Below are 442,669 nucleotides of genomic sequence, written 5' to 3'. Positions count from 1 at the left end.
CAAAGGTTTTAGCCAGCTTTCCTTTTCCTTTCCTTTTATAGGAGGGATCACTTTCAAGTATTTTGGACCCATGGGCTCCTTACTGGGTTTTGAGATACTTGTGCTTCGTGATTCCAGGTTCTGCTTGTGACGGTACACAATGGCTTCAAGTTTGGCCAGATGCATCCACTCTAAGTTTTCCTTTGCAGTGAGGTCTTTGAGAAGCTGGCACAATCTGTGGAAACTATCCCTGGAAAGCTGTTCTCCTGCCTCCATCTGTTCTAGGACATGGTGGATCCACTCTACATCTGAGAGGCTGACGTCTGCATATATTTCCTCAGCCAGGATTTTGGACACAGGTAATTGTACCTCAGTCTGTCCCTTCAGAGATGGATGACGCTGCAGAAGCCACTGCCACTTGGCCCCTAGTTGTTTGCCTTGGAGTTTATGAGTTTCCATGGTCTTCTTCAATATGTGGGATAAATATGGGGTCTTTAAGTCAGGCTCTTGGGACTCCAAAACTGTATCCAAAACTTGTAGAGGTTTGGGCTTATATTTCTTCAACAGTTCTTCTTGTTTATCCATAAACCCTGTCCCTGGGAATACCCTGGACGTCTCAAGTACTGTGGCCTTATCTTCCCAGGATATTTGTTTCGTTGACCCTGGCACTGGTATCTTCTCTTCCCTCCCCAGAACTTCTGAGATCAGTTGCTTGGAAGGGCTTTTCAGAACTTCAAGTTTTATAGCACTGCCTTTGACCTCGGGGATTCTTTTCTCAATAGAAGGGACTGCTTCTCTTCCTTTTAAGTCCTTTTTTCTTTCTCCTGGTAACTTAAATAGTTTTTCTTTTTTAAAGATCTCTTTCTTCTTGTCTACCTCTTCTTCCAATGAGCTTCTCTCCTCTTCCTCCCCCTCTCTCTCACTCAAACGTTCCATCTCTTCCTCACTCATGCTTTCCTCCTTCTCAAACACTTCCTCCTCCTCCTCTTCCTCCTCCTGCACCTTCTTCTCCTTTTTCTTTTTTTTCTTCTCCTTCCCTTCCTCTTCCTCCTCCTCTTCCATTTCCTCCTCTTCCTCCTCCTCCTCCTCTTCTTCCTCCTCCTCAGACAAACTCTCTCGCTCTATTTCATCTAACAAGCTTTCCATTTCTTCAGAAAAGCTCTCTTCACTTTTCACCTCATCCTCTTGACTGAGAAACTCTTCCTGTTGCAAATCAACTCTCTTTAGCGTTTTTCTCTTTCTTGACCTTTGTTTAAGGAATGGCTTTGCCTCTTCTTCCTCCGTTATTTCATCCTCCTCTTCTTCCTGTATGACTTCTCTCTGTTGCCTGGCCAATCTGCTTTCTTCCTCAGTCATCTTTTTCTCTTTCTTTATCAATCTTCTCATTTCCTTGGCCAGTTTTCTCTGCCTCTTAGCCAGTTTCTTCTCATCTGTGGCAATTTCTGGTTGTTCCTCAGAAAGATCCCACTCCTTGGCATCAAGTTCGTTCTGTACCTTGTTCAATTCCTTTTCCTTAGTAAAGAATGACCTCTTTAACTTTGTCATCTCTATTTCTTGCTGGGTTAGTTTCCTTTCTTTTTTGATAAGGCCTTGAAGTCTCTTTAAGATTTTGCTGCTTACTTTTAATGGTTCCTTGGAAATGCCCTTGCTTTCTTTAGCCAACTTCCTTATTAATTTGGCTAGCTTCCTTTCTTCCTGGGCACATACTCTCCCTCCTCTAGTAAACTCCAGTTTTCCTTTGGTAATGTCTGTTTGCTCTGTGGCCAGTATCCTATCTTCATAGACCAGTATCTTTTCCTCTAGTGACAATTTCCTCTTAATTAGTTCTAGTTCATCCTTAGTTGGTCTTCCCTGTCTTGAAGTTTCTTGAGTCTCTTTTTTAAAGACAGTTTCCTTTCCCTCAGCCAGTCTCACCTTCTCCCAGGCCAGTTTCTTTATTTCCATGCCCAATGCCTTTTCTTCCTTAGTAATAGACCAGTCACCTCTGAGCTGTTTCAGTCCTTGGAATATCATCCTCTTTTCCATAGCTAATTTCATTTTGTCCTGGGCTATTTGGTGCTGTTTCTCAGCCAGGCTTTCCTCTAATTGGGTCAGTTTTTCCTCTATAGCAGCCAATTTCTCCTTCCTCTGGAAAAGTTTCTCCTTTTCCTCCATCAGCTTCTTCTCTATCTGAACCAGTCTCTTCTTGTACATGTCCAGGTTCTCCTTTCCTTGGTCTGATTTCTTTCTCTTCTGGGTGAGGCTTTCTTTGAGCTGGATTAAGTTTTCTTTCCTCTGAGCCAGTTTCACCTTCTCCTGAGCCAGAGTCTTCTGCCTCCAGGCTAGTATCTCCTTGGTTTTGGGGAGTTCTTCCTTATTCTGGACCAATTTATTCCTTTCCTGGGCCAGCTTTTGCTTATTCTTTATCAGTTGCTCCCTTTTCTGGACAAGTCTTGCCTCCTCCCCAGGCAGTGTTTCCATGTCCTGGGTCAGTTTCTTCTCATCCTGGATCAGTAGCTCTTCTTCTTGGGCCAATTTCTGCTTATTCTCCATCAGTTGCTCCCTTTTCTGGCCAAATCTTTCGTCTTCTTCAGGAAATTTTACATTGTCCTGGGCCAGTTTCTTCTCTTCCTGGATCAGCAGCTCTTCTTCCTGGGCCAACTTTTGCTTATTCTCCATCAATTGCTCCCTTTTCTGGACAAGTCTTTCCTTTTCCTCAGCCAGTTTTCCCTTGTCCTGGACCAGTTTCTCCTCTTCCTGGATCAGCAGTTCTTCTTCCTGGACCACTTCTTTCTCTTCCACATTCAGTTTCTCCTCTTGAGAGGCCAGTGTCATCTCCTCCTGATCCAGTCTCTCCTCTTCATTGACCAGTTCCTCCTCTTCCTGATTCAGTTCCTCCTCTTCCCATGCCAGCTCCTCCAATTCCTGGGTTAGTTCCTTTTCTTGCCATGCTAGGTCTTGCTCCTTCTGGGCCAGTTTTTCCAATTTCTGGACCAATATCTTTTTTACCTCAGCTAGCTTCCCTCCTTTCTTTGCTACTTTCTCTTCTTCTTGAGCCAGTTTCTCCAATTTCATGGCCAGTTTCTTCCTTCGCTGGGCCAATTTCTCTGCTTCCTGGGTTAGCATCTCCTCTCTTTGGGCTAGTTTTTCCTCATTCTGGATAAACTTCCTCTCTGCCTGGACCATTTTCCTGTCCTTCTGGGCCAGTTTCTCATAGTCTCTGGCCATTTTTCTCTCTTCCTGAGCCAGTTTTCTCTCTTCCAGTGCTAGCTTCTCTACTTCTTGTGCCAGCTTCCTCTTTTCTTGGGCTCGTTTTATTTCAACTTGGGCCCGTTTCCTCTCAACCTGTGCCTGTTTATATTCTTGGTGGATCTGTCTCTGCTCTTCTGTCATCAGCTCTTCTCCTTCTTCTTCTTCTCCTTCCCACTCCTGAGACAATTCTTCCTCCAGGGTCACTTCCTCCTCATCCTCCAACAATTGCTCCCTGGCCCTGGCTGACATCTTTTCCCAGATCTGTGACCATTCATCCCATGTCTGCTTCCTCTTGTCCCTCTCCAGCTCTTCCTCATCTGGGAACAGCTTTTCTTCCTCTTCACGGAGCTTCTCCTCTTCCTGAAGATGCCTGCTTTCCCAGGCTTTCTTCCATTCATCCCAGGATATCCTCGTCTCACTGTAGTCCTGTTTCCACTGATCCCAGGACTTCTTCCACTCCTGCCAAGACAGCTTTGTCTCTCCCTTAACTGGTCTTCCTTCTTGCTCAACCACTTTCTCCTCTAATTTGGTCTTTTCCCCCACTTCCTGACTCACGTCCCTCTCCTCTTCTTTGGTTTTTTTCCTCTCTTTTTTATCCACTTTTATTTCCTGCTGGACTGCTTTCCCCTCCTGCTTAGAAGGCTTTTTAGAGGGTTTCTTCTCTTCTTTCTTTGATATTCGTTTTCCCTTGGTTACATCTGGTTCTAAAAAAGCAACTTTCTCTTTCTTGCCTTTTTTGGGAATCACCTGGGTTTCCCACAAGTCCTGCACATCCCTTTCTTTCTTTCCCTCTTGCTCCTCTTTTTTCTCCTCTTCCTTGTCTCTGATCACCATGTCCTCTCTAATTGCTCCTCCCTGAGGAAAAACTGGTTTCTCCTCTGGCCAGGCTACATCCCAGTCAAGGTCCTCAAGCAGTTCCTTACTTTCTTTCTTCAACAGGGGACAGATCTCCTGAAAGAGCTCCCAGCTGGGCCGTCGATCTGCCAGCACCTCCTGAGCCATGGTCACTAGCTCAGTGTTTAGAGCTTCTGACATTTTTGTCTGGGAACCAGATATCCTCAGGGTCATAAGACGACATAGATCGTCCCGCCATGATGAGCCATCTCCAGGGGTAGTACTGTGGCCAGGAGCTCCAGAGGCACCCCGCCCTCTGACTTTCACCAGCTTCACAACTGATTCTCTCCTTATAGGATATGGAGGGTCCTCAACTGTAACTTCAGCGTCTATTGTCTTCCTCTTGCGCCTCTTTATGGGTTTCTGAAGTGTTGCTTTCCTGCCTCTTTTGTCACGTATCTTCCTCAGCATCTTCAGGGTCAATGCAACATGATCCTTTGAGGCATCTACACCTGGAGGCTCTTGTTCATCATCTTTTGAAATCTTTAGTATACTGGAGGTTGAAGACCTACACTCCTCCCCCTCAGTTGGTGCAGCTTCACTCTGATCACCTTCACCCTGTAAGGGACCTGGCTCTGTGCCAGTCTCTTTCATCTTCTTGAGGCTCCGCAAAAATTTTCGGGCTATAGGGAGAATCAGGAGATGTAGATAAGGGAAGCATGGGAGGCTTAAATGAAGCCCTTCCCAAAATCTGGTATGAGCTAAGAGGAACTGCCATAACAGATGTAGCAACAGAGGGGGCTGAGGCCTTTTTTTAAAAAAAAAAGGCATTCTCCTTGCTTTATTCCCAGTGCCTTCCCTCCTCCCTCCCCCCCACCCCCCACCTCTGTCAAGTCTTACAGAGATAGGTTTTGGAGTCTCTCTGAATTTGGGTGGATTCTTCCTAGGAAGGTTCTTTTCTGTGAAAGGATCTTTCCACTTATCTCTGTTCCTATCTGATACCTCTTGACCCACGTTAGCCTTAACTACTCTGCCTCTTGGGGACCCTGAGGCATTAACCAGATCACCCCATACATACTATGCTTTCTGCCTCCTACTCGGCCCCGTCTTTGGCCTTTGCTGGGCTTGTAGGCAACTTCAGGTTCTTCAGGAGCTGTATCAAGTTGGTTGGAAAGGGCGGTAAGTTCAGAAGCCCCTGAGACATCTAAAGAAAAAGTAGGCTTTTCATCACCCAGTGATAAGATCAGGTTTTCATTCAATCGCTGCTCCACTTGGGAATGAAGGATTTGGAGATCTGTGGCCCGCATTCCCAGCAGCTGGTCCAGGGTTTCTTCCCCAATCATTTCCTGCCTATGAAAGTCAAAGGAGAGGAAGGACCATGCTGAATCAGGGACAAGAGGGAGAATGAGAAGGAAAGAACTGCTATGTAACAGGCAGGGGACTTGACAACATGACCAACAGAGACAGCGTATGTAGAGGTAAAGAGTGGCGAAGAAGAAAGAAAAAGTCTAGGAAGCCAAGATGGTAATGCATGGCGTGACCTGTATGGGGCCTTCAAGGGTAGGAGAAGAGGGTGAAAAGGGGCACTTGAAGAGGTAGGGGACAAACAGGAATAGGAGAAGAAATGGAGAAAGGAGTGAGCAGTTAGGGGATCATCAGGATAGTCTAGGAATGGAAAAAGACTATGAACAAGGATAAAGGACAGGAAGAGCTAATGAACAGAGATGAAGAGACAGTGAAGACAGAGAAGGGAAAAATGGGAAAGGGGAAGAAGAAAATCAAAAGCTAGTAAAGAACTGAGGAAGGCACAAAGAACTTACTGCATCTCCCGGAAAGTATCTTGGTTCTGGATCAAGTTTAAGAGTGAGGTCTTAGAGTGGATTCCAGTCTCAGCCATGAGGCTCAGGGCCTTATTCCTCACTCTTTCATCTTTGTCCATTAGTCTTTGGGCCAGAGGCACGGCAAAGAGATGCGTAATCATTCCTAGACGCTTCAGCCCTTCACAGGCTAGCTCTCGGATCAGTGGATTGTAATTGGTTGTATCATCCAACAGACGATGGGCTGTTTCAGTGCGCAGGAGTGGAGACACCTGGTAAGAGGCAAAGATTTGCCCTAGTGCACCAATACAGCACTGGTACTTCAGTGGAGAAGCATGGATCATAATACTGAGAATTGTCTCTATCAGGCTATTGATAGCTACTTCACTCATCTTTCTTCCCAGCCAACTGCAGTTTGCTGAGTCTGTAAGCACACTGTAAGTTATATCCTTTGACGTTCTTATTTCAAGGAAGTGTTCATCCTCCTTTTCACGTGCATATTCTCCTACATCACTTATAGCTCTTGCCCTACCGTGCCAGAAGAAGAATTGTTGAGACTTGTCCCATTCCAGTTCCCGCATGGGTGAGTGCAGGTTGCACTGTAGGTATATCGGGCTGCCCTGTGGCCAAAGACGGGCACGAATCACTGAGTTAGGGATGTAGCAATCAGGAGCCAAGAGCCATTTCTGCCCGTGACCAAAGTAGTATCGCAGTATCTGGTAAGGGTTGAGTCCATCCCAGGTAGTCAGCTGTAGCTGGGGAGGAAGCACATAATGGGAATGAGGAGGTTTTTTCACCTGCGTCCAATCAGCTTCCTTATACAAGGAATCGTGTCTGAAGGAAGACAGTAACACAGGGCTCCCTTGCTCATCTTCTTCTATGACGTGTGGCACATTATGATCAAAGGCGATGGCCCGATTATTGACAAGTTTCTCCAGACCCACTAATTGCTGTTGCCCTTGTCCAAAGTAGATATACTTGGGCACAAACATGGTCTCAAAGGAGAAGAAGAAGCTTGGTATGAAAGGCTTAGGAACTTCTAGCACTTCATCTGTCATACCCATAAGGGAAAGGTGAGCCAGCAGGGCTGAGGGAAGCAGTTTTAAACAGGACACCAGATAAAGACTCTGGTTGAAAGTGACAAGCAGGTCACCCCGGTCATTTGCAAAGCAGAGTGGGCCAAAGTGCAATGATGAGTCCAGCATGGCTATGAGTCTACCATGGAAGTTCCAGATCCGGACAGAGCCATCACTGCCACCCGTGACAAAAAGACTCAAGGACAGACAGACATCAAAAGATGTGATGGTACACTGGTGCAGAGGCAATGTCTCTATGAACGTTGAGCCTTCCTGTGACCCAGAGGACAGAAAGTCATGGAACTTCCAGAGACGCAGGCAGTTAGTCTCCGTGATGGCACCCACAGACTTGGGCAAGAATATCAAGTGTGTTAGCTGACACCTGCTGAGAATGCTGGCGAGGGGCTGCAGCTGCACTCTCACCCCTTCAAGCACAGCTTCTGATAGGTGTACATAGTCATCCATTCCATAGGAACAGAGCAAAGAGTTTTCTCGGCAACCAGGAAGCCCTCCAGGCAGTGTAGAGAGTGCTAATACAGCCCCAAAGTGCATGAATTTCTCTATTTGGGCACAGCTATGCTGGGAAAGCACTCTGATCACACCACTCTGGTGTCCAGAGAACATTAGTCCTTCTAGACCCCGACCCAGGTGGAAATGCCCATAAGCCAGGCATTGTACCAAGTCCTGAGAATCTGGTGAGGTGCATATAAGATACTTGGCTGGGCAAGGGCAGCGGGTTGTGTCAAATACCAGCACATCTGAGCTGCCTGTTGCTACAAAGAGCTCCTCTTTATCTGGGTCATAGGCCCAATCCACAGCCTTGTCCAGGATTGAGAAGGGCCAGGTGACAACCAGAAGATTCCCTGTTAGTGGGGACACAAAGCGCAACAAGCCATCCTCAGTAGTGCACAGGATCCGGAACCAGTTATTGCCACAGCGGACCCGACGTATCTGCTGGGGAGCAGAGCCACAGACATTGAAGAGGTTATAGAAGCAGGGCAGACTGCGCAAGGAGAATGAATGGGTAGTCTGGCAGAAGAAAGTAGTGCTATCAATAAACTGGAGTTGATACAGTTCCTCGCCAAGTTCTAGCTGCCGCAGCAGACTCCCTGAAGTCAGGTTCCACTCCTTGATTAAGCCTTCTTGGCCGGCTGTTAGCAGGGTGTGGGCTTCTGGCCGGCTGCGGATACATATCACCGATGAGAAATGGGCCTTGAAACTGTGGAGTGCATGGCCCTGATTGAGGCTCCACACTTGGATTTCCCCAGTCTTGTTTCCAGCATAGAGAAAGCCCTGCTCAAAACAGGTGAAGCAGCAGGTGACTGAGGAGCCACTGGTGGTGGAAGGGAACCCCTTCACCTCTGCCAGCCGGCCGTGGCCCTGGCGCTCAAGGACCCTCACCACAGTCTCACACAGGGCTACAAGGGAGCCATTGGGGCCATTCAACATGATGTTGTGGACAAGCTCATCACCAGGCATGGAAACCACGTGGGCTATTTGGAGACCCTTGCCACTCCGCTCCATGATCCAGGTGACCACTGCCCCCAGGATTCCCGACAGAAGCATCTTCATTTCTGGGTCATAGCAGAGGCAGTTGATGTTAAAGCGGCAGGGCACTATACTCAGGGGTTTGAATGACTGAAAGTGGTCCCCAAAGAGCCGCAGGAGCAGGTCACCACAGTAGACCACGAGGATATGAAAGGAACATGTGTGAACCATGGACTGGATGGGCGGCAGTCGTTCGGTCATGGAGAATGTTCTCTTCTCCACCATGTCCTCAGTTTTCTTCTTCATCCATACCACAGCCTAGAAGAGAAAAAGATGGGAACTGCCTAGAAAAGATAGTAGAAGAAGAAAGGGCAGAATATTCAGCTATTTTTCTCTTGCTAAGGAGAGAAACTGGAAGACTCTAGAGTGATTTTACCCCCTGGTTTTGGGAGTTGGAAATATTGTAGAAGCAGGAAACCTAGGACTCTTTCCCTAACCTTGGCCTACTTTAGGAGAACCATAAAATCTGTCCAACACAGAGACTGTAATTGGAGAAAGGATGAACGGGGAATCCTGGATCCAGGTCACTTTCATTCAAGGGGTATATCTTCCTGGGTTAATCTAGGGTCAGAACTTACATGGGCATGGCCCCTGTAGAATGGGCTAAGAAGAAAGGCTGGGTAGTTTTACCTGTGTTTCTTTTGTGCTTGTTGTCACCCACGAGAGGGAAGCAAAGAAGTGGGCATCACTGAAGTAATAGCATATAAGTGGCATATTTTGAGGATGGCGAGACTCTTTGAACAGGATCTGGGACCGGTCACTCAACACAACCACATCAGTCTTTGGGTCATCTAAAGTTTGCTGGGGAGAGGCATGGCATAAACTAAGAGACCAGGAACACGTGCACTAAATATATTATCATACAAGTCACAATTGAAGCAGTTCTCAAAGTTACGCCTCAGCCCCAAGGATCACTCCTGTGACTCCCACACATGGACAATTTATCACCTGTGGGACACTACACTTCACAAGCGTGTAACAAAACCCCCAACACAAAAGCAAACCAAACCGCTATAGGGCCTATATGGGCAAATTTTATGGTGTGAGCACAGGGGAAAACTGATGTTCTTCCCAACATGTCCTCTAACGTTCTCCCTCCTATCTAAAAGGTACATATGCCATAAAAGACACATTTAACAGATTACAAAGGCAAGTGGACTGCCATATGCCCACATGTAAAGTAACACAGTATCCCAAAAGTCAGTGCAGCTTTATTAAAGCCTAAAACTGCACTAAGTAAGACTTTTAGGACACCCTATCTGGCCTTTAAGTTTGACAGAGGAAGATTTTTTATGTGTGTATATATATATATATATATATATATATATATATATATATACACACACACACATACATATATACACATTTTTTATATATACATTATATATATATACACACACACACACACATATATATACACACATTATATATATATATATAGACACACACATACTATATATATATGTGTGTGTGTGTGTGTGTGTGTGTGTGTGTATTATCCCACTGTGATAGAGCATGTGCTATGAAACATGCACCTGGGATCCTTTTACACAGAGCCAGCCATAGCAAAACTGAGGTTGGCAGATGTTCTCTCTGCTGCCTTCTCCATTCTCTTTTAGAAAAATCTCTCTTCCCAGAGGGTTGGTTCTTCTGAAATGCTTCAAAGTGTTAACCTCTCACCATCAAAATGTCCTTGCAACAGGTCTCTAGACTCATTTGGAAGTTGATGGCCCACTTTCTACTAAGGGGACAGTTGTCTTTATCATCTACCCTGCCTGCTTCCTGCATAGAGGATCTATGCTCCTCTGAAGTGCTCATAACTCTTAAGATAGATAGAGGCCAATAACATGTTTATGTTCTACATATACATTACCTTGCTTTTATGTATCATGTCATTTATAAGGTATTTAAAATCCTTCCACAGGGGAATGAGTCTGGGGGAAGTCATCACCTTGATTATCCCCTGGTCCTCCTCAGGATCGCTGTTTAAAAACCTGTAGGAATACAAAAGAGGCCAGCTTAGCCACTGATACTTTTTGAGGAGCTAGAAATTAGAAGGCAAGATCCATGAACTCATGTTTATTGGACACTTTTTGAATGTCAGGAACTATGCATAAGATACCTTCTCATTTAATCCTCACTGCAGCCCAGTGAGGTAGGTATTACCTCATTTGAGAAAACTGAGGCTTGGAGAGGGTAAATAAAGGAGTTGGAGGTTGAATCTTAGCATTGGCTATCATCCAATAGGATATTATGGGGGAGGGAAGCAGAGAAACCTAAGAGGGGCTGGAAAGGAATACTGTCACAGGCAAATAATTGTTCTTTGCTGGTGATGGGCTGTCGAGATCTTTTTGCAAGAACTAGTAGTTCCCAAAGTGTGGACCCTGGACCTCCTGCACCGGGATTCCTGGGGGAGAGGTACATCTTAAAATGCAGATCCTTAGGTACTGAAGCAGAACCATGGTGGTGGGCCCCTGAGTCCTTCACTTGTAACAAGCTCCCTAGGTGATTCTGTGGACATTGAAGTCTGACTGCTGAAACAGGAAATCGAGATAAAGGGTGCCCAGGACAAAGAGTCAGCTCCATGTAGCCCAGCTGGAGAAAGGATCCAGCTGTTCGGCCTTGCAGGCTTTCCCAGGCTTGTGGAATCAAGTAGCTCTCTTGCATGTGACACATCTGCTATTCATCCTCCTCCTCCCCATTCCCTTCTCTTTGGCCTTCATGAGGACAAACCTCTACTTTTCTTAGTTGGATGGTGAATAAATCCTACTTTTAACAAGTTCCCTCTGTCAGGGGGTCTGTCATTACTGATCTGACGATGGGCTTGTTTTCCTCATGTGTAAAATGAAAATGCCAGATCCTTGCAACTTCACAGGATTGTTGCAAGGATCAACTAAGATAATTCCTGTGAATACTTTTTAAAGTATACTCTGAAGCAACAAACAGTTATGATTGCTGTTTTTAGGCTGGTTTGGTTCTCAGAGAAGTACTAGTTATTTCCTTCCAACCTATACTTTGTACTTTTCAGTTGCTCTGGAAACATTACAGCTAAATTTAATAGTCTGGCCAGCAGAGGGCAGTGGAAGCCATCCTTGTGCCTGCCAGATGAAGGAAAACTGATGGACTTTCAGTTTAAAGAAGTGGTCCCCAAAGCGCGATCTTCAGGACACTAGCATCAGCACCACCCGGGAACTTGTTAGAAATGCAAATTATCAGGCCCCACCCTAGACCTACTAAATCGGAAACTCCGAGCGTAGGGCCCAAAAATCCGAGTTTTAACAAGCTCTCCAGCTGGTCTTAAAGTCTGAGAAACACTGGTTTGGAGAGCTGTTGGAGTTCCAGATCATTTGGCCTGGGCCTCCTGAGGCAAGGTCAGCAGAAGCCACCCTCTGGCATGGCTAAGCGTAGGCCCTGTGTTGCCACAGAGACCTGATGGCTGGATCTGCGGGGGGAAGCAACAGGCAAAACTTATCATCATCTCATGTGTAGGGTGGTTTAGTGCCCACAAAAAAAAAGCTTTCACAGGGACTTCCCTGGCGGTCCAGTGGTTAAGACTCTGCGCTTCTACTGTAGGGGGAGCGGGTTGGATCTGTGGTCAGGGAACTAAGATCCCACATGCCTCACAGTGCGGCCAAAAAAAAAAAGCTTTCACATCAATCACTTCATTAGTTCTTGAAAGAATTCTGAGAGGCAGACACCATCGTCTCCATTGTACATATAAGGAATGTGAATTCAGAGAGGAAAAGGGATGTGTTCAAAGCTACACAGGGCAGATTCAAGACTAAGATCCAACTCACAGTTCAAGATTCTTCTATCGTTTGAGAGAAGTAAAAGGTTCTCCCAGCTAACGCTAAGTGAGCTCTCTTCCCCACAAACCCACTAATGGGAACTGGGGACTGGCTTTCAGACATTAGCATCCCCTATGTCTTTCCACTCTCCCCAAGGCTGCATGCTGCCCTCCTGCCATATCTTTTTCCATTCTATTCCCCTGTAACCCAGCACTTGCTGTTCTTTTGGACCACCTTTCAGGAGCCACTGTGATCTGCTGAAATGGATCGGTGGATGGCCCTATGGGCCAGGGCCCCACAGCTCAGATTTACCCAACCAGCTCCTTCTTGGGGCCCCAGAGCTGCTGAGAGAGTAGTCATTTGTAGTCAACAAATTTGCAGTCATTGCCATCAGTTTCCATTTTTCCTAATTATCTCCTCTGGGTCCAACTTCTCTCGACCAGCCTATAAAAAGCAAGCGGTTGGAACCCTTTGGGGGCATATTCTTTGGAGGTTAAGTGAGAAGGAAGGCCTTCAACACCCATACCTATGTTTGTTGTTGTTGCCACTCTCTCCCATCCCATATACCAGTTTCCTTAGAGGAAACCTCTCCTAAAATGCCCCACATTTGATTCCCTAATCCCATTACCTGTCCTTACAAGCAAGTCCAGAGAGAGCACCAAATGCCTTAATCCCAATGGTCTTGACTTTTTAATATCTTGATAACCCAAAGATGATCTAAAGGGCGAATTCAAGTCCTGCAGCCAACTTAGAGGAGTCAGAATTTGGGGGCTGAGATATGGTATCTGACTGTAGCTGACTATAGAGACAAACCAGGTCTATGATTGGGCATTGATGCTGGCACCACATCCTTTTTCTTAGCTGCTGTCCATTCCAAGGTACTGTGTCGGTGGTGGTGGGATGGAAAGCCAGCATCCCATGAGCCCTGCCTTTGTAATACAGAGAATTGGCTCTAGGGGGTACTGCACTCCATGACACTATCGGGCCCCTGTTAAAGAAGGAAAAGAACAAAGTATTGTGAGTACATATAACAAGGAGACCTGACCACCCAAAAGAAGAGTGATGTGTGCTCCACACTTTGAGGTAAAGCCCTGCATGGATCCTACAGCCTTGCAGGTGGCTCTCACGTTTGGGGACAACGATGCAGAAAGCCCAGCTGGCATCAGTTGACTGTAAAGTCAGAGGGACTGTAAAGCCCCGAGGGCAATCTTGGCTTACTCTTTTTGAATTACTGATAAGGAGCCCAAGTCTGTCCCCAGGCCTGGGACTGCTACTCTGGCCTTATAAGTGACTTCACAGCTAGGGCTGGGACTGGAATGCACTTATCTTTACAGAAAGAAACAATTTTCCAGGCTGACAAACATATATTACTAGGGTGGGCTAGTTTCTATTGCGTGAAGAATTATCCAGCATGGGAGTAGTGATAGCATCCAGAACTGATTAAGGTTGTAAAGTGGTAGCCAGGCGTTTTACATACATTGTTTCATTTAATTGTTATACAATGATTCTATGACTTAGCTATCATCCTCCATTAATTAAACAACTTTTAAAAATGGACATGGTAAAAATATTCAAAACATACCAAGGAACATATACTGAAGAGAAAGTCACCTGTTCTGTTTCCCCTTCAGAAAGGTAACCCTGGTTGTGTCTTTCTACAGGTGTTCTGTACACACACAAGCATGCATGTAAAAAATATTATTTTTCTTATACAAATGGTAGTATGCTATATACACTTTTCTCACTTGATAATCTTAAAGATTAACTCATATTAAAACATACAGCTCTGTCTCATTTTTCAACAGTTGTCAGCTGCAGTGTATTCCACTGCGTGGCTGAACTACCATTTATTTATTTAAACTTCTATTAATGGAAGTTGGGCAGTTTCCAACCTTTTGCTATAACCCATGCCACAAATGAATATCTTTGTTAATGCCTCAGAGTTTTAATTAACTTAAATTTTAAAATTGAAGCAATGTAAATCTTTTATTCATTAAGCATAACTTATTTTAGATATACTGGCTTAAATAAATTATTAAAATTAATTTCACCTGTTTCTTTTTAATGTAAATTTTAAAATTGCATATTTGGCTTGCATTATATTTCTATTAGATAGTACTGCTTTAAATTATCACCGTCTGGTGGTGGTGTGGACTTCGCTCCTTGAGAGTAGGAACCCAATCTATCTTGATTTCTCCCGTGTCCTCATAATCACCCAACCTGGCATGAAGTAGGTGCTTAATACATTTTTGTTGAATGAATGAGCAAATGAATGACCCTCTGCCCTCTCTCAGGAAGAAGAAATATATGCTTCCCAGCTCAAGTCTTACTGAGCATCTTCTTGGAAGGAAGATGAAGTGCGAAGGGTATTGACTGGGTTTTCTTGACCAGTGAACCTTGCAATTCTAGCCAGTTCCCTCGGTAACCCCTAGTGGAGTAGGAGTGGCAACATCCATTTTTTGAAAAAAAGGGGTCGGATCCTTGATTATGCCAGCAGGTGGACTAAATTTGAACAAAATTTTCCAGGCCGTAAGTACTCAACAAACACTGGTTACCCTAAGAATGTGCGATAAACGAATGAATGGTAGGTAACCGGGCCTCCAGGGCAACCCCCTGGGTGATGGTCATGAGGCTCCCGTCGAAGGCAGAGCTCCGGAGCCGCCTAGTACGGAGAGAGGCGACCAGACCCGAAACCCAACACATTCGGTCGTCCCGGCTCTCCGGCCGGAGGGAAGAAGGGCGTGTCCGCCTCTTCAAGACCGGGGCCGCGCCTGTTACCTGCGACGACTGCACTCCCGACTAGGGACGGGCACGGCGTGTGTGGCGGCACTCAGAAGCTATGTGAAGAATCAGACCTAGAATAGGAGGGCCTGAGGAGAGACCTTGGGGATGCTGCGAGAGGACTCTACCAACAGGACGGTTAGCTCCCCAGCCCCGTGCCCGGCAGACTGACCGAGGCGAGGGGAGTGAGCGCGCGTGCGCACTAGCGCGCGCCCGGCAGGAAAAAGCCCAGCGCGAGACCCCGCGCGCGCGCGCGCGCGCGTTCGAAAGGGAAAAAAAAAGTCCTCCCCGCGGGAGCCCGCGGCAATTTAGGCCGGAGTTGGCCGGCGAGCGCGCGTGCGCGAGCGCGCATAGACTCCCTTCTCCAAGGCTCCCCTCGGTTGGGGGTCTAGCGCGCTGCTCCGCTATTCCCGCCTCTCCCGAGGCTCGCGCCCTCGGGGTAAGTATCTCGCGCTTTGCGGAGAGGGAGGAAGAGCGTCCACTGAAGGAAGGGAGGAGGCGGACAGGGCTTGGAAAAAGGGAAAAACCGCCCTCGCCGAGCGAGGAGCGCGGTCAACGGGCTGGAGTCTGCAGAAGGCACGCCTCCATCCCTCACGCCCCTCGGGGCTGCGGAAGTACTCTGGAGACTCCAGAGGCACGGAGGCGACAGGTGGACTACCATTCCCAGAAGGCGGCGCGGCCCCGCGCCTACAGCTCCCGGCAGCACCTGCGCACCAGGCCTTTTTCAGCTTGCTGCCGCCTAGGGCGAAACTACAGTTCCCAGGAGGCGTCGCGCGAAGCGGCTTGGAAGTGGGCAGCCTGGAAGTCACTCGGGCCACAAGAGCTGGCGGCGTCTCCAGCAAGCGGCGCGGATCTGGATACCGTGGTCGTGGGGCCCGCTGGGCGGGCAGCCGGGACGCCCAGGTATGTGGCTTCGGGTGCAGGGTCGGCCTCGCGCAAGGGTTGTGGGGAATCGGTGTCCCCTCGGACCCCGAGGGTCAGCGCGGGCGGGCGACTGGGCGGACGGCCGGGTGTGGGCACCGGTTGTTGGGGGCGGCGGCGGCGGCGGCGGGACTCTAGCCCTCCGGACCTGGCCGGTCTCTTGCCCGCATGCTTCAACTTTCCAGACGAGCTACCTGGCGCTGTTGCCGAAGAGCGTGGCATGGGAGTCGGGTAGCAGTGAGTTCGGGTCCTGGCTCTGCCACTCGGGAGGTGCGATATAGGGAAACCGCGCCGAACCTCAGTTTCCCCTTTCAGTCTAACCGGGGAAGAATAGTGTCTGTCTTTTGTTGGGAATTCTGTTGAAATGTTGAGATCTGGTGAATAAAGTATTTGGCACATAGAAGGCACTTATTACGTGTTTGCGTTATTGTTAGCTCCCGAGAAATTGGGTGAAGGTATTATCGACCGAATGTGGTAAGTTGAGGGTGAGCCGAGTCCATAGTTGGCCCTCAATGCAGGGTGGCTGCTGTTAACTGAAATTATTTTGTTTAAGAGCTTTGGTTTGGGAGGCAGAGCCAAGTTCAACCATTAGGTTCTACCATTTACTAGCTGTGTGACCTTGAGCGACAGACTTCACTGCTCTATGCCTTCGTTTCTCTGTCTATAAAATGGGATTTTAATAGTAGCCACCTCGTAGAGTCGTTTTGAGGATGCAATGAGAATACCATTTGTGAAGTGCTTAGAGCAGCAGCTGGCACATAGTCAGCATTTAATAAATGGTACCATTTATTCAGCGTTTTTCCAGTTTCTCAGAGACCCCCTGAGGGTGGGGCTCTGGCTGTAGTGTTGGTCTTCCAGTGGGCCAGACTCAAAACTGGTCTGGTTGACTTCCTCTCCTGCAGCGTCAGCTTCCATCTATGTAAAATGGGGTAACAATATCAGCCTCAGAGGGTTGTAAGGATTTGCTGAGATTGTATTCCTACTCCAAAGCCATCTCTCACTAAGTAGCAGCTCTTATATATTATAATTGTTCTTCTTCAGTGTTCTCCATCTGGCCCAGAGACTGCCTAACTGTGGTGGTATGTGACATGACAGCCCTGAGCTACCCCACATGTTCACTCCCAGCCTCAGTGTCCCATCTGTGAAATGGTAGTCATAGGACATTTGTGCTAGGGTTGCTTTGATGATCCCAGGAGATAATTCATATTTAGTGTTCAGCACAGGGCCAGGTGCATAGTAAGCACTTAATAAACATGTCTTGTTTTTCTTGATAGGCCTTTGCTGCTTATGTTTGTATTTACAGGGCAGAGCAGGGACAAGGTTAATGTCTCCCCCCCCCCCACCGCCCCAATTTTTATTCACCAGATGTTAAATTGTGGAACATACTGCAGTATAAGGGCCTGAGAAGAAATGGTAGTGACTTGCTATCAGCAGCCCCCCGCTCAGCTCTCACACACTCCTCCCTGCAAGCCAACACATTCACTCTAGTGCTTTATGTACTGTACCACTGCTGCCAGCACTTGATTCTGTCTCAAAGCCCTATTAGCACCCTGAGCTCCAGCTCCAGATGTGGAGCCCGTGTTCCGTGATGTCCTCTGGTGACTGTCCCCTTGGGTACCATGAACTCAAAATGTTCAACCTAAACTCCTTTTCCTCTCAGACCCAGTAGTCACCATCTTGGCAAATGGACCAAGCCAGAAACTTGGGAGTTGCTCTTCTCCCCCAGGCTTCCCAGGTCTAATTGATTGGCAAGAAGGATGGAGCTGTCTTATTTCATAGCAACCATTTCATTGGCCCTTCTTGATCTCCCATCTTGTGGGCACTGAAATTCTCCCTTGGCCACTGAACATGGCCTTTTCCAACAAGGTTGAGTTGTTTCTTTCAAGTCACTGAGGATTGATGTATGTGAAACATTGTATTCGTAGGGTGCCGAGAAGGCACTACGGACTTGGCCAGATTGCAATGGCCACAAGTCGGGAGTAAAGCCCTGGCTTTCAGGGGGCCCATTTCTACAGTTTTAGCCTGGCAGAGCTCGGCTGAGTCGCTAAATTTCTTTCTGAAAAGTTACACCGTGTCAGCGGCTTAGAATATCCTCTGTGGGAAGGGCCATCCTGAGCATTTTGGGAGGTAGCATACATACCAGGGAAGAGGCTGGGCAGGGAATTCATTAGCTCTCCGTTTAGGGTGAATCTGTTGTCAGATCTTTCATTGTAATTGCACTTGGAGATGGGAACTGGTGGTCTCAAATTTGTGCTGACCACTAAATTTGCCTAAGTGCTTTTTTATTATTTATTTATTTATTAAGTTAATTAATTAATCATTTATGGCTGCGTCGCAGGGCTTGCCAGGATCTTAGTTCCCCGACCAGGGATCGAACCAGGGCCTGGGCAGTGAAAGTGCTGAGTCCTAACCACTGGACTGCCAGGGAATTCCCCCTAAGTGCTTTTTTAAATCTGAGGAAATAAAGCAAAGACTTAAAAAAATCTTGGTCTTAATTGTTAGTGACAACGGCATGTGGGTTTTTTAGCAGTCTGTGTGGAATGGTCAGAGTTAAACATGAGCCTGTTTTTCAGACATTGCAGTTGTTAGGCGGTAAATCAAAAATGGAATTTAGAATGTGCAGTGATTGGCGCCTTTTTTTCCCTGTAAAAGGTATCTTGCGGTTATATTTCAAACTTCGGTGTAAAAAAATGACACAGGTTATGATAACAGATTAACCTTGTTATGTGTTTAATTCCCCAAATCTAAATTAAATGTCTGTATGTTTTAATAAAAGAATTGAACAGTCATTTCCTCTAAAGTAAAGGGTTTGTTTTTAGCCGTTAGGATGAGATGCTATTGGACCAGTTTGTGCATTTGTGCTTTCTTTAAGACTGACACTGCTGTTTCTTAGAACTGCTCTGGTCATGGCTTTAACTTGTGTGTGTGTGTGTGAATTGGTTGAATTTGGCTTTTAAAAAGTTATGCGGAGATACACATGCTCATAGTAACATGTCAATACAGAGACACATAAGGAAAACAATAGGTGCCACCCTCCACTCCAAAATCCCATCCCCCGAAGACAACCATTTATTCAGACAATGAGTATTTACTGAGTATCCAGTGTCAGGTTTTGGAGATGTCTGAGAGAACAAAGTAGATTCTCTGCCCTTGGAAATTCGGGTAGATGCTCTCACTTACCTCTTTCTATACTTATATGGATGTATGTATGCAAATATTGACTGTTTTCTTCCTTCTCCCTCACCACTCCCCAAAAAAGGAGGGATCAAGACACACATATTTGTAACTTGATTTTTTAAATATTTGATAGGGTATATCTTTTCAAGTCATTACATACAGATCTGAATCATTCTTTTTTTTAAAAAAAATATTTATTTATTTATTTATTTGGCTGTGCCGGGTCTTAGTTGCAGCATGCGGGATCTTTAGTTGCAGCATGCGGAATCTTTTAGTTGCGGCATGAGAACTCTTAGTTGCAGCATGTGGGATCTAGTTCCCCAACCAGGGATCGAACCCGGGCCCCCCGCATTGGGAGTGCGGCATCTAAGCACTGGACCGCCAGGGAAGTCCCTGACTCATTCTTTTTAACGGCTAGACACGCATTCTTCAGTGTGGACAGACCATGCTCCACACCACCATCTCCCTATTGCTGGACATTTAAGTTGTTTCTGGGATTTCTTTTACATTCACAAACGCACATCCAGTAAGCATTCTGGTACATAGTCAATATAGCATAGTGGCTAACAGCATAAACTCTGGACAGTGAACAAGACAGACAAGATCCTTGCTCTCCTAGGGTTTACATTCTAGCTGAGGGGACACACAATAAACAAGGTAACTTCAGGTGGTTTTAATTTCAGATGGAGGAAATAACAGGGTGGGGGTGATGGAGAGAGGCGTTGGGGCAGACTGGCGGTGGGGAAGGGATTTTTTTTTTTTTAATAAAGTATGCTTTCCTCTTCAAATTTTTTTTAATGTTTATATTTTATTTTATTTACTTATTTTTATGGCTGCATCCGGTCTTTGTTGCAGCACGCGGGCTCTTCATTGTGGCACACGGGCTTCTCTCTAGTTGCGGCACATGGACTCCCTAGTTGAGGCACGTGAGCTCAGTAGTTGCAGTGCGCGGGCTTAGTTGCCCCGCGGCATGTGGGATCTTAGTTCCCCGACCAGGGATCGAACCCCAGTCCCCTGCATTGGAAGGCAGATTCTTTACCACTGGACCACCAGGGAAGTCCCAGGGATGGTTACTTTAGCTTGTGTGGCCCGGGAAGGCCTTCCAGGCCTCTCTGAAGGGGAGTCACGTGAGCTGAGACCTGCATGAGCAAGAGGCATCAGCTGTGCCAGGAGCTGGGTGGGAAGACTATTTCCAGGCAGAGGGAACAGCAAGTGCAAAGGCTCAGATGTGAGAATGAGTTTGCTACAAAAACAGTATCGTTGTGGCTGGAGAAGAGTGAATTCCCATTGTTCAAGTTCACACTACTTTAATTTTTGTAAAATAATAATAATGATGATAATAGCAGCTAACGTTTCCTAGTACTTTACTCTGTACTTGGTGCTCTTCTAAGCATTTCACACTTTTCCTCAGTGAATCCTCACAAGGGTCCGGGGAAGATAACTCACTTTACAGACGAGGAAGCCGACTCCAGGGTCCAGGCTCTTCACCCATATGCCAAACTCCTCTTCCCAGGCCCTCTTTAGTAGGCTGAGGCGAGTTTAACAAGTGGATGCAGCATTTCCTTTCCATGTCGTCTGACATGCAAAGCACTGCGGACTATATTTAGTACCTCATTCATGTGGCAGCAGGAGTGGTCTGGGGATGTGGCATCATTTCCACTGACAGTGAGACACGATGGGGTCAGTTTCTGTTGGGATGTTTAATTGGTTGTTTCAAAACTGAAGGCCCTTCAGCAGAACCTGTCCTCAAATAAAACAAGGTTGACTGCGTGGCTGCCACACCAGACGCAAGTTAGCAAGAAATGAGGTGTGGTGTCGAAGGAGCGTGAACAAGGTGGTGTCCCATTTGGGTGAGCTTTGCAAGAGGACTTGGGCCAGCCAGGGAAAGAGTGTTTCTAAGCACCAGACCAGCTTTATGGACTGTTAAAGTATTAAAATACAGTCCAGTAATTAAGGTGGTGATGCCTGGCCCTGCAGGGGCTCTGGGACCTGTTCCAGCCACCGTGACTGTGTCCATTTTGATCTGGTGTAGCTTTGACCTTAAGGGTTGTGCACTATTTTGAATGAAGGGCAGGCCTGGTTAGATGTGAGGATGGTAGTGGTTGCTTTTAAGACCAGGAAAAGTATGGAGAGCATCTTTCATCCAGCCATCTATGGAACATTTTTTTCTACCCAGCCTATGTGCCAGGCACCATGCTAGACACTGACAGTATGAAGTCAAATAAGAAGACTCTGGTTCTCAAGGGTCTGCACCAGTACTGTCCATTAGAAATATAATGCGAGCCACCAATGTGAGCCATATACATAATTTAAGATTTTATGGGGAATCACATTTAAAAGAGTAAAAAGAAACAGGAAATTGATTTTAATAATGTATTTTATTTAGTCCAAAATAGTATCATTTCGGACTTCCCTGGTGGTCCAGTGGTTAAGACTGTGCTTCCAGTGCAGAGGTCACGGGTTCGATACCTGGTCAGGGAACTAAGATCCGTGTGGCATGGCCAAAAAAAAAAAAAAAAAAAAAGCATTATTTCAACATGTAGTCAGTATAAAAATTATTGAGATATTTTACATTCTTTTTTTTTTCACATTAAGTCTTCAAAATACAATGTGTATTTTACACCTTCAGCATCTCCATTTGCACCGGCCACATTTCAAGTGCTCAGTAGCCACATGTATTGGACAGTGTGGACCTAGGGTATGAGACTCATATCCTAGGTGATAGGTCAAAGATGCCATCCCTGTTTTATCTTGGTGAATAAGGGCAGATGAGTGGTGAAAAGCATATTTATCATAGGCAGGGGTAGCTAAACTCACAGCTATCATCCATCAAAGGCACCTTCTGGGCCTGGCAGTGTGCTTGGCGTGTGTGACCTGTGTTCTGAGGTGGCAGGGAGTCGGATCATCCCCGCTCTGCAGATGGAGAAGCTGAGGTCTGGCAACGAGAGGCCACTTGCTCACGGTTAGGAAGTGATGGAGGCAGAATTTGAACTCAGGTGCATACTCTTAAATCTCTTCAATCTCTGTTGTATATGTTGTGTTTGTTTGAGGGTTTGAGGGATGGGGTCTGAGCTTTGAGCCACAGAAACCATAGGAAGGACTCATCACACAAAATGCATTCCCGGAGTCTGTCAGCATCGATCCTCGAGTTGTATATTGGTGCTGGAGTGCTGGTTTAGACCTGCGTGACTGGCTGATCCCCTCCTCACGATGAGCTCGAGGTTTCCTGGGAACAGGTCTTTACTTCCCAGGAAGGAGAAGGGTCTTTGGGCCCTGAGGACGGTGGGCAGGGTGAGTGAAGGAAACGAGAAAAGGACGCAGCCTGCTGAAAGCCCATTCTAAGCAAGCAGCTTATTTGGGTGTGAAGCCTCTCTTCTCTTTTGTCTGCCTCCTGTGGGAGCTGTGTGGCCTTTTCCTGTGAGCTCAGTGACGGCAGAGTTTACCCAGTGTGTGAATCTTGCCCTTGCTCTGATCCAGAGGCATTGCTGGGCTGGGGGATAGCGGGAAGGGGACTCTTTCATCTATGGGAGTCATTGTTCTAGACCCTTAATTACTCTCTTGGTTCAGGGTTCCCCATCTCAGGAGCAAGGAGTGCTTGTTTCTCCTACCCAGACAAGGCAGGTGCTGGAGATTCTGAGTCTGTTCATGACCTCAGGTGGTTGACCTCGTGCCAGCCCCTGTTTCCAGGTGGTAATTCATGAGAGCTTTAACCTCGTAACCACTCTTACCTCCTACTGCTGGACAGTGCCTGGCGTGTAAAAGATGCTCACTAAGTGTCTGTTGGCTGAATTATTGATACGACCCAGCATTCATTGAGCTCTTACTGTGTGCAAGGCACTGCTCCGAGCGCTTTTCATGTAATAGCTCACTTAATCCTCATAAGTACTCCATGGTGTAGGTACTCTTATTATTCACATTGCCTATGTAAAGAAACTCAGATCTTGAGAAGTGCAGATGACAAAGTTGGTGAGTGTCAAAGTCAGGATTCAAATCCAAGCCAAGTCCAGGCTCTTAAACGCTCATTCTGTGGTCTCTCCGTGGACGACAGACAGCCGAATGGGGTGGTCAAGCAAGACCACACTGACTAGTTGTAGCCTCTCTATTCCACGTGTGGTCTCTGATCTCCTGGTCCAGGGTAGCCCTGCAGCAAGTCTCAGGCCCCTTTGGGCCTGGAGGCTTGACCATCACTCTGGGTGTGGGGTTTTTCTGTGATTTTGGAACCTGCACTTCCCCTTTCTTTATTTTTTTATTTTTAATTATTTTGGCCGCGTTGCGTGACGTGTGGGGTCTTAGCTCCCTGACCAGGGATTGAACCTGCACCCCCTGCCTTGGAAGCGCAGAGTCTTAACCCCTGGACTACCAGGGAAGTCACCCTTTTAAATAACAAAAACGCACTGGATATTTGACATTATTAAGAAATTCTTGTTAATTTTTTAGGTGTGATAATGATACTGTGGTTCTGCTTAAGAAAAAGTCTTATCTTTAAGACTTATATTCTTTTTTTAATAAATTTATTTTATTTATTTTATTTTTGACTGCGTTGGGCCTTCGTTGCTGCGTGCGGGCTTTCTCTAGTTGTGGCGAGCGGGGGCTACTCTTCGTTGCAGTGCACGGGCTTCTCACTGCGGTGGCTTCTCTTGTTGCGGAGCATGGGCTCTAGGTGCGCGGGCTTCAGTAGTTGTGGCTTGCGGGCTCTAGAGTGCAGGCTCAGTAGTTGTGGTGCACGGGCTTAGTTGCTCTGCAGCATGTGGGATCTTTCCAGACCAGGGCTTGAACCCGTGTCCCCTGCATTGGCAGGCAGATTCTTAACCACTGCGCCACCAGGAAAGCCAAGACTTATATTCTGAAATACCTATGAACTGTTAAGACATCTGAGATTTGCTTCAAGATAATGTGGATGGGCAGGGAGTGGAGGGGGCGAAGTGTATGGACGAGTAAAGAGATAAAGGAAGATTGGCCATGAGGTGATTCTGTTGAAGCTGGCTAGAGGAGGTTTATTACTCTTCTTTTTTTTTTAATTAATTAATTTATTTATTTATATTTTTTGGCTGTGTTGGGGCTTCGTTTCTGTGCGAGGGCTTTCTCTAGTTGCGGTGAGCGGGGGCCACTCTTCAACGCGGTGCACGGGCCTCTCACTATCGCGGCCTCTCTTGTTGCGGAGCACAGGCTCCAGACGCGCAGGCTCAGTAGTTGTGGCTCACAGGCCCAGCTGCTCCGCGGTATGTGGGATCCTCCCAGACCAGGGCTCGAACCCGTGTCCCCTGCATTGGCAGGCAGATTCTCAACCACTGCGCCACCAGGGAAGCCCTATACTCTTCTTTTCACCTTTGTGTGCTTGAAACAGCTCACCATGAAAAGTTAGAAGCAAGTATAACAAATTTCACTCAGCGTTTGTGTGTTTCAAGCTCGAGTGTAGTATGGAGGAATTCCCTGCCTCTGCCCAGTTCACTTACATAGTAAAAAGGTTTTTTTTTTTTTTTTCATCAGACGAGTCAATACTTGGCTCAAAGCTCTGGAAACCCCTTTGGTAAAGTAGCATCCGGCCACAGCGAGGGCATCAGCGAGCTTGCAGAGGCCACACGCTTCCCCAGCTGCTCTGAGCACTGACCACGAGGGTGCTGGTTCTCTGAGTCAGTTTGCAGAAGTCCCTCTTCCCTGAGATCTGGTTCCCTCCAGCACCTGACCGTGGGGCGCCTCCCACATTTTTTCCAGAGACGTGTTCCAGCAGGAGGCCTCAGATCCTCCCCCCATCCTCCCCTCAGGACAGCCGTGTGCAGATCCTTCCTCTGATGTGTCTTTGTCAGGGCCCCACATGGAACCAGAATCCAGCATTTGGTTTGCCTCCAGCCCTGCAGCGGGAGGCAGGGAAAGTGCCCCCTTTCAGTTCTGACTTTTGACAACGCTGCAAGATGCAGCATGTGCCGGTGCCGCGGACCTGATGATATTTCTCATCAAGCCAGCAGATAAAACTCCTTGACAACATACGTTCACTCTGCCCCCCTTCACATCAAGCAGAGATTCCTGTTGCATTTGTTCTTTTGGGGTCTCTAACTGAACAGCAAGTCAGTGTGGGGCAGAAATCCTTGTGTGAAAGTGGCAGGAAAAGAGGGCACTCTCATTTGGGGGTTTCTGCTTGGGGTTTGCTTGCTAGATGGGTAGCAGTGGTTGATGTGAACAGGAGCTCGGCACTGATCCTGCCCAAGGCTGGCGGCATTTGTTCTGATGCTTAGCTCTTTATACCACGCTCTTGGTTTGCGGGAGGAAGGCAGGCAAAGTCCTGCAGCCCCTCCGGCTCCATCAAGTATCTGCCTCCAGCACCCTCATCAGTTCTGCCTTTCCTTTTCCTTCACAGGCTCTGAGGTGGCGTCCAGCATGGAGAGAACATTAGGATCACTGTCACCAGTTTAGGCGGCTTGCTTTTTCCGGGTTTCCCAGTATAGACCTGGCACATGTTGGATCTGAGGGTGGCAAACCCCAAACACTGACACTGATTCTGCGTTTTTATTTATTTATTTATTTATTTATATTTTATTTTGGCTGCGCTGGGTATTTGTCGCTGTGTGCAGGCTCTTTGTTGCGGTGCGTGGGTTCTAGAGCGCCGGGCTCAGTAGTTGCGGCGTGTGGGCTTAGTTGCCCCGCGGCATGTGGGATCTTAGTTCCCCGACCAAGGATCGAACCCGTGTCCCCTGCATTGGAAAATGGATTCTTAACCACTGGACCACCAGGGAAGTCCCTGACTTTTAAACTTACTCATTCAACAGGTGTTCACCCAGCTGAATGCTCTTCTAGGTACCAGGTTTACAGCAGTGAGCAAGGCAGACAAGGCTTCTCCCCTTCCGGGGCTCTCATTCAAGTGGGGAATTCAGACAGTAAACAGATAAATAAGATGTATACTGTGTTAGATGGTAATAAATGCTAAGCAGAAGAAATTAAGAAAGGGGATGTGAGGTATCAGGGTGGAGGGTGTTGAAGTTTTAGACAGGGTGGCCAGGGATGGCCTCCCTGGGAGGTGGCTTGAGTTCACACCTAAAGGAGGTGAGGCAGTGTGAGCAGTGGAGGATTCTGGGCAGAGGCAGCAGCCAGTGCAAAGGCCCTGAGGCCGTGGCTAAGAGCAGAGTGGAGGAGGATAGAGTGGGAAGGCATGAGGGCAGAGAGGTGTCGGGTTTGCAACTAGTGCAGCCTTGTCTTTTCTCTGAGATGGGCCATATTGCAGGGTTGATTGAGTTATTAAATTTCATTAAGCTTTTTTTAAAACTTTTTATTTTATCTTGGAGTATAGTTGATTAACAATGTCGTGTTAGTTTCAGGTATACAGTACAGTGATTCAGTTATACATATACGTGTATCTATTCTTTTTCTAATTATTTTCGCATTTAGGTTGTAAAAGGATAAATTTCACTAAGCTTTGAATAGTGGACACACACACGGAACCAAAGGGACAAAAATAAAGCACCGAATTCCCTTCCCCAGAGGCCACCACCATCCCAAATTCTTGTTGACCAGTTCCTTGACACTGCACTGAGTCAGTTTCCTGGCTTATATTAGGTTGAATCGAATGAAATTGCTTTTTTGTGGGTCAAGAATGGTTGAATATTGGCAGTTTTATGACATTCAGCCTAATAGCTTCCTTTCCAGCGTCCAGGAACTTGACCCATCCTTTCTTGCCCCAGGGGTTGGCGGTCAGAGGTTGGGACCCCCTTTCTGCACCCACACATCTCTTTCATCGACTGGCCCAACAGTGTCAGCGACACCAGTGTGTGAAAAACCCCTGCCCCACCCATAGCCCCTGGCTGCTGTTAAGCCTGACAAGAGGCTGCCTCTTCCTACTGGAGCCTTATCTAGGGGTGGTATTAGTCATTCTTTGACTTTCTGCATCTTGGTGCCACCAGTTTTGAAATCACAGAAAGCTCCCAGAGGGAAGGGCACCCCTGGACTCTTGCCAGATGTTTGGCATGACTTACATGGCAGGGGTGCTCTCTGGGGCTGGGCAGAACTTGTGGCCATTCTGGATCAGTAACTGGGCAGAGTAGCTGGCAGAGTACCCAGCCTGGAGTGTCCGGGAGAAGCTGCTGGGACCGTGGAGGCTCAGGCTGTGGGAGGAGGTCTGAAGAGCGATGGTTTGGACTCGGGAGAAAGGCCTTCCACCCCTCCTGTGTGTCACAACCCTGTGCTGACCAGAGAGTCACACAAACGGAGCCCCAGGGCGCTGGGCTGGGTCCTGGAGGTGAAAAGACTTATGGATCCAGCTTTGGGGGAGTTCAGTCAGAAAGCTGTGTCAGTTGGTATGCCTTTGGCTGCAACCAATAGTTAATAGCAGCAGCAGCAGCAGCAAATAGGTCATTTATACAGTGTCTCCTGTATGCTAAGCACTGTGCTGGGCGCTTCCCACAAAGTGACTCATTGAAGCCTCCCAACAACGCTGTAAGTATGCTTATTATTCCCCTTTTGCAGACGAGGCAACTAAATTTAAATAACTTGCCCAACAGCTAGACAGTGGTGGTGACAGGATTTGGATCCCGGGAACCTGACTCCAGAGGCCACACTCTGAACATTTTATCACTTTGTGCTACTGCAGTGGTGCTCAAACCTGAGCAGGCTCCGGAGTCCCCTGGAGGGCTTGTTAAAACACACATTGCCGCGCCCCACCCAGCGCCTCTGATTCAGTAGGTCTGGCTTGAGAATTTGCATTTCTGACAAGTCCATAGATAGGCAGCACCAGGGTAGAATAATTAAGCAGTTCCACAATGCCTGTAAGAAGCCCAGCCCTCTCCACCATCCTTGGTGTGTCTTCTGTGTCCTCAGGATGTCCTTGTGGCCACAGGATGACTGTCACAGCTCTGGTCATCACACCCTGACAAGGCTATATCCAGCAGCAGAAAGAGGGCATCTCTCACTGTGTCTCTCTTAGGAGCGTGGAAACCTTTCAAAGACACCCCGCCTCCCAGATTCCCCTCATACCTCATTGGCCAGCATTGTGACACATGACCATGCTTGGGCAAATCACAGGCAAGGGCCAATCAGGATTTACTGTCGGCGCTGGGGCTAAAAGCATCCTCACCTGAAGGACAGGACTGGCGGGAGGAGTGCCACTACAGGAATAAAATTGGAGTACTATTTAGGAAAAGACTGGGAGAGGGGGATGGATATTGGGTAGGCAAACAATTGGATCTGCTACAGAAGTTAGGGAAACAAAGTGGAAGCATAGTACCTATATGTTTCTGTGTCATTGTCCTTGCCAACTTCATTTTGTAATTACCTGATTCAGGACATAGCTTTTTGTTCTCTAATCATTTCCACCTTCAAGAATGTGTATATAGAGTCCCTGTATCATAGGAGTTCTCGGTCTTGACAAGAAACAAAATATTTTATCTGAACGTTCAGAGAAACCCAAGCTGGGTGACGAGGCAGCAGTCTGAGGGGCAGTGTGCAGGGTCCATGAGTGCACTCAGTCTGCTCAGAAACACTTGGATCTCCTCTCTCTGCTTCTGACCAGTTCCTAGTCAAGGTACTCCTCAAAGAGGCTCCGTTTCCCCCTTTGAGGACTGCCTTGTACGGTGGTTGTGAGGATGAAAGAATAGGATGCAGGGAGTTTCCTGGCAGTCCAGTGGTTAGGACTCAGCACTTTCACTGCTGGGGCCCAGGTTTAGTCCCTGGTTGGGATACTAAGATTCCACAAGCTGGCATAGTGCCAAAAACAAAAAAAAAAAAGGATGCGGGTCAGGTGCTTACCCCCAGTAACTGGCTCACGGTGGTAAGTGCTCAAGAATGTGGCCCCTCTGGGCATATACCCAGAGAAAACCATAATTCAAAAAGACACATCTACCCCAATGTTCACTGCAGCACTATTTACAATAACCAGGTCATGGAAGCAACCTAAATGCCCATCAACAGATAAATGGATAAAGAAGATGTGGTACATATATACAATGGAATATTAGTCAGCCATAAAAAGGAACGAAATTGGGTCATTTGTAGAGACATGGATGGGCCTAGAGACTGTCATACAGAGTGAAGTAAGTCAGAAAGAGAAAAACAAATATCATATATTAACGCATATATGTGGAATCTAGAAAAATGGTACAGATGAAACAGTTTGCAAGGCAGAAACAGAGACACAGATGTAGAGAACAAACGTATGGACACTAAGGGGGGAAAGTGGCAGGGGTGGTGGTGATGGTGGGATGAATTGGGAGATTGGGATTGACATATATACACTAATATGTATAAAATAGATAACTAATAAGAACCTGCTGTATAAAAAAATAATAAAATAAAATTTTAAAAAATGGCAACAAAAATTTTTTCTCTTGGAATTAAAAAAGAATGTGGCCCCTGCTATTAACATATTAAATGTGACATTAATTGAACAGTTATAATTTAATTATCCCACCCTCTCCTCCCAACGACACATGAAAGTGACCATTCATCTTGCAGATTGACATTTCCTATGGGTGCCTGTTGCTACTGCGTATGGACCCGGTATAAAGCCGCTGCCCTGCAGGACTGCCGAGGGGCTGAGGAGTGAAGCGCAGGCTGTGGAACCAGACTACTTGGGCGTAAGTCCTGGTTCCACCTCAGGCTCCCGTGTGACCTTGGGCAAGCCACTAGCCTTGCAGTGCCTCAGTTTCCATATCTTCAAGGTGGTAATGGTACTGTCCTCCTAGGTTGTTGAGAGAGTTCAGTGCATTCAGGCACGTAAAGCATTTAGAGCACTGCAGCGCCTGGCCCACAGTGACCGCTCAGTACACATGCTGTATCTTGTTCTTTCAATATGTTGTGCCAGTTTATTCACAGGAAACTGTAAGCTCCCTGAGGGCAGGGTTTATGTGGTTTTTGTTTATCACTGAGTCCTAATGCAGGACTCAGAGTAGATGTTTTGTATATTTTTTCTGTGGATGAAAAGAAGGACAGTAAGAGTCGTTCTTTTTTTTTTTTTTTTCTTCCCTTCAGCTGCCCAGAATTTAAACTCTGTGACTATAATTACCCCCTGTTTTGAAGATAAAAGCTGAACCTGATTGAATCTGAGGGCAGCATTGATAACTGCAGCTGGTGTTTATGGAGCATTTTTGTGCGTTAGGGCTAAGCGCTCACTCTAAGCTGTCACTGACACCCCACACTCACCCCATTTTACGGATGAGGAAACTGAGGCCCAGTTGGGAGGACCTGTCTTTCCTCTTGAGAGGAGATGTAGTGCAGCGGTTAACAACTGGAAACCCAGAGTTGCTCTGCTTGGCTTAACCCTCTGCCCCACCACTTTCTTGCTGGGTGACCTTTAGCCTGTGACTTCTCTGTTCTTGAACTTTCTCTTAATGTAAAATAGGAATGCTACTAGTGCTGACTTAGAGGGTGGCTGTGAGGGTTGGGGGAGGTAATTCACGTGAGGCGCTCAAAACAGTGTTTGTGCAGAGTGAGCGTGGTGGCAGGGTGCGGGGAGGGGGTTAGGGTTCTGGGGGCTGTTATTGTTAGGCAGAACCATTCCGTTGTGCTTCCCAAGCTGGCCGGAGGAGTCCAGCAGCAGTGCTTAATCATTAAGCGACGCTGCCCCTGCGAGCTAGCTCCCCCATCTGCATGGGGAAAGGAGCCCACCTTTGGTGTGTGCGGCTGTGAATGAAGCGGGCAAGCCCAGGGCAGGGGATGCTGTGGGCGCTGATCCCACCCCCGCTCTGTCAGCGAACAGGTGGCCTGTTCCTGGATCCAAGGTAACCGACCAGCCGCCTTTGTTACCTTGAGCTTTCACTTAAGCCCATTCAGGCTCCTCAGACCACGTGTCTCATGAGTAAGGAGTCCTTTTATTTCCCTCCCCCACAGGGACCCTTGGCAAAACAGCCCTCTTTGGGAACTCGCCTGTTCGCAGAGACCAGCCATCTCTCGGGGAACTCCGGTGGCTGGCGTGTGTTGTTCTTGCGGCTGTTGAGTAAGTCGCTGTTAGAAGCTGGCACGGCAGGTTCCCGCTTCCGCATTCCAGACACCCACAGCGGGCTGCGGGGAGGCACCACCCACCCGACGGGGAGGGCGAGGGCGGGGCGGCCTGCTGAGCGCAGGCAGGTGGCCTTGACCTGGACGGGACTGGAGCCGAGAGCCTGGAGCTCCCCTCATAGTCACCTGCCTACTTTGTGATCCAGGCTGTGCTCGGGACATCTTTCAGGTGAGTGGTGATTGTTAAGTTTGGTAGTGACTTGTAGAGGAGAGGAAGTTAATAGCGTGTTTTTTCTTTTCGGGAATTAGACCCGTGTTTTTTTTGTTTTCTTTTTCCCTCCTCTCCCATGAAACGTTTACCTGTCTGCTGCTAACTGTGAAGAAAGGGTGGGCGGAGCGTTGAGGGAGTGAGAAGGAAATGGAGGATATTTCTCCCCGGAGAAGGCATCGTGAATGTTGAGCTCCCAGGGGATGCAAACTTCTGTACCAGTGGGGCATCCCAGCCAGGTACAGATGAGCTGTGTGGTCTCAGGCGAGTTCCTTTCCCTCTCTGGGCCTCAGTTCCCTCATCCGATGAAGTGAGAAATAGCAGTACCCACTCACCTTTCCAATGAATCACCTTTGTAAAGTGCTCGCAGCCTGGGCACAGAGTGGTGCTCAGTGTCAGCTGTTCCCGCCCCCACCCCAACCCCCAGCCCCCCAGATTCCCTGTCTGACCTTGTCTCTGACTTCTCAGCTGCTGCTGGCTGTACTCCGGCTACACTGGCCTCCTGCTGTTCCTCCCTCAGGGCCTTTGCCCTGGCTGTTCCCTCTGCCTGGAACACTTCCCCGGTGTCCCCAAAGCTCCCACCCGCTTCGGGTCTCTGCTCAAATGTCACCTTCTCAGTGCGGCCTCTCTCCTCATTAAACAGCACCTTCTCCATCACACTCTGGCCCTTTACTCTGCTTTAGTTTTCTTCATGGCATGACCACTTGACATGTTTCTTATCCCCTCCTCCCCCACTGTAGGCTCCAGGAAAGCACAGGTACTTCTGTCTCTCCTTGTAGAACAGTTCCTGGCATGTGGTAGGTGTGGGATAAACTGTTTTATGAGTGAATTTATGATGGTGTCCGAGGAAGGGTGGCTGTTCCTATCTGGGTTTTGAGGAGAATGTCAGCATATCCTCAGATCTGCAGCTGAGGGTGGGGCGGTGGCGTGCACACACCCCACCTTGGTCACCCAGTGGTCCTCGGGCCTCCCTGCAGTGTCCGGCCCTCTGACTTCCCGTCCCTCAGCCCCTCCTGTCTGTGCAGCCTGGGCCCTGGCAGTGGCATGGGTGCATGTGGCATGGAACAGATGGCCTTGGCCCTAGTGAGTGCAGAGGATGTGTGCAGGTTAGTTCAGGTGAGGAAGGCTTTGTCAAAGACACCACACACACACACACACACACACACACACACACACACACACGTGTATGGAAAGCCGACTTTATTATCAGGCCCTCTTGAGTGTTCCTGCAGTAGTGGGGGTCAGGGAATGCCTTGGAAATAAGAATTAACTGTCCAGGCAGAGTTTTTCGGTCTCCCCTGCTTTAACAGGCAATAATTCTTGTTCTGGGGCTGAACAGGTTTTAATTAAATGGTGAACCTCCAAGAGTCTCTGTAATAGCTGACACCTCCTCATCTGTTTCCTCCCGGTGTCAGCAATCGATTCTATAAAAATATCTTGGGCAGGGCTTCCCAAAGCTCCACAGAGCGAGCTCAGCAGCCCTCTCGGGTTTCTCCCAACAGCATGAGGCACTGAGGGACTGAGGTGTGTACTGCCTTCAAACACATCATCACACCTCAGTGCCTGCTGCTACTAGAAGAATGTGCAAAGTGTCAGGAGCAGCTTCTACGACATCTGACTGTGTCCTTTGAGCTCCAAGTGCAGTGGTTTTGGAGTTGTGTCGGGGACCCTGTTGCACATAATGTTCAAGTCCCAGCACTGCCCGAGCTCTAGGCATAGCACTTATCTTCACTAAACCTCGGTTTCCTTATCTGGAAAATGGGAATAATTAATAGTACCTGCCTTAAATGAGAAGTTAAAAGTGAGATGGGGTGACCTAGTTAGCAGTGTGTCTAGTGCATTGAGCACTCACTAAATGGGGATAATAATTATTTTTATGAATTGGTTTCAAGCCCTTTAAAATTTTTTCCAGTCCCTTTTTTGTGGGCTCCTCTCTACCCCACCCCCATGTCAAGCATCCTCCCACAATCCTTCACCCATGGGAACAATCAAGTACTGTATGTATCTTTCCACATAATTTTCCATGGTTATATAATCCTATGGGGGAAATATTATCCTATAAGGGATAATATTGCTGTCAGATTCCCACATTTTGCTTTTCTTACATGGCAATACTGTGTGGAAATGCCTCCAGTTTCTCAGGGTAATGCTCGAATTTGCTCTTTTTAAGGGCTGTGTAACACATGGAGGTGTGGGTGTACCATAATTTATTTGACCTGGCTGTTACTGATATGCATTCCCTTTGTTTCTAGTTGATTTTTCCCTCCAAATTATTATTTTTACTGATAGCTTTTAAAAATTAGATTGCAGACATCCAGCCTGCTTAGCCACTTTGTTAAGCTCTAAGCCTTTGAGAATGAATAGGAAGTAGCATTAGTATAATGAGGCCTCTTGCCCAGATAGGAGCTGTATTTTCTGAGGGTTCTCACCAGGTCCAGCACAATGTTGAACCACGTACTTTATTTTTTTATTTTATTTTATTTTTTTATTATTTATTTATTTGGTTGCATGGAGTCTTATTTGTGGCAGGCGGGCTCCTTAGTTGTGGCTCGCCAGCTCCTTAGTTGTAGCACGTGGTCTACTTAGTTGCAACTCCAGGGCTCCTTAGTTGTGGCTCGCCAGCTCCTTATTTGCAGCACGTGGGCTCCTTAGTTGTGGCAGGAGGGTTCCTTAGTTGCAGCTCCAGGGCTCCTTAGTTGTGGCTCTCCAGCTCCTTATTTGCAGCACGTGGGCTCCTTAGTTGTGGCAGGAGGGTTCCTTAGTTGCAACTCCAGGGCTCCTTAGTTGTGGCTCGCCAGCTCCTTATTTGCAGCACGTGGGCTCCTTAGTTGTGGCAGGAGGGTTCCTTAGTTGCAGCTCCAGGGCTCCTTAGTTGTGGCTCTCCAGCTCCTTTGTTGCAGCACATGGGCTCCTTTGTTGCAGCACATGGGCTCCTTAGTTGCAGCATGCGGTCTCCTTAGTTGTGGCATGTGAACTCTTAGTCACAGCATGCATGTGGGATCTAGTTCCCTGACCAGGGATCGAACCCGGACCCCCTGCGTTGGGAGTGCGGAGTCTTATCCACCGCGCCACCAGCGAAGTCCCTGAACCATCTACTTTAAATGCTTTTTAATTACAAAAGTGATTAATAGATTCCTCACGCTTAATACCAATTAGTTGTGCTTAATGAGTGCTTATTGCCAAATAAGAGAGAGAAAACTTCAAGTTTTTTCCTATTAACAATCTTTGTTGGAAATAAGAACACACGAGAGGAGTTTGTGATCTATTGGCAAGTTTCTTTTTTCGGTGGTGCTTCAGTTAAGGAATATATTTGGCTTCCTGGAACTTGTGCAGTGGCGTACGCACTTAGAGGTCTGTTTCAGTTCTCTGCTGCTATATAACAAGCGACCCCAAACTTAATGCCTTAAAATGACAGCAGTTTATTATTTCTCATGAATCTCTGATTGACTGAGGCTCGTTGGCTCTTCTGCTGGGTTTTTTTTTTTTTTTCAGTATTTATTTCTTTATTTGGCTGCCCCGGGTCTTAGTTGCGGCATGTGGGATCTTTAGTTGAGGCGTGCAGGCTTTTCACTTGCGGCATGCGGACTCTCTTAGTTGCGGCATGCATGTGGGATCTAGTTCCCCGACCAGGGATCGAACCTGGGCCCCCTGCATTGGGAGCACGGAGTCTTAGCCACTGGACCACTGGGGAAGTCCCTCTTCTGCTAGTTTGGATTGGGGTCTCTCGTGTGGCTGGAGTCAGAAGATGGATGGGCTGGAATATGCTCAAGATGGTTTTACTCACATGGCACCTTGGAGATGGCTGGACCCCTCTCTCTAGCCTCAGAACCTCTCCTTCCACATGGTCTCGCCAGCCAGTAGCTGGATTTAGAACATGGCAGCCCAGGGCTTCCTATACCTTCTTATGGTGTAGGTCCAGAACTGACCCAGCATCAGCCCAGATTCAGTGTGGGAAGGAAGACGGAAGACTTGAATTCTGGAAGGTGGAGCCTGTTGGGGCCCATCTTTGGAAACCACCACAGCCTTTGTTTTCTCACATAAGAAGTGCAGAGGTCATCAGGACCAGGTGGTGCTGCAGCTTAGCATCTCTAGTGCCCCAGGCTCCTGTTTATCTGCATTGCTGCCCTTAGCCTAGTAGCGATAAGAAGGCCGGCCGCAGCGTCTCCAGCCCCACATCCTATTACAGGCAGAAAGAAGTAAAGTTCTGAGGAAAAGAGATAGCACCTCTGTCAGGAAACCAAAGCCCTCCTTGAAATCCCTAGCAGACTTTTGCTTCCGTCTCTTCGGCTAGAACTTTGTGGCAAAACCACCCCTTGCCAAACGGAAGTCTCGGAAATGCAGTTTTTAAGCTGTGCTTATTACCACCCCTGACAGAGGGTCAGTTAAGGAAGCAGCGGGGAGAAAGGACATGCTGGGTAGGCATCTAGGAGTGGTGTGTTCAGACAGCCAAAGACATGATGGGTAAACTGAGGCAGCGTGCATTCGTTTATCGACCGTTTAGTAAGTACCTGGAATGGGCGAGGCACTGCGCTTCTTACAGAGGCTACAAGGATCAGAGAAGTGGACACATTTGGGCCTAAAACTGACCAGGATCATTTGCTGGTCTGGACCAGATAATTGCTCAGCTCTCGTCTCCCATGTAGATGTTTGGAGTTAGACTAAAGATCATAATAATAGCCAATCTCATGAAGGGTTTAATTTGTGAAGAGGAACTATGAACCAACTCATTTAATCTAATGGCCCAGTGAAGTAGGCACTGTTATCATCACCCCCGTTTCAGAAGCAGAAACAGAGGTACAGAGAAATTGAGTAACCTGCCATACGGCTAAGGAGTAGTAGAGTCGACATGCAGTCTCTGGTGGTCAGGCTCCAGAGTCTGTGTACTGAACCACTGCGCTCTACTGCTTTAGTTTGTTTATTACAAAAAACGATTCTTCTTGAAATGAATATGTAAGTGACAGCAGAACAAAACATGAGATAGAAACCATTTACTACTCCATCCCTCACTCCTGCTTCCTGCCTCAATGGTCTTATCTGTCAGTAAGCTAGTGTATGTTCTTTCTCACCTCTTTGTAAATGCATTCCGTTTTTTAAAGACGGCCTTTGGACACACAGAATCAGATTAATCATAATCCTTGGTGCATGATACAATGGTGTTTTTAGTCTGTACAAAAATGTCTATTACAATGAATAGCCTTTAACCTACTACCTGCCCAAGAACTAGAACATTACCTACCAATAACTTATATGAAACTGTGGTATTTCCCATTCAGTCCCCAGTCTGCTCTCCCAGGGGTGACCACCATCTTGAATTTTTTGTTTATCATTCTTTGTCTTAAAATAATTATTTTTGAACTTTTACAAATGATATCATAGTCTTCTGGGACTTGCATTTTTTAGTTAATACTATGATTGATCCAGACCACTTGGTATAGTGGTATTTCATTTTTTACTGCTATGTAATATTCCACTGGCTGAATATACCACATTTTTGTTTGTCACTTCCATGACAATGCATATTTTAATAGTTTCCAGATTTTTTTGCTATTCATGGGCTACTGTGAATGTTGTTACACACATTTCCTGATGTGCACAGACAAGAATTTCTTTGAGGTATGTACTAGGCACAAGATTGGTGGGTGTAGGATATGAGCATCTTTAACTTTGCCAAATATCATCAAACTGTTCTCTAAACATTCCCACCAAGGATGTATAAGAGTTCCTGTTGTTCTGTATCCTGTTACACTCGGTTTTGTAAAAGCTTTTTTATTTTTGTCAGTCTGATGGATAAGAAATGAAATCTCATTGTGGTTTTAATTTGTATTCTTCTGAAGACTAGTAAGGCAGTCGTTTCATTTTTGTTTCTTCTTTTGGATATAGCCTGTTCATGCTTTTTGCTTCTTTTTCTTTTTCTTATTGGTTTGTGGGTGTTCTTTATATAGCCTGGTTACTCATCCTGGGGCTACAGCCTATTTAACCTAATGAAAGTTTTATGATTCTCATGTCCCTGTTTCCTTGGTTGTCTCTGCTTGTTCTCTCTCTCCCCAACTCCATGATACCTCTTTGTGTACCCCAGCTCACAGTGATTCTCTCTGGAACAGTTCTCAAATTATGAGCATTTTTATACATTTGTATGGATATATGACTATACTTGTTCCACCCACTGTAACATAGCTTTGTAATCCCAGGTGTATCAGGATTAGGTTCAACTGTATATAATAGAATTATTTATTTATTTCTCTCTCACATAAAGGAGCCCAGTGATAAGGAGGCCAGGGCTGCACTCTAATCAGGGACTCAGGTTCCTTCTCCCTTTTTGCTCTACCATCCTTGTGCTGTCACCTCATGGTTCAAGATGGCTGCTCAAGCTCCAGCTATTATATCTCAGCAAGCAAGAAAGAAGGGATGAAGATGGGCACCCCTACTTAATGGAAGTTGCACACAATAATTCTGCTTACAGACTCTTGCCCAGAACTTAGTCACAGTACCATATATAGTTATAAGGGAATCTGGGAAATGTATTTCACATGGCCTTGTTCTTAGTTAAAAATCAGACAATATTACTAAGTTAAAAAGGGGAGACTAAATACTGGATTAGGCAACCAACAACTTTACTAGTTCTGAAATGTTCCCTAAAAATGGCTCTTAAAGGAGTTGCCAGACACCAGGGTGGTACCTCTAGATGATGCACCCCCCCTTTTTTTAAAATTTATTATTTTTGGCTGCGTTGGGTCTTCGTTGCTGCGTGCAGGCTTTTTCTAGTTGCAGTGTGCAGGCTTTTTCTAGTTGCAGTGAGCAGGGCTGCTGTTTGTTGTGGTGTGTGGGATTCTCATCGTGGTGGCTTCTCTTGTTGCGGAGCACGGGCTCTAGGTGCATGGGCTTCAGTAGTTGCAGCACGCGGCTTCAGTAGTTGTGGTGCGTGAGCTCAGTAGTTGTGGTGTGCGGGCTCAGTAGTTGTGGCTCGCAGGCTCTGGAGCTCAGGCTCAGTAGTTGTGGCACATGGGCTTAGTTGCTCCGCGGCATGTGGGATCTTCCCAGGCCAGGGATAGAAGCCGTGTCCCCTGCATTGGCAGGTAGATTCTTAACCACTGCACCGCCAGGGAAGTCCCATATATATCTTTTTAGAATTGATTTGTTCCAATCAAGACCCAGCAAGTTTCACTGTTGGATTTGGTTCACATGCCTATTATGTGTTGTTTAATCTACAGGTTCCCCCTCCCTCCCTTTTCTTTTTTCTTTTATAGTTTATTTGTTGAGAGAAGCCATGTCATTTGTCTTGCAGATTTTGTACAGTCTGTGTCTGGCTGATTGTATACCTGTGGTGATATTTAACGAGTTCTTCTGTCCCTGTGTTTCCTATGAATGGGTAGTTGGATTCCAAGACTGGATCAGATTCATATTTGAGATGTACACACACATACGTGTGTGTGTTGCTGGTGTGTGTATATCCATTAGGGTATGTAAAGCCTGTTGTCTCTTTCTGTGATGTTCTGTAGAGTTAACGACTGTAAATGACCGTTGCCTAGACCCATGCTTTCACTTGGGGTTTGCAAAAATTGCAAACTTCCTCTTCATTTATTAGCTGGAATATTCCTCTAGAGAGAAACCTCCCTCATCTATTATTCAGTTATCCTGAGGGTACTGACTCTTTTGAACTTTTGTTTACATTAGAAATGAGTAGTGAACAATTGGGCTGGTGGTTTCTAATCGGCTGATTTTTCCTTCAGTGATTCCAATCTTCTGTCTTTGTTTTTGTGTTCATTCATTTGTGATATTTACTGGTTTCTGCTACTGCCCACGTCCGTCATGGATTTGGGAACAAACAGATGAGCCACGGTCACAGTCATCTCATTGTGTAGGCATGGCTGCCTCAGGCCTTACCTTTGACCAGGTGGAGCCCTATGTGCTTGTCAGTGTAACCAGGGAGAGTCGATTCTAGACTGTTGACATTTTCATTTTTTTCCCCTCTCTTTCCTGGCCATGTATTTTCAAACCTACAGCCTCTGGAGAGTTCCTGCTCTGTGCCAGGGGATTCAACCTTTATGCTTGGGGCAAGAGGTTTTCGAGCATTTGAATTTATTCTGATCTGAAACTCCACTCCTAGACAAAAGAACAATAAAGGGCTGTGCTCCATTGGAAAGGCCAGTCCTTCTAGTAGCCTGGCCAGGGCGAGCTCTGACCCCAGCCACTGTTGTCTGGGTCATAAATTCTTAAGAGCGCAACACGCTTGAAATCATTTGGATGCCTTGGGATCAGTTACACACTATATACCTGAGGATTTTCTTTCCTTCTGGAGATTACAACACATTTATTCCCTCTGGGTGGGGATTGAAGATTTGATGTGGAATGATGCAGAATTCCTTCATTCATTCAGTCAGTGACTTGTTCATTTGGCAAATATTTATTGAGCTTCACGTGTTCCAGGTGCTGGGGTCAGAGCCTGCGAAGGCCCATACTCTTGGAGTTTATGTTCACGTTGAAGGACACAGATGATAAAGTAAACAAATTGATCAGATATTGTACTTTCAGGTGGGGACGAATAATGCTCTGAAGTCACTGAAGCAGAATGTGAGAGGACACACCTGGTGGAAGGTGGAGGGGGGCTGTGAGAGACTGGATAGCTGGGGTGCTTGGGGGAGAGCTTTGCCGGGGTAGTGGTACGTCAGCTGAGCCTGGGATGGTACAAAGGTGGCAGCCTTGTGAACAACCTGGGGGAAGAGCCTTCCTGACAGAAGGAGCAGCAAGTGAAGAGGTGGGAGTGAGTTTGGTGCGGCAGGGAACAGCAGAGGACACAGCATGGCTGGGGCGCAGGAGGATGGGGTTGGAGGATGGACAGGGATGAGAGCCTGGTGGAGAATTTGGGTTTGATTCTGAGCGTCATGTCTCTCATTCCCTCTGGCTGCTGTGGGGAGCATAGATGGCAGAGGTGGGGGTGGAAGTGAGGTGATGAGGGTGGTGGAGTGAGCAGAGGGGTGTGGTGCCAGACCTGAATGGTCTTATTGGTGCTGGAGAGAAGTGCACAGCTGGACAGCACTTGCCAGGGGATTGGTCAGAGTGGGTGGTGAGTGGGGTGAAAGCTTTTCCAGGGGCTTTGGGCTTTGGTCTGCAGGTTCGGGTGGCAGTCATAACGGTCCCAGGCCCCCTTTAACGTGGGCTGAGGGTCCTACCCACACATGTCTCGTTTAACCATCATTGCAGTAGACTCTTATTCCCCATTTCACAGATGAGGACACTGAGGCCCAGGGAAGGGAAGCCCGTGATCCTTGTCACCCAGCTACTTGGGGCTGGGGTTGGGACCTGGCTAGCCCGACCCGCAGTCTGACCTTGCTCCCCTTTTCTCTCACTGCATCCACAGCTGTTAATTCATTATGTTGACACAGTCTGTGCCCAGAAGGAGCTGAATGTCAGTGTCCTACATTTATGAAATCGGGGTGGAAGGGATCAAGTCCACATCGGTGGCCCTTCCACCATCCTGCTAACCTGGATCCTGACACACCTTTTATTACAGTATTTATTACAGGGCAGAAAACAGGGACTTTCTGGTTGCTGACACAGATGTAACTTGACGTTTGTAACTTGACACTTGGGCCAGATAAGGTGTATATAGGCCCCGGACTTTGAGCTCCCGAGCCTGCTTCACTGATGGGGCAGAAAGTCTCCCCAACCATCAGATCGTTTTTATCTTCTCCTCCAGCGCTCCACGTGTCAAGGGAGCTCACTCCCCACGAGGTGTGTCCTGTGTGATGCCTCAGCCAGACACATGCCTTTACTTGGTGTCCTCTAGGAGAGAGGTGTGACCCCCACCTCCCTCTGTGTCGTGGCTCCTGGGAAAGGTGGTGTGGAGTCTGGTCCTGCTCACCACCTACCCTTTAACGGCGCTGATAGATGCTGATCAGCTGCTCCCACCTGCATTTAGGGCAGGTGGCAAAATTTTATGTTGATCGGTTTTTAAAAATTCTATTTAAAAAAATCTTTGTTGATTTAAAACTTACAGAAGCCACACACTGGTTGTAAAACAGTTCACAGAGTAGAGCAGCATGTAAAGCGTGGAAGTTCCGCATTCCCATTGTGGCCCCGGCACCTGGCCTTCTCCTCGCCTCCCTCACCTGCCCAGAGGGACATGAAGTGCACCCTTCCTTGCTGTGTGTACTGTGGATTGTGTGTGGTAAGAGCCCGGGCTCTGGAGCCCCAGTGCTTGGGTTCAAATCCCAGTTTTGCTGTGTGCTGACTTGGGCCTCGACTTAATTGCTCTGTGCCTCAGTTTCCCCATCTGTAAAATGGTGGTGATGGTTCTTGGCTAGTAAGGATTCATTGCATTGAGCATGTAACAGAGTGGCACCTTGCAAGTGACATGCACTTACACGTTAGCTATTTTTATTACACACATATATGCATATATTGTTTTACACACATCTTTTTTCTGGGTATATTGTTCTGCAGGTTGCACTTTCCTTTAATAGTCTATCTTGGAGAGCCTCCCATGGCACTGGGTCAAGGTCAGCCACATTCTTTTTTTCCCCCCCTTTTAAAAATGTATTTATTTATTTTAAAGAATTTATTTATTTATTATTTATTTTTGGCTGCGTTGGGTCTTTGTTGCTACGCATGGGTTTTCTCTAGTTGTGGCGAGCAGGGGCTACTCTTCGTTGCGGTGCATGGGCTTCTCATTGTGGTGGCTTCTCTTGTTGCGGAGCACAGGCTCTAGGCGCGCAGGCTTCAGTAGTTATGGCCCGCGGGCTCAGTAGTTGTGGCTTGCGGGCCCTAGAGCTCAGGCTCAGTAGTTGTGGCTCATGGTCTTAGTTGCTCCGCGGTGTGTGGGGTCTTCACGGACCAGAGCTCAAACCTGTGTCCCCTGCATTGGCAGGTGGATTCTTAAGCACTACACCACCAGGGAAGCCCTGCCACATTCTTTTTAAAGACTTCACAGTGTTCCATCCTGTCAATGCCCTGTTATCAAACACACTGTTTGTTTCCAACCTTTATTGTTATAACTCTGAACACCTCACACACAAAAACCTTTGTTTGCTTCTTAGATTTTTCTTAGAACAAAGTCCTGGGGTTGCAATTACTGCAACAAAGTGAATAAATATATTTAAAGACTTGTGATACTTAACTGCGAACTTGTTTTCTGGGATCTGTTTATTAACCATATGTATTCCTTGTTCCTATTTTTCTAGGGTTTTTTTTTTCTTACAGATTTGTAGGGGATCTTTACATTGTTGAAGGTAGAATCTTTTGTTATATGTTGCAAATTTAATTTTTTTTAATCAAAAGAAAATTTTTTTTTTAATTTTTTGGCCATGCCACGTGGCTTACGGGGTCTGAGCTCCCCAACCAGGGATTGAACCCAGGCCCGGCAGTGAAAGTGCTGAATCCTAACCACTGGACCACCAGAGGATTCCCTATGCTGCAAGTTTATATTCCTACTTAGTTTACTTTTTAATTTTTTTATGTTATTAAGCATACTGAGACTTTTTTTTGAAAGCTTTGGCCTTTAATTTAAGATAAGTATATTCCTAGTTATTTTATGGCTTCATTTTTTACATCTAATATCTGTAAATTTTTTTTTGGTGTTAGGTGTGGGATAAAGATCTTAAACCCACCCTTCACCCACCCCCGACCAATAGTTAAGCAGTTATCCCCATCATATGGTCTGAATAATCCATCCTTTCCCACTAACTTGAAAATCTTATTAGCTAGGCCCCAGTCTAAGTGTTTGAACATTTACCTTTCGGTCCCCTGTCGTAACTCAGTGAAGTAGGTTGGTAATATCTCCATTCTCAGGGAGGAAACTGAAGCACAAAGAGGTGACCTTGCTTGCTTCATGTCTCACAACATGGATGAGGCAGAGTCTGGCTTGCAATATTGTGGATTTATTCAGTAATGAGCTTCCTTGTTTCTAATATATTTTCAGCAGCTTTTCCTGCAGTTTCTTGGCAAACCTTCCTTTCGTCCACTAGTAATAGGCATTTCGATTGCTCCTGTGCTCTCCTCTGCCTCGTTGCCCTGGCCAGGACTTCCGTGACAGTGTTAAACACCAGTGGGGGTTGCAGACAGGCATGGGTACCTCAAGATGTTTTATCCTGCAGGTTCCCCCTCCATGGGGGCCTAGTTAGGCAGGGGCCAGAAAAGTGGCAATGTCAGTGCAATGAAGGACTCCTCTGTCCCCATGGCTGGGCCAAACCAGGGAAGAAGCGGGCATCAAGGGTCATAACTTGAGTGCAAGCAGCAGTGGACAGCATTCTGGGGCCTTGATTAATAGGAAGGGGGGAAAAAAAAAAGGTCCAGCAGCGAGGATGTGTGGAGCCCAGCGAGGAGCTAGCACAGTGAACCCAAACATGGAGAGGGCGGCCTCAGAGTTGGTTGCTGGCTCTGTGGAACTGGTTGCCCACCTGGATCTCATGAGGCCTGACATCAGACTGCCAGCTTCACACTGCACCCTTGCCTCTTCCAAGCGGGTGGCCTTGGACAAGCATCTTACCGTCTCTGTGCCTCAGCTTCACCTTCTGTAAAATGGAATAATTGGAGCTTTTACCTTAGGTTTCTGTGAGGATTAAATGATCCATGTAAAGTGCTTAGAATTGTGGTTGGCACATAGTAAACACTCAAATAAATGTTAGTCATGATTTCTTCTCTGCTGAGAAGAAAATAGATCAGGGCAAAGGCTAGAGAGTGTCTGAGGCTACTATTTCAGCAGAGGTGATCAAGGCAGGCCTCTGAATGTTTGGTCAAGACCTCAAAGATAAGGAACCAGCTATGGAGACATTTGGGAAAGAGCATTCCAGACAGCGCAGCAAATGCAAAGGCCCTGAGGCAGGAGCTTGCAGAGCATGTTCTTAGAAGTACAGAGAGGCCACTGTTGCCAGAGGGCAGTGAGGGAAGAGAAGATAAAGGAGATGAGGTCAGAGAGGGTGCCAGCTGGGAAGTTCTTAGCCTAGGTTCTTTTTGTTGAAAATAACAGAAACCCAGGTCAGATCCACTGAAGCCTAAAAGAATTCTGAAATGCCTCTTGAAACCTGAACTGGTATCATCGGCTGGTGTCATGATCAGTTAATAGGCCCAGGGCCCAGACAGTTTTCTCTCTTCTCTTCCCACCTTGCCTCTTCTTTCTCTTTGCTTCCTTTCCTCTCTGGGTTTCTCCAGGCATTTGGCTGTTCCATAGCTCCTTCCTTCTGTGGTCTCCATTTCCCAGCCACCAGCGAAGACTCGACTGGCTATCTCCATCCCAGGAAGGGGGCCTGATTGGCCCAGCTTTGGTCAGATGGCTCCCTCTCATCCAGCGAGCTATGATGAGGCAATAAGCACGGCACACACACTTCTCATAAAACGAGGGCTTTCGGAAGCCCAGCAGACCCACCCCTTTGCTCTCTTGGCCTAGGGCATCATCGCTCTTCTTACATATGAAACATCATCATGCTGTTGAATATGGACCATATGGCCTGGATTCAAAGCTCAAGCAGTTGCTAGTTCTGTGACCTTGTGTTTATCACTTCACCTCTCAGGGCCTCAGACTCCTTACCTGTAGAATATGGATGATAAAGACTTGTACCTCAAGGGGCGACTAAGAGTATTAAATAAACTTATGGAAAGTGTTTATCAGTAGTTTGAGCCTGATGCACTGTGAGCCCTCAGGAAGTGCTCAGGAAGTATTAGTTGTCACCACCATCATTATCCTTATGTTTTCTTCCCAAGACTGGATAGCGTTCTCTTGTTCAGGCTGGGACTTGGCAATAAAGAATCAGGAATTGATCTCAGCTCCACCACCAACTAGCTCTGTGACCTTGGCCAAGTGAGTAACTTCTGAAGGCGCTTTGGGTTCTTCATCTGCAAAGTAGGGAGAATAACAAGCGGACAGGGCTCATTCCCTGGATGTACGTGTGTTGTCTGAGGTTTGGGGTGACTGTGGAAATGCAGGAGATCCCAGGTGTTTGGGCTCGGTGCAGCCCGGGCCCCTGATCATACACCCCACGAATGTGAGCTGATGGCGAGGGTGGTGTTAGGACCCGCCTCGCCTCCTTCACAGAGGTTTGCGCAGGGCTCTTCTGCACATGGCGTGGCACCGTGCCTGTTCCCTGGAAGCCCATCTGCTGCGCCCGGACTGTGAGAGGAGCACCCAGCTCTGACCCATCCGTTCCCAGTTCCCTGGCATCAGTGCTGAGCGGGAATGCAGGACGCTCACCCTCTTCAGGCTTCTTCTCTGGTGAAAGACAGACCTGGAAAACAGAGTCTCAGGAAATGTTGTGTTTGTGTCTGTTCATACCCATTCCCCAGACGGTGGTGCTTCTGAAACCTGGCTGGGAATTCGCCTCACCTGGGGAATCTTATTAACAGTTGGGCTTATCTGGCTTCACTCCTGGAGCTCCTGTTTGGGCAGGCGTAGAAGATGACCGTCTGCTGGTTTGGCCGCCTGGCAACCATTCACCATTCTTTTGAGGTTTTCCTCTGGGGAACTGCTCCTTCCATCATCCAGTCCATTCATTTACTGAGCCCTGCTGTATGTACGACGCCACGTTACTCTAGCACCAGGGCTGGGGCGGTGAATCAGACACTGAAAGCCCTGCCCTTGAAAATGGAATGAGATGACAGTATCTTGTAAGTTATAAATTATCTTGTAAGTTAAATATTAGGTAATTATACGTTAGATAACACTTTCTGATTTCAGTAATTGTACCATGATTGGGCGTTTTCTTTGGAAACAGCCACTGACTTCTGTAGGGGTTAAAGAGAACAAATTCTTAGAAAAAGGAAGGCAAACCAGTATTGGCTGAACAATCATAAAATTGACTAAAAATATTTATCTTTTTTCAGTTTGGGGGTATTGTCATGAACACTCAGCCATAACAAAATGCTTTGTTGTACAGAATACGTTTCTATTGAAGAAATCAGTGCTCATATGCACAGTTTTGAGTTGAAAGGTTCTAAAAACATTAGTTGGTAGGAAGTTTATAGATTCTTTTCTTTCTTTATACGTCTATGTATTTTTCACATTTTCTAGAAGGAACTTCCAGAAATAGGAGTAAAAAACAGCTTTAAAAACAAAAACCCCTCCTGCCTCGTGGACCGTTCTGGTCCTTGTGGTTTGGCTGTGGAACCACCTCAGGAGCAGGCATGGGCCCTTCCCATCGGTCCGCCCCTCCCTGCCACAGTGATTGGCTCAGGAAAGGGCTCCCATTAGACCACTCAGAATTAACACGTGTCTTTTGCTGGAAAGCACCAGGAAAGAGGTGCTTTCTTTCTGCTCGGGTCCTAAGTTGTGGGGCAGAAAACTAATGCCGTTGGGGACCATTTTTCCCAAAGGGTCAGATAGAAGGGACACGGAAATGATTGGTTTCTGATAAGCTCTCTGGGTAACTGGGGACTTCCATGATGGCGCAGTGGTTAAGAATCCTGCCTGCCAATGCAGGGGACGTGGGTGCGAGCCCTGGTCCAGGAAGATCCCACATACCACAGAGCAACTAAGCCCATGCGCCACAACTACTGAGCCTGCGCTCTAGAGCCCACGAGCCCCTACTGCTGAGCCCACGTGCTGCAACTACTGAAGCCCACGTGCTCTAGAGCCCGTGCTCCACAACAAAGGAAGCCACCACAATGAGAAGCCTGCGCACCGCAACAAAGAGTAGCCCCTGCTCACGGCAACTAGAGAAAGCCCACATGCAGCAACAAAGACCCAAAGCAGCCAAAAAATAAAAATAAATAAATTTAAAAAAACCCAAAAAACTCTTTGGGTAACTGGAAGTTGGAATAACCTCTGCACTTGTCAGTATGGTGAGCCAAAAAGTTGCTTTTTTTTTTTTTTTTCCTCAAGCCAGTTTGAGTTGGGTCTTGGCCACTTGCAACCAAAAGAGCCCTGTAAGTAACACAATAATCTTAGTGGGCCCTAGAATCTGTAGCTTAAAAATTTTCCACAAATGATTTGTATGAAGTTTGAGAACCACTTTGCTAGAGTTTTCTGAGTGGTAGTTCTCAGACTTAAGTGAGCAGCAGACTTGCCTGGGGGGTGGTCTCATTAAAAATACGGAGTCTCTGCTCCAAACTGCTGGAGATTCTGATCTGGAGGCTGGGGCCAAGGGATCTGAGTTTTGAGCAACATCCTGGGTGATGGGATGCACATCAGAGTTTGAGAACCACTCTGATAAAGGGCAGGGATCATGCCCAGTCTAAGGCTTCACCCGTAGAGGGGGCCCAGGGTCTTTCTCAAATGAATGAAAGTAGAATTTGAGTTTAGATCTTCTTTGGAAAATCATTCCTTTCCTGCCTGTTACCCAGCCTTGCATGCTACGTCATGTTTTAAAAAATCTAACCAAAGGAACTATGGTTAGATATGTGAGCTTTATTAATATAATCGTTTAACCAGCGTGGAACCCTTCAAGTAACTTGGAAACAGGTGGATATTGTGCCTGCTGAAATTGTTGCTGCAGATTCAGAACAAAGTCTGCTCTTGAAGAAAGATTTTGATAGTAGCGGAAAATGTTCAAGAGGGTAATTACTTACTGACTTAGTCTGAGGTAATTTACGGTGAATGCTTCCCTCACGTGTGTGTGTGTGTGTGTGCGCGCGCGTGTGTGTACATGTGTACCCATACTTACTTGGAGGTGAAGGAAGGGCCACAGCCCTTTCACTTGGGTCAAAGGGAATCTTTTGAGTTGACCCATTAGGCCAGAAAATCCCTTTTCAAATACTGTCTTGTAGCAGCTTTGCTTTTGAGACCCCAGAGAGCTGGGGGAAAGGGAGTGTGGAGCCTGAATGACATGCCCTGTTGGCCCTAACTCCAAGCACGTGTGACTTTGCCATTGTCTGAAGTCTTTTTTCCCCCAGGCCTTGTACCCCATGCTGAGTTCCTGTAGCTCAGCCATCAGGAATTAGGGTGTGGGTTGGCCAGGATTATGCAAATTTAAACTGATCATCTTCAAATATTTTTGTGTGTCCCCTCAAGAGAATTTTATAGTGTACCCCTCCGTGTACATTATAAAGCTAACATCTAAAATAATTTTATGGTAACTTAAGATTTTTCTTATTTGTGGGAGAAAGAAAAGACCGCATATTTTGTAAGGTGAGGTAAGATGAAGATTGACTGTAATTGAAATAAATATTCTAGGATATGATTAGGTAAAGTAGGTTTTCACTACCTTATTAAATAAAGCACACAGAATCTGAAAGAAATCAATTTTTTCCCTGGGAAGTTTTTCTGGTGGATTTCAAAAAGTTTGGTGGTCCTGCAGAACATTCCATTTAAATGAATTCCAAGGCCACTAACCTATACTGCTTTGACTGTTCTGAATTTAGGAGATCCCAGCATGGGCCAAAAAATTATGTTTTTAAAGCCAAGTTTCATATTTAACAGAAATATGTATAAGTCGGGGAAAGACAGGCAAGTCTAGGAGCTTAAGGAGCTTTATTATTCATTAAAGACTACTTCCCTGAAACCAGTATTTTGATGCTTTCTGTTGTTTGGAGTCCTAGAGATTTTATACACCCCTGTAGGCAGTGCTTTTTGGGAAGAGGTGGGCTGTTGTGCAGTGGGGGATGGACAGCTGAGAAGGCTGGTTGGTTCACAGATCAGTTTCAGGAAAGGAAACTTGTGACAATGGAGGATCTCTTCCCTGAGAGACATTTGTCCTCTCGGATCCATTGAAAGTCTCTGTAAACCCCTGGGGATAAGCACTTCCAAGCCTGAAGACTCAGCTGAAAGAATCTCACTGTTTCTTATCTCATAGAACAGGAAGTCCAGAGGTAGCTAGGTTACAGAGATGGTTGACTGGTTCACCACCACCACTACCATCATCATTGCAGATCCAGTTGATCTCATCTCCTGGCCCTACAGACTTCCTCCTCCTGTGTGCCGCCCCAGCGTGGTCCAGGGAGTACTTGCGCAACCTTGGACATCCTGGCCAGATAGGATAGTGTGTAAAGGAGAAGGAAGCCGGCATCTGTCCCCAGAAACCCCAGCCGGTCTCTTCTTGCTTCTTGTTGGCCCAACTGGCTTAGCCCAGCCCATCTCCTACAGATAAGTAACAGACTATCATGTTAGTATTTAAAAGTTCAGAACATCACTTCCTGATCACTCATCAATATGGTGGCTAAAAAACAGCTGTCACATGCCTTCACACCATTATTCCCCTCCAGTCAACAACGTCTAAATTTGCATCACCTATGTTTGTCTTGATCACCTCTTTCGTGTCCACATACGGTTCTGACCTTCTGATTGTATTTAAAATGTAACCCCTTGCGACTTTTCCTGCTCATCATTTTGTTAAAAATGTTGTAATGAGGGACTTCCCTGGTGGCGCAGTGGTTAAGAATCCGCCTGCCAATGCAGGGGACATGGGTTCCATCCCTGGTCTGGGAAGATCCCACACACCATGGAGCAGCTAAGCCTGTGAGCCACAACTACTGAGCCTGCACTCTAGAACCCGCGAGCCCCAACTACTGAGCCTGCGTGCCACAACTACTGAAGCCCCTGCGCACCTAGAGCCTGTGCTCCTCAACAAGAGAAGCCACCGCAATGAGAAGCCCGCGCACCGCAACGAAGAGTAGCCCCCGCTCACCACAACTAGAGAAAGCCCGTGCGTAGCAATGAAGACCCAATGCAGCCAAAAATAAATAATTAATTTAATTTTTTTAAAAAGTTGTAATGAGTTTTGAGAGCATAAATTTTTCCCACATAAAAATTAGGTGAGAACACATCAAGAACCATTTACACTCCATGAAGTTCAAGTATTAAAAACCAAAGAGGCATTTTACTGGGAAAAAAACGTTAACCTGGAAGACATTGTTTGCAGTTGTACCTGGCTCATAATAAGCCCTCAATAAATGTTAGTTGTTAATTTTACTGGTAGCATATTTGTTAAAATCTATAATACCCTTCTTCCCCTAAACTAACAGTGTCTAATAAAGTAGCCATTCAGAAAATGTTTGTTGAGTGAATTAGGAGGAAGCACAGGGTAGTGATTGAATTGACAGCACTGGAATTAGACCTAAATTCGAATCCCACCTCTGCCATCTTTTAACTGTGTTTTTGAACAAATCATTTAACTTATCTGAGTCTTGGTTAATTTTCTAGTAAAAACAGGATTAACTCAAAGGGTACTGAATCAATAAGGATAGGCTAGTTTATGCTGCTAACAAATAACCCTAGTATCTCAGTGACTTAAAAGACAGGGATCGAGTTCTCATTACTACCACATGTTCCTCATGGATTGGTAATGTTTCCCCGTTCTACGTCATCCTCATTCAGGCCCCCAGGTTTCACCATCTGGAACAGGTTCACTCATGGAAGGAGGGGAGGATAGGGGATTGTACATCAGCTCTCAGAGGATCCCACGCGGAACCGACCCACATTGTTCTACTCATATTTCACTGGCCAGTGCAAGTCTTCAGGGTGGTGGGGAATTGTAGTCCTACTCTGTGCCTGAAAGGTGAATCAGAACTAATACAATTGCTAATGGTGTTTAAATAAGGTAAAATTGGGAAGCATCATATTTTAAGTAGGAAATGTAAGTGCAATTTTGTTACGGTTGACAATGATGATAGGAGAATAAGTGGTTTTTACATTAATCCTGCAAATTGCAGTGAGGTCTGGTTGGTGAGCTTGGTGACTGCGGTGTTGGCTTGGGTTCCAAAGTCAATTCCCCTACTTGCTAATAACCCTGTCATTGAAGAGAGGTTATAGTAGTGAACTCCTGGGGACGTGGGGATTTGATGTTCATGCATGGAAGGGATCAGTCCAGAGCCTGTGTTAGACACAACCAAAAGTAGATTGTTACTGTTGTTGTCACCTCTTAGCTGGCCCTGAATTATCCTACATAGAGTAAATTTAAAATTACTTACCTTTTCTCTTCTGCTTCTTTCCCCCTATACCCCATTCGCTCCACCCATATCCTACAGGTTTTGATATGTCATTTCTCATGAATCATTCATTTCTAAATGATTAGCAATTTTTAATTACCTTTATTGAGGTACAACTTTTTATACCTGGCTTCTGTCACTGAGCAATATGTTTTTTAGGCTCTCCATGTTATAACATGTATCAGTTCACTCCTTTTGTTGCTGAATAGTATCCTATTGTACAGGTGTACCACAGTTTGTTTATCCATTCACCAGTTGATAGATATTTGGATTGTTTCCAGTGTCGGGCTAGTATGAGTAATGCTGTTATGAACATTCATGTAGGAGTATCTGTGTGGACATATGTTTTCACTTCCACCTAGGAGTGGAATTGCTGGGTCATTTGGTAACTCTGTGTTTAACTTCTTAAGAAACTGCCAAATTGTTTTCCAAAGTGACCACACCATTTTATAGTCCCACCAGCAATGTATTGAGGATTCCAGTTTTTCCATCTTCTCACCAATACTTGTTATTATAGCCATCCTAGTGGATGTGCAGTGGTATCTCATTGTGGTTTTGATTCACATTTCGCTAATGTCTGAGGATGTTGATCATCTTTTTATGTGCTTGTTGGCCATGTTTATATCTTCTTCAGTGAAATGTCTCTTTGAATCTTTTACTCATTCTTAATCTTGTCTTCTTATTGGGTTGTAAGACTTCTTTTACCTTGTGGATATCAGTCACTCATCAGATATATAATTTGCGAATAATTTCCCCCAGACTGGGATTTGTCTTTTCATTTTCTTAATGATGTCTTCTGAAGTGCAGAAGTTTTAAATTTTGGTAAATCAAGTTTATCAACTTGTTCTTTTATGGAACCTGCCTTTGTGTCATGTCTAAGAACTCTGCCTGATCCAGTGTCACAAAGATTTTTTTCTTATGTTTTCTCCTTGAAGTTTCAGACTTTTAGTGTAATCTCACCTAAAGCTCTGTAATCCATTTTGACATCGTTTTTGTGCATTATTTGAGGTAAGAGTCTAAATTTATCTTTTTGCATGTGACTATCCAATTGTCCCAGCACCATTTGTTGAAAAAAGACCATATTACTCCCACTGAATTGTGTTGTTGGCACTTTTGTTGAAAATAAGTTGACTATTCATATAAAGGTATGTTTCTGGACTCTCAGTTTTTTTGTTGTTGTTGCTTTTTTTTTTTTTGGTTGTGCCTCGTGGCTTGTGGGTTCTTAATTCCCTGACCAGGGATTGAACCTGGGCCACCACCACAGTGAAAGTGCCGAGTCCTAACCACTGGACTGCCAGGGAGTTCCCTGGACTCTCAGTTCTGATCCATTGATCTAAATTTGTGTTTACAGATGTTAAATCAACTTTGCATTCCTGGGATAAATCCCTCTTGGTCATGTTGCTGGATTCGGTTGCTAATATTTGTTGAGGATTTTGGTGTATATATTCATGAATCATATTGGTATGTAGTTGGTTTGTTTGGTTTTTTATGATTTTATCTGACTTTGGTAGCAGGGTAACACTGGTTCCACGGCACGAATTGGAAGTATCCCCTCCTCCTATATATTTTTTAGAAATTTGTGAAGGATTGGTATTATATCTTCTGTACTCCTTTCATAGAGTTAACCAGTGAAGGCATCTGGGCTGAGTTTTCTTTGTGGGAAGATTTTAAGTTACTAACTCATTTTCTTGTTAGGTCTACTCAGATTCTTTTCTTTCTTTTTCTTTTTTTTTTTTAATGTAAGTTTTGGTAATTTGCATCCTTCTAGGAATTTGTCCACTTCATCTAAGTTGACTAATTTCTTGGCATAAAAGTTGTTCGTAGTACTCCCTTATATTCCTTTTAATTTCTGTAAGGTTGGGATATTTTTTCATTCCTCATATTTTCTATCTTTTCTCTCTCTCTTTTTTTCTTTTTGGTTAGTCTAGCTAAAGATTTGTTCATTTTGTTGATCTTTTCAGCAAGAACCAACTTTTAGTTTAATTGACTTTTCTGTTTTGTCAGTTTTTAATTTTATTGATTTATTTTTTTTATTGAAGTATATTGACATATAACATTATATTAGTTTCAGGTTTCAAATCATTACAATATAATGTTTTGATATTTGTATGTATTGTGAAGTGATGACCACAGTAAGTCTAGTTACATCCATTATCATACATAGTTACAAAAATTTTTTCTTTTCATAAGAACTTTTAAGATTTACTCTTAGCAACTTTCAAATATGCAATATAGTATTATTAACTATGTTCACCATACTGTATGTTACATCCCCATGACTTATTTATTTTATAAGTGGAAGTTTGTACCTTTTGACCAACTTCATCCATTCTGCCATCCCCACTCCCCACCTCTGGCAACCCCCAGTTTGTTTTCTGTATCTGTGAAGTTGTTTCCTGTTTGTTTAGGTTCCACGTGTAAGTGAGATCATATGGTATTTGTCTTCTTCTGACTTATTTCACTTAGCATAATGCCTTCAGGGACCATCTGTGTTGTCACCAATGGCAAGATTTTATTCTTTTTACGGTTGAAAAGTATTCCATTGTATATATACCACATTTTCTTTATGCATTCATCCATTGAAGGAAACTTATGTTTCCATATCTTGGCTATTGTAAATAATGTCTGCAGTGAACACGGGGGTGCATATATCTTTTTGAATTAGTATTTTTGTTTTCTTTGCATAAACACTCAGAAGTGGAATTGCTGGATCATATGGTAGTTCCATTTTTAATTTTTTGAGGAACTGCCATACTGTCAATTTCATTGATCTCTATCCTTTAATATTTTCTTCTTTCTGCTTGCTTTGAGTGTAGCTTGCTTATCTATTTCTAGTTGCTTCAGGTGAAAGCTTAAATTATTATTTTTTAAAAATTTATTTATTTATTTATTTTTGCCTGCGTTGAGTCTTCGTTGCTGTGCGCAGGCTTTCTCTAGTTGTGGCAAACGGGGGCTACTCTTTGTTGTGGTGCTCAGGCTTCTCATTGTGGTGGCTTCTCTTGTTGCGGAGCATGGGCTCTAGGCACGCAGGCTTCAATAGTTGGGGCACATGGGCTCAGTAGTTGTGGCTCTCAGGCTCTAGAGCGCAGGCTCAGTAGTTGTGGCACACAGGCTTAGTTGCTCCGTGGCATGTGGGATCTTCCCGGAGCACGGATCAAACCCGTGTCCCCTGCATTGGTGGGAGGATTCTTAACCACTGCGCCACCAGGGAAGTCCAAAAGCTTAAATTATTGATTTGAACTCTTTCTTCTTTTCTAATGTAGGTATTTAAAGCTATAAATTTCCTTCTAAATACTGCTTTAACTTATATTCCATAAATGTTGATGTGTTGTGTTTTTATTTTATTCAGTTTAAAATATTTTCTAATTTCCCTTGTGATTTCTTCTTTGACTCCTGAGTTATTAAAAAGCATCTTGTTTAATCCAAATATTTGGAGGTTTATCAAATTTCTTTCTGTTGTTCATTTTCAATTTAATTACATTGTGATGGAATACCATTCTTTGTATCATTTCAATCCTTTTAAAAAATTATTTTACTTAAAAAAAATTTTAAGTCTCACAAGAAAATGTAAAAATACCACAGGTGGAACAAATGGTTATCTACATGCCAAAGAATGAAGTTAGATCCTTACCTCACTCCATATACAAAATTACCTCAAAATAGATCATAGACCTAAATGTAAAAACTAAAACTATAAAACTCCTAGAAGAGAACATAGGAGTATGCCTTCATGACCTTGGGATAGGTAGTGGTTTCTTGTTTTTTTATTTATTTATTTATTTTTTAAAAAATATTTATTTATGTATGTATTTATTTTGGCTGCTCCAGGTCTTAGTTGCGGCACGTGAGGTCTTCGTTGTGACATGCGAACTCTTTAGTTGTGGCATATGAACTCTTAGTTGTGGCATGCATGCAGGATCTAGTTCCCTGGCCAGGGATCAAACCTGGGCCCCCTGCATTGGGAGCTCAGAGTCTTACCCACTAGCCCACCAGGGAAGTCCCAGGTATTGGTTTCTTAGATATGACACTAAAAGTACAAGCAACAAAAGAAAAAATATAGATATGTTGGACTTCATCAAAATAAAAATTTTTTATGTGATTCAAACGACACATCAAGAATGTAAAAACACAAACCATAGAATGGGAGAAGATATTTGCAAATCATATGTCTCATAAGGGATTTGTGTCCAGAATTTACAAAGAACTCTTGCAACTTGACAATATAAAAACAAATAACCCAATTTAAAAATGGACAAAGGATTTGAATGGATATTTCTCCCCTAGAGACATATAAATGGCCTATAAGCACATGAAAAGATGCTCAATACCATTAGTCATTAGGGTAATTCTAATCAAAACCACAATGAGATTCCACTTAACTAGAATGGCTGTAACAAAAAAGATGGACGATAATAAGTGTTGCCAAGGAGGTGGGGAAACTGGAATCCTTATATATGGCCGGTGGGATTGTAAAATGGTGTAGTCACTTTGGAAAATAGTTTGACAGTTCCTTAAAAAGTTACACCAAATTACCATAGGACCCAACAATTCCACTCCTAGGTATATACCCAAGAGAAATACAAACATATGTCCACACAAAAACCTATACACAAATGTTCATAGCAGCATTATTCATAATAGCCCAGAAGTAGAAACAACCCAAATGTTCATTGACTGGTGATAGGATAAACAAACTGTGGCATATACACACAACAGTATATTATTCTACCATAGAAAGGAATGAAGTACTGATATATACCACAACGTGGATGAGCCTTGAAAACATTATGGCAGATGAAGGAAACCAGACACAAAAGACCACATATTATATGATTCCATTTATATGAAATGTTCAGAGTAAGCAAATCCATAGACAGAAAGTAGATTAGTGTTTGACTAAGCTGGGAATGAATGGTGTGAGGGGGGAATGAGAAGTGATTGCTTTTATCAGTTTATTTTTGAGGTGATGAAAATGTTCTAAGCTTAGGTTATGGTGATGGTTGCACAACTTTGAATATACTAAAAACCAGTGAATGAGTGAATTTCATTCATTCACATTTGATGTAATTATGGATATGTTTGGATTAACATGTCTTTTTGCTATTTGTTTTCTGTATGTCTCATGTCTTTTTCCCTCTGTTCCTCCGTTACTGCCTTCTTTCCAATAAGTGCATATTTCCTAGTGTTTTAGTTTAATTCCTTTGGGTTTTTAAAAACTCTTTTTCTTGTTATTTCCTTAGTGGGTCTCTAGGGATTACAATATGCATCTTAATTTATCACAGTGTACTTCAGATTAATATTAAAACTTAGAGTTAGGGCTTCCCTGGTGGCACAGTGGTTGAGAATCCACCTGCCAACGCAGGGGACACAGGTTCAAGCCCTGGTCCGGGAAGATCCCACAGGCTGCGGAGCAGCTAAGCCCGTGTGCCACAACCACTGAGCCTGCGCTCTAGAGCCCACAAGCCACAACTACTGAAGCCCGTGTGCCTAGAGCCCGTGCTTCTCAACAAGAGAAGCCACCACAATGAGAAGCCCGTGCACCGCAACAAAGAGTAGCCTCCGCTCGCCACAACTAGAGATAGCCTGCATGCAGCAACGAAGACCCAAAGCAGCCAAAAATAAATAAATAAATTTATAAGGAAAAAAACCAACTTAGAGTTAAATATAGAAACTTTGCTCTGATATAGCACCATTTCCTCTTCCCTCTTTTGTGTTATTATTGTCATGTATATTTTTATATGTTATAAGCTTCACAGTAGAGTTTTATAATTGTTTTATGAAATATTACATCTTTTAAATCAGTCAAGAAAAGAAAAGAAAAAATACACATGCAGTCCTTTCTATTTACTACCTATTTACCCTTTCTGGTATTCTTTATTTCTTCTTGTCAGTTTGGAGTTACCATATGGTGTCTTTTTCTTTCACCCTAAAGGACTTCCAGTAGTATTTCTTGCAAATCAAATCTGGTAGCAGTGAATTCTCTGTCTTTGTTTGTTTGGGAGTGCCTTTATTGTGCCTTGATTTTTGAAGGATAGTTTTGCTGGATATAGAATTTTTGTTTGATAGGATTTTCTTTTTTTCAGCATTTTGAATATGTTATCCTGATGCCTTTTGGCCTTTATTATTTTTGGTGGGAAACGAGCTATTGATTGCACTGATGCTCCCTGTGCATGATAACCTGTTTCTCTCTTCCTACTTTAAAGATTTTCTCCTTCTTTGTCTTTCAACAACTTATGTGTGTCTAGATGTGGCTGTCTTTTTAGTTATCCTATGTGGAGTTTGTTGGACTTCTTGGACATGTAGACTAATGTTTTTCATTAAATCTGAGATGTTTTGGCCATTACTTATTCAGATTTTTTTCCTGCCCTTTTCTCTTTCCTCCTCTTCTGGGGCTTCCATTATTCCTATGTTAATGTCCTTGATAGTATCCCACATGTCTCTGAGATTCTGTTTATTTTGATTCATTTTTCCCCCTTTTGTGTTGCTGTTTCAGATTGGATAAGTTTTGTTGATCCATCTTTAAGCTCACTGGTTATTTCTTCTGCCATTTGAAATCTGCTGTTGAGCCCCTCAAGTGAATTTTTCATTGCAGTTATTATAATATTCAACTTTAGAAGTTCCTTTTTTAAAAAATTTCTATTTCTTCATTTCTCTACTTTTAATTCCTTTTTTTTTTTAATATTTAGTTAGTTAGTTATTGGCTGTGTTGGGTCTTCGTTGCTGTGCACGGGCTTTCTCTAGTTACGGCGAGCAGGGGCTACTCTTAATAGCAGTGCATGGGCTTCTCATTGCTGTGGCTTCTCTTGTTGTGGAGCACGGACTCTAGGTGCACGGACTTCAGTAGTTGTGGCACGCGGGCCCTAGAGTGCATGGGCTTCAGTAGTTGTGGTGCATGGGCACAGTAGTTGTGGCACGCAGGCTCTAGGGCACGTGGGCTTCAGTAGTTGTGGTGTGCAGGCTCAGTAGTTGTGGCTCATGGGCTCTAGAGCACAGGCTCAGTAGTTGTGGTGCATGGGCTTAGTCGCTCTGCGGCATGTGGGATCTTCCCGGACCAGGGATTGAACCCATGTCCCCTGCATGGGCAGTTGGATTCTTAACCACTGTGCCACCAGGGAAGTCCTCTACTTTTAATTCTTTAAACATGATTTCCTTTAGTTTGTTAACATATTTGTAGTAGATATTTGAACTCTCTGTTTGCTAAGTCTAACTTCTGAACCTTCTCAAAGAGAGTTTCTATTACCTGCTGCTTTTCCTGAGTATGGGTCACACCTTACTATTTCTGTGTGTCTGTCACAATTTTTTTTTTGTTGAGAACTGCACATTTCAGATCATATATTGTAGCAATTCTGGATTCTGATCCCTCCTTCCACAGGCCATTGTTGTTATTTTTTTAAGTTGTTTTGTTCTTTTTGTTCATTTAATGACTTTCATGGGCTAATTCTTGGTGTCTCTTTCTCTCTTCCGTGGTACCGAGACTGATGCCTATGCTCTTAAAAAAAAAAAAAAGTCTTACCTTAATTTTAATCTGTAGTTACTAGGGGTTGCCCTTGGTTCAGTATGATTTAGTGGTCAGCTAATGCTTGATCATAGGTTGTGCTGAAAAACCTTGAGCCAGTGGATCTCTGTGTGGGTTGGGGAATATTTTCAAAGTTCAAGCAGTCTATGAATTTGCCCCAGTTACTGCTTTATGCCTGACCATCTGGTGTCTTCTTTTTTTTTTTTTTTTTTTTGTTAAAACAACCTTTTTTTTTTTTTTTTTAAGAGATTGGAGTTTATTTATTTATTTATTTATGGCAATGTTGGGTCTTCGTTTCTGTGCGAGGGCTTTCTCCAGTTGCGGCGAGCGGGGGCCACTCTTCATCGCGGTGCGCGGGCTTCTCACTATCGTGGCCTCTCTTGTTGCGGAGCACAGGCTCCAGATGCGCAGGCTCAGTAGTTGTGGCTCACGGGCCTAGTTGCCCCGCAGCATGTGGGATCTTCCCAGACCAGGGCTCGAACCCGTGTCCCCTGCATTGGCAGGCAGATTCTCAACTACCGCGCCATCTGGTGTCTTCTTTGCATACTCTGAAGGGCTCATGTTCAGCCACGCATATATGGATAGCTAAGGCCCTCTCTAGTCTCTTTGGAGGTTGCATACAGCCTTGTATATATGTACATTCTTCCAGACCAGTAGGGATACACAGGAGCTTACCAAGGCCCAGTATGGCTGTCTCATTCTCTGGATCTTCCTGTGAAATTTCTGGTTAGTCTGCAGGTCTGTTGCTTGCTCCAACCAGATTGTAACCACAGCCCAGCTGTGATGGTAGTGTTTCCCATCTGTTTGCCACTGAGACTGCTGCTGTTTCAACAATGCCCAGGGGTGTGGGGTTTTGCCTTGCCCCGCTCCAATTCAGTCAGCCTCTCCAGCAGTGAAGTTTTCATAGCTTGCTCCGCTTTGGTTAAACCATAGCACAGATGGAGCATGTGATGGAAGTAACCTAAGTTAAATATCACATACTCCCACTGTTCTTACTCAGAGTTCAGCAGTTTTTCTTGAATAAATGCTGCTCAGGTTGTTGTATGCCTATGGGTGATTTCTAGTTTCCTCAAATATTGTATTTAATAGTTTTATCCATTTTATTCACTGGTTTTTGGAAAAAAAGAATTTTCTGAGCTCCTCATTTCACCACTCCAGAAGTTTGGTTGGCTCTTTTGACTTTTGATTTCCTCTTTAACTTAAGACATACCCACAAGTATTTACAAATTTACAGATTTCAATTACATAACCCTGGCTATACATTTTGATCCATTGGAGAACTTTTAAAATTGTTTTTGGTTTTTTACATTTTACTTTCTATTATGAACAATTGCAAACATGTAGAAGTACAGCACATGTAATCTAATCATGACAGATCTTATTAATATTCTGATTTTGCCTGCTCCCCCACCCATTATTTTGAAACAAGTGTTATACATCATATCCAAACCACAAATATTTCAGTATGTAGTTCTACAAAGAGAAGGGTCACTTTTTAAAAACATAACCACAGGGCTTCCCCAGTGGCGCAGTGGTTAAGACTCCTCCTGCCAATGCAGGGGACACGGGTTCGAGCCCTGGTCCGGGAAGATCCCACATGCCACGGAGCAACTAAGCCCGTGCACCACAACTACTGAGCCTGCGCTCTAGAGCCTGTGAGCCACAACTACTGAGCCCATGTGCCACAGCTACTGAAGCCCACGCGCCTAGAGCCCGTGCTCCGCAACAAGAGAAGCCACCGCAGTGAGAAGCCCGCGCACCGCAAGGAAGAGTGGCCCCCGCTCACCACAACTAGAGAAAGCCCGCGCACAGCAACGAAGACCCAATGCAGACAAAAATAAATAAATAAATTAAAAAAAAAACAAAAAACATAACCACAATACCATTATTACAACTAAAACAATTAATAGCAATTGCTTAATATCATCAAATAGATTTGGGGAACTTTGAAAAATAAGGTGCCCAGTCCAATGAAATCAGACTGTCTGCGGATGAGCATCAGGATATAGTATTAACCTCCCCAGATAATTGTGACATGCCACTGAGGTTGAGAACCATTAAGTTAGATTTCTCTTTATCCTTTTCCAAAATTGTGTTCATTTCTAGTTTAAATGCATTAGGGTCAGTGTATTGTGATAGGAAAAATTCTCTTTGGGGGGAATTTGAGAATTTTCTTAACATAGGATCAGTTTTTATGAATATTCAGTGGATATTTTATAAGGAATGAATCTCATCTGCTTTCTGGTAAAGAGTTTTTTTTTTTTTTTTTTTTTTTTTATTTATTTATGGCTGTGTTGGGTCTTCGTTTCTGTGCGAGGGCTTTCTCTAGTTGTGGCAAGCGGGGGCCACTCTTCATCGCGGTGCGCGGGCCTCTCACTATAGTGGCCTCTCTTGTTGCGGAGCACAGGCTCCAGACGCGCAGGCTCAGTAATTATGGCTCACGGGCCCAGTTGCTCCACGGCATGTGGGATCTTCCCAGACCTAGGGCTCAAACCCATGTCCCCTGCATTGGCAGGCAGATTCTCAACCACTGCGCCACCAGGGAAGCCCTGGTAAAGAGTTTTATATCAGCCTTTGAAACCAAGTTGCTACCAACAAGGACCTACTGTGTAGCACAGGGAACTCTGCTCAATATTCTGCAGTAACCTAAATGGGAAAAGAATTTGAAAAAGAATAGATACATGTGTATGTATAACTGAATCACTTTGCCATACACCTGAAACTAACACAGCATTGTTAATCAACTATAATCCAATAGAAAAAAAAAAAAACATGTTGCTGATTTGTGTTATTCAAATTCTCTCCAGCCTTATTTTTGGTCGATTTATCTATTGTCACTCTCCTGAAGCATGTGTGTATTTCCCACAGTGGTCATGATTCTGTCAGTTCTTATATTTCTAATGGCTTCTGTTTTGAACAGTTAGATTCACATTTCCCTCATAACTTTTTGCCACGAAAAGTTGAGGCAAACAACAGCAGACTGTCTCCTACCCAGCCCCCAGTTCCTTCATTTCCAAATCCTTAATTGTAGTTGGAATGTTCTCTGATGTCGGTGTCATCAAATGTGTTGGGTGACATCAAATGCCATTTCAGTCCTTTTGTAATAGGCCCTGTCAATCCAAGGTTCGTCTTAGGGTCCTGGCCTTTGATTGTGCCTCAGTATGTCTGGACGTTGCCACCTCCTGCCCACCTCAAAAGCACCTGCCGCATTTCTGATCTTTGTGCGTGGTGGGCTCTTTGGGGAAATGTGCACATTAGAAGCAGCAAGCTGTGATTTAACACCTGATTTTGCGTGGCTCGGGTGTGTGCTGGGCTAGCTCCCCACCCCCTCTGTTGTTACCATTTGGTCCAGACACAGAGTCGTCGTCCCCCCACCCCACTCCCCTGCTGTGTGATCCACGCTCACTGTTTTTCCCGAAATAAGTGCTAATTGGTTTTCAATTCTACTTGGAGTTTAAAAACTGCCCACTTCAGCCTTGTCCAGAAACACTGATCTGTTTGAGGAAATGCTCTTCAGGAGGAGGAATCAGCATTGCGGGGAGCTGGCAGCCGCTGCCCTTCCCAGCTTGCCGTGGTGGCCATGGGCCTCTGCCAGCCACATGTGCCACCTGCTTAGGCTCAGCAAGGGATGTTTTGCAGAGACTTGCTCACAATGGCGAGGACAGGTTTGGACAGAGCTCCTTTTCCTCCATGTGTGGAGAGTGACCGGGCCTTGGTTGGTAGGCGCTGGAGGAATGTCATTCGACCAGCTTGGGGTGGTGGGTCGTGGACTCCTGATCTGGGATCCAGGAGCGTTCCTGTGTCTTCTGGAAAGCTCCTGCAAGAGGCTCACCTCCCTCCACGTCCCCCATCTGGGGCCGGCTCTGTTCTCCGGTCTGCCGCGGAAGAGCCTGGATCATGCCGTGCCAGCCATCTGCGGTGGGGAGGTGATTTTGATCCGCCTCCACCCTCCTCTCTAGTGTTTACTTCTGTGCAGAATACTGTCCAGGATTGCCCCGTTTCTGTGCTGTCTCCAGAGGCCTGCACCTCTGCAGCTGTTCTTTTATTCTTCTCATTCATCCAGGCTTTGGGGGGGCGGGGAGGCAGATGTCAGTCATGCAGATGGAGAACAGGGGCACGTGGAGGGCCCGGGGCTTTTCTAGACGCCAGGGTGGGGGATGGAGCAGTTCCCACAGGCGGGAGGAGCAGTGCAGTGGTTGGAAACATGACTTCCCAAGGTAGAAGACCCAGCACCTCCACCGCTGGCTGGGGAGTTTGGTGCAGGTGACCATACCCCTCTGGGCCTCAGGTTCCTCTTCACAGTATTAGTTTGCTTGAGCTGCCATGACCAAGTACCATGAACTGGGTGACTTAAACAACTAAAATGTATCATCTCACAGTTCTAGAGGCTAGAAGTCCAGGATTGAGGTGTTGGCAGGGTTAATTCTTTCTGAGGACCGTGGGGAAGAGTGTTCCATGCCTCACTCCTAGCTCCTGGGGCTTTGCTGGCAGTATTTGGTGCTCCCTGGCTTCTGGTGCATCGCTTTGATCTGTCTTCATCTTCACGTGGTGTTCTCCCTGAATGTATGTGTGTGTCCAAATTTCTCCTTCTTCTAAGGACACCAGTCATACTGGATTAGGGGCCCACCCTATTCCAGTATAACTTTATTCTAACTTAACCAGTTACATCTACAACAACTCTATCTCCAAATAAGGTCACATTCTGAGGTACTGAAGATTAGGACTTCAGCACATGAATTTTGGAGGGACACAGTTCAACCCATACCAGAAAAAACCAGCATTAATAATACTACTCATGAACTAGGGTTGTTAGGTTGTAAATTAAAGCACTGACTTCCTGTTACATAATAAGTGCTCAGTAAATGTTAGTCTTATTAATGGGCTCTGGTGACCTCATCTCTCAGACTATTAAAGTAGCCTCCTAATTGGCTCACTGCTTCTATTCTTGCTTTCTTGATTCATTCTCCAAATATAGAAATAAAGTCACGTTATACCCAATATGTAAACCCTTCAGTGGTTTCCCATTTCTAGTAGTCAGGAAATCAGGGTCGCAAGTAACAGAAAACACAATCCAAACTGGCTTAGGGAAATTTAGAAGTCATTGGCATGACATAATTGAAGTCCAAGGGTAATCTGCTTTAGGTGCAACTTGATGCAGAGCTCAAATAATGCTATTACCAATACTGAGTTTTTCTCCTTGATCTCTCAGTTGGTTCCTCTGAGCTGTTTTTACTCATAACAGTTCTGACACCAAACGTGTGGGTGTTTCCCTCAAACCAACCAATTCTCCAGCTCTCTGGACACTAACTGGGTGTCCAACAATTCAATCGAGTTCTGAAAATAGCTTCCCCGGGGTTGGTGCAGACCCCACAGGTGAAGGGCTCAGTTCCACATGGCTGCCCTCACTTCAGATGCCAGGTGCAAGTCCCAGGTTGCCACCCGTCCTACTGACCAACCGGCTATAAATTGGGGCTTCCAGTGACCCTTTCCTCAGGTTTGATAATTTGCTAGAACGGCTCACAGAAGTCAGGAAAACACTGTGCTTATATTTTACCCATTTATTATAAAGAATGCAACACAGGAAGAGCCAAGCGGAAGGGATGCACGGGCCAGCACGTGGGAGGAGGGGCACAGAGCTTCCATGACTTCTTGGCACCACACTCCCAGCGCCTCCACCTGTTCACCAGCCTGGAAGCTCTCCAGACCCGTTGTTTAGGGTTTTATGGAGCGCTTAGCATGTAGGTGCGGTTGATTAAATCATTGGCCTTTGGTGATGATCTCAACCTCCAGCCCCTCTCCCTTCCTGTAGGTCAAGGGGTGAGGCTGACAGTTCCAACCCTTTGATCGTGCCTTGGTCTTTCTAATGACTGACCCCCCTCCTGAAGCTCTCCAGGGGCCTCTCTCTCATTCAAGAGTCACTTTATTAGCGTCAACTCACGTATAGTTACACATAGCACAAGATGTGTTCCTATCACCCCTGTTATTCAGGAAATTCCAAGGGTTTTAGAAGCTCTGTGTCAGCAACTGGGGACAAAGACCAAATATATATTTATCACAGTTCCAGTCTTAAATTGGTTGTTCTTTGATAGTTATGATTGCAAGAACTCTAGCCTCAAATTATGAGGCTCAAGTCCAGCAGTAAAAGAGCTTTCTTGAGCCTTTTTTTTTTTTTTTTTGGTGTGTGGGAATTTCTACAAAAGTTCTGAAGTTCACTATGAGCCAGCGTAGGTCATGTGAGCAAGTATTACCATTGCTATAACCAGGGGAATTTGGGGCACCTTGATGGGCTTAGTCCTGGGTCAGGGCTAGAGCCCCACTGACATCTCCTGGCCTGAAAGTGGGGGCCATCTGGGCTCCAAGTGCAAATAAGGTGCTTTGTGGGAAAAGCGACAGTGGCTTCCAGTGGGGAACAAAGAACAGTTACCTACTAATTTACTCCTGTACTTAAAATAACTTTCAGAAATCCTTATCATGGCCGGGACTTCCCCGGCGGTCCAGTGGTTAAGACTCCGCGCTTCCACTGCAGGGGCACGGGTTCAGTCCCTGGTCGGGGAACTAAGATCCTGCATGCCACGTGGTGTGGCAAAAAAAAAAAAAATTCCTTATCGTGGCCTACAAGGTGCCCCACGATGTAGCCCCTGCTGGCCTCACTGCATACCAGCCAGTTTTTCATTTAGTTTCTCAAACAAGCCAAGCTTTTCTGACCTCAGAGCTTTTGTATGTGCTCTTCCTTGTCCTTGAAATGCTTTTCCTGATGGCTTTTCTCCTACCCTTCTTTTTCATCCCTTAGATTGCAGCCTAAATGGCAAGGCTTCTAAGAGGCCCTCCCTAGACCATCCTGAATCTAAACCAGGTCCCCTGTTATCCTCGCCTGGCAAACCTTCAGAGCAGTTATCATAATATTTAATTATACGTTATGTTTGCCTTCACATGTTTAATGTCTGTCTTCTTCACTGGGCTGTAAGTCCCAGCAGGTCAAGCCCAGGCCCGTTTTTATTTCCGCCCACTGCATCCCCAGTACATACTAGGTGCTTCAAAAAAACTCTTTATTAAATGAATATGGTTGAAGTGGAAAGGTTTACTCATTTAAAATTATGATTAACCTGTTATTGAACTGAGTTCAATAACAATGAACTGACAGGAACAGGAAACAGTGACTGACCGGAAGTTTTTAAAAGCCTGGCAGTGAAATTTCAAAGTGAAAGTTTTACTAGTAGATTAAATGAAATGCCTGCTTCAGCCATATTTTTTATAGGCCTCTTGGTATTAATGATGCCCAAAGTGACCTTCCTTTTTGGGGTCTTGGGGCCAGTTGAGGTGATATCTCTCCTAACAATAAAAGCTTCACCACATTAACTAGAGAAGGATGATTAACACACATTTTTAATTAGCCTGTTAGTCATCTTGTATCTAAGGAGGCCAGGGAGTGGGAAGCTAAGGTCAGGCGTCTTAACACTTGGTTATTCAAATACCTTCAAGGAACTATCCCATGCTGCTGACACTGACACCATCCTGAATCTCTGCAGGCCATCAGGGCTCCTGCAGTCAGAAGCCTTTTTCCAGGTGGCTCTGTTCTCTCCTAAAGCCACACTCAGCCTCTCAGTGCAGAGTGGAGAGGTCACCAAACTGGCATGACAGCCAAGGTGGCTGAACCCTCCTTTCCTGCAGGAGGCAGGGGTGGGGACACTTGAGGTTGGAGGCGGGGTGCATCTCATGGAAGAGTTAGCTTTGGCCAAGAGAGTTAGTCATCGGGTAAAAGCAAAAGTGCTGTAGAGTCAGATCACCTTGGACTTTCTCTTAAGATATTGGGTATTACTGGACAAAACTATAATTCAAAAAGATACATGCACTCCTATGTTCATAGCAGCACTGTTCACAATAGCCTAAACATGGAAACAATCTAAATGTCCCTCACAGATGAATGGATAAAGAAGATGTGGTACATACATACAATGGAATTCTACTCAGCCATAAAAAAGAACAAAATAATGCCATTTGCAGCAACATGGATGCAACTAGAGATTATCATACTAAGTGAAATAAGTCAGAAAGAGAACGACAAATACCATATGATATCACTTATGTATGGGATCTAAAATATGGCGCAAATGAACCTGTCTACAAAACAGAAACAGACTCACAGACATAGAGAACAGACTTGTGGTTGCCAAGGGGGGAGGGGGGAGAGGGATGCACTGGGAGTTTGGGGTTGGTAGATGCAAACTATTACATTTAGAATGGATAAACAACAAGGTCCTACTGTATAACACAGGGAACTATATTCAATATCCTGTGATAAACCATAATGGAAAAGAAAATTTAAAAAAGAATGTATGTATGTGTATCACTGAGTCACTTTGCTGTACAGCAGAGATTGGTACAACATGGTAAATCAACTCTACTTCAATTAAAAAAAAAAAAAAGGTGTCGGGTATTAGTTGAATATAGGTTTGGCTGCTGTAACAGACCCAGAATAGCAGTGGCATCAATGAGAGAGCAATTGATTTCTCTCTCCTGAAACGTTTGACAGTGAGCAGCCCAGGGCCAACACGGCAGCTCCATAGTCTTGGGGATCCAGGCTCCTGCCATCTTCCTGCTCCCCATTCCTGGGATTTTGCCCTCATCTTCATGGTCCAGAATGACTCTCCACCATCACCATGTGTGCCTTCCAGCCCATGAGAAGGGAGGATGTAAGAGAAGAGGGTGCCTCCCCTTCTTCTTAAAGCAGGAGTTACTTCTGTTTTGAGAGAGAATTCACGTACCATAAAATTTACCCTTTTAAAATGTACAGTTCAGTAGTTTTTAGTGTATATTCACAAGGTTGTGCAGTTATCTAATCTGGTTGCACAACATTTTCATCACCCCAAAGAAGAAACTCTGAACCCGTTTGCTTCCCATTTCCCCCTCCTCTCAGCCCCTGGCAACCACTAATCTACTTTGTGTGTCTGTGGATTTACCTTTTCTGAACATTTCATGTAAACTTAATAATGCAATATATGGCCTTCTGTGTCTGGCTTCTCACTTAGCATAATGTTTTCAAGTTTCATCCATGCTGTAGCATGTATCAATACTTCATTCCTTTCTATGCCTGAATAGTATTCCATTGTACAGCTACACCATGTTCTGTTTATCCATTCATCAGTTGATGGATATTTGGGTTGTTTTCACTTTTTGGTTTTTATGAATAAGTAATGCTGCTGTGAATGTTTGTGTGCAAGTTTTTGCATGAGCATATTTTTCAGTTTTCTTGGATATATACCTAAGAGTGGAATTGCTGGGTCATGTAGTAACTATGTTTAACTTTTTGAAGAACAGGGCAGAGATTCTTAACATTTGTGTGCCATGGACTCTGGGACATCTACTTCTCACAGTCATGTTTTTAAATTCATAAAATATGTGGGATTACAAAGTAAACCAGTTGTGTTGAAATATAATTTTCGAAATAGGAAGATAACAAATTTGTATTACAGTATGGCAAAACCCAGTGACAGGCCTAATAACTACATGATTTCAAAGTACTAAAGGGCATCGATACTATTTTGAGATGTTTGTAAGTACTGTAGTGTGATTTAAAAGAAAACCCTGTGATTTCTGTTGTTGGTGACAAATTCACAGGTGTGAAAACTACTGTGGTTTGCCTATGTTAATAATGGAAGGAAATGCTGAATTTCAGTTAGAAGCTAGTGAAAATAAAGAGGTAATTTCACCCCTCTAAATTAATGGAGCTCCTGAATTCTATCACACTTCCAAGGGTTGATCCAGAAGTCGAATACACCTCTTCCACTCTGTCCTGTGGGGCTGAACTTAGTCACATGACCACACCTAGCTGCAAGGGAGGCAGGGAAATGCAGTCTTCATTCACATCAGCCACGTGTCTGGCTAAAATGTAGGAGTTCAGTTATTAAAGAAAAAAAGGAGAACGTGTATTGAGGGACAACAAAAATTATTACACTACACTCCCTACAGCCGATTTCTTGCCCCGGTTCAGAACATGCATTCTTCTTTTTGACGAGCACCTGCCAAAGGAGTTGGTTTGCCTTTAGAGGCCATGTTGTATGAAAAGTGTGCATCTTGAAACCCTGGAATGCTGCTCAGAGTGGTGAGCTGCTCCATAAGGAAGAGCTGAGCCTGCCTGAGGGAATAGCATATGCTTGACTCCCATCTCACATTCACACCAGAGCAAATGCTCATGAAGTGGAAGGCTGGACATCTGTTCCACCTTAATGATTTGTCCTTTGAAGGGGAGGAGGGGTCACTTGCAGCATTAAGTATGTGTGAGGTAAACATTTGATGCAACCTCTTGGTACCTCTTGACTGTGCCATAAGATGTGCAGTTGGCTTCTCAAATGGCTGGAAGTTGATGTTATATTGGAACGCTTGATTTTAGGTGTCAGAACTCGTCTTAGATCACCCAGGGCAGAAGAGGGACTAATTTGTTGGCTCTGAATCCAAGAAGGTCAGCAACAGAGAGTGTGGACAGCTTAGGCATCAAAGGTAGGAAATCACAGGACACGTACGGCCCATTGGCAAGGTGGCCTCCCCATTATCTCGGTCGTAGGGGTGAAGAGCAGTGATGCTGATCATGATAATGGTAACAGGTAGTCTTTACTGAGCGCTTACTGTGTGCCTAGCAGTGTTCATGGGTGAACTAACTTTACAACAACCTTATGAGCTGGATCCTGCTGTATCCCCATTTTCCTGATGCACAGGGGTTAATTGGCCCACGCAAGATCATATAGTTATTCATGGCAGAGATGGGATTTGAACATAGAAGGTGTGGTTCTGGCCTGTGCTCTTAATTAACCCTATTGTCATGAGGACAGAAGGCGAAATGCAGGAGTAGAAAGCTTGAAATTCTGGACAGAGGAGCGTGTTGACTTTCATGCCTTTGTTTCCCCAGTATTTACTTTTATGCTGACTTTTGAGTTTCCATGATGGTGCCGTCACAGACTCCCTTCCCTCTGTTCCAGCACCCAGTGGTGCATCCCCACTTCCTCAGCTCCACCACTGAAATACTCAAGTGACTCTGTTGAGTTGATCTCTTTGTCTCCCTCAATTCTAGGCCAGCCCTTCACCCTGGTTTCAGTTTTAAGAGCCAGTGTTTTGCTGTCCTAGTTTTAAATGTGAATTTTTAAAAAGTGGTTGATTTGTTACTCAGCTAGTATTTCCAGGGGCCAGATCTGGGCCACCAGACACAGGTACATCATTAAGCAAGTCCCTGCCTTCATGGAATTGACAGTCTAGAGGGGAGGCGAAAGACTCAGGCACTCAACAGATAACTTCACCAGCACTGATTGCCGCTGTGACAAATGCCATTAAGGAAAAATACAGGGAGCTTGGAGGGCATGTGAACGTGTGGAACGCAGGTCCTGGGTCGGGGGAGGGCGGTAGGAGGGCTTCCTGAGGAGGCGCACGTCTGTCCGTGCCGAGGCCTAAAGCTGATTGGTGGTGAGTGGGCAACATCCAGGCAGAGGAGAAGCAGACCACCTGCTGGGCGAACTGGAAAGCCCTGGACACTGGTCATAACCCCGGTCCCACTGGACTCTGAGGAGACTGCCTCCAAGCGAGGCCCCCCCACCTACGAGCAAGTCCTGCAGCCTATCCAGGCTCGGTTTCCTCATCTGTAAGATGGCAGTGACCTTGGTCATGGTGCCCACTTCATTGGTGGCTGTGAGGGTTAAATGAGTTGCTAGATGTAAGACGTTTAGAACAGCTCCTGGCATGTAGCAGGGGCTCTCTCCTTGTTAACAAGTAATGAAAACTTGTGTGTTGTGGGACTTAAAGCAGCTAATAGAAAATCAGAGAACCCAGCCTAAGGCCAGAATCCAAGTTAGGAAAGAGCTGGACAGGGGCTACCAGACCGGGGACTTGGTGTGGGGCTCAGGGCTGCAGCCATTGGAAACCATTCCCAGGAGGCATTCAGAAGTGTGTGGGGTGGTTTTGGTCTCACAGTGAAGTGGCAGCGACACCACAGGAGTTTAGGACCTGGGGACCAAGGATGCTAAATGTCCTGTAATGCAGAGGATTGGTCTAGTAACAAAGGATTGTTCCACCCCAAATGCCAGCAGCAGTCCCTTGGGGAGAGCTCTCCCCTAATGTATCTCCTTGATTCTCCCCTTGCTCTCTGTTTCCTGTTGGGTTCTCCCCCTCCCTTCCCCCTCTTTCTCCCTGCTGTGGAAAGAGGCTGCTCTTGCAGCTGCAGGCTGCCCTCAAATGCCCTGACCACCAACCTCACCTCCTAAAATGTTTATAAGCTGCCCCTGCCCTGTAGCACTTGGAAGCATTTTCTGCCCGTCTGGCAGAAAGTGTGAAACCAATTCCTGGTTTATCAATCAGGGTTCTTGGGTTGCAAGCAACAGAAACCAGCTTGGGCCACCTGCAGTAAAAGAGAAACCGGGGTCAAGCAGCTCTGGGGCACCTCGAGGTGGGTGTTCAGGGCCAGCCCAGGGGTAGAGGAGCCAGTGGAGGGTAGCAGTGAAAAGCTCTGACTCTGTAGCTGGCCTCCTGGGCATGAATCCCAACCTCACTACTAATTCATAAGTTCCCCAGCCTTTCTGTGCCTCAGTTTGTCAGCTGTAAGATGGGGATAAGAATAGAAGGGGCAGGCTTCCCTGGTGGCGCAGTGGTTAAGAATCCTCCTGCCAATGCAGGGGACACGGGTTTGATCCCTGGTCTGGGAAGATCCCACATGCCGCGGAGCAGCTAAGCTCGTGCGCCACAACTACTGAAGCCCGCACGCCTAGAGCCCGTGCTCCACAACAAGCGAAGCCACCGCAATGAGAAGCCCGTGCACCGCAACGAAGAGTAGCCCCTGCTCACTGCAACTAGAGAAAGCTGCATGCAGCAACGAAGACCTAATGCAGCAAAATAAAAAAAGAATAGGGTCGCTGAGAGGATATAAGTTGAAACTTGAGGCAGGTTTAGAGTAGTGCATAGTATAGAGTATGTGGCTAGAGAAATATTAGCTGCTATTGTTTTTATTTTATTGCTATTATTACTGTTATCACTGGACTTTAAAAAAGTCCACATCAGGACTTCCCTGGTGGCGCAGTGGTTAAGAATCTGCCTGCCCATGCAAGGGACAAGGGTTCTATCCCTGCTCCGGGAAGATCCCACATGGCGCGGAGCAACTAAGCCCGTGTGCCACAACTACTGAGCCTGCGTTCTAGAGCCCGCAAGCCACAACTACTGAGCCCTCGTGCCACAACTACGGAAGCCCACGCGCCTAGAGCCCATGCTCCGCAACAAGAGAAGCCACCGCAATGAGAAGCCCATGCACCACATCGAAGAGCAGCCCCAGTTGCTGCAACTAGAGAAAGCCCACACGCAGCAACAAAGACCCAGCAAAACCAAAAATAAATTTAAAAAATAAAATAAAATTTCCATCCTGTTGGGAAGAAGTCTCTTGATTTTCCCCTTAGCTTTAAAAAAAAAAAAAAACAAACAGCTGATTGGCCTAAGCTTGTATTGTGTGGGTGGATGGGGTCCCATGATTGGCAGCCCTCTCCTCCCCAAGCTAGGAGGAATTGGGGAGGAACTGTTGTCCTAGGAAAAGTGGGCTGCTGTCACCCGAAGTTGGGGCACAGATACCAGGTAGGCCCAGACCCCAGACGTCCTCCATGCTCAGTAATTTGACCCGGCAAATGTTGTTATTTGCCTGCCTTGTACCATGGCCTGTGCTAAGCACAGAGGACAGAGAAGGGACAATGATGTGCCAGATCTTTTCCTGACAGGTCTCAAAGTTCAGAGGGAAACAGCTGAAAAATGAGGGTCCTGGTTAAGACCGAGTGCTTAGAACAATGCCTGGCTCTTAGGAGGTCAGTATATATTTGTTGAATGAATAAACACACAGTGAAATGCAAGAGATTTGCAGGAGCACACAGCCAATGAGTCTACCCTCCCTCTGGTCTCATCAGTTGTTTTAAAAGAAGCCCGTGTTTGCACCTGCAGCCTCCAGGGCAGGGTGCAGAGGGGTGTCCACCTGCATATCCTGGCACACTGTAGGCGTTTAATAAGTGGGCACTGAGTGATCTCATGGGTGCACGGCCCTGCAGTCCACCCAGTGGGATAGTCAGGGACAGACCCTGGGTTGGGAAGCTGTCTGCTTTCTCTGCTGAACAGGATGTGCAGACGTGGCTCCAGGATGCATCTTTGTGGAATGTGGTTGCTAATACAAATGAGCTTCCTCACGTCACAAGGCGTCCATTATGTGGACGGTTGGATGACTCGCTGTGGGACGGGGCGGCTCTTGAGGGGAATTCTGTAGCCGCAGTCATGTTTCAGGCTTCCCTTCGGAGAAGGGCTTTTCCCCATGAATGACTGCTAATGAGAAAGATAATAATAGCCGGCACTTTCCAGGTGCCTGACACTGTGCAGAAGGCTTAACCCGTGGAATCTCCCAACAGCCCATGAAGCCAATGCTAATATTATCCCCGTGTGCTGAGGCTCAGAGAGGGAAAATAACTTGCCTGTTGGGTTCACAGCAAGTGAGGAAAAGTTTGGGATTCTTATTGCAGAGCGTGGGCTCTTAACCCCATACACAGCCTCCTTTCTCATTTAAGCACTAACTTTATTTAATTTATTTATTTATTTTTGGCTGCATCGGGTCTTAGTTGCGGCATGCAGGATCTTTCGTTGCAGCAGGCGGGCTCTTCGTTGCAGCGTGCAGGCTTCTCTCTAGCTGTGGCGTGTGGGCTCAGTAGTTGTGGCATGTGGGCTGAGTTGCCCCACGGCATGTGGGATCTTAGTTCCCCGACCAGGGATTGAACCCCCGTCCTCTGCATTGGAAGGCAGATTCTTAACCACTGGACCACCAGCAAGTCCCAGTACTAACTTTAAAGCAATATTTCGTTAACTTGTACGTGGTACATCATTTAAGAATAAAAAAGTGAGCTTCCTTCCCATCTCTGAAGCCTCCATAAAATTAGCCATTGTGACCTATCTCCTTCCAGAAATTCTCTGTGTATATACAACAAACATAAACATGGTAGCTGTTCTCTACACCAAGGGCAGCAGACTGCAGTCCATCGGCCATTCGGCCCGCCTCCTGTTTTGTTTTGTTTTTATTTTTTTATTTTATATTGGAGCATAGTTGATTAACAGTGTTGTGTTAGTTTCAGGTATAGCAAAGTGATTCAGTTATGCATATACATATATCCTTTTTCAAATTCTTTTCCCATTTAGGTTATTACAGAACATTGAGCAGAGTTCCCTGTGCTATACAATAGGTCCTTGTTGGTTATCTATTTCGAATACAGCAGTGTGTACATGTCAGTCCCAAACTCCCAATCTATCCCCCCCACCCGCCCTCCACTGCCTGTTTTTGTACGGCCCAAGAGCTAAGAATGGTTTTTACATTTTTTAATGGTTAAAAAAAAAAAATCAAAAGAGTATTTTGTGACATGTAAAATTAGATGAACTTGGGGTTTCAGTGCCCATGAATAAAGTCGTGTTGGAACACAGCCGTGCTCATATTGCCAGGGCTGCTTTCACACTGCAGGGCAGAGTTGCGTACTTGAAACAGAACCATGTGGTCCCCCAAAACTTAAAATATTTACTCTCTGGCCATTTACAGGAAAAGGTTTCTGATCCCGGCACGAGGCAGTGTGTCTTCGAGCTCTTTTCTTGTGCCGTAACTGTGTTCCCGTCCCCCTCACCCATTAATGTATTTCACGGAAACGGGCAAGCAGTGGGCTAAGCCCAGGTGTGTGGCTAGAGGTGGGTTGGATGGTGTGTCCACTCCCGCTCACTCTGAGCATTTCTCGGGCACCAGCTGCGTGGGAGGCCCCTGACTGGCAGCCCGAGCATGTCCAGGCTTGACCTCAGGAATCCGCAGGCCACTGGGGGAGTCAGTCATTATCACGCAGTCCCACAGGTGGATGTATTCAGGTCTGCGGTCACAGACCACCTCTGACCCTCTGCCCATCACTCCTGCCTTGTTTTTATTTGTGACACTTTTAAAAAAGTAGGTCATACGTCTGTATGCTTCAAAAGTCAATTCTGTGTGCATGCCTGTGTGTGTGAGTGCGCATGTGTAGATGTACACACTGAGCGCTCTCTCCTACCCCTTTCCCTGCCCACCTTGTTCTCCACCTCTTAAGTAATCATTTGTATTAGTCTCTTGCATATCCTTTTAAGGTTTCCTTATGCAAATACGAATGTCTATTTTTATCTTCCCCTCCTTTCTTATACAAAATGCACCCTACTCCACACCCTGTCCTGCACTTTGCTTTTTTTTTTAACTTACCAGCACATCCTGAGATCTCTCGTTATCCAGCCCAGTGCCTAAACACTGAAGGATGGGTAGGAGTTAATTAAGGGAGAGAGAAAGAGGTGTACCGGGGCAAGAGGGGCATGAGGAAGAGCATTCTAGGCCAGGAGAACAGTGTGTGTCGAGGTCCTGGGGAGTGTGGCTTCCTTCAGAGCAGAGACGAGGCCTGTGAGGCTACAGCAAGCGGGGAGGGGCCTACTCTAGCTGCAAGGGCCTGATGGTCAAGGGAGGGACTGTGGCCTTGATTCTAGGAGCACCTGGGTGTGGGGTTCTGCTCTGCTTCCTTCCATGCCCTGCTTTTCTCTGGGGCCAAGTACACGTGGCCTTTATCACACATGGCCAAGGAGAGGCCAAGAATGTCCTTGAGAACAGGTTACTGAGTGTGGTTAATAATGAAAGAAAATGTCTCCTGCTAGCTATTTCCAAGAGGCGTGATCTGGTGTCTAGGGGTTTACAGGCCTGTACCTCCGACCTCCATGGTCCTTACCAATCATGTGACAGAGGTCAACTCCAATCACCTCTCAGCTTTTCAGTGGACACGGTCACGGTGCCGAGCACAGCGGGTGTTTGGAGGGTAGCACACACCGGGCTTGGTTCTCAGGTTGCCACATAGTAGTAAGTGCTCAGTATGTGGTAGTGATAGCTTCGATTATTTTTACAGGGCTGCCTCAGGCTCAAACTTTGTTAGTGTAGCTCACAGTGAAGACTTTTGATTAGGAAGCCTGGTCACCTGGGTTCTCGTAGCCCCTCTACACTTACTATCTATGTTGGGCAGGTTACTTAAACTCTTTGTACTTGATTTTGGTCATCTGTAAATGAAGATGGTAATACCTGCTTTTTGGTCCTGTGCTAAGGATGAAATGAGGTAACATTTGTATTGCACTTAAAATAGTGCACAGCAAGTAGTGACATCAGGGGATGCCAGCTATTATTATCACATTACTGTACACCCTCTGCTTTCCATCCGGAGGTCTGTACACTGTATACTCAGGGGAACTTGATGTCAGTGATGGCAGTACCACCACCATTTCAGGAGAGCAGTTCCCTTCATTTGCAGTAACATCTTTTCCAAAGAACATCTGCAAATACCTGGAGAAAAGGATTGTCTGATTAGTCAGGAATGAAAATTCCACCAGACTTCCCTTTATGTTATTGGCCACATAAAGTCACGTGACCACTCTTAACTGCAAGGAGGCCTGGGAAATAGTTTCCTAATTGTCTCTCCCAGTAGAATACAAATAACATAATCACAGACATGCTCAGTAAATAATTGCAAGCATATAAATTCATTTACCAATCTAGCCATCATGAGGCATCCCAGCATTTTACACATGTCCGTGTTGTGGTCAGTTTGCAGAAAGTGACCCGTGGAATGTGGCAAAACAGCTGGCCCCCAACCTAAAGTGCTGGAAGGAAGCTTGTGAGGGACACAGTTTTAAAGCCTCTTGAGTTGTATCTATCTAATCAGGGAAATAATTATACCTCCTAGACCAAAGTCGAGGGGCAGGCTCTGGGAACTGGGCCCAGAGCAGCCAGAGAAAGGCTGCAGAACCGGTTTCTTAAATTTATGGTTGCCAAGGGGGGAAAGGGGGGGAGGGACAAATTGGGAGATTGGGATTGACATATACACGCTACTGTATATAAAATAGATAACTAATAAGGACCTACTGTATAGCACAGGGAACCCTAGATACTCTGAATTTAAAAGAATCTAAAAAAGACTGATATATGTATAACTGATTCACTTTGCTGTACAGCAGAAACTAACACAACATGGTAAATCAACTACACTCCAATTAAAAAAAAAAAAAAAAAAAAGAACTGGTTTCTTGAGGTAGGTCTGTTTACCTGCTTGTCTGATTCCTAGTGAACAATCCCATTGGCTCCCAGAGGCCTCCCAGATAGGCTCCTCCCTTGGGCTGGGCCTCTCTTTGCAGATGGCTAAGCCCCCTGGGGCCACGGAGTGCCTACTGTGTGTCTGGTGCTGTCCGAAGTGCTGGAGATAAAATAATAGGTAACATTTATTGGGTGCTCACCATATGCCAGGCATTGCAGGTGCTTGGGTTAGCTCATTTAATCTTATCAGTAGCCCCATGAGGTGGGTCTTGTGTTAGGCCCATTACAGATGTGTAAAAAATAAAGTTTTTTTGTTTGTTTGTTTTTTCCTTTATTAAAGTATAGTTGATTTATGGTATTGTGTTAGTTTCAGGTGTACAGCAAAGTGATTCAGTTATTTCAGATTCTTTTCCCTTATAGATTATTACAAGATATTGAGTATAGTTTTCTGTGCTATACAGTGGGTCCTTGTTGGTTATCTGTTTTACGTATAGTAGTATGTATATGTTAATCCCAAACTTCTAATTTATCTCTGTACCCCCTTTCCCCCTTAGGTAACCATAAATTTGTTTTCTATGTCTGTGAGTCTATTTCTGTTTTATAAATAAGTTCATTCCTATCATTTTTTTAGATTAAGTTTGGGGTTTTTTAATTGAGGTATATAGTTGATATAACATTATATTAGTTTCAGGTGTACAATGTAGTGATTTGATATTTGTATATATTGCAAAATGATCCTAAAGTCTTTATTAAAAAACCCTTATTTTACATAATGCTCAATATTTTAAAATTATATTTGTTATCTCACAATAATATAAGCCTTTTCATTGATGACTTATTTTGTTAGATTGATTTTTTTAAAAATAAACTTTTAATTTTTAAAATTAATTAATTAATTAATTAACTTTTGGCTGCTGGGTCTTTGTTGCTTCATGCGGGCTTTCTCTAGTTGCGGCGAGCAGGGGCTACTCTTCGTTGCGGTGCGTGGGCTTCTCATTGCAGTGTCTTCTCGTTGCAGAGCACGGGCTCTAGGCACATGGGCTTCAGTAGTTGTGGCATGTGGGCTCAGTAGTTGTGGCTCACAGGCTCTAGAGCACAGGCTCAGTAGTTGTGGCGCACGGGCTTAGTTGCTCCACAGCTTGTGGGATCTTCCTGGACCAGGTCTTGAACCCGTGTCCCCTGCATTGGCAGGCGGATTCTTAACCACTGTGCCACCAGGGAAGCCCTCATATAGCGCTCTTATATGTATTTTATTATATCTTTACCTAAGTATTTCATTTTGGGTGGTGCTAATGTAAATGATAATTGTGCTTTTTTTGTTTGTTTGTTTGTTTGGTGCATTGGGTCTTCGTTGCTGCATGCGGGCTTTCTCTAGTTGTGGTGAGCGGGGGCTACTCTTCGTTTTGGTGCATGGGCTTCTCGTGGCAGTGGTTTCTCTTGTTGCGGAGTATGGGCTCTAGGCCTGTGGGCTTCAGTAGTTGTGGCATGCGGGCTCAGTAGTTGTGGCTCCTGAGCTTTAGAGTACAAGCTCAGTAGTTGTGGCACACAGGCTTAGTTGCTCCACGGCATGTGGGATCTTCCCGGACTGGGTATCAAACCGGTGTCCCCTGCATTGGGAGGCAGACCACTGCACCACCAGGAAAGTCCCGATAATTGTGTTTTTAATTTCAGATTCCACTTGTCCGCTGCTGGTATATAGGAAAGCAATTGACTTTTTTATATTAACCTTATATCCTACAACGTTACTATAATCACTTCCAGGAGGTCTTTTTTTCCCCCCCTCAATTCTTTAGGATTTTTGACATATGATCATGTCATCTGCAAACAAAGGCAGTTTTGCTTCTTCCTTCTTAATCTATATTTTTAAAATTTCCTTTTCTTGTCTTATTACATTAGCTAAGACTGCCAGTACAATGTTGAAAAGCAGTGGTGAGAAGGGACATCCTTGTCTTGTTCCTGATCTTAGTGGCAAAGTTTTGAGTTTCTCACTATTAAGTATGATGTAATGAAATTGACTTTTCTCTCATTTGTCCCCCTAAGCCAAACATTTGGAGGGTGGGGGCATTGCATCTACTTCCCTTAGCCCAATCCTGACCATGTAATCGGTTTTAAAAACATGTCAATGAATGAGTGAATAAATGACTCTAGTGGTACAACGAACAGCTAAACAGAACTTACTTGCAATATTTTCTGGGCAGATGTCAAATCAGAGTTAGATAGGCAGTGGAGGGTAGTGATTGTCAATAGAGTTTGGAGCCATGGGCTGGTGTTCAAATCTGTAGTTGTGAGGTTTAAATAAATTGGAATTTTAAAGTGTCTGGAAAACAGGCACATGTGTGAGAGTTATCTACTGCTATTAGGTGTTATGTGGTAGTTTTGACTGTGAAGAGTAGTTGAGTCTTAGCTTCAAGTGTGTAGAGAGACAAGCTCAATTCCAGGGGAAATGAAGTTCAACCCATGAGCCTGAGAACAAGTGATTTCAGCCCAAAATGGCTGCTTGGCACTGATGTGGAATTGTAAATCCAGCCCTAATCAATATGCTTGCTTAGTACAGGTATGATTAGAGTTGGAATTTTTGGAGTTGTGTTCTTTGTGGGAGAAGTTGGGAGAAAGACACAGCCTGGCTCAATCTCCTGAGCACAGTGAGTCAGTTTCCCAGATGCCCTGTCGTTCCAGTCTTAGGGAGCACTGCCATACACCCTGTGTGGCATGGGGCAGGGCAGTGGTTAAGGGCTCTGCACTGTATTCCGTCCTTGCTGAAGTGTGACCTTGGGCAAGTGACATAGCCTTTCCAAACTTCGGTGTCTGCCTCTGCAAAACAACGAGAAAAACAAGATACTACATCTCAAGCCTATTAATGAACTTTGAACTAGTAAAGCACCTTGCACAGTTTCTGACACATAGTAAGTGCACATTAAATGTTAGCCGCAATACTGTTATTATAATTGTAATTGTTACTATCGTGCTTTAAATTGCTGTGGAATATGGCTGGTCTGCTATTCCACAAATATCTCCTATGCAGGCCACTCTGTAGCAAACCAGAGCATCGTGGTCTTGGTGAACCCTCAAGAAGATAATAGTTATTTATTTCATTAACCTGAATAGAAATAAAGATTCATGTATTCATTCAACAAATATATATATATATATATATATATATATATATACACACACACACACACACACACACACACACACACACATACATACATATGCCTTCTACTCTGCACCAAGCACTGTTGTAAGGTTGTAAGCCCCAAGTACACAGTGGACAAGACAGACCCAGTCCCTGCTCTCCTGGAGTGCAAGGTCCAGTGGGGGAGACAGACTAGAAATAAACAGTGTATATCAGAGGTGATTGGTAGTGCTAAACTAAACTAAAGAAGGATACTGAGATGTGAGCGGTGGTAGGAGGGCTACCTTGGTGAGTGGGGTCAGGAAGATGTCATTTGATCTGAGACTTGAAGGATAAAAAGGTGCCAGCCATGCAAGAGGTGAAGAAAGAAGGTGCCTGCAGAGAGAACAGCAAATGCAAAGGCCCTGAGGTGGGAATGAGCTTGGCAAGTTGTAGGAAAAGAAAGGAGGCTGTCCTGGCTTCAGTTAGGTGAACAAGGGTGAGAATGTGTGGGAGGGATTTGTAGGCCCTGAGTTTGCTCCCTGAAGCCTGCGCTTTCTTCCATCCCTGGGAGTGTTTAAAGAGAAGGGCTGTGGAGGGCTGACTTCAGCACCTAGAAGGAGGCATGGGGAGACCAGAGGCCTGGCCCCTGCCTCACTCTTACAGACGTTCTCAAAGCCCTAACCCAGGGATTTCAGGCCACAAGGAAGAGACCCTTCACCCCACAGCTGAGTTCTCTGACTTCCCAGCCAAGAATGTGGTTTGCATTTTTTTTTTTTGTCTCAAAGGTGGCCTAGCCATGCTGTTATGTACAGCAAAGCCTCAGTGCTCTGTGCCGGAAGCCCACTTTCTTCCGCAAAGGAGGACAGCTGAAAGCTAGCTGCCCTGGAGAAGTGCCAGGAAGCAACCTGGCCAAACCAAGCCTGCTTCTTGGGGATGTGGGAGATTCTTTGTACTGAAGGTGAGGAAGGTATTAAAGCCCCAGGTCTTGGTGAGAGAGACCAGAGCAGCAGTGAGGAGCCTAGACTCTGGGTTTCGGCTCTGGCTTCACCACCTACCAGCTGTGTGACCTTGGGCAAGTAACTTACCTGTGCCTTGCCTTAGCTTTCTCATCTGTAGAACAGGGAAAATAGCTCCGATGCTTAGAAACGTGCACACAGGAAGTGCTGGCTATTATTATCATTACCTTCCGATTTGAAGTCACAGTGACATAAGTTCCTCTTTCTTCTAGTTTCTTGTGAACAGTTAAGACGCTTGGATTTACTCCTGTTTCTCCACATAGACCTAGTTCTTGCCCAGGAGCTTGGCGTCTGGCAGACAGCCAGGCTCTGGGTGCCAAAAGCACCGCTGCTTCTGGGGGGCAGGTTATTCAATGCCAGGAAGCTGAGAGTTGATAGGGTATTTGTCACCAGAGGTCAGGGATTGTGTGGCTCTACATGGTGACTGCTCCCACCTGCCAGGGAGAAAAGACTGCTTCCTCCAGGGCAGTGCTTCTGTGCTTCTCAGCCCTGAGATTGAATTGTTATTGAATTGGGAGGGTGGAGCTGGACTATTAAAACCTTACCCCCCGCCCCCCCCCCAAAAAAAACCAACAAAACTTCCCCACGCCTTCCCCCGCCCCCCTCCCATGTAAAGGGCCTGCGGCCCAAGCAGGGAGAATTTTTTCAGGGCTCCCTAACGTGCCGCCAGGATTTCCAATCACTGAATGTACCTGGGAATCTTGTTAAAATGCAGATTCTGATTCAGCAGGTCTGGGGAGGGGCGAGTGTCTGCATTTCTGAGGCGCTCCCAGGTGTTATTGATGCCGCTGCTCCCTGGACCACAGCTTTGAGGTTCAAGGGTCTAGAAGCTGGCGTCACAGACTGCAGAATCTCAGACCCCCACACTGAATCCCAGTCTGCATTTTCACCGACTCCCTTGGTGATTCAACCTCCTTTACAGTTTGAGAGCCTAGGGTTTCTCAGCTTCGACACTGTCGACCGCTGGGGGCAGATCGTTCTCTGTTGTGGGGCTGTCCTGTGCAGCGTGGGACAGTTAGTGGCATCCCTGGCCACTACCCATGAGACGCCAGTAGCAGCCCCCCACTGCCAGCCATGATATTCAGAAATGCGACTGTCCCTGGGGTAGGGGTGGCGAAATTGCCCTCAGAAGCGAACCAGTGGCCTAAAGCCCTCAAGCTTAGCCATGCCTGGGAATCTCTGGGCCAGATGGGCACACAGATGTCCAGGCCCCGCAGCAGAGGTCATGGCTGCTTTAGTTCTGGGTGGGGTCGGAATTCGTACGAAGAATAAACACACAAACCTCCAAACAAGCCAAATAATTATAAGTGGACCATAATTACTACTGTCTCACAGCTGGTCAGCAGGAACTAAGAACCCTACCCCAACTCTAGGCTACTGTGCCCTTTGCCACCAGCAGGCCAGTGGGCTCCTGTGAGAGAGTCTGCTTTTTTAAAAAATATGTAGCTGGTGGGTAATCACAGGGTCTTAGAGGCCGGGTGGAAATCTCTGCCCTCCCAGTGGGTGTGAATGTGCTTAACTGGGCCACTCTTAACTACAGTAGCAACCCATGACATTGGTACCATCATTATCCCCTTTTTCCAGGTGAGGAACTAAGACACAGAGAGGGGAGGTAACTTGTCTGAGGTCCCACAGCTAGTAAGTGGCAAAGTTGGGATTTGAACCGAGGCCATCTGGTTTCAGAGTCCTCGCTCTTAAGCACCCTGTGGACATATCGGGAGGTTGGACAGGACTAAGATTGCTCACTGCTTGATCTCTCTGGGGATGTGAGGAAGGCCCTGCCAGTGCAGAAAGGAGCAGTCCCAATTCCAGACCTTCAGGGAAGAAACAGCTTCCCACGTCCCCAGAACAAAGGCCATGGAGTACACCTGAAACTAGCACAACATTGTTAATCAACTATACTCCAATATAAAATAAAAATTAAAAAAAAAAAAAGAAAATTAATAGGAAAAAGTCAGGCAAGATTATTCATTAAAAAAGAGAGAAGGCTTAAAGAAAATTAAAAAGCAAAAAAGAACACAATTATAGATGCTGCAGAGATTAAACATATATTGTGAATAACTTTATGCCAATCAAGCTCAGAATTCACAGGAAACAGATCCACTCCTAGAGATAGAAAACTTAACAAAAATTGCTCTGTAGAAATAACAAACTGAATAGTACTAAAATAATTACCAAAAATTAATTAGACATTGATGGTTGTACAACATTGTGAATGTGGTTGATGCCACTGAATTGTATGTTTAAAGATCGTTACATTGCAAATTATATGTTATATATATTTTACTACAATTTAAAAAAATGTAAAAAAATAAAACCCTCAATCTAGAAGACAAAAAAAAAAAAAAAAAAAAAAAGGCCATGGAGAAAACTTAAGGGCAGGGCTGGGGAGAGAGCATTGTCACTGGCCAATCATCGTCATCCTGGAAAGCCCTAGCCCGGCTCCTGGACCCCACCTGCACCTGAGTTCAGGGGGCTCATTACTGAGAAGGGGGAACAGTGCAGAGCAGCAGTTCCCGGGCGGTGTGCAGCTGCCGAGCTGAATCCTGCCCTTGGAACTGACCAGGGCTCCCTGACCCTGTGATGCCCTGTAGCAGAGATGACAGTCCACCATGATTTCTTGGAATTAGAGACCGATTTCTCTTAGGGGGCTTGCTGGAAACAGGGTGGAGATTTGGGACGTTTGGAATTTGGGTGTGAGGCTGCAGAGGCTTTCAGCTAATGGCTTTGGAGCCACACTGTAGGCACCTGTGTCCTGGTCTATCCTGTAGACCTGTATCCTGGTCTAGCTGTGCGACCTTGGACAGGTGACTTCACTTCTCTGAACTTCAGGCTCTTTGTTTTTATTTATTTTTATTTTATTATTATTATTTTTAAAATATTTATTTATTTGGCTGTGCCAGGTCTTAGTTGCAGCTTCAGCCTCTATGGAGCCGCATTTGTTCATCCTAAAACAAGGATAATGCTAGTCCCTACGTCATGATGATGCTGTGAGCATTCGGTGAGCCAGAACCTGTGAGGCAGTTAGCACAGGGCCTGGTGCTCATAGCCCCACAGGCATTAGCTATCATGATTTAATTATCAATTAAGAATGGGCCTGGGCTTCCCTGGTGGCGCAGTGGTTAAGAATCTGCCTGCCAATGCAGGGGACACGGGTTCGAGCCCTGGTCTGGGAAGATCCCACATGCCGCGGAGCGACTAAGCCCGTGAGCCACAACTACTGAGCCTGCGCATCTGGAGCCTGTGCTCCGCAAAGAGAGAGGCCCTGGTGGTGAGAGGCCCGCGCACCGCGGTGAAGAGTGGCCCCCACTCTCTGCAACTGGAGAAAGCCCTCGCACAGAAACGAAGACCCAACACAGCCAAAAATAAATATAAATAAATTTATTAAAAAAAAAAAAAAAAAAGAATGGGCCTGAGGCCTAGTGACCAGGTGAGGAGAACACCTTGCACAGAATAATGTTATGAATGTGCCGGTTTTAGAAAACTCCACTTTGGTCAGCCAGCTTCCGTTTAGGCACAAGAGACAGTGACATGAGGCTCTGTCTGGTTGTGTCAGGGACTCTTTTCCTCCTCTGAGAGGAGAGTTGGCCTCTTGGGGCTGAATAACGTGAGCTAAAAGGGGACGTGAGGAAGCCGGGGAGTGGAGGTGCACCAGGGCCTCAGGCCCGAGTTCCACTCCAGTTCCCTTATGTGCTGGCTGCGTGGGCAGTTATGCTGGGCGAGAGTGAGCGTGGGGATTGGCCAGCCTGGATTCCAGCTCCCAGCTGCATGACTTTAGGCAAATTCCTCAATGTCAGTGTTCAGTCGGCACAGAGCTTGGTCAGCGCTGGCTGTTCTGGGGGCAGCAGGGTAGTGAGGAGGTTAGGAGGGTGGGCCCCTGGGTTAGTCACCTGGATTCAACCCTGGCTGTGTCACATCCACGCTGTGGGACCTTGGGCAAGTGACTTAATCCCTTCTGAGCCTCAGTTTCCTCATCTGTGAAATGAGGGTGATACTGCTTTACATGGGGCCATGTGAGGGTCATGAGTTTTTCTATATAAAGTCCTTAAAGCAGCACCTAGTGCAGGGAAAGTCTTTAGTGCACATTGGCTATTATTATTATTATTATAAACCCATCCTGGAAGACAATGTAAGTGAAAAGTATGAACCATGGATCTATTCCAGGGGGACAGAGCCCTAATGAGGGAGTTTGGGAGAAATCTCAGCCTCCAGAGGGGTGGTTTAGAGCTAGCATTCGAGCTTTTGTGTTTCTAGAATGTAAGTGAAAGAATGTGCAAAGGAAAGGGGTAGGAGCGAGCTGACTAGCAATGATGTGTTATTGCCATAGGGACAGGTTTCCCAAAGTCAGATCATTCCACTAGATAGTTTGAGGTGGTGGTATGAATAAACACCTTACACATTTTAATAGTTGTACTTATATTTTCATGTGTAACAGGAAAAGAATTTCAATAGCTCGTCAAACCCAGTATTCCATGGCTGTTTCTGCTTTGGGTGAGGCTAATGATGGTATGCAAGCCAAAATAAAAGTGAGTGCAGTTAAAGAAAAATGCAAAGTAAGTCATATTACAGGTGGTCTGAGGATATGGCAAAAATGGTGCCAGTGCGTACAGGTTCTGGCAGTCGGGACACATGCATTAGGAGAAACGGGTCTGAGCTGGGTTTTAACCTTGTTTTTTAGCCTTGGAAAGCCTGAGCCTCCCTCGGGAGGCTGCTGAGCTTTTAGGCCCCCTTTGCCTCTCTTCTCCTTGGCTCTTTCATGCCACTGAAGGAGGGGTTGTAGCTGCCTCAGAGTAGGGCAGCAGCCCCGGTGACTGTAGTTCCCTCCGTCAGAGGCAGCAGGGCGAGTGCTGAAATGTACCAGGTGTCTGCAGCTGGCACCTGCTGTCTCTGCCATGGGATGTGGAAGCTGTGGAAGCTGTGGTATGGCCTCGAGCAGCTCATTGTGATAATGGTAATGATCTTTAACCAACATTGACTGAGCGCCAACAACATACTAAACACTTTACATGCATGATGGCATTGAAACCCTGCTCTGTGAGGTGATGTGTCAGTGAGGACACATGGGGCTGCAAGAAACAAGATGCCTGGTGAATCTTGGCTGAGCGGTAGAGACGAGTGATTCTCTCATTGCAAAGTGTGGTTGTCTCCACAGTGGGTACAGAGGTTCAGTGACACCTCCGAGAACTGGGTGCTTTCTCTCCTTCTGTTTCACAGCCCTTTGTGTACAAGTGTTTCATCCTGATGTTGCATGGTCATGGGATGGCCACCCCAGCCCTGTGATCACATCCTTATACACAGTGTCCCAAGCGGGGAGAAGAGGCAGGGGGAAAGGCTTTCTCTTCCTGTGCCTTTCCTTTCTAAAGGGAATATGTGCCCATAGACACCCCTACCCCCGGCAGACGTCTCTGTCTCTCATTGGTTGTAAAGGAGTCACCGGCTGCCCCTAGCTGCAAGGGAGGCTGGGAGAGTGGATGCCCGTACAGTGGGAGGCAGCAGGAGAAGTGGGGGTTGGGAATGGCCATAAGCTATACCACCAAGTGTCTGCTGCAGGCGCGTTCTCTTACTACCCCCTCGGAGGATGAGAAAAATCAAGGATCGGAGAGGTGAGAAGATGACTTGCTTGCCCGGGATCTCATAGAGCTTGTGGTGGCAGAGCAGGATTTGAACCCACGTCTTTCCTTCTGTGGAGCCTGCGGTCTTAACCTCTGTATGGTACTGCCTTCCCAGCAGGGGACACCCAGATGGTCGTAATGCAGGGTGTTGAGTGGTGAACCCCAGGTGCTGGGAGAACTCAGAGGAAAGAGAAATTCTGCTTGGGTATGGTCAGGGAGAGCGAGCTGTAGAGAAGAGAGAAGAGTGTGTAGAGAATCATGGCCAGTGATTGGGCTGGCCTTTGAAAGGTGCGTTGGGGTTCTGCCAGGTGCACAGGGATAATGGCATGAGGAGGGTGGGCCCCAGGCAGAGGCTACAGCATAAACAAAAGTGGGGGGATGGGACAGTGCATGCTGGGTGGGTTAATCAAGGCTCTTTTGATTGTAAGATGAATTTGTCTTATGTCACTGGGAAGTCTGGAGGGCGGAGATTCAGACCTAGCCGGATAAGGGGGCTCTGTTGCTTTTCCTTGCTCTGCTTGGCTTCACTGTACAGACTGGCTGGGTTCAGGTGCAAATTCTCCTGCTTTATCAACCCAGTGAAAAGAGGCTTTCTTGTCCACAGGTTCTTTAAATCGGCTCTAACAAAAATACCATAGACTAGGTAACTTACAAACAACAGAAATTTCTTTTTTCACAATTCTAGAGCCTGCGAAGTCCAAGGTCAAGGCGCCGCAGATTCGGTGTCTGGTGAGGATCCACCTCCTGGTTCACAGATGACCGTCTTTTTGGCATGTCCTCACATGGAAGAAGGGGCAAGCGAACTCCCTGGTTCCTCCTTTATAAGGATGCTAATCCCATTCATGAGGGCTGTGCCCTCAAGGCCTAATTACTTCCCAACGGCCCCACCTCTTAATACCATCACATTGGAGATTAGGTTTCAACATATGAATTTGGGGGGAAACACAAAACATGCAGTTTATAGCAGTAGTTCATGTGCCCGTCTCTGAAGGTGGTGTCTAAAGCAGGGTTGAAGGATGAGCACAGTGAACCACAGCCTTGCCAGGATAGAGGAGTGTGACCTTCAGCCTCTGTACTCAGTTTCCTCATCTGAAAAATGGGGCTAATATAATTATCCCTACCTCATACGTAGGGTCTGGGGTAGATTCCACATAGAGAGTGTTCACCAGTGCAGGTAGGAAGTGCTCTGTGGAACCTAGAGCAATGGCCTCTCAGGTGGAAGGCCCTGAATGCTACCTTGCCAGGACCCAGTGTTGTCATTTAAACCTTGATTGCTCGCATACGACTATCAGCTCTGGCACGTAAGGACTGTGTAACCCTGAGCAAATGACTTTGCCTCTCTGTGCCTCAGTTTCCACATTTGTACCAGGGAGAAAAATGCTTAGGACACTGCCAGGCACATGGTAGACATCAGTAATTTTTTTTTTTTTTTTTTTTTTTTGGTCTTTTGGTTTGGCCGCACTGCGCGGCATGTGGGATCTTAGTTCCCCAGCCAGGGATCGAACCTGTGCCCCCTGCAGTGGAAGCACAGAGTCTTAACCACTGGACTGCCAGGGAAGTCCCAGTAAATATTTTTTTTGATGAGTACATGAATAGAAGAGCTGAGTCAGAAGATACATGCAGGTTGTTAAACCTTTTTGGATCCGTATTGCCAAGAGGTCCTGCAGAGAGGCATTACTCCATCACAGAAGCTGAGATGACCCATTTCCCTACTCCTTAGTCAACACTAGGTCTTACCTTCTAGGAAAAAATTCATCGTTATTTTGGTCAGTAAAGAAACCAGCTTAATATTGTGGACACATAAGAACGTGTCTGTATATTTCAGACCTGCAAACTGAAACATGTAAAGGTGAGATGACATAATGTCTAGGATTTACTTTTTTTAAAAAATATTTATTTATTTATTTGTTTGTTTATTTGTTTAGCTGCGACACACGGAATCTTCATTGCCGCGTGCGAGATCTTTGTTGCAGCATGTGGGATCTTTTAGTTGCGGCATGTGGGCTTTTAGTTGTGGCATGCATGCGGGGTCTAGTTCCCCGACTGGGGATGGAACCCAGGCCCCCTGCATTGGCAGTGAGGAGTCTTAACCACTGGACCACCAGGGAAGTTCCTAGGGTTTACTTTAAAGTACTTCAGGCAGAAGAAAAAGGGAGGAAAAGGAATGGATAGGGAATAGATGAAGCTAATAGGGCAGACTTTTTGATAACTACTGAATCTTCGTTTGAGTACATTGGGAGTTCATTGTACCTTTCTCTCTCTCCTTTTTTAGAATGTTGACAAAATTGAAAAAACTAGCACCCCCAACACACACACACACACACACACACACACACACACACACACACACACATACTTATATACACACACACACAGGGAAAGCCTAAAGATTGAACAGTTGTGAAACATTACTGAGCCCCCGCTGTACACAGGCACTAAGAAGTACCCCGGGGCCCAGGTGGTGTTGGAAAAATGACAGCCTTATAGCCCTCTGTTCCCCCAGCCTTTCTCTGCATGGATCCCCTTTGTGGGGAGACCCTTTTGGCTCAGCACCTGGAAGGATAGTAGCTCTCAGACCCCAAGGCGCAACTTCTCATCTCCTTCCCTGAACCAGGCATTCAAGGACCTTTTCCTGAAATGGAGGTTTTCCCTTCCTAGCCTGAAGGGAAGACAAACTCCCTAGCGATTACCTCCTGGGAAAACCCCTCTTGGTTGTGGGTCTGGTTTTGCCGTGGGGTAGAGGGAGTCAGGAGCTGCTTTTCTCCAAAGATCTATGTGGTGATGGCAAAATCATAACTGGCTGATCCTCCACAGTGACTAAATATTGACTGTAGCCCTACTAAGCCTCTGAACATGCAAGAGCAGTCCTTGCCCATCCCTGTCAAATAGCTGTGGTCCCCAGCCCTTTCTCCAGATTCACATGTAAATAGGTGGTAGTCGGTGAGTTTTCCGGGCTGTTCTCTATCCCACTGTGAGGTGAAGTTAGGGTGGGGCTTTCACAACCCATCTGGCACTGGGTGGGGTCTCAGTCAGTGGAGCGTGATCCACCCAGTAACTGACCCCTGGTCCCCTCCAGAAAGGTCATCATTTAAGAATGTTTCTTAGGCAGCTCGGCAGAGACCCACGTGTACATGTGGTCAGCTGTAGCTTCCGGCTGTCTCACTTCTGCTGAATTTCAGCAATTTCTCATTTCCTTTAGGAAACAAAATGAGTCTGGAGAGAAGTATGAATAATCATGATGACAAACTTGGCAATAGGGACGTTGGGAACCTTGCCCTGAAGCTCATAGTCGGTGTCATTGTTGCCAGGTCCTTGAGCAGTTGGACCAGGGGAAAGAGGGCACCTGGGGCCAGATGGCCTGGGTTCAAATCCCAGCACCACCACTTAACGGCCATGTGACCTTGGGAAAGTTGCTTAACCTCTCTGCCTCAGTTTCCTCATCTATAAAATGATAATAGTACCTGCCTTATAGGATTGTAAAGATTAAATTAAATACTCTGTAAAATGTTTAAAATGGCGTCTTCTAAAGTAGTTGCTCAGTTAATAGTGGTGGTGGCGATTATTGTATCCTACTGTTATGGTCATGCAGAGTTAGGATTGAGAACCACTGGTCTGTAATAGTGGTTCAGATGGAAACAGAAGTTGGAGGATCAGAAGAGGGGAGCGTTCTTCCATCCCAAGTCTGTAGTTTGGGGAAATAGACTTAATTTCGCCATTTAAAAATATTTTTCATTTGATGTTTAAAATCTAGAAAAGAACAGGTGAAAGACTTAAAGGGGAAAAATCTCTTCACTTCTCTATACACGTACCACACACACCAGAAAAAAAAAACCAGAAGGAAATGAGCTAACGTCTTTACAGTGGTCGTTCTTTGGTGGGGAGATTATGCGTAACTTTATAGTCTTCTTTGCACATTTATTTTCCAGGTTTTTTATATGTATATATAAGCATATACCACTTTCATAAGCAAGAAGAATATTTAAAAAGGTAAGGAATCATGTGAGCTGTGGCTTTTGGGGAAGTTGGGTGGAATTCTCCCAGAATGGAGCTGCCTGTTTAATGTTTGAGAAGCTTGTGTTCCAGCCTTCCTTGACGAGATGTTCTCCGGCCCTAGAAAATTTCTACTCAGGAAATTCTTGATATCAAAGCCAGTTCCTCAACATCCATCCCTCCACCTGCCCAGCCTTGCTGTAGGTATTCACGCTCTCTCCCATCCTTCTCTTGAGATTAAAGAACTCCAGTTTTTTTGTGGCTCTGACCTTGAGGAGAAGGCTCATCTTTTAAACAGGCCTGACAGTAGTAAATACCTCATGCATGAGGTGTCGCGCATCTCAGCTCACTACCCTGTGGATACAGGTGCTTGCATGTTAGCTGAAGTTATGAATAGCTATAAAATTGGGAACAAAGCAGTTGATTTATTTATTCAGTGAACATTAGTTGAAGACTAGGTACCAGTGAGCAAGGCAGACACAGTCTGCCCCATCACAGAGCGGGAGGACGCAAGAAACACTTGGCCACACTGCTAAGCCCCAGGTTCTGAACATTCAGAAGAAGGATAAGACTTTTTGAGCCATAGAACAGCGGTTTCCCAGAGGCTCTCCAAGGAAGTAAAGTTTAAGTAACATAATCCGGGTGCAAATGGAAAAAATGAACTTGGTGTACATCTCTAGATAAGCTCGCTTCCGAATGTTTCCAGCTGTGGGCAGGGATCTCCAGATGGGCGTTGCTATGGAAGCATCTTCCAGTTCTCACTTCCTGACTGAGTTTATTTCCGACTTTCCTGTGCCCATGCCAGTTCCCAGCTGTAGATACAGACGTGGCAGGGTCCAGTCTTCCTGCTGCCTCATAGCCGTGCGGACAACGGATGTGGCTGGCAGCCAGCCAGCAGCCTCCTCCCGAGTTAGTTGTGGAACCTGCCATGTCGTGGTTTCACTTGCATCCGGGCTCTTTCCTTTGTCCCCTCGTGGGACTGTGCCAGCATGTTCCAGCCTGTGTTTTGAAACTTTAGACCCCAGCTTGTATTTGACGGAGAAATGAGCTCACGAGGGCTTCCTCCGCCACCAGCTACAGGAGAAGTTGAGTCAAATCTCTTTCATTCAGATCCCCCACTGAGGCTAGATTTGCCACCCTCCTGACAGAAACTGGGCTGGCTGTTTGTTCTTTGGGACTGTTTGTGAATAAAGGACTTGATGACCTAAACAAAGGAATAGCAAACAAGATGGGGGAGGGCTGTAGCTAATTGCTTTCTGGGCTTGAGACCTTTCAGCTACCCTTCAATGCTTTAGAGTAATCATTGCTAACTTGTTGAGAATTTACAATGTGCTAGGTATTCTTTAAATCATTTGTAATCCTCTTAACCCAATGAAGTGTATTTTATTATTATCCCCATTTTACAGCTGGGTAAACTGTGGCAGGAAACAAGTTATGTTGTTGGCCAAATTGCTATATTGCTCTCTTAGAGCTCCTTAAGGCCTGCCATTTTAGCAGCTTAGGCAAAACAGGAGGATTTAACTAGAGGGTGCTGGGATGGCCCAGAGAACCAAAGCAAGACCTCAGGAAGGACTGCGTACCAGTTACTTGGTTACAAGTAACAGAAATACCATCTCAAATGGGCATAAACCCTAGGGGAAAGGATTGACTCGCAACCAGAAAGCCCAGAGGTGGGGCAAGCTTTGGCAAGGCCATCACTAGCGACCCACTTTCTTTCTGTCCTTCCATTCTTCCCTCTGCTTCCACGTCATCCTCAAACCTGGCTCCCTTGGAAGTAGCAGACTGGCTGCCAGCACTGGTCCAGGCTTTTGTCTTCTCATCCTTGGCCTGAGAGATAGAGAGGGTGTCTTGTCCTGCAGCCATAGTGCAAAGCTTCAGAGCTCCTATCTAGTTGGAATAGCACAGGTCGTGTGACCCTCCCTGAACCAATCCCTGTGGCAAAGGGGTGGGGCGTAGTACCAGGCTGGTTGCGCCCACCCAAAACCACTCATGGGGAAGGGTGGAATGGGTGCTGGGAAGCAAACAACCTGTGGATTGGAACCAGAACACAAATGCCACGAGCAGGATTCTCTTCCTTGTTACTGCCCCGACTCCTTGTCTGCTTTATTCATTCTTTCATATCCATAGTCTCTCTTTCTGCCTTTCCCTCTGCTGGGTGACGACCATCCACAGACTAAGCTGTACACCTTGCAGTACAGGCTCAAAGAGCCCAAAACAACCCAAGGAAAGGAAACTGTCTCCCTTTGGACTCATTAACCAGGGCCAGGGAAGGGGTTCTTGAGACAGGCCAGTTGAGGTCAGGTGCTCTTTCTGGGCCAATCAGCTGTAGGCAGGGTTGGGGTCATTGTTCCCTCTGTCCAACCCCGCCCCCCCTCCCCCCTTCCCCCTACCTACTGTATCCTTTTCCCAGGACCTCTGAGCTGGGAGTCATTTAAGCAGGACCCCTGAGGATACCAGTTGGGCTGCACTTCCTGACTGTAGTGACACTAAAACCTCATTTTATTCCCAAGCTGCTGGAGGATGAGGGGTGTCCCTTGTGTTTTCCACATTCCCAGAGCAGTTCCCTGCGGAAAGGCCAACTCTTCAGCATAGCTCAGCAGGCCGAGCGTGCTATGGCCCCTGCTGGCTGCCGGCCCCCGGCCTCACCCTGCAGCTCACTCCACACTCTGCCCTCCAGCCACCTGGCCATGCTTTGGGTTCCTTCAACGCGTGGCATTTGTTCCCTCTCCCTGGAGTGCTTCCTCTTCTCCCCTGTCTTGCTCCCCACACCCCACCCCCATTCTGGCCTACCCGTGCCACTCCTCTTTCAGATCTCCCCTGAGACATCTCTGCAAGGGGCCTGCCCTGACCGCACACCCCACTCTTCTGCCCTGAACTACTCAGCTTGCATACTCAGGGCCTTTCATCCTCTCAGTGATGTCAGCTCCATAAAGGCAGGGATCAAATCTGTTTGGTTAAAGGTGTAACCCTTTCCATCAAGGATATGCCTTACTAAGTTTTGCTGAGGGAATGAATGAGGCGATAATAGTAACATAATTAACAGTTGCTGGCTTTTGAGTGGCTGCTTCCTAATAGGCACTGTACTAAGCTCTTTTACCTACAAAACCTTTAAATGATTACTCCCATTTAACAGAATATAATGATGATGATAGTCATTGATTGAACCATGTCAACCATTGTCCCGAGTCCCTTACCTGTGTCATCTCATTGAATCCTGACAACAGCACCCTGAGGCCAGTATTGCCATCATCCCGACTTCACAGCTGAGGAAATGGTGCACAGTGACCTTGCCCGCATCACTCAGCTAGGAAGCGGCAAAGCTGGGATGCTAGCCCAGACCGTGTACCCGCTATCCTGTCTCCCTGCACTGATGGTGACAGAGTCCTAGAGAGCTCTAGTCATTTGACCAAGGCCATACAGGTAGGAGGTGGTAAGAGCCCATCGTTTACCCATCAGCCATTTTTGGTGGGATCAAGTCACACACCAGCTTGCTGTGTATATGTATAAGGGAAAGACACACTTCTGTGTGTGTCCTTGACTCACACACTATTGCAGCACTACTTCGTTTCTGACACCAAAGGGGTGGGGTTTCCACATCAAGCAACTAACTCGATTCTGACACTCTCTATAGCATCAGACCCCACAGGCTAAGGGCTCAGCCCTACAAGGTGTCCCCCCACCCCCAATCTCCCCACCTGTGCTTCTGACCCACCACATGTACATCGGAGGTTCCCACAACCCCCTCCTTTGGGTTCAGTTAATTTGCTTCAGCGGCTAGCCACAGAACTCAGGAAAACATTCACTTACTAGATTGCGGGTTTGTTAAAAAGGACGTAATTCAGGAACAGCCAGGAGAAGATGCACAGGGCGAGTTATGGGAAGGGGCGTGGAGCTTCGGGGCCCTCTCAGGGTGCCACTCTCCCTGCACCTCCATGGGTCTGCCAGCCCGGAAGCTCTCCCAACCACATCCTTTCGGGTTTTTTCTTCAGGCTTCATTACAGAGACATGATTGATTATGGCAATTGAACTCAATCTCCAGTCCCTGTCCTGTCCTCACAGGTCAAGGGATGGGGCTGAAAGTGCCAACCCACTAACCCAGGTTGGTCCTCCTGGCAGCCAGGTACCACCCCGCACGCCCCCATCCTTAGGTTACCCTAGGGGCCTTTCCATTAATCAACCCCTTAACGAACTCTGGTGTGGTTGGAAGGGGCTTTTCTGAATTAACAGGACACTCCTTTCACCTTTATCACTCTGAAGCTATTTTAGGAATTTAGGACAAAAGATCAAATAATGCAAAACAAAAGATTCCCTTTGCTCTTATCACTTAGGAAATTACCAGGGTTTTAGGAACTCTGTGCCAGAAACAAAGACCACCTCTATTTCTTACTATAAATCACAATACCACAATATGTATTTCTATACATTCTATGTGTGTATTCTGTATATATTCAACATGGTATATAATAAGAGAAATGCCAATTAAAGTCATGCTGAGATAATAGTTTTCACTTCTCCGAAGGGCAGGAGCAGCAGGTGAGCCGCTGGCAGTGGTGTGGGGAAGCAGGCAGGCTTGTCCAGTGCCGGGGGGTGGAAGCAGGACCCTCACTTTGGAGGGACTTGGGCAATGTCACCATGACCTTTGCACAACCCTCCCTTTGCCCCAGCGCTCCCACTTTGAGGAATTCTTGCCTACAGACATTCCTGAGTGTGAGACGTGATGTGTGTCCAGGCTGGTTCCTTGCAGCACCGTTTGGCAGAGCAGAAGCTGGGAACTGTCCTACATGTCCAGCACTACGAGGGGACTGGATTCATCGGTGAGGTTCGTCTGTACAGTGGAGCACTGTGCAGCTTTGCAGGGGGTGGGGTCCTGATCGGGAGCGCCTTCTGTGTCTGTGGTTCACCGCCAAGTGTGAAAAAGGGAAGGAAAAGGAACACCTTTTACAAGTAGTCCTCAGTTGGGAAAGGCATATTGGAACCTGGGGGAAGAGTGTAGGTTTTATGAAGATTCCAATCCCAGGCAGCCCTAGAGCACGCATCACTATCAAACTAGACACCTTAGGTTTCCGTATCAGGGGCTGTGTTCTTGGCTCTATGCATGTGTGTATATTATACATACAGACAGACAGCCATATCCAAAATTATGTGTATGTATGGGTATGTGTGTATATATAATTTCACTACTTTATTCAGGTCTCCACTTGAATGGCTGAGACCCTACCGCAGAGAGGCCTTCCTGAGCACCCCGTCTAAAACGGTCCCTGCTTTATTTTCCTTCACAGCACTTGTCACCTTCTGCTGTTATACGTTTGTTTGCTTTCTGCGCCATCCTCCTCAGCTCTGAGGGCAGCGATCATGGTTTCATTCCTTGCTATATCTCAGCATTTAGAGCAGTGTCTGGCCCATAGTAGTTGCTTAATAAGTATGTGCTGAATGAATGTGAACGAGCCTATAGTGAAAATTATCCCCATGTTAGATGTGGACCTGAGGCCCCCAGAGGCCTTGCCCTCCCTGCATGGAACAAGCTGAGGGCCCACTGCTCTTCTGACTGGGGGAAGAGGCAAGAAGTTGCCCTAGACTGCCTTTTATGTGGCTAAAATTCTCCCTTTACTTACATTTCCTTTTCAGAGTCACCTTGAGAGACACGGATGCAGGCCGGGGTCTCTTCAGGGGGGCAGGGGGACACTGCCTGTGAAGCACTGAAAAACGTGCCTATACTCTTCTCATTTGATGCCCACTTCCCCAGCTCTTTGGGGCCCGTCTCTCCTCTCTGGCTTGCATGATGCTTGTTCCAGGCAGTGATGCCACGGAGAATAGGTAGAGGGAGAGAGAAACTTCCGACGTGATGGCCTCTCTCCTCTGGAGGACCCTTCACTTCAGCCCTATGCTCGATATTATCAGAGTCTAGTTTGGCCAAGGGATGTCGTCAGACTTATTATTTCTTCAGTGTTTCAGTTATAACAGTTTTGCTGACATCTTTTAGGTCTCCCTCTGTGCCAGGCATTTTTCCAGTCCCTTGATCCCTGTTACCTCATTTAACCCTCCCAACGGGCCTGTTCAGGGGTGGAAATTACCCTCCCCCCCCCTTTACTGATAAGCAAACTTGGACTCAGAAAGGTCTAGTAATGAGTAATGGGTCACCCAGCTGCTAAGAGCCAGAGCTGGGATTTGATTCTGGCTCTAGCTGACCACCATGAAGGCATTCTCACAGCCACGTGGCCTACTGCTTCCCCATCTGCTTTTGGGATTCTCCCAGTGGCCAGTGGAAGAGGGTCTGATTTCCTACAACGTGATATGGATTGTTAATCATGTTGCAAAGCCCTGCTGGCCAGCATGAGGCCTTGACGGGCTGGAGGAAGTGGGTGGAGAGCCTTCTGCTTGTTTATTTCTCATAGACATTTGCCACACAAATGACCAAACTTCTGTTTCTCTTCGAGATTAGTTTCCATGTTGGGCAGGGGAGAGGGTTAGATAGCATCCAGAGGAACCCTGTTACCACCCAATCAGATCTGTCCCTCCTCTCCTGGGAACCCTCCGTGGCTCCCTGTTACCCAGAGTAAAAGCCAAAGTCCTCACCATCCCCAACCAGACCCCACGCGATCTGCCCCCATTACCTCCCACTCCTCTCCTCACTTGCTCTGCTCCTTACATGGCACCAGGGTATGTGCCTGCCCCAGGACCCTTGCACTGGCTCTTCCTGCTACTAGGAAGGCTCTTCTCTCATACCCACGTGGTTCACTCCCTTACATCCTTCAAACCTTTGTTCATACATTGTCTTCTCAGGGAGGTCCCTATCTCCCTTCTCTGTTTTTCTCTATAGCACTTACCTAACATGTTATATCTTTTAGTTATTTTGTTTATTGTTCAGCTTCCCTACTAGAATTATCAGCTCCAGTGTCCTGTTCACCTGAATCCCTGGTGCCTAGCACAGTGCCTGGCACCGAATAGACACTCAGTAAACATTTCTTGAAAGAATGAATGGTTGGATCCTGTCATTATGGTCCTGGGGGTGGGGGGGAAGGGGGGTTGGTTTTGCTCATCAAGCCTCAGTGAGACCCTCCCATGTGCCAGGCTGCAGCTCTGGGTTCCAGACACCAAGGTGACTTAAGTCCTGGTTCTGCAGGCAAATTTAAGCCGTGGAGGAAGGGTGCATCTGCTGAGGAGAGCCCAGATCCTGCGCCCATGGCCTGGCTGCAAGGAAGGCAGTAAGAGTCAGTTCCCAGCCTTCATAATATTTTACCTTGAGAGGCAGGCCCGGCCTCCTACAAAGGATCACAGGTGGGAAATTCCCAAATCATAGGAAAGATTGTGGGCTGCCAAAATGTTTTAATTCTTTAAACTTTTTATTAAACTGTAATATACATCCAGAAAAAGACAAGGGCACATATTAAAAGTGTATGTAGCTAGAAGAACTTTAACAAACGACACACTCATGTAACCAGCTCTAAAAGCAATATTTCCAGGCCCCGGAAGTCCCTTTCCTACTCTCTCCGAGTCACTCCTACCTTCCAAGCAAAACCACTTTGAACTTTGCGTAAATGCAGTCATACTTTATGTAGATGCTCCTTTGTGTCTGGCCTTTCTGTTCAACATTACATCTGTGAGATGTCCATGTCGTTGCACGTAGTTAGCTTTCATGTCTACTCGTTACCGTCTACAGTCACAGGGGGACCTGACTGGCAGATCTGGAGAATAGCTAGGGCAAAATGTGCAAAGGCCCTGGGGTAGGAATAAGCTTAGAAGGCAAAAAAGGCCAGTGTGATGGGAGCATTTGGGTGAGGAATAAAGTAGAAAGGGACGAGGTCCTAGAGGTGTTGAAGAATTTTAAGCAGGAAGGCGATCTGATGTGATCCCTGTTTTATTTGATCCCTCTGTCTGTGTGTGGAGAGTAGAACCTAGGAAGGCAAGAGTGGACTCAGGGAGACCAGTGGGGGATGTCATGGAGTTGTCCAGGTGAAAGATCGTGCTGGCAGCTTGGCCTACGAAGAAGGAGAAAGGAAATGGATTCAGGATCTATTTTGGAGGTAGTGGCAGCAGAACTTGCTCATAGACTTGTCACAGAGGATGAGGGAAGGAGAGACATAAAGGATTCCGTTGTGTGTCTGCATCGTACTTTGTTGGCCCGTCCCTGCTGATGGTCACTCAGGTCATCTCTCATTCTCCCTGCTCACAGAGGCCTCTCCAGCCAGCACTCATATGCACACATCCTTGATGAGCTGAGTCTCAAAGGATCAAGGGCAAGAGCGTTCCAGGTAGTGGGAACCATTAGAGCTAAGGCTGGGGCCTCCCCAACACCTGGCTCAGCTCGTGCCAGAGTGTAGGCTGCAGAATGGTAGCACACGGCCTCAATCCACCACCTGAATCGTGTGGACCCACTGCCGATTTTGAGATGTTTCTTCATGCTCTCCCATCCCACACCTTCCCTGAGTTGCTTTCTCCTCTGGCCACATCCAGTCCCCTCCCCCCTGTAGGTTAGTCCAGAGCTCCAGCCAGCGTTGCCGCAGCAGGTGTGTTCAGTTGGCGTTGCTGCCATGCTCGGGGGCCCTGCCTCTCTGCACTGGCTCAGCTTTGTTGTCCTGTTGCGTGAGCCACAGTGGGGCTTAAAAACAGTGGCCGGTGAGGCCTTTGGCTCTGGGCCAGCCCTGGAGGCTGACGGGCCTGTAGGAAGTAAACAAGAAGACCTCTTGTTTGTCTGAGCTGGATTTTTCCATGTTCTTCATCCCCCGTTCCCTCCTGTTTCTCATCTCTGGCCTTGTTCTTGAGAATGCAGGGCCTACGGGCAGCAGCTGCTCCTGCCGGCCTCCCTTGCCCTTTCTCAGAGGCTTTGGGCGTTTGGGGGCTCTAGGCCCACTCAGCTCATGAGGCAGCTCAGCCAGCAGGAGTTTAAAACAGCGTGACCTGCAAGCACTTGAGGAGAGAGCGCCCTGCTTCTGTTTTTGCCATTGGTTCCCTTGGGTCCCTGAAGACCAACTCCCACCCTGGCTTGGGTTTCTCTCTTGTGCTGTTGGGAGGTGCCAGCCAGGCTGACTTGTCAAAATTAATATCTCTGGCAGTTTGCTTTCTGCCTGCCCAAGGGTTGTAGAACTGGAGGCATTGTGGCTATCATGAGCAGGTGAAATTTGACGTTTGAGCTTGCAGTAGGTCAAAAAAACAGGGGGTGGGGGGACAACCTTGAAGGAGAAAATATAGGGCATTAATGAGCTCAACTGAGTATTCTCCCAAGTTGCTGGAGGACATGTGACTCATCGCAACCTTTTTAGAAGACAGCCTAAAAAAGAAATCTTATTTATTTTTGAATAAGCAGTCCATGCACGTGATAAAGCAGTCAAATGACACAAAAGAACATGTACAGTGAAAATTAAGTCTCCCTGGGCTTCCCTGGTGGCGCAGTGGTTGAGAGTCTGCCTGCTAATGCAGGGGACACGGGTTCGAGCCCTGGTCTGGGAAGATCCCACATGCCACGGAGCAGCTGGGCCCGTGAGCCACAACTACTGAGCCTGCGCGTCTGGAGCCTGTGCCCCGCAACGGGAGGGGCCGCGATAGTGAAAGGCCCGCGCACCGCGATGAAGAGCGGCCTCCGCACCGCGATGAAGAGTGGCCCCCACTTGCCGCAACTAGAGAAAGCCCTCACACGAAAACTAAGAGACCCAACACAGCCATAAATAAATAAATAAATAAATAAATAAAGTATAAAAAAAAAAAAAAAAAAAAAAAATTAAGTCTCCCTCTCCTGTCCATTGTCACCCAGCTCCCCTCCCGTGAGGACACCCATTTCAGCTGTATTCTTCCAGAGATACTCAATACCGAAACAAGCACATATTATACATACGGTTCTATCCTTTGATCTTGGAAGCCATTCTCTATACTCCATAAGTAGCCTTTGATGCAGAACTAACACGCCTGAGAACCTACCCTACAGAAAAAATGGCCCCAGTACAAAAGGTTATTTATGCCAGCATTATTTGCAGTGGCCAAACAAAAAACAAAGCGAAACCCTGGAAGTAAAATGAATGCCCATTTTTCAGGGAATGATTGGTAAAATATGGCACCTCCACACTATGGAATATCAGCTGTGATAAGAGTGGGTAAGAGCACTGCTAGTTGATTTGGAGGCATTTCTGTGATGCAGCTGAGGGAAAGCAAGATTCCAAGAAGTCAATATGATGTGACCCTGATTATGTAAAATGCAGGCACAAGAGTCTGTGAATCGTGTTGGAGTGGTGGGCGTAGTACTCATGCTCTTCCGCATCACACGGCCCAGCACTCTGTCTGGGAGACTTTGCAGTGTCCTCAGTTGTGGTCAAAACAAACTTCACATGTTGGACCACACTAGAGGCCCCCTTGGGAGGGTATCTGGCCCACGGGTGGAAAGCCCGTGACGTCGGTGTTGGGAAAGGATCCCCTGGACCTCTGTCAGCCTAGGAGGGGCTAATGTGGTGCGTAGTGAGAAGTCGCTTCTAACTGACTATGACAGGCTATTTTGACCTACCTCCCAGGCATTTGGTAGAATGAAATAAGGACAGAGTTTGGTCAGCTGTGTGAAGCATGCAGCGCCACCAAGTCTGCCCCTTGTGAGAATAAGGCAGAGGAATTATAGAAACGCTGACGTCAAGGCATCAGATCAGGTCCCTGGCTGTGATCCTGATGAAGCTGCACAGGGCAGGCGGCACAGGTGACAACTTACCTCACGACCACCCGCAGCCCACCACACAGAGCCACCCAGTGGGATGCTTCTCACTCCCCGCTCCTAAAACGGACGAGCCCTATTGCTGGGGAGAGTGGACCTGGAAGGAAGGTGTTGGGTGGACACACGCCCACAGGACCACTGCGTCTCGCCACTCCTGGGGCTCTGTTTGCGCTCTGGTCTGTCATCGTGGTGGCCCTGGAGTTGTTCTCTGTGAAGCTCGGCTTCCCTTCCCCTTTCCTGCTCCTAGACCCCGGATAAGGATGCATTCCTCCAGGGTTCTGGCGTTCCCCTCAGTATGGATGTGGCTGTCAGTGGGGTAGGGGCTCATGACCCCTTTGAGTCATAACTTGTCTCCTGCTGGGCTTCACTTGCAGTGGCTGTTCTCAAACTGAGGCTTCCCCCCTCGACTAGACCACGTTTATTCACAGTGCTCTCTCCCCACTCTTGACCGTGTTCCTTACCCTTTCACCACCACCGAAAAGAAAGAACACTTCCTATCTCTGGAGCAGCATCTCTTCCTCTGTTTCCTCTCCTACTGGTCGTTCATCAGAAGTGAGAGCTCAGTTCTCACTGGCTAATCTATTCCTCTGACCCCCTCAGAGAAGGAAGGACCTGGTTGTTACTGACTCCAAGGCTTTATCTTGCTTGGTGTGTGTGTGTGTGTGTGTGTGTGTGTGTGTATGAATATTCTCAGGTTTCTGGTTTGGGTAGTTGATGGTGTCTAGTGGACCACTATCTATCTGTGGATGGGAGAGAAACAGGTACAATTAAGGATATTACATGGAGAGAGAGAGAGAATATATATGTGTGTGTGTGTGTGTATGCACGCACACACACATGGAGAGAGAGAATTCATATCTTTATTGAAAATACAAAAATATGCCCTACAAAAAATTAGGCAGTGACTGGTCATTTATTGAAATTCATTTAACAGGCATTTGCTGATCTGCTCTTATTGTGCTGTGTACAATTTGAATCTGGCAGAAAACCACTTTGGGAAAACTCATAAGACTGTGTGAAGATCACTCTCGGATCTCCCTTTTCTGCCTCACCCCCGACGGCCAATCCATCAGCAAGGCTTGTTTGTCCTTGACCTGAAACAGATCTTCACCAGCCTCCTCCTTTCCATTCCGCTGCCCTCCCCCCGCTCCCAGCCACCACCATCTCTCCTTGGGTGTCACAGCAGCCACTTCACTGTTCTCCCTGCTGCTTTTCAACCCCGGCAGTCTCTGTGCAACAGCCAGAGGGGTCTTTCAGAAATGTCAGCCGGAACACATCATTCTCCTCCTCCCCGTCATACTTAGAATAAAGAGCATATGGCCGACCGTGGCTCACGCGGCCCGCAAGCTTCTGCCACATCTCCTAGCACCCCTCCCTCCCTCTCCACAGCCGTCTAGGCAGGAGGGCCTGCTATGAGCTTCTTTAACAGATTCCTCCATCCTCCTCCATCTCCTGGAATATTCTTTTTTTTTTTTTTTTTAACTTTCATTAGAGACTTTATTACCAATCCAGTAATTCAGTCTGGGTAGCCCTTTGAGTGTCTTTTAATTGAGAAATAATTCACATACCATAAAACTCACCCTTTTAAAGTCTACATTTCACTGGTTTTTAGTGTTTTCATAAGACTGTGCAGCCATCACCAGTATCTAATTCCAGTACATTTTCGTCAACCCAGAAAGACACCGTGTACCCACTAGCAGTTACTCTCCTTCTGTGTCCCCCCTCCTCCAGCCCCTGGCAACCACTACTCTACTTTCTGTCTCTCTGGATTTGCCTATTCTAGACATTTCATATAAATGGAATCCTTTGATATGTGGTCTTTTGTGACTGGCCTCTTTCACTCAGCATGATGTTTTCAGTGTTCATCCATGTTGTACACAAATCAGTACTTCATTCTTTTTATAGTTGAATAATATTCCACTGTATGGATGGGCTGTGTGTTGTTTATGCATTCTTCATTTGATGGACATTCTGGGATATTCTTACTTCCATTCTCCACATGGCTTCCTTCTCCTTTCTCTTCAGTTCTGTGTTGAAACTCACTCTGGTTTCCTACATAGTATTTCTTACCATTTGTACTTATGAATATATTTGTTTCCCTGTTTGTTTATCTTCTGTCCCCTGTTCTGGACTGTGCATTTTGTAAGGGCGTGGACTCTATCTGCTTTTGTTCACTGTGTCTACCACCCTGCCTTGCACAGTGCCCAGCGCTGGGTACTGCTTAATAGTTGCTGGATGAATGACTCAGTGTATCTCATCTTGTTCTCATTTTACCTCCTCCTAAGGCAAAATGATTGTAACCCTGTTCTGTGGGAAATTCTATATCTAGCTTTCTACTTGCTGTATCTAGCTCTCTACTTTAAATAGTGGCAGGTTGCTGGAAGGATTTCTGTGGTGTAAAACACTGCTCCGTTGGTCATCTGCTGTGTAAGTCCACGGTATCATTTGAAAGTGCATGTGGCTGCCAGTAGGAGAGATCAGAAGTAACAATGGTGTAAACTCAATGGAAGGTGGTTTCTCTTGTGAGTAAAATGTCCTGAGATCTGCAGTCTTGGGCTGGGCTGGCAGCTCCACAGTCCTCAGGTAAAGCAAGATCCTTCTATCTTTCTGCTTAACCATGGCTAGCACAAAGCTTTCATCCTTAAGGTGGCTTCATGGTCCACTGTGACTGCCGGAGTCCAGCCAGTGAGTCTGTAGTCCAGGTGGGAATCGGGGTAGGGAATGGGCACGAAAATGTAGTCCAGCTCTTTGTTCTTGGTGAAGGAATTTTCCTTGAAGTCCCACAACAATGTCTGCCTACCTCTTGTTGACCATCCCTAGCTGCAGGGGAGTTTGGGAGATGTAGTCTTAGCTGAGCATCCCGAGAAGAAGGGGGAGAAAGGCTACTGGCTGGGCAGCTAGCACCAGCAGGTCTGTTTCCTGCCCCTGGTACCCTGGGCCGTGGCAGCCAGCTTCTGCCCATTGGCCTGGGCCTTCAAGCCTCCTCCTTCCCTAAGTGGCCAGAATCAGAGCAGTGCCTTTTTCTGTCAGGTTGACCAGAGAGTGAGATTTTGAAGCCCCTCAAGGGCCTTCAGTCGAAAAAACTGACCATGTCACCAGCAATAAGAATGATGGTAGCTCACCTTTACTGAACCCTTACTACATGATAAGTCCTGCTCTAAACATTTTTCATGGAGTCATTTACTTCATCCTCATCTCCGTTTTACAGATGAGGAAACTGAGGCACAGAGCGGTTAAGTAACCCTAGACATTCTCGCTGTTAATAATGTTGTTTTTGTTCCTTCTTCCCTTTCAATATATATAATGAATAAGAGGATTAAAAATAAAGCCTGACCTATTTTGGTAGATTGACCAGCGTTCTGTCTCCCATCTGATGAGCTGAGGTCTAGAGAGTGCTTTGTGGAAAAGCACTCGGCAGTTGAAGCCACATTGACAGACTGGTTTTATAGGAGTGCAGAAAGGGGCTTAACTCTTGGCACATCCAGCAAATGCCTGGTGACAGGAGGAAAAAGGATCCACAAGCTATGCAGGATTTCCGCAGCCCCTGAGCCTGCGGCTAGCAGACCACAAAGCGGTTGTGCCAGTGGGCTGGGCTTGGCCTTTAAAATCATGGTCTACCTGGCTGCTCTTAGAGGTCTGTGGGGAGAAAGAAAGCTGTCTCCAATTCAGGTCCTCTGAGAATTAATTCAGGCACCAAATCATCTTTCTGGATGCCTGATCGGCCATGCTTGGTGGAAATTTTTGATTCCCGAAGTTGACCTCTGAGTTGAGTCTTTTTGAGACACCTTCAGGTCCCTGTTAGTGGCTGTTTGCAGACTCTCCGGGGTGATGGCACAGCATGTGGCTGCTGGAGTCTGGATGTAGCAGGTGTTTCGGTTAGGAGTGCATTTGGCTGCAAGTATCAGACTACACAGGTGGCATTGTCACTTTAACACATTGGAAGTTGTTTGTGTCTTATAACATCTGGAGGGAGATAATGTGGCTCAGTGGCTTGGCAGAGTGAATGACAGCGCTGCTCTGACTCTCTTGCCCCCTCATGGCCACAAGACAGCTGCTGCACCCACCTTCCCCAGTGGGCCGGGGGACCCTGAGAGTTCAGCCCTTCTATTCTGAGTAGTGTTCTGGGGACAAGAGGGACCCTCTCAAATCCAGGTGTCATGTCCACACTCCAAGCTGGAAAAAGGCAGACTGGTGAAGAGGCAGAGGACTGTGTGGATGAGTCTGACCCTCTTTGTGAAGAGAACAAACACTTTCCCAGATTCCCTGAATGAGAAACCTTCGCTTACCCCAATGTGAAGATATGCTTCTGCATTATCTAGATACACTCGTATTTTCCTTTTGCATTTAGGTCTTGGATCCATCTGAAAACAATGTCTGAATGTAGAATGAGATTGGGTTCAAGGCTGAGCCTTTCCTCTTAACTCTGTGTTTGGGAAGTGGCATTGTTGGTAGTTCTGGAGCCAGACGCACTGGGTTCGAATCCTTCCTGGCTGTGCCACCTACTTGGCTGTGTGATCTTGGGTAGGCTGCCCCACTCTGTGCAGCAGTTTTCTGGTCTGTTAAAAGTGGGGAATGCTGGTAGACCCGACTACACAGGGTTGTTACGATGGTTAAATGAGTTGATAGTTAACTTGAAAACAGTGCCTGGCATGTAGCAAAATCAAAGCAAAACCTCATGCTTCAAGCCAGAATGAGAATTTGCAAGGCCACGTGGGTCTGGGAACTTGGCAGGGAATCCCAGACCCCAGTCATTTGGGAAGGCGAAGCATGTCACTGAGGTCACCATCTCTTTCTCTTTACAAGAAATTGCCAAACTGTTATGAAAATGTCTGTTCCAATGTACAGTCCCACCTGCAGTGACTTCTCCTTATTCCATAACTTCAGTACGTTTGGCGGTGTCAGACTCTGATGTTTTGACCAATCTGCTGTGCATGAGGTGGTCATGCATTGATGCTTTTCCTGAGCAGTTTCTCTGCAGGGGTCTGTCGTGTGCCACTGTACCGCAGAGTTACTTGGGCTAGGCTGGAAGCAGGGCAGCCATTAGACCCTCCGGCACAGTGAAGTCCTCAGAGCCCCGTGTTCAGAGCCCAATACCATGACGCTTCCCTTGTGGGAGGGGAGGGGCTGGGGAGAGGACAGAAGATGAGGATGTAAGACCCTCGTAGTCAGCAATACAGCCTTAGTCACATTTGTGGACTGAATCAATCAGTGAAAGAACCAGTGCTGAATCGTTAGTGTATGTTATTAATAGAATATAGGTCATAAGAGAAAACATGATTAATTACAAGATGATCCCAGCGGCTGTCATACAGGATAGTGATTGAGGGCTTAGATTTTCCCAAGGCAAAGTCCTTTCTTCGCAAAGCAACTTTTCTTTGTTGGCAGGTGGGTAGAGGCAGTTAAATGAATGGAGATTTTCCTAAGTCACTGTTTCAAAGACAGGATGGGGATGGGTATAATGGGAATCTTCTCTAAATGAAGGACGACTGAACCACTTTATTAGTAGGTGAGTAGGTCCCTGATGCCCGAATGTGAAGCTCTGGTAAAGTCTAAAAAGGAGAATGCAACTTGTAGCAGAAGGCCCCTGTGGGCTTGGTTCTCCTTCAGCTCAAATCTAAATGCCTAGATCAGCCACTTATACACCTGGCCGCCCCCATCACCGTTTGGTCAGGAGGGGTGCATGTGGCCAGGCCCTCTTAGAGGTTGGGTGCCCAGGGTGTGTGTCCTGTTCCGAGACAGAAAGCAGAAGAGAAAGCTGCCATCTCTGGGCGCAGGGAGAGAAAAGAGCTAGTAGCCCTGGTCCCAGCCTTTGGGGCTGTTAATTCCGTGCACTGGGAAAGCGGGTGCCAGCAACAGTCACAGGCTCTGACCAGTCAGATTAGCCACCCCTTCTTCCTTCCTTGGTCTTCGTGGAGAGGTGCGAATGGATGATCTTTTACACATGAGTTGAGATGAAATACGAGGGAAGAAGTGCAGGAACAGGAAGGCCCAGGTGCACAGGCTGAGGCTGCCTTGGGGTCAGGAGAGCAGCGCCCTGGCTGGCTGGCCCTGCAGAAGCACCTCGCCCGGAGCCATGGCACGCAATAATGCCAGCTTCACAAGATTTCAGTGAGGCTGGAAACCAAGGTCATTAACATGTAAATACTTTGAAATGTGATATGAGCGATTGGTTTTCAGGATGTTGATTGTGGAGTAATGGAACTTTTGTCGGACACTTCCCTGAAAGCCCATTTTTAAAAACAGAAAAAAGTGGAGCTGCTGTAGGTGAATGGGAGTGCAGAGGCCTGGAGCCTCGCCCGGTGCCCCCCCTTACCCTCTGCTGTCTCCCCAAGGACCATACTCAGGTGAGTTCAAGGTGAAACCTCCTGGGGCTCTAGGGAGGCCTGGCTCTGCCTCCAGCTGGCCCTGGGCCCCAAGCAAGTCATCTCAGCATTCTGAACCTCAGTTTTTTTATCTATCAAGTGGGCAGATCAGACTAGATTGAAGAGTTCTTCACCCAGTTCCTATGAACAGAGGCTTCAGAGATCTTTGACATCCTTGAAATAGTTGTGTGTATGTGTGTGTGTGTGTTTCCTGGAGAGACATGACATAGTTTTGTTTTGTCAGCTCCTCAGAAGGATTGTATTCACTGGAACATGAAGGAACACTGTATTGATTTCTGAGGTCCCTTCCAGTTCTATCAGTCAGTTATTTCTGTTGTAAATGACAGAATCTCCCCAACTCAAACTGTCTTAAACTGCAAAGGGAAGTTAATGGCTCTGGGACCTGAAAATCTCAGAGCTACCCTGACTGGAGTCTGCACTCAGGTATTCTTGTCAGGAATACACCCTTCACCACTTCTGGATTCTGCCTCTTTCACCTTTCACTTTATCCTTAGGTGTCCATCCCCTCCCTCAGGTGGCAAAGAAGCCTTCAACAGCCCCTGCCTTACACCCATTTCTTTCCCCCAGTGATCCAGCAAAATTTCCAGGGCCAACTCTGATTGGCCTTGCTTGGATCATGTGTCTCTCCCAGAGCCAATCACTGTGGCTGAGGGGAGGAACCATCAGGCTAGGAGTCAGGCCTGGACACCCTCTCACTCCCAGGTCCTCTCATCTTGGCTTCTATTTCTTGGTATACACCCTGGGAAGTGAGGTGTGCAGCCCTGTGACTGTGACTTATGTGACAAATGAGCCAGGGCTGTTGCTCTGGTGGGTGCTGGAGTTGCTGAGGCAATTCCAAGGGCATCTTCCCTTCCCAGGTGGTGTAAGAGGGGCTCTGGGATGTCTGGGGTCCTGGCTGAATTCCTGGCACTGTAGCCTGCCTTTGCTGCCATTTCCACAACCCTTCAGCATCTGCTGCAGCCCCTCCTGTGTATCAGGGACCTCAAACTGATGGACATCACAGCTTCCTCCACTTGACAGGGAGTAGATTCTTAGCTCAGAGGGACGTGGCAGCACTGCACGTCACTGCTAATGTGCCTTTAAAGAGCCATGAACATCACTCTAGAGAAAGAAAGCGGGGAAAATGAGTGGCAGAAAAGCAATTTCTGATGCAATTTAAAAGGCAGTGATTACAATTTTACAGGAGCTTTATTGCAGGGGCTTCCTGATCATCCCAGGAATTTTTTTAATGGGAAGTCTGGTGATAAAGGAAAATGTTCTGGGTGCTTCTGGTTCCCTCCTGGCCTGCCAAGCATCTTGAAAATCAAAATTGTTAGTGTTTCATAGACCAGCTTTAGGGATAGCAACTACCCAAGAGGCTATTTCTGATCTTTCAAAGAGTGTGTGTTTTTCTGTATTTGCTGATTCTATGTATAGTAACTGCTTCTAATTTTATTTTATGCTTTCCTAAGTGGCTTAGTAGTAAGCTGTGCGAATTGTCAAGAACCGTACTCACTTCTTCCCTTCTATGTTAGTTGAGAGTCATTCGGTTGTGTGAACAAATAGAAATTCAGGTCAGCCTGCGTAAGTATAAAAGGAAATGTTTGAACTCACAGCCTGGAACATTCTATGTGTAATGGCTTCAGGGTTGCCAGGACCCTGTTTCCTTCCGTCTCCTGGCTGCAGTCCTCTGTTGGTTTTATGGTCACATAGGCTCTGAGGCAGCTCCACATATATATCCAACCAACTTAGCAGCCCCAGAGATTTCCCTGTAATCCCAGCACATGTCCTGAGACTGTTTAGTGGACCTGATCAGCCTGGGTTTGGTTCCAGGGCCACCCTGAGCCATCACTGAGGCCAGGGGCGGGGAAGAGGGGATGCGGTGGCTTTATTGGCCAGGCCTGGGTTTTGTGACACCACTCCCTTCCCTACCAACACATGGATTGGGTCATTCCCACAGGAATTCCATGGGCTGAGTGAGAAAGATGAGGTCCGGAGGGCCTACCTGGAAAGGGAAATGGATGCAGGATGAACCAAAACCACCAATGCTCAGGACCCCGTCCCATACAAAACTCACGAGGATCTGAATCTGCTGCACACCCCCTAGTTGTCACCTTCCCTGGGCACACACTCCACCTTTACCCTATCTCAGGGCTAGCGTAGGGGTTCTTAACCTCAGGTCCATGGACCCCTGAAGGGTCCTTGGCTGGAATTTAGAGGATTGTGAAGTTGCCTGGGAAAAAAATTACATCTTTATTTTCTCTACCATCTAACTGAAATTTAGCATTTCCATTCCTTCTGAACAAGGGCCACAAACCACGTTGTATCAGCAATGCCTGTGACTTTGTCGCTGCTAGAGATCAAAACGTTTTCCATGTCACATTACAGTTGTTGTAGATATTACAAGGTACTGTTTACACTCATCTCTTTCTAAATTACTGTAGTTATTGGACCCACCACTAAGATCTCATAATTTAAAGCATTCACAAAGAAGCACAAATATTAACTGTATCTCAGGTTAGGTTTTGTTTTACAGATATTTTGATATCTGAATATAATCGATTTCCCTTGTAATCTTGTGTATTGTATTTTGTACATTTGAACACATGATTCTGAGAAGGAGCCCAAACCCTTCTTCACCAGGCTGCCAATAGGGGTCCCTGGCCTGAGAAAGGTAAAGAACAAAGAACCCCTTCTGGCTTCTCCAGAGCCCCTAAGGGCAAGATTATTGAAGCTATCCTGATTCCTGGACTCTGGAAAGTAGGCCAGCTGCTTGCTAGGTTTCCTTCCTCTGAGGCCCCCTGGAGGAGCTGGCTGGCATTTGAGGTCGGCCTTGGCATGTGGATGGCATGTGGACATGGCAGCATTGGGGAAGGATGGGGAGAGGCCTTGCCAGCCTGCAGTTAGCCCTGTCTTCATTGACCGCCGTGACCGTGTGGCCTGGCCAGGTGGTCGGGAGCAGGCTCTGAAGCCAGGTTGCCTGGGTTCGCCCCACCTATAGTGTGCTTTGGACTGGCTGGGCAGCCTCTAGGGTTACTGGGGGAGTGAAATGAGTCGGCACATTCTGCTAGGATGGAGCCTGGCACATAGGGAGTGAGAGTCATCGTTTAGCGTATAGGAGGGTTCTAGGTTGTCCTCTCAGATCTCATCTCCCTGGCTTAGTAAGTGCCTGGCCTAAACCAAAATGTGATGGTGAGCAATGCAGACAAGTGGCTTCTTGGCCTGGAGACATTCATCCATCCATGAAATACCCACTCAAATATGCACAACCATACTAAATATTCAAAAACGTAAATTAATAATACAGAGTTACAGGCCAGCGCTTTTTCTCTGCCACTCCTCTGCTCACAGTTGTCTGAAGGAAATGTCTTTATAATGGGCTCCCAGCTGCCCCGTCACCTCCCTGCCCTCGTGTCCCGCACTCACCCTGCGCCAGGCACACGGGCCTCCTGCTGCTCCTGAACGCGCCCCCACCACCCCCGCCACCTCCTGCCTCAGGTCCTGTGCAGTGGCCGTTCCTGTGCCTGGAAGGCTCTTTGCCAGATAGTCACCCAATTCGTGGTCTCCTGTATTCAGGCCTCTGTCCTCAGGCCTCCTCTGACGTCTCTGTGAAGCGGCAGCCCGTTGCTCTCCTCAGCCTACTTAGTCTCCATCAAGGCGCCGCCGCTCCCTGGCTGAGGATTGAGTTTGTTCAGTGTCTCCCTCCCCTGCTGGAGTGTCTCCTCCCTGAGGACAGCGACTTTGTCTTGGTCACTGGTGTACCCTCGGTGCCTGGCACGCAGCAGGCGTTCAATAAATATTTGTTGAGGGAGTGACTTCGTGAATGACAGGTGGGTACTACAGCAGGAAGGCTCATGCTGGCCGAAGATGTAACCTCATTTTTTTTCTCTCCGTAGATGCACAGTCTTTGACCTCGGCTCTCCTGGGACCCTCAAGGAGCACTAGTGTCCAGAACATACTAAGGTTGAGTACTGAGATTTGTGTGACTTTCGTTTGCTTAAGTTTTACGGCTCATACATATAAGCCTCTTTATTATTTAAAAAAAAAATTTTATTTGGAAGAGTACCAAGGGAAAGATGTATGACTCCTCCCCTGTCCCTCCCAACACCCACAGTCTGACATCTTCCCTCCGAGGTCATTGCAGTCAGTAGTTGGGTGGGTGTCTGGCTGGACCTCTCTTCCTGCTCATGAACATTCCTCCTTATCCAAATACACCCTCATTATTTTAATTTCTTACATGGAGAACAAAGAAGCCGTGCTAGATGACGCTTCTGCAGCATGTTTCCCACTGTCCCCAGTGGTAGTGTGTCTTGAAGATCTTTCTTCATAGCATCCATCAGTGTATCACAGTCTTTTTTTTTTTTAACTTTTCAATTTCCATTTTAAAATTTACACAGAGTGAAATTCACTTTTTGGTGTGTGGTTCTTTGAGTTTAGGCAAATGCATGCCGTTGTGTGACTACCACCACAGTTAAGATACAGAATGGCCCCATCACCCCATGTGTGGATGTGCTGTTTATCTATAGGCTAAAAGTATAGTGCAGGTAGTTACACAAAATTAAAATATGTACACATGGTAAGTACTTACCTGTAATATAAAGATTTTGAATGTGTTATAATTAGGTTTCCGGGTTTTTTGCTAGTGAGCACTCTCTTTGGTTTCTTTGGCCCAGACCAAGTAAAGGACGGGGCCTCAGGGTGTGGGGCAGTCCAGGTGGTAGTGGGGCATTCCTAAACGAGGATGTCAACCTTTGTTGGCAGGATGCCACAAGGGTCTTGGGAGAGGGAGTGCTGTCTGATCCTTGAATCACCAAGAGACCCCAATAGCGTGGAAAGTGGGAGAACAGAAGATTCTGGCATCCAGACTCTGGACGCAGATAGTGGTGTTGGCTGAGTTGCAGGGACCAGTCAGTCGAGTTTGGGAACTGAGTGCATCTAGACAGGGGGACTTCCCCGGCGGTCCAGTGGTTAGGACTCCGCACTCTCACTGCCGAGGGCCTGGGTTCGATCCCTGGTCGGGGAACTAAGATCCCGTAAGCCGTGTGGTGTGGCCAAAAAAAAAAAGTTAAAAAAACAAAATCTAGACAGTATCTTCTCCCTTGGCTGTTTCTTGGGTCTCTTCATATTCCTTCATCCTGGCCTAAGGCTCTGCCCGGGTACCTGGAGCTTGTTTGTGGGACAGTCTCTTGGGGCCAGATTTCCATTAAGGGATGTTTCTTGGCACAATTCTGGTTTTTTTTAAACATCTTTATTGGAGTATAATTGCTTTACAATGGTGTGTTAGTTTCTGCTTTATAACAAAGTGAGTCATCTATACATATACATATATCCCCATATCTCCTCCCTCTTGGGTCTCCCTCCCACCCTCCCTATCCCACCCCTCTAGGTGGTCATAAATCACTGAGCTGATCTCCCTGTGCTATGCGGCTGCTTCCCACTAGCTATCTGTTTTACATTTGGTAGTGTATATATGTCCATGCCACTCTCTCACTTCGTCCCAGCTTACCCTTCCCCCTTCCCGTGTCCTCAAGTCCATTCTCTACGTCTGCATCTTTATTACTGTCCTGTCCCTAGGTTCATCAGAACCTTTTTTTTTTTTTTTAAGATTCCATATATATGTGTTAGCATGCGGTATTTATTTTTCTTTTTCTGACTTACTTCACTCTGTATGACAGTCTCTAGGTCCATCCATCTCACTACAAATAACTCAATTTCATTTCTTTTTATGGCTGAGTAATATTCCATTGTATATATGTGCCACATCTTTATCCATTCATCTGTCGATGGACACTTAGGTTGCTTCCATGTCCTGGCTATTGTGAGTAGAGCTGCAATGAACATTGTGGTACATGACTCTTTTTGAATTATGGTTTTCTCAGGGTGTATGCCCAGTAGTGGGATTGCTGGGTCATACGGCAGCTCTATTTTTAGTTTCTTAAGGAACCTCCATACTGTTCTCCATAGTGGCTGTATCAATTTACGTTCCCACCAACAGTGCAAGAGGGTTCCCTTTTCTCCACACCCTCTCCAGCATTTATTGTTTGTAGACTTTTTGATGATGGCCATACAATTCTGTATTAACTTTTTTATTTTAAAGGAATTTTAGACTTACAAAAAAGTGACAAAAATAGTACAGAGAGTTCACATTATCTACCCTTCACCCAGCATCCCCAAATGCTACCATCTTATACAACTGTAGCACAACTATTAAAACTAGGAAATGAACACTGGTCTAGTACTATGAACTAAGTTACAGACTTCAGTCATATTTCACTAGTTTTTCTACTGATGTCCTTTCTCTTTTCCAAGACCCTATCCAGGATCCTTACTTCATTTAGTTGTCATGTCTCTTTAATCCTCCTCCAATCCGCATCAGTTCCTCAGTATTTCCTTGTCTTTTATGACCATGACACTCTGGAAGAGAGCTGTCCTGTTATTTTGTAGATTGTCTCAGTTTGGCTTTGTCTGATGTTTCCTCATGACAGGGTTGAGCTTATGCATTATTTGGCAGAGGTGAGGTGCCCGCCTCGGTGCATGGCACCAGCGGGTCCCCGTGTCTCATCACTGGTGATGTTAACCTGGATCACTTCATCAAGGTGCTGTCTGCTGGGTTTCTCCACTGTCCGGTAACTGTTTTTTCCCTTTGCAATTGATAGTTATCTTGGGGGAGGTGCTTTGAGACTACACTTGTTTCTCCTTGAACTTGCACCTGCTCATTTTGGCATGCGTTGGTAGGGTGAATCTTGCCTGCAACAGTTATCACTGTGGTATTTCCCTAATGGTGATTTTTGTACGTCCCTCATTTCTTCTACATTTATGAATTGTCCACATAATTAGTTCTGTTAAGGGAGACCTGTCCCTTCTCCCTCATTTATTTCAGTTATTCGGTTATTAACATATATCTGTATGGCATCATAGATACTCATTTTAATCTAGCTCGTCCCTTTTTAATGCGGTAAAAGGTTCCAGTTTCTGAGTGAATTCCTAGTATTGCCTCTAAAACCGCAGGAGGACCGGCATCATTCCTACATGGTAACGAGCGCCTTAGGGACTGGAAAGCAGGAGACAGGGTTTCATTTGTTCCTTCATTCGTTTCTTTCCTTCACTCAACAAATAGGCCTTTGAGCACCTACTGTTATGGTCCAGGCACTGGGGATTCAGGAATGAACAAAACAAACAAAATCCTTTCCCTACAGGAACTGACATCCTACTGGAGGATAAAACAATAAGCAGACAAACGAGTAAATGTGGGGATAAGTGCTACAGGGATCAGTAAAGCAGGAAAGAGGACTGACTGGGAGCAACAGTGATTTTATTTTAATTTTTATTTTTTTTGGCCGCGCCGTGCGGCTTGTGGGATCTTAGTTCCCAGACCAGGGATCGAACCTGTGCCCCCTGCATTGGGAGCACAGAGTCTTAACCACTGGACCGCAAGGGAAGTCCAAGGGGGTGATTTTTGACCAGGTGATCCAGGAAGGCCTCTCTGAGGAGGCCCTGAAGGGAAGGAACAAGGCAGGTCCCCGACCTAATTCTTCCATCTGCCAGCCAGGAGAGCTAAACGAATTCTCTCACTTCTGAACAGGGTTTCAGGAATTGTGGCAAACAGGAAAACGTGTTACCTCTCTGAGGGGCATCCCCTACTGAGCTCTAGCCCGTTTGTTGCCCTGGGGAAATGCCAAGTCTTGCCAGATCTGCTGATATTTTTTCCCCAATAGAAGACAGAAATGAGGAATTCTTGCTTGTCCATCGAACCCAAATTATGCTACATCAGCTAACTTTCAGGGATATGTGGATGAATATCTTTTGTTCATTTTCATTGTATTTATTTATTGATTTATCTATCTATTTATTTATTTTAAGTATTTATTTATTGGGCTGTGCCAGGTCTTAGTTGCGGCATGCACGATCTAATTCCCCGACCAGGGATCGAACCCAGGCCCCCTGCATTGGAAGCGCGGAGTCTTAGCCACTGGACCACCAGGGAATTCCCTCATTGTATTTATTCATTGTTACCTTTGGAACAAAAGATACCAGTTTTTCATTTTGGTAGGAATGTAGATTTTGTTTTAAATATATGTATATATATTCAAGTTTAAAAGTGAGTTGATTTAAAGGAACTATTAAGTAATTGTACAGCTGGGACATAGATGCAGTTGAAAAGGAAGGGTGAAACACAGCTAGTGAGGTTTGGTAAACGCTGTCCTGTCTTGACGTTCCACTCTTTCTCCTCTGGATCAGGGGTTCTCAGCCGGGGACCTGAACTGAGGCTGGCAAACGATGACCATGGACATGTGCCCTGAGCCCTTTGTGTCATGGTGGGTGTATCAGCCAGGAATGCTTTGAGCGGCAAGAACAGAAAACCCAGCTCACGCAGCTTAAACAAATGAGGCTCAATTTCTCTCCCATAACAACAAACCCAGAGGTACTTGGCTGCCGATGTCAGTTCAGAGGCTGAGGGATGTCTGGGCTGGGGCCTCCTTGATTCCCTTGGCTTTTCCCTCATGGTTGCAAGGTTGCTGCTTGCAGCTCCAACCGGAACAAGGAAGGGGGAGAGTCAACTCCAAGCAGTGTGGTTTTTTTTCAGTTCTGAACCACTTCAGCAATCCCAGAATCCCCCTCCCCAGAAGATTCCACTTACATCTCATTGGCCAGAAATGGGTCACATAGCCTCCCCCTATTTCAAGGAAGGTGAGAAATGTTGTTTGGCTTTTCAGCCTCTCCTGAGGAGGAAGCCAGAGAAAAAGGGAACTGAGAGTGTCAGTTGGGTTATCCAGCCAACAGTGTCTGGCTCCACGGGAGAACGAAAACAATAATAATGACCATTAATGGGTGCAGACTCTACGCCGCGCCCTGCTGTAAGCGCTTTACGTGCATGATCTCATTCAGTCCTTCCACCCACCCTGTGATGTCGCTGCTGTGATCTCCCCATAGTAATGACTTGGAAACTGAGGCAGAGAGTGGTGACGCCCTTTATCAAGCAGAGGAGCCAGGGTGGGAACCTTTGCAATGTCTCCAGAGCCCTCGCTCTTGGCCACTACACTTTGTCGCTTCATAAGAGGTCCTGGGGTCCCAGACTGCTAGCTATCTGACCTCAGTTTAAATTCTTCTAGGAAGGGAGGAACAGGGCAGCATATTTTGCTTTAGGGAAGTTTTGATCATTAAAAAGCTTCCTCGTGAATCACATCCATTCTGTGTAACTGCCTCTCACTGGTCCTGGTCCAGTCCTGATGAAGGGCACCAGCCACACATCTTCCTCCTGGCAGCCCTTTGTGGCTTGCAGATGGCAGAGTCTTCTCCTGGCCTCCTTTTCCAAACACACTGTACCTGTGCTTTTAACTCTTCTTCCCAGAATGGCGCTTCCAGCCTTCTTTCCTTTCTTGGGGTTCTGCTGGTTGTTTCAACACACATTTAATATGCGCCTCCTCGGTGCCCATCCCTGTAGTGTAGTGGTGTGGGTGAGACGGTCTCATGGCTGAGTGGGCCCTGCACTCAGGGGGCTCCTCGTCCAGGGAGGGAGGCAGGCCCTCAGACAGTGACAGCCCAGGGTGGTCAGGGCTGTATGGGGGAACCCCAGGGGCTGATGAGAGCCCACAGGAGGTGCCCAGGCAAGCCTGGGGGTCAGGGAGGTCTCCTGGAAGCAGCTTTGGGCTTTGAAGGAAGAATAGAGATTTGTCAATGAGCAATTTCCCCCCTCTTCTCCACCTCCCCTTTCTTCAGTGACACTCTTTCGCTGCAGCTCTCCTTGCTGAATCTCCACCCCCTTCCTCTGTAAGATGTAGGGTTTGGACTTGGGTTTCCATCCGTCCATCCAGCAAACATATCCCATGTGAGCACTAGGCTTACAGGGATACCCTCTTGGATCGAGAGTATTTGGGGAAAGCTCTGTAGGCAAACAACCCAGAGTCATGAGAGTCCTAAGAGGGAAAGCCACAGGGCCATGGGAACTCTGAGGAGACACCTGACACTGACTTGGGGCTTCAGGGCCACCTTCTTGAAGGCTGCGAAATCCATCACAATGGGCTGACACAGTGGCCGAGAGCACAGGCTCGAGTCCAGCTAACCTGGGGTCTAGTCTTAGCTTGATTACTGACGAGCCCCAAGTAGGGAGCCTAACTCTGGGAGCTTCTGTTTTCTCCTGAGGTTGTTTTGGGAATTACAACGTGACTGTGAATCTCAAGTACTTAGTGCCTGGCTGAAGTAGTCACACAATAGATGAGATGGCGATGGTGGCCACTTGGATTCATTAGCCTTTACTGCATGGCAGAAGTTAGGCAGCCTGGTCACCAGCCTGGAAGGGAATAATAAGCATTCACTGCTGCTGCTCGGATTATTTATTCAGCAAATAAGAGTGTTTACCTTGTGCCCAGCCCTGAGCTAGCGTGATGCCTGGATATAGCTGGACTGGGCTCTGCAAACAGGACTTGTGCAGCTGAGGCCTGGGCCAGAGATTTTACGGGAGAAGAGACGAGTTTCCTTGGTGGGTATTGGAAACCCATAGCTTTCGGTCTCCCAGTCCCCTTTCCAATTAGTCCCCAGGCCTTTCAGCATTGGCCTCTAGCGTGTGGGCTGCCCTTGACCTCTGTGGCCAGAACGCATGGATGCTCTTTCTGCTCAGCCCGTCAGCCGAGTCCCAAATTAGACCTGACAGTGTGATTTATTCTCTGGGATGGAGCTGGGAGGGCAGAGCCCCAGTGGGTGATTCCGAGGGAAGGTTGTCAGCCCGAATTAGCCCAGGCCCTTCACGCGGCCTTGCTGTTTCAGCTTCCCCTAACTAATAGGGTTTTCCCAGGGTGTTGCTGCCTTCTGAGCAGCCTCTTCCCAATTCCCAGGGGCTGAGACTTGGCTGTGATCCCTAAGGAGCTGTGTTTGATGAGGGCCCCGAGGCCTCAGGCTCTGTCTGAAGGGAGTGGGGGCTCTGGGTCCTTTCATCTGCCTCATCAGGCATTGAAAGTGGCGATTCCCCAGGGAGTAGTTATGCAGTCTGCCCCTCTCATCCTGAGTTCAGTACTGGCAGCTGAAGGCCACTGCCTTGCTCCTCACCTCCCGGTCTGTAATCACAGCTGTCTCTGCCTTTAGCTGCCTTCATTCATTCACACAGAGTGCCGGTGAGAGGCAAGATTCTGCTGCAGAAGCAAATTAACCCTGAAATCCTAGAGGTTGAACACAGCAAATGTCTAGTTCTTACTCATGACCCAAGTCAGGTCAGCTGGGGGCTTTGCCTTGAACCTCAGGGACCCAGGATGGGGCGGTGGGGGGGGGCTCCCCTGTCTTGTAGCATCACAACTGGAACACACAGTCTCCAGGGTCACCACGGCAGGACGAGGGAACTAGAGGGTCACACCGCAGCACTTAGATGCCAAGGCCAGAGTGATGCAGTCCACCTCTGCTCACACCCAGAACTAGCCGTGTGGCCTTGCCTAACTAACTGCAAGGGGCTGGGATGTGGGAGCATGTGGGTGTTCAGTGAGCAGTAAATATCCTGGCCACAAGAGGCAAGTGTGGTATTTATTAAGCACGTACTGTGTGCCGGGTTTTCTAAGAGGGCTCTGGAAGTACAAAGGGGCCTCTGTCTTCCTGGAGCTCATGGTTCGGTGGAGGAAACAGAACCTCAGTAAGAATTCATAGAAGCAGCTGTATCATTACATCTGCACTAAGTGCCCTGATGGAGGAGCCATGACAGCCTATCCGGGGGGACCTGACATGTTTCGAGAGGTCAGGAGATGTCTCTCATAAGGACTGCCATTTGAGGGGAGGCCTGAAGGATGTGTAGACCTTAATGGATGGGGGGAGCATTCCCAGTAGAGGGAACAGCATCAGCGGAGTTCTGGAGGTGGGAAGGAGCTTGATTCTGGGAAGGAACTGGAAGGTGGCCAGCAAAGCTGTAGGATACTGAGTCGGGGAGAGGAAGCTGGGGGCAGACCATGCAGGGTCTGCGTGGCTGTGAGGAGGAGTTTGGTATTTGTTAACACCTACCTTTTGGAGCTGTTGAAAGAATCAAATGAGCTCAATCATTCTTTCAGCACATGCTGAGTTTCAACTCTTTGGCAGACAGTGTTTCAGGTCCGAGGGACGTAACTGTGAACAAGATGGACAAATGTCCCTGCTCTCCTGGAGCTGGCATTCTTGAAGGAGAGACAGATAAGAAACCAGAAAAGAAACAAATAATATAATTTTACTTCGTGAAGAAACTTCTGACCAATGAAATAGGGTAATTTAATAGAGAGCATTTAGTTTGGATTCTTTTGGCTATAAGTGACAGAAAACCCCAGTTGTGCCGACTTAAACTGTCAGGAAATGTGTGGGCTCCCCAACCCCAAGTCCAAGTGTTTTTGGGGGCTGCCTTCTGGGTTGGTGACTCGGCAGCTCAACATGGATGGCGTGGAGAACCCAGGTTCATTCTGCAGCAGCTGGGCTGTCCATGATGCACTTTTACCTTAAGACAGGTCCCTCCCATGATCATTGGGTGGCAGTTGGGACATTGCAGGGAATCTCAGGGGTGGGAACAGAAGCTTTTTCAAACTCTGTGTGCCCCAAGGATCTCTGTAGTCCACCTTTGTAGGCAGTGAATTATAGGGCCAGTGGGAGAGCAGCGGGGAGGCTTCTGCCATAGTCCAGATGGGAGACGATGGAGGACAGAACCAGGATGGGAGGGAGTGGAGGGTGGGGGGGGGGCAGGTTAGGAGGTAGAATGGCCGGGGCTTGCTAACAACACGGCTGCTGGAAAGGATGCTGAGCACATGCACGCGTGCACACACACACGCACACACACACGCACACACACATACAGAGATATCTATCCGCCTTGTACTGTGTCCTCCTCTTGTAAAAAGTCTTGGTACACATTTGCATAGTACAGGCTCTGAGAAATCTTGCAGGGAAGAAACCTGCTTCTTTGACTATGGAACCTTTTTATTTTCTGAAAGGCACTTAGTAACATGTTCTGCGGAAAAATTTGAAAATTTTTGCTTTAATAATAATTCTCATTTTTGTGGCATATTTGTGGGGAGCTTTAAGAAACTCCAAGGCCTGAGCCCCACCCCAGAACATTTCACTAGAGTCACCCAGGGTAGGACCAGGCGTGGGATGGGGTTTTTTTTTAAAGCTCCCCAGATGTTTCCAGGGCGTGGCTGAGGGTGGGAACTATTGCTTTATTGTGTCCTTCGGTGAGCTTCACGTTATAAAACTGTGTTGTTTATATGCATGTCTGATTATCAAAGTAATACTTGCTTGTTGTTTAAAAAAAAGAAATCAAAGGACCCAGACTCTGCCAAGATAATCACTTTTTCAAGCCTGGAGTGTTCCTTCTAGATTAAAAAAAAAATACTTGCACTAAAAAAAAAAATACTGTATGTATCCCAAAACAAGATGATTCCCCATCTTTCCAAAGAGAAATTTTTTTTTAAAGTTTTGGGGTCTACTTGAAATGTTTAGGGATATTGATGACGTAATCAGTTGCCTATCTATATTTTTCAGTTTATTAATTTTGTGACACATTTAGAATCATGACATCAAAAACGTTGAATTCAAAATGTGGCTTAGATCCTCTCACATCATAAAATGTTACACTCTTCACAGGCCTCCTTATCATCATTAGAGCCCCTTTTTTGAGTCATCGACCCATATTTCCAGAGTACATCATTTCCACCTCCATCTGAAGTGCTTGTGATGTGGAACTTCTTGAATCTGTGTATTAAGTTGTTGCTGGAAACTGTATCCCAAGTAGTCATATATCATTAGCCAATTTTTTTTTAATTCCCCTTTTAGTTGTATATTGGTGATCTCTAAAGTGTAGCCAATAACTTTTACTATGTTACATTAAGGAAAAAAAAACACTTTGATTTTTTTTTTTAAAGACAGTTACTGAAAATGAATAAATGAAAAAATGTGAACATATAAAAGCAGTTACATAAGCACTCATTTTTGAGTCAATCAGACTAATGATTCCGATATGAATAATAAATGACAGTTTAGGAAAATTCAGTTTCATCCCACACAGCAGCACTTTGCCTCAAGATAGTTTTCAGTCTTACTTTACACAGCCTTTTTTCAGTTTTCAAAATTCTAGTTAATTAAATGAATGTTGCTTACAATTATTTGTCCCTATCTTGCTCTCTGTCTTTAAAGGGCCTCTTTAAGTGACTTATAACACTTGGAATAGTGAGGTCAAGCCCTCGGGAACAGTTCCTGAGTCTATTATAATATATGCCTCCTTTTTCATTGTTGCCAAAACTAGCATCACTGAAATCTTTAGATGCTAATGTGGCTTTTCCCAAGTTGCACTTTGTTCAAAATAAAATAATATGAAAACTTTGAAACACAACTCTTATTGCTGAGGATCATTTTTCAGGGGGGAAATCTTGCTTTATATTTGGGTAGGTCTTGTATTCAAACTAAATTAAGTAGGTTAAACACATACAGTTAACTCAGTGGTATTTGATCTTCCTGCTATGAGCAATAACTTCTTGGAAAGCCTGAGTTCTCTAACTTGCCCAGCTTAATCTCATTCATTCATTCATTCATTCAGTATTGATGAATTTCCTGTCAGCTACCCTAAGAACCAGTAAAGAGGACGGTAGTACAAAAGGCCCATGTTGGAATCCCAGCCTTCCACTTCTACCTGTGCAAGTGTGGCCAAGGCACTTAACCTTCCCATGCCTCAGTTTCCCCATCTATAAACTAGAGATGATAACACTGCCTTCCTCGCAAAGTGGTTGTGGGGATTCAGGGGTTTAATACAGATCCACAATCCCAGGTGGAATGTTACCCAAATAGACAGATTATCATCACTGCAGAAATATCGATGTGATGGATGCTTCCCTAGACCCTGCTGGGTATAAGCTCTCCATTGCTTTTCTAAAATCAAAATCATCCAGAATCCCAAAACTCATTTGGCCTAAGAGGTTCGGAAAGGGCAGCTGTATATATAAAACCCTTAGCATAGTGCCTGGCACTTAATAAGTTCTGTGTAAATGGTAACCATTTGTTACTGTTATTATTATTTAAAGTACCTACCTCACCATCCTTAATCATCATCATGGAAATGCAAGTGATAACCACAATGAGATGCCATTACACACCCACCTCAATAGGTGAAATAAAGACAACATAGGAGGAGATGAGGTCAGAGAGCTACATGTGAGGCCTTACAGGGACTGAGGCTTTTTCCTGAATGTGTAGTGGGAGCGTTCCGAGCAGAGGAGGGATATGTTCTGACTCAAGTTAGCAGAGTCCCTCTGGTTGTGTGTGGAACCAGGGGAGGGAGCCGGGAAATCAGGGAGGGAGCTCCTGCTACAGTTCATGGTCCAGGCTGGCGGGGGTGGGAGGTGGAGCAGGGAGAAGCACGCAGGTCCTAACCATGATTTGAAGGTGGAGCCAATACTAACTATGAATGGACTGAATGTGGGGTTGAGAGGAGAGGGGTGGAGGCTGGCACTGAGGTTTTGGCCTGAGCACCAGGTGACTAGTGAAGGCATTGAGTTGAGAGCCAGCAGAGTGGCGATTTGCAAGGAGAAGGTGAAGATGGTGGGAGAATCAAGGATAGAGCTGATGGGAGTGGATTCAAGAGAAACACAGCTTTGCTTTTTTTTTTTTTTTTAAGAGCTGTTTTAAAAGGTGTACAGAATATTGATCATGAAATACAGAGAGTTCCCACGAACTCCCTCTCTCCCCACTCTAAATGAAAGTTTCCCCTTTTATTTACATTCGTATTAGTGTGGTACATTTTTTTTAAAACTGATGAACCAATACTGATACATCGTTGCTAACTAAAGTACATAGTTTACAGTTAGGGTTCATGCTTTGTGTTCTACATGCTATGGGTTTTGACACGTGTGATATGTATCCACTGTTACAGTATCATACAGGGTAGCTTCACAGCCCTGCCTATTTGTTTGCACCCTTCCACCCCTTGCCCCCCCACCCCAAAACCACTGATCTGTTTACTGCAGAACAACAGGACTTTGTATCCATCTCCCTGGCAGACATGAGCCTGTGAAGGTGTCTTCCATCGTCGCCCCTCCCACCCCGCCGTGTGTTTTGTTTGTTGCTGTGTCTCTAGTGCTTTGGCCACACCTGACACAGTAGCTGCACAATAAAGATATGCTCAGTTAGTGTCTTCTTGGATTGGGGAGGGATTAGAATCAGAAGGAGCCCTTGGAATCAGAGGCTGTCATGCCAGAGTGTGACAGTAGTGTGTTCTGTGGACCTGGGCTTCCCAGTGGGCTCCCCTCCACACACCATGGGTATTAGGGGGAAGGAATAATTGGAAGTGTAACCCAGACATCTGTGTGCCCTCCCCCAAACTAACCATTTACTGAGTGCCTGGCCCCGTGGACAGGACTGACATGTCTTCCCCATCTGTAAATTAGCATAATGAGAGTATTGACCTCATAGAGCTATTGTAAGGGGTCAGTGGGATAATGCTGTAAGACACCTGTAGGTGTTTCATAAATGTGATGAGCTATTAGTCTGACTTCATGGCATTCCCCATCTACTGGGGGGAGATAGATATCAAATAATCACTCAAATAACCACATAATTTAACTGGTAATTAAACTCTAAAAGAAAAGTCCAGAATGCCTTTGAAAGAGAGTTACAGGGCTGGAGGTGGGGTCTTATTCAAGGCTGGAGTGGGGTTGGGAGTGTCTGAGAAGAAGTGACCTGTAAGCCTAGACTTGAAGGATAAGTGGGAACTTGCCCAGGGGCGGGCTGGAGGCTGGTGTTTGGGGGCAGGAAGAAGAGCCTGTACAAAGGCCCTGGGGTGTGCTGGAGGAACAGAGGCTGGTGTGCCCTGAGCAGAGGGATGGGGGGACAGGTCAGCAGCCTGGGTCATACTGGGCCTGGCGAACCATCCATAATGATTTGGACTTCTTCCCATGGCCCCTGAAGGGTTTTAGGAGACCCATGATGCTGGTTTGGTTTGGTTTAGCTTTTTAGCTCCTGTGTGCACTTTCAAGGCCTGGTGTCCTGACTCCCTCCTCCCCCAGAACAGTTTGTACCAACTGCTGCAAGCCAGGGTCAGGGTCAGAGACTCCAGCCCTCCCCCGTCACCTTGAAGTGCTGTGCTGCCTTCTGGCCGTCAGTCTGCAGGTCTGGAAGGAGCTTTACATAAGGAGAAGGTGCCCTGGTTCCAGACTCATCAATCCTTAGGAAAGAAGCAGCTGGCTGATCCATCCCAGGCCACTGGGAAGCCCGCAGAACAGGTCACTGCAGCATCGCCTCTTCCTCAGAAAGGCTCGGGGCCTCACTGGTTCATGATCCCATCCTCTCAGAGAAGGGACCCCAGCCTGCCCCCCTCAAAGATGGCCTTGTTTCCTCCTGGGCCTGGAGCTGCCAATAGCTCCACCCCCACCCATTTCCCTGTTTCTTTTGTAAGGTGCCAACCAACATGCTTCTCTCAGTTCCCTCTTGCGGGCCAGGCCCTGGAGAGAGGTGGGACAGGGTGGGGAGGAGAGTTTCCAGGTTACCTTTGTCTCCTCAGCTCTGCACAGGAAATGGCTATTTTGTGGGCCACGAGTTTGGGGAGGCCCTGTGCCCCAGCCCCTCATCAAGGGCTCAGATGAGTCCTCCAGCCTGGGAATGGTGTCGGACTCCCAGGGTATATGGAGAGGCCCAGGTACCCTGAGCGGCTCCTCTGATCCTGCCCTGGCCTCTCCTCTGCTGGAGTGGCCTCTGCCAGTTGCTGGGTAAGTGGAGGGCCTTGCTGTCCCTTCTTCTGTCCTGTCCATGGCCGCCCATTCCCAGAGCTCCCAGAGCGGGGCTCTGACCCTTGCGGGGGGATCGGGGAGGTTCCCTTCTGAGCACTTGGGTGCATCCTGTCTCGGGAAACCCACAAAACTTTTAAGTGTGGCTTCTCAGCAATGCGGTAGTTCAGAGGCTCTTATAGAGACTTTTAAACTGATGGAGTCCACATCCAGACCTGAGTGGCTGGCCCCGTGGCACTCAGGATCTTGCTCAATCCTCCCAACAACCCTAGGAGGTAGGTATTCATAGGAAACAGATGAGGAAACCAGGGCACAGATAGGTCAGGTCACTTGCCTAAGCCCCACAGCTGGGAAGTGGTGGAGTCAGGATTTGAACCCAAGCTGTTTGGCTTCATAATCACTGTGCTGTGCTGCCTGCCTGCCCACTCTCCTTATCACATCACTGTTTATTTTCTTCTTAGTACTTACTCAGTTTGTTGACTTGTGTACTGCCTATCTACACCCTTTAGGATGTAAGCTCCTATTTGATAATATGAATTATGTGTCTTGTTTGGTGGTGTAAACCCAACATCTAGTACCTGGCACACAGGAGCTGCTCAATAAATATCTGTTGAATGAATGATCCAAAGTTGCCAGTGAAAAGGATGTGGAGGAACTGGATCTCTCATACTTTGCTGGTGGGAATGTCAAATGGTACAGCCACTCTGGAAAACAGATTGGCACTTTCTTAAAAACTAAGTGTGCAACTGTCATATGACCCAGCCATTGCACTCTTTTTTTTTTTTTAATTCATTTATTTATTTATTTTTGGCTGCGTTGTGTCTTCGTTGCTGCACGCGGGCTTTCTCTAGTTGAGGTGAGCGGGGGCTACTCTTCATTGCGATGCGTGAGCTTCTCATTGCGGTGGCTTCTCTTGTTGCGGAGAACGGGCTTCAGTAGTTGTGGTACGTGGGCTCAGTAGTTGCGACTTGCCGGCTCTAGAGTGCAGGCTCAGTAGTTGTGGCTCACGGGCCCTGTTGCTCCGCAGCATGTGGGATCTTCCCAGACCAGGGCTCGAACCCGTGTACCCTGCATTGACAGGCAGACTCTCAACCACTGCACCACCAGGGAAGCCCCTATACAACATTTTTAAATGGCAAAATCGTACAAATGGAGAACGTATTGGTGGTTGTCAGGGGTTAGGGATAGGGGGTTATGAAGGAGTGGGTGTGATTATAAAAGGTAACATGAGGGATCTATCTTTGTGATAATGAAACTGCTCATATCTTGGTTGTGATAGTGGATACACAGACATACACAAGTGATGAAGTGGTATAGAACAGAAGACACACACGCAAATGAATACAGGAAATCTGAATAAAATCAGTAGATTGTTTCAATGTCCATTTCCTGGTTATGATATTGTACTTCATTTTTGCAAAAAGTTACCATTTGCCAAACTGGGTAAAGTGTATATAGTATCTCTCTGTATCATATCTTACAAGTATACTTGAGTTTACAATTACCTCAGTAAAAATGGCTATTAAAAAAAGTTGCCAGTGAGATGGGAAGAGAGAGAAAGGGGGAAGTGAAAGATGGATCTGTCTGCAGAGGTGAGGGAGATGGGCAGGGCAGGGCAGAGCACAGGGCCTGTAGGCCATGGGAGGGGTTTAGGGTTTACCCTGAGGTCAGCCCCCGGAAGGGTTTCAGGCAGGAGAGGGACCTGGTCAGATCTGCATTTTTAAGTGATAACTGTGGCTGCAACACTGAGAGATTGGGGTCAGGGAAGCTGGAGGACAGAGCCTACAGCAAGTGGGCCTGAATGCAGAGGAAAACGAACTGGCCAGAGAGCCTTGTAGGTCTTCAACAGACCAGTCTGTGAAGGAGAGGGTCAGGGATGACTCCTGAAGCAAGGCGCTCAGTTAATGTGTGTGGTCGGCAGCCTCTATGTCTTGTTTGGGGTGTGAGTTACACAGGTGTAGACGTGTGAAAATTCATCAAACTGTGCACTTAAAACAGGTACATGTTACTGTATGTAATTATACTTTATTAGATAGATACCATGAAATCATAATGATAATAAAATAGCTCACATTTCTTAAAGCTTTTACTCTGTGCCAGGCTCCATGCTAAGCACTTTGCACGTGTTAGTTCATTTTATCCATACAACAGTTCTGTGAGATGGGTACTTCTGTTCTTATTTTATTTTTCTTTTTAATTTTTTCATTAAAAAAATATTTTCTTTTTGGCCGCACTGCACGGCACGCGGAACTTCCCCAACCAGGGATCGAACCTGTGTCCCCTGCAGTAGAAGCGCAGAGTCTTAACCACCGGACCACCAGGGAAGTCCCTGTTCTTGTTTTATAGATGAGGCAGCTCAAATGAAATCACCTGTCCAGGGTCACAATGGCAGAGCGGCCACTGGCACCAGGGCAGGCCAGCTCCAGAGGGCAGGTCTCCTTGACTCCCCTTTCATCTCATTTGGGCCTTTCCCTTGATTCCGATGTAGTGGTGATGCACCGCAGCTGGTGGGGTCTCCTCACTGAAGTCCTGAGGCCGTGTGCTATGTCGGAGAGCCCAGCTGTAGTCAGATCTCAGGGTACCTACATCCAGAAGTCCAACCTTTGATTCAGGAACAGAGTCGCTGCAGGAGAGCCAGGCTGGGCTTCTTGTCCTGTCTCTCATCCTCAGCTCCAGCCAGCTGGGGATTAACCCTCTGCCGTTTTCGGGAGAAATAGAACATAGGAAACTGGCTGCAGCTGGGTTCTTGTGAAGAATGAAGGAAACGAAGTAACCCACTGCTGAAGGTTTCCAGACCCCTTGTGTGCCAGGGACAGCGCCACTGCCTGTTTCTGCGGAATCACATGTGTGGTGCTGACCCAACAGGCAGGGGACGTGCAACTTGAGACTTGTAAATGTTCTCTGTACGTTGGGATTCAGCATCCCTTCCCGTTGGTGTCTCAGATGCCCCATTTCCCTCTTGCAGGGATTTTCCTCTGTTTAACAGTCGAAAAATGGCTGCCTCGTTTGTGGTTCTCGGTTAGAATGCTTTTAGGTGCAAGTAACAAAAACACTGACATCATCTGGCCAACGGTAAAGACATTTAATATGTCTTGGAAGTCTAGAGGTGGGTGGGCTGCAGGCGAGGTAGGGTCAGCGGCTCAGATGTCTGCCATCAAGGTTCTCAGTGTTAGCTTCGTCCTAGAGCTTTCTCTCTATATATACATATGTGCCTCTTGGTCCCAAGCTGGCTGCCAGTGACAGGGCCACCTGCTTTCTTGTCCACAGACATCGGGAGAGAGAGAGGAAAAAAAGAGCCCAGTCCCTCATGGGTTATAAATACTTCCCTTTAGTCTAGGATTGGTCCAGCTGAGGTCATGTGCTCTCCTTAGCAGACCAGTCAACTCCGCAGAGGAATGCCATGTCCTGATTGCCTTTGACCAGTTGGGGTCTATCTTCCAGGGGAAGAGGGGAGTGGGTATTGAGTAGACAACCAGATGCCTGCCACAGCTGGGAAAGGCCTCCAGACTCGGTCCCTGACCGAGGCAAAATTAACAAATTGTGTCAGGCCCAACAGATCGTGGCATTTGAGAACAAAGATTTTCTTTTGAAGAAGTGTAGTCATTTGTGTCCAGTTTCTGCCTTCTGCCTCTTCTTCCACCCTCACGTAACCCCAGAAATGGAGGGCAAGTCAAGTCCTGCTCCCACAGACGACTTGTCTGTTGGCGGAAACAATGTGTGTGTTGCCTCCCGTGTCACTGGGTAAATTTTTGTTGTTATTTTTTCCTTCTTCATCCTCTAGCCCTCCTTCCATCCCCTCCCCCACTCTGGGGTGACTGTGGTGTGTCTGTAGCTAGGTACATATCCTTGCAAAATATATATTGAGGTTTGAGGAAGGAGTCTGCTTCCAGAAATGGTTTTGGGCTCCATATCTTATTCTTATTCTTCCTTTTTCTTCCGGTTTTCACCAAATGCCGTGTTTTTGAGATCTCGTTGCTCTGCGTGCTCCAGTGCATTACGTCTGCCTGCTGAACAGTCGTATGTGATGTGCATCTGCCACCCTCACATTTCTAGTCCCCTGGTGTTCAAGTCACCCCCAGCTCCACACCACCACGACCAGTACTTCAGTGAGCACCCACATACCTGTGTCCTTCTGAACCCCTGGGGTTTATGTCCAGGGGTCACATTGTGGCTGGAGACGGGCATTCTCTCTTCCCCCAGGGACGGCCAGGGTCGCTCTCCGTACTGCTGCTCTGGCCCATGCTCTCCCCAGCGGGCAGGAGGGTCCAGCCTTCCCATTGGCTGCTCACCACTTGCTGTCATTATCCTGCTTCCTAATTTGTGTCACCCCAATGAAGTGGGGTCTCGGGTTTTAATGCTCTGATTACTGGTCTGGCTGAATGCATCTTCGTGCCTCTTCTTGCACCTCTTACCCTGAGTCAGGCTTCCTTTTCTATGAGTGGCCCCTTCAGAGCTGAGGCGAGGCAGGAGAGCATGGTCATGAGAGGCAAATTCTGGAGCCAGATGGCCTAGGTTCGAATCCTGACCCTGCCATTTAACCCAGCGAGTTAACCTCTCTGAGCCTCAGAATTGCCTTAAATACAAAACAGGAATGGTAATAGGATCTATATCCTAAAATATTTTGAGGACTTAACAGATAATATATATAAAGCACTTAGGATAGGGACTTGCCTGGTGGCGCAGTGGTTAAGAATCCGCCTGCCAGTGCAGGGGACACGGGTTCGAGCCCTGGTCCGGGAAGATCCCACATGCCGCGGAGCAACTAAGCCCACGTGCCGCAACTACTGAGCCCACGTGCCACAACTCCTGAAGCCCGCGTGCCTAGAGGCCATGCTCTGCAACAAGAGAAGCCACTGCAATGAGAAGCCCGCGCACCGCAATGAAGAATAGCCCCTGCTCGCTGCAACTAGAGAAAGCCCACGCGCAGCAACGAAGACCCAACGCGGCCAAAAATTTTTTAAAAAGCACTTAGGACAGTATTAGCATACATATGATATGAAAATATCAGCAATTATTATTATCACTATCATCATCATTATTGGGTGTTTCAAAGTTTCTAGGGGAATTCCGTGGCGGCTCAGTGGTCAGGACATGGGCTTTCACTGCCATGGATCCAGGTTCGATTCCTAGTCGGGGAGCTAAGATCCCACAAGCTGTGCAGTGTGGCCAAAAAAAAAAAAGGTTTCTAAAGATTCAAATATTTTATCCTTTCTTCTTTTCATTCACATCAGAATGTCTGCCTGTGCAGGCGCTTCCGGCTTCTCTCTGGTGGCTCCTTAGGAACCATGAGAGACAGTGAAACTTGTAAAAGACAGATCAGGTCTAGATATACTCCTTTCTCCCACATTTGAGTTGGGTGGTATATGTTCATTTCCATGTAAGTGATTTTTAATTTTTAAAAATATGATATATTTTAAGAAATTATAAAACATTATAAAAGCCTATGAAGTAAAAATCCAAAGTCTCACTCCTCCTTTCCCTGTACCCCACCCCCCCAGTCTCACTTTCTGGAGATAAAACAACCATTGTAAAGGGTTTGCTGTGTCGGCCGTGTTGTTAAGTGTATGGGCTCTGGAGCCCTGCCGGCCTGGGCTCAAATCCCGGTTCCAGCACCGACTGGCTGTGTGACCTAGTTATATTAGTTTGGTATTGCTGCCATAACAAAAAAAACACAGACTGGGTGGTTTAAACAACAGTTTTTTTTTCCAGTTCTGGAGGCTAGAAGTCCAGGATCAAGGTGCCAGCAGAGTTGGTTTCCTCCAAGGCCTCTCTCCTCGGCTTGCTGGCAGCCGCCCTGTTGCTGTCTCTCCACATGGTCGTGTCTCTGTGTGTGTAATTACCTCTGGCTTTATCTCCAAATACAGTCACATTCTGAGGTACTGGGGCTTAGGACTTCAACATGTATGCTTGACAGTTCTGTGCCTCAGTTTCCTTATCTGTAAAACGGAGACAGTAATTGTATCTACCTTATAGGGTTTTCTGAACATGTGATATGTAACATACATACATACATATATATATATATATATACACACACACACACACATATAAAGTGCTGGCGCATGGTAAATGCTAGATTCATATTTGTAGATATTATTATTATTACTATTTATCAGACTTTTTCCTCCAGATATCACATACTTTTATATATATGTATGTATGTATGTATGTGTGTATATATGTGATAATACTGTTTCTCCACAGCTTGGTTTGTCCCTTATCGGTGTCTCTTGGGCATTGTACCCTATCAGCATGTTAGATGTGCCCTCATTCTTTTTAATGGCTGCTTGGGGTTGTATTATATGGATTTATCAAAATGCATTTAATCAGTTCTTTAGTGAGGGACTTTCTGGTTGCCTTCATTTTCTTCTGTCTCAAGCAGCTGGGGGGCCTTGTCCAGGCAGCTTTGGGTTCTTGGGCCAGCATTTCTCTTGGTTTTGGAATCACTGGATCCACAGACATGCATGGTTTTAATCTAATTGACAAATTGCCTTCAAAAAAGGTTCTACCAGTTTGTACCCCCAACAACAGAATAGGGACCGGTTTTCCCTTTCGTTTTGGGTTTTGTTTTGTTTTTTAATAAATTTATTTTATTTACTTTTGGCTGCATTGGGTCTTCGTTGCTGTGCGCGGGCTTTCTCTAGTTGCGGCGAGCGGGGGCTACTCTTCATTGCAGTGCGCGGGCTTCTCATTGCGGTATGCGGGCTTCTCATTGCGGTGTCTTCTCTTGTTGCGGAGCACGGGCTCTAGGCCTGTGGGCTTCAGTAGTTGTGGCATACGAGCTCAGTAGTTGTGTCTCGCGGGCTCTAGAGCGCAAGCTCAATAGTTGTGGCACATGGGCTTAATTGCTTCGCGGCATATGGGATCTTCCCAGACCAGGGCTTGAAACCGTGTCCCCTGCATTGGCAGGCAGATTCTTAACCACTGCACCACCAGGGAAGCCCATATGTGTTGGTTTTGATTAATGGAAAATTTCAAACATATACAGAGGTAGTAAGAACAGTGTACAGAGCCTGTCTCCAAATCCCACAGTTTTCATCACACAATCAAGCTCGCTTCATCCATCCCCCTGTCTCTGGATTATTTTGAAGCAAATCTCAAACATTGTATCATTTCATTTGGGGCATTTTAAACTCCACACCCTCAACGCGCCTGTACATTATGGAAGAGAGGAAGGCATTTCCATAAGATAATCCTTGCTTTGTGTGGTGCTCTTCACTTTCCAAGTGTATCTTCTCCTTTCATTATCAGGTGCTCCTAAAATGTAGTCAAGGCAGGTGTATCTGTCAGGAAAACAAAATCCACTCTAGGTGTTTCAGACAGAGGGAATTCAACATAGAGAATTTGGTTAAATTAGTGATGGAGGAGCAGAGAAGCCAAACAGGGGCAGAGGGACAAGCAACCAGAGCTGGAGGGATGCAAGAGGGAGGGGTTATTACCAGCGCCCAGGGCTTTGAGGGGAGTGGGGAGGCATGTCCTACCCAAGATGCTGTCCAAGGTGGAGGGACAAGAGGGAGAACCATCCTGGCTTCTCGCCTCCTCCACCTGCCAGGTTTCTGCCATTGACCCGCATTGGCCGAACCTAGCCAGAATCCTGGGAAATGTAGTTCCCTATGATCCGGAGCAGGTCAGGCAATGGGTCAATCAGGGAAGTTTATCCCATTTTATTCATTTATTTATTTATTGGCCACGCCGTGTGGCATGCGGGATCTTAGTTTCCCGACCAGGGATCGAACCTGAGTCCCCTGGAGTGGTAGCGTGGAGTCTTAACCACTGGACAACCAGGGAAGTCCCTGACCCCATTTTATAGATGAGAAAGCCAGAGGGTCTAAATGACCTGGACAGGGGCACGTTGCTTAGGGATAAGCACCATCTCAGACACTGTGGTCCCTTGGTTGCCAGGGAAAGCTGCGGCAGCTCTGCGGTCATTGCCTGCTGGTCACTGCTGCCTGGGACAGGCCTCCCTTGGGAGGCTCCAGGCTGTTTGCCCATGGTTACGGGTTCTTCCTTTGCTGGAGGAATCCTCTCCAAGCTTCCCCATCCCACGCTCAGAGCAGACACTTCCTTTTGTTCCGGGTCAGAGGATTGTGTGCCCTGACGTAAGGAAGGCCCTCCTGAGGACACTCTGTGCCCGCAGGCAGAGTGGCTCCTCTTGGTGGGAGAGTTATGGATGATGTGGTGTTCTCAGGGAGCCCCTGCATGAGGCGCCTGTGTCCTGGGCCAGGAGAGAGGCCAGAGGAGTGTCATACCACTGAGCAACGCCAGCGGACATTTAGCGGGCAGCTGCGCACCCAGCTGGGCACCGGGCTTGTGGGAGGGGCAGGGTGTGCCGTGCGCCCTCCTGGAGCTGATGGTTTCCTGGAGGTGGGGAGGCTTGGGGGGGAGGGGTTGCGCCAGATCTGCAGACAAGGAAGTTAAACAGCAATGTGAGGGTTAAATGCAAGCGTAGGAGGTCAGTCACACAAGAGAGCCCCCAGTCAGAAATGATGAGGATCGCTAACATCCACTGTGCCCTTCTTATAAGCCGGCCTGGTTTCAAGTACGTGACACTTCACGTGGATTAACTTATTTAATTCTCATAATAATCCTATGAAGAAGGTATTACTAGTAGCCCCGTCTTAGGAGAAAGGCAGAGGGTTAAGTAACTTGCCCAAGGTCATACATCTAGGAAGTGGTGTACCAGGAATCCATATACCAGTAGTGGTAATAGCAGCTAACACTTCTTGGTGGTTACCTGTGCCAGGCGCCGCCCTCAGAGCTTTATATATTAACTCGCTGAATCTTCACGTCAACCCCGTGAGAGAAGTACTTTTGTTATTTCCATTTTACAGATGAGATAACTGAGGCACAAAGAGGTTAAGTGACTTGCCCAAGGTCACACGGCAGAACTGGGATTCAAACCCAGGCAGCCTGAGTTCAGAATCCGTGCTCTTAACTGCCACACTGCACCAAGTCAAAGATGAGAATTAACGTTTGCTTGCAGGACGCTTTACGCTGTACTTTTTCAGATTTTATCTCATTAGAGCAGAGACGGATCGCGGTGGCCATTGGCCAGGCAAGGAAACTGAGAGGATAAAAGAGGCTGATAGAAGCTACCGTGCATCCCTGGCGTCACACCGGGTCCTGTGCTAAGTGCTCCACACGTGTGGGTATTGATGTTTCTCCGGAAGCCTCACGGATGAGGAAACTAGAGCTCAGAGAGGTGAAGTGCCCTGTTTGGAGCTGGAAGGTAGTGTAGCTGGCACTCAGACTGTAGCACCTGTGCTCCCAACACAGTATACGTTCTCCAGAGACATCATTCAGGATCATTCACCAAATGTTGCCTGTGTGCCCGCTGTGCCAGGCACTGTGCTGGTGCTGAGACACAACAGTGCACAACATTGGCATTGATCCCAACCCTCAAGGAGCTCCCATTCAAGTAATCAGATACAAGCAAGGCTGATGTTCACCAGCCACCACCTGTTCTGATTGCCTGTTGCCTGTGCCATATGGGATTCTAAATATTTTATATCTCAATCTGGTATATAAGTAACACAAACTCAACTCACAGTGGCTTATTCAGCTAGAAAGTCCAGAGAAAAGGCAGTTCTGGGATTGGTTCCACAGCTGCACATGTCAGGGCCCCAAGTGCATGCTCCTGAAATCATCTTGACCTTTCCTCATGGTTGCAAGATGGTTGCTGGGGCTCCAGGTAACACATCCTCTCACAGCCATGAGGCAGAAAGCAGGGAGCCAGCTAGGACCATGGTACTGCTCTTTTATGAGGAAGCATTCGTACCTTCTAGCAGACTTCTCAGCTGGAAAAGTGAGTGTCTGGCTTTTCAGCCTCAATATTGGCAGGTTAGCGAAGAAGGGGGTTGGAATGTGGCGAGACTGGTTGAGAGTGTTTGTTCTGGCTTAGGGGGGAAATAGTGAGCTTTGCCTTCCACTCAAGCCTGGCCCCAGGCGGCTCTCTTCATGCCGTGGACATTTGTACATTTATTCATACAACGAGGGAAGAGAGCCTAGAGGTTAAGAGAGTGGACTCTGGAGTCAGTCTGCAGGATTTGAACCCAGCTTTGCCATTAACCAACAGTGTGACCTTGGGCAGGTTACCTCACTCTATGCCTCAATTTCCTCATGTGTAAAGTAGGGTTGATAATAGTACCTCTCTCAAAGGATTGTTGTGCCAGGACTTACCTGGTGGTCCAGTGGGTAAGACTCCGTGCTCCCAATGCAGGGGGCCCGGCTTCAATCCGTGGTCGGGGAGCTAGATCCCACATGCATGCCGCAACTAAGAGTCCACATGCCACAACTAAGACCCGGCGCAGCCAAAATGAATTAAATAAGTAAATAAATAAATATTAAAAAAAATAAAAGGGATTGTTGTGCCGATCAAATGAGCTAATACACATAAAGTGCTTAGAACAATGCCGGGCACATAATAGGCCCCATATAAACATTAGGCAGTGTGATTCTTCATTGTCCTGTTCATTAGATGGACTTGAACATGTCCTCAAGGTGCCAGCACTCCTGGGAGAGTCGATACAGACCCCAAGACCACAGGAGCTGCTCTTGTGGGGGGCTGATGCATGCACACACAGCACCCAACAGGCGTGCCAGGCAGGCGGCCTTTCCAGACACCACATCAGGCAGCGGATGGGCCAGACGGGGCCCCAGTAGCTTTCCTGAGGGGTAGTGCCAGATGGGCTGGGGAAATCAGAGAAGGCCTCACCCAGGAGGTGGCTTGGGAACTGGCCAAAGGAAGAGGAAGGATTGGTGTACACAGCAGTTACTGCAAGCAGAATACAAGGCCAAGGCCAAGGCTGGGAGGTGAGGAGGCTGGTCTGGTTACAGAGCAGTTGGGAATTCGTGGGGAATCCTGGGGGTATTTGGCCTGTGAGTTATAGCTAGTTTGCGCAGAGAAATCATTTTTGCATCCAAGTTTTAAAAAAGAATCCTGTAGAGATGATGAACCCTTTTGGTCACGAGGAGAGGTCTTTGGAAGAGGAGATCCACATTATACCCCTGTGATGGTAATAGTGGAACCAGTTATTGGGCACTAACTGGACACCATGCCCTGTGCTCTCCTTTCATCCTTCATTGAACCCTCACAGCCTCCTGTGAAGCCAGTGGTGGCGTTCCCATTTTCCAGAAGAGTCACTCCATCTTGCCATGCATTCGGTCATTGCTCTCTTGGGGGGGGGGCGGGGTTTGAGCACCGCCACCAGCCCAGTGCTGTTCTAGGTGACAGAGAGCTAGCAGAGCGAAGGGAGCGCGTGCTTCCGGTGAGGGGGAGATGGGCAAACAAACTACTAAATGGAGAAGTGAATTGAAGCCAAGTTTTCTCCAAAACTAGTATTCTTCAGTAAGATTCAAGGAGCTACTATGAAGTGGTTAGGAATACAGGCTCACATTCCAGCCTCATCTCTTCCGGGCTCTGTGTGACCTTGGGCTAGTGACACTCCCTTGCAGAGCTTCCATTTCCTTATCTGTAAAATGAGGATCTGGGTAGGACCTCTATCAGTCAAGATTGTACTCTGCTACAAGTAACAGAAAGCCAGGGAGCAGCGACATAAATAAGGCAACTAGTCTCTGTTGCACATGAGAAGGAAAGGGAGTGTGGGCGGACCAGGGCAGAGCCACTGGCTGGGAGAGTGGGCTCCTTCTGAATCCTTGTGCTGCCGTCCTCAGTTTGTGGCTTTCAGCCTCACAATTACAGGATGGCCGCCACACCTCCAGATATGGTGTCCACATTCCAGGAAGGAGAATGATGCAAAGGGTATGCTTCTTTTTATTGGAAAGCAGTAGCTTTACCAGAAGGCCCCTTCGCCCATCCCCAGCCGACTTCTGCTTAACCTCTTGTTGGCCAGAATGAGACACATATTTAGCCATAGCTGCGAGGGAACCTGCGAAAGCAAGCTTTTTGGATGGGCATCCTGCTGCTCCAAACAAATTGAGACTTCTCTCAAGGAAGAAGAGGAGAGTGGGTTTGGATTTGACAACCAGCAACCAGTGATGTCCATGCAGCCATGAGTATGAAGCATTCAGTGTCGTGCTTAACACGGGAGCAGGCCCGGGTAGAGGGTCACAGTACTCTCACGCTGAAGGCCTGAGTTCTTGCTCTTGTTATCAAGAAGCACAACCGCTTTGTGCCCAGTTTCCTCATCCGCCCATTGGGAGTGATGCTTCTTGCCTTAGGCTCGACTGAGCAGCACCTGTGGAAGCCTGGCTGGGAAGGACTTTGAAATACATTCCACCTAGTAAGAGGGCGGGGACTGGCTTTTGTTTGGAAAACTGTCAGATTTCTTAAAGCTGAATCCAGCCCTACCAGGTGACTGTCAGCCCAAACACATTGCCCTGTAATGGCTCATTTGTTCATCTCTGTTCCCCTCTGGTCTGAACAGTGTGGGTGTGAGAGCAGGAGTGGTGACCTGCATCTCTCTGACCCGGTCTGGCCTGTACCCACCTGGTACTCCGTTTAGGACTGAATGCCCTGGAGCTCCTCTTCAATGTGAGGAAGCAACCAAATCTTCTCCAATCTACCTGCTTCTTTATGGTGGTCAGCACCACCCCTGTTCTGGGTCAGGCCGCTCCTGCGCTTCACAGGGATGGCTACCCCAGCTCCCAGCGGGACTAGACTCTGCTGCTCACCGGGTTAATCGTCTACGTGGCAGGCAGATCGGGTCACTGCCTCCTAAACCTGCAATGGAGGGCAACTCCAGACTCAAACACTCCAGGGTCTTTGCACTTGCTGTTCATCTGTACCCCTCACCTGCTACCACCCCTTTCCCTGGTCAACTTCCGAATCCTTCAGCGCTTAAACACCACTGCTTCTGAGAAGCCTTCCTTGACCAACCACGCCCTGTTCCTGTCCTCCGTCAGTTTATCCTTTCTTTGCATCGTTTATGCTGACATGCGTATTTGGTAAGGGCACTTAATTCACACGCGTCTCCCCCTCCAGCCATAGGGCAGAGAGGGGCTACGTCATTCGCTGCTTTATTACGTGGTCAGATTTCAGGAAACATTCATCTAATGAATGGAAATCAATTAAATGAATGAAAACTTACTGCTTTTTTCCCCTGATTTTGAAAACATGTTCATTAAAGGTAATTTGGGAAAATATAGGAAGGTATAAAGAACACGTTTTCAAAAATCACTGGTAGTCCCAGCACCAAAACGTAACCCCAGTGAACATTTCAGAGTTTTTATCCAATCTTTTTTCTATGACTGCATCTGCGTATATATATTTTTAATGTCATAAGGATGTGCGGTAATTTATTTAACCATTCTCCTGTTGTTGGACGTTGAGGTTGGACCTTTTTTTTCCCCCCCGTTTATAACCAATGCCGTGAATTTCTTTGGGATCAATTTCCAGAAGTAGCACTTCTGGTTCAGAGGGTAAGAACATTTTTAAAAGCTGTTGCCAGATTGCCTCTAAAAGGTTTCCACCAACTGTGACCATTTAAAAAAAAAAATGTTTGTTGTCCTGGAAGTGAGTTGCTGATTTCCTAGTGTCCTGGCTTCCTTTGAGCTCCCAGAGAGCCCCCGCCCTAGTCTCTTAAGGGCCCTGTGCCCCCTTCCAGCCTGTCTTCCTCTGCATTGGCCTTGGTCTGAGTACCCATCCTGCGTGCAGTCCTGGGGCAGGATGTTTGATCACAGTGTTGTTCAAACAGAGCTGCAGGCCCTCGCCAACTGTCAGCCAGTCCATGGGCCCGAGAGGAGGCTGGGTACCCAGTCTAGGGCCAGGAGCCCTTCTAGTGCTCACTGGTATCACTGCAGGGGCAGCGCTGGGATGCATGCTCCTTACAGCAGCCTGGCCCCATAGCCTTATGCCCTGGAAGCCCTCCTGTATTTCTCAGGTGGGCGCCAGTCCCTCCCACTCTGTCCCCTGCTGTCACTTGGTGAGTTGTCCAGAAACTGCTGCTATGAGATAACCCTGCCCTCCCTGCCTCCCCACTGCCCCCACCTCGGGGCTAGGAGGAAGTACACGTTCCCCCAGCCTGCCCAGGATGTTTGTGTTCATACAGGCTATGTGGCCCTGCAGGTTCTGGGAAGTGGAAACCTTTTATAGCAGAGAAAGTGAGCCAGGAGAGTGGGAGTGACTGGGGTGGCTGTGTGTGTGTGTGTGTGTGTGTGTGTCTGTTTGTATGCACTGCACACAAAGGCATGAAACTGATTCTCAGGTCTTCACAGTGGGTCTGCAAAGATCAAACAACTGAGACTTTTAAATGTATTTACCTGTTTTTTAAAATTACATATATAATACAAGAGTACGATCTCATTTTAAAAATGAATTCATACAATGCAAAAGACGTTTAAAAACTTTGTTACTGGGAAATGTAACACATGCACAGAGAAGTACATCAGATGTAAATATACAGTTTAGCAAACAATTACAAGGCAAGCACTCCTGTAACCCCCAGATCAAGAAGAGAATCTTGCCAGAACCCCCGGAAGCCTCTCCCTCCCCCAGAAGCCACTACTCTCAGGACTTCCGATCGCCATTTCTTGCTTTCGAAGTTGGGTCACCTGTGTGAACAACCCTGCATAACATGGTTCCATTTTGCCTGTTTTTGAACTTTATAGAAATGGAATCATAACCCATATTATGTTCTGCGTCTGGCTTTTTTTTTTGCTCAGGATCATGTCTGGGAGCTGCATCCTGGTTTTGATATCAGTGCATTTCTGGTATAAAAGCTCGTTTTCATTGATGTACAGACAAGCCTTACGAATTCTCATGTTTGTGCATTTTGTTTGATGAGTATTAGAAAAAAATAATGACTCCAACACTGATATTATTAAGGCTTTAATAAACAAGTTGGTTGAAAGGACCGTCTTAAATGGTCTGCGATTGTGTCAGTGGAGGTATGTGACTTTGGGAAGTTTGGGAGCTTCAAGGTCTAGGACAGGATGATCACATGTACACACACGCCACTCCCCTCCCTGGGGTAACTGCTTACAGCTGGAGCTCAGCCTTCCAGATTTTCACTCTGTGTTGATCTAGGTGGCTATATAGATATAAAATAGGTAGCTGGGGATTTTTTCTTAATACTAATTTTTTTTTTTTTTTTTTTTTTTTGGTAAGAGGGTGTGCCATTCTTCTAAATTACTTCTTGGGATTTCTGAGTTTGCTCTCTGATTAAAGCAGCTAGTTTCCTTATAAGATTGTATACTTCAGGATGGGGGTGAGACTGGATATATATACATACATATGGTCTTGGCCTGCAGATGTTGGGAACTTGGAATCTGGAAGGGAGTTAACAGAGGGACCAGGCAGAGGCTGCCAGCCTGGAGCACATGCCCAGTGGTGAGTTAACATGGGATTGTGACTCAGGGGCCTGAAATGTGCATGGTTGTGGTGTGGCCGTCTGTGCATGCACATGTGTGAGAGAGACACACAGAGGAACAAGATCAGGGACATGGAGAGACGGGAACAGGGACACAGAGAGGTAGAGCAGAGACACAGAAACATGGGACCAGTTGGCTGGCTAACTTGCTGGGTGGCTGGTTGGTTAGTCGGCCATCTGGCTTGGTGGCTGACTGGTTGCCTGGTTGGTTTTGGTTTGGGGTTTTTTTTTTTTTATGGACTCAGGAAATCCAGGACTCCCTGGACTATGGAGGACTTCCCCTGATCTCAGCACTGCTGTGAACCTAGGGATAGAGAGGTTAACAGTGGCTGCAGGCATTTGGGTGTCTGATCGCCCCTCCCGCCATGAAGGTACTTTGAATGCAGCTGCTTTGTCTTTATTATTATTGTGTGGTTTTTTTGGTTTTTTTTTTTGTTTTTTTCTTTAATCTTGGATGAGGATGTATGAGTGCTTATTATTGTGCCGTTACTGTGGGGAGTGGGGCCTTATGGAGATCATCTTGGACTCCTCCAGCAGTCCAGTGAGGTGGCACTGTTATCCTCTCTGGGCTGCGTTGGGGCCGGGATTTAATCCCAGGAGATCTGACTCCAGAGCAGAAGCCTAATTTCTGCCATAAAAGTACCCAGGGACAGAGGGCAGGCATTTATCAAAGACCCACCATGTTCACGACTCTATCCCTGTAGAGATGACAATAGTTACGATGGCCTAGAGTCACCCACCTGGGTTTGAGCCCCACCTCTGCCTTTTCCCTCACTGGGTGTTCTCAAACAGGTAACTTGCCGCTCTGAGCCTCAGTGTTCCTTTCTGCAACGTGGGGCAGGATGGTAGAGCCTTCCCCCTGGGAGGCTGCATGGGTTGAGTTAGGGCCAGATGTGAGGCCAGTGCTTCTTAGCGGGGCTGCCATTGTTAAGTGTAGCTGAGGGAACTGGACCATGGGAGCAGGCCTCCAGCCTGGGCTCCTGGCTCCGTAGGTGCCAGATTTTGCTCTCACTTTTGACAACTTGGACTCATGTCCATGAGTGGTCTCAGGACAGACTCTGGAGTGAGTCAGAGTTCAGAGTTCTGAGACCCAGGTTCAGACCTCCGCTCCTCCGACCTAGGGCAAGTAATGTCGCCTCTCAGAACCTTGCTTTCCCCATTCTGAAATGGAGGTGATGAGAACACTGCCTCCACGGGTCACTAGAAAACTTGAATTCAGTGTTTTGTGGCAGGTACTCTGCAGGGGGGCCTGGCGCTCCGGATGGGGGAGGGAGGCAGTTAGGATGGTTACTGTTGGCAGCTGGGTGCCACCCAGGATAACAAGGCCCAGCTATGTGTGTCCCCCTCACCCCCCTCCCCTCCCACCACAGGGAGCCTTCCTGGCCGCGGTGTTCCTGGTGGGCTCCACTGCTCCCCGCCCCCCACCCCAGAGTCGTCCTCAGGTGAGGACAAGCAGAGCCCCAGACACCTCCGGCCTGGCCCCCCCAAGAGCAGGATGGAAAGAACAGGGCTTTAACAGATGTTCTTTGACAAGGATTCCCTGGCTCTGTTTAATCAAGATTGTCAAATATTGATTTAATCTCTAGACCCAACAGATGTGATCTTAGCAGGTTTCAGTGGCAATTAGCTGGGATTAGTTAGCAAGTCAGGCTCCAAGCTGACAAGACAACCATCTTCTAAAGGAAGTTTGGCCTGGCCACAGGAGTGAGCCCTGCGGGGGAACGTACTGAATATTTAACCACCAGTCCGACCTGGGCACCAGCTGCCACGAGAGCAGCCTCAGAAGCAGGGTCCTGGAAGCCTCTGTGGGCCCAGCGTTGCCCCACACAGTGATAGCGGGAACACTCGGGGTTCGAGGCAGCAGCCGTAGACCGAAAAGCTTCAATATCAAAATAAACGGCACGGCCATACCAGTGCGTGTGGCTTGACATTGGGCCTGGCTAGAGCCAGGAGATCCCTCAAAGGATGTCCAGCTCCCTGGAGCAGGGGTTGTGCCCCTGATTAAGTCTTCCCAGAAGGGGCTCCCCTGACCACAGAGGCCCGTAGCCCAGCTCTGTCACTGTATCCCCACTCCACGAGCATGGCTGCAGCTCCTGGGTGGGCCTGGTGCATGTGCCTGTACTCCAGGAAGCATCCTTTTTTTTTTTTTTTTTTTTTTAAATTTTATTTATTTATTTATTTATTTATGGCTGTGTTGGGTCTTCGTTTCTGTGCGAGGGCTTTCTCTAGTAGCAGCAGGTGGGGGCCACTCTTCATCGCCGTGCACGGGCCCCTCACTATCGTGGCCTCTCTTGTTGCGGAGCACAGGCTCCAGATGCGCAGGCTCAGTAGTTGTGGCTCACAGGCCCTGTTGCTCCGCGGCATGTGGGATCTTCCCAGACCAGGGCTTGAACCCGTGTCCCCTGCATTGGCAGGCAGATTCTCAACCACTGCGCCACCAGGGAAGCCCGCATCCTTTTTTAATTTTGGATTTCAAAGTCTCATTTGAAGTGAGTGGGACTGCGCCCAGAATTGGAACAAGATGCTCAATCCACATGTGCTTCACGGGAGGTAGTGACACCCTCGCCTAACCCACCCAACCCCACAGGGACTCAGCAGCGGGTGCCTCCCCTGGCCCTGGTCTGGGGCCACCAGGAAGGAGGGGCTTGCCCTTCCTCTTGTTCAAGTTTGGCCAGCGTGGGTTACCTGGCTCCTGAGCCCAGAGGAGCCAGGGTTCATTCCAAGGCCACCTTTGGTCCTGGTTGTTTGCTTAAGATATTACTATCATTATTATTACATAAGTGAAAATGATAATAGCTAATACTTATATATCACTGTGTGCCAGGGATATTCTAAGTCTCTACGTTCATTAATTCATAACATTCCTACGAATTAAGCCCTATTATTATCTCCATTTTACAGATGGGAAAAGTGAGGTATAGGGAGGCTAAGTCACCTGCCCAAGGTCTGAGTGGCAGAGGTCGGAATTGAACCTGGGTGGTCTTTGCTTCTAACCACTACTCTACAGCTGTCACATCAGGAAGCATCTTCAAGATCTGGTAATAAGTAAGAAAAGCAACTATGGAGGTATTAACTCACTTATTTAAAAAAAAATTCTTTTCTGTATATAAGCGTTTATTGCAGTTTAAGCATTTTGGGTAAGCACTGCTTCTGTTTCACTGAGGACACATGAACATGAGATGGGGTGCCCCTTTCTTCCCTCAGTGGGGCTGGGGGCGAGCATCTTGCTAGGCCACAGAGGAATCTCCACTTGGAAAGATGCGTATTTTTCAGACTCCATGGCCCTAGAGGTGAGGTTGAGGTGGGGACTTGTGCTCTACCCAGGGGGTGGGGCAGCTCTTCCATTCTAACTGCATCCATCAGGGCTTTTCGGGGCGTGGCTTTCCCTCCACTCATGTTTCCCGTCACATGCTCACTTTTAAAACTGAAAACTTAACCCCAGCCTGAGGCGCCCCTCCCCTGTGCAATTGTGAGCATTTCCTTATAGACTCACAGAGAAAGGTCTGGAAGAAGACATGCAAAACCTATTCACAGGGCTTCTCGCCAGGATTTGGATTCGGGGCAGAGCCTCATAGGGGTCTTGAAGAGGGCCAAACTTACATACTTGTAAAAATTCATACACAGACATGGAGAATTTTTTTTTTTAAGTTTTCCTTTATCTCCATTCCATTTTACTCCTTAGAAGTAACCACTTTTAATGGTTTGGTGGATGTCTTCCTAGACCCTTTCTTGTACGTTTTATAGAATTTATGTATATACACACTCACACTAACAAAATCTGTCCCCCTCTTATTTAAACCAAATGGGGTCATGCTACACAAACTATTCCACAACTTGCTGCTTTCCCTTCCCAAGTGGCAGCATAGAGTAAAAGAGTATAAGGTAGGAAGCTGGATAGCCTCGGTTCAGATCCCAGCGCTCCTGGATTCTAGCTGAGTGACCTTGGGCAAGTTACTCAGCCTCTCTGGACTGAGTTGCATTGGCTTTAAATGAGCATGGTCCCTCAGGTAGTCCCTCCCTCACAGGCTTGTCATGAAGATTAAATGGGTGAATGTGTGTAAGCATTTCACCTGGTGCACAGTAAGCACTCAGGAAGTATGAGCCCTGCTCATTCCCTTCAGGCCGTGTGGACAATCTGCACGCACGACACGTGGTGCTACCTCACTGTTTATCACAGCTGCGGCACCTTCCCTGGAATAGAGGCACCCAGATTCACTTAACCCATCCTCTGCTCGTGGGCATTGGGGCTGTTCCCAGCGCTTCCATGTTACAGCAGTGCGGGAGTGGGAGCACCCCTGCAGCTGAACCACCTTGAGTCTGTCTTTCAAGGTGCACTGGGGTGAATATCTGAGGAAGAGATTCCTAGAAGGGGAATTGCTGGGTACAAATAAAACAATATGCACACCTACATTTTCAATGCATAATTCCAGTTCATTCTTCCTATTTCCCCAAGGGGGAAAAACCGATACCGATTTAACTCTGACTTGTGTGGGACCCTCACCTGTTTTGAGCGTAATAGTTATACATGGCTACTCTTGCCCCTGTGGGGACTGCCCTTGACTCCTAGGTAGGAATGTGGAGCTCTCCTGGATGCCTGGGAAAGTTTAAATTAGAAACACCCATCCGCTGGGCTCTGACATTAAATATGAAAGTGCAGGTTCTCACAGCGTGATACTTTGATATAATAAGAAAAATATTTTGGTCTTCATTCAGGTTCCTGGCACAAGAGCTTCTAAAACCCTTGGAATTTCCTGAGAGATATGGGTGATACCGTCTTTTGTTATTCAAAATAAGCTCCTTTGAACCGTACCTGAGTTTATGCTAAAGAGGTGACTCTTGGTGGACCCCTAAATATCTTCAGGATGGGGCTGGTTGCCAGAGGAACCAACCACGTGATTAGAGGCTTGGGACTTTCAGCTCCACCCCCCTGACCTTTGGGAAGGGAGAGGGGCTGCAGATTAAATCACCAATAGCCAGTGATTTAATCCATCAGGCCTTCATAACAGAACCTCCATGGAGCCCTAAACAACACGGTTCAGAGAGCTTCTAGGTTGGTGAACGCATGCACATGCTGGGAGGGCGGCACACCCCAAACTCCACAGGAACAGAAGCTTCTGCACTCAGGACCCTTCTAGACCTCATCCTGTGTATCTCTTCATCTGACTGTTCATCTGTATCCTTTATAATAAACCAGGAGTAGTAAGTAGTGTTTCCTGAGTTATGTGAGCTGTTATAGCTGATTATTGAACTTGAGGAGGGGGTCGTGGGGACCTCTGATTTGCAGCCAAGTCGGACAGAAGTGTGGGTAACCTAGACCCCCCACTGCTTGCAGTTGGGGTCTGAAGTGGGGACAGTCTTAGGGGACTGAGCCCTTCACCTACGGGGTTTGTGCTCACTCTGGGTAGTTAGTGTCAGGATTGAGTTAAATTGTGGGACACCCAGCCCTAAGAGAATTGCTTGGTATGGAAAACCCACACATTTGGTGTCAGAATTGTTGAGCATACAAAACAGATCACAGTAGTATATGGCTATGGTCAAGGCCCTGCTCATTGTTCTTTGGGCTGATGGAGCAGAGTCTCTGCCATGATACTTTCTAATGAGACTTCTGAGATTTCCATCCATCTTGTTTCCTGGGGGAGCTCTAAAGTGGTCCTGTGTATGCTCAGATTTCCAATAAAGTGGGGAAGGATATAGTGGGGAGAAAACAGATTCTTAATCTGAAATCTGCTGAGGTGTTGCTGACATTCCAGAGTTTTGTCCTTATGAATTTATTTCAAAGATCCTTGCGTCATTCATGTATTCACACAACACACCCATTGGACCTGCTGTATCTTTTATTTAGAGCATAGGTGTGGGAGCCAGACTGTCGAGGTTTGAATCCCAGCTGTGTGACTTGGCCGTGTTACCCTTGCCTCATCTGTAACACGGGCATGCTAGGGTCCCTACCTAATAGGGTTATTATAACACACAAGTTAATACACCCCACGAGGGTAGCCCCGCACCTGGCCCATCAGGAGAGCTCATAAGTATTCGCCTTATTGTTATAAACATCACCACCATATCATTCCTCCCCTCTACCCGACCCATGCGGCCAGAACACAAACGTTAGACCCCAGTCCACCACAGACTTGGAGCTGTTCAAGGTCTAAGGAGAACAAAAGATACTCAGAGGCTTAAAAATCCTGTGGGCTAACTCTTGCAGTCGAGAGTGTGTGCAGCCCAGAGCCCTGGGAGCTCAGGGAGGGGAGGACAAAGGTGATTCTGCCTGGGGTGTGGAGGGGCTGGCGGGAGGAAGTCACCGCGCGCTGGCCAGCAGCACCGGGGGCGAGGGGCGTGGACAAGGCTCCCTGAAGCGGAAGGCCCCGGAAATACCTCCTGCAGTGGTCACGGTGCCCTTCAGACCGGTAGTTGTCACCAAAGGTGACCCTCTCAGCAGCATCCAGCCTGTGAACCACCTGGTCCTCCCCAGACCACACCCCCCTCCAGGGCCTCTCGCACACCTGCCCTCCTGCCCCTCTGCCTGGGCCCGCTGTGGCCAGTGTGCTCACTCCCTCTGACTTCTGCAGCCTCTCGAGGCTTGGTGTCAGACCCTCCTCTCTTTGCTCTCTCCATTTCTTCCTCTCTCCTCAGCCCTGGCTGCATATTGGAATCAGCTGCAGAGCTTTTAAAAGACACTCAGGCCTGGGCCCTACCCCAAACCAGCTGATTCAGACTCTCTGCGGGTGGGGTGTGAACACCTGTATTTTTACTAAGCTCCCCGGTGCCTCTAATGGACAGCTGGGGGAGAGAGCCATCGCCTCAGACAACCCCAGAGAGCCTTGTATATGGGCCGCTCCCAGCTTTCCTGCCCCGGCACGTCAGCCTCGCTCATCAGCACACCTGGGGCACGGCAGGCGCCCTCTCCTGATGCAGACCCCAGGTCAGAGGGCACCCCCTCTCTGAGCCATCAGGGTGGGACCTCCTCCCAACCTATCACAGCGTTACATTTTATTCCTTTATATGGCTGACTACCCTTTGAAGTTCCCTTGTTTTCTGTCTTTGTTTACTTATTTCTCTGGCTTCCTTCTGCTGGAAGTAAGTTCTTAAGGGGTGGGGAGCGTGGTCTGTCCTGCTCAGGGCTATATCTTCAGCTCCTATAACATCACATAGTAGATGCTTTAAGAAATTTATTGAATAAATTAATGGATTTTAAGTGCTTAGTGTTTGTGGAATAAATGAGTTATACATGCCTAGTAAACGTTGAATAAGTGAATAAGTTTTTAGTGCTTTTTTTGACTGAATGAATTTTTTGGACTGAATGATTTGTAAGAATGTGGTAGGTGTGGGAATTCCCTGGCGGTCCAGCAGTTAGGGCTCCACGCTTTCACTGCCAAGGGCCCAGGTTCCATCCCTGGTCGGGCAACTAAGATCCCACAAGCCCCGCAGTGCGGCCAAAAAAAAAAAAGAATGTGGTAGGTGTTTGTTGTATGAGTGAGTGAATGAATGAATGAGTTTTAAGGATTAACTAGTTCTTTTTTTTTTTTAATTTATTATTTTTGGCTGCGTTGGGTCTTTGTTGCTGCTCGCAGGCTTTCTCTAGTTGTGGCGAGTGGGGGCTACTCTTTGTTGCGGTGCGCGAGCTTCTTACTGCAGTGGCTTCTCTTGTTGCAGAGCACGGGCTCTAGGCGCGCAGGCTTCAGTAGTTGTGGCTCGCGGGCTCTAGAGTGCAGGCTTACTAGTTGTAGTGCACTGGCTTAGTTGCTCCGCGGCGTGTGGGTTCTTCCTGGACCAGGGCTCGAACCCGTGTCCCCTGCGTTGGCAGGCAGATTCTTAATCACTGCGCCACCAGGGAAGCCCAAGGACTAACTAGTTCTTTCTGGACAAATGAATGACTTGTATGTGCCCCAAAACTGCTGAATCGCCACTGTGTCCCTGGAGGAGTCATTGTTCTCCCAGAGCCTCTGAGAGTAGCCCTCAGACTTGGTGCCACAACGCTGAGCTATCCAGAGCTCACAGGTCCCACTGAGCCCCCATCACAATGACTGGGTCATGCTTCCATAAAGGAGAAACATCTGGAATAGATCAGGGCAGCCCTAGACACAGAGGCTATATAGGATGGAGACCCTGGATACCTACTTAGCCCCTCTCATCCAAGGCCTGTGAAGGGGCAGCATACATACACACACACACAGACACTCTCTCTCCCCCCAACACATTACTTTCAGCTTCTTCCCAAGGGCAGACACACTTGGGCACCAAGCAAGCCCTACCCACCCTCAGGTCATGGACCCCAACTGAGACGGTGCTTCCTGGTGCAGAATGAAGTTGTCATTCATCCACTCATTTATTCAGCAGATATTTATTAATGGCCTACTGTGCGTCAGGCTTGTGCCACAGGTGCAGGCAGTGACTCACATTCAGTGCCTCACAAACTTTACATGCGGCAAACAATTAATTACATGGTAAATTACTTACATATATGTATATATTTTTAATATTTATTTATTTGTTTTTGGCTGCATTGGGTCTTAGTTGGGGCACGCAGGATCTTCCTTGTGGCATGCGGGCTCTTCATTGCGGCGCGTGGGCTTCTGTCTAGTTGTGGCGGGCGGGCTCCAGAGTGTGTGGGCTCTGTAGTTGCGGCACGTGGGCTCTTTAGTTGAGGCGCATGGGCTCAGTAGTTGCGGCGCGTGGGCTTAGTTGCCCCGCAGTATGTGGGATTTTAGTTCCCCAACCAGGGATCGAACCCATGTCCCCTGCATTAGAAGGCGGATTCTTAACCCTGGACCACCAGGGAGGTCTCTACTTACATATATTGATGCAGGTACCACCAAAGGGAAATGCAGAGAGCTCAGGTTGGGGATTGAACAGGTTGGTGAGAAACGAAGCTTAGGTGGAGAAAGTGTCATTTGCCCTGAGTCTTGAGAAAGAATTACCTAGGTAAAGGAAGGGGAGCAGGAATGGCATTTACAAAGGTCCTGAGACAGCAGGGAAGATGGGTGTGAGGGGAACTGAAAGAGGGACATTGTGGCCTGGGCTCCAAGGGCAAGGGGAAGAGGAAAGGGAGCCTGGAGGACTGAGAGGAAGGTTTTGAATTTTATTGTGTGGAAAAGGGCCCTTAGGAGAGCAGGAACAGAAGCAGAGACACCAGTGAGGCTGTGGTGTAGTGAACCAGTGAAAGTCACAGCAGCTCAGACCAGAGGGCTGGTGGGAGAGAAAGATGGACTCGGATATGCTGTGGGGAGAGTCAACAGGACGTGGGGTGGTGAGTTGGACATGTGGAGTGAGGGAGAGGAAGTGTGAAGGATGACATTGACGTTTCCAGTTTGAGCCCTTGGGTGGAAGTAAGTGCCTTTTGCTGAGATGCAGAGGAAGCAGATGGCCAGTTGCATTCCTGTTCTGACAGATATTCTGCTGTACCACCCTGTTGACACCTCTTGTCTTGATTTGGCCAATAAAATGTAGTTTGCAGAAGTGACACGTGTCATTCCTGAGCAGGAACTTTAAGGGCCATTGCATGGTTCAACCATGTCTTTTCCCTCTGAGATTGGCAGGGTCTCAGGTGAAGGGCTACTCCCTCAACTGGGAACAAAGCTGACATGAGCGGGGCCCTTGGCCAATCCATGACGGACATGCAGTATGAACTAGAAACAAACCCTTGTTGTGTAAGCCTCTGAGCACTTGGGGTCCTTTGTTAGTGTAGCGTAGCTCAGCCCATCCTGACTATCCTGAGAAGGAGCAAGTTTTGTGGTTGGGAGAGATCAAGAGGTCAGGTTGGGAATGTTCAGTTTGCAGTGCATATGAGATACAGACATGGTGGTGTCAAGTAAGCAGGTAATACCTGAGTTTGGAACTCAGAAGAGCAATTGGATCTGGAGATAATTTATTGTGTGTCACCAATGAAGAAAATGAGAATCACGAGGTGCAGGAGTCTGCCTGTGATCACTGGGAGGGCTGGTGCTTGAGCTCAGGACTGCTTTACTTCAGGAATGAAACAGCTGGGGTCAGTCCCAACTCTGCCACCTCATAGTCATATGGTCTAGGACACATTACTTCCTTCCTGTTTCCTCATGTGTAAGCTGGAGATAATAATGATATCTACCCCATGGAGCTGTTGTGAGGGTTAAGAGAAATAACAAATGTCAGGTGCTTAGACAAGGACCTGGACCATAGAAGGGTCATACGTGGTAGCTGTTGTTATAGATGTTGTTTTGTTGTTGTTGTTTTGTCATGTAACTAAAATGTCCAGAGGTGGGAAGTGGAATCCGGTTGGCTTCAGGTCCAGGCTTGATGTAGAGACTCAAATGATGACTACAGCCCCCAGATTGTCTGTAACTCTCAGCCCCTTTCACAGATGGTTCTCCCCTCGTGGTCACAAGATGGCTACAGTGATTCCATCTTTCACATCCTCTCCAGCTCGGGGTAAAAGGGAAAAGCACAGTCTTCAGCCCCAGCACTTCTAGCAAAGACATCACTAGGTCTCTGGTTTTGATTGGGTTGTGTGATTTGTTCCTGACCTTGAGAAGAAGCCCTCCTCTAGCCCATTGGGTGGAGGTCAGAGCGGGCAGGTTCTCAAAGGGAAATCTGGGCTGTTGTTGGAAAAAGAAGTCATGGAGGCTGGGGGAGCAAACTACAAATGTCTAACACTGGAAGGCTTGTGTTTTTCCCTTTTCCTCTGCTCTGTGAGGTTCCGGCAGATACTGTGGCCCCACAGAGCAGGGCCCTTCAGAGCCAGGACACTGGGGCCATGGTGCTTGCCTGTCCGTCTGCTGTTCTAGCCTCCAGGCTTTGGGGGCCTGATAAGGAAGCATTCTCTCAGCTCAGAGTTCCCCAGCTTCTTCACAAATGACAGTCTGGGGGCACTTACACAGATACACCATTAGTTGCCTGCTCTTCTAACAGACGCTGATGTTTTCTGGGAACCAGTGTGGCCAGCCCCAGGGATGAGTCCTCAGTGGCCCAAGGGCAATCAGGATGATCATAGACTCTGGCTTCACCAGCTTCTCTGGCAACTGGAGTGGCCATAAGGGACCACATCCTGGCCAATGAGACATAAAAGAATGTCTGTGGAGGTAGGGGCAATGTTCTGGCAATGTTCTCCTTCCTGATTAGGGTCAGATCGGTGAGAACACTCTGACATCATCCCTTTCTTTACCCCTCGCCAGTAGTTCAGTGAGAGGCATGGCTGTGGCTGCCAGCTTGTGACCACGGGGCCACAAGCCAAAGATGTAAGCCAGCAGCACACTGCGGGACCGCAGTGGGGGAGAAAGAGAAAACACCTGACGTCATTTCCCTGTACCAAGCGTGGAGCTGCCATATCTGGCCTCCTTGTTACATGAGATAATGAAATGTCTTCATTGCCCAGGACACCACTGGATGGTATTGTTACTTGCAGCCAAATGCCTCCCACCTGACTCACCCACTGTCGCTTGCTTCTCATTGTGCCACTGCCTTGGCCCCATTTGTTCCCCTCCACCATCCGCAGCTGCCTTCTTTGCACACAGCACCGTGTCTTAGTCAAGGTCCTCAGATGCCAGCAGCAAAAGCCTTGCTTGACAGTCTTGGGCAGAGGCAGATTTATCAGTGGCTTACAGAATCAACAGGAGGCCAGAGGAGCAATTGTAGAAAACAGGCAGGAGCCAAGCAACACTGGAAGAAAGGAACGCCAGGGTCCCTAGCAAGTGACATGTAGGAAAAGTCAGATCCACATCCCCTGCTACTGCAGGACACCCTCCAGCCTTTTATGCTCTGCTGAGGTCCTGTGCCCACCCTTGGCTGTGCTTCTGTAATTGCGGGGAGGGGGAAGAACTCCTGCCAAAGATACGCGAAGGAACGGTGATAATAGCAGGGACCATGAGGTAGATGGTATTATCTCCATTTTACGGATTGAAATTGAGTCACAGTTTCAGTAACCAGTCCATGGCACACCAGTATCTGAACCCAGGCAGTCTGGCTCTCATAACAAGAGGTTCCCCATCAGGAAGATCAGAGTGCTTTTAGGAAGAGGGAGTTGGACAGAGACAGCTAGAAAGGGACCAGTGTGCACCGGTCCCTGAATCCCAGAGAGGCTGTGGGTATCATACACTCAGTCTGTGAACGTCACAAGCAGACTCAGCTGCACCTGCTCGGGGAAGGGATTTGTGCAAAGAGACCAGGGCCTCAAGAACATCTGTGTGTTTTCATAGAAGGGAGCAAAGCGAATTGGGGGTTTCCGACTGAGCTGGAAACAAAATGCCATCAGCAAAGCCCATCTGTCAGAGGTTTTTGCATAAGCAAGTCAGGGTCGCATCGGGGCCACTGCATTTCCCAACCAGCCCAAACGTGACCTCAAAGGACTAATCCTCTGAACTCTGCCAGGCTGGCCCAAGGGCACAGCTGGGCTGCCAAGCGGAGCCAACAGTGCCCTCAGCTGGTCGGGATACCCCAGCCTGGCCTGGGATCCAGGGCCCAGCAGAGTTTGGGGCTGCCCTCAGGCCCTCATCTCTGGCGAAGCTTAAGACCAGTCACCGAGAGTCACAAAACAGCAGCCCCTGCTCAAATCAGGCCCGCATACTTACTTTGTTGGCCCTCATTGTGGTGTGTGTTGGTAATTCATCTGTTGACTAAGAATACATGAAAGTAATGCAAATGGTAGCCAGTGGTGTGCAATAAAAAGTAAGGCTCCTTTCTGCCCCTTCTTCCAAAACACAGATCCTGGGGATACACAGTAGGTCACATTCTTATGGGGAGGGAGGCCAGGAATAAATCAGAGACATAAGTGAGTATAAGTACTAAAGAAAATAAATGAAGCAGGGATGGGGCTGGGAGTGGAGAGGAAAGATACCCAGTTTCCCTCCCCAGGGGCAACCACCATGAGCAGTTTCTTGAAAATCCTTTTAGAGGTCATCTCTGCATGTTAGTTTGTTGCTGTCATAGCTGTTGTTTTTGTTTTTCAGATTGGGAGATGTTGGATACAGTTCTAGATTTCTGGTTTCTCTTGAAAAATCCCATGATCAGGCATCCACATGCCTGCAAGGCTCGGTTGCAGGAGCTGAGGCCCAGCTGCCTCTTTAGAGGACGCCTCTGCTGTCCAGGTCACCGCAGCTTCACCTGGCCTCCATCTCCCTTAACTAGCCCGACCCTGGGGACTCTCCACTTTCCTGCCCCTTCTCTGCCACCTCCCTTGTATGCCTCCCCGTGGTATCTTCAGGAATGCTCATGGGGAACCAGGAAGAGGGTGCACTCTTGCTCCCCACCCCCACCTCTCCCCTCACCTGGTTCTCACTTTCTCAAAGGCTATAGGCTCCCCTTCTTTTTTGCTCCATGAATCTGCTTCATGCTTCCCCAGCGGTGCCTCTCTGCCAGCTAACTCCATACCTCTAGGCATGAGTTGTGAAATGCCTCCTACACGTGTACACGTGCACGCGCACACATGCTCACACAGGAGGCCTTCCACTTACTCAAAACACCAATACTCACTGACTCACATGAGTCAGTCACATCACTCACAATGGCCATGTCCACTTCTACATTCCAAGGGAAAGTAATTGTTAGTCACCTTGAGTCAGATGCCCAGGCCGACCCAGCACTCTGCTGCCCTGAATAAAATCAGTTCTGTTGGCAGGAGAAAGGGGCACAGCTGCTGGGACAAGCAGCAGGTTCTGCCACAGGCCATGATCTACTTTCCCCTTCCTTCCCCACTGAGGGTTTCATCTTCCAGAAGCTCAGGGTAGAGACAAAGGGAAGTGATCCTCCAGAGTACTTTATGTTGCCGGGCGGAAGAAGAATGAACTCCCTTCCCCAGAGGTCTGCAAGTCAGGATGCACTAAACACATCAGGTCAGGTAGAGGCTGTCTGTTCGCTCATTCATACACTAGTGAACGAGTGTCCTGGACACTATTCCAGGAGCTGGGGCTACATCAGTGAACAACACAGATAGCCCTGCCGTTCTGGAACTGATAATTTAGTGATGGAGATAATCAGTAAATAGCAAACTAATTTCAATTAGTGGTAACCTCTAAGGAAAAAGAAGAAAGCAGAGTGACAGAGAAAGGCTCCTAGAGTGGTTTGGGAAGGCTTCATTAAAGAATGAATATCAAGTTAGGGAACCAGCCTGGTGAAGGACCGAGGAAGGATACCCACATATCCTGGATGGGGCCTGATATGTCAGAAGAACAGAAGGCCAGTGTGATGGGAGAGGCACATCCCTTAGTTGGGGCTGGGGAGAGGCATCAGGGAGACTGGCCAGTCCTGTGGGACTCATGAGCCAGCAGAAGGAATTTGGATTTTATTCTAATGCAGTAAGAAGCCACTGGGGACATGTCAGCAAAGAAGCAATAGGAGCTGATCTGCCAGCTCTCATAGTATCAATATTTATTAATCACACAGATTTCTAGAGACATTCCCTCCCCCAAATCCACCAGTGCTCATGGTGATTCCTCCATCTTTTTCACTTCCTTTCTGGCGGGGTGGCTGGTCAGGTGGACTACAAAACGGACAACCGTGCAGCCTCTGTGTACAACCACCAGTAGACAGGACTCATGGGGGGCAGAGGAACATGTTCAGTGACACCACAGGGAACAGTCAGCCAGATCCTGAAAGTGGGAAGCTCCACAGGACAAGTGACCTCATTCCTTCCATATGTAAATAGCATCAAGATGGGGGAGGGGGGATTGTAGAGTAGTGGGGACTTAAGAAATATATATGCCAAAGCAGAGTACACATCTTGTTTGGATCCTGATTTGAACAAGTCAACTTTCAAAAGACATCTGTGAGACAATGCGGGGAAATGTAATGCAGTTGGGGTATTACATGACATTAAAGAATTCTTATTTATCTAGATGGGTACGATAAAGGTATCGTGGTTTTTATTTTTATTTTTTGAAGGCCTTACATGCTAGAGATACAAGCTAAATTATTTATAGGTAAAATGGCCTGATGTCTGGGATTTATTCTAAAATATTCTGCCAAAAACAAAGTGGAGGAGTAGGGGAACAGATGAAACAGGAATGGCAAATAGTTAATAGTGTTGAAGCTGGTGGGGTGGCTTATCGTGTCCTTCTCTCTGCTTTTGGGTATGTTTGAAATTTTCCATAATAAAACGGTTTTTCTGTTTTTGTTTGTTTGTTTTTAAATGAGTAAAGCTGTCAGAAACAAAAGGTCATTCTCCGGGAGCAGTAACATCATATCTCACCGTTGCCTTTTCTCCCTTTTCAGCATGGCAGGGAAGGCGCCCCTGCAGCCTGCCAGCCCTCGTGCACACCTGCTGCTTGCTCTGCCCCGCTGAGCCACTCAGTCTGGAGGCCCCGGGACAGCGCCTGCCTCGTGAGGTTGTCCTGGCTCACTTGTCCACAGCGATGGTGGAGAACTGGACTGCACAGGCTCACAACCTTCCCGACAGGCTTCAGGGGCCAGAATCCTTCATCCTGGGACTGGTGGCCCTGAACAATGGCTGAGGGCCAGGGGACCCCATAAAGTTCGTCTGCAGCTTTCAGGGGCCAGTAGCACCCCAGTGCCCGGGAATATGACCACCTATCGGCCCATTCCCAATGATGCTGTGGACCTGGCGGTCAGCTGTGGGACCAGGGCAGCCGATGTCCTCCCCGGCCCGCACACAGGGGACTACGCTCCCATGGGATTCTGGGTCCAGAACGGCAGCATGCCCCAGCCTGTGGGTGAGAGCCCGGCCAGTGCCACCACCCGCCCCAGTCCCACCACCCCCGCGGTGCCCAAGATGGGCGTGCGGGCAAGAGTGGCCGACTGGCCACCCAAGCGGGAGGCCCTGAGAGAACAGAACAACCCCAGCCCCTCACAGGACACAGATGGCACAAAGGCCACAAAGGTGGCCCACTCCATGAGAAGCGTACAGAACGGACAGCCCCCCGCCAGCACCCCGGCTTCCTCAGGGTCCAAAGCCTTGCACCGACTCTCCAGGAGAAGGTCTAAGGATGTGGAGTTCCAGGACGGGTGGCCCCGGTCCCCCGGCAGGGCCTTCCTCCCGCTGCGGCACCGCAGCAGCAGCGAGATCACCCTCAGCGAGTGCGACCTGGAGGACGCGGTGGAGCCCCGGGGCGCCCGGCACACGGGGGCACTGCCGCTCTTCCGCGAGTATGGGAGTACGTCCTCCATCGACGTGCAGGGCGTGCCCGAGCAGAGCTTCTTCGACATCCTCAATGAGTTCCGCAGCGAGCAGCCCGAGGCCCGGGGCGCCCCGAGCTTCACTGAGCTCCTGCGGGCCGATCCCGGCCCACACGTCGCGGGGGGCGGCGGTGGAGCCAAGGGGGACGCCCGCAACGGGCAGCCCGCCAAGGACGGCCTGCTGCCACTGCAGCCCATGAAGGAGAAGGAGAAGGCCCGGAAGAAGCCCGCGCGGGGCCTGGGCGGCGGGGACGCGGTGGACTCGTCCATCTTCCGGAAGCTGCGGAGCAGTAAAGCCGAGGGCGAAGCGTCCCGGTGCCCCGGGGAGGCCGAGGACGGCCGGAGCCCCCCGGAGGCCAGCAGGCCGTGGGTCTGCCAGAAGAGCTTTGCCCATTTCGACGTGCAGAGCATGCTGTTCGACCTCAACGAGGCGGCCGCCAACCGGGCGTCCACGGCCCAGCGGCGGAACACGACCACCGGGGCCTCGGCCGCCTCGGCCATGGCGTCCCTCACGGCGTCGCGGGCCCACAGCCTCGGCGGCCTGGACCCCGCCTTCACCAGCACGGAGGACTTGAACTGCAAGGAGAACCTGGAGCAGGACCTCGGCGACGACAACAGCAACGACCTGCTGCTCAGCTGCCCGCACTTCCGCAACGAGATGGGCGGTGAGTGCGAGCGCAACGTGAGCTTCTCCTGGGCGGCCGCGGGCTCCACGGGCGGCAGCGGTGGGAGCGGCGGAGAGGGCCGCCCGCCGGAGCCCGCCCTGAGCGCCTACCGCACCAACGCCAGCATCTCGGTGCTGGAGGTGCCCAAGGAACAGCAGAGGACGCAGAGTCGCCCGCGGCAGTACAGCATCGAGCACGTGGACCTGGGCGCCCGCTACTACCAGGACTACTTCGTGGGCAAAGGTGAGGTGGGGGCGGACAGGCGGGCAGCACCTGGTCTGTGAGATTGTCACTGCTCATTCATTCGCTGTCTGCCAGGCCCTGCCCTGGGCACCGAGGATGCAGAAAGACACAAGACCTCCCTCAGAGAGGGGCCGTGAGGATGCAGGGAGTGCAGCCTCATGACACATGGGTAGCACTTCAGAACCCTGAGCTACGTGAAACAGTAGATATGCATTAACTTAGCAAATATGTGCTTGGGTCAGCTATGTGCCAGGGCACTTTCTAGAGCTGGGGGATACAGTATTGACCAGCTTGAAACGAAAACCTTGTCTCCCTAATGTCTTAGTGGGGTAAGACAAATAATAAAACTAGATAAGTACGTAAACTGTCTAAGGTATGGTGGGTGGTGAGTGCGGTGGAGAAAAGTAAAGCAGGGAAGAGGGAAACAGTGTCATTGCCGGGGGTTGCATTTTCGGTAGGGAATGGTCAGGGAGGGCCTCCTAGGTGGGTGCCCTTTGAGTGCTGAGGTGAAGGAGGTGAGGGAGGGAGCCTTGTGGAGATCGAGGACAGTGTTCCTGACACAGGAAACAAGTACAGTAGTCCTGGAACACAGGAGGAATAGGACGGAGGCCAGTGTTGCTGGGACAGAGTGACTGAGGGAGAGTGGAAGGAGCTGAGACAGGTGACAGGGGCAGATCATGTGGGACTCTGTGAGCCGCAGTGAGGACTCTCACTTTTACCCTGAGTGAGATGGGGCCGCAGGAAAGTTCTGAGCAGGAGAGGGCCTTGATCTGACTCAGGTATTCTCAGCTTCCCTCTAGGGAACAGGCTGTGGGGACAGGGGGAGCTGGGAGACCAAGGAGGAGGCTGCTGCAGTGGTCCAGGCAGGAGATGATGATGGGCAGGTCTAGGGGAGCCTAGGAGGGGGGGAAGAAGCTGGCAGGTTCTGGATTCCCTTTGACGGCGGAGCTGTTGATGTTTGGAGGGTGTTAACACAGGCATCACACATGATTAAGTTCATTGGTGCTGATGAGGCAATCCTAGGAGGCAGCAGAGCATAGTGCAGAGACCACAAACCCAGGCAGCCTCAGGGACCAGGCAGGAGACAATAGAGGGAAGCAAACCAGGCAGGGGCTGCACAAAGGGCAGCTCCTGCTCAGCTCCAGCTCACTGTTGTCATCAGGAAGTAGAGACAAGCCCAGTGTTGGCAGCCTTTCCAATTTTTCTAGATTCTCCTGAAATTCAGATATTTTTAATATGGATTCTCCTATATCAATTCAGAATTGAATTGATATAGTAACAGGCTTAAACAACATAGAAGTTTATTTCTCTCACATAAAAAAGTCTGGAGATGTGCAGCCCAGGACTGGTATGGTTACTCCTCAGAAACAGTGGAATGCCAGCCTTAGTGCATGGCCTCTGAGCCCTCAGGGTGGTCTCCTGGTCCAAGATGGCTGCTGGAGTTCCAGCCATCACATCCATGTTTCCAGGCAAAGAAAAGGAGGAAAGGATTCAGGCGAAATGTCAGGTCAGCACCCCTACCTTTTTTTTTCCCAAGTCAGCCCCCCCCTTTTTTTTTTTTTAATTAATTAATTTATTTTATTTTATGGCTGTGTTGGGTCTTCGTTTCTGTGCGAGGGCTTTCTCTAGTTGTGGCAAGTGGGGGCCACTCTTCATCACGGTGTGCGGGCCTCTAATTATCGCGGCCTCTCTTGTTGCGGAGCACAGGCTCCAGACGCGCAGGCTCAGTAATTGTGGCTCACGGGCCCAGTTGCTCCGCGGCATGTGGGATCTTCCCAGACCAGGGCTCGAACCTGTGTCCTCTGCATTGGCAGGTGGGTTCTCAACCACTGCGCCACCAGGGAAGCCCAAGTCAGCCCCTTTTAAAGAACATTCTCAGAAGTCCCAGCCAACTGCTTCTGGTTATTGGCCACACCTGTCTGCAAGGCAGGCTGGGAAATGTTAGTTTTTAGGTAGACATAGCCCCTCTCTTTTCTTCCTCCAAGAACAGAGGATTTCTCTTAAAATGAAAGAAGGGAAGAATAGGTAATGGATAGGTAGCCAGTACTCCACAGCAACTAGTTTAAAAACTTTTTTAAAGCAGTATCCTAGTCAAATACAACAAATGTCAAGTAGATCGTCCAGAGTACAGTCTCTGGAGGTCCACCAGTGTTGGAGTCCGACAGCCCTGGGTTTGGGATGTCTTTTTCATAGCTTATTAGCTACATGACACATTTTACCCCTTGGACTCTGTGTCCTCATGTGAGGAGCAGAGATGATTGTAGCAGCATCGCATGCCCAGAAACAAAATGACACAGAGACTGAAAATTAAGGGATGAAAAAAGAAGTTCAGACAGTCACTAACCAAGAGGAAACTGGTGGGGTGACATCAGTATCACACAAAATAGATTTCAAGGCTAAAAGCATTTGTTAGAAGAACCAAAAGGGGCATTTCTTATTGACTTCTTAAAAATTTACCAAGAAACTGTGATAGTTGTGAACCTTTGTATACCTGGCAACCTGTTTGAGGGGTATATAAATAAAAAACTAATACAGCGACAGGGAGACATGAACAAATCCCCAACCCATGGGAGAAGTTGACAGGGTCGCTCTTTGAAATTGACAAATCTAGTAGCCAGAAAGTAAGGCTGAGAGGATTTGAAACCTGGTTTTGCATTTATATTATATTAATTTTCTACCTAACCAACAGAGAACATGTTCTTTTCAACTTGCACGTAGGAATGCCTACACGGAAGGACTGTGGTAAGGATCAAATAAGATTGTACATCAAAACAGTTCTTCATCAGGCAGATAGTGAGTATTTATCATGGAGCATTGAAAAGAAACTGTTTTCTTTCAAAAAATGATGTCTTTGTAGCCCTGGAAACTCATAAATAAGTTAGTCATTGGTCAGTGTTTATTGATTGCCTATTCTATGCTAAGACCGCAAGGTACTGCATATGCATTGGCGGAAAACAAAACAAAACAGATCCTGCAGCTGTTTCAGGAATGAACTGATATCTGTGGAGCACACTTATTCTGTTCTCTGACCAGCTGGGGAGATGGTTTAACCCACTGCAGGTGCTGTTCTGATTGGGACCATTAATTAACACACATTTGAGCCTTAGGTAAGCCTTTGATTCACCAAGAGCATCTCATGAGAATAGGAACCATCATTTAAATATTGAGAGCACTGGGGTGGGAAGGAATTTCTGGCAGTGCGTAGCTGCTGACTTCATGGACTTCAGGCAGACTGCTGGTGGGCAACCACCACAAGCTGGAGATACTTGGGTTATATATCAGTTAGAACCGTTTGCCTGGAAGGATTATAAGACAGCAGCATGTTTTTTTAAAACGGGGAGACAGCTGTCATTTTGGGGAGAGAACAGGAGACTTCCTCCGTGACTTGTTAAAGACTCTGTCACCATAAGGAAAAAAAGAGTAGTGTTTAAGTTTTCTACGTCTATAGAAATATGGTTAGATAAAGGTGACGCTTGGGGACTGGAATCATGGTCCTTTTCTGTGACAAACATCATGCCCTGGGGGTAGTACTAGCCAACACATCTCATGTGCTTACTCTGTGCCTGGCCCTGTGCTGAGTGCTCCATGCTTATTAACCTATTTAGTCCTTACAACCAGCTGAGAGGGGGGAATCCATCCTTCCTGATACCATTGTACTGATGAGAATGCCATCAAGCGACTTGGGCCACACATCTAATGAGTCCAGGGCCCGGATTTCAGCCGGGCAGAAGCCTCTCTAGACTAGAATCTAACCACTTCACGAGGGCTAATTGGCAGCTAAGCTGCTGAACATTTGCAAATATGGGATAATCACAGCGAAGCTAGGTTTATAACATGGCACGCGCTGCACTAAGCGTTTTTTGTTCGTAGCCTCATTTCACTCTCACATCGACTCTATGAATCGTGGGTAGCATGAGGGGCCCCCATTTCCCAGATGAGAGCACTGAGACTCAGGAAATTTCTGTGACTGCCAAGGGGGTATAGTAAGGTGGGCTTTAACCTCTTACGGTCTCTCCATTGAGTGTGGATGTGACCAGCCGTGAGGTTTGTGTGACCAGGATCCCAAGAGCCTGCACAAGAGCTCACGGGTTGCACAAGAGCCTTCCCCAGCTGTCCTCTCGGCAGGCCTGCCAAGGGACGTCACCCCTCCTTCCCAGAGAGCTGACTCTGAGCTCACCTGCTCTTCCCTCTCAGAGCATGCCAATTACTTTGGCGTGGACGAGAAGCTGGGACCAGTGGCCGTGAGCATCAAGCGGGAGAAGCTGGAGGACCACAAGGACCACGGGCCTCAGTACCAGTACAGGATCATCTTCCGGACCCGCGAGGTAGGTCCCATCGCTATTGTTATTATTCCATAAATCACAGCCACTCACATCTATGAGCCCTTACTCTGTGCCAGGTTCTGTGGGCAAGTGCTTCCCCTGTTTCAACTCGTAATCCTTCCAACAGCCTCAGGAGAGCAGTCCTGTCAGTCTCCCCATTTTACAGAAAGGAAGACTGAGATTCAGAAACATGTCTGAAATCAGTGACTAAGTGGCCAGGATTGGAATCCAGTGTGTCTGACTGCAGAGCCCAAGATTCTGACATTTGCAAAAGATTAACTGTGATGAGCATAAAAAATAAAGGGAGAGATATAGGGGATTCTTTCAGGATTGTGAGATGCCCTGCAGAGTGGAAAGGAGAATTAAGGCAGCAAGTCTCGGGCAGGGCAGGAATTGGGGAATCTCAGCAGCAGGCACTGCTGTTGATGTTGATCAGCTCAAAACACTCCCAGCCTGCCTACTTTCATTCAGAATAGAGGATCCCATGGTCCTGGCTTGGTCAGAGGTCTTCCCTTGGAATAAATGTCAGCTGTGGCTAGGGAACAAGGCCCGTTGGGGGCACCCTGCTCGATTAGGACTCTTAAGTTGTAAGTGGCAGAAATCTACTTCTATCTGGTTTAAGACAGAAATAGAATTCATTGGCTCATGTAACTGCAAATCCAGGGGTAGGAATGGCTTCAGGCATAGCTGGACCCAGGCACTCAAATGATGTCACCAGAACTCTGCCTCCTTATCTCTCCCGCTCAGCTGGCTCTGCTGCTTTTTGCATTGTGAATGTCATCCTCTTCTGCTACCAACAGGCTCTCTCCATGTCATGGGAAAATGGGGACTGGCTGCTCAAATCTTTTCCATCTTTATACTTTCTTCTCCACGTTCTTATCTGCTGAATCTCTGGGAAGGACTCTGATTGGCTCTGCTTGGATCACAAGCCTGGGCCAGTCACTGTTGTCAGGGATGATAGAGGACTCTGTCTAGATCTAGGACATGTGCTCCACCCTGGGTCCAGGGGCCGGGCCGGGCACTGTGATTGACAGTTCTGTCAGAGCCACCCACAGGTGGTGGTAGGGGGGCGGTTCCTCAGCAAAAGGTGGGGAGCTAGGCCAGTAGAAATGATAGAGACTTCCAAAAAACCTCAAAGGAAGACCTTTTCAGAAAAGGAGCAATCATCAGCTGGGCAGGCCCCCAAAATGGATCTCCCTCACCCCTGCATTACGCCATGCCCCTTGGGCCTGGCCTTTTGCACAGACATGGGAGCCCAACAGGCAGGCACTGCCAGGGAGTTTGGATGTGGGGCGGGCCGATCCTGGACCTCATCCAGACCGGCAGATGCCGCACCGAGGGCCGTAGCCCCATCCCCTCGCAAAGACCTTCCCGCTGAGGGGGAATGAGATGACACAGATGGCAGCGTAGGGGAGGCAGCCCCAAAAACTTGGTGCCCCAGATCACAGGTGGTCACCGGCCCCTGAGTCTCCCCAGCACCCTCCTCCTTCCCTCTCCTCACCTTTCTGGCTAGATGAGCACCAGGGCAGAATGTGAGGTGACAGCTCACACTGTATCCAAGTGTTGTATGACATGTGGGGAGCTGCCAGGTGAAATGACAACGGCAATCATATACTAATCAATAATATCATCAGCTGCTGTTATACTGCAGATTTACTCAACACTGTGTGTCAGGCATTTTCTACACCGATTATGTATATTCACTCACTTAAACGTCGTGACAGTTCTATGATGAAGGCACTATAGTCCTCATTTACAACTGATGAAACAGGCGCAGAAAGGTTAAGGGACCTCAGTGAGCGACGGGACGAAGTGTCGGCCCATGCGCCAGCCAGCGCTCGGCCGCCTCTGGGATTCCACTGACTTGGCTCAGACTGCATATCAGACCCATTCAAGAGTTATGAACTCAACTTAATGCCAGCATTTTATGTTATTGGTTTTGTTGTTGTTGTTGTTGTTTTAAATGGAAACAAAATATGTAGAATGATTTTTTTTTTTTTAATACCAGACTTTGTTGTAGGTACTGAGAGTCGTGAGACTCTAGTGTGGAGATGCTAGGTCAGGGGATAATGTTTTGCTGTGGTTCCTATTCAGTAGGTTGGAAACTGGCTTGGTGCCATTCCTGGCTCGTTCCTGCTTCCGTTCACTTCCCACCCCCAGCGCCCACAAACTAGCCTCTGATCCACCCCAGGCTGGGCACAGGGCCTTCGCAGCTCAGGGGCACAGGCCTGGGGTTCATCCACTTCACGGAGATTCACTCAGCACCACCACCAGCCAGCCCTGTGCTGGGCACTGAGGAAACAGTGTAAACAAGGCAGCAGAGATGCTCAGGGGACTGCATTTTTGCTGGGGAGGCAGACAATACAGAGATACTCTTGTAAATTATACTGCGTGGTACGTGATGACAAGGTGGAAAGTAAAGCAAGGAAGAGAGATAAGTGCGGGGGTGGTAAGATTTTTAGACAGGATGGTCAAGGGAAGTGTCACTCGGAAGGGAACATTTGAGTAAAAGACGTGAAGAAGATGAGAGGAGCCATGTGGACATCTGGAAGAGTGTTCCAGACACAGGGAACATCCAGTGCAAAGGTCCTGAGGCAGGGCCAGGCCTGGCACAGTCACTCAGCAGCTATGAAACCTTGGGCACGTGGCTTCTTCTCTCAGAGCCTCTGTTTCCCCCATGGGAATCCCACTCTCACAGGACCATAGTGTGGGCTTGGTGAGGTTGCCCATATAAAGTAGGCAGTGCTGGGCCTGGCACTTGGGGAGAGCCCAGTGAGGATAGCTGTTGGGAGAGGTCTCAGTTTCTTGTCCCCTTGTCACATTCCAGTCAATCCTGTGACTTTTGGCCCACCGTGAGGTTCACAGCCACAAGCAGGCCTTTCTCTGCCCTCACACACATGCAGACCACACGTGTACTCAGTCCTGGCCCCAGCCCCTTGCAGAGCTGCCTATTGGGCACTAAGGCCTGAGGACCTCGTCATCCTGTCATCTGGAGGGAGGGGCAGTGGCCAACAAGGTTTGCCTTGCCCCTTCCTAAGGCCCTTCCTGCCATGGAGGCAGAGAGTCACGTAACCCAAAAGTGGTAATGACAGTAGCGATAAGAATAGCTGACGCTTTTAGCACATATTCCTGCCAGGCACTCTTCCAAGTGTTTTATGTGCATTGACCCTTCAGATTCTCTCAGTAGTCCCATGATGTGGGTCCCCTTCCCCCCATTCTACAGATGAGGACTCTTGAGGCCTAGGGCTGTCACTCGTCAGCGTCCCCCAGTGGCAGAGCCAGGATATGAACCCAGACTGCCTGTGTCCCCAGCCCGTGCTCTTAACCACTCACCACTCCCTGTGGGGTTGAGTTTTCTGGCTCTGGGAACAGACAGCTTGGGGTTCGGTTGGGCTCTGCCACTCTCTAGCCTTGTGAGCTTAGGCAGATGGCTTTACCCCGGATGCCTCAGTTTCTTCATCTGTAAAATAGACTTCGTACTGTTTGTTCCCTGTGTCCTGGAAAGGCGGGAAGGTTCTCCTGGACTGGCACGCACCAGGTGGGATAGCACAAGGCTGCAGGCAAGTGAGTGCTCTGAGCGGCAGATACTGTGATGACGCTGCCGTCGTGCTGTCGCTCTTTCCCGAAAGGTCAGAGGGCTTTTCTGGGGAGTGAAGGTTCAGCTGACGGTCAGAGTTCTGCCCTTCTCCTGTCTACACACACGTCTCGGGCTCCGGTTAACCAAGGCATGGGGGCCAGAGCGAAGGGCCCAGGCTGTTTTCCAAGCCAGCCGGCTGGCCTGCCCCAGATGGCCGCCCCCGGCCGCCAAGCAGACCGAGTGGGCTCACGTCTCCCAGCAGATGGGATGGGCGTGTTGGCAGCTCTGAGCCTCCCGCCGGGGCGGGAACAGACTGGAGCTGGGCTTCAGGACCACACGCCGAAACATCAGCCCCACCCACCCTGAGCCTGGACAGGACAAGCCGCAGGCCAGGGCTGCCCTGTCCTGAGCCCCTTGCTGGCAGAACACAAGGGATGCCAAGTAGCCAGGGACTGTTTGGCCCAGCAGGCTCGGTGGGTTCCCTTTGGCCCCAAGTATGAGTTTTTTACAGCCTTAGTTTTGTTAGGGTTAGAGGTTTAGATTTTTTTTTTTCTTTATTGAAAAAGTAACAGTCACTCATTAAGAATTTAAACAGTATATATGTATACAAAGTAGAAAAGGAAGAATCTTGTATTAAGTGAAAAAAGCAAGTGTAGTAGTGAACCTCATTTGGGACCTCATTTGTGTTCAGTAGGCACCAATGATTGTGTGATGTAATCTCCAAAGCATACTGTTAAGTGGGGGGAAAAACAAACTGTAGCTTCCTATTAAGGTTAAATTTTCTTTAAATTTTTAACTACACATATGGCTTTGTGTAAAAACATTCGACGTGTGTAATGTGATAATGGCTAACACATATATTGAGTGCTCACTGTATGCCAGATACAGTGGTAAAAAAACCCTATACATGGATTATCTTACTGAATCTTTATAACCTTTTGCAACAGGCACTGTTATTCCCCATTTTATAGATAAGGGAACAGGCACAGAGAAATTCAGCAGCTTGCCCAGAGTCACACAGCTAGAGGAGGGGTAGAGCCGGGATTTGAACCGAGGCAGACTGACTCCCAAGTGGCCTCCCAGGAAGAGCTCTTGGAGGGTGGACGCAGCACAGAGGAAGGCAGGGATGCATCTGAGTCGGGAGCTGGTGGAGAACAAGCTGTGCCGATGGGAACCTCCTTGCTGATGTGGCCCTGAATCCCTTTCACAGCTCAGTGAGATGATGCCAGATGTCATCAAGGGTCAGAGCACACAGGGTCTCGCAGCCTGAGCAGCGAGTGTAGTTTTGTTTTGTTTTGTTTTAAGGCACGGGTTTTTTTTTTGAATTTTTCTTTTGGCTGTGTCGGGTTTTAGTTGCAGCACGCGGGATGTTCGTTGAGGCATGCAGGATCTTTCGTTGCGGCGTGCGGGCTTTTCTCTTCTCTAGTTGTGTGTGGGTTCTAGGGCACGTGGGCTCTGTAGTTGTGGCGCACAGGCTCCAGAGCACCTGGGCTCTGTAGTTTGCGGCAGGCGGGCTCTCTCGTTGAGGCATGCAAGCTCAGTAGTTGCGGCGTGTGGGCTTAGTTGCCCCGTGGCATGTGGGGTCTTAGTTCCCTGACCAGGGATCGAACCCATGTCCCCTGCAATTGTAAGGTGGATTCTTTACCACTGGACCACCAGGGAAGTCCCGCGAGTGTAGATTTTATTGGGAGAGAGATGGAACGCTGTCAGCAGGTTCTGCACGGAGGAGAGACACGATCTGACTCAAGCTGCTGCAGGAAGAATGGACTGGAGTGGGGTGGTGGCCGGGCAGGTGCAGGGAGACCAGGAAAAGGCTGCTGTCACAGTCCAGGTAGGACGTGACGGGGGACAGGGCCAGGTGGAGGGCAGAGGGGGCCACACGTTGCAGCCTGCCAGTGCCCTACTTATTATCGCCAGCAGAGAAGGAAAAGCTGGGAGCTTTCCAAGTAGCGGCTTTTGGTCAAGTCTTCAGAGCCAAAAATGTGACCGTAGGCCACCTGTCTCGAGGGTGGAAGAGAATGAGGATTTCTGGTCCACGCTGTCTCTTTGCCCCAGCAGAGGGCGCTGTGGGGCAGTGTCAGCAGGATAGAAAGGCGCTGATCCTGCTGGTGCCTTAATCGAAATTCGCAATCCCAGGGCCAGCCAGACTGGCAGGGCAGAGCCTCCATATCACAGTTTTTCGTGATGTGTTTCAAGACTGTCCTGCTTATCCTAAGAGAGATTTGTTTATTAATTACCAAAGCCAGAACTGGGAACTCCCAGCCATGAGATCATTCATTCCTAACACGCATGCCTCTTGGCCAGGTCCTGTTTGGCAGGGTTAGGCTGTATGCTTAGAGGCAGTGTCATGACACGTCATTTTTGCCATCTCTTGCATCTGTTGACTTGGGGTGACCGTGTTTTTCCAGTTAACGCTGATCCTCCCTCGTCTTTAACCCGTAGCCCCAAGTGTATTTTGGGCGCTGACAGCAATCCCCTTGGGGGAGGATTTTTTCCCCTGTCCTGCTGCAGACTAGGGAGTCTTCTTGCTGTGGTGCAAGAGCTGCTGTGCCTCACCCAGAGCACAGCATAGCCTGGCGGCCAGCAGCACAGCGTAGATGGAAGCCTGAGCTAGTGATAGTGACGACGGGAAGCAGCAGGGGCTCTCAGACGGGGCTGGCGGCGTGTAAATTGGTACAACCACTTGGAAAACGATTTGGCAGTTCAGTAAAATTGAAGATTAACATGCCTGGTGACTCAGCAATTTGTCTCCTAGGTATAAACCCAGACGAAAATGTGTTCATGTGCACTAGGAGGTGCTTCCGTGAGTGTTCCTAACAGCACTGTTCACAGTTGTCAAACGCTGGAAGCAGTTTCCGTGCTCATCAGCAGTAGGGTGGATTAAATCCATTGTGGTAAAAACGTCAGCCTCTTACTGCAACGTGGTCGTATCTCACATCCATAGCATTGAGAGAAAGAAGCCAGATAGAAAAGAACACAAACGACATGAAGCTCAGAAGCAGGCAGAAATAAATTATGGTGTGAAAAGTCAGGGTAGGGTTACCATTAGGGAGGTGGGAAGGGGCACGAAAGAGTTTCCGGAGGCTTGTAATGTATTTCTTGGTCTGGGTGGTGATACCTAGGTATTCACTCTGTGATAATTCCTTGAGCTGTACTTATATGTGTTGTATACTTTTCTGTATATGGATTATATGTCACAGTTAGAAAAAAATTTCAAAGAGAAAAATCATGAGCTTTGGAGACGTCAGACCTGGTTTGGAATCCTGGTTCAGCCACTTAGCTGTGGTGACCTTGGCTAAGGCACCTAGCCTCTTAGAGCTTCAGTTTTCTTATCTGTAAAATGGAGATAGTAAAATCTCCCCTGAACAGACCTATACCTAGATAACTGCTGTCATTCCTGGAATACAGTGCAGTGAACTGTGCCTTCATAAATGTGACTCATTATTAAGATGTATCTGTTAGAAATTGCTTTGTCTGCAAAGTAACAGAAAACATGACTATAGCTAAAACAAATACGGGGTTATTTTAATTATCTAACAGAAGTCTGGGAGTAGGAAGTGGCAGGAAATGACTTCTGTGTGATTTTTTTTGTTGTTGTTTCTTTACTTATGATCGCAAGATGGCTTCCACAGCTCCAAACATCTTATCCTTATACCAGTGTCCTTAGAAAAAATGGGCAGGTGGAAAGGGGCTTTCCTTTTACCAGGGAAGAAAATCTGCCCTAGATGTCCTCCCCAAGCTGAATTCCATCCCATCTCATTGCCTGGAACTAGTCATGTAGCCAACTATAGGAAAAACTTGGAAAGCAGCACCTGCGAAAGGGGAATGAGATGGCCATGATTGGCTTGACTCAAGGTTTTCAACCCTGGCTGCACATCAGAATCACCTGAGTAATATTAAAAGAGACAGAGAGAGAGAGAGAGTGAGTGTGTGTGTGTAAGTATACAAATATACAAATATGTAAGTGTGTGTATACATACATACGTGCGTGTATACATACACGTCTGGGCCCCACCACAGACCAGCCAAATCAGAACCATTGGTGGTGATTTTATCAGGAAACCAGGTTGAAAACCAGTGTCACAATTCAAGATCCAAGATGGTACTAGTGTCCAGGGCAGGCAGGTGTTTTACATAAGAGCTTATGGTAATAAGTGTACACATAATATTATTGTGATAATGACAGTAAGAGTGTTTGTTTGAGTGTCTACATCATGGAGCTTGTTTTATTCATTATACCTCTTATTACCTGACATAATCCATCTCCTCACCCGCACGTCAGCTCCAGGAAGACAGGAGTCTTTCTTTTTTCATCATTCGTTGAACAAATGAAGGATGTTCCATCCACTGTCTCATTTAGTTCTCCCAACAGTCCTTGGAAGCTGAGGCTCACAGATAGGCTGTCTCTTGGTCAAGATCACACAGCCAGGAGGCAGCAAGTTCAAGTTGGTCCAGACCTAGTGCTTTCTGGCCCAAGAGCCCAGGCTACTAACCATCCCACATGTCGCTTTGAGAACCGGACACCCTCATGGGCTCTCATCCCTTCCCGAGTCCTGAGAGCCTCCTAACCTTCCCTCCTCTCCCTCGAGCAGCTCACCACCCTGCGTGGCTCCATCCTGGAGGACGCCACACCCACAGCCATGAAGCATGGGACAGGGCGGGGACTGCCCCTGAAGGACGCCCTGGAGTATGTCATCCCCGAGCTCAACATCCACTGCCTGCGGCTGGCTCTCAACACTCCCAAGGTGACGGAGCAGCTGCTGAAGCTCGACGAGCAAGGGGTGAGCCGGGAGCCAGGGAGGGGGATGGGGGGGCACTGGGGCAGCAGCCTGCAGCCCCACTCCCGGTACCTCCTTCTGTCTTGGTCACTTGTTTTTTTCTCTGAAGAACAGAAACCCACTCAGGTTAGTTCCAGTAAAAGGAAAGGTCTCTTATCAAATTCTAGGGGTGCCAAGAGCCTGAATGTGACTGGGTCTTAGGAGGGAAATAGTCTAGGAACAAAACAGCCACCAGGTTCCCGTGTGTGTGTGTGTGTGTGTGTGTGTGCACGGGAGCATGTGCGTGCTCCCTCTCCCTCACTGCACACTGCCTCCCTCTGCTTCTCTGGCCCTCCCACAGCTCACAGAATTACTGTTAGGATTATAGGCACACACAGGCCCCAGCTAGCTGGCTCTCAGTCCCAGGAGAGCCTCTGACTGGCCCACACTTAGGTCACATGACTGTCGATGGTCCAATCACCAGTGAACAGAGGAATCAGGGATACATAAAACAAACATGGAGGACTTCCCTGGTGGCACAATGATAAGAATCTGCCTGCCAACGCAGGGGACACGGGTTCGAGCCCTGGTCCGGGAGGATCCCACATGCCGCGGAGCAACTAAGCCCGTGCACCACAACTACTGAGCCTGCGCTCTAGAGCCCGTGAGCCACAACTACTGAGCCTGCGCTCTAGAGCCCGTGAGCCACAACTACTGAGCCCACGTGCCACAACTACTGAGCCTGTGAGCCACAACTACTGAGCCCGCGAGCCACAACTACTGAAGCCCACGTGCCTAGAACCTGTGCTCTGCAGCGAGAGAAGCCACCACAATGAGAAGCCCGCGCACCGCAACAAAGAGTAGCCCCCGCTTGCCACAACTAGGGAAAACCCGCGCGCAGCAGCAAAGACCCAACGCACCAAAAATAAATAAATAAAATTAATTAATTAATTAAGTAAAAAAAACAACAACATGGTTATCAAGGGCTCACCCCCTAAAAAACAATGTCGACTAGACTGAGTCCTCCAGAATTTCCTTTTGCAGAACCTTAGCCAGGGCCAGTCCACCTACTGTGGGAAGCCCGCCAAGGTCTTTCCCTTGAGAAAATGGTGTCGCCAGCCGCCCTCCGCGCTCATGTAGAAAGCACGAGAATGGCGGCACCAGCACCTTGTTGTGCCTCTCTGGAATGGCAGGGTGGCAGAGGGACAACTGGGACGTGCCCCCATGCCTTTTTTCTTCTTTGTCTGTGGCACTGAATTCCTGTGTGACCCCGGCAGCTCCCCGGGCTCTGCGCCCGAGAGAGCCTGCTTTGTTCCATGCCCCCCTCCATCTCTGCCTGGCCTGCCTCCCTGACGCCACTCTCGCCTCTGCAGCTCTGCCGGAAACACAAAGTGGGCATCCTCTACTGCAAGGCCGGCCAGAGCTCGGAGGAGGAGATGTACAACAACGAGGAGGCCGGGCCGGCCTTTGAGGAGTTCCTCTCCCTCATCGGAGAGAAGGTCTGCCTGAAGGGCTTCACCAAGTACGCCGCCCAGCTGGACGTCAAGAGTAAGTGGCAGCGGCGGGTGGCCTTGCGGGGGGAGCAGGGTGAGTCCCAACCGCACACTCATCCCGTGAGCTAAGGTCCAAAGGCCTGGTGATACCCAGGTGAGGACTCCGGGCAGCGGGAGCTCGAGGACTCCGTTGGTGGGAGTGCGGGCAGTGCAGCCACTCTGGACAGCAGTACCTCATATTCTAGTAAAGTCTGAAGACTCACTTGCCCTGTGGGTCAGCCCTTGCGCTCCTAGACACGTCCGCTGAGATCCTGTGCACATGTGCGCTGGGAGACGTCCTGAGGGGTCATAGCCACAGACACCTGCGTGGTGCCCAGTGTGCACAAGGCCCCCGGGGAATACAGTGCTCCTGGCCAGTGTCCCCATCTAACAGGCAGGGCTGCCCTGGCCTCACAGCCACCTGGAGGTCACCTGGCTCTGGCACTGGCCAACCAAGGCTTCGGTGACCTCACCTGTCACAGCTTCTCCCCTATAATGGAAGCCCACAAGGATAGGGATTCCTCGGTCTGTTTTACTGCTGCTTCCCCTGCACCTACAGTTAAATAAAGCTAGTGGACCTCAGTGCTCAAAAAGGCCAAGGAGTAGGCTTCCAGGGTGAGTGTGGCACCGTGGAGTTACTTGCAGTGCGGTTTGTGGGTTCACTCACACATCCAGCAAAAACAACCTCCTGGCTGTCCTCCCTGGGCAGGAAGGAGCAGTTCAAGATGATACGAGCAAATATGGGGAACCCAACCTCATGTGGGCGCTGGGCCTCAAGAACATGGCACGTGACCCGAGAGGGATGAGTTGGAATAAAATAGGCAAAGAGGGAGCAGGAAGTGCGTTCCAGGGAGAAAGAACAGCACGTGCAAAAGCCCTGAGGTCTAAAGGCTGTTGTTCAGGGAATTAATGTGAAGGAGGAAGTGAGGGAGGCCGGCGGGGGCCTCACCATGCAGGACCTTTAGGGCTAAAGATTAGGGATTTGGGTCTGTTTCCTATGAGAATTTTGAAACTCATAAGAGGCAGCATTGAATACTGTTAAGGAAACACTCTGGAGTCAGACAGCCTGAGTTCCGGTCCAGACGCCACCACTCACTGAAGCGTGTGTGACCTTGGGCAAGTCACTCCCTCCCTGTGCCTCAGTTTCCCCCATGGAGCCCCTAATCAGGTGTTTCTCCGTGGTCATAACGCCCTCCCATTAGAGATGAACAGTATTCTGACTCTTATGATTATCATTTCCTTCTTTTCTTCATAGTTTTGCCATCTTCATATGCATCTCTAAATAATATAATTCGTTTTGCCTGTTTGACAACATAATGTGAATGGAATCATACAGTTTGTGCTCCTTTGTGTCTGGCCATTGTATTCGTGGGATTTGCCCATGTGGTGGCTGTGACTCATTTCTTTTCACGGCCGTGTACTTTTCCACAGTATGAACTGTTTATCTATTCCTTGGACTAACATTTGGAGGATACTTGTACCCATATTCCGGGGCATCTGTGTACAATTTCTCTAGGCTGTGATCCTAGGAGGTGAAGTGCTGGGTCATCAATTAAGCCTATCTTCAGGTTCAGTCGATCTTACTAAAGAGTTTTCCAAAGGGGTTGTACCAATTTACACACCTGACCAGCCACACAGAGGCTTCCAGTTGCTCCACATCCCCACCAACCCTTGGCACTGTCAGACTCTTCAATGTTTACCAGCCTGGTGGGTGCTTAATGTACGGTTTCCTTTTTATCTTAAATTTACTGAATTTTAAAGGGTGGAGTTAAGTGAAAACATCGAGTTAAAAACTAACACAGATGGCATGTGGGATATGGCAGGAGCCCAGGGGTTTTGGAGACGTGGTGCTAACTGGTGTTTCTGTTTCAGCTGACTCCACGGGAACCCACTCCCTCTACACGACGTACCAGGACTATGAGATCATGTTCCACGTCTCCACTCTGCTCCCTTATACCCCCAACAACAGGCAGCAGGTCAGTGGGGTCCAGGGTGGGGGCCCCAAGTGACTTCCGGTGGGTGCACAGCTGAACCCACGGCACTCTCCCTCCCCACAGCTGGTTAGCTGGCTGCCTGCCCGGCACTGTCTCCCCTGGCACCATCCTGTGCAGCACGTGGAGGCCTTTGGCCCTGGAGACCCTCTGCATCACGGTCTCATCACCTGGGGGTTGGAGACTAGGTCAGGTGTCATTCACTGTCAGTTTTTTTCTAACGGTTTCCTTGGCCATTCTGCTACCCCAACTCCCCTCAAGAGTCTCTTGAGTCATCAGGGATCCTGTGGGAAAAAAAAGAAAGTGAATCAGTCAACATTATTTTGACTGCAAGTGACAGAAGCACAAATCAAACTGGCAAAAGCAAAAAATGGGATTTACTGGGTTAGGTAATTCTCAAGTACTGGGAGAGGGCTGGCTTTAGGTATGGCTGGATCTAGGAGCTCAAACAGTGTTAGGAATTCTTTGCATTTCTCGCCTCTGCTTTTCTTCGTAGCGGCCTTATTCACAGATCTTCCCAAGTAGTGCAGAGTCGCCCCCCAGCCGCCCTCGCCTTAACATCCCACCAGCTTTGCTACCACGGGAGAAAGAGAGCTGTGTCTTGCAGAAGTCCCAGAAATGTTTCAGGAATGAATCTTCATTGGACCACTCACTTGCCAGGCCCAGGGCAGGGATGGAATGGGCTGATTGGCCAAGCCTGAAGGACATGCCCACCCGTAGAGAGGGCGAGTGAGGTCAGCTCAGCTTGAAACGTTGACAGAGATCAGGGAGGTGCTTTCCCAAGCGGGATGGACACGGCTGCCAGAAGGAGGAGGAGGAGGAGGTGCTGGGTGGGTACAACAGCTGACGCCCGCCGCCAGGGGCCTCCTCTCCTGGACACGCCATGCATGCTCAGTCCGGGAGCAGTTTCTAATGAACAGAAACCCCACAGACCTATGGTTTAGCGTATGTATTTTTTTCCATTGGTGCAGGTGATGTTGTAGATTTCACTGGCCGAAAATGGTCAGATATCGGTGATTTCAGAAGGTTCACCTAATAGCAGCTGTAAGAGCATTGCTGTCATTAGGCCTGGGTTGGAGTTCTTTCTCTGCCACTTCCTAGCTGTGTAATCTCACCTCCCTGAGCCTCAGATCCCTCCTCTGTAAAATGGGCGGAATGGTAGCACCCATGTCTCGGGGTCATTGGGAAAGGACCCTGCACTCACGCGTGAAACTGGGGCTCGAGTCAGGGCCCAACAAGGGAGGCTCACAGGAAGCAGACAGAAACCTACTCCTGGACGTCTGGGAGGCATGGTGAGGAAAGCTTGGGTTGTGGAGTCAAGCAGAAGTGGGTTCAAATCCTGGCTGTTTCCCTCCATGACTGTGTGACTTAGGGCAAGACGTTTAACCCCCGGGAACCTAGCTTTTCTCATCGGTAAAAGGAGGCAGGATGAGTTAATGCCTCACAGCCTTGTTGTAAAGATGAAACGAGGACTTCCCTGGTGGCACGGTGGTTAAGAATCCGCCTGCCAATGCAGGAGACACGGGTTCGATCCCTGGTCCGGGAAGATCCCACATGCTGCGGAGCAACTAAGCCCGTGCACCGCAACTACTTAGCCTGTGCTCTAGAGCCCGTAAGCCACAACTACTGAGCCCGCACACCCTAGAGCCCGCATGCAGCAAAGAAGACCCAGTGCAGCCCCAAAATAAATAAATAAATTTTTTTAAAAAAAGATGAAACAAGGTTGCAGCTTTCAGATGTGGATGTAAAATGCCTAGTACAGGGCCGGCCACAGTAATGGGTGCTTTATCTAGCAATTTAATTTAATCCAGTGTAAAACACACATAAAGAGCTAACAGTTTAACAGTGTGAGTTGTGCCACTCAGTGTGACTGGATTTCACACCGCGGGCCGCCTCATGTAGAGCTACATGTGTCTCCCATCTGCGGACCTCACGTGGCCAATGGGAATTCCTAACAGTTACATGAAGACTAAACTTGTACAAATAAGAACAATGTAATTTCAGCAAACAAGTAAAATGCTGTGAGTACATGATCGCCTACAAAGATGACAGAGTTTTTCTCAGAGACCGTGACAGGCGGGGGAGAAAGGACAGGGTTCCTGTGGGCTGGTCTGAAGCCGCTGCCCAAACCTTCTCAACTCAGGTGTCCGGGGAAGGGGGGGCAGCAGGGATGGGCCCTGCCAGCGGTCTCGGGTCTGACTCTGCCATCGTCTGTGAGCATGGCCTTGAGCAAGTCGAAAGCCGCCAGCCCATGCTCTTCTCCAAGAGATGTTTCTTGAGCAGCTGCTGTGTGCCAGGCTCTGCTCTAGGCACTGAGGATACAGCAGTGGGCAGCGAACAAAGCAGACAAAACCCTTGTTCTCATGGAGCTGACACTGTAGTGGGAAAAGACAGACAAGAAACAAAAGGAAGAGGGGAAGCCGCTGTACGCTAGGTGTCAACGAGTGTTAAGTAATAAAGGCAGAAAAGCAGAGGGGGTGACATCATGGATAAGACAGTCAGCGAAGGCCTCGTGGGAGGGTGACATTTCAGCCAAGACCTGAAGGAGGGAGAGCGGGAGCGAGCCATGTGGGCATCTGGGGGAAGAATGTTCCAGGCAGCGGGAAGACACAGGGCAGGGGCCTTGAGGAGGAAATGTCTCTGGAGTGTTTGAGGGGCAACAGGAGGCCAGTGTGGCTGGAGCAGAGTGAGCGAGGGGGGCACTGAAGGAGCCGGCAGAGAGGTGACGGGGCGGATCGTGAGCCTTGAGCCGACCATGACATTTTCCTCTCCCCGCCGTTTACCAGCTACTAAGGAAGAGGCACATAGGAAACGACATCGTGACGATCATCTTCCAGGAGCCTGGGGCGCTGCCTTTCACCCCCAAGAACATCCGCTCCCACTTCCAGCATGTCTTCATCATCGTCCGGGTCCACAAGCCCTGCACTGACAGCGTCTGCTACAGGTATGCGCCCGCGCCCCGCCCCGCCCCTGCGTGCACCGGAGACCACCAAAGCTGGTTTCCAGCATCCGGGCAGCGCGGCAGAGAGAGAGAGGGGACAGCTGGCCCAGGTGGGCTGCCTCCTGCGTTTCTTGTTTGTGCTTCAGCAGGGGAGTGCTGTTCACACCTTCCCACACCCTCTGAGAGAGTGATTCTTAACCAGAAAAGGGGCATGTCACCCCAGTTTCGATAAGCAAACCATGAGGGATTTGTATTTGCCTAGAATCTTTTGGTTGCAAGGGACAGAAAACCCACCTCAAAAAGGCAGTTATATACGTTGGTTCTCATAAATGACACGTTCAGGCCTAGCCGCATGTGCTCTACTTCCCTGTCTGTTGCTTCGTTTGCTGGCAGCTCCAAGCTTAACATCTTCCCAGCTGCAAATCCAGCAAAAAGAGAGCTTTCCTTCCCCAGGAAAAGAAGCCCCAGGATTGAGGCTCATTGACCTGCTTGGGGTCACGTGCCCATCCTAGAGTAAGACCACCAGCTGTGCCTGGGCACAGGGCGCATGGGCTGAGAGTCACAGGAAAATCGGAATATGGAAGGATGGAGACAGGGCAGGCAGGGGCCCCCATCGGGAGGCAGAGCTGAGGGTTCTCTTAGTTCGCAGATCAAGAAGTGACACAAGCCTCAGACCCATTCAGCGTCCTCCCCAAGCACCAGTTCTCACCCGGGGGCGTGGCCGGCCCCCAAAGGACAAATGGAAAGCTCTCTGGCCTCTCACCTCTGACCCCCAACCACCCAGTTGCCTGTCACAGAGGCAACTACTATTAGCTATTTCTCATGTATCCTGATACCTTCGGGCCATACAAGCAAATGCTTACAAATATTCCTTTTCCACCTTTTTAACACACACGGTACCATATCCCACACACTGTTCTGCATCCTGTATTTCTTCGCTCAGCAGCCTTTGAGAACTTTGCACACCAGTCCGCAAAGTGCCTCTTCCTTCTTCATGACTGCGTATTAGTCCATCACGTGGATGCCTGAGAATCTCCCCCCATCCCTTATCGATGGACGTTTGGGTTGTTTCCTGTCGCCTGCTGTTACACTCCCCCCTGCAGTGCATAACCTAGTTTTGTGGGGGGGGGGGTTTGTTTTTGTGTTTTGGCCGTGCTGTGCTGCTTGTGGGATCTTAGTTCCCTGACCAGGGATTGAACCCGGGCCCTCAGCAGTGAAAGCACTGAGTCCTAACCACTGGACTGTCAGGGAAGTCCCCAGAACCTAGTTTAGACTGTCATTGCACACGCGTCCAAGTACACAGCTGGAATAGATAAAGTCCCAAGCATGGAGTTACTGGGCCAAAGGGTACGTGCGTAGGTACACTGGGTGGTCTCAGTGGAATTGCCAGAATCTCCCAGTTTCTTCTTGGCCAAATGTGTGAGAGAAGGGAGGTGGATTCCAATATGCAGGACATGCTGCTTGACCACCAGGCTGGATATGTTGCCCAGTGGCCGCTGGGAGCCAGTACACCGCATGGCAGGGCCTTCACAAGGCACAGGCCCAGGCCTGCAGCCCCCCCTCCCTTACCCCCACCCATTTGTTCCCGGGACAGAGCAGCAGCTACGAGGGCCTGCACCTCCAGGCTCCATGTGGGCCTGAGGTTACTTAGATGCTGTCGATGTTCCTCAGCAGCTCAAATGTAGCCCTGGTGAGCAAAGATGGAGTTGTTCTCGAGCTCATACACACGTACACACAGACACAGAAGGAGACAGCCCTCCTGTAGCACATCAGAAGCAGGGGGCTGCTGGGTGGGCCCTTCTCCCCTTTCTCCTAACTGTGAGCTCCCCTCTCCTACCTGGGTTATCGCAGGAGCCTGCGGCTGACCTCCTGCCTTTCCAGGCCGGCCTTCACATGGTTTCCAGAACGATCTCTTTTTTTCTGACGCACAAAGCTTTCTTGTTTTTTTTGCAATTTAATTTAAAATATTTTTATTATGCAACATTTTAAACGTTCTGAAAAGTACAGAGGATAACATAACAGATACCCATGTGCCTACCACCAAATCTAACAGATGTTAACATTTTGCCATATTTGCTTCAGCTCTCCCTTTATTTCTGAAGAAAGAAAATGTTAGAGATACAACCAAAGCTGCCCCTCCCGCAACCCCTTTCCTCCCCTCCTCTCCTTCCCCACACGCAGCTGCTCTCTGGACAGACCTTCCCCTGTCCCCCACTCCCGCCGGTGTCCCCAAACACGTTTCTGTCTCAGCACTCATCACCCTGTAGGAACAAACTGTCGATGTGACTCTTGCCTCCCTCGAGGGTAACCCCACGTCATACTCACCTTCATACATCTATGCTGGCCCGGCGCTCGCCATGTAGAGGACCCCAAAGACGCCTTTGCCAACTAGACACATGCCTGGCCCAAACATTGTAGGCCCTGAGAAGATAGTTGTTGAATAAGTAATTGTGAGTGTTCTAGAAATACTGAGCTACAGCTACAGGTGACCTGGTGGTCACACCGTCTCCTGGCTGCATAAGGAGGTGCCGCCCTTTCCCGCTCGCTTCAAGTGCGTACTTTCTGCATAGCACACCAGCATCCCTGCAGCCTGTGGGCTGGGGAAACCCCATCCCTCCTGCTGGGGAAGTGAGGGACCAGCTGTTCTGATTGTCCAGAAACCTTCAGCAGCTTGCAGTTTCATAATTCTTAAAATCATGAATCAGGACTATGGGAAGAGCCCAAATCTGTCACTCTAAGCAGCCACGTCCTGAGTGAAAAAGCTGCAGAGCCATTCACATCTGTAAAGCACAGTCTGAACACGGCTTTAATTAGAGTAGAGACTGGCAAGGTTGTCTTATCCATCCCCCTGCCTGGAGGCAAGGCCACGCCCACAGAAGAAAAGCTGCCTGGTTTGTGTGGCCTTTGAAGAACCTCTCCACCGGGAAATGCCTTTTTCTGTCCAACCTACACATTGGTAGGAATCTGTTTCTTCTTGGTCTGTCTGTTCAAGTTTAAATCATTACTTTAATCAGTATTGAACACCTGTGCCGGCTCTGGGGCATCAGCTGAGCCCAGGTGGGTGGCACCTGCCCACACACATTCCCAGGATGTAGAGAAGGTTTCACTGGCCAGTGAACCGTGGAGGTGGAGAGCAAGGGGTCTGGCCTGACCCACCCGGGTCTGCAGTAGCTCCCTCCATGGTCTCCTGCACATTCTCTGGTCCCGTCCATCCCTTTCTTCATGGGGCAGCCACGGTGATCCTTGCAGATTGTCAACCTGGCACCTGCATTCATCAGGGACCCGCAAGAAGCAGGTGCCCCCCACGCTGGGTTTTAACTGAGGGATTAATGAACAGACTAATAGGTGTGGGTATGTTAAGGGAACCAATACAGGAAAGTGAGACATCCAGGGACAGCAACAGCAGGGAGCCATTACCCCACCCCCAGGGGTGAGGTCAGAGGGGATGGGAGAAGTTTCTGGAAACTAGGGAGAACTATGGCTTTGGGAGAGGGGCTGTGCAGCAGAAGCTGTGGCTGTTGAGTAAAGGGCCCAGGACCACAGCCACTGCCACCATCCGAGCCCAGCAGGGAGGCAGTGAAGAGAAATAAATACTCCACCCTCTCTCCTCTCCCCTTCCTGTAGCCTGGCCAGGGGAACCCAGTGAAGGTCGCACAGCCTGTAGAAACCCACCTTCCAGGGCAGGAAATGGTAGAGACTGCGTCTGGGGGCACAGGCGGTGAATAGCCAGCCCAGATGGTAGAATGGTTGCTTGTTTCGAGATGAAAAGCGCTAACTCACCATCAAGGCACGGCCTAGCCTGGTCCCTGGTGACCTCATCGGCCTTCCACCCTTCACTGCCTGGGCTCTGGGCACCCCGGCCTCACCTCGCCCTGCGCGTGCTCTTTCCTGTCGGGCCTTGTTCCTCCCATGCCCACTGCCTGCACGGCCCTCCCCTCAGCTCTTCCTCTGTCTCCTACTCAGCTGCAGATCCCAGCGTAATTTCTCTTCCTCACAGCGGCCCTCCCAGAACACTAAATCCCCAGGGCCCAAGAGGGGGGGGGCGTCCCAGAAGCGCTGGTCAAACAAATGCATGAATGTCACCCTGTCCCCTTGTCAAGTTGAGTGGGGGCTTGGGAGTCGAAACCTGAACAAGCCTTTCATTGTGGTTGGGTTTCACAAAACAGGTTTTAATCAAGAATCTCATTATTTTAAAAATTGTCTTACGGTATGAAATCTCTCCCAACACCGTAATCACAAGCTGACATTTTTATAGAAGGTGAATGCAGTACTCTCTAAGAGAAACCTCGTTTTCAGCACCTCATACTGTTTTTTAATCGTCATTATGTAAACAGCATAACTCATGGTGTCTCTGGAGCCCCTTTAAATGTCTTTCCGTGAGAGTTGTCTTCCCCTGCCCCCTGGGTGTTCACTCTGGCAGGTGCTATAGCCTTCCTGCCTGATACTAGAAATCGTCGAACTTGTAGCCACTGAGTCTTGATTTGGTCATTAGACTGTCACAAACAAGGTTCATCAAATCTAAACTTGACTTATCAGCAAATCTCCTGCCTCCCAGCTCAGGATTGCCTCTGCCTGGGGACCTCGGTGGCTTGGGAGCCTGCTTCCCTCTCCTCTGTTTCTCCGCCTTGCACTTCCCCTCCCCCAGGCCTGCTCACTGCCAGTTTCTGACCTGTCCAGGGTTGGAGCACAAGGAGAAAACGGGAGACAGGGAAGTGTCACTGGGGCTCTGGTCACAGCTGGCTGCGTGCTCTCTGGGCTCTGCGGGGGCTCCCTGCCCACCTTCTAGATCTCCCAGGCAGGAGCAGACCCAAGTCTCCTCCCAAATATAAGGGTCACCTAGGACGGCCCCTATTCATGGGGCCACTTTCTCCAAAGATTTTCCTCCCAATGAGATCCTCCCTCTCTAATTTGCATAGTGGGTGAGAAGGTTATTTGGGGGAAGAGGTTTTAGATCATTTCCTTTTTACTTTCTCACTCAGTTGCCATCTGATTTCTATCATAATAGCATCTCAGTCAAAACTGAAGTAGGAAGAGCCCCATCCTAACTTCCCTGTACAATGAATTTTCAGAACAACCCTTGCAGAGATGCTTTACAAAGTGTGTTAGTCTTACACAAGTGTCTGAAAGAAGTAAATCACAGAATGTTCCATATCAGTCAGGTGTTCCTACAATAATGCTGCTTAACAAACCACCCTGAAGCTCAGTGGCTCACAAACGTTATCATTTCTTCTTGGCTTACACATCTGCAGGTCAGCTGAGGTCTGGCTGGCCCCGGCTGCAGGTCTGCTCCAGGTGTCCTCATCCTCCTGGACCAGTAGACCCCGGGACATGTTCACCTCATGGCGAGGGCAGGTGCATAGGAGGCAAGCCTGGCCCGCACACACATTTGTGCCTTTGCTCAAAAGCCATTGGCCAAATCAAGTCACATGACCAGGCTCAGGATCAATGGGGTGGGGATGTACCTGCCCACAAAGGTAGAGAGAGAGGGGTGAATTTTTGCCAAACTGTAATTTACCGCAAGCTTGTATGTATGTAAAACAAGATTAACTTAACTTGAACAATACTAGGAAAATTATCCTTTGAATATCAGTGGATGTTCTAACATCTGTTGTATAGGAAGTAAAAATGCATGCATGTGCCCTAAGACTTTCTCCAGTTTCCAGTCTAGTTGGCTGGCAACTTACTAGTTAGACGTAGACTTCCGTTCTTAGAAAGGAAACTCCTCCTTCTGGTCATGTATTGTTTTTCTAAAGGAACTCTCAAGTGCCTATCTTTCTACCATCTAAATAATTTCTCCCTCCTCAGTATGGCTGTGACCCGATCCAAAGACGCTCCTCCTTTCGGACCCCCCATCCCCAGTGGAACCACATTCCGCAAATCTGATGTCTTCAGAGACTTCTTGCTGGCCAAGGTGATTAATGCTGAGAATGCCGCGCACAAGTCCGACAAGTTCCACACCATGGCCACCAGGACCCGCCAGGAGTACCTCAAGGACCTGGCTGAAAACTGTGTCTCCAACACACCCATTGACTCCACCGGCAAGTTCAACCTCATCTCCCTGACCTCCAAGAAGAAGGAGAAGACAAAAGCCCGGGCAGGCGCTGAGCAGCACAGCGCCGGGGCCATCGCCTGGAGGGTGGCGGCTGAGGACTTCGCCCAGGGGGTAGAAATCGACTGCATTTTGGGAATTTCCAACGAGTTTGTGGTGCTCCTGGATCTACGCACCAAGGAGGTGGTGTTCAACTGCTACTGCGGGGATGTCATCGGCTGGACCCCAGACTCCTCGACGCTCAAAATCTTCTACGGGCGAGGGGACCACATCTTCCTAAAGGCCTCTGAGGGTTCTGTGGAGGACATAAGGGAAATTGTCCAGAGGCTGAAGGTAAGGGAGAGAGCTTCTCAAGGGTGCAGCAGTTCTGTGGTCTGGCAGAGGCCTTAGGAACCACTAAAATGCCTCCCTGAGCCCAGTCAGTTAGGCCAGGACACTCATCGGTCCCAAGAGAATCAGAATTGTCACTTACACACCAGGGGTCTAGTGGGTCCCACAGCCTGGGTTCTTTCTGGGGAAGGTGTCCGAGGCTCTCCGTGCCATCACCTTGGGAGGACAAAAGGCATATTTACTCACTCAAGATGTTGATAGGAAAGATAAGTTTAAACTCATGTTAAAAATGTAAGGATACTTTCCAGAAGAATTAAAACAGAATGAAAGGCTTCCAGACCATTAAAATATAGGACAGAAACAGGATGTTGTGGTGGGGAGTATACAAAAGCATAATAAAAGAAACAAAACAAACAGAAAATTATATGGCAGGAATAATTCCACATCAGTAATCACAATAAACGTGAGTGGTTTAACATCTCCTGTTAAAAAACAAAGACTCACAGTCTGGATAAAAATCTTAACCCTAAGCTCTCAGTAGCTCAGGCTCGGACTGTTGCCAAACCAAGGATAGCAGATTGGTTTCAAGTCAGATGACAGCTTAGTTGGTAATGGCTGTTTGAAGCATTGGGCTAAGAAGTACTAAGGCCACATCTGAGCCCTGTGTGAAGGAATGCTGTGGTCGGTGATTGGCTCTCAGTGGGTTTAGCAGAATGGCATCTCATGCGTGGAATAGAGATGGCAGTGTATCACGGGAGTTAACAACACAGGTTCTTGAATCGGAAGGCCTGGCTTCAACTCCCGGCACTGCCACTTACCAGCTGTGTAACCTCACCCTGTTACTTAACCGCTGGGTGACTCAGTTTCCCCATCTGAAAAATGGGAACAGTAATCATCCTACATCATGTAAAAGTTTTAAGGATTGGCTGAGTTATGTGGCCCAGGCAAGCTGGCCTGACTTGGGAGGCCGTGACCTCCAGAGGCCACTGTGACAGCTGGCTGTCCTCACCCTTCTAGGCCTTTGCACTTGCTCTTTGAGTTCAGTTGGATTGGTAAAGCCCTGCTCTCAGCTTCCCTGACTCCAAAATTCATGCCCCGCCTTAGACTACCACAGTAGCTTGTGTGTAGATTTCCCATTAGGATGGGAGGTCCGTGAATGAGGGCCTCTGACTGTTTTGCTCACTTGCTTATCTCATATGCACAGATCAGAGCTGGCACATAGTAGGTGGTCAGTAAATGCTGATCAGTTGGTTAGTTGAATGAAATGACTGAACCCTGACTCTGTGCTAATGAGCCATTTACGTGCATGACCTCACAGTTCTTCACCCACCCCGTGGAATGTAGGCACTGTTTTTATCCCCACTTGACAGATGAGAAATGCAAGGTTCAGAGAGGTATAGATACTCACAGAAGGTCATACAGTAGGTGGCAGACTGGGATCTGAATCCAGATTTTTCTGACTCCAAAACCTGTTTGTGCCCAGACTTGAGGCTGATAACTAACTGCTTACTTGGCATCTCCACTTGACCTTGAAACTTAACATGTCTAAGAGCAAGCTCCTCGTTTCCTTCCCCATGCCTCCCAGGGTTCTCCTGTCTCAGCAGAGGACAAGCCCAAATGAGTGCATTTGTGGGATCAGAGGCCTCGCCATCAGCCTCACTCCCCTTTCTCTCACACCCACATCCAATCTGTCAGCTCCGTCTCCAATAGGCAGGCTACCCTACTTCTCCCCCTTCCATAGCCCCTCCTGGCCTATCTGGTAGCCTCCTCGCTGGTCTCCTTTGCGTCAACACTTGCTTCCCTGTGGTCTCTTCTCAGTAAGGTCGTCAGAGGGATCCAATCATGTCACTGCTCTGCTCAAACCCCTCAGCTCACTCTGGGTAAAAGCCCAATTCCTTACGGTGGCCCATGAGGCCCTGCATGGCCTCTCTGTCAGCCTCTCTGATCTTGTCCCCCCTTGCTCTCCCTGCTCCAGGCACACAGACCTCTGCTGTTTCCAAAGTGTGCTCATCAGGCATCCAGCCTCAGGGCCTTTGCACTGCCTGTGCGCTCTTGCTGGAACACTTTCCCTCATCCCCACATGGCTCCCTCCCCTTCTATATGCCTTTAGTCAGCTGTCACCTGTCAGTGAGGCCTCATTATCCAAAATTGCAAACTCCCCTCCCCAACTTGGCCCTGAGCTTATTCCACCCACTTTCCCTGCTTTAATTTTCCCGATAGCACCTACCACCATCTGACGTGTATTTTTACGTATTTGTTGTTTGCCGCTGTGTCCTCAGCACCTAGGCCAGCGTCTGGTGTGCAGTAGGTACTCAGTGACCGTGGACTGAATGTTCGCCTGCGTGCAACCCTGTAGTAATAGCAAAAGTGGCCATTCATGGGGGGCTGACTGTCTGACTGCTTGCAGCCTTGCACAACCTCGCATTTCTTCTTCCCAAAAGCCCAGTGAGGGAGATACTGTTATCACCCCCGATTCACAGATGAGGAAGCTGAGGCCCAGAGAGGTAAAGCGACTTGCCCAGGGCCCAGAGTGAGTTAAGGGCCTGGGTTCTTAAACATGAGAGGTCTTCCTCCCAAAATCCTGACAGCAGCTTGCGTTTCTTGAGCAGTGACCGTGCCAGGCACTGTGCCAGGCTACATGTTTTACCCACATCCTCTCTGTCCCACGCCCACCCCCGTGCCTACTGTTGGTGCAGTGCTTTTAGAGCACATTTCCACATCCCCCCTCACAATCTCAATGCCCCAAAGCCCACTGAGAAACCAGGCAGCCAGGAAGTGATGACATAAGCCATCTTCTGTGAAGGGACAGGTCCATCTTAAATGGCTCACAAGGTGTGTCTTCTTTGTGAGGTCCTCCAGGGTGAGGGGTCCACACCCTCCCCCGGCACAGCTGGGATTCAGACATCCTTTGTTTGTTAAGTCGACAGGTTTTATTATGTGCCGGGCGCTGGGCCGGGCAGTGCTGGGGCTCAGCAGTGACCATGGTGGGCCCAGGCTCCCGTCTGAGGCAGACACTGAACAGGAATCACAAGTGCCAAGATGCTAAAAGGCAGAGTGTTGAGGATGCCAGGGGAACCTATCATGGTGGGCGGTCTCAAACCCACAGATGGGATGCAGCCCCCAGACATATTTAATTAGTTACCAATGCTTAACATTCCGAGGATTTCGTATGAACCTAGCTTTCTGGCTTCTCTTGAAAAACTGGGGGATCTGGCTATCCAGGGCCTATGTTTATACTGGTCAGGGGTCAGCTGAAGCAGGGTGTTGGGTGCCCCCTTTATACAGGGCATGAGTGCACCGTTTGACCATGGTTCTCACCAGCGTGCATCTCCCATTACCCACCAAGCACCCCAGCTTGTGAGCCTCGGCCTGGGGTGGAGCGAGGCTTCCCTGAAGAAATGACTTAAACTGAGACTAGAGCAGTAAGTAGAAATCATCCTGGTGAAGAATGAGGGGGGAAATAAATAAAAGAGGAAAAAAAAAAAAAAAAGGCAGGGGAAGCAGCATAGCAGCAGGGAAAACAGCACAGGGGCTAAAAGATAGTTAAGGAGTCAGATCTGCTTTATGACCTTGGGCAACTGACATGCCTCAGATTCCCCAGCTGTAAAACAAGCAAATTATTGTATGTACGTCATAAGTGAGATATTAGAGAAATTGGCCATTGAAAGGACTTGTGTGTCCAATGCCTGGCACACAAAGATTGGTCCCCAAGAAAATTAGCTTTAAAGGGGGCAGGGTGGCCGCTTGACACAGCAGAGGTTCCTCTGAACTGATTGTGTGTTTGGTCTCATGAGGTGTTCCGTGTGCCATGGAGCCTTTCTGGAACCTTGTGAACATCAGGAACGGTGTTCTTCTTTGGGTGGGGCTGCCTTCGGGTTGTTAACAAAAGCAAATGGCACAGAAGTTTCAGGACACTAAGCCAGAGCAGCCCGAGTTCCCCTGCTGGCTCTCTCTCCCCCATCCAGAATAACCCAAAGCAGCCATACTGGGTAGTTACAGGCTGAGCTGCTAAAAGAAAGAGAGAGAGAGACTGAGAAATCCAGTGGCTGAAATAAGATAGGAGTTTATTTCTTTTGTAGTTAGCGCTCAGGCTGCTCAAAGCTGGCAGAGACAGCTGAGGGACTCACGTCCCTTCCTCCTGTGGCTCCTTCTTTCCCTTCGATACTGTACTTTTCAGCATGGTCAGCGTGGAGTCACTCCATATCCATGTTCCTGTCTGCAGGAAGGGAGAAAGCGTGAGCGTGGAGGACAAGCAATTTTATTTTTAAAAACACCGTTCCATCACTGTTGCCCAAAGCCAAGTCATGTCCACACCCAGCTGCAAGGGAAGCTGAGAAATGTGGTCCCCAACCAGGTGGCCATGCACCCATCAAAACTCTTGATTTGCGGTGGGCAGGGGAGTCTCATTACTCAGAGGAAGAAGGGGAGGATGGAGAGTGGAAGGCACTTAGCAGTCCTGCACAGCAGTGCCTGAGCCGTCGGGGCCTCTGCAGGGGTGGCTCTCGGAACAGCCCAGGACTTCCAGGGCTGGTGCTGCCTAATCGGGCACAGGCACGGACACACAGGACTCTCCTGTGAATCACCCACAGCCAAATTCTTCAGACACAAGGGTGACGGCTTCAAAGGGAAGAAGAATTTTGACTCCCAAAGCAGAAGTAGTGATCTAGGATGGAGCCACTCACACCTTTCTCTTTTGAGGCGCTGAACAGTAGACTTGCCTTTCCAACCAACTTTTTAAAACTTATTAATCATGGAAATTTTCAAACATACAGAAAAGTAAAGAGACTCACATAGTGAACTTGTAGCTCCATCACCAGTTTCCATAGTTATCAGCCTGTGGCCCGTCTTGTTTTTCCCTTCCCTCCCTTCTCTTCCCCTATTTTGAAACAAATCCTAGACATCCTATCATTTCATCGGTAAACATCTCAGTATTTATCTCTAAAACATATGGACTCTGTAAAAATAACTATTTTGTCATTATCATACATAAAAAATTAACAGAAACTCCTTATTGTCATGTAAACAAGTTGGGTTATGAAATCAGTTACTGGGTCTCAATCAACAATTCTCAAAGATAGGGTAGAAAAGATTGAAACGTATCCAAGCGGATCCCAGTGGGGAAGGACTTGGTTTCGTGGAGCTTTGTTCCAGTTTTACGTGTTTCCTCACTTCCCAAATTCTCACTGTCCAGACCAGGAACAAATGTGTTTACATTTTCAGGTAAGTCCTTTGCCATCCAAACTCATTTCTCGCTACCCACACTCGGGAATGTCAGTGTGGATTGCAAGGAATATTTTTGTGTATATGGATACGTGTGTAAATGTGTGAATGCATAGCGTGGCTTGTGACAAAATTCTTTCTTACTGTGCTGCTCTAATAGGTACATCAGGTAGCCTCGTTTCTAGCAGGGAATGACTTCTCACAGGAAATGTGAACCATTACACGAACTCTTTCCTTAATGCAGTTTTAGGATAGGGCAGACAAATCTTGATGTAACTTGTTTAACAGCTGCGGCTTGTTAAGTTAATCTTTTTGTCCCAGGAAGAGGAGGGAATCCCTAAGGACATACTGAAGAACCAGGGGTTCTGTTCAGTGGCTTCTCATATCTATGGTAATCATGACGAAAGTCTCATACAAATGAAGCAGGGAGTAAATTGGAGGCAAGGCTCTGTGTGGTCTGGTCGGCTCCAGGATGGGGGACGGTCTGGGAAGGAGATTGGGAAGGGGTTTGTACCTCTAAGAATGATGTCATGAAGTAAAAAATATGGCCCGAGCCCCCAACCTAGAAAAGGTCGCAGGATGTCTGGTCTGTTGCCTCTCTGGCTTTTACTCTGGTCACAGTCACCGTATCGGTCAGGATGCATTATTAGTGGCTTCAAATAACAAAGGTTTATGTCACTCCCACCATGTGTCCATCTTAGGTTCAGCTGGTGTCTGTGCTCCACATTATTCTAACTTAGGGACCCTAGCTGACCAAACAGCCACTCTCCGGAATAATGCTAGAGGCTGTGGCTGAGGGGAAAGGCCTGCAAAGGGTCTTGAATTGGCAGTGAAATGCCCCAGCCCAGACAGTATGCCAGTTCCATTCACACTTCATTGGCCAGAACAAATCCCAGAGACCACCAACGGCGGGGCGGGGGTTGGGAGGGGTGCGTTTGGAGATCACAGCTCATGACCGCCACCTCTGTGTGAGGTATCCACGTTTCTCCAGAAGTCAGGAACCCCGGGCTGGGACTAGGTGGGTGTTTGCGCTCCCGTACCCTGACATCACCTGGGAGGGTAGATGGAGGTCAGCAGGGTCTTTGGCCTCAAAGGGCAGAATCTGACCAGGAGCCTCCCACAAGAGCTGACCCCAAGCAGCTTGTGAGGCTAGACCCCACGTGTTGCCTGCAGGTGATGACCAATGGCTGGGAGACGGTGGACATGACCCTGCGGCGGAACGGGCTCGGGCAGCTGGGCTTCCACGTGAAGTACGACGGGACCGTGGCCGAGGTGGAGGACTACGGGTTTGCCTGGCAGGCCGGCCTCCGGCAGGGCAGCCGCCTGGTGGAGATCTGCAAGGTGGCCGTGGTCACGCTGACCCACGACCAGATGATCGACCTGCTGCGCACCTCCGTCACCGTCAAGGTGGTCATCATCCCGCCTTTCGACGACGGCACACCCCGGAGGTAAGCCTGAAAGGTCGGCAGCTCCCCAGGTGCTAGCACTTGAAGCCCTCCCTCAGTAGGAAAAGTGATAGTGGTGACGGGGTCAGAGCTAATATCTGTGGAACCCCTCCTGCAAGCCAGTCGCGGTCTAAGCTCTCTACGTGCGTGCTGTCCCATCCAGCCTCCACAACAGCCCTGTGAGGCGGGCGACCTCCTTAGTCGCACACAGCGTTAAAAGTCCTTGCCTGAGGGCACATGGCACTTCACTCACTTGTTCAGCACATATGTATTGAGCCCCTACTCTGTGCACGCTCCATTTGAAGTGCTCAGGCTACAGCGGTGAACAAAATAAAGCGCCTGTTCCCTTGGAGTTTGTGTCCTGAGGGAAGGACAGGCAATCACCAAATAGATGTATAATACAGGACCTGGCAGTGACGAGGTCTGAGAAGAGAAAGTGGGGTCATTGAAGGGTTTGCAGCGTGGCGGGAGAGCGGCTTACGGGGTGGTCAGGGCAAGCTCCCGGGTGGAGGCCACCATGTAGTTTTCCGGGCTAGCGGGTCCGAGACAGGAACAAGCCAGGACAGGGTCTCCAAAGTGTCAGTGTGTGTGGTGCGTTCCTGCAGCACAGGGAGGCCGGTGTGGCTGGAGCACAGAGAGCAAGGCTGCGAGATGGGAGAGACGGACAGACTGGGGGGCCTTTCTGGACATGGTGATGAGCTTGGGTTTTGTTCACTAGGAAGCCAGTGCAGTGTTTGTTTCTTTTCATTTTGTTTTCTTTTGTTTTAATGGAACATTTCAAACATATGAAAAGTATGCTGAGCCCCTTGTTTCAACATTTATCAACATGTGGCCAGTTCTTGTTTTGTTTTTTGTTTGTTTTTAATTTATTTATTTGGTTGCTCTGGGTGTTAGTTGCAGCAGGTGGGCTCCTTAGTTGCAGCTCATCGGCTCCTTAGTTGCAGCACGTGGGCTCTTTAGTTGTGGTTTGCCAGCTCCTCAGTTGTGGCATGCAAATTCTTAGTTACAGCATGCATGTGGGATCTAGTTCCCTGACCAGGGATCGAACCTGGGCCCCCTGCATTGGGAGCATAGAGTCGTATCCACTGTGCCACCAGGGAAGTCCCAGTTTTTGTTTTTTTTTTAATTCCATACCTCCCCACCTTGGATTATTTGAAGCAATCCCAACTCCTTGGAATGTATCTCTACCCAGTCAGGACCTTTAAAAAATTATTATTACACTTAAAAATTTTAGCAGAAAGTCAACATCAACTGCCCAGTCTATCTTTAACTTCTTTTGTATCAGAGAGATATTTTTTAGAAACAGTGGCATTTGGTTGATGTGCCTCTTCAGGCTCTTCTGATCAGTGAGTTTCCCCTCCCTCTTATTTTTTTCTTACAACTTACTTTGGGAGGAAACCAGCTCACTTGTCCTTTAGAGTTTCCCACGTCCTGGATTTAGCCGCTTGGACACCACCCCTCTGGTGTCCTTTAACCTGTTTTTCTAGCATGTGTATTTCCTATAAACTGAAGTTCGGCATAGAAGCTTGATCAGATTCTGATTGAATTTCTTTTGGTAAGGGCACTTCCCAGGTGTGCATCCATTAGGAGGCATCGAATGTCCGGTTGTCCCTGTGTGAGTGATACTAAGGGCGCTCAGAGGGTTCAGATGGTGGCAACCTGACCTGTGACCATACGTTTCCCTTCAGCTGTCAGCAGCCATTCGTGATCATTGCCTGGATCCCCTATGTCATTAGGAGGCATCAAATGTCCGGTTGTCCCTGTGTGAGTGATACTAAGGGCGCTCAGAGGGTTCAGATGGTGGCAACCTGACCTGTGACCATACGTTTCCCTTCAGCTGTCAGCAGCCATTCGTGATCATTGCCTGGATCCCCTATGTCATTACAGGGCACATTGAAGTGATGTCCTCATTTCTGTCATTCCTGTGTTATTTATTGGCTGGAATTCTTCCCTTTTTTTTTTTTAATTTTTATTTTATTTTTTGGCCGTCCTGCGATATGCGGGATCTTAGTTCCCCGACCACGGATCGAACCTGTGCCCCCTGCGTTGGAAGCCCAGAGTCTTAACCACTGGACTGCCAGGGACGTCCCTGGAATTCTTCTAAAAAGAACTATCCTTCAGCAACTATATGATTCTTCTGAGGTATAATTTGTACAGGGAAGGCAGGACAGATGCAGTTCTTAGGATGATGAGTTGGTACCCTCGCAACCCCCAGAGGGGTCTGGAGACAGTGATTCTCTCTAGAATCACTATAGTCCAAGTGCCGGAAACACAGCTGCACAGAGGACAGTCAAGGCCTGGGCCCTCACAGCCCTGCTGAATGGGTCGGGGGAGGCAAACAACAAACAAGTAAGCAAGTAAGATGGTTCACATAGCCAAAGGGGGAGGCAGCCGAGCATAGTAAGGAGGCAGGCTCTGCAGGGAGCTTGCCTACGTTTGAATCCAAGCTCCTCCTCTTATTAACTGTGACCCTGGGCAGGTGGCCTCACCACTCTCTGCCTGCTTCCTCATTTGTAAAATAGGGACAAGAATAGATCTTTCCCTAGAGGTGGTTGTGAGGTCGGGGGAGGTGAGGCCTGCAGAGCACATGGAACAGGACTTGGCCTGTAGGAGGCACTCTGAAGACACCAGCTATGAGATCCTGGGTGTGAGGCGCGTGAAGGGCGTGACCCGACATTGGATAAGGGGGTCAGGGAAGGCCTGAAGACGAGAAGGAGCCAGGAGGGGGGCCTTGCGGGCAGGGAGTAGCCATCACAAAGGTGAGGACAGAGGCCCTTGGCTTGTTGATGGACCAGAAAGAGGGTCACGTGGCTGGAGCTGAGTGAGCCACGAGAAAGGCACGAGATGAGGTGACACTGAGTGCTTATATACATGACCTCGCAGGGCTGGTGTGATCCCCGCTTTACCAGTGAGAAAACTGACGCCCAGAGTGGCCCAGTGTCTTGTGCAGAGCTGTACGGCTACTGAGTAGCGAGCAAAACTCAGTCCAGCTTCCGTGTCCAGATCCTCAGCTGCCTCGAAAGCGATTGCGAGCTGTGGGCGTGTGCGTTCTGGTTGCACCAGCCCCACCTTCTTGAGTCTTGTTGCTCTGACCTTGGTCGGGGGTGGTCTGGGCAGGCTTAAACCCTGCTGCAACCAAGGGCTTAGCCACCCACACCCCAGCCCCTCAGCCTCGGGACTTCGGCCAGGCCCCAGGCGTCCCCTCTTCCCAGCCCTCTTCCAGGGCCGCCTCCACCCCTGCACGGAGCCGAGGCCTGGCCACACCTGCTCCGCGCTCTGCAGGGGCAAGTCAAGCTGAGGTAACCCCACAGGCGAACACACACACACACCACACACACATCACACGCACACACACACAGACACACGCACGAGATACCCTGCCTTCAAAACTTGGGAGCGCCAGAGGCTGCAAAGGCGTCCTTGGACCCACAGGTAGGGACCAGCTGAAGCAAAAGGAAATGTCTGTAGGCTCCCTTCTCCAACTCTGGGGAGATGGGGCCGGGAGGGTGTAGCCAAACAGGTTCCGCTCCCTTCCCTATTTAGGAGAAAAACTATCATCCTGCTCCCTTTACAAGGCGGCCACCGAAACAGGATCTCCTGCTTACAGGGGCGGGTGTGGGTTGGGACTTGCGTGGTTTTTGTTGTTCTTCAAGTGCAGAGGCGTCTGGCTGGCCTCATTTGCAGAGCTGATAACCCCAGCGCTGGGGTCCCTCCAGCCTCTTGCTGCAACCCTGGCCTCCTGGCTCAAATGTCACGATAAGCTCTGAGGGGAAACACACCAGGACGAGCAGAGGGTTCTCCCTGCCTCCAGCCAGGCTCTGTGTGGCGTGTGTCTGGACCCCATGTTCTTCAGACACTGAGCAGAATACAGGGGATCATCCTCACATCCCCCAGGCCGCAAGGCTGGGGTTCTCAAGTGAGCCCTGCCCTGCTGGGCCAGTGCCAGGCTGGGCCAGGTAGCCGGGAGGACATTCCAGAGCCCCCAGTGAGGTGTGCCGTCGTGACCTTGGGTGCTTGCACAGGCTCAGGAGGGATGTTCTCATCTTGCTGTCTCTCGCTGCCTGATGGGGAAGGCGACCTGGGCTGCTTTTGTCCTCTGCAGTTGGACTTAAGACGTCTGAAGGGGGAGGGGGTAGAAACTCCTGCTTGAGAAGGGAAATTGAAACCCCACAAGTGAATGAGTAGTAGAGATAAGAAAGGAATCCCCATGGCCCCCAGAAACTAGGCTGTCAGGAATCAAGGACAAGGAGGCAGAGAGGAGAAGTGGTCTGCAAACCAGGGGCATCCGCTCTCAGATGTCTCCCGCACGTAGCTGAGGGCAGCGTTGTTGGGCAAGCAAAAGACTAGAAGAAACCTCAATATCCAGCCGCAGGGGATTGGCTGAGTAGATCCCAGGTCATCCACGTGATGGAATCGTAATGGATTGTTTATAAAGAAAATGCAGTGAGTCTCTTTGTGCTGAGAGGGCCTGGTGAGAAATGTCGTTAATTGGGAAGAATAGAAAAAAGCACGATGGGATCTGGAGTTAAGTGTAATATTCTTTTTATTTCTGTTTTAAATCATGTTTACGTATGTGCATAGGCTATTTCTGTAAGAATATGTAAAAACCTGGCAGCTGTGGGTGCTTCTGGTGGGTGTGACTGGGGGACGGAGACGGGGACAGGGACGCCCTTTTATACCACTTTAATTTTTAAAAACAATTCAAAAACTAAATCAGTGAAATGGGCTTCGTAAACTTTTTCTCATGTCAGCATCATCCCTGGCAGCTTGGTAAAATGCAGCTTTCTGGGCCCCACCTCAAAGAGGACTCTGATTCAGAGGGGCTGAGATGGGGCCCAGGAATCTGTATTCCTTTACTGAGCGCTCAGGGTAATTTAGATGCTGACGGATCTCAGATCACTGGGAAGGAATTTGTTCCAGAACCCCCAGGTGGGTGTGGTTGGACTTCAGAAGGCGGAAGGGAGACTTTCGCTTCTGAGCATGTGGGAATGACAGGTAGACAGTCCACAGAATCGGCTGGAGAAGGCGACAACAGCAAGAGCTCCTGTTTGTTAAGCACTTGGCACGCGCCAGACTTTCTGCTAATGCTCGCAGCCATCTTACAGATTAGGAAACTGAAGCTCTGAGAAGGAAAATCCCTCACCCAAGGCCACACAGGCCATAAGTGGCAGAGCTGGGATCTGAACCAGCCGTCTGGCCTCAGAGCCCTGGCTCTCCATCACTCTGTGCTGCCTTCAAGATGACTGTTTCCCTCTTTGACGTCATGCCCAGAGACTCTTGACCAAAGATGAAGCTGTCAGTAACTGGGGCAGAAAGGACCCAAAAAATCTACTCACTGGTTCCCAAACCACTGTTCAGTGGGCCAGTGTATATGGTGGTTAAAGCTGTGGGCTTTCAAGTCAGCTTACTATCCAGTTTCCGGGAATTCCCTTGCAGTCCAGAGGTTAGGACAACGCACTTTCACTGCCGAGAGTGTGGGTTCTATCCCTGGTTGGGGAACTAAGATACCACAAGCCGTGTGGCATGGCCAAAAAAAGAAAAAAGAATAGATAGATAGATACATACATACATACATACATGGGTACCTACATAGGTACATAGATCCATAGATAAATCCAGTTTCCACCTCTTACTGGCTGTGTGACCTTGGATAGGTTACTTAACTTCTCTGTGCCTCGATTTACTTCTCTCTTCAGTGTATCTACTGATTAGAATTCTGGTTACCAGCAACAGAGGTGAAGCAAAAGAGAGACTTTACTAGCTAATGCACCTGATAAGACTAGGAGATGGGGCAAGATTTAAGTGTGGCTTTATGCAGGGACATCTTCATCAGGAATCTTTATCACCTGTCTCCTTTTGTGCGTTGCTGTCATTCTCAAGCCATCTCCCACTTCACGGGGACAAAGATGACCTCTCCCTCCTCACAGCTCCAACTTAGGTCTCCCCAGCTCAGCAGCCCAGGGAAATAGATCTCTCCCCCGGTAGTTCCAGAGCTGATGCTCACTGCCTCTGATTGGCTCAGCTTGGGGCACATGACAATCCTGTGCCCGTCATTGTGTCCAGAGAGAGAAGAGTTTCTGACCAGCAGGCCTGGGTTACGTGCTCATACCTGGAGCCAAGAAGTGGGGTCAGCCCCACCTAGAGCACACAGACCTGTTCTCAGGAGAAGGGGTGTAGAAGCTGAGCAGGCAGGAGTAGCAGGTGTGCACTGCCTGGGGCCATGATGGTACCCCCTCCACCTCTGCTCAGGCCTGGCGTATCTGTGGGTTCCGGTAGACATTTGTATGTTGTCATTCCTCACCTGGTACCTTGTGAGGCATGGGCACCTGCTAATCCAGAGAGGCTGCTGGAAGGAGCTGCTGAACGTCAGCTCAGCTCCGACTCTAGTGCTACTGAGCGGTGCTGTGTGTCTGGCCCAGGTGCCAGAGCACATCCTCAGGTCACCTTTTAATGACTCCTTAGCAGACATGACCTGGGCCCACAGGCTCCCAGCCACCAAGTCCACCAGATCTTTTGCTGGATGCCCTGAAAGTTCCCCAGGCTCCAGGGGACTCAGGAGAACCACAGAGGATCGGCTCAGTGTGGGCAGGAGAACTTCTAGGCCAAGGGCTCCTCTGAGTTCAGCTCCCACAGCTGCCAGGAGGTGGATTTTGTGAGCACGGCCCCCTCCTCGGGCTCAGAGCCCCCTCCCGTGCTGCACCGCAGCAGTGGTGGAGATGCCAGCCCAGCCTGCGGATCTCTCTACCTAGAGCCAGGAACGCTGCGGTGCACGTGTGGCAGCCTGGTCTGGGGGAATTCACGGGCCGTTCTGCATCTATTTCAAGGTTCTGGATTTCGTGGCTTTTTTTTTTTTTTTTTTTTTAACCACCCTGCAAAGTAGGTCACCTGCTCCTCTTCCAGCTGCCTTTGAGCTTCTTTGGAACAAGGCAGATACTGTCCTTTGATTCTGAGGGCATCCGCCTTCCTGGCCCCAAGAACCACCAAGGGGGGCCGAGCCAGCCCATGGAGGACACTGGCTGACCCAAGGCCTGGGTCAGGGAGAAGGGAGAGGAAGAGAGACGAGGAGAGAGGAAGAGGAGGGGAGAGGAGATGAGGCAGAGAGCGCAAAGCGTTGGAGCCACATTGTTGGGCCCTGTCCCGGTTGAGACCTCCAAGCTGCTACATGTCAGACCAGTTTAAAGGGTACCTACTGGGCCTTTAAAATAGGCCGTGTGCGTTCAGATTGGGTGGGAAAGCCCAGCCCGTGCTGCTGCGACGCTCAGCAGGCGTGCGCGCTGGTGGGCCGGGGCCTGTCTGAGTAACGCAGTTTTTCTTCCCAGGGGGTGGCCAGAGACCTATGACATGAATACCTCGGAGTCCAAGACGGAGCTGGAGAGCCTGGTCGCGGGGGGCCGGCCCCCCTATCGCAGCAATGCTCCCTGGCAGTGGAGCGGGCCCGCGTCCCACAACTCTCTCCCTGCCTCCAAGTGGGCCGCTCCCGCCACCCCCGGGCACGCCCAGTCCCTGAGCCGGCCCCCGAAGCAGACCCCCATGGTCCCCTTCCGGGAGTCCCAGCCCCTGCACAGCAAGAGGTAAGGACTCCCCCCCCCCCCCCCGCACCCCACCCAGGGCACCAGCCCAGCCCGCACCTCCCTCCTGTCTGCAGCCGCTCTTTGCCCTTTTCTCTCTCCTTCCCCTGCTGTCCAGTCTCTTCCTCTCCTCAGTCTTTCTCCTTTTCTTCTTGTGCTTATATGCCCCCCCCCGGTTCCTCCTTCCCTTAAACTTGCCTTATGAGCCTCTTGTGTGAGGGCCCAGGGCTGGGGAGCTCAGGGTCTGAGGTTGGAAATCCACCCTACTGTATATGATTAAAACTATATATTTTTTTAAAAGGTCAAAGGACTGATAAGCACAAAATTTAGGGCAGTGATTCCTTCTGGCAGGGAAGTGGGAAGGGGAGGAGCCCACCAGTGGACAGGTATTGCCGCCACTCTAGCTCTTGGGTTGGGTGGTAGCTTCAGGGAGTTTGTTTTATTATGATGGCATATACCTTAAAGATAAATGCTTTTGAATGTATTATATATTAAAAGATAAAGATAATTTTCCAAGTAATGAAGGAATCCACCTTGCAGAGGAGCGTCTTGTCCCAGGCGTGGGCGAGAACAGTCTTCGCGGCCCCATCAGAGCCCCATCAGGCCACAGAAGCTGGGGGGCAGGCTCAGCCGCAGTGGGAAGGCAGGCAAGGGGTGCCCTGGCTTCCTGCTGCCCTTTGCTCAGCAGCCCTCTCTCTGTGCCCATGGGAGGATAGCAGGTGAATCAGATGGGATGTGGTTGGGCCTGAGGGAGAGGTCTAGCTGTCCCTCCTCGGAGGGCAAGGGTATCCTCCTCGCTCACCCCCACCGCCTTCCTCCCTCCTGTCTCTGTTCCAGGCCCGTCAGCTTCCCAGAAACCCCTTACACAGCATCACCAGCAGGGGTCGACAAAGTCCCTCCTTACCGACAGCCTTCTGGGAGCTTCTCCACCCCCGGCTCGGCCACCTACGCAAGATACAAGCCATCCCCAGAAAGGTCAGAGTCTCTTCACTCTTTTCAGTTAAGGAATCTGGTGAAAGCCAGAATCTTTCTTCCTCAGGAAATGCACTTACCCCACAAGTTTATTCGCCATTTTATGGGGCTTATGGATCCCTGAAGGTCATCAGAGGACCTCCGGGAGGGTGGGCTGTGTGTGTTAAGATGTAGGGCCAAGCCGGCCTGGGCAGGACTTGCCGTGCCTGTCCTTGCAGCAGCATTTCGGTTGCCATTCTCCTGACACCTGAATCACTTGTCTGAGCAAGAGCAGGCGCCTTCCAGAACAGCCATTCATCTGACTCCAGCCTGTGCTCCCCAGGACCAGGCCACCAGCATTACCCAGTTGTCATGGCCTGTCGGGCTTCAGTCCTGTCCCCTTCTCCAGTCTGGCAGCCTGAGGGATCTTCCCAACTCCTCCCTGGCTCCCCAGTGCCTTCGGGGTAAACCCAAGCTCTCCAGCTTGCTCTCCAGCAGCCTTCAGCCCTGGTGCCCCATAACCTTCCTCCTCCAGGGTCCCTGTCTGAGGGGCAGCCCCACCGCTCCCCTGTCTTCAGGCCAGAGCCGTGCACCTCATCCTGGATGTCTCCCTTCCCCCCCCCCCACCGCGGTCCATCCCTTCCACCTCCTGAGCATCTCCGCCCCCTCCTCCTTTCCCCAGCGCCCCACCCTGGCCACCTCCCTGAGCCCCCAGCCTCTGTGCCACCTCCTCTGGTCCACCCCCCACTCAGTAACTGGGGGGTCTTTGCATATCTGGCCATGTCTGTCCCCTGCTCCAAACCCTCCTTGTGTCCCAGAGCCCTCAGGACACAGTCTCCATGCCTCACTCTGGCCACCGGGACGCACCCGCCTCTCCAGCCTTGTGCAGTGCCCTGCGTGTCAGCCGCCCTGGCCACTTCTGATTTCCTAGGCAGGCTGTGTGCATTTCAGAATCCTCCCCATCGAAACTCTTCATGATCTTCACCCCCACCCACTCCACAGACACCACTCCTCCAATGTGAGTGCTGAGGCTCCTCCTCCAGGAAGGCTTCCCTGTACCTCCCCCCGCACTAGGTGACATGCTGCCCCTGTGCCCTTCGCTTCATGTGTATTTCCTGACCATGGCCTTGAGCACTCTCCATTCTGTTAGCCCAGTTAAGCGTGTGTGCACACACACATGTGCATGCATACTCATACATGTGTGCACGAACAAGCCTGCTCTCCAAGATACGATACCTTTCCAGGCTGTTTTGTATAACATTATTACCGTCACACAGCACAGGGTCTGGCACATGGTAGATCCTTGGTATATATTTGATGAAAGATGGATTGAGTGAGTGAGTTTGTTTGAACAGTGAGCTTCAGAATCACCCAGAGGGAGGGCTTGTTAAAGTACAGATTACTGGTCTGACCCCTGAGTTTCCAGCTTGGTAGGACTGGGGTAGAGCATGCGATACCAAGGCTGCTGGTCCAGGGAACACACTTCGAGAGCCACCACACTAAACATTGTTTGATTCTAAGCCTCTGTTGTAAAACTGGGGGAAACATACTCAGTCTTTCATCTTCTAGTGGCCACCATTCAGCTTTCATCAGCAAAGGATCCCCAGAGCCTTCCATGTGCCAGGTGCCAGGAGAAATATTTGAGATACTCACTCACAGGGGTTCCTGTTGTCAGTGCTGCTGTGGTGGAGAGAGAGTCTTAGAAAGGATGCGCACTCTGATGAGAGCTCTAATAGACTCAGGCCTCAGAGGAGGGAGCTCAGCCCAGCGTCAGGTCTAGGCTGGCTGCCAGGAGGAAGCGGCATTTGAATAAGGCTTTGAGAGATTAGTAGGAGTTTGCCGCGGAGAAGAGGGAGAAGGTCATTCCAGACAGAGCAAAGGCTACAGATGTGAGTAAGCAGAATGGTGTGAAATGCAGGAGGAAAAAAAAAGTTGAACTCAAAGAAACAGAGTAGAATGGTGGTTGCCTGGGGGTGGGGGAAATGGAGCGATGTTGGTCAAAGGGCACAAACTTTGGGTTATGAGATGAATAAGTTCTGAGGATTTAATGTGTAGCATGGTGGCTGTAGTTAGTAATTCTGTATTGTATACTTAAAATCTGCTAAGAGAGTAGATCTTAAGCATTCTCACCCAAAAAAAGATAAGTATGTGAGATGAGAGATGTGTTAATTAACTCAATTGTGGTACTCATTTCACAATGTATACATAAATCATTATGTTGTACACTTTAAATATATTACAGTGTTATTTGTCAGTTACACCTCAGTAAAGCTCCGGGGCGTGGGGGAGAGTTGTTTCTAAGAGTGCTATTTACTCAAGGAGTTGAGAACATTGTTATTTCTGTGAAGGGGTACGCTGACCAATTCTGTATTACGTGTAGACAAGTGTTTAGGAAGAAAAGAGAATACAATTGCTTACTTTGCGGTAAGTCCATTTTTAGTTTTAAAAAGAGCCGCCAAACTATTTTCCAGAGTGGTTGCACCGTTGTCCATTCCCCGTGGCAAGGTATGAGGCATCCCGTTTCTCCACATCCTTGTCGCTCTCTGGTGTCATCACCGTTTTTCGTTTCAGCTATTCTCATAGGTGTGTGAGGACATCTCATTGTGGGTTTTTGTTTGTTTGTTTGTTTGTTTTGTTTTTGGCTGCGACGGGTCTTCATTGCTGCGCATGGGCTTTCTGTAGTTGCAGTGAGCGGGGGCTACTCTTCGTTGCAGTGCGCGGGCTTCTCATTGCAGTGACTTCTCTTGTTGTGGAGCACGGGCTCTAGGCGCGCAGGCTTCAGTAGTTGTGGCACACGGGCTCAGTAGTTGTGGCTTGCGGGCTCTAGAGCACAGGCTCAGTAGTTGTGGTGCATGGGCTTAGTTGCTCCGCAGCACGTGGCATCTTCCCGGACCGGGGCTCAAACCCGTGTCCCCTGCATTGGCAGGCAGATTCTTAACCACTGGGCCACCTGGGAAGCCCTCATTGTGGTTTTAATTTGCATTTCTCTAACGGCTAATGATGTTGAACATCTTTGTTTTTCAATGTTTATATATTCTAGATACAAGTCCTTTGTTAGCTTTGTGGTTTGCAAATATTTTCTCCCAGTCATTAGTTTGTCTTTTCATCTTCATAACAGGGTCTTTCACAAAAGTTTTTAATTTTGATGAGCTCCAAATTATCATTGTTTTCCTTTTATGGATCATGCTTCTGGTGTTAAATCTTAGAGCTCCGCCTAGTCCTGAGTCCTGAAGATTTTTTTTTCCCAGAAGTTTTTCCTTTTTTTTCCCAGAAGTTTTTCCTTTTTTTTTTTTTTTTTTTTTTTTTTTGCCACGCTGTGCAGCATGCGGGATCCTAGTTCCCTGACCAGGGATCAAACCCGTGCCCCTTGCAGTGGAAGCGCAGAATCCCAACCACTAGACCACCAGGGAATTCCCTTCCTAGAAGTTTTAATTGTTTTCTATTTTACATTTAAGTCCATGATCCACTTTGAGTTTTTCAAAGCTAGTTTTTGCCCAAGGTGAAAGGTTTAGGTTGAGGTTCCTTTTTTTTGCCTGCCGATGTCCAGCACCATTTATGGAAAAGGCTCTCCCTCCTCCAGTGTATTGCTTTTGCTTCTTAAAGCAAAAATTCATTGGAAGGGGAAATTAATTGGACACATTTGTGTGGGTCTATTTCTGTAATCTCTAGACTGTTCCATTGAGCTATATGCATGATCTCAATGAGTGCTTCCAGCAATTCCATGAAGTGAGTAGCGTGTCCCATTTTACAGAGGGAGAGGGAGAACTGAGGCTCAACAAGGTGAATCCACTTGGCCAAGATCACTTTTCCAGGAACCCAGGCCTATGTGATTCCAAGGGACCGACTCTGACCCAGAGCTGTCCTGCCTGCCCACGAGACTCTGAGCACATCCTCCAAATCAGGGTGACATGCGTGGTCCCTACTGGAGTCCCCACCCCACAGTGACACCTGATGGCTGTGATTTTGTGTTTCAGGCTTTCTGGCATTGGCAAGTGAAAAACTCTCACTTTTCCCTTGGATTCCAGCTCTTCCCAGCCCACCCCTCTCTTCCCAGGGCTCCAGTGGAGCTTGTCTCGGCTCTCTGTGGCCTAGGTCTCAGCAATTTTTATCTCTGTCAACAGCTAGGTTCCAAATTTTGCCAACCATTCCTAGCACACCTCAGCCCCTAAACCCGCAAGAGTGTGTCTCATGGCCAGTCACCAGCCGGCGATAAGAGGCCCGGGAACAAGTCAGGCTGCCCCAGTGGCCTTTGGCATCAGCTCCTTTCCCCTTTTCCTGCCGCGCAGTTGACATCCTGGAGCCTGTGTGACCCAAGCGAGACATTCCAGCCCAGCCACGGACATTCCCCCCTCAGGACTCCTGTGTCTCCTGCTGTCTTCTCCAGCGGGCCTGCAACTTGCCGAATTCATCAAGCTTTTAGGAGCTCGAAGGCCCTCATAGACAGAACCTATCCCATGGCCCATTTTAGATTTACTGAGACAGGAGGGCAAGATGGCCTGCACCTCATCAGCCATGTGAGAGTGGGCTTCACCTCTCTGCCCCTGTTTGCTCACATGTAAAACGTCTGCCCTTGGTAATTCCCTGGCGGTCCAATGGTTAGGGCTCTGCACTTCCACTGCAGGGGGCACAAGTTCCATCCCTGGTCAGGGAACTAGGATCCCTCATGCTACACAGCAAGGCCCAAAAAAAAAGAAAAGAAAAAAAAAAAAAAATAGCTGTTAAAAAAAAAAAGTCTGCCTCTGAGCAGTGTTGAGAACATTCTAGGAGGGAATCTCTCTCGAGCACTTAGGACTGAGCCCGGCACACAGTAAGTGCTCTATGAGGGTTCTGACTGTTACTGCTGCCTGCAGGGCTGTGCCGGCAGCTGCAGATGCGGTCCCCGTCCTCAGGAGTTTGCCACTCTCGTGTGCAACATGAGCAAACCTCCAAACTCAGTACAGAGCGCTAGGACAGAATTGTGTACCCAGCCCAGCACCCTGCAGGGCTGGCGTGGACCCCAGACATTTGCTCATTAGGCCACTTGGCTGGCTTTTTTTTTTTTTTCCTTTGCTTTTCTCTGCCAGTTCCATGAAGAGTGGTACATCAGTTAGGAGGCATTTGACTTCAGACAGAAAACCTAACTCAAGAAGGCATGAGCGTCAGGGGGATTTATCATCATCACGTAATAAGTCCAGAGGTGGGGTGGCTCTAGGGCTTGTTAATTGTACAGGGTCATCCTCAGGGACCTGGCTCCATTCATGACCCACGAGGGCCACTGTGGCCCCAAGCAAAACCGGTGCCCTGCAGAAAAAGAAGGAAGAGCTTCTCTGTGTTTCCTACAGTAAAGGAACTCGGTCACTTGCCCACCCCTGAACTAACCCCTGGCAAGGTCACATTGGACCCCCATGACTGTCTTACACCATCAGGACTTACACAAGTCGTGTGGCAGAGGGATGGCCGCCAGGGCAGAATCTGGACTCCACCAGCAGAGGCAAAGAAGATGATGCCAAGTGGGGTGGCAGCCAACAATGGCTGCATCGTCCGCCCACCCTTTACCCAGTCCTCCTGTAATGCACCCATCATCCACTGTTCCATCCAGGCCTGGAGCCCTGCCCTCAGGAGTTCAATTCTGTCTTGGTACTTTCCTATATGGCAGAATGGGAAGTTCAAAGCCAAGATCCTGGCAGCCCAAACCTGCTTCTGGGGAGTTTTGCCCAGAGCTATGCATGGTGAGATTCTGGAATGTTCCAGTTTCCAATCAGCTTGACCAGGATGTGGTAATGATAGAAATGGCCCCAAATAGGACATATTCAACACCGAAAGAATGGTCAACATAGGTCAGTCAGTTTGCATTGGGATAATAAGAAGGCTTTTTAGTGAGAGAATTACATAAATGGACAAAGTACAGGTTGTCTTGATTGAGGACAGTTAGCTGAGAGATTAAGCTGGTAACATATATCCAGCCTAAGGCAGTCCATCAGGGGAATTCTCCGGCGGTCCAGTGGTTAGGATGTGGTGCTTTCACTGCCAGGGCCCAGGTTCAATCCCTGGTCGGGGAACTAAGATCCCGTAAGCCACGCAGTGCAGCCAAAAAAAAAAAAAAAAGTTGGGATTAGGTTTGTCTGCTCCTCCTCGCCGATGTTCTGCCACCCTTGGCCTGTGGCCTACTGGTCTTAAGGTGGCTGCTCAGCCTTAAGGAGATAATGAGGTAAAGGCACCCACCGCACATTTCCAGAGAGTGCCTGGGAGTCACGTGCAGTACTCTTATCTCATTGGCCAGGACTGCAAGGGAGCCTGGGAAATGTAGTTTGTTAACCGATCACATTGCTGCCCCCAGTACAGTTGGGATTCCGTTACCAAGGTGGAAGCAGAGAGTAGACATTGAGGGAGCAGCCTGCAGCATCTGCCACTTGCACCTTCCGCTTTCCTTTGGCTGATCCCAGCTACTGCCGTCTTCCTTTAGTACTCAGGATTCAATACGGACATTTTGAGAAAATGGAATAAACACATCAACACTTCAGTTTCCAGCTGTGCTGGAGCCACATTTTACCAGGAAGTTGGCTGGCTGCTAAGTCAGCCAATAAGATGAAGACTGCCTATGCTTTTTTATTGTTTTGACTCTTTTTTTCCTGGAGGCATTAGAGTTCGAGGTCTGGAGAGGCGGGGATAATATGTATTTTCTTGGCGGGTGAGTAAAGATGAGTTATCAGGAAGTCCAGCGCACCTCTGCAGCACCCCTCTGCTGCCCTGGAGGCGTTGAAGCCAGGGGTTTAGAGTTGGTCTCTACAGAGACAGCCGTGGCTTGGGGCTGGCAGGGTGACCCTGGAGAAGTCAGTTAACTCCTCTTTTGGATTTTGGGGGGTCCTGGTTTGTCATCCTCTCAAGTTGCAAGTATAGGCACAGGAGCCAAATGGGGAATCACAATATCAGCTTGATTAATGGAGGCTCATTGACTCCTGCAAAGTCCAGGGCTTATGTCAATGGAATGTTTCTGGTGGCAAGTAGCCAAAACTTGGCTGACTCAAATGCTGTAGGAATGTGTTATCTCACAGCAAAGAAGGTTCAGAGGCAGAGTAGCCTCCAGGGAGGGTTAATCCAGCATCTCGACAACATCATCAAGGGCCCGGTGCCTACTCTCTTCCACGCTCAGCATTGGCCTTGTTCTCAGGCTGGTTGGAAGAGGGTGACAGCGGCTCATGGTGTTATATCTGAACCCAGCAACACCTGGTGAAGAAGAGAGGCCATCTTTCCTTGTCAGCTCCCTTCGGAGCAAGGAGGTTTTCCCCCAAAGCTCCTCAGCAGACTTCCCCCATTTCAGGCAGGTTATTCTGGGTAACAGATGCCTGAAAATTGCAGTGACCAAAGTCAGCGAAGGTTTATTTTGCACCCACACTGCAGGTCCACCACTGGTTGGACCTCTCAGGATGCAGGCTGCCTCACAGCTCACTGGCGAGAACTAGTCACACAGTCCCAGCCAGCCTGTCTCAAGGGGCTCGGAAGTGTGGTCCTGCCGTGTGCTTGCCAGGTGAAGAGCCAGAAGTATTTCATGGGAGCCTTAATGACTCACATCCTCTCACATCTCATGTGCCTGTCCCTAACCAACCCCAGGCAAGGAGAAGGTTTCCGCCATGACTGGCTCTGATCTGAGGTGGAATGGACGTTGGGAGGCGCCCACAGGATTCACTCCGGGTTCATAGAGAATGTCTGTGGGACCTGAGGCCACAGAGAACCTTTTGCCGATCCCTCTGTTAAATCTCAGCCCTTGCCTGCGGGTGTGCAGGGCCAGCCTCCAGGAGACTCTCTGTCTAGGAGACAACTTTGTTATTTCATTCCTTAACAACCCTGTGAAGCAGAAAATGTCATTTTCCAGACAGGAAAACTGCAGCTCAAACTGATGAGCACTTGCCCGACCAAGGTCACGCAGCTAGTAAGGGATGGAGCTGGGGTTGAGACCAGACCTGCCTTGTTCTGGAGCCTGAGCCCCAGCTTCTCCTCTGCAGCTCTTTCCTCCACCAGAGAGACATACACACTTCCAGCCTGTCAGCCTCAGGCTAAGCTCTGGACACACAGGACGACATTCAGTCCTGCAAGGAAGGACCTACTGCAGTTGCCTCTTGACAACTAGGGAAACTGAGACTCAGGGCAAGGAAGTGACTGTACCTGGCTGGGCGAGAGGCCGAGGGGAGGTTTGATCCCCAGGCCGCTGGGTTCCAGGCCTCCTGTACCTACAAACGCTGCCTTATCCTGCTCTCCTCCACCAGAGAGAAAGGGAGCCCAAGACAGGCCTGGGGGCGGGGGCTGCTGATGACAGCTCACCCCGTTCCGCAGCCAAGAAACGGGACCCCGGAGGAGCCTCTGGGTAGGGCTGTTGCCCACGTGGCTTCTGCCCCCTCCTTCCTTGAGGACCCCACCTGGCCCCACACGCCCTGCCACCACCAGCTCCCTGGCATGCTTCCCACGCAGAACTCACTCCTGACCCTCAGTTAATAGCACGTTTCCAGGCTTCCTCACCTAGCCTCCCCTCCGCGCGGAGCCTCCCGTGTATTTAAAACCCCACATCGAGGAAGTCTCAGGTGGTTTTTGGCACACCAGCCCTTCACCCTGTGTTTGCTCCTCTCGCCCCGCTGCAGGTACACAGCCGCCCCACACCCACTGCTGTCTTTTGATCCCCACTTCAGCCACGATGGGACGTCCAGCGGCGAGTCCTCCTCAGGCGGCCTGACCAGCCAGGAGAGCACCATGGAGCGGCAGAAGCCAGGTAAGGTGGTCTCCCCAGGCCAGCTGTGCCCCTGGCCTCACCCTGCACGACCTCTTAGTTACAGCGTGACAGGTGACACCCCTCCTCCTGTCAGTGATGGATAAAACACAAAAGAAAGCTGTAAGTGCCACACGTAAGATTAGAGAGGTCACCCGGGAGAGCGGCGGGGACCAGTGAGCCAGATCCATCTCCACCCAGGCAGGGCATCAGCAGGCGGGGTCTGCCGACACTGTCGGTCAGGAGCCAGGGCACAGATGTGCGTGCGACTTGGAGGTGGGGACCACCAGCGGAAGTCGTTGAAAAGGACTGAAAGTGGTGCTCTCAGGGGAGCGGGGCCGGCAGTGTTCTGAGGCTGCTCATTACGTAACGCTTCCCGTGTTGCTTCTCGACTGCTGTGCTGAGAAGCGACGCTCCAAATCTGGAGCATCTAGTGTGATAACATGTCACAAAGTGAGCACGCCCGTGTTCCACACCCAGGGCAAGAGACAGACGTGGCCAGCCTCCTGGAAGGCCCCAGCGCCTCCCAATCAGTATCCCCAAAAGCCACCCCTGTCTTGCTTCCCACGACCAGACTTAATCTTGCCTGGTTTTGAACTTCACGCATATGGAATGTAGACTCCCACTGGATGCACTGTGTGTGTGTGTGTGTGTGTGTGTGTGTGTGTATGTGTGTGTGTGTGTGGCTTCTGTGGCTCAGTATTGTGTTGGTAAGGGTCGGCCACGTGGCTGTGTGTAGCCACGCCATTTCTGAGTAGCATATCCATTGTCTGAATGACCCACAATTTCTTACTCGAGTCTCACGTTGAAGGACATTTGGATTGTTTCCAGTTTGGGGCTGCTTAGAATAATGCTGCCAGGAATATCCTCATACCTGTCTTTTGATGAACACATACTCACATTTCTGCAGGGAATATACCTAGGAGTGGGATTGCTGGGTCATGTGTTTAACTTTATAAGAGACTGCCAAACCATTTACCACTCCCACCAACGACAGAGAGAGTTCTCTTTGCTCCGGTCCTCACCAACCTTTTCATTTCAGCCTTCCTAGTGGGCACGTAGTAGTATCCTGTTGTGTTTTTAATTTGCATTTTTCTGATGCCTGATGAGACTGAGCATCTTCTCATCTGTTTATTCTTCTGTGTATAAGTATTAATCATGGGCATGTACTACTTAGATGAAAATCTTAAACATGATTCCTCATAACGAAGTTGTAGCCCCTTTGAAGTGTGAGAACCAGCAGATGATGGGTGGGTTCAAAAGAACGAAAATCAATCAAGTGTCAGAGAGCGCTGACATCAGAGGGGCAGGAGATGGAGATGTCCACGCAGCGGGTGTTCGAGAGTATCCAGGCAGCTCTCGGCGGGGAGGACCCTGGCAGCACATCACCGGCTCCCCCGGGCACTGTGGGGCAGGGGAGAGGTTGCCTGCCCCAGGATTAGCGGCCTGGAGAATTCCTCAGCACCCCCGCCCCATGGTTCTCTTAAACCAGGGACAACGGTTGGACTGCAGGCAAGCAGATCGCGTCGCCCCGACCCCCAACTGTCCCCCACTGCTGCTGCCTCCGGGGCCTGTAGACACGGGTTCGCTCCTCTCCTCAGCACGCTTGATCGTGCCCGCGGTCTGTGATCTTTGCTCCAGCACAGGCAGATTCGCATCCTTTTCCCCCCCGCCCACCTGGTTGAGGAGAGAAACGCGTTGCTTGGCGATGTCATTACACCAAAGTGTAAAATAAGAAGGAAATTTTTCCAGCATTCACCGTGGACCCCAAATAAGGAGTCACAGAAGCTCACCGTGGTCCCTCCTTTCTTTCCTCTTCTGTCCCCTAGAGCTCGTCTCCCCTCTCACTTCCTTGAGACCTTGTTATAAGTTGACTAACCCCTCCCGGCACACACACAGATCAGGGCAGTCTGTGTCTAGGAGTCGTCATAAAGTTTAGAATGTATTCAAGACCAGGGTGGGGGAATCAGGTGCCACGATGGATGTGGGGATGTGCCCAGCCCTGGTCAGGTGACCGTGATTGCAGTGTCAGCAGTACGGTTTCCGGTGCTGTATACTCCCTCCTGTTTAATCATCTCAGGAACACGACAGATTGGGTGCCGTGACTGCCCTGTTTTAGAAACGAGGAAGATGAGGCACAGAAAGGTTGTCCCTTGTCAGAGGTCCCTGCTGGTGAGTAGCATCATTGAGATTTGGACCAAGGCCTGTTGGTTCTAGAACCCTCCTTAACCCTCATCACCCACAGACACCACCACAGTCCCTCACCCACAGAGTGAGCGTTTCTCAAGCCTCAGAGCACCCAGGTTAGGAAGGTGGCCCCAGAGCCACCAGCTGCCCCCGGCCTGTGCCTGGCCGTGTTTTCAACACATCTCTCACAGCCACGTCCATGTCTGTCACCCACACAGTGTGTCAAGGGTGAAGCAGGAGCGCCAGAAGGTCACTGGGGCCCAGTTCAGAGGGCCAGTGAAGGGCCCAGGATGAGGGCCTGCTAAGGGCAGGGCTAGGGGCAAAGGGGACACTGGGGCAGCCAAGGAGGGGCAGGAACCTAGCACTTCATCCCTCCATTCATTCGACACATCACCAATGATACGTGCCAGGCTGGGCACCAGGGATACAGTGTGAGCCAGACAGGCGTGTCCCCTGCCTTCTTGGAGCTGACAGTTTGTGGGAGAGACGGACAATAGCAGGAGCACCGAGTAATAAATACTCACGAATAATACTGAGTATTAAGTGGAAACAAACACAGTGCCTAGAGAGAGCTTGGTGGGGTCTGGGGGTGAGGGTGTCTCTGAGCAAATCACATTTCAGGCGAGGCTAGAAGAATGCAGAGGAGCCAACTGGGAGGAGAACATTCCAGAGAAAGGGAGCTGGTTGAAGACCCTGAGGTAGCAGGGGGTATGGTGTTGGTTGAACAGGAAAGATGCCGAGTGGCTGGAGAAGTGGGAGATGAGGCCAGGGAGGTGACGGGGACAGCATGGTGGGGACTCTGTCCTTCAGTCAGAACCACGGGGCTCAATTCTGAGCACAGGAGGGATGGGATCTGACTCGGGTGTTCACAGGGTCCCTCTAGCTACAGATTCTTGCAGGGTGGGGCCAGTGGAGGGAGAGAGATGGGCAGGTTCTGGATACGGTCCTTTGGAGGTAAAGTTAGAATTTCCTGATGCTCAAGGATGATACCCAGTTTCTGACCCGAGCAGCTAAAAGGACGGAGATGATGAGAGATGCAGGTTTGGGGGAAGATAAGGAGTTGGCTTTGGCCGTGTCCAGTGGGAGGTGCCCAGTAGACACCCAGTGGAGGCGTGTGAGGGAGCCATATATACAAGTCTGAAGTCATGGGGAGAGGTCCAGCCAGAGACAGAAGTGTGGGAGCCACTGGTGTCGTAGGTGGTAGAGAAGGCTGGGTGTGACTGCCACGGGCTTGGTTCTCTGCAGAAATGTGGTCTCCTGGCATGGTCTGCCCACTTCCCAGGGGACCAGAGCCTCCTGGGCGTGTCAGATGCTTCCAAGGAGGAAAAGGCATCTGTGGAGGTAAAGTAGGTGGACAAAGTGGCCAGCCTGCCCGCTCTGATGACCATGATTCCCAAATGAAAGCCACGTGGGCAGTGACACCCTCGGCAATGTCCAGCCAGGCTGCTGTCTGCCATGTCCCTGAGTGCCGTGCCTGGCCCTCCAGGCCCACCTTCCCCAGCAGGAACATGGGCCCAGAGCCCTCTGGGGCTGCACTGGGGGCAGCAGCGTGTATGGTTGTGAGCTCAGCCTCCGACAGGCCTGGTGAGAAGTTCTGAGTCAGCTGTGTGACCTTGGCAGTGACCTCACCTCTCCCAGCCTCAGGTCCCTCTGCTGCGGCAGACACCCTAAGTGTCTTTCCTTGCAGGGTGGTTTCGGGGTCCAGTGAGATCACACCTGCCCAGCCCTCGGCACAGGACCCAGCCCATCATGAAGGGAATGACGATTTCTGCTTCTCGAGCACTCACTCTGCACTGTCGCTGGAGTTGTCACTGTTGGGGAAGCACAGAGAGGGTACGGGGGTTGAGAGCACAGGTCTGAAGCTCTTTCTGACTTTGTGACCTTGGACCAGTTACTTAACCTCTCTGAGTCTTGATGTTCTCCTTCATCTATTAAACTGGTACTAATATCCACCTCACAGTATCACTGGGAGGATGTAGCAAGGTAATGCGTGCAAAGCACTTATAGTAGTACCTGATACAGACGTGTGCTTAATGATAATTATCGTTATTATTTTATATACAGCACTGATCAAAATTGTGGGCTCTGGTGTTAGACCGCCTGGGTTTGGGCCCTCTGTTAGTGCGTTTGCAAGTTTGATAGATATTAACTAGCCCTCCACTGGCGTTGTGTGTTTTTTTAAGATCCGATGCTCCATTCAGGCACATTGGCTAGCCTTGGGAATTTACACTAATTTACACCCACACCAGCCGTCATGATTTTAAACCTATTTCACCTTTGAACCAGCCATTCCACTAGTAGAATTCTGTCCCAAACATAATTGCACACTTGCTCAAAGTTGGGTGTAGAGGGAAGGCCACCAGAATGTTAAGAAAAATCGAAAATACCCTGAATGTCCATCAGCAGGAAACTGGTTAAATAATTGATGTCCATTCACGTGATGGAATACTGTACAGCTATTAAAAATAAGATAACTTCATGTTCAGTTAACTTATGTGAAGATGTATTATGAAGATACAGAGCAAAAAGCAAGTGTAAGTATTATTTATTTGTAAAGTAAGAAATCAAGTTGTGAGACAGTGCTTATTATGATTCCACTTTCATTTAACCAAAAAAAGCTACACACGTTTAAGCAACAAAGGAATGCGACCTTGATTATATAAAGAATCTTATTCACCAAAAGACAGTCAATCCCGTAGAAAAATGGGTAAAGGATATGAACAAGTAATTTACAAAATAGAAAATCCAAATGGCCAGTAAGAATGAAAATGTGCTCAAGCTCCTTTGTGGATGGAGGACTGTTGGAAGGCTTCGCGAAGTTAACGCATGTTAAGCACTAGAGTGGTGCCTGGCACACAGTAAGTGCTCAGTAAATATTCTGTTACTGAGTGTTGTTAGACCCCAAGACATGAGTTGATGGGGGTCACGGCCGTGTGTGAGCTGAGCAGACAAGCTGGCAGAGGGGTGGGACCATCCAACCACATTTAGGACCAGATTCTTTGGGTGAACTTGGGCCAGAGCCTGAGTCACCTCTGACCACTGGTGTGTCTCCCATCTTAATGCAGAGCCTTTGTGGCATGTGCCCGCCCAGGCCCGGCTCTCGGCCATGGCTGGAAGCAGCGGGAGCAAGCACGCCTCCAGGCAGGACACAGCAGGCAAAGATTCCCCCAACAGGCATTCCAAGGTGAGTCTGGGCCCCGCCTGCCAACCCCGGGGAGCCAGGGCTGTGGGAGCTGGCCGCCTTACCCGCCCTGACTGCCGAGGGCTGGGCGGCTTCACCTGCGTGTGGGCCTCTGAGCACCACACGTGAGCACATGCTCCGCCTCTGCCCCCTTCCGCTCCAGCAGAGGGGCAAGATGCCTGGTCTGGAGTTAGGCCCAGCCAGGTGCACGTCCTGGCTCCAGCCCCCGCCATCCACGTCATCTTGAGCAGATACCTTCACCCCCCCTGAAGCCACAGTTTCCTCATTACCTCAGCTGTGGTAGGTGTCTTCACCAGCTCGGGCTGCTGTAAGAAAAGTACCACACACTGGGTGGCTGATAAACAACAGAAATTTATTTCTTACAGTTCTGGAGGCTTGGAAGTCCAAGATCAAGGTGCAGGGAGATTCAGTGTCTGGTGAGAACCTGCCTCCTGGTTCACAGACAGCCTTCCCTCCACCTCATGTGTGAAGGGTGCTCTCTGTGGTCTCTTTTATAAGGATATAAATACACATACGGATTTTATAACCCCATTCATGAGGAATATATAAACATGTATAGGATAAATATGTGAAAATATATAGCGGTTTTATAATCCCATTCATGAGGGCTCTACCCTCATAACCTAATCACTTCCCAAAGGTCCTCCCTCCTAATACCTTCCCATTGGAGATTAGGATTCAGCGTATGAATGTTGGGGGAACACAGACTATTCAATCTATAGCAATAGGTTAACTGCTGTAACAGACAGCCCCCAAATCTCAGTGACCTCACACAATAGAAGTTTATTCCCCTTTCATGTAACAATTCAGTGTGGGTACTCGGTGAGCAGCTTTCCACATGGTGGTTCAGGAACCCAGGCTCCCTCCCTCTTGTAGCTGTCCCTCAGGGCCTCAGAGCCCTCCCCTGGGTCCCTGCCTCTTTGCAGCAGATGAGAGTAGGAGGGAGAGGGAAGGTTTTTGTGGCTCAGACCTGGAAATGGCGTAAATCACTTTTTTTTTTGGCTGTGTTGGGTCTTCGTTGCTGCGCGCAGGCTTCTCATTCATTGAGGTGGATTCTCTTGTTGCAGAGCTCAGGCTCTAGGCACACGGGTTCAGTAGTTGTGGTGCCTGGGCTTAGTTGCTCCGCGGCATGTGGGATCTTCCCGGACCAGGGCTCGAACCTGTGTCCCCTGCATTGGCAGGCAGATTCTTAACCACTGCGCCCTCAGGGAAGCCCCGGCAAAAATCACTTTTACCTATATTGCATCGTCCAGGACTCTTATCACGTGGCCACAGGTCACTGCAGGAGGAACTCGGAAATGTCCTGTGTGCCCAGGAGAAGGAGATAGTTTTGGTGAGCACTTGGGAGTCTCTTCACATCTATTCACTCAGTGGGTGTTTGATGAGCACGTACAACATGCCAGGCCTTGGGACCACAGTGATGAAGAGGGCAGATGCACCCCTGTGCTCACAAAGCTGGCGTCCCAGTGGGGGCAACAAGCAGTAAGCAAAGAAACAGATTTCATTATATAATGGTAAGAACCAATTCTTGCTGTGAAAGAAAAACAAAGTACAGTTAAGGGAAAAGAGCGTCAAGCACAGCTACTTTAGGATGAGGTGGTCAGAGAAGGCCTTTGAGGAGGTAACCTTTAAGCAAAATCTTGAATGAAATAAGGAGCAACCCATGAAAATATCTGAGGGAAGAGCATTGTAGGCAGAGGGAACAGCAAGTACAAAGGCCCTGAGGGGGCAGTGTGCCTGGCATACTCAGAGAACAGCGAGAAAGCCAGTGTGGCTGGAGGAGGGTGATCAAGAGGGAGGCGGGAGATAAAGTTAGAGATCAGAACCTGGAACCAGATCACAGAGGCCATGGTGAGGACTCTTGCTTTTCCCCTGAGTGAGCAGGGAAAGGACATGAACTGACGCAAGTGTTCACAGCCTGTCTCTGGCTGCGTGTAGGGAACAAATTGGGGGCCGGGGTGAGGGGAGACAGGGACAGGGAGTTGGGAGACCAGGGAGGAGGCTCCTGCCATGGTCCAGCAGGAGGCAGTGGTGGACAGGACCAGGGTGGAGCCACAGAGGGAGGAGAAGTGGCAGGTTTGGATCTGTTTTGAAGATTCAGGCAACAGGATTTGCCGTTGGACTAGATAGGGGTGTGAGAGCAAAAGCAGCGTCGAGTGGCTCCACGGCTCTTGGGTGGAGCAGCTGAAAGGACGGAGGTGCCATTATGAGACAGGGAAGAGGCGAATTCAGGAGGGAAGGCCAGAAGCTCAGTTTCAGATGTGTTCAGCTTAAGCTGTGGGCAGCATGTTACATATGTGCTGTCATTTGTTCCTCTGATCAACCTCATGGGGCAGGGTTATTATCAACCCATTTTACAGATGTGGAAACTGAGGCACGGGGAAGTTCAATCAATTGCCCAAGATAACAAGGCCAGTAAGTGGGGGAGCCAGAGTTCGAAGCTGTCTGGCTCCAGGGTTCACACTTAGGTGTGGGGAGGACCCAGAGAAGGAAGTTTGCCCCCCGCCCCCCCACCCAGAGTCTAGGAATGACACACTTCTCCTGCCTTCCAGGGAGAGCCTCAGTACTCCAGCCATTCCAGCAGCAATACCCTCTCCAGCAACGCGTCCAGCAGCCACAGCGACGATCGCTGGTTTGACCCCCTGGACCCACTGGAGCCAGAGCAAGACCCTCTCTCCAAGGGAGGCTCCAGTGACAGTGGCATTGACACCACCCTCTACACCTCTAGCCCCAGCTGCTTGTCCCTGGCCAAGACATCTCGGCCGGCCAAGCCACACAAGCCCCCGGGAAGTGTGGGCCTCTGTGGGGGCGGGCGCGAGGCTGCCGGGCGGTCCCACCATACAGACCGGCGTCGGGAGGTCTCGCCCGCCCCTGGGGTCACTGGCCAGAACAAGGGCTACCGACCGAAGCTGTACTCCTCAGGCTCCAGCACCCCTACAGGCCTGGCTGGGGGCAGCCGCGACCCACCGAGGCAGTCCAGGTAAGACACTGAATCTAGTCCAAGTCCTTCAGGGGCCCTGACCACCTTCTGCATCCCCCACAGTCCTGACACTGGTGTTCCCCTCCCCAGAAACATGCTCACAGGTGGGAATGCTCGCACCTTAGTTTGCTTACACAGTTGGGAGACTCGTGGATCTCCCCCTGCTGCCATCCATTGGCCTTTAAGAATCCCAGTAGAGGGAGGTAAATCCCTGGCTGTCTGTCTCATCTGTCTCTGGTTCACTCTGTCCCTCAGTTTCTTTCCTTTTCTCTCTCCTGAGACTAGTAGTTTTTACATTTTCTGGGAACCACAGACTGTTTCTGTTAGGAGTGCATTTGTCTGGAGGTAATAGGAAACCTGACCCACGGTGGCTTAAACAAGTAGAGGTTTAATAGTCCCCTTTTGGGAAGTCCAGAGAGGGCAGAGCTGGGCTGGTGCAGCAGCGGCTCAGGGAGGGCCTCAAGGCCTAGCACCCTGTGTCTTCCTGCTCCAGCACCCTCCTCATGCTGGCTGTGACTTCCTGGTCTCCAGATGGCTGTGGTGCCCCTGGGGGACATGGGGACAGAGAACAGAGGAAAGACAGCAGCGTCTGTGTAGCTCCCTGTCTGTGGAGAAAGCAAAAGCTTTCCCAGAACCCCCTTCAGCAGGCAGTGTCGCATGGCCATCTCAGCTACAAGGAAGTCTGGGAGATCACGGGTTAGCCTTCCAGCCTTCATAGTGAAGGGCAGTGTGGTCTCTAGACAGTCCACTGGAGGGCTGTTCAACACAGATTCCCCTGCCCTACGGGGTGGGGCCTGAGACTATGCATTTTTACAAAGTTCCGTGTAGATGCCAATGTTGCTGGTCCCGGGACCACGCTTTGAGAACCACTGGTAGAGAGGCAGACAGGGTAATAAGTGAGAACGAACAGGCATTGACTAACCAACAACCTGGAGTCTGGACCACACACACTTTGCGAATGTGATGAAAGCCACGAACTGCCTCCTGGAAAAGTCGTTCTGCCGTCACAGCACTCAGCCCGGTCCAGGGGCCCCCTCAGAGGTCTGCGGCCCCAGGCAGGGATTACTGTGCTGCAGTCCCCAGTGTGCACCCCTGAGGCCACCACCTCCTTTCTCTTCCCTGACCACACCTGAGCAGGGGCCAGCCCGTGTCCAGGACCCCTATTAGGGGTCTTCATCTCCCTTGGCTTCCTGACACCTTGGCCCGTCCCCAGACCTGAGCCTCTCTCCACACAGGACACGTGCACCCAGGCAGTGGCCTCAGACCTCCTTGACCACAACCCACAGTGGACCTGGGTCTTTGACTATACAGAAATATCTATATTTTTTTAAAAGGTGAAGCAAAAATCTCCCTAGCAGTTCTTAGCCTGACCGTGCGAAGCCCTTTAATCCAGTCTACTCTGTTCAGAATGTTTGAACGCTGCTCACTACCTCCTTAAAGGATCTCATGACCTAGCAGCGGTTCTGTTGTTACCAAACTCAGGTTCTGCTGCTTGACACTCGAAAGCCAATGTTGGACAGACAGGTGTTGATTGGAAAGGAAAATATGCAGAAGCGTAAGGGAGTTTAGTTGTTGTAGAAGTTAAAGTATAACTAGATTCTAAGACCAAGGGGCTGCTTACACTCTGACAGACTTGGAAACCACGGTATTTGAGAGTGTCCGTCTGTCAGTGCTTTCCCTCACTGTGGCCCTGGTCCCCCTGGAGTCAGGAGCCAGGAGAAGGGTGAGGGTAGAGAGAAAGGGTGCCCCAGGGAGTTAAGTCTCTGTCTGAGCCAGCCTCCCTAGACAGATAGATGTTAATCATTTGAACTCACGGACTCTTTTGAACGGCTCCTTCATTCATTTATTTATCCATTCATTTCATTCACAAATATTTCTCAGGGATTTGTTGTGTCCCAGGGACTATGCTGAGAGCTAAGGAGAAGTAACAAGCAAATTCAGACGAGGCCCCCAGCCCTCACCTCACCCACCGTCTATTGAGGGAGACAGACTAGAATCAGGTCATCACTGAGACAGATGTCAAAGTGCGCCCACCGAGAGGGCCTCGGTGCCATGGGGGTCCCAGGTCCCGGCTGTGGTAGCCCCCGTGTTGGGCACAGGCCCGTGTTAGTAAAGCTCAGTAGCTATAGGGTTTTGGAGTCTGTGATATAAAGGCAGCGGTGCTGGGGAGTAGACTGTGTCTGAGGCAGGGGGGTGGGTATAAAATTACTCTGTGTCTGAGAGAAGGATTTGCTGAACCCAGAAATGAAGGGAATAAAATGGGAGAGGAACCTGCTACAAAAGAGGGCCCTGCGGTTGGGAGCTTTAATTTGCATACAGACAATTGATGCTAATTGCAAATCATTCTTATCTACTCATTAAAGCTGCTTCCTGAAGTTTTCTCCTAGGCAACCAGGCTTTAGTGTGAAGCAGCATTTCCCAAAATGGGGTGCTTGAGGTGATTTGGGTGGTGTGGGGAGGAAAGTGTTTTATTTTAAATGGATATTAGGAAAAGTGTTATCAACCCGTCCCCTGATTTTACAGATATTGCCTTGGACAAATTAAGGAAAATTAAATGAGTTGATTTAAAGAAACAAACGTGTTCATGGTAGATGAGAGCGTGGGCTCCAGAGTCAGCCCACTGGGGTTTGAGCGCCACCCCACACCGCCTTGTCTTGGCTGTGTGGCCTTGGGCAAATCACTGAACCTCTCTGGGCCTCAGTTTCCTCATCTGTGAAATGGGGGCCCTGTCACTGTCCCTAACTAAGGCCATGTCGATGTCCCTAGCTAAGGCCCTGACACTGTCCCTAACAGCCTGAGCTGTCCCTAACTAAAACTCTGCCGCTGTCGGTAAGAAAAGCCCTGATGCTCTTTCCAACTAAGGCCCTGACGCCGTCCCTAACTAAGGGCCTGAGCTCTTTCTAACTAACGGCCTGAGCTGTCCCTAACTAAAGCTTGACCCTGTCACTAATGCCCTGACGCTGTCCCTAACTAAGGGCCTGATGCTTTTCCCAACCAAGGCCCTGAATCTGTCCCTAACTAAGACCCTGAATCTGTCCCTAACTAAGGCCGTGACGCTGTCCCTAACTAAAAGCCTGACTCTGTCTTACTTAAGAACCTGAGCATCAACACTTTATTTAGGGACAGCGCCAGGGCCTTAGTGAGGGCTCAGAGTCAATGGGGGAGGCATATCCATCCCCAGACAGTGACAGCCCATAGTGATCAGGGCCAGGGTGAGGGAAGTGTTCAGGGTGTGGGAGCCCAAAGGAGGGGCCTGACCCAGTATGGGAGGTGCTTTCCTGAAGGAAAGAGGCTAAGCCACCGGGAACTAGGAAGGCAGAGTGTTCTAGGCAGAGAAGATGTGCAAGTCCCACCTCACCCTGCCAGTCCTCCCACAATCTTCCCATCTCAGTAGGTACAAGTTCCCAGCAGGTCGCTGAGCACCTGTGCTCGAGGGGCCCACACGTGCCTCTGCCTGCCGCTAGCCACACTGCCCCTTGCTCGGGGCAGCCCAGCAGCCCTGTGCATCTGCCGTCATCCGTCCATTCCCTGGGGACGAGCCGGAATGACAACCTGCTGCCCAGCCTTGGCTCCCCGAAGAGAGGCACAAGCGCTCCATAGCCGCCCTTGTGTCTACTTCCAGGCCCTTTGTAGCCCAACACTTCGCGTTCATTCATACAGCAGGCGCCTACTGTATGCTCAGCCCTCTGCCGCAGAGGGCCCCGGCTGTCCTGGCACTGACAGGGTGCCAGGGGAGACAGCAAGCAAATAATTACAAAAGCAATGAATCAGTTATGCTAGGGGAAAGCCTTCAAGGGAGACCTCCTGGGATCTGAGAGTGGATGTGATGCAGGGGCTGGAGGGGGTGTCTAATCTAGGCGGGGGGTTGGGGGGCAGGGATAATTTCCCTGAGAAGGCGTCATTTCTGCCAAAGATGGGCGGGAGCAGGTGAAGTGGTTTCAGGGGGACTGATGATATACTCTTGATGCAGTTATGTGGGTGTTTGCTTTGTAAGTGTTTGTTAAATTGTACATACATGTTTTGTACACTTTGTTCTATGTGGGCTATTTTACAATTTTTTTTTTTAAAGAGGAAAAGGAAAGATGATGTGTGGAGAAGGCATCCCTATGAGAGGGAGTAGCGTGTGCAGAGGCCCTAGGGTGGGGACGAGGGTGGGTGCCATCAGGTCAGTGAACACAGGCCCCTTGGCTCAAGTATAGAAATTGAGGGGGGCAGCTGATGGGAGGTTGGCAGGGGCCAGATCACGCAAGGCGCTGTCAGCCACATTACAGAATTTGGATTTGATCCTAAGAGCTGTGGCCAGCAAGGAAAGGCTTCAGCAGAAAGGATAATGCAGGCAGATAGATGTTTTGAAAGATGGTGCTGGAGGCGCAATTGCAGAAGTCTCAGGGATGGGTCTGAGGCCGAGATATGAGTGAGAAGGAAGGGGACCTTGACTAGAGGACAGAGCAACTGGGGATGTGTCAGCAGGTGGCACCACCAGGGCCTAAGGAGGGAGGGAGGCAAAGGTCCAGGACAGTGCCGGTGACTGCTCAGTGTCGGGAGGCTGCTGCAGATGGGGAATGTTGAGATTCTTGAGAGAGGAGAGGAGAGCAGGGCTGGGCAGGCCTGAGAGGAATGTTATTCTCACATTCACTGACACCAAAGCACCCACTGTGTGCCGGGTACCGTTCCAAACATGGCGATACAGCAGGGGACAAAGTCGAGCCCTCTTTTGTGGAGCTGATGGTCTCCTGGAGAGAGAGTGAGGCAGACAGACAACTGAGCAACCGTGTAATATTAATATGCCAGGTGGAGATAAGGTCTGGGGAGAAAATCAAACCGGGCAGAGGTCCCAGAAGGCCTCTAGGAGGAGGTGATATTTTGCAGGAAGCGTGGAAGTGATCCAGGCAGGAAAACAGCAAATGCTGAGGCCCTGAAGGTAAACTCATTTGCAGTGCTCTGGAAATGCTCTGGTGGCCAGACAGGCCAAAGGAAGGCAAGAGGTCTGATTTGCAAGGTGGGCAGGGGCCCAGCTCTGGCAGGCTGACCGACCACGGTCAGACGCTGGGATTCGATTCTGAGGGACGTGGGAGCCACGGGAGCACATAATCTGACTTACGTTTTAAGTAGATCACTCTGGACTACTCGGGGGAAAGTGGACTGTTTCAGGGGTTGGGGGGATTGAGTTCACCAGCGTAATGTGAGGACTGCCAGGAAAGGGATGGGCCCTGCCATGCCCAAACCCCCTACCCACTCCCTCCCTGCGCGCCAGCCCTCTCCGTGGAAGCCACCGCAGCCTGTAGCAGCTTGTGCCTGTGGATGATTCCAGTGACTTCACAGACTCTTCCCCCGAGACGTTCGTCATGGGAGCCCGGCTTCCAGGCACAGTGCCAGGCGCCAGTGCCTGCTGTGGGCATCGCGGTGGGCTGAGTGATCCCAGGCAGGCAGCCACCTGCCCCCCCCCCCGCCCCACCCTCTCTCGAGGCAACATACACTCCAAAGCTTCCTGGGCTTCCTGAGCAATTTGTCAAGAGCTGTTTAGAGGCAGTGAGAGGCTCTCCGCTCCATGTGGAGCTGACATCGCCGGGTGTTCCCAGGCAGGCAGGAAGCACGTGGCCTTGCTTCCGCGGGTGGGGCTGCGGTCTCCGGGATACCCTTCTGGGCGCACAGCCCTGAAAGGTGATGTGAGGGCCTTGGCATCCACTGGGGCCCACCCCACCTGTGTTGGCTAGGAAGCCAGCGTCACACAGCAGAGACCTACTCGGAGAGTCGCAGTCAGCTTGGGAAGAGGAACGCAGGCCATCTCCAGGAACTCAAGGGAAGGAGGGAACCTTGCAGAGATCTTGGGGCTGGGGCAGGGAGGAGTGCAAAGGCCCTGAGGTGGGAATGTTTCTGGTGTGTTTGGGGAACAGCTTCCATGTGGCCAGAGCAGAGTGAGCGAGAGGGAGAGTGGGAGGATCTGAGGGCAGAGAGGGGTCGGCCCAGATGGTGTGGGGCCTTGTGGACTGGGGGAGAGCTCTGACTCACCCTGAGCAGAGGAGGGCGGTGGTTGCACTCGGGCGTTCACAGCCTCCCTCTGGCTGGGTCTGGGGGCGAGGGCAGGAGGAGGCCGCTGTGATGATACAGGTGCACAGTGGTTGGTGGAGGTGGCCAGTGGTGGTTGGATTCCGCATCGATTTTGTGCCAGTGAGTTTTTCTCCCATGTCATCTCTGCTTCCACCTCCTGAAGACCTACTGTTTTTGCTCACAGGCCGCAGGGCAGAATGTTGCTGCATATGGCTCCTACACTGAGCCTGATAATTCCAGCCACGTGCAGGGACTGATTCAACTCTCAAGCCCCTGCCAGACACCTGGGAGAGAGAGCGAGATCAGTCCAGCAGCAGTTAAGGCCCCACAGGGGCCCACCTGGGGGTACCTGGGTGAGGTATTATTTCCCAGGCTCTGACCTCTGGCTGCCTGTGTCCAGGTCACAGCTCCACCACTCACCAACTGTGTGATCTCCACCAGGCTCCTTAATTCCTCTGAGGCTCAGTTTCCTCATCTGTAAAATGGGGGTGAAGATGGGCTCTGTGGTCCAAGGCTGCGAGGATGAACCTACACCATGTGTTTAAGGTAGTTAGCACAGGGCCTGAGACATAGCTGGTCCAAATATATCAGCTGCTGCTTGGTTTTATTTTTATGTGTTATGTATTTATCATGTATACCGTTGTCATTGAAAGTACAGGTTGGTGGTTAAACACACTGTCTCTTGAGCCACACTGCCTGGCTTTGTATCCTGGCTCTATCCCTGACCAGCTATGTTATTTGAGGCAAGTTATTTAATCTCTCTGGGCCTTGGTTTCCCCACGTGGAACTTGCGGGAGGTGGTAGTTCCTGCCTCGTGGGGTTGCTGGGGCAACTAGATGAAGTGATGCCTATGAGATGCTTAGAACAGGGCCTGGCCGTGTTCACAGGCTCTGCGCGGTCACCACCATCACTACCACCTGCTCCGTCACTGCTCTTCCTCCTAAAGGCAAGGGCACAGCTCCCTTTGTGCCTGTTGCCAACCCTGGGCCACCCATCAGCGCCCACGGGGGTGAATAGACCAAAGCATCGCACATGCCCAGGCAGCTGTGTGATTTCTCCATCCAGCCTACAGTTTTTCAGCTTTTTTTTGTAAGCCACAGAACCTTTTACTCCAACAAAATCTTAACTGCTCCCCTAAGATACAACACAGATAAATGCACAGCCTCTCTGGGTGAGGGTGGGGTGGGAGCAGGATGGCCCCCGCCCCCACCAGTCCTGGCTGAGCCCAGAGCCCAGGCTTTCAGCCCCTGGGCGCACCACATCCCTGTATATTTGCCGCTCGGGGAGCACACCCCGGTGCCTGGGCCTGTGCTGGGCACTGTGCACGTATGATCGTGTGAGGCAGGTGCTGTCGTTGCCTCAATTCTCAGAAGAGGAAACTGAGGCTCACTGAGCGGAAGGGGCTTGAGCAAAGAGCGCGGTGTGTCAGGGGAGCAGCGTGGCCCATGTTCCCATCCACCACGAGGTGCTGCTTCGTTTTTCAGGCTGAGGCCCGGGGAGGGCACCTGGCCTCACCAGTGCTTCAGGAGGAAAGTGATTGGCAGGTGGGGTAAGAACTCCACCCTGTACGTGGCACCTGACACAACTCGTGGTCCAAGGGATGTGTGAGAAGGGGCGCCCACCCCAAAGGGCCGGGTCAAGATGCACGGCATATTCAGGAGAATAGTTTTTTGTTGCCCTACTGTGTGGGGGGCACCATCCGTCCCTGAGGCTGGTAGAGGTTGAAAACAGGGACAGTCGTGGGAATGCCTTTGGCTCCAAGCAACAAGAAATCCCAGCTCAATTGTGGGAAGTCTGTTATCTCTCAGAACGTGAAGGCACAAGGTAGGAAGGGCCCCACGACTGGGTAATTTATTGACTCGAGGACCCAGGTTCTTTCCCTTTCTTTGTTCTGCCTCCATCAGCCTATAGACTGGCTCCCCTCACAGTCTCAAAGTGGCTGTCATTCAACCAGATAGTCACAGTGTCCAGTGGAAGAACATGTGATATTTGCTGCAAGTGGTCTGTGTTAGTTTTCTAGTGAAGAAATCTTCCCCAGAAGTCCCCTAGCACACAGTCCACACTTATACACCCGAAGTCTCACTGGCCAGAAGTAGATCGCAGACCTACCCCAGACCCATTGCAGACAGGTGGCATCAGCCATTCAGGATTTGTGCCCTGGGCTGGGTGCCAGCCAGGTCAGGTCACCTTCCTTGAAGATGAGTACAGTCAGCCTTCATTTACAGGGTAACGGGGATTAGTATGACACCCAGTGCCTGCCACAGGCCTGAGGAGGGGGCGAACCCCTCCCAAAAGAGGCAATGGCTGGAGCCAGCTGGCAGACACAGAGTCAAAGGGTGTTCATCTTATTCCCTTCCTTTTTTTTTCAATCATCTCTTGTTTTTTTCAGCTCGTAAAAGCTGAACATGCCTGATGACAAGGTAGAGAAATATGTACTGTAGAAAGTAAAAGTTAGGGTTAAAATCAATTAGGATATATTCATAGAGTGGACTCTCTGCAGCTATTGAAGGGAGAGGGGCTTGTGTGGACTGACACGGAGAAGTCTCCAGAGCACCATGTTAAGGTTAAAGCCAGGTGCAGAACAAGCTCATGATAGGCTGCCATTTATGTTGCACAGGAAGGTTGTGCTTGTGTGTACTACGCTCTCTGTTGAAGAAAGGGGGAGGGGCAGGTTGCCTCGAAGGAGACTGAGGTGTCAGATGGCACTTCCTTTCTACCCTGCGCCTTTTATATGGTTTCATTTCCCCCATCATTACTATCTCCAGAGGTAATCAGTTAGTGTACACTCCCCCAGAGATTTTTCTCCAAACCTGTACCAGCCCAGATCTTTCACACATTTTTGACCATTAACCAAAACAGGAAAAGTATTTTATATTACAATCCAGCGTGGACATCCAGAATAAGGTTTCACAAAACCACTTACCCTTACCTCACAAGAGGTACACTGAGGTTTTTCATTCTAGTCTATTTTTTTTAATTTTCCTCTTAATAACAGTCAAGATCCACTAAGTTGATTTCATGACCCACAGTTGGGGAAAAAAGTGTGCATTTCCTTTTCATAAAAAGATACCCCCAAAAAAGCCCAGTAATCATATAGTATACATACATTTTTTTTTTAATAAATAAATTTATTTATTTATTTATTTTTGGCTGCGTTGGGTCTTCGTTGCTGCGCACGGACTTTCTCTAGTTGCGGTGAGCAGGGGGCTACTCTTCGTTGCCGTGCGCGGGCTTCTCACTGCAGTGGCTTCTCTTGTTGCGGAGCACGGGCTCTAGGCACGTGGGCTTCAGTAGTTGTGGCACTCGGGCTCAGTAGTGTGGCACACAGGCTTAGTTGCTCCGTGACATGTGGGATCTTCCTGGACCAGGGCTCAAACCCATGTCCCCTACATTGGCAGGCGGATTCTTAACCACTGCGCCACCAGGGAAGCCCCCTATATATACATTTTAAGAAAAGAAAAAGCATGCTTTACACAATGCCTTTTTTCCACTTACTGTAGCTCAGACATCTGTCCTCACCCATAAACAGAAATCGACCTCATTCTTCTCAGTGGCTGCATAGATTTTGATCATATGGATGTGCTTGGAACAATCTATTAATCCCCGGTTAAAAGACATTCAGTCCATGTCCATGTTTTCTTGATTACACACAGCATTGCAGTGACCATCCTTGTATGTGCCTGCATGTACTTGTGCAGGCTTTTCTGTGGTGTGGATTTCTGGGAGGTCAGATCTGTTAGACTAAGGCTGTATCTCCTTCAGTTCTCAGCTCAGACACCGTTGCCTCGTTGGGGAAGCCCCTGACCACCCCAGACCAAGTCCAATCCCGATGTTACATGCTCCTTGGCTCCCTGGACATCCCCCCACCAATGTGCAACCTTGGGCCCGTTAGTAGATGTTGCTGAATTATAGAAAGTATATATAAGTCAGTCAGAGCTTGCTTTTTTTAATCCAGTCTGACAATCTGCCTTAGAATTGGGGTGTTTCAGCATTCACGTTTAATGAAGTTACTGATAACGATTTGATTTATATTTGCCGTTTTTCTCTTTGTTTTCTATATGTTTACTGGTTTTCTTGCTCCTCTTTTCTTCCTTTACTGCCGCCTTTTGTGTTAAATAAATGCATTTTAGTGCACCATTTGGATTCCTCTTGATTTTTTGGACTTTTTTTTTTAGTTGTTATAGTACGTGCCTTTTCAGTGTAATTCAGATTAATACTAACTTAATTCCAATAAAATATGGAGACTTTTTTCCAATATAGCCCCATTCTATTTCCCCTCCTTTGTGCTATTTTTGTCATCTATACTATTACATCCATACCTGTTATTAACCCAACAGTATAGTGTTGTTATTATTGCCTTATACAGTCTTATGTTTAAGGAAGTTAGAGAAGAAATAAGGAAACATAAATCTATAGAGTTTTTAATTCTAATCCACAAATTTACCATCTTGGATCCTTCATTTCTCCGAATGGATTCAGGTCACCATCTGCAGTCATTTCCTTTCGGCCCAAGGACTTATTTTATTATTTATTAGGCAGATGTGTAGCAATGAATTCTCTGAGTCTCTGTTTATCTGGGGACAGCTTTATTTTGCCTTCATTTGTGAAGGATACTTTTGCTGGACATAAAAGTCTTGGTTGACAGTTTTTTCTCTCAGCACTTTGAAAATATCATTCCCTTCCATTGTTTCAAATGACAAGTCAGCAGTTAATTGTATTGTGCTCCTCTGTATGTGATGAATCCTTTTCTCTTGGTGCTTTCAGGGGTTTTGTCTTAATGTTTGACTTTCACCTGTTTTTCTGGATGATGTCTTTATATTTATCCTGGTGGGGATTTGTTGAGTTTCTTAGATGTGTAGATGAATGTTTTTTGTCCAGTTTGAGAAGTTTTCAGCCATTATTTCTTCAAACCTTTCTTCTGCCCCTTTCTCTCTTCTCCTTCTGAAACTCTCAATGAGCATGTGTTGATATGCTTGATGCAGCCCCAGAGGTTCCACTGTGGCAGAACCTGCCTGTTCACTGAGCTGGGCAGTGGGATAGGAGAGAGCCCCCAGGCCACAATGTCAGATTCCCCCTGTTCTTACCTGAAGTTCAGTTTTTCAAGCATAAACGATAGTTGGATTTTTGCATGCCCTTGGTCAGTTTCCAGAGTGCTGAAATGATTGTTTTTGTCGATTTTGTGCTTTGGGGGAAAGAATTTGCCAATCTCCTCATTCTGCCATAGTCAGAAATCCCACCCCTCAATATTGCTAAATTGACTTTCAATAAGGATTTATTGACTTGCACTCCAAGGACATTAATTTTCCCATTAAAGACCTCTTACTTGAAGTGGAATTGGAATTTTATTTAGGAGTTTTAAAAGCTGATTCGCCTCAATGGGATCAGCAGTTGGGTCCCCAAGAGTTGGGTCCTAGTTAACAGCGTGAGGTTCATGTAGCATTAACTTCACAGGAATCCAGCATTTGGGATATCAAGCTGTGGTTTTAGATCAGATCGGCTGGAGTCGTGTCCGTCATGTAATAGTGCTCAAAAAATATTTGAATGAAGAGGCGTGGCAAGGTATAAGTTAAAAAAAAGAAACCCGTAAGTTACAGAGCAAGTTATTAGCACAATCCCAGTTATATATAAAAACAATTCTCCCACCCCTCAACAAAAAGCTCCTGTTTTCTGATTATATGCACTTTTTTGTTTTTTTGTTTGTTTTTTTGTTTATTTGTTTTTGGCTGCAACATGCAGCTCGTGGGATCTTAGTTCCCCGACCAGGGATCGAACCCAGGACCCCCGGCGGTGAAAGTGCTGCGTCCTAACCATTGGACCACCGGGGAATTCCCAACATGTGTGCTTTTAATCATAAGAAAGGGTTAAGAAGGAACTAGAGCAAGCTGTAAACCACGGTCACCTCCAGAGACAGGCAGGTGGGACCCCTCCTTCAGCTGTGTAGGTTGTGCCTAGGAGACAGGGAATCTCTGGGGCGGGGTGGGAGCCTCCACCCACAGGGGGTGACTTTTTAGATTCCCATAGAGGTACCAGCTGTGCTAGAAGGGCATCCCTGGGGTGGGATCGGGACTATGAAGGCAGCTTTACGTTTTCTCCACATAGACATCTATGTATTGGAATTTTCCACAGCAGTAAAGTACTTGTATCTCTCCTCGGTGAATGAAGTTTTGTTTCCCAAGAGGAAATTTAAACAGATCGGTTTTTCAAAACGTGGGATGGAATTGGCTTATTTCTCTCATTTTCACATTGCAGCGACATGAGCTCGAGGGCCGGCTACCCTACTCAGGTTCACAAGACGGCCAGCGCAGAGACCCCGCGGCCCTCACAGCTGGCCCAGCCCAGCGCCTTCCAGCTCTCCGCCTCCGTCCCCAAGTCCTTCTTCTCCAAGCAGCCCATGCGCAACAAGCACCCAACGGGGTGGAAGAGAACAGACGAGCCCCCGCCACGGCCGCTCCCCTTCACTGACCCAAAGAAGTAAGTGCCTGGACGCCCGGTGAGGCACTGCCAGAGCTGAGCTCGGGCGTCTCGGGGTGGGGAGGAGGGTGACACCTCGCTCCCTCATTCATCAGGACACTGTGCCAGTCTACACACTGGGAACACAGCTGTGAACAGGCGGGCAGGGGTCCCTGTCAGCTCGGGGAGCTGACAATGCCTGCTGGGGAGGCGGACAGCAAGTAGGGTAACTAAGAAAAGCACGCAGCAGGTCAGGTGGTGGCTAGCGCTGTGTGGCATGTAAACGAAGGCTGTTCCAGGCAGAGGGACCAGCCGCTGCCCAGACCCGGAGGCAGGAGCATGCTTGGTCTGCTGGAGGAAGGCCAGTGTGGCCGGGATCACGTGAGCACGTGAGGTCAGAGAGGCGATGGACACAGACCGGGAGGGTCTTGTGGGCCCCACGTAAGGGCCTGGGCGTCTGCTGTGAGTGAGGGGGAGCCGCGGGAGGATCTGGAACAGAGGAGGGACATGACCTAAATTGGGTGTCCACAGGGTCCCTGTGGCTGCGTGCAGAGCATGGCCTGCGAGGGGCAGGGAGACCAGCGGGGCGCTGCTGCGATGGTCCAGGCAGGAGACGAGGGGCCTGGAGCAGGATGGAGGCCAGGGAGGGTCAAGGGGGCAGTTTCGGGATAGATTCTCTGACGTGGGAGCAGGCAGGCTTTGCGGGCAGCTTGGCTGTGGTGTGAGAGAAGACGAGGTTGAACATGATCCCAGGTCTCGCAGCCTGAAGGATGGATGGACTCTCCCCGGGCTGAGATGGGGACTGAGCGGGGCGCGGGCTCGGGGGAGCTCAGAGCCCAGTCCTGGACAGGTTAAGTTTGCAACTAGAAGAAGACGTGGAGGAGGCAGTCGGGTAAGGAGTCTGGAGCTCGGGGGAGAGGTCAGGCTGGAGAGAGAAATTTGGGCGTTGTCAGCATAAAGGCACGAGGCTGCGGAGGAAGGGAGGTGTAGGACTCAGCCTGAGACCCCTCAGTGTTCATACGAGGAGGAGCGCGGGGTGACAACTGTGAGCCGTCAGTGGGACGAGCCCGGGACCTGAGCGTCGGTTGAGCCTCACGGAGGTGACTGGAGGGTCAGAGAAGGGAGAGAAGGGCAGGGCAGAACAGGAGGCAGCTGGTTTGGGGCACTTCGCTGCGAAGCGAGAGAGAGAGGAGAGGAGTCATCAGTTAAGAAAGGGTTTTTGTGTTTCTAAGTTAGAACATGATGATACCGAACATTTATCGAGCGCTCACTGTGTGCCAGTCTCAGTTCCGAGCTCTCGTCCGTGAATTTATTCACCGAATCCTCCTCAACAACAGCTCCGTGAGGTGGACCTGTTATTCTTCCAGTTTTACTGATGAGGCACCTGAGGCCCAGAGGCTCAGAGCTGGGAAGGGACGGAGCTTGGATCAGAGCCTAGGAAGCTCGGTCCAAGGCTCCTCTTCAGTTGGGTTTGGGGGGGTCTGCCCTTCTCCGTCCTGTTCTCGGTGATGTCCTCTTTCATGACCTGGTTGGGGCCATTCAGATGTGTGCTGACACAGAGCTCCTAAGGAGAGAGGTATCAGGAGACAGAAACGGGATCCCTGGAGATGTGGGCAGGGAAGCAAGCTGAGAATCCAGTCCACGCACCTCACTAACAGCTGGGGGCACCCGGAAAACTAGATTTGGGTCCTTCGCTCCCCTGATTAAAACCTCCAGTGTCTTGCCCCGCTCCCAGGATTAATGATAAAGGCTCACATTTACAGAGCACATATATCGTACCAGGCACTAGGGCAGCGTGTGCTTTGCCCAAAATCCCACCTGGACCCTGCATGACCTGCCCTGTCACCCCTCTGCCCTCATCCCCTCCCACTCTCGCCTGCACTCACTCCACTCCAGCCACCTGGCCTCTTCCCACTCCTCAGACTTGCCAAGTACAGGCTGACCTCAGGGCCATTGCACTGGCTCTCTCCGGTCCCTGGAATGCTCTTCCCCCACATCTGTGGCTGTCTCGGGGAGGGGAGGGGTTTGGTCCAATGCCACCTCCTCAGACGGGCCTTCCCAGCCTTCTGTAGCCCCTGCCGTCATTCTATCACTGGTCTCTGTTCCAGTGCTCATTTCTCCCACTGGAAAGCAGGTGACTCTGCCTTGACTTGTAGCCACCTGGCACTGTGTGGGTGCTCCGTCAGTGAATGGAAGGTATGAGCCTCATATCTCACTTCATTCTCACTGTAACCCCAAAAATACAGTAAGGCTCCCACTTTTCAGGGTGGCCGGAGGGTCAGGCCCTGTTGACCCCACTGTGCTCCATGAGGGCAGCTGCTCTGGCCTTCCCCGGCGTGTGTGCTGTTCCTCCTGCCCGGGTCCCCCTCAGCCCCACCTGGCTCACTGCTGCCCATCTGTAGTTTGCTAGGGCTGCCATAACAAAGTACCGCAGACCAAGTGGCTCAACAGCAGAAATGTATTTTCTCGGAGTTCTGGAGGCTGGAAGTCGGAGTCAGGGTGTCAGCAGGGTTGGTTCCCTCTGCGGGCTGTGAGGAAGGCTCTGTTCCCCGCCTCTCTCCCAGCTTCTGGTTGACTTGCTGGCAATCTGTGGGATTCCTAGGCGTGTAGGTGCATCACCCCAACCCCTGCCTTCGTCTTCACATGGCCTTCTCCCTGTGTGCGTGTCTCTGTGTTCACATTTCCTCCTTTTATAAGGACACCAGTCATTAGATTAGGGTCGATCCTAATTGCCTCATTTGACCTTGATGACCTCTGTAAAGACCCTATTTCCAAATCAGGTCACCTTCTGAGACACTAGGGGTTAGGACTTCAACATCTCTTTTGCTTGGGGGACCCGTAACACCACCCCTCAGGTCTCAACACAGACACACCATCCTCGGAGAAGCTGTCCCATCCCCCACACCAGGCTCATCCCTCCCACTGACCTCACGCTTCTTCCCTTCCTCAGCCTCTGTCCCAGGGCACATCAGGCAGTCGTTTCCTAGAGGCTTGCTTCCTCCCTGTCGGCCCACTGGACTGAGGGTTCTGGGAGAGCAGAGACACCCAAGCCCCATCCAGGGCCCAGCACATACATAGTAGGCACTCAGAAAACATACCTGGATACGTGACAACCGTAAACAAACAGCAGCCCCCCTTTCCCAACATAAAATCCAAAGAAGGCTTTTTACATATGTATGTGTGTTGTGTAAACATGTAAACTAAATATATAAAATACTGGGGGACACAAAATAGTTTCATGGTTTCTTATGTTTATTAATTTAGTTACAGATACATTTTTCAAATCACATGCATAAAATAACATGTTAATTTAGAATTCATGCTTTTGTCCACACACTCCCATTTCGGAAAGCTGTTTTATTCAAACTCTCCCTGAGCATTTTGGAGACAATATCTTTGTCATTTAAAGACACTTCTGAGTCACCTAACCTAGTTTTCCAGAAAACATTGTCTTTACTTCCAGCTAAATTATTTGAGGCTAAAACGTTTGTTTTTTTTTTAATCTGTAATTCTGTTGCTGAAATTTTATCCCAAGGCACAAGAACTCATTTGCATAACTTATTTACCTACGTTTACTGATACCTCCCCTGCCAAGTACTGTCATAAGCCCTGTACCTACTTTAACTCATTCAATCTTCACTACAGAACAATGAGGTGTAGGTACTTTGTATCCCATTTTCCAGATAAGAAAAATCGAGGTACAGAACGGTTAAGTCACTTGCCCAAATTCACTCAGTTAAGGTCAAAAACTGCACATATTATGGTTGTTGGTTTTGTAATTTGTCACCACAGGTCACCATATATTATGAGATTATCCCCAAAGGAGTAATTACCAAATCTGCGTCCTTTCTCATTGATTCTGGTCCGGGACCTCTAATGCATCCCCAGAGGAATGATAAGTGGCTGCGGCCGACACGGGGGCGCTGCCTTTCAGCCAGGCTGCTGGCTAGGGCTGTACCAACCCGGCCCCATTGATCCTCCCGGCAACTTCCAGAGGAAGAGACCGAGGCACAGCCAGAAGTGCGTAGCCCAGGTCACCCAGCTGCAAGTGGCAGAACCAGGATTCACGCCCAGAAAGATAACTAACAGAGCATCTCGTCTTGGGAGAGGCTCGGGGAAGACGTGCATCCAAGGCAGTGACGCGCATTTTCTGAGGACTGACTTCTTGGATTTGGGCGCGTGGTCTGTTAAACGAAAGACAGAGTGAGCTGGTGAAGGACAGAGGGGACACTGAGGGGACCGAGAGCACCTGCCACGGAAGGTCCCTCACCTCGGCCCCTCTGCTGCAGGCCGCGGTCAACTCTGTGGGACGGGCCAGCAGCTCTGCCTTGGGAGATGGCCTGACAGCCCCGTTTTGACCGCTTTGTCCCAAGACGCTGAATTTACTGGACTGCCTTCTCCCAACCAGTAGAGGAACAGAACAGCATGGGGGTCGGGGTGGGATTCCCTCATCGGCTGCTTACCCCCTCCTTAACCCCTCAGTTTCCCTCTCTTTAAACTGGCCTGACGGTCCTCCCTACCTCCCAGTTGTGAGGATTTCCTGAGTTAATCCATGTGAGGACCCCAGCACCGAGGTTGAGCTGCACAGGGCTTAGCGGTGAGGGGCGACTAGGCCGATGGGTTGCCAGGCTGGAGCCTGTGGAGCAGGAGGCAGAACCAGCGGCCCTGCGTCCTCAGCCGTCCTGGGCACCTCCTCCCCGCCAGGCTGGTCTCAGCCCAACTGAAAGGCTGGCGTGTTGCTGCCCTGCTGGCCCCCGTCCCTGCTGGCAGGCCCAGCGAGGAGGGGGCAGGCCCTAGGGAACAGCCTGTTTGTTGCCTTAAGGTGGAGTGGTGGTTGGGAGGCTAAGCCCCCAGGTCACGCCTGAGGACCCAGGCCCCAAACGTCCTCATCCTTAAGAAGGGCAGCCCTGGGACTTCCCTGATGACGCAGTGGTTAAGAATCCACCTGCCAATGCAGGGGACACGGGTTCGCTGTCTGGTCCGGGAAGATCCCACATGCCGCGGAGCAGCTAAGCCCGTGCGCCACAACTACTGAGCCTGCGCTCTAGAGCCCGCGAGCCACAACTACTGGGCCCGCGTGCCACAACTCCTGAAGCCCGCGCACCTAGAGCCCGTGCTCTGCAACAAGAGAAGCCACCGCAATGAGAAGCCTGCACACTGCAGCGAAGAGTAGCCCCCACTGGCCACAACTAGAGAAAGCCCGTGCGCAGCAACGAAGACCCAACACAGCCAAAAATAAATAAATTAATTAATTAATTAATTAAAAAAAAAAAAGGGCAGCCCTGCCTCATGTAGGGCCACTGAGGGGATGAGATGAAGTAATGTGTGTGAAGGGCAGCCTGGGGCCTGGGAGAGAGTGAGCGCTCAGGAGGTGAGCTTTGCTGCTGCTGCCGTTACCACCACTGCAGTCACGAGCAGTCCCCCGAGTCAAGCCCCCAGTCCGACTCCGCTGTCACCGTTTCAGAACGGTGCTCTCGGAGCATCAGTGCTCCACCAGTAGAGCGAGGTGATGGAGGTGATGGCCCTGAGAAAGGAATGTAGCCCCGTGGGACGCACCGGCCCCAGGGTGAGGGCCCGCATCCCCCAGAGCCGCCGTCACCGCGTTGCATGCACACTTGGCACTGTGTTCACCGTGAGCAAATCTCGGGCGGCTCAGCGCGTCTGGCAGGTGTGGGTTCTGAGTGTCCTCAGCTCACTGCGCCTCGGTCCCCCAGCCTCGAAAGGGGAAGACAGGAGTGCCTGCCTCCCAGAGGTGGCGTGAGGAGGCAGTGAGGCATGGGGAAGTGCCCGGTCAGCGTTGGCTGGGCTGACAGGCACTGGCATCTAGTGGTTGACACCTGGCTTTCGGGCTCCCTCCTTCCTCGCGTTTAGGGGCCCTGGGGCCAGCTCAGTGCAGCCCCGGAAGGGACAGCATCCCCACCCCACGGCAGCGTTGTCCCCCACTCCCACCGGCCTCTTCCAGCCACCCTTCCAGGAAAATCCACCTGCTGCCTGAGATGCAGACCTGGTGAGTGTCCTCGCCAGCGAGGTTGGCAGAACCCCCAGCTCGGGCTGGCTGACAGTGGTGCTAATTAGCTTAATTAACCCGGCCCCAAGGGAGCCGCCCCAGTTGGAGGCCAGAGCTCCAAGTCAGCTGGGATCGGGCCCAGACAAGTCGGAGCCATTGGTCGCCTTCCACTCCTGGCGCTTCTGTCACGGGAGAAAGAAGTTGCTGTTGTCCGGGTCCTAACTGCAGAGCCTTCTTTGTAATTTTTCTGTCTTCCTTTTTCTTTTCTAATGTGAGTGGTTTAATTCCACAGTGTGGCAAATGCAAGTTCAGACAACATGAGCAAATTAGAGGCTCTGTCCAATGCTGTCAGTCAGAACCTTGAGAGAGGGTACCTTCTCCTGGATGTTTTCTTCATTTGTGTTTTAGAAGGTAAAACATGCACAGGATAAAAACCAAACTAGTACAAAAGGGTTTGCAGTGGAAACCAGGCCTCTCTCCCTTCCCTGGCCCCCTGCCATCCAGCTCCCCTCCCCAGAAGCAACCATTGTTTCATTTATTCTGCATCCTTACAGAAATGTTCCGAACATGACTGAGCACACGTGATTGAATGTTGCTTCCCTTACGCCCCTTTTTATTTATCCATGTGGTCACCTCCTGTCCGTGCTCCAGCTTTTTTCACTTGCTCTTAGCTCAGCGACAGTTCCGTATTAGTACATAGAAGTTGATCTCATTCTTTTTCGCAGTCAGAGAATAGTCCATTTTATCCTCAGAGGTCATTAGGTTTAAGCATTTATGGAGACCAGAGATCTTGAGAAGAAGGAAAAAGATCAGAGATGCACAAGCCCAGTTTGGTTTGGTTTTTTTTTTAACCTGGAAGTAATGCCATTGTAAATTATTGCTTAAAATTTTCAATTTAGAAAATACATTGGGGGACTTCCCTGGTGGTGCAGTGGTTAAGAATCCGCCTGCCAATGCAGGGGACACGGGTTCGATCCCTGGTCCAGGAAGATCCCACATGCCACGGAGCAACTAAGCCCGTGCGCCACAACTACTGAGCCAGTGCTCTAGAGCCTGCAAGCCACAACTACTGAGCCAGCACGCCACAACTACTGAAGCCCACATGCCCTAGAGCCCGTGTGCCACAACTACTGAGCCCACATGCTGCAACTACTGAAGCCTGTGTGCTCTGGGGCCTGCGCACCACAACAAAGAGTAGCCCCCATTCGCCACAGCTAGAGAAAGCCTGCGCGCAGCAACGAAGACCCAACGTAGCCAAAAATAAATTAAAAAAAAAAAAAGAAAATACATTGGAAAATTCTTTCAGAAGAAAGTGAATAAGGGCAAAACTGATCAGTTTGACTCTCCAAACTGAATTTCATCATACTTTTTCTCTTTAGACATGTCCCAGCAGCCCACTAACAGTGTCAGCCATGTGGAACTTGCAGTGGATAGATAGGTGTGGAGTTGAGGGTCAGGGGAGAAGGTTCTAGCAGTATTTCTTCCAGTGAGCCAGGCTTCCGCTGTAGAATTAGGAGTCCTGGAGGTCCTGGGAGCTGGGAAGGCAATTTAGCAAATGAACCCAAACAGAGCAGGGAAGGAATAGTTGTGTTCTTTTGGCTTGACTTTTTAAAGTATAGAGAGTAAAGTATCTCTATACTTTTTCCTGTTTTATAAAAGTCATTTAAGCTTGTTGGAAAAAGAAGGGAGAGAGTAAGGAAGGTTGGAAGGAAGGAAGAAGATGGGTAGGGAGGTTGGCTGGTTGGTTGGAAGGAAGGTTGGTTCCATGTGATACACATTTAACAACTAATTTGGAGTGCCTGCAATGTGGCAGGTCTTGTTCCCAACACTGGACATAGAATACAGAAGGCTCTGAGTCAGGTGGGAGGAGTGGAACCACAAACACAAGCACACAGGACAAATCATCATGAGATGGACACAGTGAAGAAGTAGCACAGGATTGCGTGTTGGAACTCACCTGGGCTGGGAGGGAGCACCAGAAGGTCAGGTGGCCAGGGGAGGTGAGAAGGTGACAGTTGAGCCAAGCTGGATGGATGAGAAGCTGCCATTCACGGGGAATCCTGGGGAGGGCGCTCTAGGCAGACAGAGCAGCCAGTGCAAAGGCCCTGAGGCAGGAACATGCCTGGCATGTTTAAGGAACCTTGGGAAGCCTGTGTGGGAGGAGATGAGGGCTGAGACCGGGCAGGACAGATTGTTTCGGACCTCGTGGGCTGTGGTGAGGAACATTTTTAGGAAGTGAATCCCCACATATCCACCTTTGGAGCTGAGACTTTGGTAAACTTAAGTATACCAAGCTAAGCAGTGTGTGAGTTTTGTTTTCTAAAAATGATTTCGCACCATAAGTACCACTTCTTTACTCCCATGACATATATCTGGGCAAACCTCTTCCCATGTCATGTGGACCAACTCCACTTCTCTTCAGCAGCTAGATAGTAGTATTCTGTGATGCCACTGTCCCTCCCTGTGGGGCCTCGCCCTTCCCCTGCTGACCAATTCTGTTTGCTCCATAGACAGGACCCCATGAAGTGTCCCCGCACACCTGGCACACATGGGTCCCCGTACACCTGGCACATTAAAGGACACACTCCCAGATGTAGAACTCCCAGGGTAGAGAAAGTGCACGTTTTAAAGTTTTCAGCAGGTCATTTTACACCCCTTGCAGAGGGGAGCCTCGGGGACGGCGCCCCTTTATTGCGGTGGATGAGCTGGAGGCCCGGCCTGCTCCCTCACCAGGTTGATGGGCTCAGGCGTGCCCTGCGCTGAGTCACATACTCCCCTTGTGCAGAGGATTCTGGGAAATGGCAAAATCAAAAGGGAAGAGGGAGGGGTGAATCCCCTTCCAGCTCCCAAGGGAGCAACATGTACTCTGGGCTGTATACGTCTCTTTCTCTCTTTGTGTCTCTATTTCTCTCTTTTGGATAGAACGTTTTTCCTTTGCCCAAAGAGCATACTTCCCTAATAATGACAGAGCCAGAATTACCCTAGACCTGGAATTCTCATTTGAGAAGGAATACGACCTAACAAGAAAAAACTTACTACCTTTTCTTCCTTCCTTTGTTAAAATCCCAAGGCTGGCAGCTGAGAAAATGAGAAAAAAACGTAGACTTCAATACCCTCAAGAGCCCAAGATATCTTATTTCTTCCTGGGTTCAAGGATTCTTTTTCTTTCTTGAGTTACAAAATGATGAAGTCTAGGTGTCAGCTCTAGTTTTTATATTATTATTGTTATAACACATGATTATAGCAAAATAAATTCAGACAGTTCAGAAGGGTGTTGTATCAGATGAAAAGTAAAAATCTCATTTTTCCACCGCCTAATAAGACTCCTACTTCCCAGAAGTAATCGTTCATAATTGCTTCCAGAATTTTTTTTCAGCATATAAAAGCATATTATTAAACCAAATGTGATTATGCTCCACATACTGTACAGCTTTCATATGCCACCTCTATGGTACAAACGTGACAGCCAAGCGTGATCGTGACACCATGGGCTCTGAGGCCTGGTGGCCTTGGCTGGCATCCTGGCTCCTCCATTCATAGGCTGTGTGACTTTGGACAGTTACTTCATCTCTCTGTGCCTCAGTTTCCCACCTGTAAAATGGAGATGCTAGTAATAGTGGCTCCCAGGGAGGGCTGCTGCGCAGGTTTCACAGGTTCGCACACGTGGAGCCCTCGGGCTGGTGGATCGTGCCTGGTGCTGTGCTCCTCTTAGCTGTCGTTATTTCTTTCCTGGGGGGTGGCAGCACCTCAGGTGAGGGATCTAGTTTTCACTGGGGAAGTAAAACCTGATCCCAAAGGCTGGGCCGGAATCAGAAGGCAAGAGGAGATCTCAGGGGAAGTCCCAGGAGTGGAGGACACAGAGCCCCCAGGAGCCAGCCTTGGCCAGGAGAGGGCCCGGGAGCCGGGGATGACGGCCTGCGGAGCCAGCGGAGGGGATTAGGAGCAGCAGGAGAGGACCGTGTGCAGCTCAGGGCGCCGGGCCGCCTCAGGTGAACAGTTACAAGAGCAGCTCTCATTTCCCCATTGTCTGTTCTGTGAGGTGCTGGCCAAGCGCTTTGCAGCAAACCCCAAAATGCTGTGAGGTCAGCGTGTTTTCCAGATGAGCAAACCAAGGATCAGAGGAGTGGTGTGACTTGGCCCAGGGTCCCATGGCAGGAACAGGTGCAGGTACCTCATGTCTGGATCCTCCCAGCCACCCCGTGATGCGTGAGCTGTCTTACCCCATGTGGTGGATGAGGAAACCAAAGTTAGGGAGATCTGGTGCCAGGCCCTGGAGCACTCAGGCCAGGGGTCTGCTGCCTTTGGCCCTGTACTTGCCCAAAGGGACTGGTCCGTTTGGGGGATTCTCCCTCTGTGGGACCCCATCCCTCTTCTGTGGTTGGAACCCCTGGTCCAGGCCACCCCAGTCTCCCACCTGAACAACTGCCTCCCTTCCTCACTGTCTCCCTGCTTCCATGAGGGTCACTTTTCTGTCTGAGACCCTTCTAAAATGCACATCAGGACCTAGCTCTCAACAGATCAGAGGCTCCCTAGATGCAACCCCAAGTCCCCTCTGTGGCTCATATGTTCCAGAACATCTGCCCCAGCGCCTCCCAGGCCTCACCTCCTCCCCCTCAGCTACTCATCCCCGCCACTCCGCAAACTCACCGAGCCTGTTCCCACCTCACAGCCCAACACTTGCTGTTCCCTCTGCCCTGTGTCCTCTTCTACAATACCAGGTGGATTCCTGCCTTCCTCTCTCCAAGTTTCCACTCCGATGTCATCCCCTCAGAAAAGCCAGCCTCCATCCCCAGCGATCCCTATCCATTTGCTCTTCAGAATACCTCTCTCTACCTCACATTATGGGGTCTCTGTCTTTACTCATTTATTCATTGTCAGTCTCTCTGACTGGAGTCAGCTTCACATTCACCGCTGTATCCCCCCCTCCCCCTGCCGAGAACACGCATGGCACAGGGTGGGTTCCCAGGCAACATCTGTGGGATGAGCGAGGGGAGAGAATAAACCAAGTCTCTCCTCTGTCCCACTTTCACCAGATGTTGTGGAGAAGCTGCGGTCACTCGCCCAGTGGCGGCCAGCCTTCCTGGGTCAGGACAACCTTGAGAAGCAGCTTGAGCCTCCCGAGACCCCTCTGACCTTGACCATGACCCTCATTCCAGGCAGGTGGACAGCAACACCAAAAACGTCTTTGGGCAGCCGCGGTTGAGGGCCTCCCTCCGAGACCTCCGCTCTCCCCGGAAGAACTACAAGTCCACCATCGAGGACGACCTGAAGAAACTCATCATCATGGACAACCTGGCACCTGAGCAGGAGAGAGACGCCAGAGTACGTAGAGGCTGCCCCGCCCCTGCCCCCCACACACACACAATCAGACAGGCTGGTGGGTGGAGGACTGCCTCTGCCTGCCCACCGCCTCTGCCCGCGGCACCTGCCGGCCTGTTTGGGTGTGTGGCTCGCAGCCAGGAGTCAGGACGTCAAGCTGGTCGGGCAGGATCACAGCGTGAGCCAGCCTGGCAGGCTTGCAGGGGATTTATCCCCACCGCAGCTCACATGACTGGACCGGCATGCTCTTACTGGCTCTCACGTCCTTCTCGTGGAGCCCAGGGTGGAAGCAGCCCCCACCACCCCCGGACCACAGGACCAGGAGTGCAGGAGCGGGGCCCAGGGGGCATTTAGGCTCTTGTGACCCAGGGGTGGGGGGAGGCCAAAACAGCAGGCGTCCTCAGTCCCTTCACATATCCCCTGCTTCTTTTCCCTCTTGTCCCTGCCTCCCTCTTGTTGGCTGCGAGCTCTCTTGTGGGGACCTGGGTGGCAGCAGTCTCTCCAGGGTTCCCTCCCACCAGCCTGAGCTCTGGGGGAAGCCAGCACTCTGTCCCGCGTGGTCCCCACCAATGACTGGCTCTCAAGCTCCAGCTCGGGTCACCCTGCCTTCCCTGACCTCACCTGGAGCTGGAGGGTGGGGTCGGCCTTCCACAATAAGGTGGGTTGCAGAGGGGGGGAGGAGGAATCCCCAGGAGAAAATTGGAGTACGTTGACCAAAAAGGGAGCAGAAATGGATGCTGGTTGGGTAAAGACCGCAGATGTCCCGGACAGGAAGAAGCCTCTGAGGACGGCGACCCTGGGCCTGGCCGTGACCACGCCTGGCGTCCCGCCTCCCATCCCTGTCTTGGCAGCAGTCGCCACAGAAGAGCCTGCAGCGGACGCTGTCGGACGAGAGCCTGTGCAGCGGGCGTCGGGAGCCCAGCTTTGCCAACCCTGCCGGCCTGGAGCCGGGCCTGCCCAGCGACGTGCTCTTCACCAGCACCTGCGCCTTCCCCTCCAGCACGCTGCCCGCCCGCCGCCAGCACCAGCACGCCCACCCGCCCGGCGGCCCCAGCACCATCCCTGCCACCGGCAACGGCTTCCCGGAGAAGAAATGTGAGCCCGGGCACCCAGGAGCTGGTTGGGGGTGAGGGGGTGGGAAGCAGGGGGCACGAGCACGCAGATCACCTAGAGGTCAAAGGCTGGGGGGTCATCAGTGTCAGAGTCAGCTGACGGAGGGAACCGAAGTGCACGGGAGCTTCAGGGGGCCCTGATGATTGAGCACCGGGTGTCACCCACAGAGCAAGGGGTTGTTGCCCAAGCATCAGGGGTCTCCTGGGGGTCACCTAGGAATGGGGGCACCCAAGGATTGGGGTCATCTGAGACCAGAGAGAGGGCGTTAGTCTCTCTAGGTGTCTCCAGACTGGAGAGCTCATCCCTAGGGTCCTGAGGATCGAGGGTTTCTATTAGCTGCCCCCCTTCCCCAGCTCCGTGTTCCAGCACCAAGCAAATCGCCTCGTGAATATTTATTTATGTAAGTGACGTCCCCCAGGCCTGCCAGCTCTTGAAGGGAAGGGGGTACAGGGGTGTGACCAGCATCAGCAAATAATTAGTGAAGGGGGCGCTGTGCACACGGCCCCCATCAAAAAGCTGTGCACTGGCTGGGGTTGGCCGTGCCTTCAGCCCACCCTGTAATCCCTTATCCACAACCCCAAAGGCTCTGAAACTGAAAGGCAAAGCAGAAGTTTGGGCCAAGTTCACTGGGCAGCAGTGCTCGACCTGCATGGATGTGAGGCTGTTTATGGTCCTTCTTTACCCGACTTGGTGTGAACGATCAGTTGCTTCGTTGAGGAAGCACTTCGTTGAGTGTTGAATGGGGGTACTGCTGACCTTTCTGGGTGTGTATGTGTATATAGCGCATCGTGCTTTATCAAATCCCAACAAATCTTGACTTCAGAGATGTGTCCGCCCCAAGGGTTTCAGCTGAGGGCCTGTGCCCTGTAGCATCTAGATGGAACCCTTTTGTACGTTGCAGGGGATGGGTTGGAGGAGGCTCTGGGACTTTTTTGAGGGGTTCTATCTCCCCCCTTAAAATTCTTCCATGGCTCCCCATTAACCTAGTATCTGGGTCCATACTCCTTGCCCTGGTGTTTTGGGGCTCCCACCATGGGGCCCCACCTCAGTCCCTCCACTTCACAGTACCCGCCCTTGGATCCTTCTGTCCCCCACTCTCTCGCCTCAGGGCATTCCACATGGCTGGTCCCTCTGCTGGCCATGCTCTTCCCCTAACCCGGTTCTTGATACCTAACTCCTGCTTCTCCTTCAGGGCTTTGCTCAGTTATTGCTCTGGAGGCCTCCCTTAAGCTCCAGCCTGGGTCATCCCTCCCGTCTTAAACTCCAGGGCACCCGGCCTGCCCCTCCATTGCCTTTGTTCCACAGGTGTTTCTTGAGCACCTCCTCTGGGCGGGGCTCTGCTCTAGGCACTAGAGCACGTCAGAGCAGCCCTGCCCTTGTGGGGCTGAGCTTCATGGCAGTTCCTCTTGCTTCCCTCAGCTTCACTCTGTGTCTCCTTCATTTGCATCTTGCCTATACTGCCCTGTCCGTGCTGAAGGCAGGGCCTGGCACATAGTAGGCATTTGACACGTCGTGAGGAGAAGGCGAGAGGGGGGCCAGGGCAGGGGTAATATGCACAGAGATCACAGACCCACACAAGGCAGACAGAATGCCCCTGACTAGCTCTGCCTCATCCTTTCAGTCTCAACTAAGATTCCGCTGCCAGGACTTCCCTGGTGGTCCAGTGGTTAAGACTTCGCCTTCTAATGCAGGGGGTGTGGGTTCGATCCCTGGTCGGGGAGCTAAGATCCCACATGCCTTTGGGCCAGAAAAAAAACAAAGAAAGAAAACAGAGGCAATATTGTGACAAATTCAACAAAGACTTTAAAAATGGTCCGCATCAGGGACTGCCCTGGTAGCACAGTGATTAAGAATCCACCTGCCAGTGCAGGGGACACGGGTTCAACCCCTAGTCCAGGAAAATCCCACATGCCATGGAGCAACTAAGCCTGGGCGTCACAACTACTGAGTCTGCGCTCTAGAGCCCGCAAGCCACAACTACTGAGCCTGCGTGCCATAACTACTGAAGCCCATGTGCCTAGAGCCTGTGCTTCGCAACAAGAGAAGCCACCACAATGAGAAACCCGTGCACCGCAACGAAGAGTAGCCCCCGCTCGCCGCAACTAGAGAAAGCCCACGTGCAGCAACAAAGACCCAACACAGCCAAAAATAAATTAATTAATTTTTTAAAAAATGGCCCGCATCAAAAAAAAAAAAAGATGCCGCTGCCTCCAGGGAATCCTCCTTCCCCAACCAGGCTGCCAGGCTGAGTCAGACGCCTCCTCTGGGCCCCCACAGCCCCCTGGCTTGCTCCCATCCCATCCTGCTCACTCTGCCTTACGTTTTCCCATCACAGGCCCACTCACTCCGGGCTGTCACTGTGGGAATGAGTCTGTCTCCCCTGTTGGACTGGGGGCTCCCTAAGAGCCGGGCCCAGGGTTGTCTGGGTCCCTGTGGGGACCACAGCCCAGGGCCCTCTGTCTCATGAAGCACACACATATACCTCTCTTTGCCCGTCTGACTCCCCTGTCCCCCTGAACCACAGAGAGTCCCATCTGGCCTCAGTGTGGCCGGGGGCCCTGGGCCTGTCCACCTCTCCACGCCTGCTCGAGAGCCCTTCCCAAGCCACGTCGGGGCTGAAGAGATGCCGTCAGCCCAGGCCTGGGCTTCACGGATGAAGGGCTCTCCATGCCAAGGAGCCTCTCACAGCAGCGCCCGCTGATAGCTTGCTTGGCTGTGGCAGCTGCTCCCGCAACCCTCACCCGCTCAGTAGTGAGATGCTAGGAGGCTGGAGATGGAGAGCATGGAGGTCAAGGGCTCGGCATCCTTCCTGCCCTCATTCATTCCCCTGTGCTTTCATTCACTGGGCAACACTTACTAGCACCACACGTCCTGAGAGCTGGATGGCTCAAGTTTGTAGCCCAGGTCCTGAAGTCACAGCTGTAACCTCTCTGTGCCTGTAAAAACGTGGGCAAAAATAGTGCCCACTTCACTGGGTTAATCCGAGAATCAGACAAGTTCTTCGTGGAAAACACTAAGCCCAATGCCTGATATGCAGTAAGCGCTGGAAAAAACCACTAGCTGTTCATGCATTTTTCTGTTAGTGTGCTGTCACCAGGAGCGAGCGTTCTAATCTGTCATCAGTCAGGTCTGTGCCTCTGGACTAGAGAGCAGGGTTAAAGTAGGATATTAACAGGGACCCTCTGAACACCAGAGCCGTGTGGGGTTGGGCTTAGAGCAGGGTCAGTGTCAGACCCCACGTGTCACACCCAAGTGCCACTACCGGCGAGCGTGAGTCTGCACGCAAGGGAGCTTCCCGCCCTGAGTGTAGGGTGCCCCTCCGCCTCACGGGGTCATAGCGGCACCTCCCTCCCGGCTAATTGGAGGTGGGACTCTGAGATGATCCCTGTAACACCCCGCATGGTACCCGGAGAGAGGACACGCTCGTTGGGGGGGGGACATGGCTTTTCCTGCCTGAGTCACCTCCTGACCTCTATGCTTCACTGTCATCCTCTGTCCCCTTCCCTTCAGGGGCTGTGAGGCCTCGGTGAGCTGAGGCCGAGGGCCTAAGCCCAGCACGGGGGTCTCGCTCTGTCTCTGCAGCAAATGCAGCTGTTGGCGCAGTGCTTGTGCCATCTGTCACTTCCAACACCCTGAGACTCTTTCTCTGCCCGACGTGTCATACCTGAACCGACCAGGTCTCCCCACGGTGACTCTGCCACGTCTAAACGTCATCCATACGCTGAAGCGCCCCACATTGTATCTGCAGCCTGGCACTCTCTCCTCCACTCCAGAACTCACGTGGCCAGCGCCCCACAGGTGTCTGAGGCATCTCACACTCACGCCCCCAGAAACTAACTTTTGATCCCACCCCCAGCCTTCCCCATCTTGGTGCCAGCTCCAAGATCTTGAAGTCATCCTGGACCCTTCTCTGTCTCATGCCCACATCTACTCTCAGGAAATACTATTGACTCCACCTACAAAATAGACCCAGGATCCGTCCACTTGTTCCTGCAGCCCCACCTGGTCCTGTCCGCCCTCATCTCACTCCTGGACCATCGCAGGAGCCTCCCCGCTGCCTCCCTGCTCCCTGCTCCCCCCGCCCACCGTCTGTCCCCCACACGAAGCCAGAGGGACCCTCTGGACACCTGTGACAGGTCACACTCCTTCCTGCTCAGAGCCCACCTGTGGCTCCCTGTCACCCAGGGGAAGAGAGAAAGTTCTCATCATGGCCCACAGGGCCCCACACAGTCCAGCACTGTCACCTGTGACTTCACCTCCCACTGCTCTCTGCCTCTCCTGTCCCAGCCACGCGGGCCCCCTCAATGTTTCTTAAACCTCTAGGCACGTTCCTGCCTCAGGGCTTTTTCACTGGCTGTTTCAGCTGCCCAGAATGCTCTTCCTCCAGGTGCCACCTCCCCGCCCCGCCTCCCTTCATTCAGAGCTTTGTGCAAAGGCCATCTTCTCAGCGAGGCCTCCCCGAGCACCCTAAAATCATACCTACGTAAACATCCAACGCTCCTACCCCCTTACCCTGCTGGATGTTTTCCCTGGCATTTATCATCTAATAAATGTAGTGTACTCGTTTAATTATATGTAACAGGTATAACAGTTACATAATGTTACATAATTGTATGTGAAGTGTAACATAACGTGTTAATTTCTTTGTTTCTCCCACATCCTCACCCCCCCATCTCCCCTCTCCGCTCTCCCCACCCAGCCACCATCTCAGCCTCCGAGCTCTCACTGGCCGATGGGCGGGACCGGCCCCTGCGGCGCCTGGACCCAGGGATGATGCCGCTGCCCGACACGGCTGCTGGCCTTGAGTGGTCCAGCCTCGTAAACGCAGCCAAGGCATACGAAGGTAGGCACCTTCCACCCAGCCCCGCCAGACCCCTCCTCCCTTCTGTGTTCTGGAAGGATCCACGGAGGGTCTTGGGGCTTTGAAGGGGGACGCACTCGGGTTCCAGAATGAGGGGGAGCAGGGCTCACACCCTGCCCTGTCCCTTGGTCACCGTGCAGCCCTGGGCAAATGCCTTCATCTGTCCGCCTCCCCCAGTTACCTTGTCTCCAAAGCTGGGGTGAGACTGTACCCCACTGCCCGGAGCCGCGGGGGGAGCCTGTGGGTAAAACGTGTCAGGCACGGAACACGCGCTCAGCAGACAGGACTTGCTGTTATTATTACCGTGCAGAATTGCCATAATCCAAATTGTGCTTAGACGTACTTTGGCTGCAAGTGGCAGAAAATCCAAATTAACAATGGCTTAAACAAACAAGGTTTTATGCAGTAAAAATGCCTGGGGTGGGCAGTCGGGGGCTGGTGTGGCGCTTCCACAAACGTACTACAGCTCAAGCCCCTTCCGCGCCTGCGCTGCCATTCCTGGGGGGCCTCACCCTCACAGTCAGGCCACTAGAGCTCTGGCCATCATGTCCAGCTCTGACCAGCGGGGGAGACATCCCCTCCCTTTGAGGACATTTCCCAAAGCCTTATACTCCTCCTACACTTGCTTCCCGTTGGTCAGAGTGTCACGGCCACACCTTGTTCCAGGGCAAGCCGGGGTGTGAGGCCTCGTGCGAGGCTGAAATTTGTGATGTGTTATTACCGAGAAGGGGAAAGAAAAGCCATGAGGGACAGCTGGCAGTCTCTGCCACTTCTCTCCCGTGTGACCTTGGGCAAGCGGCTTTACCTTTCTAAGCCTCAGTTCCCTCATCTGTGAAACCCTGACAGACAAGAACATATTCTTCTGGCTCATTTTTCATCTTTTAGGCCACAGCTTTGCTGTCCCTCCTCCAGGAAGCCTTCCCTGATATCCCTTAGTCTGGATCAGGCACCTCCTCTGGGCTCCTATAGCCCTGACCGCTCTGCCTGTGCCCTGGCTTTCTAATGATGGCAAGACCCGGGGCTGTCTCAGTCACCACTGGGTGCCCAGCACGGGTCTGGCACGGAGCAGGATCTGTTAAACCAGACCCATACGATACACATCCTTCTTATTTCCATGTGTGAGCCAGCCCACATCTGACAGGTGGCCCTGGAGGAAGCTCCTCCCTCTTTGCTTCCATTCATTGCTTCCATCCTGTCCTGCAGCCTCTCCCCAAGCCACGGGATGAAGGCAGTCAGGCCTGTGGGGTGGGGAGGGCATGGTAGGAGGGAGAGCGACAGAGGATACAAGGCCCGGCCTCAGGGGTACCGCGGCCTTACGCTCCAGAACCAGTGGGGAGTGGCTGCCAGGCGGTGGCCCAGCGCTGCCGTCCAGAGGCCCGATGAGCTCGGGGGTGGGGGGCACTTCCCGAAGGAGGTGACTCTGTGCCACAGTGACGTTACGGAGCATCTCCTCAGCCAGCACGTTACCACTTCACAAACATCATCTCTTCCGCTCTTCAGCCTGAGGGATGTATTCGGATCCCGTTTACAGATGAGGCGACTGAGGCTCGGCTGCCACAGTCACCGGGCCAAGATTGTACACTTCTCAGCATGCGCCAGTGGGTCGTATGTTGGTTAAACGACAATAAGCCGTTTTTTAAAAAGTAAAGGAGAGGAGTGATCAGGGGAATAAAAAAACCAAAGAGAGTGCAAGGGAGGGAACCAGAGTATGTTGAAAAGTGTTGAAACTGGCGATGGGTTCATGAGGACCCGTGATGCTCTCTTCTCTGCTTTGGGGCCTGTTTGAAACTGTTTATAGAAAAGTATTTTCGAAGAGAAGAAATATTGTATCCAAGATAGAAAACCACAGCTATAAAGGATGTTATTTAGAGAATTGGAGAAATTTCAAGATGACTATCTATTAGACAGTAATACCATATAAATGTTAAATTTCCTGAGTACGATGTTGTTTCATGATTATATAGGAGCATGTCTTTACTTTTTGGAGATGGGTAGTAAAGTACACAGAGATGAAGTACCAGGATGTTGGCAATTTACTCTCACATGGTTGGGGAATAAAATACACACACACACACACACACACACACACACACACGCAGAAAATAAGTGTGGCAAACCGTTAACAGTGGGTGGGTCTTGCGGAAGGGTATTTGGGTTTTCACTGCACTGTTCTTTGAGCACAGAGATATAAAGAGCACAGAGATGTAAAGGAGCCCGCCTTTGCCAGGTAGCGGTGCCCTCTCCCCACAGGGCAACACGCACCCCCTCCTCTAGTTGTTCACTCCCCACACATTCCATTGTCTGGCTGTCCTAGGGCTCACTCAGCCAGCTGCTTTTTGGATGCAACAGGACTGTCGCCAGTTCTTGCCATTGTAGAAGGATCACCTAATGGTCCCATCTGAAAATGCAGGCGCTCGGGCCCCTCCCCCAGAGCCAGTCTCGTGTCTGGGGTGGGACCCGGGAATCTTTGCTTTAATGGGCAGAGATTTTTTTCTCTCTTCCGTATCCATGATATTCTCTGTTGCGCTTTCCTTTTTGCTTTTGAAGTTTCACATTCTCAGAACTAGGATGATGAATCCCCACGTCCTCATCACACGGCGTCAACCCCATCCACTTCTGGCCATTTTTTCCCCTACCATTTATTTATTGACGAAACCAGGTCGCTTCTGCCCGATTTGGGTGGTCACTTCCCCACGCCGCAACTTAATTTCTTTCTCTATCCCTTGTATTTTGCATAAACTGGTCATCGGGTCTGGCGGCTTGCTCAGAAGCAGGACGGGTTATTGTTGTTTGTGTCCTGATTTGGTTTGGTATTTTGGCAAGAATCCATCCTAAATGCCTGTGTGATCTCACCGGGGTGTGATTGGCAATGTCCTGGAGTTCCCAGGGAGGGGTTGGTCATTGGGGGGAGGGGGTGGTGTGAGGAGGAGCCGGGAGCCCTGCCGACCACCGCCCCCCTCTCCCCGGCAGTGCAAAGAGCCGTCTCGCTCTTCTCTCTCAACGACCCAGCTCTGAGCCCGGACATCCCGCCAGCGCACAGTCCTGTCCACAGCCACCTGAGCCTGGAGAGGGGGCCCCCGACCCCCAGGACTACCCCTACCATGAGGTGAGGTTCCCTTCCCCCACGCTGGGTGAGAGGCCCCCTTGGCAGTAGCTGGGGGAGCAACCGCCCCTCTCACCTGACAGACTTCGGACTAATCCACGTGCTGGGGCCCAGCAGGGACCAAGTCGGGGTCAGCCCTGTGATGAGCCCTCAGGATTGTTTCACTGCCAACTTGGAAAATCGCTAAGTAGTGCCCCGCAGTCTCCCCCCCGCCCCCGGGCCTCTCGTCTGCCCCCTCTGTCTGCCCGCTCCCGGCCTTCAGCCTCCCGTCTGTCTGCCCCCGGGTCTCCTCCTCTGCAGGTTCCTAAATTATGCACATGTTCCCCTGACATTTACCTCTCACTCTTCCCCGGCAGGCCCCCGTGCTGGGCTGTCTGGGGACACAGTGGTGATGGAGGCCCAAGCCCTGCCCTCACGAGGCTTCCGGGGGAGGGAGGAGGACGGGGAGGCGGGCATCTCACATGTGTCATCTCACATGTAGTGCAGCAGATTCAACTGCACCAGCTTGGCAGAAAATAGAACTACAAAGAGGGGGAGAGGATGGAAATGGCATGTTTGCATGTCCGTGGATTTCAGTAGTGCATTTCACACTCATCTGCACACCTCACCGTGCAGGGTTCTGTATACAACAGTCGTGCACTGTACTTGATGGGCAGTTCAAGCGATTTTCGAGGGTGGTTTTGACTCTCCTTGTTTTTTGCTTCACACAGTGGCTTTAGAACTCAACCTCCACCAAAGACTGGCCCCACTATAATAGCAGAGCTGGGTGGTTACAGATGGGGCAGCGCGGCAGGGGTAGGAGCAGGGTGGGTGTGGAAATGGCGGGACCTCCGGGCACGCTCCCAGACGCCTTTTGCCCTGAACTGATGACCTTCCTCCACCTGCCTCCTGTCTCCCCTTGTGGCTGCAGCTCCCCAAGATGCAGCACCAGCAGGGAGGAAAGGGTGGGAGAGGCGGGAGGGCCGAGTCCTCTCCCCTTCTTAGGCGGAGACCCCCCCGTCTCCCTCTCGTCTGCTGCGGCCCACGCGCCCCCCCGGCCCCGGCACCCCTACCGGGTGTGTGCGTTCCCACAGCGCCCAGCAGAGCCTTCTCGGCTGCCCGCCCTCCTCTGCAGGGGCCAGGTGGGCCCAGGCCTGGGGAATCTGCACAGAGGGGGAGCCACAGGCTGGGGTCCTGGGTGCAGAGTCCCCGCCTGAGCCTGGGTTTCCCCTCTGTCCAGTGGGGAAACCACCGTCCGCCCTGTTAGGTGAGACCTCATGCAGTACAGGGTGGGCTCTCTGTAACGGGGGCTGTTATTGTCCGTATCGTTACTGATCCTGTCCACCAGGCAGGCTCTCCCGTCCGTTTGCCCACTTACATGCCCCGTGTGCCGGAGCGATGCTCGGGCCTGCCGTGGGCTCGGTGGATGGGCGTGGGGGGGGGGGTGTTCTTCGTACTGTGCCGCCTGAGGTGGTCATACGTGGGGGGAGTCTCTCCCAAAAGCACACGCACGGTCCATCCTCGGGCGGAATGCACACACGGCAGGCCTGGTGCTCCCACGACCCGCATCCACATCCACAGACGTGCCCTCGCCAGGTGGAGCGTGGCCTTCTCCTCCAGGCATCCCTTGGGACTCCAGCAAGAAAAGGGCTCCCCAGAGCCTCAGGGACAAGAGGGAGCCTGTATCCCGGGCTCCTCCCAGCTGTGGGCCTAGAGCCTGACCCCGCCCCCTGCCTTTCCAGTGAGGGGCCACCGCTGGATCTGACGGGCAAGGTGTACCAACTGGAGGTGATGCTGAAACAGCTGCACACGGACCTCCAGAAGGTAAGGCTGCCAAGCAGGCGCTTCACGTGGCCCGCACCTCCCCACTGCACTTCCCGGCCCCCCGGAGGGTGGCAGGGGACAGCGAGGCTGAGGCACCCGTCCCCACCCACACCCCATCTCTTCTGGGGGAGGCCACCCAGCTTTGAATGTAGTCATGAGCGAAGAGTAAAAAGTGACAGTAGGGAAGGCTGGTAAAGCACACAGAGAAACCCTCATACCCTGTTGGAGGGAGAATAAATTGGCCCAGCCTTTTTGGAGGGCAATCGGACAATATTTGTCAAAACTGTAATTGCGTACCTTGTCGACCCAGCAGTTTCACTGTGGGAACTTGTCCAACAGAATTTCAGGCACGGGCAGAAAGAAACCCATGAGCAAGGATGTTCGCTGCTGCACCGCTGGTGACAAAAAATTGGAGCCAGTGCAGCTGTCCGTCAACAGCAGAATGGTTATATAAATGACAGGACACCCGTGCAGCAGAATGTTCTGCAGCCAATTAAAGTAGTAACAGAAATCTATATATTTACTAACATACAAAAGAAGTCCGGTAACTCAAGCAGAAAATTAAGCAAGTTGCAAAACCGTTTCCTAGAACATCGTCATACTTAACAAATGTTTAACAGCTATGGGTCAGAGGGGTATCTAGAAGGCGACATTCCAGATTGTTCCTTGTACTTATCTCCAGGGTGTGGAAGAGTGAGGGGAAATAAGACTGGAAGAGACTTTCACTTGCCGTTTTATATATGTTTGGGTAAAAAGCCAAAAGGTGGCCGAGTAGAACATGGGAGTCTCAAGCACAGGAGTCATAGGGGCCCAGGTTCAAATCCCACCCCACCACTTAATGCTGTGTGACCTTGCACAAGTCACTGCCTGAGCATGTTACACTGTCCTGGAAGGGCGGCCCTGCATCCCCATCCCAGCCCCCTACTTGCTGTGTGAGGTCTGGTCTCCTCTTCCAGGAAAATGGGGGTAACAACAGTCCCCAACCCTTGGGTGGCTGTGAGGGTGGAATGAGGTGCTCCTAATTACGGTGACGTTTGTCAGTTACTGCACGTCAGGCTGTGTTCTAAGAGCTCAACATATGTGACCTCAGGGAGACCTCTCAACTGCCCCTTTCAGAGCGGAGGAAACTGGGGCCCAGACTTGCCCGAGGTTGCTCAGCTGTTGAGAAGCAGAGCTGGGGTTTGAACCCTGGCAGCCTGGCTCTAAACCACGGCCTAGCAGGGCTCGCAGGCCCCGGGGAGCCGTTCAAGGTGCGCCCGCTGACGGCAGCCCCCGCCCCCGCAGGAGAAGCAGGACAAGGCCGTGCTGCAGTCGGAGGTGGCCAGCCTGAGGCAGAACAACCAGCGGTTGCAGGAGGAGTCCCAGGCCGCCAGCGAGCAGCTACGCAAGTTCGCCGAGATCTTCTGCAGGGAAAAGAAGGAACTCTGAGGTGGAGAGGCGGCCACCTCCACCCCTCCGCCTGGGCAGACCTGGGGCTCCTGCTCTCCTGTCCTTCAGCCCGGCTTCTGGCTGCAGGCGTGACCGAGCTATGCAGCCAGGGCCCCCCCCGCCCTTCCGTGGACACGGACACTCGGGGTGGCAGTGGGACCTGAGGGAGGCCTCACCAGGCTGTGAGCTGGGGTCCGCTCCTGGCCCTCGAGCCCCAGAGGGTGACGTGGTCTCCGGCCTCCCTCTGAGCCGCCACCTGAGGTTCCTGGGGGCTGGGCCACGCCCACACTGCCCTCAGGGTCCCATCGTGCCATCCGCATCCAGCCTCTTCCTAGGACCAAGCCATTGGAAGCTGTAGGAAGGGGGTGGAGGGCAGGAGTGAGTCTCCAAACCCCACAGCTCCAGGAATCCCCAGACCGGGTTTCTTCACCACGTACAGCAGCGTCTGGGCTTATGGGGCCAAGACCCCTGCCTGAGAAATCACGGTGGGAAACCAGCCCGCTCTCCCTCACGCCCGGAGAGGTGCGGGCCGGCGTGGAAGCGGGCCAGGGCTCTTGGTTCCTGGTGCACTGGCTCCAGAAAGCATGGACATTGACCCCTCCCTACCCTGTCCTCCAAAAAGCAACCAGGAGCACTTTCTTAGAGTTTGACTTATTTTCTTGGGGGGTCCCAGGGTGGAGCGAGGAAACCCCAGCATCCAGAGTTAACTTCTTTGAGGGGGAAGGTATTTGCACGCTCGGGACCATTTCTCCAGTCTTTGTCTACCAGTCCCTTGACTGCCAGAGGCCACGGCACCTGGGCCCCTCCGCCTGCTAGCTGCTGACCCGGCCAGGCCCAGCGGCGGAGCTGGCACGGCCCACCCCTCCTCCTCCCCGGCTCCGTCAGCCCCGGCCCCTCCCGGGCACCAGGAGGGGCTCCACGGAGCCGTCAGGTCCGGGCCGGAGGGAGGCAGCCTCCCTCTCCTCTCCGCTTTTGTTTCCCTTTGCAAAGCCCCTCGGCCCATCCCGTAGGCCCCGCAGTAGCAGCAGCAACGTCGGACACCGACACCGTCACTGTGCTCCCCGGGGAGCGCCTTGCTGTGCGAACCCCACAAGACGCTGGTTCTCTCAAGGCAACAAGGGGCAGCTTGCCAGGCAGCGAAGCCGGTGTGGTACTACGCTGTTCACCCAGGAAACAGTTTCTTTTTCTCCTTTAAAAACAAACAAACAAAAAAAAATATATATATATATATTTATTTTTTCATGTGGAGTTGCGCCAGAACAAGTCTGTACGGCCACAGTCTGTGGATTCCCCCAACCTCAAGCTGAGGATCGAGGCGCATCCCCCGTGGGCTGGGGACGGAGGCAGGGTGGGCAGACAGGCCGGGGGGCCCAGCTGAGAGCAGCACGCTCCGGCCGGGGGCCAGCACCCGGAGGGCCAGCCCCGTCCGGAGACCCCGCCGCCTCCTCTCTGGGGCCAGAAACCTCAGGGAAGGAGGCTCTGGGGACCGACCACACGGGACACGGACGTTGAAGGAGCAAGAGAAAAGGACCCTCGTCGCGCCTCCCTGCCATCACCCTCTGGCGGCACTGCAGCCCCGCGAGAAAGGCCCTCAGGTCTGCCATCTCCTCTCCCTCACCTGTGGTTTGCGAGGGGGGCCTGCCGGGTCCTCAGCCCTGGCCAACTACTGTGATGTCTCTGCCCCTCTTCCCGGGTCCCTTTTGGGAAGGGTTCTCCAGGACCACTTAACCACCCCACACCCTTTCCTCAGACCTTAACCTGGGGCTCACCCCTCCCCCACCCGTTTCTGTTTGTTTGTTTGTTTTTTTAAGTTGTCTCCTCATATCTTCAGATCATTTGAATCATTTTGGGGACCTAATCATGTACATCGACAAGTGTAAATTATGATTTTGGGTTTTGTTGTCTGTTATTTCTAAAGGATCTCTGCAAAGCACATCTATTTAATTTGAGTTTGGTGTTCTATCTGATGGCTGAAGATAGCAGCAGGGTTTTCTTCTTTTTTTTTTTTTTTTCATATGTTGATTTGTTTCATTTGGATTTTTTTATTCTTTATTATCTCCCCCCACCCCCCAGCCCCATCCCCGTCTTGAGATTTTCTGGCATGTTTCTGGAGGTTTTAAAGGAAATAAATGTTTCATAGAAGTGGCCTGTGTGTTCGCTAGCTGAGCAGCTGCCTGGACTCCCCGAGAAGCGGGTGTGATCCAGCGTCAGCCCCCTCCCCCTGTCCCCCTCGTCCCAAACGCCGTCACCCCCGATGCACGCACACACCCCTGAGAACCAGGGGGCACCGTTCTCTTTTTCTTGAAACCCAAGTGACAGAAATCCAACACTCAGAACGTAAGAAATTTAGTGAGAGCGCAGAGTCCTAACCACTGGACCGCCGGGGAGTTCCCCCGGATGTAAGAAATTCTTAAGTTAAAAAGAGGGAGGTTTCACCTCAGAATTCATATACTTGAGGCCTAAAAGCCAGACCCGGCCCATGGAGTTGTGTTGGTTTTAAAATTAATGGTCAACTTTTTAAAATCTGGAGATGGTACAGAAAGCAAGCTGGATTTCGAGCTTCGTAACTCTGTCCTCTGCAGCAAGACTTCGAACTGAGGGGCCCCTGCCTCCTTGAGCCGGGCTGTCACCCCAGGCCACACCCTGCCGGTGCTGGCTTATTGGCACCACACCCGCCCTTGGTGGGAGTAGGCCTCCCTCTGCCAGTCAGCTAGTCGGTGGTTTGGAGTGGAGAGCAGCCCCTGCTTCCAGGCCCCGGGGGTTCGGGGAGAGGTGGAGGTGTCTTGGAAAGATACCGACACAGCCAGGGACCTCAGCCCCGGGCCTAGGGGCTCTCCTAGCTGGGAGCGGTCTTAAACTCCTGGCCCCAGATCTGCAGCTGCCTTGGCGAAACACTTTTCGCAGTTTGACCCGGGGATCAGGGTCAAACTTATTTTCCAAATCTCGAAATTTCATGTGAGACTCCCAAGGTCCAGCCTCTGGTGGGAAGTCTAGGTCCAGCTCCACCTGGATCTGAGAAGCAGCCCCTCCTCTTGACAGGGCTGGCCCCACGGCTGGGGCTTTCTGGCCCACCTAGCCGTTTACCTGTGATGGAGTTTACTGTTTCCGAACTCAAACCTGATGCTTCTGTAACCTAGACTCTCCCGCACACACACACCCGCCCCACACACACAAAAAATCTTTTTCCAAAACGGGTATATATCTTTTTTCCAGAGGAGGTGGACCAGCTATTTCCACATCTCCTAAAAATTCTAGAGTGTTCCAGACACTCTCCCTGTCTCCGCCCTCCCTGAGGCCCCATCCTCAACCCGTGCTGCCCTCCCCCCTCCAGCACGGAAACGGCGGAACAAGCTGTTCTCACATCCTCTCCTGGCGCCTGTGACACACACCAACTTCCAACACCCCACAACTCGCACACGCCAGCCTGCGCTCTCGCCTGAACTGTGCCCTGCTCGTCCCTTCCCCATCTTGCCCCAGTTTTCCACTTGCTCTGCCTGTCACCCTCTCGCTGGCCCGGGCGCCCTCCTCGACCCTCCCCCAGTCTCCTCTGCCTCCCACCCCGCCTCTGGCTCTCCCCTCACCCAGGCTCTGAATCCCTTCCTGCTTTTGGCTCTCTCCAGATTTTTCTATTGTCTCCCTAAATTCTTTGTGTCCTCTCCCCTGAAATCTCATCTCTGTGTCATTGTCCTAGGACTTCGCCTGTGCTGGGTCCTAACTTCATCTCTCTCCCCAAATGTGCCTCCCCCCTCTTATTCTCTCTTCCGCTCTCCTATTTTACGTGCCCTGGTTCCCTGCCTCCCCACATGGAATCTCTTCTGCTTCTCTCTCCAGATCCCTGTACTTCCTCCTCTGTCTCTCCCCATGTGTCTGCTGTTTTTTATTACTATTATTGCCTCTCTCCCACTAAATCATCTCTTCTGTCCTCTTCCGCCATAATTCCTCTGGCCTTCTTCATCTACATCTCTCTCCAGGTCTACGTCTTCCCTCTCCTGCTCTTTTTCTCATTCTCTATAAATGTGTGACTCCTATCTGTCTCTCTCCTGACTGTTCTTGTGTCCTGGTTCTCACTCCTCACCTCACCTCACCCAAATCTGTCTTCCTCCTAATGTCCCTGGATCTATATCCCATTGCCCATTCCCCTCTGTTCTTTGCCCCACATCGGGATAGGGAGCTCCAGGTGATGTCTGGGTGTAGGATGAGGCGCCCCTGGCACCCCTGATCCCTACCACAGCCCCGAGGGGAGGGGCCCGCCCCCAGTCTTCATCTTTCCATCCCTTCCCTTCCCCCAGTCCCCAGCTTCCCGCCTCCCTCCTCACTGCTTCCCCGTTGCAGCTGCAGCAGTCCGTTGCCAGGGCAACCACAGCTGGCTGGGTGGGAGCCCCCTCCACCCCATCCCCCCCCTTCTCCTTTCCAGCGAGGCAGGGAGGAGCTGGGACAAAGCCAGAGAAAGGCGGGGTGCAGAGGGGAGCTGGAGGGAGATGGACGTAGGGCCAGCTCCAGCTGTTAACCTCGGTTGCTTCTCCCCCAGTGAGGCCCCATCTCCCCTTCTTGGTGACGCCCCAAACCAGCCTGGAGAACGAGGCAGACGACGTGGGCAGAGGGGTCAGGCCCAGTTTAATACACGGAACAAGTTAATTCACAGCAGAGGCAGGCAATAAAGGAGACTCGTTTACAAGGGGGGACACGCCTGGATTGGGGGAGACCCCCCCAAACCCACCACCTCCCCCACTTGCAGTCTCAATTTCCCTTTTTTTTTTAAACCCGAACAACAAACACACACAACCACAAGAAACAACCACGCCCCCTTGCGACCCGAAAATGGCCAGCGAGGGTGGCAGGGGGCAGCCCGGCCTGGCCGGTAGGGAATCGGGGCGGGGGGAGGAGGAAAATCTAGTCCGTTGCAGAGTCTGTGCTTCTCATTCCAGCAGGCGCTGGGCAGGGGCCCGCCTTGCCAAGGCAGGCACGGAGTGGGCTCGGGGCGGGGCTCTCAGGGAGGGAGCAGGAACGGAGTTCAAAACCGTGGTTCACATCATGCAGTATCCACAGTGGGCACCAAGAGAGGGCAGGGGGTGGACACCACACCCACCTGCCCTGGGCACAAGGGGGGAATGGTGCCCACCTTGGGTGGGGAGGTGGGAGAGCTGCAACTCCAGGGACTGGGGGGGAGGAGCCGCCAGGCAGGAAACTGGCGGAGACTGGTGCCCAGTAGATGCGCTCAGCAGTGCCCCCTCCACCCAGCCAGACCTTATAGGACTCTTTGTTATATATTAATTTCTTTTTTTTTTTTTAACTTTTTGACTTTTTCTTTAGAAAAAGGCTTTGTCCGTGCCCCCAGCTGGCATCCACCACCCCTCGTGCCCGCCCAGAGGCGGGGTATGGCTTTGAGAGGAGCAGAAGCCCCTGGTGCCCATTTGCGAAGGGGTGAGGAAGGAGGGAGGAAGGGAGAGGACCCTGCTGGGCCCACCAACCCACAGGGCAAACATTCCACTTGCACAGAGGGGAGGGGGTGGCCCAGCCCCCTCTCAGGCTCCCCCCGCCCCCCGGCCCCTTCCACTGTGGGGCATTAAGGATGGGGAGAGACTGGAGGAGCTCCAAGAGGCAGGTAGGCAAGCATCACCCCAGAGGTCCAGGTGAGCCAGAGCCAGGCCTAGGTGAGGGTGATGTAGGCAGAGGCCTTCTCTTTCAGGTGCCGAAGACAGAGGTGACAACTCCAGCTCCCTGTGGCGAGGCCGGAGGACAGGGAGTTAGGCCCAGGTCTGGTCAAGGCTGCCCCGACCCCCTCCCACCCAGCGGACAGCAGGAAGACCACCGTCCAACACCGCACCCCCGTGTCGGGCCCTCCTCTTCTCTCACCTTCCGGGGGCTCCGCCATGGGGGGACTCAGGCAGTACATGTGGTAACCCCGATCGCAGTCGTCACAAAACAGCAGCTGGTCCTGGGAGGTGAGACCCGCCCAGCTGGCACCCTGGGGGCACGGGCACCAGAAACCGGGGTGGGGGGCGGGGGCAGGGCCCAGGTCAAAGGGGCTGGAGGAGGTGGTCCCTTGCAAGACAAAGGGCTCTGAGAAGGTCATCTTTGCAAAACCCTGCTGGGCGACGAGCAAAACACCCCTGAGGACTGTCAGTTTGCAGTTTGTAGTTTAGGTTTTATAGGATTCTGTGGAACACTTAAAATGACACGGAGATGGTCTGGAAGCCATGGACGTGGGTTCAGGTCCCAGCCGTACCATTTTCCTGGCTGGGTGACCTTGGGCAAGTCTAGTCCCCTCTCTGAGCTCGGTTTCTTCTCTGTGAAGTGGGAACAAGATCACCTACCTCAGGGCAGTTGGAAGGAGTCAGAGTGAAGAGTATTAAGTGCCGGGCTCAATTAATGGACACTAACGATAGTCATAATACACGTTACTGGTGTTCACCAGGGAGGGGGCTCCAGGGAAAGGAGGCCGCCTGGGGGCATGTCCCGGGGAAGGGGGCGCGTGGGCACTCACGTCGTTCTCCGAGGTGCCACACAGGCTGCAGGACTTGCACTCGATGCACTGCCAGCGGTAGGTCCGCACAGCTGCCGTCATGTTCACCGTGAACTGTAAACACGAGGGGTGTCCTGGGGGCCAAGGGGCAGGGATGCGGTTAGGCGTCATCGTGCCCCTGGTGGCTGCTGACCCCAGGGGAAGCAATGGCTCAGCCCCCATCCCTAGCTCACAAGGCCCACAGCCCGACCCCACCCAGCCCACGGTGCCCAGAGCCTGTCCCGCAGGCAACGCTGCCCTGGCCACCAGTCTCCTACCCAGCCACCATGGCAACCACACTCTGCTCCCCAGGACACCATGGCAACCGCATTCCATTACCCCCGGTGCTGTGGCAACCACTTTCTACCACCCACAGCACCGGGCAGCCACGTCCTGTTAACCACCGTGCTGAGGCAGCCACATGCCATTACCCACAGCAGAATGGCCAGCCGGTTCCATTAACCGCAGTACGTGGCAACCACAGTCTCCCAGCCACAATGCCATGGCAACTGCCTTCCACAGAGGGGTCCCCACACCCTGGTTCCCTGCAACCCAAGCCCATTACACACGATGCCCCAGCAACCACACTGTTACCAACGTGACTGTGCAGGGTGCTAACCCACTGGTCAACCCACCACCCCAGCACAGATGTGCAGCCACTACCCCAGGCCACAACAACCACCTTCCACTACACCCAATCGCCATGACAACCATATTTCACTACCCATAATACCATGACAACCACAATTCATTAGCCACCGTGCTGAGGCAACCACCGTCTATTACCCACAAGTCCACCTTGGGAAACCACAGTCTATTAACCACAACTCCATGGCAATGGCAAGTGCCCTCTGTGATCCACAGCCCACTTCCCACGATGTTTTGGCAACCATCTTTCACTGTTCCCCACGCCAGATAAGCACATGCCGGTACCCACAATGCCATGACAACCACATCCCATTGTTCCCAGAGCCTCCCTGACCCCACTCAGTTTCCCACAATCCTCAGCAGTTGAGTCGGCTGTTTATCCTCAGTGCCCCTGGGATGTTCTGCATCCCCCCCCACCAGTCCTCTCACTCCTCTGCCTTCTCTCCTCCAGATCTGGACTCCTGGAGTCCTCTCCACCGCAGCCCCCAGAAACCTCAGGTGGGGGCATCACCTGATCGCCCACAGTCGGCACAGGAGATGAGGTCCTCGGGACACCCCGTCTTCTTGGAGCCACCCAGGCAGAAGTCACAGTAGCCATTGGGGATGACAGTGCCATCAGGCGCCTTCTTGGCTGAAAGAGAGCAGGCAAGGGTTGGCATGGGCAGGCAGGGACTCAGTCAAAGGCTGCTGCAGAAGCAGGGGCAGAGGGAGGCGTCCCTACCTGTGTGTTTCCTCTGTGCCTCAGGGACCCAGGCCAATTCTTTGTAAAACTCTGGGGATGGGGGGACAGAAAGAGGGGCTCTCACCATAGGCAAGGCTCCACCCTGCCCCCAGCCTCAGCCCCAGGGGTGGACCCCTTCTCCAGGCATGGAGGAGGTGGGGAGAGGGAGCAGCTACCCCAAGCTGTGGCCAGTAGCAAAAGAGAGTTGGGGGAGCCCAAATAATTCTCATCAGGACCCCCCCAACTCTTTGAGGACAACTGATACGTCGTCTTTATTAGGTAAAAACTTGGCAGATGCAGCTTTAGGAAGAGCCCCCTGCTTCCCCGCCCATACACACTTCTACCAGATAGCGCCACCCCCAACTAAGCCCCGACTAAATAAAAATTAGGTGGACACCACTGGCTGAGATCTGGTATGGAAACAGACATTCAGAAGGAAAATTCTGAACACAGAGGTGCCTCGGTGTGTGGTGGGGATGGGATGAAGAGACTGCCCTCTCCCGCCGAGGGGTGGGTGGAAAGATGGTTTTTCCACTGGCAGAGCCTCCCCCCAAGCCTTCCCCCATCCCTCAGCTGTCAGGGTTGGCACCGGATTGGCATGGGCGGTCGCCAAGGGTTCCCAGGCCACGGACCCTGCCCCTCGGCCAAAGCTTAGCAGAGAAGGGAGAAAGGGAGGCAGGGAGGGAGGGGAGTCATCTATCACCCCCCCTCCCCAAGCTCTAATTGAAACAATAAATCAGACCCAGAAATATTACGCCCGGCCAGGAGCGAGGGAGAGATGGTTGGTTGCCATGGCAACCTCAGAGCCAGCATCCCCCATGGTTGGTGGGGGAGGGGACCGCTGAGCTGGAGATTTTCCAGAAATGTCTAATGTGCCCCCTCCCTCCCAGGCTCCTTAGCCCCCACTCCCAGGGCCCCTCACCACCCCACGCCCTGCCCGCCTGCTCACGTTTATGGTTGTTTTTCCGGTGGAAGGGCAGGGCGTGGCGTTCGGCGTTCTCCTCCCCCTCCTCCTCAGCCAGGTGGGTGTGGGTGTAGTGGTAGCTGAGCCCTGGCCGGTTCTTATACCGTTTCCCACAGACTGGAGAGTGAGCAGGAAGGGCCGGTCAGCCCTCCCAGCCCGCCTCTGCCCTGGCCTCCAGGATCACACCTCCACCCTCTACCAGAGGCCTGAGCATCCCCCAACCAGGGTCCAGAACAGAAGGGAGGGGGCCAGGAGGGGAGAGGTCTCTGGGCCCCACTCTCTCTCTCTTCCCCCCTCTTCAGAAAGACTCACTATCACAGACATACGGCTTGTCTCGGTCCTCCAGGGAAGCGGTGTCCTGGCGTTTCCGGAGACCCCCGATGCCATATGCCTAGGGGAAAAGTCATGAGTGAGGGGCCAAGAAAGGGAGGGAACTAAAAGAATTTTCATCATTTGGGCCTGAAAGCCAAATCACAGCTCTGCCACTTCCTAGCTGTGGGCCTTGAGTAACTCCCTTGATCTCTCCAAGGTTCAGTTTCCTCATCCGTGACACAGGTATGAAGCTAGTTCTAACCCACTGTACAATCTCTGTTTTGCAAATGGTTTAATAGACCCAAGCCTCAACTTCCTCATCTGTAAAATAGGTATAAAAATCCCCTATCCCTTCAGGCTGCTCTGGGGATTAAATGAGGTCAAACTGGGGCAGGGTCTGAACATTGTACATACTCAATAAATGGGATCTGCATTGAGCGGAGGAGTGATGGAGAGAAACTTTGGAGTGATACCTTTCCTTTGGCCCTGTTCTTCCTCCTGGGAATGTCATCCTCCAAGTCTTCCACTTCAAGATCATGTGGAAACTCCAGCAGCTGCTGTTTCTGGGCACCAGGAGAAGGGAGATTGGGGTTAAGAAAATGAGGTATTGTTCTGCTTTGTGGGTGGGGCGGCTCTGGGCGGACTGGAGACTGGGGGTGTCAGGGCAAGTCAGGAGGTCTTCCAAAAAGAGATGACGTGTGGAAGAATAGAGACTTAGGATGCCCAAAGGCCCTAGGGAGCCAGGGGAGATTTCAGAGCAGGAACAGGATGGGCCGGGGCAGGAGACAGGGGTGAGAGGGCAGCTGTGGCCCCTGGCGGGGGGGTGGGGGGATCCTACCTGGCAGTCCATAATGGTCTCCTCCTCCTTCAGCTCTATCTTCTTCTCCCCTGTCTCAGCACACAGTAGAGCCTCAAGGACCGGCCCTTCTGGGAGGCCGCCCTCCTTCTTCAATGGCGCCTCACAGTCTGGGGACAAGGGAGGAGGGTGTCAAGTGGAGAACGTGTCCCTGGAGGACTCCTCAAACTGCCCAGATTGGAGAATCATGCTCTTTGCTAGAGGGAAGAGGCTTTCCCACACTCAACCAGCAACAGATTCAACCATACACCCTTCCAACAATACTTCCATACATCCTTTCCAAGGATGCCCAGACCCTGGGGAAGACACAGCCAGACCCTCAGAGCCACTTGGACACACTCAAGGGGAGACATGGCCAGACCCTCCTATATAACTACATACATACATGTAGGAGACCCCACCCAGACCCTCACACCTGGAGAGAACAGACGCTCAAACAGGACACACATGGACATACACAGGGGACATACATACAGGTCATCTGAGACAGCCAGACACACAAAGGAAGAGATACACCCAGACACTCAGATATACCCAGACACAAGGAGAAGACATATCCAGACCCTTGGGTATACTGGCACACCCAGCAACACTCCAAAAGAGAACATTAGACCACCAGATATACCCAGACCACATGCGGAAGACACAGCCAGACCCTACCACACACCTGAACATACTTAGGGGAGATAGACACACCTGGAGAGAGTCACTCAGGTGGATACACATACACACAGGAGAGAGAGACAGTCCCTCCAATACACCTGGACCCACACAGATCCTTGGATATGCCTGGACAGGGGAAGAGAGACAGCCAGTGACTCTAATAGTACTGGACACATTCAAGAGAAGTGATAAAACCAGACACTCAGAGCAGCACACACGTGCAGAAATACATCTAATACACCAGACAGACACTCAGGGAAGAGATTCTCCCAGACATTCCAAAGCATCTGGCGCTCAAAGGAAGAGAGAGCCGGACCCCCTTATACACCCACATCAGGAACTGCTGGACACTCTGATAGACCAGCCACACAAGTGGAAACAAACCTTCTAATACACTTGGACACACCTGAAGAAAGACACAGACACTGAGATATACACTTTATTACAAAGGGAAAGAGTTACAACCTGACACTGATACATCCAGACACACTCAGACATCCACAGGAAGCAATACAGTCAGATACTCTGATACATCCCAGCTCACAAGGGAAGAGATACAAAGACTGGATACACCTGGACACACATAACAGATACCACTCTGTCCTGAAATACGCCTGGGCCCAAGTAGGATAAGATACAGTCCAAAGCTCAGTCACTCAGGGAAAACTGGAGAATCTCCGGACGACACCCAGACACACAACGGCAGACACAGCCAGCCACTCAGACACTGGCTAGGAGGGAAATAAAGGCGAATGCTCAGAGGCACACCGGCATCACCACACACTTATCAGCGTGTGCTGTGGGCACCCATGGGGGCCACCGAAGGCACAGGACGGAGCTCCACCCACCAATCTTGTACTCGCAGGGCCGAAGTCTGGGGTCTTCCAGGATGTTGAGTCTCCGTTTCTTTCTCCAACAGCGGGCGGGGTACGTGTAGATCTGTCCCGGGGCCAAACCTGGAGTGAGAAGGGCGGTAAGAACGCGGCCGCGAAGCCACCGCCCCGCCCCACCCCCAACCTCCCAGCCGTACCCGGGCCGCGGTGGGTCTTCTCCATCCAGATGTAGCAGTTGTTCTGGGCCACGCCGGTCTGCGAGTCGAGGAACGGCAGGCGCAGGCTGCGCTCGGCGCACAGGCGTGCGTTGTAGCTGCGGCAGTGCTCGATGGCTTCTCGGTAGAAGTCCTCGCCTAGGCTGCAAGGGGCGGGTAGGCGGGCGGGCAGCTGTCAGCAAGGGCAGGCGCACCGGGTCGCCCGGCACCCCTCCCCCAGCCCGCCCGTGGGGAATGGGTGGGCCGACTCCTCCAACCTCACCTCTCCCCCGCTGTCGTCTCTCCTGGACCCAGGAGCCCCCAACCCGGGACTCAAGCAGGCCTTGAGCCAAGGAGTGGATACACACAGTATAGAAACAGATAAAAATACACCGGGACCCATCCATACAGGCACATATCCAAATACACAACACAAACAAATCGCACATAGTCACTCAGGATTCACACACAAAGAGAGACATATCCCAAGACTCACAAAGGAGAAACAGACACATCTCACATATGTGCTCACACAAACATCTACTGAAAAACACAAGTATCTCAAGTCCCATAGTGTAGAAGCAGACAGATCACACACATATACATGCACAAATATATATATCACATATCCAAAGACACACAACATAAACAATCACCCACACAAAGACACACAACATGCAAACAGATGACACACCACACACAGACACATCCACTTACTCATGCATCCAAAGACACACACAGATACACAAATGTTAAAAAAGAAAAAATGTTAAAAACAAACTACCCACATATGCACTTACACACATATCCAAAGACACAACACAAAAAAATCACACACACACACACACACAATCCAGATACACTATACAAAGAAATCACACAGATTCACACAGGATACACACACACATTCACGAAGATACACAATATAGAAACCAACATCTAAAATACCACATACTCAAACACACAAAGATACACACATACACAACATAGAAACAGACAAATCCACCCATAGTCACAAAAATTTGCACATAAATACATGCATACCTACATATCCAAAGACACAGAACATAAATGATGCACAGTTTCAAAGGATATGTACACACACTCAAAGACCAAAATATCCAAAGACACCTAGTGTAGAATGTGAAAGAAATTAAATACATATCCACACACATATCCAAAAAAAAACCAGAACCCGAACAAGTGACACACACTCCACAACCCAAGACAAAGGTAGTGTGGGCTTCACTCAAGTTTACCAAGGCCTCCGGGCCCCCAGGCCATTTCACCCTCTCCCCAACCCCGGGGGTCGCAGGGCGGGACATGACCCCCTTTCCCGAAGAGGGCGCCAATAGGGCTCCGAGTTCCCCATACTCCGCGCTCCTCCAGGAGCAGCGCGTCGGACACGGTTCTTGCCAGAGACCCACATTCACACACATTCGCAACCCCGCGCAGCCCGGCCCACGGTGACAGCCCCCCAGACACCCCATCGGCCCCACCCCCAGCCGCCACACACACACACACACACACACACACGCCCGTGCAGACCCGCTCGCGCGCCCTCCCCTGCCTCCCGCCGACCCGCAGCACCTCAGGGGGCCGGGGATGACCGTGGCCATCTTGCTCCCAGGGTCCTGCCCCCAGCAGGTCCCCGCCGGGCCGGTCCTCCCAGCGCTCGGGCGGGCGCTGAGGCCGCCCATCCATTCATTCCCGGGGGGCGGGAGCACCGGGACCACAGCCAATCAGGGTGGCGGGGTGGGCCCACCCGGGCCATGCCGGGAGTGGTAGTTCCCCGCCCGGGGCTGGCGGGACCCCGCAGAGAAGCGGGTCAGAGGTGGGGCCGGAGGCACGCACAGCCACTCACGCGCGCTCACTCATGCACACCTCTTGAGTCTCACACATGGGCCTACACTCACCCATGCACACCTGGACTCGCACACACCCACACGCGGCAGCTTACACACACATTCACACGTATACTCACAGCGTCCCACGCAGACTCACGCACACTCCCTCTCCCACACCTTCGCACAGACTCACATACATTTACACTCACACAAACACTTCAGTGCCAGGAGACTTAGAGACACCTTACAGGTGCCCACACGAACGTCCCACCAACGCGTGGCTCACTGACACCGCCCCCTCCCCCTAGTCCCTCCTAGCTCGGGAGAACCCTCTCCGGTCCCCCTCGGAGCTGTCTCTCTCACAGGGACCCCGCCCTACTCAACCCCTTCCCAGGCCTGACAGCAGCTGTGCTAGTTAGGAGATATAGCCACACCTCCTGGGTTCAAATCCTGGCTATGCCACTTGGTGGCCGTGTGACCTTGGGCAAATGACTTAACCTTTCTGGCCTCAGTTTCCTCATCTGTAAAATGCAGATGATGGCTCATTGGATTATTGTGAGGATTAAATGAGTAAGCATGGGTAAAGTGTTTTAAAAGTTACCTGGCAAGTAGTAGGTGTTCAATAAATTCATTCATTCCACAAAGAGGACCTGATATGTACTAAGATGTAAAATGGTGATAGCTAAACATTATTAGAAAGAATAATGCTGGGCACATAATAGATGCTTAATAAATATTTGTTGAATAGCAATATACCGAGTAGCCACCATGTGCCAGGCACAGTTCTTTAACAGAGATTAACTCACTTGATCCTCATCCTGACCCTGCGGGGTGATATTATCATTACACCCATTTTCCAGATGAGGAGGTGAAGTCACATGCCCTCAGCTCCTGGTGGCTGTTTGAAGGTGGGACTAAGAGAAGGATTCACTCACCCAGATGTCTGTACCCAATTGGTCACCTCCTTTCTCCCACTGTCACCCACACTGACTCTACCCTAAGGGATGCCCAGAGAGGGAGCTGACCTACCAAGTCACAACAATCACCAAGTCCCACGCACACACACCTGGAACACACCCCCCCACCCCATCCAAAGTTCGTGTTCAAGTTTGAGCCCTTGCATGGATGAAAACGCCCACCAATGTCCTTGTCCACCAGGGGGCTCTCCAGCAGACAGAAGAGGCATAAGAGCCTTCACCTCTTTTGTCACTTGACACCCCCACCTCACCCTGGTGAGAGAGAGCCCCTCAGGGTGTTCCACACTCATGGTCACTTCTGGACACACACACACACACACACACCTCTAGTCTTAGACCCCTTCTACAGGCTCTTCCCCATCTCCCCCAGGTAAGGCCTTGACCTCCCCCTTCCCAAGCCCAAACAGCAGGGAGTGGATCTCTACTTCACATTTGGCCTAGAGCAGATGGCAAGGGGAGTAAGTCCTCACACTCACTCTGGCCTCCAGGTCCCTACAGTGGCCACCCCATATCTCAGCCACGGTAAGCCCTGCCCCGCTCCTCCCAACCGGCCAGCTCAGCTCAGAGTGCCCTTGCCACCTTCCTCTCTCACCTTCCACCACCCTCACAGATCTTCCAATATGCCCTTACACTTTCTCCCCACACCTCTAGCCTCAGACCCCCTGCTCACTTCTGCCCCACCCCAGAACCTTTGCATCAGTTTTGGTCAGCTTGGAGCCTGAGTGTAGAACACTCCATCACTTCCCTGGACGCCCTTGTCCACCAGCACAATTTGACCCACAGCTGACATTTGGAGAGGGGTCTCCCTTCCCTTCCTTACCCCTAGTCACCTTCAGAGACCCCTCTCCCACACTTGAGCTCCCCTGCCCAAACAATCCTCCTGTCCCCATCCCCCAGCGCCCTGTGTGGAAACTGGACCACAAATGAAATCAATATTGATACTACCAATAATAACCACTACATTCAGTCAGTGTCAGGCTCAGTACCAAGTGCTTTACAAACATCACAGCAGCACCATGAGGTAATAAGAGCTGTTATGATTCCCCAATTCACAGGTGGTAACACTGAGGCTTGGGGCCGGGGGGGGGGGAGGGCAGGGGTGGGCAGGAAATTAGTGCTCAAGATGGGGTTTGAATGATGCAGGCAGCCAGAACTGAGAGCTGCACCCTCCACCTCCCACTCCCAAGGGGATTTGACCCGCATTCTCTCAGGAGCCAGTCCCTGCCCTCACCCCTGCAGACCCCTAGGAAGATGAGAGCAAAGAAGGGTTCTGGCACTCCCACCTCCCAGCTTACTCTGGCCTTCAGGTCCCTGCAATGGCTACCCCATACCTCTTCCAAGAGGTCTGGGTCGGGGTCAGAGTGAGGATGTCTGGATACCTATAGATCCACCAACCTGCACAGGAACCCTGTCCCAGCCACTTTGAGGGTGTCCCTCATAGGGGAGACAAGTCTGTGTGGAAGACTTAGAGTGAGAGGGAAGCAGAAGTGTTGTCACCGTTACACACCATTTCACGCTGACCCCAGCCCCGTACACGCCCTCCAAGCCCTCTGCCCACCGCAAAGCCACACGTGTAGGCGCGTGCCTGTAAGGTCCGGCCCCCTCCTCTCCCACCTCCCCCCTCACCAGAAACCAGAAGCTACTGGGCGCCTTCGGTCCGGCCACCTGGCACAGCCTTTCTGGAGGGCGGGGGCGGGGGATGGGGGGAGCCCCCGGGGCCCTCTCCCCACCTCCACCCCCCAGCACAAGTTGCTCAAGGTCAAGGTGGCGGGTGCCAGGGGTTGGGGGAAGGGTGGGGGAGGTCGCCCAGACCCCTTTGTGCGGCGCCGCGGGCGTTCGCCCTCCGCCTCCTCCCCACCAGGCCGGGGAGGAGGGGGAGGGGAGTGCCGCGCACGCCAACCCGGGAGGGAGAGCGGGAGCGGCCGCGCGCCTGTCACTCCCAGCCCGCTGTCACCGCCTGGGGAAGGGGGGTGGGGAGCGCTGGGACCCAGGAGTTCGGGATCCCGAGGGGGGAGCGAGAGAGATGGAAAGAGAGGGAAGAAGAGAGGTGGAGAGAGCGAGGGATGTCTAGGAGAGGTGAGGGCTGGAAGAGAGCTAGCTTTGAACCCAGGCGTCCAGGATCCCAGCCACTGGGCCCGGGAGGACGCTAACACTCGGAGGAGGGACGCGGACAGGGAGAAAGGGAGGGAATCCCCGGAGGCTGAGGGCGCTCCCAGCACCCTCTCCCGAGGCATCTAGTCCCCAAGGGGATGAGAGATGCTCTCGTTAGATGTGTACGGGAGGAGAGAGGGAGGGATCCCACGGTCTAAGCTGAACGGGGCGTCGGGGCTTTAGGTCCTGAAGACCCGGGAAGGAAAACAGCAGGGATCTAATCGGGGACCCCCGACGTCTCAGCTCCCACCCTGCGGCCGCGCGGACCGAGGTCCCCGAGATAGAGGGGGGAAAAGAGAGAAAGATGCTTTGATGAGGGGAAAGGGTGGTGGAGACCCCGGAGACTGAGGTCTGCACTTAGGCGTACGTACTCCCAGCCCCAGGCAGGGGCAGGCCCGGCGCCCCCAGAGACTCGGAGGAGGAGAGAGGGAGGAGGAGGAGAGGGAAGCCCCTACCCCCACTCTGGGTGGGGAAACGGCCTCCGCCACCCCCCAGCTCGCGCCACATTCCTTCACTGACAGCGACAAAGAAGAGGCGCCCCCGCGACCCCCGAGGGGCTCCCGCCCCCAGCCCCAGGGGGCGACAGGGGGTGGCGGGCCCCCCCAGGAGAGGGGGGGCAAGCTGGGGGCCCACATTCAACTGCCATCCGCCCACTGCGTCCCCCTCCCCAGCGAGGGCGGGGGAAGGGTTCGGGTAGGGGGCGGGATGGAGGGACGTGGACGGCGGGGACACTCACGACTTGAGCGGGTTCTGAATGGCGGTGGCCATGGCCCGCTCGGCTGGACCGCCTCCGGCCCGGGGCGCCGCTGCCGCCGCGCGCGGGCCCAGCCCGGCCTGCGCCGCCCGCTCTGCCGCCCAGCGCGCTACGATTTCATTCATTCTTGGGGCTGCGGCGCGAGCGGAGCGGGGCGGGCAGGGGGCGGGGCTCGGCCAATCCCCTCACCTCCCGGCGCACGACGGGACGTGGAGTCTAGGGGCGCTCGGCGGCGCCCGAGGGCGCCCCTGTCCGGACTACACGTCCCAGGGGGCGTCGGGAGGACCGCACGCCCATTGGCTACTGGGGATACAGGGCGGGGCTGGGATCGCCCCAAAGCATCCTTTCCCCTCCCTGGGGGTGCTCCATCCCCAGCTCGGGCTCTCCATCCTCCAGGCACCGCGGGCGCGCAGGAGAAGGTGGTCCCTGGCTTCTGGGTCTCCCCTGGGTATGTGGATGACCCCAGGGTCTGTCGTGTATTCTTGCCTTTGCCTACTTGTCTGGGTGTCTCTTCTGTGTAAGCCAGTCTGTAAACAAGCACAGGGGTTAATCAATGCCTTTGTTCATTTATTAAGTGCCTGCTATGTGCCAGGCACTCTTCTAGACACTAGGGATACAGCGTGACAAACAGGCAAAGTTGCTGCCCTCAAGGAGCTGACCTTTTAGTGGAGGAAAAAAGATGATAAACAAACAAATAAACTGATCATTTTAGAGAGTGATAAGCATTATAAAGAAAGTGGCTGCTCTGAGGAGGTGACATTTGAGCTGAGACCTGAGAAGCTGCTACCATGCAATGGGAGGGGAAGGAGGAAAAGCTTGGCAAGTTCAAAGATCAGTGGGAAAGCTAGTGTAACGAGCAGAGTGTGTGGGGGGAGGCGGGGAGGGAGACAATGTTAAGGAGACAGCAAGGATCCAGATCATGTAGGGCCTTGTAGGCCATTATAAAGAAAATGGATTTTGTTCTAAGTGCAATCAGTCATCCTTGACTCTTCATTTTCACACACACCCCAAACCCATCAGCAAATGCTGTTATCTCCACATTCACAGAATAGATCCAGAATCCACCCACTCTTCTCCCTTCACAGCCTCCATCCTGGTACTGCTCCCCTTTTGCTCCCCCATGGACAGTCCATTTCTATTCTCTCCAGGGCAGCCAGAGTGAGCTGCTTAAAACAGCTGGCATCACACATGCACTCTGGCTCAAAACCTCCAGTGGCTTCTTTCACACTTTTTAAAAAAATATTTATTTATTTATTTGGTTGCTCCGGTTCTTAGTTGCAGCAGGCGGGCTGCTTAGTTGCAGCTCGAGGGCTCTTTAGTGGTGACATGAGAATTCTTAGTTGCGGCATGCATGGGGGATCTAGTTCCCTGACCAGGGATCAAACCCAGGTCCCCTGCATTGGGAGCACAGAGTCTTAACCACTGCACCACCAGGGAAGTCCCTTCGTTCACACTTAGAATAAAATTCGAAGTCCTCACTATGCCCTCTAGGCCCTACTCAAACCCGTTCCCAACTCCCATCACACTTCTGATCTCATCACCCTTTTTCCTTCCCTTGGCTAACTTTGCTCCAGCTGCACTGGCCTCCTCCCTGTTCCTGGAACGTTCCAGTCGCACTTCAGCCACAGGACCTTTGCACTTGCTGTTCTCACTGCCTAGAATGCTCCTCCCCCAGACACCTGCATGGCTCCAACTCTCACTTTATTCAGGTTTCTGAATGTCACCTTCTCAGAGACAACCTCAGCTAAAATGGCATCCCCCAGAATCTCTCTTTCCTCTTAAAAGCTTTCTCCTTCTCCCAAAACTTACCATAACTCGTCATCATGTTGTAGGCCTATTTAGTTACTTGATTGAGTGTCTGTCTCCACTCCTTTGACTACCAGCTCTATGAGGCCGGGATTGTTGTTCATTCCACTGCTGTCTCCCCAGTGCCTAGAACAGGGCCTGAAAAATAGCAGGTGCTCAACAATTATTTGTTGAATAAATAAATGAATCAATTAGTCATTATCCTCCATGTCTCTCCCCATTGTCTGGCTCTGCAGAGTGCAAGCAGCAGGGAGAGGGAGTCATGTGGGCTCCAGGCTGTGCCCTCCCACACACTTGGACCATCTGAAGGGGACTCGGCGGGCTTGGGGGGTGGCGGGGGTGTTGTATTAAGGAAACCTTCCCAGCAGAGGGTCTGGAGCTAAAGCTTCAAGGCAAAGAGAAGGGAGAGGTTAAGAGGCATATTCACTCATTTCTATAGAGTATCATTGTCCCCAGCCCTGTGTGGGCATGCTGGGGGCACAGGAATGATGTGTCTGATGGCTCTGCCCCAGGCAGAGCCGTAAGCTCACAGTCAGTGGGGTAACAGACCCACCACCACACAATGACAGCCAAGGGTGGGGGAAGCCAGGGCAGATGGCAGGGCTGGGATAGAGGAGGTACACGGGGCTGTGGGAGCCCAGAGGAGGCTCCTAACCCAGGCTGGGGGTCAGGGAGGGCTCCTTGAAGGAAGTTCCAGGGGAGTCTTTTCAAGTCCTGAACCCCTGACCTCTCCAGACACAGGACGAGTCCCTGTTCTGACCTCTTGGGGCTCTGACGTCTGATCTACCTGTCATCCAAGTCTTGGGAACAAACAATTCCCAAAATTTGTTCTCGTCTCCTAACCTGGAACGCAAAGGTTTGGCCACCAGAGGGCACTGTGGCCTCAGTCTTTGTCCAGACAGACTGTTCGTGAAGCCTCGGATCCTGGAGGGACATTGTGGGGCCAGTGGGACCAGCCAGTGGAGACACTGGTCCCCCGACTATGACCCTCAGACCCTGCCCAGGACCTGGTCACCACGGTCTGAGCCCCTCCCCCCAGAGGCTCCTGTGGAATCAATAGGAGACCCTCTCTGTCCCAGACCCCTGAGGGCCCAGCTTGGGCCTCTGAGGGAGACACTGGCTAAGCCCCCCTGATCCCTCTCTTCCTCGCCATTCTTCAGAGGATACAGCCCTCCCCTAAGCTGCCCTTGGGGTGTTCAGACATGGCCCTCAGAAGTCTCCTACCCAGACGGGGATGCTGAGGTACAGAGGACGTGAGGCTGTGGGAGGCGGCCACACAATACCAGGGCAACAACAATAACAACTAATAATAATAACAGCAATACATAAGGTCGCATTGACTTAGCTCCTCCTGTGTGTCAAGACGGCTCCTGAGCTTTTTACAGATCTTATGTCACTATCATACAGACCGCACTTAGGAAGCAGGACTCTTCACCTCAGAGTCAGACAAGGCAACTTGGGCTCATATAGACAATACCCTCGCCAAAAGTCCCCACCGATCATGGCGGGGAGAGCTGGGATTTGAATCCCGGTCTCACTCAGAAGCTAAACCACAGGCTACCTCCCTGTGCTATTCCAAGGGGGGTTGCTGACTTCCTGTGTCAGAATCTGCTCAGGCCCTCCATGAAAATGCCATCCCTACCCACCCTCCCGCCCCCCAGTCCCAGGGATCCAGGGTCCCTGAAGGCAGATCCCAGAATCCCAGGTCTCAGAATGCAGTCCCCAAGTCTTTCTAATGACTGCAAAGCCCTGAGAATCATGGTTTGTGTTTGGGCACAAAGGCAGAAAGAAGAAACAAAATGCAATTGAAGGGATGGTTCTCAAGCTCTCAGGTGGGGAGGGGTGAGGGTATGGGTTTGCAAAAGAGGTCTTAGAGTCGGTGGTGGAGTGTGGACTCCGCAGACCAACCTCCTGTTTCCCCAGTAGCTCTGCTGGAACTTTTTGGTACTTTGGTTTTCTCATCTGCAAAATGGGAGTAATGGTTCCAACATCACAGGTTCGTGGTGAGGATGCTTTGGGTCCATGTAGAGCTCTTAGTGCTTGGCACACTTTAACACACAATACTAGAACACCTACTGTGTGCCACGCCTGGGCTGAGGGTTTTACATACATAATCTCAACAGCCCAAAGAGGTGTGGTCCCTGCCTGGAGATCACAAAGAAATCATGAAGTCTGGACTTGGTCTCAGGTTTGCTGACCCAAAGCACCCCCTGTGCTGCCCTGATGGGCACTCTTACCTCTGCTGGGCACTGCGCTAACGTGTACACTCACGTGACCCTCGCAACAATCCTGAGACCGGGGATAAGGTGAGACCATGTCAGGTAGGACCATAAAACCTAGGGTAAGGAGTTTGGGTTTGATTCTGAGGGTAGGGGGGAGACAGTGGATCGTTTTCAGCATGATCTCCTTCAGTTTTTTTTTTTTTTTAATATTTATTTATTTATATATTTGGCTGCGTTGGGTCTTAGTTGCAGCGCACGGGATCTTCGTTGCGGCATGTGGCACGCGGGCTCCTCTCTAGTTGTGGCACGTGGGCTTAGTTGTCCCGTGGCATGTGGGACCAGGGATCGAACATGTGTCCCCTGCATTGGAAGGCAGATTCTTAACCACTGAACCACCAGGGAAGTCCCCATCTCCTTCTGTTTAGAAAGATCCTCATGGCTGCAAGTGTGGACCAGACTGTAGGGACAAGGTAGGAGGCAGGAGACCTGGGAGGGGGCTGAGATGGCTGGGGTGGGAGGATGGGGCCAGGATCGGGCAAGAAGGTGATGAGAGGCAACAGAATGCAGCTGCTGTAACAAATGACCATGAACTTGTCAGCTTAAAACAACAGAAATTCGACAGAGGAATGGATAAAGATGTGGTACATACATACAATGAAATATTACTCAGCCATAAAAAAGAACAAAATAATGTCATTTGCAGCAACGTGGATGGACCTAGAGATTGCCATACTGAGTGAAGTCAGAGAGAGAAAAACAAATATATCATATGATATCACTTATATGTGGAATAAAAAAAATGGTACAAATGAACAAATTTACAAAACAGAAATAGAGTCACAGATGTAGAAAACAAACTTATGTTTAGCAGGGGGAAAAGGGGAGGAGGGAAAAATTGGGAGATTGGGATTGACATATACATACTACTATGTATAAAATAGATAACTAGTAAGGACCTACTGTATAGCACAGGGAACTCTATTCAATACTCTTAATGGCCTATATGGGAAAAGAATCTAAAAAGGAGTAGATATATGTGTATGTATAACTGATTCACTTTGCTGTACAGTAGAAACTAACACAACATTTTTTTTAAATTTATTTATTTATTTTTGGCTGTGTTGAGTCTTAGTTTCTGTGCGAGGGCTTTCTCCAGCTGCGGTGAGCGGGGGCCACTCTTCATCGCGGTGCGCGGGCCTCTCACTGTCGCGGCCTCTCTTGTTGCGGAGCACAAGCTCCAGACACGCAGGCTCAGTAGTTGTGGCTCACGGGCCCAGTTGCTCCGCGGCATGTGGGATCTTCCCGGACCAGGGCTTGAACCCACGTCCCCTGCATCAGCAGGCAGACTCTCAACCACTGAGCCACCAGGGAAGCCGTAACACAACATTTTAAATCAACTATACTCCAATAAAAATTTAAAAACAAAACAAAACAAAAAGCCCCCAGAAATTTATGCTCTCACAGTTCTGGAGGCCAGAAGTCAGAAATCAGTATCACTGAGTTGCAAGCAAGGTGTCAGCAGGGCCGCACGCCCTCTGGAGGCTGTAAGGTAACATCCATTCTTTGCCTCTTCCAGCTTCTGGTGGCTGTTGATGCTCCGTGGCTTGTGGCCTCATCACTCCAGTCTTCAAGGTTCCATCCTCACATCACCTCCTCCTCTGTGTGTGTGCTTCTCTCCCTCTGCTTTTGTCCTGTAAGGATACTTATAAGTGATGGTATTTAGGGCCCACCTGGATAATCCAAGATATTATTCCCATCTCAAGATCCTTAACTTCATCACATCTGCAAAGACTCTTTTCCCTCTGAGGGATTAGAACCGGTAACTTTGGGGCGCCATTATTCTGCCTACTACAGCAGAGTGGGCAGAATTTGCCGATGGATAATTTATGGAGCATGAGGGAAAGAGTCTGTGGAGTGTCAAGGAGGACTCGAAGGCCCGTGGCCTGAGCAGCTGGAGGGATGGAGGCGCCATCACCGAGATGGGGCGGCAGCCAGAGGGGCAGGTTTGGGAGAGCCCAGGAGCTCAGCTTCAGAAGCAGAAGCCTTGAGTTGAGACGTACATCAGGCATCCAAGGGGGTGCTGCTGGGTAAGTCCGGAGGTTGGGTTAAAGAGAGAAAGTTGGGTGCATAAAGTGAGACTGGATGAGCTCTCCAGGGAGAGAGGAGGAACAAGGTGGAGACCTAGAGGTGACCATCAGTACAGATCCAGAAGGTAAGGAGGAACCAGGGGGAGCACTGAGAGGGAGCCGGCAGGGAGGCTAGAGAAGACCAGGAGAGGATGGCCGGTGTCTCAGGAGCAAAGGAGACAGGGAACGGTGAGGGCTGACGGATCAAGTAAGACGACAACTGAAATGTGACTTAGATTAGGACCAGGGGGACCCTGACACGAGCACTTCCATGGAGCAGGGGTGGAGGAGGAGTAGAATGTGAACATTTGATTGGAAAGAGTGTAGAAGAGAACTGGAGACATCTCTGGTGAGAAATTTTGCTGTAAAGGGGAACCAAGAAACAGGGCTGTGGCTGGAGAAGGTCAAAGAGTTTTGCCTTCTGTCTTGTTTTAAGATGGAAGGAGTTACAATACATCTGTATGCCAGCGGGAATGATCAGGAAGGTGACGACGCAGGTGAGAGGGGAGCATTGCTGGAGCAGTGATGGAGACAAGAGGAAACAAGCGAGTCCCCAAGTGGGGGTCAGCCTTAGTGAGGCTTGATCCATATCAGGAGGAGGAGGAGATGTGTGGAGCAGACGCCAGGAGGTGGGAGATTGAGGACATTCTCTCCTACGGCTTCAGTGAAATGAGCTGGGAGCAGAGATGGGGGAAAAGAGAGAGGATGCACCGAAGACCCCTTGAGGGGCTGGTCAGGAACTCGAAGTTTTGAGCTCTTGGAAGAGGACAGAGGCATGGAGTAGAGGCCAAGTTTGATTTAGCCAGATTGGGGGTTTCCCAAGTGAGAATAATAAAGAGAGGGAGTTGGGGGGGTGGATCCAAGGGAGCCACTTTGGTGAGTGACCACAGACTTGCAGGGCTGAAGGACAGTGAAAGGGGAGGGGCATCGATGGGGCCGTAGGTCCTGGCAGGGTTGGGGGATTGGAGGGAGGGAGCTGGGAGAGAGGAGACGGCGGATAAAGAGCAAGAAGCATGAAACTGAGATTGGAGGGGCTGTGTGTATCGGGCATGGGCATGACGAGGGCCAAGGTCGCTGGAGGGGCCGGGGTTGGGCAGAGGACCAGATCCCTGGCAGAGAGGTGGTGGGGGCATGGGGAGGCTGGGGGAGGTCGAAGGAGCATCTACCTGGATGTGAGGATTGTGTTAGGAGTGAGTGGTGAGCCAGGCGGAAAATGTAAGAGACTGTGATCCCCACGGCCATAGTGACCCCAGCACCCACCCTGTCCCCTCTCAGGGGGCATCCCTAACTGGAAAAGGGGACTTGGGTTCTACTGGATGGGCGGTCAGCTCTGGGAAAGACATCTGCCGCTCCAGCTCCATCAAAGACCCACATATGAAAGGTAAATCTATAAAGTTAATAGAAGAAAGTGTGGTGGACTTCCCTGGTGGCGCAGTGGTTAAGAATCCGCCTGCCAGTGCAGGGGACACGGGTTCGAGCCCTGGTCTGGGAAGATCCCACATGCTGCAGAGCAACTAAGCCCGTGCACCACAACTACTGAAGCCTGTGCTCCTAGAGCCCGTGCTCTGCAACAAGAGAAGCCACTGCAGTGAGAAGCCCACCCACAGCAATAAAGAGTAGCCCCTGTTGGCTGCAACTAGAGAAAGCCCGCGCAAAGCAACGAAGACCCAAATGCAGCCCAAAATAAATAAATTAATTAACTTTTTTTAAAAAATGGGGTTGCATGACCTGGGTTTTTCAACAAATAATTGGCTTTAAAGACAAAGGCCCTGTTAGCGAGTGTTGTTTTAAGCTTTTGCATGCCGGAGACCTGTATGTGCCTGAGCATCTAGCAAAGCGCATGGGGCTCTTTTCAGAATCAAGTTTATAAAAGCATAAAATCCAGAGGGTTACAGAGGAAACTCATTGCATTAACATACAGTTAGTAAAAATAATAATAATTGCGATATAGTAATATATGTGCTTCTTTATTAATACATTGAAGAATAAGATCTGGCTGCAGATTCAATAACTACCATAATTTCTAAGCGGTGATGAGTAAAACCAATGTTTCAAGAGATCTGCAACAACTGTAATGTGCTATAAAACATCTGTGATTTATTTGGGTGACAAGGTCATAGGTTCTGGCAATAGTATTGTGATTTGTTGCCAAAATCCATAATTGACAAAAATATCAAATGTCATTAGAGGTTAGTGAAAACATAGACGTCAGTTTTTTCCCACCAATGGTGATAGACGCCAAGAACTCTGGACCAGTTGGAGGTCCCAGGACCTCAGGCTGAGAATCCCTGTAGTTTAAAAACACAACATGTGGATCTTGTATAGATCCTGATTTGAACAAACTAACTTAAAAAGACATTTCTGAGATAACTGGGATATTTGAACACAGGGTGTGTATTATAAGATATTAAGGAAATATCGTTCTTTTTTTTTTTTTAATTTTTTTCATTTATTATTTATTTATTTATTTATTTATTTTTGGCTGTGTTGGGTCTTCGTTTCTGTGCGAGGGCTTTCTCCAGTTGCGGCGAGTGGGGGCCACTCTTCATCACGGTGCGCGGGCCTCCCACCATCGCGGCCTCTCTCGTTGCGGAGCACAGGCTCCAGACGCTCAGGCTCAGCAGTTGTGGCTCACGGGCCCAGTCGCTCCGCGGCACATGGGATCCTCCCAGACCAGGGCTCGAACCCGCGTCCCCTGCATTGGCAGGCGGACTCTCAACCACTGCGCCACCAGGGAAGCCCTATCGTTCTTTTTATTTCAGCATTTTTTTAAAAATTGAAACAAGTAAATCAGACAATTACAAGAACTGTATGAAGATTAACAGAGCCTGAAATGACCCCTTGGGTCCAACCAGGTGACAAGTGCATATCATTTCCTTCCACAAGGGCCCAGGGGCCTGGAGTGGGAGGAAGGGCCCCACACACACCAGTCTTGGAGCCCAGAGACAGAGCATGTGGCTTTCTCTCCCCTTCTGCATCTCCTGCCCTTCCCCACAGGAGGCAGCAGTTCTCTGGAAACCTCTGGTTGTCAAAAAACCTCTAAGAGGGCTTCCCTGGTGGCGCAGTGGTTAAGAATCTGCCTGCCGGTGCAGAGGACACGGGTTCGAGCTGTGCTCCGGGAAGATCCCACATGCCGCGGAGCAATTAAGTCCGTGCGCCACAACTATGGAGCCTGGGCCCTAGAGCCCGCAAGCCACAACTACTGAGCCCACGCGCCACAACTACTGAAGCCCACGAGCCTAGAGCCCGTGCTCTGCAACAAGAGAAGCCACCGCAATGAGAACCTCATGCACATCAATGAAGAGTAGGCCCCACTCGCCGCAACTAGAGAAAGCCCGTGAGCAGCAACGAAGACCCAATGCAGTCAAACATAAAAAAAAATTAAAAAGTAAAAAATAAAAAAACCTCTAGGACCAGCCAGAGAGCAAGTGTGGGTGGGTCTCTCCTGGTGAAGGAGTACTTTTTGGCAATGCTCACATCAGCACTTCAAGCTCCAGATCCAGGCCAGACAGGAAAAGGCGGAAAACACAAATCTCCTGCTAGAAACACACACACACAAACCTTATATTACATGCTCAATAAAATCCAAAAAGGCTTTTCTGGTTTTTTTGTTTGTTTGTTTTTGTTTTGTTTGCTTTTGGTGGCAGGGATTCAAAGGGAGAACTCTCATCTTCTGGTTAACCTTCACATTAGCAAAAACCACTGTTACAAAAAGGAAAAGGACATAACATCGTCTTTTTATCGAGAGTCATTTCAGAGGATGAATAAACAATGAGCAGATTCTGACAGACGGCAGTGGGGTTGCATTTTCATTCTTGCGCCTCTCACCCCATACCCACTTAGCAATAAAAACTGTGCATAAGCGCTGGCGACAGGCTCTGCGTGGCCACCCCTCTCGTGCCGTACGAAGTTTAAATGGAGCAGGGGCACCACCTGCTTCCTACTAGTTTTAGCGGCACAGGACGGAGGGTCCGGCCGAGCGGCCGGCCCGTGGCTATGCTGCGCGGCTTGCCTCCTGCGGTAGTTGCTGTAGGCCTCCTCGAACGTGGCCTTGCAGGGGAACGGGGCCTTCAGCTTGGAGCACGTGAGGAAGGAGCCCCCCAGCTTCCTCTGCAGGGAGTAGGTCTCCTCGGTGCTTCAGCATGATGGGGATCGGGTGGTGGATCTTCGCGGTGGTGCTCTGGGCGCCAAAGTCAAAGGGCTCCTCCGAGGCAAAGGCCTCCCCCAGGATGAGGATGGCGTCCAAGTGGGTATCTTCCACGGCCTTGACCTCATAGCCGGTAAGGAACTTCATCTCTATGGAGTTCTTCAGCACGGCCTCCCTGTCCTGGTCAGCAGCAGCCCTGATGATCTGGATGTAGCGGTCCGTGAAGGATCCTTCGTGTTCCTGAGCTGCCCCGAAGTCCAGAATAGTCACCCTGTGCTGCTGAGCGCCATCAAAGAAGTTGGCCCAGTTGGGGTCTGTCTGCATGAAGCAGAACTGGAACTGCTCCTGCAGGCACAGGACCAGGATATGGTAGCGGATCTCGTTCCGGATCTCCTGGCTCAGCCCCTCGGCCTGGGCCAAGGGGGAAGCCAGACACCAGCTGCGTGGTCAGCACGTGGGGGCTTCAGAGCTCCTCCACAGTCTCAGGCGTGTAGAAGAAGGGGTGGTCCTTCAGCAGCTCCCTGAACCTGCCCACACAGGCGGCCTCCTGCTGGCAGTCGCACTCGAGGGCCAGCTCCTGCCTCGGCACGTCGAGCAGGTGCTCACGGAACAGGCCTTCCGGAAGCATGTTGCTCCTGTTCAGCACGGTCATGAGCTTGTTGACGTCACAGTTGATGCTCTGGGCCACACCGGGCTACTGGACCTTTTTTCTTTTTTTATATAAATTTATTTATTTTATTTGTTTCTTATTTTTGGCTGTGTTGGGGCTTCGTTGCTGCGCGCGGGCTTTCTCTAGTTGCGGTGAGCAGGGGCTACTCTTTGTTGCAGTGCGCGGGCTTCTCATAGAGGTGGCTTCTCTTGTTGCGGAGCATGTGCTCTAGGCGCACGGGCTTCAGTAGTTGTGGCTCGCAGGCTCTAGAGTGCAGGCTCAGTAGTTGTGGCGCACCAGCTTAGTTGCTCCGCGGCATGTGGGATCTTCCTGGACCAGGGCTCGAACCCGTGTCCCCTGCATTGGCAGGCGGATTCTTAACCACTGCACCACCAGGGAAGCCCCGGGCTACTGGATTTTCATGGCCACCTCGCGGACGACTTTCACGCGAGCCAGGTGCACCTGCCCGATGGAGGCTTGTCCCAGCAGTTGGGGCCCAGGTCGTTGTTGAGAGTTTTCATCATCTGTTTCAGTGTCATGAAGTCCACGCTCTGTCTGACCCGCTCGAAGATCTTGGCCAGATGGGGTTTGATGAAGGCGTCGTCCTGGAAGCTCAGCATCTGGCCCAGCTTGAGCGCCGTCCCCGCGCACCTTGCAGAGCGCGCGCACGATGCGCTCCCTGTCGGCCTCCGACAGGAAGGGGCTGGAATCCAGCACGGCCTTCTTCCCTGAAGGATCCTCGGGACGGAGACTCTTCTTGGCAACCTTGGCCAGGGCCCCAAAGCCCAGACCCACAGCCAGACCTGCCAGAACCCACAGGCATGTTGACCAAACAAGCTCCATGGAGGTTCTCTGCAGCAACAAGGGGGCAAATCGGAGCATAAAACAGCTTCATTCACACAGCACCTCGTTCATCTTTTTTATTCTTATATTTTTAAAAATTTTTTGGCCGCGCCACGGGGCATGTGAAATCTTAGTTCCCCGACCAGGGATTGAACCCGCGGCCCCAGCATTGGAAGCACAGAGTCCTAACCACTGGACCGCCAGGGAAGTCCTTCGTTGTTTTTTTTTTTTTTTTTTTTTGATGTGATAATGGCATTGTGGTTATGATTTTTGTAAAGTCATTACTTGTTTGAGATAGATAATGAAATATTTGAGATAGATAATTATAGCTAGGGTTGGTTTGTTTTTTGTGGCTTAAAAATTAGGGTTTGTTTTAAAGTATTACAGCTAAAGTGAAGTAAGGGAATTTTCTTGGATGATAGTGATGTCCTATTTCTTTTCGTGTGTGTTCTATTTCTTAACAAAGATTGGGATTACACAGTTATAAGCATTTGTCAAAACCCATTGAATAGCATACTTAAGATTTTGCATTTCTTTGTGTACAAATTTTACCTTAAAAAAAAGTAAATAGGGCTTCCCTGGTGGCGCAGTGGTTAAGAGTCCTCCTGCCAATACAGGGGACACGGGTTCGAGCCCTGGTCTGGGAAGATCCCACGAGCCGTGGAGCGACTGGGCCTGTGCTCCACAGCTGCTGAGGCTGCTCTCTGGAGCCCACGAGCCACAACTGCTGAGCCCGTGCACCGCAACTGCTGAGGCCCACGCGCCTGGGGCCCGTGCTCCACAACAAGAGAAGCCACCGCAATGAGAAGCCCGTGCACCACAGCGAAGCGTGGCCCCCGCTCGCTGCAACTAGAGAAACCCCACACGCAGCAACGGAGACCCAACGCAGCCAAAAATAAATAAATAAATAAATAAATAAATAAATAAAATAAATCTTGAACTCTAGGTAACGGTATGTGTATTAGTTTCCTAGGGCTGCCATAACAAAGTACCACAAACTGGGCGGCTTAAAACAACAGAAATTTATTCTCTCATGATTCTGGAGGCCAGAAGTCTGAAATCAAGGTGTCTGCCTGACCATGCTCTCTCGAAGCTTCCAGGAGAGGATCCTTCCTTGCCTCTTTCAAGCTTCTGGTAGTCCCAGGAGCTCCTTGGCTTGTGGCTGCATCACTCCAATCTCTGCCTCTGTCTTCACATGGCCTCTTAGTGTGTCTCTGTGTCTTCACGTGGCTGTCTTCTTATAAGGACACCAGTCATTTTGAGTTAAGAACTTCTAGCATGACTTCCTCTTAACTAATTATACCTGCATCTTTTTTTTTTTTTTTTTTTGGCCACACCTCACGGCGTGTGGGATCCTAGCTCCCTGACCAGGAATCGGGGATCAAACCCGTGCCCCCTGCAATGGAAGCATGGAGTCTTAACCGCTGGACCACCAGGGAAGTCCCTATATCTGCATCTTATTATTTGGAAATAAGGTCACATTCTAAAGTGCAAGGAGTTAGAACTTCAACATATCTTTTTTGGGGGGACACAATTCAACTCATACTAATACACTTGCTGAAATGTTTAGTGGAAGAGTGTGGAACTTACTTTGAAATGCATTAAAAAAAATGTGATGGGTAGGTGGTGGGATGGATAGAGAGAAAAATGAGTGATAAAGCCAGTAGATTAAAATGCTAATGGTAGAGTCCTGCTGATGGGTATATGGGTGTTCACTGAACAATTACTTCAACTTTTCTGTATGTTTGAAATTTTGAAAAAGAAAGTGTTGCATCTCAAAAAAAAATAAAAGTTTAAGGAGGATAATTGAAATAAGAATAACTGTGCACTGAGAATTGTTGGAGCTGGGTGATGGCTAAGTGGGCGATCACTATGCTAGTCTCTCTGCTTTCTGTATGCTTGGAAATCTCCAAAATAAATTTCCGAGGATTCTGTTTAATGAAGGAACTATGAACAAAACTAATAGACAGGTAAATGAAAGGTACCATGTCTGAAACTGACAAAGGATTAATAATAAGAATATTCAAAGAACCCTTAAAAATAAACACAACAGGGACTTTCCTGGTGGTCCAGTGGTTAAGACTCCATGCTCCCAATGCAGAGGGCCCGGGTTTGATCCCTGATCAGGGAACTAGATCCCACATGCATGCTGCAACTAAAGATTCCACATGCCACAACAAAGATCCCACATGCCGCAACTAAAAGATCTGCATGCTGCAACTAAAGGTTCCACGTGCTGCAACAAAGATCCCGCGTGCTGCAACTAAGACCCGGCGCAGACAAATAAATAAAAAAAAATTTTTTTAAGAAAAAGAAAAAGGGACTTCCCTAGTGGCACAGTGGTTAAGAGTCCGCCTGCCAAAGCAGGGGACATGGGTTCGAGCCTTGGTCCGGGAAGATCCCACATGCCGCAGAGCAACTAAACCCACGTGCCACAACTACTGAAGCCTGCGCGCCTAGAGCCCATGCTCCGCAGCAGGAGAAGCCACCGCAATGAGAAGCCTGTGCACCGTGATGAAGAGTAGCCCCCGCTCACTGCAACTAGAGAAAGCCCGCGTGCAGCAACAAAGACCCAACGCAGCCAAATAAATAAATAAATTTATATTTAAAAAAAAGAACACTACAACCACCTCCTCCCTCCCCAAAAAATAGGGTGAGCAAAGGATGTGAGCACTTAAATGTCAGAAGACTAAAAAACTGTCAAGCATATGAAAGTGAGTTCAAAATCATTAGTACTCAGAAAAATGGAAGTAAAAACAGCCAGAATATGAGTGTTCATGGCAAAATTCCCTTCAGATTTTCTATACATGTGAAATTTTTCATAATAAAAAGTGGGGAAAAAACAATGAGCAGTCACTTAGCACCTAGTAGACAGACAAAAATTAGAAAGCTGGATCATGTCAAGTGGTGGAGGGGATGTAGAGACCCAGGAACTCTCATGCACTGGGGGTAGGAGTGGCCTGGGAGGCCATTCTGGAGGGCGATATGCACCTCCCTCCTTCCCAGAAATCATGCTCCTAGGTGGCATCCCCTAGAAATTCTCACATGGGTCTGTAAGGGGTGGTGCCTAAGGATGTCCGCTGAGCATTACTTGTGGTGGTTGGCGCTGGGGGCAGCCGGCTGCCCTGGGTTTCACCTTGGGGGCGTGGGCAGTTAAACTTCAAGGAACACACACCAGGGGGTCCTGTGGGCAATGAGAAGATGGGATGAAATATGCACAGAGCAACGTGGATAGAGCTTTACCTTACAGTATTGAGGGACACGTAGAGTAGGATACATAATAAAATTGCAATTACATAGATTAGAAGCATATGCCACATCAATACACTTTCTTTTTTCTTTTTTTGGCTGTGCCGCTGCTTTTGGGATCTTAGTTCCCTGACCAGAGATTGAACCCAGGCCCTCGGCAGTGAAAGTACAGAGTCCTAACCACTGGACGGCCAGGGAATTCCCCATCAATACACATTTCGCAAGCACACGTATAAAGAAAAGATAATGTGGAGTGAGGTAGACAAACAGGTTTGTCCAGTGAACACCCTTGGAACCCCAGGAGCAAGGGCTCCCCCTGCCCAAATCCAGCCTCCCAGAAGGGCAGTGCCTTTGGCAATGAAATGCTGCCATGTGGGCCACCCCTTAGGATTTTGGACTGAGAGACTTGCCCCACTGCTGACAGGTATGCCTCTTTTGAGAGGTAATTATTAGTCTGCTATTGGCCACTAGTGGGGAAAGATGGTCTCATGAGGGGATATTGGAATCTCAGAGTTGACATTCCTTCAGTAGCCTTCTTATAGGGCAAGACAACTAAATTTCCATTATTAAAAACAGGGTATGGGCAGACTGCTGGGAGTGTGGGCTGTTACCCTGCGTGAGTCCTCCCGCAGCTTTCCCTGCTGTCCGATCCTCTCAGCTTCGCGATGCCGGTGGACCTCAGCAAGTGGTCCGGGCCTTTGAACCTGCAGGAAGTGGACGAGAGGCCGCAGCACCCGCTGCAGGTCAAATACGGCGGGGTGGAGGTTGACGAGCTGGGCAAAGTGCTGACACCCACCCAGGTTAAGAACCGGCCCACCAGCATTGCATGGGATGGCCTCGATCCAGGTAAACTGTATACCTTGGTCTTGACAGACCCGGATGCTCCCAGCAGGAAGGACCCCAAATACAGGGAATGGCACCATTTCCTGGTGGTCAACATGAAGGGCAACGACACCAGCAGTGGCACGGTCCTCTCCTATCATGTGGGCTCTGGGCCTCCCAAGGGCACAGGGCTTCACCGCTACATCTGGCTGGTTTACGAGCAGGACAGGCCACTGAAGTGTGATGAGCCCATTCTCAGCAACCGATCTGGAGACCACCGTGGCAAATTCAAGGTGGCGAATTTCCGCAAAAAGTACGAGCTCGGGGCTCCGGTGGCCGGCACGTGTTACCAGGCCGAATGGGATGACTATGTGCCCAAACAGTATGAGCAGCTGTCTGGGAAGTAGAGGAAAGCCAGGAGATGGACACGGTCCCAGAGTTCCCAAGCAGTGTTTCAGTTTAGTGATACATGTAGATTTCTCCCCTTCCCCCTGCCTGATCCCTGAGCGGTCAGATTTAGGTTTAGGGTGACTTTTCCTTCTGCCTGTCCTCTGTAATTCTAGGGGGTTTATGTTTTGATCAAATTTGAACTCCGTTTTGTTGGGGGATATTTTGGTACTAGGATGGGGTCATCAAAATGTTAATATAAGAATAACAACCCAGATGTTAAAGAAGAAAAAAATTCTGGTAAAAAGACCAGGTCTGCAGTATTAGAACAGAGCATCAAAGAATCTTTAAGGGAGGTTGAAAAAAAGAAAAGGTTGATTGCCTCTGCCTTTGTGAGCCCGAGCCCAAGATTGTCTGTGATGGCATCTTCTGGCATGTGTTTTCATGGCCCTGTCTCTCACTAAGACAACCAGGGGCCGGCACGTCCGCTAGTCCCCCATGTGATACATCTCAGGCTGGTTATTGGGTGTCAGTGTCCTGCTCTGGCTCCTTTAAAGAGCAATACTGAAAAAAGCAATAGGGAGAGAGTTGCTGTTAAAGCTTGGCCATCTAGATGAGCTGCAGGGCTGAGTGAGAGGTCATCAGAAATCCGAAAGTCTGTGCCTGTTAAATTGATCACTCTTCGGTGTAAGAAAAGCTGGTCTCTAGTTGCTGAATGTTGTGTTAATTCTGCTGTTTGCTTATAGTTGAATAAAAATAAAAACATTGTGAAAAAAAAAAACCCAAAAAAACAGGGTATGGGACTTCCCTGGTGGCGCAGTGGATAAGAATCCGCCTGCCAATGCAGGGGACGTGGGTTTCAGCCCTGGTCCGGGATGATCCCACATGCCACGGAGCAAATAAACCCTTGCGCCACAACTACTGAGCCTGCTCTCTAGAGACCGCGAGCCACAACTACTCAGCCCACGTGCCACAACTACGGAGCCTGCGTGCCACAACTACTGAGCTCGTGTGCCACAACTACTGAGTTCGCGCGCCTCAACTTGAGCCCGCGTGCCACAAACTACAGAGCCCACGTGCCCTGGAGCCTGACTGCCACAACTAGAGAAGAGAAAACCCGCACGCCACAACTAGAGAGAAGCCCACGCGCCACAATTAAAGATCCCACATGCCTCAACTAAGATCCCACGTGCTACAACTAAGACCTGACGCAGCCAAAAATAAATAAATAATAAATCTTTTTTTTTAAAAAAAAGCTCACTGGGTATTCAAAGAAGCAGGAAAACACAATGCAATTAATCAGGAAGTCTGAAATGGGTCTCACGGGGCTAAAAATCAAGGTGTCAGTGGAGCTGTGTTCCTGGTGGAGGCTTTAGGGAAGAGTCTGTTTCCTTACCTTTTCCACCTTCACTCCTTAGCTCATGGAACCTCCTCTGTCTTCAAAGCCCATCACTCAACCTCTGCTTCCATCGTCCCATCTCGCTCACTCTGACCCTCTTGCTTCCTCCTTGAATGATCCTTGTGATTACACTGGGCCCACGTGAATAATCCAGAATAATCCTCTCAGTTCAAGATCCTTAATTTAATCCTATCCGCAAAGGCCCTTCTGCCATGTAAGGTAACATATTCACAGGTTCTGGGTTTTCGGATGTGAACAGTTTGGGGGGCCATTTTTGTATCTACCAACCACCCTATTGAAAATTGCAATCTTCCCTAGCCCAGCGCTTCCAATCTCTTTATTCTGTTTAATTTTTTCTCTTTTTTTCCCGTTTAATGTTTTCCATAATTCTTATCACCTTCTAACATATTATATAATCCACTTGCTTATGATATTGCTTATTATCTGTTTTGCCCTGCTAGAATATAAACTCCTGATATAAACTGGTACCCAGAATAGTGCCAGGCACATAATAGGTGCTCAAAAATATCTGTGAATGAGGCTCTGCATGATCTGGCTCCAGGCCACCTCTCCTATCTCATTCCCTTTCACTCTCATCCTTGCTCACTGCCTTTCACCAACACTGGCCTCGCTGCCCCTTTAACATGCCAAGCACGTTCTTGTCTTAGACTTTTGCACCTGCTGTTTCTTAAGTGTCCCTCTTCCCATGTCCTTGCATGGGTCTCTGCTCTCTCCCTTGCACAGAGAGAATGAACAAAATATGGATACTTATTGAATTAATGAATGGATAGAGTTCTAATACATCAATAAAACAGAATACTCTGAAACTGTTAGAAAAAAGTGAGGTAGGGGGTCTCCACGTGAGGGCAAGACCCACCTTGCCTGCCCTCTAAACCCCAGAGAGCTGCCAAGGTCCCAGCCAGACAGTTTTCACTCCGCTCTGGTTGGCATTTAATAAAACTGAAGTCAAAATAAGGAAGAAGGATGTTTTTGAAACTAGAAAATATGTTCAAATTACGTTTTTTTTCCAAGACACTCCCCCTCCAAATAAATTAATTAATTAAATAGTGAAAGAAAGAAAAGAAAAGAATGAGGTCGAATGTGATAATATGGAATGACTTCTAAGATATAATGTAATGAAAAAAAGTAAGAAAAATATACAGTAAATTGTATGTAATAGGCTTCCATTTACATAAAAATGATGTATTTCTGGAAGTTTACATAAGAAATTGATAACATCACTTGACTCCCCAAGAGGGAGACTTATTTTCACTGTATATCCTTTTGTAATACTTAATTTTTAAAATCATATTCATGATAAAATTGTTTCTTCAATAAAAACTAGTAATCAAAAGAAGTAGTAGTGAACTAGAGAAAAGAAAATATTTAATAAACCTAGGGCAGTAATTGCTATCATTTTGTAACATCTAGAAAAATTTGTGAATGAATGAATGGGTTACTCTCTAGAAGCCTGGACCATGATTCACAGCCAAGCATTTATCCAGCTCGCTCACTGTATTTCCACATACTGCTTGCATGCTTTCTGGTCTGTTCTCTTGGTCAGTGCCACTGCTATTCCTGCCGACACTTGGTATTATCCAGATTTCTAAATTTTGCCCAATAAATAGATGTTAGATGACATCTCATTGTTGTTTTAATTTGCATTTTCAGATTACTATTGATTTTGAGCATTTCCTAATGTGCTGGCGAATAGTTTGGGCTTCCTGTCCTCACAGTCATACGTTTGTGTCCCTTGTGTATTTTTCTATCAGGGTTGTTGTCTTTCTGTGTTGATTTGCAGGAGTTCCTAGTGGTTTCTGAATTGTAATCACTCATCAGTTTTAAACGCTGCAAATATCTTCTCTCATTCTTCCCATTAAATACTAACTTTGTCTATGATGTCTTTCCTTGAAAAGAGACTTAATTTTAATATGAGCAAATTCATCAGTTGTTTTGCCTTATGGTTTATACTTTGGAAGTTTTGTTTTAGAAGTCTTTCCCCACTCCTAATTCACTGCTCCTGTTATCACTGGATGCATAACAAACTGTGCTAAACTTAGTGGTGTAAAACAGCAAGAATTTATTACATTTACCTCTCATGGTTCTGGGAGTGACTGGGCTCAGCTGAGCGGTTCTTACTTGGGTCTCTCATGCCATTGAAGCCAGATGGTGTCTAGGGCCAGAGTCATCTCATTCCAGGCTTTCTCACTCATGTGTCTGGCAATTGATGCTGGCTGTCGGCTAGAACACAAAACCTCTTCATATGCCTTGGGCTTCCTTACAACATGGCAACTGGATTCCAAGAAAAAGCATCCCAAGACAGCCAAGTCTTTTATGACCTAGCCTCAGAAGTCACTGTTATACACTGATTTTTTGTATCTCACCAAAATTTATATATTGAAGCCCTCACCTCCAGTATGATGATATTTGGAGATGGGGCCTTTGGGAGGTAATTAGGGTTAGATGAGGTCATGAAGGCAGGGCCCTGGTCTGATGGGAATTGTGCCCTTATAAGAATAGACACCAGTGGACTCTCCTGGTGGCACAGTGGTTAAGAATCTGCCTGCCAATGCAGGGGACACGGGTTCGAGCCCTGGTCCGGGAAGATCCCACATGCCATGGAGCAACTAAGCCCGTGAGCCACAACTACTGAGCCTGCACTCTAGAGCCTGCGCTCCACAACTACTGAAGCTCGCATGCCTAGAGACCGTGCCCCACAGCACAGCCAGAGAGGCCACCGCAGTGAGAAGACCGCGCACCACAACAAAGAGTAGCCCCCGCTCGCCACAGCTAGAAAAAGCCTGCGCGCAGCAACGAAAACCCAATGCGCCAAAAAAAAAAAAAAAAATAGACACCAGAGAACTTGTTCTCTCTCTTTCTGCCATGTGAGGACTCAGTGGAAAGGCAGCGGTCTGCAAGCTAGGAAGACAGCCCTCACCCAACCATGCTGGCTCCCTGATCTCGGACTTCCCAGCCTCCAAAACTGAGAGAATGAATTTCTGATGTTTAAACCACCTAGTCTATAGTATTTCATTATGGCAGCCTGAGCAGACGAATACACTCAGCACCACTTCCATCACACTTTGTTTGTGAGAAGTGAATCCCTGAGGCTGGTCTGTTTTCAAGACAAGGGGAATGAGACACCACCTTTTGATGGGAAGTATAGCAAAAAATTTGTGGACATGTCACAGTGACATTATTCTTCATTTTCTTGTATTAACTCCATCGTTTTATTCTTTACATTTAGGTCTTTATTTCATTTGGAGTCTGCCTGTGAGTCTGTTCGGTTCCTTTGTTGTATTCTTCTGTTCTTCATCAACACCACAGTTTTTATTCCTATGGTTTAATATCTGGTAGAGCAAGCCTTCCTCACTTTCTTTTTTCATGTTGACTTGGTTATCTGTACATATTATGTACAACTGTTGTTCTTCCTCCATACAAATTTTAGAATAGACTTTATCAAGTATCTCAAAAAATCCACCCAGAATTCTGATTGAGATTGCTTTGAATTTATTGACTAATTTGGAGAGAACTTACCTGTGGATAATATTAAGATATCTTATGCAAAGTCATGGATGGTCTCATTTTTCCAAATTATCTTCTATATCCTTTATTGGCATATTAATGTTTTTTCAATCAAGGCCTTATATATCTTTGATTAAGTTGTTAGATAAACTATAGTGTTTTTTTTTGGTCTGTTTTGTTTTTGATTTTGTTTTTTGGTGCTGAAGCCTGGAAACAAGCTTTTAAAATTATGTTTTAATTGGTTATTACAGTATTAGTGAAATGATATGGATTCTCGTAGGCTTATATCAACCATGATACACCCTTCGTGACAAGCCTTCCTGCCCTCTTTATTATGAAGTGTTCCTAAAACGTTTTAGCCAATTGTGAGTACCAATCATATCATCAGTGCGACACCATTTCTAATATTTATCATTCTGATTAGCAGAGTCTCTGGTGTTGATCTAGGATGGGCGAGTGCTTTGCTGTAGCTACTTCTGGAGCCAGCTCTTAATTAAATGCCAGCCGACCAGCCCTGGAGTAGCTGACCGTTGGGGTGTAGTTTAAAACAACCCGCATAGCCACGAGGGGGCGCTAGGGCTTCACGTCTAGTCGAAGAGGGTTGCTGTGCGCTGTGTGCCAGGCGCTGCTCCGGACGTTAGGAATACAGCGGTGCCTAAGGAGATAATATTCTGAAGGTGGGGGGAGGGTAGACAGACAATAAAGTAAACTAATGCATAATTTCAGGGTGTAATAAATTCGTGGAGAAAATTAATTATTGTGACAAGGGGCTCAAGGACATCTGTCTGGAATTACATCTAAATGATGATCCCTCACTTGGGCGGAGTACTCCGGGCAGAGAAACATCTGAGGGTCCAGGAGGGGAAGAGTCTCGTGGGAGTGAGGGGGGTTGGGGGGGAGTGCAGGTGAGGGAGAGGAGAGGGATGAAGGATGACGGGGGGGGGGGGTGTGGAGCGTGTAGGGGGAGACTTTGGTTTCTCATCTGAAGCCAAAAGAAGCCCATGGAGGGAGCAGGGTGGATGGAGACAAAAGTGAGAGGGCCTTCCCTGGCGGTCTAGTGGTGAGTACTCTGCACTTTCACTGCAGGGGCCGTGGGTTCGACCCCTGGTTGGGGGAACTAAGATCCTGCAAGCCGTGCAGCACAGCCAAAAAATAAATAAATAAAAAATAAAGTGAGTGAGAAAAAGCATTATTTGGCTGCTAAGTGGGAAACAAGATCACAGGCCCTGGGAGGCAGCATGAGGAGGTGAGTGTGGCAATTACGCAAAGGTGGTGGGTCAGGTACACTGTGTCCTTTGTGGCTTTTCCTTAACAGAGCGCCTGTGATTCAGTGTTCCTAAGGGACATCTTGCTGGCCAGGGATGGTGGCTGTAAGGAGCTAATGGTCCAGCCCCTCCCTACAATGATAAGGTTGATGATAATGCTTATTAGGTACCTGGCACTAGTCTACAATCTATGCATTTAAACCTCACAACCTCCCTGGGAAGTAGGTACAATTGTAATCATTTTCCAGATATGGAAACCTGAGGCACAGAGAGGTTAAGTGACTTGCTCAAGACCACACAGCTAGGAAGTAGGACAGATGGCATTTGAATCCAAGCACTAACCCCGGAGTCCATGCTCTTACCCACCATGTTATGCTGCTTCCCGATCCTTTTGTTGTAGCCTTGTTCTCAGTCAAATTGTATTGCCCTTTAGACAGGCTATCTCAGAGAGCTGTCAGCAGTCACTAACACCTTAGTGTGAATTAGTCCACCTCTTCTTGCCACTGAAGAATTGCAATCTATGCTAAAGCTATGGCTTATAGGGGCACTGTAGTGTAGAAATATTTGGGTTCTGGAGTCATAATGCCTGTGATTAAAACCCACTGCCACTTCCCAGCTGAGTGATTTTGGGCAAGTGTCATCACTAATCTGGGCCTCAGTTTCATCATCTGTGAAGTCCCCATTTTCCAGATGAGGAAACTGAGAGGCTCAACACATGGCACACCCAAGACTTTGCTTGGATGCAAGGAGGAGGGATTCCTCCATTACACTCTCTATCCAGTTGTGTGGAGGGGAGGGGGCACTGGAAGCCTGAGGTCTGTCTGCACAGGGACAGCAAGGTCACCTGAAGGGCTGGACAGACCAGGTGCTCCTGGATACCCCTCTTCTTCAGGGTCGGCTTCTCTTCCTGCCAGACTAGAGCTGAGACCCCTGGGATGGGTGTCTGATCCTGGCGGGGCTGCTGGGTGGCACTGGATGGGCATCGGGGTCGGGGCCCCAATTTTAGGCAGTAGAAGTGAGATGGGAGATGTGCTATGCCCTTGGGGGAAGATTCCCCAGTTCTGGCCTGGCCCCAGTCCTAAGCACAGCCACAATCCCACCCCATCTCCTGACTGTACACAGCTGGGACTGCTATTGTTAAAATAATGAAACACTTCCACAGTCTTTGGTAAATAACCACTACCCACTTCTGATACCCTTGCCCTTCCCCTGAGACCCTTCAGGGCCCTCCCTTCCCCAGCATGAGCATGCCCCAGCCCAGGGGGCTTCCCTGATCCAGCTCTGGGGCACTTGCCCATCCTGACTGGTAGATGGGCCTGCCAATATTTGGTATCTTCCCTGGCTCAGCCCCAATATCAATCCCTCCTCCCACCAGTTCAGAGTCCTCTGATATGGGTACCCATTTCACACGAACTCCTATGCATCCTTCAAAGCCCTGCCTAAATGTCACTTCCTTCAAGAAGCACTCCTAGATTTCTTCACCACCCCAAGAGTGAACAGCTCCTCCCACTCCGTGGGCTCCCAAGTACCTTGGACCATGCAGCACACTTTGCTCGAATCCCCTGCCCACAGGCCCTTCTTCCCCACCACTGTGTGAGCACCTTGATGCCAGAGACATCTTCTGCCATCTTTGTGGCCTCAATACTAATGGCCAGGGTAAGCATACAATAGGTGCCCAATAAAATCTATGGAGAGGTGCCCAGTAAAATCTATGGAGAGGTTTGTTCCCAGTGCACTGTGGTCACATCAGGCACATTCAGTCCTGTGCATCTCCTGGGGCCCAGGGACCACAGGAGGCCCTCCCTACAGGAGCCCCCTTGTTCCACCCACACACTGAGGCCCTGCTGGCTGGGACTGGGCCAAGGCTGGGGGAGGTGAGGAGAGGATGTGAGTCCCAGGGGTGCAAGGTCAGCAGGGCCTGTTCTCATGCTCCCTGGCTGAGGAGTGATTCTCCATCTGCCCGGGCCAGCTGAGGGTGCTGGGACATGAGGAGACGCAGCAGGAGAGAGGGAGGTGCAGGGAGGAGCTAAGGGAAGCCCACAGTAACCAGGGAGAAGAAAAACAGGCACGCAGTGTTATTGTTACAGAACCATTAAATACAACTTATAAACAAGCCAGGATGGCGTTGCGGGGAGATGGAGGGGGTCACAGAGGCCAGAGAGGGTCAGGGCCGCGCGGTCCGGGTTCGGTCCTGGAGGGGGCTCAGGCTGCGGTCACCGGAGGGGCTGGGCTGGCGGAGGCCTGGCTGCTTGTGGAGGCCTCTCAGCTTCACCAGCAGCTCCTGGACGAAGTTCTGAGGACAAGGCGAGGGTGCTGAGAACACGGGAGGGGTGGGGGCACCCCCTGCCCAGCCCAGCCCTTCTGACCTGGGCCCCTCTATTTCCTGCTTCCTGGTCAGTGAGAGGGGATGGAGGTGGAGTTAAGGAGGGGTAGAGGCTACAGATGGAGAAGAACATGCGGGGGTGGGGGGAACAGGGAGAGAGAGAGGGAGAGAGACAGAGACCCATAGACAGAAACCAAGACATAGATGCAGAGACAGAGAGAGATGCAGAGATAGAGACAGAGGGAGAAATGAAGGGACAGAGAAAGAAACAGAGCCACAGAGAGACATGGAGATATTTCTCGAGCCAAGAGATTATCAGGAGGGTCCCCAGGGACAGAGGCCTAAGCTGGCTCCAGGGCAGACAGACACACAATGACGTTTGTCGCTCAGGCAGCCCAGAGCTGGTTAGAGAAACATGAATATTTTTCCCTTTTAAAGCAGGGAAGGAAGTGGGAGGGGCTAGGCCGCTCAGGGCCTGGAAGGATGGGGGGGCCCCTGAGAGGTGGGGAAGGGAGCCCTAGGGCGGTGGAGGCAGTAACAAGGGAGAGAGGCGGAGGGAGGTGAGCGGGCAGACAGAGCGCAGCAGTGGCAGAAATAGGAGACAGATGGGGCAGCATGTCAGCAGGGAGGCGATAATGGAGCCCCGGGGGCAGATGGGAAGAGAGGGGACAGGAGTGAGGAAGACAAAAGACGCCACTGGAGATGAGAAAACGGCCATGGGAGAGGCAGGGCTCCCAGAGTTCCCTCTGCTGGTCCTGGGCACAGCCAGCTTCTTCCCTCCTCCCCAGAGACCGCCCCCCAGCCCATAGTCAAGGTGCAGGGGGCACAACAGGGCCTGGAATGGGGGATGGAAAACTCACCTCTGTGGGGTTTGTGCACGACTTTAGGAGTCCCTAAACAACCCCACACACACACACAAAAAAAGAAAAGAAAATAGTAAATGACTAAAACATATGCCCCGCCAGCCCCTTCCATTTCCCAACAAAGCCCCAAGGCAGCAAGACAAATGGCAGTCAGACTCCAGGTGGACTTCCCATGTGGCTTCAAGGGAGGAACAAGGCCCGAGTGTCTTATAGAGCAACTGGGGGCAGGGTTGAGTCAAGAAACTCAGCACCAAGACCAGTGCTAGATCCAGAGAGGGCCAGAAGGGCACACAGCACTTCCTGCCTCTAGGAGAGCACAGGCCAGAAAAGCAAGGACACTGCGTCCAGGCTGCCTGGCTCTGACTCCCAGCTATGCGCCTTCTGAGCTATGTGACCCTGGGCAAGTGGTTAGATCTCGCTGGGCCTCATTTTCCTCAAGTGGAAAGCAGAGATAGTAATAGTGATAATAGTGAAATGGAGATAATAAACCCTTCAGAGGGTTTTGTGAAGATTAAATGAGTTATTAAGTGTAAAGCAATTGAAACAGTGCCTGGCACTTAGGAAGTGCTCAAGAAACACGTTAACTATTGATATGATTTGTAGGGAGGTGCAGGGTAGGGGGCTGGGGGCGGCTTTCCCTTCCAGCTACCTGGATTTTCCGGCGTCTCTCCTCTTCACTCTCTAATTCCAACAATTCATCGATGTTGACCTCATCGGGCATGTCTGCCTCCTAAAAGGCAGAGAGGGAGGGGTGTCAGGGTCCCTTTCCCCTCCCTCCCCCGCCTTTGTCCAGGTCCCTGGAGGAGGCACAGTGGCCCCAGGACCCAGCTGGCGGGTTCTGGAGCAATAATGTGGCAGTCAGGGACAGCACCACCAAGGCGGGACATCTGGGTGTTGGGGGGAGGGGTGACAGATGGGTTGACAGAGGCCCGGGAGCCTGTACCAGCTCGGATGCTGGCCCCTGGGCCTCGGGAGTCTTGGGCCTGGCACGGGTTTCTCGCCTTGGCGCCTATTCCTACAGTGGGAAACAGGCCTGGTGGAGTCTTGGAATGTCAGATTCTGGGATTCAGGAGAGGGGCTGGCTCTGCCCTTTCAAGGAAAAGTTTAAGCGCTAGGTGCAGGGGAGGGAAGCTGGCAGCCTAGAGCCTGCTGGGGGTGGCCCCTTGCCCCAGGGCACAAGGAGGGCGGGGAGGGCTTGGGTCAGCCCCCAGGGCCAAAGCACAGCCCTCAAGTCCAGGAAGCCCCCCAAGGTAGGTGGGAGAGGTAAGCCACAAGCCCAACTTTGAGCAGCCAAGAGGGGGACCCTTGGATGGCCTCTTGGGGCAAAGGGCAAATGCAGGCTGGCTCAGTAACCCTGTGGGGGACAGAACCCAACTGTCTGAGCAAAGAGATCCCAGAGGCTACAGAGTTTTGCCTCCCTTACGCAAAGTCTTGCTGACTCCATTGTGGGCTTCAGGCCTGAGTGGTCAGGGGATTGTGTGTGGCATGGAGTGTCTGTAAGTGTGTTACCTGCCTGTGTGAGTTTCTGTGTGTGAGCCAGAGCCTGATGCCAAGGCGCCAGGGCCGGCACGAGGGTGCAGAGGTGTGTGACATTGCGCGCAGCCTGTGCAGGGGCCTATGGTCCTACGGGTGGGCAGTGGGCGACTCTGGCTTAGCAGTTTTTGTCTCACCGTCATGCGTCACTGTAGTGTATGCTGATCAGTAAGTGACCACAGCTTGTGTCCCTGAGAGTCTGGCTAGCTGTAGTGCCCACGGCCGGAGGACGGCCTCAGAGGATGCCACCTACCACTAGCAACTGTCCTCCTGTGTGAGCCCACATGTGTCTGAGAACAGAGGGCCCTCGTGTCACTGCGAGGGGCCATGGCTTCTCCCGCCTTCGCACTGTGTTGCGGAGTATCTGTCGTCCTGTGTGTCTGTGTACCTGTGACCATGCTCCACAGCACGAGTGCGTTGTACAAAATGTGACTTCAGGCAGAGACCCGAGTGAGATGTCGTGTCTGTCTGTAGCCCATGAGATAGCATAGGAGGCCATAGCTTGTGCCCTGTGTGTCCACTGGCAGCTGCAGTTTCTGCCATTGTATGTCTGGAGGGGCCATAGCTTACATGGTTTTCTGTCTGGGTGTAGCTATAATTTCTGTTATTTTATGTCTGCACGTGGCTGCAGCATCTATCATTGCGTTTGCATGTGATTATCGTTTTTTGCCTTTAGGAGATAATGGATGGTCGGTACTTGAATCACTGGGTGTCCGGGGGTAGCTGTTGTAACTTGTACCGTCTGCGAGCCGCTACAGCCTGTGCTGTGTGTATCTATGAACAGCTGTAACTGGAGTCCTTTTGTGTGGGTGTAGTTGTTGTGTTGTGTCTGCATATGGCTGTGGCCTGTGCTGTTGTGACTGTGAGAGCCTGCGGCTGTAGCATAGGTTGATCCGTAAGCGACCCCAGCTTGTGTCCTTGAGAGTCTGTGCATGGCTGTTGCTTCTGTCACTGTGTCTGCGAGTGGCCATAGCTCGTCACTGTGCACGTCTGCGAATGCTGATGCTTCCTTTGCTGTGCAGCTCCGTGTGGTTGTATCTCCCCTGCCACCATGTATATATTTGGCTTTAAGACATCCCCCTCCCCCCACCCTTTCTCCAGATATGGCCACTCCAGCTCCCCAAGTTTGCCTCCTCACCTCCCATACGCTAAACCCCTGGTGCTCCCCTGGTGTTTGGACCCAAGTGTCTGTGTGCACAAGCAGAGTGCCATGGAGGGTGGACGGCAAGGCCCATGAGTCCAGGAGCGTGCGTCCTAACGTGTGAACGAGGCTGCACCAGCGCGCACCAGCGAGCACAAGCAACCAGAGACCCTCAAGGCGTAGGGAGTCCGGGCTCGGGGTCTATCGGTCCGGGACTCCCCGTGCAACCCCACCTCTCCCCGTCTCACCCTGCCGCAATACAGCTCCTCCAAGCGCCCGTCGATCCACTTCTCCACGTCTAGCCGCCGCTGCAGCTCCCGCCGGTCGTACTTGACGGTGACACGCGCGTGTCGCTTCTGCAGCCCCCCGGGGCTGCCTCCCGGTCCCCGGGCCCGCGATGGAGCCTGTAGCTTGCTCAGCACCCGCTTGCCCAGCCGCTGAGCTGCCATCGCGGTCCTGGCCCCGGCCCCGGCGCCGCGCTGTGAGCTTTCGCCTGGCGGCCAGGGGGCCTCTTACGGGCCGGGGCGGGGCCGACCGGGGGCGGGGGCTCGGACTCTCAGGGGGGGCCGGCCCCGCCCCGGCTGCCCCGGGCCTCAATTTCCCTGCCTGCAAAGCGAGGACTGGCCGCTGCGCCGGCGTGAAGCCCGCGGCCGTGCCTGGCTCAGGTATGGGCGGGATCCGGGAGCCCCAGACCCGATCGGGCGACAGGGGCTCCCGGGGCCTGGATCCGGGGGGGCGGGTCCGGGATGGGCTCTAGGGAACCCGGCCTGTCTGCGCCCTCTGGCGGTTGCCAGGGACAGTGCACGAGCCCCTGTGCTACCTACTCTCTTTGCAAGGGAAGGTCAAGCCATAGTACTCAACGGTACATCATTTGTTCCTTCTTTCATTTATTCACTCATCCATGCATTCATTCGTTCATATTCACTCACTCTACTCAACAAATATTCATTTGACATCATGACATCTGGGCAGTAACCACCCCCCCCGGCCCAAATCAGACTCCTCATGCCAGATAGCATCCAGGGGTTCTCTGTCCCTCTGGTCATCACCAGGCTCCCCCTCCTGAACTTCCCTAGGCACTGGAGATAGAGCAGTGAACCAACAGACAAGTCCAGTCCTCATGGAGTTGGCATTCTTGCGGTGGAGGCAGGCAGTGACATAATAAGTAAGTACAGTATATTATACAGTTTATTAGAATATAATTAGTTCTATGGAGAAATATGAAGCAGAAAATGAGAAATGGAGTGAGGGTGGGGTTGCAGTTTTAGCCAGGGTAACCAGAGAAATCTCTTACCTCACAAGTCTTCCCACTTTAATTGAAAGCAGCAAGAATAACACTTCAAAACTTAAATGAAACTTAAATTTGGCCATGTCCCTCCCCTGCTTAAGACTATCCATAACTAGGCAATGGTTTCTTAAATATGACATCAAAAACAAAGCAACAAAAGAAAAAAAAATAGGAAAATTGGACATCATCAAAATTTAAAACTTTCATTTTAAAGAACATCATCAAGAAAGTGAAGAGACAACCCACAGAATGAGAGAAAAAAATTTACTCGTTTTATTTACCATCTGTTTTCCAACTAGTAGTGTACCAAAGGGAGGGCAATAGGAGTGGTCCACCTTGGGTACAGGAAAAAAGGGGTGCACTGTCTGTGGAGAATTTAAAAATAATAATAAAACTGATCAAATTTGGCCAAGCTTTTATTATGCCATGTGACAAATTCTAAACAGTATCAGTGATAAAATAATCCTTCCACCCCCAGGAAAAAATTGTTTGGTGGTCTACTGACTGAATTGATGCAATACTGTTGAGTTTTAATAATATATATGTAAGCTTCAAATTAGATATTTTTATTACTCTATCCTTTAGTAAACATTGTATTTGTATTAGTTTTTTATTGCTGTGTAATAAATTAGCACAAACTTAGCACCTAAAACAGCACATATTTATTATCTCATAGTTTCTGTGGATCCAGTCCAGTCATGGCTTAGCTGAGCCCTCTGCTCCAGGGCCTCACCAGGCTGCAATCCATGGGTCAGCCAGGGCTGCTGTCTCATCAGAGACTCGACTGAGAAAAGATCTGCTTTCATCTGCTTGAGGCTGTGGGGATGAGGTCTTCATTTTCTTGCTAGCTATCAGTGGGATTTGCTCCTGGCTCCTAGAGGCCACCTACATTTCCTTGCCATGTGGCCTTCTCCATAGATCTTCTCACAATGTGGCAACATATCTTTCAAAGCTAGCAATGGAGAATCTCTTTCTTCTCAGTCCACGAAGACAGAGTCTTACATAATATAATGTAAACCTCCTTTGCCATATTTAATTGGTTAGAAGCAAATCCCAGGTCGTGCTCACACTTGAGAGGATTATACAGGCCATGAACATGGGGGCTGTCCAACATCTGTTTGCCACAATATTCTACAGCGGCGGTTCCCAACTTTTTTGGCACCAGGGATCGGTTTCATGGAAGACAATTTTTCCACGGACCAGGGGGCTGGGGGGGATGGTTTCAGGATGATTCAAGCACATTACATTTATTGTGCACTTTATTTCTATTATTATTACATTGTAATATATAATGAAATAATTATACAACTCACCATAATGCTGACAGGAGGCAGAGCTCAGGGCTCAGGTGGTAATGCGAGTGGTGGGAAACGGCTGTACATACACATGAAGCTTCACTTGCTCGCCTGCCCTCCGCTCACCTCCTGCTGTGTGGCGTGGTTCCTAACAGGCCACGGACCAGTACCAGTCCGTGGCCCAGGGGCTGGGGACCCCTGTTTTATAGGGAAGTCAATATAGAGAACTCTCAGGTATACAGTTGACCTCTGACATATGAAGACTCAGCTCTGTGTGTTCATTTTGAAAATAAGTTCCTAACAATTTGGAATCATTTGGGCTTGTTTCAGGCACTTCTGTGATTCTACATATTCTTGCATTTAAATAATAGGTTAGAAATTTAAATGATAGCACACTGATTGTAAAGATGAAGAAACTATTCTGTCATTCTACACATCCTTTTGGAGTTTTTGTGTTTAAAAATTTAAAAGATTGAATCAGGGTATGAACTGTGAGGTATAATATTTTTATTTGGTAAGTACAAATTTTCATTCATATATGAAATATTTTACTGAATTTGAGTAATATCTTTAAAATGGAAATTTATTCATTTTCAATTATTAATTTTAAAATTAAAGAACAAATAAAATAATGATTCTTACATGATTATTATCAAAAATAATTTCCTGGTAGAGAGGAGGTATAAAAAAATTATCCACCCCAGGTGTTGTTACAGAACTGAATGTGGGTTTGCTCGCCTGCCACACAGCAAAGCCAATTTACTGACACTGGGTTGTGGTAAAGGAAAGTACAGCATTTATTTGCAGGATGCCAAACAAGGAGAAGGGGCAACTCTTGCTCAAAAGATGGGATCTCCCCGATGGCTTTCAGGGAAGGGGTTTTAAAAGCAGCATTTGGGGTGAGGGTTGTAGCTCGTGGACTTTCTTCTGATTGGTTGGTGGTGAGGTAACAGGGTGATGTTTTGGGAATCTTAATCATCAACCTTCTGGTTCCAACCAGTCTGGGGTCTAGATGCTTGTGGTCAGCATTTAGTCACCATCCTCCACCTGGGTGGGGGTCTTAGTTTCTGCAAACAAAACTTAAAGATATGTGTCAGATTGTTATGTATATCCCTTGAGGAGGAACTGACTCTGTTTTATCGCTGAACTATTGTTTCTTGCCCGTTTCCTTTGTTTCTGCGTTCCTTTACTTCCCTAACTAGTAACTGTTGAGTCTTCTCTTTGGAACTCAAGGAAGGCCTAAGAGACCAAAGCCTTTTTCTACAAACAAGAAACAGAGGACTTTTGTACCTGGGAGGGCCTCACAGGGTCCTGCTTGGTTTCAATCCCCCTTTTCTTTGATACTCCTCAATCCTGAGGGGCACAGGGGCAGGACATGAAATGGAATAAAATTTTGGATAAAGAGGTTAATCATAAACTTGGTAGGTCCTCACTGCAAGATAAAAGAAGATGGCAGGCATAAAATCTTAATTGTTTAAGGTAAACACCACTTTGATAACCCAGTTAAGGCTCTTCACATATTATTATGTCTGCAGGGAGGCCAAGTAGTGGGCGTGGCCCTGGCTCCTGTAACACACTGATGTCTTTCTTGCTTCAGGACTTTTGCATTTGCTGTTTGCTTAGAATGTGTTTGTTCATCAGCCCTTCTTATCCTTCAGGGTTCATATCAAAACCACCTCCTTCACCACCTGTTCTCTGTTAATCCCAGCCCTTAATTCATCTTCATAGCACTGTTAGGTGTTATAAATAATAATATACTTATTTTAATTATCCTGTTGGCTACTCCTATGCCTGCCCTACTCCATCCTCTTTTCGAGATTCAGCTCATATATCCCTCTTCCAGGAAGCCCTCCCTGGCCCGGAAGCTGGTCGGATGCCTCCTCTGGGTTTTCCTCCTTTCAGGTCTGATTACTCTGCCTGTGCTTCCCCATCACAGCCCTGACACCTATCCTTCTCTGGTCAGTTATCTGTCTTCATCTAAGTACTAGGAACTGTGGAGGCAGCGTCTGGGGCTCTTGTTCATTCATGGGTCTATCACCTCCTCTGGGAGCCCTCCCTGGCCCTCTCTCAGGCTGAATAGGGAACTTGTCTGGGCTCCCAGGTCTTCCACCACGCAGCCCCTGATCACTCAGCCTGTGCTTGCGCCGTCTCATCCATAATCTCTCTGCCCTATGCTTCTGTCATCACTGTGCTGGGCTGTTCCTGTCTGGTGATGCAGGGACCACTCTGGCGTGGTCACCTCTGGGTAGGCGCTCAGTGAACTCTGGAATTTAGGAAGAATAAACCCCTCGCCCTCAACGGAAGGCTGAAGCAAGATGGGCAAAAACCACAGGTTTCCAGTATGAGCAAGTCTGCGACCTCTCCTCCCACCCAGAGGCGCAATCCAAGAGCGAAGGTGCTCGGACGTGGTCAACAAGCCCACGCGCAAGGGCAGCCGGAGCCCCGAGGTTCAACCTGCGAGCGCCGGCCCCTAGGCTAGGTCCCACCGGGGCGGGGCAAACGCAAGTCCCGCCCCTTTACCCCAGGGCCAGGGGCGGGCCCAGGTGCGCCCAGGGAGGAGGACGGCCGCTCAGGTGCCTGCTCCCTGCGCCTGCGCTCTAACGCATCCCGCCTCGCCAGGTGCGCCCCGCCCCTTCCCTGGCCTTCCACCTTCGGTAGCAGCTTCGAGGAAGCCGCCATTACCTCTGGCACCCACGGAGCGGCTGGGGGGTGTGGCGGGGTTCTAAAGGGTCGGGGGAGTCCGGGGCAAGCGAGGAGCGAACTAAAGCATCGTGGGCGCAGGAGGCAGAGTGTCCGCACACCAAAGGACCGAGAAAAGTGCTTCCCGGAGACTTCCTGTGTGGCGAGGGGAGGCGCGCACCTCGCGGACCCGCACCTGAACGCGACGCGCTCCAGTGCGCGTGCGCGGCAAGGGTCTTCCCGCACCTGATCGCGAGACCCCAACGGCGGGCAGCTCTAGGCCTCGCCTGGGCGGCCTGGTGGAGACCGTCATGGCGCAGCTGTGTGGGCTGAGGCAGTACTGGGCGCTCCTCGCCCTGCTGGCATCGCTGCTCCTCTCCGGGGCTGAGGCGGCCGACGGAGAACGTGGCGTCCACGGTGAGGGCACGGGCGGGTCTCCTGGGAGCTGTGGAGGGCCGAGAGGCCGAAGGCGAGGCGTTAGGGGCAGGGTCGAGGGCGTAAGTGGGGGTCTGAGGAGGCCCTGGGCAGGGTCTGAGCGGGGAGAATTGGCGGGGGAGGAAGTTGGGGGCGACTTGGTGAAGCTCAGGGTGTGTAGCTAGACTGAACCTTGGGAAAGAGGTTTGGGAGCCCTTGGGAGTGAGGACGGACGGAGGAGCCCGGGCTGGGAAAAGTTTCCTGTGAATGAGGGAGGAGACTAGCGCTGTTGACCGAGAAGAGTGGCAGTGGCCCTTCCTGTGGCAGGAAGGAGGTGAGGGGCCGAACAGAAGACCAGCCTCCTCCTGGCAGAGACAAGTTCCAAGAAAGCCCAGGGAGGCCAGCCGCAGCGGGTGGGGCTTGGATTCGGTGACCTGGTGGCCGTTTTAGCCTCAGGAAAGAAGCCCTCACCCCCTCCTTTTTGGATATTGGACAGCAGCCTCCTGAGAAACCTTTCTGGTTCAGTTGCAGTAGAACGCCTCCAAGAAGAAGGGTGTTTCTCAATGATATCCAAAGGAAGGAAAAGAAAAGCAAAAGTGTTGGGGGGAAAATACTTTGTCAGGGTGCACGGGGGGGAGCCTCTTGGTATAAGAAGAATATTGGCATTGAGAAGCTGGGCTTGGATTCCTTGGCCTGGTCCTTAGAGGTTGGTGGAGGGTAAGGCTCAGTTTAAACCTCTAAACTCTATGGAAGTTTGGCCTGAAAGGTCTTTTTGAACAAGTGTTGGTCTAACCTTACTGCTTCAGACAGCCACAAGGAGGCTTTGAAAATAGATTTCTTGAAAGAAAAATTCGTTGGTTCAGCGAAATTTATTGAGCCCCTGTTATGTGTCAGGGGCAGTGCTGGCAGCACTGGTAACAGTTGTGACTCAGACAAGCCAGGTCCCTGCACTGAGAGAGCTTATATTCTAGTGGGACAGACAGAGACAGGGAGTAAACGTTCAAATAAAGAGCACTCACCACAGTATTAAATTACTAAGACGTAATGGAACGGGGTGAAGTAGACAAACAGGGATGATGTAAGATAATGGGGGCCACTTTAGCTCTGGTTGTCAGGAGACGTCTCTGAGGACAGTGACGGCTGAGGTCTAACATGAAGAATGAGCAAGTGGCAGCGACACAGAGGCTTCGGGGTCCAACCGGAAGTAGTAGAGTACAAAGGCCTTGAGGCTGGAGCAAGCTTGGTGGTATTGGAGGAAAAGAGATGACAGCGTGACTAGAGCAGGAGTGTGTTGGGCGGGGGAGGTGGGGGATTGGAGGAGGATGCCAAGTGGGGAAAATAGGCAGGAGCCAGGTAGCTTTATAGGCCAGCATTTTGGATGGAAAGAAAGCAAGCAGGATGTATGTGCACCAAGTCATTGCCTGTGGTGGCTTCTGAAGACTGTTAATTTCCCTATGCCTGAGGCAGAGAGGAAAAATTGAGTTGGGGGGTGGGGAGTTGTGTTAAGAGCCAGTGGGGAGAGACTCAGCTCCAGGGAGTTAGGAATGCAGGTGTTGATCATTCTTGTGGTCTGAACTAGAATTTGTCAGCCCTTCTGGACTTTTTTAGAGGAATTAATTATGTTAGGATATACCTTCCAGTTACCTGGCCTGGGATTTTATCAAAACTGAGTTTGGGGCTAACATCTATTGCTTACTTTGAGCTCTTGTGCATTACTTAATCCTTGAAACAACCTGTTACACATCTTGCCTAAGGTCACACAATAGTAATTGACAAGGCCAGGTCGGGGCTGCAGAGGGCTTTTCTGTTTGTTCCCAGTGGCTTCCCCAGCTGTTGCAGCTGGCTGGACCTACTGACCTTTCAGAAGTACTCCTATCTGGCTGGGTGAACTAATGCCCTTGCTTATCTGAAGTTCTATTTGTATGAAAGGTTTCAACAGCTTAATTTGAGGCTGGAGGTAGTTTTTATCCCTCCACCCCTTCTGATTGCTTTGATTTTTCTCAGGAAGCAAGGTCATCCATTAAGAGTGAGGTGTTTCTCCAGCCACACACAGCTGCACAGGTACCTCCAGATGAGTATGGTGGAGGGGGGGAAGTGTGTAGTGAATGTGTGTAAGGGGGTGATCATAATGATCTGTGTGAAGACATGAGGGGGCTGAGGGGTAGTGGAAAGGTGGTAGGGCCAGTGGATTGTTGGAGTTGAGATTTTGAAGAGACTGAACTAGGAAGCTAGGATACAATGGGCAATGAGGGAGATGCATGAAACTGAGGTTCTGAAGAGGCTGCAATTATTGAGACAAGGTCTAGGTGTGACCATGGGAGGGAGCGGCTGCAGGGAGGGCAAGATCACTGGAGGAGAGGAGGTCTAGGAACCCAGAGGCCAGGATGGTTGGAGGATCGCCTATCTGGATATGGAAATCACCAAGAATGATGATAGGAGCAGCAGCGGGAGTGACAGTGAGCCAGGAGCTAAAATCATGGAGAAGTGAGGAGTAGTGACCTGGATCGGCAAATGACCCACAGGGTGGGATACGATTTACTCTGATGATGAGATTCATAACTGGGTGTTGAGGGTGGAGGGAGAATGGTGTAGAAGCAGTGCCCACTGGAAGGGCACAAGAGAAGCTATATCTTCAGGGGAGAGCTGGGTTCAGTTAGAGTAAGAAAGTGACAAGAATGTTCAGAGAAGAGATTGAAGAAATGAGAGATTTTGCTTAAGATAGGCCATGAGTATCAGAGACTCCAGGAGTTGGGGGAAGGGAGATGCTGACAAAACAGGATGTATGGTGATGAAGGGTAACTCGAGTCTGGGGCTGAGGTGGTGATAAGCAAGTGATAGGAGAGTCACGTGGTCTCGAGACTGACAATGTTGGTGAGGCACTGGGTGGTGGAGGGCAGATAGGAAAGGGTGTGGGATATAATGGACCTTTGGAGGCTTGGCGAAGTGTCCTGACTCCAGACCTTTGCAGATGGAGGTGGGGGAAAGCTGATACTTCTGTGGGTGTTCGGGTGATCCTAGCATTCAGGGAGAGTGCCAGTCTGCATGGAAGCACGTAGAGATTATAAACCGGCTGTTCCCAGCAGGCCTCAAACAGGCTTTATGTGACTTGTACAGTTTCTAGGATTGAGAGTTTTTTGTGAAATATTTTTATTTTTGGCTTTGCCTGAAAAATATGAAGATCTGGCGGTGCCAGTCCAGTGTTCCCACATAGCACCCGTGGGGTGGTGCCAAGTACTTCTTTTGGGAAGGACAAAGAAGACTGTCTTTCTCAGCCTGTATTTATTCACTTGGCCTGCCCTCTGTATCTTCTAAGCGTTAGAGTTGTGACTCCCATGTTAAGAGTATGCCCCATTTAGGAAACAAAGGTAGATAAAACATAATAGCTACTTATAAATTGTACAGTGCAGTGAGTGTGTGTATGTGTGTTATTGTTGTTAGGCAACACCCCTTATCAGGTGGCCACAAATGTGCCTGATTTTTTAATCTCTTCTCGGGTGATAAGTCCTGGTATTTGGAGTGCCCCCAAATATATAATTTTGATCAATACAAGGGCAGATAATATATTCCTTTTCAGAATAGAACCTCAAAAATTCCTTTTAAGAGTGGTCAGTTAAGTGTAGTTCCTGCTGCCAATAACTTATGCATCAGAACTTGTGTTAATGGTTCCTTGGGCATCGGAACTTGTGTTAATGGTTCCTTCACTCATAGCCCTTTGTTGATTGTTCTTGGGAATTTCCACTGGAGACAAGTGCGGCAGCATTCATGTGAGAGCCTCCACCACACTTTGAAGTGATCTTCCATGTGCATCAACCTCTTCGATTAATTAGTTTCCCCAGAACTTTGACTGAAAGAGTGAACTTTCCAGTAAATCTCCAAGAAGCATGTTATTAGTCACCACTCGTTTTTCTTCTCCTCACCCCCATGGATAGTTGTAAACTGAGTAGTCAAAGAGAAGATGACAGATAAGAGGGAAAGTGCAGCTGGTGTTGGTGATCAGCTGGGAGTTCTCCAAAGTAGCATCTTGTAGTATTCTTGTCCTTCACGGAAGAGGCACTTGTTTAATTTGCAGGCAAGACAGTTTAGTTCCAGGACAGTTTGAAATATTTATTCAGCACATATTTATTGAACACCTGCCAAGTGCCAGGCACAGTTTTAGGCCCTGGAAACAAAGCACTGAATGAAACAGATGACACCCTCCCGCCCCAATCCATGGCAGTTTACATTGTAATGAGAAGAAAATACAATAAATAAATGAACAATGAATAGATAATTTGGTGATGAGTACTATAAAGAAAAGTAAGGTGGGGGGAGGGATAAATTAGGAATTTGGGATTAACAGATACACACTACTATATATAAAATAAACAACAAGGACCTACCGTATACCACAGGGAACTATATTCAATATCTTGTAATAACCTATAATGGACAAGAATCTGAAAAAGAATATATATATATAAAACTGAATCACTTTGCTGTATACCTGAAACATTGTAGATCAACTATACTTCAATAAAAAAAAAAGAAAAAAGGTAAAGGTTTGGTGTGCTTAGTACTAAAAACATGGCCTTTGAGGCTCAAATGGCTTTGAGGCTATACCTAAAGAACATTGAGGGGCTTGCCTTTAGGTCCACTGAGGGAAAGTGGACCCTTGCCACCAGAAACATTCCTTTGCCCTGGTCAGTATTTGAGAAGTCAGCCTGTAATAGAGAAAGCCAGCCCCCAACCTGTTTCTCATTTTACCTATCCCCAGAGTCATTTGCAACATTCAGGCTTGTCTTCAGGTAGTAGGCCAGGCAGCCAAACCTCTGTTTGCCATGTCCTGAGACTGACAGGCCAAATAAGGGATGAGGTAGCTTGTGATTCATGTGAGGCAGGAGAGAACCCTGAAGGGGTCACACTGAAATGACTTAACCCCAGGAGGCCTTGGTGGCCCACTGGTCACATGACTAATGAGGAATTTGCAAATGACCCCAGAAGCATTAGTGTATGGATTATGGATGTCCTTGTGTGATCCTGGTCACAAATGTCATTTCACTTGTTTCTGACAAGACCTTTTTGAAAACTTATGAAGGAGTGCTGGAATTTGGATGCTGAGGCCCGTGAACTTTGGAATTAGTTACTTTGAAGTTTATTTGAAGCACATTTTTCATTATTGGAAAGCCATTTTAGAAATGAGGGCAAGTGTTTGAGATGGATCTCACCAATGGGGTCCTGGGTCCCTGGCCTCAGAAGCCCCGTAATCTGAAGTTCCTGAGTTCATATGTGGTACTTTGTCCGTGTTTATTCCAGGGTCAGTCATTTAGAGTCTAGGGCATGTTCGGGGTGGGGGTGGGGGTGAAATAATATTAGATATTATAATAGTTTTTGATCTTTCAAAGGGCTACATAGATAGATATATGTCTGTGGTATTGAAATTTAGTGTGGTGCTTAGGAAAAACACGTCTACAAAGGCTCCTGGGGTGGGGTGATAATGGAAAAAAAGGTTGAGAAACATTGCTCTAGGTAGAGGGTCCGTTAGCTGTAATCAGTTTCTGAAAATGGTCCATGTTTCAAAAAAGATTAAGAACCCCTGAATGTGAATTAACAGACAATTCCATGAAGGACTTTGAAACTACTATTTCCTTACAATTTTTTTTTTTTTTTTTAACATTTAGGACCTTTTTCTAAAATTTGTGGGGTTTTTTTGGCTGCATTGGGTCTTTGTTGCTGCCCGCGGGCTTTCTCTAGTTGCGGTGGGCGGGCTTCTCATTGCGGTGGCTTCTCTTGTTGCGGAGCACCGGCTCTAGGCGCACGGGCTTCGGTAGTTGTGGCACGCGGGCTCAGTAGGTGTACCTCACAGGCTCTAGAGCGCAGGCTCAGTAGTTGTGGCGCACAGGCTTAGTTGCTCCGCGGCATGTGGGATCTTCCCGGACCAGGGCTTGAACCCGTGTCCCCTGCGCTGGCAAGCGGATTCCTAACCACTGCACCACCAGGGAAGCCCTTCCTTACAAATTATTCAGATGGAGCACTGTGATTCTAGTTATGAATTTAGGTAAGGGTAGAATTTATAGTCCTGCTTGAGTGATGAGTATGAGGTGACAGTGGGTAGGAGTGGTGGTTTGCATTGTGCTAATAGTTTATGGAATGTAAACCTTCATATCTAAATATTTTATATCTAAAATACCAAGTTTATATATCTAAAACAACAAGATTTTATGAGTCTTATAATTTAAGTTGGATTTGTCATTGTAAATGTTCTTTCCTCATAAATACCTAGGGGTTATTTTAAAGTTTCTGAATTACTTATCCTAGTAATGACAACTTCCAGGCACCAGAACCTAGAGGACGTGGGTAGTTAGTAGCTTTCTGTACTAGAAACAGAAACCCTCAGTATGTAGAACCTATCCAACTAACCAAAATAGCTGGATTTATAGATCACCTTGAAATAAGACTGATTGTAAAATAAATGTCAACTTTGGAATTTGGCACAGTAGAATTAAAGCAGCCTTGAATATCTGCCTCCCTGGTATTCAGTACCTCTTCACTCACACAGAACTTTAATATTCTCTCATTCCTTGGTGAAAAGATAACTTGAAATCCAGATGGGTAACCAAGGCATAATTTTTCTTATTTTCTTGTCTCCGACCTCTTAATCTCCCGATACTGTAGTGTTGCAGGACTTTGATCTGTGTGATAGTCTGCCATTGTCTTACTGTAGGTGAAGATAAGGAATTTTGTGTCTTCAGGCATGGCAGGTGGTTGCACAGCAGAAAAACAAAGGGAAGGAGTGATGGCTGAGTTAGTTTGATCAACTCACTGACTTGAGTTTGTACTTTGGTTTTCCATATCCCCTCTATCCTGTCAGTCACCACATTCAGTTGGACTTACTAGTGAAATGTGTCATCCTTCTCTTTATCTTCATTCCCACTGTTCCTACAGTAGTCTGGTCTTCATAAAAATATAATATCTACTACTTATTCAAAGCTTTGTGCCAAATGTTTTAAGCTCTTATAATGGAGTAAAAAATACCTTTAATTTTCACAACACTCTTAATGATTGGTCCCTGTGTCAAAGAAGTCCCTTCCATTTGAATTGTTTTTAAGAAATGCATCTGCAAGTCCACAGAATTTAACTCAATGGGACCTATGGAGGGAAAGCCAGCTGAATGTCCCCACTTTATTACTCACCAGTGAATTCAAATTACATTGAACAAATGCCCTTTCCCAGACAGGCCATGGTCAAGATAGCCTCAAGATTAATAAATGGTGCATTCCACAGCAGGAAACAAAAGTCTAGGTGTCACAAAATGGGACTTATTGCTAACAAACTTGTCAAAAAACATTTTTATACTAAGTAGATCCAGAATGGGTACAAATCACACAGAGGGACCTTCACTTCAACTTGGCCTGAGTTGTATTTATAATGTCCTCAAGTTAGTTCTCTTGCTAACATTCTCAGCTTTCACCGTAACCCGAAGGAATTTTAAAGAGGAAACTCTCCTGTTTACTACAGAGAATATTTCTGATACAAGATGTGTGGGTTTTTCCACATCAAGCAGTTCTCAGCAGACACGGATTGGGTGTTTGGCAATTTAACTCAATTCTGAAACCGCAGGGAGTGAGCACAGATCCTGTAGGATAAGGGCTCAGTCTCACAAGACTCCCTCTACCCCCTTCAAATGCCAGTCAAAGTCTGAGGTTGTCCCCTGTCATTTTCACCAACCTGCTATAAATCAAGGGTTGCCATGACCCCCTCGGATCCAATTTGCTAGAGTGGCTCACAGAACTCAGGGTAACACGTTTACCAGTTTATTATAAAGGATACAAATGAACAGCTAAATGAAGACAGAGGTCTGGAAGGGTCCTCAGTGTAGGAGCTTCTGTCCTTGTGGAGTTTGGGGTGAGCCACCCTCTTGGCATGTGGATGTGTTCACCAACCCAGAAGCTCTCCTAACCCCTTCAGTTGGGGTATTTTATGGAAGCTTCATCACATAGGCATGATTGATTATTAACTCAATATTCCACCCCTCTCCCCTCCCAGGAGAATAAGGGGTGGGGCTGAAAGTTCCAACCCTTTAATCTTGCCTTGGTTTTTCTGGCAACCAGCCCCCATCCTTTTTTTTTTTTTTTTTGGCCATGCCACAAGACTTGCGGGATCTTAGTTCCCCAACCAGGGATTGAACCCGGGCCCTCTGCAGTTAAAGCGAGGAGTCCTAACCGCTGGACCGCCAGGGAATTCCCCCAACCCCCATCCTGAAGCTTTCTAGGGCTCCCCCAGCCACTATCATCTCATTGGCATACAAAAAGGCAATCGTACTACTCCAGAGATTGCCAGGGTTTTAGTTCTTGTGTCAGAAACGTGGGTCAAAGACCAAATATTAGAATAGAACATGCTCCAGCTCTCAGGAAATTACAAGGGTTTTAGGAGCTCTGTATCAGGAAGGGCAGGCAGGGAGAGACCAAATACATATTTCTAATTATGTCACAGATATGATAGGTCTATAATCAGAGCTTTGCCTTATCTTTCTAAGCCTCCCAAGAGTCTGATTTAGATATTCTAAGCCTCTAAAATCTGCACTTTTTATTTATTAGCCAGGCCTAAATCAGAGAATATGGGGCTTGCCGAATTGAAGAATACTGGGTTTATACATTTTCCAGCTTTACTGAGAGGTTTATACATTTTTGTTGCATGTATTATTCCCTTATTATGAATGAGGAAATGGGTGTGCAGGGAGGTTAGGAAAGCTGCCTCCCGCCCCCACCCCAAAACAGTGGGCTAGTAAGAGGCAACCAGGAATTCCTGCACACACAGGTCCTTTACCAGAACAGCTTCCTGCAGGCCCTGTCCTCTCATGTGTCCTACACACTTTTGCCGAGTGACTCTTCCTTATTGTGTCACTTCCCTATACCAGAGCCTTTGCTCATTTCCTTTGTACCTTGTGTGGCTTACAAGCCCTTTGAATGTAGGGTGTGATTGTAATATTTTACCTTGTGTGATTTTCTTCTCTTTCTATCCAAGCCAGTCTTGTGGCTCTAACTTAATTGTAAACCCCTGGAGGTCAAGGACTACATTCCCAGTGGGTGCCTTCTATGTAGGATGGCTACTCAGCTCAATTTACCTTGGAGGGTTCCAATTTATGCCACTGTGTTTCCCACGGTAACTATTAAGAATACCCCTTTTCACTCTGAAAAGTGTCTTGATCTGGAGGATAAATTATATGATCGCCCTATTTACATATATTAGCTATTCACCAAACACTTGTTGCTTACTACTGTTCAAGATACTAGGGAATTTAGTACATTCAGTTTTATTTACCATGAAAAATTTCACTGAAAAATTTAAGCAAACAAAAGAGATGACTATAATCCACTCTCCAGATAAAACCCTTAAAGAAGATAAAAGTAATGCATTCACAAAATTAGAATAGTCAAATTGTACTAAAAGATACAGATGGAAAAGAAAAACTGGAAAAGCTTCTCCTTCCTTTAGTCTCTTTCCCTAAAGGTAGATTCATATCTTAATTAAAAATTTAAAAAGGAATCATAACATGTAAACCATTCTTTTGCTTTTTTTCTCTCAGACACTTTTCTATACCAGCACATACGTAGTTGTCTATTTTAAACAGCTCTGAGTATTCGATTATGCGGATGTCTCACAAGTTATTTCACTAGCACGAACAGGGTGTTCTGGTGGTGAATTTTCAGTTGTTGTAGGTCTGTGCGCACCAAGCCCTTTGTGGATGTGGTAATAGTTGCCCCTGTTCTTTGAAACTCTTGAATTAATTGATTCTTCCTTGTTTGCTTTTTGATACTGAGGAGTGAACTGTATTCTCTCCTATTTTTTTGTATAAAATAGTATTTTCAGATGTCTGAGGATTATTGTAGCAAATCATTTCCCTTTGGCCATTATCCTTAGAATTCTAAGTGGCTTTAATGAAAAGAGTAGAGCTGTTTTTAGTGATGGAAGGGTGTGCTGCAGCATTTTTGGCAAAGGATTAACCTGAGGAAGGTGTGGTCAGTGTTGTCATAGAAATGTGAGCCCTAGGAGTCTATGTGATAGCATCTGACCACACCTGTAGGACGTGCTGAGTTATGTGACATGACAGGGGGTGAGGGGTGTGGAAAATCTGAGCAGGGTGTTTTTAGCAACACTCTCTAAAGAAGTGATTGGCAAACTGCAGCTCGTAGTCACTGCCTACATATGGCCTACTCGCTAAGTATGGCTTTTGCATTTTTTTAATAGTTGAAAAAAATCAAAAGAATATTTTAAAGATTAAAAATTATATGAAATAAATTTTTATTGGAATGACAACCATGGTCGTTCATTTACATATTGCCTTAGGCTGCTTTCATGCTACCATGACAGAGTTGAATAGTTAGGCTAGGTCCATGAAGCTTGAAAGAAAGGCAGTCCTTGCTTTGCACAGTTTTCAACATGCACAGATTTCAGTTACTACAATATATTAACTGTGAGTACTTGGGTACAGAACAAGTTTCAGCTACTAGCTAGCTCTTCAGTCACAAATCATTGTGTAAATTACACGTATGCATAGTGATTGGTCACTGCATGTCTGTTACTCAGTTCATACACAGCAAAGCATGTAGTTGTGTTGCTTCCTTGTTTCCCAGTATACATGACAGTTTACAAAAATGGTTAATCACTAGAGGAAGTTGGCCAAAAAAACACCAAAGTGTAGCAAAGAGAAAAAGTGATAACGCTGGAAGTGAAATTCCAATTGAACATAAATGGAGTGATAGGAGAATGAGTTAACTGTGGGAATGTTGACACTGCTTGCCTTTTGAGACCGGATATGCAGCCAGAGGAGCTTATCGACAGAAACGAGGAAAGTAGTTGTGACAAAAAAAGGATGATCCAGTGGAAGGAATGCTGGCAGAAACTTCCACAAAAAGTCAAGCAACTCTCAGCAATTTTGTGTCATTGAAAGAGCAAAGGATAAAATGTTAGAAACTGATCCAAACCAAGAAAGAAGTGTGACACTTCACTAAGGTGAACTGAGAAGATGCTTGCTCTCTATCATGAGTTATATGAGTAAAGACCTTCACAAGCACTGTTCAGACTACTCTTGGTGACTTATTTATTTACAAAGAAGATTGAACACTTCGATTCTCAAGTTTCTTTTTTTTTTTAATAAACTTATTCATTTTTGGCTGTGTTTGGGTCTTTGTTGCTGTGTGCGGGCCTTCTCTAGTTGCGGTGAGCGGGGGCTACTCTTTGTTGCAGTGCGCGGGCTTCTCATTGCGGTGGCTTCTCGTTGTGGAGCACGGGCTCTAGGTGTGCAGGCTTCAGTAGTTGTGGCGCACAGTTGCTCTGCGGCATGTGGGATCTTCCCAGACCAGGGATCGAACCCGTGTCCCCTGCATTGGCAGGCGGATTCTTAACCACTGTGCCACCAAGGAAGCCCCAATTCTCAAGTTTCTAATGTTTTAACTTACAGAGTACTAAATAAATATTCATTTTATTTTATTTTTTAAATTATTCTATACATTTATAGCCCACAGTTTCTCGTTTTAAAGGTTACGGAACAATCATAATTGTTCCCATTGCTCTGCATGATTTCACACTATTCTGCCTGTATTTGCTATTTGGCCCATGATAAAAAAAGTTTACTGACCTTCGCTCTAGAGAAAACAGATGGGGGGAGGAGAAGGACCATTTCATGAGTGGCTCCAAGCTTGTGAGGTGATCCAGGGCTTTCTTATTAGTATACAGTGAGGCAAGAAGTTGGTGTTCTTCAGTTTATAGCACCCATGGGAGTAAAAAGTTTATCAAGGGACTTCCATGGTGGAGCGGTGGTTAAGAAGCCCCCAGCCAATGCATGGGACACGGGTTTGATCCCTGGTCCAGGAAGATCCCACAAGCTCCGGAGCAACTAAGCCTGTGCACCACAACTACTGAGCCTGCGCTCTAGAGCCCGCGAGCCACAGCTACTGAAGCCCGCGCACCTTAGAGCCCGTGCTCCGCAACAAGAGAAGCCACCGCGATGAGAAGCGCGTACACTGCAACGAAGAGTAGTCCCTGCTCGCCGCAACTAGAGAAAGCCTGCACGCAGCAATGAAGACCCAACGCAGCCAAAAATAAATAAAAATTTAAAAAAAAAAGCTCAAGCGACCTCAGAACCAGAGAAACCTGTTTTCTATGACAAAGACCAGTCTGTTTGGCAATTTTGTAATAGCCAATGTTCAAAATGCCTGCCAGGGTTTTGTAATTTAGGTTCATATGTCAGATAATGGGTGATTTTAACCATTTTTAATACTTTTCCAAGAGAATGTTACTGTTTCCTAAAGGCAGGAATTCCATTTTTCCATATTCTGAAGCAAGTGTATCCAAATTTGGTGTCCTTCAGCTTTTCCCTGTTTTTCTTATTCTGTTTTGAAAACTTACAGAACGTATTTAATTTTGCACTAGCATTTGTGAGCACAGAAATAGAACTTGAAACATATTTTTCATGATTGTTTTCCAAAACTATTCTGAGACCAGTATATCATTTTGTCATCTCTTAATAAGAACAGTTATTTATTAAGGAATAACTTACTGAAAATTGTCCAACCGAGTCCCCCTCAGCCTTGGCCAGTTCTTTGGTATGGTGCTATCTATGACCCTGTCATTGAGTGTCACCATAAACAGGCCTAGCAGAGGACCTGGCCTTGGTGAGCCCTCCAGTTGTGATGAAGCCTTGAGGAATGTTTTGGCTTTTAGGCAACTTCAGTTTCATGTTTTTCCCACTGCCTGTCACTATAGTGTTTTTTTTCTTTCTTTCCATCCGAGGGGTCGTTTTGTTTGTGCCTGTGCTCTCTGATCAGACCAATTTGAATTCATATCCAGCTCTGCCGCTTGCTTAGCTTAACCTACCCAAAGCCTCAGTGTTCTGCTTTGTAAAGGGCAGGGGTGGGGGTGTTACTGCATGAGTCACAGTTTTATTGTGACTATTAGAAATCGTGCATAGAATGTGCCTGGCATCAAGCTTAGTGAAGGCAGTGAAACGGGGTGTCAAGAAATAAGTCATGCTCTGCATTTTGGTTCATTTTGATTTTAAGCTGGGTCTACCAAAGTATAGTATTTTGACTTTTTTGAAGTTTTTTTTAAGGAAGGTGGTAAGTCATGGAAGCCATCTTACATACTAAAGTATTTCTGGCTTTTTGTACAAGCTTTTTGGAGAACAACAAAAGAGAAAATGCACTGATGTTATTTGGAGTGAGGTGAAGAACATGTGGCCTGTGTTTCCTAAAGGAACATTCTCTCCTTTGAAACGAACCGAGCAAGCAAACAAAAACAAAATCCTTTTTTCATGAGATTACTTCCTTAAGCCTAGAGAGTAAAAATGTATATGATGGAAGCTTAAAAGCAGTTTAGTTAGTAAAAGCTTGTGACAAAATGAGACTTTTCTCCATTTGACAAGGAGCCTCCATACTCAGAGAAGGGACTCTGTCTTGACACAGTAAGTGTGTGGTTAAATTTCATCTTAATTGAACCTAGCTTTGGCCAACTAATCTGCTCCTTAGAGCTCTTTTACTCTAATCAAATTTATTTTAAAAAGAGCTTTTACCCCAATTAAAAAAAAATAAAAACAAAAAAAAGAGATTAGCTTTTTTCTCTTTTTATTATAGGAATTTTCAGATGTACACAAAGGAGTGAAAACAGTTTTATGAGTGCCCATAGACCATCACTCAGCTTCAACAATTGTCAGCATTCTGTCTCTTCAGATATACTGTGTTTTTAGTCCAGGTTCTCTCCTAATAAAGAGACATTTCTAAATTCTCCTGGGACAAAAATGAAGTCACCCCCATCCTGTCCTACCCCACCCAAGGAACCTGAAAATAAGGCTGCTTCTGAAACTTAAACTATGAGATCAATGTGTGATCATTGACAGCAGATACGAGCAGCCGTCTGAGACAGAATAGCCTCTCAGGCCCGCAAAATTTGTAATGAAGGAACCATCACATCTACAGAAAGAATGGTCCAGTCAGGAAGGGGCATTGCTCAGTGGTGGAAGTAAGAAAAGTAAGTGTTCCAGAGGCAGACCTTGACTGTGCTGTCTTGACCTAAGCGCTTCCCGAGCTGTCTGCTGCAAGCCTCTAGTCTGCCTGATAGATCCCAGTAGAGAGTAAGTTCACAGGAATCCTACGGAAAACTTCTTTACTGTGACTCCAAGTCACCTGCTCCATTTCAGCTTGCTATCCGAGGTGGTATGTTGGTACGCATCCACCCCGCTGGACAGTTATTTTCTCAGTATCCTCCTGTGCGCTTTGTTAGCAAGATCAGCATCCCTGTGCCTCATCAGCTCTGGGGCACTAAGAGTGCCTGTCTGAGCCTACAGAGATGAGGGCCAGATTCTGGGCAGTGTTTACTTCACCAAGGTAACTGCCCTCCATCCCTAGATAAGCTTTTTCCTCTTCCTCTTTATGCACCCTCAGGCTTCTATACCTGCACAGAATGTATCTGGCACCCTTGCTTATGAAAAGCCACCAAATTCTCACCCTTTATACTGTGTTCGCCCTGCTGCATTCTCTGCTGTGGTGTCTGGCAGTTCCCACCTGGCTGGCTTGAGCTTTGTTTGGCCCCTCAGGTGTTTGTTTCAATTGAGACATAATTCACATTCCGTACATTTGACCCATTTAAAGTGTACAATTCCTCCCTCAGGGTTTTTGTTTAAAAGATTGTACCTGAAGCTGCTCAGGAAGCAAGGACACAAAGCAGTCGATGATCCCCAGGGCTCTCAGCTTGGCAGGGCATCGGATAGGCTGTTGCCAAACCTCGGCAGCAGTGGGGTTCTCCCGCCTTGATGTTGTTTTCAGTGTTGGATCATAAGTGGATCCTGTGTGGGTCCTCTCCATCTTGTCTTGTTTTTAGCAGTGCTGCCTCTGGCATTTGATAGCCATGTGGATTGGGCAGAAATATATACCAAAGAACTCTTCTCCTTCCGTGTCTTCCCTGGGCCTTGTCGATTGCGTTTGTTTTGTGACCTTTGCACATTGTCAAAAGTACCTGTTCCAGGGCACACCCAGCTGGTTCTGGTTGATGTGTTATATGGACAGAAGGTGCCTGGGCCTATTTTTTTTAAAAAAACTGATTTAGTAAAGTATTTACATACCATAAAATCACTTGTTTTAAGTATACAACCCAATGACTTTTGGTACATTTACAGAGTTGTACAACCAACCCCCCAATCCAATTTTAGAACATTTCCATCAGCCCCAAAAGATCCATCCCTGTGCCCATTTGCAGTCAGTCTCTGCTCCACACCCCCAACACCAGGCAAACACTAATCTACTTCCTGTCTCTATTGATTTGCCTTTTCTGAACATATCGTATGATTCCGTTCATATGAAGTATCCAGATAAGGTACTTTTTTTTTTTTTTTTTTTTTTGCGCTGGGTCTTAGTTGAGGCTCGTGGGCTCCTTAGTTGTGGCATGCAAACTCTTAGTTGAGGCATGCATGTGGGATCTAGTCGAATCCGAGCCCCCTTCATTGGGAGCGCGGAGTCTTATCCACTGCGCCACCAGGGAGGTCCCTAGATAAGGTACTTTCTAACTGGTGATTTCATTGATGGTTGCTTGCAAATTAACAGAGCATTTTTTTTTACTTCAGAGTATGCTTTTTCTGCTGTACTAGTTAGCTGTGATTTATTGGTGTACGTGTGAGTTTCTTGGGGTGTTTGTTTTGCATAGTACCAACCTTTTTTGTCCATAGATAGATGTTTTGTGGAACATTTGGTTTCTTGCCCATCGTTGTGATGTATTTTGGGAGACGCAAGAGAAGCACAAATCCTGCCCTCTGTGCTTTCGAAAGGCATCCCCTAGTTGGCGAGGTAAACCTAGCAAACATGAAAACAACTAGGGAGGAGTAAATGACAGCATATAACCAAGTTTTGGGCCCTGGGATGTTTTTATTTGAGATGTTTATGAAGCACCCTGTGCTAGGCCCAGGGCAGGGTGGAATGCCCTTATGCCAGAAGGCAGAGATGTAGGAGGCCAGGGTGTAGGGAGAGGTGATGTGGACTCGTGATCCCGGGGGGGTGGGGGGGTGGTGATATGGTGGTGCAGAGCACACATTGAATCACATGGTCAGGTTACTCCCTTTCCAAGTTGCTTTCAATCCTCCTGATTCCTCCAGGAGAAAGTCTCATTCTAGTGCAGGTGATACCTCCAGCACTTGTTTATCTGTCCCTTTTTAAGAGAGAGCAGATTTCTAGGCCTTCTGCAGGCAGATGTATCTGGCTGCAATTATAACATTGTTCTGTTTTCCTTGTACTAGAGTGGGGCCAGATTTTAGGACACCTTGTAACCCAGGCCCATCTTGGTGTGCTCAGATGGGGGGAGCCATCATAAGCGCTGAAGCAGAGGAGTGACCTGAGTTGTCTCTGGAAGGTTGGCAGTTGGGGGAACTAACATTAGGGAGCTTCTTTCTGAGGCTCTTGTGGTAATTTGACTATGAAGTGGCCTATCCTGGCAGAGAGTAGACAGGAAAAGTTAGGAAAGGCCCTTCTGTGGGGTGCTAAGAGCACCAGGCCGTGCATTTCCTTCCTGACCGTGCATTGCCAGCTCTGGGCTTGCTTTCTTTTTTTTTTTTTTTTTAAATTAATTAATTGATTAATTTTTGGCTGCTTTGGGTCTTCGTTGGTGTGTGCAGGCTTTCTCTAGTTGCAGCGAGCGGGGGCTACTCTTTGTTGTGGTGCACGGGCTTCTCATTGTGCTGGCTTCTCTTTGTTGTGGAGCACGGGCTCTAGGCGTGTGGGCTTCAGTAGTTGTGGCACGTGGGCTCTAGAGCGCAGGCTCAGTAGTTGTGGTGCACAGGCTTAGTTGCTCCGTGGCATGTGGGATCTTCCCAGACCAGGGCTCGAACCCATGTCCCCTGCATTGGCAGGTAGATCCTTAACCACTGCGCCACCAGGGAAGTCCCAGCTCTGGTCTTTCAGTGCTAGGCTCCCCTTGGCCCAGTGAGATGGGCACATATCCAGAAGGATCCTGCAGTCTGGCTTTTTGCCTTTGAAAGTCCTTTTTCTATACTGGATGTGTGTGTGTTTGATAATGGGGGAAGGGACAAAATCAACACGCAACTGAAATTCAGTTCAGTCTGGTGGGTTGGTGTCTTTGTCGTTAGATGATGCCTTCCTATACAAAGAAGGAATCACTGGGTAGGCCTGATGGCGACACTTCAGAAACAGCTCACAGAGTAACTGTGCTGAAACTTAAGGCTCTGCTTCTCCTCTTGGGGCTCTGGAAAGCTGTGGGCCTTCTCCTACAGGTCTGTGCATGTTCTGTCTTGCAAGAATTGCCCTGCCAAGCTAACTGGTCTCTGGTTGGTTGTGTTTTAGATTTTTGCCGAGTTTCGAAGAGTGTGGGAAAATGCCGGGCCTCCATCCCTAGGTGGTGGTACAATGTCACTGAGGGATCCTGCCAGCAGTTTGTGTACGGAGGCTGTGGAGGGAATGACAATAATTACATGACCAAGGAGGAGTGTCTTGCAAAGTGTGCTGGTGTCACAGGTAAGACAGTGCTGTTGGGGAAGTTTTATTATCTAGAGACACTTTATTAATTGGGACGTAGCTGCCTCTTGCTCTTTGCTAGTTCTTCACTGCTGAAACTGGGAGACGTTTTTAAAAGCAGAAGAAACAGGCACAGTGTGAAGGTCGCCCACACGGTGGTTTCACAGTGGTACCCTCCCACCTCTTCCCAGAAAGGGGAGAGTAGGCCGCAGACTGAAGCCAGGGGAGGGGTGACATGACAGCGTCTTCTCCCCAACTTCCCTTCTCCCACTACTGAGAGCAGGTCCCACGCCAGGCCTGGTACGAGCAGAGTCCTCCAGGTCTACTCAGGCGGGCTGCCCCCCTTGCTTCCTGGGCATTTGGGTTATTTTTACCTTTGGGACAAATGACTTGAGGAGCTCACCCAGCCAGCCAAGTTATGAATCAAGTTAAAACTAGAACATACTTCTGGAATCCATCCTTCTCTCAGCCTTCGTGAGGGATTCTGTGGAATCAAGATAATGTTGACCCTGAGAGCCTCCCAGTGTAAATAAAAACCTAAAGCCCCACAACAGTGTGCACTGGCTCTGAACGGAGCCTCGAGGGACTCCTTGAGACCTGACGGCAGTGCGATATTGGCCCTCTGGAGCCTGATCCTTCCTAGGTGTTCCAGAGACCCGAGGACTGGGCCAGCCAAACTGTCAAAGATTTTCATTGGCGATTTCCTTAACATTGTTACGGGACTTCTTGCATCCTTTCCTGACAGCTTGGTGTCAATGTGTGGACTCTGCATTATGGTTCTGTGTCAGAATGTGCTGGTGCCCTCAGTGCTCACCGCACTGGCTGTAATCTCTCTTGGCTTTGAACTCTGCATTCAGAAATCAGATAAGTTTATTAAAGTTGTGTGTAAAGAGAGGAAGACAACAGTGGTCTTGGCTGTGAACTGAGGTTTAAAACATAATGCGCAGACACACAAGCCCAGCAGTGACTGAGTGCCTTGAGGAACATTTTATTGATCTTTGTGTGCCCAGTGCCCGGCAGGCACTCAACAAGTGTTTGGAGAGCTGAGGTGGCTGGTATTATTTTTGGATTATTTTTGGATTATTTTAAGTCCACCTTGGCTTAATGCCAATTCATTTGATTTGCTAGAGCAGGACCAGGTACTTTGGTCTTATCTTTTAATGGTGACTTTTGCCTCTCTGGTTGAACTTTTCATTGACTAGAAAGAATCCTTGGATTCCAACAGATGAGTTCCTCATTTTGGGGGCTGGGATGGAGGGGCAACTGGCAACCTTACCAGATGGTGATGGAGAAAAATACCATTTATTTTATGTGGTTTTCCGCCGTCAGCTGTGATCCAGGGTCAGGGAAGGAATTAAGGGGAAATGTTTTTTGCTACATTTTCTGTCCTTTTCCAATCAAGAGTTGACAGTAGCAAATGTACATGCCGCTCTGGTTACTCCTTGGTTTCTCAGGGGGAAAGTTAAGTTTTAAGAACACAAGCAGTGGACAGTGGGCATTAAGGCGGGATGTCTCTGCAAGGAGCCACAGGGTGTAGTGTTTTGCTGGGAGAAGGCAGACAGCTATCTTCCTAGAGGTCAAGCCAGAGTGTGGCCCCAGCCTTGAGGTCCCGGAAAGCTCATTTGCTGGCACCCGAGCGTGGCTGCACTGCACAGCGCCTGAGGCGTTCTCTTTGCCAGCATATTTTCTCCCAGGCAGGCAAGCTCTGTGGGGAGCCAAGTGATGATGAGGATGCCAGTTTATTGATTAATTAATTAATTATAATGAGAACCAGAACCACCAAAGGGACCAGACACTTCTGTCCCTGTGCCTGAACCCTTAGTCTGTGTAGGCAAACCTCTCAGCGAAATTCCCAGAACATTGCTCGATGAGGGGAGAGGCGGAACTGGGGGAGCTGGTTTGTGACGGTAATGTGCAATGGCATCAGGTTAGGCCAGCCCCACGCCTCTCCACAAGGGAGGGTTCCTCCCTCCTGGACCCTGCCTGCACTCCCTTTTTTGCACTTCCACCCACCCTCTTAGCTTTGTGTGTGTGCAAGATAAAATATACATAATGTAAAATTCAGCATTTAACCATTTTTAAGTGCACAGTTTAGTAGCATGAAGTACATTCACAGTGCTGAGCACACCCTTCACTTTTTTTGTAATATTTGTTTATTTATTTATTTGGTTGTGCCGGGTCTTCGTTGCGGCACGTGGGCTCCTTAGTTGCAACAGCGAACTCTTAGTTGCGGCCTGCGAATTCTTAGTTGCGGCATGCATGTGGGATCTAGTTCCCTGACCAGGGATTGAACCCAGGCCCCCTGCATTGGGAGCGCATAGTCTTTTTTTTTTTTTTTTTAAACACACCTGCATCTTTTTTTTTTAATAAATTTATTTATTTACTTATTTATTTATTTTTGGCTGCATTGGGTCTTCATTGCTGCACGGGCTTTCTCTAGTTGTGTCGAGCGGGGGCTACTCTTCATTGCAGTGCGCGGGCTTCTCACTGAGGTGGCTTCTCTTTGTTGCGGAGCACAGGCTCTAGGCACACGGGCTTCAGTAGTTGTGGCACGCGGGCTCAGTAGTTGTGGCTCACGGGCTCTAGAGTGCAGGCTTAGTAATTGTGGTGCACGGGCTTAGTTGCTCCATGGCATGTGGGATCTTCCCGGACCAGGGCTCGAACCTGTGTCCCCTGCATTGGCAGGCGGGTTCTTAACCACTGGGGAGCGCATAGTCTTATCCACTGCGCCACCAGGGAAGTCCCACGCCCTTCACTTTTTTAATTCATTGGGTGAGTTAATACAGTTCAACAGGTTATTTGGCCCTGGAAGCCATTCTGTCTTTTTATAATGTCATTTCACACATCTTTTCTCTGATTCCCAGCTGGTTGATCTTAAAATTTAACCCACAAGGGCAGTCTTGGTTCCTTATTTTCCAAGTTCTGGCAGGTTTGTGGTCCAGCATGTGCACTGAAGGGCCCACATAAAGGAGAAATGGGAGTCGCTGTGAGAGGCACACAGGACCAAGCCTCCTCAGGGATACAGCTTGTTTTGTTTCACCAGGCAGTCTTGGAGGTACACTTTCTCACTGTGCTGTTTATTTGTCCTCTTGTAGTAAATATCATCGATGATCTGTCCAGGAATGGAGCAGATTCCTCTGTCCCAAGTGGTAGGTTCTTAAAAAGACCCAGGATGGAATGAGGGCCATCCAGATGGCTAATGTGAAAGGACATTTGTAATTTGGGCATTGTACAAGGGCTTCCACCTCCTGGTTCTGTTTACTCAGAACTGTCGAACAGGGGCTCTGCCTGGGCTGCCAGCTTCTGGCTCCTGGCCAGCATCCTTCCGCTGGGGAGTTCAGCAGACAGGAGGGCTGAGGGATTCTACAGTGCTTCCTGGCTGACCTCAGCTTCCTCCTGGGGGATAAGGGATTGTGGCTACTGCTGCATGTGGCTCAGGCCCCTTCCCCCGCTTTGGGCTGGCTTCAAGTCCCCTGGCCTCAGCCTTCGTGCTGTCTTCACTGCCCTATCGCACCTCCTTGCTTGCTGTATCTCCTTTGCTCCTTGTCCTTGCTGTCCGTCTCCCTCCCTGTGCTAAGAGTCCTCTGTCTTCTGCCACCCCCGCCTCCATTCCCACTGCAGTCCTTGATTTCGAGCTTTGTGTTAGCTTGCTTTGTAGTGCTGACAGCAGCTGCCCCATTCCTCCTTTATGCTTAAAGGACTCTGCATCAGGAGCCGGGGTGAGTGGTTCAGAGGCACTAGTAAGTCTAGTCCAGCTTCCCCAAAGGCCAGTCCCCAGGCAGTGGGTTCTGCTGGGCGAGACCTGCTGTGGAGGGAGGGAGTCCGCCCCTACCCCATTTGAGGGTGGCCCCCTGTCAGCCACTGGCCACGCACTGGTTGCAGTCTTGATTCTGGTCCTTTGACTCTGACATCAGCACCCACATGAGAGTGAGCGTTTATTAGTTCAGTGGTTGACCAATTTGCAGAATGCTGAGAGTTAGGTTAAAGTCACTTTCCAGTTTTGCTAGGCTAGGAATCCTGTGACTGTCCTGACCATTGCTTTGCCTGGGTTCATTGCTTATTCCCAAGCTGGCCTCTGCAAGGTCATCCAGAGCCATGGGGCACTGGCATCATAACTCTGGTTTCTGTCCTGTTTCAGAAGAAAATTCCCCCAAGAGAATAAGGGACCCTCCTCCCTGTGTCAGAGAGTGGACACCTCTGGTCTTCTTCATCACCCCAGAAATTGTGGCTGGGATTAGTTTCCATAGTAACCCCTGAGGTGACAGGCAGGCTTCCCCATCCAGCGTTCATTCTGTGTGTGCCGTAGAGCCCATTAGGACTGGGAGGTGATGGAGCAAAGCTGCCCACAGAGGGGGGCTCCACTCCCTTCCGGGTGCCAGAGTGTCTACGCTCCCTCAGTGGGCCCTTTTAGACTCATCCCCAGCTAGGCGACGTGTCCTGTGTCCATTCCAGCCTCCCTGACATGGATGTTTGTGTTTCAGTTCCCAGAAGGCAGGATTCTGATGAACTGTCCAGTGATATTTTCGACTATGAAGGTATAACTTTTAAAAAACATGTTTTCTTACTTAATAGGGAATTGAGACACACTTGAGGATTTCCATTAAGGGTATTGTAGAGCAGGGCTTCCCGACCTTTCCCAGGTGTTAGGACTCATGAGGATGCCCTGGGGCAGCAGGAAGCAGGATGTGCCACAGCACGCCCTTGGGAAGCTTTGCTTGAGAGGCAGCGTGGCGTGCAGGCTCTGCCTCCCTCCAGCTGCGTGCTGTGGGCGGGATACTGTAGCTCTGCCTCAGAGTCCCTGACTATGAAATGAGGGGCCTAGTTCAGACCTCTCTGAAGGTTCAGAGACCGAGTTAACACATGTAGAGCCTACAACAGTGACTGACATAGAATAACCTCCATAACAGTGCAGTCTGGCCATAAAGAGAAAGATATCTGAAAATGTGGTCCAGAATGGCCACGTCTGTAATGGCCAAGTTTCTTTTAACAGAGAGATGTTTTCCCCATTGGCTGGCAGCCATATGACTGCTTGGGAGCATTCTAGCTCCATTCACCTCTCCTGGGCCCTGCTAATTTGTATGCCTTGGGCTGTCTCACTCCCAGAGCACTGCACTGCCAAGGCCGTCACTGGGCCTTGCCGCGCGTCCTTCCCACGCTGGTACTTTAACGCCGAGAAGAACTCTTGTGATAACTTCATCTACGGCGGATGCCGGGGCAATAAAAACAGCTACCTCTCCAAGGAGGAGTGCATGCAGCGCTGCTTCGGTGAGTCTGCCTGACTCCTAAATCCAAGAAACTACCATGGGCAGATGAACCCTCCTGAGAGGACACCAGTCCCTTTCCTCATCCCTGAAATGAAGGCCTTGGAAATGCTGTCATTTGGACTCTGCCCTTAGTCTTCTCTGGCTCCCTGGTGGGGAAGGGGTGGGCTTTGGCCCCAGCTATTGGGCACATGTGTCCTAGGTCCCTACTGGGGTGGCAAGGTCTCAGAACCCTCAGAAGAGCTGGAAGAAGTCTTTCAGAAGGAGCGTGAAGGCCCAGGGCTGAGGGGAATCCTCAGGTGGCTGCAGCTGTGAGGGGAGGAGGGCTGAAAGCTGACCTCAGGGTTGTGTGTTTTCTTCCAGGCAAGCAGTTGTATCCTGCCCTGCCCCGCACTAAAGGTAAACGGCCTCTTGCCCCCCTCCACCTGCCTGCCTTGACTAAGCTCGGCTGTGTTTTTTGCAGGCTCATGTTGTCTCGGACACATCATCCTTCACTGTAAACATCGTTTTGTTAGAAAGTCATGTTTCTGCACGAGAATGGCCAGGCAGCTTGGAACATGTGGTGGATGTTTGTCCCATTGTACAGTGTACATAAACGGGTTAGGAGTGAGGCCGTCTCTGCCTAGGCAGCCTGGGGGTGACTGGGGGACACATCCTACTGTTTTAGGTGTGTGGGATCTGCTGCACGCAGGCCTGGGACTAACTCCAGGTTTGCGGGGGAACTTTACTGCCATGGGGTGTACAGAGTTGGTCATGGGTGATAACAAAGGAGGAAGGAAAGCCCTTGCCATGTGTGGGTGGAGCATGGCCCCAGCCAGTGCTGTTGTCCCCAAGCAGTCTGGTCTGACAAGGAGGCTAGGCCTCCTCTAGCTTTTGTTTCTGATTCTGAGCCTGAATCATGGATGGTAGTGTTTGCACAGAAGACCTGCCACACTGGTTTGGCCTCTTTCCACCTGTTTCCCTGTTAAGGAGTCCAGGTCTGGCCTGTGTGTCTGCTCTGCTTTAGAAGAGAAATGAAGCTGGAACCTGGTTTGCCAGGCATAGGGATCTGGAGGGTTGGAGATGGAGAGTGAACTGACCCTGTCCAATTCCGCAGCCAAGTGGGGAGAGGGAGCCGGGTAGCTGCCACAGGAGGCCACATTCCTTAGGTGGAGCCCCACCTGAAGAAAAAGCATCTTAACTGACCAGAGAGACTGCAGTGGGGCAACCACTATTAAATTTACCTGGGCAGTTAGGAGCACGAGGGTGCCCTCCCGGCCCTGCTCCAGATATACCCATGCCTCTGCCCTTCCCTCATTCCACAGGCAGCCCCCCCAGCCACCTGCAGGGCCACATCTTTCTCTGGCTGGTTGGGGGAGGGGGTGTGTGTTTGCACACACACACCAGAGATGTGTGCTTTTCCTGTACAGATTGCCCCAGAGAGGTGGCAGGGTAGTACAGAGTTGAAGTGGGGATTTTTTGTTCAAAAAGGAGGAACGCAAGTAGCCACTCTGTCTATGTGCACATAGCATAGCACCTCCTTTTTTCAGGAACCTACTTCTCAAGACTGTAGGGACTCTCCTTGAGGACTTCCTGTCAAGCAGTGTCAGTTCTCCAGAGCCTTCTGGGTTGGGGTGGGGGGACGTCTGGCCCAAGGGCTGCTGGTCCTTCTCCCGAGCCCACGTGGACACTCTGGCTATGGCCCGCCTCGTCCTGCTGGTTCTGAGGCCTCTCTCTCATCCACAGTGGTGGTCCTGGCAGGGCTGTTCGTGATGGTCCTGTTCCTCTTGCTGGGAGCCTCCGTGGTCTGCCTGATCAGGGTGGCGCGGAGGAACCAGGAGCGCACCCTCCGTACTGTCTGGAGCTCTGGGGACGACAAGGAGCACCTGGTAAAGAACGCTTACGTCCTGTGAATGCGCGGTCGCCAAGGGGCTGCCCTCCTCAACCCCCTGTTAATGAAGAGAATCTGCGAAGGGAGGAGAGACAAGTGTCGAACGCGTGTGTGCTTTTTCAAATAGAGTGATTTGTTTGTATTTGCGCGATCATTAGGGCTTTTGGCCTGTTTGTTAATCCAGAAGGTAAGAGGGCTGCTCCCTGGTCTCCCGGGATGGGTTTGCTTTGGAAATTCTCTTAATGAAGGGCTGTGCACGTTGCAGATGGTCTAGCCCTAGGTCGGAGTCGGTTCCTCTTCGATTTATTTCTTTGCTCCAGGTGTAGTTTTCTTAGCTTATGTTGAATCCTATTGCCTCCTTTCCCATCACAAAAGTAATGTTTTAATAGTTTCCTTTGCCTTTTTTCTGTTTTTTTTTTTTTTAAAGTAAGGAGAAACATAAGTTTTTTTAATTAGGATTCTGAAAGGAAGAAAGTAAAATGTACAAGTTTAATAAAAACGGCCTTCCCTTTTAAAATAAATTTCAGTATGTGCTTTCTTTATTTGTGGGACTGCTAATTTAAACTCTACCAAAGTTACCACAGGACACTACATGAGATGTCCCATTCCAGAAACAAACTTCTTAAAAAAATAGCACCTTTCAGATCTTCTTGAATGAAATACATCTTACATTTCAACGGAGTGCCCATAAAGTTTCACCAAACAACACTTAGCCTTACCACCTGTGGTAAGCTCTGATTATTTTCTTATTCTATTTCACTTTTTAAAAATTTCGGTCTTAGGGACTTCCCTGGTGGAGCAGTGGTTAAGAATCTGCCTGCCAATGCAGGGGACACAGGTTTGTTGATCCCTGGTCCGGGAAGATCCCACATGCCGTGGAGCAACTAAGCCCATGTGCCACAACTACTGAGCCTGCGCTCTAGAGCCCGTGAGCCACAACTACCGAAGCCTGCATGCCTAGAGCCCGTGCTCCACAACAAGAGAAGCCACCACAACAAGAAGCCTGCTCACCGCAACAAAGAGTAGCCCCTGCTCACCGCAACTAGGGGAAGCCCGCATGCAGCAACGAAGACCCAACACAGCCAAAATAAAATAAATAAAAAATTAATTTTAAAAAAAAGGTAAAAAAATCTTAAAAAAAAAATTTTTTGGTCATACCACACTTTTTTTTTAATGACCCACTTTGGCATCCATGATTTTTTTTTTTTTATTTATTTAAAAATAAATTGGAACAAAAAGACAATAAGCCCTCCTTTCCTTGACCCTTCGTAGAAATCCCTTCAGGCCAAAAGGCCACATTCTGTACAGACATACCTCCTTTTATTGCAGTTCGCAGATACTGCAGGGTTTTTTTCTGTTTTTTCAGTTTTTGGGGTTTTTTTTACAAATTGAAGGTTTGTGGCAACGCTGCGTTGTCAGATGATGGTAAGCATTTAAAGTATTTATTTTTTATTTTTTATTTTTTTAATGCTATTCTTGTCTGCTTACATTCTTTTTATTTATGTATGTATGTATGTATGGCTTTGTTGGGTCTTCGTTTCTGTGCGAGGGCTTTCTCTAGTTGTGGCAAGCGGGGGCCACTCTTCATCGCGGTGCGGGGGCCACTCTTCATCGCGGTGCGGGGGCCTCTCACTGTCGCGGCCTCTCGTTGCCGAGCACAGGCTCCAGACGCGCAGGCTCAGTAATTGTGGCTCACGGGCTGAGTTGCTCCGCGGCATGTGGGATCTTCCCAGACCAGGGCTCGAACCCGCGTCCCCTGCATTGGCAGGCAGATTCTCAACCACTGCGCCACCAGGGAAGCCCTAAAGTATTTTTAAATTAAGGTATATACATTGTTTTTTTAGACACAATGCGATTGCACACTTAATAGACTATAGTGTAGACATAACTTATATATGCACCAGGAAATCAAAAAATTCATGTGACTTTATTGTGATACTTGCTTTGTTGTGGTAGTCTGGGACTGAACACACAATATTTTAGAGGGATGACTGTACATTGGGGGAAAGGCTTGTGTCCATTAGGGTTTAGAAATCTATTCCAGAAGCAATTGGCTAAATACCTCATCCAATTCCCCCCAGCCTCTCTGGTCCATGGTAGACGTTGCTCGTGGATTCTGGCATTCTCCCTGCCAAGCCTTCCAGGCAGCCTGGTGCTCCAGGCCCTCACTGTGGTTGACTCAGAGTTGGTGAACAGGTGCCATATCCCAGACAAATTGGGACACCCGCCCCCGTTCCCCTCCCCGCCCCCCCCGCCTCCCCAGTGCTCCTCAAGAGCCTGTGGTCCAGGGAATGAGGGCCTAGACATTGGGAAGAGACTCTCCGCCTACCACCCGCCTCCAGGTGTGCAACAGCAAGCAGGTCACTTAACTCCTTTGAACCTCCGGTTTCCTTACCTGTAAGGTGGGTGAATGTGAGGGTCACATGAGATCATAGATGTCAGGTTGCCCATGGGAAATAGTGGCCACCTCTGCCCACCTACCTGTGTCCTCGTTCCTCCTTAGTAGTCGGTGGTTCTTCCCTACACCCACCCTGCCACCCCACGAGCAACTCTCAGGTCCACTCATGTATCCCTTTGGATTCAGGAACCTCAGACCCACTGATGCCTCTGGCCTTTCTCTACCTGCTTGAACAAGAGTTGTCTCTCCTTCATGTGAAGGAAAAAAGTAGTGTCTTTGGATTTGAAAAGAAACTGTTGGGAATCACTTCACTTTTTTCGTTGTTTTTTTTTTGCCGTGCCATGTGACATGTGGGATACTAGTTCCCTGACCAAGGATCGAATTTGCGCCCCCCGTATTGGAAGCTCAGAGTCTTAACCACTGGACCACCAGGGAAGTCTGGGAATCACTTGTAAATAATTCTACTGCAGTAGGAAGATCATGAAGTGAATTCTCCTAACACCATCAAGGCCAGTTGAGTTTTCGCAGGTTTTTCATAGTGTACCTTTATATGTTTCTGATGCAGAAGTTATCTCTGTGACTCACTTCTGCCAGAATTTGTCCTTTTCTGTCTTGTGGTTTGGGAGGCCCCGTGGCTCCACTTGCTCCTGGCAGATTGACGGCATGGGGCCTTGCGGCGCTCCTTGTCTGCCAGTGGTGTCTGTCTCCCTTCTGTACTTTTCCGGGTTATGATGCTGCTCTTCCAGTCTGGTCAGCCACCTCCTGCCACGCCACTATGGCCCTTGAAACTAAACTGCCATGTTTTCCACTTTCTAGACCATTTAAAGGCTGACGTTGGTCCTCTTTTCGTTGCAAAAGCTGCCTAACAATAGGCCAGTAGCCAAGGTGTTCAATGGACATTTCATGGCCTTTGTCATCCTCAGAGGTGGAATGGACTTCTAAAAAATCAACTCAACAAAGATCTCTACCTCTTCCTGGTCCATACACTTTAGTAAGGTAGTTTGGTCACTGAATGTGTTTGTCACCAGAAAGGATTTATCTCTATCTCCTGGGTAAAGATCAGGTCAAAGGGGTTGGGAGTTATATAGACTATTTTGAAAATTTGGAATTCTACCCTCATCATTCCTGTGTATGATGCATCTTTCTTCCCCCTAACAGCAAGCCCAGGTTCGCCTGGTTGGTGCACCCTCTGGGTGGCAGCTGACCAAAGGGGGGCCTCAGGAATTAATTCTGGTTCAGCCTCCGAGATTCTTTCTTGGATGACTAGTCCCAGGTCATGAAAACAATGACCACTTGGTCACTGAGTGCCCTGCCTGCCACGTCTCCCTACAGTGGCCCACGTGGTCTCTGTAAATTTGTAAAAATGCTTGTTCCATTCACATCTGACCTTTCCAAACAAAAGGTCTGGGTGTGAGTAGGTGATGATAGAAGAGGTAAAGCTATACCTTCTGGGATGGGAGTCACACTGATTTCGTGTCCTCGGAGGGAGAATAACAACCTGGCACCTGGCAAGGGAACACCTCAGACCGCAGGAGGTGGGGGGGAAGGAGCGGTGTAATCAGTGCTCTTTCTGTCCTCTAGATCCAACACTGCAGCCTGCCAATCCATCACCTAGTCCGCCTGAGCCTTGCAGCAGGCAATGTGACACATAGACCCAGCCACTCCTGAACCATTCTGCTATACCCGATGCCAACAGCAGCAACGCCTGAATGTGGGCCCCACCCATAGACGTTTACAAACACATGGACCTGCTCAGCCTTGTTCTAATCTGGCTGATAACAAAAGCACACACTTCTGATGCCAAGCAGCTCCGGGCTATGCCATGTATGGCAATTGAGGCTGCAGCTACTCATGGCACTGCCCATGTGGCTTAACCAAACCAGTGCAGTGGTGTTCCAAGTCAAGTTTAATAACAAATCCTGAACTGGAGTGTCTTGTGCCCAGTACTCTGCGTGTTTGCATGTGGGAAAGAATGAGTCACGATGTCTCTCCGTTGGGCATGAGGACCTGCTCTGGGGCCTTGTAATTATTGGCAGTGACACCAAAGATCAACAGGTCAGTCTGAACTCCCTTGTGGGGTTCCTAATGGATAAGAGACTAGCCTTTGATTACATCCTGGCTGTCTGAAATAAGCCCTGCTTGGTCACAGCTTGATGAGTCCAGGACACTGGATGGCAGGTTGGCCTCATCAACAGGAGTCACTGCTACTTGGAGTCCTGCTGACAGTAATTAAATGCCGTATGAGACAAACTGAATTTGGTCCCAGCCTCAGTCAAGTTAATCCATCAGAGCAGCTGACAGAATGGCATACGCATGTGAAAATTCATCAGAAGCCAAGAGAGGTGCATTGTTTGGAAAGACAGCCCTCCACAGGGGTCTCCTGCTTCTGCGTGTCTTGCTGGGTGTTCCAAGAACGCACAACCCTGACAGCTGTTTACCTGGGCCATTCTCAAGGTTGGGTCTGCAGTGAGAGCACCTTGAGGGATGAGGTGAGGTGAGGTAATGGCTCCCTCTGGGACAAAGAGCAGGCTTGCCTCCTGTCTGCTATAAAGCGGTGTGTACCCCACGCTCAGCATCCCTCTATTGTAATGCTACCAGTCCCCGCATGTGCAGTGTCCATCTGGACCTCCGCTTTGCCCTCATGGGGCAGGGGAGGCCAACACACAGGTCGATGCTTATGCTGCTGCTGTAACAAAGCCTTTTGTCTCTGACTCAGGAGTCTCAAGGCTCCTGCCAGCGCTTTGGAAACAGTTACAAGGCTAATTTTAATTTATTAGCTTGTAAATAGAATAAAATCAAGTCCCAAACACAACAGTCAGAGGGGTGAGGCCAAGCTTGGGTTTCCCTAGCTGGGCTGTCAGCCCCTTAGCACCTCCTGAAGGAGGCTCTGTTGAGATTTTCTGATTATTAGTATTCCAGAACATCCAGGGCCAGTGCAGCGTTTCTGTCTTGTGGGAAAAGAAACTGAGTCCCTGCATACTGTGTGCTTAAGGTCTTCCATCTCCTGGGATGTGGTTAGGTTCAAAGAAAACACTCCAGAACAGGGATTATGATGTTTGTAGGACTGGGGCACTCTGGCCATGTAAGCTTCAGGAAGAAGACGAAGCCAGGCCTTCAGCAGTTTCTCTTCCAACTAGCTACGTCAGTCCACAGACGTGCAGGAGCACCGGACCCCCATGGAGGACTGTCTCTTCCAGCACTCCGCTCCTTGGTCCTATACCCCTAAAGTTGGCATCCAGAACTCTCTTCCTAAACTGCAGTGATTAAGTAAAAACTTCAGGGTTGGAGTGACCCTCTGAAGCGTGTCTGCTGGTGAAATGCTGGAGAAAAGGTAAGCTGATCTTAGCAGTGAATGACATGGGGATTGCAGGCCAGTTGGGAACACAAGTCTCTTTTTCCTACAAAGGAGGAGGCATTGCTTATACCCATAGGACCAAGTCATTTTAGGCAGAAATAATGAGGAAACAAGCAGGGGAGGGCAGTGCCATTAGATACCAGGAGCAGGCAGGGCCTGGGGAAGACAGGCATCAGCTACTGTCTCTGCTTCCATTAGCCATGGAAGATGAGAACTGAATGGCAGGGAACTCACTTTTAAAGAGCAGATGGACACGCCCTTGTCGTAGGAGGGCCCTTGTCTCACCTACATTTTTCATCCAAGTATTTATGTCCACCTTCCCAGCTTTAATCTCGCCTCCATTTGTAAACCTTCCGGAATAGGGGAGTAAGGGAGGGACACTTGCTGCCCACAGGCAGTAGTGATAGGCTCCCGTGTCCCATTTCCCTTTCTTCCTTTCAGTAATAGAAGTCCCCAGGTTTTAGTGGGTATGTGGCTGCCCAGCTAGAAACTCGCTGTTTCCCTGTCTCCCTTGCAGCTGGATGTGACCAGGTGTCTAAATCCTGACTGAAGGGATGTGTGCTGCCTCCCGGTCGGGTCCTTAAAAGGAAGTGGTGTGCTCTCCACTTGCCCTTTTCCTTCCTGGGAACCCGATGGTGGGGGCCAGCCTCCCCACAGGCCCAGGGGCGACATCCTGGAGGAATGCAGAGCACGCAGACAGAGGGAGCCCGGTCCCTGGATGGTCTTGCAGAGTTACCCACTCACCTGCTCTGGACTCCCACCAGCTCAGGTTTTCGTGGGAGAGAAAAGTGAAGCTCTCTTGTTAAGCCTCTGTCTTCAGAGTCTCTGAAAGCTGCCACATCCTAAATATAATATAGGAGCGAATAACTGGGGGTCTGAAGGACCAGGCCGAGGTCTCCCTGGACCCATTCACTTACTCACCCCACAATTTTATTTAGCACAGCAGTGAAGAGCTACTACTTCCTCTTGAGTCTGGAAGGTCTCACACTGCTGTCCCACAACCTGCTAGCCCAGTGTCCTACTGTACCTTTTAGGGCTCAACTACATATAACATGGGGATCCTATTGCCAGTTTCTTAAGGAATCATGAGACTGTGTTTGTGAATCATAATAAAAACTAACATTTATCAAGTATCTATTTACCTTGTCCCAGGCACGCTCTGTGCAAAACCATTTACCTTATGAGGTAAGTTCCATTTGACAGAGGAGGACAATGAGGGCCAGACTGACTAACTTAATGGTCCACAGAACAGTAAGGGGTAGAGCAAGGATTCACCTGTAAGCAGACTGACCTCCAGAACCCAAACTCGTAGCCCCTCTAAGCTTGCTGTAACCTGCCGTTACCACACTGCCCGGCATGAGGTAACCTAATTCACCAAGTGATAGGGAGCACCAACTCTGAGTCACACCGTTCCAGGCGCTGAGCAAAGCAACGAAGCTCCCACCCTCCTGAATTTATGTTCTGCCAGGAGAGACAGGCACTTTCGCTCATATCCTGCACACGGTTGTCGGCAAAGCCGCAATCACTGTTCACCTCCTCTTCTCACTCAGAGTAAAGACCAAAAGTCTTTGATTTACAAGACATTCCACCACCCACCCCAACCATCCCTCCTCTTCTACCTCTCTCCCTCCAGCTCTTCAGATACACAGGTACATTCCTGCCTCAGGGCCTTTGCACTTGCTACTCCCTCTGCCTAGATAGGCCTCCATGTGCTTGCATGGCTTGTTTTCTCACCTTCAGATCTGTACTCAAAAAAGACTTCAGTGAGGCTTCCCTGGTAACTCTATCTGAAATCCAGCATCTCCCAAACATACTACATAGTTATTCCCTGGTCCCCCTTCTTGCTGTAGTTCTCTTCTTAACACATATTACTTTAAAAAAAAAAAAAATAGAGTTCATTGAGTTATAAGTTACATAAAACCCATTTCAAATATACAATTCAGTGATTTTTAATAATTTTACCAGGCGGTGCAACTATCACCATAAATCTGTTTTTGAACATTTTCATCCCCTTCCCCCCAGTAAGATCCCTCATGGCCATTTACAGCTAATCGCCATTCCCACACTCAGCTCCCAGCAACCACTAATCTACTTTGTCTCTCTAATTGCCTTTTCTGAATACTTCATATGAATGATATCATACAATATGCAGTCTCTTGTGTCTGGCTTCTTTCACCCAGCATAATGTTTTTGAGGTTTATGTAGCTGTAGCGTATGTCAGGAGTTCATTCCTTTTTATTGTTGAATAGTATTCCATCGTATGGATAGATATATCACATTTTGTATATCTATTCACCAACTGATGGACAGTTTTGTTTCCAGCTTTTTCTAACATACTCTACATTTTGCCTTGTTCCCCGCACTAGAATGTCAATTCCATGGGGCTGGAATTTTTGCTGGGTTTGTTCAGCTCTGTGTCCCCAGAACTTGAACTGTGCTGGACACATTGTAGGTACTCAATAAATATATGCTGAAGGAACACGTGAGAATAAAGATAACCTGAGAGAGTGGTGAGCAAGGGCTATCTATGCTGGCCACGAAGCAGGGGAAAGGGGATGGAGTGACGAGGCTCCGTGGAGCCAGCGGTCAGGGCAGTCTCCTCTAAGGAATGGACTTTGGAGCAGAGACCTGAATGCACAAGGCTGATGACTGCACGCTCATCATCATCCGGAGGCCTCAGCTATCTGCTCCTGCCTAAATGCCAGCCTTGCCTGCCACTCCTGCAGGTCCAGGCACCCAACTTGGCAGCAGGGCTGGGCTGGAGAGGGACTCCCAAGGACTCCTAGCCTCACAGCCATCGGAACAGATGACGCAGGCCCCAACTCCTCGCTGAGCCTAACCTGGGCCCTGCGCAGTGTGGGGAGGGAAGGCTGGGCTCGCCTGGCTGCTGAGTGACCCCCAGGGTGAGACAAAGGGGCCAGGCACAGCCTTGGACTTGAGCTACACTGCCTGGGTTCGAATCTCAGTTCTAGCCTGTTCACAAGGGGCTAATTTTGTCCCTTGTCATCTTAACTGGTCCTTCAGTTTTCTCATCTGTAAAATAGGGATAGCAACCGTAGCTACCTTTTACTTAAAAACCAAACATTATTTTATAAGCACTTACTCCTTGTAACTGTGTGCAGGCATGGTTGTGGGAAACTAATCCATTTGATTCTTACAAGAGCTCCATATGGTAGCTGTCCTTTACAGATGAGGAAACTGAGGCCCAGAGAGGGGGAGTAACTTTCCCCAGATCCCTCTGCTACTAAGTAATACAGATGGGCTTCCAATCAGCAGACTGGTTCCAAGTTCATGCTTTTCACTCCTCAGACACTGCTTCTCACCAAGCCAGAGGCATTGTTATAGTGAGTTAATGTATCTGAAGCCCTTGGAACAGCGGCCCGGCACGTAGGAAGTACACAAGGAGTGTCAGTATTATCACATAAAACAGAGGGCACGGGGAGGCACCCTCCCTCTCATTTCTTCAAAAGCAAGGACCTGACCCTTTTAGGGGAAGCTAATAACAGCTCTAGCCCCTCAAATCTGCAACTGCCCACACATTCCTCCCCCAGCCCCACCCACCGCTCACTTGCCAAGGCTCACTGGGTGGGTGGTGGTGCGGGGGAGACATAAGTTAACTGTCCACCCTCCCCATTTCCCAGAGGACCAGTTGGGCGGTGCTGGGGAGGGGCCGTGAGTCAGGGCTAAGGACTCTGAACAAAGGTCTCGGGTGGGGCTCCTCAGAACTTCCGGGGCCGGCCCACTGCCTCTCCCCAAGGCCCGTCCCCTGCCTCTGGCCCTGCAGACGTACCTTCTCTCACCACCATGGAGGTCGACCTGTCGGCAGGTGCGCTCCTGGGGAGTGGGGAGCTTGAGGGGCAGGGGGCCAGACTCAAACCCAGGGACTGCCTCCAACGGGGCATCCCCTGCGCTTGCACCAACGCACCCAATTTCTCTTCTCTCTGCAGCCCTGAAGTCCACCTCCAAGAAGCCCCAGGGGGCAGGCCAGGTGGGAGACCCCAAGCACGCCCCCGCCAAAGTTCAGGGAGCTGATAACCTGAAGGTAAGTCACTTCATTCTTAGGAGGGTGTTTCTGACCCCAGGGCCCCGGTAGGTCTGGGGCCTCCGACATGGGGGGATGGGAGCTGGGAAAGGGGTCCCCTGCCTCACTGCCATGCCTCCGACTAGCATCACCACGGCCACGGCCACGGCCACGAGCACGGAACCTTCTCAGATTCCAGCTGCAGCTCCAGCGACTCAGAAAATGAGGCGAAGGTAAGAGGCTTACCCCTCTCTAGCGGGTGCCCGGCGCCCCAGGTGAGGGCGGAGTGCCAGCCAGGAGTTCGGGCCGACGTCTCACAGGCGAACCCTCTCTCTCCTCTCCCTCCCCCACCCCGCCCCCCGCCCCACAGCCCGGCGCTGCCGGCTCCGAGCAGCACAAAAGCGCCCCGGGCAAGGTCAAGAAGCCCAAGGTGAAAAAGGAGAAGAAGAAGGAGGAGAAGAAGGAGGGGAAGAAGAAGGAGGCTTCCCACTAACGGGCCTGGTCGGGGCTCATTAAACCTTCTCTCGGTCTCCAGGTTGCCTTTTGTCCCCGCCCCGCCCTTCCCCATCCCCATCCCCCTTCCCGGACCGGGCCTGCCCCCTGCTGGGCACCGCGCGCCAAGGAGAGGCTGCCCACACCGTGCCCATTACGGTTTATTGTTTCTGGAACAGTGGCCGCACTGCTGGGGGGCGGCCTGTGCAGCTGGAGATCTCAGCACCTCGGCGAGGATGGGGAGGGAGGGACTCGGGCGGCGGGGCGGACCCTGTGGCCGGCAGGTGGCCGGGAGATGAGCGGCGGCAGCGCGGTGGCCACCGGAAGCAGCAGCTGGAGGCGTCGCAGGGCCGCCCTCACCGCACCAGGTGGAAGGTGAGCCAGTACATGAGCAGGGGCTGCGCCGCCGCCACGGCCATGGTCAGGTACATGCGCAGCTGGTTCCGCGCCCCACGCACCGGGATGCCCTCGGCCGCCGCCTCGGCCAGGATCTTCAGCCGCAGCGTCCGGATCTGGGCGGGGGAGGGGTTCACTCTTGAGCCCGGCCTCCTTCCAGACTCCAGTTTCCCCACCCCTCCACAGGGCAGCTGCGCTCAAGTCTCTGCTCTTGAGGAGCCTTGGTTTCTCCCAAACCTCCTAACACACGCGGAGGACCTGCTCCTCCTCCCAGGCCTTGGGAGAAAATGTGAGGGTTCCAAACTCAAACGCTAGGCGAGGCCTCGTAAGTGAGTGAGGTGAGGAACTTCACTGTGAATACTCCACCTGAGGGGATGGCCAGGCTTGGCCCTTTGGCCGCCACCAGCTTGTGTTGACCCTTGACAATTTTTCAACACAAGCCAGAAATGCCTTCTTTTTCTTCTTAACTTTTCCCCCCACCCCCTCCCCCACCAGAATTTTAAATAATGACATCTAAGTCGAAGTTTATCTGGGCAGATCTGGCCCACCAGCCACTAGTTTTTGCCCTCTGCTCCGCACACTGAATCCTCCCAGTACCCTGACGTGCAATTAGCATCATCCCCATTTTACAAAAGGCGAAGCAGGTTTAAAGAGAGGAAGTGACCTGCCCAGGATCGAGCGAAGCCTGGGTTCAAACCCAGGCCTGGTGGATCCCAGTGCTCTTAACCAGCACCTCCACTCCAGCTGGATGAACTCTCAGAGAAGCTACTCTGAGGATACTGAACTCTTTTCATCCTAAAGGAAATTCTGGTAGGAAAGCCCATCATGCAAGGAGAGTGGAGTGAGGGTGAGAGCCCACTCTAGTAGCCTGGCTGGCGCCTCCTCTTCCTTCAGGACCCCGCTTGGACACCCCCTCTTCCAGGAAGCTCTCCAGACCCTCAGGCTAGGGCAGCCACTCCAGGGCTCCTCAGTTCACCAGCGTGGGGCCTCTGGTCTAAACTCCCCACCTGACATCCCCTGCTTGGATGCCTCCAGGGACCCCCAACTCTGCCCAGGAGGCCTGTGCCCTGAGTCCCCTCCTTCCCTGAGCCCCAGCTCACCATGAACACAAAGATGGACACACAGCACCAGCCCAGCACGAGGTAGTAGCCAATCTTTCCAAAGAGCAGGCCCATGAGGACCCCGCCAATCATCCTGTGGGGGAGAGGGGAAGGCTGGTCTGAGGAAGAAGCCCCAGGGCTGGGGGCTGGCAGTGGGAAGGTGGAGGGGGTACTCACCCAACATATTTGTAGCCCAAGAAGGCCACCAGGTCAATAGTGGTGAGGTCTGTGTTGACAGTGACAAGGTAGAGGCTGAGCAGGATGGCCAGCACCTCCAGTGTCAGCCAGGCCAACGCCGAGCTCGCCTGCAGCCCCAGGAGGTCTGGGGAGAACCTGTCAGCACCCAAGCTCTGTCATTCAGTTAGCTGGCTCAGACCCTCCCTAAGCATCTGCCTGGGGACAGCCTGTATGGGCGGGGGGGGGGGGGGCGCGGGGCATGCTGGAGACCCGGCAGGGACCAAGATGGATCTGGGCCCTGTCCTGGAAATCCCATTCCCAGTGACAGCCCAGAAAGGTCAGGGCTGGGATGGGGGAAGCACAGGGCAGGGGAGGTGTGTGACCCCGTTGGGAGGTGGGTATCAGACACTTGAGCTAAGGCTTGAAGGAGTAAGGAGCTGATTGGGGAAGAAGGACCTTAGTCTCTGCCATATCCCCAGTGCCTCAACAATTAATTGACTCTAATGACAACTGTGTTCCATGCCGCAAAGGAAATGGACAGGGGTCTATGAGTGAGAGGTGGGGGCCTGACGCAGGCTGGAGGGTGGCAAGGCTTCCCTGAGGAAGTAACGTCGCAGTGGAGACATCATGAGTGAATAGTGCTCAGCAGGTGATGCAGGGGAGGAACACACTCCCCAGCAAAGGGAACTGATGTGCAAAGGCCCTGGGGAGGCAACCCAGGTCCTCTGGAGAAACAGAAAGAGGACCAGAGTGGCGCAGCAGAGTGAGGGAGAGGGGCAGGCAGTGCCAGGCTAAGGAGCTGGGGCTTGGTCTGGGGACAGGGGAGCTAGGGACAGCTTCTGAGCAGGGGGGGACATGGCCAGGCTCACCTCTCAGCCAAGACCTTCCTGCTGGAGCCGGGGTACAGGGGGTGTGTGGGGGCCGGGCAGCTGGTTAGGAGAGGCCGGGGGAGGATGGGTTTAGTGTCATCCAGCACAGGGTGTGGTGATGGGCTGCGCACGGGTGGGAAAGAGGAAAGGGGCAAGGGTGACCCTGCGGGTGACCCTGCGGGCTCTGTCTTGGGCTAACTGGGAACACGGTGGGGCTCTTCTGAGGCAGAGAAGCCAAGAGACCTTCCTGACTGCCCCCTCAGCTCCCCCAAACCACTCTGCCTACTCCAGGCCTCTCTTACCTATCCTGGGTCCCCAGCGCCAGGCCAGCCACCAAGACGTAGGTGATGAATGCCATGGCTATGAGAGGGAGACACACAGACTCTAGTCAGAAGAAGAAGGACCTGGGCCTTCCGGGCCCTAAACCTCTGCCCGAGACAGGCCCACCCAGAGGGAGGAGGGCACCGGGCCGTGGTGGGTAGGGTGAACCTGGAATGTAGAGGTCAGGCGCGTTGACGTCAAAGCGCGGGGCCACTGGTGTGTCCTGCTGGTACTGCACCTCCCAGTCCTGTGGGGAGAGCGGAGGGAGCAGGCAGGACACAGGGCTGGGCTCCTGGCCCGCCTACAGGCCCTCTCTCACCCGCCCCAGCCTGACCCACCCCTGCCTAGAGGCTGCTACCCGGCTCAGATGCTCACCTGGTGCAGGTAGGGGAAGAAGAGCAGACCCAGCTTTTTGCCCACATACATGGTGTCCACGGCGAAGTAATACTTGAGCTTGGTGACGGGGATGAAGCGGTCGATCTGGAGAGGCAGAGAGCCAACCTGAAGCCCTGGCCCCGAGGCCCCTACCTGCCCCCACCCCCACCAGCCCGGCCCACTCACGTTCTTATCCACCAGCTCCTTGCCCTGTGCGGCGAGGCTGCTCCCGTAGGCCATGGCCATGTTGGACACAGGATCACCCAGGAAGGCCGCCTGGGGCGAGGCGGAGGCTGTAGGGTAGCCCAGGCCGCCAGGCGCCCGCTGGGCCCCGTAGCCTCGGCTCTGGGCCGAACTCGTGTCATCGAAAAGCTGGTGGGGGTCAGCCATGCCTGGCTGGGACACAGGTACCCTCCGCTTCGAGGCTGCAGGGGGAGAAGGGTGGGGAGCCTCATTCATTTTGCAGGAGCTCTCCCTCCCACTTCTGCCGCAGGGGGGCACTGGTTTTGCTGTCAGATGGGTTGTCTAGTCAGGTCTGGGCGGCCTCTGCCTACCATCCATCCATCCATCCATCCATCCAAATCACAATGATGATGATGAGGACGACAATGACGGCTACTATGTACTGGGGTTGACTGTGCACAGAATCCTGTGCTAAGACTCTTACAAACAAGGTCTCTAGACAGACCTTCTCCCTTCATGTTCCCTCTTACTCCAGCTCCAGCCACACCGGCCTCAGTACTCAGTGAACGCACCAGGCACATTCCCACCTCAGGGCCTCTTCACTGGCGGTTCCTCTGCCTGAATGCTCTTGCCCCAGACATCCTCAGGGCTCCCTCCTCTCCTCGAGGTCTTGGCTCCGTGGGGCCTTCCCCAGCCATCCTGTCTACAACTGCATCTCCCTTGGTGCCACCCCCTCATCCCTCTTCCCCACTTCATTTATATCCACAGAACTCAGCACCAGCTGACATACTAGCTGTTTATTTTATTCACTGTCTGTCTCCCCCACTCAAATGTGAGCCCCCCCCCCACCAAGGTGAGGAGCTTTGTCTTGTTTGTGGCTGAAGCCCCAGCCCCTAGAACAGGGTTCGAGTAGGTGCTTGATAAAAACCTGATGAATGAATAAATGGCCATGCCCATTTTACAGATGTGGAAACCGAGGCTCAGACAGTCTAAATGACTTGTGCAAAGGGCCAAATTAAGGGAGTGACAGAGCAGGATTCCAGCCCAGGTCACCCTGTTAAATATTGTAATAATTAAACCCCAGCTGAGCACTTAAACCACACACCAGGCCGTGTTCTAGACACTATGTATTAACTCACTTAATCCTCACAACAATCCATTTTGTGTTGGTGAGACTATCATCCCATTTTACAGATGGGAACCGTGAGCCCCAAAGAGGCTCAGGCCCTTGCCCAGAGTCATACAGACGGTGTGAAGCAGAGCCAGGTTTCAAGTTTTCAAAAGATCCCTCCGCTTCATGTGGGGAACAGACTGGGAAGGCGGGGACAAGATGAGGGGAGAGGAGGGGAGGGGAGGGGGGAGGAAGCTGCTGAGGTGGTCCAGGTGGGAGAGCAGGATGGGGCAGGCAGGGGTGGGGTGGGGAGGGGAGGGGCTGCTTCTGGCGAATTTTGGAGGTAGGAGAGGCAGGATTGCTGGAGGTGTGCTTGGCTGCGGTAGCAGAAGGAAGATGAAGGAATCCACACTTCTTCCCAGATTCTGGTCTGAGTGATCGAGTGGATGGGAGTGCTGCCTACTGAGATGGGGAATATGGAGAGGGCAGATTTGAACCCAGCACTCGGGCTCCAGCACCCTGACCAATAAGCCATGTCACCGCAGCAAACATTTACGGAGCTCTTCCTCTGTGCCAGGTGCCACAGTGGGAACAGGGTGGTAGGATTACAATGGGATGCGGGAGAGGAATCACATAATCCATGTCATGACTTTCTCTGCACCTCAATTTTCTCCTCTGCAGGATGGTGTCAACACTCCAGGGCAAAGTGACATAAACTCCTCAGCCCCTGGCCTGGCCCATAAAAAAGTGGTCCATCCCGTCACCTATTATTAATAACTAGCCCCTCGACTCTTCCTCTTCATTATTTGTAGCCTGAAAACAGACCCAGGTAGTCCTCTATCCCAGAGCAAGCAGCACTGGCCCCGGCCCACTTGTCCCCAAGCACCACTTCTCTTTTCCCTCTCCCACTTCTGGGCAAAGGGCTGGCTTCCTGAAAGCTTTAGTGTAAGCACTTCCTCCCTCTTTGTCGCCCCCTCAGCCCTTGGCATTTGGGGTTCTGCTCTCACCGGTCCCCTAAATGCCTCTGCACTACCAGGCCAAGGCTGTTATTCCACTCTCCTCAGACTCAAGCTCCTCGGCAGCACTGAGGCCCTTGCTCCAAATGCCAACCTCCAACTCTCTGCTCTCTTGGCTTCTGAGACACTGTACTACCTCTTTCTCTTTCCTGTCAGAGCCCCACAAACATCGACTGAGCACCTCTGTGGGTTAGGCTCTGCTGCGTGCGAGGTGGATACAGCAGTGAACCAAAAGGGAAAAACTCCTGCCTTCATGGAGCTGATGTTCTGATCGGTCCCTCTCAGTCAATGATTTCTCTCCAGCTCCCTGAATTGTGTGCCCCAATTTTCCACCCTTACCCTTGTCTTCTGTCTCTCACCTAGGGCAATCTCACCACATCCATGGCTTTCGCAGCCACCCACCCTGTGCCCTGGGCTGTCTCTAGCCACCACTTCCTGCCAAGGCCCCAGGGCCTTTACCTCTGACATCAGTTCTCACCTACTTGGTCTCAATGTTACCCTCCCTTTTCAGACTCTGTCATCTTGCACCTGAATTAAATGTCCTCCTACCAGCTTGCCCTGTTCATTCTTAGCCCCAACAACTTCCTTTCCAGTCAGCAGCCAGAATGATCTTTTTAAATGTAAAAGAGAATATTTCATGCCCTCTGCCTAAGATCGGTGCCCACTGTGCTGAGAATAAAATCCAAATGCCTAGGAGGCCCTGCATGACCCAGCCCTGCCAACCACCCTGGTTTGCTACCTCTCCTGGGACTCACTCCACCAGTCACAAGGGCCTCCTCCTCTCGGCCCTGACCCTGCCAAGCTCCTCGCCCCCTCAGGCTTTTGAACATACAGTGCTATCACCTTGGAACACCTTCCCACAATTAACACCTGCCAATACAGCACTCAGGCCTCAGCTCAAAAGATTCCTTCTCAGAGAGACCTTCCTTACTCCTCAATATAAAGCACTAGCCCCACACTGTTCTTTCTCATAATATCCAGTGGTTCTTTTTTCTCTTCCAAGTACTTGTCACAATTTCTGAATCTATATTCATTTGTCTACTTGCTTACTCAGCACAGGCCTCCCACGCCTTTCCCACACACCATAAATCCCCTTCCCCGGGCTAATTCCTCATCATGCAATGTTACCTCTTCCAGGAAGCTTCACTGACACGGCTGGGCTGGGTCATGTTTCCTAATCTGGGCTAACACAACACCTTCATCCCAGCCATAACCAGTCTGACTGTGCTTCCCCCATCCCAGCCCTGACCCCTCTGCCTGCTCTTCTCTTATCACAGCTCCATCACGCTAGACTGTCGCTGTCTTCTGCTCTGTACTGGTAAGCTCCATGAAGACAGGAACCAGGACTGATGGGCACGGCTGTATCCCCAGCATCGCCTACCACAGGGCCAGTCAGGCATCTTACAAAGGTTGAGGGAGGAATGCATGCATCATGTCTTAAGGCCTCCTCAACCCCTAGTCAGTTTCCGGCTTATTCTCTTTACAGTCCTAATCACTCCCGAAATTATCCTGCTGCCTAGTTTGCTTCCAAGTTTAGTGTCTGTCTTCCCACTAAACTCTGAGCTGTAAGTTGCCAAGTTGCTGGTTACTACTGGGTACCCAAATTGCAGCACAGGGCCTGGCACAAGGGAGCTGAAGTAAGATACGCTGAATGAATAAATGAGACACACGCACACTCCCGAAGATGAAGAGGAATTTAAAGAGAGATACAAATTCACAGACATGGGAAAAGGGGATTAACAGCACAATAAACACAGGTTCAAATCTTAAATGAGGGGTAAACACGGCCGTCTGCGATCACGCAGGGCTATGAACACCGTCCTAAGGTGCGTGGGCAACAGCCCAAGGCCACGGAAGGGTGGGGAGAGGACAGACGGCTAACTGAAAATGAATGAAAGTCGCGTTTTTCTGCACATCACACAATATCCTGCTCAAACTTGTTTTCTTCTAAATGAATTTCCTAAAGAAAAGAAGAACCGAGTCCAATGCGCCCCCTACCCGGACCTGGCATCCCTGCGCTGTGCACACCTCGTAGCTCCAGATCCCTGACCTCGTGACCTCCGACCTGCGGCGACCTCCCCAACCGCCGAGGCGGCCCCGCCACGCCCCGCCCTCCCTATCTCCTCGGTCGGCCACGTACGCCACTTACGCTGCCGGGGCGTCCCCGCCGCCGCCAAGCCTGCCGGGTGCATTTTTCCCTGCCGCCGCCGCCACCGCAGCCCCAGCCACGGTTCGAAATGTGCCCGCCCGGCTCCCGTAGCCACGCCTCACCGGCCACACGACAGCCAATGGGCGTCACGATCGCGCAGACGCCACGCCCCCACACGGAGGCCCAGACAAGCTGGCGGGTAAGAGGGGAGGACTGGAGGCCGGTGACGTTAGGCGAGAGTGAGGCCTGCAGGGCAAGGAGGGCGGAGCCCGGAACAATCGAAGGAGTAGGCGGTGTCGTGCATGATGGGAAATGTAGGTGTCGAGCGAAGAGGGCGATGGGAAATGGAGTTCTCTATAGACAAACGCTCAATTTGGCTCTTGAGAACACTGGGGAGCGAGAGAAGGGTGTGGAGCAGGAGAGGAGAGACCCGTTAGTGTTCCCCAGGGGCTAAGCGGAGTTGTGCGGGCTCTAGCGCTTATACAGTTTTGGCAGACTTTAGGTATTAAAGTGATTATTTAGAGGGAGAAAAGGATATCCAACAAGTTAGGTAGGAAGAACCAGGTGTCTTTCCTCAAGACGTATTGTTAAAAAACAAAATTAGGGACTTCCTTGGCGGTCCAGTGGTTAAGCCTCCGCGCTTCCACTGCAGGGGGCGTGGGTTCCATCCCTGGTTGGGGAACTAAGATCCCACATGCCAGCGTGATGCGGCCAAAAAAACCCCACAAACAAAACAAACAAAAAAACCCCAAACTAAACCGAGTAAAATTTCTTAAATTAATTTTTAATTGGAGTATAGTTGCTTTACTAAACCGAGTAAGTTTGAAGACCTATGGGATTTATTCAAAAATTTATGAATCCGGCAACATCCCATCTAGTAAATAGAACGGAGCTTGAAGGAGTTGTACAAAATGGAGGTTTTTTTATAGAAGGAGGCAAGGAAGTTATTAGCAAGAGAAAAGAAAGAATTATTTCAGGCCAGGTCACCTTCTTTTGGGGGGAGGGTGAGAATCTATCTTATAGAATACCTCTTCTTCCTTTGCGGGGGTAGGGGGGTAGGGGTGGGGGCGTGGGGAGTGTAGAAATGGTGAGGTCCCACATGACAGATTACCTCGCTGGTGCTGACCAGGAAATTCCAGACTGGCCGATTAAGATTACCTTCCTGGGGAAGGACAAAATTGCAGTTAGGTCAGATGTTAAAATCTAGGTTTGGTATCATGGGCTTTAGCACTAGTGACGCCATTTGGGGTCTGTGGTTTTCTCTTTAACAACATCTTTAGACATTTTCCCAAAAAGTCATAAAAATGCTCCTGTGTTGCAACCTGGTTTCCCTGGTTTGCCAAAAAACATTATAACCCCCAGCAAGTGAGCACACACAGGCACACCTGCAAGTGAGGAGCCCTGAACATTAAGCTACCTTAGTCTCTCCTGTCTCTGCCCTCCGTCTCCCCCTTTATCTAACGCTGTCTCCCCCTCAGCCTCCCCTTTTCTGTCCCTCAGTCTCCTCCAGTTATCTCAGGCAAAGATAATGGTAGAAATGACTTCTGGGGAGTGATAGCTCTCCGGAAGGATGTCAGCAAGTGACCGTGTCACTGTGGCTTTCCCTTTCCTCCTCTGAGACACTGTCTTTTCTGGGGACCTTGAAGACTGTTCTGGTCTCTCAGTTATGACTCCTGGCTGCACAGTCCTCTAGGCTTCACCATCCCAGCCCCTGTCACTCTGCCTGTGCTTCCCTTATCACAGCCCTGACCCTCTGGGCTGTCACTCTGTTGAAGTGCGGGGAGCCCCCCCACCCGAGGGCAGGGCCCAGGGACTGTCTTGGACACTGCGTGTCCCCAGCATCACCCAGCAAAGCGCTGGGCACAAAGTGAGGGCTGAGCAAAGATTTGGTGAATAGCTAAGGATTCTCACTCTGTGAGGGCACAGGTGACACCTGGCCCTCTGGTGTCCCCCTTTGTGAGTTAGACAGGGGTTCTCTCCAGGTGGACGCAGCCCCACTCCAGAACGCACGACCTGGCGCGTGGAGCGAGGGCTGGATTTCAGTTTGTCCCCTTGTCCCCTCAGCCACGCGCCCCGGTGCGGCGCACAACATTCGCAGCCTTGAGCAATGGCCCTAAGGAGTCGGGGAGCGACTCCTCGGTCCGCGAGCCGAAAAGAGACTTAGGATTCTCTCTGGCATAGGGAGCCGCGGCTCCGGGAAGGAAGCAAAGGAAGGAAGGGGGAGGAAAGGAAGAATACCCCTAACCCAAGCATCCCTCCGGTCTCCTGGGTCCGGGAGCGCCGGGCTCCTCCCTCTCGGTCCTCACACCTGGCGATGGGGCGTGCCTCAGTTTCCTCCACCCCCGCCCCTCCCCTTTTTCCTCTTCTTCCTCTTTGGGGCGCTGGGGGCCGCACGTCAAGCACTCCCGGAACTGAAGCTGGGTGCCTGGCGGTCGGGAGTCAGGGGCCACGTCAGCGGGGCGGCCGGGAGCTTGGCGGGCCGGCCGGCTGCGCCATGCAGCGGGGAGCGCTCCTGGCGGGCGCCCTGGCGGCGTACATCGCTTACCTGGTGCTGGGCGCGCTACTGGTGGCGCGGCTGGAGCGGCCGCACGAAGACCGCCTCCGAGCTGAGCTGCAGACTCTGCGCCAGCAGCTGCTGCAGCGCAGCCCGTGTGTGGCTGCCCCCGCCCTGGACGCCTTCGTGGAGCGGATGCTGGCGGCCGGACGGCTGGGGCGCGCAGCGCTTGCCAACGCCTCGGGGTCAGCCAACGCCTCGGACCCCGCCTGGGACTTCGCCTCGGCGCTCTTCTTCGCCAGCACGCTGGTCACTACCGTGGGTACGTGAGCGCCGCCCCGAGCCCCCGACCCGGGACCCCCCTCGCCCCCGCTTCCCTAGGGACCCAGGAGCCGCCACGAAATACCCTGATCCCGGCGGATCATTCCCGATCTACTCTGAGCCCAGGATCCCCTCAAAACCCCCCAACGAGGACCTGGGACCCACACTCATGGGCTCCTCCACCTTGGGGAGCCCCCATCCATGCCTTTCCTCCCAGTAGGAAATCCACCAGTTCCCTCGGGGACCAGAGCCACCCTCAGAGTACCTTCCGGCGAGCATCTGGGACCTCATTCCTCTGCCTTAACTCCCTTGGAGACCCGGGTCTGTCCAGTCCCCTCTGGGCCTAGAACTACCCTCAGAGACCTCCTGCGAGAACCCCGGACCCTCTGCCTGAGACCCTTGCCCCATCTGGACTGGGACCTCAGCCATGCTGAGCCAGCTGTCTCTGGCTCAGACCACCATCCCCTCCAACACTGTCTCCTGGTTCTCCAGATACGTCCTTCTGGGTTGCCCCTTGGGAAGCCTTACCCCAATCTCCTCCTGACCCTGGTGCCCCAGTGAGGACCCTGAATCTCCAGACCCTCTCCAGGTGCTGTCCCTAAAGACCTTACTGCCAGTAGACACCCCTCAGCCAGAACCTGGGGCCCCTATCTCAGACTTCTACCCCTCTGGACCTAGACCACTCCCCAGCAAGGGGCCCTGCCCTCCTCCTGACCAAGGACCACCCCGACCCTCATACTCCCCTGCAGGTACCCCTGACTCCAGACACAGGGCCCCTCTTCACATATCCCATTCCATCTTAACATCTTTGTATTGAGGAGCCCTCAATGCAGGGTTTTCCTCCCAATAGGGACACCCCTGTTCCCTCTGAACGTGGGACTTCCAATTCAGCAGCCCCCAGCTATGGAAGTGTGTGAGAGAACTAGAGCACCTTCCAGGAAGGGCCGCTGACTTTCCAACCAGAAGCCCCCTAGCCAGGACTCCCACGCCTCCAGTCCCAAAACGGCACCAGCAAAAACCCCTACTGTTTTCCAAGCCAGGGACTCCCCATGGGGACCCCTTTGTTTATTTATGTTGGCCATCGCAAGGCATGCGGGATCTTAGTTCCCTGAACACAAACCCATGCCCCCTGCAGTGGAAGTGCGGAGTCCTAACCACTGGACCACCAGGAAATTCTTTGCAGACCTCTTTGAACCTGAGGACCCCTAGCTGAGACTCTCACCGCTCTCTGGACCCTGACACCCCTCGTAAGAACCCCAGAACCACCTGCGACCCCAGCGCCCTCCACACACGCTGCCCCCGAGAGCAGAATCGCCCCCCTCCCCAGGATGCCAACCCAGGGAGTCGGCTCTCTGCACCTGCTACCCCTCCCCCGAGAGCCCTGCCCAACCTGAATTTCCCAAGAAAGGGAACCTCCTGGGGACCCGGGACCCCTTCAGTCTCCTCCAGACCCACAGCTGGGACCTTTCTCTCCACCCCAACCCTGCTGTAGTCTGCTTTGGACCTGAAGTTCTCCCTCCATCAAGGACACTCCAGGCTCTCTGTACCCCAGATCCCCACCCCCCGCCACTGTCCACTCAAGACCATTACCACTTTCCACCCTTGACACTCTCAGCCAGGACCTGAGACACACACCCCCCTCCCATCATCCCCATAGCATTGTCTACCCCCATCATGTCCCCTCAGGCATCCTTGGGCTCAGAAGCCCCCTCTGCCTGAGGATTCCCCTCCCAATCCCATTTGTGATCCAGAAAACACCCCCACTGGTGCCTGTCCCCCTTCTTCCTCTGGACTCAGGACCCCAGCCCCAAACCAGGATTCTTTTCAAACCAGGACACTGGCCTCTGATTTCAGATTACTGACTGGACCCCACAGATCCCCTTCTCTGGACCCCTACAGCCTCAGGTGGGACTGACACCCCCTCCCAGCCCTACCCGGGAAATCCCTCACCTCGGGGCCCCTCAGACCTGGAAAATCCCTTTGTTGTCAAGCTCTGCTGGTCCTCCCACAGCCCCTCCCCAGCCCCCAAACTTCCTCTTTGCCTCTTTGCTAGGATTTGGATAGGGGAGGTGGCTGGGGCCTGGCTAGCCCAGACCCCTAACTCCCCTTCCCTGCCGGCAGTAGCAGGCAGCCTTTGCCTTTTGTGCCTGTCATTGTTGTGTGGCTCAGCAAACCAAGGCCCCGGCAGCAGGGCTGGATGCTTCTCACAGACTCTTCCCAGTTGCTGGCTGGGCCTGCCCGACCTGCTCCCCGGCTTCACTCTCCCTCTGTCTCCTCCCAGATCCTAGCTTCTGAGAAGCTGTCCCAGGCAAGACAGGTGAAGAAGCCAAGCTCAAGGCAGGCACCGTCTGGGTGATCTCTAGTCGTCAGTGTCCTCCCTCATCTCATCTGTAAAATGGGGATAACACTCCCTACTTCACAGTAATAGCAATACCTGGTAGAGGACTTAACCACATACGGACTTTAACTCACTCAGTACAATAAGCCTTGTGAGGCAGGTACCATTAGTGGTTCTATTTTTTAGCAATAGAAACTGAGGCCCAGAGAGGTTGGACAACTTGCCCAAGGCCACACAGGTAGGAAGTGTAGCATGCGGTTTTGAACTGAGGCTGTCAGGCCTCAGAGTCCCATGCTGTTAACCAACACACCACACTACCTCTTAGGCTTGCATGAATGAAGGAGGGTGATGTATGTATATTGTAAAAAAAAAAAAATTATTCTGACATTCGTTAAAAATGGTAGGTTATTGCAGCAGGGGAGAGAGACTGAACTCAATTCCGAATATAGCAAAGACAGCTGGAGATTTAGAGCTGAGAGCAAAGTGAAGGGGTCAGTGGATGGAAAATTACTAAGAGGAGACATGGAAGGTAGGGGGATTCTTGCTAAACTGGCTTAATAGGATTCTTGCTAAAGACTGGCCAAGGACTTCGATATCAGTGGTGGATGGTGAGGAATTTGATCAGATATCAAGAGTGGGGGGATTCTCCCTAAACCAGCTGAGGATTCCTGCTAAAACTGGGCTTAGTCAAGAAGAGGGCTCAGGACTTCCCTGGTGGTCCAGTGGTTTAGACTCTGCACTTCCAATGCAGGGGGCGCAGGTTCGATCCCTGGTCAGGGAACTAAGATCCCACATGCCGCGCGGCACAGCCAAAAAAAAAAAAGGAAGAGGGCTCAGAGGAGCCTGACTAAAATTTGGTCAAGGTGGGAGTCTGTGTCCATGTGAAGTGCCGGTAATAATAACTGAGATTGACAGAGCCTCAGTTATTATTATTGTTGCTGGTGAAGCCGGGAGCCCTGAATGTATCTGGAGAAATGGAAGACCATACGTCATTCAGAGAGACCTCTCCCACAGCGTCCCTGGTCTTGTCACAGGCCCTAGTCTCCTGAGGGGTCTTGTCATAGGCCCTAGTCTCCTGAGGGGTCTTGTCATAGGCCCTAGTCTTCTGAGGGGTCTTGTCATAGGCCCTAGTCTTCTGAGGAAGACCTGGGGCCTGGAGCTGGTCCAGGCAGCCTTGCTGTGATTGAGGCCAGGGGTGGAGGAGTCGGGCTCACCTGCAACTGGGAATGGGGGGAGGGAGCGAGCATTACAGTCATGCTAACTCTTTCTATGCCCATGCTAGGTGCTACACCCTGTCCCAACCTGCATTTGAGGAAGGCATTGTTTATGAGGCCATTTTGCAGTACTCTGAGGAAACTGAGGCTCAGAGAGGAGAAGTCACTTGGCCAAGGTGATGCAGGGACCAAATAACAAAGCACCGATTTGGACTTGGCTCTTGGAGGTAGCAAGTTGAGGCTCACAGCCCCCATTCTATTCTAACTTTATGATTTTTCTGTTTATAAGGATTTCGTGTCATCTGCAAACCTGTCATTTCAGCTAGGCTGCTGGAGTTTCTCTATCAAAAGCCTTGTATTAATGAAGCTTGGAGCCATAAGTGATAAACCTCAAATAACAGCTGCTTAAGTAAGATGGAAGTTTATTTCTTGCCCACATTCAAGGGAGTCAGTCCAAGACCAGAATGGTGCTGCATGGTCAGAGACCTTCGTGTTCCTTCATAACTCCTGGGCACGGTTTCCATTCCCAAGCTCATCTCATGGTCCCAGATGGCTTCTCACCTCCAGCCTTCATATCTGTGTTCCAGGCACCAGGAGGAGGGAGGAAAGAAGGAAGATAGGCATCTCCCTTTCTCTAAGGACACTTCCTGGAAGTTGTTTCCTTCTTTCATATATACCTCATTGGCCATAAATTATTCCAGAGCCACACCTAGCTGCACTGGAGGAGGGAATGTCTTTATTACAGGTGGCCACCTGTCCAGCAAGAACTAGAGGATCCTTTATTTTTCCCTAGTTTTTTTTTTTTTTATTGTGACAAAATACACATAACATAAAATTTACTATCTTAACCATTTTTAAGTGTACAGTTCAGTGGTATTAGGTACATTCATATTGTTGTGCAACTATCACCACCATCCATCTCCAGAACTCTTCTTATCGCGCAAAACTGAATCTATACTCTTATATAATAACTCCCCATTTGCCCCTCTCCTCAGCTACTGGCAACCATTGTTCTACCTTCTTTTTCTTTCTTTTTTTTTGGCTGTGTTGGGTCTTCGTTGCTGCGCACGGGCTTTCTCTAGTTGTGGCGAGCAGGGGCTACTCTGTTGTGGTGCACGGGCTTCTCATTGCTGTGGCTTCTCTTGTTGCGGAGCACGGGCTCTAGGCACGCGGGCTTCAGTAGTTGTGGCACGCGGGCTCAGTAGTTGTGGCTCGGGGGCTCTGGAGCGCAGGTTCTGTAGTTGTGGCGCACGGGCTTAGTTGCTCCGCGGCACGTGGGATCTTCCCAGACCAGGGCTCAACCACTGCGCCACCAGGGAAGTCCCCGTTCTACTTTCTGTCTCTATGATTTTGACTACACTAAGTACCGCATATAAATCACAGAGGATTTGTCTTTTTGTGACTGACTTATTTCACTTAGCATAATATCCTCAAGCTTCATCCATGTTGCAGCATGTGTCAGAATTTCCTTCCTTCAAAAGACTGAATAATATTCCATTGTTTGTATTTACATTTTGTTGATCCGTTCATCCATTCATGGACACTAGGGTTGTTTCCACCTTTTGGCTATTATGAAGAATGCTGCTGTGAACATGGGTGTACAGGTATCTCTTCAAGCCTCTGCTTTCAGTTCCTTTGAGTATATAAAAGCCAGGGGATCCTTTTGTGCGGAAGACGGGCTCAGGGGAAAGCCTGCTCATATGTGCAATGCCTCCACACTTTCTTACGGGTCACAGGGCAGAATCTGCAGTCTTTTGGGCAAGACATTTTACTGTCAACATAAACCAGACCCCTTACCACTCCAGTCATATCTCTGACCCTTTGGTTTGCTTTATTTGGGAAATCAAAAGAGATTTTAAATTACACATTGCCAAAGTGATCCAGTTTTACCCACACCTGAATTCCCCTTTATCGTGTTTCTGTTTGCGGAACTCACACCCACCCTGGCCTTCTTGTGTTCCCACGGTCTCCGGGAGCACAGTGGGGCTTGTCACACCCATTTTATTTTTTTTATTTATTTTTATTTTTTATTTTAATTAATTAATTTATATTTATATATTTTTTTTTTTGGCTGTGTTGGGTCTTCGTTTCTGCGCAAGGGCTTTCTCCAGTTGTGGCGAGCGGGGGCCACTCTTCATCGCGGTGCGCGGGCCTCTCACCGTCGCGGCCTCTCCCGTTGCGGAGCGCAGGCTCGGTAGTTGTGGCTCACGGGCTTAGTCGCTCAGCGGCATGTGGGATCTTCCCAGACCAGGGCTCGAACCCGTGTCCCCTGCATTGGCAGGCAGATTCTTAACCACTGCGCCACCAGGGAAGCCCCCACACCCATTTTAGAGTAGAGGAAACTGAGTCTTTGAGCCAAGGTAAAGCCTGCACCCTTTATTCATTATTTTGACTATCGATCAAGTGCCCACTCTATGCCAGATACCAGGGCTACAGTAGTGAACAAAACAGACAGAAGCTCCTGCCCTCCTGGAGCTGGCACCCTGTGGGGAGACAGACAGTAACCAAATAAATAAACCATATAGTATGCTAGAAGGTGTTCAGTGCTATGAAAACAAACTAAAAAGAAGAGTTGGGTAGGAGGGTGTAACAATTTAAAGTGGTGAGGGTGTCACTGAGAAGGTGACATTTGAGCAGACCTGAAGGAGGGGAGGAAGGAAGCCATGTGGATACCTGGGGGAAGAGTGTTCCACCAGGAAAGAACAGCCAGTGCAAAGGCCCTGAGGTGGGAGCGCGCTGCCCTGGATTGTGTGGTGCCCCGTGGGTCGCCATAAGGACTTTGTCCTTTTACCTGAGATGGAGCCACAGGGGGACTCTGAACAGGGGAGGGACATGACCTGACTCACGTGTTCACAGGGTCCCTCTGGCTGCATGAGGGGAGAAGGGAGACCAGGCAGGAGGCTGCCAGGTAGACAGGACCAGGATGGAGCCGTGGGGTGGAGTGGGGCGAGTGGGTGGGTTTTGGATCTGTCTGAAGGTTGAGACAACAGACAGAAAGTGGGTGTGAGTGACAAGGGAGTCGAGGACGACACCAGGCTCTTGGCCTGAACAGCAGGAAGGGTGGAGGTGCCATCACTGGAGATGAGACTCTAGGAGAGGTGGGTTCGAGAGTGAAATTAGTCCTTGGTTTAGAGTGGCCACAGACCCCGGAGTGGATGCCGAGTGGGCAGAAGGATCTCCCCCTCACTCCCACAGGCTACGGGTACACGACGCCGCTGACCGACGGGGGCAAGGCCTTCTGCATTGCCTTTGCGCTCCTGGGCGTGCCGGCCACCATGCTGCTGCTGACCGCCTCGGCCCAGCGCCTGTCGCTGCTCACCCACGCGCCCCTGTCCTGGCTGAGCCAGCGCTGGGGCTGCCACCCCCCGCAGGTGGCCCGCTGGCACCTGGCGGCCCTGCTGGCGGTCGTGGTGACCATCTGCTTCCTGGTGCCGGCCGCCGTCTTTGCCCACCTTGAGGAGGCCTGGAGCTTCCTGGACGCCTTCTACTTCTGCTTCATCTCTCTGTCCACCATTGGCCTGGGTGACTATGTGCCTGGAGAGGCCCCCGGCCAGCCCTACCGGGCCCTCTACAAGGTGCTGGTCACAGGTGAGTGGGGTGGCTGGCCGGGGAGCAAGGGCCGGGTCTGAGGGGGACCTGGCCCCAACCCCGGGGGGAGTTGAAAGTCACAGCCCCATCCTGGGGGGTCCTGTAGCCCCACGGCCATGACCTGGAGGTCTGAGTCCACCCGTCGCCCCTCTGCCGTCTCTGCAGTCTACCTCTTCCTGGGCCTGGTCGCCATGGTGCTCGTGCTGCAGACTTTCCGCCGTCTGTCTGACCTTCATGGCCTCACAGAGCTCATCCTGCTGCCCAATCCATGCCCTGCCAGCTTCGACGAGGATGGGGACGATCGGGTGGACATTCTGGGCCCCCAGCCGGAGCCACACCAGCAATTCACCGCCGGCTTGCACACTGACTACGCCTCCATCCCCAGGTAGCTGGGGCAGGCGCCGCGAGGCTGCGGACCTGGCCTGCGGCTGAGGGGCCCAAGGGACTGGACTGACAGACTAGCACGTCCACAAGCACATGCCAGTGTTCCCGAGGCCCTGCCTCCGCTATCCGTCTGTCCTTTGTCTTACCTGCCTGAGCACCACCCGGATCCAGGAACCAGCATTGCCTTGTTTCCCCTGCCCCTCCTCTCACCTCCCTGCACACTCTGTGCTTCCCTGGCTTTCTCACCATCTCTGTCTTTCCCTCTCCCCGTCTCTTTGTTTCTCATTCTTTTACTTACACCATCTGCCACTCACCACCTGCTGATTCTCCCAGGCTCTGGGCTCAGACTTCATTTCAGGTGCTAGATCAGTCACTCCACTTTGGCCAAGTGACCGGCCCTCTCAGAGCCTTGATCTCCTCATCTGTCAAGTGAAAGAGTATATTCACTCATTTAGAACTCCCTCCTGTGTGCCAACCCATGCTGGGCAGTGCTAGGGACATAGTAGTGTTCCAGATGGTCTGGGCCCTGCTCTCATGGGGCTTGCCATCCTGTAAGGTAGACAGACCTGTCCCCACACAGTGACAGTCCATAACAGGCAGGACTTCAGTGGGGGGGTGAGGGTGAGGGTGGGCAGAGTGGTCAGGGCTGGGGTGGAGGGAGCACAGGGAATGTACCCAGTCCAGCCTGGAAGGTCAGGGAGGGCTTCCTGGAGGAAGGGGCAACTGAACTCAGACTTGAAATCTGAGGAATAGTCTGGGGAAGAAGGTGTACCTGACTCATTTTCCTCAAGTGTATCCAGGGAGCAAGACACATTCGGAGACTCCTGGGGTAGGCTTGTGTGATAGAATCTTCTTCAGCAGCCTGGCAGGCAGGAAGCTAAGGCACTGCTCTTTGTGAGGCACCATTGTAACAGCTGTTCCCGTTCACCAAGGACTAATTACATTAGGTGCACTGGGCTCTGAAGCCAGCCTACTTGGGCTCAAATCCCAACTCAGTTGTGTCCTGCCTGTATCCTTGGGTGGTCACTTTGCCTCTGTGATTCTTGGTTTCCTCATCAGTAAAATGGCAATAACAATAGTTACTTCAAAAGATGATTTCACAGAGCCTGCCATGTTATTCTGTGATGCTTTCTTTGGCCAGGCCCTGTTCTGGGTACTTTACATATGAGGTAGATAATGATAATATTATCAGTGGACATGGGCATATCGTAAGCATCCTTAAAGGACCATCTTGGGAACTTGGCTTCTTTCTTGAGGGCACTAGAGAGCCATGGAAGGGTTTTGAGCAGGAGAGGGCCATGGTTAGGTCTGGGTTTTAGCTGCTGTGTGCAGGGGGACACTGACGCTGGGTGCCCAGGGGAGGCTGGGGCAGGAACAAAGCAGGAGACAATGGGACTGGGTAGGGCCAAGGGAAGGGGAGGGGGGGGGCGAGTCGAGGGATGCTCAGAAGGCCAAGTGGACAGGCCATAAGCCTTACAGACTTGGGAGGGATAAGGCCAGACAAAGGTCCAAGGTTGCTCAGCTGCCCCTGAGGTGGGAACCTGGGAGAAAGAACAGATTTGAAGGGAGATGCTGAGGCTTGTTTGGAACATGGTGGCTTTGAAGGGCTAACGGGACACACAGGAGAAGGCATCAGGAGGTTACAGGACCCTCAGGGCAAGGGCTCAGTGGGTGGTTGAGGCTGGAGACAGACGAGGAAACCAAGGCCATGAAGGTGGGTATGACAGCCCTGGGTGGGAATGAAGAGAGAAGACCAGCCTTGAGAAATCAGCCTTAGGGTATTTATATATTTATATCAGTAAGGAAAGATTTGGGTTGCAAGTAACCAAATCCTGACTGGCACTGGCTGAAACGATGAGATGGTTGTATATTGTACATCACCAGAGTTGGGGACAGCTCCAGGCATGATACAATCCACAGCTCCAAGAGGGTCTTGTGGCCCCAGGTTCCCTCTCTCTCTGCTCTGTTACCCTCAGCTGAAGGCTTGGCTCCCACATGGGCTCTCCTCATGGCCCCAGAGTGGCTGCCACAGGTCCAGGCGTCACAATCAGACATGTTAATTTTTAGTACAGGAAGTTGGTGGGGGGCGGTGGGGGCGGCATCTCTTCCCATGGTGCCTTTTTGGAAACAAGGAAACCTTTTCCCAGTGTCTCCCAGCAGCCTTCCTCTTCCATCTCATTGGCCAAAATTGGCTCACATGCACATCCTGAGCCAACCATTGGCCAGAGTGATGGCATCACCATGATTAGCTTGGATTCCTCAGGATTCCCCCTGTCACCCAGGTGTGAGGCTGGGGCTGAGGTTTTAGTTTGCAGGCTGGTGAATACTTGAACAAAATTGGGCTTCTATTAGAAAGGCAGAAAGTTGGGAGAATGGGCAGACATCAATAAACTAATCAGCCAAGGCAGTGATGTACAATTATGCAGGTTGGGACCTACATAAGGGATGCCTGGCTGTTAGGGTGGAAACAAATAGCGGCTGAAGTTCAAGGCTGAATATGCCCAAAGGGGACTTCTTTTTCTAATTAACATAACAGCCCCATATGGTGAGCAGTGACCCTTCAAGCAATGCCCTCCTACCAGAGAGAAGAGCTTACAAAGGAGACAGAAAAGGAGTTCTAGAGAGGAGTAGGAAAACCAGGAGGGTGGGGAGTATTGGTAAGAGATGAGAGAATTTGAAGGAGGGAGAAGGCAACATTGTCAAATGATGCTAAGAAGTCACACAAAATTGTTTTAATAACAGTGATAGAAAACACTTACATAGGATTTACTATGTGCCAGGCATTGTTCCAAGCCCTTAATACACAAGAATTTATTTAACCCTCTCAATAACTCTGCGAGTCAGGTACATTCTCCATATTGCAGATGAGGAAAGGAGGCCCAGAGAGGTTAAATAACTTACCCAAGGTCACACAGGAAATGCAAAACTGGGATTTGGACAAGGTTTTGGTTGGTCACCTTGTCCCATGGAGGCTCAGAAACACCCGCTGTCTAGCTGTTTCTCAGCCTTCCAGCCTTCCTGGCTCCTCAGCATGGTCGTTGACCCTGCTGCTGAAGTCACTGGGTGGGTGGAAGGTGGTTGCTTGGGGGAGGTGCCTGTGTGATCTGGTTTCTGCTCCTCACCACTTCTCCTTCCAAATTCCCCCAGAAAAAGAAATCAGGCCCTGCTCAGTTTAAGATAAAAAAAAAAAAAAAAAAAAAAAAAAAAAAAAAAAAGCACATGCTTAAAAATGGAAAAAGTAGAAAAGACTGTACAGTGAAAAATAAGTCTTTCTCCTGGACTTGGGCTGTGTTGACAGATTTCTCAGGTCTCCTTCTAGGCATGTACCAGCAATATACATGTGTGTGTATTATGTGTGTTTTAATTTTTTTCTTTCACTCTACATAAGTGGTACCTAGTACAGTGAGGTGGTTACAATCACAGACTCTGGAGGCAAAGTCCCTGGGTATAAATCTGAACTCTGTCACTTCTAGGCTCTGTGGTTTTGGGCAAGTGATTTCACCTTCCTGTGCCTGAGTTTGCCAATCTGTGAAATGGTATGATAACAGCACCTACCTCATGGAGTTGTTGGAGAATTAAGCAATTTAATACTGTCAAGCTCTTAGAACAGTGTCTGGTGCTCAATAAAATGTCAGCTAATGGTTATTCTCATTTCTGCACCTTTTTCATATTATATGTTTCATATATACATGTATGATTTTATATGCTTTTCTAATATTCTCTTTTCTGCACCTTGCTTTTTTCACCAACCCAGTGTCATTCGGAGATCATTCCAGAGGCACACAAGTAGGTCTCCTATCCTTTTTTATGTCTGTGGTGCCTCCTCTAGGACCCACATCCCATAAATTATTTCCACGTTTCATTAACGGACATGTGGGTGGCTGCCAGTCTTTTGCTGGCATAAGTGATGCTGTAGGGTGTACCTTGTGCATCAAGGTAACAGAGGCCCTCCCCTTGGTGGGGCTATATTCCTGAGTGGGGGGGGGGTGCCATGAGGACACCCCAGTCTCTCTGCCTCTGTGAGTCTAGAAGGGCTCAGGTACACAGCTGCTGGATTTCTTCCCTCAGATGAAGTCACCCTCCCTGGTCTGTGGGGATGGGCTGGGGGGTGGGGAGCACAGACCCCTGTCAGCTCTTCATTTACGTAGAACACCTATAATGTGCTGTGTTGCACAGAGTTGGGAACAAGTGACAGAGAAAGCCCTAGGCCCTACCCTCACGGAGCCTGTGATGCAGTGGGAAGCAAAGACCCATTCCCAGACAGACATTGCCTAGCATGGTCAGGGGAAGGATGGGGGCTGCTCACATATCATAGACAAGACCTGAAAGGAGGAAAGTGGTCAGCCAGTGACAAAGTAGGGAATAGCATTCCAGAGGGTGTTACAGCATGTGCACAGTCTGGAGGAGAGCGAGCATGCCTGATGAAGGATATTCAAGTCGCTCCGTGTGACTAGGCTTTGGACTACAGAGGGAGAGAAGAGATGCCTGGGATAGGAAGGACAAAAGGGACGAGATTATGCAGGGCTCTGGAAAACAACTGAGTTTGGGTGTTTCCCTGGGGTCCTGGGGAGTCATGGAAGGTTCCCAGGGTGTTGTCCCCAGACCATTAGTATCAGCATCACCTGGAATCTTGCTGGAAATACAAATTCTCCAGCCCCATCTCAAAACTTACTGAATCAAAACCCCTGGGGGAGGAGCCCAACAACCTGTTTTAACAAGCTCTTTTGGTGAGCCTAATGCACGCTAAAGTTTGAAAACCACTGGGGTTTAGAGTAAAATCAGCTTTGCCGTTCATCAAAAAATCATGGTCTGGGGAATTCCCTGGCGGTCCAGTGGTTAGGACTCCACACTTTCATTGCAGAGGGCCCAGGTTCAATCCCTGGTCGGGGAACTAGGATCCCCGAAAAAAAAAAAAAAGTCATGGTCTGAGTCCTTAACTGTTAGGCATCAGAATACCAATGAAAACTGTTAGCTTATTGAACATGTACTTGTGCCAGGCATTCTTCACGTGCTATCTTATTGACTTCCCAAAACAGCTCTATGAGATGGCTGCCTTTGTCCCTGTTCTGTAGAGAAGGGTGTTAAGCCGCAGTAAGATTAAGTCCCACATGAAGACCAAATTTTTTTCACTAGAATTGTGATATCAATGTCTGATTGGGTAGGAGGATAAGTAGGCGAGAACCACCAATAGGAACTCCTTGAAGGCCTTCCCATCGCAAACTTCGTCCCCAGCACCCTCTGCCGGCCAGGCCCCGCGCTACTGGGTGTTGAGCACCGCCCTCCCTCCGCCCCCCAAGCCGTAGGCGCTGCTTGGGGTGAGCGTTACCATGGAGACAGGCGGGCGAGGCAGGCGTGCCTCGAGAAAGGCAGAAGTCGGTTGTGGAAGTGTAGGCGGCCATTTTGAGACCGGGCAAGAGGGGCGGGACTGGAGCGGCAGAGTGACGGTTGACCGGTCTAACTTAGAGACTGGTACCAAGGGTCTGGGAGAAGAGGGAGGTGCCTGGGGTCATCCCTGGCAGGGAAGGGTGGGGCGGGGGCGGGGTTAAGAAGGGGAGGAGAGGGGAGGGGGGAGGCGAGGAGGGGAAAGGTTGGGGAAAAGGAGGAGAGTCCAGGGACTGGGCACAGGAGGGGCGGAGAAAGGGCGGAGAAAGGGCGGGGCGAGGAGCCGGGAGAGGCTAAGAGAAGAAGCGGGGTGATGGATAGGGGCGGGGCTAGAAGAGGCGGAGCGTAGAGCCAGGCTGTCCAGGGAATGGAAAGGGGTGGTGAAAAGGAAGGGGGCGAAAAGGTGTCATGGTTCAGGGGGAAGGTGAGGATCAAGAAAGTGCTGACGGACAAGGTAGCGCCGACAAGGAACGAGAAGTTGCAGGACGAGGAGAGGGTGCGGAGCGAGGGGAAGGCCAGTGGCGAGGAGAGTTCCCAAGGCAAAGAAAGCGTCTCTAAAGAGAAGGGGCGGGGCCATAGGAGGGGGCGGGGCAAGGAGCTGGCTTGGGAAGAACAGTTCCCCCAGGATGAGGGGGAAGGGTGGGTCTATAAGGGGTGGGACGAGGAGCAGAAGCCCAGCGAGGAGCAAGCTCCAGGCGAGAAACAGGAGCGGGGACAGGGGAAGGGGCGGGGCGTGGGGAAGGTCCGGAATCAGGATCCGGAGAGGGGCGGGTCTAGAGGCAGGACCCGGTACCTGGGCAGGGCCCGAGCACGGAGAATGGGGCGGTGCGAAGAGAAGTGGGGGCGGGGCAAGAAGTGGGGGCGGAGCCACGTGCAGGTGCGAGACCAGAGGAACTGGGGAAAATAGGTGGGGAGCAGCTAAATCGAGAAACAGAAACCAAGATCGAGTGAAGAGCAGCGGTGGGAGGCAGAGCAGGGGCAGAGGAAAGAAGTGTGGGGCAAGGTTAAGGGGAGAGACCAGGAGGCGGGGCGAAACCAGGAGTAGGGGCACGGCGAGGAGCAACAGGAGGGGCGAGACCTGGAGTAGTAGCAGAGGCGGGGTCCAGAAGTGTAGTAGTAAATGCAGGGCCGAGTTCGGGAACAAAAGCAAGGGTGGAGCCTGGAGCAAAAGTAGGAGTGGAGTGAGGAGCAGAGGCGGGGCCAGGAGCCGGGACGGGACGAAGCACCGGAGCGAGACGGGATCTCAGAAGGCGCCTACCAAGAACAGTCTTGCAAGCTGGTGACCTCCGCATTCTCCAGGTTGAAGCCACGTTATCCGTTGCCCCGAGATGTCCCCTGCTGGCCCTGCGTGGCCGAGGCTCCGAGTCCTGCAGGCGCTGTGGGCACTGCTGGTGGTGCTGTTGGCACCGTGGAGGTTGTGGGCGATAAAGAATACCCAGGAGTGCACCTGGCAGGTTGTCCTGAACAACTTTGAGACAGTAGGCAAGAAGGACGCGAGCGATCGTTTCGTCGATCAAGAGCCCTTGTACACAGTGGACAAAGTGTTCAGCCTGCTAGTGGACGCGCCCATCGACCCGGACGAGGTGAGGGGACTGGTGTCAGGCAAACGGGAGAGGTCCTGGACCTGCACCCCACTGGGCTCTGGACATTTGCCCACCCTCTCCTTGCAGACATACCTGGGCTTTCCTTACTACCTGAAGATCAACTACTCCTGCAAGGGAGAGGTGAGTGGGTGCAGAGGGGGTGGGCTCATTCTGTTGGGGCCTCAGTTTCCCCATCTCTAACATTTGAATAGCGGTGGCACCACCAGACCCTAGGGACCTTAAAGATTCAAGAAGATTCCCGGTATCCCACGAGGCACATAGTTGGTGCTCAAGTAAGCTATTTCCGTTTTTAAAAATTGACGTATAGGGTCTTTCCTGGCGGTCCAGTGGTTAAGACTCCACGCTTCCACTGCAGGGGACACGGGTTCCATCCCTGGTCGGGGAACTAAGATCTCGCATGCCCCACATCGCGGCCAAACAAAACAAAATAACAACAACAAAACACTGTCCTCAATAAAGTGAAGAAAATAATTTTCAAAAATTGAGATATAATTCACATACCATAAATTCACTATTTTAAAATATACAGTTCGGGAATTCCTTGGCGGTTCAGTGGTTAGGACTCCGAGCTTCCACTGCAGGGGACACGGGTTCGATCCCTGGTTGGGGAAATAAGATCCTGCAAGCTGCGGGATACAGTTCAATAGTTTTTTGTATATTTACAAAGTTGTGCAACCATCACCACTATCTTGTTCCAGCACATTTTTATCACCTCAAGAGGAAACCCTGTACCCCCATCCCTTCAGCCCCTGGAGACCACTAATCTACTTTTTGCCCCTATGAATTTGCTTATTCTGGACATTTCATATAAAGAATGGAATCATACAATATGTGGCCTTTTGTATCTGACTTCTTCTCAAGGCTTATCCATGTTGTAGCAGGCATCAGTATTTCCTTTTTATGGCTGAGTAATATTCAATTGTATGGATGTGCTACATTTTGCTTATCCATTCATTAATTGATGGACAATTGGGTTATTTCCACTTTTGAGGGGGGATATTATGAATAATGCTGCTGTGAACATGTCTGTACAAGTTTTTGTGTAAACATCTGTTTTCAGTTCTCTTCACTATATACCTAGGAAAGGAATTGCTGGGTCATATGTTAACTCTGTTTCTCTTCTGAGGAACTGCCAGCCTGTTTTCCAAAGCAGCTACACATCATTTTATATTCCCATCAACAATGTATGAGGGGTCCAGTTTTTCTATATCCTCACTTGCTCTTGTTCATCTTTTTGATTATAACCATCTAGTATGTGTGAAATGGTATCTCAGTGTGGTTTTTTTTTTTTTTTTTTTTAATTTTTTTTTTTTATTTTTTAATTAATTAATTATTTATTTATTTATTTTTGGCTGTGTTGGGTCTTCGTTTCTATGCGAGGGCTTTCTCTAGTTGCGGCGAGCGGGGGCCACTCTTCATTGCGGTGCGCGGGCCTCTCACTGTCGTGGTCTCTCTTGCTGTGGAGCACAAGCTCCAGACGCGCAGGCTCAGTAGTTGTGGCTCACGGGCCCAGTTGCTCCGCGGCATGTGGGATCTTCCCAGACCAGGGCTCGAACCCGTGTCCCCTGCATTGGCAGGCAGATTCTCAACCACTGCGCCACCATGGAAGCCCTCAGTGTGGTTTTGACTTGCATTTGCCTCATAACTAATGATGTTGAACATCTTTTCATATGCTCGTTGACCATTTATCTTCTTTGGAGAAACGTCTTTTCAGCTCCTTTGCCCATTTAAAAACTGGGCTATTTGTCTTTCTACTGTTGCATTGTAAAATTTCTTTTTATATACTGGATACTAGTTCCTTATCAGATATATAATTTGTAAATATTTTTCACATTCCACGTCTTTTCACTATCTTGGTGATGTCCTTTAAAGCACAAAAGCTTTATGTTTATTGAGATATAATTCACATGTCATACAATAGCACCAAAGTTTTTAATTTTGATAAAGTCCAATTTATCAGGTTTTTTCATTTGTTGCTGATGCTTTTGGTGTTGTCTAAAAAGGCTTTACCTAACCAAAGTCACGAAAATTTACTTCCATGTTTTCTTCTAAGAGTTTTTTTGTTTGTTTGTTTGTTTTAGCTCTTACGTGTAGGCCTATGATCCATTTTGAGTTAGTTTTTGTATATGGTGTGAGGTAGGGGTCCAACTTTTACATGTGAATATCCAGTTATGCCAGTACCATTTGTTGAAAAGATTATTCTTTCCCCATTGAATTGTCTTGGCACCCTTGTCAAAAATCAATTGACCATAAATATAAGGGTTTATTTCTGGGTATAATTCTGTTCCATTGCTCTATATGTCTGTCCATATGCCAGTACCACACAGTCTTGATCACTGTAGTTTTGTATTAAGTTTTCAAGTTGGGAAGTTTGAGTCCTCCAACTTTGTTCTTCTTTAAGACTGTTTTGGCTCAAGTAAGCTTTCTGAGGACAGTAGAATGTTGTGGTCTAGAACTGAAGTTCTGGAGGCTACAGACCTGGGTTTGAATCTGCCATTAACTAACATTACTTGGAGGAAGTATAGCATGAGAGTGAATCCTTTGGGCTCTGGAGCCAGGCTGCCTGGCTTCAAATTCCAGCTCTGCTACATAGTAGCTGTGTGATCTCAGGCAAGTTACTTAACTTCTCTGTACCAAAGTTTCCTCATCCTTAACAAGGGTACAATAATGATCATACCCACTTCATAAAATGATTAAATAAGTGTGAAGCACTTAGCACAGTGCCTGGTTCATAGACAGGACTCAGTGAATGCTAGCAAAAAGTTTCTAGAGTGTGACCCTGGGCAGAGAGTTTACTCCATGAACCTTCTCTCCTTATCTGTGAAAGAGTGATAATAATTCCTTTATCTGTTCATGCAACACCTGCTCTGAGTCAGATCCTCTTTTTTTTTTTTTTTTCACAATGGGGTGGGGAAGGCAGTACAATGATAAACAACGTGGCCAGGTTTTTCTTCTGGATGCAGCCCACCAGGGAAACAGACAATTGGCAAGTAAATACATAAAATAATTTATTACAGTAATCAGTGCAAAGATGAAAATAAAATGAGGTGATATGTCAGAAAGGAGGGTGTTAGCTGGGGTGGTTGGGGAAGGTCTCTGAAAAGCTTGAGCAGAGAGTGGAATGATGAAAAGGGACACACATGCGGAGAACTGGGGGAAACATCTGGGCTGAGGGAACAGCCAGGACGGAAGCCAGTGTGTATGAGGAGCCAACCAGAGGCCTTTGTGGCTCGAGGAGAGTGAGCGAGGGGGAGAGTGGGAGGAGATAGTGAGGACCTGGCTTTCCCCCTGAGTGAGGTGGAGCCATGAGAAGGTTCTGAGCAGAGGAGGGATGTGATGGGACTCAGGTGTTCACAGGCTGAATGGGGGGCAGGGCAGGAGCAAGGAGACAGGGAGGGGGCTGATGCTCAGTCCGGGCAGGAGTGGAGGGTGGACAGGACCAGGGTCGTCATGGCCACGGTAGCCCTGACGGGGAGGAGGTCCCCGCCCACCAGCACCTGCTACCCTGTGATTGGAAACCCTGAGGCAGGGCTGGGGCCGGTGTAGGGGGCAGGATTGAAAGGGCCTTGGCCTAGGCATTCCTCAGGATGAAGGCCTGTGCAAAAGGGGTCAGACCCGTTAAATCTCCCGCCCGCATCTCACAGCTGCCCCCACACCCCTGCCCACAGTGGCTTGAGCACAGCTGTCTCTTGGGGGTGCCTCCAAGCCTTTGCTAGTGCTGTTCTAGGGACTTCCCTGTTGGTCCAGTGGGCCCTCCCAATGCAGGGGGCACGGGTTCAATCCCTGGTTGGGGAACTAAGATCCTGCATGCCGCACGGTGTGGCCAAAAAAAAAAAAAAAAATTAATTCTGTTCTATACCCTAGAACACCTATCTTCCTCCTTCCATCTCCGCTCTAAGCCCTGCCCTCCCTTCTTAGCCCAGCCAGGATCCTGGCATCTCTGGGAGGTTGTCCCTGGCTGCCCCGTCACCCTCTTCCCCAGTTCCTTTCTGTCTAACTGCCCCATCCCACCCTCAGCCCCAGGCCCCAGCCCACAAACCTGGTGGCGGTGGCAGAGACTCTAATTTCTCTGGGTAGGGGGCGGGGTAGAAGCCTCAAGAGTGGGACTTGAAATCCCTGAAGTGAGGGAAGAGGCTGCTAGTATCGTGGGTGCCAGGCACTCCCACCTTTACGTTTTTGCTTATCCCATGCTGTCCTTCCCCATGCATTCCCTACATCCAAATTCTGTCTGAGGACCTGGCTCTGGACTCGCCTCCTCCAGGAAGGCCTCCTGACTCCCTCCACAGCCCAAAGCACTTCTGCCCGTCTCCTAGCCTGGCCCATCCCCTGCCCCAGCCCCAACCCTAGACCATGTTCTCTGACCTTCCCTCAGTGGAGAGTCTGTTCTCCTGACCCAGCCCCAGGAAGAAGACAGGCTAGTAAAGGTGAGGTCAAGGCAGCGGAACCCACAGGCTATCTTAAGGACACACTTGTGGGGCCATCTCGCCCTCAGTCCTCTGAGGCCCTGGTCCGCAAGGGCCACCTGACGGGGCTGAAGCCGGTGGTGCTGGTCACCTTCCAGTCCCCAGTCAACTTCCATCGCTGGAAGATAGAGCAACTGCAGATCCAGATGGAGGCAGCCCCCTTCCGCAGCAGAGGTGGGCCTGGAGGGCTCCCGGAGGGGTCACAGCACGGCGGGCATGTGGGGGCATTGCCAGGGACCTCAGCAGGGTTCGTGACCTTGAGGGGAGGCTGGGACCATCAAAGGGGCCTATGACCTGGTGGGCGTGTGGGTTTGTTGGGGGCCTCACAGAGGTGTCTGACCTGGAGGGGGGCCCGGGGAGGCCTCAGCAGGTTCCTTGGCCTAGATGGGACCACACAGAGGCGCCAGTGGGGTCCATGGCTGAGGGGGGGGGGCGGCGTGGGGAGTTGCAGGGGGATCCCAGTGGTCTGGGGGGCTTGCTACTGGAAGGCCCCAGCAGCCTCAGTACCCCCTGCCTGCCAGCAGAGAGGTGTAATGCAGAGGAGGTGTGTCTCATGAGCTGGTACACGCCCATGCCCATCAAGAACGGCAGCGTGGTCATGCGCGTGGACGTTAGCAGCAACGGCCTGGGGCCCTTCATTCCCAATAAAAGGTGCCCTTTCCCAAACCCGGGGCGGGGGGTAGACTCTGGGAAGGGCTTCCTCCCCAATCTTCCAGATCCCCAAAGAAGACAGGAGGAGCCCAAAGGGAGGGAACAGGACAGGGAGGTGGCAGTGAGCTGTGGCAGGAGCCGGAATCCTCACCCGTGCGTGCCCCACACCCACCTCAGGTTTCAGGTGAATATCAACGGCTTCCTGGAGAGACAGCGAGACACCACACTCCAATTCACGGTGGGAAATGAGGTGAGGGGGCCCAGATGGTGGGAAGGGTAGAAGAGGGGGTTAAAGACAGTAGGCTGGGGCCCTGATTTCTTCCCAAACGAGTGGCAGATTGCATTTACTGTGTGCCGGTCCCCTGGCGACATGCCCTGCTAAATGCACAATCACATTAGGTCTTGACAGTGACCTGTGAGGGAAGGTACTCTCACATACCCATCTTAAGGAGGAGAAAACTGAGGCCCCAAAAGGATGGAGCCATTTGTCCACAGGCTCTCGGCATGTACATATGGAACGAGACTTGAAACTGTGTCTGCCTGACTCCTGCACCCATATTCTTAACCACAGTGCATTCATTCATTCATTCATTCATTCAGCAGGCACTTCCTGAGCACACAGTGTGGCACCATGGGAACATAACAGTTAACACACAGACCCAAATCCCTGTCCTCTCTTAGAGCTGACAGTCTAGTGGGAGAGACAGACAGCAAACCAGTAAACATGAAATCAGGTAAATTCTGTAGCAGGTTAAAAGGTGGTTAGTGCTCTGGAGAGAATTCAGAGTGAGGGGAACTGGGTCTGTGCAGGAGGGGACGGCAGTGTTTAATGGAATGCTCAAGAAAGGCATAACTGATGGGAATTCCCTGGCAGTCCAGTGGTTAGGACTCCATGCCTTCACTTCGGAGGGCCAAGATTCAATCCCTGGTTGGGGAAATAAGATCCCACGAGACCCCACAAGCTGCGCAGCGTGGCCAAAAAAAAAAAAGGCGTAATTGAGAAGCTTGGCATTTGAGTAAAGGGAATCACGTGGCTACTAGGGGATACAGAGGGAACAGTCTGTGCAAAGGCTCTGAGGAGCAGGAGGCCCATGTGGCCGGGAGAGAGTGGGTGAGTGGGAGAGTGGTGGGAGATGAGATCAGAGAGGCGATGGGGGCAAGCAGACGGAACCGTGGGAGAGGGAAGGGAGGGGGGTGTTGAGCAGTCCTCCTGCCCCTGCCCCGCAGCTCTTCAATCTGATACCCCGGTACTTTGTGAATGTCCCGTCGAGGCCCCTGTGGTACACTGTGGACCAGACACCTGTGTTCATCCTGGGTGGCATCCCTGAGGAGAAGGCCATCCTGCTGACTGACACAAACTTCAAGGACTTCTTTCTCGTGGAGGTGAGTTGATGCAGGGCAGATGGTGGGCTGGGCCTCAGCTCCTAAAATGGTGGGGGGGCCTGGGGCCAGAGAAAGGTCCCCAAAGACCTACCACCGATGAGAGGCAAATAGCATGAATGAAAGACATAAGACCGCAACCAGACAGCCTGGGTTCAAGTCCTGGTTCTGCCACCTCCTGGCTGTGCGATGTTGGGCAAGTCACTTCACCTGGGCCTCAGATTCCCCATCTGTAAAATGGGAACAATATTTATATTTACCTCACAGAATCATTGCGAGGATGATATAAATTAATGTCAGCCGGACACAGAATGAGCACTATGTGAGTCAAAGCTATTATTATTTATAGGTCCACCATTTGTAATTCTGAAATCCAAAATCTTTGAAACGGCATTTTCACAAGTTTAGGGCTAAAATGTCTTTGTTGGGAAACCCCGACCTGAGCTAACAAAGGCTACTTTTTTTAGTCTTTATGCATTCCATTTAGTGTTAACATTCAGATGCTGCCCTGCAGAAATATTAAGGAGTTTGATTATGGGGTGTTGCCCCAGACCCCACTGGGGTTTGGATGGTATATATGTGCCATCTTACCTTCTAAACTGGAAAATTCTGAATTTCGATATACATCTGGCCCCTAGGGTTTCAAATTCAGCATTGTGAGCCTATATTATTCCCAGAACAGGGAAGGAGTGTCTGAAGCAAGGTTCTTTTGGTGTGAATGACAAACACGTTTGAATTAATTGCAGCTGTAGGCAGAACTCCAAACCAGTTTGGTTTAAGCAGAGAAATGGCTTTAGTAGGTGTGCCTAACTGCAAAGCCCAGACACAGCTCAGCCTGCGGGCCTGGCTTGATTCAGGGCTCAAATGAGGACTCCAGCTTTTGGCTCCACTTCTTCTGGATTAACTCCATCCTCAGTGTGATTCATATCATCCCAACTCCCAGGCAGAGAGAAAGGGAGCGTCTGTTTCCCAAATAACTTAAAAAAAAAAAAATCCTGAAATTTGTTTGCTTGGTCCTGATTGGCCCAGCTTGAGTCATGTGTCCCAAAAGAATGGAATGTGCCAGCTGGCTTAGCACAGGTCATGAGATCTATCCTAATGAGGAGGGCAGCCGAGACACGAGGCAGAGAAAGGATGGTTCCCCCAGAGTGAAATCAGGCTAGCTTTGCCACAAGTTGAGGGGATAAGATGCTGGCTGTTAATTGTGTCCAAGATAACAATTGCGCACACAGCAACCCCCAAAGATTGCCTTAGCCTCCTTCCCTTAAGGTTGAAAGCCCCGCGCATGATTTCTGACAACCCCATGTGGATTAACGTTCTCTCAGGTCCCTCTGGCTATGACTTCCGGCTTCTACTGATCTCATTTCATTTACAGACAGTCTCCCTGTCCTGGGTCAGCTCTCTTGGCCCAAGTCATCCAGACCTTGCTCAGTTTTCACGCTCCTGACCCAAACACACCCACAGGAAATATGTGGCCGATGTGGATCCTGCTGAAGAGATTTGGAGGACAGAGAAGGGGGTTTATGTCATGAGAATGAAAAGTGCAATTTGAACTTCAGTCATCCTTGTTCTTTTTTTTTTTTTAACTTATCAAGATGAAACTCATAAAATCACCACTTTTTTTAAGATTTTTTTTGATGTGGACCATTTTTTTAAACTCTCTTTTGAATTTGTTACAACACTGCCTCTGTTCCATGCCCTGGCCCTTTGGCCTCGAGGCACGTGGGATTCCAGCTTCCCGACCAGGGATCGAACCCACACCCCCTGCACTGGAATGCGAAGTCCCAACCACTGGACCGCCAAGAAAGTACCTAAAATTCACCACTTTAAAGTGAACAATTTAGTGCCATTGAGTACATTTGATATTGTGCAACCACCAACTCTGTTTCCAAAAAGTTTCCATCACTCCAAAATCAAAGCCTACTTATTCTCATTCTTTAATCATAGGGATTTTTCCCATATTGTTGTCTCCTCTCTGTTTTCCTTCCTCTTGTTTCACCTCACCACTCCCTTCTAGACTGCCCCTAGGGTCCCATAGGAATCCTCCCCCTACTCAGCTCTCTTCCGCCCTGAGTTGGTCAGGTTTAGATGCTGTAAAAGGAGTTCCCTGGTAGCCTAGTGGTTTGGATTCTGGGCTTTCAGTGCCACGGCCTGGGTTCAATCCCTGGTTAGGGAACATCCCTCAAGCTGCGCGGCCAAAAACAAAAAAACCTGTAACAGAGAGGCTCCTGAGAGAGAATAGCTTAAATAATCACTATTGCTCATTCCCCGAACAGTTCAGAAGTGAGAAACCCCCATCCCTTCTATTTTCCTGCTTCACCATCCTCTAGGCCCCAGGTGTTGATCTCATCAGTGTGATCAGAGCTGGGTCATGCCTATGTCCATATTCCAGCCAATTGGGAAGGAGAAGGAGCAGAAGTGAAAGGCAAACTATTTTCTCTTAAGCAAGTTTCACTTCCACTCACATTCCATTACTGAGGAAGTAGTTACTTGGCTACATCCAACTGCAAAGGAGGCTGGGAAGTATAATTTCTGTCTGGGTGGCACATGCCCTGCTAAAACTCAATTACCAAAGAATATGGGAGAAAGGGATTTGGGAGCCCAACTAGCCACCTGCCAAAAATGGAAGAGGAAATTTGTACGTTTGTGTAACCAAAAAATTCAGGACTTCAGGTCCAGCTTGACCCAGGATTTCAAACAATGTCACCAAGACTGAGTTGCTCTCTCTCCATCTCTCGGACCTGGTTCCTCTGTATTGACTTTATGCTCAAACATCTCTGTACTTGGAATTGCAAAGGCTGCATCTCAGGCCCACATCCAGTGGGAAAGATCTTTCCCATTACCCTCTAACCCCCAAATCCCAAGATTCCTTCCACTTGGTGTGGCTCACCATTTGCTCACCTTGACTCAATCATTGTGGCCAGAGACACCCACCATGCTGCTTTTTTTTTGAGTTAAATGAGTCAGAACTCTCAAGCTCTGCTCAAATAAGAAATCCAGCTGACTCATAGCTTTTCTTTTTCTCATGTATGTGGGAGAAGGGAGATGTGATGATCCTCTTCTGGTTTAACAAAGAAAATTTCCAAGTATTTCTTCCAGAAAACAGAGGCAGAACTTTAAATATTAACAGGGCAATAGATTAAGTATGACAACCGATCAAAATGACACATTGAGAGGGTACAGGTTAGTTTCACCAGGCACAGCAACAATGTCTGTGGTCTGTAGAAATCTCTTATGTGCTGAATAGGGTAGGGAAGTGAGAATGTACATGTTACCCTTAACTTGGTGAAATTTCCCTCAGCAGCAGAACTTAGAGTGTTACTTTGATATATGCTTTTTATTGGAAAAGTTAGTGAAAAATTCCACTTTTTAGTGGAAAATTTCAATCAAACACAAAAGTAGAGAATTGTATAATGAACCCAGCTTTTGCTTTTTTTTTATCCCACTATTTTTTTTTTTTTCCTGGAATGTTTTAAAGAAAATTCCAGCCATCATACCATTCACCTGTTAATTCTGGAAATAACTGAGGCAGTGTCTCTAACACATGAGAACTTTTAAGAAATAAAACCACAATGCCATTATAATGCCCAGCAAAATTAACAGTAACTCCTTAATAGCATCTAAACTGGTCATAGTCAATTTTCCCCAATGATCTAAAAATATGTTTTACAGTTGGTTTGTTTGAATCAGGACCCACACATTGCATTTGGTTGTTACGTCTCTTAATACTCTACCTTTTTTTCAGGCAATTTAAGAAACCAGACCTTTTGTCCCATAGAATTTGGCTGTTTGCTTCTTCACAGAATCGATTAAAACTTGTTCCTCTGACCCTATGTATTAGTCTGCTCAGGCCGCCATAATAAAATACCATAGACTGGGTGGCTTAAGCAACAGAAATTTATATTCTCATAGTTCTGGAGGCTGGAAGTCCAAGATCAAGGTGTCAGCAGGGTTGGTTTCTCTCCTGGGCTTGCAGAAAGTACCTTCTCACTGTGTCCTCACATGGCCTTTTCTCTGTGGGCATGAGTGGAGAGAGAGAGAGATCTCTGGTGTCTCTTTCTCTTTTTATAAGGACACCAGTCCAATAGGATTAGGGCCCCACCCTTATGACCTTGTTGAACCTTAATTATCTCCTTAAAGGCCCAAGTACAGTCATGATGAGGGCTAGGGCTTCAACATATAAATTCTGTTCATAACAACCTATGTTGCCTATAAACTGGTAGTGAGCTCTAGCAGCTTGGTTAAACTTAGACTCAAAAAAAAAAAAAAAACGGGAATTCCCTGGCGGTCCGGTGGTTAGGACTCCACACTTCCACTGCAGGGGGCCCGGTTCCATACTGGGTAGACTCAATCTTTTAGGCCCTTCATTGGTGGTGCTTTCCCACTGTTAGTGATATTGCCAGTGCTAGTGATCTTCATAAGTTCAGATGGTGTCAGCCTGGCAGCCAAATTGTGTTCACGATAGAATAGGATTATTAAAAGTGTGCCTTGGGCCAAGCTTGGGATCTTTTGGATCCACATGAGTACAACCCTGACTGTGGCCTGGGGAACCAGGTCTGCTGAGCACCGTTGAGTATGCTGTGTACTGCCCAACTCTAGGGAGCACAGAAAGCCCCAACTGGCTCTGGCCTGGGTCGCCTGCTTGCAGGGGAAGTTTGCTGGGGAAGTTTGGCCACCAAGATGCTGCTGCAGCATGAGCAGGAAGGGGACCCTGGGGGCAGCCGCATGTGTTCATTCCAAGCAGTTGTCAGAGCTGGTGCCTCGAGGCAAGGGAGGACACAGGGGCTGAGACCAAGGCCACCTGCCTACCACTGGCTCTACTCCCTTGCAGTTGAGCATTGACAGTTGCTGGGTAGGCTCCTTCTACTGCCCCCAGGCCAGCTTCACTGCTACCATCTTCGATGCCATCGCCACCGAGAGCACCCTCTTCATTCGGCAGAACCAGCTCATCTACTATTTCACGGGCACCTATACCACACTCCACGCAAGCAACCGTGGCAGCGGTGAGGGGCCCCTGGCCGGGTCACATACCCGGGTGTCCTTGGCATCTTAGGCAAGGGGACCTGCCTGTTGGAGCCCCAGGGAGGGCGCCTCAGTGAATCCATCACTGGAGGCGCCTGGGAGTGGAATTGCCGTGAGTGGGGAGGGGGATGTTGGGACTTCCCAAGCTCCTGAAGCATCGCTGCCCACCCTGCAGTGGCCTCCTCCTACCCTCTATATGCTGGGGTGAGGCTTTCATCCAGAGCTTCCCAGGAGTTGTGAACCGACTAAGGGCAGAGAGAGGTGTGAGAGTGAAGGGAGGGAGCAGAGAGAAAGACACACGGTGCACGTGCACTCACACACAGACGTGCAGAGAGAGAAAGGCAAAACGGAGAGAGATGCATACCAAGCGAGAAATGTGGGGGGCTGGAGAGTGGCAGAGAGTCAGAAAGAAAGACATACAAAGAGAGAAACAGAGATGGGCCGTTGGAGAGGCAGTGCCATGAGGGAGATTGATCAGAGGGGAAATACAGAGACTTTTGATTCAGCCTCATCTGTTAAATGATACCAAAGCCCTAGTTCTTCTCACTTTCTGCCCCTGCCCTATCTAAATGAAAGATGTCAACTTATAGAGTCACAGAAACTTGTACTGTAACCCATATTTCATTAGTTAGTGAGTGTTCCCAACAGCTCTATTATTCTCCCTTTCTTTCTTAGGGCACTTTGACAGTGGGAAGGACCAAGTTAAAAGAGATTTAAGTCAAAGACGGCTGTTTATTGGCTTAGATAACTGGAAAACTCAGGAGCATGTTGTTTTCAGGCACAGTTGGATCTAGGGGCTCACTGCAGCTGTTAGGCCCATCTTTGTGGTACTGCCCCACTCCATCCAGCAACTGCAGGCTTTTATGCCGGGGGTGGAGGTGGGGGGCAGGAAAGAATATCTCTTTGTTAGTGGTTGCAAGCTGAGAACTGTCTCTGATTTGCCCAGCTTGGTCACATGCCCAGCTCAGAACCCATCCTCTGGCCAGGGAAATAGAAGAGTGGGGTCAGCCCAATCTGAACCTTGTGGACAGAGTGTGAGCGGGGCTGGGGGGATTTTCTCAAAGGCAGTTGGGGCCCTATACCAAGGGCACCTCAAACGCCACACTGAACTGTCACTCCAGTGGGAGAAGACAGATAACAGGCTCATTAAGGCCTGGGAAATGTGGATGGGGGCCCAGGTCCCAGGCTCAAATGTCTGTGCTGGCCCCCACAGAGAGATGGGTTCGTGTCCTGGCTAACGAGTGCATCAAGAAGTTGTGCCCTGTGCATTTCCATAGCAATGGCTCCGAGTATGTCATGGCCCTCACCACTGGCAAGCACGAAGGTTATGTCCACTTTGGGACCATCACAGGTAAGTTTGGGGGTCTCCAACAGCCCAAGAGACCCCTCCGTACCCTCTCACGTCTAAGAATTCTGACCCCAGGCCCTCACCCCTCACCATATTCCTTCAGGAGGGGTCCCAGGCTGGAGGTTCTCCCTGTGAGTCGATATGGGTTTATGCCTTTGTAGGGGCAGGGCTTGGGGTGTGTTATGTATCTTTCACAGTGTGTTTGGTTTCAAAGGGCAGAAGCCCAATTCAAAAATCACTTAAGCCGGGACTTCCCTGGCGGTCCAGTGGTTAAGACTCCGGGCTTCCACTGCAGGGGGTGCAGGTTCGATCCCTGGCTGGGGAAATAAGATCCTCACATACTGCACGGTATGGCCAAAATTTTTTTTTTAAATCATCTAAGCATAAAAAATTTGTAGACATATAAATGAGAAGACCAGGATCCAACGTCAGGCATAGCTGGATTCAGGGGCTTACAGGGTATATCCTCAGGACTCTATCTCTTGGCAAGGTAGTATAGCATAGGGATTATAGCACGGGTTCTGGAGAGAGACTGCTCTAACACACCCAACTCAAGTCACCTGCGGCTTTGGATAGGTGACTTAACCTCTCTTTTTGGTTTCATATCCTCATTTGCAAAATGGAGCTGATAGTACTAGTACCTGCCTCATTGTATTGATATAAAGATTAAATAAGTTGACATATATAAAGGTCTTAGGAGAGTGCTGGGGACATTCAAGGGTTTATCATTATTAGCCCTGTGATTTGGCTTCATTTTCAGGTAGATACTCCCCTCACGAGGGTTAGAGATGGCCTCCAGGAACTTGGGGCTCACATGTCCCACCAGTCTGAGTCACCCTGAGAGAGTGTGAGTGGACTCTTCCCCACTGGCTCTAGCACAAATCCCAGGGTGCACTCTGATTGGCCCATTCTGGGTCACATGCTCAGACCTGAGCCAATTACTGTGACCAGAGACAGACATATTCTCTTTTTTTTTTAACTTTTTAGAAGAATGTATGTATGTATGTATGTATGTATGTATGTATGTATTTATTTATTTATTCTTGGCTGTGTTGGGTCTTCATTCTTGCGCGTGGGTTTTCTCTAGTTGCAGCGAGTGGGGGCTACTCTTCGTTGTGGTGCGCAGGCTTCTCATTGTGGTGGCTTCTCTTGTTGTGGAGCAGGGGCTCTAGGCGCGCAGGCTTCAGTAGTTGCGGCGTGTGGGCTCAGTAGCTGTGGCGCACAGGCTCAGTAGTTGCGGCTCGTGGGCTCTAGAGTGCAGGCTCAGTAGTTGTGGCGCATGGGCTTAGTTGCTCGGTGGCATGTGGGATCTTCCCCGACCAGGGCTCGAACCCGTGTCCCCTGCATTGGCAGGTGGATTCTTAACCACTGTGCCACCAGGGAAGTCCAGGCAGACATATTCTGATAGGCCAGTTGTGAATGACTGAAAGGCCAGTTGGGTGAGAGCTGCCCCAGGGAATCCTGGGACTAAGAAGGAGGCACAGGCATAATTGGAGAGCCGGTGTGGTGGGGTGCCAGATGGGCTGGGAAGGGCCTGAGCTTTGACCTGCCCTGCTCTGCAGATGGCCATGTGTCCTTCGAGTTGCTGCCCAGGCAGCGGTCCGTGTGCAGTGGGATACTAGGTACCCGGGTCCCAGATGGGTCTGTAGTGGGCAGGGGGTGGGGTGGGTTTGGGGGGGTTGAAGGGGAATCGAAGGTGTGGGAGAGCATGGGAGGGTGGGAGAGGTCACAGGACAGGATGGGCAATTTCTTGGGGATGGGTGGAGAGTCACTGGGATAGATGTGGCGGTCACAGAGACCATGGAGAAGGACGGGATCTGGGGGCTGCTCTGGACTTCTGCCTTCCCTACCAGTTGTCAACTGCTCCATAACCTGGGCCGTATTCATTGCTGGTGACTACAATCTACTGCTGCTGGTGGAGATCGAAGACCCCTCCACCAGGAAGTATTTCCAGGTGGTCAGCTATGACCTGGGTAAATGGGGCACCCCGGGGTGGGGGGGCTGAGCGGGAAGGGGCAGGAGCTCGGAGTGTGAACTGTGGGCCCATCCTTTGCGATCTGTGCCCAGCAGACAGCTGGAAGGAAATGTTGCTCGTGCCACTGCTAGGTAAGGGGCAGTGGTGGAGAACAGGCCGTCTGGGCTGAAGAACCTGAGAGGAAGTCAATGAGACTACAACAGAGGGGAAAGGGGGAGGAGAGAGATTGGAGACGTGGGCAGACGCCAGACCTGGAAGGGCCTTGTGGCTCACAATAAGGAGATTTGATTTGATTTGATGAAGTGAGAATAGGGCTGCCGTGTACAGCTGTTTAGACTGTGCCTGGCACTCCCCAGCCAAGGAGTCAGAGGAGGCAAGTCCTCTGCCCTAACAGGACTGTATCCTCTCAGAGGAAGTGTCTTTTTATAATTCACATAAAGAAATTCTAAAGATTAATGGGCCCAAATGGGAAGCTGTTGGAGGGTTTTGGGAGGGGTTGGGGAGCTGGGGACCTGCTCAGTTTCAGGTCTTGAAAGCTCAGGGCCTCAGGAGATTTTTGCTGTGTTTTCCCCACCTGTAGTCAGTGATTACCTGGTTGTCCTCTACACCATCCCGGAATTCATCCCTGACGGTAGGAGGGGAGGGCAGAGGGGGCTGAAAAAGTGGGGGGGGGGGCTAGGAGGGGCCCAAGTGACCCCATCTCACTGCTGTGTCCACTCTGCCTCTGCCCCTGCCAGCTCGAGGCCTGGAGTTCCTGATGATCCTAGGGACAGAGTCTTACACCAACTTCCCGATGGTACCCAAGGGCATGTCCTACAACCCGTATAACAACCTGCTGTTCATCTGGGGCAACTTCCTCCTGCAGAGGTATGGGGCCGGGTACAAGTTGGCCTCCCCAACCCCACTAGGGTGGGGGTCCTTTATGAAGTCACCAAGTTTTCAGAGTATGCCCAAGTCCAGAAGTTATCAGGACTGTGATGGGGGAAAAATGGGCTGGGGTGGGCAGAGATGGGATGGGGGAAGCTGATATTTTAAAGCTGGGAGCCCTTTCTTAGATGAAACCTGATATGAGGACCTAACCTATGTGAGCAATAGAAGGGCATTGTCTGGGGAAAGGTAAGGATGCTTTTCACCCCTCAGGAATCCAGGGGTCCCAGAGCCAACTCTATGGGCTGTTGGCAAACTGCCAGTTTGGTTGAACCTTCCTGTTTACTGATGGGCAGGTCAGCCAGAGGGTTTGGAGTGGGGGGCAGAAACTAGAGTCCCAGGCCTCCTTTGCATGTTCTCACAGGCTGGTGGAGAACTGAGTAGGTGGTTCCTGCATCGTGTCAGGCCTAGTTGGGGAAGCAGATATTCCCCAGGGCCTTGCCTGGTGCCCCTACCTCCCACCTCTGCCCCTGCAGCTATAACAGTGAAAACTTCATCTACCTGGCGGACTTCCCCAAGGAGCTGTCCATCAAGTACCTGGTCAACTCGTTCTATGGGGACACGGCTATTGTCACAGAGACTGAGGAGGTGGGCTGCCCTGCCCCTCTCCCCACTTCCTTTCTGCCCACCCCGCAAATCCCAAGGGTTTCCCTTCTTCCCCTGTCAGGGTGAAGGGGCCCAGGAGAGGGAACATCTTCAGGGACCCAGGGGAAGGGCAACGAAAGCTCCATTTATAGCTGAGAACCCTCAAACTCAAAAAGGATAAGTACCTTTCCAAAGTCACTCAGCAGAGTGAAAAACCTGGGCTCAGAGTCATGATGTGATTTCCAGAGGGGGTCCTCTTTCATTCCATCGTGCAGTTCAGTTCATAAATATTGAGGACTTACTGTATGCCTGATCCAGTGCTGGAGACACAGTGGCCAATGAATCAGTGCTGGGCCCTGCCCTCACAGGGTCCCAGTCCAGTTGGGAAGATGGACTCATTCCCAGACTGTGACGGTTCAGAGTAGCCAGGGCTGCAATGCGGAAAACAGCACCTGTGGAAGTTCAGACCCGGTCTGGGGGTGTGTGTGTCAGCGAGGGCTTCACAGAGGAGGCCACGTGGAGGGGGGACATGCTGGAGGCTGGAGGGGATCCTCCAGGTTGAAGCTAAGGAGGAGGTGAGATCTAAAGCAAAATGTGTTGGGGGATGAGACGGTGGGCAATAGTGCAGAGATGGGAAACTGAGGCCAAGGGGATGGTGAGACCATGGAGGGTGCAAAGAGTGAGAAGGAAAAACGAGGGCTCATTCCTCGGATCCCAGGCCTCCAGGGGGTGTATATATTAGGAATGGTTACATTGCAAGTAATAGAAACTCAAGCAGACTAAAACACTGAAGAAATTTATCATGGCAAGTGAGGGCTGTAAGCAGAGGTGTTTGGGTCTGGGGAGTAGAGAAATGTCTTACCCGATCCCAGCTGGAGGTGAGTTCCCACGCTTCACCCCTCAGGGACTGGGGCCCACACACTCGGCAGAGCGAGAGGTGGGGGTCACAGGGCCCATGGCCCTCACACACACACACCCGGCTGTCTCACCCCCAGATCTGGTACCTCCTGGAGGGTAGCTACCAGGTGTACAAGCTGTTCCCGTCCAGGGGCTGGGAGGTGCACGTCAGCCTACAGGTGATGCAGCAGTCCTCTCTCTACGCCCCCAATGAGACCATGGTCACCCTCTTCTACGAAGACAACAAACTGTACCAGGTGCTAAGCAGGGGGCTATGGGGGAGACATGGGGAAGCTGCAGGGCGGCTGACACCCGCTCATGTGGCCCTGCCTTCTCGCTGCAGCTGGTGTACCTTATAGACCACCAGCAGGGCAGGCTCATCAAGAGGCTTGTGCCTGTGGAGCAGCTTCTGATGTACCAGCAGATCAGCAACGACTACCTCTTGGAACGGCAAGGGTGAGAAGATACTGGACCACAGCAGCAGTCAGAGCCCTAGGCGCTGCCTGTGTGAAGCTCCCATTCGGGGGATGGGGGTGGGGTGGAGACCAAGCCATCCCCAGTGACAACCGCTGGGCTCAAAGGAGGGGTCTGACCCAGCCTGGGGACAGGGTGCATCAGGGAGGGCTTCAAGGAGGAAGAGGTGCATGAGCTGTGACCTGAAGGGTGAGGAAGAATTGACCAGGTGATAGCATGGAGCAGGGTGTTCCAGACAGGGGGAACCACATGTGCCAAGGCCCCCAGGAGGAAAGGAGATTGGCTGATCAAAGAACTGAGAGAGAGTGCGGTGCTGCTAGAGTGCAGTGGTGGCGGGGTGGACAAGGTGAGCCTGGTGGTCACAGGGAGGAACTTGGACTTCATCTTGAGGGGCCTGGGGAACCACGATGGTACTAAGGGGAGGGGCTCCATGCTCAGATTTTCCTGTGTTCAGCAGTGATTCTTCTGCTCACCTGCAGAGGAGCCCAGGGAGGCAGCAGGGGGAGGGGGAGGGGGAGGACACTTTGGAGGCTGAGTACCGTGGAGGGGGCGGGGGCGAGTCTAGGATGAGGTCCAGGACTCTGGCCTGTGCGGCCGAGGGCCGACCACGTGAACGTGTGCAGGGGCACCAGGGGCTGAGGCTGAGGAGGAAGGGCAGGGATGGATTAGCCTTGGGTAGTCAGCAGCGCAGGGGTGGTAAGGGGGCCTGCGGAGGCTCCCGGTGCGCGCACGGAAGAGTCAGCCGCCGTCCTCCACTACCGCCGCTCAGGAGCCACCTGACGCTCTCCTTCACCAACTTCTGCCCCTTCACGGTGATGCGTCTGCGGGACCTGCCCAACCCGCAGATCTACACGCGCCAGGAGCGCTACCGGGCGCAGCCGCCGCGCGTCTTGGAGCCCTGGGGCTTCCACAGCGACAACTCGCTCGCTGTCTATCAGGGCCTCGTCTACTACCTGCTTTGGCTGCACTCGAAGTACGACAAGGTGGGCGCCTGGCGGCGTCCGGGACCATCCGGGCCGGGTCTTGGGTGGGGCGGGACCACAGAGGCGTAGAAGGCAAGGCCTGCGTGGCCGGGAGAACCGCCGCGGAGGGCGGAGCAGAGCAGAGCCGCCTCGGTGCGTCCGAGGCTAAGGCGGGCTGGAGAGGGGGTCGAGCACGGCTCAGGGGAGATGGCTTTGGGGGTGTGGCGGTCGGGCTGAAAGCGGGGCTTGCGGCCGCTTTCAGGGGCAGGGCCTGGGAATGAGGCTAGGAAGGGCTCGGAGGATACTGCCTGCCTGGGCACGCCCCTTGGCCCCCATCAAGGTGCCGGCGTTCCCCGCAGCCATATGCGGACCCGGTGCACGACCCCACATGGCGCTGGTGGAAGAACAAGAAGCAGGACCAGGTGCGTGGAGAGGGTGGCGAATCGGTGGGAGGGCCGAGCCCGGAACCCCCCTAACCGTCCCCCTGTCCGGGCACTGTCTTTGTCCCGCATCGCGTCCCCCAGGATTACTACTTCTACCTGGCCAGCAACTGGCGGAGCGCGGGCAGTGTGCACGTTGACATGGCCAGCTACGAAAAGATCTACGACCTTAAGGCTGAGAACGAGCTGCCCGAGCGCATCTTCCTGGACAAGGGCACCAGCTACCGCTTCTCGGTCTTCCTGACCGCCCGGGAGCCGGAGCCCGCGCACGGTCTGTGGGCGGGGCCGGGTGGAGCCTGAGGGGCGGGGCTTCTGTTGGGTGCGGCGCCCTGACCCCTCCCTCTGCTCCAAGCAGGCGCCTCCTTCCAGGTGCAGAGCCAGGTGGGCCTGGCTGTGGTGCTGGCCGACCCGGGCTGCATCGAGGCGGTGGTGAAGGAGAAGGTCCTTGTTAATCGCAACTCGGTGCTTTTCTGGGTGAGACCAGGTGGAGGGGAGGAGCTGAGGTGACGGCGGAGCTACTGAGGCAGTGGACCTGTTAGAAGCCCGCGGTTATTTGAACTGTCCCTGGGTCCGCCCGCTGGTCTGCTGACCCCTTCATTTCTGCCCCCACCCCCAGGTTACGCTCAGTGATAAAAGGTTTTGCTTTGATCAGGGCATTAGTGGACATCACCTCATGAAAACCTCCATGCTTGTCAAGGTGCGGTCCAAGCCTGGAGGGGAGGGGTGCGGATGAGGGAAAAGCCTGGGCCCGTGGGGTCCACCAGTCATCATCTGCTCCTACTCACAGGTGGTGGGCTCGTCCGGGCACTGCTTCCAGAACACGCACCAGGGGCCCCGCATGCAAGTATTGGACTTGGGGTACTGGGCCCTGTGCTGGGAGGGAAGGGGTCGGGTCGAGTCTCAACAGGGCGGAACCCGAGGGCTCCTTCTGGGAATCCCTTGAATGCCTTCCTAATTTCTTCTTTCTCGTTCATTTTCGTCGTTCACCCGCCCAGCCACCCACTCCCTCCTTTAATCCATTCGTGTTTTCAGAAAGGGCTGCTTCGTGTAGATTGTACATAAACTTGTATGTTCCTTCTGATACTTTTCTGCAAGGGGAAGTAAAGTATCTGCCACACAGGGCTTCTTTTGCCAATTGGGACAAAGGCGGCACATGGGCCAGCTTGGCCCTTCCTTCATACCTCGCTCTTCCTTTGCCTGCTCACATGTGCCTTGTTCAAGCCTTTGGGTCCTTGGTTCTTCACTTGCTTACACATGCAGTATCCCCTTTGCACAGAGGCAAACACTGAGGCTCAGAGAGGCGCAGACATCTGCTCAGAGTAACCCTGGGAACTAATCAGTGGTAGAGGAAGCCTTGTTCTCACCCACTTCCCTGCCCACTCTCCAGGAGACAGACCCTGGTGCTTCTTCCTCTTGGGTTGGTATGACCCAGGGCAGGTAAAAAAAGGGGCTTGTAACAGCTCCCAACTCCTTGGATTACATGGAATATTCGGGGTCAAATGCAAGGAAGAGTGACTGACCTCAGCCCAATAACAATTTCCTTCTATTCTTAGTGATACGCATTATTTTCGTCTTTGTCTTAACCCCAGAAAGTCAAAGTTAACATCTCCATTTTTGACCTAGCACATCCCTTCTGGGAATCTGATATGCAAAAAGACAGCAAGATTGGAGACAACCTAAATGTCCATTAATAGGGGACTGGTTAAATGGTGATACATCCATGCGATGGAAAACTATGCAACTATTTAAAAAGGGCGGGGCAGGGGGGCCAGAATTCCCTGGCGGTCCAGTGTTTAGGACTCGGTGCTTTCACTGCCATGGCCTGGGTTCAATCCCTGGTCAGGGAACTACGATCCTGCAAGCCGCACCACACCACCCCCAAGAAAAGGGGGGCGGGGGGACAAGTATTTCCACATACTGATGTGGAGTAGTCTCCAAAGTGTATTTTATTCTTAAAAGAGAAAAGCAGGGAATGGAACAGCATATACAAAACGTTAGCATGAAAGAGCTTAATTGAGAACATATATTCATGTTTGCTTTTATTTGCATGAAGAAACTCTGGGGAATTGGGCCAGAAAGTACTCATAATGGTTCCCTATGCGTGGAATAGGGAAGAGGCAGGACAGTTGGAATATGGGAATGGAAGTGAAATTTTCACTATATATATGGGTGTGTGTGTGTGTGTGTGTATTCCTGTATATATCTACCTTATCTATCTATCTATCTAACCATGATACCCACCTAAAGATTAAGTTTTTAAAAAGTCAATGATTTTTTTTTTTTTTTTTTTAGCAGACAAGGGAACAGAGGTGCTGAAGTTGGGATGTAGTCTGACTTCTCTTTCTCTGTATCCTCAGGCTGGGGCCTTTCGGGTTTCTTGTCCCTCTCTTTCCCCTCCCCCACATTACCAGATCAAGAGGTATATGTATTTGGAAGGCTTGGAGGCTCTCTCTGGCTCCTCATCCTGGAAAAAAATGGGAACTGGAACTAATTTGATAAATAGTGGGTTCTCAATCTGTAAATATGTTGGATGAAGGAAGGAAGAAATAAATTTACACATAATACATGCTCGAGGCTTGGGACATCTCTCAACAGGCCAGCTCCGAGACAGCCCACAGAGGAGAATGGGGCTGAGACTGGGATCCAGAGGACAGACCAGGAACAGATTTCACTCCCTGCGCCCTAAAGCGTATTCATTCATTCAACCAATATTTATTGGGTACCTATTACATCCTATTACATGCCAGCACTGTTTTTTTAGGTGCTGGAGTTACAGCAGTGAACAAAACAGAATTCCTGAGCTTATGAAGCTGCTGTTCTAGTGGGGGTGGGAGTGTATTCGTTTCCTAGGCTGCCATAACAAATTGCCACAAACTGGGAAGTTTATTCTCTCCCAGTTATGGCGGTCAGAAGTCCAAAATTGGGATTGATTCTCTCTGCAGGTTCTGAGGGAGAATCTGTTCTGTGCTCTCTCCTAGCTTCTGGTGGTCGTTGACAGTCCCTGACATTCCTTGGCTTGTAGATGCATCACTCCAATCTCTGTCTCCATCTTCACAAGGCCTCCTCCCTGTGTGTCTGTGTCCAAATTTCCCTCTTCTTATAAGGACACGGGTCATTGGACTAGGGTCCACCCTAATCCAGTGTGACCTCATCTTAACTTGATTACATCTGTAAAGACCCTATTCCAAATTAGGTCACATGGGCAGGTACCAGGGAATTAGGACTTCCCTGGTCCTAATATCTTTTTGGGACACACAATTCAACCCAGAACAGAGAGTCAGATAATAAGCAAGAGAAATAAAAGATATTGTATGTTAAGAGGCAATGAGTGCTAGGAGAAAAAGTAGTGGGCAGGGGGCCTGGGGTAGGTTAGCATTTTCCATAGGATGGTTCAGGGAAGACCTGGCCGAGGAGGAAACATTTGAGCAAAGACTTGAAGTCGGGGAGGAAGTGAGCATGCAGTTCTGTGCCGGAAAGCATGTCAGCGAGAGGGGACAGATGGCAGAGGCCTGCAGGCAGGAGTATGCTTCGTGTGTTAGACTAAAGGAACAGCGAGGAGCAGGCATGGCTGGATCAGGGAGGACCGTGGAGAGAGATGAGGTCAAAGCGGTGATGGGCAGGTCACATGGGAGGCATCTGAGCAGAGGAGAGCTCAGGTGTTCACAGAGTCCCTCTGGCTGCATGTGGGGGACAGCCTGGGGGGAGGGGCGGGAGCAGGGAGGAAATGGTCCAGCCAGGGTGGAGCAGAGGAGTTGTGGGTTGGGGGAAGAGAATAGCTCTATTTTGAAGTTTAGAGACAACAGGATTTCTGGATGGACTGCATGTGGGGGTGAGAGAAAGAGAGGTTTCCAGGATGAGGCCAAGGCTTTTTAGCCTGAACATGCAGGGATGAGGTGCCATAAACAGAGGTGGCCTGTGGATAGATTGAATCTGAGACACCCATTAGACCTCCCAGTGATTCAGTGGCTGATAGGTGTAAAGTCTTTGGCTCAGGCGAGCATGGGAATTGCTTAATCTGTGGCTACGGCCCCTCTCCTCAGTAGCCATCAAGCCCAGGCCACAGTGTCCAGATGTCCATGTTTGACAGTTGGGTGAAATCCTTGGGCCCTACCCACAGAATGGGCCAGGAAGGAGTCTTTCATTCCCAGTGACAATGTCATGGGGGTTCCCAGATCCCTAACCCCCATCCTGGGCTCTACTTCCCTCATATACCCCATGCTTCCCCCAGGTCTACTGTCTGAGAATTCAGGCTCAACCTCAGCCCTTTATTTTATTTTATTTTTTAAGAACTAATTTTTTTGCCATGCTGCAAGGCTTGCGGGATCTTAGTTCCCCGACCAGGGAGTGAACCTGGGTCATGGTAGTGAAAGCCCGGAGTCCCAGTCACTGAACTGCCAGGGAATTCTCTCAACCTTGAAAGTCCTGCTTCATAGGTGTAGGTGTTAGTGGTTTTGTATGTCTTATTCTGGAGGCAGTTGGAAGCAACCGGTCTCAGTTTGAATCCCAGCTCTACCACTTACCAGCTGTGTGGCTTTGGATAATTAATAAGTGACTTGACCTCTCTGTGCTTCACTTTTGCCATCTCTAAAATGGAGATATTAATGGTCTATATCATACAAGGTTGTTCTGAGGATTAAATAAATTTGAATATGTAAAGCACTGAGACCATTCCTCAGTGCCTTGTGCATAGTAAGAGCTACTTAAGTGTTTGCAGTTATTATTATTTTAAGGATCATAATAATAATCACCTTGCCCTCTGGTGAGGGTGAGCCTGGCAGGTAGGGGTGGTGTGAGTGGGAGGAGGGGTGTCTTCCCTGCCCCACCCCTAGAGCCAGGCTTTTCTCCTCCCATTCAGGGCAACCTGATGGTGCCAGTGCTTATCGGCTGCCCCCCAGGCAAGCGCCTTGCCTTTGACATCACCTACACGCTGGAGTACAACCGCCTGCAGAACAAACACTACTTTGACTGCGTGCACGTCGACCCCGAGATGCCCTGTTTCCTCTTCCGCGACGGTGCGTGTCCAGCCCCCTCCAATCAATGTTCAGTGTCCTCTGCCCCCACTACTTTGCCCTCCCAGGCCTTTCCTCCCTGCCCGCTCAACGGCCCAGCTCCCTCTGCTCTTGCCCTTGGATCACTCGTCTCTCCTTCTTCCCCTCTCCATCCTTCACTTCCGAGCTAATTTCTCCTCCCCGCCTCAACTCCTCCGAACCCACAGTCTTCTACCCGTTCTTCTTGATCCAAGATTTGGTGACGGGAGATTCTGGCAGTTTTCAGGGCAGGTAAAGTCGTGGCCGAGGCAGCGGCTGACAGGAGTGAGGTGGGGAGTCGGGGGGGTGGGGGGGGGAGGAAGTGGGGGGAGGAAGTGGGGGTGGGGGTGGTAGAGGTGATGCAGTTCTCCGGACAGTCCATGCGCCCCTCTGCTCCCGGCAGCTACGTGCTGAAGGTGGTGGGCGGCGGGCCCACCCTGGACACCATCAAGGAATACAGCGAGGAGGATATCTACCGCTTCAACAGCCCCCTGGACAAGTAATCCCTGTGGTACCGGGCCCATAATCGGCCTTCCTTCCCCTGCAGGCCCCTCCATCTTCCCAGCCGCAGACCAACCCTGGGCTGCAAACCCCGCCCATCTTGGTGTCTCAGGCCCCGCCCACAGCCCAGGCTCCTAGCATCCCACCTACTCGGCCCCGCCCACGGCAGGAGGCTCAGCTCACCTGATCCCCCCCCCCACTGCCCCCTCTCCCTTTGGGGCCTCTGCCCGCTGAGGCCCCGGCCCCACTGAGGTTACCCCTTCCTGCACAGGACTGACAGCCTCATCTGGACCACAAGAAACACAACGACCACTGAGGACTCAGCCTTCAACATTCTGTCCCACAACAGTTTAGGCATTGAGTGAGTGCCGGGCCCACTGCACGCCCCCTTCTCCCCCACAGTCTGTCGGGCCTGTCCAACCCTTCTGCCTCTGGGAGACCTCCTGGTCCTCAAGCTGCACTGACTGCCTTTGCGGTCCTCAAATGAGACTGATCTCTACACAAGCTGGACCCTCTGTCTGCAGGACTGGTCCCTCTTAATCTTTCTTCAGGCCTTAGTTCAGATGCCACTTCATCCAGGAGGACTTTTCTGACTGTTCTAGATGGGACAGTTTTGCTCTCGTGTCCTCCTGTACGTTCCCCATTCTCACCCTGACCCCTCTGCCCGTGCTTCCTCCTTCCCAGCCCTTACCCCTCTGAGCTGTCACTGTCTCCTGTGGGGTCTGTCTCCCTAATAGTCCAGGTCCAGAATAGACAACATAGTATTTGCTGAATGAGACAATGAACAAGTTAATTCATCCATGGTAGGCATTTATTGACATTTGAATGGAGGTATTAATGAATGAATAAAACAGTGAAGGAATAAGTTAGTACAGGGGGAATTCTCTGGTGGTCCAGTGGTTAGGACTCAGTGCTTCCACTGCTTGGGGGGCCTGGGTTCAATCCCTGGTCGGGGAACTAAGATCCCACAAGCTGCGAGATACCGCCAAAAAAAAAAAAAACAGCATGTAGGGCCTCAATAACTGGCCCTATAATAATGATAGGAATAATAATAATGAAAGGAAGAAAATGATGCCATGACCAAATGAAGGAAGTGAATGAATGAACAAAGTAGCCAACTTGCACCTATTCAGTATTCGACCTGTGTTTACTGAACATATGAATGAAGATGTGACTTTGTACCTAGTAGCTGCTCCAGATTCATTTGTGGGATGAAGGAATAAAGGTAGCAAAGAATAAATGAGGAGGTGGCACATAATAGGTATACAATCCATAATCTAGATGAATGCACAGTAACAGAGGAATTGACAGCTGGAGGTGTAAAGACATGAGGAAATGAATGAGTAAACAAACAGCCTGTCACCTGGTAGGGGCTCAGTCAGCCTTATTGGCTAAAGTGGGTGAAGGAGTGAATCAGGGAGAAAGGTAGGAGATTGCACCTAGTTAGTGCTCACCCAGAGTCTTGGGGGTAGAGGGGAAGGTCAGGGATTGGCACGTGCTACGCATGATTTGTACTACCAGTGCCTGAACTTGGGCCCCCAGGTGGCTCTGTCTGGAGAACTCCCCATGCCATGACACCATTCCGCACAGCATCTTTGCCTCCGAGTTCTTCTTCAAGGTGTTGGTGAGCAATAGGTGAGCCAGACACATGGCCCAGGTGGGGCAGGGGGGCTTCCTGTGGGGTGACCACCTCCTCCCCCAATCCTGAACCCCATCCCCCAACAGAGGTGTGGACAAGAGCACATACTGCGACTACCAGCTCACCTTCCTGCTGCACATCCATGGGCTCCCACTCAGTGCCAGGCGGGCCTTCCTCATCCTCATGGTGAGTGGCTGCCCTGGAGCTGCCCTGCTGGGTGGATGGGGGCCCCCAGGCTGCCCACCCACGCCTGTTGTGTGGTGCCTGCAGGTGTCAGCCAGCCTGTTTGTTGGTCTGGTGATCCTCTACATCATCTCCTGCCTCCTGTCGCCCTACGTGGTGAAGGTCTGCAACATCCTCTGCTGGAAGATCAACAACATCATCGCCTGGGAATCTTACACCTACAGTACCGCCTCCGACACCAGGGCCTTCAGCAACACCTCTGGGACCAAATCTGGGGAGAGCTCTGGGGGCATCTCCAGAGTTGTCTCCAAGGTGGCAGAGGAGAACAAGACTGACACTAAGGAAACCTTGAGGAAGAAGTCAATATCCTGAGCCTCTTACCTGCCCCAACTGCCACCCACCCTCATCCCTCGTTTCCTGGGCCATTTTGAACATGCAACCTGTCGCTCCCTCATCCCAGGCCTTTCTCCCTGTTTCGCTTGAATTTTCACTTTGCATTTCAGCACCAGCTGTGGGACCTTGTAAGGACTCATGTTCAATTAGTTTGTACCACTCAGCCACATAAGTTATTAAAATATCAAAATCCTTCTGTGCCAAGCTGGTAAATAGTGGCTTCCCTGTGTGCCTGCCTACTCAGCCCCTCCCCAGAGTGCCCCTGACCACCCTACAGTCCAGCAGGGTCCTCCATGACCCAGGCCCGTTGCTATGACCTGCAGTCTGTTCTGATTGTTCAGTGCCCAGGTTTAATACTAGTTGTTAAATATTTTGAATGGCAACACGTATCTAGTGTCTATCTTAAGGAGGGAGCTCTGGAGAGGTTAGAATTTTTGTTTTGGTTGCAAGTAGCAAAAATTTCACTCAGTGGTCCATATGGAAATGGTAATTTATGGACTTTGTTAATATAGGCTTCAGGTACAGTTTGATCCAGAAGTCCTCAATGTCCATAGGACTCTGGCTCCATTTCTCTACCTTTCCCTGCTCTGCCCTTCTCTGAGAGTGGTCTCTGACCTCAGGCCAGCCCACTTCACCGTCTGAGGCTGCACATCCACATGTCTCACTGTCCAGAGGAAAAAGGGCTGAAGTCCAACATTCCCAGGCAAAAGTCCTGTCAGTCACTCTAATTGGGTGGGGTTGGGTCATAAGCTCACTACTTTACCACTCACTCTGCCAGACAGATGGGACCTTGATTGGGTTAAGCCCTTCAGAGCCCACCCCTGGAGCTGAGGGTTGTCAATCCCTCCCTAATCTCTTGCTTATGTGTGGGGAAGGGCAGCTCTTGTAAGGAACATGTGTGTCAAGAAGGGGAAAAGGACAGACCGAAAGGCGAAAAGCAAATGTGCCTTTGTACTCCACTCCCTGTCCACCCAATAGGCTCAACTCCAGCCCCTCCCCAGAGGTCTTGGGTGAAGGGACTATGCAGGTCCTCTGATCACCCCCTCCACTCCTTCACTGTAGAAGTAGAGGCCCACGGGACACGCCCACTGAGGGGACACCAGGGCAGACAGTTGGACCAGCTTGTCCATGATGAGGCAGCATAGCTCCAGAACAGGCAAGGCCACCGAGGTCACATTATAGAGCTTAGGAATTATCAGAAGAGCATTCAAGCTGAGAAGCTGAAGGACATGGTCAGATGTAGAAAGATGCTCTGGCTTCCCTGTGGAGGATGGCTCAGGACTCGAGGCAGTAGGCCAGGGACCTGGGCAGGAGGGGATGGTGCTGGACCAAAGCCTGGTGTGGGAAGGAGAAGAAGGGACAGGCGGGAGGGATGCTTAGGAGGCCTAGTGAACAGGCTGTGAAGCTGACAGGCCATGGCAGGAGTGGGAGCAAGGGGGGCGTTTAGGAAGAGGCCCAGGTCTCTGCCCTGGGGACTGGGGGACAAAGAGGCTGTCCCTGAGATGAGGACTGGGGAGAAGGAACAGGTTTGGGGGAGACACTAAGGCCATTTGGGGTCATGGTTGGTGTGGGAAGTCTGACAGACTTCTAGAGGAGCCTGTCCAGGAGGCTGTGGGAACCCCAGGTCTGGGGCTCAGGAGGGAGGTCAGCGATGGCCAAGCAATATGCACAACAGTCAGTGGTACAGATACATCTATCAACAAAATTCACTGCATTGGTGCGATTAAGGAGAATGTGATGAGATAACATCCTGTTCTGACCTAAGTCCATTCAGGCTGCTGTAACGGAAGACCATAGACTGGGTGGCTTAACAAACAACAGAAATTTCTCAGAGTTCTGGAGGCTGGGAAGTCCAAGATCAAGGCGCTGGCAGATTCGGAGTCTGGTGAGAACCTGCTTCCTGGTTCATAGATGACCATCTTTTTACTGTGTCCTCACATGATAGAAGGGATGAGGAAAGTTACTGAGGTCTCTTTTATAAGGACATTAATCTCAGATATGAGGGTTCTGCCCTCACAGGCTAATCGCCTCCTGATACCATTACATTGGGAGTTAGGTTTCAACATAGGAGTTTGTGGGGAACACAAACTTTCAGTCCATAGCAGATCCCTTTTCTTAGATTATCAAGTAATCTTCATGATGTTCTATCAGGAAAATTCTATCATTGTCCCCATTTCATAGATGAAGAAACAGAGACTCAGGTGTGCAAACATGTATGATTACATGAATAGGTACCTGAAAAAGCTTGTTATAAAATTCAACATCCATTCCTTATATTAATTCTAAGTCAAATAGAAATAGAAGGAAACTGTTTGAGCAAGATTATCAAATTACCTGATTACCAAAGATAGATGGGACTTCCCTGGTGGTGCAGCGGTTGGGAATCCGCCTGCCAATTCAGGTGACACCGGTTTGAGCCCTGGTCCGGGAAGATCCCACATAACGCGGAGTAGCTAAGCTTGTGCGCCACAACTACTGAGCCCGCGCGCCTAGAGCCTGTGCTCCACAGCAAAGCCACCGCAATGAGAAGCATGTGCTCCGCAACAAAGAGTAGCCCCCGCTCACCGCGACTAGAGAAAGCCCACGCGCAGCAACGAAGACCCAATGCAGCCAAAATAAATAAATAAATAAATAAATAAACAAGAAAAACAAAGACAGATGGCATATGGCATATGATAGTTAAATGCCAAAGCCATTTTCATTAAAATTTTATAGGTAGAGTCCACACATATGAAAAACTAGAGCTAATAAATGCGTTCAGCAAAGTCGCAGTACACAAAGTCAACACACAAAAATCGGTCGCATTTCTATACACCCGCAATGAATAACCTGAAAAGGAAATTTAAAAAAAATCCTATTTACAACAGCAACAACAAAAAGAATAAAAGTTTTAAGAATAAATTTATAGGGACTTCCCTGGTGGTCCAGCGGTTAAGACTCTGTGCTCCCAATGCAGGGGACCCGGGTTTGATCCCTGGTCAGGGAGTTAGATCCCGCATGCTGCAACTAAAGATCCCGCATGCCACAACTAAGACCCGGCGCAGCCAAATAAATAAATAAATAACTATTTAAAAAATAAATTTACGCAAGGAGGAAAAAGACTTGTATACTGAAAGCTACAAAACATTGTTGAAAAAAATTAAAGAAGACTTAAATAAATGGAAAAACATCCCATGTTCATGAATTAATATTGTCGACAATACTATCTGAATTAGTTTGCTAGGGCTGCCATAAGGAAATATCACAGACTGGGTAGCTTAAACAACAGAAATTTATTTTCTCACAATTCTGGCCAGAAATCCAAGATCACAGTGTCAGCAGGTTGGTTTCTGAGGCCTCTCTTCTTGGCTTGCTGATGGCTGCCCTCTTGCGGTGTCCTCACGGTCTTTCCTCTGTGTGGTCACATCACTGGTGTCTCTTTGTGTGTCCAAAGTGCTCCTTTTATAAAGACTCCTTTCAGATTGGATTAGGGCCCACTGAGCCTCATTTTAAAGTAACCACATTTGGGGACTTCCCTGGAGGTCCAGTGGTTGACTCCACGCTTCCACTGCAGGGGGCGCAGGTTTGATCCCTGGTTGGGGAACTAAGATCCCACATGCCACGCATGGGGAGCGGCAGAAAGAAAGAAAGAGAAAGTAATCACCTTTTTAAAGGCCCTATCTCCAAATACAGTCCTGTTCTGAGGTACTGGGGGTTCGGGCTTCAACATATACATTTTAGGGGAACACCATTTAGCCCATAACATGACCCAAAGTGAAATACAGATTCAGTGCAATCTCTATCAAAATCCCAATGGCAATTTTGCATACATATCCTAAAACTCATATAGAACTCCAAATAGCCAACACTATCTTGAAACAGAAGAACAAAGTTGGAGGACTCATACTTTCTAATTTCAAAACTGCAAAGCTGCAGTAATCAAAACAGTGTCTTACTGGCATAAAGACAGACATACAGACCAATGTAATAGAATAGAGAGCTCAGAATAAACCCTCACATATATAGTCAACTGATTTTTGACCAGGTGCCAAAACCATCCAAGGAGAAGGGACACTCTTAACAACAGATGGTACTGGGAAAACTGGATGTCCACATGCAAAAGAAAAAGTTGGACCCTTACTTTATACCGTGTACAAAAATTAACCAAAATCAGATCAGATTCCTAAATTTAAGGGTGAAAACTATACTGGGAATTCCCTGGTGGTCCAGTGGTTAAGACTCAGCACTTTCACTGCCATGGGCCCAGGTTCGATCCCTGTCAGGGAACTAAGATCCCACAAGCCACGCAGGTTGGCCAAAAAAAAAAAAAAGTTAAAACTATAAAATGTAGGGGAAAATCTTGACCTTTGATCTGTCAGTGATTTCTTAACTATGACACCAAAAGTACAGGCAACAAAAGAAAAAACAGATAAATTGAACCTCATCAAAATTAAAAACTTTTGTGAATCAAGGGATACCATCAAGAGAATGAAAAGCCAACCCATTGAGTGGGAGAAAATATTTGTAAATCATATATCTGATAAAGACTAGTATATAGAAAATGAAGAACTCCTATAACTCAACAACAAAAAACCACAGGCAACTCAATTTAAAATGGCAAAGGACTTGAACAGACATTTCTCCAAAATAGATATGTAAAATAGCCAGTAAGCACATGAAAAGATTGTTTAACATCATTAGTTATCAGGGAAATGCAAGTCAAAACCACAGTGAGATATCACTTCACATACATTAGGATAGCTATAATAATTAAAAAACAGCAACAAATACAAGTGTTGGCAAGGATGTGGAGAAATTGGAACCCTTGTATATTGCTGGTGGGAATGTAAAACTGTTCAGATGTCATGGAGAACAGTTTGGTCATTCCTCAAAAGGTTAAACATAGAATTACTGTATCATTCAGCAGTTCCACTCCAGGGTATATTATCCAGAAGAATTGAAAACATATTCTCCAACAAGTACATGTACATGCATGTTGATATCAGCAGTATTCACAAAGCCAAAAGGTGAAAACAGCCCAACTGTCCATCAGTGGATGAATAAATAAATGTATATCCATACAATAATACAATAGTATTCAGCCATAAAAAGGCGTGAAGTACTGAAATACTCTGTAACATCTATGAACCTCAAAACCAATATGCTAAGTGAAAGGAGCCAGACGTCTAAGGTCACATATTTTATGATACCATTTATATGAAATACCCAGAATAGGTAAATGCACAGAGACAGAATGCAGATTGGTGGTTACTAGGGGCAAGGAAAAAGGAAGGAATGGAAGGCAACAGCTTAAGGGGAATGGGTTTCCTTCTGTGATGATGAAAATGTTTTGGAGGTAGATAGAGGTGGTATTTGCACAACAGTGTGGATGTAATAAATGCCACTGAATTGTTCACTTTAGGATGATTAATTTTATTTCAATTTCACCTCAATGTAAAATATATATATAAATATGTATATAAAATGTATATAAAAAACAGTACAGTATTTACCAAGAATAAATATTTAAAAACAGTATGGGGACTTCCCTGGTGGTCCAGTGGTTAAAAATCCGCCTTCCAATGCAGGGGAAGCAGGTTTGATCCCTGATCAGGTAACTAAGATCTCGCATGCTGTGGGGCAACTAAGCCCACACGCTGCAACTACTGAGCACGCGAACCACAACTAGAGAGACTGTGTGCCACAACTACAGAGCCAACGCGCTCTGGAGTCCGCGTGTGGCAACTAAGACCCAATGCAGCCAAAAATAAAAATTAAAAAAAATAAATATTAAAAAAAAACCAGTATGGTATTTACCAAGAATAAATATAGACCAGTAGAATACAGTAGATGACTTAAAATATGTCTGATTATTGAAGAGATTTAATATGATACAAATGTTTTTCACTTTGGTGAGAAAGTGATAGTTTAATAAATGTTTCTGAAAAAATTGACTGTGAGGATGAAATCAAATTTAGATCACTACTTCACACCATATGCAAAAATTAATTCAAGATTAATAATAAAAATTACATGTGGAAAAACACAAATACTTTACCAAAAAGTTTTGGAGACTATTTGTTTTACTTTGGCATGGGGAGAATTTCCTAAGCAAAAGGGAAAGGGAAAGTTACATAAATTTGACTATGTAAAAATTAAAATTTTGCATGGCAAAAGATGAATAAATAAATTATAAATGTATATATGTATATATATTCAGAAAATAAACACTAGACCAAAGAAAATAGTTGTAACATATATGATAAAACGTTTTATCTCCAATACGCACAAGTACCTAAAAATTTATAGAAAAATGCAATAACCCCACAGAAAATTTCAGAGAAGAGGAAATCCGAATGTTCAATAAACACAGGAAAGGATGCTCAACCTCATTAGTACAGAAATCCAAACCCAGTTTTACTGAGAAATAATTAACATACATCACTGTAAGTTTAAGGCATACAGCATGATGGTTTGATTTGCATGTAATGTGAAGCGATTACCACAATAGGTCCAGCTTAAATCCATCTCTCATATAGATACAATAAAAAGAAAGAAAAAAGGCAAACAGTTTCTCCTTGTGGTGAGAACTCATAAGATGTACTCTCCTATCAACTTCCCTATATATCATACAGCAGGGTTAGCTGTAGTCATCAAGTTGTACATTACATCCCAATTATTTATCCTATAACTGGAAATTTGTACCTTTTGACCACCTTCCTCCAATTCCCCCTCCCCTCACCTTAAGGATCTTTACTGCAGCATTGTTAGAAGTGGCAAACAAGTAAACAAAAATAACACAAACATCAATATGGGAACCATTACATGAATTGTATATTCACGCTGTGGGATATTATGCAGCCGTTTTTGTTAAAGTGTCAGAAATATGCCCACTGATCTCCAGAGATGTCTTTAGTGTATTGCTAAAAAGCACTGTGTTTTTTAGAAAATATGTATAGTACGATGCAGTTTTTCTTTAAAAACTTTTTTTAAAGACACAACTTCGGAATTCCCTGGCAGTCCACTGGTTAGGACTCTGGGCTTTCACTGCTATGGCCCCAGGGTTCAATCCCTGGTGGGGGAATTAAGATCCCCGCAAGCCACCGGTGCAGCTTGGGGGGTGGGGGTGGGGAAGACACAACTTGTTTACACACCCACTCATTCACTCATTCAACAAATATTCATTGACTGTCTGCCTCGTGCTGGGAATACAGCAGTAAAGAAAACCGATAAATACCCCTTCTCTCATGGAGTTGACATTCTAAATGATGGAGACAAGAGAATTGAGAAAAAGTGGAGATGTTAAATAGGCGGGTGTGATATAAATGGAAGAATCGGGGGTAGGGATAAAAAAAAATTGGGAATCCTCCGCATATATGGTGGCATTTAAAGTCATTAAGACTGGATGATTTTTGTAAAGTTTGTGCGTATTCGTACAAGCTCGGAGAAAGTGTGGAAGGACGCACGCACTGAGAGACTAGAGAGAAAGACCTAGGGTCAAATCTCAGCCGTTAGTCTCTTGGAGGTTTACCCAGCCTCTCAAAGCCTGTCTGTAACATGGGAAGAATAACACAGCTATCCAAATGGCTCCACCACCGCCACCTCTTGGTTTAGAAAAGCTGCCACGCAGGTGTAATCTCCAAGACAGAAACGTAGCATCTCGAAAGCCCACGCTGAAGCTAGGGCGGCCATATTGGCTACGGGAGGCGGGGAGGCGTTGCGACCGCTGCCATTTTCAGTTAGGGCAGGTGGCGACTTCCGGTCGCCATCTTGAGTGACAGCAGAGGCGGAGCTCCGACTAACATGTTCCTTAAAAGCCGGGCTCCGAGGGCACCTCCCCGAGAGCGACTGAACGCTAACCCCGGCAGGCGGAGGCAGACAGTCGCAGCCCCGCCCCCGGCTTTGGGCTCCACCTCTCGGCCCCACTTCCGCCGGGCGAGGCGATGTAGGCGTCGCTGCCGTAAATCGGGAGGGCGGTTTGCCGCATCACGGAAGATGGCGGCCGCGGCGGTGAACGGGGTGGCGGGCGCCTCGAGCTCGGGGCCTGCGGCGGCCTCGGGCGCAGTCCTGCAGGCCGCGGCCGGCATGTACGAGCAACTCAAGGGCGAATGGAACCGTAAAAGCCCCAATCTTAGCAAGTGCGGGGAAGAGCTCGGCCGTCTCAAGGTAGGGATCGGCCGGGGGTGCTTCGAGGGGTCCAGACCCAGGGGGAGGCCGCAGCGCCGACACGACTAGGACGGGCTGGGCGATCCAATAGGGTGAAGGATTTGGAACAGCCAAAGTGCGGGCTTGGAGGAATGAAGACGTGAGAGGGGTCTGGAATGGACCAAGTGCGGCCCCACGGTGGGGGGGTGACGGAAAGAGTGTTTCTGGCACAGACGAGTGAGAAGTTAAAATTTTGGTGCTTGGAGACCTAGCTGGCTGAAGTGGCAGGACGGGGCTGTCAGAGTTTTTCTGATGGAGGGTTCTGGACGACACCAAGTGGGGAATGAGGACTGGACAGGGTGATGGAAGGAGGAGGCTGAGATGATGGGGTTCCTGGTTAGGACCAGGTCAAGTTAGGATCTGAGAAATCTGGGGCTTAGGGATGCGTCTGTGGGGAGAGGGGCCCAGCCAAGTTGTGAGGGCAAGACTGAACTTAGGAAAAATATTCTTATAGTAGAGGACCAGAATGGGGCTCGGGTTGCTTCAGGCCAAGTGTGTTTGGGAGAGAGTACAAATACAGTGGGCTGGACCAAGTTGCTGACGGGGGTGTATCTGATAAGGGATGGTGTGTGGGCTGGACTATGGAAAGAGGTTAGCACCCTTTCCTCCCTGGTGTAGATGGAGGGGGGTAGCTGGGCCCAGCCCACCAAAGTATGGGAAAAGATTGCCAAAGAATTGAAGGTGCTAGTGTCTCCCCACCCCTTGATTCCATTGGGTCAGGCATGGAGTGGCCTTCCCGTTTCCCCAGTGGATCTATTAATACTTGCAATATAAGGTCATCTTAAATGAGCCCTCATCATGTGCCCAGGCCCTGATCTGAGGGCTTTATGAGGACTGACTCCTTTAATACTCATAACAACCTTATGAGTCAGGGATGATGATTAGCTCCATTTTCTAGGAGGGAAAACCAAGACCTAGAAGAAGGTAAGTAACCTGTACTTGAAGTCCCATCTTCTTTCCTTCCTTCCCCTGCCCTCCTCGTCAGCTGGTTCTGTTGGAGCTCAACTTCCTGCCAACCACAGGGACCAAACTGACCAAACAGCAGCTCATTCTGGCCCGTGAGTGTCACTGGGGTTGGGGTGGTGGTGGTGGTGGTGGTTATGGGCTGTGGTCATGGCAGGAATGGCAGCACTGGTGGTCAGGGTCGGAGAACAGTCACCTCCTGAGAGCTTCCCCTGTTACCTACAGGTGACATCTTGGAGATCGGGGCCCAGTGGAGTATCCTACGCAAGGACATCCCCTCCTTCGAGCGGTACATGGCCCAGCTCAAATGCTATTACTTCGATTACAAGTGAGGATGGGCCCTGTCCCTAATTTGGTTTGCGTGTGTGTGTGTGCGGGGGTGTTACATGATGGCTTTTTATCCTTGTTGCTCTAGCCACTTGAGACATCTTCCTTCACTTGGGAATTACCCCTTTGCATAGCTGTGTCGCCAGAAGCCTCAGGGTTAGGGGTTGGCCTGGAGGTCCTGAGTCTGGGATTATACCATCCAGTCTCTGTTGCGCTCCAGTCCGTCTCCACCTTCACATTCCCTCTCTAAATTTCCACTCCCCAATGTAGCCACTATCCCCTTTTACCTGCCTTGGCCCCAGCCTTGTCCCCTCAGATTCATCCCTCCATGGCAGCCAGTAGGTTCTTTGTGACACTAAAATTTGACCATGTTTATCATATGCTTAGAACCGGTCTTGGCTCCCCATAGCCCTCAGGTTTCAGACCAGGCTCTTTCCTGTGGCCTCCAGGGCTGTGTCAGCCCGGACCTGTCTGTCTGCGTCTCCCCCATCCCAGCCCTGTCTCTCCCACTGGACTGTGAGTCTTCTGTAAGCGAAGGGTCTTAGTCACTGCTGTGTCCCAGCACTGCCTAGCATGGAGCCGGGCCCAGAGCAGGGACTCACTGGCTGTGTGTTGAATATGAAACTGAATGGCTTCATAACTGAATGGGGCTTGCATGGACTAATGATTAAGAATTTGACATCAGAAACCAGACAAACCCGAGTTTGAAACTAATTTTGCCATTTCCTGATTATATGGTCGTGGGCAAATGACTTTACTTCCCTAATCCTCAGTTTCCCCCAAAAAGTGAAGGTGATGATTCTTAATATCATAATCATAGTTAACACTTATATAGTATTTATTTGGGCCAGATACTGTTCTAATCACTACCTGGATTAAATCATTTAATAACTTAACCCTTATTTATTTAACCCACCTCTGTCAGATGGGTACTGTGGTGATACCCATTTTACAGTTGGGGAAACTGAGGCTAAGTCACTTTACTGGTGTGAGGTCACTTTCTGGGGCCTATATGATTGTGACTTTTTCATGTCTCTTTGGGCCTCAGTTTCATCTGAAAACCCAGGACTCGATACCCCTCCAAGGAGAGAGCATCAGGCAGTCGTCAGGTTCCCTGAAGCCTGGAGTGGGGCGCTTGGTCGGTACCTAAGCCCTCCTTACCTTGGTGTCCCACCCTGGTCCACAGGGAGCAGCTCCCGGAGTCAGCCTACATGCACCAGCTCTTGGGCCTCAACCTTCTCTTCCTGCTGTCCCAGAACCGGGTGGCTGAGTTCCACACAGAGTTGGAGCGTCTGCCTGCCAAGGACATCCAGACCAATGTATACATCAAGCATCCGGTGTCCCTCGAGCAAGTGAGGCTGAGGAAGGGGGAGGGGAGGGCCTGGCTAAAGGGAGTGGTACAGGGACAGACATTCGGGAGGGCTTCCTCCCAAATGAGAGGGTTCACCCATCTTTCAGCCTATGGACTCATTTGTCCAACAGCTATTGAGCCCCAGCCCTGTACCAGGCACTGTGGTTGGTTTTCAGACTCTACAGTGAACAAAACAGTTAGAATCTCTGATTTTGTGAGGATGACATTCAGGTGAGGAAGTGGACAATAAACAAAAAGATTAAATAACCTGTATATGGTCTGTCAGATGTGAAATGCTGTGGAGAAAAATAAAGCAGGAAGGAGGGTGGAGGGGCAGGGGCAGGGTGGTCAGGGAATGCCTTGCTGAAAAGATGAAACTTGAGAAAGACTTGAAAGGGGTGAAGAACCCAACCACGTGGTCATCTGGGGGGAAAATGGTCCAGGTAGAGGGAACAGCCAGTCCGAGGGTCCCAAGGCAGAAACATGCCTGGTGTGTTTGAGGGGCAGCAAAGAGGACGGTTTCTGGAGCAAGGTGAGCAGAGTCAAGGAAGAGCTGTAGTACCTAAGGTTAAGAAGTAGTTCTTAGAGCTGAGGTTTCATGGGAGGCTTTCGCTGTGGGGAGAGGATGGGAGAGAGGGCATTTATGGCAGGGGCAGCACAGCTTGGGCAAAGATGTGGAGGAATGAGCTTGGGGTGCCTCCAGCTCTGTCTCCCTCCTGGAAAATAGATAATTAGATACTAACCAAGGGCAGGCTTGGAGAGTGTGTGTGTTTGTGTGTGTGTGTGTGTGTGAAAACCAGGGAGGGCTTCCGGGAAGAGTAGGACCCAGTCTGCATGGGGAATGGGTGATTGTATGGCAGAGAGTGTTCTAGTAGAGTGTAGATTATGGAGGCACTGGGAGTATGGTGAGGCCTCAGCGGGTAGGCCCCTGTGCTGCCTCTTCCTCACCCTCTCTTCTTCCTCACCCCTGTTCTCTGCAGTACCTGATGGAGGGCAGCTACAACAAGGTGTTCCTGGCCAAAGGCAACATCCCTGCTGAGAGCTATACCTTCTTCATCGACATCTTGCTTGACACTATCAGGTGTGTGGGGGGCCAGGGTCGTGTGGAGTTTAGAAAGAGCCTGGACTCTGGAGTCAGACAGCTCTGTGTTTAAATCCCATTCTGGCCACTTGTGATCTGGGGAAGCTGGGCATATCAGGTCTCCTTTTCTGTGAACTGGAACTGGTCGTGAGATGGGGGTAAGAGCCCTCATCTCACGATGGGCTGTATATGTGTATGCCTGTGGACATCAGACCCTGAGTATGGACTTGGCACCCAGACAGCACTCAGCAGACAGAGACCCTGCTGCTTCTCATGGAAGTGCTCCACGAGTCATATAGCTTCATCTCAGAGTGTGGGCCCAGGAGTCCCAGAGATCTGAGTGTGGACCCTACTGTGGCCCTAGCTTTGCAACTCTAGTCAAGCTACTCTCACCTGAGCCTTGATTGGTTGAACGGGGCAGGTAACACATTCCAGCCATCAGTGCTGAACTGAAGGGTCCGGCCTGAGAGGACAGGGCCTGGAGAGTTGTCTGTGCTCAGTAATGAGAATCTCATCTTCCCCCAGGGATGAGATTGCTGGGTGCATCGAGAAGGCCTATGAAAAAATCCTCTTCACTGAGGCCACCCGGATCCTCTTCTTCAACACACCCAAAAAGATGACAGACTACGCCAAGAAGGTGGCTGGGGTGGAGGGCAAGGGACCACAGGACCAGCGAGCCAAGGGGTGCACTCACTAACAGCAGGGTGGGGTGGCCTGGAGGGACACTGGAGCAAGACTGCCCAGGTTTAAATCCAGTTGTGTGACCTCAGGCAAGTTGCCGAACTTCTCCGAACTTCAGTTTCCCTACGTGTAGAAAGGGGCTAGAGTTTAATATGTGGGATGAGCTTAGCCCAGCACCTGGCACCAGGTGCAGGTGGAGGCTTAGCATATGTTGGTTGCTGGGCTTATCAGAATTCCTTGGAGGTTGCAGCTTTTCCCCACAAGACTTTGCTTCATTTGGTCTGGGGTATTTGTGTGGGAGCAGTGCCCCTGGAGATGCTGATGCATGGGGTGCGATAGCCCTGGTGACTGAGGAGGGTCAAGATCAGACTGGAAGAGGTGAAATTGAACTTGAGCGATTGTGACAGCTGATACTTAGTGATCGTTTACTCTGGTCCAAACACTATTCTCAGCACTTTTGATTCACTGAATCCTCACAGCAGACCCAGAAAAGTGTGTGATTAGGGTCCCCATCTCAAACATGGAGAAACTGAGGCACAGAGAGGTGAAGTTACTTGCCTAGGGTTGTGCAGGGTAGAGTAGGGTTGGTGAGAAAAGCGAGCCAGGGCCCACATGGGTAAGGGGAGGGTGCCTGTGTGATCACCGACCCATCTCATCTCTCCCTTCTTGCAGCGAGGGTGGGTCCTGGGCCTCAACAACTACTACAGCTTTGCCAGCCAGCAGCAGAAGCCGGAAGATACCACCATCCCCTCCACGGAGCTGGCCAAACAGGTCATCGAGTATGCCCGGCAGCTGGAGATGATCGTCTGAGCCCACCAGGCACTGGGGTGGAGCAGAGCTTGCATTATTTAAGGCAGTTGCAGTGCAGGGTTTCCCCCAATAAAGGTGGATTGACATTTTCTCTCTTAGGCCCTTGTCTCCCCGAGTGGAATGGTAGGGACGTAAGTTCTTATCTCTGAAGAACTTGGAGGTTTGGGGGCCCTAGGAGGTCTGAGATAACCCTGGGTCAGCCTCCATCCAGTGGCCATTGCTCGAGGTCTCAAACACAGATGTCCACTGTGGGGGCCCAGTGGCACAGCGGGGGGAGCACAGGCCCCGGGTAGAGGGACTGTTGCAGGCAGCTGTGGACACAGAAAGGCCAGACCAACGTACCAGAGTGTTTCAGTGAAGGGGGCGAAGTGTCCTGATTTTGAAAAATGTTTGCAATGAATTAAACCAGTTTTTTAAAATGACATGCTAAATGGACCTCTGTGGAACAGAAGGCATGGGCCCTGCCATGGGCTTGCCTTGGTTCCCACTCTTCTGAGCCAGTGCTGTGACTTATGACCTCCTGCACCTCCCAGCCTGTTTCCTGCCTTGAAGTTCTCAAGAAGGTGTTTAAGGCAGAGTCCAAATCTGGCTGAGCCATTTGTGGTTTGTGGGATTTTCAAGAAAGTCTCCTAGAGTCGGTTTCCCCAGCTGCAGAAAGGGAATGATCATTCCTGCTTTCCAGAGTGATTTGCACTGAACCCCTGTGCTTGGCACCAGATCGGCTTGGAAATGGAGCTGATGGTATTAAGGGGAATGAGAACATCTCACCCCTGGGTGCATCAGTCCAGGTGCTGGATGAATGGAACCTCTCTTATTGCTAGTCTGGGTCCAGCCTCCTGTGGCCAGGATGTGGTGCTTTCATGGAGACCTCTGCCCCGCCCCACCCCTTCAACCCTTAGCCAGTGACTGACAGACATCTAGGCATCTAGGCATCTGGATGGTTATTTTATTGTCAAGGAGAGGAAGGCAGAGGGCGTTGAGCAGACTGCACTCAGTTGGAATGGGTAGCCTGCAAGTCGTAGTGCTCCAGCCCAGCTACCAGGGAGCCGGCCAACGTGATGGTGGTGACCCAGCGTGGCTCACTCAGGTGGTTGGTGGGTGTGCTCAGCCTAGGGAGAGGGTAGAATCTTCAGGACCTGGCTATGTGGCCAGGCCCTTACCCTTCCTAGGCTCCACTTTCTCCATCTGTATAAGGGACCGTGTCTGAATATCCCAAAGGTAGTTTAGGGCAGGGCTGTATCCACTTAAACTTAGTAGGAAAGGGGGCTGAGGGTTGGTGATAGTAGTTCTCCCAACTCCCCCTTCAGGTCCCAGCTGAGCCCCAGAGGTACCAGGGCAGAGGGTCTCCCAGTTATTCAGGTTCCTCAGGAGCCAGGGTCAGACAGACCCTGATGACCAGATCCTGAGATTTAGGGGTGAAGGAGAGGTAACTGGAGGATGCAGTGTCTCCCCTGAATCTGCGGAATCAGGAGTAACCTCTGCACCACAAGGACTGGGATATCAGTGCCCTCTGGCGGTCAAAGTCTTGGGTCAGTCGGGAGAAGGTGCCAAAGGCTGGAGGGGTAAGGAGTCTGGGGGGCTAGGCCTGGGGCTTCCTTTGGAGGCCTGCATTTATACCCGTTTGGTTCCAGAAGACCATCATCTCCCATCCCATCCCTGAAGAGCCTGGGATGTGGTCCTTCTTGATGTCATCAGGGACAGGGTCAAGGCAGTGAATAGGGTCAGGCCAGCTGGGACCAGTTTTCCCTCCCTGATGGCTCCAGAGAGTAATAAGAGGGTCAAGGGTCACGATGGAGGTCTGGATACTAAGGAGCGGGGCCAAGGTGTTCTCTGTCAGGGATCAGCATGATACCAAGGCTCCTCTTGGTTCTGAAGGGTTGGAGCTCAGCTGGGTTTGAGATGCAGCCAAGGGGAGGGTCTAGGGTCAGCTGGGGTCAGGACGCCAAAGGGTTGAATGGGGCACTCCAGGAAAGTCGGGTTCAGGACTTGGAAGGGTATGCCTCCCCTCCCTACTCCTCGACCTCCCCTCACCAGGCAGACACGTTGCGTGGCAGGCGGCGATGGCGTGGCTGGTGGCGGCAGTAACACTTGAAGGGACAAGAGTTAAGCACCTGGAAGGATGGCCAGTGGCGCGCGGCGCCCGAGTTAACCGTCCCCGCTGGAGGAGCCCCGCTGCCACCACCCCCTCCACCACCGCTGTCAGTCACAGTAGTTGCAGTACATTCGCGAGGACCATCTCCAGGCGCGCCATTCTCACGCGGAGCGGCCCGGGCTGCGCGGGGACCCTTGTTCCGGCGCGTGCGGACCTTGACGGGCGCGGCCGCAGGTGGGGATGGCTCAGCCACGGTGGGAGCTGGAGCCGGGGGTGGGGCCGGGCCTGGGGCCTGGTCAGCGGCCAAGGCGAGGGGCAGAGAGGGAGCCGGAGCGGGAGCCACGGCCGACTCCAAGTGGCCAGGGCTTGGTGTGGGCGGGAGGGCCACGGGCAGCGGCGTTGGCTGGAGCACGGGCGGCTGCGGCGCGGGAGGCGGCGTGGGTGGTGGCGCGGGTGGGTGCTGCGGCGCTGGCGGCGGCGGCAGCAACTCTTGCGGGCTGGGAGGCCCGGGGCGCACAGTCTCGCCATTGGTGGGCGCCGGGAAGATGAACACAGGCGGCGCCAGCAAGGCGGGTGCGGGCCTCCGGGGCCCGGGAGGTGGATGCATCTGCCCTGCCGCAGGCGGCGGGAAGCCCCTGGGCCCTGAGAGCGCGACTGCGCGCCGTCGGGGCGCCCCGACGCCTCCGCCAGCTCCACTGAAGCGAAAGTGGCGTTCAGGGCCATCAGGGGGGATCACCCAGTCAAATTTGGGCTTCGAGCCTGGGAAGGTGGTGTAGCATGGAGGAGTAAGGGTCCGGGCGTGGGACGCAGGCGCCGAGGGTGGTCCAGAACACCCCTCGCCGTCTCCATCACCGCCCTCTGCTTCCTGAGTTCCCCGAGGGACCTCTCCCGAGGGGCGAGAGGCCTCAGGAGCCAGAGGTCCCTGCTTCAGGACCTCAGCGTAGGAGATGGCGCCCGAGGCGGCGGAGAAGAGTCCTCCTCCGCCGCTGCCCCCGAGAGAGGCTTTGGCCGCTAAGGAACTCGACGCCGCCGCAGGGGACAGCTGGGGCCCCGACTTGAAGGTGACTTTACACAACAGGCTCAGGCCGGGCTCGAAGGTCACAGACCGGACCATTTCGCCCTCGCCTGCTTGGGGAGGTGCCCCTCTGCGGGCTCCGCCGGCCGTCTGGCCCTCGCTACCGTGCCTGGCCTGGCTTTCTGTAGGGGTTGCGGCGGATGTGGCCAGAGCAGGAGTGCTTCTGCGTTCCGGGGGCTGCGGATCGGAAGGTGTCGGTAGTGGCGGCTTCCGCGGCTCCAAGGGGGGCGGAGTCGGGGATGGGGCCCTCGGGACAGGGTCGGGGTCCTCTCCGGTTAGTTGCCGGGGCGGCGGCGGCAGCTGGCGGAGGTTGGGAGGGTCGCCCTGGCCGCGATGGCTCGCCTGCAGCAGACCGCGGATCCGGGGCACCGGAGTGCCCGTGGGTTTTCGCCACTTAGACGGCGCGGGCAGCAGGGTCCCCACGGGGGGCGGGGGTGGTGTGGAGACCGCGGCCGCAGTCGCCTCCTCTGAAGGGGGCGTCACTGGCGAGGGCAGTTCTAAGGTCAGGGGCAGGGGTGAGGGTGAGGCCTGGGACTCCGGGGGTACCAGGAGTCCCGGGGGCGCGGAGCTGCCAGGGAACCAGACGCCCAGCCCGCGAGCCAGGCGCATGGCCGGGGAGGAGGGGGTCCTCTCGGGCTCCACAAGTGATGTCCGGCGGGAGTTGGAGGACCGGTCCGAGGCCTGCTCTTTTCGGGAGCCCCCGCCCGCGGACGGCTCCGACTGCACGTTCCCCATTTCTGACGGAGTTCGGGGACTGTGGTCAGAAAAACTTCCGCCAGTCAATCTGCCAGGGCTGTGGGGTCCCCACGAGGCTGGCTGTACTTGGTCCTATCCGTCAGCACCGGCCCCGCCCTTGTCCTCCAAGATCCACTCAGGCACTAGTCTCTCCCCGCATTCCTGTTCCGTGACTCTTGATGTTCACATCTTCTTCCCCGTGGCCCCATACAGTTGCTGTTCAGATACTTAGTCCTCCATCCTCCTAGTGTACTAAGGTTGGGTCCCTGTCTCCCTGGCTGGTCCCTCATATCACATCCCTACACTTTGACCACGTCTCAGGTCTCTAAGCTCCAAGACACAGGTCTTGCCCGCTTTCCTGTCAGTCATTCAGCCCACATCACTCATGATGGTTGTGCTCTGTAGCCTATAAGACCTACAAAGTGTTCAAGCTTTTCTCCGCGGACTCCAGGCTCCAGAGGCCCAGGCCCCGCCCCCGCCCTCTGGTCCTGCCCCGATTGTCAGGGAATCTGGCCTTCTCAACACCCCCCGCCCCAGGTCTGGCCCCGCCTCCGCTTAACAAATTCCCGGTATTCTTGTCAGGCTAACCGCTCAGTCACCACCTCTAACCCTCAGATCTCTCTCTCTGTGTTGATCATTTGGTCCTGCCCTCTTCCCAGGCTTTAGTCCTAAATTTCTTTTCCCGCTCCTGGTCTAGCTGCAGGCCTCACACTCAGGCCCCACCCCTTTACCCAAGCTCCGTCCTGGCTACTTCTTCGCTCAGAGGATCCCACTCACCGACTCCTCCAGCTGACCAAAGTTCAGACCGCGGCCCCCTGGGCCCAGGGCAGGGCGGGCAACGGCCGTAGCAGAAAATAACCGAAAAGAACGGGGGTGCGGGTGAAGGCAAGTGGGCGAGACTGCGAGGGCGGACCCCGAGATCTAGGCCACGCCCCCGGGCTCGAGGCCCCGCCCTCCTTGAACCAGCTTGGGCACGGTCCCTTACGAACCTGGTTCTCCCTTTGAAATACTCGGGAGTCTTCTTCCCTGCCCCCAAGCCTTGTAGTCCTAGGCCCCACCCCTATAGAACGCTTTAAGCCCCTCCCCTTTATAATGCCCCGCCCCTCTCCGTTAGTCTCTCTCCCGAAGCCCCGCCCATTACAAACACTGCTACGTAGCTCCTCCCTTTTGGAGCTCTCCGTCGTCCAGCCCCTAAAGACAATTTACTTATAAGCTCCGCCCTCTTAGGACTTGGCAACCTCTCTTCCCTAGACCCTCTCCTTCCTCGGGCCCGCCCAGAAGGCCCTTCCTCCGTGGACCCGCCCCTTTCTTGACGCACGCGCTTGTCCGCGCCTTCGGCGTCCTCACCCTCTCCTTCCCCCTCTCCTTCCCCCAGGTCCTCCGACCCCGCCTCCTTGGAAATGCTCCCTTCTTGCCCCACCCCTTTTCTAACCTAGCCAGGCACCCAGCCCCTCCCATTTAGAACCCAAAACTTAGACCCTCGCCTCTTTAGAACCTTGAGACCAGGCTCCGTCCCGGACCCCGTCCCCATAGCCTCAGGGACCAATGGCGCGGATGGGTGGGAAAGTAGGGGATCCTCTCTGGATCCTGAGAAAATGCGGGCTGGGGGGCTGTTCGCTAGAGCCAGTGCCGGGCTCTAGGACCCAGCGGGCAAGTGCGCCTGCCTCGCGCTTACCCCTCCCCCAAGCCGCCCCCTCCCCCCCACCCATCTTTCAGGTTCCCCCTCCCTCCCCCCTCGCCCCGGCTCCCGGTGCCCGTCTCTAGCGCCGCCGGAGCCAGCGAGGGAGCCGGAGCGAACAGGAGGAGGAGGAGGAGGAGGAGGAGGAGGCCACGTCGCCACCGCTCGGAGCCCGGCCGGAGCCTCGCAGGCAGGTGCAGAGGGGGGCGAGGGGGCGGGGGCTGACAGACCGCCTGTCACGGTGAGGGGGCAGACGGCACCGCGCTGCGCCTCCTGCCCACCGGGGCGCCCTCCAGACCCTGGCTGGAAGGACAAGGGGGTGGGGGCCCCCAAACTGCGCGGCAGCCATTTGGGGTACCAGTGTCCATTTGGGGGGCCCGGACTTCCTCGGAGGACGCCCCATTCATAAATTTCCGTACTGGACCCTCACCATTGGGGAACTCAGGGGACCACTCCCCCCGGGAAACATGTGTGGGGAGCGTAGGGCATCCAGAAATCCCGGCGTCCCATCCCAGTAGGCCCTGGTGCGGTGGGGACCCCTGCCCTCTTTCTCTGCTTCACCTGTTGTCGGGGGAGGCGGGCGGACAAAGGAAGCAGCGTCACGTGACTGCTCATTCACAAAATCCCATCCCATTGAGAAAAGGGGGCTGGGGGCGCTGCGGCCGCCCCTTCCCCTCCCCAAGGGCTGGGGAAACCCGGCAGCCTGCAGGTGGGGGAAGGGGCTAGACCTCGTTTCTGGGGTCCCTAAGTCTGGGGCGCCAAGGTCCCTGCGCTCGGCGGTAGTGAGGGGTTGGACGCTGATCCCGATTACTGGGCGGAGGGCTAAGTCCCTTGAGCTGGGGGGCGGGGTAAGATGGTTCTGAAGGATGCTGGGGCGGGGAAGGAGAGGAGGAGGGATCAATTCCCCCCGCCCCCACCCCCCGCAATCTCTGCCCCTTGCCTTTCCTCGGCAGGGGCCTGAGGGAGCAGGCTTGATTTTTGTGAATGAAATGCTCTCTGGATGTGTCTCGGTCGCCCGTTTCTGGCTTCCTCTGCCTCCATCTCCCTTTCGGCCTGTCTCTGGCCATTTCTGGTTCTCTCCTTGCTCCCTGCCCATCTCCCGTTGCTGGGTGACTCAGTGAGCTTTGCATCCGGTCTCATTCATAAATCCGGGAAGGGGTGGGGGGGAAGAGAACCTGGGTTTCTCACCCAGCCAGTGGCCTGGGCGGCAGGGTGCGGAGGCAGTGTAGGGGGGACTGGAGCTGAGTTGATGGGCTCTAAGAAAATACATATGCGCAGGCACCCAGCTGTGAGGGGGACGATGGGTGGGGCTGTGGGTACGTGCTGAGGGAGGAGAAGGAGACAGGGTTGATAGGGGATGAGCAGGAGGAGGAAGGGAAGTGGAAGAGCAAAGCTATGGGGGTGAGGATGGGAAAGATGGGGAAAGGGAGGAAAGGTGGGTATGGAGAAAAAAGGTAGATATGGAGAAGAAGGTAGGCATGGGAGAAAAGAGATGGCAAAAGGAAGAAAGAAGCCATGCTGGAAGAAGGTGGGCATAAGAGAGGTGACGGGTATGGGGAGACAGTGGGCCTAGGGGAGGAGGTGGGTGTGGAAGGTAAGGTGAGTATGGGTGGCTAAGAGTGCAGTAGATCCAGCTGTGAGGGATGAAGAGCAGAGATGAGGGTCGGGGGAACACTGAATAGGAGAGCAGGATTGACGCTCACTGACCCTGTTGTCCCTGTCCCCCCACCTCCTCCAGGTACATGGTTCGGGTCCGAGCCGTGGTGATGGCCCGAGATGACTCCAGTGGGGGCTGGCTGCCTGTGGGGGGCGGGGGCCTCAGCCAGGTGAGCGTATGTCGGGTCCGAGGGGCCAGGCCCGAGGGGGGGGCCCGCCAGGGGCACTACGTCATCCACGGGGAGCGCCTCCGGGACCAGAAAGTGAGCCACCCTGGGGCGTGGGGGTAGGGTGCGGGTGTGGGGAAGTAGGGGAATGGGACTGGGGATGTAGAGGTGAGGTCAGGTCATCTCCCAGCACCGGGGTGTGGGATGGAGTTGGAAGTACATCTGTCCTCTGTCTGAGAGTGGGGAGTTTCGGGACTATTTGGGGTATTAAGCAGGTCCTGTCCGCTGCCATTGCCTGCTGGACTGTCACAGCAGCCTCCGCACTGGTCTCCTTGCCCTGCTCCTGCTCCCTCCCCCAACCTCAGTCTGTTCAAAAGGGGCTGGGCTAACACCTGACTCAGATCATATCCCTCCTCGGCTCAGAACCCTCCCCGTGGCTCCATCTTGCTCAGAGATCCTCACCACGAGGATTTTACACCACTGGCCCCTGTCTGCCTAAGTATATGGAGGCATTTGGTGGGGGGACCGTCTGGAAGTGTCCAATAGGGTTTACAATCCTAATGTGGGTTCAGCAGGAATGTTCTGGGCTGTCTGGCCTGAAATGGAAAGAGAATGTTGACGTTTCAGCTGGGGATGTAGTAGAAAGGTTTGGATCGTTTGAAAAGGCTTGGGGTAAGGGTTGAATTTCAGAGCAAGGATCGGAAGGAACAATGTAGGGGGGTTTGAAATGGTGTGAAAGAATATAGTGGTGTTGGGCAAGAAGATGAGGGAACTTCTAGGGTGTTGACCAGCATCTGAGGGGAAATCTGTGGGAGTTTGTTAAGAATTTGGGGATAATATTTGGGGAGCTTATTGGGGCATCAGAAGGGTACTAACAATAACATTTTGAGATGTTCAGTAAAATTTGGGGAGTATGATTGAGTCAAATGGGGGATATTGGCTATCAGAAGGAGGCTGACTCATTTTTTGAAGCATTCAATAAAATTTGGGATTCCTATTGAGATATGGGGCGGGGGATGGTTAAGAAAATGTAGGGATCAAGGGGTTTGGGGGAAATATTGGAGTATCAGAGGTGTGCTCAGTAAAGTTGGGGAGTGGTATTGGGGTGTTGATCAGGGTTCAAGGGTACACCTAGGATTGAGAAATGAGGTTTGTGGGGTGCTCTGGTATAGAGTCTGGGGAAGTCACAGGCATGGCTGGAAGAGGGTATCTGACCTGGCCCCTTCCTGCCCCCCTCAGACTACCTTGGAGTGTACCCTGCGGCCAGGCTTGGTTTACAACAAGGTGAACCCCATCTTCCATCACTGGAGCCTGGGTGACTGCAAGTTTGGGCTGACGTTTCAGAGTCCGGCAGAGGCTGATGAGTTCCAGAAGAGCCTGCTGGCAGCGCTGGCTGCACTGGGTCGAGGTGAGTGGCGCAGGTGGTGGGCGTTGGTGTGGGGGGGGGGGCGGGGGGGGAGCTGGGGTGGAGGGGTGGGAGAAGCTGGGCCCAGGGAACTCACTCTCTGCCTTTCTCCCTGCCCCAGGCTCGCTCACCCCCTCCTCCTCCTCCTCCTCTTCCTCCTCCCCTTCCCAGGATACCGCAGACACTCCCTGCCCTCTGACGGTGAGTCTCCAGGATGCAGCTCTGCTGGGAGGGCAGGGGTTTCTTTCTATGCTACAAACATTCTTGAGCACCTACTGTGTATCCAGCGCCATGCCACGTGCTGGGGACGCGAATTTGGGCCCAAACAATAGTGTCAACTTTGATCCCAGTTATTCTAGTTTTTCTGTTCTATCTTGATTTATACGTTCATTCAAGGGTATTTATTGAACACCTTGAATAAGAAGTGTTTTAAGCACTGGGGATACATCAGTGAACAAAACAAAATCCCTTTCCTCGAGGAGCTTCTATTCTAGTGTGGAAAGGCAGAAAAAAATTTAAGGTACACTATAAAAATTAATAAATCTTAAAAGTAAATGGGTGAACAAATTAATGGGAAATCCATCCTTCTCAGGGGTACAAACCTTGGAGTCATCCTTGCCTCCTCTCCTCTTTTATGCCCCTCATCTAATCTGTCAGCAAATATTGGCTCCACTTTCTTTTTTTTTTTTTAATTTGGCCGCACCGCATGGCATGTGGGATCTTAGTTCCCGGACTGGGGATTGAACCCAGGCCCTGGCAGTGACAGCGCTGAGTCCTAACCACTGGACCTCCAGGGAATTCCCTGCTTCCACTTTCAAAATGATCGGAATGTGCCTCCAACCTGGTTACTGTTCAACCTCATCTCCCCACTGGACCATCTCATCAGCTGCTCATCATCAACTGCCCCCTCCCCACCATCTCCTTTCCCCACACACAGCCAGAGGGACCCGACTGACATCTAAGTCAAATTATGGATATCTCCCACTTACAACCCTACCCAGGCTCCATCTCGTGGTAAAGGACAAAGTCCTCACAGTGGCACATAAGATCCCACATAATCTGGCCTCCTATTACTCTCCCTCATGCTCACTTGGCTCCAGCCACACTAGCCTCCTACTGGTACTCCAAAAGGGTAGGCACATTCCTGTCTCAGCGCCTTTGCACTCGCTGGTCCTCTGTCTTAGAACACTCTTCCCCAAATTTCCACATGGCTTATTCCCTTATTTCCTTCAGGGCTTTGCACACACATCACCTTAGTGAGGCCCTCCCTGAGTAACCTGTTTGAAATCTCCCAATGCTCTCCTTATCCTACTCTTTATCCCCATCTTCTAAGATATTTTTCTTATTTCCTCTCCCAATAGACAGTTTTATTATCAATGACTTTACTGTCCATCTCTCATGCTAGCATGTCAGCTCCAGGAGGGCAAGGATCTTTTGTTGCTTTCTTGCTGCATCTTCAATGCTTAAAACAGTGCCTGGTAGACAGTAAGTGTTCAGTAAATATGTGTTGAATAAATTGATTGAATGAATAAATGCACAGAATGTCGGATTCGATTTGGCACTTGCTGGGGTACAGTGGGGGTTGCTTGAGAACACTTGGAGGAACAAAACTGGTTCCCTGGGCAGAAAAGGGGGATTCCCAGGGTAATGGGAGATGCAGGTGGGTCTACAAAGTCACACAGACAGGTCCCACTTATTGAGCACTTACTCAGGAAAGGTGCTGTGCTCTCCATGCTCCATCTCACACCCTCCCAATGGCCTTTGTGAGCCTGGCATGTCGTGGGTGCTCAATGAATGTTTATTGAAGATAGTAATTGGATGAGGTGGGAATTATTCCCAAGTTACAGAAAGGAAACCAAGGGTCTGAGAAGCTCGTAAAGGACAGAGCTTGGTTTGGATGGGAAGGAACACATTCCAGGTGGGTGGAACTGCCCCAGTAAAGGTGTGGTGGTGGGAAGGAGGCAGGAAGGCAGCTGACAGCCAAGGGAGAGGGCTTCTGAGAAGGGAGGATGATTTGATGTTCTGTAGGTTGGTGAGCTGAGCAGATAAGAAGAGAAAGTCAAATAATAATAACCATTTCCAGCTCTTCCTGTACTTCAGGCATGTTTATGCCCTTTACAGTGGGTCCTAACCACATCGTTATGAATAGACAATATTATGATCCCCATTTTACAGAAGAGGAAACTGAGGCTCAAAGAGCTGAGCTCACTTGCCGGAGGTCACACAACCAGTCAGTGGCAGAGCCGGGGCTTGAACCCAGGCCTGTCTGGCCGCAGAGCCCTCGCTCACAATGGGAGGGGGTCTATGTAAGGGCATCGGCTGTGCCAGGGGTCCCGGCTCTGAGGCCGCCAATCTCCCCCAGTCCCACGTGGACAGCGACTCCTCCTCCAGTCACAGCCACCAGGAGACGCCTCCCACCGCAGCGGCGGCCCCCATCGTCACCGTGGAGTCAGCTTCTGGCTTCGGGCCGGCCACGCCCCCCCAGCGCCGCCGCTCGTCAGCTCAGGTGCGACCTCCGACCCCCGGTGAAATAAGGCCGGGCGCTGGGGTCCCGAAAGTGGGCGGGAACTGAGGCCGCAGAGGGGCAAGAAACCACAAACAGATTCTAAGGGATTGCTGACCTGACTTATGGCGGGGGAGCTTAGGCCTGGGTTCCTCGGAAGGTTGGGTGAGGGCTTCCTGCGTCTCCTGCGCTCTTGGAGATTGGAAAGTTCTGAGTTCCACAGAGGTTTAGGGGACGACTCGGATAATGACTATATTAGGAAGTTGGTGGTACTCGTGGAAGGAGTCCTTTAGTGCTTAATTCACGAGGGGTGGGGCTCAGTATCCAAGGGGTAAAAGGGACCTGGGGACCAGACTCCTGCGTCCTGGAGGAGGAGACGGCTGGGGTCCAGGAGTCTTGAATCTGAGAGTAGAGGGGGCTGGGTACTGGGATCCCGGATCTTGAGAGAGGGCAGGACTGAGAGCCTGGACCACTGGGTCCTTAAGGTGTGGGTTTGGTGCCTGGAGTCTTCTGTCTGTCCCTAGATGTCCTCTGTCCCTGGGAGGGGAGTGGGCTGAGGACTTAGAAGTCTGAGTACCGGACCCAGGCAGTCAGGATCCCAGGGCAGGATCCTAGGATGAATGAGGCCTGTGGCTGGGTCTGTGGATTTTCGGGTCTTCTAAGGCCGGGATGGATTGTGGTGGGATGTGGGGCATCACACACCCCGCTAACTTCTTCTCCTGTGTCTTGGTCCCGCAGAGCTACCCTCCGCTCCTACCGTTCACGGGGATTCCGGAGCCTTCAGAGCCCCTGGCCGGGACAGGGGGGCTGGGTTGGGGCGGCCGTGGCTATGAGGATTACCGGCGAGCTGGGCCACCCGCACCCCTCGCCCTATCCACCTGCGTCGTGCGCTTCGCCAAGACCGGCGCGTTGAGGGGCGCAGCCCTGGGGCCCTCGACAGCCCTGCCCGCCCCTCTCACCGAGGCTGCGCCTCCAGCGCCCCCGGCTCGCCCACCCCCGGGCCCCGGCCCGGCCCCTGCGCCTGCCAAGGCCTCCCCGGAGGCGGAGGAGGCGGCGCGCTGCGTGCACTGCCGCGCGCTCTTCCGCCGTCGCGCCGACGGGCGTGGCGGCCGCTGCGCCGAGGCCCCGGACCCGGGTCGCCGGCTGGTGCGCCGTCTCAGCTGCCTGTGGTGCGCCGAGAGCTTGCTCTACCACTGCCTGTCGGATGCCGAGGGCGACTTCTCGGACCCGTGCGCCTGCGAGCCGGGCCACCCACGCCCCGCCGCGCGCTGGGCCGCGCTGGCTGCGCTCTCCCTCGCCGTGCCCTGCCTCTGCTGCTACGCGCCCCTGCGCGCATGCCACTGGGTCGCAGCGCGATGCGGCTGCGCAGGCTGCGGGGGTCGCCACGAGGAGGCGGCGCGGTGAGGACGGCCTGGTGGGTCCGGTAGCCGGACCGAGGACCCAAAATTGAGGGTCCAGGACCCCGGACTCCGTTCGGACCCCAAACCCAAACCTAGGCACACCCGGAACTTGGAGCTTGAGTTTGGATTGAGAGACCCCAGACCTGGAACCTGGACCCCAAATGTAGGACTGAGAGACCCCAGAACCAGCTTCATTGGGATGTCTGTCCAAGAGGTCCTAGGCATCCTGAGTTCTGGCGTCCCCATTCTCCATCCCCACTCCGCCCCGCTCTGGCCTAGACTGAGGAGATTCCAGGGATGCCCAGACTCTTCACCTCAGGCAGGCAGGGGAGCACACGGATCCCTGAGAATCGGGCTCTGAATCCTGACTCCCTGTTCAAATTACCAGTCTAGACTCAGTCATGCCTGGCACCATGAACCCTCAAATTACAGCCCCAGAATTAGGAGTTGCCGGTACCTGACCCTGCCTGTATACAATTACTCCCAGATCTTGAGACCCTAAGACCCAGAATCACCCCCAGATCATTCCTGAATGCTCATCTAAAACTCGGAGCACCTGTATCCGAGATGTTCTTGTGGCTCCAGGACTTCTTAGATACCGAATCCTCTTAAGATACTCTGAGTCCTTGGATGTGCTCAAACGGATGTTCTCTGACCCAAATGACTTGGGAGACCCATCTAAGAGCCCCCTTCCCCACACGCACACTGCCCAAGATCCAGAATTAAGACTCCAAGATTCTCTGTGAGCCAGGGATCAAAGAAGTTTGTAGACCACCAACACCAAGCCTGTGTTCCCAGGAGCTTTCGATTTCATATATAGGACTCTGAGGTGCCTAGTCCCGCAGATGTAAGACTGGAGGCAACCAACACCTCAGGGCCCAAGACATTGGTCCCAGCCCCTCAGATAGCCCTCTTCCAATCCTCCTTGGACTTGCATTTCAAGCCCCAGGATGTCCTGGAGTCTTTGGCTTCTTCGTACCCACAGATTCCCCAATCCACTAAAGGCTGGGAGCCCAGCTCCCACAAGATGGGATGTTCATGGCAACTCAGACCTCTGACCCCTTGCCCCTGAGTGACCCCAAGGTACTTTAGGAGCACTAGATCCAAGACCCCAAGGTGCCATTGACCCCCAAATTCAGGACTCAAGCCTAAACAATATTGGGATTGTCCCTGACCCAGGATCTTGGTCCCTCCATACCAGAGACAGATCTGAGGCTCCCCGGGACCCTAGCACCTTCAGATCCCAGATTTCTTTGGACTCAAACCTCTCTAGCCTGATATTTCCCAGGCCCAGCTTGTGCATCCCCTGAGACCTGCTGCCGGTTGAATCCTGCCATCCATACGCCCCTGAAACCCCAAGTTCCCAGACACTGGAATTCTAGTCCCAAGGGCTCCAGCCCATGCTCTAGTATCCCACAGAACTACCCCTTTACCCTAAGGGGAAAAAAACATTTTGAGCTAATGTTCCTGGATTCCAGGACCACCCAAGAACACCCCTGCTCCCATCTCTAGGACCCAGCATTGCTGTAGATGATTGTGCAGGCTGTTCATGAAGCAAAGGCACACAGCCAAGGTGGTGAGTGGGGCTGGCCATGCTGTGCCCTCAGAGGAAGGTGTGCATTGCACGAAGGCAACTAGGTATGGCTCTACTGGCACAAAGGCCACACACACACACACACACACACACACACACACCCCAGCCTTGCAGACTCTCTTCCAAGCCCAACTTTGAGTCCTAGCCCTAGTCCAAGCCTTTTATGACCTGCCCCTCTGTTAACTCCTTCTCTTCCATTTCAGAGTTGGGGGTTGTTTCAGAAAGTTTGAAAGCCTGGTTCATGGCCCATTGAGAGTCCTCTTCTGGGGAAGGGGGATTCCAAGGTCTCTTTCCCCTGAGTGGAATGGGACTTCTAGTGTACCACAGATCTGATGGCCTCCTGCATGGGGGGGTGGGAATCACGGTCTTGGAGCAACACAATCTCATTGTTGTACGGGCTTGGGACCTGCATCTGGTCCCGAGCACCTTGAAATGTGCACTTACCTTTCCTCATTACCCAGACTTGGATAGCCTTGTGGGGGTTCAAGGGATAGGTCAAGGGGGCCAGAGGGATGGATCCTCCTGTCACTTCCTTTAAATTATTAACTATTTATTACATCCGGAACCTGTGAGATTCAGCTCTCTCAAGCAGACCCTGGGATGGGTGAGAGAAAAGGGGGGTGTCCCTCCCATCCCCACTCTGCCCAGCTCTCATCACTGTCAGACCCACCAGAGCTGAGGGCGGAGGGACTGGGGGCTGGGGCAGCCTGGGTCCCCATCCCCCTCTCTGTGCCTCGGTCTCCTCCCTTCCGTGGTGGGCGGGGGGAAGCTCCATTCTTAACCTACCTCGTTTTGGGGAGGGGTGGGACGGGGGACCAGAGTGCTGTAAGGTGCTGCGGGATCTGCGGATGAAGTGGGGGGCTGGGGGACGGTTCCCTGGCTCCCACCTCCCAGCACCACCTCTCCCAGGTCTCCCAGTCCTGCTCCCTGCTGATACCCACCTCTGATCCATGATTACTCTTCATCACCCCTAAATCAGGGGTGCATGGAGGGGTGACCCTGGGAGCCAGGAAGACCTCAGACCCTGGAGCCCCCAGGCCCAATTTCCCAGCTGCTTGCCCCTCAGATTGGATGCTTGGCCCCCATACTTGGGGGAAGCACCCCGACATTTATCTTCCTAATCTTGATTCTAAGCCAGTCTGTGACCTCAATGTTGTTATCAGGGCAGGCTGAAGTAGTGGGGGATGATGCGGGCCGAAGACCCAGCCTTGTCATCGGGGGAGGGGCATGAGATATCGGCTCCAAGAAATGTCTGTGACAAAGTCTCAGCCTGTGTTCTTTATTTGCATTGATGCACCCCATCCATTCACCTTCCTGAACCACCAGACCAGTCCCCTACCCAAATTCTCCTTTCCCCTTCCCATCCTTTAGTCCCAAGCAGACCCTCCAGCTGAATTTTATACCTCCAGTCACTCTACATTTATTGGACACCCTTTTTATTGGACACCCTAGGTGCTGGGGATAAAGCAATGAACAGAACAGACAAAAATTGGGGAATTCCCTGGCGGTCCAGTGGTTAGGACTTCACATCGCTTTCACTGCCAAGGGTGTAGTTTCAATCCCTGGTTGGGAAACTAAGATCCCTCAAGCCATGAGGCCAGAAGAGACAAAATCCTTTCTCACAAGGAACTTATGAGCCTTATAGTGAAGGAGACAACATGTTAGAAATGATACATACTATAAAGAAAAAATAAAGTGGAGATGGGGGATACAGGCAGTTGTAGCTGGGGTGGTCAGGGAGTCCCCACTAAGGAGCTGGCATTTGAATGAAGCCCTGAAGGAGGTGAGGGAGTCTTGTGGATGTCTGCAGGAAGAGCACTCCAGGTAAAGGGGACAGTTGTGCGAGGCCCTGAGGGAGGAGCACGCCTGGTGAGTCTGAGGGACATCAAGGGAGCTGGAGGGGGGGAAGCAAGGAGGAGGGTGCATAGGAGATGAAGGCTGAAAGGTGACAGGGAGAATCTGTGGGGCCTTGCAAGCTACCGCATGGACTTTTCTGCTCACCCGGAGTGAGGTGGAGCTACAGGAAGGCTCCAAGCATGGGAGGGATGTAACCTGACTCAGGTATTCATAGGTTCCCATTGGCTGCCTGGGGGGTACAGATACGGGGACGACGGGGCATGGAGACAGGGTGGAGGCTGCTGGGATGGTCCAGGGGAGACAGTGGTGCACAGGACGAGGGTGAGAGCAGTGGAGGTGGGGAGAAGTGGGCAAGATACTGGATCTGTTTTGATGGTCAAGTTCACCAATTTAGATATGGAGTACACTATAAAGAGTAGAGTCAACGTTATGACTCCAAGGCTTTGGCCTGATCAATTTTTAGTATTTTATTAAGGTCAACAAATGCCCCCTGAGTACCCAGCCTTGGGGTACGCAGGACTATGGAGGAACCAGATTAAGGGTAGGCTCTGCCCTGGAGGAACAGGTTCTGGCCCTTTTCTTCCCTGAGGCTCTACTCCCAGTTCACTCCCACTCCCAGTAGAACTATAGAAACTACAGGAGACCAGGATAGAGTCGGGAAGAGAGTAAACCTAGAACAATAATTTTAACAACAGCTACAAAAACAAGAGCAGTAATAACAATAGTAATAGGTTAAGTGGTTAAAAGCACGGACTTTGGAATCAGATCTGAATTTGGAGTCCTGGCACCACCATGCATTCACTCTCATGTGATTCACCCTCTCTGCATCACAGTTTTCTCTTCCATAAAATAGAGATAAGATACTTAGCCCAGTAGCACACACGAAATGCTCAATATATGTTAGTCATTTTTAATTGAGTACCCCGTAGATGTCTGCTAAGCACTTACATACAGGACTCTAATCCTCACAAACAACTGTAAAATGTAGGCGTTATTACCCTCATTACACAGATGTGAAGAAATTTGGCAGGAACACAATGGTGGTGAATGGTGGAGTCAGATCCTAACCTTTGCCTGCAGACCAGATTGCACTCCTAGGGTGCAATATCTTAATCACCATGGTATATTGCACCTGCTCCCTCTCTCCAAGGCTCAGGGGGGCAGAGGGGTGAAGGTCCAACGGACTAACTCGGGTGTGTGTGTGTGTGTGTGTGTGTGTGTGTGTGTGTAGCTGGGATTCCTGGGTCCCTGACAGAATTCCAACTCTAAGTAGGAAACGAGGGAAAGAGTTTCTGGACTTGGAGAGAAGTTGGGAGAGCAACACTTGGTCAAAGTTGCTTTAAAAGCAGAGGGCGTTTGAGGGAGGCTGAGGAAAAGGAAGCCGAAGTTGCTTCTATGTCGCAGCAGTAGCGACACCGCTGGTCTGTCGCGACAGCCGGGATCCAGAACGCCCGCTTTGGATTTACATAGCCAGGGGGTTTTCCAGTGTCCTGACTGCTTACTCGAAGGGCGGCGCTCTAGTGCTCGGCTAGGGAGGCGAGCCCGGGGGCGGGTTCTGCCTCCTTCTGCACCAATTGAAATGACGAAGGCCCTTAGCATGAAGAGGCTGATTGGTCAGTTACGGGGGCTGGGTGCGCACGCCACTCCTGGGGCGGAGCTTCCCACCGACCGGCAGGGGGAGCGCGCGCCAGGCGAAGGGGCTACACTTTCATGGAGGGGGCGGAGGCGGAGGAGCGGGAGTGGGCCGCGGTGGCCCGGGACCTGCTGGCGCTGGGGTAAGGGGAGCGGGGTGTGGCTGGGGGTGCAGGAAGGGGCAGGTTTGCCCTCAGAAATTCCTACTAACCTCCCCCACCCCCTCCCGCTGCCTCGGCCGCGCCGCAGGTATGAGGGTTTTCCGGGGGCGGCGTCGCTGGGCAACTCGTGCCCAGACTTCAGGGCTCTGTGCGCGCGGCTGGCGGCGGAGCTGGCGACTCTGGGTGCCCTGGAGCGGCAGCGAGAGGAGGGCACGGAGGCGCTGAGCGCCGGCGACGGTACGCATGTAGCGGGAGGCTGGGAGTGTTGGAGCCATGGGTGGCGCCGCCACGCCCTGACATCTCCTGCCTCCGGCAGGTCCTGTTCCCGAGGAAGAATTCCTGCGACAGTTGGCCGGCCTGTTGCGGGAGTTGCACTGCCCTGACCGCGAGCTCTGCGGCGGGGACTGCGCCGCCTCGCTGCGGGAGTCCGGCGCGCGCCTGCGCCTGCTGCGTGAGCCGGGGGCTGGCCGGGATGCGGAAGGGGGCGAGGCTACAGCCTCGAGGGGGGCGGGCTCTGCGCGTTGAGGTGGAGCCAGGGATCCCGAGGGGGCGTGGCCAGAATTTTGAGACGAGCAAGAAGACCGGACGGAGGTGGGTGGGGTCCGAACACTGGGCTAGGCTAAGGGCTCTGCGATGGGCGGGGTTAGTATTTTGATGGTGGGTCTTGAAGCTCACGTGGGTTGGGTTAGACGGAGCGGGACAGGAGGTTCCGAAGTGGGCAGGGTTTGAAATCTGCAGAGGGAGCTGGGTCTCGAAGTGAGTGGGGCTTATTCTGGAGGTAGAAGCAGGGTTCTAGGTGGGCGGAACTAGGAGGCGGGAGGTTTTGAAGCCGCTTGAACTTTTTGACCCTAGTAGGTGGGGTGGCAGCCCTCCTTGATTGCACTGCTCCTTTTCCCTACTTTTAGGCTTTCTCTGCTCAGAGGTCCAGGCTGCTCGCCTCCTCCGCCTGCAATCCCGTCTGGATCCCAGCCCTGAGCAGTCCGGTGTGGAGGGGGCAGAGGAGGGATCTGGCCTGGTCCAGGAAATGGTCCTTACTCTCCAAGCCCTGGGGCTGCCTAGACCCATGCCGGGGACCCCAGCCAGCCGGCTGCTTCGAGACTTGCATGCCAAGGTAGAGAGCTGGAGACCCCTCCGCACCCGGCTCACCTCACCCTCCTCGTAGGGGGGACAGCCCCCTCTTCAAAAGTGGCTCTGGGAGGAGTGCACAGCCACGGATGTTTCCTAGAACTGTGACTGCCATTCTTGGTTCTATGGCCGGGTCCTCAGGGTCGTGGGGAACTGGGGTCCACGGAGGAGTCTATCCGATGTCTGCCCAGTCAACCCCAGCCTCCTTCTTCTCTCATCAGATCGCGGAGCTGCTGCCTTCCCTGCCCGCAGGGTCCCTGCAGCCCCTCCTCAGCTACCCGCTGGATGCACCCAGATGGGTAAGGCTGTGTATGGCTGTATGTCTGTGAACAGAGATGGGAGTGAGGGGGACCCCTGGCATGACTGAGACCTTTATCCCCAGAAAGCATTGGAGTCTCTGTCCCAAAGCCTGCGAGATCAGTACTGCTGCCGCCGCTGCCTCCTCCTCAAGCGCCTGGACCTCACAACATCTGCTTTCCACTGGAGTGATCGGGCAGAGGTGTGGGCAGAAGACCTACGCAGGAGCAGTTGTGAGGGCTGCAGCTGCAGGGAGGAGAAATGAGGGCCAGGGATATGACCCTCTTGCTGGTTCGAAGGCCCAGGACATTGTAGAATCTTGTGAGGTTTTGGGGTCTGGAATCTCAGGGCCCCCAGGGCATTCTAGAATTCCCTGGTCTGAGCTGGGAGTGTATTTAGAGCAATACTCCTTATTAAAAGATGTGGGAAGCGCACAACATTGTAAATCAACTATACTTCGATAAAGCAAACAAAAAACGTAATGAAATATTAAAAAAGAAAAAAGATGTGGGAAGTGAGGCCCTGAGTCGGGAAGAGATGCTTTCAAGATTACAGATCCCATCTGGGGAGGTCTCGTGGGCACGTTCTCCATGTCTACCCCTACCCACTAGGCCCAAGGAGAGGCCATGAAGGCAGTGCTGATCCCAATTCGAGAGTCTCTGACCCCAGAATCGGATGTCTCCATTGCACACGTCCTGGCTGCTCGAGCTGACCTGTCACGCCTTGTCCCAGCCACCAGCAAGACTGCCCGCCGAGGGACCTGCTGTGCTATCCACAAGGTGAACACCTGGGGATGGGGAAGGGCCCCAGCATCCTTGGCCTTCAAACTGGCCTTTTAGCCTTTGCTTGTACAAACCTTGTCCTCTTCTGCCTGGGCTCCTGCTCTCGCCTTCTCCTTGGGTTCCTGGCCTCTGGACTCACGACCTCTAATCTGCCCCCTCCACATGGCAGTTAGAAGGATGTTTCTAACTCAAACATCTGACCATGTCCCTCCCTAGCTCAAAACCCTTCTATGGCTCCCCAGTGCCTTCAGAACAAAGTCCACCTATTTACTGAGCCCCTGCCCACCTCTCCTGCTTTGGCTTAGAATCCTCTCCCACCACTCACCCTGTCTGTTGTACTGGGTTTTAACCATTTTTAAAGCAAAACTACCCTCTGTTCAAATGATTACGTATTTAGCCTGCATTGGGAGTAAGGAGTGTTAACTACTGGGCCACCAAGGAAGTCCCAACATCTGCCCTTCCTTTTTCAACCTCATGCTGTTCTCTTGGCTCTCTAGCCCCCTTGTCCAAGATATTTTCTTCTCTGCAACTCAAGTCTAATCACCTCTCAGGTGCTTATGGGCAGCGTTCCAGACCGGGGGGGCCGCCCAAATGAGCTGGAGGCTCCCATGCCCAGCTGGCAGAGCAGAAGAGAGGACAGAGGCGGGCAGAAGGCAGGCCGCCAGTGCTGGGGCCGCAAGAAGAAGAAGTAAAGGGGGACTGGTGGTTGGGGGAGGGGTCCTTCATGAGATGCTGACGTTGATAATCTCTGAGGAGTCACTGTGAGGGTTTCTCTTGGCACCTGGCACCCCAGCCCCATATCCCCTGTTCCTGAGGTCCCAAATGTCCTCCCCCCCCCATCTACCATTAAACACCAAGGACCATGTTCTCTGGAAAATAAATTTAATTAATTTATTTATTTTTAAAAATTTATTTATTTATTTTTGGCTGTGTTAGGTCTTTGTTGCTGCGCGTGGCCTTCTCACTGCGGTGGCTTCTCTTATTGCAGAGCATGGGCTCTAGGTGCACACGCTTCAGTAGTTGTGGCACTCGGGCCCAGTAGTTGTGGCTCGTGGGCTCTAGAGTGCAGGCTCAGTAGTTGTGGCGCGTGGGCTTAGTTGCTCCCGCGGCATGTGGGATCTTCCCAGATCAGGGATCGAACCCATGTCCCCTGCATTGGCAGGAGGATTCTTAACCACTGCGCCACCAGGGAAGTCCTAAACTTAATTTATGACAGCCCTAGGACCTATCTCTGTGGGGGCCAGGTCAGGGGTGCTCAGGTTTGAGGAAAGGTAGGGGGTCTCTGTCCCCTGGGTCTGAACAGGCCCCTGCTGCTCTGACCCTTAAAGCACTTTTCTCTTCAGCAACATCCTTCCCTCCCAATGGGCATGGGGGAGGAGACATGCAGGCATTGGGCAAACATCTGTCAGGTACCCACCATGTGCCAGCCCTGTGCTAGGCATTGGGGATACAGATAATAATAACCCCTGGTCTCCCGGAGCTGACCTTTCTGGTGAGGAAGGGCAGACAAGAAAGTTTAGTTTGTCAGATGGGGAAAGGGCTTTGGAGAGAAATAAAGCAGGAAGGCAGGATTGGGACCATGGCGGGATTGCACCTTTATGCATGATCAGGGGAGGCCTCACTGAGAAGGTGGTACTTGAGCTAAGTCCCAAAGAGGGAGCCATGTGGACCTCTGGGGAAGAGCCTTCCCTTCCTGGCAGAGGGAGTGGCCAGTGCAAAGGTCCTGAGGTAGGAGTATTTTGGGGCATGATCAGGGACCATCGGAGGCCAGTGTAGCTGAAGCAGGATGAGTGAGGGGGTGAGTGGTGGGAGGGGAGGTCGGAGAGGTGATGGGGGCAGATCATGCTGGGTGGGCCACAGTGAGAACTCTGGCTTTTCCCCTGAGTGAGATGAAGCCATGGGAGGGCTCTGAGCAGAGGAGGGATGTGATTGGACTCAGGTGTTCAAAGGCTCCCTCCCTGTTCCACCCTTTCTCTGGCCTTCTGTCCCATCTCTGGAACTCCAGAGTTTGGAACTTTACCCACCCTGTACCGTCCCCCTCCTGACCCATGCTGACATCAGTGTAGCATATTGGTCAGTAGCTTCCATTTTAGAGGCAGGCAAACCTGGGTGTGAGTCCTGTCTCCAGCACTTAGGAGTTCTGCCACCTTGGGTGAGCAGTTTAACTTCACTGAGCCTGTTTCCTCATCTGTAAAATGGAGATTTAAGGAGGTGGCGAGATGATACCTAGGTCTAAATGCATCCAACACAGAGCTGCACAGATATTAAATGCAAGAAAAGGGAGTACGATTTATAGCCACTCTGATGCAAAAGAAGAAAGTAACTTTCTTTCGGAGTAAGAGACGACGGATGCTTCAACGAAGGCAGTGTGGATGGGAAGGAGGCGATGCCTTTGGGGGTTCTGCTGGAGGCCTGGAGGCCGAATAACAGGACTCGAGACTGACTCTGGTGGAGGGAGTGGGGAGAGAGCAGACCAAGGCAACGTCTAGGAACTCAGCTTGGAGGACTGGGTGGGTGATGGGGCCGTCGCTGGCAGAGGGACCTGGAAGGAGGAAGACACTGGGTGACGTGGGGAGTGCACGATGTCCAGGGGATGGTTCACTGCAGGGGGAGAGCCTCACCCAGACTTGTTAAAGTGGATGGATGAATGTCCCCTCTGGATTTTCTTTTAGCTCAATCTGAGAGTCCCCACTTTTGAATCGTGGCATTTATTCCTCTATTAGTGTCTGATATAGTTGGCCTTATTCTAGCCATCTTATAGTTGTCTTTCTTTTTTGCTTCCTAAACTCCCTTTTCTTTTCTACTAGTGGTTACCCCTTCCCCTCCCTACAACATACTGTAATTTCTATTTTTCTATTAACATTAAAAATTAACCACTATCTATGCCCTCCTACCCAAGCAATTGAGGACTTTTGCATATTTTAACTTTCCTATGCTTCCCCAAATCTGTCTGGGTTCCCCCAGGCAAATAGGCTGGTCTCCCTGTATCCAGTTGTGGGTATGGGCAGCTCCTCCTCACCGTCTCTGGTTCCCAGGAGGGATGTGAGGGCTCTGTCTGGGTCCAAGCATGGCAAACGTGCCACCCGGTCTCACGTTCCAGGGATAGCGTGTAGGAGAGATTGTCCTCAGAGCCTGTTCGTGGGCGTGTGGATGGGAGGGATGTGGGTATGGTAGGAAAGACCTCATGACCTTGGAGTTAATCTCCATCCATCCACCAGGCCCCCTTCCCAGGACTGCTACACCCTGGGTCTTACCACAGCCGGCATGGGGAACTGGTGTGGGTGGGACAGGGGCTTCTGGGGGGCTCACGTCGCCCTTGGCCCCTGGCCTCTTCTTACACTCCTCCTTCACTTGGTCTCTGCAGTGTTTGTGGCAACACAGCCCACAGTCTGGGGGAAATTCAGAGGTTAGTGCCAGAGGCCCAGTCTGTGTCCTCTATTCTTCCAGCCCGCGGGTCCTGGATTCCCTCCCCCTACCCATGCCCCGCTCACCCCGACAGCGGTAGCCTTGCTTGGTGACACCCCAAAGCTGGGAAGAGAAAGCAGAATAGGTTACCTAGGCTAGGGGAAGGAGGGCTGTGATTGGGGTGGGGCTGGGGTCTGTCTGGAGGAAACAATTCAGGTTTTGGAAGTTTTCAAGGCTAGAGGCTTATGTGGGATCTGGGAGACTAAAGGAATTAGGAGGTTATCTCAGGTTTGGAAAGTCATCTGTGATAGGAGAATTGGACAAAATTTGGAATTAATAAAGCATAAATTCTATGGGCAGGGATTGTGTCTGTTCTGTTTCCTCCTGTGCTCCCACCCACCCAGAGCCTATAACTGTGCCTGGCGCACACAGCAGGGGCCCAGTATATATTTATGAATGAAAAAGTAAATTTGGAAAGTAATCCAAGGTTTGTGAATTGCTCTTGGTTTGAGATTGAGAGATTTGTCCATTATACAGAGTTTGAGGATACCCTGAATTTGGAAATTATCCAGGGTTTGAATTATCTGGGGTCTAGAGACTTGGAGATTGATTCTGCTTGGAGATAATCTACTCGTGTTTGTAGATTCTCCAGGGTTTGGCAGTTATCCAGGATGGGGATTGTCTGGGAATCGAGCATTATCTAGACTTCAGAATTATCCAAGATGTAGGGAATATCCATTGTTTAGGGTTGCTGTGAAATATGGGGATTATTTGAGGCTAGAGGATTTTCTGGAATTTGGGGATTATCCGGGGCTTGGGGAATGTGAGCGCTCCAGGGCAGGGCTGGCTTTTCCAGCCCAGGCTGTGAGGAGTTAGGGCGCTCCAGGGGTCCCTCAGGGTGACAGCGGGCGGAGTGCTCACGAAGCCACTGCAGCTGCCACAGAAGGTGGGCTTGCGGAAGGTGACCTCCTGGAAGGTGTGCAGGAAGGCCAGGCCCAGCTTGGAGCAGATGGCGCTGGCCTGGAGCAGGTACCCTGTCAGCTCCTCTCGGCTGAAGGAGCCACTCCTGGGGGGAGAGACTGCGCTTCAGCAGGACTGGCCCCTTTCTCCCAGACCCAGGAGTCCTGGATACCCCAGGTCCTCGTCTTAAGGGAACCCAGGAGTCGGGAGCACCTACCCCTGGCGGGGGGGTGGGTGAAGCCCGCGGCAGGCGAAGGGGAAGTTGCCTGAGAGTCGCTCAAAGTCCTCCTGAGAGATGGTGCCTCGGCCTTCAGGGTCGTAGTTCTTGAACACAGACTTCGGAGGAGCATGGGAAGGGGAGAGTAAGGCCGAGTCAGGGGCCCCACGGTCTTAGATCCCTCCTCCCGCCCAGGGCTCCTCCTCACCTCCACCAGCTGCTCCACATGCCGACCCAGCGTGACCCTGTCGGGCTTGGGCGTCACGCCAGGGGCCCACTCCACCACCAGGGGCACCTTGAAGGGGGAGGGTGGCTGGGGCAGGGACAGAGGGTCACAGTTAGTCATTGCAGAGGCTTGGGCTGGAGGTCAGAGGTCAGGGCTGGGGTCTCACCAGACTCTTGGGACAGCGGGGCTCCCGGGCGTAAGAAAGCTCATAGATCTCGTCCTCCGTGTGGAAGAGATCCAGGGAAAGCTGGAGGATGGGCAGGGCGTTACGGACCCTCCTTGTCTCTATCCTCCTACCTACAGCCCATGCCTGCCTGGACCCCCAATCTCCTCCTCTTTCCAAAGCCCCTCTTCCCTGGGACCCCCATGGTCCCCTCTCCCACTGAGCCTCCCTTCGCTCTGCACACCGCCGGTCCCCTAGACCAGAAACACCATCTTGTCATTGAGGCTCTTTTGATCCTATTTAAAATTGCAAACCCCTGTCACTTTCCATGCCTGTTTCTGCTTTAATTTTCTCTATCGCACTTATTATCTAAAAGACCATATGATTTACTTATTTACTTTTTTCACTGGCTATCTCCCCCACTAGGAAGTCAGCCCCACAAGACAGCAATTTTTTTCTGATGTTGCACACTGCTGTGAGCCTAACTGTCTAAAATAGTGCATGGCTCACAGCAGATGCTCAATAAATATTTGGGCTGATGGCCTCTTAGAGTCAGCATAGCAGAGCAGCTTAGGCACCAGTCATCCTGAGGCAGGACCAGCTTCACAGGCAGGCCCCACACTTAGAGGGGCCTCCACTTCATTTAATGCCCTGCTGTCACCATCTTGAAATTCTTAATAATTTCAAACAAGGAGCCCCACATTTTCAATTTGCAGGTGGTCCTGTCCTAGGATCTGAAAGTCAGCTTTTCAGTCTTAGACTACCTGGTCCTCAGAATCCCAGTCTCTCTCAATTTATAGCTCTTTAGAATGAAATATATATATCTCTACCTCTCTATCTCTATTATCTATCTAGCTATCTATCATCTATCTACCTATCTATCCATCTATGTAAAATAAAATATAGCCAGAATCGCACACTTGCAGTCTTAGGACATAGTGTGATAGTTAATACATGTTCTGAAGCTGGCCTGCTGTGGGACAGGGGGCAAGTGACCTCACCTCTGTGGGTCTCAGTTTCTCAGTCTGTAGAATGGACACAATAAGGACCCCCTCCTCGTAGGGTTGTGAGGATGGAATGAAGTGCTCTCTGGGGACTGTTTAATATGGTGCCTGGCACATAATAAGTGGTCAATAACTGTTATTAGCTTTTTGCTTAGATTCCTGGATATGATTAAACTTGGAATTTTGGACTAATGGCATGAGAAGCTCAGAACCGTGGAGTTCAGGAGTGCAAAAGCCCAAAGCAATTCTGGAGCTCAGATCAATGGATACTTGAGTTGCTGGGGGAACTGGGGGAAAAGTGCATTACTTGTATAGAGCTCACTGTGTTCCAGATACTATTTTAAGTACTTAATGTGAATTATATGAATTATATTACTGATTCTTTTCCACCACTCTCTGAAGTAGGTGCTATTCGTATTCCCATTTTGTAGTTAAGGAAACTGAGGCTGAGGGGTTAAGTGACTTGCCCAAGACCACACAGAAAAAAACAAAAACAAAAACACCCTAGAAGCTCTGGCTTCAAAGCCCATGCATTCCAGCGCTATTCTACTGTTCTATCCTGACCCTCACCCACCCAAGACCCTAAATCTCAGTACCCCGCAGGTGCAGCCTCTGGGAGCTCAGCCTGGGCAGCTCAGGGCAGCTCACCGTGAGCAGATGCAGTAGGTCCTCATTGGCGTTGCAGGGGGGGTGTTGCCTCTGGAGGGTTGCCAGCTCCTGCAGCCGCAGGTAGAGGCTGTTGAGCTTGGGTAGGTGCAGGCGGCCGTCAGGCAACCTGTCAGGCTGGGCCTCATGCAGGGACACCAGATCCTTGAGATGCACACCCAGTACAGGCAGCCGGAAGCCGGTGCAGCCAGCCCAGGTGCGGCGGTAACAGGCGTAGTTGTTGTGGGCAGCAAGGAGCTTAGTCAGCTCCAGCAGGGCCTGTGTGGGAGGGGCATGTTTTTTTTTGGGGTGGGGGAGCGGCATGGTATCGGGGAGGCCAGTTCTGTTCCCCTAGCTCCTTGAAGCGGAGTACCTAGCAGCGTCCTGTGTGGCTCTGGACCCCCCCAGGGGCCCAATGGCATTTTGGACCTCTCCCCAAGCCCCTCCATGTCCCACATTGGCTTCAGCATCTCCCCAGACTGCTCTTCCACTTGGGCCCCCATCTCAGAAAGGCCCCACTATCTCCCATTCCCCAGGCTAGAGTGATTTTTCAAAAACCCAGATCTGATCATGGGTGCTCTCAGCATTCCCAAACGCTTCCTAGCTCCTCACTGCCCTCTAGATAAAGCCCAGACACCTTAGTTGAGCTTGCAAAAGGCTCAACAGGATCTCCCCCCGCCCCTGCCCCGGCATCTCCAGCCCAATATCCTGCCACATCCTGACCTCAGCCACACACCAGACTCATGAATGATTCACTCTCCTTAGACACTTTCAGGACACCCCCAACCCATGCTCCTCCCATGGGTGGCCCAAATGTTGGCATCCCTGGGGGCATCATTTCACTCCCCACCTGGACTGCCAGTTCTCTGCTAGCATCTCTTATCTGTCTCCCTCCAGTCCTGCTCAGGACCAGACACACAGTAGAGAGAGGTCAGCACCATGGATGAGGAGGGAGGAAGAATGACAGAGGACAAAGCCTGGGGGTCTGTCGGATTTGGAGGAGCAGAAGGCCTCTGGGTGGCTCCAGGGCCCCTGGGAAGGGATGGAGGGGGCTGGGGAAAAGTGTGTGGGTTCAGGATAATTGACCACTGGAACTTTGGGGAGGGCAGTGGGACTTCACCTTGGTGCTGTCAGGGCTCAGGTGGGTGTAGGAGTCCTTGAGTCTGGAGATGGCGCTATGACACAGGCCCCCAGTGACTGCCATCAGCGTGTTGAAATTCTGCAGCTGGAGGAGCCTCTAGGAAGGGAGGGTGATGCAGAAGTGGTGGGTACCACATGGAGGACAGGCAAATTGGGGGTTCAAATGACAGCATCCCCATTGAGTTGGGGTGTCAGGCATGTGTGGGGATGGGCCACTGCAAGCATCAGATAGGTGAGATGTGTCAGGCAGGAGTGGGCCACAAGCTGGTATGTGGGCATCACACACAGATGTGTGTGGTCTGGCAGATGATAGACCGGCAGATGATAGACTAATGTGAGGTCAGATAAAAGTGGGGGGAGTCAGGGACTTCCCTGGCAGTCCAGTGGTTAGGACTCAGCGTGTACTTCCACTGCCGGGACATGAGCTGGAGCTCTGGTGGGACAACTGTTATCCCGCATGCCACGTGGTATGGCCAAAAAAAAAAAAAAAAAAAAAAAGTGGGGGGAGTCAGGCAAGTATGGGGTGTTGGACGGGTTTGGGGACTCAACAGGTCTGTGTCAGCCAGGTGTGGAGGATTCAGACAGATGTTAGGGTGTCAGACAACTAGGCAGTCTCTGCACTGGGAGTCAGCCAGGTGAGGGGAGACCAGCAGGCCTGGGTTCTGGGCAGGAGTTGGGAGCTGGGCAGAGGTGAAATCGTCCAGAGTGATACAGAGGGGTCAGGTAGATATGAGAGACAGGTGTGAGGTCAGCCCTCCCCTTTCCCAGGTTTGAAGAGCGGAGGTTGCTGGGGAAGAAGGTGGGGCCAGGGAGGAATGGAAGACGCTCAGACCGGGGAGACCCCATGTAGATGCCAAAACACCCTGGTCTGTCGGGCCGGACAGGGGAAGCAAGGAGATGGAAGACGCCAGAGGCAGGGCGTGGTCTGCGAGGAAGTACGCAAAGGGGCGTGGCCACGCTGGGGGAAGGAGGCTTCCCTTTTCTCCAGAAGGGAGGGAACATAGCTGGAAAGGAGGGGGAAGGGGGAGGGAGAAGGGGGAGGGGGAAAGGAGAGGGGAAAAGGGGGAGGAGGAAAGGGGGGAAGGTGAAGAGAAAGGGCGGGCCAAGGGAGACCTGAAGTGATGGGGACGGATGCTGTCACTGTCCTAAAGGAACAGCTGGGGCCTAGGGACCGGGGTAGGGATGACGCAAAGGTGCGGGCAAGAAAGAGTCTCCTCTTTCATTGCCCTGCGGATAGAATATTCGGGCATTGGGCTTGTGAGACGGGGTCAGGAGGAACGTCGTCAACTGCCACGTCTGGGACCAAGGAGTGGGGCCAGGGCGGGTTGGACGTGGTGAAATCAAGGCCAGGGAAGAAGTGCCGTCACAGTCCCGGGTTAGAACGACAGGACTGAGGCCGCGGGGACGCGGCCAGGGTGGGGCGTGATGCATTCGGGAGGGGCCACGAGATGGTGACGTCACCGTCCGGGAGCCCCGCGGGGCAGGTGCTCAGAAAGTGGGCAGAGCGGCGGGGCGGACCTCACCTGTGCCACGTGGATGAACTTGTCCAGCACCTGCCCGCGCTGTGCAGGCCCGGGACGGCTCAGCACCATGACCTGCACCCAGCGGGACACGCTGTTGCTGAGACCTACGGATCCCTCCAGGGCCGGACAGCCCCGCACGGAGCCCTGCAAAACGTAGCCCCGCAGGTCCTGGGGCTGGGGGTGAGGTGGGTGTCAGGGTGGGCCCTCGCGCTCAGGCCCTGCCCCTCACACGCCATCCCCAAGCAGTCATGACCTCTGATGTCCTAGCTCAGCCATCACATGTCCCTGAGGTCACCATGGCCCTCTCCCATCTGAGGAGAAATGTTTAAAGAAAGTTGGGTACTATTCTGTGCCCTTCCTCATAGCCTCACAACAAGTCTATGAAGTGAATACTATATTATTCCCATTTTAGAGATGAGGTCATTGAGGCACAGAGAGGCTAAGTAATTTGCCCAGGGTCACACAGGCCCGAGTCAGGGTGGGAACCCAGTCTATTGCTCTTAACTGTATACCTGACTGGTATATAGTCAGCAAAGGGAAGGGTGGTGAAGAGGGCACGAAACTAACTTCTATTTGTTCTGCTCAAGGAGTCAACATTACATACCCACATCCACTGCACTGTGTGTGTGTGTATGTGTACAATCAGGAAATTTTCCCATTAAGGAACCAGATCCCCAAGTACCCTCAAAACGATGATGGCAAGATGGCAATAGCTAAACACATATATAGGTTGAAGCATTTGAAATTACCATTTGGGTAGGTAAAATATGTCAAAATATGGCAATTTCAAATGGTTCAACTATATAGCATTTACTCTGGACCAGGCGCTGATCTTTTGAGGCAGGAACTAAGTCCCCCTTTTACAGGTAATGGGCTGAGGCACAGTGAATTTAAATGCTTCTCAAATAAATGAACAATTAATAAAATATTTTGAGCACTGACTATGTGCCAGGCACTGTGACGAGCATTTTTAAATGGACATATTAATTTCCCCAACCAGCCAATGAAATATTATGACCTCCTTTTTGCACATGAGAAAGCTGAGTCCCAGAGAGGTTGAGAAACTAGTTCAAAGTTACACAGGTAGGAAGGGGCTGATGGGATTTGAACCCGGGGCTCTGTGCTCAGCCAGCTTAACTCATTTTCCTGGACCCTCTAGCACCCAAGTTTGACAGTTTGGGTCCTCCTCAGTCCTGCCTGGCCCCAGCCAGGCCTCACCCCACCCCAAGCCCTCCCCAGCTGGGAGGGGGGGGCGTCCTTACTGTGATAGCCTGGAAGGACCGGAACTCCAGGTAAGTGAGGTGCTCTGCCAGCTCCTCAGTCTCCAGGTGGTCGAAAAGCAAGGACACTTTGCGCTTTTTGCCCAAGCCTGGGCTGCTTATGGGGGGAGGGGGGCCAGGGCCACCGGGGCTCAGCCTGGGGGCAAAGAGAGGCAGGGGGAGGAGCTGGGGTGGAGTGTGTGGGAGTGTGGAGGGAGAAGGCAGAGTGGGGGTGGGAGGGAAGGGGAAGGGACTGACTCACAGGTTGGCGGAGTCTCCCAGGCTCCGCTGGGTTGCGTTACCCTCCTGTTCCACAGTGGCCCAGAAGCGACCTATAACCTCTTCTAACTGGGGCTCCTGATGCACTGTCTCAGGGTGTTGGGTCAGCCAGTACCTGAGGGTGGTTTAGAGATGGTGGAGTGAGGCTGGGGGTGAGGCAGGTCTCTGAAAGGGGTCTCTTGGGCTGAGGGATCTCTAGGTGCTGGGCTTGGGGGCGTCTCTAAATGTGTGCAGGGGGTCTCTGGAAGGCCAGGGTTCAGAGAGACACCAGGCTGGGAGGATCTCTGGGGGTAGGACTGGGGGCCTCTTAACACAGGCTGAGGGATCTATGGCAGATAGACTGGGGAATCTCTTGGAAGTGGGATGGCTAGGAAGCAGGGTAGTGGGGATGGGTCTCAGGAACTAGGTTGGGGGCCTCTAGGGGTGAGATTTTGGGGGAACAGAGTGAGGGGGTCTTAGAAACTAGGCTGGGGTATATGGGAGGTCGGGGTTTTAGGAATCTGAGCTGGACGTCTTGGGGTACCAGCTGGGAGAGGGTCCACAGGATCTGGTCAGGGGTCTCTAAGAGGTGAGGGTTCAAAGGAAGAGAACTGGGAGGTTTTAGGGACCAAGCCAGGGGATTCTCAGAGTGGGATTTGCAGGAGCAGGATGGGTAGTCTCTGGGAAGTGTTTTTTTTTGGGGGGGGGCAGTAGGGTGAGGATATTGGGTCATGGGAGTGTAGGTCTTGGCCCAGGCTTACCTGACCAGGTGACAGATCTGCAGCCTCCTCAGCTCCTGTGTGCTCCCTGTGGCCTCCTGGTACTTAAGTTCCGGTCAAGGCTCTGTTATCCAGCATCTCAGACCTGCCTTCTCACCCCGTCCCCACCAGGCTCTCTCATCTCTGCCCTCCGCCCTCCACCCACTGCTCATGGCCCCGGGAGGATATAAGGTCAGCAGACGGGCAGCAAAGTGGGCAGAAGGCAGCACCCAGCTGTGCATGGCAAGTACCATGTTGAGAATGTGGTCCCCACGGCGCAGGCTGCCAGCCGAGTCTGAAGGCAGGAGAAGGGGACACTGTGTCAGAATGGCCCCTGGGCAATGGACTGCACAGCTTCCAGAGCCGGTTGGACAGCCTGGTTCAAACCCCAGCTCTACCAGTGACTCCATGTATGAACTTGGGCAAACAACCTGGCCTCCTTGCACTCCAGTTTCCTTGTCTGTACTGTGCATGGACCAGCATCGTGCCTGGCAAGTCATACTGAAGATGGAAATAGCATCAGACCTCCTCCCCCCGCAGCTCAGGAAAAAGAAACGCAGGTAGGTGTCTCTCTTATTCCTACTGTAGTGATTGAGATTCATTCCACGTACTCCTGCTTCTATTTTATACCCCTCAAGTTGAGCCCAGAGAGAGGTGGGTGCTTGGCCCAACCTCAGGACTGGGGAGGCTGGCCAGGGAGGGGACACTCACCGAAAGACTGAATGCATTTCTCCAGCAGGTCATCTTCGCTGCAGCCGCCCTCATTCAGCATGCCCAGAGCCATGGAAGCCATGACCTTGCTGATTTCCCGGGGGCTGGGGCACGTCTTGTGGCGGCGGGCCTGTCGGGGCCGGCCCCGTCCCCCTGTCTTCCCCGGGCATTCCTGGTGGGACTTCCTGTGGACACATTCCCTGGGGAATCATGGGAGCCCCTTCCTTGAGGCAGACCCCCAGAATTCTTCTTGACGCCAAAGCCCCAAGGCATCCTAAAGGCAAGGTCCTAGCATTAGTTCTGACCTACCGTGGTTCCATAGGAGAAAACCCCAGGAGTAGTCCAGATCATGGGAGCCTTCTCCTACAGGTAAACTCCAAGGGTCACGCCTGTCCTCTTCAGGGAATCAGGGGGGAAAACCCTAGGACTACCCTGAACCCCCGCCCCCAGTGAATCATGGGAGAAGACCCCCAGGACTACTTAGGACCCTCCAGGAATCATAAGAGCTCTCTCCTCCAGGCATTGTCCCCCAGTTCCCCTTGACTGTAGGGTCCCAAGACATCATGGGAGAGACTTCCTGTTGGCAGACGGGTTACTCCTGACCTCCCAGGGAATCATAGGAGAAGACCCCAGAATTATTCTTATGCTCCCCAGGGGGAATCATGGCAGGTTCTGCCTTCAGGGGCACTCCTCAGAATTCCCCTTTGCTTTCCAACACCCACCCCCTCCTCCCCCCAGCCCTAATGAGAGAAGCAGACCCCTGAGATTCCATCTCTCCCTCCTCCCCCACCTTGACCGCCACTAAGGTGACACACCCCTCCCCCAAGCCAGCCTTTCGGTGGGACTGGAGTCTTAGCTGCAAGCCTGGGTCCCTAGATTTGGAGCCTGGAGAGAAGATATAGGTGCAAAGTAGCCTCACCGAGCCCTTCAGAGCTGGGCGCGGTCCCAGGGGCTGAGGCAGCTTCAAGGAAAGTTTAAAAATAACCCTCACTCTGCCCTGTGCCTCCCCAAGGCTCTTGTTCCAGTTGGGGAAAGAGGGTAATGGAGACACAGGGATGGTGGAGGAAGGAGGGAGCAGAATCCAGGCAGAAGGCCTTGGCTTCCACAAGAGTCAGACAAAACTGGGTTGGAGGAATTTATGCTGGCTGTGAGACTTTGTGTTAATCACATAATTTCTTTGGACCTCAGTTTCCTCATGTGAAAAATGAGAGTCGTCTTTGGACCTTCCCCAAGAATTTATTATGAACATTCAATGCCTTGCTCTTCAAAAGTGCTAAATAAGGGATTTAGTTTGCTTAGGCTCTTAAGTGGCCAGAGGTGAGAAAGTTAAATATGAGATGCAGAGAGAGAATGTGATGGAGCAAACTAGAAGCAAGGCATGGGGAATGGGGGTGAAACCAGAAATCGGGAGACCCCCATAACAACGGCACTGCCATGTCCCTGGTGCATCATAAAGGCTCGGTAATCAGTATTGAATGTTGTTGAGTAACAGCTGGCATTACTGAGCACTGAATGTGTACCGGGCAGAGGGTTGAGCATCTATCTAGTTTAGGGGTTCCCAAAGCACGGTCCCCAACCAATCCCAACAGCATCACCTGGGAACTTGAGAGAAATACAAATTCTTAGGCCCCACCCCAGACCTACAGAATCAGACACCTTGAAGGTAGACCCAGCAGCCTGTGTTTTAGAAGCCCTCCAGGTGGTCCTGATGTGTGCCCAAGCTTGAGAACCACAGGTCTAGACTGTACCACCGAGGACTCATGCGTCCCTCCGAGGAGGGACTATGATTATTCTATTGACACAAGAAACTGAGGCACAGAGAGGGTAAGTGACTTACCTAAGGTCACACAGCCAGAAAATGAGGCAGCCAGGTCTCCACCATTAAACTACTGGAGATTATAGGGAGGGGACCCTTTGCCTATCAAAGACATGCTGGGGGAGGCAGAAGAAGCTGCCTAGGCTATGGACCCAGCCACCACGGTCCCTGTGAGGACAGGAGGGCAGGTGATAGGAAGCCGATTCCAGAACCTGCTGGCATAGCCAGCTGCTAGGCCCTTACCTTCGGACTCTCTGCCCCCTGCAGCGTCTGGAGCAGCCAGGAGTTGCTTAAGAGGCCGGGGAGCCGCCTTGCCCTGCGTCACACTCCCCTCCCCTGGGGCAGGGCCCTGCAGGAGTCTGGAGTTTCCAGTTCTGGGGGCAGCCAAGAAGACCCCAGGGAGGACAGAGACACCCAGCCTACGGAATTAGGATGGGGGCGTGAAGGGCGCGGGGAGAATGGGATCAGAGCAGCTCAGATTCCAGAAGAGCAAGGATAAGACACAGACGCCCAAGCAAACAGCCCCAGCCTGAGCTGGCTCTGGACTCCCTGAAGCATCTTTCCACCTGGCGCCCCCAGCTCCTGCTGCTGCCCCGAGAGTAGCCTGACACCCTATGCCCCTCGTTAGAAGCTCCCCAGACTTCCCATGCAGCCCAAGCGAGACCCAGGGGCTTAGGGCGCTCCTGGTCTCTTGGAGAAGGGTCCCCTCACCTCTTGCTGTCTTTCCTGTTCATGCTTCCTTGAGGGGAAGGGGTCTTTTAAGAGTGTGGCTCAACTCCTCCCCCCTCACCAATGCTCCAGCTTCTTAGCCCCTAGGGAGCTGGGGCCTCCTCGGTGCTTGGGAAGGAAAGAGGAACTGCCCCTCCCCACCCAGCCCCAGGCCAGGGGGAAGGAAGAGGCTGGGGAGAGACCAAAGGTCCCTCCTCCCCCCACATGGGGATCCCTTCAAGCTGAGGTTTCCGGTGCTGCCGGCCCCCACCCCCAATCACCCAGCGGGCTCTCTCTATCTCCCGCATCTTTCGGTCTCCAGACCCGTGATTCTCTGTTCTGTCACTGTCAAGCTTCAATAAGAGCAGTTTTTTAAAAAAAGTATGCCTAATATGACACATTTATGTAAACACACTCAAAAGAAAAGTCTATATTTCTATGAGGACATATTCATGTATAATAATGCACAGCAGTTTGATTGGAAAGTCACAAGACAATATTTTGTATATTTCTTCTTATGTTTCTTTTATTTCTAGCTTAGTTTTAATAATACCATTTATACCCCAGAAAACATTTTCACTTTATTCCTTTTATTGTAAGAAAACCTTATGTAGCACCTACTGTATACCACACACTGTTCTAAGGGCTCTTAACATATTAACTCATTTAATTCTCACACAAACTTTTTTTTTTTTTGGCTGTGTTGGGGTCTTCATTGCTGCGCATGGGCTTTCTCTAGTTGCGGCGAGAGGGGGCTACTCTTCGTTGCGGTGTGCGGGCTTCTCATTGTGCTGGCTTCTCTTGTTGCGGAGCACGGGCTCTAGGAGCGTGGGCTTCAGTAGCTGTGGCACGCGGGCTCAGTAGTTGTAGCTTGTGGGCTCTAGAGTGCAGGCTCAGTAGTTGTGGCGCACGGGCTTATTTGCTCCGTGGCATGTGGGATCTTCCTGGACCAGGGATCGAACCTGTGTCCCCTGCATTGGCAGGCGGATTCTTAACCACTGTGCCACCAGGGAAGTCCTCACATAATCTTAAAGACTCTTATCTTAGTATAAAAACATTGCAGATGGAAGTTAACCCTTGGGGAGCCCCCTCCCCATCCCACTGTCCCTGTTAGGCAGGGGTGACCAATATCATACATGGTTGGGTTTCATCTGATCTGTTGGCTGTGCTTTTAAGTACATAGACACATGCTCATAGAAATACAGACTTTTGAGTATGCATGCTTGTTTTCGCTTACCTAAATGTGTCATGCTTGACATTTTTTTTTGACACATTTTTAAATTGAAGTACAAAAAAGAGTCAGATCATAAGTGTTTAGGTTGTTGAATGGTGACAAACCGAATATGCCCCTGTGACATTCACACAAATCAAGAAATAGAACGTTTCCATTCCCCATAAGCCCCCTTGTGTTCCTTCCCAGTGCTATCTCCCAAAAGTTACCAGTAACCTGATTTCTAACAGAGTAGTTTTGCCTGGTTTTGAGCTGTATATAAATGGAAACAACTATCTGTCTGGCTTCTTTTTTTTTTTTTTTTTTAATTATTAGCACCTTTTAAATTATTATTTATTTATTTATTTTTATTTATTTATTTGGCTGTGTTGGGTCTTCGTTTCTGTGCGAGGGCTTCCTCTAGTTGTGGCAAGCGGGGGCCACTCTTCATTGCGGTGCGCGGGCCTCTCACTATTGTGGCCTCTCTTGTTGTGGAGCACAGGCTCCAGACGCGCGGGCTCAGCAGTTGTGGCACACGGGCCTAGTTGCTCCGCGGCATGTGGGATCTTCCCAGACCAGGGCTCGAACCCGTGTCCCCTGCATTAGCAGGCAGATTCTCAACCACTGCGCCACCAGGGAAGCCCTGGCTTCTTTATTTAAAAAAAAAAATAATTGTTTATTTAGGCTGCTCCAGGTCTTAGTTGCGGTGTGCGGGATCTTTAGCGGTGGCATGCAGGATCGTTTATTGCAGTATGCAAACTCTTAGTTGTGACATGCATGTGGGATCTAGTTCCCTGATCAGGGATCGAACCCAGGCCCCCTGCACTGGAAGTGGGGAGTCTTAGCCACTGGACCACCAGGGAAGTCCCTGGCTTCTTTCATTCAACATCATGTCTTTGTGATTCTTCCATGTTATATTTAGCTGTAGCTCATTCCTTTGGTTGTTGTATAGTCTTCCATCATGTGATTAGTCCATGATTTATTGATTGATTTTCCTGTGATGGACATTTGAGTTGTTTCCAGTTTGGGGCTGCTGTGAATAATGCTGCTGCTGTCATTCTAGCCCCTGACTTTCGGTGAACATTGCGGTGTGCAGTTCTGTAGGGTAGACACCCAAGAGTGGATTAATGGTCACAGTATTTAATATGATTCTGCCAAACCTAGTAAGTGAGTCCATTCAACCAAAGCTCTTTTAGCAGTCTATTTTTGCACTGAAAGAAGTCACCATGGATTTTTTTCTTTAGGCCAGAACATTTAGACAAGCACAGAGCCCATTCTCTTTAGCTTTTCCATTCCACGCCATGCCGTATGGTTGCAGACCCTCTCCATGTTTTCCTCCACCTGCCTTTTCTCTTCTCTCTCCTTTGATCTCAAGAGTGCTCTCTGTGATGTGCTGTCTGTCTGACTCTCAGCCTATCTCCTCGGCACCTGCTTTACATGAGGTGATGTAACAGCCCTGGCTGAGCCCAGCTTATAGTGGGAGAGTGTCTCCAGGCCCCCAGGACTCAGAGGAGCCTCAGAGAGGGAGACAGGCAAAGGTCCCTGGCACTGGTATAAACGTGTGCCGCCCTCATGGCCCTCGGGGATGGTTAATACCAACAATAACACCAACAACCGCAAAGGAAAAGACTGCTGAAGTAAACCACAAGAACTCATGAGGCAGAAACAGGATGCATTTGATAACATCCAAATAAAGATTTCTTTTAATGAGGACACCATGGAACAAATATCAGATGACAGAGAGGAAAAACAGTATTTAAAATGTGTAAAATCGGGACTTCCCTGGCAGTCCAGTGGTTAAGACTCCGAGCTTCCACTGCAGGGGGCATGGGTTTGAGCCCTGGTCGGGGAACTAAGATCCTGCATGACTCGTGGTGTGGCCAAAAAAAAAAAAAAAAAAGAGAAAGTTTAAAATCAAGGAGAGATTAATAACTAGAATGGAAAAGGGACAGCTGCAAGTCAGCAAGAGAAAAAGACAGCCGCTCTGATAGAAAAATGGGCAAACAGGATGAGGGTGAGGAGGAGACCCCAAAACTCTCTTGACAGGCACCTGAGAAGGTGCTAGAAATTATTGGTAGGAGATCAGGGAAGTGCAAATTGAAATGACAGTGAGTCATCCTATTGGTCTGGCAAAAATTAGAAGTTGGAAAAATGCCAAGTGGAGGTTGGGGCCTTGGGGACGGAGGAACACTTATGTACTGATAGGGGACAGCCCTTCTTGAGGACCGCTTGGCGCTGCAGTCAAATTAAATGTGTGCGTGGAGCTGTGACCCCACGGTTAGCTCCTGGGTGTGCATACCGAGACCTTCTCCCTCAGTTCCACGCGGGGACATATACAAGGACGTTCACTGCAACGTTATTTTGGGGGCGGTGGGGGCAGCCTGGGAGGGGGAATAAACAGAAGGGGACAGTCACCAGGGAGGCCTGCAAAACCCCCGCGGCCACAGACCAGGTGTCCACAGAGCAACATGGGTAGGTCCTAAAACACATAATGATGACTGACAGAAAAAGGAAACGCTATTAATATCTTATGATGTAATGCACAATGACACAGAATAATTTTCTGTTATATATACAACTCTGAGGGAAAACTTCATATTTAATATACAAGTGTGCATTATATAGTGTATGACAGATAAACATATCGTTGTGTTACATAATTATATTAGCCTAAATATCTAATTATATAATTATGCATTATATAATCTAATAATATGGTACAAACGTATGTGCCATTACAGTTGTATCAATAAATCAATATTTAACTATGTAACACGTAACAATCTATTATACCTTAACATTTTATGTATAATTTTATTGAACTGCAAGATATTGTTTTGTATAACTTATTAGATACCATTACATGTTAATAATTTTTTTTTTGGCCACACCGCGCGGCATGTGGGAATTTAGCACCCCAACCAGGGATCAAACCCGTGCCCCCTGCAGTGGAAGCGTGGAATTCTAACCACTGGACCACCAGGGAAGTCCCAATGATAATTTTAATAGATCCCTGTATCAATCAGTTACCATGTGGTAGGTGCTAATCGGTTTCCTCATGGAATCTTCTCCACAACCCCAAGCAGTGGGGACTATCCTAAATTAGTCTAGTTGACAGATGAGGAAACTGAGGCCTAGAGGCATGAAGCTACCTGCCCGGCAGGAGGTCCAGGTGTGTGTGGCATCCTGTGTTGGGCCTCTAGTCCCCAGAGCTGCCAGTTTTAGGGAACTGCAGACGCCCTTGGCCCCAGCTCCCCAGATCCCAAGCCTCTTCCAGCCCCGCCTCCCCCCAGGTGACCAGGAACAGGAAGGAGCTGATTGCCCCTCTCAGTGCTCCCTTACGTACAAAGTCCAGGGTGCTCATCTGCATAAGGGTGGCCCAGCTAGTGGCCCTCATTGGCTC

The 442,669-nt window shown here is 50.3% G+C and overlaps 16 protein-coding genes, 1 non-coding gene and 1 pseudogene across 35 annotated transcripts in view; 10 read left to right on the top strand and 8 right to left on the bottom strand.

The window, feature by feature from the left end:
• Positions 1-10,433, bottom strand: part of WDR87 (WD repeat domain 87) — an 11,338-nt gene extending 905 nt beyond the window's left edge. The window contains exons 1-6 of the mRNA XM_059904749.1: positions 10,359-10,433; positions 9,116-9,286; positions 5,865-8,743; positions 5,123-5,394; positions 2,827-4,727; positions 1-2,736 (exon numbers count right to left, since the gene is read on the bottom strand). The exon at positions 1-2,736 is cut by the window's left edge and continues 905 nt beyond it. Coding sequence (XP_059760732.1) covers positions 1-2,736; positions 2,827-4,727; positions 5,123-5,394; positions 5,865-8,743; positions 9,116-9,286; positions 10,359-10,433 — 8,034 coding nt within the window. The remainder of the gene's footprint in view (positions 2,737-2,826; positions 4,728-5,122; positions 5,395-5,864; positions 8,744-9,115; positions 9,287-10,358) is intronic.
• Positions 10,434-15,412: 4,979 nt separating this feature from the next.
• SIPA1L3 (signal induced proliferation associated 1 like 3) lies at positions 15,413-253,682 on the top strand. 4 transcript variants are annotated; one of them, XM_059905573.1, is made up of 23 exons: positions 15,414-15,957; positions 30,961-31,297; positions 111,482-111,548; positions 155,791-157,619; positions 161,814-161,944; positions 170,111-170,299; positions 171,649-171,823; positions 173,680-173,783; positions 176,585-176,742; positions 182,545-183,121; positions 189,512-189,786; positions 197,103-197,354; positions 198,189-198,326; positions 206,912-207,039; positions 212,289-212,407; positions 214,978-215,405; positions 227,703-227,924; positions 239,067-239,232; positions 240,081-240,324; positions 245,042-245,185; positions 248,174-248,309; positions 250,028-250,109; positions 251,394-253,682. In XM_059905573.1, exons 4-23 carry the CDS (start codon positions 156,098-156,100, stop codon positions 251,535-251,537), a joined length of 5,334 nt encoding a protein of 1,777 aa, XP_059761556.1. In that variant the 5' UTR covers positions 15,414-15,957; positions 30,961-31,297; positions 111,482-111,548; positions 155,791-156,097; the 3' UTR covers positions 251,538-253,682. The 4 variants fall into 4 exon arrangements, with proteins under 4 accessions (XP_059761558.1, XP_059761556.1, XP_059761557.1 ...); XM_059905575.1 differs by lacking the exon at positions 30,961-31,297 and having other exon boundaries at positions 15,413-15,957; positions 248,213-248,309; XM_059905574.1 differs by lacking the exon at positions 30,961-31,297 and having other exon boundaries at positions 240,084-240,324.
• On the bottom strand, positions 88,585-88,657 carry TRNAG-GCC (transfer RNA glycine (anticodon GCC)). Its single transcript has one exon. It is a non-coding gene; the product is annotated as a tRNA-Gly (tRNA).
• Positions 253,683-257,184: 3,502 nt separating the features above from the next.
• On the bottom strand, positions 257,185-268,973 carry DPF1 (double PHD fingers 1). 4 transcript variants are annotated; one of them, XM_059904173.1, is made up of 12 exons: positions 268,942-268,973; positions 263,234-263,394; positions 263,052-263,159; positions 261,523-261,650; positions 261,158-261,247; positions 260,685-260,763; positions 260,358-260,489; positions 259,409-259,459; positions 259,199-259,318; positions 258,022-258,134; positions 257,391-257,472; positions 257,185-257,255 (listed from the first exon to the last, which is right to left on the bottom strand). In XM_059904173.1, the coding sequence occupies exons 1-12, from the start codon at positions 268,971-268,973 to the stop codon at positions 257,185-257,187; spliced, it is 1,167 nt and encodes a 388-aa protein (XP_059760156.1). The 4 variants fall into 4 exon arrangements, with proteins under 4 accessions (XP_059760156.1, XP_059760155.1, XP_059760157.1 ...); XM_059904172.1 differs by lacking the exon at positions 268,942-268,973 and adding an exon at positions 264,821-264,864 and having other exon boundaries at positions 257,391-257,502; XM_059904174.1 differs by lacking the exon at positions 268,942-268,973 and adding an exon at positions 264,821-264,849.
• Positions 268,974-278,586: 9,613 nt separating this feature from the next.
• On the bottom strand, positions 278,587-280,752 carry LOC132353991 (atypical kinase COQ8A, mitochondrial-like; annotated as a pseudogene).
• Positions 280,753-284,593: 3,841 nt separating this feature from the next.
• Positions 284,594-285,906, top strand: LOC132353274 (phosphatidylethanolamine-binding protein 1-like). The gene has a single exon (XM_059904351.1). The coding sequence runs from the start codon at positions 284,667-284,669 to the stop codon at positions 285,228-285,230; it is 564 nt and encodes a 187-aa protein (XP_059760334.1). The 5' UTR covers positions 284,594-284,666; the 3' UTR covers positions 285,231-285,906.
• A 7,568-nt stretch (positions 285,907-293,474) lies between these two features.
• PPP1R14A (protein phosphatase 1 regulatory inhibitor subunit 14A) lies at positions 293,475-297,975 on the bottom strand. 2 transcript variants are annotated; one of them, XM_059904378.1, is made up of 4 exons: positions 297,508-297,975; positions 295,235-295,315; positions 294,583-294,615; positions 293,475-293,692 (listed from the first exon to the last, which is right to left on the bottom strand). In XM_059904378.1, the coding sequence occupies exons 1-4, from the start codon at positions 297,706-297,708 to the stop codon at positions 293,564-293,566; spliced, it is 444 nt and encodes a 147-aa protein (XP_059760361.1). In that variant the 5' UTR covers positions 297,709-297,975; the 3' UTR covers positions 293,475-293,563. The 2 variants fall into 2 exon arrangements, with proteins under 2 accessions (XP_059760361.1, XP_059760362.1); XM_059904379.1 differs by lacking the exon at positions 294,583-294,615.
• Positions 297,976-302,482: 4,507 nt separating this feature from the next.
• On the top strand, positions 302,483-328,073 carry SPINT2 (serine peptidase inhibitor, Kunitz type 2). 2 transcript variants are annotated; one of them, XM_059904672.1, is made up of 7 exons: positions 302,483-302,938; positions 320,251-320,421; positions 323,517-323,570; positions 324,903-324,956; positions 325,525-325,686; positions 326,046-326,081; positions 327,408-328,073. In XM_059904672.1, exons 1-7 carry the CDS (start codon positions 302,833-302,835, stop codon positions 327,572-327,574), a joined length of 750 nt encoding a protein of 249 aa, XP_059760655.1. In that variant the 5' UTR covers positions 302,483-302,832; the 3' UTR covers positions 327,575-328,073. The 2 variants fall into 2 exon arrangements, with proteins under 2 accessions (XP_059760655.1, XP_059760656.1); XM_059904673.1 differs by lacking the exon at positions 323,517-323,570.
• Positions 328,074-337,021: 8,948 nt separating this feature from the next.
• Positions 337,022-337,856, top strand: C19H19orf33 (chromosome 19 C19orf33 homolog). Its single transcript, XM_059904768.1, has 4 exons — positions 337,022-337,131; positions 337,253-337,347; positions 337,473-337,559; positions 337,697-337,856. Exons 1-4 carry the CDS (start codon positions 337,110-337,112, stop codon positions 337,817-337,819), a joined length of 327 nt encoding a protein of 108 aa, XP_059760751.1. The 5' UTR covers positions 337,022-337,109; the 3' UTR covers positions 337,820-337,856.
• A 105-nt stretch (positions 337,857-337,961) lies between these two features.
• Positions 337,962-348,147, bottom strand: YIF1B (Yip1 interacting factor homolog B, membrane trafficking protein). Of its 4 annotated transcripts, XM_059903675.1 has the most exons (9): positions 348,061-348,147; positions 346,627-346,677; positions 341,243-341,481; positions 341,057-341,161; positions 340,850-340,928; positions 340,663-340,720; positions 339,492-339,647; positions 339,315-339,408; positions 337,962-338,330 (listed from the first exon to the last, which is right to left on the bottom strand). In XM_059903675.1, the coding sequence occupies exons 3-9, from the start codon at positions 341,444-341,446 to the stop codon at positions 338,175-338,177; spliced, it is 852 nt and encodes a 283-aa protein (XP_059759658.1). In that variant the 5' UTR covers positions 341,447-341,481; positions 346,627-346,677; positions 348,061-348,147; the 3' UTR covers positions 337,962-338,174. The 4 variants fall into 4 exon arrangements, with proteins under 4 accessions (XP_059759658.1, XP_059759656.1, XP_059759657.1 ...); XM_059903673.1 differs by lacking the exons at positions 346,627-346,677; positions 348,061-348,147 and adding an exon at positions 345,507-345,656; XM_059903674.1 differs by lacking the exons at positions 346,627-346,677; positions 348,061-348,147 and adding an exon at positions 345,516-345,638.
• KCNK6 (potassium two pore domain channel subfamily K member 6) lies at positions 348,010-356,408 on the top strand. Its single transcript, XM_059903676.1, has 3 exons — positions 348,010-348,331; positions 355,078-355,470; positions 355,636-356,408. Exons 1-3 carry the CDS (start codon positions 348,010-348,012, stop codon positions 355,857-355,859), a joined length of 939 nt encoding a protein of 312 aa, XP_059759659.1. The 3' UTR covers positions 355,860-356,408.
• A 5,195-nt stretch (positions 356,409-361,603) lies between these two features.
• On the top strand, positions 361,604-362,143 carry LOC132353990 (octapeptide-repeat protein T2-like). Its single transcript, XM_059905492.1, has one exon. The coding sequence runs from the start codon at positions 361,604-361,606 to the stop codon at positions 362,141-362,143; it is 540 nt and encodes a 179-aa protein (XP_059761475.1).
• CATSPERG (cation channel sperm associated auxiliary subunit gamma) lies at positions 362,102-389,907 on the top strand. Of its 8 annotated transcripts, XM_059904613.1 has the most exons (28): positions 362,102-362,819; positions 362,907-362,960; positions 367,333-367,477; positions 367,828-367,954; positions 368,132-368,204; positions 369,182-369,337; positions 374,166-374,337; positions 375,570-375,707; positions 377,267-377,326; positions 377,558-377,677; positions 378,260-378,310; positions 378,417-378,546; positions 379,083-379,194; positions 380,187-380,345; positions 380,432-380,544; positions 381,332-381,545; positions 381,884-381,946; positions 382,049-382,235; positions 382,317-382,438; positions 382,581-382,661; positions 382,752-382,808; positions 386,820-386,976; positions 387,180-387,243; positions 387,395-387,490; positions 387,764-387,853; positions 389,035-389,127; positions 389,218-389,317; positions 389,402-389,907. In XM_059904613.1, the coding sequence occupies exons 1-28, from the start codon at positions 362,565-362,567 to the stop codon at positions 389,684-389,686; spliced, it is 3,474 nt and encodes a 1,157-aa protein (XP_059760596.1). In that variant the 5' UTR covers positions 362,102-362,564; the 3' UTR covers positions 389,687-389,907. The 8 variants fall into 8 exon arrangements, with proteins under 8 accessions (XP_059760596.1, XP_059760592.1, XP_059760593.1 ...); XM_059904609.1 differs by lacking the exons at positions 367,333-367,477; positions 367,828-367,954; positions 368,132-368,204; XM_059904612.1 differs by lacking the exons at positions 362,102-362,819; positions 367,333-367,477; positions 367,828-367,954 and having other exon boundaries at positions 362,941-362,960.
• A 7,570-nt stretch (positions 389,908-397,477) lies between these two features.
• Positions 397,478-403,202, top strand: PSMD8 (proteasome 26S subunit, non-ATPase 8). The gene is made up of 7 exons (XM_059905053.1): positions 397,478-397,852; positions 398,877-398,949; positions 399,080-399,182; positions 400,368-400,533; positions 401,513-401,613; positions 402,139-402,250; positions 402,967-403,202. The coding sequence occupies exons 1-7, from the start codon at positions 397,490-397,492 to the stop codon at positions 403,102-403,104; spliced, it is 1,056 nt and encodes a 351-aa protein (XP_059761036.1). The 5' UTR covers positions 397,478-397,489; the 3' UTR covers positions 403,105-403,202.
• Positions 403,203-404,028: 826 nt separating this feature from the next.
• GGN (gametogenetin) lies at positions 404,029-407,021 on the bottom strand. The gene is made up of 2 exons (XM_059904705.1): positions 405,136-407,021; positions 404,029-404,213 (listed from the first exon to the last, which is right to left on the bottom strand). Exons 1-2 carry the CDS (start codon positions 407,004-407,006, stop codon positions 404,096-404,098), a joined length of 1,989 nt encoding a protein of 662 aa, XP_059760688.1. The 5' UTR covers positions 407,007-407,021; the 3' UTR covers positions 404,029-404,095.
• A 1,790-nt stretch (positions 407,022-408,811) lies between these two features.
• Positions 408,812-415,819, top strand: SPRED3 (sprouty related EVH1 domain containing 3). Its single transcript, XM_059904684.1, has 6 exons — positions 408,812-408,878; positions 410,423-410,603; positions 411,747-411,915; positions 412,034-412,113; positions 414,275-414,418; positions 415,154-415,819. Exons 2-6 carry the CDS (start codon positions 410,427-410,429, stop codon positions 415,817-415,819), a joined length of 1,236 nt encoding a protein of 411 aa, XP_059760667.1. The 5' UTR covers positions 408,812-408,878; positions 410,423-410,426.
• A 5,107-nt stretch (positions 415,820-420,926) lies between these two features.
• Positions 420,927-424,157, top strand: FAM98C (family with sequence similarity 98 member C). The gene is made up of 8 exons (XM_059904294.1): positions 420,927-421,041; positions 421,148-421,296; positions 421,376-421,510; positions 421,965-422,170; positions 422,406-422,483; positions 422,567-422,683; positions 423,093-423,260; positions 423,815-424,157. The coding sequence occupies exons 1-8, from the start codon at positions 420,977-420,979 to the stop codon at positions 423,953-423,955; spliced, it is 1,059 nt and encodes a 352-aa protein (XP_059760277.1). The 5' UTR covers positions 420,927-420,976; the 3' UTR covers positions 423,956-424,157.
• Positions 424,158-425,695: 1,538 nt separating this feature from the next.
• Positions 425,696-438,082, bottom strand: RASGRP4 (RAS guanyl releasing protein 4). The gene is made up of 17 exons (XM_059904057.1): positions 438,060-438,082; positions 435,533-435,717; positions 434,998-435,116; positions 434,825-434,886; positions 434,068-434,199; positions 433,809-433,962; positions 432,547-432,720; positions 431,004-431,120; positions 429,887-430,162; positions 428,238-428,318; positions 428,054-428,158; positions 427,846-427,964; positions 427,590-427,734; positions 426,755-426,791; positions 426,518-426,652; positions 426,283-426,395; positions 425,696-425,805 (listed from the first exon to the last, which is right to left on the bottom strand). The coding sequence occupies exons 1-17, from the start codon at positions 438,080-438,082 to the stop codon at positions 425,749-425,751; spliced, it is 2,034 nt and encodes a 677-aa protein (XP_059760040.1). The 3' UTR covers positions 425,696-425,748.
• Between the last annotated feature and the right edge of the window lie 4,587 nt (positions 438,083-442,669).

Source organism: Balaenoptera ricei, chromosome 19 (assembly GCF_028023285.1).
Source record: "Balaenoptera ricei isolate mBalRic1 chromosome 19, mBalRic1.hap2, whole genome shotgun sequence".
Lineage (NCBI taxonomy): Eukaryota > Metazoa > Chordata > Mammalia > Artiodactyla > Balaenopteridae > Balaenoptera > Balaenoptera ricei.
This window is presented reverse-complemented; position numbering and strand designations above follow the sequence as displayed.

Excerpts from the sequence above, each read along its gene's own strand:
- C19H19orf33 (XM_059904768.1), top strand. The coding sequence starts at position 337,110 with ATGGAGGTCGACCTGTCGGCAG. Across the intron at positions 337,132-337,252 it reads GGAGGTCGACCTGTCGGCAG|CCCTGAAGTCCACCTCCAAG; the intron begins GTGCGCTCCTGG and ends TTCTCTCTGCAG. Across the intron at positions 337,560-337,696 it reads ACTCAGAAAATGAGGCGAAG|CCCGGCGCTGCCGGCTCCGA; the intron begins GTAAGAGGCTTA and ends CCCGCCCCACAG.
- DPF1 (XM_059904172.1), bottom strand. The coding sequence starts at position 264,849 with ATGGCCACGGTCATCCCCGGCCCCCTGAG. Across the intron at positions 260,490-260,684 it reads CAAGCCGTATGTCTGTGATA|TCTGTGGGAAACGGTATAAG; the intron begins GTGAGTCTTTCT and ends CTCACTCTCCAG. Across the intron at positions 258,135-259,198 it reads TGCCGACTGTGGGCGATCAG|GACACCCCTCGTGTTTACAG; the intron begins GTGATGCCCCCA and ends CTTGGCCCCCAG.
- RASGRP4 (XM_059904057.1), bottom strand. The coding sequence starts at position 438,082 with ATGAACAGGAAAGACAGCAAGAG. Across the intron at positions 435,718-438,059 it reads AACAGGAAAGACAGCAAGAG|GAAGTCCCACCAGGAATGCC; the intron begins GTGAGGGGACCC and ends ATGTGTCCACAG. Across the intron at positions 428,159-428,237 it reads CCCGCTGTCCCAAGAGTCTG|CCACCCTCCCCCTTCAAGGT; the intron begins GTGAGACCCCAG and ends TCCCTGCCCCAG.
- SIPA1L3 (XM_059905572.1), top strand. The coding sequence starts at position 156,098 with ATGACCACCTATCGGCCCATTCCCAATGATGCTGTGGACCTGGCGGTC. Across the intron at positions 157,620-161,813 it reads GGACTACTTCGTGGGCAAAG|AGCATGCCAATTACTTTGGC; the intron begins GTGAGGTGGGGG and ends CTTCCCTCTCAG. Across the intron at positions 240,325-245,041 it reads CGGCTTCCCGGAGAAGAAAT|CCACCATCTCAGCCTCCGAG; the intron begins GTGAGCCCGGGC and ends CTCCCCACCCAG.
- YIF1B (XM_059903672.1), bottom strand. The coding sequence starts at position 345,558 with ATGCACCCGGCAGGCTTGGCGGCGGCGGGGACGCCCCGGCAGCGTAAG. Across the intron at positions 340,721-340,849 it reads GCCTGACCTCTACATTCCAG|CCATGGCATTCATCACCTAC; the intron begins GTTCACCCTACC and ends TCCCTCTCATAG. Across the intron at positions 338,331-339,314 it reads TGTCCATCTTTGTGTTCATG|ATCCGGACGCTGCGGCTGAA; the intron begins GTGAGCTGGGGC and ends TCCCCCGCCCAG.
- PSMD8 (XM_059905053.1), top strand. The coding sequence starts at position 397,490 with ATGTTCCTTAAAAGCCGGGCTCCGAGGGCACCTCCCCGAGAGCGACTG. Across the intron at positions 398,950-399,079 it reads ACAGCAGCTCATTCTGGCCC|GTGACATCTTGGAGATCGGG; the intron begins GTGAGTGTCACT and ends TGTTACCTACAG. Across the intron at positions 399,183-400,367 it reads TGCTATTACTTCGATTACAA|GGAGCAGCTCCCGGAGTCAG; the intron begins GTGAGGATGGGC and ends CCTGGTCCACAG.
- KCNK6 (XM_059903676.1), top strand. The coding sequence starts at position 348,010 with ATGCAGCGGGGAGCGCTCCTGGCGGGCGCCCTGGCGGCGTACATCGCT. Across the intron at positions 348,332-355,077 it reads CACGCTGGTCACTACCGTGG|GCTACGGGTACACGACGCCG; the intron begins GTACGTGAGCGC and ends TCACTCCCACAG. Across the intron at positions 355,471-355,635 it reads CTACAAGGTGCTGGTCACAG|TCTACCTCTTCCTGGGCCTG; the intron begins GTGAGTGGGGTG and ends CCGTCTCTGCAG.
- SPRED3 (XM_059904684.1), top strand. The coding sequence starts at position 410,427 with ATGGTTCGGGTCCGAGCCGTGGTGATGGCCCGAGATGACTCCAGTGGG. Across the intron at positions 410,604-411,746 it reads AGCGCCTCCGGGACCAGAAA|ACTACCTTGGAGTGTACCCT; the intron begins GTGAGCCACCCT and ends TGCCCCCCTCAG. Across the intron at positions 412,114-414,274 it reads ACACTCCCTGCCCTCTGACG|TCCCACGTGGACAGCGACTC; the intron begins GTGAGTCTCCAG and ends AATCTCCCCCAG.
- GGN (XM_059904705.1), bottom strand. The coding sequence starts at position 407,006 with ATGGGGAACGTGCAGTCGGAGCCGTCCGCGGGCGGGGGCTCCCGAAAA. Across the intron at positions 404,214-405,135 it reads CCACGCAACGTGTCTGCCTG|GCTGAGCACACCCACCAACC; the intron begins GTGAGGGGAGGT and ends CCCTCTCCCTAG.
- LOC132353990 (XM_059905492.1), top strand. The coding sequence starts at position 361,604 with ATGGAAAGGGGTGGTGAAAAGGAAGGGGGCGAAAAGGTGTCATGGTTC.
- PPP1R14A (XM_059904378.1), bottom strand. The coding sequence starts at position 297,708 with ATGGCAGCTCAGCGGCTGGGCAAGCGGGTGCTGAGCAAGCTACAGGCT. Across the intron at positions 295,316-297,507 it reads AGGAGCTGTATTGCGGCAGG|GAGGCAGACATGCCCGATGA; the intron begins GTGAGACGGGGA and ends TCTGCCTTTTAG. Across the intron at positions 294,616-295,234 it reads AGAGACGCCGGAAAATCCAG|GGACTCCTAAAGTCGTGCAC; the intron begins GTAGCTGGAAGG and ends GGGGTTGTTTAG.
- CATSPERG (XM_059904613.1), top strand. The coding sequence starts at position 362,565 with ATGTCCCCTGCTGGCCCTGCGTGGCCGAGGCTCCGAGTCCTGCAGGCG. Across the intron at positions 377,678-378,259 it reads GGTGGTCAGCTATGACCTGG|TCAGTGATTACCTGGTTGTC; the intron begins GTAAATGGGGCA and ends CCCCACCTGTAG. Across the intron at positions 381,947-382,048 it reads AGAACAAGAAGCAGGACCAG|GATTACTACTTCTACCTGGC; the intron begins GTGCGTGGAGAG and ends CGCGTCCCCCAG.
- SPINT2 (XM_059904672.1), top strand. The coding sequence starts at position 302,833 with ATGGCGCAGCTGTGTGGGCTGAGGCAGTACTGGGCGCTCCTCGCCCTG. Across the intron at positions 325,687-326,045 it reads GTGCATGCAGCGCTGCTTCG|GCAAGCAGTTGTATCCTGCC; the intron begins GTGAGTCTGCCT and ends GTTTTCTTCCAG. Across the intron at positions 326,082-327,407 it reads TGCCCTGCCCCGCACTAAAG|TGGTGGTCCTGGCAGGGCTG; the intron begins GTAAACGGCCTC and ends TCTCATCCACAG.
- LOC132353274 (XM_059904351.1), top strand. The coding sequence starts at position 284,667 with ATGCCGGTGGACCTCAGCAAGTGGTCCGGGCCTTTGAACCTGCAGGAA.
- FAM98C (XM_059904294.1), top strand. The coding sequence starts at position 420,977 with ATGGAGGGGGCGGAGGCGGAGGAGCGGGAGTGGGCCGCGGTGGCCCGG. Across the intron at positions 421,042-421,147 it reads CGGGACCTGCTGGCGCTGGG|GTATGAGGGTTTTCCGGGGG; the intron begins GTAAGGGGAGCG and ends GCCGCGCCGCAG. Across the intron at positions 422,684-423,092 it reads ACTGGAGTGATCGGGCAGAG|GCCCAAGGAGAGGCCATGAA; the intron begins GTGTGGGCAGAA and ends CCTACCCACTAG.